Genomic DNA, 576,716 nt, shown 5'->3' with positions numbered 1-576,716 from the left:
AAAGGTCCTTCGAAACTGAGAGCTGAGGTCAGAGGGGCAGGAGAAGGGAGGCTCCACCATGGGTATCATTGACCAGCAGGACCTGAAGGAGAGGACTAGCAGATCTCACTGCTATATGTCTCAGACCATGACCAGCAAGCAGGACAGGCAGACCCCTCCTGGAGGGAAGGGGCATGGACATATGCAATAAGGCACACAGTCCAGAAACCCCCTGAGCACCTCCCAAGTACCATCTACCTCTGTGATGTGAGTCCATCTGGAGCTAAGGCCCTGCCCAGCCACTGTGACTCTGCCTGAGCCAGTCAATCCATATCCAGGGTCAGAGGTTAGTCAAAGGTCAGGGTCATATTTCAGTTAAAGGCTGGTTTGAAGTCTCTGCTAGAGGTTAGGATTATTGGTTCATCTGATGCTTGGCCTTTAAGCAGTGGGTTACATGAAGGACAAGCTGGGAGGTTCCATGCCCTGGGCCTAGATTAAGAGTCTGTAGTGAGTCATTGGGGTAGTCCTTGGAGTGACCCCTGAAGTCTGGCTACCTCTGGGTCACCTGCTAGGGATCTGGTACAAGGTGGGGCTGGAAGGCTCCAGGGGTGGGCAGAAGCCTGTGCCCAGCCCTGTAGACTCCTCACCCCTCATTCTTCCTAGCTGAAGTCATCCATGGGCCCGGCCACCCCAGGCCTGGGAGGGAAGCAGAGGTTCTGCTGTACCTCCTCCAGAGGACCTATGAGTCAGGATCTCCAGGACTGCAGTTACTGGGCTTCAGAAGATGGGTACCCCACCACACTGCGGCCAGGCCCATACCTATGGGACAGCCATGAAGAGTCAGTTAGTGGCCAGATCATACTGAGCCTTAAGCATATGTAAGACATAATTCGTATCAGGTTCTCTCCCATCTCCTTCCTTCCTTCCTTCCTTCCTTCCTTCCTTCCTTCCTTCCTTCCTTCCTTCCCTTTCTTTCTTTCTTTCTTTCTTTCTTTCTTTCTTTCTTTCTTTCTTTCTTTCTTTCTTTCTTTCTTTCTTTCTTTCTTTCTTTCTTTCTTTCTTTCTTCCTACTTTTAGAGACAAAGTTTCATGTATCCCAGGCTATCCTTGAACTTGCTATGTGGACAGTGGCCTTGACCTTCTGCTCCTCCTGAGTGTTGGGACTACAGGTTTGTACAGCCATGCCTGGTTTCTTTGGTGTTGGGCTCACACCTGGCACTTGAAGAAGTCTAGGCAGACATACTACCTGGAGTGGTACAGCCCCAGCCCAAAATGTTTCTTTTAATCTAATGATGTTACTTTCTGCCTTGCAGGCAAGGAAACTGAGGCACAGCTCTTGTCCTTCAAACCCAGGTGGCCAGCCTCATTCTTAGCCACCTAGATGATAAAAATAAGATCAACATGAAGCCAACCATTCAAGGAGGCCATGGAGTCAAAGGTTACTGAAAGTGCCCATCCCCCATGTCCTTCTGTTGGCTTGAAGTTCAGACTCTGAGTAAAATAACAAGATCCTGCAGGGTGATCTCAGAGTAGAGATACTCCCGGGCAGCATTAAAAGAATCATTGCCTTTCTTTTTAATTGTCATTATATGTGTTTATTGTGTGTGCGTGTACGCACGCACACAGTGCAGGGAGGGCAGTTCTCTCCTCTCACCTGGGGCCCAGGGATAAGATTCAGGTGGTCAGGTTTGGCAAACGCCTTTATCCTCTGAGCATCCCATCCCTGGCTTCATTTCTACTGTCCCTCACCCTCGGTGCTTGATGCTGTCATCTCCATTTCTCTCTGTGGACTCAGGGCATTTCGACAGGCAGCTTGCTCTGACAAGGGTCCCCTACAGGCTTTTCTGGCTCCCAAGGAGTATGGGTGAGAATCAGCAGGGATAGGATGCTCCCAGACAGAGTCTGCTAGATGTGGTCCTCAGGGTAGCCTATGAGACACAGGTTCCCAAGGGTGGTGGGGACATGGGAAGTATTTGAGACACCAGGGCACTGCATTGGACCTTCAACTTCTCATTGCTGGGGACTCCCAATTTAATCCTGAATGTCATTGTGCCAGGCACTCAGAGATGTCCATGGAACTAATTGTACCACTTGCTGGGCTTAGTCCAAGGACAATGGGTGCTGTTGGTCCTCTCCCTCTGGGCCACTTCTCAATGATGGAGGAGCCTCCCTTCTCCAGCACCTCTGGCTACAGATCTCAGAGCAGGGCCTAGGCTGCTGACTCTATCAGATCCAATCCCTTTTGCTAGCATATTCAGAGTCATCCTCTTTGCTGTCCTGCAATGGGATTCAAATGTAACATACTAGAAAAGAAAATAAGTGGCTAGAGAGATGGCTTGGCGGTCAAGAGCAGCTCACTGTTGTCTGTAACTCCAATCCATGGAGTCCACACCTTCTGGCTTCCACAGGCACAAGACATGAGCACATGATGCACAGATATACTACAAGGCAAAATACTAATGCATATAGAATAAAGATATTTTAAAGAGAGATAAAGAAAAAGAGATCAACACAACACTTTAGCCAATAGAGAGGAGGCATAAACAGAGAAGTGATTTCCCCTGGAGCCCAGATTACAGTTGCAGAGGGTCAGCGGGGCCGCACCCAAGTAGACAGCAAGCACTGCTGACCCAGAGCACTGTGGTTACTCTTGCTGGGAGTGTGCTCGCCACTGAGGTTCCTAAAACCCTCAGAAGTGGTCGGTGGCTCTCAGCCAAACACCAAAGAAACCACGGAGTATTTTCCCTCAATTTACCTGGTAAATCTTAGGCAAGAATGAATCTATAAAGTAGAGTTAGGGCTTGGGACTGGATAATAAAAAGCAGGTTTTTCACCTCCAAGATTGACTGGTGTGACTCTAGGGGTCGTGGAAAGGACAAACTATGCTTCCACCAGCTGCTGCTTCACTCTTCAGTTACAGGTCACCACTGCCATCCAAAATGTCCATGGATCCCCGAGAGTCAGTGAACGGAGGCTATGACAGGATCTTCCTCTCCTGGCCTGTCAATCATTCTTGTTCAATGGAACATATGGGCGTAGGGGAAGTTTGCTCATAGGTGTTCATTTTATCACTTGCCAGTCTGAGGGATACCACAAACTGCTACCTTAGATCAAGGAAGGATGGAAAGTTCAATTCCTAGATCCACAAGACTAGAATCACCCTGCGCTGAGACTCTGCGATCTGATAAACCCATTTTACTTCAGCTGCTCGGAAGCTGTCCCTTGGTTATTCATCATCCTGAGTCTCCAGGGGGAGGAAGGAGTAACATTCCCATTTGCAGCACTGGGGACTGAACCTGGAGCCTCACAAGTGCTAAGCAGAGGCTCTACTGAGCCACATCTCCAAGAGCTGACTTTGCAACCTTTCCAGCTGCTTCTGGAGGCAGAGGTCTCCTGATCCCTGCTGGGTGTTACTCTCTCCATATATCCAGAAAAACAGACAAAGCCAGTCAGCACCTAGTGGAGCTTCCTGGAAAGGGGGTGGTCTGGTGTCTCTGGAAAAAAAAAAAAAAAACAGACCTTTTGGAGATGAGATGGATCTTGTGTAGGTGACAGATTGGTTGGTCCTAGAGTGCCTGGAGGACTGTCCCCTCCCCAGCTCCTCCTCTGACTCAAGAGAAGGGATTACTGCCACATTCCTTATCCCTGTCATCCTTTATGCTGTTAAGTGCTTTATAGGCACCAATTTGCTAAGCGCCCCACCCGAGGATGCTTGCCTACCAGTAGGGCTTCTAAGGGTGACACAAAGGCAAGACCTAGCCTCACCTGTCCTAAACTTGGAAGGCCTCCCCAAGAAAGCTCCTGCTCAGCCTCTAAGGGTGGAACTCATAGACTGCAGAGCAAAGGCCCTGGTAGAGGCTGCTGAGACCTGTAGCCTAGAGACACCAGGGAACAGAGGATGCAGCCACCAGGACACAGACCACAGAACAGGTCCCAAGATTCATCACAAGACATGAAGAACCACCAGAGGGGTTGAGCACAAGGTGATGTGGTTACCTTGAGCCTTCCTTTTCCTGCTTCTCTGGGCATATACGCAATGACCCCCACCCCCAGGTCTCCACTGTACTCAGATGCAGTAGCCTTGAGTTTTGTCTTCAATGGGGCTGAAATCTGTACCGATGCCTTTGGCTGCAACCTTTGGGGGTTCTGACTTGAGAGAATGAAGCTGGCAGAACAGTGGGGTGAACTGCTTCTTGATTGAAAATTTTGGCATCTCAATCATTCCATGTTAAAGAGAACACTGTGGCTCTCTAACTGCCAAGAGTTCAAGTACAAATCTGCCATCTGGGCTCAAGTAGTCGTTCACCTTTTTCTCCTTTGTGTTTAAATATCACAGAAGCTGATCTCTTGGGGTCCTGATATCCCCTCTTTGAAACTGTCTGCCCTGAGGTGGCACCCTATTCCTCACCATCACAAGTTCAGATACACACCTCAGGAGTCTTCTCTCACAAATACCATCTCATCTTCAAGAGATCAGACCAGGCCTGCGGCTGAGCTGGTGGAGCACTTGCGGCCCACAGAGCCCTAGGTTGCATCCCCAGTGCAGCACAGCCAGGTGTGGTGGTGCACACATATAATCCTACCACTTAGGGAGTGTAGGGTCAGAAGTTCAAAGTCATCCTCAGCTACATGGTGAGTTTTCAGTTATCCTGAGATGACTTGTCTCAGAGAGGGGAGTAAGGGCTGCACCCACAGTAGGTCTCTGGTATTAATTATTTTGAACCGTTACACTCTCCCTCGATCTTTTCAGTCCTGGGTTCTGGGCCCACCTCCACCCTATTGTGAACTCCATTCCCAGCACCTACCATAGTGTTGGCCCCTGCCTAGTTAGAGCACAGAGAATGTTCAGTGGTTTTTGAATTGCTAGAGCTCCAGGGATGATTCAGGGATGAGAGTTCCTATAGGGAGATAATTGGATGAGGGATGCTAAAGACCAGCTGTTCTCGATAATCACCATCATCACTGGGGATCTGCGCAAGTCTTTGTTGTGAGAGAATGTGGAAGGAGATCTGCTCTGGGGTGATGGGGTGGGCACAGTCTGCAAGCACGCAATGAAAGATGCAGAAATGAAGCTAGCCATTGAGGTTGGAGACCAGACAAGGATGGGGTGTACAAACACCATATGGCAGCAAATGGGGCAGTAGAGGAAAGATGAAGATGGGAGCAGAAGAGACAGGAAAGACAGGTAAACAGAAAGGAGAGAGAGAGAGAGAAGGGCAGGGGAAGAGGAGGGGAAGATAGAATAGAAAGGAAGAGGCAAGCAAGAGAAAGATGAGCAGGAAGAAGAGAGGACATGAGAGAGAAAAAGGAGAAAGGAGAAAAAGGACAAAGAAGAGAAGAGGAGATAAAGGAAGACAAAGAAAAAGAATAGGAGGAAGAAGATGAGGAAGATGGGGGGGTGCAGGAGGAAGAGAGGGCAAGAAAGAAGGGAAGATAAGGATAAAGAGGAGGACAGGAGACATAGTGGAGAGGGGAGGGGAGGGGATAAAGGAGAGGAGGAGAGAAGAAGAGGGAGGGGGAGGGGAGGGGGGAGAGGGAGAGGGAGAGGGAGAGGGAGAGGGAGAGGGAGAGGGAGAGGGAGAGGGAGAGGGAGAGGGAGAGGGAGAGGGAGAGGGAGAGGGAGAGGGAGAGGGAGAGGGAGAGGGAGAGGGAGAGGGAGAGGGAGAGGGAGAGGGAGAGGGAGAGGGAGAGGGAGAGGGAGAGGGAGAGGGAGAGGGAGAGGGAGAGGGAGAGGGAGAGGGAGAGGGAGAGGGAGAGGGAGAGAAGCAGGGCTAACTGAAGGAGGGAATGTTGTCCCTCCCTCCCCAGCTGCCTTGGAACCCAGCTGGGCTTTGCATCTGCAGCAGTGCTCCCGAAGCTCCAGCATGTCAGGGCATGATTGAAGGCTGAGGGGAAGACAGCCAAACTGGAAGGCAGCCCAAGACCATTGCCAAGAAGGTGTGCGCCCTGGAGAGTGGCAGTGACAAGGATATAGTATTGGCTCTGTGGTCCCCCTGTCACACTCCCTCCACCCTGCTCCTAGCTGGCTGAGCTGGATAGGATGGCAAGTTCTTCAGTGGCTGCTGAGGACATGGCAAGGGTGTGGCCCAGCTGAGACCATGGTGGCTGGGGGGATCAGGAACCAAAGGAACACTGGGATTAAAGTTTCACTTACCTGCCTGGAAAGTGCCCAGGTATTGTGTGGGCCAGGATTCCAGGGTGCTGAGTAAGGCTGCCATCCCAGCGTGGATAAGGGAGAAAGCCCTGGCCACTGGTTGTGGGGGAAGGGATGGCCAAGTGGGACGGGGATCCCAGCTGTCTCTTGCAGAGAATGATAGTGTCACCACTATCTCCTCTCGTGATGTGGCCCCCTTTGTCACAGCTCAAGTCAGACAGGCATTGCTGAGGACCCAGCTAAGAATGGGGTGATAGCATCCAGAAGCAGGATGGGGAAATGAGGGCTAGCCTGGGCTACACAGTGAAGCCTCCTCACCACTTCCCATCAAAATAAGAAAATGGGGGAGAGGAGCTATGTGCAGACTTTGGGGTATATACAGAGGGGTAAGAGAGAGATCAGGTACCCAGCAGGAAGAGACCAAGAAAGACAGTAATGAAGAGAAGTAGAGAGCAGCTGGCTAACCTTTGCTCTGTTTTGTGCATGTGACAAAGAAGTAAATGGGGTCTAATCAGAAACCAGTGCATGCTGATAAACCTGAACCCCAGTGACAGAGCAAACCTCAAGCCTGACCTCATACTAAACTTTAACCTGCCTTCAGACTCACTGCTAAACCTGCCTTCAGACTCATCCCTAATCCCAGCTCCTCCAACCACACTAAGCCTGAGCTTGGCAGACAGACAGCCCTCAGACCGACTAGGTCTGGGGAGAGATGGTGTAGATAGTTCTAGAATAATCACACTGCTGGTAGAATCTGTGGGATGGTGCCAGGGTGGTGTTGGATAGGGCTAAACAGCCAAAAGCCTTGTGATTCTCTAGCATGGCCCTCAGACCCTTTGCAGGTAGACAGATTCTCAGAGCATTCCCTCTCTTTCCTTGGTTTTGCGATTTTTTCCCATGACTCCGGGGTCTTGACCATCTTGTGGCCCTTTAGTATAACCTACCCCCAAAAGTTCACACACCAGCAAAGGTGGTGCCAAAGTGTGATATTTTTCAAAGACGGGGAGGCCTAGTAGAGGGTGAGTGAGACACGGACACTGTAGGTCATACATGGACTAATGCTGTCTCGTGGAAGTGTGTCATGTCTCCTGTGGCTAGGTCAGTTATCACAAGAGCGGCTGTGATGAAGTGAGACCACCTCGCCCCTTAGCAGATCGTTCCCTGTCCACATCTCCACCATATTCCGACTGTCACAGAAGCATGGCTGTGCTATGACGCGTGGCCCAGCAAGCCTTGTCTCTTTGTATACCACCTAATAGAACATACTCTGTTATTGCAACACAATAACTAGGTCTCCTGCTTCAGGTTCAGCCTTACCCACCAAGACTAAACTTTACCTCCTCTCCATCCAATCCTATCTAGAAGATTCTATCCTTCCCAGAGTGCCTACCATGATGTGAATTAACAATCTACCTAGAACCCACCCACAAAACATTTGACCCAGAATGTGTTCTACAAGATGTGCAAGGACAAAGATGGAGCAGAGACAGAGGGAATGGCCAACCAATGACTGGCCCAAATTGAGAACCATGGGCAATAAACAATCCCTGACACTATTAATGGTACTCTCTTATGCTTGCAGACAGGAGGCTAGCTTAACTGTCTTCTGAGAGGCTCTACCCAATGGTCAGTGGAAAGGGATGCAGTCTCACATCCAAACATTAGATGAAGCTTGGGGAGTCTTTTGACAGAATTAGGGGAAGGATTGAGGGACCTGAAGAGAACAGGGACTCCACAGGAAGACAAACAGAGTCAACTAACCTGAACCAGAGACTGAACCACCAACCAAAGAGTGAACAGAGGCTGGACCTAGGCTCCTACACTCATGTAGCAGATGTCTTCTTATGGGTCCCCCAACAACTGGAGCAGGAGCTGACTCTGAATCTGTTGCCTGCCTGCTTATGGATCCTGTCCCCCTAACTGGACCACTGTGTCCGGCCACAGTGAGGATATGCCAAGCCCTGCAGTGACTTGACATGCAGGAGAGAGGGGTCAGCCAGAATGGGGCTCCCACCTTTGCAGAGGAGATGGAGAGGAAGGAATTGGGGGAAGATCTGCATGAGGGACTCCTGGGAGGAAAGGGGTTGCTGATCCTGTGATGATAGATAAACAAACAAACAAACATCCACCAAGGAGACCAGGCAGTGGTAGCACAAGCCTTTATTCTCAGCACTCAGGAGGCAGAGGCAGGCGATTTGTCTGCATTTGAGGCCAGCCTGGTCTACAGAGATAGTTCCAAAACAGCCAAGGCTACACAGAGAAACCCTGTGTGGAAAACAAACAAACAAACAAACAAACTGCCACCCCCCCAAAAAAAAAAACTCCCAAGAATCTAGAACCTTCCATTGTCTTCTTTTTCTTTTTTAATATTTAAAAATCTTTTACTTATTGACAATTGTTAGGAACAAGTCTGTGGGTATATTGTATCTGACTTTTCGAATTTATGTTTTTAGAATTCATACAGGAAATTAATGGCTTCAATAAGTAAAGGTGAACGTAGCTATACAGAGATTATGTGGAGGCTCTTGCTTTTCAGTTTAGCTCTTTCCCCCACCTCTATCAGTCCTTTGAGAAGCCCTCACAATGCATTCTGATTGTACTCACCTCCTCTTCTCACCTCACTTCTCCCAATCCACCCCACACCCCAAATTGGTGTCCTCTCTTCTTGTTTAACTCATTAAATACAGTCCAGATGCAGCAGGGCAGCTGCACATGGTTGCATCAGCCTGCACAAGACCTACACAAACTCAAGCCAGACAAAATCCAAGCTTGGAGAGGGGAGACACACAGCCCCACCCCTAGCTCCTGAGGAGAGTCTCTTTTCTATTGTCTTCCAAAACTGTAACTGTTAACTTTTGCAGAGGGACTGCAAAATCACACACTATCTCCCCAGACAGTGTTTTCATACACAATACTGCAAGGAACACCTTTACAGTTTTTATAAGCAAAACACTTCCTCAAACCAGAATAAAACATGCTAAACATCATTTTAGCGGTGATGGAGATTCGAACCCAGAACCTCATTCATGGCTGGGAACAAATGCTCTACTATTGGGCCATTTATCTAACTCCTCAAAATATTTAGCAAGTCAAGTCAAGGGGCTGAGGACATGACTCAGTCAGTACAGTGCTTGCCACACAAGCATGAGGACCCAAATTCCGAATTCCCAGCACCCAGGCAAAAAGCCTGGCACTGTGGTGCACATCTGGCACATCTGCAGTTCCAGGGAGACAGACAGGTGGAGCTCCTTGGCCAGCCAGTCTAGCTAAACTCATGAACTCCAGGTTGAGTGAGAGATCTTGTCTCAAAAAACTAAGGTGGAGAGCAATAAATATGCCTGACTCTAAACCCTGTCCTCCATACATAGATACACACACACACACACACACACACACACACACACACACACACACACATCAAATCAAATCAAAAATCTAGAGATAGCTGCTCATGGTGGTCTTTAATCCCAACACTCAGGAGGCAGAAGCTACCAGGTTTCTGAGTTTACTGATCTGCATAGTGAGTTCCAGGCCAGTCCAAACTGCACAGTGAGACTCTATCTATTAAAAACTAATAAAAATAAAATATAAAATAAGAGCAACAAAATCTGGTGAAAATTCACTGCCCTTCTGAACATTTGCAATCTTTTAGGTGATTTTTCTGACAATTAACTATTATATCTCAACAATGTGTGTATGTCTCTTTTCTAGATGAGTCAGATTTGAAAGTTTTGACTTCTTGCTTTGGCAGTCACACTGTCTAAACACTGCCCCCCTCTGCCCCCCTCCCAAACCTTCTAACAGAGCTGACTCCCAGGGTTGCCTGATGTGAGCAGGGAGAACAGTGAGGTCAGCCTCTCTCATAGCAGCTTCTCCATCCTTCTGGTGTCAGTGTCTCGCAGGTAGAATTTGCCTTTGTCAACACACTTACTAATTCTGGCCCAAATTCATGGAAGAACACAAACCCCTTGGAGTAAGGTTACGTCTCGGGGCATCTCTGTGTTGACGAGGTTCTCCCCGTGGACCGGTGTGGACAGCTGTATGTCTGCTGCCTCCATCTGCTCTTCAGCCTTCGCCGTGTCCGTTCCTGGTTCCTCCAGCATCTTGTGGGCTCATGTTGCTTGTGTTCCATGTGGTGCTTCATTAATTCTTCCTGGGGAGTCGGGAGCAAGTGTCTGTTTGCTGAATTATCCCTCCACCATTCAGATTCATAACTTAGTCCAGATATTTTCTGGGCTGGCTTTTCAATAATGTTAGGTATGGAGCCTAAAAATAAAATATTGTTAGCCTAGAATAGGATGTCATGGTCTACAGTGAGTCGGGCATGGACTAGAGAAAGAAACTTCTGGCAAGAAGTTGTCAGGCAAGAGGTCAGTTCCAAGAGGGACTGAAAGACAGGCTCCAAGACAGGACATAAAGACAAAGGGTGGGCCAGCTAAGGCCCTGGAACACACTTTCCTAGTAATGCCACCCTGAAGAAAGCTCAGGGGATGACACAGCAGAGAACGGGGCAGGGGTGGGACCTGTGTGGAGAGGCCCCATGCTAATCTCAGCAGAGGCTGTTGTAACTTTGCTCACTCGCTCTTCTAAACTGTGTTCTTGTGTCGATACTCGATCCTCGCTCTTATTCAACTCCCGAGCTTCCACCGTGTCCTGTCTGAAGTCTTCCCTCTCCAGAGCAAAACAACCAGGACTCCCACTAGTGTCAAAGCCAAAGGAAACCAGAGACATGGATATTTGAAACAGAGCCTTCCTGTGCAGCTAGCCTTGAACCTGCTGTGTAGTCCAGGCTGGCTCAGACTTGCGACAATGCTCCACACACACACACCCCACCCCAGCTTCCAAATGCTAGGATTATAAGCTTTGCCCCATGCTCAGCCTAAGCTGCAGTGTTGTGTTTACTGTGGTAAATGTACAGAATGTCAGATGCGCCATGTTTACTGCTCCAGCTTTGATCACGTGCACACTGCTTTTTGGCCGCCATCAGTGTGCAACTTTGGAAAGATGTTCGTCTTCTCAAGTTGAAACTCCAAACTCATCAGAAAGCTGCCATTTCTTCACACCCCCAGTCCTGGGCCATGAGCATCCCTCCCATCTCTCTCTATTTGACTCTTGTGGGTACTTCGTACAAATGGAATTCTACAGTATTTGCCTTTTTGGATGGATATTTCACTTAGTATAATGTCCTCAAAACCACCCTTGTGCTAGCATGCCAGAATCCTAGTCCTTTTAAGACACCACAATATTTTTCTGTGTGTACACCCTTGGTTTAGTTTACACATTCATTCATCAATGAACACTCAATGGCTTCCATCTTTTTGCACACATATGTGTCCTTGTGCATATATAAATGAAAGAAAGAAATGGAGTCTCACTGGGTAGTCCTGGCTGTCCTGAATGTCACTATGTAGACCTGGCTATCTTCTCAGTTACTGAGAGCCACCTGCCTCTAGGTGCTGGGATTAGAAGCATGGGCTACACGATTGCTTTGTCTTCTATTAACACAAAACCTGACTTTTCCCTTCAGCACACTCAGGTACTCCGAGTCACAAATTTTAGGGCTTCAAATGTAAATGTAAAAAAAAAAAAATTCTACCTCTATGATAAACAGAAAACAACCCAAGAACAGCATAAAACAGCCAGAAAACTGAAAGTAAAAAGCAAATAGGACACAAAGAAGTAACATGAGCCCCAAATGTCCATCTTACCATTGACAGAAGCAAAATCAACCACAAAGCTCCATTTGGGGGTAGGGGGAGCGGTGCTGAAGAGGTGGCTTAGCAATCAAGAGGATCCAGGCTTGGTTCCCAGGGTCCACACCAAACAACTCACAAACACCAGTATCTCTAGCTCATGGGAGTCCAGCATCCTCTTCTGGACCTGGGCGCTACATACATAGGCACACACCTGCAATCAGACACACACATAAGAAAACACAAATCTAAAATAATAACAATACTAAGTATTTTTTAATATTCTCAAGTTGATCCGTTTTATTTAGTATGTGTGGAAGGCTGAAAGTGACCCTTCAGAAGATACCCGCACCCCTAACCACGGAGCCTATACATTTACTTGATAAAGGGGGGTTTCACAGTTAGCACTAAACTTGGAGGTGAGGGGGTTGTCCTAGGTCACCTGGGAGGGATCCAAATGTCATCACAAAAGAGGGCGATTGCAAGGCAGAGGGGAAGGCAAGGTGGCCACAGAGAACCTGGCAGGACATGGCAATAAACCAGGAAGTGCCCACAGCTGCCTCCCCACCTGCTGTCAGCTGCAGAGTAGGAGAGAGGAAGGAAGGGGTGCAGATGTGGGGAAGAGACCTGGAGATTTGAACACCACTGGAACACACGTACATTGCCAAATTGTTGTGTGCTGGCTGAGGTCACTGTGAAGCTGGCTCTGGAACTGGCCCTGCCCTATTTCAGATCCAAGCATATTTGTCTGAAAGTACCTTCCAAGGCCCCTTGTCTGTGGATGGGCTGGCCTCTCTAACTCTGACAGAAGGGAGGAAAACAGAAGTCAGACCAAGAGTAAAAAGTATGTCTTTGAGACCAGCTAGCAGCCAAACCATAACAAAGGTTATCCTGTTTCACACACAGTATGAGAACAGTCGGGAAGGGAAGCTGGGACCTTAGCCACCAAGAGGATGTTCAACCTGGACTCCAGGTGATTGCCTCAAGTTCCCTAGCGGGCTTTTCTGGGTGTTTATGAGACCCCAATTTGATGATGTCACCCACCTGAGTTTGGTGTTTCTTTCTTTTACTTGGAAACCTCACCAGAAGGAAAACTGCTTTTTTGGGCCTCTCCCTATCAGGAGATCTATCCTGATCTAACCTGGATTCACCAGTCATTTCTGCTAGGTGTTTTGAGTAACTAGTTTGATCATATTTTACTCTATCTATCTATCTATCTATCTATCTATCTATCTATCTATCTATCATCTATCTATCCATCCATCTATCTATCCATCTATGTATCCATCCATCTATGTATCCATCCATCTATCTATCTGTCTATCTATCCATCCGTCTATCTATCTATCTATCTATCTATCTATCTATCTATCTATCTATCTATCTATCTATCACCTATCTATATCTTGCTATTTACTCTTTTACTTTGGCTTGCTATATATTTAGTAAACTCACTCATTCAAAACTAAAAAATGTGCTATTGTAGACCATCCTCCAGACTATATAAAACCACATCTTAAGCATCTTTCTTTCACAAGCTCACCTACATTTGCCACATAGATTTCTTCCCTCATGCACCTCTGCTGGCTCCTCGGCCTTGAGAATTCAGGTGAGTTCCTAGCCACCTCAGATTTGCTGAGCGACTTACTCTCCCCTACCATCTTCCCGGCTAGAGACTCGGAGACTCATGGCCTCTCTCCCGTCTCCTCTCATCGCTATCTTTGTGAATTGAGTGAGGGTCTCACTGTGTAGCCAGGTTGGCCTTAAACCTGCAGTCTTCCTGCCTCCACCTCCAGTGTGCAATGCCAGAGTGGGGTGAGCTCATGACTTTTTGCGCCATCTTTTCCTGCAGGGTAGTGAGATTTGGGGGAAAGCAAAACTGGGCAAGTCTGTCCAACTCTTTTTTCACTGCTCATGTATCTACACCCTAACTTCTGAGGCTCTGCTGACAACTCTATCCTCCTGTCATCTCCTTGTTTGTTGACACTTCTCTTTTAACTTGAAGTCAGCCTAGTGTGGCTGGGAGAGGGGGAGGGGACAGAGGAAAGCCATGGATCTACCCATCAGTCTACTCTCCAGCTCTTTGTGGAAAACTTTCCATCCCAGAAGTAGAAATCCTGAGTCAAAGGACTTGCACAATCTTAGGACTTAATGAAGACAGACGGCAAGCCCCTGGGAAGGCCTGGCCAATTTACGTTCAAATCAAGTTAGAAAAGTGCCCAAGCTCAGGGCAGTGCCCTTCCTTTTAATCTTTGCCAGTCTGCTCAGTGGAAGAGATCTCTTTTTGCATCGAGTTCCAATAATGTGAATACAATCATAGGGTTCTTGTTATTTTATGAGTTTCCTGATATTAATTTATTAGTGTTTATAATTAAGCTATTCATTTCCTTACTGGTGTTAAGAGCTCCTTATATATAGAATATTCACCCCCACATTCTTGTTGCAAGAATACTCCCATGTTGCTCTATCTTTTCATTTTAAAAGTTTCATAGTATGAGTTTATATTTGAAATTTTTGACATAATCCTTGTGTCGAGGTCTGAGGACACCTTTCAGGAGTTGGGTCTTTCCACCACGTGGGTCCTAAATTTGAGCTCATATCGTCAGCTTTGGCAGGAAATACCTTTACCTACAGAGCCTTCTTGCTGTTCCCCAGCTACATTTTTTATTAAAAAGAAGTGATTGTGGGCACAATGTTTACCAGAGATCCTGCCCCTCCCGTACTGACGGGAATAGCATCTTTACTTTATGCTAAGTCCTTATAATTATCTCTTCTGGTTTTGACTTTCTAAGCCCAAGCTTAGTGGCTTAAATGCCTTTTGTTACTGTCACACTTCATGGTCCTCTGGGGTTTAGCAGAGGGCTTATCTCAGTTCCACAAAGGGTCTCGTCTAGGATGACAATGGTAGCAGGAGGCTGAAGCATGCCCATGATGGCCAGACATTTGAATGTTGCTATTTGTGAACTAGCCTGGGCTCCCTTACAGCATACCAGCCATAAGGTACTTGGGCCTCTTACATAGAAGCTTAAAACAAGGGGAGTTGTAGATCCTACTTCTCAAAGTAGCGTGAACACAGCAAGTGGGCAGAGGGAGGACAACAGCCACTTCTTCCTTCTTTCCGTTCTCCTTGCCTTTATTTCTCCCTCAGTTTGGTGTTGGGGTTTGGACCCAGTCTCCGAGACAATTACCACAGGACCTGGTAACTCAGCACTAAAAGCAAGTACAGGTCATGATAGGCCAAACCTATGGAGACAGTCCCTCAAGGGAGGTTCCATCTTCCCACCAGCACACATTGTCAACTCATCACACACAGCGAGTCATTCCTGTCTGAGTACCACTTGTTGGCATGCATTCTTCTGATTTGCTTTGCTCTTAAAATAGGTTCCACTTTACTCCCCAGATGGCTTCAAATTCTTGGGGGTAAGTGGTTCTCCTGTCTCAGCCTGCTAAGTAACTGTGATCCTCCTGTCTCAGCCTGCTAAGTAGCTAGACATGCCAGTGTGTGTGATATATTCACCTTCTTCCTCTTTCTCTCCCTCTTTCTTCCTTACTTCCTTCCCTCTTCCTCCTTCTCCTTCTTCTCCTCCATTTTTGCCTCTCTCTCTCTCTCTCTCTCTCTCTCTCTCTCTCTCTCTCTCTCTCTCTCTTTCTTTCTTCCCCCTTCTTTGCTCCTCCCTCATTTTCCTTATTTTTCCAGTGTTAGGGGTTGAACCTGAGATCTCACACACGCCAGACAACTGATCTCTATTCCCAGCTCTCTGTTGTTTCTCTTAATTTCCCAACCTTATCTCAGTTTTCTGGACTAGGCCCCATGGGAGAGATAAGTGTTGATGGCCCACTGACAAGCACTTTTAATTAATTAATTAGTTAATTGATTTTTACTTTTATTTATTTTTAGTTGTCCTTGTTATGCTATTTTGTTAAGTTTTAATATGGTATTAAATAAATTTCATATACTAAATGAACATATTCTTGGAGCTCGAGAGATGGCTCCGTGGTTAAGAGCACTTGTTGCTCTTCCAGAGGACAACCTCAAAACCGAAGTCACCTCCCCAAAGTTATTCACACTAATCCCTAGACCCTGTAAATGTTACTGTAGGGAAAACTCCACAGAGAGGATTAAACTGCAGATCTTAGGTACATGGGGTGGGGAGTGGGGTTGGCCTTGGACTATCAGGTGGGCCCTGCATGTAATCTCATGTATCCTTCAAAGAGGAAGACAGAGAGGGACTTGACACATCAACGTCTGATGGAGAATGACTTCAGGGGCTGTTACAAACAAAACTGCTGTAAATCTTCGTGCCTGAGTTGTATGTGGACATGCTACATGTTTGTCTGCGCAATCTGTCACTCAGAGGTGGAATGGAAAGGAAACATTTAAATTTTACAGGAAACTGACGTTTTCCAAATTGTCTGATACATGCCGACGTCCAGGGTGGGGGCCCCACACAGTCAATGTTCTTGGCTTCCCCTAGCTACACTTCCTTTTAATCTTAACTGTTCTGGCATGAGTATAGTAATATCTCGTTGTGGCTTTAATTTGCATATTCCTGATATCTGATTACTTGAGCAATTCTACACACCCATCTTCACCAATAATGCAATTGTTTAAGTGTTTACTCAAACAATGTATCCATTTTCATGCAGCCTTTGCCTCATTAGGAGACTGTGGTCTAGCAGGACGTCTGCTATAGCTCGGCTTCTGAGTGCCTTAGAATGCTTTCCAAACAGTAAGACTTTTCATTTTGCATGATTCCAGCTTTTGTCTTTTTGTACTTTGTGTGTCTGTAACCTAATAAATCTTTTTTTGTTTTTTTGTTTGTTTGTTTGTTTGTTTTTTGAGACAGGGTTTCTCTGTGTAGCCTTGGCTGTCCTGGAACTCACTCTGTAGACCAGGCTGGCCTTGAACTCAGAGATCCGCCTGCCTCTGCCTCCCAAAGTGCTGGGATTAAAGGCATGCGCCACCACGCCCGGCAAGAAATCTTCTTAACGCAATGTCTCAAAGCTCTGATGTTCTCCTTTTAAAGTTTTAGGATATTGTCACTGACATGGGAGTCTTTGCGGTCTGAGTTAGGAACCAAGGCTTTCTGTCTTTGCTTAAAGATAGAAAGTTCACAGTGTTGGGAAGAGCGTCACAACCGCATCCTCTGTGCCTCTGTGGGAAGTCACCAGCCAGTTCTCATCCTATGGATAAGCACCTCTGCTGTCACCCCATCCCACACAGGCACACTTCTTACCATTTCTCAGCCATAAAACCAAATCACCCAGTCCTCTCATGTAGCCTTGCTTTAAAAGATTGCTTTGATATGGTTGGTGTTTGATTTTTTTCCCAAAAAAATAAAATTTAAAATGCATTTGTCAGTTTTACCATCTCTTCCTCTTGCCCCTCCCCCAAAATACCCAGCTGAGATTTTTGAGTTGAATTATTATAAGGCAAAAAAAAAAGTGTCTTTTTGTTGGAGGAGGTTTCAAGACAGGATTCTCTGTCTAGCCCTGACTGCCCTGGAGACCAGGCTATCCTCAAACTCAGAGATCCAGCTGGTCTGCCTCCTAACCACTGGGATTAAAGGTGTGTGTCACCATGACTGGCTTTTTTTTTTAATGTAATCATATGCATGTGTGCATATCTCTGTGGGCATGAGCACAGGAGCCCAGTGCTCTTGGGACAGGAAAGGTGTTTGGACATCCTGAGTTTCAAATGAGTTCTGGGAACTGAGGTCAGCCCTCTGCAGTAACAGAGCTTGCTCTGGATCTTCCAGCCAGCTCTCTCCCAGTCCTGATTTGAGTTATTTAAATGTGTAGATCATTTGGGGGACAGTTAGACATTCATGAGCCTGGTATAGTTTCCTCACCAGGCTAGTGGTTTAAATTTCAGAGTGACTTTTGATTTTGAGTGAGCATATTTTGAAATATCTACATGATTATTAAGTTTGTTGTGTTCTTGGAACTAGTATCTATTTATTTCAATTTCTAATTATTTATTGTTGTCTTCATTTTAGAAGTCACTCTTTCTAGGATTTCGTGCTGTTTCTTATTTTCAGTAATTTGTGAGAGACCTTTTGTTTTATAAGCAGCCACAGGACTTCTTACTTTATACAAATAAATACTTGGCTTTGCTTAACAAGCTTATTGAGTCTTCATTTCCCAATTTATTAAGTTTTGCTTTGGTCTGTATTAGTTCTTCCCATGTGCTTTCATTAAGTTTGTTTCTCTGGTCTCTGTAAATTTACGAGTTAACTACTGGATGCATTTTGCTTTTATTCCCTGTTATTGAATTATTACAATGGCTTTGTACTCTGATCACTCAGCTATACTGAGAAAACTGAATTTCACTGAGTGGCCTCATGGGACATTGATGTGGGGTCCAGAGGACAATGGGGAAGGAATAGCCCTGCGTTTACACCAAAGGTCAGTGCAGTGCTGACCAGATACAAACTGCTGAGCATCTTCTGGCGGACCTTGCTGGAGTGGCTAGGGGCAAGGACCTCAGTTCCCTTTGCAACTCCTCCTGCTTCACAGAGCTTTGTGTCCGGTTGCCTGTGCAGATGGTGCCAGCTCAGTAGAGGCACAAAAAATAGCCCAGGGTTTTTGTTAGGCTTCCCAGGCTCCAGCCTACTCTTTCTGTTCCCCGATGCTGCCCTCTCTCTTTCTGCCATTGTTTGACCTGAAGGTTTTCATTGGCGTAACCAAAGGTTTGGGTCGAGTTTATTACTTCAAATTATCATTATCATCATCATCATCATCATTATCACCATCATCACCATCATCATTATATTTTGGTTTTGTTAGTTCTCTAAAGAGTTTGACTTCTGGGAGCTGGGAAGATGGATAAAATCACTTCAAAATCATGAGGTCCTGAGTTCAAATCCACAGCACACATGGTAAAAAAAAAATTGGCGTGGGTCCTGCCTGCAGAGGAGTCCAAGCTCCAATGAAAGATTCCATTTCTGCTGGACTCTTGACTTCAGGCGAACTTTCCTCATCTCACTGCAAATATGAACGTGCAATATTTCTTTGTTTGAACTGAGTCTAGTAAACTGACTCAAACGCCGACTGGCTTCATCTTGCCTGTACGCCAGGTTTATATTTCAGTCCTAGACTAAGATTGATGACAGAGCCTGGCAGCCATTGTTTGTGTGTGAGTGTGGTCCATGGAACCCACGTGGTGGAAGGAGAAAATTGACTCTGAAGTGCCTGACTCCACACATACATTCATTCAAATTTGAATATATGTATGAATATACATACACTCTGAGAGAGAGAGAGAGAGAGAGAGAGAGAGACTAAATAAACTTGATTAATTTTGGATCAACTTGCCTTCCAAAAGGCTACATTCCACATAGAAAGATAATTCCACTTGGGTCCAATGATATCGGGAATTTGGTGCAGAAAATATGAACTGTTTGTCTGCTGGCATGCCTCCTTCCCTTCCTTTTACGGTGTCCACACTGGGACACTGCTGTTAGCCTGATGCCACACTTTCCCAGTCTTCTTTCCCAAGGTAAGGCAACATGACCAGTCCCAAGACAGAATCCAAACTTCGGGGACTTACATCACTGCCCAACATGACCCAAGCCTCTCCATCCTCCACATCCTTCGGATGAAGGAGACCGCCATGCTGGAGAGTGCTTGGAAGCTAACTCACAAGCAGACAGAGCTGATACTGGCCTGCCTCCCTGAGCATCCAGCAAGGTCAGAGAGCTTGACAGTGAGCCTGATGCCAGTGGAGATCCCCTGGCACTGAAGCTACAGGTCGTTGTAAGCCACCAAGGAGGATTCTGGGAACCAAAGGCAGATCCTCTGCAAAGTGGCAAGTGCTCAGAGCCACTGAGCCATCCCCAGCCCCAGGACATGATTTGGAAATCTTCTTTTTAGGAAGCTTGTCATTTTACCCAACCACCAATTGAACTTGGCAATGAGGCAAAACCTAGTTCCTCCTATTGACAGTTGATCTTGACTTTCAAGTTGACAGGATCCAGAAGCACACAGGAGGTGAACCTCTGGGCATGTTTGGGGTGGGTGGTTCTAGATTGGATTGAGGTGGGAAGGCACCACTCCATGGACTGGGGTTCTCGAAACAACTTTGTATGGACGCAGGAAAGGTAATTAGCCCCTAGCATCCCTTTCACCCTGATAGAAGCCTAAGGCTTCCCCCCTCTAAAGAAGATCAAGCTGAGATGCAGGCTGTACACTGTAGAGAGGGGAATTCAATAAAATGAAGAGTGTCCTTCCAGCCCCAGCTCCACACCAGTAGTATTTATGCTAAAACAGGAGATTATGGGCCCCTCCTTTATTAACCCAAAGAAATGACATAGATTCTGACAGTGGTTGGCATCTAAGGAGTCAGCCCAGCCATGTGGCCTCTCAAATGTCACCCGTGGTCAGCAAGCTTCACCCACACAGTCTCATTTCTGAACAAATTTTCAACATTCTATACATCGAAAAGGCCACATGGCAAAGGATTGCCAACCATGATGGAGGAGCTGAAAAGAATGAAACAGGGCTGACTAGTTATCAGTGTTAATCATAACGTGCCTGAATAGTTCTTATTATCAGTGGTATTATGCTTGAAGACTGCTGATTATTGATGTTAATTATTATGAAGGCTATTCCCAGTTGTTAACGTGAGCATCTCTGGAATGAACCATAATCCAGGAATGGAGCATATACCTTTGATCCAGATCTTGAGGATGGTAGACACAGGCTTTTGATCAAGATATTGAGGCACAGTGGCCGTGAAAAGCTTAGGCCCAGGCAAGGTGGTACACACCTTTAATCCCAGGAGACATAGACAAACAGATTTCTGAGTTCAAGGCCAGTCTGAGACAGAGCAAGTTCCAATAACAGCTTAGGTCCCAATATGGTGGTGCACATCTTTAATCTGGGCCATACTTTCTGCTGGAGGTCTACATAAGGATAATGGAAGAAGGAAGGCTTTCTTCTTCTTTGCCTGCTTGCACTTACTTGCCAGCACATTTCAGAAGACTAGCTGAAACACCCAGCCTCGTGGGATTGAGCAACCACTAGACTTTTGGACTTCCCATTCACAGCTGCCCATTGTTGGATTAGTTAGACTGCAAACTGTAAGTCATTCCAATGATTTCCCTTAAGAAATCACTATATAGAGATATCCTATAAGTTCCGTGACTCTACAGATCTCTGACTAATACAATTAATATATCAGCCATGAGCAAGGCTAAAGCTACTAAACTCAGGTTTCAAGTCTACTCCAGGAAGAAGATATTCTCTACGCCACTCCAACTCTGTACCCCAGAACATCACCCCTCAGTATCCAAGGGCCTTTCATTCCCTGAACTGGGGGAAGTTCCCTATTCTAGCTACATTCTGATTCTGGGACACACACCATGGCCAAAGCAAAGTAGGGAAGGAGAGGGTTGTGGTCTTCCTTCCTCCAGCCTAGAACCTGCTGGCTCAGGGGTGGAGTTTCCTGCTCATTCGTTCTGCCACGCCCACTGCTGGACCCTGTCGCTTTGCTGCTTAGAGCCACACATGTGTTCATCCTGCTACTGGATCCCGAGTTACTTGGCGGGAAATCGGGTTCCCTCCCCCTTCCTTTATAACTAACTGAATGTCGAAAATAGTAAAGGGGGGCCTTGAACATGAAATCGTCTTGGCCTCGTTCTTTCTCCCGCCCCGTCTAGCTTCCTCTCTTTTCAGCTCGAACTGCCATCCTCAGTTAAACCGTTCGGGTTGCAGACTGCTGGTCGGGCCACAACAGAGGGTCTATTTTAGCTTATGGGTCACAGTTCATCATTGAGGGAAGTTAAGGCAGGAGCTCAAAGGAAGGCCTGTTTTCCTCTGACTGAAGAGCTCACCACAGCCAAGGACACACCACAGGAACCATTGGGGAGGATGCTTGTGAGGTGGAGAGCAGAGAAACATTTAGCTTGCTTTCCTGTCCAGTCCAAAACTATTTGTCCAGGGATTGGTGTTACCACAGTGGGCTGGGGCCTCCTACCTCAATTAATAATCAAGACAGACATACCCACAGGGCATTCTGATCGGGCAACCCTTCTATTGAGCCTCCCTTCTCAGGTGACTCCAGGCTGTGTCAAGTTGACAGTTAAAGCTAACTCCTAAGCTGGTGTTTCAGTGTGACTGTTCCTGAGCCATGGGGACAGTTCATAGCAACATGTCAACAGCCTGACACTTGATCAATTTCAGTTCCTAGGGCCTCTCCTGTAATTTTCAGGTCATGGTACATGGCTATACCTTTCTCTCCTTCTTCTCTGGGAGAATTCACAGTCTTTCTGGGAAAGCCAACATTGTTAAGGACCTAGAAGTCAGTAGTTCATCTTCAAGTACAGAACATGATGCCTTTAGATCGAATCATGAATCAGAGTAAAGTTATGAAAAGCCACTGAACAGTTTTAATAGTCTTCCCATAAACGTGGGATCTAATCCTCCCCTCTTGAATGTGGGATGGGTCCACTCAGTCTACGGAACAGACATCTGCCCTGACATTCCCACTGGAGACAGCCTCCTGGTAGTACTCTGGTTGACAGAGCTGAACACAGCCTGCCCCAAAGGAATGTTTGCTCTGAGGAAGTTAGCCAGGAACACCTGTTGTGTGAGTTTAGCCACTCCTAAACCTCCCCCCAAAAAGCCTTCTGGAGATGTGTTTACTGAGTAACTTCAGTGGGTACCACAAAGTGGAATTGTCAAGCTGAGTTCTATCAAGTACTGACCCATGCAATGTGAGGTATAATAAAACAGTGACTTTTTAAGTCTCTGAAGTTTTGGGGGTCATTAATAAAGAGCTGTACCTGATCACTTTGGTCAGGACATAAACACACACACACACACACACACACACACACACACACAAGTCTTCCTGGGACAGAACATTTATGTGGATATGTCAGGGAATTGTCATGAGAGACATAAAGTTTCTGATTTGTCTGGGGAAAGATGATGGATGGTAAGGAATTTAAGGAGCTGAACTGGAGAGAAGGAAATCTGGTGTTGAAAAAAAATATTTAGCTGTTTAGCAGAGTCCCTAAAAGGGGAGGCAAAGAAGAAGGAGCTCAAGAAAGGTGCATTGGTTACTGTCTTAGGGCTTCTATTACTAAGATAGAACACCATGGAAGGGCCAAGGAAAGGGTTTGTGTGGCTTACACTTCCACATCGCTGTTTATCATCCAAGTAAGTCAGGAAGCTCAAGTGGGGCAGGAACCTGGAGGCAGGAGCTGATACAGAGACAATGGAGGGATGCTGCTTACTGGCCTGCTCTCTGTGGCTTGCTCAGCCTGCTTTCTTATAAAACTCAGGACCACCAGCCCAGGGATGGCACATCCACAAAGGACTGATCCCCCTACCATTGATCACTAATAGAGGAAATACCTTACAGGTCTCACTACAACTAGATCTTAGAGAGGCCCTTTTAAAATTGAGGTTTCTTTCTCTCAGATAGCTTTAGTTTGTGTCAAATTGACATAAAACTGTGCAGCACAGATACTTTTCTGTTGCTGACATAGAATGATTTGACACAAATAACTTAGGGAGGGAAGGATTTGTAATTGTTCACTGTCTGAAATATAGTCTCATGGCGGGGAAGTCAAGCCTACAGGAACTAAAAGCACCTGGTCACGTCGTATACAGTAAGGAAGAACAACTACTTAGGCTCAGCTCACTTTCCCCTTTTATGCAATCCAGTTCTAGCCCAGGGAATGGTGCCACCCATGATGGGTAGATCTTCCTGCCTCAGTCTAATCAAGATATCTCTCCTCGGATGTGCCCAGAGAGTCTCTCATTAAGTTGATGGCTGAGATTAATCATCACGGAAGAGTACTGGGAAGAGGTAAAGGGACATGGGCCCCAAGAGCCTTTGTGTAGTTCTGGGGTGCCCAGCCCTCTATGCCTCTCTGCTTGAGTCATTCGAGGAGAAGCACATAGGAAAACCTGCCCAGGGCCAACAGTACCAATCAAGGGCCCTTCAGGACTCTTCTGCCCTCTGTAGGCAAAATAGGAAAGGAAGTTCAGGCTTCCAGAAAAACCAAGACTTGAAAAAAAACAGAAATTCAATGGGGTGATTCAAGCATCTAAGGGTAGAGTTGGTGTGCTGAGACCATTGGATTCCTACTCTGTCCTTCCCTTACCAACTCAGGGAAGAAATAAGGGAAGAGAAAACCAAGAGAAGATTGGTGGCTGCTATGGAAGTTCGAAGCTGATTTCAGGCAGGGCCATGGCTAGGTAGCTTATTCACAAGATAAGAATGGCACTTAACCTAGCTCTCTCTCTCTCTCTCTCTCTCTCTCTCTCTCTATATATATATATATATATATATATATATATATATATATACCTCTCTCTGTGGCTCTCTGTATTTATATCTCTGTCCCTATCTCTCTCTGTCTCTCTCTGACTCTGTGTGTGTGTCTCTCTCTTTCTCTGTGAGTGTGTGTGTATCTGTCTGTCTGTGTCAGTCTTTGTGTGTGTACAAGAGAGCGAGCATATGCATGCATGTGTGCATGCATGTGTATGTGTGTAAAAGGAATACAACTTATATACCATGTTCTCCACTAGAGAAAGGTGGGCTTTGAAGAACCTTGTAGACTCATGTGAGTGCTAGGACTAAGCAGTAGGATTCCAGACCCAGCCTTCTCCTGTCATCGTAACCAACAAGGATTACCAAGATAATATGGGAAGGAAGAATGTTGAATGAACTTCTGGCTTAGTAACCCTCTTCTAAGGCCACTCTCATGCTTGGACCATGCATGGAACTGGAAAGCTGCAGACCACTTGGAAGAAAATGTGGTGAGCCCAGATCTTGGAAGCAGTTCTTCATCCTTCACCACAGCCAATCAGTGTAGGGCCCACAGGCAGGAGTGGAAGGACACATACACTCTAGTTAAGAAGGGTCTTCTTGCCTCTCCGAGTCTTGCTTTTCACTCCCCTGCAAGTCCAGGTGACTTAGACCTGTGGGGTTCCCAGATTATCCTCCCTGGAGCTCAGCTGACAGACATGAATCATCAGAGGGACTTCAAGGGTCAGAGCAACTCAGGTTGTTTTTGGAGGCCAGAAGAAAAGCCCTGGTTATAAATGGTCATCTTTCTCAGAACCTCCAAGGTCTACCCATGCCCCAACCCCCACCTTAGAGCAAGCAGCTAGCTCCTGCCTCTCTCTTCTGCCCCTCCTCAGTCTTTCTTGGTCTCCATCTTGGCCAGATGGCCTCCACACCCCTTGGGATTCTGGGAAGAGCAGAACGGAATGGAACAATGACCTAAAATTAGAACCCACAACAGAAGCATGGAGGGCTGAGTCACGCATTGTTCTGCCACTCACCAGACTGCTAGTAACCACAGTAAGCATACTGGTTATGGCCCCAAGGAGTGATGACATCAGGGTCACAACCAGATGGGCCTCAGGGCAGAGGCTTGTGGCATGGTAGCCTACAGGGCCTGGCCTTCTGGGTGGGGTCAGGACATCAAGAGCAGAGGCATAACCAGGGACCCACCCCACATCCATGACAGCGTCCCCTCAGCATATGCTCAGAGTATAACATGGATGTACAATGGTACAGCGTCATGGGAAATAATGGTTGGTCTGGAGGACAAAACAGCCATGGTTGTTGCTGCCTTAGAGACTGCTAAGCAGTTGGTCTCTCACTCACAAGCCACACGAATGCCACTTTCCAGAAGAAAACTGACTCTCATATGAACCCCTGGGAAGAAGGCTATGTGCTTTTGTCTCAGAGTGAGGCTCCCTCTGAAAGGAATTCCACCCAGACTTCATTTAAGAAAAAAAAAAGCACAGGATTGGAGGGTCCGCTGCTTGCTGAAGAGTTTGGCACCCACACCTTCAAGCAGGTCATCCCATGGTGGGGATGGCCTAGGTAAAAACATGGCTTCCCTGTGTAAGCACTGAGCTGTGCAGGGGTAGGCAGGAGGGACAGCAACCGACAGAGTCTGCCATCATCATGGATCTCAAGGTTCCCAAAGTCAGCACGTTCCAGAATCCACTGTCCAAGCAGCTGCATCAGGGCTAACTCTCTATTTTCAGAGCATTTGAGGCTATAGGCCTAGAGAAGCCCTGCCTTTCTGAGTGGAAGGTGGAGAAGGGTCACCTTAGAAACGTGGCTGAGCTCTCAAACCAGCCGTATTCGGAGGCAGGGTGCTGGGGACAATGAATGTCAACCAGAAGGTTCTATGGGCTTCGAAGCCGTGAGAGTTAAGATTGTCAATTTGACAAAACAGAACATCACCAAAGAGTCTCCTCTAGGCATCTCTGAGGGATTTTCTAGATCAGATCAGCTGAGGAGAGAAGACCCATTCTAAAAGTAGCAGAACCATTCCATGGGCTTGGGGGATAGGGGTGGGAGAGTCCTAGACAGACTAAAAAGGAACAAGTGAGAGACACAAGCGTCCAACTCTCTGCCTCTTGATTATAGGCACAAGGTGACAAGCCACCTCAGGCTCGTACTGGTGTATCTTCCTCATCGCCAATCGTGAGCTACAATAAAGCACAGAGGGAGAGGCACAGAGGGAGGAGTTAAGGACCTGTGCACCATCCCAAACCCTGCAGAGACAGATGCGAGGCTTCCTAACTTTGTTTTCCCACTGCATGCACGACTCTGGAACAACCAATAGCATTTGTAAATCAAGAGAATTGCTGACTGGAAGGGGCCACCTCAGCTGAATTAGGCCAGTGAAGAAGGAAAGGAGGGCAGGAATATGCTGGGAAAGTGGGGTGAGGCTAAGGGAGCCCCCTGTGATGCTGCCCTGACCAGAGTGGGAGATAGAAGAACCGAGACTAGAAATGCGGACTTCAGAAGGCAAGTTGGGTCTGAGGTGATGTTCTTCTGCCTGCCTCTCCGAGATGACCTCAGATTCTGGGGAAGAGGCAAGGGAAATAGCAAAGAGATGTAGAGCCTCACATGGAAGCTGCGCATGCACCCTGTCAATTAGTTCTCAGGGGTCTAGCTGTAGTGTGGCTCAGCTCCCACACACAAGGTCACGTGTCTGGATCTAGGGGGTGGGGGGGATGTGCCTACTAAATTCTGACTCTCTCGAAGGCCAGAAGCGTGTCTTCCTTCATAGCTCACAGTCAGTCCCTGAGCATCTCAAGAGAAGTTTGTAGCAGCTGGAAGAATTCTGTGCAGCTGGAGATTGCCGGCACGTGGCAGGGCTGTGGGAGAGGGTGGCGCAGGCAGCCCCTGGCATCCAGGCCTGGAGGAGAGTCAGGGCTCTGGAGTGGAGAGGGAAGGACTCTGTTTAGATTGAAAGAAAATCATCAGAAAACCCAGAGCTCCGTTTTCAGTTCAGGCCAGCTCATTGGTTTGTTCTCTTTTTAACACGCTGCTTTTGTTTATAAAGTCTGTTCATATATTTCCATCTGGGACTGAGCAGATGAGCCCGGTGCATTCCCGGGTCTGCTTCACGGATCAACTGCGCTCCAACACACGCACATTCCGCCCTCTCTGTCTGGGGTGAGTCCAGGGATGTGCCGTCTCCTGTCTGCCTGCTCCCCACACAGACCCAGGATGGAGGGTGTCCTGCAGAGACAGGAGCCAGGGGCTGCCGGCCAGAAGGAACACGGACTCAAATGCTACACTGGACCATTGTGGAGATTTCTAGTGTGCCCAGTCATGGATCAATTCATTTAAACTCTTTGGCAGCATCCACCATCAGAAGAACCAGAAACCCCACTCTGCAAACAAAGTTGGAAATTTAGATATTTAAAAAATCATGCCCACAATTGTTCTGCTGGTACATACAGAAATGGGATTTGAATACAGGTCCCTACCTGGGCACTCAAGGACTAGTCTTTGCTCCTGTCCACATGAGAGATGCCCGCCCCCCCCCCCTTACTAGAGGATGTCAAATGAGAGGGAGCAGAGGCCAGCAACTCCAGAGCTGGTGAATCCATTTTGACCACCCACAACTCTCTCTCAAGCTGATACTGGGACTGGAGTAGCCAAGACTATGAGCTACTTTCTAGCTATGGAGGTGTGGGACCCAGATTCATTTCAGGCTGCAAGGGCAGAAACCAAGATGGAAGAGGCTTGCACCTTACAACAGCCTCCTCTCTGGACACCTTCTGGCAAGTCGTCTGCCCTCGGAATTCCAGCAAACATCTGGAAGGTTGTTCACACCCTAACACCTTCCATTCTATAAATGTATTTCTGGGGAAGGGTCATATTTGGACCCAGGGAATGGTGGGAGGGAAGCCATTCTTGTGGACAGATGCTCACCTGCTCCTGAAATGCCAAGGTCAGAGTAGGGAGGACTATTCATCAACAGCAAATGTAACAGGAAGGCCAAGGACTGGGAGGCAGGGCTGGGTCCCAGTGGGTGGCTCCTCAGGAAGGGTGGCTCCCAGGAGTGTGAGGACCTGGGAAGGACACTAGAATGATTATTATTATTGTGTCTGGAAAGGGGACCTGTCAGGGTATGCATGTGCAGATCAGAGCACAGCTTTGTGGAGTCTTTCTCTTCCTCCATCTTAACCTGGGTCCTGGGGTCAAACTCCAGTCACCAGGTTTCATGGAAAGCACTTTACCCAATCACTGAGCCATCTCAGTCCACTGCCCTTTGTGTGTGTGTGTGTGTGTGTGTGTGTGTGTGTGTGTGTACATATCCTCACACGTGTGTGAGGACCAGAGGTTGATATCAGAGTATTTCTATTCAGCTTCTCTCCACCTTATGAGTTTTGAGACAGCTGTATCCTGAAGTTCATCATTTTAGTTAGACTGGCCAGCCATCAGGAGCCTCCTGTATCTGCCGCCAGAACCAGGGCTACAATTGTTCACCACTATGCCTGACTTCTACGTGGGTTCTAAGGATCCAAAATCTACTCTTCATGCTTGCATGATAAGCGTTTACCCACCGAGCCATCTCCTCAGCCCAGAAGCAACTTTCTGAGCAGTGCTGGGCCTCCCATGACCACGCTGGGCCTCCCATGACCACGCTGGGCTAGCTGGTCCTCACAAACCCACTGAACTCATACTGCCAGAATTATTAAGAAAAAGGAGAGGAGAGGGGGGCTTGGCTGGGGAAGAAGTGAGAGCCTTGGCCATGTCCAGCCAAGACCCTCCACTCTGCACTCCCCTGCCTGGCCACCAACAGACCCTCCACTCTGCATTCCCCTGCCTGAGCACCGCCCCCCTCCCACCTTACAGGCCTCCAACAGATTGCAGACCAGACACCACAGCCCCTGCCTTCCTCTGCTGGCTTCCAAGTTGCCCTACACAATTCAGCTGTCCAGGGACCCCCTCCCCTCTTTTTCTTTTCCTTCTCCTGTCTCCTTTGCCAGGATGGCCACATCCTCAGAAGTCCTAGTGGGAAATTTCTCCCCCTTCTCCAATTCTTCCTCCCACCTAGAATCTGTTAATTTCCCTCCGTTCCCTGCCCTGCTTCTCCGTTGTTCTCCTCAGACGTCACCAGTGGCCTGAACGTGGCCTCTGGCCACATCCCTGACCCTCCCAGGCCCATCAGAGCTCTTTCCCTTGTGGAATCCCCTAGACCCCACTGCCTTGGTCCTCCTCTGTGCCCTCACCCTCTGGGCAGTTCTAGGAAGTTGGCTGCTTCCTGGAGTCCCCCCCCCCATTAGACCTCCTCCTCTTCCTCCTTCTTCCCCACCAGGTCTGGGTCATTTGGCTAACAGTCTGAGCATAGCTTCTGGTATTATATAAGACGTTCCCAGTCCTCAGACTCCATCCTGCCCCTCATACAAGTGATTCCCAGGGTCAGCAGACTGCCAGTACCATGGGACAACTCTGAGCAATCCCTCAGCATGATCCAAACCACACTCATCTCCTTCCAGAGACCTCCTCTGTCCCTGCCACCCTTCAGCCCTACCACACCTTTGCTGTTCCCTCTCCCTTGCTTCTTAGGGCCAGGGGCACCAAGGCTGACTGAGTCAGACCCTGACTTGGCTATCTATGTCCTCCTTCTGTTGTGGGACCATCTCACTTCAAGGAATGCGCCTCTCCCTTCCAGGCCACAACAACAGCAGCCTCCTCTGTTGGACAGGATGCCCAGCTAACAAACAGCTAACCCAGAAGATGCTAGATGCCAGTTAGTTCACGTGTGTGCATTCAGGCATACTCAAGGATCAGAGTCTCCCCCATTCTCTGTGCATTAGTGCCCCTATCTGTAAAGGAATAGATGAAGCCAGCTTGAAGTGGATTTATCTACTCAGCATATGTATCACTCATAATGGCTATTAAAACTTTGATGCAGGCATTGTGTGGTGAGAATTTTGGTTTCCTTAAAAACCCAGTTATGCTATGTGTCTATGTTTTGGTTTTAATCCCAGGTGTGGGATATGGGGCTGCTTCAGGTTGTCCACAGCCTCTAACTATAATTGTCTTGTGCTCTAGAAGTGTGATTTTTTTGGGGGGGCCAGCTGCAGATAGTTTACATTTGGGACTCTGAAGAGGGTATAAATGAGAGAGCCCCAGAGGGCCTGTGGTAGCTGCTGCTCCCCTGCTGCTGTGTTTGCTATTTGCTGGATTGCTGGGTTGCTGGACTGCTAGATTGCTGGATTGCTTGTTGGAGATATCCTGATGATAGAGAATGAACTTGCCCCCAAGGAACCTGATGCCCCTAGACAGCAGGAAGTAGTCTAAAGAGGTCTATGCCCCGTTTCTCCTCTAACCTTCCTTCTCTCCTACCTAGTGTTCTGGGGTTGGAAGGGATTGGGGTGGAAAAGGGTTGAAAAGGTGGTAGATATAAGAACCTAATAAAGTAGCCCCCCAAAGTACACCTACAGCATCATGGGCACAGATAAAGCATGGCTGAGTCTTTAATGCCTCACTGTACCTCCTATGGTAGGATTAGCTCTGTGCGAGATCATTCTTTCTGCAGGGAGGAAGAGCTGCAAACCCAGGCCTAGTTAACTCAGCCCTAGGGATGTTAGGAGCCTTGGATTCTCTGGGCTTTCTGTGGAGTGCTCCAGACTGTCTTAGTACCACACAGCCCCCAATGGATTAGAAGATGGTTTCCTCCTCCGTGCCTCTTTAATATGGAGATATTTCTCAGACAACCGCAGTGTTGTCGGATGCTGCAATCGGGTGGAGAGAAGGTGCCTTCCCCAGGTGTCCACCTCAAGAGTCATCCAGTGTAATTTGGCCCCATCTTTCTAGTCTGACCAGGCTGCGTTGACCTTTGACCTTGTTAATCACTAATCCTTCTCAGTCCTGGGTCATGACCCCAATTTGATAAACATATATCATCTAAGCCTTTGTCTCCATAGCTACTGCAGTCATTAACTGGGCCAAGACATTCTGAAGAAATCTCTTTCCATCTGACCTGGATCTTTGCATCCAACTCCCTTGGGGTGCAGCCATTCACCCTGGAGAGTAGGTGACGAACAAAGCCATGCACAGGTAACCTCAAAAATCCAGGCCTGTGGGAGATGGAGGGTGATATAGACTGACCCAAGATAACCAGAGAGGCTCAGAGCGGCTGAGATGCTGTGTGTTCTCTTGGTTCAGAGTCAAACAGGCCTCTACCCGTTATGTTCTGTCTCTTTCAGTCAGACATGACCAAAGGAGCTAGTCCAAGATTAGAACCCCAGAGATTCTAGGCTACTCTTGCACCCAGGCTATGGAAACAGGGTCTAGGGAACTTGTAGGTGGTGGGAACTCTGTGGTTTAAAACTAGACACAATTCTGGAGCAGCTCTGCCCTGAGGGTTCTACCAGCTGTTACAAACAGTGGCAGGCAATCGGGCTAGTAGAATGATGATGATAAATCATAGGATTCTTCCCCAGCAGGGCCAGCCTGGGATAACCTGTGACAGAAGAAGACAGTGATGGGTGTCTGTGAGCATCCCAGAAGGACAGGTAGTGAAACAAGAAACATCCACACAACGTGGGGTTCACTTAGAAGAAGGGAACAATGGCCTAGCAAGGGTAAGAGACTGACCAACACCTGTTTGGACTGAAAATCCTAAAAGCACAGGCACATTATAGGCCAGGAAACCCCTGTCTGTCTAGATTTAAGGGAAGATCTTGTCTATGGAGCTGTCAGGTCCCAGAAAAGTTAAAACATTATTTTTATGTCCATCAGAAACCTAGATCCTCCCAGTCCCTACAGCCCTCCTTACTGTGATTTATTCTCTATCCAAACTTCCTGTAAATGGTCTGCCCCTCAGCCTCAGCTTTAGGGAAGAAGGAAGGTCAGGTCACAGCTAGGCCACCCCAGCCCATGGGTCTCCAATAGACCCCACCAGGTGACTCCAGCGAACTGCCACACCCTGCCCGCCCTTCATTCCCACCTCCTCCCCTCTTCAGGAATGAACACTAAGGCAGTTTTCGGGGCTATTTCAAGTAGTGAACATTTTCCATTCTACAGCTTCCCCCATTACTTTTACCCATATGGTCTAAGCCCCTATGTGGGTGTTATATCTTCTACCACATTCCAGCTTCTTTCTAGGACTTTCTGTATATTTATGGTGTGTGTGTGTGTGTGTGTGTGTGTGTGTGTGTGCATGTGTATAAATAGGACAACTTGGTATGGGGTAGGAGGTTCAATTCTCTTCTTCTACATGTGTCCCAGAGTTCTAAGTTATCTTGCCAACCATTTTGTCATTGCTTCTGTTAAAAACTAGATCTCTTTTAATTTTTAAAATATATATGTGTGTATATATATATATATATATATATATATATATATATATATATATACATTTGTTATGTGTGCATATATGCACATGTGCATGCCATGGTGTGCTTGTGGAAGTCAGAGGGCAACTTTCAGGAGTTGACGTTCAAGATGGTCCCTCACACTTCCTTGGTCCTCGCCATTTCTGCTACACAAACTGGCCACTCAGCCCCAAGGATCCACTTGTCTCTGTTCCCCTGGCTGAGGGACTACAAGCCTGTGCTACCTACAACACCCAGCTTTTGAATGTGAGCCTCAGGAGCTAAACTCATGTCCTCATGACTGCTCAGCAAGCACCTTACTCACTGAGACATCTCCACAGCCTTCTCCCTAGCTTTTAAATCCAGACCATCCCTCCCCTAAGTTCCACAAAGACAGTACAGAGCTGCACAGATCTCCCCAGGCTTGCCTGGTAGTACCATGAGACTCCCCAACTAGTGTCAGAAGAGGCATTAAGCACCCCAAGGCCATCATTGAGGCCCTCTTGAGTCATCAAAAGGGCACTGTAGGAACTCCTCCTCTGCCTCGCTCACCCCTGGAAAGGTTAGCTTCAGCCCCAGGCAATAGTGGGTGGAATCTGTTTGAGTAAAGGAAGCCTCCTGGAGGGGTGGCTGGGCAAAGCCAATTCCTCACGTATTTTGTAAGGTCAAGTCTAAACACCTCAGCATCTGTGAGGAAATGACTACTGTGGACTGCAGTTTCTCAACATATCGCTATTTTGCATTTTGAAACTAGTAATGATAAGATCCTGGAAAATTATTACACACAAAAGGCCAGAGGGGGATCCTGGAGTGTCAGAGAAAGGAGGTAAACTCAAGCTGCAAAGGGCTTGTTCATCTCTCAATTTCGGTCATCCCTTAACCACAAATGCATGGGAAATCAGAGCTGTCCCTAGACGTTGGAATCGGACCAGTAAATATCCTGGAAGGGTCATGACCTTGGGAGCAAAAGTCTCATCCTCCCTGGACACTCAATCTGCTCGCTCTCTCTCTCTCTTTCTCTCTCTCTCTCTCTCTCTCTCTCTCTCTCTCTCTCTCTCTCTCTCTCTCTCTCTCTCCCTTCCTCTCTCTCTCTCTCTCTCTCTCTCTCTCTCTCTCTCTCTCTCTCTCTCTCTCTCTCTCTCTCTCTCTCTCTCTCTCTCTCTCTCTCTCCCTTCCTCTCTCCCCTATCTTGAATTCTAATGAACAGGAAGAACTTAGCCAGTTAGGAAAGGGTTAAGGAGATGATAAGAATCATTGGCCACTGACTAATATGTATTTAATTACCAATAAGAATTGGATAGTGTGGTCTAATTGCATCCTGTGTCATTACTTAAGTTTAACGTTGTTTTGTGCTCCTTTTATAAGAAAAAAAATCTCAGCATTGCTCAATCGAAAACAAAACAAAATGTATATTTAAAAGAATTCAATCTGCACACTCACGTGAGCGCTCTCCGTTTTAATTCCTAGAAGTCTGTTGTTGATGTCATCATCAGCTTTTCTGAGAATTGGGGTTTTAGTTAACAGAAGGCTCTTTCAGTTCCCTCTGAATCATGGATCCATCATGTTCTCTCTGCCCTCTGCCTCACTTCTTTCTGTTCCCCTTCTTGGGCTTCAGCTCCACAGGAGAGCCTGGCTAACTGCCTCCTCCTCCTCTCCTCGTCTATTACACAGGACCATCTATTATACAGGACGGTTTTATGTGAACCTTCAAGCCGTGCCTGAATTCAGACCTCTGCTTCACAGGTTACTTCTCCCCCATGCTCCCTCTGTTCGCTCAGCTCTTCTCTCTGTTTCCCTCACAGCTTCTCTCTGCACCTCCTCCTCCTTGTCCTGGGAGGGCATCTTTGTTCTCTCAGGCACACCCTTACCATGGGTTCAGTATCATCAGCTAACTCATAATTCCACATGCATGTCCCATCAGCACCACCAAGCCAACAGACTTGGTCCAACCCATTAGATGTCTGCTCTGTGACTTTTCCCACCACCTCTGTCCTGGCTCAGCTACCAGGAGTCCAACCATGCAGCTGAACTACAAGGTACGTGGGACATATTCTTCATTCTTCCTCAATTTCTCATTCAACCCATCTCCAAATCTTGTTACTACTTCCTCCTTGGTTGCACCCAGACAAACCAGTTCACTCCAGTTTCTTCTGAGACAGCATCTTCTATCAACAGACCCCGTGTGGTCTTCTAATCAGCCTTGCCAACCATCCCACCTCCCACCCACCCTCCAATCTGATGATGTCTCTCCTTTGTAAATCTCATCTCTTCCAGGAACTGAGTCCCATCTCTAGCCAGGCCTGCAGCCCTGAGTTTGAAGGTGCTCCCCTCTGCAGAACCCACCTTGTACCAGGGCTCAGGACCCTTCCATACACCCCACATTTGCTTTGACTCCTTAGCAGGCAATGGTACTCCAAACCACCAGGCCTTATTTCAAAACCTTTACAGTTGTATCGGGTTGGCCAAGGCCTCATCAGGCACTTGGAAGAAGTGAGGTCGTTACTCTGTTGATAGTAACCTGGATTTCTCCAGTTCATGCCATGCAATCCCCACAAGCATGCCTAGGAGTCCCCGGAGTCTATCAGTTACATCCACACAATATTTCAGTTGCCACCTAGTGGTCTACCGAGAACACAATATTGCCTTCCCAACATCCATTTCTCCCTCACCTACTGTGTACCAGCCAAGCAATCCAAATGGCCCCAACCCCAACCCCAGCCCCATCTTAGCTCTAAAGTGGGTCCCCATTGCTATAAACCATTCTCAATATCAGCACTGTTGGTCTTGGTGCTAAGCTGAGGGAGGTAGAGGGCTGTCCTATGTACTACAGGATGTTTAGCAGAATTGCTGGCCCTTAGCAACTAGATGCTCATCACATGCATGCCTACATTATGACAATGTTTCAGACATTGCTAAATGTCCCCTGGGTGTGGAATTATCCCAGCTAATGTTGTAAATGTCATTCTCTTCCACAAATACTAGCCAGGCTTAGATATGTGGTCTAGACTGGTTTAATTAAATGAAGTTGAACCTAGAACCTGGAATAGCCATCTTGCAAACCCAATTGTTGCCATCTTTAGGAAGGGCAATTACCATGGGAACTAAATAAAGAGGTGGGGAAAGTCCAGACCTAAGCAATGTTGGGGACTTGTAGGTGGAGCTGTCCTCAGCTTGTCTCACAGCCAGACTTCCTACTCCCAGCCTCCCTTCTACTGATGATATTGATAATTTCCAAAGCCTTCACTATGTCATCCTGAGCTGGAAGAACCATGGGGAAAACTAAGCTCAGAACTCTATGGTGACACCTGTGTGGAATATTTCCCAGTGGCCATTGCCACTGATGCCCAGGATTGTTCAAGACAACAAAGCCAACGTAAAATCCAGGGCCAAGTGGCAGAGAGCAGATCCCTCTAGATTATGTTACTCTCTGGGACAGGGTATCACCAACCAGTGGTTTGGGCTGAGGACATGGCTTGGTGGATAAAGTGTTTGCACACAAGAGTGAGGACTTTAGTTTGAATCCCTAGAACCCGAGCAAACAAAGTCACGCGTGTCTGCATACATCTGTTACCCTAGCACAGAGGATGGTGTGGGTAGAGACATGTGGAATTCCAAAGCTTGCTTTGCCACCAACCTAGCCAATTGATGAGCTCTGGGTTCAGTTAGAGACCCTGTCTCAAAAACTAAGGTAGAAAGAGATCATCGAAGTTTCCCAGTGTATATGTATGGTTCCACATGCACACATGCATACAAATGGATTGCACTATATTACACATGTCTGCATTGCATACACACACAATATTCATAGTTTTAATAAAACAATTTTTTTAATTTGCTTACAAATAGCACTTTCTTCCCCAAAGATATGAGATCAAGGATATAAGATCTTGGAACATGACCAAAGTCGTGTTTAAGTTCAAAATAAATAAATAAATAAACAAACAAACCCTATGTTAGATTCCTTTAACCTCTTAGGCAGCCAAACGAAACGTTGGAGAGACCAAACTCTTCAATCTTTAGCATCTTTTACAGAAGGCTCTGGTATCATAGATAGCAAACATCTTTACTATATAAAGAATCAGTGTACATCATTAAGAAACCATAAACTAGTCTAGCACAGCAGTGAGCTTGTACTGATGTGGGCTGCGGTAACAAGCAATACTTTTCCACTGTGGCCATGATTCCAACAAGGTCATGTTCCGTATGTAAATCTAGACACAATCATCCCTGACCCTTGAGTGTGCTGGCATCTCCATTCCACAGTCCTTTATTTTGTGTCGTCGCTTCTTGATGAACTGGATTCCACCACCAGGTAGGTTTTTCCAGAAGGATTTATAGTGCAATCGTCCCTGCAGATTTCCGTGTTTGTGAGTGACTACTGCCTTCACCCTTGAGTGACAGCCTGGCTGAGGGAAAACTTGTTGGGTAACATGTCTCTCAGCGCTTTGCAGACAGCGCCTCACCACTTGCAACTGAGCGCTGCCGGGGACCTGCCTGAGCTGGCTGGTGCTGCTGGCTTTATTACTTTATTCTTTTTTGTTTTCTTTATTTTTAACAAACATATAATTCTGTCATTTCCCCCCTTTGCTTCTCTTCTCCCCTCCCACATCTTACCCCTAGAAAATCTCAAATTCATGACCTCCTTTTTTTTTTTTTAGTTGTTATTGTTACTTATAAACAAGAAATTGCATAAACACAACCTGTCGCATCTGTTTAGTGAGGCTTGTTTGCGTATGGATTCAGAGCTGACCACTTGGTTTGGGATAATGAGTTAAGGGGTCATCCCTGGGGAACACTAATTCTCCTGCTCTCAGCAACCCTTCGTTGCCTGTAGTTCTTTGTCTAAGGATGGGACCCCCGAGCTTTCCCCCACACCCCCATGTTAGCGTGGATATTTGCTTTGTACTTCTGTGGGTCTTGTTTAGGCAGCCGTATGATTGGGGTACCATGGTAAAAAAAAAAACCCTACACTCCACTGTGGGCGTACATACTTAGAATGCAGTTGGGAATTGTTCTGGCCTATAAAGTGGTGCTAGTGGATTCTTCTTCAAGACCCATAACCTCACTAGTTTCAGGGAGTTGGCTAGGTTTCCAGTAGGAGAATTCCCTCCTCTTGAGTGGATCTTAAGGCCAGTTCTATAGCTGTTGGATACTGTCAAGACGTGAGTGCCACTAATGCACCGTTAGGGATATTTTCCTGGCTGTGGTGTGATTCTTAGCATCATAGATAGGCAGGGTTATTGGGTGCTTCCCTCCCCCCACCCCCACCCCTGGCAGTTTGCCCAGCTCCTTCAGCGACTATGACAACAATCTTAGGGAGGAAGTTTTCAGGTCTGATCCAACTCAGGTCCTCTGAGCTCTGTGTCTGAAGGATCTCAACCTCTAGGAAATTGATAACTGTGACTTGTGACTGATTTGTTTTCAGGTTAGCTGGCCCCATGAGTCTTTCCATTCAATGAACTCCCAGCTCCATCAGTAATACATCTCTGTCCTTTCAAGCTCCCCCACACAGGACAGTTTTACTTTTTTTTTTCTATTCATTTATTCTATCTATAGTTGAAAAAACCATAGATTTATGCTGGACTTTGTATATGCACATGCCCATGTGTGCATGGTGGTGTATATATGGGGGGTGGGGGGTTTGATGCATGCATATATGCATCTGCAACTGAGGAACCTAAAGGCTAACCTTGGGTGTTGTTCCTCAGACTCTGTCCACCTTATGTTTTGGAGACAGAGCCTCTCACTGGCCGGACCAAGTAGAATAGGTTGCTGGCCAGTGAGTCCCAGGGATCTGTCTGCCCCTGCCTCCCAGCCCTGGGATTACAGGCTGTGCCTCCCCACCCAGCTTTTTCATGTGAGCTCTGAGGATTGAACTCCAGTTCTTGTGCTTGTAAGGCAAGCACTTTACTGTCTGAGCCACTTCCCCAGCACTGTGCTGGCTCCTTTTATCTCCTTTGGACATCAGCTTACATTTTCTTCTCCACTTCACTTTATCAGATTTTTCCCCTGGCAGCTGCTATGCATCTTGCTCTACTTGCAAGTCTATATCAGTCTTGAGATGGTCAACAGGACTTGTGTCTTTCCAATACACTAATACATTACAGTTCTCTCATTTGCCAATGTTCCTTTCTCTTCTTTCCCGGCTCTCCTTCCTCTCTATCCCTCCTTCCCTCTCTTCTTTCCCCCTTCTTCCCTCCCTCCTTCCATTCCCCTCTCCCTTCCTTCTTTCCTTTTCTGAGATAAAATCTCATGTATTCCCGGCTGACCTCCAGCTTGCTTTCTGTCTGAGGCTGACCTTGATCCTCCTGCTTCCCTGTGCTGGGATTACAAGCATGCAACACCATCCTGGCTTTCCAGTCTCTTCCGTTGCCAAGTAATCTCTCCCATCTGCTCTCCCAGTTCTTCCTCTTCACTCTTAGCAGTTCATGTTCTCATGCATTCTTTTGAGGTGATGGACAGATAGTTTCTGAAATGTCTGTCTATCTCCTAAAGTGTCTCTCTCTCTGACACCTCTTGTCATCCGTTCTGCTCATGAGGTATAGTTGCCTTTCTCTGTTGAAATAGTTTTCATGGTGTTTCTTACTCATCTTTCAGTGGAGATAGTTCTGCCTAGAGGCAGAACCTCTCCTAAGATACAGAAGGCCAGCGAGGTGGGGAGGTGGGTAAAGGCACTTGATGCCAAGCCTGATGACCTGAATTCCATCTGTGGAACCCACACGCTGAAAGCAAAGATCCAGTTCCTTCAAGTTGTCCTCTGACCACACACACACACACACACACACACACACACACGCACACACACATATACACGACTACACACAAATAAGATCAATTTATTTTTGAAGACTCGTGGAGGTCCTGGGAAAGTGGGGTAGGGCTGTTGACATCATCAACTGAGCCATTCCTCTAGAGCTTCTTTCTCACCAAAAGCCCCGTGACCCTGGTCAGGAGCACAGGCCCACTTGGGTGCTAGGACCCCCTCCATTGCCAGCTCTGAGGACCAGCATGCTCTTTCCTGCAGTCTTCTCGAATGGCCAGGTTCTTCCTCTTTCTTACATCCCCCCTCCCCTTTTGGAGAAGTCGGCTTTATTTGGGTGTATAATTTAGACACATTAAAAACATCTATTCTAAATATAGTTTGAGAAATTATGTAACTCTACACAGCCATTTACCCATGACATTTCCACATCCCTAAACCATCCCACTGTGGTTTTCTGTACCAGTCTCTTCTGGTGCCACGCCCCCAAGGCAATGTCCTAGACTTTCTGTCACTGGAAAGGGCTGTAGATGGACTGAAAGGGGATCCTGTGTCCTGGGGTTCATTCACAGGTTCCAGGCTTTCCCTAGTCCGTGCACTGGAGTCTCACTCTTAGCAGCAGCTTTGCAGCACGGAGCACTCCTCTATTTCTTGATGCACTTGTTAGTTGCTGGGCATCTGGGTTATTCCTATTTGGAGCACTGGAAAGGGGCTCGCTGGGCTCTAGGTTAGAAGTGAGCCACACTGCTGTGCACAGTAGATGTCTTGTTTTAAGTTCCCAAGCAATGTGTCACCTGTATCCTCAGCAATGCGTGTACCAGTCTCAGCCTGTTAAAACTGAATCTGGCAAGTGTGGTTGTAATTTGCACTTCCCTGACAGACAGTTCTACAAAAGCATCAGTCCTTTTAATTCAGCAGTGATGGGTCATTTGGGGAGAATTATCTCTTCAATTGTGATGCCCGTGTTTTAAGGCTTATTTTTATTTCTGTATATGTTCACATGTGTGTGTGTGTGATGCCCAGAGATATCAGAAGATGGCATTGGATGCCCTGGAGCTGGAGTTACAGGTGGTTGTGAGGTGCCCGGTGTGGATGCTGGGCACCAGAGCCAAGTCCACTTCTTCCTTTGTAGGAGCAGTATGTGGTTTTAGGAGCTAAGCTGTTCCTGCAGGCCCTATGTTATTTCTTTTAAATGCTAGAATATTTATCTTATTATGAGGTGTTGGTATTCTGTCTGGACTCCACCCCCATAGTTACCTGGCAACCGTCAGGTAGGCCTGGCCTACTATAAAAGGGGCTGCTTGCCCCCTCCTCTCTCACTCTTGCTCTCTTGCCTCTCGCCCCCTTGCTCCCCCTCTCTCCCCATTCCCTTCCCCCCTCTCTCCACATGCTCATGGCCGGCCTCTACTTCTCTACTCTCTCCCTCTCTCTGCCTTTCTCTGCCTCTACTACTCTCTTAACTCCCGTCCCCATGCCCTGAATAAACTCTATTCTATACTATACCATCGTGTGTCTGGTCCCTCAGGGGAAAGGGATGCCTTGGCATGGGCCTACTGAGGCAACCCCTTCCCCTGCACACCCATTAAACATATTCTTGTATTCCTTTATCTTTTTATAATCATAACACAAGGTTTAAGAGTTCTTCAGTTATTCTATATACAAATCTTTGGTGCTCCCTGGCTAGCCAGCCTAGGCTACTTGGCAAGTTTTTTTTTTGTTTGTTTTTCTAAAAAAAGTATTTTTATTGTGATTTAATAATATAATTACATCATTTCTCTCTTCCTTGTTTTTTCTCCAAACCAATATACCCAATATATATCCAATATACCCCTCCTCTCTTTCAATTTCTTAGCTTCTGTTTTCACTAATTGTTGTTACATTTACACACGCGCGCACGCGCGCACACACACACACACACACACACACCCTTTTTATGTACTTCAGGTTCAGAGTATGAGAAATAAAGCTATGTGCCATCTAGACCGGGCAGGTCCTCTCACTTTAACTAACCTAATCAAGATAATCCCCACAGGTATCCAAAAGGCCTGACTCCCAGATGATTCTACTGAAGAATAGAATCAGCTACTTGGCAAGTTTAAGGTCAGTGAGAAAACCTTTCAAAAAGAAAGCCAGTATCTGGCTTGAGGTTGTCCTCTGCCCACCCCCCTCTCTCTTTCTCCTCTCTTCCCTCTCTCCCTCCCCCTCCCCCTTCCCTTTCCCCTCCCCATCCCCTCTCCTTTCCCTTCTCCCCTCACAGGCATGCCCGCATGTCAATCTGATCTAGACAACCCCTTCCAGAAGATTCTGGATCCTGCCCAGTAACAAGTTGAAATCTCGTTTATGCTTGCTTTATTATTTACATGTTGGAGATGCATGGCACAGGAGTCAGTTCTTGCTCCACCTTTTGGGTCCTGAGGATCAAACTTAGGTTCTTACGTTTGGCAGCAAGTACCTTTACCTGCTGAGCCATGTCACTAGTCCCTAGACCTTATATATTACTCATTTCCCAAGCATCTGGAATACTTCTGTAATCAATAAGCAATAATCAGTCTCATACATGTTTGACTCTGTCTCTACCTTCTGAAACTTTCTTTCCTGTTAGTCCATATTTGTTGTATGTGTGAGGGTCCTTTAATTATGTTCTTTTTTATCTGCAGAACAAGTCTCTGTTTTGCTCTTATTCAAAACTGTCCACTCTTGTGCAACTGCTTTTCCGGGGAAACACACATTAATTTTGTCAGATGTTCTTAACAAAAATCTCACTCAGACAGTCACCTGCCCCTGGCCCTCTGACTCTTCCCTTTGTCTCTCTGTCTCTTTTTACCCCCATATAAGGGCATGTGTGATGGTGTGGAGTTGGAGGTGGGTGGAAGCCAGGGGTCAACCTTGGGTGTCTTCCTCTGCCTTTTGTTTTGTTTTGTTTTGTTTTGTTTTGTTTTGTTTTGTTTTGTTTTGTTTTTAATACAGGTTCTGTCACTGAGCCTGGAACTACCCAGTTTGGATGCAGTGGCCACCCAGTCAGCCTTCACCTAGCTCCACCTACCCCCATGCCAAAACCAGGAATACAGATAGGCGCATGCCCTCCTGGCTTTTATATGGATACAGGAATCAGAATTCAGGTCCTCCAGCTTGTGCAAAAAGCTCTATACCCCAGAGGCGTCTCCCCAGCCCATGGCTTGTTTGCTTTTCTTCTGTAAGCTTTGTTTGGAGTTCTGCAAAGTCCTTTCCTTTTCTTGACATAAATCTCATATATTTCTTGTTAAGTTTATCCCCATAAATTCTGTTGTTGTAGTGACTGCAATATATCTCTGCGGTGCAGCCTAACAGTTGCTCGTTGTCAGAGGATAGGTGTTGGATTTTATGGCCATATGCCTCGGCTTCTCATTTGTCAGCTCGGTGACATTTCCAGTTGATTTTCTCTTTCAGATGCTCAAATTAAAAAACCATATCCTCCGAAAATGATGGCAATAATATTTTCCCTTTGGGAATATTTATGTCCTTATTTTATCTTCTTCTTTAATTGCTTTGTTAAGCTTGCAGCATGAGTGGGGGCGAGCAGAGCAGAGGCACCTTTGTCTGGGCAGAGACTGTCATTTCTCTCACTGGATAGGGTGGCTCATCTCCAGGCATGGTAGGAAAGGAGCGTTCTTCATGGCTGCTGTTGACAAAAACATTGCCAGCAATGGGTGGCCTTGCCTCAGAACTTTCTAAGATGCTAACAGACCAAGTCTGGTTTTGTGCCTAGTTTAGTGTGAAGAGGTGTCTGTTATTATTGTTGTTGTTGGATTTAGTCTTCATGAGCCCCTAACCATGAGACATTTTCCAAGTGTGTGGTTGTGTGTATGTGTGTGTGTGTGTGTGTGTGTGGTACTGTTTGTATGTGTGTGTGTGTATGTGTGTGTGTGTGTGTGTGTGAGAGAGAGAGAGAGAGTGTGTATGTATGTGTGTTTGTGAGTGTATGTGTATATGTGTGTGTGTGTGGTACTGTTTGTGTGTATGTGTGTGTGTGTGTGAGTATGTGTGTATGTGTGTGTATGTATGTGTGTGTGTGTGAGTGTGTATGTATGTGTGTGTATGTGTGTGTGTATGTGTGTGGTACTGTTTGTGTGTATGTCTGTACAAGCATATGGAGGCCAGGGGTCAACAGTGGGGATCTTCCTCCCTTACTTCCCATCTTAGTTTCTGAGACAGTGTCTTTAACTGAACCCAAGTTTATTGATAAGGTCAGGCTGGCTGGCCAATCAGGGAGTTCCAAGGAACCTCCTGCCTCTGCCTCCCCAGTGTTAGGGTCACAAGCACACATTATCCATTGCACTATCTCCTCAGCCTCCCTTCCCCAGTGTTAAAATAGAGAGTGTGCTCAGTAGTCCACAGTAGGGAAGTGAAAATGGGCAGGATTTCTTCTCAGATTCAGGGGAGATGGTTCAGCACCAAGGTGGATGGAGACTGGAAGACTGGAGGGCCCCACTGGCCACCAGCCTAGACAAAAACTATCTGCAGATTCATCAAGAGACCCTGTCTTAACAGCGGGAAGCTGGAACTCAATCAAGGAAGACACTGAATGCCCTCCTCTGCCTCTGCACACCACAGAAGCATGCGCTTAGACACTTGCACATGCAACACACACATAAATACACACTCACACACATACACATACACACACATGTACACACACACACATACACTCACACACATACACACACATACACTCACATACATACACATACACACACGCACATACACATACACACACATACACTCACATACATACACATACACACACGCACATACACATACATACACACACATACACACACATAAACTCACATACATACACATACACACATACACACACATATACACACATACACACACATAGACTCACACATACATACACATAGACTCACATACATACACATACACACACATACACACACATATACACACATACACATATATACCCATACACACACAACATACACACATATGTACACACTCATACTCACACATACATACACATACACACATGCACACACATACACTCACACACATACACACACATACACTCACATACATACACATACACACACGCACATACACACACATACACTCACATACATACACATACACACACGCACATACACATACATACACACACATACACACACATAAACTCACATACATACACATACACACATACACACACATATACACACATACACACACATAGACTCACACATACATACACATAGACTCACATACATACACATATACACACATACACACACATATACACACATACACATATATACCCATACACACACAACATACACACATATGTACACACTCATACTCACACATACATACACATACACACATGCACACACATACACTCACACACATACATATACATACAGACACATACATACATGCATACACACACACACACACAGAGATAAGTGATAAACACAGAATTTAAGGTCTCTCTGTGGCAGAGCCAATGCAATGGGCCCATGTTGATCCACAAACATAGTTGTTCATAGTGATGCCTGCTGAATTCAACATCTGCCTGGCTAGCATCAGCCCCTGCTGCGTGTGGGGCCTGTTGGAAGCATGGCCTGAATCACTTTTCCAATCCTCTCAGTCTGTTTCTGTCACTGGGCTGTTTCTCCTGCCCATCTGGCTGGCTTTGGCCCTGGACACCACTAGCTTAGTAAGGGACTGGTCAGGGCTGCTCTCTTTACCCATGACCTCTCCTGTCTACAGAGCGCTAAGGTGCCCATCCTTGTAGGCTGAAACTTCTCTGAAACACTCTGTGGTTCATTTGTTTTTACCACCTTTTCTGCTTTGTCTCAGATTATTAGTCTACCCTGCCGTACGACCACTTCTTCAGTCTGAGTTAGTCATTTATATTTCCTAGAAAAACCTGCACTTCAGTGGGATTTTCAAGTTTATTAGCAGAGAGATGAAAGCTATTTCTGTGGGTTTTCTTTTTATTATTATATTTTACTCACTCCCATTTCTCATTTTACATGCTCATATTTTCTCTCCCCCTTGATTGGGCTTGTTGATGACTTCTGAAATTCACTGGTCCTCCTAAAGAGCCAGAGCCCGCTTTTATTCATCAATTCATGGGCTATTTTCTAACCCATTAGTTCTGTCATCTGCTTCTCTCATTTCCTTCCAAGGCGGTGGCCGTTGGCTCTCCCCCTCCCCCTGGTTCATTTATTCCTCTTGTTGCCTTCCCTATTCATCATTCTGCTCTGGACAGCTGTCACGAGTCACGAAGGAATACAGTTCCTCCTCGATGTGGAGCCACTTAGGGAAGGGAGCTAATGTCCCATGTGGCTTTGGCGTTCTCATTCTCTTGAGTTCTGTCTAGAAGAGGTATGCCACCATCCCATGCGACATCCCAGAGGTTGCCAATGACATCTCTGTGACCTGACTTGGTACAAGCCTAGTTCTGAGTGTGTCCTCAGGAGTGGCATGGATAGCTTGCTTTCTCAGATGGTCCTTAGAGCTAATGTGCATGAGAGAGTGCGCCTATGGTCATGAGTGCAACAGTGGTGTGTGTGTGTGTATGCATGTGTGTGTGCCTGTGTATGCATATGCATGCATGTGTGTACATGTGTGTGCATATGTGTGCATGTGTGGGTGCTTGTGCATGTGTATGTGCTGCAGTGTGCACATGTGTGCGTGTGTGTGCCTGTGTGTGCTCTCCCACATCCACACAGGTGAGAGTAGGCTGTTCCCTACTTAATGCTCAGAGCAGCACAACCACAGGACCCTGATCCACCACTCCTGGGAAGAGGCCTTGTGAGCTTCCCTTGCCCTTTTGTTTCCTCACCCCTGTTCTCTCTCCTCTCCTCACTCACCTCCCCTTTCCTCTCCTCCTCTCCACTCCCTACTCTTCCCTCCTCTCCCCTTCTATGATGGTTTATCTTCATTGCCAACTGGTTTTGGAATCACCTGGGAGATAGACCCCTGAGTTTATCTGTGAAGGAGTTGATGGAGAGATTTAAGAGATCAGGGGAAATCACCTTGAATGTGGTGGCACTGTCCTATGGGCTGGGGTCTAGGACTGGATAAAGGAGGGAGAAAAGAGAAAGTCAGAAGAGAACACTCACTCCCCGATCAGACAAGGTATATGAGGTCCCAGTCCTGTCCTCTGGCCACTGTAAACTGCTCTATGCCTTCCCACCCTGATGGAAGGTAGTCTCTCACCTCAGATAGGGAGCCAACATCAGCCTTCTTCCCTCTTCCCAGAGTTCCTTGCTGGGTATCTTGTCACTGTGAGAAAGGCACGGGAATACACACTGTCACCCGTAGACGCAGACAGCTTGAGTGAGTTCCATGGGAACCTCCATACCTCTTGCGCAGTAAGTTCCAGATCTCTCTCAGGTAACTGGACCCGAAGGATTCCGGGGATTTCCTACCTCAGATGAGACGTTTCATAGACGAGGTGAACTTACTTCCCTCAGTTCAGGAGCCAGCAGATGTGGGCTCTGAGGAGGGCAGAAGGACAAAGGGCTACGAGATTCCTCAGCCCATTTTCAAAGCGCTCGCCCTGCTGGCAGGTTATGCTGCGAGAGCATCTGTTAGTAGCACGGTGCTGGGGACTGAGTGACCAGTTTTCCTGCACTCAAGCGGATGCCCTGGCTCCCAGATCGCCAAGCTTTACATGGTAACAAGCCTTAGTCTTCACCCTTGGTTGGAAGTTGAATTGAGCTTCCCTTTTCTCTCTCACTTTTAAGCGACAAGTCCCAAACAGCAACTCCACTCAGAGATGAAGTCTCATGGTCCTCGTGATGACTAAGGCTCCAAAGGTGATTTTTATTTTCTCCTTTATCTTTACGAGGGTTTGCTCAGTGGACGCCTTACCTGAAGATGGTGCATGGGGGACAGCTGGGCCAGGGATTGGTGATCACCTTTTTTCTGTCTCTCATTGGTTGCCATTTATCTACCTCTTTCTGCCCCGTAACTGTGATCTGTAACCCTCCTCCATTGTCACCAAAGTTGGTGGAGAGTAGAGGAGGAGAGAGACTAACAGGTTGTCACCTGACGTACTACTGGTCACGGAGGGCTTTTGTTGTGCTGAATGTAGGTGACAAATAGTTCGTGGCCTGCAGGGACCTTGTGGCAAAGGCAAGGCTGCACCAGGCAGCACCCTCCAGTTATGAAGGAGGAGGTTACGGCTTTTCCACAGCGCTCTGCTCTCTTCCACTTTTACCACTGTCTGGCTGTCACCACCTCCCCCACCCCCTCCCCAGCCCTTCCTAAACTGTGTCCTTGGGGCAGTATATAGGTGGCTCCAAATTAGTTCATGGCTCTTGTTCCATGTGGCTCTCTGAGGCATGGGAGAAGCTGGTGAGTCTGTACTTGCCCCACGGGAAGCTGGCTCCCTCTGCTCTGCACGGGATCCTAAAAGCCACAGCCTCTGCCTGACAGGGGTCAGACACAAGCTCACCTGGACCTCAAGCTCAATTGGACTTCTTTCGGGGGAGACCTGAGTGAGAGTCTGAGACTCCCTAGCTTTCAGAAGAAAGGCCCCACTCAGGCTGTTTCCCTCCCCAAGCCACCATGCTTCTCACCAGAGTGAGCACCTAGCTCTCGGGTAGCAGGTTGAAGCCAGAACCCTATCCTCCCCCCTCTTTATTCTCACGAACTCAGTTACCCAACATGTGCTGTCCTAAGCTGGATGCAACAGGAGTATCCTAAGGAGCAGGATATGAAACAGGGGGGCCCAGCTCTGAGGCCCCAGTTTCCAGTTTACTTGGTCCACAGTTTCAAGGAACTTGAGAGTAAGAACTGACATCCTCAGACCGTGAGGACTCGGTCCTTCTCCAGCAGCTCCGGTGTGGGGGCAAGGTCTCTATGCTGCTCCCACGAGGTGCGGAAACCATGGATAAGACGGCCACCGAAGAGCAAAACGGCTGTGTCTTAGCAGAATTCAGATTTAAAAAATAAAATGTTTGCTTTTAAAAGATGGGTTATAGGTTCTCTACAAAATTGGGTAAAAGGTACAGAAAATTCCTATGTGGCTACTACCCCTCCCATGGGAGCCTCTCCGCCATAGAGCACCTGCCTGTATTATTGAGATCCTCAGTCATCTGGGGTCCGAAGGTGGAACTCACAGAGACATTGCAGCCAGCAAAGGTCTGAGCCAGATGATGGGGGCTCAGTGCTGATTGGGTTAGAAGATACACACACCCAGCCCTAACCCAGAAACTATCTCCACATGACAACTGTTGGCAAAGGAAAAATTAGTTTTCTCCAGTGGAGTCTCACTAGGATACAATCCACACTCAAAGACAAGCCCTTGAAGACATGGGGGGAGGGGCTTGGGGTTGGGGTTTTTGTTTTGTTGTGTTTTGTCTTTTACCCTTACATTTCTATTAGTTCTATATTATGGCTTGTGATTTAGTTTTTATGGGTTTTCTGTGTGTACAAATGGGTGTGTCCCATTTAGTTTTACTTTATATTATTATTATTATTACATTTGTGTTTGTATTCTAATGGAAGGGAAAGGCTGTGGATTTGGGTGGGTGGGACAGTGGTGAGGGTCTGAGAGGAGCTGGGGAGGGAACACTATCATCAGAACATCTACCTTTAGTGCAAGTCTCTTTGGAAGCCTTAATATTGATGCTGATGTACAGATGTAAAAAAAAAAAATTCCCACTGTTGGGGGCTGGCAAGATGGCTCAGGGGTGACTTCAGCCAAGCCTGAGGACCTTAGTTCAATCCCCAGCCTGCAGATTGTCCTTTGACTTCCACAGGAACACATGCACCCATATTTTTCCTTAATATCTCTTAATATCAATGGACTCAATTCCCCAATAAAAAGACATAGACTAACAGACTGGCTACACAAACAGGACCCAACATTCTGCTGCTTACAGGAAACCCATCTCAGGGAAAAAGACAGACACTACCTCAGAATGAAAGGCTGGAAAACAATTTTCCAAGCAAATGGTCTGAAGAAACAAGCTGGAGTAGCCATTCTAATATCGAATAAAATCAACTTCCAACCCAAAGTTATCAAAAAAGACAAGGAGGGACACTTCATACTCATCAAAGGTAAAATCCTCCAAGAGGAACTCTCAATTCTGAATATCTATGCTCCAAATTCAAGGGCAGCCACATTCATTAAAGAAACTTTAGTAAAACTCAAAGCACACATTGTACCTCACACAATAATAGTGGGAGACTTCAACACACCACTTTCATCAATGGACAGATCGTGGAAACAGAAACTAAACAGGGACACAGTGAAAGTAACAGAAGTGATGAAACAAATGGACTTAACAGATATCTACAGAACAGTTTATCCTAAAACAAAAGGATATACCTTCTTCTCAGCACCTCATGGTACCTTCTCCAAAATTGACCATATAATTGGTCACAAAGCAGGCCTCAACAGATACAAAAATATTGAAATTGTCCCATGTATCCTATCAGACCACCATGGACTAAGGCTGATCTTCAATAACAACATAAATAATGGAAAGCCAACATTCACGTGGAAACTGAACAACACTCTTCTCAATGATACCTTGGTCAAGGAAGGAATAAAGAAAGAAATTAAAGACTTTTTAGAGTTTAATGAAAATGAAGCCACAACATACCCAAACTTATGGGACACAATGAAAGCATTTCTAAGAGGGAAACTCATAGCTCTGAGTGCCTCCAAAAAGAAACTAGAGAGAGCACACACTAGCAGCTTGACAACACACCTAAAAGCTCTAGAAAAAAAAAGGAAGCAAATTCACCCAAGAGGAGTAGACGGCAGGAAATAATCAAACTCAGGGGCGAAATCAACCAAGTGGAAACAAGAAGAACTATTCAAAGAATCAACCAATCGAGGAGTTGGTTCTTTGAGAAAATCAACAAGATAGATAAACCCTTAGCCAGACTCACTAGAGGGCACAGGGACAGCATCCTAATTAACAAAAATCAGAAATGAAAAGGGAGACATAACAACAGATCCTGAAGAAATCCAAAACACCATCAGATCCTTCTACAAAAGGCTATACTCAACAAAACTGGAAAACCTGGGCGAAATGGACAAATTTCTAGACAGATACCAGGTACCAAAGTTAAATCAGGATCAAGTTAACCATCTAAACAGTCCCATATCCCCTAAAGAAATAGAAGCAGTCATTAATAGTCTCCCAGCCAAAAAAAAGCCCAGGATCAGATGGGTTTAGTGTAGAGTTCTGTCAGACCTTCAAAGAAGATCTAATTCCAGTTCTGCACAAACTATTCCACAAAATAGAAGTAGAAGGTACTCTACCCATATACACAATAAATAGATAATTTTTTTAAAAAGAACTGCTTGATAGGGTCTGATATCTGTGGTACAAAGTCTTGTCCCCAGGGCAGATTACAGGGGCAGAACCTCTGCCCAAGGTCCCCTGTGACTCCTTTGTTTACACAAACTCCAAATCCCCATGTGCTGATTTGGATATGTTTAGGCCAGAGAGTGGCACTATTAGGAGGTGTGGACTTGTTGGAGGAAGCATGTCACCTCCTCCTAACCATATGGGAGACAGTCTTCTCCTGGCCTCCTTTGAAGATGTAGAACTCTCAGTTCCTCCTGTACCATGCCTGCTGGATGCTGCTGTTTCTGCCTTGATGATAATGAACCTGTAAGACAGCCCCAATTAAATGTTGTCCTTATAAGAGTTGCCTTGGAGCCAGGCGTGGTGGTGCACGCCTTTAATCCCAGCACTCGGGAGGCAGAGACAGGCGGATTTCTGAGTTCAAGGCCAGCCTGGTCTACAAAGTGAGTTCCAGGACAGCCAGGGCTATACAGAGAAACCCTGTCTCGAAAAAAAAAAAAAAAAAAAAAAAAGATTTGCCTTGGTCATGGTGTCTCTTCAGCAGTGAAACCCTAACTAAGACACCCCAGCAAACACTCAAAACTTTTAGAAACTTACAATCTCTAAACTCCCTAGCATCTGCTGGGCTTTGCTCTGTTCCTGACACAGTAGGGAAGGTAACTTTTTGCCCTGTGGCCTCTAGGTGACCAGAGATAACCCCAAGCTCCACCTATGCTGTAACAGAAACCCTAGTGCGTCCTGATATCACCAAATATCCCCTGCGATCAGAATCAATCCCTGCCCTCAGCTGAGACCTGAGGGAGGAGGCACAGAGACATTTAAACGGTTCACAGGTGAAGTGTCAGTTCGTGGATCATGGGCTGAGCACTCTTCCTGTGATGAGCAACATCTTAGCAAAGGGTGCAACGGGTGAGAAGTGAACAGAGCGAACGCTCTCTGACTTGGCATCAAGTCGTAGCTAATGCTTGTGAAAATAAATAGGCATCGCAAAGGAAGGGAAGGAGGTGGCTTGCAGAGGCATGTGCCAGAAGGGAAAGTCCCATCGGGGAGGCAGGGAAGCCTCTTTGAGAAGGTGACTTTTAAGCAGGAAACTTTAGAGCAGGTGAGTCATAGAAATACGGGGTCAGGGTGGAGGGCAGGCAGTTATCAACTGAGAGGGAGCCGATGCAAAGGCGCTGTGGTGAGTGGGCAGGGCTGAGGCCAGGAAGGTGAAGATGTTGGGCAGGCTTGGGAGGCACATCTACCCTGCTCAGACGTGGTCTCCACACGCAGCCATTGATGCTATCACATCATTGCACATCATGACAGTTGTGGGTTGCTTTTGTCTTCAGATACAGTAAGACTCATGTATAAATTGCCAGTAAGGTGACAGACTCATGAGCTGCTACTGTTTGTAACAGTTTTGACTTCCTGGGTTTCAGATGATAGAATAGGAGGGGTCTTCATTACAGATTAGTGTTTTATAACAACAAACAATAACACTCTTCTTTCTTCATTGATTTTTGATTTATGTGTTTTACATTATGTTGTTAGTGATTTGCCTTCACGTATGTCTATACACCATGTGCACGCAGTGCCCAGGGGAAACCAGAAGAAGGCACTGAACCCTGTGGATCTGGAGTTACAGTTGATTGGGAGCTGTCATGTGGGTGCTCAGAACCAAATGTGGGTCCCCTGGAAGAGCACAGAGTGCTCTCAGCTACTGAGCTTCTCTTCAGACCCCACCCTCTTCTTTTCCCTTCAACTCCACCCTGTATACTACCAATATTTTGTATCTGTGTTTTCTCTTCTTTTCATTTCTTTTTGTTTTTGTTGTTTTGAGAAAAGGTCCCACTATGTAGCCCTGGTTGTTCCGAAGCTCACTGTGTAGACCAGGCTGCCCTAAAACTCACAGAGATTTACTCTGCCTCTGCCTCTGCCTCTGCCTCTGCCTCTGCCTCTGCCTCTGCCTCTGCCTCTGCCTCTGCCTCTGCCTCTGCCTCTGCCTCTGCCTCTGCCTCTGCCTCTGCCTCTGCCTCTGCCTCTGCCTCTGCCTCTGCCTCTGCCTCTGCCTCTGCCTCTGCCTCTGCCTCCCATGGGATTAAAAGTGTCAACATACCTGGCTCACTTTAAGTTTTCTGACACAGGATCTCAGGTAGCTTAGCCTGGCTGTAAACTCACTCTGTAGCTTTAACTCCTAATTTTTCTGCTGCTGCCTCCTGACTTTTAGGCCTGAACTCAGGATCCTGTGAATGCTAGAGAAGCATTCTACTGACTGAGCTGTGTCCCTGCCCCTCGTTCTATATTTTGTACACTTAGGTGTCATTTTGTGCTCTGGCAAGCAGGACAGATATATACATATATACATTTATATACATAGAGATACACACACACACACACACACATATATTTTATATGTGTGTGTGTTTGTTAAGAAACCGATGTGCTTGCTGGTATCTCTCTCCCTCTCTATGCTTTTACATTTCCTTGCTTACTTTTATGAGTTTCTTAATCAATTGCTTCCCCTTGGTTCCTTCTCTGCAGGTTTGTAAGTTCTGTAGCTACAGAAGACACAGTTCTAAAGCCAACAGTACCCTACACATTCCTCGAGAATTAAATAGGAAGTCTGGAGAAATGGCTCTGCAGTTAGGAACACTTCTGGGGCTCGCGATGCACACAGAAACACATAAACAAGATAGAATAAACATATTTAAATGCATAGGAGTCCAGGACACATTGATTTTTTTTTTACATCCTTCTCCAAATAATCACATTCCTGGAATCTGCCCTTCTTTTCCTTCAGTAATTTTGTTTGATGTTTGCGTTTTATTTTACAACCAGGGCTCTGAACAATGTAGACATTAGCCTCTCCTGCAGCCTGGTTACTCATGCCCCTGCCGTCTGTCCCACCTCTTCCAGTCCTGGGTTCTTGGTCTGACTCACTTCTCAGCTCACTGGTGGAGCCTTGGAACCATTATTTTTCAGGAGTTTACATAAGTCTTTACTTGTCCAAGAATGTCACTTTCTTGACCTATATATGAGTGATGTCATAGCTATGTACAGAATTCTTTAGAATTAGGTTGATTATCCAAATATGGTGATTGTTGATTCATGGTGAAGTTTATAATTGTGTAATGTTGAGTCCTGGAGAGGCCAGGACTCTCTGTAGGAAATCTCTTCCTCTCTTGCTGAGATGGCTTCCTTTCGTCCTTGATCAAGAGGTTTTATAGAGCTAAACATCTCCGAGTCATCTCACACCAGCTTCAGCACCTTGTTCTGATGGCTTTTACTTTTCTTTACATCAGAGAAGTTGCTTTATATGATATATTTTTGCTTGTTTTTGTTTATGTTTGGTTTTGTTTTATTTTGTGTTTTGATGATAGAAACAGAAAACAATAGCCAGGCATGCCGGTACAGGCTTTTAATCAGAAGCACTCCTGAAGTGGGGCAGGCAACTTTCTGAGTTTGAGGCCAGACTGGTCTACATAGCAAGTTCCAAGCCAGCCAGGGCTAGCTACACAGAGAGACTCTGCCTCAAAAATGGAAGAAAGGGAGTGAGACAGGGGAAGAATAGTGGCTATTTGAAATATTTATTTGTATTATTTTTAAGTCTATGGCTATGTATGCATATGTGCCCAGGAGTGCAGGTACCCTTAGAGACCAGAGGTGTCAGATCCTCTGCAGCCTGAGCTTCTGAGCCACTGGACACCAACTCTTGTCCTCTCAAGATCAGTGAGCACTCTAAAGGGCTCAGCCATCTCTCTGGCCCCTATAAAAGTGTTTAGATACAATTTCAGGTAGAAACTTTAAATGAAAAATGTAAACCTCCATTGGTATTTGACTTACAATGAGCTCAATAAATACATAATTTGTTAGATGGGTCTTCCCCCTTTCCTGTACTTCTTCCTCCTCTTCTCCAGCCTGTCCTTCCTCTTCCTTCTCCTCTTTCTCCTGCTTTTCCTTCTCTTTGCCTCTTGCCATTTTCCTTCTTCTTTGAAGCCTGGGGATTGAACCCAGGGCCTCACAGAAGCTCAGAGGGGGCTCTGTGCTGAGGGCTCCCCACTCTAGCAGTGTCTGAGTCTCCACCATACCCCCCATCTGTCCCCCTGGTGTACAAACCTGTTGCCCAGGTTCTCTACGCTTTTCCTTTATCTTGGAAAGCCTCGAGCCCACTGCTCTGCTCATTTGGTTTTCTGCTACACACATCCTGCCTTTTAAACTTTTCTAGTAGTAAACTTTCACATTTAAAAAATATCTTCTCTACTTTAGGATAGCTACTGTTTTCTGTTATTTCCTTCTCCTCCCTTGAAGTGACCCTCTTAGGGTAGGGGTGGGCATGAGGTTGGGATTTTGGAGTGTGGTTAGGGGTGGGGTTTGGAGGGGGTGTCTGTTATCTCTTGCCTTCACTATGTCGTGACCATCCTCCAAAATTTGTCTTCAAGGCCTCCCCTCCTGGTGTCCTTGCTGTGTGGCCTCGCTCTTGTGAACCAATGATGTCCCTACAATGCAGAGTGATGACCTACAGCTTCTGAGGATAAGACCCACCTCCTAGGATCTCACATAGAAAGTTATCTTTGAGTTCTAAGGAGGCCGTGTAGCTGAGCCCTCACCCTGGAGGAGGCCCCTCTGCAAGGAAAGAACAAGCTATCTCAACAACAGCTTGAGACCTTGTGGCTGGACCACCTTGCAAGCAGGAGGATCCTTCTGCCCCCCTAAGGCCTTCTGGTGACAGCCAGCTCCTGCAGCTGGCTGGAAGACCTTGGCCCCACATGGGCTCCAAGGCCAGAGCTACCCCACCAGCCTTCCCCAAATTCCTGACCCACGGGATTAGAAAAGGTCAGAGTGTTTGCTATCATTTAGCTCACCAAGTACTGGGGTCAAGTAAGCACAGACACAGTCTCTTCTTAGACAAGCCCGCCAATTGAGTAAATATCACTTTTCCTGTTTCCAAACCGTTGACATTTTCACAGGTTCTGTCGGAGACAGAGCAAGCTTGAAATTTTCTTTTCCTCGGGAAAGGAGGAGGGAGTGAAGGGGCTGTCGCGGCTTCCATCACCCACTCAAGGGCTTGAGTGTCCAGGTGAGCAGAGGCTCCTGTGATTTAGAAACGCTGGTTCTGAGTGCCTTGTCACAGCACAGAGGGGCTTTCCCAAGGGAGTCGGGTATCTGAGTGACATGCAAACAGGAGTTTGTCAAAGCACAAGTTGAGACCATCATCACCAGAGCTCGGGGTCCATTTCACCTGCTTCTGCCCTGCTTGGGACCTGCACCAGCCAGCCAGACGTGTGAAGATTCCACAGCTGTTTCTTTAGCTCTGAGCTCCAGCCCATCAGACCAACTGACTAGAGGTCTGCCCAGGCTTGGAGGCTGCTGTTAAACGGGAAGGAAAACTCAGAAAACACTTGACATCTTTTTATGTAGCCATGCCCTCTCACACAGACCCCATAGCTGACTTCCGAGAAAACTGACTCCCTCAGGAGTCACCTTTCCTCCCTGAGACTCAGTTGTTCCATCTGCTAAGTGGACAGTGTGAACCAACTCAGTTCACACCCACTGTCTCTGGTCTTCACATTCAGCATGTGAGGATCCCAGAGGAAGGCTACAGGATGGGGGGTGTCCCTGACAACATTGGGGGCCCCACAGCAGAAGGCATATGTCAGCAGAATACTCAAGGACTAAAGGAATTGCAGAGACCAATCTCAGAAGAAGGTCACCCACTGAGGCTGTGCCCAGCTCACTTGAGAATTGAAGTGGGAGCACGTATGCCTCCAGGATCCATGGCCTTATAGATGAATGGAGTATGGGGACAGAGCTGAGGCCCAGCAGAAGCCTTGGCCAACTATAGGAGATGGGAGGATTCATTGTTCTGCGGTGGAAAGTCACAGCCAGATTAGGATAGCATCAGTATAGGAGGAAGCAGGGGCCGGTGAGAAGCCATGAATGGAGGAGCCTGGAGAACATGCTGGAAGGTGTTGTACTCTCCCCAGGTGAGGTTCTGAAACATGGAGTGAAGGTCACCCTCCCCAGATACTGACCACTCAGTCTCTGTCTAGACAGAGTGTGGGAATAGTCTAGCCCCAAGTCCGCTAAACCCAGACACTGCATTGGCTTTCCCAGGCAAGGAAGGCAGTCTGCTCTACCCCCCCCCAACTCCCACCCCCAGCTTCATCCTTGCCCTGGGCAGCATGTTGTGTGATGCCAGTGCAAGGTGGACAGTTTGTGGCTGAGCCAAGAGAAGGGAGTGGGAAAGGGCTGGCTTTTCTAAACCCGAGTCCTTACTGTGATCTTCTCCAGTGTTCACCTAAAACTAGTCCAGTGCCCAGGTGACCAGGCTCCTGTTGGAGGAAGCCGCCTTCCGCATCAGGCTTTCCCGTGACCCTTGGTCTTCCTCCCCACTCTAATTCCTGGTCCCTTTGGGTCCTTCTGTGATGCACCAGCAGCCCTATCTCTACAGGGTTCCAGTGGCCCCAGAGCATTCAACCTGGTCATGTGACTTATCTACTCCACTGGCAGGACAGGTTGCTTTGGTGGGGGGAGGTGGGGAATTACTCTGAATCCTTTCTAATAGAGAGAGACCTCCATTCTACCATCTCCCTCTAATAGAGACCTCCATTCTACCATCTCCCTCTAATAGAGACCTCCATTCTACCATCTCCCTCTAATAGAGACCTCCATTCTACCATCTCCCTCTAATAGAGACCTCCATTCTACCATCTCCCTCTAATAGAGACCTCCATTCTACCATCTCCCTCTAATAGAGACCTCCATTCTACCATCTCCCTCTAATAGAGACCTCCATTCTACCATCTCCCTCTAATAGAGACCTCCATTCTACCATCTCCCTCTAATAGAGACCTCCATTCTACCATCTCCCTCTAATAGAGACCTCCATTCTACCATCTCCCTCTAATAGAGACCTCCATTCTACCATCTCCCTCTTAACCGCTCTCCTCCTCCATGTAAGCCACAGCCTTTCTATGTGGCCTGCAATTCTCCTGTCCTTGGCAAGAGCAATTCCAAGGTAGGTGCTGATAGGTTGTAGAAGGGGACTTGATCCGGCTAGTGCATCCTGCCATGAGTTCCAGTGAAAGGGGAGCGTCCTTGGAAGGAGGGAGGAAGATAGGAAGCTGCTGACCTGATCCTGCCCTGTCCTGCTCCTAAGGCCCCTCTGAGTTGAAACCTAGATCTAGCTAGGGGATGGGAAATTCTTGACCTTTGGCAAGGACCTCTCACCTGGTGTATTGGGAAGTTAGTGGAGCATGGTGGGGGAGGGGAGGGGTTACGGAGAGGTATCGGACTACTGGGGCAGCCAGGGAGGGCCACCCTTAGTGCCACCCCTTCCCAGCACTTTCACTGTGGGTCCACTGCCTGTCAGTCAGTGACTGAGTCACAGACGCCCTGGGCTAGGGGCTGTCTGCCAGAAGCTTGACTCACTAAGGATGACTGGTTTGGCTGGCCCGTGCCTTCCTTTCCCTGTCACAACATGCCAAGGGTCTGCTGGAGCTCCCTCTTGGAACACCCCTCTCCTAGAAGCACCCCTTCCTGAAGCATTCCTCTCCTGGAGCACCCCTCTGGGGTACCCCTCTCCTAAAAGCACTCCCTGTAGCATCCTTCCTGGAACACCCCTCCTGGAGTACCCTTCTCCTGGAGCATCTTCATCCTGGACAGTTCCTCTCTCACCTTGGCTTCAGACTGTGACAGCCCATCCCATGGTGAGCTTCTTCCTGTCTATTCCAGTCCAACAGGAGCCAGTGTGTGTGAGGCCTGTGCAGTCAGAGAGAGAATTCATCCCCTCACAGTTGCCTGGATAAGCAAGCAGTCCCCCAATCCATGCAGCACCCCAGCTTCTTCGACTCCTCAGGAAGACAGAATCTACACTCTGGTCTGCTAGTGATTCAAAGAGGTATTTTCTCAGCACCCCACTCAGTAACACCATTGGCCCCAAGGTGACATTTTTCTATTAACAAACAGCATGTACTTCCAGGCTCAGGATGTAAATGCCCATCTGTGATCTGGGGCCTATAGAGTGAGGCCTCCTGGGGTCAAGAGACTAAAAAGTGGATGCTAAGCCTCATTCTCCAGGATAGGCATTACCCTGTCCCTCAGAGGTGAGGCCCTCAACCATGGGAGTGGCACTAAGAGCCACCAGGATCACTTCCCAGCCCCAGCCTTCCCACACCCTGTTGCCATCACTTCTAAGCACTGCTCAAAGCCAGCCCGGAGTCAGCCCTGACCCCCAGGTCTTTTGTCAAGCCTCCCCACCCTACATTCATGCTGCCAGCCGGCCCCTCGGGACACACCTTATGCTTAGTCCTTTGGTTGCAGCCCACACATGCCCTGACTTTTCTCTGCACTCGCCTCGCCCCTCCCAGCCTCCCAGGCATGGCTCCTGACTTGCCATGCTAAGGTGCTGCAAGAGGTAAGATCACCCCTGGCCCAGGGGCCACCAAAAAGCCTGAGCAAGGAATGCTGGCACTGGCCCTGCGCCCGCTGCTCAGAGCCCCTTCCTGGATGCTCTTGTCTGCTGCTCATCCTTCAGGAAGGTCAGGGTAAGGTCATGCCCAGTGGCTTCCTCCCAAACTGGGAGACGATGACAATTCCCTAAGCCCACGAGCAGCCACTCCACTGCCCTCAGAAGAGGTTCCCCACCCCTACCCCACCCCCATTCTTCCCAACCCCAGACAATGAGTCCACCAAGGAATCCCACCTTCCAGATGAGGGATTCTGGCTACGTTACCTAGCACTCAGAGCCAGCTGTAAGAGGGGACCTTAATGCTGAGGGAAATGAATAATAAAAAATGATCCCAAAGATTTTTTTTAGTGAGATAGCTCCACAACATGATGGCCATGCCGGGGACCAAGCTGAAGTTGAATTCTTAGGATCCCCATTTTAAAAGATTTAGAATCCCCAGAGCTGGGAGCCAGAGACAGGAGGAGTCTGGTGTTTGAAAGCCAGTCAGCCCATCTGTCTACTTGTGGAGTTCTGGGCCAGTGAGAGACCTCATCTGAAAAAGCAAGGTCCCCACTAGAGAAATGGCTCAGCCTTTAAGAGGTCCTGCTGCTTTCCCAGGGGGGATTAAGTTTGGTTCCCGGCACCCACTGCAAGGGGCTCACAATGGCATGTAGCTTCAAGGGATATGATCTTTTCCAGCTCCATTGATATCTCCACACATTTGTACACACACACACACACATGTTTTTAAAAAAAAAAAAAATGAGTCAGGTATGAAGGTCTTTAACCCCAGCAGTCTGAAGCAGATGGAGATAGGTCTCTGTGAGTTCAAGGCCAGCCTGGTCTGCATAGCAAGTACCAGGTCAGCCAGGGATAGAGAGGCAAAACTTGTCTTCAAAATAAAAAATAAGGTAGATGGTTCCTAGGAACCACACTTGGGACTGACCTGTGACCTCCACAGTTGCACACATCTGCGCACATGTGCATCTATACACACATGCACACTATCTCTCACATTCTGCTGTTAGGGCCCAAACCTGCTAAATCTCCTCAGAACCTCTTTGGCAGGCTGTGGAAGCCAGGAACTCACTCCTTTGGGCTGGAACACACACAAAACAAGGCCTCCCGGAGCCACTCTGGATCCCAGGCTGAGACCCCATGTTCTCCAAGGCTGCCTGGGCCAGACTCAGTCCCAGGCACTAGTCCAAGGCTAACATTTACTATCTCTCATCAATGGCTCTGCTCTGATATCCCCTGCCATCCCAGGGGTACTGTTATTAGGACAGGAGCCCTGTGTGGCCCTGGGCCTGATGCCAACCAGGCCTTGGAGATGGCAGAGCCTGGGATGCCTGTGGGGTAGGTCACTCTCTGAGGACCGTGAAAGCTGTCACTCTCTAAAAACTGCCTGCCAACCACAGCATCTGCACAGGGCATTAGCAGAGTGGGGATTCTCACAGAGACATGGCTCCAGGCCAGATTGCTCATTCTTTCTCTTTGTTTGTTTAAGCTTTGAATGTGTGTGCATGTGTGTGTATGTGTGTGCATGCGTGTGTGCATGTGCCTGTGATGCAACCAACCTATGGTCACACATGTACAAAGATAAATGTAAGCCTGGGGCGTGGTGTTTGTTCCAGCCTCTTCAAGCATGGACCCTGTTGTAATTGAAAAGTAAACATGAAGGTAATAGCCACACTGCATTGCTGGAATCCAGAAGAGGTGCTGTCACCGTGGGAGCGCTTATGTACAAACTGTGACCTTAATCTTTACACGGTGATATACACCCTGGGTGAATCCTTAGGAATATACTTCGTTTCACATCATGGAGGTCAGTGAGATGGCTCAGTGGGTAAAGAGACTTGCCACCAAGCCTCCTGACCCGAGTCTTCCCCACCCTGGGACCCACATGGTGGAAGAAAAGCAGTGACTACAAATTGTCCTCTGACTCTCACGTGTAAACTTGAAAAATACAGATTAAATAATTTGAAAATCACATGAATGTGTGTGCATATTAAAGCTTCAATTCCCCAGAACTGCCAAAATTACCATCATATACGTACATATGTATGCAAATGCATATGTCTGTATGTGTGCCTCCTATTTCACATCCGGTCTCTACGGTGGTTCAGCCTTCTCCTTGGGCTCCTCCACCCTGCTCTCCCCACACCAGTGTGAGCCGCTCACAGCGCTGCTATAGAGTTTCAAACAGAATCCTAAGGAAGCTGGGTAGAAACCTGGCCCCCAGAGTGCACGCCTGCGTAGCCCCTCCCCTGGGGTGTGAAAGGGACTCTTAAGACGGAATCCACAGTGACGATGTTCTCAGCAATGTAAAAGGAAGTAAGGTCCCTAACCTGTTAATTTAGGTTGAGCGTTTTTCTGGAAGAAAGAGAGAAGGGAAGAAGGAAGGTGGGAGGGAAGACAGGCAAGCAGGAAGTACTTTGGCATAACCAGAGATCTCAAGGCCAGAGACAGGCTCAGGAGAGACACCTCTGTTAGCCCACAGGAAGCAACTGTCTCGGTGCAGTGCTATGTGGTAAGTCAGGAGGTGGCCTTTAGGACCAAGAACGTGAATCTTGCCACTGACCTGCTCTGGCCTCTGCTTCAGGCTGTCTGTCATGTACTGCCAACTGTCCCTACTCTGGGGCACCAGTTGGAAGAAGTCAGATACCTGGCCGGGGGTTGGTACATGACTCAAAGTGAGCCAATTAGGGTCCTTGCTCAAGTGGGGGTAGAGACCCTGAGGCTTTCTGAGGGTATCAGCTCATAGTGAGATCCCCAGTATACACCCCAGGACCACCAGTTACCACCTGCCCTACTTACCTTATCACACCAAGCCAGGGTCCCAGAGCAAGATATTTTGAGAAGGAAGGGCCTAGAAAACCTAGCCAGATCAATCAAGAAGAGCTGTTATGGGTGCAGCCCAGGACTCCAGCCTTCCAAACTACCCCTATTCCCTCCCGGTTAGACAGCACCCTGTCCACACATCCAGAATGAAGGGCTAGGAGGCCCAGGAGATAGCAGAGCCAGTGCAAGGTGAACTCGGGGCCAGCTCAGCCTCTTCTGGGGGACATGGAGTTGGAGGGGAGAAAGCTGTGGGAATAAAGGCCCCAGACTGCTCATCACTGTCCCAAGACCAGAGCCTAGAGCCTCAGTCAGGCATGAAGCCTGCTTTTGCTGTCTCCTCCTCTGCCTCTCCCCTCCCCTTTCCCCTCTCCCTCTTTTCATTCCTGCCTACTCCCTTTACTCCCTCCCCTGACCTGTTCCTTCCCTTTCTCTGTCTCCCTCCTTCCCTCCCAACCTTCAGGCATAGCTGGCTGCCTCTCACAGCTCACCCTGCTGGCCCTGAGGTCCTGGGCAGCCAAGCCCAGCCAAGGCCAAGGCAATTTTGGGAAAGTGCTGGGAGATGTCTGAATGTGGATCTTCTAAGTTCTCTCCAAACTGGTACCCCAGTCCAGGGACAACCAGTGTCCCTGTTTATCTGTCCAGTGTCTGTATGCTCCTTTCAGACCTGGGAAGCTCAGCCTACAGCTGGCTGGGGAAAGGGGGGGGAGCAGCTAGTGTCATTGTCCCCTCCCCACTACCACCAGCTCAGCACTATGTGGAAGGCAGGGAATGAGCTGATGAGGGGACCAGCTCCCCATCTGGCTCCCTGCCAGTGCAAGGCAGGGGGGTCAGGCCAAGGATAACCCTGGGGCCCCGCTGCAGCTCCATTTGCTGTCACAGGGATGAATGGAACTCACACCCAGACAAACCATGGCCTCCCTGGAAAAGTTCCCAAGACATCCAGTCCCTGCATTGCTGTGACTGCTGGCTGGACCTGGGCCAGCCCAAGAGAGCTGCGGTGAGTACTGGCCACCACAGGGCACCTGTCTCCAGCCCTTCTCTCGGTTTCCCTGTGACCTTAAGAAGGTCACTGCCACTGCAGGATTCTGCTTTTATGGAGAAAAAAAAATCCCCCCTGCCCGCTTTCCACTCAGACGAAGGTGGAAGGATGGGGTAAGCAGATCCAGGGATGGGAGGTGAGGAGACCGCATTCACCACACAGAAGAATAGGTGCCTACGGTCTGTAACTATCCTGCCCTAGTGCCACTATCAGCTTCTGTGATCCAGGCTGAACAAACAAGGCCCTGTGTCCCAATGCACCTGGGCCAGGGTGCTGTGGGCAGAGCCATTGTGAGAAAGAACGAAGGAGACCACACAGTGACTTTTGTCAGATGAGCCTGGCAGTGGCCACTCCAGGAGTTGAGACTCCAGCTGTGCTTCCTGGCTCCTGGTCTCCACCCCCATCTCACGATTCCCACAGCCCTAGTCCCTAGAACCCTCATGGACATTGCTTGTCCCCATCCTGTAGTCTTGTCTTTCCACAATCTCCACCCCAGGCCTCCTGGACAGTCAGGCTATGGATGGAGTAGTTTGGGAAATGGGACATTTCAGCTACCAACGTGGCTTGCAGACCTCTGTAGCTGGTGGCACACTGGCCCCTATGGTGGACCATCCTGGGCTCAAGACTCACAAGAAGGGAACCTGGTTTGTTTTATTTGGTGCGTTTCCCAAGCACATGCCCAGGGCTTTGACAGCCTGGGAGGAGGTGCTAAGAACACCTGGCAGAGATGCTGGGGTCTGGGCATGTACATGATCCCGCAACACCCATGAAACAGATTTGGAGGATCATTTGCCTAGGCGAAAGGCAGAGCTCAGAATGGGGAGCCCCCTCCCACACCTCCCATGGTTGTTTATGTCAGCCATCATAGCTCAAACTGATGAATAAGCCTTCAAGCTGTGGGTCATTGGGTCCGGTGCAAAGACCTGGCATATCTGGTCACATTCACACTTGACAGGGATGTGGCCTCCCTGCAGCCTGTTCCCCATCAGGTCCTGGACCTTGTCACAGTTTGTTCCTTGTGTAGGAATGTGGAGTGGAACCCCACAACACATCCTAGAGCTTTCTCACAGGATGGTCTAGGCATTGCTGATGGGAATACGGAGAGCCCCAGGAGCCTTCTAACGAGTCTGAAGGGTGAGAGACCAGACAGCCAACAGAGACAAGGGTGAGTCCCCACAGTTTATTACGGAAGCCAATAAAAGAGCCACATTGAGTATTTCACAAAATGCATGGCATTCATTGTTGTAATATGCAACACGGAATATTATATACACATCAAAACCACACGACAGCCAAAACACACACACAGCACCAGCTCATACCAAAACGAGACACACAAGTGCTTTCTCAATATTAAAACAACTGTGATAAAAGCATATTAATATTTTGAACCATGTTTACAATAAAGAACAATTCATATTTTACTAAATAACAAATATTTAACAGCAAAAACTTTATACTAAATATCTATTTTGAATTATAACAAAAATAGTACTTATAATAGTTTATAAAGACAGACACAAAATTATAACATTTATGAAAAAAAAAGTTTTGTGTATAAAATAATAGAAATCTGGGCGGGATCAAAATGGCTGCCCAGGATGCACACGCCAGCGCCTAACTTTGAAAGTGCTTCAATCTGCAAGCCCGTGGCAGGAATTTTTGTGGGGTTTGTTTTTTTTTAAATGTCAAGTTACAATAGTTAGGAATGTGAGACTACATCACCCATTAATGCTACCACAACGAGACACATACGAACACGGAACAGACACATCTACAGAGGTGAGACGGATATCACACCGCAGGTGCTGAGGCGAGGTCTCTTTTCCTGTTACCTCTGAGACCCATCCGGGCAGACCATCTTTTCTTCCTCCTACCCTCACAGGGATCCCCTTCAGCTTTTCCTTCACACTTCCTCAGACGGCCCCCTGAAAATGAAGGCCTCTGACACCTGGAGGGGCCCCCCAGTGCCCATCCCTCACCAGGACCAGAGTCATATGCCACATCGTCAGTCTGAAGCAGATGGCTGCAGGCAGGCAGGGTTAGCGTGCAGGAAGATGAGCCTCCCGGGCACTGGTCTGTGGGGCGTGGGCAGCATGCACCTTTTTCATAAACTTTGCTGAGTCTTTACACAGTCTGGCCTGTTTCAGAACAGGGAAAGGGAGCTGAGGCCTGACAGCTATGTTTGACTCCACAATAATTTTGCTGGGATTCTAATGCTGCAGTTTGCTCTGGTTCTGTCAGAAAAGAAAAATGCAGACCAGTGAAACATCGAGAAATGTGGCGCATAGGATGTTATGTGTGGCTGGTGAGATGTGGCTGACCCTCATGACAGTGGCCATCCAGGGTCAGATTGATGTGGACTGTCATTCTGTGCCTCTGTTTTCTGGAGAAAAAAGAGCCACTACCTTAGTAACAGGCAAAAGCCATGGACGGAAAATGAAAGCAAAGAGGAATCTGAAAACAGACACAATTGCCTAGAGACACACCAGAGCCCCAAACCCTTCCCAGGAAGGTCCCACATGGCCAACCCTCAAAATGCCAGAGGCAGGAGTCCATCGTCTTCCACCCAGTCATCTTCCACACACCCCCACCTTTCTGCAACTGAACCACTTCTGACAAATCACTTATGCCCTGACCTCAATCGTCCTCATCTTCCTCCTCTCCTTCTCCATTGCTTTCTAGCTATAGCCTTCCCTGCAGCTTCTCCAGACCCCACAGGGCCTGAAGCAGCTCAGAGAGAGGACTCTCTCTCTCCACCTTACCTCTCTGCTTTCTTCTCTACCCCAAACCCTGGGCTGGGCTTAGCAGACAGTGGCATGGGGTGGGAGTGGTTATGGGATGGGGGACTCTTCCAAGAGCAAAGGGGCAGAGAGCTAAGGAAGGGAAGACAGAGGTCCCTTCAGAAGAACCCGTATCCTTATTCATCCTCACCAGGGGAGTGGCTGGCCCTGGGACAGGCAGTGAGTGAACAGGAAGTGGTGGCCCCTAGACCCACATGCCCAGGGCTTTGACAGCCTGGGAGGAGGTGCTAAGTACACCTGGCAGAGATGCTGGGTGTCTGACTCTGAGGTTAAACTACATCTTTTGCCTAGAGCCCAGCAGGGCTGTTAACCCTCTACCAAAGAACTGGGTTAGACCAGACACACTGTCTTCTTGCCTCACTGAAGCCCTGGAAAGGACAGAGGCTGGCAGGTGTGTGCGTGTGGTGGCGATGGCGGTGTGTAGGTGTTGGGGGAGGGTGCTCCAGACCTCAGTCTGGCCAAGGTCAGTGAATAAATATGGGACAGGGGCAAGGGTGGGCAGCTGGGAGCCCAGCTATAGCCAGAAGCCACCCGGCTCAGTTGGTCCCATGGGGGAGGAGTGCCGGTGTCCCTGTCCAGGGCCACCAAGGAAGATGCTGAGGATCAAGCCTATAGGTTCCTGTACCCCCAAGGTCAGAAGAGAGGAGAAATAGCAGCGATAGGTAATTTCCAATGTCCAAACTGGCTAGGCTGGTATGGGCCCCTCAAGGCTGGTGGCAGCTCCTGCCCTGCCTAGGTTGGCTTAGGTAAGAATCCCCAGAACACTGTTCTGGTCACCATTTGAGCAGTGACTGAAGGAGGGATGTGGGGGGTGTCAAAGAGTGCTCCAAGGGGCCCCCTCTTTTCCTCCCTTCTGCCTTCAGAGTCACCTGACCACTCACTAACAAAAAGACAAGGGGGCAAGGGAAGGAAGGGTTCAGATGTCATAAGCATATACTGCAGCTCAACTGACCAGCGCTAACACTGTCATGGGCAGACAGTCCTGGCTCTGTCCCAGGAGCTAAGCTAGGTGGCAGTGGAGATCCAAGAGAGAGGGAGTCAGGAGGGGGCGGGGCCCTTTTGTCTTTGGGGGAGGTTCTGCCAGGGAAGAGGCCAGAGAACAACATAGGGGGGCTGCTGGCCTCCCACCCAGCCCCTCCCACCCCACAGGTTTCTATCTCTGATCCCCACCCCTGCTGCTGGGCTGGGCTGAGACCAGAGTGAGGCTACACCGTAGCACTCAACATGGCCTCTGTCTCAGGCAGAATCTCATTCTGGTTGGAGTCCAGACCAAAGAACTTGACACTGAGGCCATCCACGGGGTGCAAGACGGGGACGAGAGTGATGCGAGGGAAGGTCCGGGTGGCCAGCTCGAAGCGGCTAGTGCTGGCCAGCTCCACTGCTAGCACCTTCAGGAACAGCTTGGCCAAGTGCTTGCCCAGGCAGGTCCGCACGCCACCGCCAAACGGGAGGTAATGGAAGCGGCCATCCTTATCCTCACTGCGTGCCTGGCTGAAGCGGTCCGGGTCAAACACATTCACGTCCTTGAACACGGGCGCTGTGTCGTGAGTGTCTCGGATGCTATACATGACACTCCAGCCCTTGGGGATCTGGAAACCCTGGAGGAAGACCGGACAGAGGGTGGTAAGAGCCTAGAGGTCCACTTACCTGTCTGAATTCTCATATACCCAAGGCCTGTCCCTACCCAAAGTCACTCCCCAGAATGCTAGATCAAGTCTCCATATCTATAGATCACAGGAGCATCCCAACTGGCACACAGGTTGGCTTCACTTAGCTCTGCATTTGGGGTGAAGCCTCTCCTACAGGACTGAAAGCTACTAGAATCAGGTAGTGTTCCCTACCCCCTCACCTTACTGAGGACCCCCCCCCCCCCGCCAAACGGATGTCTTTTCCCAGAGTCTAGCCAAAGCCCCAGCCACCCCACTGCCACCAGCACTGGAGCCCAGCCTCACATCCAGTTCGAAGGTCTGCAGCACAGTGCGGTAGCCGCCTGAGACGGGCGTGAAGAGTCTCATGACCTCCTTGATGACACAGTCCAGGTAGCGCAGGCTGCTGAGCGTGTCCAGGCGCAGGGTACCCTCACAGGGGCATCCACCACCATGCAGCAGGCCCTGGGCCCGCAGTTCCTCCCTCAGCTTCTCCAGCACAGCAGGGTGTTTCAGCAGTTGCATGATCAAGGATGTGCTTGCACTGGCTGTCGTGGCGTAGGCTGCGAAGATCAGCTCCAGGGTTCCATCCTGCACAGTAGGGAGATAGGCATTCTGGACCCTTTGCAGCAGTCACTCAGGCTGACCTTTGCTGTTAGCTTTCCCCAGAGCCCTACTGCTAACAGTGTTGCTCTGAGCCTTACTTTCAAAAGGCTCATGGAGGTCACAGCCTGGTCCCTAGCTTGGGTGGAAACACACTGCTGTGACTCAGGGCAGAAGTATAAGCCTGCTGGCTCCAGAGCTTAAGGTCACTTCTTGCTCAGTGCTGGATTCCTGGCCAGCACCAGCAGGCCTACTTAATGCAGTGAGCTCATGGAAGACAAAGGATACAGTCAGACGCTCAGCACTGTGTGTGTTTGTGCATGTGTGTGTGCACACGTGTATGCATGTGTGTGTGTGTGATTGTGTATGTGTATCTGCATGTGTGTCCATGTGTGCACATGTGCATGTGTGTTGATATTAGGTATTGCCCCCAGCTTCTTCCTTCATCACCAGAAGAGGGATGCCTTTTAGGTGGGCAAGTGGACAGGCAAGATCTAGAGGCAGCATAAAGCAGTTCCAGGAGGACCTAAGAGGGGACTGCAATGAGACCCAGAGGTCCCCTCCTCCCAAGGCCTGTATACTTGCTAATTAACTCCCCAGGAAGCTGGGGAGGTTTGCAGACACCAGGTAAGGGGGTCAGAATGTTAGGATGAACAAGCCTAGTAAGGACATACGGCAGAGCCAGGGGACTGAGGCCCAGCTGTGCTGAGGCAGTGGGATGGACAAAATTATCAAATGCCATAGAGAAGCTGTAAGAGGAGGGAGTCCATATTACAATCAAACCTCTCCTGCAGTCTGGAGCTGGCCTCCAGTGAGTGGCTTCTGGGCATGTTTTTTCTTAGGACCATGGAAAGAACCGAGGGAATAACCCAGGGATAGGCTCAATAGGAGGTGCCAACAAGCCCCTGACAGGCCTAAGGACCAATCTGAAGAACAATAGAGAAGGATATGTGTAGGATAGAGCTTGTGGAGCCTTGCCACCCCCAATATATAGTGTACACAGCCCCAAGCCACGTTCTATCATGAACAGAACAGTTCCAAGCATCCTTTAGAGCCATGGCAAGGATGTGGCTCCACCTCTGGCTCAGCACTGTTGTGGCTTCCACTACACTGCTGGGTCCAAGGCAGCCACTGCCACTGCTGCTCAGAAAGCAGCCAGGCAACCTTCTGCTCTGGGTGAGGGGAGAGAGAAAGGGCGTTCCATGGTGGAACATGGCACTGCCCACCGACCTTCAGCTCCTGCATGGTCATCTCCTTGCCATGTTCCTTGCTGCTCTCAATGAGAATGTCCAGGGCGTCCGAGTAGTCTTTGCCCTGGGCACACTGCAGCTTCTCTCGGATAGCCTTCTCTAGGCCCTTCTGAAGGATCTGCCGAGCTTGGATGCCCTAGGGGAAAGTGTGGACCATCAGCTTGTCTTGAAGGCAGGGCTCACTCTAAGCCCCTGGACCACAGCAAAGGCTCCAGACCCACCCTGTTGCCTCCTCCGATCTCACCTGTCCACACCAATGCCCTGTGCCCCCTCCCAGCCTCATCTGGTAGTGTATTTTCTTCCCAAAGGCAGTCCTATGCCTTCCCGTTCTACACACGCGCGCATGCACACGGTACTCACCCTCCGGTAGCCACTGAAGGGCAGGTCCACTGGCAGAGAGAAGACATTCTCCACAAACTGCTGGTATACCTCAAAGAGGTGGCCCAGGTCCTCCTCAGGGATGCTGAAGCCTAGCAGCACGCGCACGGCCATGCGGAAGGTAAGTCGCTGGGCCTCCTGATATACATTGATGGCCTCAGGCTGGCTGCTCCAGGCTCGAAGTGTGTCCTGGATCACCAGTTGGATCTTGGGCAGGTAGCTCTCAAGTGCCTCATGGCTGAAGATCTTGGAGAAGACCTGAAGGACCCAGAGGAAAGTAAGTGGTAAGGGATCCATCCTAACATGCTTCCTGGTGGTGGCTTCAACCCAGCTCCCCTGTGCGGTTCCCTGTACTGAGCCCTCAGTTTACCACCTGTGTTTGTGAAAGGGTGGGAGCCTTGGGGCCCCACAGGAGCTAGGGTGGGGCCACACAAAGGAGTCTGCACTTCTGTTGAGGGGACTTTCTGCCAAGTCCCAAGACCTCGGGGGGGGGGAGTGTCAGGAGAAGTGGGATGAGTGTCTGGTCACAGCACATGTAGGAAAGAAGCATATGGCTCTCCTCTGCTCTGCCAGTGAGCAGGCAAGAGACCCTCAGAACCTAGACAGAAAGCAGGATTTGCTAGGGACCCAAACTGTCATCAGTCCCCATGTAATGACAATTGAGTGGAGACTCTAGGAAGTGCAGAGGTTGTGTCATTCAAACATCTACTGTATGGGCAGGCCTCTAGACGATAGCTTGCTACCCCTAGAAGATCACAGAGACAGAAGACCCGTTAATTCTGAGCATCTTCTAAGGTTCCCTGATCCCATCCCCTGGTCTTGTACTCATCCTCCTGATTGGCAGTGCCCTGCCTCCACCCAAACACGCCATGTTTTTCACACAGCTATTCTCTGGCCAAGAGAGGGGTCTACTTATACCCCCAGATACAAGTCCAGAGCAGGAGGTTCCCCCCAGAACTGGTAAGAGAGGGAGAGGGGAGGGGAGGATGCCCACCAGCCCATACAAAACCACACAAGCGCACTGCCTTCCCGCCTGCCCCCCAAACACAACCACCACACAAACTGTAAATGTGAGAATTTCCCCTGCAGTCAGCTCATGGAGGAAAAGGTAACATTTTCCTGGCCTGTGCCCTGCATGGCTAATGGGAGGGCTGGTTTGCAGAAATAACAGTGCTGGCCCTTCAGTGGCCCAGGCTTTTCGCACAATAGCACTTTCATTCCCCAATTCCCAGTGGGCAGAGGGAGGGGAGGGAGGCCAGTGAGGGGCAGAGGACCGTACTGCCCAGACCAGTCTCACTGCCAAGGAACAGCCTGGAGGAACAAGTGTGACAGGAGGTCCTCTAGGTCACCCACACTTGCCCATTTTAGGGGGTCTGGGGACTTTCTTGATGGGGGGGGGCTTCAATAGTCAAAGGGTTATAGAGGAAGACTGCATTGGGTGCCTGAGCCCTTGTCCTGGCATTCTTAGGACCAGGTTCATCCTTTGGCCAAGGGGCTTTGGTGAGGGAACAAGAGTGGGCCCTCACCCCTAGGAATCTAATCAGAGACTGACCAACAGTAGGCTCTAGAGAACAGAGCTTTGGAGTGGGGTCACCAGGAAACACAGTGGGGAGGTGGGAGGGTAACTCATGTGACCAAACACTGGAGAAGCTGGCTATGGTGTAGGAGAGGAGTGTGACACCACACTGAGAACCAGCAAGCTCCTGGAAGTGGCACAGGGTAGGAAATGGCCCAGGGGAAATCTGGACTCAAGGATGGGGTATGCAAGAGGGACAGGGAGATGCCACTGTCATCAGGGCGAGCCAAAACCAAGCAAGCCTTCTGGATACAGCAAGAAAATGGCAAGGAAGGTCTGATTGGATGCCCAGGAGCCTAACTTATAATAAAGGATTTGTCACCAGCTCAGTGTGTGTCCATGATCATGGTATTTACTCCAGGGCCTCGGTTTCTTAGTCCATAAGATGGTGAGACCTACCCAAGGAACCTCTGGGACATTTCCAAGATACACAGCATCTTAGCACCTACTTCTACTTTCTCTAAGATGAAACCCTTATGGGCAACACAGTCCCTTGACATTTGAGCCCTTTGGAGACAGCCTGACACCCTGTACTCATACCTCACCAAGACCCTGGGGGCCTGGGACAGGATACCCCCAAAGGATGACAAAAGGGGGCATCCTGAGAAGGGGAAAGTAAGATCATGGACAAACCCCTGGTGCCCTTAAGGTTCCTATCCCTGCGCCCTCTAGCGATAGCTAACTGAATCACTTCTCTGACCGGAGGGGCCCATGAAGAGTGAGAGACAACCCAGAAAGACAAGGGATTCAGGGATGGGGTGGGGGTGGGGGGTGAGCAAGGAACTCTACAGCAAGGTGTCTAAACTTGCCCCGAAATGGGAAAAGGTCCTGAGAAAAACCAGGAAGCATGGACACTGTCCTCCTGGGGCCCTGAGAAGAGGAGTGACCCTGGGCTCTTGTCTAGACCATCCTCTGACTTGCGGCTGCTCCTCCTGGCCTGTTCCCCCATTGTTTTTTATGGGGAGTCCATCTAAATATTTCAAAGTCCCTTTCCACCCAGACAGTCCCCACTTCTCCTTGGAGGTTTTCCTCTTTCCCACTTCCAAAAGGTGGAGAAAGCACAGGCATGAAAAGACCAGGCAAAGGCTAGCAGCAGGCACTCCAGCGAGGGACCTTTGATCAGAGTCACTAAGTCAGTGGCCCTGCCTCTGCTTCAATGCCTTTAGAGACACAGGGGCCTCCCAGGCTCTGGGAAGGTGCCGAGTCTGCATCTCTGGGTGTGTGCCCAGGGCTAACAAGGCGGGCACTTCCCAAAGCCAGGCAGACCAGAAACCACCAGTCACCATGGAGAACCGGAGAACCGGCAGAGGTGCCTGCCAGGGCGGGGCGAGGCCTGAGCCTCATCAGCTTGTTGGATATGACGCTTCTGGCCACCGGGGTCAGGCCTGGGGCACAGAGGAAGATGCCTGGGAGTGGCTCAGTGTGAAGAAGGTTCTGGCCCAGGAGCATTGGCCCTGACCACAGGCAACACAGTGGCCAGGCTGTTTTCTCTTTCATGGGGTCTTCCCTGGGAATTCCCATAATGAAGCCAAGAATGCCACAAAAAGGCCCATAGGGACCAGCCAGGCACTGACAGAGCATGGCAGATAAAGCCACAGGTATGGACTTTGCAAGGGATGGGTCCAGGGAGAGCAGGAACAGAGAGAGAGGGTCCTGGAGACCCCAGAACACTCCCCTCAGCACACCCATAGAATTACAAGAAGGCCGAGGGGGAGGATGGGATCTGTTTAAAATATGTCCTTGGAGAACACTCTCAGGCCCCCTCAGTCTCCCCCAAAAGCACAGTTACCTACATTTTCTGTCTCTGTCCATGTGATTAGAACTTGATTGCATAGGGTCTGGAGTGCTCACCTGGGCTCCTCAAAGCCTAAATCCCCTATAATTGTTCTTACAGATGCCTTCTCTCTCAGCCAGACTTCCTCTCAACTCTAATCTGCTGTCTCTGGGATGGGAGGTCCCCTTGTAAAGCCCCACAGCTCCCACGGGAGTAGTACCGGCCTGATCAGCCTGCAGTTGAGGATAGATGGGCAAATTGGTGGGCTGCCACAGCAGAGGGCAGGGCCTCAGAGGGAGCCCACTGCCCAGCCAGTGACTCAGCTGAGGAGGAATGGAAGTTGCTGCCCAGGAGGGGTGGGGGCCAGGCAGGCCACCCAGCCAAGCCACCGGAGCCTCAGCCTGTGGAGTGGAAAGAATAACAGAAGGCAGGCAGCGGTCTGCATAGGGGTGACGCCAAGGTGTGTACTTTATACTCCAGTAAGGAGGGGGACTAAGGAGGGAGTAGTTCTCCAGCTGCCTGCAATGCCACCTGGCTTCCCCTTCACTTTGGGCTGTGTTCGCTCATCCTTTCTGGTCAGACAGGGTGGGATAAAGCACCCAAGCCCTTCCCTACGAGCATATGCCCACCCCTCCCACCCCCCCCCCGTGTGTACCATGCTATCTAAACTCTTCTATGTACCCCAACCAAAGTACTAGAAGGGTAGGGAGCAACTGGCTGCCCATTTGCTTACCATCTTCCAACCACAAAACCCCTTTGGAAAGCTGAGAGCCATGAGGGAAAAGCCTCCCAAAGTCATAGGGTAGGGTGACTGTCTACACCCTGTGGCAGGATCCTCAAGCCCCTGCCTCACACCAGTCTTTTGGGCCAGGGGAGTCCAGGATGGCTACAATGACTGGCATTAGGGCTCAGGGCCAGAAAGGACAGCCTCGGCTGTCCCCACCAAGGTCACTTCTCTCTTCCAAAACTGGCAGGGCTCAGGGCCAGCAGAAGGACTAAGGAGGGCTGTGAGGAGACACCAGAGTTCTGGATCCCTCTACCTCGGGAGGAGAACACCACAAGGAGGGAATACAGAAAGTAGAAGCTTCCACACTCACCCTGCCTGTTACCCAGTACAAGGGCAAGCAGCGGGAGGCGCCCGCACTCAGACACCCTGGCAGCTGGCCTGGGCTTCCTCCCCCACTGACCTTCAAAGAGATCCACTCCTGCCCCCTGCCCTCTCAGCAGCCCCTGGGACCACTTGCAGGACCTACAGTAACTTCTGGGTGAAGAACTTCACCTATTAGGACAAAGACTTGTTCCCCTGGAACTAGGCTGTCAGGCTATGCTACCCACCTGCCCATGGACCCTGAATTAGCTTGGAGCTTCAGCCTCGAGCCAAGCCTAGATCTGTGTGGTCATGTCTATGGCTACAGCCTGTGTAATGAGCTAGAGGCACCCAAAGCCAAGTAGAGTGGGGCTGGCCTCCCACAAGATTTTATTTCCACGGACCACTCTGGGTTCTGCTCACCTGCTGGGCAGAAATCCTACTGTGGGGTCTTCCCTCTCCAGGCAATCTTGGGACCCTATTTGGCACACTGAAGTTGCTAGTCTCTCAGTGCTAAGATCCAGCTCCATACAAAAGCTCCAAACAAAAGCAGGGAGGAAAGGAGACTGGAGACCAGAGGCTTCCAGAAGTATGAATTTCTGTTTGTCTCTTACTTCTTGTCTCCACCTTCTCAACTAGGCTCCTCCCATCCTCCCTGGGCAGCTGGCCAGCTATTCCATACCATACAGTCTGTCAGATAGAAGCCTCTGCCCCGAATTGGGAGGGGTTCCAAAGGAGGAGGCAAGGAGGGAGTCTGAGGCCTGGCTTTCACAGGTGATTCAACCCGAGTGGGGACACCCTTGAGTTCTCCAGGCAGCCCCAGCTAGCCCCAGACCACCAGGGCAGCCAGGGCCAACATGTGGGGTGCATGCAGCAATGGCTGTGAGGAACCCTCTCCCCACACATCTGGTTAGACCTCCCAGAGAAGGGGTGGTCACCCACTCCAATGGAAACAGTGACTCTCCCAGTTCTCAGCCAGCCGTGCCCCGCACACCTGGGCCCCCCGCTTCCTGCACGTTTCATCCTAACCAGGCTGGGGCATGGCCCTCACTGCAGTGTAAGCTGCAAAAGCCTCACCCTGGCCAGAAGATGCCCTCCGAGGCTTTGCATCCTCAAGACTGACCCATCTCTTCCAGGCAACATGGGCATTCATGACCATGGCCCATGAGTACTCAATTCCTGTCCCTCCTGTGAGTTCCTATTTCCTGAGGTCAAGGATCAAGCTTCCTGCTTCTTAGTACCTATAAAATCCAGTAAACTCAGGATCATGGATCCTCGGAAGGGTCCTACTCATGTGACCACCACACAGCAAGCACACACACAGCCCTCTTGGTTTCATTCCTGCCTGGATCAGTATGTGCTAGCCTCTGACCTTTCTCTATCTCTAAGAGCAAAAAGGCCAGGCAGGAGCTCGGAAGACTGCAGAGTCCTGGTGTCTTGTTACCCATCTCATCAGAGCTGTGCTCCCTATCTGCCCATTAGGTCTCATCCTCATTCTTGGTCAAGCTTTCTTCCTCTGAGCATCTTTCCCTCACCCCAGCTTCCTGCAGCCCCAGCAGGCAGGGCTTGGTGAGTCAGGCTGAGTGATGGCTTTGCTGGTTCGAGTCTCACTCTGAGATCCCTCTGCATCCTGCCTCTGGGTGGGAGTGAGGAAGCACTCAGTGGCTTGGAGCTGGGTTCCCTGAAGGGCTCAGCTCCAGATAAGGAAGCTTTGAGGGAGCCTCTGAGACTAAGAAGCCACTGTCCCCCAACCGCTCCCCCATGTGCCAACAAGCTGTGTTAACCACTTCTAGCATCCAGTCAGGCCTTCGGAGAGAGCCTTTCTGTAGAGTTTTTGGGAGACACGTACACCCTCCTTTGATTTTTTTTTTTCTTCTTCTCTCCTTCTTGTGCCTTCCTAAGAGAAGGTTCGCTTCCTTACAGAGAGGTTCGGTTCAGAGAACAGGAAACCCCAGGCAGCACCAGTGAGCACTCCCACTGCTCCCCAGTCACCCAGACATCATGGTCCCCGCGGTCTCCTTTCTTCCCTATTCCTTGTTCCACCGCTCCTCCCCGAGACCAGAGGCCCCCTTTTCTTCTTTTTAGGTTCCAAACCTGAGGGAGTCCTCTGACCCAATGGAAAAAACAGAGTGAAGGAGCCTTACAGCCTCCTTTCTGGCAGCTTCCAGCCCAAGGCCGGCGCCCCGCCCGCCGGCAGGCTCAGCCTTCGGGTTACTGCAGTTCAAACAGCACGTGCCGCCCGCGCTCCCAGCCCAGCGGTGGCGGCGGCGCAGCTGGAGGGGGCGGGGAGGCGTGCTGCGTGCGCGCTGACTCGCCTGCTGCGAGTCTTTGCTCTAGCTCGGGAAATCCACTGGATAAACACCCACTTTCTCTTCCTCTTTCTGGAGAGTGGGTGCGCTTTGAACCTCAGCACACCTAGACTTTGCGCCCACCCCTTGCCCTTCCCCCACCGGACTGCGCTCCTGCCAAAGCAGGGGCCCCAAGCCCACCCTTGGCTAGCCTGGAAGACCGCTGCCCATAGGGTGTCTTCAGTCCAGCAACACACGACAGAATCGCCTTCCATGCAACCTGTGGCTGCTAGGCCAGGTTTGGTTTTCAGCGCGATCATTCTTTGGGCGGCAGCTTTGCGGAAAAAGGTGGTGGGGAGTCCGGGGTGGAACAACCGCCCGCCCCGCCCCCTTCTTTTCCAGTAGAGTGGTGCACAGAGCAACTGCATTCGTCACTGCAGACCCCACACGTACAGGCTTTGTCCAGACCATCCGCAGGCAGGCCGTATTACCCCTAGTGGTGTCCACTGTGCAGAGGGCTAGCCAGAAGGTGCATCAGAGAGGATCAAAAAGAGGCCCAAGCAGAGACCGGATTCGGGCTGGAAATCCTCTAGGCAGGGGAGCTCAAATATCTGTGCCCCTTACAGCAGGCAGTTACTCATAAGGCAAAGGTTCGAGTTCTTACCTTGCGCTTGTTGCGGTGGATGTCGCCAATGGAATTGGCCACCGTGTTGGGACCCAGCAGTACGCGTGCGCTCCGCGGCCACTCGGTGCTCACTAGCTGGTGTTCGCCCAGTAGGATCTTGCGCACATTCTCCGCACCGGTCACACGAATCAGCGGCCGCCCCAGTAAGTGTGTCTTGAAAACGTTGCCATATTTCTCCCGGCGCGACGATTGGAAGCCAGAACCCTGTGGGAACCACACCAGAAGCCTCTCAGGGCTCACTGAGGACCTGTAGGGAACTTGCATCTTGCCCCACACTAGGCACTGGCCACCCGGTGCCTGTCACCCCGCAACACCCAACACACACACACACACACACACACACACACACACACACACACACACTTACAGGTTTTATTTTTCGCGGCTTGCATTAGGACTGGGAAGTGGGGCCTAGAGGGTAATAAATAATGCGGGAGGATGGAGATGCAGGGGCACCCACGGAAGGCTGCGTTTAGTAATGACTTTGGGGGGGGGCGTGTATCCCCGACAGCTGAACCTGAAGCTGGAGCCTGCTCCCCCACCCCTGCGCAGCGGAGCCTCTCGGAATAAATATTTCCAGGCTCCAGGCCACGGGCTGGCGAGACCCCGCGGGGTGGCCGCAGGCCAAAGATTATTTATAGCGGCGAGTTGTGCGTGCCCGGAGGCTGTCCCTAGAGAAGGGGGTTGGAGTTTCCTCTCTGCTCCGGTGTGGCCCTTCGTGGGCTCCGCAGGGTGGAGTCTTGGGTCCAGAGCCACAACTCTCCTGAAGCATTTGTCCAGGGAATAACTGGGACGGACTTTCGTCTCCGCCCTTAAATTTGCAACTGGAGCACCGGGAAGGTGCTTCTGAGGGGCGGCGGGATGGGGCGCGGTAACCCGCGCAGGTAATCGGATCGCGGGCCCTCGGCCGAGCTCTGAGCTCCACGGCCAGCGGCCTGCGGTGCCGGAAACCTTCGTCGCACTCGCTACCCGGTCCGCCTTAACCCTTCTCCTGCCAGGACGCATTGGGTGCAACGGGGCAGGGAACCACCTGTCCAGTCTCTCCTGCCAGCCAGGAGAACTGTGGCAAGGGATCCCGCCTTGGCGTCCTGGTCTCCTAGGAACACGTCGGCTCCCTCTACCCGGAGACAGGAGGCCCCCTTTCCTGGGTTGCCCCCCCCCCTTTCCTTTCTCTCGGGGAAACTATATACTCCAGTTAGAAGTGAACACGCCCCAGATGCGAAAAGTGGCTACAGAACCCAGATTCTTAATGGCTTTTCCACATGCTTCTGGGCCCGGCGCGCGACAGGGAACAAGCCGGGAACCCCCGCACCGCCTGGAGGGGCCGATTTGGGGACGCCTCCATCCAGACGCCAGCTTAGACGGCGCCGGCTCCTTTAAGAGAAGTCGGGGCGGAGGTGGGGTGCGGCTGAGGGGGGCGCGGAGCGGGGGTTCCCGTCCTCGTCTGCCTTGGAGTCTCCCTCGCTCCGTCTCACTCGGTCTCTCCTCTCCCGTCTTTTCCTCTGTTTTTCTTTTCTTTCGACACAAAAGTTGGGTTGTGAATTTTCCGAGGTCGCCGCCGCCTTGCCCCCACCCCCGCCTCTGATCTGCCTAACTATAATTAAAGTGCGTTTTTTGTGGCTTTAATAAAGAGTTATTTGTCCGCCGTTTCCACGGCCTTCACAAAGAGGACTTTCATAGGGGCGGCCGTTCGGGCCGCGAGTCCAATTTATACAAAAATGTATTTTTAGCCCTGGGCTCTGTTTAGATGGTGCTTAGTGGAAACCGAGAGCCCTTGGAGGTCTCCCGTAAAATCTGATAAATTACTCCGAAGAAAACACCGGATTCGGAGGGTTCGCTTTTAACCCCTTCAGCACCCGCTGTCTGTCCTCCCGAGGGATTTGACCCCCAGGGACGCGGATGCCCAGGCGAAAAGCGCCTCTCCAACTTTTTGTACTGGCTGCACCACACCCGCAAGGGGCCTTGTGTGAGACTGAGAAAAAAGGCAAGGGACACGGGGGAGGGGTAGGTCAGGAAACAGGATGAGAACGAGGGTTCGGAGGATTTGCCTTAAACAGGCGGGAAACGCTGCCACTTGAGCTATTTTATTTTCTGAATTCTCGGCTAAAGCTTGGACCACTGCCAAAGTTAACTCTTTAAATGTGAAGACAAAAAGAAAAAAGAAAAAAGAAAGAAAGAAAAGAAAGGAAGAAAAAAGAAAGAAAGAAAAGAAAGGAAGAAAAAAGAAAGAAAAAGCAGGCGAAAGAGATCTTGTCTCTAAAGAAACATCCGATTGGTTGAAGAGAAGAACCCCACCCGATTAGGCAAGCAACCCCCAAAAAAGATGGTCCAATTGTGAGGCATGGAAAGATCCAGGGGAATCTCTCAAGCCCCTCCATCCGGCTTCTCTCCTGTCACTCGGCCCCCTGACGGGACGCGGTGATGTGTGTGTGTGTGTGTGTGTGTGTGTGTGTGTGTGTGTGTGCGCGCGCGCGCGCACGGACTGCACGCGTCTATTAATTTCAAGCCAAGCTTTCGCACGTCTAAACCCACTGGTCTGCGCGCACACGCGCGCGCTCACCTTTCATTTCTCCTTTCGGGGGTCGGGGTTGTGTGTGTCAGGATATCCAGGCTGCCTCTAAAGTCCATGAGCACCCGCCTGATAAACACACCTCCCGCAGTTACCCCAGAGGTACACACACCCCCCCCAAACAACCTAGGGTGTATCAAATTGCAATAAGCGATTGTCTAGCGTTAGACGAGGTTAAATCCAGGTCAATCTGCCTGCTACCTACCTGGGTTTGGTCCTCAACGCGCCTGGCCCCAATTGTCACCAGAGTGGAGTTGTGAAGCGTCCAGTTGCATGGGCACAGTCTGGGTCTTTTGCATACTTCTCCTAGTTACCTTCTGCTAAACTGTCCCCACCCAATAAGCAAACAGACCCTTTCTCCCCCGAAAGCTGAGAGCCCTCAACTCTCTGCCTTGAATTTCTCTAAGGTTTTCTTTTCTCTGCCACCACAACACAGAGAAACAGATGCATGCACACACACACACACACACACACACACACACACACACACACACACCAGAGGAAGGGAAGAGAGAGGTGAGTAGCACCTTGTACTAGCCCAGTTGTACCTGAGCCTGAGCCCAATGTACTACAGAATGCTGCCCAGGTCTTAAAGTGGGCCACTCAAGCTGCCACAGGCCCTCTCCTCTTTTACCTCTACCGCGCCTAGGACACTAAAGTCTACTGGGGCTCAGAGACAGAGGTGAAAACTAAGCGAAGCCCTCCAGACTCGCTCCCCAGCGCTCTCCGCGTACCCCTGCTTAGACGCCTGCAGCCCGGGAGCATCACACTCGGGAGCCCTCTCTGCTACCTACCCCGGTCAATATCCCTCTTACTAGCTCACCCGGCCTCGTTAACTAGCTCACAGGGCGCCGGAGGTCTCCGAGCCGCGCTGCAGGCGAGCTGGGGAAACCCAGGCGGCGCGGGCTGAAGCAAGGAAGGGGCGGGGCGGGGACCGGTGCTTCCGAGTGTCCGAGCTCTCGGCGCCCCCTGGCCGGACACCCGCGGCTAGCGGACTCCTGGAGCAGCTGGGCGAGAGCGCGCTTACCTGTAGCAACCAGTGACCAGTCTCTCCGATGAGCGGGAATCCCATGGAGCCCTTGGGGATGGGCAGCTTGCAGCTCTTGTCGCGGGTGGCAGCCCAGCGCAGCTGCCACAGCTGCTGCGACACCGCCAGCAGCAGCGTCACGGACACCAGGCACGCGGCGAGGGTGGCCAGCGCCGACACCAACTCCAAGCCTTCAAACAGCATGTTGGCAGCCGCTTGGGGGATTGGCTGTGCGGTCCGCGATGGGGGAGGGGAGGGCCGGACCAGAGTGACGGGGGAGGGGAGGCTGCGGCAGGGGGTCCTGGCACCCCTCGGAGAAACCCAGGAGATGGGGCCGAGGGGAAGGGGCTGGAGGCTGCGAGGTAATCGAAGAGAGAGAGGAAAAAGATTGCCTGGAAGAAGAGAGAAGACACGAGGCGACTCGAGGTGTAACTTTGTTTGTTTGTTTGTTTGTCCCTTTATGCGGGCTCTGGGGAGGTGAGATGGAGCTGAGTTAAGCTGGTGAGCTTGTTCTCCCCGCAACCATCACACACGAAAAACTTTGGAAAACTTTATCCACCAGGAATCTCTCGGAAGCCCCTTTCCTGCTCAAAGCTAGGGGGGCAAAAAGAAGGGGAACCGAGAGCTAGCGGAAAGTGCGATCAATTTATCAAAACTATTCCTCCAAGATTCCTAGGTACATAAAAAGAAGGAAAAAAAAACCGGAATTCAAAAATTCCAACGAACCCAGAAACTTTGGGGGCTTGGGAGAAGGCTCCCCAGATGAGGCGAGTGTAGAGGCTGGAGCGGCCGCGGCACTCGGAGGCGGGCAGGCGGGCGCGTTGGCCCGAGCGCGAGTGCGGAGTCGGCGAGCCGCAGCGGGGAAGGGACGCAGCCGGCGACAGAGCCCCGGGCGGGCTCTGGGGCGGCGGCGGCGGGAGGGAGGGGTAAGGCGGGGTGGGGTTGGGGGAGGAGGTGGGAAAACCCGAGCCCGGCTATCTATCAATTAAGAAAAGGCAGTCTGTCCCGGGACGCAGTCTCTCGCCTCTGGAGTTGCTGTTAGGGAAAAGAGAAGAGATGAGGGGGGGAAAAAGGAAAGAAAGAAAGAAAGGCAAAAAGGGATGAAAGAAGGGGAAAGCAGGAGGCAGGACTTCAGGGCTGGTGGTTTGAAAAGCGTCTCTCAATCTGATTTGATCCAAGGCAAGGCGATGCGTGTGTTTATATAGAGGCGGGAGCAGCGCCGTGGGCGCGCGTCCAGCACCCCCCCTGGGCGCGCTCACAAAGCGGGAGGCGTGGTGAGAGGCCGGCCGGCTGCCGAGCGTGTGAGCTCCCGCCGGCCTCCCGCCCAGCCGCCCCGCCCGCCGCCCGCCGGGGACCCACTTGTAGGCGCCTCAGGATCAAACTCAGTTCACCTCACGCCTTCTCTTCCTTCTCGCCCGGGTCTCGCCGAGTCCAGCACCTTCAAACGGACGAGATGAGACACATGCCCGAGCGCGCATGCACACACTAATGCGCGCGCGCGCGCGCACACACACACACACACACACACACACACACACACACAGAAGCGCACACGGTGCGCACCCTCTTGATGCTAGTTTGACTATAAAGCTACTTTACTCCTGCTTTTTCTCCCTCCTGGATCCCCGTACCGGTTCCCCAGCTTTTGGCTGTTCTGTGTGGAAGTTCCTTGTCCGACTGTCCCCCTCAATTGGGAGTTGCCAGAAGTCTCTACCCAGACTCCATCTCGCGGAATTTCGTGGGACCCGGCAGACTCAAAAGATACATGTTATTCCCTCCTGATTACCTATAGCCAGGGTCCGCATTCCTAATATCTGCATCCACAAACCTCCATAGTCTAGGTCCACATGTTTCTTACCATCCAATGCCTGGAGGGTCTTCTGTGCCTGTGTGAGTCCCGGGCTACCAATGCTCTAACACTCCTGAGGACCACAAAACACACACACACACACACACACACACACACACACGCACTCACGTTAACAAGTTAGTAGTGTGGTCCCGGAAAGTGTCCAGCACCTGAGACACACATGCAGTGGTCCTGTACCCAGAGGCCGCGGGAGTCCTGTACACATGTTCTCAGATACGTGTGAATAAGTAAACATGCCACTGAGCGCGATCACCTTCTCAGAGCTAGCCACGGAGAGTCCAGAGCCCCATCCTATGTGGGGTGTGATTGTGGCACCTGCGTGTGCTCTCACCAGACGCTGGTGGAGAGAACTTGAGTTTGAGAGTCTCTCCATAACCGTATGTGTCTGCGCATCCATGGATCAGCCTGTTATATGGCCTCTCCTGAGAGCCCGCGACGGAGCTGCACACAGCAGACCCGGTATTTGCACGAGTAGCGCGTGGCTCTCCCTGTCCATTGCCTCTGGGTTTCCCCAGACGTCTAGTCTTCTTGTTCCACTCCCACACTCCCGGAGCAAATAATAGTAATAATAAAAATAAATCATCCTAGACATGCCACCTGCAGTTTAGGGTGCTGAGCGTGTAAACTAATCATCCTACCCTGCTAATAGTCCCCTGCATCCGGTATAGGATCTGCTTTAGAGCTCGCTAGCAGAAAATGTGCGAGAGCGTCTAAGATGCGCGTCTACGTGCCGATTCTCGCCCAGAGAGCGCGGCAACTGAAGTTGACTCGGCCAGCAGAGCTCTTTCAGCCCGGCTCTGGCTGCAAGCGCTGGGTCAGCTCCATTCTCACTCTCTGCCTTGGAACCCCACCTGGTGGTCAGTTTTAGTACTACAGCCGCAGGGGATACTGTCTCAGCTTTCCCCTCCTTAAATATCTTTTCCTAGCTGGGGACAAGCTCCAAAGAGACAGCCTGAAGACATTCCCAGGGGTTCAGTTTAAGAATCCTAAGGCTGCCCCATCTCCACAGGACAGTCGGAACCGGGACACTAAGTCATATCAGAACCACTGTGGTCCCAGAAATAGAGAGCTGGGGGGTGTTTGCTTAGGTGAATTTTACTTTACAGGACCTCTTAGCAAGCAAGATCAGTGAGGCCTGTGCTAGTCCAGTCTCCCTAGGAGGATGGCATAGTGTGGCTTGGGAAGTTTTGGGGACCTTGATGTCTTGAAGTACCCTATGAATATGACCAGTTTACCAGTATTTCCAGGCAAAATATCCTTAGGGGAAGACCAATACTGGGGCCATCTCTCTGTGGGCAAAGGGACATGAACACAGCCACATGAGGTCTACTATGAGGCTGCATGAAAACAGGTATTGAAACCTACAAGGCCATACACAGGAGATCCTTGTCCACAGCCAGGAAATGCTTCTTTCTAAGCAACCAAACTGAATCCACAGGACCTGCCCACTCTGGGGTCAAAAGTCCACACTTCCTTGTACTGTCTTACGCACACACACACACACACACACACACACACACACACACACTTTGGCTTTGGGGCCTATTTTGCTCCCCCTGCCTGGACTTTCTTCCCACTCAAGTGTGGAGTGGGAGTTGGGATGGGAAGGAAGCGATCCTAAGTCCTTACTGCTGAGCTGCCAAGTGCTGCTCTGGCGAATGTCCTGGGGGACACACAGCCTCACTGTAACAGCTGCAGTGTGTCCTGATGGGACGTGTTTCTCTTCAAGTCCCCGATCATGCTGTGGAGGAGAGAGAGGAAGGAACGTATGCTGCAGCAATACACAAGGCTTCTTGGAGGTGCTGCAGGTGGATTGGAAAGCTGCATATGACAAGAACTTGCAAAGACGCTACCAGCACAAAGGGAGGCCAAGAGTCACACACACAGGAGGGACAATCTGTTAGTGCCTGGGGTGGACTTCTGATGGTGCCAGACACAGGCCTGGTCCACAGCCCATACCAGAAAACAAATTATTGACCAGATTAACCCTTAATCCTGGTCACTGAGACATACTGACTCTGACCCCAGGCTGAGGCTCTGTGCAAACAAGCATTTCCAAGTCCAGCTCCGGCCACAGAGCACATTTCCCTTACAAGCTGTCCTTAAGCTAGGATTTAACCCATAAGTCTCCTGGAGTAGGCTAGGGCTCTAGGTCAGAATGCTTTTGTCAGCTAGGACTTGAAATGATCTGCCATGTCCCCGGATCAGCACCCTTCCCCATCCAGGCCAATACTGCTAATCTCAGCAACTTACAAAACCCTTTCCACGGCCCAGGTACATCTAGGGCTCCAACTCCTGCCCAAGGTGCACCAAAGCCCAGATTCAGGGAGTGTCCCCAGAGTACTCCAGGCACATTGAAATCAGCTGGAGCAGACTGGGACCTCAGTCAGAGGATATTGTGTCAAGGGAGGCTCTGCCTGGGTGACATTTGCAAGGCTTGGTAGCTGAGCCTGAGAAAATATGAAGGGTAGGCCTCAGGCACTGTTCGAGGCTGAAGACAGGCGGCAAGGCAAATTCCTCTGGGGCTCTAGAAATACCTGCACAAGCACAGATCTGTCTGTCTCAAGGACCACTTCTCAGGACACAGAGCTGCCAGGATGGCTCTGTGTCCCCAGCTTCCTACACACAGAGTAGAGAGGACAGCTCCCCTTCCACACCCTTCTCTGTGCACATTCCTGATTATCCTTTCCACACACTGCGCACAGCGCTGCAAAGTAACATTATTTTGTAGAGGGATTTGTATATTTGTTTGATGAGGACACTGCTCACAGTTTCGCTCTGTTTCCTTTCCTACCAACAGGAGTATATCCCCTGAGTTGGGGCACTTTTCTGTTAAATGGAGGAAACCCTCCATTTTGTACTCAATTTGCATAGTTTAGGCCCTGATTTTTTCCCCAGTTAATGCTTCAATTTCTTCACCCCAAAGCTTTTCATTTCTCCAGCCAGAATAAAAATGTGAGCAAGAATAAAGTGGGGACCGAAAGGCCAGGCGGTGGTGGGTGGGAAGCATGCCCGGGCACTTAAAGACCAACTAGGCTCGTCTAGTGTCCCCCAGCTGTCTGGGGATAGTATAGCTGGAAGAATAAAAGAGGTAATTCCCAGAGTTCTGTAGCCCCAAGGAATCTTCGGAAAGCTAACCTCATAGGGTCCCAGACTGCCTTTGTTCTGTTCTGAGGCCCTCCCCCTGCCCCCCATATCCCGAGTCCTTGGTCTGTAAAAGCCCTGGGTCAGCAGGTTCTGCTCAGACCCTTTTGCAGAGCTTGGGTGGGAACTCTAAAGTCCTGCAGAGAAGAAGGGGCCCTCCACCCTAGATTTCGGCTTTTGTCAGAGCATTCCTCTCCCTGCCTTTGCCCATCGTCCTGCCTCTCTGAGTTCTCCAGAACGGGCGCCACAAGGCCAATGGTAGCCTTCTGGTGCCCAGAAACTCAAGGACAGGTTAGAGGACATCACATAAGTGTGCCCTCGCTCTTAGAGAGGGGCTGGACTCCTGCTGTCCATGCTGCTGTGAAAATCACCTCCAGTGTTAAGAATTGCCTCTCTAGAGCCCACAGAACTAAATGACCCACTCCCCAGCGGGCTGTCTGTCTGTACAGAGAATTCAAGAAGCCCCTCACAAATGCCACCTGCCTGAACCCCACCAGCCCCAGCCTCTTTGGAGGTACTTTCTTCCTGGTCACTGCTACTAAATCCAAGGGTATATTCAATTTCTGCCGTTTTCTCCTTCAGGCCGTCCTTTTCTCTATCCCTTGCGGAGACTTGCTCCTACCTCCTACCCACACCCATGTATCTTTAGCAATATTCTTGATTTTTTTTTTTAAAAAAAAATAACAGTCCATGTGCAAAAGGTTCAATCTGGCAGCAGTCTGACTCCTCACTCCCAACTTCACAGACAGGCCCAGCTAGAAGGGACCCCTCACCCACCCATCTACAGCCCTCTGGGAAAGAACTTTCTCTTTCTCCTGGTAGGCAGCCAAGTCCCACCACACTCCTCACCTGCGGAGGCCTTGGCTCCAGACACTTTGCCCAGGAGGAATTATTTTAGAGAAGTGACTCTTCCCATCCCATCCTCTGCCATCAAAACTCCAAGCCCAGACTTCCTTCTGCCCTACAACCAATACAGTCTAAAGCAATCTGAAAATGGACTTGCCGATAGAAGGTGCAAGGGGAGCAACTGGCAGCTGTGTCCAAAGGAAGAGCCCGCCCGATGGCGATGGGGTACGGGCAGTGCCCCAGGCTGGCTGTGGCTGGCAGGGACACTGTCGCAGAGATGGCGCTCCCTCAGACCCAGGGAGCCAAGAGCCCTTTATAGCCTGAAACCTGCCCTGGCACCGCCCACTGGGCGGCTGCAACAAGGGCCTGCAATGAGGGGTGTCCCTGGGAGCTGGGAGGGCATCCCTCCCAGGACTTCAGGACCAGGCCCTATGCACAATAGTCTGGGAATCAACCATCCTAGGCAACTCTACGTCCTGGTATGTATGTGAGTCTCTCTCTCTCTCTCTCTCTCTCTCTCTCTCTCTCTCTCTCTGTGTGTGTGTGTGTGTGTGTGTGTGTGTGTACTCCCACACACGCGCACTCCTGCTTAAACGTCCATTCAAAGACCTCAGTTCTCTTTCCCCTGTGTTCTTTCTCTGGCAGCAGTTTTGAAAGGATGGGGACAGCAGTGTGTTTCTGCTCAGTTTATCAAGTTACACTTGGTGACAAAGGACTGAAGGACAATCAGGATCCAGAGAGAGAAAAGAAAGCGTGACAGGGAACCCAGAGCCTTTGTGGAAGGTAAAAACACTACAGAAAAGGGCTGGGCAGAGCTTGAAGTGAACCAGCCTGCACACTGCTTGGTGTCACAATCTGCCTCCTCCACCCTCTTCTAGAGTTTTGGAAATCCTGGGCAATCTCAGAAAATACAAGCGTGTTGATTTGTAAATAGAACACTGCTCATCTGGCATAACTGAATTAGACAAACTAGAGTGCAGTCTCCTCCCTCCTGGGCTGTCAGGACTCCCATCTCCTTTCCAGTCCCCACGCCAGGGAAGCATCCTCTCAGAGGTCATTCAGAAGGGAAAGTGCCCTCTGTCCCCCATCACAGCCCTAGCCAGCTCTCTTTAGGGGAACAGTGGGGACAGGGATGGGATGGACTCTCCCTGCTAATCCAGCTTCCATCTTTTGCCAGGATGGCTTAATGGACAGAGATGGCCTATCAGGACTGGTTTGCGACAAAGGAGGGCATAGAGGAGCACTGGATTGCTTCTCATTGGGGACAGCGGATAGCGTGGCAGCCAGATGCAGCCAGTCAGCTTAGGAGAAAAACAACAGAAAGACAAGCAAGACCCTCCTGCTTCTCCAGCCTGTGGGGTTCTGTTCCAAAGCTGCTGACAGACAAGCTAACCCTTGCCCCAGGCTAGGCTGGAGATGGAGTTGGCAGATTCCTCAAGTTAAAAAATGCCACAGGTTACTTCCTCTTGCCTGTGACCTCTATCCTCCCCCCCCCCACCTGTCTGACTCTTCCTATCTCTGTGTCTCTGTCTGTCTGTTTTTCTGTCTGTCCATTTCTCTGTCTGTCTGTCTCTGTCTGTCTCTTTGTCTCTGTCTGTTTCTCTGTCTGTCTGACTCTCTGTATCTCTGTCTGTCTCTCTGTCTAGGTCTGTCTGTCTCTCTGTCTAGGTCTGTCTGTCTGTCTCTGTCTGTCTGACTCTCTGTATCTCTGTCTGTCTCTCTGTCTAGGTCTGTCTGTCTCTCTGTCTCTATCTGTCTGTCTGTCTCTGTCTTTCTGTTTCTCTCTGTCTCTTTGTTTTTCTATCTGTTTCTTTCTCTCCTATCTCAGTCTGTCTCTGTCTGTCTCTCTGTCTGTCTCTGTCTCTGTCTCTCTCCCCCCCCCCCCAAGGAGAAGGAAGAGCAGGGTCGCAGACCTTGTAGTAACTTAAGCTCTCCCATCCCAGCTCCAAGCTCAGACCAAGGCTGGAGCTTTATCTAATCCTCCTCAGACGCTGGTATGGTGGCAAAAGATAAGAGGGAGCATACTTAGTAACTCTCCCCATTATGACTACACTTGCTACATCAAGACCATTTTAATAATGCCTGTGATTCCTCCAAGGCCCTACCCAGCAGGCCCTAAAAGGGTCTTGGAAGGACTCCAAGCCTTTCTACCACCTTGTCTCTACCAACGTCCTCTCCAAACTCCATGTTTCCTATTTAACTCATCCCTCATCTCCTACCTACCACAGCCTTTCTCTGCAGGCACCTGGGCCTTCTTGGACCTGCTCATTAAATTCTCACTCTGTGACTTCACACCCTCTCTACTGTCCTGCTCTTTTGGGTCCATTCATTCTTCATGTACAGGCAGGCAGGGAGCTTGTCTGAGAACAAGAACACCAGAGCCATTTAGACCTAGGTTCAAAACCTGCCCTTCCTCTTAGCAGCCTAAGCAATGTAGACTGTCCACCTGGTCTATGGGTGACTTGACAAGGTAGAGAATGGAATAGAGAAGACAATGGTAGCAATCATGATAACAAGAATAACTTCATTCTAACATGCATTGACAAAATGCTGGCCTGTGTGCCTTGCATGGTTTCATAGACCCTCACAGCAAGTGGCTTTAGCTGAATGCTGAGCAAGAAGCTTGGGGTTCTGGACCAAAAGGTGGGCCTTTAATCCAGAACATCGAACATCGAAGCCACTCACAGTGTGGACAGAGGAGAAGGCACAGACGGGCTCTTTCTGTGAACACATTTGGAAAGTATGGAGGAGATAAGGGAGTCCTGTTGGGTGAACTGGGTGCCAGTAGTGAGCTGTCCTGAGCTAGGGAACTCAGGATGAGACTTGAGACCAAGGTCATGGATTTGGTTTGAGTTACAATTCAGTTCTTGGTGGCTTCAGGCTATTCCAGAGGTGCTGTCTGAGGGCTGTGGAGGACTGGGTATGGAAGACAAATGGGAAACTCATATGCATTTGGTTACTAATGGGAGGCACTGGAGAAGGAGTTTGCACAGATAGAAGCCAGCCTAGACCAGAGCCCTACAGAACACCCTCATAGTCGTGCATGCACTCACACACACACACACACACACACACACACACACAGTGGGTAGAAAGGATGAATGGAGACAGAGAGAAATGAGAGAGAGAGAGAGAGAGAGAGAGAGAGAGAGAGAGAGAGAGAGAGCAGGAAGGAGAGGGAGAGATCTGTGGAACATGCTTAGACACAGCTTCCTGACTCACAGACCCCTATTTCACTGGGATTTTTGTTTATGAAATATACATACACTTTGAGAGGGCATCTCCCCTGTTGGTGCTGATCTTCTTCAGCCCCAGATGACTGGGTCCAGGCTACACACCTTCCTTTAGTGAGGAGCCTGTGCTCTGCAGACCGTGTGACCTGGGCACACATCTTAACCCTTAGTGCTCAGAAATGGGTCAGCAGAGTTGTTGAAGATGGCCAGAGCGTGAGGATCTGAAGCTGAAGGAAGGACAAACCCCAACCTAATAGATGGAAGGGTCACATGTGAGCCCTTTGTGGCAATGAAGAAAGTCAGTGAGTGGCTGGTCCTGTGTAGAGGAGGATGTGGCACTGAAAGATCCTTCCCCCCATTGGTCCTCAGCTTGGTGTTGCAAAGGTCCTTCTACCATGTAGAAAGTCTTTCTGTCATTTAGAGATGGGAGGCCCAGGGAGAGGAGGGCAGGAGCCCAGTAAGGGGGAGAAAAGGGATAGTAGACTTCAACAAGGCTTCTACAAGTTGGCACTAGCTTCTGAAGTCCTGGTTCCTGGCTGGGTAAGGCCTGAGAGAGAGAGACAAGGTATTGTCCTCAGGACAGGTGTCTACCACGGGGGTGGGGCATCTGGGCACTTGGTGGTGTCTGCCCTGCTTCTCTACTGGGCACCTTATACTCACAGGTATTCCTGCAGCTGCATGTATGTATGTATGTATGTATGAATGTATGTATGTATGTATGTTGTATGTATGTATATATTATGTGTGAGTGTGTGTGTGTGTGTGTGTATCCCTGGATTTCTGACCAAGCTGCGCTTGCTCAAGCCCTTCTCTCCATGAATTGCTTCAGACGCTGAGCTTCATGGTCCTGAGGCTCTTTCCTGGCTGTGGGGTCCATGACAGTGATGGAGCCCGTGGGCCTGGCTCCACCAGCATCTGTCACATACTAGCAGCATAGTCTTAGACAAGTCTTTTTTTTTTTTTTTTTTTTTTTGAGACAAGGTCTGTGTCATCCAAGCTAATCTCAAATGTGCTATGTAGCTTAAGGTGATCTTCAATGCCCGGTCCTTCTGCCTTCAACTACCAAATGCTGGAATGACAGATGTGTGTGATGGCACCTAGCTTCATTCTCTTCCAAGAATGGCTCAGGTAAGCCTTGCATCCCTCGGCAATTGCTGTTTTTTGTTTGTTTGTTTGTTTTGTTTGTTTGTTTGATTGATTGATTGATTGATTGATTTTGTACTTTTTAGATAACGAGTACAAACTCTTTGCTTCGAAGTTAATGACCCTGAAGCTTTAGGGACCCTTGCTTGAGCAGGATCCTTCTATGACCCCAAAACTGATCCTAGAAGGTAGTAAGTAATTCTGCATGAGTTTCTTAAATAATGTCTTTAAATTAAACAAGCTCTGGGGTCCATGAGTCTTAGCACCTGAAAGGGAGTGATGGGCACTGATGTGTTATCATCCCATTCTCTACTTCCTCAGCGCCTCCTGTTTGCAGGAGTGGACTGGCTGCCAGGGTAAGCTATAATGAGCCCTCCAGAGCAGGGTGCCCCCTGCTAGCCAGGTGGCAGGGACACAGGCTGGGGAGTCGGGTTAAGTTAGGAACTAGCTGAGAGATTGTCTCAGCTAAACCATATAGAAATCGCATGTCTGATTTAAACCTCAAGCAGGTCCTCGAAAACCCTGTGATAATAGACTCCTGGGCAACCTTAGCCCAGGCCAAAGGCCAGAGCAAGACCTCCTCCATAGGAATACAGCCCAAGTCTGGTCTCATTCCTGAGTGGGGTTCACTGCCCCTTCCTCCCACCCTCTGCTACCTTTTATGAAACCCAAGAGCTTTGTTCAGTGCACGCTCTTGGGATCCCCAAAAGCTGAGCAGCGCTGGCCCTGTTTGCTGGTCCTAGGAGAGGCTTTACTTCAGAATGTGACTGCAAGACAGGCCACTTGCAGGGCTGTGCTGGGCAACTCTGGGCCTTCAGGAAAACAAAGGCTGGCTTCCCAGTTAGCACCCGTTTGTTCCCTGATGGAGCACTGGAGGGAGTGGGGACCAGGACTCCCTCCTTGGTGTCTAGGAGATGGATGGGGCTGATTTTTTTCCCAGGATTCCTCCTCATAAATCTGATTTGGCCCCTCATCCGTCTAGGCCAGTCTCCATGGAGGTGTGTGGTAGTGATAAATGGGCTGACTCACTAATGTGACTGAGGTGGCAGGGACTTGGGGAGGGCCTCTGATCTGATGGATGGTCCCCATGAGAACATATTGCATTAGGACCCCTTAATGCAATCAGCAGGGCCATTACTATCCTAATTTGTGGCTCCTCCTCACCAGGTGGGGTCGCAGAGCTGGAAGATTAAGGAGGATGTCAGAACTTTGGAGACACCTGGGGGTTTGAGGCGGGATTTCCTTCCTGGGGGCCATTACTAGGGAAATACAAAAACAGAACCAAAGAAAGTATGCACCCAGAAGGGAAAAGGAAAGACTCAAGGTGCAGAGAGAAGGTGTAACTGGGCCAAGGTCACCCCTGGAGCCAGAGAAGAGCCAGGATTAGAACAGGAGTCCCAAGTGTTTGTGCCAGAGTAGACAAATCTGGAAGCGGGATGGGGCTGAGGCAGGGAGCAAGCACCATGGAAGAGGGATGGGGCTAAGAGGGGAATACCAGGGTCCCTGATGGAGGAGTTGGAGAATGGACTGAAGGAGCTGAGGGGGTTTGTAGCCCAAGGAGGGAGCAACAGTGTCAACAGGCCAGACCCCCTGGAGCTCCCGGGGACTGGACCATCAACCAAAGAATACACATGGAGCCTCTCATGGCGCTGGCCACATATGTGTCAGAAGATGACCTTGTTGGACACCAGTGGGAGGTGAGGCCTTTGGGCCTGAGGGTGTTTGATGCCCCAGTATAGGGGAAGGCCAGGGCAGGAGGACAGGAATGGGTAGGTGGGTGGGGGAGCACCCTCATAGAGGTAGGGGGAAGAGGGATGGGATAGTGGGTTTCTGAAGAGGAGACCTGGAAAAGGGAAAACATTTGAAATGTAAATAAAGAAAATATATATCTAAAAAAAAAAAGAGGGAAGCACCATAGAGGAGGGATGGGGTTAAGAGGAGAGCACTATAGAAGAGGGATGGGGTTAGTGGCAGAGAGCTGCAGTATTGCTTGCCACCGCACTGGGAAGAAAATGCTATTTTTTCTGAGTGTTTAACCCAGAGTGAGTTCATGGGGCTCTAGGATGTGCACATATCCAAATTAGGTTTTCTTCTACGGGATGGCTCTTCAGAGGAACCGCCTAGCCCACATATGCAGGCTCAGGCAAGGGTTTCCCATTCAGAGACACGGCTGTGTGCTCTGCTCAGTGTGGTGGGCATGGCATGGTCTGAGTCTTCCTTCACACCAGTCACTGCCTCCTTCTGTTCATATCCCTTTACTATCTTTTCCCTTTGAACTTCCTTCTTTCACCTCTTGGTAAACTCTTACCTTTTCCAATCAAGCACTGCTATCCCAGTTTTTCAGAATGTTTCCAGAGTGCTGCTGGCATTCTAGAACATTCTACGCAGACCACCTTGGCATTTCTATCTTCCTCATCCATGTGCCGACCTACTGTGGTGACTAAGGCATGAACGAACTATTGGGGAGGGGAAGGGGAGGTAAGAGGAATAAGGTGTGTTGAGAAGGTGTGTGTGTGGGGTGAACCACTGTGAAGCCCAGCAGTTCATTTTATGTTGTTATCTAGTGAAGGACTCTAAGGATTTCAGGTATATGCATCGCATCCCTCTGAGGCTCTGGTGTCTATGGTCATGACACATGTTCTTCTGCTTCTTGGTCACTTCAAGACCCCTTCGACTTCTATTTAAGTAACTCGATCCTAGTTATTTGTCAACATGTTTTCCCTTCAAATTCTAACCAAGCTTGTATCTCCATTAGCTTGAAAGTACTTACTTAAGAATCCTGGGTCTACAGTTTGCATACGTGTGCGTGTGTGTGTGTGTTAGGGAAGGGGGTGTACATGTGTGTTGATATTCAGGTCAGAGGACAAACTCAGTCTTTGCTGCCCAGCACTAGTGTTAGAAGCATCTGCTACCCAGAGGATGGCCTAGTCGGCCATCAATGGGAGGAGAGGCCCTTGGTCTTGCAAAGATTATATGCCCCAGTACAGGGGAACACCAGAGCCAGGAAGCGGGAGTGAGTGGGTTGGGGAGCAGGGGTGGGGGGAGGATATAGAGGACTTTCGGGATAGCATTTGAAATGTAAATGAAGAAAATATATAATTAAAAAAAGCATCTGCTACCATGTCATCTTTCCTTTGTATATGGATCTGGAGATCAAACACAGGTTCCCATGCTTGCTAGGCAAGCCTTTCCCAGCTGAGCATCTCCCCAGGCCTGCACTGATATCTCACTAAGGACCCAGTCAGGGACAGCTGACTGGCAGGGTGATCTCAGCAATGTGACCACATTCTGCCCCACCCCCACTTGCTCTCTAGCCTAGACAAGCCTTAAAGCCCTGACTCTCTGGCTTCAACCTCCCATGTAGCTGGGATTACATGCCTATGTCACCAGGCCAGATCTTCACCAAGGCAAACATGATCTAGGCATGTCCAAAATTAATTCTTCTTCTTTGAAATCAATATTAGTTTACCATTTCCTGACTTCTGACTATTTATTTCGTTAATTAGAAACTTCCATGTTTATTCTGGTGGTATGGTGCTCAGCACTGAGCCAGGCCCTTAGGCATGGTAGAAGAGAACTCTACCTCTGACCCATGCACTCATGCTGCTTCTGGAATGTAACCTTTATCCCGGTCCCCACTGCTATGGATCCGCAGGCACCTTCACACTGTGTAAGAGTTGTTTAGAGATACACTTAATTCTTTTGTCTTCTGTTTGCCTAGGTTACATCATCCTGCTCCAACTGATTCTCCTCCCTCCCCTCATCTCATAGCTTGCAGGAATCACAGCTCCTCCTACCTCCTTCAGCCCTCACAGAGGGAAGAAACACATTGTCAAGAAACAAATGGGGGGGGGACAGCAATCAGCAATAAATAAATGGGGAGAAATTAAAATAAATAAAAATAAAATTATTTAGCATGAGAATACATATTTGTTACAGAATAAATATTTGTTGTAGCCCCATTTTTAAAAGGATAGCCTAAAAAATGAAGAACAAATAACTTTTTAGATATTTTATTAGATATTTTCTTTATTTACATTTCAAATGTTATCCCCTTTCCTAGTTTCTCCTCTGAAAATCCCCTATCCCCTCCAACCCCTTCCCCTGCTTCCCAACCCACCCACTCCTGCTTCCTGGCCCTGGCATTCCACATAAACTTTAGATTTCTTCTTTTCCTTTTCTCTTCTCTTCTCTTCTCTTTCTCTTCTCTTCTCTTCTCTTCTCTTCTCTTCTCTTCTCTTCTCTTCTCTTCTCTTCTCTTCTCTTCTCTTCTCTTCTCTTCTCTTCCCCTCCCCTCCCCTCCCCTCCCCTCCCCTCCCCTCCCCTCCCCTCCCCTCCCCTCCCCTCCCCTCCCCTCCCCTCCTCCCCTCCCCTCTCTCCTCTCCTCCCCTCCCCTCCCCTCCCCTCCCCTCCTCTCCTCTCCTCTCTTCTCTTCTTTTCTTTCTTTCTTTTCTTTCTTTCTTTTCTTTCTTTCTTTTGAGACAGCGTTTCTCTGTGCAGCCCTGGCTGTCCTGAAACTCACTCTGTAGACCAGGCTGGCCTCAAACTCAGAAATCCGCCTGCCTCTGCCTCCCAAGTGCTGGGATTAAAGGCGTGCGCCACCACTGCCTGGCTACTTTTTAGATTTCTAAGATAGCAATTTGCAAACACACATGAGCACACACAAAAACCAAAATTCTGTTGTTGAAGACATCAGGGAGCATAGACATTGCTTTGCTTGGTGGGTCACATCTTTTAACCCAGTACTCTGAAGGCAGAAGCAGATGCATCTCTTTGAGTTCAGCCTGGTCTATATATCACATTCCAGGCCAGCCAGGGTCACATTCTGAGACCTTGTCTCAAAAGAAGAGGAGGAGTAGGAACAGGACGAGGAGGAGGAGGAGAAACAGATAAGCCCTATCTTTTAATATTTATATAAAAATCCTATTTAATGTTACCAAACAACACCCAGAAGTTCACCAAGATAACAGCACCTTGACCAAATGGGACAAAGCTATACATGAACTAAAAGACCTTCAGCAAAGGAACGTCACTATAGTTAGAGATTTTTAACAGTGAACATTCCGATGTAAGGATGAAAAAGCTGTGCTAGCATCCAATGGGAATTTTGAGTAAAAACTTACAGTGGGCTAGGGATAGAAGAAAACTCCCTTACATTGATAAACTCTAGGAAATCCCACAGCAACAGAGAACTAGAGCTCTTTGACTGCAGCCCAGGAAGTGCAGTCCTGACGATTCTATTACTGCACTATGCTCCAATGGGTCTGTCAAGTAAAGTGGGGAAAACATTCAGAAATAGAAAAATAATCTTTAGCTATCGACCACAGCTCTGAGCAGCTCTCTTTCTCCTCCCATGCTGAGTGGCTTTCCTTTATCTTCCTGGTACAATTTTCTTTTTTCTTTTTTTTTATTTATTTTTATTTTTTTTCCTTTTTAAAAAAAGATTTATTTATTTATTATAAATAAATTCAATGTTGCTGTGTTCAGACACCAGAAGAGGGTGTCAGATCTCAATACCGGTGGTTGTGAGCCATCATGTGGTTGCTGGGATTTGAACTCAGGACCTTTAGAAGAGCAGTCAGTGCTCCTACCCGCTGAGCCATCTCGCCAGCCCCCTGGTACAATTTTCATCATGTATATATGTCTCTCTATATGTATATACCTGTAATAGCTGTAAGTTCATTATTTTTCCCTAGGTTTCAGATTTATTTCTACCAACTGTGTAAAACCCCTTCATATTATTTATCTTAGTTTACAGGCATTTCCTCAAGTCTGTGGCTGTTTCTAAGTTCTGATTCCCAATTTTGTCTAGTAATCTGAAATGTCCCTGGACTTTTATCAAAGAATTTTCCTCTGTAAAGTGACTTGTCTATTTTGTCCCTCTACCAATACTCAGCTCTTTGATGGAGAAAGGAATTGTTAATTGCCATTTTCTATAGACCACAAGGACCAGTGGGAGACCTTTAAAGAAATCTATGAATCAAAAACAAGCAGTGGAAGGGAATGAGTAAAACGGTTAAGACCTGAAAATAGAATCAATAAAGAAAAACCAACCTGAGTGAAATCTGAAAGTGAAAAATTTAGGACTAGAACAGGAACCTTAGAGGCAAGCCTAGGCAACAGACTACAAGAGGGAATCTCAGTCACTGAAGACATGATAGAAGAATGGATACTTTAGTTAAAAAAAAAGTTAAATCTAAGAAAGGTCAGGTCAGGGGGAAAGACATACACACACATGGACACACAGCACAAAAACAAAATAACAGGAATCAACATGCACTGCTCACTAATATCTGTCAACATCAATGGTCTCAATTCCCCAATTAAAAAAAAAAAACAGAGGCTAACAGAATGGATGCAGAAACAGGATCAATCCTCTATTGCACCCAAGATATACACCTTAACATCAAGAATAGATATCACCTGAGAGTAAAAGATTGAAAAAAGAGATTCCAAGCAAATGGACCTTAGGAACAAAACCTGTCTAAAAGAACTTCAGGGACAAAATTGGAGAAGAGACTGAGGGAAAAGAGGTCCAGTGACAGGGCCACCTTGGGATCCATCTCAAGGGGAGGCTCCAAGACCTGACACTATTACTGATGCTATGATGTGCTTACAGACAGGAGCCTAGCATAGCCGTGATCTGAGAGACCCAACAAGCAGCTGACTGAGACAGATGCAGATACTTACACCCATTCATTGGACTGAAGGCGAAGACCCCCGTGGTTGAATTAGAGGAAGGCTGTAAGAAACTGAGGAAGAGAGTGACCCCATAGGAAGACCAGCAGTCTCAACTAACTTGGACCCTGAGATCTCTCAGACACTGAGCCACCAACCAGACAGCATACATGAGCTGGTCTGAGGCCCCTGACACACATCAATCAGAAGACTACCTGGTCTAGCCTCAGTGGGAGAAGATGCGCCTAACCCTCGAGAGACTTGAGGCCCAAGGGAGTGGGATGTGGGTGGGGCATTCTCTTGGAGTTGGGGGGGGGAGGGAGGGAGGGAGGGAGGGTGCAGTGGGAAGGAGGAATGGGACGAGGAACTGTAGGAGGGTAGACCAGGAGGGGGGCAATGACTGGACTGTAAAAAAAAAAGTAGTAATAATAATAAAAAAATACATAACACATCAAAGTTAAATCAAGATCAGATAAGCAATTTAAATAGATCTATAACCCCTAGTGAAACTGAAGAGGTCATTACAAGTCTGCCCCCAAAAAAAGAAAGAAAAAAAAAAGAAAAAGACCCCCCAAATAATCCAATAAACAAAACCCTCAAGGTCAGATGGTTTTAGTGAAGAATTGTATCAGATTTTCAAAGAGTTAATGCCAATATTCCTCAAATTGTTCTACAAAATAGAAACTGAAGGAACATTGCCCAGTTCATTTTGTGAGGCCACAGTTACCCTGATACCTAAACCACGTAAAACATACAGAAAGAGAATTACAAACCAATTTCTTTTATGAACATAGATGCAAATATACTCAATAAAATACTTGCAAGCTGAATCCAAGAGCATCAAAAAGATTATCTACAAGGGGTGGGTGTGTGTGTGTGCTGGAGAGATGGCTCAGCATTTAAGAGCACTGACTGCTCTTCCAGAAGTCATGAATTCAATTCCCAGTAACCAGATGGTGGCTTACAATAATCTGTAATGAGATCTGATGCCCTCTTCTGGTGTGTCTGAGCTACAGCGTACCCCATATATATATTTGTTTATAATAAATAAATAGTTCTTTTTTAAAAATTATCTACCAAGTAGACTTCATCTTAGAATTGCAAGGATGGTTCAACATATATAAATCTGTAAATGTAATCTGCCATATACACAAACTGAAAGACAAAACTGTGTGATCATGTGATTGGATGCACAAAAGTTCTTTGACAAAATCCAACACCCCTTCACACTAAAAGTCCTGGAGAGATTATGGATATAAGGAACATACTACAATATAATAAAGGTAGTTTACAACAAGCCCATAGCCAACATCAATCTAAATGAAAACTCAAAGCCATTCCACGAAAATCAGGAGCAAGACAAGTTCACTTTCTCCATACCTATTCACTATAGTACTTGAAGTCCTAGCTAGAGCAGTAAGACAACTGAGAGAGATTAAGGAGATACAAATTGGAAAGAGAAAAGTCAAACTACCTTATTTGTAGATGATATGATAGTGACCTACAAGTCCATGGGGAAACTCTTGAATTTGATAAATACTTTTAGCAAAGTAGCCAGATACAAAATTTACTCATAAAAATCAGTAACCTTCCTATATACCAATGACAGATTGAGAAAGAAATCAGGAAAACAACATCATTCATAATAGCTTCAATAATTATAAAATATCTTGGGGTAACTCTAACCAAGAAAGTGAAAGACTTGTATGTTAAAAACTTTAAAACATTGAGGAAGATATCCGAAGATGGGAAGATCTCCCATGCTCACATCAGTAGGATTAATATAGTAAAAATGGCCAACTCATCAAATTAATCTACAGATTCAACACAATTCCAATCAAAATATTAACACAATTCTTCACAGATTTTTAAAGAACAATTTTTAGCTCTATATGGAAACATACACACGCATACACACAAAACAAAAACAAAAACAAAAAACAAAGAGAGCTAAAATAAATCCCAAATAATAAAATAACTGCTGGAGGAATTTCAAGATCAAATCATACTACAGAGATATAGTAATAAAAACAGCATGGTATTGGCACAGAACCAATCATGTCAATCAATGGAATCAAAATGAAGACCCAGACATAAAGGGAAAAAGAAAGCATCTTCAACAAATGGTGCTGGTCTAAGTGGATGTCTTCATGTAGAAGAATACAAATAGAATACAAATATTTAGCACCCTGCACAAAGCTCAAGTCCAAGTGGATTAAAGACCACAACATAAAGCCAGACATACTGAACCTGTTAGAAGACAAAGTGAGGAATAGCCTTGAATGCATTGGCATAGAAAAACACTTTCTGAACAGAATACCATTAGTATAGGCACTAAGATCAACAATCAATAAATGGGACTTCATGCTTTTGCATGGCAAAGGACATCATCATCCAGATGAAGTGGCAGACTACAGACAGTGAAGGGGTTTTGTTTTTGTTTTTGTTTTTGTTTGTTTTAAGCAATACACATCCAATAGAGAGCTAATATCAAAAATATATAAGAAACTGAAAAAAATGAATATCAAGTTATCAATTAACCCAACTAAAAAGGGGAGGTACATTCCCCTAAACAGAGAATTCCCAAAAGAGGAAAGTCAAATGGCAAGAAACTGTTAATGAAAAGTTCAACATCCTTAGTCATCAAAAAAAAATGCAACTCAAAACTACTTTGAAATTTCATCTTATACCTGTCAGAATGGCCAAGTTCAATAAAACAAATGATAGTTCATGGTGGTGATGCTGTGGAGTAAAGTTGAACACTTGACCATTGCTGGTGGGACTACAAACTTGTACAGCTATTATGGAAAGTATAGTGGTTCCTCAGAACAATGGGAATCAATCTACCTCAAGATCTAACTATAGTATTCTTGGGTGTATACTCAAAGGGTGCATCATCCTAGCACAGAGACACTTGTTCAACCCTATTCATTGCTGTTCTATTCATAATTGCCAGAAATAGGAAACAATCTATATGTCCCTCAACAGATAAATAATTGAAAAAAATGTGGTACATTTACCTAATGGATTATTACTTGGGCATTAGAAAATTAAATCATAAAATTGGCAGGTAAATGGATGGAACTAGAAAAAAATCATCAGACCCAGAAAGACAAATATGGTATATATTTGCTTCTGTGTAGATATTAGCAGTAAAGGATAAGCAAGCTATAATCTGTAGAACCACAGATGTTAAGTATAAAGTAAGGAACTAGGGGTATAGATAGATCTCCCTAGGAAAGAGAAATAAAACAGAGAGTTATGGAAGGAAGGATGGATGATGCTGGTGGGAGGAAGGGGGCCTGAATGGGAAGACCAAGAGGAGAGCGAGAGAGGGAAGAGTGACTAAAGAGGGGATATAGGGAGACACACCTAAAATTAAGGGTCATTTGAGGAGTAGTATGGAAACCTAATACAGTAGAAGCGTCCTAAAATATATACATATATGAAGGCAATTTAAATGAAATCACCAAATAATGGGAGAGTCAGAGCCCCAACTGCACATCTCTTGTCACCAAATGAAGCTTCCAGTATAAGGAATGGGCTATATCTAATTGAGTTGTTGGCCAAAGGGGTCCCATGGGAGCCTCCAAACAAATCAGGCTATAGCCAAGGCTATAGGTTGTTTTCCACAAGCTGATGGCAAAGCCCTATTGCTGTAGACAACACCTACACAACTCACTGAACATGAAAAGGTTGAGCTGGCGTCTACCTAGAGCCTTTGACCCCTAGAAACTAGTGTTCTTGGTACCCAGAAGGTACTCTGCACACTATGGAAGGAGAAACATAAATGCAACCAAGCTACAAACCCTTCAGTCTACAATGGTGGCCTGCCTGAAAGATGTGCTAGAGCAATGGTAGCACAAAGCTTGTGGGAGTAACCAACCAATGTCTGATTTTATTGGTGTGACTTGTGTCACATCACCAGATGGAACCCCTACCAGATCCTGCTTGGGTGTCCAAGAACCAGGGACTAGATAGCCCAAGGACCTAGGGTAAAACTAAATAGTACTGTTCTACTAAAGGGGCATAACAATGAAGTACTCCTAATGAGATTCTGCTATATTTATGCATTAGTGCCTTGATCAGCCATGACCAAACAAGCTTCCTCCTGCAGCAGGTAGGAACAGAGAAAAAAGACAGCCATATAATATGCAGGAAGTGAGAGACCTTGAAACACTCAGCCCTACGTGGGATGTCTCCAACAATTCCTTCCCCTCAGGGCTCAGAGAATCCTAAAGAAGAAGGGGTGGGGAGAATAGATTGTCCAGAGGGAATGGAGGACACCAAGAAAAGAAGGCCTTCTGAATACAACAGGACAGCTACACATATGAACTCACAGAGACAGAGGTAGCATACACAGGGCTTTTCCTGGTCTGTATCAGATGGAGTCCTAGAACTGAAATTCTAGGTGGGCACATGACCCCATCCCTAACCAAGAAGCTATCTCCAATTGATAACCACTTGCAAATGAAAATTCAGTTTTCTCCATGGGAGTCTCACTGGGAAAACCAATTATTTAGGTTGCTATTTACCACTCTAGATGGCAGCTTGAACCTGGGAGAGTGGGGCCTAGAAATGAGGGAGACTTAAGTCTCCTGAAATAGCCAACTTGACTCAGAGCATCAGACGATTTATACTCTAATGGTTAAGAAGCACCACCTGAATAAAGATACACACCCACGAGGACAGGCTGCATATGGCAAAAACATGTTTTTCCGTATAGGTACATGAATAACAACAGCTGAAATAAACTCACACCTAGCCGCTACACACCTGGCAGGAGCATGGAAAACATTCTAAGAACAATTCTGTATTTTAAAGAAATCAAGGTCACAGATCTTGTCTTGTTTTCTTTGAGTTTTTTTTTCCCCCACAAGCACTCAGACTTCTCACACGACTCCACCCTTTAACTGTATTTGACAGGCTGTATGTCCATAGTAGATGGCCAACAGAAAATGAACTCTCTTAGGAAGTTCCTTGTCTCATAATGTTGTGTCAGGGTTTCTTCCCCCACCCCCATCTTAGCTGTTTTTGTTTGTTTTAAATTTTTATGTCTTTTTCTTGCCCTATAGGTTCTTTGTGTATATGTTATGACTTCCAGTGTCTATAAGATTCCTGAATCTGCAAATGAGTGGGTCTCTGCATCTGTATATGTATTTTGTGTCTTTTCTTGGGCTCTTTCTCTTCTGTTTGTTTTGTCCTGTTCTGATGTGTTTGATTTTCATTTATCTTATTATATTTTATTATTATCCCTTAGAAGACTGCTTGTTTTCTTAAGTATTTTTTAAATGATTCATTTATTATTATTTTTTTTATGTGCACTGGTGTCTTGCCCGCATGTATGTCTGTGTGAGGCTGTCAGATCTCCAGGAACTAGAGATACAGACAGTTGTGAACTACCACGTGGGGAATTGAACCTGGGCCTCTGAAGGAGCAGCCAGTGCTCTTAAATGCTGTGCTCTCTCTCCAGCCCTGTCTACTTATATTCTAATGAAAGACAGAAAAGTGGTGGATTCTGATGGGAGTGGATGTAGGGAGGAAATGGAGGAGAGGGAGGAGACATCATAGTGGAGATATGGTCTATGAAAATAAATCTATTTTCAATAAAAATTAAAAAGGAAAGACAAGTGGCATTGTCTATCAAAATGTAAAGCAAAGTGCCTGTACCTACAGAGCTTATTTATATGCATGTAACATAATCTCAGAGATGTTTGCTTCAGCAATGTCTACTAATGTCTGCAAGCTAAACCAAGTTAGACAAGAATAAACAGACACAGTTTAAAATACTATGCAGGCCTCAGTAGGGATTATATAGGATGCCAATCTGTACCTGGAAAAGCATTTTTATAATATACAAAAAAGAAGTCTACAACATTCATCTCCTGCTTTACAAAGGAATTCAGAATGCATGCCTACTGTTGTTTACTCAAGAGATAGCTATTACCATGAATTTGCTTTCAAAATCTAAGTTGTAATATGCAGTTTTCTAGCATAAAGAAGAGAGATCAAAGAGATTTTCCTTTTTTATTCAACACTCTTCTTGATGTAGTATGTTGATATATGTAGCTATAGCTCATCTTAACAGCTAGGTAGCATTGCACTGGGTGAATGCATTGTAACTGACCCAGAATCCCACTGGTGAACATGTCTGCTTTTCATCCTTGTTAAGTAGTGCTATTGGGGACATAATAGCACTTGGACAGGCTTCTTCCATGTTTGTGTGTGGTTTCTCTAAGGAATATTCTCAGAACTGTTGCATATGCAGATATTTATTTTACTTTATCAGACTCAAGTCTACAATATGTTTTTCAAAACCCATGGGTCCAGGTGTGTTTAAGGACTCTTTATTTAGGAAGACAGAATAGTAGGTGGCCTTCAGCAGGCTTTGAGAGATATCCAAATAGTACCTATCTTGTTGTGTTTACATATCTGTATTAAGTGATAAATGAAAGTGATACTTGGCTTTGCAGTAGGCTGAGTTTTGGCCACCAAATGAGTCAAAAAAGCACTTCCAGTTTTTAGAGTTTTGTGACGTTCAGAACTATAGACCAAGCATTTGAAATACTCCTAGCAGCAGTAGCTGCATTGAGTTACTGCCTCATTGCTACAAGACTGGTTCCCCAAATCTTGTTTGAAACAGTAGACCTTAAGAGTTTTGGTAGTCTAGTAGCTGTGTACACTTTATTCCTACAGTCAGACAAAAAGATGTGCTTATGTCTGTAAACCTAGCACTTGGGTGGCAGAGGCAGAAGGACTACCATAATTCTGAAGCTACCCTGAGCTTCACAGCAAGTATCAGGCCATCCAGTGCCACAAAAAAGCCTTGACAGAGAGAGAGAGAGAGAGAGAGAGAGAGAGAGAGAGAGAGAGAGAGAGAGAGAGAGAGAGAGAACAGAGAAGGGGAGGGGGAGGGAAGGAAGATACAGTATGAAAGTGAAATTTCATTTATAATATTGAAAGAAAATCAGACATTAAGGAGTATAATAAAGAATCCAAATGCAGAAAATGTTAAACGCTATCTAGAAATGTGAACTCCCATTCACCTTTACATTGTTTCATAAATTCAATCTAATATTTAGTCAAAATCACAATAGAATTTTGAAACTTAAAAAATTATGATTTTATCCAAGAACATTCTAAAAAAGTATGGCGCAGGAATCAATGACTGGGTTTGAAAGTAGGTTAAAAAATATGGTGACTAAACAACATGCATAGAGACAGAACAGTGGGGAAAACCCCAAGACAGATCCAGAGACAAGTGGGAATTATTCACATCATAAAGATGGTGCTTGAGAGTGGAATGGTGGAGCTGTGAAACCACTGAGCAACCACATGGAAGAATGCCCAAAGGTCTGTTCCTGCCACATTCTTCATTACACAGAAAAGTTAAAACTGTTTAAGTCTAATGTATTAAAAGTGAGGCATCAGGAAAAAAAATGTGGTTTAATATTGTGGTGGTTTGAATACACTTGGCCCAAGGAATGGCACTATTACGAGGTGTGGTCCTTTTAGAAGAAGTGTGCCACATCAGGGACGAGCTTTGAGACACTTCTAGCTGCTTGGGAGCCAATCTTCTCCTGTTTGCCTTCGGAACAAGATGTAGAACTCTAAGCCCCTTTAGCACCAGACCTGTTTGGATGCTGGCATGCTTCCTGTCATGACAATAATGGATTGAATCTCAGAACCTATTATCCAGCCCTGATTAAATGTTGTTCCTTATAAAAGTTGCCTTGGTCATGGTGTGTATTCACAGCAATGGAAACTCTAACTAAGACAAGTATTATTATAATTTAAGGTCAAGTTAGACATGAAATCCAAACATTGTAAAGCCTAGTGATGCTTCAGCAGCAAAAAACCCACTCAAACCACACAAGCAGATGCCAGTGGCTGGTCCTCAGACTTCCCTTCACCATCATCCTGTGAGGGGCTACTGTTCAGAGTAGGTCTTTACTGTGACTTCAGTGTCTGCAGTGGGGCCCGGCTGCTTCATCTGACAGGAATCTTACCCTCCCTCTAGATACTGGTTGTTACAGTGGTCAGAGGAGTTAATCCACAGAACATTCCTAATCAAATCCAATGGCATGGTTTCTGATTGAGAGCTCTGGACACTGGGAGCTATGGAATTTGAGTGATCCTCTTTCCTAAGGGGGCCACTGGAAGTCAGGTTTTGCAGGGTGGCTTGGAACCTAAAAGCTGACCAAGTGGCAGTGGGTTATCCACTGTGAGGGAAGTGAGACTTACGATGGCCTTGAGACAAGGAAAGGTAGGGAACAGAAGGGAGTCAACAGTACTTGGATGGGGTTTGGTCACTCAGTTGAGTTCCCTCAGAATCACCTTTGGACTTTCAGCCTCTAAAGCTCTCTTTCTGGGTTGCTTTTTGTTCTAGCTGCTATGTACCATGGACAAACTCAGAGACACATTGGGGGAAGCATGTGCAGCAAATACGTAGTTGAAACCCCTATACAAAGAATGACAGACCAGTGTGAAAAGAAGAGAGTGGAATGAAAGCAAGGCTAAGCATTATGGGCAGCAACTGACAGATGCCCAGCTCACTGGAAGCTGAAAGATGTAAATTAGAACAAAAAGATAATTTATAATTTCATTTTACTTAAAAGATTGGCAAGGGTGAAAAATACTATTATTTTGTGCTGAAGACAGAGATAAAGTCAGATCAAAGTGTGATCCTAAAAAATTCTATTAGCATTTATAACTTTAAACCAACCAACCAATCAGTCCTACTTAAATTTTATGCTATAAAAATACCCAAGATACATACATCTCAGCTCATACTATTTTATAACAGTTACATGTTAGGCATATTCATCAACTCAGAAATGGTGAAGTAAAGGTGTAGTCCATTCATGAGACTGGGGTGCTATGGGCTTCTTAACTGTGAAGAGACTTTTGATGCACCAGTAAGAAAATAAATACAATGTACTATTATCAATTTTTTGGTCAGTACATACATATGCCAGTCGTTTGGAAGAATCTCATCATACTGTTAACAGTCATTATATATAGGAGATAAGTTTAGGGTTAAGTGGAGGAAGTCTTTATTTTGTCAACTACACACACACACAAAGATGGTACACACCCCTCACTACATCCTTATCAAGAACTAAATTGTTACTTGCTTTTGTCTCCTAATTCCATCTGCTTCCAACCTGCTCCTCTGCTGGTGGGATAAATAAAGTGGGGCAATATGTTTACAGAGAAATTTTAAATCATAATGGAATGAAGTTGAGGGCAGGTTTGCTTGTCAATTATCTATCCCATAGTGGCAGTTCTAAATAATGCTAGTGGCAGGCTCTCCTGAAGGTACACTCAAGCTCTCACCTTGCTCTTAGCTAGCTCTAATATTGAGACTTCTGGGTCATGTGCATCCACGTATCAGACTTTAGGTACGAGTGGCGTTCCCACCTTTGCAAAATTCATTATCACAGAAATACCACACAAGGCCAGGTATGATGGCAAATCTTTAATCTTAGCACTCAGGAGACAGTGATAGCAGGATCACTGTGAGTTTGAAGCCAGCTTAGTGTACATAGTCAATACCACCCAGGACTACACAGTATGACCCTGTCTCAAAAACAAAAACAAACAAACAAACCCACCACACAAGACCATAGCAATTAGAAACGACTTGTCAGAGGCTTAGTTTCCTGTTGATGTAGACCACCTATCATATGACCTGCCTCTCCACCAGCCTGATGTTCAGCTGTCGCTAGATGGGCCCTGTCCTTATCCTCTCCATGTCACTGTCCTGCTACCCTGCTCCTGAGGCCTTCCTATGTCTAAGAAGCATTGATTTTGAGGTCTTCCTTTGTGTCATCTATCCCTACATCTACCCTCAGTGTCCAGAGCCAAGTAGCCTTCCTTTGCTCCCTAGTCTCTCACCTGAAAGCATCTGCTCTAAAACCTTAGAAACACACTTGTGAACTGGTGGTTCAGGCCTGGCAACCTGAAAAACCTCAGAGGTGCTGTCACGGGCACCCTTCCAGTGCCTGCGGTGCCGTGCAGAAGTGGTTTCCCCAGCAGGCTCTCTAGGGAAGGGGGTCGCTGGGGAAGCAGGGCTTTCCTCTATCAGCTTTAAAAATAAACACCCCATGGAATAGAAAGGAAGAGAAAGCCTTCTACCCAGCTTTACCTGAGCCTGGTAACAGAGAGGGGAGTGTGAGGGAGAACAACAGGGAGATGCAGTTAATTACCCTTCCAAGCAAAGGTGAACGCTGGAGATGGCGAGACCCATTTACAGGAGGGAATAGACCCATCATTGAGACTAGAGAAAGGGAGAATTGTTCATGGCCAGGAAAGCGTCTCGATGTTCAGATTCCATTCCCTTTCTGGAGCTCTGGAGGGAAAAAGGTCATGACTTGGGCTGGGAAGGTACTTAGCAGACTGAGAGGGGGCCGCTATCTTAGGTCCGGTTCTGGGCCTGCAACCTGCCCCACCCCAAGGGAATGCGCTTCATTTCTCTCTGGAAGCTGGTATGGGTTGTCAAAGGAAGGGGTACCTTGGGAGAGGCCCCCATTACCATCACAAGGGCTGTCAGACCCCACAATGCGGTGGGGCCCTACATGCAGAGTAACCCTAACCCTGCAGTGATTGAAACAGATAGAGGGGGGACTCTCCCACACAATGGCGGTCCTGGCCCCTCTCCTCCTCCTCCTTGCACTTCCTCAAGCGCCTTTGTCTTCTGGTCCCTTGGGCTTGGAGGCTCTCTTATTCCCCACAAATGCTGCCCATTAACCTCAGAATGAGGCCTCTAGGGGAAGGCCTGGCCCTTTCTCTCCTTGCTTCATCTCCCACAAACCCTTCTGGTTCTCCCCTGCCTGCTGATGGAAAAAGATGCCCAGCTGTGAGAAAACATCTCTTGGTGTGAATCAGGCCCACAGTATCTGCTGGTCCTTCCTCGGCTGGACATTTGCAGCTGGAGCTCAGAGATGGTGGAAGGTGCCCTGCGGTAGCAGCTTTGAGACGGGCCAATAGCCTCACCAGACCCTTTGCCATCTCTCTGTACCCAAAGTACAGAGTCCTCTGGACCCTCAATATACATCCTGGTATGAAACAAAGCTGTTCTGGTCTTTGGAGTGACCTGGATTTCTACTGAGATTCCTGAAAAGGGTGGGTACTAGTCTTCAAAATATGCCAGCACTTGAGGAGGGAGACAAGAAGAGAAACTGATGGCTCAGAGCCTTGTTGGCTCACAAGGGAATCTTTAAAGGGATTTGGTTATCATTTGTAGTTTTTAATCATGTCTTTTTCTCTACACTTTGAACAAAAGCCACAAACCTTCTCAAAACAAAGAATGGGTAGATGAAAGCCCATGTGCACACATCAATGTGTGTACACCACATCCGCACCCACATTTCAAGGAAACTGTACCTCTGCCTCTACATGCTACCAGGAGGAGGCATATTTTATGGCACCAAAGTGAGAGCAGAGGAGGCTCCAGGCAGAACTGAAGGCAGGCTTTTGAAAGCTGCCTTTACTCAGAACCAGGTAGCTGGTGGGCCTGGGCCCTGCAGAGGTATGTGAAGTCTCTATTTCCTACCAGCCCTGTGATGGGCTTGGGAAGGAAGCCAGGAGCTAAGGTAGCTATGGGCACATCGGTGAGATGCTCAGTTGAGAGGCATGCTGTAAACTGGAGGGAAGGGAGAACAAGGGAGGCCTTCAATAGTGCATGGCTATGTCAGGCCAGGCTCTACAGCCTTCACAGCTCTTGCATTTTACAATATCTCTGTAAAACTAGGAACCATCACTCTAATGTTACTATTGAGCTAGCAAATTAATTGTTCAAGAGGATCCAGCCGGGCTCTGAAACTTGTCTGCTGTGTGGTGACATGGGCAGGAGAAAGATGACCCCTCTCCAGATCCCTCCAGCAGGCTGGAGAGCTGGCTCCTGGGTCATCAAAGCTGGAAAGTTGTTTCTGTCCCTCACCCGCTGAAGCACTCTGGAGATCAGGCCCTGAACCTTGTCTGAGCAGCACATGCTCTATTGGGGAGGGGAGGTTGCAAGGATGGAGGGTGAGTATGAGGGGAGGGGGAGATAAGTGGGGTTGGGGTGCATGATGTGAAATTCACAAAGAGCCAATAAAAAGTTTTAAAAAAGATGATCCAGCTAGTGGGCTAAATAGAAGGAATGGAAGTCCTGGTCTTCTGGCAGCAAAGCCCACAAAAGTGTGAGACTGGTGGCTTGGTGTTCTTTTCAGCCTCTTCTGAGGGTGAGCAGGTTGGTCTTGTTGCATGAACATTTCTACTCACCATGGCTGCAGAGTGCCCAAAGGTCCTTTACTGCCTCCCAGCACAAAACAGGCTAGGGACAACTTCAAGCTTTGAAGTATCTCAAGCAGTCCTGTGGTGTCCTACAGTTACATCATAAGGCCATGCTAATGAGCACCGGCTCTCTCACCGGACTTTCTTTCAGACTCTTCTCCACACTGCCTTTTGCTCAGCTTCCACTCTGCAGGCTAGCTTTGCTCTGGATAACCATGCATCGCTCCTGCTTGGCTGCAGCCTGTCCCCACAGTGTGGGTAAACAGCTCACCCCAGCACCCCACATAAACCAGGAGCTTCAATATACTTCTCTTGGTGGCTATACCAGTGCCAGTTAGATATGTTAACAACACCAGAGGTCACAACACAGCCTCTTCCTACCAGGTTCTTGCTAGCTCTGCTCCTTAGTCAGCTCAGTGGGGACACGCTGCCTGCTATCCAGTATTTGTCATAAACCCCAGTATTTGTCATAAACCACAGACACATTGAGCAAAAGGGATGAGAAGAAAAATCTCACAAGACAACACAGTGGCTTTTGCAACGGGTATGTAGGCTCTCGTTTAATAGCAGTTAAAAGAGGAAGGTGCACAGGGGAGTGGGTTACTCATGCTCTTCCCACAGAGGAGCCCCTGACGCAGCAGCCTGCGGCAGAGCACGAGAGGACAAGGTTCCTTTTGGAGGTACAGATGGATCGCACTGCTTTTCTCCCACAAACGTGGAACTGTGCAAAACGAAAAGGCGATTTCCACATGTCAGAGAGGAGTGACCTGAATGCAGGTGAATAAGAGAGAAGGAACAGAGGGGTGGAGGGAGGGGCACAGCAAAAGCAGGCTGAAGGAGGCGTGGTGAAGCCCCCCAAGCCTGCACTCAGAGGTCTAAGGAGAAAACTGGCCACTGCCACCCTTGGGCTTGGGACCTGCTGAGCTGGGTGCCATAGAGCTGGACGGACTGTCAGGCCTGACAGAGTCACTGGGAGATACTGCTTTTGTTAACTGGGACTCTGGGCTCCTGTATGCAGGTCCTGCTCTTCTCCACCCACGCCAGTGTTACCTGGTATTGAGAGTTTTGTTTTGTTTTGTTTTGTTATATTTTTCCCTCATGAATGATAAAAAATAAGTGAGCCCCTGCTTAACCAAGGCTCACAAACCAGACTGTCTACAGGGCTATGGATCTGGTTGGGAGGCGGCAGACTTCCAGGCAGCAGCCTCTCACCCCACCTGAAACTCTGCAGGAATGTGGTCTGCAGGCATCTGAGGTAGGGTCACAGAGTCTGAGGCCTACCAGCCCACATTCTGTGCTCAAGTCTTCAAGGCCAGCTCAGCTTTAGGCCTAAGGATAAAATGGAAAAAAAAAAAGTCCCACCTCATCAATTCATAGCCCCCTGACTCTGTGGATCCCCACTTTCCCAGCTCAGAAGCAGCAAGCCGCTTTGTCAGAGAACAGCACAGCAGACGAAGAGGCGGGCAAAGGCAGGTGGCCATCCTCACACACTCTGCGACTGAATGAGAGTCCCCGTCAGCAGGACTCTGGTGAGGAAGGCAGAGTGGCCCTGTTCCTCCACATGGTTTTCATTCCATCCATGTCAGTTCCTTTGGGACAGAGGTGGCAACTAGACAGGCAGCAAGATGGAGTGGTTAAAAGTGTCCCCAAAGGACAAATGTTGTGACAGCCCACTCTACACTGAAGGCTGACAAGCCCTGATGAAGAAAGGGCCTTTCCTTCCTTCTCAGTCAGGTTTGTGGAATCACTTCTCACTGTTCACAAACAGAGGGCTTCGAGAGATCTCCTTGTGTCTTCTTTCCCACAGGCCCGGGCTCTCTGTTGGCTAGTAAGTTTTGTGTATTCTTCTGTGACTCTCTTCCTGAACCTCTGGGCCATTATGTAGCCTGATGATGAGACTTGAAGGCTTATGCAGAACACCTGAGTAGCTTGTTCTCTCCAGTTGTAGAAAGCTGTACCTCTGTGTGGTGTACTTTTCTTGTTGGTGTTTGAGATTGCTATGGCAAGGGTGAGGTGTGTTCAAGATGGCGTAGGCTGTGGTGGGCTAAGAGATATGGAAGTACAGCTGTTCCAGAATTACACAATAGCTGACAAAGGTAATAAGAGATTGCTTGACCAGTCTCTCCGCTCCTCACTGGAGCTGGAAACACTTTTGTGGCATCTTGGTCAGTGTTCCACAATGCAATTATACTCTTACCAGCAGTCAGGCTAACAGCTTCTACAAGTGTCTCAGTGCAAAGTTCCCTCTGGCCAACTTCACAGGAATGCCTTCACAGGATCTCAGGAGTCTATAGTTAGCCCACACTCCAGAAAACAGAGATGTGACTTCGGGAAAGCACTCTTAGGTGAGGCTAAGGGACAGCTCAGAAGATGGGAGCCTTGGGCTTGAACAAGACAAGCCTTGTCTCTGTGATGTTATTTAGTTGATGACAGCTGGGCCAGAGGCAATAATCCATTAGCTACAGTTGACCCTGTCTACATCATGGTGATAGATCCATTCTCAGAAACATCTAGTCCTATGGTGGCTGTGCCCAAGGGTGTAGAGCTTGGGATGTTTTCTTTAAAGATGGTAGCTGTAAGGCTGTCATCAAGACAGGAGTATGCAATCTCACACATCATGAGGCTCTACCCATGGTGAGGGCACCCAGGCTACTTTCAGACGTCAGGGAATCTGGGCATTTAGAGATGCTGCTGGAAGTGAGTGTGAGACTCTCAGGGACCTTCAGAATTGCTGATTTATGTTCTGAACCAAGAGTTATGGTTTTAAAGAAGAGACAGAGATGAATGGCATGGGGACTGGAGTCCTGACCCAACTTGGCTTTTTAAGATTCAGAAAAACGACTCACCTAGTGGGGCAACTTCCTTTTCAGCTAACTACCCTTCTCCCCACAAGGCTCAGCAAGACCTAAACTAATGAAACTGCAAGCTATGGGACCAGAGTGAAACTGTCATCTTGCCACATGCCACACTCTCATGAGCCAATAATTCAACCAGCAAGGCAGATAGATATCCTAAACTGAGGCTGGCTTTGGCATACTACATAGTCATGCCTGCCAGGCTCTACTTATGTACTTAAGCAAATATTTGAGAGCAAACAGGATATATATTATTATCCTTTTACTTTCTCATCTCAACTCCCAGTGCTAGGTACCCACTAAATTCGTGGAGCACTGGATAAGATGTGGCTCACCATGTTGGCACTGACAGTGTAGCTTTCCCAGGAAAGTGTAGCAGTAACTTCCCCTAAGCCCTGGTTCTTGCTTACTCTTGTGCCTCTCTTACTATAGGGAAAGGTTATGTGAAAACTGTACAGGGGTTAATAAAAAAATACATATGCTCTCTTTGAGGAAGAATGCACAAATGCAGGGCCAGCCCAGGGGAGATCCTGGACCACTGGCTACAGCAAGTGGCCTCTGTGGGCCCAAGGCCAACATTCAGGAGTGGTGGCTGCTGATGAGTCCTCGGAGCTGCTTGGCCACAGTGTCAATCAATTTCTGCTTATCTCGCTCATTTTTCCGGAACTGTGCAAACATGTTATTCTTGCGGCTAGTATCTTTCATCCTAAACAGAGAAGGAGAGAAAGATGGCAAGGTATTTGAGATAGTCCAGACAAAGGACAAGCAGGAAGTAGCAAGATGGCAAGATGAATCTTAACCATTACCCAGAGTGGAAGAGTCGGGAATCTTTCCGTTGTCCAGCTACCTACTCATTATGGACCTGTCTATCAGGCACCCATCACCATCCTGACAACAGTTGCCTTTGGTCAAGAGCTGGCTTTGAAGAGTCTTTATCCTCACACCTCCCTCTCTTATGTCTTCAGATGAGCTCCTTTATAAATGTCTGAGACATGGCACAACTCTGCTGGCCAGTCTAAAAATGTCTGGGGTACACTTAATTCATAAGTCTGTTGGGACTTAAGAGATGGAATTTGGACTGTGAGACAGAAAAATATTGTCTTGAAATTAACTGCAAGAGACTGTAAGAGCCACTGTGTATCTTTGAGCCCTGACTCTACCTGGTCACTCTTTCTTGCCCCTGAAAAAATGAAGTCAACACTTCATTTTTGGTCTCCTGAAAATGGCCAGGTACAATGGTGGGCAAAGTGCTAAGGAAAGCAGGTTCTCAAGGGATGGCCAGCCTCTCAGTTAACAAAGCCAACTTTGTGTGAGAGAGCCTAAGCTCTCAGTGGTCCTATACAATCTCAGATCTGTGTTATGGTCCTGCTAAAGCTCTGCAGCTGACACTCATGGAGCAGAAATAATAAAGATAGATAGCTATGTCAGGTGGATGGCCCTCCCAGGATGGCAGGGTAAAAGAAAGTAAGACCAGATTGACATTACTGCAGTCTCTAGGTTCAGCCAAGGCACCAGTGACAGAGCCTTCGACTATGCTGTTCTCTGTATAGGGCATGTAATCCATCGCTGATGGCTTACTCTGGTCTAGCCTCTATATACCCTAATTTGCATGAGTGAAGTGAGCTGGCTGACACCTTTGTTCTTAGAACTGAACTGGCTCCTTGACTTCCCTGTTCTTAGGGCTACAGGAAGAAAGGCCAGAGGTCTACGTTACTTCCGGGCATACTTTCCAAAGGTCTTTGGTCAATCCTGGGTCTTTTCTTCTCCTTTGTGGGCAGATTTTTGAAGAGGGGTATAGTTGGAGACTATGAATCAAAAGACAGGGATCCCACAAATGCAATTTACATCTTGTATGCTATACACTAGGCCCAGTGTGAGTTCATCTATGTTTATATATCCACTGGGATACATATAGTTTATACGAGCATTCTCAGTGGCAAGGAAACACAGCTGTCTCACTCTCTGACAGTGACAGCCAAAGCTAACTATGACTTTTCTCCCTAGTCTCAGCTCAGAGTAATTCTTTCAGGTTGGAGTTTTCCATCCAGCACTGAATTCCTGCCCATACTTGGAAGCCTGCTCTAGGCTAGGAAGGAGGGCAGATGACCTGACTGGGTTGGAAAGAGACCACAATGGTCCTTATGGCCCTGGTGAGTACAGCCTGCTATCTTAAACACTAGTTGCACAATTATGTTTGTGAAACTGGCAGGGTTTTAGCTTATCCTGAAGGAATCCTCTTCCTTTTGCTGGATAAGCTATAAATCCAAACAACGTAAAAACCAACAGCAAAGAGGAAACAGAGAAGCCCTTTCTACATTTGCAGGACATTTGGTTTGATTGATGTTATAATTTCCTGCAGCAGCACTGAAATGTGTGTCCAGAGATGGCCTATAGCTCCAGGGGAGGATCCTATACTCTACAGGAGAAAGAGAAAAACCAAGAGGCAAATAGTTCTTGGCCACCGAAGCCTTTGGTTGGAATCGTGCTCTCAGGTGCTATGAAGGCTGACGGCATGGTGGCTTGTATCCAGGAATGGTCAAAACTTAAAGTGACTCCTCCCCTTTCCTATCTTTTGAAAGCCTAGCATTCTCTCCTCCTTTAGGCAGTCCACCTTTCAGTGACGTAGGGACTTTGCCTTTTCCTAGATAGTACTGGCAATGCTATGGGTTCTTCTGTCTTGCCTTACTACGAAGAGCCAGATTTAGAAAGAGAAACTAGCAGGCATGGGGAGCAGCTGCCTCTGGGGAAGCAGAACCAGGTCAGAGGAGAGAAGGAACTCATCGGAGGCTGGAAGATGAAGAGTCCAGTGACCTGGGGAGCCTTTGCCTTCCAATTTTGGAGCTAAAGAGCTCAAGTCTACTGATGGCTAGGACTTAGCACACAGCTTTGTTGCCTGCTAGGTGAGAATGTCGAGACATCACCTAAAGAAGAGTACAGGATCCCAAGAGACATGACTGAGCATCAGGCCAAACTCTGGACTGTCTCCCCATTTCTACTGAATCATGAGAACTCTGGACATGGTTTATCTCTGATGAGAACTCCTCATGGGATATGTAGGCTCTAGACCCTGAAGTCATAAGCCTTGTCCCCAGGAACTGGGATTTACTTAGCAGCTCTTCTGTCAGGGCTGAACTGCAGACTCTGTGCCAATAAGAGTACCAAGCATGCCAGAAAGCTGAATGGAAGAGATCCTTTCCCCAGTGCTGATGGAAAAGCCCCTGCCATTATTCCCACCCTGAAATTAATTGGTAAACCAAAGCTCTGTAATGAACAAAGAAAGAAAGGGGAAGTGCTTACTGGGTGGTACCAGGCTAGTTTAGGAGGTTAGTTTGTCAGGGTAGAGACCACTCACAGGATCAGGATTTTAGTTTAGTTATTGTCATCACTGATGGGAAATGGGAAGGACTTGCCTCAAACTGATGAAAAATTCCTAAGTGAATAATATACTTACTCTCTAGATATCCTAGAAAAGAAAATCATTGGGAGAGAGAACCATGGGAGAAAGTTAACATGAAAACATCAATTCTCAGCATATTGCTTGGCTTCACACACAGTGCCCAACGTCCTACTCTTGCCTACTCTTTGCTTCCCCTCACATTTGGTACACTCTCCAATCCCCCACCCCTAGTAAGAAAGATATTACACCTTCATTCCTTTTTTCCCCTCCCTAATGATCTATTCTGACCTTCTGTACTCCAGCCCTTGTCTTTCTAGGGTTGGAGCATGCCTGGCTGCCCATACACATGAGCTTTCTTCACCACCTTGATACAGGTATCTTTGACTAGTCAGTCTAATTTGCTTTAAAAACCTCTTAACATGGGTCTTAGTTTCTGGCTTGGTATTTCTCAACCAGAGCCAGGTTGCAGTATATACTGATACCTGGGTGACATGTTGGCTAGCTTTAAGATGTGTGGTGCTGCATAATCTAGTTCAATTAAACCACATTTCTGAGGCATGTGTTCGACATATTATTAAACCCCAAAGGCTGGGACACACTCCTCTGCTTATCATGTTGGCCTGAGCCCAAACTAAGTCATCTTACATCTTGTCTTATTTAGGTAAAGACACTTTGTCTAATTAGGCTACAAAGCGATATAGAATTCCATTGTGATCTGTACTTATAGTTTGCTAGAGCTAAGTAAGAATTATGACTGACTGCCAAATACAATGGTCAAGATGGCTGACAGCACTGGAAACAGTTAAATGGTCTTGTATAATACCCCTTACTCCACTGCCCACCTCCCACACAGAGTACAGGATTGGATACTCACTTCTCAAGCAGGGTCAGAGCTGTCACAGGGTTCACCCGGAGATACTTGCAGTTGGGCTGTCCATAGTCGGCAAGGTATGTGGACCAATCCCACTGAATAAAGAGGTCCAATAGCTGAAAAATACCCCAATCCCCATACCAAGGGTTAAACAAACAGACAAGGGAAATCAGGATCTCAGAAATCTCATTATTCTTTACTACCAGCTAACTCCTGAAATATAGAAATGGACATGTAACAAAGGTAAGAACAGCTGCAGGCCACACTACAACTAAGTACATGTCAAATGATAGAGTAATTCCCACCATAAGCACAAGCCCATTGCTGAGACTCCACACTGGCAGTGAGCCTCAAGGGCCAGCCTATGGAGACACTATTCTGGACTGATCTCAAATGCAGGATCTATAGTGCTCACCCACTTACTCACTTGAAAATGCTTATCATGAGTTTTCTGTGCACCAAGCTCTACTTACTAAAGAGCTCAGAATCCAACAATGAACAAATGAGGAGGTGCTGCCCAAGGCCACAATGCAACTTCAACCACAGTCAGTCAGCACTGGTGTTCCCTATATTCCCATTTTGTAGACTTGCTAATGTCCTTGACAGCCTTACTGCTGTTAACCCACTGTCCTCGACAGTTTGGGATCAGGCAGTACATTTATCTAACATCTTTTCAGTTGACTTTCATCTGGACTTTTTCCACAGCCTTTTTCTTATATGATATTGACATTTTTGAAGACTGTATCTCCACTGCTCCTTATTTTGAAGACTGTATCTCCACCACTCCATATTTGAGACCTCATCTCTACTGCTCCTTCATCTTTGTTTTGTCAGATGCCCTCTCATATCTACAGTATGTATTTCCAACTAGAATTCCACACAAGTGACATCATGTCTTCCTCTGGGGGCCATATCCTGGATTGAGTTACAAGTTTTTTCTTTGCAAAACAATCACAGTAATTTTATTGTGTTATTTTAAAAAGTTTACATTTGTTTGTTTTGTGTATGAACACGTCAAGCACTGTGTGAAAGTCAGAGAACAACTTGTGAGAGTTGGCTTTCTTCTTCTACCATGCAGCTTCTGTAGATCCAACTCCCTTTCCCACTGAGCCATCAAGCCAACCCCCATTCCGTTGTTTTTAATGTAGCAAATCAGACAGATCTGATTCTCATGGCCCTCCTTACCAGTGATGTCAATATTAACCTTGACTGCTTGGTTCAGGTCATACAAAGGTGAAAGGTATCTCAATGGTAGCATCATCATTTCTCTCTTTATAATTAACAGATTTCTTGAGGGAGATATTGTTTCAAACTATGTAAATCTTCAGGTTCTCCCCAGGCTTTGGCCTGTCATTGTTGAGCAGATTTTGCCTGTGACAATATTTATTGTAGTGTCTGTCCATAGGACCTTCTACTTGTTCTACTCCCTTTCAAGCTATTAATTCCAAATCTTCTGTGAGAAAAAGCGCTGTTTCTCCCTACTGTTTATCTAATCACACATATCAGTATGACCTTCTGTGTACTTACTATGGCAGGATGTAATCCATTATAGTCATTATTTTGTTGTCTGTTGTCTCAGCTTTAGTTACTAGGGATTCTTTGGCACTGGTCTATATTTTTGACCTGACTCTTTTCTATTTTGAATACTTCCTTTCAGGTTCTCCGAGATGTTCCAAGCTCACCTTCTATCTTTCATGGCCTCCAACCTTAAACCAATCTCTTATGTGAGGTGCTTTGGTGCTTTCTTAAGAAGAATGTTATTTAGAAGCCAAGATCTGCACCGGGTACACTTTTTTTTTTCTGCTGGGGGATGCTTTACTAAAAGCCTCTTTGGTAACAGAGCTAAAGAAAGCATGTGTGTATCCACCCGTCCCACTTTACTCATGGGTGCATATGTAGCAAGGTCACAAGTCCACACTGAGGTCTCCAAGTCCAATATATCACTCAGATCCATTCTAGTCTTGCCCCCCTTCCTGACTAATTACTTCTTTTTCTAAAAGGTCGTTACAGTAGTCGGCTTACTTCTTCAATTCTAGCATAAACTGTTTCAGAGTTTCTAGCACATACCGCTGTCAGACACAGGTTTACCAACCAGAGCTCAGAGCTTGGACATGGCGCTTGCTTTAGCCCTGGGTGTGTAGCCACTGAGATAAGTTTTTCCTTTCAGCATTTGCTGTGATGACTTTCATCTGGGTGTCCTTCTTCCTGCTATGTCTGCACTCAGTTACATTCTGCTTAACTTCAATTGTTCACTTTGTGGCATATGAAATAAGGCTGTAGTTCTAGAAGTGAAAGCCACACAGGGAGCACAGAAGTGAGGCCTCTCTGCTCACACTTACAATCCACTACAGTCATCATTCTGGAGTTATTAGTGTAGGCTCGCCCACTCTCCATTCTCTCTGCTCCTTTCCCATCTACCTCTGCAGGTAGCACAGCTCGTTTTATTGTGCTTCTGTTTTTGGACAAACAAGCAGATGTGTTTTCTCATGCTTTCCTCTTTCTCATATGAAGGGCACACCTTCACAGGTGGACCTTTCCTCCTATATTTGAATTGAACACCTAAAGCTTTTTCTTAATCAATGATTTAGCATACAAACACTGTGTGTTTTTTTTGTTTTTGTTTTTGTTTTTTAAGAGTTGACAGACCACATATAAGATTTGGGGAGCATTTCACTGCCAACCTGGGTGATTAAATACCAATTATTTCTGGAGTAGGACACAGTGATAAGTTAGAGCTAATTTGATCAATGGAGAACTCAACCATCATTAAATGGTACTTTGATCTCAAACGGATAATTTGTTTAGGATATTCATTCAGAACAGGAGAATTAAACTCCTATAGCAGTTTGTGATATTTCACAAGTTATACAAATTGACACAACAAATCATAATAACAACTCCTTAGTATATAAAAATGTGTACATATGTGGGACAGCACATAGAAGAAGCCCATGTTGAACAGCTACACTAAGTGGAGAACTTGCTTTGCTGAATGCTATATTTCTTCATTATTTTGAGCCTTCCTCTTGCTTAATATTAAGTTGCGATTCTGATTCAGGATGGCAGGGAGAAGAGAGAGGCAGAGTCAAGTAATATTTAACAATACGGATGGTTTCCTGACCTGCATTCTCAAAGAGGTTGTAGCCGTTTCTTTGTTTTTAAATCTTCACTGATTTCAAGTTAGGAGCTCCTCTGAAGCTAGGCCAAACCTAAAGACCTTCTTTTTTGCATTTGTAGCTGAGAGAGACTAGAAAAATCCAAAGGCATGAAAAGCAAAATCTTTTTCCAGGTGTAGCTACCTAGACAGAGAAAAGCCAGGTTCTAACAGCAGGACAAATGCAAAGTTCCAGGAAAGACCTTGGGGTGGGACAGTGTAAAGATAATGCAGGGTCTGCTGACCTTTGCAGTGTGACTAGTTCACACACATCTTCAGCACAAAAGATACTAAAATTCTGGTAGATGACTTGCTGTGGCTAAAGATGGCAATCCCAAAGAAGCTTTACAATCTAGTATTGAATCAAGCTCTCTGGGTACCTGTCTACTTCTTGGGCAGAAAGAACTACACAGAAAGCCTGGTAGAGGGTACAGCCTGTGACCACTTCTGGACTCAGCTAGTTACTATGCCAGTTCACGGAAAACAAGGATTGTTGGATGCTTTCTGCCTTTCTTGCTAATTCTTCAGCTATGAACTTCCTCTCCCAGGATGTGATGTTAATAATCTTCAATGTCAGTTTGACTGGATTTAGAATCACCTCACTGTATCTGTAAGTGTATTTCCAGAGTAGTTTAACTCCACACAGAAGACCTGGCATATGTGTAGTTGGATGCCCACAATGAACCTAAAGGGAAGGAAGGCATGGCAAGCACCATCATCTCTGCTTCCTGTCTGGGTCAATGTGACTAGCTGCCTCACAACCCAGTTGCCACGCCAGAGCCATTCTTATCGCCCCTTCCCTGCCACGAGGGACTGTTCCCTCAAACCATGAGCCAAGAACAAGCACATGTATTTTTTCATACTCGACTTTTTCTAATATGAAGGGCACCCCATAGCTACTCTCCTGTACTTTTCCTCCCATGGAACTATATTTGAACTTAACATCTAGAAGCTTTTCTCTAATTAATGATCTAGCATATAAACACTGTGTGTGTTTCTGTGTATGTGTGTGTGTTTAAATAAACTAGAAGTCATTTTTAAGAGATGATAGACCACAAAAGAAAACAATGCATCTGCATCTTGCTTAGGTTATTTTTGTGAGGTCTTTTGTTGCAGGGAGAGTAGCAGCTCCCTAAGGGTGAGAATGACATATATCCCGTTATTTCTCCACAGCACTGAACAATATACTTCTAGATTCCTAGCCAGGTTCCCAATAACTACATATTAAAAGGAATTACAATAGGTGAGCTGACATTTTATAGCAACAACATTGGGCAGATGATGGGCCAAACTTACAATTCGTGTTTTCCCAAACCAATCTGACAAGTGGGCCAAGCTAGGGTCCTTCCAGCTGGCACTAGGGGAAGACTGCCTGAGGACAAAGGAAGCATCAAACTGAGGGGAGGCATCCATACTGGGACAGAGCCCAGTCTTGACTATTTAACTTCAGGGTTCCAAGGGAAGATACCCATGAGCAGCGCAGAAGAGGATGCTGGTCATGGCTGCACAGGCTCTACTAGATAGCATAGGCCCAACCTCAAGTTGGTAACATCTCCTCCTTCTAGCATGCTGTAAAGATTCCACAGAGAACAAAGAATGGTAGGAACAAAGGTAGGTATATACAGCAATGGACACCTTGACAGGAGCCCACACTCTGCTTCTCATAGCTTGATCTGCTGACAAGTTTTCTGTTGAACAGGCCCACTGATTTCTGTAAAAACTGTGCTCTGCAAGCAGGACTGTCCTTGAGGTGAAAGGAAAACATGACCGTGTACCTTATAAACATCCAAAAGAATTCTTCATGCTAAACAGGATAGAGTACAAGATTATAATGTTAGCATGTTTTCCAAGATATTTATGTAACCCCACAAAATTCTAAATATGCTGTACCTTCTGTAAGCAGTTTCCTTACAGAAAGGAGCAGGACCATTGGAACACTAGGCAGGAGTCCCCAGCTCCCTGACAGCCTGACAGGATGAACCCATCGCATCATCATAAGGCATTTTTCTTTATCTACGACATACAGGTACTTTTCAGGAGGCAGCAGGGCATACACAGTAAGAACAAATACAGGCCCAGGGTTCCCTAACTGAGAGTTTGACCACAGATAATGCTTCTATCAACAGCTGAGGGCAGACCCAGAGAGAGCCGGCAGAGAAACTGCTGAACAGAAGACCTGACCATGACCCATCTGTGTTTATTGCCAGGATTTCCCCTGACCCCATGCCCTTAGCCATACAATTCAAAGAACAGCTTTGGCTTGCCTCCTGCGTGACCTCAGAAATGTTTCCTGATACAGACATCTGGGCAAATGTCAGAAGAGGAACAAATGACTTTAACAAACATACTGCCAACAATGTAGCAGGCCCTGCTGGGTACTGCACAGGGAAGATGGTGAGATGCCATGTCCAGACTTGAACTGAGGCTGGTAAATGAGCAGATGCAGAGTGATGCACACGAAGATGCTTTAAGAAGATGGCCCAGTTCATAAGAAGGGCTTTGAGACCCAAACCAGACATGTGGGGATTGGCAGGGGTGAGGGGATGCCAGGCGAGGAGGCTGACAAGGCTGTCTCTTGAGAGTACTTTAGAAATAACTAGGAGAAAGAAAGCAAGGGACAAATGGCCTTGATGTTAAGGGCACCGAGTTTCAGCTGGCAGCCTCTCTACTTGCTTTTATCAAGAATGCTCCCTGATATTTTCTAGGGCAGATGGAAAACTATAATCACTACCCCCACCCCTTTTAAAAAATAAAGTCTTATTGGAAGTTTAGTGTTTACTAGCTTATCTATGGCTGTTTCTGTGTAGTAAAAGTTGAGGCCAGTAGCTATGACAAATGCTACCACATGCTAGGAAAGCCTAAAGCTGTACTCTTGGACTTTTCAGGGAAGTCTAGCTTTAGATCCAGGTCAAGAAGGGCAGTTTATGTGTGTGTGTGTGTGTGTGTGTGTGTGTGTTTTGTCTCTCAAGATGTGATATCTCTCATATCTATTAAATTAAAGAAAAGAAAGACAAGACATTTAATCACAAGGAGGAGGTAAGAATCTCATTATTATAGGCAAGCCCCTCAAGATACAGAAGCATCTGCAGAGAAAGGAGGAGAAATTTGGGCTGCTAGTTAAGAGGCAGATCTGGAAAAGAGGCAATTTAATGAACATGTATGTGAAGGGCTAAAAGACATTGCTAATGGTCCTGGGTAACTATGGAGACCTGGATACTGAGTAAGGAGGTTTTTCAAAGCTGTTGCTGTCTAGTTTAGACAGATCTCTGGTTCCCTCCCGATGCTTGAGTAAAGGCTGGCAGGCTGGCCAGCCTCTCTCCTGCCTCTTTCTGCATGTATCAAAGCACAACTAGATAGCTACAAGCTTACTGCAGAAACAGAAGCCCAGGAGGCACCAAGATGGACAATATACAGGGGCTCACAGCAACCCAGAGGAGGCTTCTGGATTTTTCACAGGTGACAAAACTGGGACTAGAGAACCCTCCTGGGCTCTCTACTTAAAGCTTGAGACAATGGCCATGCTGCAAGCTGGCTCCAGGAGCTTCTAGAAGGGTCTGCCCCACCCCCTTTTCCCTCAGCAGGAAGAGGGAAGGGAAAAAGCAAGTCATGGGTGTGTGGCTGGTTTCTTACTGTTCCCATATCCCTACCACTTGCATGTAAGCATCAGGAAGCTTTGTCTTAGTGACAACTAAACAACAGCACTTTCTCCTGAAAGAAAACAATATGTCCAGAAATATTTATTTACTTTAATGATAAATGATAGATGTTTGTTTCTAGGTTGCCTCTCTAGGCCCTTCCCTTCTAAGGCTATCTTAGCAGAGCAAGGGAAAGATAGGTAGGCTGAAAGTGCCTTTACAGTTGTCTCTAGCTGGGCCCACAGGAGCTTCTGGAGGGCACTAGTACTAAACACTCCTAGTGATGCTGCCCAGTGGCTGTGTCTCATTTTTCAGAGGGGACAAAGGCAGGGCCTTGCCAGTATACTACTGTTTGGGTTAGGGACTCCATTACTGAGTTGCTAACTCAACTATCACACATTCCCCAGCCAAAACCGAGCAGATTTAGGAGCATCTCTGCAAAGGGGCCATAGATAGAAGTGTTTTGACAGTGTAAGTAGAAGCAAGCATCAAGACAATGGCAGAACTCAACAGTCTTAACCACAAACAAACTCTGTATCACCTGCTTTAGAAAGTCAAATCCATTGGATGTGACAAACAGTCCTGACAGTTAAAATGATCAGAAAATATATTTAAAATATGATTTATACCCAGAGCTATGAGTGATGAACTCTTCTTAGCCTATATAAAAATACATACCTTGAAATATTAATTAGCATTAAGTATGCATATGCAAGTAAATATGCACACACATATACAATGTGTGCACATATACACAGAGGTCTATAAAGGTGATGATAATGCTCTATATCAAACTGCAGTGGGAGTAAGATGTGGATTAGGATATCTTTTGTATTTACTCACATCTATAGTTGATTAATAAATTGTCATAAATATAAATATACATTAATGGCAAATCTTTGAATTTTATTTTACCAATAGTGGTGCTCAATGAAAAGTTTGGAGAAACTGGCTAGAATATACAAGGAAAACTATTATAACTATGTGTTTTGGAGCATACCTGCAATCTCAACACTTTGGTGGCTAAAAAAGTGGGGATCATGAGTTCAAGGCTAGTATGGGTTACACAGTGGGTTACAGGACAGGCTGGGTTATATAATAAGATCCTGTCTCAAGAAACAAAACAAAACAAGCAAGAAAACTATCATATAAAGTCATAATGAATGGCTTTGGTCCTTTTCATAGATGTGTAAATTAAGAAAAAGTTGTAGACCTTCTGTGGGTTACAATTACAAATCCCAGCCCAGGCACTTTCTCTAGGCCTAAGAAAACATGCCGAATACTAAAAGATAGTAGAGAATGCTCTTACACACTGGTAAGCTGAGAATAAATACAACCCAGGAAATATAGTTGGGTCTGGCCAGAAGGCTAGTGAGTGCTAGCTTCTCCAACCTTTTAGTTTCCTCATTTGAGGAGGTAGAGCTGAATAAAACTGAATTTGGAATTTCACTGCCAACAGCTGGAACTAATCAATAGACTGATAAAAGAACCAAGAGATGCTCTCTGTCGCTCCTCTGAGAACCTCAGTTTCATAAGGAATCTTCCCCTCACACCTGCGGTACATTAGCATTACTTCCTGGGAATGCTAGAATGTTATCCTTATAGCGTTAAGACATTTTCTCTTCCTTTTAATTATAGTTGCTAATTATATTTTAGTTACTAATTATTATTTTAAATTAAATATAATTTAATTATATGTGTGTGTTCATATTTCCTCAAGCTCACTTTGGAAACAGGTGGTAAAACAACTTGCTAAAAAGTTCTAACTAGCCTAGCACCTGCCCTTGAGAGTCAAAGGTGACACCTAGACATCAAGTTCTGTATGTGAAATTCCCAGTGAGGAAGAATAAAAACTCAGGAGACTGACAGTTCCGTTCTGTCAGATTAGAGGGAAGAAAACAGGGAAATGTAAGCAAACCAACAAATAGAAGCCAAGGAACAGAAGTAGGAGGAGCAGAGAGACCTGATAATGGGAACATCTACCACATGGCAAGTGCTAGGTATGTATCTTGCTTACTTATGGTACTTAATGCTCAGAAAAGCCAACACTCATAGGTATTGTTGCCATTTAATAAACTGAAATGAAACCTGTGAAGGATTAAACATGGATTGATGAGTCGGGGCGATAGCTCAGTGGGTAAGAGTCTTGCCATGCAAACATGAGGACTTGAGTTGGTATCCTTATAACCCACGTAAACCTGGGTGCACTGAAACAGGAGGTAGAGATGGGAGAATCCCTAGAAACTTGGTGCACATTAACAAGTAGCAAGGTGGAAGGTATGAACAGACACCCACAGTTGTCCCCTGTCCTCCACATGAGTGCTATGGTATTCACGCTGTTTTAGTTACTTATCTATTGTCACGATAAGACAATGTGACAAGGGCAACTTATAGAATATAGAGTTTATTGGGGATTATAGTTCAGAGGGTGAATCTATGGCCATCATAGTGGGGAGCAATAAGGCAGGCAGGCAGACATGGTGCTGGAGCAGCAGTTGAAAGCTTACAACTTGATCACTAGGATGATGCAGAAAGAGAGCAAGCTAACTGGATTTTGAAATCTCGAAGCCCAGCCCCAGTGACACACCTCCTCCAACAATGTCACACCTCCTTATCCTTCCTGGGTCAGCAGTATGAAACTTCTAAACAGTTCTCAACAACATAGCCCAGAGAGGAGACAGTACCACCAGGTGCCTTCTCATGCTTAGCTCTGCAGCCCTCGTTAGCAAGGCTAAATATTGAGTGTTAAGAGTATCACCTGTCTTTCCTCCTACCCACCTGCTGAGCTGCTGATGTCCAAAAATAGTTCGTGGTGCACCCTATATCACTTCTTAACCCTTCTGGCAAGGACCATTCAGGAAGACTTCTCAGGCTATGTCTAGTTAGACCATCAGCAGAGAGAAGGTTCTGCCTGTCTACTGAGATCCTACAGAGCATTGATGCAGTGGTACATGCTTACATAGATGATTTTATTAGAGTCTTTCAACAATTCTGTGACAGTCAGCAATGACCCATTTTATAGATGTCAATAAGAGAGTTAAGTGACCCACCCAAGATCATTAATTTAGTAAACAGAGGGTGTCATCTTTAATTTAAAAGTTTCTAACTCCAAGTGACACCCTTTTATAATGCAACTTACATCTGGGAGAAAAAAAAGATAACAATGGCTAAGGTTCTTCCCTGTCCCATAACTGTTTGCATTCCAGAAAAGTAGACAATAACCTCTGAGTTCTTTTCTGTCCATCTTTTGCTTCTGATATGGCTAGCATATAGTGTAACTCACTAGTTAACAACAAAGGAATCAGATGGCTACACAATTAGTGAGGGAATATGTATTTAAGTCTTGATACTAAGCAGGCTTCTAGGATGTGCTAAGAGCTGGAGAGACACCTAACTTGCCTAGTCTCTACAAGAGCTGGGATTTGAGAGGTGCCTAGAACAGAGGAGATAACCAGTAAAGCCCCAGGAAACAATGGAAGCCCACACATGGAGAGTGCAGGGGGATAGGGTGAGTTTAAACTGTAGAACCAAGGGTCCTTACCTAATGTAGCTAGTAGGCCTTAGTAAGTAAGAACAACAAGGCAGCTGTATTGAGCCACCCCCAGGGGAGGCAGGAATGCCAACTCAGACTTCCCAAAGATTCTACTGGGAAACTAACTGACTGAGATGGTTAGATTTCTATACAACTTAGCTCAGCACTATATTCACCCCCAAGTAGCTAAACTAATAAGCCCCTCTAGGAAACAAATGACTTAATGGTGCTTATGAGGAGCTGCAAGAAGTGTGCCATTCCTTCTCTTCCTTTCCTTCAGGAAGGAAGGGACTAAGGTCCAGAAAGTCACTGTGACTGAGCTACAACCACAGCTCAAGCCCTGATTTTGTTTAACCTATCTGTCTAAAAAATATAGCTTAAACAACTGGTAGAGAACTGAAATACTTAAGAACATGATATCTATCTATCTATCTATCTATCTATCTATCTATCTATCTTCTATATATAGATATATCAGATATCTAGAGAGGTGACAGAGAATGACAGGGAATTTTACTTGCTGTTTTAAAATTAAGTAATAAATAAGTATGCTGAGTGTTGAGGCTCATGCCTATAATACTAACATTTGTGGATCTTAGTTCAATGCCAACATTGACTACACATAGCAAGACTCTTGTCTCAAAAAACCCAAACTACAAAAAGTGCATAAAATCGATGTTGCCCTTAGAGAATAAATAAATGCCAATAGTTTGTCTACTCTACATAAGCATGGAAGAAAAGTGAGAGTAGCCCATCTCTATGTCTTCACACTACATGTTTTCATGACTACTTGGCATCTGCTATGGATTCTTATATCATGTGCGTGCACACACACACACACACACACACACACACACCAATATAACTTTCCACAAGTTACCTTTTTATCCATCCTTATATTTTCTAGACCTATCCATTTTGATCAGTCCAAATTTGTTTATTCATTTAAATGTTAAATAGTACTCTCCAGGATATAAGAATATCAAAGCACACTACAATGTACTTCTCAGCTTGTTTCTGGTGAAGAGTTGCCCAAGTGTGTTCTGAGTGGCAAGCGGATGTAATTAATGTCTGCTGGCACTCAGGGCAGATAGCAGGTTAGGTGAGTGTGGTAAGAAGACTGTCACCACACTGTATGATGTAAAAATGTCAGGCCAGTGTTGTAAGCAACTCCTGAACTTGATTCATAGCAAGTGACACAGGCAAAATGCAGGTATCAGTCCAGACCTAGACCTGAGTGAGTAGACTGAAAGGGTCCTTCTATCCTTGGAAGAGAACACACAGAAACATACACTAAAGACCCAGTGGGGAAGCCTGTGCTGACCAGAATGAAAATGCACACAAGCCATCCCTCCTCTGCAGTAGGAAGTGAGGGTTATATTCCCACTTTAGAATCCTTAGGATTGAATCCATCTTCAAAGACTCTTCTAAGGAATGGAAGGCTCAGTTGGCAGGACAGGATAACCTCTGCTCTCAGGGCTTCCTTCTTTGACTATATTGCCTCTGAAATTCTCCTAGGAGCAACATGCCTGCTAGGCGGCAACTGAGCTGGGTAGGAGAAATTGGGAGAAAGAAGAAACTTGGAATGGGAGAGTTTTAAACCACTTGTTCTCAGAAGTCTGAGAAAAAAAATCTTTGCACGAGAACTGAATCTATCTTCTTATGTGATTGGAGCAGTAAGCATGTATACTTTTTGAAGGTACGAGGATCTTGATCCAGCATTTTATAGGTATATTTATTATCTCCTCATTAGAGCATGGCCCATTATGGAGGTTCATTAAGTCACTAGGGATTTCTGAATCATAAATTTGATGAATTTCTGTTAAAACCTGTCCCCCAAGGATGGTCTTGTTGGACATCAGTGGGAGGAGAGGCCCTTGAGCCTGAGGGTGTTTGATGTTCCAATGTAGGGGAATGCCAGAGCAAGAAGACCGGAGTGGGTAGGTGGGTGGGTGAGCACCCTCATAGAGGCAGGGGGAGGGAGGATGGGATAGGGGGTTTCTGAAGGGGAGACCTGGAAAGGGGAAAACATTAGAAATGTAAATAATGAAATATCCAATTAAAAAAAAAAAACCTGTCCCCATCAAATTAGGACGTGAAAAGAGGTATAGTAAGTGAAAGCACACTTGAATGTTGGCTATCACAGTTGTCAGCATAGCCACCACAGAGGTGTCATTATTAATCAAAGGTCCCACTGCCCTCTGTGAACTTAACAGGGACAGGAACCTCTTTGACTTCTGCTTCAATGTAACAGCAAATCAAGCCCCTGGCTCTCACCCAGGCTACAGCTCCCTTTTCCATCCTGTCCATGTTCTTTGGACCAGAGCCATCTGGACACTCTGAAGATTACCATTTGTCACATGACTTGTTCCTGGGAATTGAGTTCCATCAAGGAAGGACTTCAGCAAGTGCCAGGTCATCAGTATAGAGGTTTTAAGAGAGCATCCCAAGTTTAGACACTATAAGGATGAACAGTTTATACTTTCACCTGTGGTCTCTCTCATGTCTACAAGAAAGTCAACACAAAGTACAGACCAAGACAAAACTGGAAAATGACCATCGTATTCTAGTTAGTCCCTTTGTCTAGTCCTTTCCATATTATGACAGTCCATGTTTCTGACTTGAAGATGTCATCTTTACCTAAGTTTCTGCATTAGCTTTTCAGTTCCTGTCCCTACATGATTCACAACTCTGAGTTGGAGATAGAGGGTGTTCAGGTGGCCATGAAGCCTTCCCTTATGCTATGCTGGAAAGCTGTTCTGAGGCCATCTCTGACACTCTGCCTAGGGGCTGCAGTCAGCTCATGCCTCTAATACTTTTTCATAATTCATGTGCTCTGGGCCCATTACCAACTTCTTTAAAGTGGAAATAACTTGGCTTGATGAAGTGCTCCATAGAGCCTGCCATCTAGCAAATGTTAGCCTGCACCAGCAAAGATGACAGTACAGACACTGAAGATAGCAGCATCCCCACACCTTACTTATACTTTTTCTGATTTAGAAAGACGTCTTTTCCTTTCTCCTGTCAGATCCTTCATACTTTGAAGAGATCTTGAAAAACCTTCTTCCAGTCTCTGGGACCCATTTCATTTGCTGGTACAATAGTCTATCTGAAATTACTAGCTATTTATTTGGCCTAGTATCCTTTGGAAGACTATAAAACCCTCATATCAGTCTATTTTTCTCTGCTTCTACCTATACACAGATCTAGACCCATGGGAATTTAGGACACACACACACACACACACACACACACACAGAAAGAGAGAGAGAGAGAGAGAGAGAGAGAGAGAGAGAGAGAGAGAGAGAGTGTTTTCTATTTTCTGATCCCAGAGAGGTACCAAACATAATACCATGGAGATTTTATAGCTAAAGGGTGTGCCTTTTTAGATATTCAGTACTTTTGACTTCCTTTACCATCAGCAACAGCTAAATGGTGAAACTCTATACTTTATGTATAGCTGCTAATGAGCAAGGAGTTCTAGAGGCTAACTCAAGATAAATACTTGCTGTGCCAACTAGTTTTATGCTAACTTAATGCCAGCTGGAGTTATCTGAAAGAATGGAATGTGAACTGAGAAAATGTCTCCATAACATGTGGCTGTAGGGCATTTTCTTGATTAGTGATCAAGCAGGGAGGGACCAGACCTTTGTGGGTGGTGCTATTCCTGGGTTGGTGGTCCCGGGTTCTATAAGAAAGTAGGCTGAGCACATCATGGGAAGACAGACAGTAAGCAGCACTGCTCCATGGCCTCTGCATCAGGTCTTCCTTCCAGGTGCCTAGAGTTCTTGCCTTGACTTCCTTTGGTGATGGACTATGATGGGGAAGTGTAAGCCAAATAAACCCTTCCGCCACAGCTTGCTGTTGGTCATAATGTTTCATCACAGCAACAGAAACGCTGACTAATATACCTGCCCAGGACAATCTGCTGAACCTTCATCCAGTCTAGTCTGGAAGCACCCATTATGCATCCATTTGCAAGAAGTTAGACCTGAAGTACAGCAGAAGTCTCTCCTCATATAGATTAGTTCTAGCCCAGCAGCTCTGGACTTCTGGGCACAGGGCTGATGATAAGTGAGGGTTGTCTACACCCCTATTTTTTTCTTTAGGCTGTTCAGGGTCAGCTGTTGAATACTCCTAACCTTGGGCATTAAAAACTGCCTCTATATACTTAGAATTCTCTTGGCCGAGTGGGTTGAGCTACAGAGTTCCACCCAATGGATAAACTTGCATTGGGCTGAACACTTAAGCACAGCCCTACAGTGGAGGCAGTGTCTGCATCCTGTGCAGACACTGTCCTCAGCTCTTTCTGATGCCAGCACAGCTCCTGTCCATCCTCCTGTTTCAGTTATATCACAGATACTTTCGCCGCTCAGCTGTGAGCAATTTGAGGGCATGTCCATTTTTGTCTTTGCTTGTTAGCTCTGTGGTAGGGAGTGAAGGAGCTCAGTGAGGCCTGCTGACTTGGGACTGAGAGCACCACAGAAGGTTGGTGTCCTGGCCCAGCTCTGAGTGCCTGGCAGCAAACACCACCTCTGGTGCTAACCCTGCTTTCCCAAGATTGGTTCCAGGAGCTGGCTCACGTAGCGCTGGTTTACAATCTCCTGTAGCGCTTCTTCATCTCTAACAGGCAAATAATGGGTGGAAAGGCTCTGTCACAGGAGATTGGACTGTTTACAGTTGGCTGGGCCAAGATTAGTGTGAGCACAACATATGCCAGGTTCATTGGAAGTTACATTTCCCTTTTGTTTACACATTGTAGAGGAGAAGACCAGAAAGGGGGGGGGGAGGGTGGAGCAGGTGACCTCCTGTTAACCTCGCTGTCTGCTAGAGGCTGCTGCCCTCACCTCTGAATGAACTTTCAGATTATCTCACACAAGATTCACCTTGCGCTGAACTTGTACGCCTGCTCTGAAGGCCCCAGTCACGTAGATGTGATTAAACATTACAGAGTGGCCATAAATTTACACAAGTATTATTGTGGCTTGCTTTCCTTTCTTCTTTGGGAGAGGAAGAGGGCAATGGGTTTGGAACAGTGGGGGAGTTTAAAAAAGGAAGTCCATAGTCAAACAAACAGTTCCTTTTTGCAGTTCTGAACAAAGAAGAAAACAAGGCAAAGGTGTCCCAGAAAGAAAGGGAGAAATATTGGTCAGGAGAGAAGTCAGAGCTCTAGAGGGCTGCAGAGCCCCATTCTTTGCAGCAGAGCTGTGGTAATCAAGGCCCTATTTCTAGACAACCTCAAAGTTAACAGGGGACACTCCAACTAGTCTGCCCTGAAGGGACCCTTGAGAGAGAGGGAATACTTTCCCTTGAGCTTGCTACATAGTTCAGGCAAGTGACAGGGAAAGAGGTGAGAAAGAGGAGGCTGCAAGCGTTTTCTTCTTTAAGCTACTATAAACATTTGAGACATTTTGGCAGAGAGGATCATGTTCTAGAGGAAGCGTCTAAGCTGACCAGATAACCCAAGAACCCTTATTTCTGTGATCCATTATTTTATGCTTAAAGTAGAAACAAAAGCATCTCTCTGAAAGTTTGCTAAACTCTCTAGAATTCCAAAGCCAAGAGGTGCCTACAACCAGCCTGTGTTACCCGCGAGACAATGAGACTTCTACAACTAGGAAAGGTCAGGGAGTATTCTATTTGATCCAAAAGAATTGAAAAAAAAAAAAAAAGTGGTCAGGAAGCCCAGACTGAGGTGACAGGAACTGGCCATAAAAGCCACCTTTGGAATGAGTTGTCCTGTCTCTGGTTACTTCCATGGCAGTGACAGAGTGCTTAAGAAGCTCACTGTCACCATAGCTGGCAAGGCAGTGTCCCCCAAAGCCCAGACAGGGTCTGTTTACATAAGGAAGGCAGCCAATGGCTTAGCTGAGTGTCTAAGAGTAGAATTCTGAAAACAGAATTAATAATGCACCAGAGTTTATGTCAGTCAGACTAAGCTCCCGGGGCATGGTTCCTTAGAGCCAGCTGAAGGCCCCACCTCCTCTAGGAACCCAGAACCCATCTGTATACGTGGAAAGTGCTCTTACATAGGTTCCCACTCCTCTGTTTGTCCCTCACAACTGACGATACCAGTAAACCAGAGAAACCTGACTATTTTGAGTCTGTAGCCTCCAGAATAAATGTCAGCTCTTTGAGGGCCAAGGCCCCCACTATATATAGTGTCTAAAGTCCTAGAAACTAACAAAAAGCTCTTGATATCCTACTGCTTTTGTGTTTCTTCTTCTATTAAGGTTATTAGTTTTCTTGTGCACTTCTGTAAGAAACGTACATGCTTTAAAAAATTAGAAAACATTTTAACACAAAAGCATAACAGAAAGTGATCACTCATAATTTTATCTCCAGGGGATAACGAATGTCAACAACTTCATGTCTGGCTTTTAAGAATCCCATAATCAGCCACCAAACCCAGACACTATTGCATATGCTAGCAAGATTTTGCTGAAAGGACCCTGATATAGCTGTCTCTTGTGAGGCTATGCCAGTGCCTGGCAAACACAGAAGTGGATGTTCACAGTCAGCTATTGGATGGAACACAGGGCCCCCAATGAAGGAGCTAGAGAAAGTACCCAAGGAGCTGAAGGGGTCTGCAAACCTATAGGCGGAACAACAATATGAACTAACCAGTACCCCCAGAGCTTGTGTCTCTAGCTGCATATGTAGCAGAAGATGGCTTAGTTGGCCATCATTGGGAAGAGAGGTCCATTGGTTTTACAAACTTTATATGCCCCAGTACAGGGGAACACCAGGGCCAAGAAGTGGGAGTGGGTGGGTAGGGGAGCAGGGCGGAGGGAGGGTATAAGGGACTTTTGGGATAGCATTTGAAATGTACAAGAAAATATCTAATAAAAAAAGAATGTTTTCTTACCCAAAATAGAGTACATTATACATGCTGACAAAAGCCTATTCCCTGAATACAACATGCCTTTCCCATGCAGGTAGATAGCACAGTGTGGTGCCTTTCACACACATGTAGACTATGCAGTAGGGATGCATTTTGTATACAGATTTTTAAATGTAGATTATTTTTCTTCATCATTTTGAAAGATTCAGATCGTTTGTTTTTAATGGCTATCTAAACTGAACACATCCCTTTTTGATGAATATTTCCCTCCAGTCCTTTTCTCTATTATCCAGTGTCTTGATAGAAACATGTAAAATATATCTTTGCATATTTCTTTAATAATTCCATCAAAGATGACAATATGGGTGGGGTGGAAACTGGAAGGCCTCTAAAGCTGACTGGACAGGCAGTCTAGCCAATCAGTGACCTTCAGGTTCAGTAAGAGACCCTGTTCAAAGGTGGAGATGGGATCAGAAAGACACTTTTGGCTCCACTGCATGCTTGCAAACATAAACACAAAAAATACATACATACCACACAAGTAGAAGAAATGACAGTATAATACAATGGGCAAATGGTTCTGGATCTAGGCAGCCTGAGGTAGATTCCTGGCTTTTCCATTAGTTACTTTCATGACTTTGGACAAGTTACTTACTCTTTCTTCTTTATTCCCTCCCTCTCTGGAACTTGCTGGCCTACGCCAGTCTCCTGACTGCGGTGACAACATAACCAGGGATGTATTACACTCTTCTGTGATCCAGCTTCATCCCCTACAGGATGGGGAGAGTACACCTATCAGGTTGTGGTGCAGGCTGAGTACTCAGAACAGTGCCTTTCACATTGCTGTGCTGAACAAATGCTACCAACGGTGAGGACTGATAATGGCAATACATCCCTAAGAACAGGATTTGAAGTCAGAGGTCTGGGTTGTCATTGATTACTATCCCTACAGATTTTATACTCCCATTAGGAGGTGTCATGGGTGTTTGGGAACAGAAATACTCCCCAAAGAACCTATTTCTGTTAGAAATTCCAAAGGGGCACACTCATAAAAGCTTTAGGTGTATAATCTTATTCTACCATGAGATCTTGTGTTTCCTTCTCTTCCTAAATCACAAATGTCAACAATAGTCATGAGAATAAACTGTAAATGCTGACACGTTGGAAAGAAGGTTGTAGCCTGCTCTAGTTAAGATAGTGCTTTATGGCTTGCAAATGTTTTCAAATGGCTACACTTTTAAGTAGGAATACCACCTAAATTATTTGCTGTGAAACATTATACTTTCAAATGGCACAGTAAGGACAGTTAGGCTACAAAGTGACCAAAGATGCTTATATTGATCTTTTCCCACCCCATGTTATACAGCCTAAACTAGCCTCAAATTCACTATATGGTCCAACTGAACCAAATTCTCCACTGTCCTGCCTCAGTTTCCTGAGTGTTGGGATTATAGGGGTGTGTCAGCACACCCAATAAAATGGCAGATCTCATGCCAATTCCTTCCTAGTCCCTTAGATTTAGCTCTACACCTCCAAACGAAATTGGCCCTGGGGAGGGAGGCTTCTTGCTCCCTGCAGCTCTCCCCTCTCCTCATAACTTTTGGTTGTTTTTTTCCTAGAAACCTTTCATTTCACTATCAGACATTAAGAAGCACGTTTTCTTTACTCTGGCCTTGCAGCCACAGGTTTTCCTCTCTCTTCTCTCTAGAAACTCTTATCAAATGAGCTCAGAGGCAGTGAGCTATAGACACCCTTGTTCTCTGAAGGGCTTGGAATATTTTCAATTATGCAACTTTGCTCCCTCCATCAAATGTAAGCATTAACAAATATAGTAAGTTATTCTAAACAAAATCGTTTTTCAAAATTTTAGGTTTCAAGGGAAGCAAAGTCTGATATTCTTAGGACTTCCCTAAAATTCTCTTAGGTCTCTTCCTTGCTACCAGGAAATGTGAGTGTTCTACTATATTAGAAATTAAGTCTGTTTCCCCCAAAGACCCTGTGCTGTGCACACAGAAGGAAAAAATGCCCCAGTCATGTTAACACTGGACTACAGTTGTATTTTTCCTTGGTGTGGCACCTGATGATGTAGGTCTACATCTGAGAATCAGTGTAACCAGTGTCCACAACATTATGGCCAAGTAAGCACTGGAAATAATGGTGAGTACCTGACAGTTTTACTTGTATTAGAGAGAAAAATGTATTAGAGTGGTCTACAGGCTGTGGTCTAGCTAGTACAACAGGGACTGTCTACCAACAGAAAGTCCAAGAATTCAGTAGCTGTTCATTCCCCCAAGGTCTGCTCATGATGTCTCAGCTGGCCTTTAGTGTACACTGGAATCTTGAAATAGGCTCTAATACCAGTGAATTAATAAACTTGTTAGCAAGGTGGAGGACACGCAGGCAAAGAGCAAGAGTTTCCTTCTTCTATGTCTGTGTGAGTGTGTGTGTGTATGTGTGTGTGTGTGTGTGTATTTAATGTTGGTCTTCAGTAAAACATTCTAATATGATTGTGAAGGCAAGGATGATCGGAAACTTCTGAGCTCCTCTCTCCACTTTCTGAGTTCTGGGATTATAGATATGTGTCACCAGGCCCAGTTTATGCAGTGTTGGTAATGGGACCCAGGGCTTTATGCATGCTGGTCAGGTGCTCTATATACTCAGCCTCAGTGATAATATCTTTTTGCTATGGCTCTTCCTGTCAAAAAGGATGCAGCCTGTGGGGCTCCCGGGAATTATTTATGTGGGCACACAATGTTAACAGTTCCACAGTAACATCTTCTTTGGGTGGGTGTCTGCAGCTACCACCTGCAGGACGTGTTGCCCTTTTCAGTAATGACTACTGTTTGCTCTCAAACTCCTTCCCAGTCCTCCCTGGTGGGCTGGCAAATATCTTTAAAGCAGATGTATAGCCAACCTTTAGTATCTTCTTTGCACTTGACAGCAAGTGAAATCTCTGCCCTCAAGAACACTTCAGTTTAGCCAGATCAACATATTTAAGACAGCCAAAATACATTTTGGGAGGATATTATCAACATGTCATCAATGCCAAAGAAAACTGAGAAGTCAATGTAAATGAAGTAAGAAAAGGATTGCCGTTGTGAGATGCCGAGGAAGAGCAGTAGGCAACGGCAACCTTTGTTGCAGGCAGTTCCCAGCACAGTGCCCAACACCAAAACGGATACATATTTATAGCATGATTTTCCCCTCTCCTGATCTGCTGTCTATTTCAAAGTTAAGGGACCAGGTGTTTTCCAGGACACCTTCCTTCCCCAAAGGGCCCCTGAATCATTACAATTTCCATAAGGCTGTACAATTTTCTGGCAACCATCCCAGAGGGGGCTACATCTCATCTAGCAAGTCGGTATGCTCTGCTTCTCTGGGGGATAGTGCCCATGGGAGTAGGACTTGCACTTCTAATGAGATTTTTCACTATATAAGTCATCCACGGTGATGAAGTGGCCATGCACTCATTGTCCTTTCGTTCTCAGCAACACACACACACACATCCCAAAGGGAATCAGCTGAGGAGTTGGGGATTCCGTGGCTGGTGGCCAGAGAGCAACTTTTTTTTTTTTTTTTTTTTTTGCTCTAGGGTGGTGACTTGGCTGAGCCAGCATGTACGTAGAAGATGACAGCACTTTCTGACCTCTCTAGACAGCCATAGCCTTCCTGGCCAGAGCTGGCCCAGGAAAATATTAGCAGTTTTATCCCCTTTCCTCCTGACCTCAAATGAACCCCATCTGCACCAACTGTCCAGGCACCTGCAGCCTCCAGAATCATTTCTCAACAGACCATTTTATCTGTCCCACGTAGACAGGTGATATTGGAAAACGTCATAATATTGCTGGGCTAAATTTCTCCAATAAAATGAGGTTCAGGGGCTAATTGATTTCCAAGGGCCCCTTTCTATGTCTGAAACTTAATCTCTCCCTGTGCCACATTCTCCAGTGAGACAAAGCAGGAAAAAGCCTTTCTCCTCTGCTGGGGCTCTACTATCCAGGAAAAGAAGCCTGCCATGTCTCAGTGCCATGATTTCTACACATATATATTTAATCATTTACCACTGAATAATGCAAACAGTATTGTCCAAACATTAGGGAGACAACACAGACACAAAGACTGCCCCTACTTCAGGTGGGCATGCTGCCGTCCCTGCTCTAGGTTGGGTTTTGCAGAGATGCTCCAGGAGGTCTCATACATGGTAGGCCAGCAGAAGTGACCTGATGAATATCATTCACTTTTACCACGTCTCTTCTCTTCCCAGTGTCGATCTGGTAGGTAGCCGAGTAGCACAAACTTTGATTACTGTGAAATCAGTGAGAGATGGGCTAATCTCAGAGGCCATTGGAGGACACAGGAGCCTGAGTGTTAGTTGGGTTTGTCTGCTGCTTCAGTGTGGATTTCTGTCACCTAGTGTTATCCTTATCTGCTTCACATCTTATCCTGGTGATTCTCCATGGTGGATTTTTTTCCAGCCTCAGAGCTTCTAGGTCTCATCGACCTAATGAGCTGATAGGCATGTGTAAAATCCCTGAGGTATGCTGAAGTGGAAACGAAGCAGCTCCACTGTCTTGGCAAATGCTTGGTGCATCTCCCCTTTGGCCCTATGCTGTGTGAAAATGAGAGCTGTCAGCTAACAGGCACCAGCCTACTTGGTGCTGCTCTCTGTAGGAAGATGGCATCTTTGTCCTCAGGAGATAGAAAGAATATTTAGATAGAAGTTAAAACTGTGCTCTCAAGGATGCAATGGGATCTATTAGCTACCCCTGACCAGTTCTTAATTCTTTCTGGAGTTTCAGGTTTAGAAACAGGGAAGGCTGTTTCACAACTTGAAAGAGTTTGCTTTAATTAGTAACATATCATAGAGATAAAACTGCATTTCCAACACACACAGGAACAGAATATCCCTAGAAAATAAGAGCCCTATAAAAGAGGACTTAGAATTGCTAGGATTGAGAAAGGATAAAAGAACAGCAATAAAAAATTAAATGTCAGTATCCAGCATATTAACTAAACTGAAAATCCCTGTGTGGGTAATAAAACACCTCCAACTTAATAATAATCAAAATGCACTTGACTAAGGTAATGATGGGAAACAGGCCAAGAATCTGCATCTCATCTCCCTCTAGGTTTCCCCTTACATCTCTCATCTTACTTGAGAAAAGCAGAACCTTTAGGGACTGTCTGGAGGGTGTCAGTGCCATGCTCTCTGTCTCTACTGTAAAGTGAGCAAAAGGAGGAGTGTTCTGAGTGCAGCATCGAATGCACTAATTAAAGACAGTATGTTTGGGGTATGGTCTATGTAGCTCAGGCTGCCCTCCAAATCACTGTGCTCCTGCTTTAGTCTCACAGTACTGATGTTATAGGCCTGCACCGCCACCCTGGCTACAAAGCTGTTCTCACTAGAGCAGTTCAAGAGGAAGTCTCAGTTGCATAGACTGAGACTGTGATAGAGTAGGCTTCAGAGATGGCTGCAGCAATCTCTCTTCCATATGTTATAAAACTTGTCCTTGCTACTCAGCCATCAAGAGATGAAGCTCCGCTGCTGTCCCCTTGAATCGGAGCATGGCCCTAAGTCTTGCCTTTATTCAGAGGCTATGGTGAAAGTGCTACTGCACACACCTTCTGACACAGGAACCCTTCTTTGCTATTTGCAGTGCTCATTCTTGGAATTCAGTTGCCGAAAAGAGAAGACTGAGGTGGTCTCAAGGAGAAGCTAAAAGATGACATGCTCCTGATCAGCCCTCCCTAGATGACAGCCTTGTGAATAAAGCCATGCTGGTATTCCAGGACTGCCATGGGATCATCCTTCTGAGAGACTATAGCTAATTACTAATTTAAGAATTGACTTATGGCTGAGTGATGGTGTAGGCAAATAATCCCAGAACTCAGAGGCAGAGACAAATTAATCTCTTGAGTTTGAGGATAGCTTGGACTGCAGAGTAAATTCCAGGACAGACAGGGGTATGAAGAGAGAAACCTTTAAAGAAAAAGGAAGAGGAGGAGAAAGAGGAGGAGGAGAGAGAAGAAGAAGAGGAGAAGGATAAAAGGAACTGACTTTTGGCCAATTCCTGACCTACAAAATTGTGAACAAATAAAACAGTTGTTGATGAATCATTTTGGGGGGAAGCTTGTTAATATAAGGGAAACTGGAAGTGTTTTAAGATAAATTTGTTTGAGTGAACCAGGCAATGTAAACTGAAGAGGTCTCAAGCTCATCTTTCTAGTTTTAATGAGCTCTTACTCAAGGATAAGGTGGAGGAATATATTGCTTTAGACTTCTATAGTACATTTTGCTAGGACTTGTGGGAAAGACTTCCATGTTGGAAGCCTTCAAAGGGTGACATAGTATGAATGTTCCATCTCCCCAGATTCATCTTCTGGGATCCAAGCTCCAGAGAGAAAGCATTAAATGTGGAGCCCTTGGGGAGGTGGCTAGAGCCCTCAGGAGTGGATTAATGTCCTTATAAATGGGTGCCATGCTTCTGACAGTGGAGCATTAGCAGATACTAAGTCTTTCTTGATCTTACACTTGCCAGACTCCACAACTGTGAGACAGACATTCCTCTTGTTTGTAGGATACTCAGTTGATGGAATGTGGATACAGAATCCATAATGGACTAAGAAAGAGTTTTTTCTCTGTTGGTTGGGTATTCCTTAAAATAGTAACCTGCATATTTCCCTAAAGTCCCTAGCTGCTGGGGCAGACTGAAGTTGACGGTGTTCCTTTCTGCCATCTGATTTTACTTCAAGCTGCCACTGTTGTCACTGTTGCCTGGGGTACAGCTGTACTCCTGAATATCCTTTCTTACAACTGTTACCACCTAGGACTGTGCTAATTCTTTTCACAGTCTCTTCCCCGTAGTATTTTCCACTTAATCCACCTCGAATCTGGGCTCATGTCTTCTTCCTCTTTACCATCTGCCCTTCCTCCTCATCAGATCTCTCTAGTCTGAATGTGTTTGACATTCACAGAGGTGGCCACTTGCGTGCTTCTTTTAAGACGTCATCAAGACTCCTGTGTGAGATGCTCATCTGTCCTGAAGAGATCAGTTTGTTCTCATAACAGAGTCACAAGTTGAGAGTTCAAGAGAAGGTTCTTAGATCTGGCTGATGCTTTTACATGTGCAAGAATCACTTTTGAGGGATGAACTTTTAAAACAGACAGGTGAGGTCATTGTCGATGGGATACAAGATAACTTTCAGAGCTTCTGTCAAGACTGTTCTTTGGGAGAAGACATAGTGAAAGGGGCTGGGCATCTCACAATTGTCTGTGAGTGAGTGCCCTCTTATTAATAACTGAGTTCTCCTTATGCTGGGACCTGGAGCAGGGGCTACTATGAGGCCACTGTATCTCTCCTCTAGTCAGCAGGGGGACAGGGCCAAATGATCTTAGCTTAATTCACTTGCCTACCCAGGAATATCTCTTTGGGTTGGTCAAACACAGGAAGAAGAGCTAGACATTCAAATTAGGGAATCTTGCTGCCTCACAGCTGTCCTCTGCAAAACATCTGAGGGAGGAGAAACAGTGCTTTATTCTGAAATGTCTCTGGGCCAGGTAGAAGTTTCAACACAGCTTTGAATGCCTATACTATTACCCAGCAAACAGTGCAACCTCAGCAGAGAAAACTTCTGCTCTACATATTCTCTCATGTCTTCCTACTACACCTAACACCAGGAAAGAAATCATTATTCTCCATGAGCAATTAAGTCAAAGAATAGCAAAAAATTTGTAGGAGGCTCGTTGCAGAAGCAATTCATTTAAAAATCTAAAGACATAGGCACCTTCACGAATTCATAGATTATGAAGGCTTCCTGAGGACAGATGCTAGGTGCTAGAAAGCTGGTAACAAATTGTTAAAAGCCAATGTTGGGCTACCACGAAGCAGAGAGCTGTGGGGAGGGGAACAGGAAACAAAATGAGACAAAATCAACACAGTTCTGTCCAGGTCATTAGCTATCTGTACCTCTCTCAGAGGAACAGGGTCATCAAGAAGATACAAATGCCTCTATCTCTTGCCAGCAAGCTAGCAAGCAGTAACAACATGTAGATGGGCCTTGCTACTTTGTGGGTTCTTTTCCCCACCCTTTATCCCTCTAGTTTCACCCCTATCTCTAGATAGGAATAGAGGAGAACCAGAGGGGGAGGTAGAAAGAGAGGGAGGGAAGGAGGGAGGAAGGGAGAGAAAGAGATCCTGAGTCTAATTGGTTTTGTTTGTTTGTTTATTCTTTGAGTATTACTACTAACAAAGAGCAGCCACTCCACTAAACCCACCACTAACTACCAACCTATTGGATTGGGGCCTTAGCATTTTACACCCTCTAAATAGTTCCCAGAATTCCAAAAGTCACACAATCACAGAAACTATATGCAGCTGGCTAAACTATGCCTCTGCTAGAGCATGAGGCAAATCATAGTCAGCTGCTGTGGACAGACTGAAGCAGCCTCCTATCCCCACATCTGCGGTTGAAGCAAAAACATATTCTTATAATATTACTCTCTCTCTCTCTGTGTCTGTTTAAGAAACCAAAATTCCAAAATTGTCACTATGACAACCAGCATCAGCAGTGAGCTCCTCAAGGAGAGTTGTTCTCATACAAGCCAGAGGGAAGGCCTACAGCATACATTCCACAGCAGACAGGTCTCTTAAACACCACAGCATAGGCAACATAGTGAGACAAGGATATATCAGATCAAAACAGAATAACAAGGACTGTTCAGCAGTTCCTTCTGACAGTGGGGCATGATCTGTCACCTACAAAGTTCACACCAGAGGACTATGTAATCGAGTTCAAAACAACAACAAAGAGGCAATAAAGAGAGAGAGAGAGAGAGAGAGAGAGAGAGAGAGAGAGAGAGAAAAGAAAGAAAAAGTCTGATAATGGGAGTATGGCGATGGCTGGATGGCTCAGTGAGCAGGAGAGTGTGCTGCCAAGGCCGATGACTGAGCTCAACATTTCTGGGACCCACATTGTAGGAGAGAACTCACTCTGTCACATGTGCGTGTAAACAAATACAAATAAGTGTGTTTTAAAAAACTAAATATTCTCAGTAATTTTATAATTTGTTTGCACCATAATCATAGCCATCCTTGGCCACAATCCATCCTCAGGCCATACCAGCAATGCACTTATTAGAAACTGATTTTTTTGAAAAACAAAAAACACAAAACCCTAGGGAATACTTAGAATTCTAATTTGTATGTTAAAGATTACAGACTGAGAAAAGTAGGTGAAGTACTGAGTGATGCAGAGACACTGTGACTATGGCCAAGGACTTGATGTTAGGAAGACATCATCCAAGTTCCCTAGTTGACTGAAAGCTTTAGCACAGCTGTCACTACAGCTTCAGCACAAGACTGGCAGAAAATGAAGTGGACTCCAGAAGACTGACACAATCCAGAAAAGGCAAGAGTGGGACTCATGCTGCCTGTTTTTAAATTACTACGGAGTATAACAGGCAGCACTAAGGAGACAGGCAGACAGATCAGAGCGCCAATGATGCACACATAGTGCACACACAGGTGCAGTGCATGATTGTGGTTATTAGTTCTGACAGGTGTGCAAAGGCTACTGCGTGCCAAAGGGAGCCTTTTCAACAAACTGTGCTGAAAGTACTGGAAAGTCATGAATGTCCTTCTTATGAGTATACCACTGGGTGACACTGGGTGACTCCCTCCTAGATCTGGAAGCCAAACATCCAAACTCAGGCATCGCTGCATCCCTTTGAAAGCCCTTTGGAAGACGCTAGAGAACTCCAATGTTCCCTGGCTGGTGGGCTCATGACCCAGGCTCTGTGCTATGGGCATACTGCATCCTCTTTTTCTGTGTATCTCCAGATTCCTTAGCCCCCTTCTTAGGAAGGGCTCAAGGTCCCCTAGGCAGGTAAAGAAACCTGTTCTTCGAAAGACCCTTGGTTCAGTTATTTGCCACATAAAGATTTGGGAGACCAGAATGTGGACATAGCTTTTTGATGGCTGCCACTCAGCCACCACAGGAAAATACCACAAAACATGATAACAAATGACAAAAAAAAATTCTAATCTATATATTGTATCACAGACAAAAACCCCAAGAAGATTATATACCTAGATCTAAAACTTACATCTATAAAACTTTACAAAGAGATGGAATCTCTTTGAGTTTATTTTATATAAGGATTCTAAAATATAATAAATTCGTGCAACCCTTTTTTTATCATAGCAAAAGAAAACAGAAGGGAGGCCATGAAGTAGAAGAAAATCGTTGCACTGCACACAGTTTAGAAAGGACTGTAATAGAGGATATTAAGAATGTTTAAATCCTAGTAAGAAAACAACCCAACTTAGTTGTTATTACGGTTATTATGTGTTTTAGTGCATATATGTCAGTGATTATTTAAGAAATACAAACCAAAGGTGCAAAAAGTACTACTCACACCTGTTAGGATTGCTTGACCCAACCCAGCCCAACCCAACCCAACCCAGTCCCAGGGCTCCCCTTGCCATCCTCACTCCTGATCTGCTCGCTGTTCTCTGTATCCCTTTTCTTCTCTAGACTAAGTCAAATGAAGACTTGGTTTTGTTAGAGGGTCAGCTAGGGTTGGTTGCCTTGCTTCACCTTTTTCCTGCTCTGGCTTAGAACAAGTGGCACTCCTTACTTATGGAGTAAGCAGGCGGTTACAGACTCCGCCTTCATCCACTGGGACCATGACCAGCATTTAGCATTTCCAGCTTGCCTCATTTTGTTTTTACAATCAGTTCTAAAACAGGGAGGACACTGATGACTAGTGTCTCCTGTGCACATGGTGGAGACAAAGGTTCAGGCAGCTTAGGTGATTTGTGCTAGTAAAGTCATGGCTCAATACTATTACTGCCTTGTGGAGTGATGGGGGACTTGACTCACAGGACAAACTCAGGGAAGTCACTTGGCCTATTTGTGTCTAATCTCCGAAATGGAGGTGGGGTGGGGTGTAACCAATTTGCTACCAGGAAAGCTGCAGAGACTAATTGGCCAATAAAGAGTTATGAAGACATTTGGAAATTCTAAATGTTACATAAATGGCTTAATAAGCTTTTAATGTTAAAGCACATTAGGTACCAGGAGGTGGAAATAAGGTGAATTTCTGTCAGTTTTTGCGTTTCCCAGGGCCTGGGAGAGACCTCACATTAGACTGTGCTAGTTTAGAGACTATACTCGGCTCTTTCAGAAGTGTCCCAGCTGAGATTGTGATTTGCAAACCCTGTCTCTGCTGTACATCCTTCCTTGGACCCAGCAAGCTATCCGCCAATACAGAAAGAAGGGGTGGCTCATGCTGAGGGCCCCTGGGGTAGACAGCACGTAGGCACCTATTGCAAGCCTTCTGGATACCCTCCACATGAGCCCTCAGCCCTCTAGAACACACCCCTGGGAATTTTCAGAACACCCAAACATGCATGTAGAGTACTGGCCACTGAAGAATGACTTTGCCTTATGCCTGAAGTGGGTGACAGTCTGGAGCTCATATCACTGAAATTCACCTAACTCTTTATCAAACTTAAGGCTACTGCATAGGGAAACAAGTGACATTTTAACTTTGTATCAAAGATGATATCTTGAATTAACTTATTTTCTAAGAAAAGAAACTTCTAAGGTCCAAGGAAGACAAAATGAGCGAGTCAGAGCATTGTCCACTGTCAAAGCAGGTGACAATTCAGTTCTGAAGCCCTAAGTCACGTTATCTCTCTCCTGTGTCTTTCTCATTCTAATTTGTAAACAAAGAAAGAATTTCAAACTGAAGTGTTACTGAAAGACACCTGAAGCTAGGGCTGACATTCATGGAGATATCCCATGTTCATAATAATTAAGTATCAAACAATCTACATAAAATTTCAAGGTTAAAGAACAGCTTTCTCATCATCTAGAACACTATCCTCTCAGACACCTATGCTTAGTCTGTTGCCTGCCTCCATGGGACAATGATGTCCTCTATCTTGCTAAGCATGCCATCTCTTTCCAATTCCTCTCCCTTGACAGTCCTCACCACTCACCAGCTACTACAACATTTATGAATGGGCATACTGCTTGTCTGTTTCTTCCCACCTGCTGTCCTCTTCAGGAAGTTAGAAATCTTGGTCTCTGAAGTGCCTGGCCCACAGTGGAGGCTAAGAGATTATGTGCCAAGTGATCCTCTAGGCAAGATTCACTTTTGGATTACCCAAGGGCAAGGAGCTAACTGCTTCTGAATGGTCACTTAGAATAAGAAGACATTATAAGCTTGATTGACATGTACATCTGACAAGCACACTCTATGGTCGAATTATTTTTATTGGTTTTTCTCTTTGCTCTGGGAAAAATCTCTCTGATTTAGTATATAGGCAAAAGGGTCAAGGTCGGTAAAGTCAAAGGCACAAAGGCAAAGCTTTGAGCAGAACTGAGAATCAGTCAGAGGACTTGAGAGGACAACACAGGGTTCCAGGAGCCTAAATGATTTACTAAAATAGCCAGCAAGATGGAGATTCCTCCCAGTAAGTACAGCTTCTGATCCCTGTTGGCCATGTCCACTTCTTCCAATTACTAGGATAGTGAGTTCTGTAAGAATATGGACTACTAGGGACTAGAGCAGAGAAATGACCAGGTCTGAAGTTGGGTGTGAGGTGGGAAGGCAGATGCTATTCCACACTGATGAATATCTGCATCTGCTGGAGGAGGTACTTCTGGGGAAGAGCTTACATAGCCAGTCAGGCCCTGAGGCTGTTAGAGGAGGCTAAGAAGATAACTTAGTCAGTAAAGCATGATGGCCTGTGGTGGAGCCTCAATATAAAATCTGGGCTTGGTTGCACATACTTCTAACTCCAGATCTATAAAGGCAGAGACAGGTAGGTCCTTGAGGTTTGCTAGCCAGCCTAGGTGAATTAGTGAGTTCCAGGTTCAGTGACAGAATTTGCCTCAAAAAATAACATGGAGAGTGATTAAGGAAATAAACCTCTGTCCTCTGAATGAACACACACATACCCAAGTGTACGCATACCCCCCCCCCACACACACACAGAGCAATTCTTTTTCAGTCTGAAAACTACATTGCATATTAGAGAATCACTGTGTTTCCTTATGCATAATCTCAGAAAGAAACAGAAGGCTTGGGCTAGAAGCAGCTAAGGCGATTACTGAGGAGACAGTGAACAGTTGTTTTGCCTTGAGATCCAGGTAGGGTTTTATAATTGGGTCTTTATGAGGCACTGGTACCTCTCCCAGGAAACATCAGCCCTAGCCTGTGTGGTCGCATAGCTGGCTAGGCTGCATGGGGATGCTCCCTATAATGCTACCACTGCACAGACAGCTGCGTGCAGCACTCAACTCCCAGCATTCCAAATGACTCTTCTAACTATCTTCAACCTTAACTGGATAGAGCAAAGTCTCAACAGGGATCTTACATCTTCACTAAGTGAGTAGTATGATGAGGCAGAACTTCTGGGACAGGAGAGGAGACTCATACTGCCAAGGGTGGATTCACAGGATAACACTCTGTCTTCAGGGACCTCAGGGTCTGAAAATGAATGTCAACACCTGTGCTCAGAGGCTCTGAGGCTCTGGTTGTGGGGGAGAGGAGGGATCCTGTACCTTTCTTTCATCCCACCCAAAACACAGCAATCTCTCCTCAATACCAGGCTCTACTCTAATTTGCTAAGGGTTGAAAGTGCTCAAAAAGTAGATGAAGTGATGAGAGCTAACCAACTTTAATAGCTAATAACAGGGACATACAAACCAAACCTAGGCAACAAACCAACCAAAGACACACACAGACACACACACCCACACCCACATACACACACACACACACACACACACACCACACACACACACACACACACACACACTTTTTGGCTGGACTCAAGACACTTAGACTTTGGGAAAGTGAGCAAAGCAATAGCTTGTGAGTGCAGTTTATAGAAGATAAAGATCTGAGCCATCTCTTTGTGGTTACAGATTATGAAACAGCCCCAGCTCCTCCCCTCCCCCCATGCATTTCCTACAAAGGCAGACTGCAAACAGCAAACCAGGAGGGCTAGCCTCTCTGATTACCCCTGTTAAGGTTTTCTCCAAAGCGTCCCTGCATAGTTTACAATTTAATTTCTGCCTTTGTAATTCGTAGCTTGTCTGTATATCTCATCTAGTGAACAAGCTTTTTTGAATTAGTGTGGTGTTTAGAAAAAGAACATGTGTTTCTGTTTTATTATTAAATACACTTATAAAGAGAGAAAATGTTCTTAGACCTGGTGGCAATCTGTTTTTTGTTTGTTAGGGAAAAAAAAAAACCACCAAGAATCCTGGCAGACATCAGGAGGCTACAGAACCCTGAATGCAAACACTGGGAGTATTAGAACACCCTGAGATCTGGGGTGAAGAGCAATCCTAGTGCTCAGGAATTCAGATTGGCCCCATCTGAGCAGCTTGAGGCAAATAAATACACTGCTCAGTCAGGCTTTCCCTGGCCGTTTGGTGGACTTGGCATCTAGTGAGCAGGATACTCTGGAATGCACACCATTCCAAGCACCACAGTGGTCTTGTATTTCAAGACTGCTTGTTTATAAACATAGCCACTTTCTGGAGTGAATTCCTCCACTTTTTCGGTTGTTTAGCTACAATTTTTTTTCAAAGAACAAGAGCCTAAAATAAGAGAGTTTTAGATTAATGCCTAAATATATGCATTAAAGTAATAAAAGGCACCAGAAATGTATGCTGAACAAACATGTAGTCTAAGTTCACCAGCAACCAAGGGGATGGGCATGAAAGCACCTAGTAGGTGTGCTAGTTTACAAGTGAGAATCAGCAAATCAATTATAAGTAGTCTCCAGGGCTGTAAACAAGTACATCCTCCAAGGCCAACAGTGTTGCAGCAGGACAGTCAGGAGAATCACACAAACCAGGCACTCTCCTGCCACAGGAGTCCACCCATGGAAATCCACCTGCCTCAGGAGTCTACTCATTGAAATACACCTGCCTCAGAGTCTCCCCATGGAAATCCAGCTGCCACAGGAGTCTCCCCACAGAAATCCACCAAAGAGAATCAATTACTAGACCAAAATCATGTGTATAAAGATAGATGGAGCAGAACCCTCTGGACTGAAAGGCCACAGTAGAAAATCAGAACTGAGCTCAAAATGGACCTCAAGTTGGTCTACCCCTTTTACTGGGGAGGAATGCCTATCAGAATTTTCTTACAGGAAGAAACAATGACACATGTAGTCTGATTAATAGTACATTGAAAATTGCCATCTTTTTTTCTTTTAAACAAAAAGGCTTTATTTTATGAGTTTAAGTAATACTTGATGGGATGTGCTTTTATGTCCATTAAAGAGAGGCATGAGAATGGGGCATGGTGTATTCCTGCAAAGCCAACACAAGAGAAGCTAGAGCAGGAGAATTCCCTGGCTTCATAGCAACTCTGTCAACTCAACACACACAACCAACTCACAAAGATAAACTGATACATAAGAATCGGAAAGTTATGCATGAAGAGGACTTGAAGGCAGGCTACAAAGAGAATTCAGCTGATAAATTATTTGCTTGACCTGAGTTCAGTCTTCAGAATTGCTGTTTAAAAAGCTGGGTTTAGCATGTGACATGTGCTTGTAATTCTAGTGCTGGAAGTGGAGACTGGCTGATCTTGGAGATCAGCTGGCTAGCCAATTTAGCCTGCTTGGTCAGTTACAGACCACTAAGAGATACTGTCTTAAAGGGCTGGGGACTTAACTCAGTAGTTGAGAATTTGCTTTGTGTGTGCAAGGCTGAATTTCATTTGCAGCACCACCACAACAAACAAACAAACAAACAAACAAACAACCACCACAACAAAACCAGTAAGAAAAACTCTGGGCTCAGTGGCCTGTAATGTCAGTGTTTGAGAGGTAGAAGCAGGAAGATCAGGAGTTCAAAGGTATCCTTGGCTACATAAAATTACAAGCTATCTCAACTATATTAATGTTTACTGACTATTATATATGTCAGATAGTGGGTTATTCTTTGACTTTAAAAGTCATTTTCAGATTGCTTTTGGCAAGATAGCCATTTTTACTATATTGATCCTGCCAATCCATGAGCATGGGAGATCTTTCCATCTTCTGAGATCTTCTTTGATTTCTTTCTTCAGAGACTTGAAGTTCTTATCATACAGATCTTTCACTTCCTTAGTTAGAGTCACACCAAGGTATTTTATATTGTTTGTGACTATTGTAAAGGGTGTTGTTTCCCTAATGTCTTTCTCAGCCTGTTTATCCTTTGTGTAGAGAAAGGCTATTGATTTGTTTGAGTTAATTTTATATCCAGCTACTTCACTGAAGCTGTTTATCAGGTTTAGGAGTTCTCTGGTAGAATTTTTAGGGTCACTTATATATACTATCATATCATCTGCAAAAAGTGATATTTTGACTTCTTCCTTTCCAATTTGTATTCCCCTTGATCTCCTTTTGTTGTCGAATTGCTCTGGCTAGGACTTCAAGTACTGTATTGAATAGGTAGGGAGAAAGTGGGCAGCCTTGTCTAGTCCCTGATTTTAGTGGGAGTGCTTCTAGCTTCTCACCATTTACTTTGATGTTGGCTACTGGTTTGCTGTAGATTGCTTTTATCATGTTTAGGTATGGGCCTTGAATTCCTGATCTTTCCAAGACTTTTATCATGAATGGGTGTTGGATCTTGTCAAATGCTTTCTCAGCATCTCACGAGATGATCATGTGGGTTTTGTCTTTGAGTTTGTTTATATAGTGGATTATGTTGATGGATTTCCGTATATTAAACCATCCCTGCATCGCTGGAATGAAACCTACTTGGTCAGGATGGATGATTGTTTTGATGTGTTCTTGGATTGTGTTAGCGAGAATTTTATTGAGTATTTTTGCATCAATATTCATAAGGGAAATTGGTCTGAAGTTCTCTATCTTTGTTGGGTCTTTCTGTGGTTTAGGTATCAGAGTAATTGTGGCTTCATAGAATGAGTTAGGTAGAGTACCTTCTGCTTCTATTTTGTGGAATAGTTTGTGTATGCCAGTGCCAGGCAAACACAGAAGTGGATGCTCACAGTCAGCTATTGGATGTAACACAGGGCCCCCAATGGAGGAGCTAGAGAAAGTACTCAAGGAGCTGAAAGGGGTCTGCAAACCTATAGGTGGAACAACAAGATGAACTAACCAGTACCCCCAGAGCTCATGTCTCTAGCTGCATATGTAGCAGAAGATGGTCTAGTTGGCCATCTTTGGGAAGAGAGGCCCCTTGGTATTGCAAACTTTATATGTCCCAGTACAGGGGAATGCCAGGGCCAAGAAGTGGGAGTGGGTGGATAGGGGCGGGTATAGAGGACTTTTGGGATAGCATTTGAAATGTAAATGAAGAAAATACCTAATTAAAAAAAAGTCATTTTCAGAATCAACAGCATGGCAAATTCATTTGATCCTTCTGGAGGGCTGCACAGGGATGAGGTGGTGGCTCAGAGGTGCCCAAGGATCAGAGTTAGTACAAAGGTGCCTGTGTGGAGACAGTATTCAAGTGTTGAGCCTTAGTGAGAGGGCAGCCAGAAAACAGAGTCCTTGGATCAGGAGGTAAAGAGGAATCTGTCTAGGCACACTAAATATATTGCTCTATACGCAACTCTCTGACACTTAACAACGTACTGGGCATTATTTCATAACCATATAAAACACTTCACATCACTGTATCACATATCTAGAAATACTGGTGTGTATACACAAGCATGCAGATTTGTAGAACTGAATGCTGGAGGGATTCCTGGAAAGAGCTGTACATTATACTCCCTTCTTAGAAGTTGATTCATTTTATGGTACGGCACAGCATGTGACAAGGAGACTAGGAAACATGGTGAGCTGGCAACATCTCAGAGAATAAAAATAGGATGTAAAACCACCAAAGTAATAGGAACTGTGGGGAAAGGGATTTTTTAAAAAGCCGTCAAACAGAAAGCAAACTAAGCAGGTATGACAAGGCACAGTGTGGTATCTTGGGCTGCACTCTGGAACAGGAAAGGGACAGCAGTGGATACAGTGTTGACATTAAGATGAAGCCTTGTTGAATACTAATGTCTCAGGGTTAGGCAAGTGCAGCTACCACCACAGAAATGATGTTTAGGGGAAATGGCAGATGCTATCATGTACTCTGTGTATTACCTCTACAGCCTTTCTGGAACTCTAAAATTATTTCCAAAAATCTACTTCAGAAAAAGTTTGAGAGGAGGGGGAAGGAATGGAGAGGGAGAAAGAAAAAAGGGAAGTCCTGCTGTGCAGAAGAGGAAGGCAGTTTTCTGTAGGGGGAAAGATGGTTCCACCCATGCAGAAACTACAGGCAGTGTGTTGTTGCTGGAGAATAAAACTGTGTCCATGGGCAAGCTGTTTCATTGCTCCCTTTTCACCTAATGTCTTCCTTAAAAAACAAAAAAAATCCCTCCAAACCCAAAAACCTCAACAGAGATTTCCTTGCGTTGTCATGTTTTGATGCTCATACACAATAGTGTACTGAGCACTGTCACCACAGCTGCACCCGGGAAGTGACTAACTTCACTCAGGGAGTCGGCAGATCTGGCATTCAGGACCTGCTTTGTGAAGCATGTGCATTGCCAAAGGTGGTGATTATGCACTAGTTTGACACCACTGTCAATCAGTTAAATGACATTAAAAGCAAAACCCAATGCTTTGAGAGCACTGGCAATGTTTTCTCCCCTTAAACTAGGAGCAAAATGTCTACACACTTGTCAAATAAGTAGGAAGCAAAGGAACTGACAATCACTATACAAAAGCAAAAGGCTAAAAAGGAGAGTGTACAGATTTTGATATGTATATCAAGAAAGGCAATTTTAGGTCATAATACCCTAAAAATATATCTGTACTCTTTGCCCTTATATTTGTAATGTTCACTTTAAAAACTAAACCCTGAAAACAGGAGACAAAAAGACTGAGGAAAAAAACAAAGTCACAGCAACTTACACAAGTAAGATGTTAAAAATAAAAAACATAGTAGCAATGGTTGGTGTGCATTATTCAGTGAGTAAAGGTCTTTGGATTCAGTGACAAACAGGGCTATGTGCTGTTTTAGAAAAACCCTGAAATATAAGCATAGAGTCAAGAAGGTTCAGCATTATGAAGTGGAGGAAGACAAACAGCCAACAAAGAGGGGAAGCTGGTGTATATGGATATGACAAGGGTAGCATTAATTAGAACAAAAAAGACCATTACATACCAATAACTAGATAACTCACCATGTCATAAAACTTCTAAACGTTCATATTCTTAATAGCACAGTTTCAAAATTTAAAGCTACATAAAGCCAAAACTGACAGTGTAAAGAGAGAGACTTTAAAATTGCACTTCCAATAACTAATAAAGTAGGTACTTTAAAATCTAAAGAAGGACTGGGGAGACCATTCAGTCGGTAAAGTGCCTGCCTTGTAAGTACAAGGACTTGAGTTTGATCCCCAGCAGCCCTGAAAAAAAAGGTTGGGTATTGTGGTTTGCACTTGTAATCCCAGTGCTGGGGGATTAAAAACTGGCCAGTAAGAGACCTTGTGTCAAAATATAAGGTGGATGGCTCCTAGGGACGATGCCTGAAGTTGACCTCTGACCCCCAAAGGCCCATTTATATGAATGTGTGCACTTATACACACATGAACTTATATGCAATTGGTAACATATGTAGAAGAAGGAAACAGCACAAAGGTTCCCTTTGTTCATTTGTAACCTTGCATTCCAGCAAACACCCATCCTTTCAAGCAGCATGGGGCCTTTATAGATGCAGGCCAGGAAGATGCTACCGGGCAAACCTTAAACAAACATCACATTTTCGGAGTCACTACAACAGTGACATGGCAAATAACTAGAACATGTGCACTCCCCCTCTCCAGGAAGACACTCTTTCCTGAGGAACCTTAAGTTTTTATTCAACTTGCAATTGGGGGCCAGAGGCCTTGGTTCCCTGCCTTACACACCTTATACTGACCAGGCCAGGAAGTGCAGCTGTAGAGGAGGGGTCTGCAAAGGATGAACAAAGGGAAAGAATATGGCGGTTGCAGAAGGGATGAGTAGGAGGGAAAAGGTAGCCAGGAGGCTGTTAGACAGGTGGGAGTTGTGCAGTTCCTAGGGAAAGGAAGGCCCAGTTTTGTCACTTAGGCAAAGGGACACAACCAAGAGTGTCTACTTGTGGGTGCTCAGAGGTGGCACTTAGTCATATCAACTGAGAACGGAGCCTCTATGTGAGCACTGAGTTAAGTGGGAGAAGAAACTGAAGAGGAAGCTACAGTGCTGGGTGTGGGTTACTTGTTGATCAGTTCTGCCTCGGGTAGGGAAAGGCAGAGAGGTTAAAAATGAAAAAGAATATAAGAGAAGAGAAAAAGAAGACAGGGTTCAAGACATAAAGTGAATGTCAAGTGTCACTGATCCTTCCTTAAGGAGACCTGGATGATCTGATGGTGACAGGAGTTCAGGAAATGGGGGACAGGGAGAGGTCAGGATCTAGGGAAATCCCATTGGCTGGGCAGAATCAGGTCATCCGTGGCTTTAAATCTGGGGTCTTGTGGTACCAGGACATAATTCAGTCTAATAATGTATGTTCAATTGACAGCCAAGGTGCCTCTTTCCAGATCTGGAAGAATTTAGGTATTATCAGAGAGAGAGAGACAGAGACAAGTCCCCCTGTGAGCACTGAGGAACATTCCAGAAGACAGAGAGGAAGCAATCTGCAGATGGCCTCTTTTTGTCCCACATAGTAAATGCTATGGAAAATGGAGATTTTGTGGAGATACCCAGAAAAGCAAATTATAGATAACTAAATACTCAACAAAGGGCCAGATTAGTAATAAACTGTAGTACAATAACTCAAAATATTCCTTTCAGAAAATCTGACCACATTCAGACAAATAAATAATAAATACCACATGTTTCTTAATAACTTGCCTTAAAGCTTACACTGTTGAGCCTTAACGTTTTTGCTTTGTTTTGTTTTGTTTTTTTTTGGGGGGGGCAGGATACTAGACACAATTATATCAGGACAGGGAATCTTTCTGACAGACATCTCCAAGTGAAAGCATTTTAAAATGCAGGATCATTGTATTGTTCAATGTATTCTAGATTGAAAACCAAAGAAACAATAGAAGCAGGAAGGAAAGGGATAAATGCAGAAGGCAAGAACTAAGACCACTACTTCCTGAGGTGTGCTGGGAGGTCTCTGAGTCTGACTCTGTACTCACTGGCATACCTGTTCAGCTCAGTGTGGCCCAGAGCTTATTCACTCTGGCATCTATTCAGAGTATATCACTTGCTGGCATACTATAGAACTATGAAAAATTCTGTTGAACACACTTTGACAATACAAGATTAATTTAAAGGAAAGCTATGAAAACAGTCTCTTAAAGAATAGTACAAATAGAAAGACTGGGGAGGCCTGACTTCTGAGCAACATCTTTAAGCAATGATTGCAGCCTCATGTTGCCCCCTGCACTGTAATTTGTGAAGTGGGGGTGCCTTATTTAACCTGTCTTACAGAGTTGTTCAAAGTAGTTTTGTGAGAATCTGGTAGAGAGGATGGTGTGTGCTTATTTGCACAGCTACAATGGGCTCACTAAGGAGAATGGAGAGATGGCTCAGCATTTAAAAGCACTTACTGCTCTTGAAGAGTCAGACCCAAATTCAGTTTTCAGCATACACCTGCCTATAATTCTAATTCTACGGAACTGGATGATGTACATCAACTGGCTTTGGACAGCAGCAAGCATGCAAGTGGTGCACAGACACACATACAGGCAAACAATCACATTAAAATATTCCTAAAAAATACAGGCTCGCTCATGTATTGTATATGGCAATGGTTTTCAACCTTCCTAATGCTATGACCCTTAAATACAGTTCCTCATGTTGTGGTGATTCCAATCATAAAATTATTTTTGTTGCTAAGACTTTTAATGTAAGTATCTGTGTTTTCTGATCTTAGGCAACCCCTGTGAAAGGGTCATTCGTCTCCCAAGGGGGTTGAGAATGGCTGGTATATGGGCCTAACTGAATGAGCAAAGCCTTTCTGGGAAGTGGCTGTTAGTTAATACCAGTAACCATGATGTCCTTATGACTTAACTTGTCCTACTTCTAGGACTTGATCTTGAGGACTTACTGAGGAGACCTAGACAAGGACATGCACAAAGTATGTTCACAGCAGTGTTATCAAAATGCCTAAGCACAGAAAGTGATATTCCATGGCATGCGATACAAAGTGATGTCGTGTGGCTTTTAAGAATATGCATATGTGCTCCTATGATAACAAACACTAAGTGAGAAAGCAAGATGCAAGTCTACACAGAGTCTTAGCCATATTTCAAGGTTATAATTTTGTACACACATCCGATTCCTAGTCAAGATTCTTTACTTTTTTATTATTTATTTTAAGATGTTACTTTCATTGTCAGGGAAGGAAACCCTTCTGAATACAACAGCCTTTGAACGTGCTGCCAAGGGAACAGAGAATTTCAAAACTCACCTAACTGTAAACTCATACCTTCTTAGTTAAGTAGGACTAAGAAATTTAGGGAGATCCAACAGACATATACTTTAAATGGTGCTGTGTGGAAACTAAAGCGACCTTGCAAGAGGCCAGAACTCCAATTTGTGTCTTCCTCTCTCTAGGCTTCTTTTCATCTTTGGTCTTTTAGAAGACAAGAGCTCCAGCTCTGAGCATCACTCCAGCTCTTGCTGTGTTTTGTTCCTTCCAGATGGCGTGGTGCTGTCTCTCTCTCTCAGCTGCATAGCTAAGCCCTTTGTCCTCCTCAGCATCTTCTATCCTGTTGCAGCTTTGTCCACCTCTTGTCTCCACTGCTACATAACTTCATGTAACATATAGATACAGACTTTGAAGTGTGGCTCATCTTTTAACAGGTATATTATGGCCCACCCATCATTCAAGGAGTCTATAAGTCCTTCAAGGCTAGCACAGTGACATGGACTTACTCAGCAGACACCAACTCATGATGGATCCCAAAACACCAACAATGTTGCATTAATCATTCCAGTCTATCTGAGATGAGAAGGCATCCTCTCACACTGGATAGAAGCAAAGAGACACCTGGGAGAACTGCTTCACTTGTAGCAGGTTCTCCAGCTGAGCACAAATGGACTGGAGCTCCTCTCCTAACTAAATCAGGCAGCTTCTTAAAAACTAAAGCACACAATCCTTTAGTGACACGAGCTGGTGGCTGACCTGTACGGCTGGCTTTGATTTATAATCTCAGGAACATAGAAGTGAAGAACAGGGCATTAAACACTAATTCACCAGGCAGAGGAGCTGGTTTGAGATAGTCTGAATCACTTGGAAAATGAACTCTAGATATTCTCCTCAAAGAGTAAAAGGAAGTAAAATAAAATCTTGGCTCTGGCTTTTCTGTACCACCAGGAATCTGGACTTCCACAATCACTAGCCATTTGATTTGCCAATATGCTCAACACACTTTCCTTAGAGATATGCACCAAAAATTTAAATAGGTTTTGCATATTCCCCTAGAAGCTTCATACCAGCACTGTTCTTGCCTTTGAACTGTTCAGACATGTTTGGACCATAAAGACTTTAATCAATCAGCAATGCTATTCCACAAAAGAGGCTGGGGATCCTGTGACTCAGCAAAGGCTCTTTTTCTTATCTCTTTTTTTTCTTGTAACTTCTGACTTAGCTGTCATCTAGCCAGACCTAATGCAAACATATGTGACAGGACAAGCAAAGGACACTGATAGCCTCCAGGGGCTCCAATCAGCCTCAGTCTCTGCTCCTAGCTTCAGGATGTTCTTACGTTCTACATACTCAATACTTCTGAGACATCGAAAAGGAGAGAAAGCCTTGAAGAGAAAAAGGTATAGCGTCTCTCCAAACAAAAAGAATGGATGCTCAGCCCATTCTGGTTATCTATTCAAGACCCCATGCATTTTTAGACACTCAAAATACCACTATGAAAGAATAAGTGATGTTCAAGGAGTTAGAAATGAAGAATGTTGAATCCCTAACACTAGGTATCTGCTAAGGTGGGCTGTACCTAAGCTGGCTGTGCTCTGTCACAGACATTCGTATTTACTAAGTATCTGCTAGGGTGAGCTGCACCTAAGCTAGGGAATGCCCATGCCATGTGTCACAGGTATCTGTACCTGGGACACTACAGTTTCATCAGGAAGGTGAAAGTGTACATATTCAAACTGAAGGGGCTGATAAATATGTCAGGGAATACAGAGTTAACCGATTTACCTAAAATATACAAGGAAACCAACAGAAAAGGAACATAATGAGACTAGAAAGCTGATTCAAAGGAAATGGAGCCTCTTGCTGACACACTGAGGTAAGCCCCAAGTAGCATAGAGCTCAGCTCCAGAGGGAAACACCTTCCTTACCTGTCCCCTGCATGACCTCTGATCTGTGCATACGTAGCTTGGGCTAGGGTTCACATACTGTGACATCTAGAGTTCTGCTCTATATGGTCTATCACCATTGATTTTGGTACTGTGTAGACTGAAAGATGAATGCTCTGTGGAGGATAAAGTATGGATGAAGAAGAGACAGGAGGACCAACATAGGAAGAAAGAAGGAAATAGATTTTCTCTTAATTTGGAACTTTGGACTTTTTCTTTTTAAGTCACTATGAAAATCAGTGTAGTGATTGCTCAGAAAGCCGGAAATAGATCTTCCTCACAATCCAGCTGTACACTCTTGGGCCCATACTCAAGGACACTATATCCTACTACAGAGATATATATGCTCATCCATGTTCACTGCTAATCTATTGACAATAGCTTGAAACTGGAAACATCCCAGATGTCTACCAATGGATGAATAGATAATGAGAATGTGATATTTATATAATGAAATATGAACGAGGGTAGAAAAAAATCATTCTGAGGTAACCCAGACCCCCAAAAGCAAATATTGTATGTATTCTCTTATATTAACTTTTAAGCCTTTGATATGTGTGCTACAATTCACGTAACCACAGATATTAGGCATCATGTAAAGAGCTAAGGGGGAAGAGGGGAAGATTGCCCAAACAAATCAGAAATAGTATATATAGTTATAGAGAAACAGGAAGGAGACTGGAGTGGGAGGATTATATGGGGTAAGGGAGGAAATATGGAGAGGGGCAGCTACACTAAAGATCATTTGAGGAGGCCATATAGAAACCTACTACTGTAGAGGCATCTTAAAATATATTCATATATTAAAAAGTTTAAATGTAATCACCAAATAACAGGGAAGATAATCAACTCACTAGACATCTTTTGCCACCAAGTGAAAGCCCTAGTGCTAGGAATGGGCTAGTTACATCTAACTGAGTTGTTGGCCAAAAGGACCTTATAGAAACCCCCAAATATCTCAGGCCATTGCTAAAGCTACTGGTTGCTCTTCACAGATAGGTAAGGTCCTATTGCTGGAGATAATACTTAACACATCTCGTTGAACATGGAGAAGTTATGCTGGTGCCTAACTAAAGGCTTCACCCCTACTGACTGTTAGTTTTCATGATGCTGGAGGTTACTCTGCATGCTTTCACAAAAGATAGGTATTCATTAACCAAGCTAGAAATCCTGCAGTTTGCAACAGTGACCTCCTTGCATGATACGCTGGTGCAATAGTGGCACAAACATTGTGGGAGTGACTAACCACTCTCTGAATGGTTAAGGCCCACCCCATAAACTGTAACCCATGCCTGACACTGCTTCAGTGGCCAAGAACCTGAGACTTGATAGGGCATGGGTCTGGGGGAAAACCAAAAACTACTGTTAAGCTAAAAAGAAAAAAAGCAATAAAATGTCTCCTAATGACAACGTGCTCTCCCCATAGATCAGTGTCTTGCTGAGCTATCATCAAAGAAGCTTCTCCTTACAGTAGATGGAGCTGACACAGAGGACCAGAATCGGACAACGTGTAGAGTGGGAGACTCTGATCTACCCAGTCCTAAATGAGATGCCCTCAGGGCTCAGGGAGCTATGCTGGAAAGATTGTAAGAGCCAGAGGGATGGATGGCTCTAAGGAAACAGTGTCTTCCAGAAACAATAATGCATGTATGAACCTATAGAACCTATAGAGCAGTACATACAGTGTCAGCATAGGCCCAAGCCAGACAAGGTCCCAGTGCTGAGAAAGGGAAGTGGACACAGTCTCTCACCTTTAACCAACAAGCTTTCTTCAAAGAAAATCTATTTGCAAAGGAAAACTTTACAATGGAGTACATTAACCACACTCAAGGGCAGTCCCCAGGCCCAGCAATAAATGACCAACACAAAGCAAACTCAATGGCATTTTTGTAGACTTTTGGTCTCATATTATTTTCTTTAGGCATTTATTATCTTATTGTTATTTTCCTTATATATCATGTTCTCTGAGTTCACTTGGGGTGGGGGGTGGGGTTTCAAAGCCTCATGCCATTTCCAATTCTTACTCTCTGCTTCTTTCTTGAAGTATATGTGAGTTCTCAGCTTCCTACCCCAGCCACCATGCCTATGCTATAAAATCAAATATTCTTAATCCTTCTAGAATCATAAGTCCAAATAAGTTTTCTTCCTAAAGTTGTCTTGGTCATGGTATGCTATCATAGCAAAAGAAAAGTAGCTAAGACTGTCCTCTAGCTGACATGAGGACTCCTAGATACATTGTGGGATACCTTGTGCTTCCCCTTCATAGTCTATTACACTCAGCACACTGTTTAACCTTTCTGAGTGTGAGAGCCACAAGGGCAGGGCTTGACTTTGCTGCTCTGTCTGCTATTCTTGGTATCTGGTGGGATCAGCTGATGGACTGCCTATTGACTAACATTCTGGGATAGCTTAATTTTGGAAGTGATTATTATCCTATCCACTGACAAAGGCAGGGTACTGAAAGAGATGATCCCTTAAGAACCTGCTGGGGTTGAGAGGTTTCCACCATGGAGCTTCACATGATATGATCCATATTTAATAGCTTAAGAGCCACTTAACAGCCATTTGCTTATACATATACATACATACATAATACATACATGCATGCATACATACATTAGCCTGCAGGTGCCAAAACATACTTCTAGAAGAGGGATTTAATCCCACACCCCCAATTTGTACACTAGGAGGCAAGACTTTGTACTGTGAGTTCAATACCTTTTACTAAGAATATAGAAAGGACTTTCTCAATGGGCAGCTTTCATTTATGCAGCAATCAAATATGCTGTTATTTGATCAATCTCATCTCAGGAGCAAAGATGTGGAATGACCCAATATGGGTAGACACCAAACACCATATCACTAATTCCACTATGTGTCCAAGACATGATTCCAAGAAGTGACAAGAAGAAGTATTGGAAGTAGCAACAGTGGAATGGCTATGTAGTCAAAGCAGAGACTCAGCAGAGATCCCATCCAAGGGAATGGATCGAGGCTGTGGCCATCATCAAACACATGCCATTCTTGCTTAGTGCCTTTTAAAGGTTAGACTCTTCTTCCAGGGCTTTCCAAGGTTAAGATTCTGTTATGACCTAATTGTATATTCCTGGCCTTTCCAGCTCCCTCTAGAGATGCCAAAAGTCCTCCATTTTCCTTCTCAGAAATAAACTTTTTGGCAAGGTTAGGTTTCAGCATGTAACTAGTCATGTAAACTCCCAGCCTCTTTTCTACAGCTGCTTTGGAAAGTACACATGAGAAATTCGCAAATTTGTTAGCCGATGCTGATGACAGCGCAGCTGAGTCTCGTCGGAGGGAAGAAGAGTACGTTTGGTACTTGTTTCAGAGTGAACACTAGGTTCTTAATGATTTTCTTTGATTCACCTTGTGAGGTTTATAAGACATATTAAGATGCTTTGAACTGGAAGTTAGACCTTGTTCTTGAGAATTTTGGAGGGTTAGAAAGACAGTCATCTATCTTTTTATGGTGGAGTTGAAGGATGAGTGAGAATAGAAGATAGACTGGCTGTCCTGAAGAGCTTTCCACCAATGATTCTGTAATAACATCTAAGCAAATCTCACAATAATTCTGATGATGGTTATGGTAACTATGTGTAGTGTGGGTTTATTCAGACTGCTATCTAAAGTGACTCAGTTAGCTAGCAGACTTTTCTTTCTTTTTCTTTCTCCTTTTGTTTTGACTAAGCTTAATTAATATCTAGTCCTCTATTAAAATACTGAGCTGTAATTAGTTGCCTTTCTTCAAGAATGCCAAATCTATTAGCGCCTGTCATGACCTTCTACAGACTCCACCCATCTCATATATTTTGTTATCTTTGGTGTCTAACATAAAAATACTATTGTGTCAGTGTTCAATAATATTTGTAGAGAAAATGAGCATTGTGCACTGACATACAATTAGAGTATTATTCACATCTATCCTATTACCAAAGAAGAGTAGACAAAAACTAAAACAAAAGACAGATTTATTACACTGAAGAAGGGGCTGAGGAAGTAGGTCAGCTAGTAATGTGCTTATAAACACAGGACAGATTATTCCTAAACCCAATAAAGCCATGTGTGGTGGTATGAGTTTGCAATCCCAGTGGTGATGCAGTGGAGACAGATAAATCCCTGGGACTTGTTGGTCAGCTGGCCCAATCTGTAGTCCCTGAGCAGCTCACCCACCACAAACCCTGTGCCACAAAAGTCATCAAAAACGGTAGCAGGTCCCTCCTTCTGGCCCCAGCCTACAGCCACCACAGTTAGAAGCTGTCCAAAAATGATGGCTCCTGTCAAGCTGGTGGCACCAAGACATCTCTTCAGCCTGCAGCCATAACAGGAGATGCAGGAGCTGTCCATGGTGGCTCACTGTCCTTCCAGTCTCAGCAAGAGCTGCCCATCAGGAGCTGTCCACAATGGTGACACCTTTCTTGCCTCAGCCTACTGCCAACATAAGGAGCTGTCCACAGTGGCGACATGTGTTTTTTCCTGCCTCAGCCTACAGCTTCCATGAAACCACTACAGGAGCTGCCCCATAAGAGCCATCCACACTGGCAGCACCTCTCTCCAGCCCCGCTAGCTCTCCCCTAGCAGCCCCACAGAGATGGTGCCTCAGCAAAAGCTAGCTGCAGTCAGGAAGGACTCCCACTCTAACTCACGGAACTAGTGTAGGGAAAAGGGGGTGAAAAAAAAGCCACCAAACCCTGAGCATGAAAAACCACCAATTGCTGAGCTTCCCACAAAATCCCACCAATCCCTAAACAGGAAAAATCCACCAGTCCCTGAGCTCAGGACTTGAAATCCCACCAATCCTCACTCTGGAAATCTCTGCCCTGAGAAGCTCCACCCCTTCAGAAATCCTATATAAGCACTGCCCCTTTGCTAATTCCAGGATGTCTGATCCAGGAAGCAGATCCCTGGATTCATCCCTCCATACTCTGGGCCCTCCAATACATTTCTTTCATGAGATTTCCTGCCTGGTGTGACTCACTGATCAGAAGAAGCCAAGAGGAAAAGAAGCAGTGAAAAGAAAAAAGAAACCAGCAGAAGTGAAGGGAAGGTGCAGAGCTGAGGTCCCTGAGCTTCTCAGGGATCCCCTCTCCTGGGAGCTGCAATGCCTCTGCTGAGGAGGCTTCCCTCAGAGCAGCAGGTTCCTATGCTCTCAGGTCTCAGGTGCTCTTGAGACACTCTCCCACCCAAGAGCTATGTGGTTCCTGAACTCCTGCGTTTCAGGATTGCCCTTTCACTGGGATACTGTCTCCCCTCAGAGCTGTATGGTTCCTGGGCTTCCAAGTCTCAGGATACCCGTCTATAGGAGCAGAAACACACAATCTACTTGGAAAGTTTAGGCTAGTAAAAGACCCTGAATAAAAAACAACCAAGCAAGCAAGCAAACAAACAAACAAACCAAACCAAAAAAAATAGAGTCGCTAGCAGCTGGGGAACAACAACCTAGGTTGTCCTCTGACCTCTACCCTCTGGCACACACCGGCGAACACATGCAGAGGAGGAAAAGAATGGCAGTTGACGCAGGGCTCCAGGTGAATTTGCCACTGCAGTGGAACACTGAAGAGGTTCCTGGCTCCTTGACAGCCAAGTAGAGAAAAACAGGCCACACTTTTTTTAAAGAAACGAAGGTTTTCCTGATAGTAGATTCTAGAAAGAGTGAATGGGGGAATGATGAGAGTCAAAACTAAACAATACTTCACCAAACCCCAAACCAAACCACTTTAAAATAGGCATCTTTAACTTTGTAAACCTTTGTAACGTTTCTTATGAATAGGCATTTCCAATATCAGGATTTACAGAAGTTGAATATGTATAATCCATTTTCTCTATAAAGTTTCACTACCTGGTTATTTATTATTCATTTATATGGTGATCCCATCAACTTGTAAATCGACTGTAGATCTTGCCTGACTTGCTCAACACTAGACTCTCAGCTCAAAGAAGAATGCCTGGCACAGAGAGTGTGTGCACTAAATGCGGGCAGAGTAAACAACCCGTGTGAAGCAAGTACTGAGCAAAAACATTAACCAATGGCTTGGCTGTTCTCATGGTTTATGACAACAAAGCAATGCCAACAGTACAGAAAGGAAAACCAGAAACCTTACCCAGCTTACTAGCTGGCTGCGCTGCATGAGATCACTAATTACTGGTAGTTTTATGGGCTTCAACAAAACGTAATGGGGCTAACGAGCTCTTTAGGGTGGCCATCAAAGGTGAGGAAGCCCAATCTTGCGTGCGTGTGTGTGTGTGTGTGTGTGTGTGTGCGTGTGCGTGTGTGTGTGGTGTATGCATCTATGCATGCCTATGTACATTCCTGTGGAGGCTAGAGAACACTGAGCACTCTCTCCTATCATTTGATGCCTTATCCTTTTGAAACAGGGACTTTAACTGGGATTTGGGCCTTACTGGTTATGTTACACTGGCTGACCAGTAACTTCCATATGAGCTACCTGTCTTTACTCCAAAGATGGGGCTATGGGTACTTACGCCTGTGTCCAGCTTTTACATGGAGCTTTGAACTCAGGCTCTAGTCATTTATACAGCATTTCCTCTTACTCACTGAGCCATCTCCCAGGACTCTGGCCTACCTTTTTTACTTCTTAGTAAAATTGTAGATGCATTAGCACCTGGCACAAGGTAAGTGATTTGCTAGAAAAATGGGTGTTTTATTCCTTGAGTTATTTTAAGGAGATCTTTGATCAAGAAAGTAGTACATAGCTTGAAAGACAGAGAAGAAAGATCCATGACCAAGTTTCAGTTATTTTCATAAGTTGGAGATGAAGATCTCCTAATTCTTGTATAAGTATGGCACTGTAGCCTCTGTAATACTAGACCAAATTGGTTGGCTCCTGCCTGACTCTGACAACACTGTCTAGACACAAGCATACTTGGCACGAGTCAGATTTCCGTAAGCTAATAAATTCACTTAGTTTGAAATCTATTATGATAAAAAGAATCATACTTCCCTTTCCTCTCAGTTCTTGTTGGAGATTAATTTCTATTTGCTTCCTGCAAATGAAGGCAGCAGGTGCTGACTGTTCACCTGTTCGTGTCCTGAGTTATATTAATGACACTTGTGCAGCTGTCTGAATGGGTGCCCTTACATCCAGTATCTACCATAAGGATTAGTGTGCTCAGTCCTGATCCCATTCTTTCATAACTATGCCCTCATGTGTTCTAAGCTTCTGCCAAAACCCAGCTTCTTGGGGCATGTTTTCTAGGTGTTCTGCATTCAAAGAGCACAGGGTATAGAAACTGACAGAACTAGGTTCCCATGAGACACTATAATCCAAATAAGTTACCATTTAAATACCATATCTGGGAGGAATAGGTATGACTATGCAACATCTGTCATAGGCATAGTGGCTGGGTTTCTGCTCAGTGGTAGGAGCAGGTACAGATCCATGCTTATGGTTGTTCCCTTTAATACTGAAGACATACTTTTGCAAGACTGCTAAACATGCTAAAATATTAGCAGATACAATACCTAGGTGTTATAATGATAATATTAATTTTTCTAAGTAGAAAAAATGATGTGAATGAAGTTTAAAACCATAACTTGGACAACAGGTCTAAGATAAATACATATTTGCTGTGATTCTTCTTGTAGAGAAAAGCATAACTATGCCCCTGGAGTCACTGCATCTGAGTAACCTTTCCTTTGTTATGCACATGTTATGCACACTCTGTTCACTTTGTACAATCATGACAGCCTAACTGTAGTAATCACAGTGTGAGACTTTCGCTTATTTTCAGCACATGTAAGCTTAAGCAATCTTACATCTCCACAGCTGCTTTAGTTTCCATGACTGTATCACTTTCAGACCCAAGAGCATTATCTTTACGCCAACATCTTCCTCTCTGTCAGGAGGCAGGAACCACCCTTTCCTTTCATTGTGTACTTGCGCCCACTCCTCTGACCATTGGAGGACTTTGTTCTCCTCACTACAACCATCAACTTTCCTCTATAGCAAACTGTTCCTATCACAACATATATATCACATCATCTCCATTTTGATAGTTCTGAGTAATATTAAAGAACAAGAAAGAGAAGCTGGGCACAAGAGCCATAGAAAGGGCTATGGCTTTGTATTTATACAAGTAAAGGGGAGGTGGTTGCCTTATTGTCTACATAGATATTTCTTCTCTGTGACTGGAGTGCATGTTTGTACACATGTCTGGTGCTCATGGGATGCATCTCCCCAGTGTCTAGTATTATCACAAAAGTGATGTAATGCTCCACAAAAGTCCTATTTGAAGAAAAAACCCCAAATGCTGAGAGAAGGTGTGTAGAGGAAAAGCTTCGGCTCTGCTGTGTAGGAGACATGGCTCCAATCAAGGCTCTGCAAGCAACTGCGATGCCATGAACTTATTGAGAAATACTTCAGAGATCATCCTATAGCCCTTAGACCAAGATGGCTGCACCCAAAGCCAGTGACTAGTATTTTTCTAAAACACAAAAGTGGAGAAGGCATGAAGAGAGGGCACAGGTAGACACAAGCCAAAGACTGCCAGGAGCACTGAAGGAAGGAAGAGGCAGGAGGAATCTCTCCATAGCCTTCAGGATCAGCACAGCTCTGCCAACACCTTCATTCAGATGCTAGTCTTCAGAGCTTTGAAAAAATAAATCTCTATTGTTTTAAATCTCCAAACTTCTGGTGACTTTGTTACAATAGTCCTGAAAAATCTAATAAAGATTTTGGTAGCTGGATATTGCTGTGGAATTGAGTAACAGGAAGAAGATGTGAAACTTTTGAGTCAAATGATTGAGAAATAACTAGACTACTACTAGAAACTGTTAGTAGGGAGAAATATTACAGGTAACTTTGAAACTGGATCAGAAATTCATAAGAAACATGATAAATGAAGCCTCTACTGCCTTAGGAAATGGATGTTTTATCTGGGCCACCGTGGTGCAGAAATACAAACCTTAAAGGTTTCTGATGATACTTCAGAGGTAGACTCAAGGTAAGGTGACCCATATTACAGAGGAGGAGAAAAGGTGGCAGAATCTTGTAAACTCCATAGCTGAGTAGAAAGTAGAACTAGCATCCACTTCTGTATTAGCCAGGCACTGGCAAAGCCTCACAGGAGACAGCTATATTAGGGTCCCTTCAGCAAAATCTTGCTGGAGTATGCAATAGTGTCTTCGTTTGGTGGCTGATTATGGGATGGACCCTGGGATGGGGCAGTCTCTGGATGGTCCATCCTTTCATCTTAGCTCCAAATTTTGTCTCTGCAACTCCTTCCATGGATATTTTATTCCATATTCCAGGGAGGAATGAAGTATCCATGCGTTGGTCTTCCTTCTTGATTTTCTTGTGTTTTGGAAGTTGTATCTTGGGTATTCTAGGTTTCTGGGCTAATATCCACTTATCAGTGAGTGCATATCAAGTGACTTCTTTTGTGATTGGGTTACCTCACTCAGGATGATATCCTCCAGATACATCCATTTGCCTAAGAATTTCATAAATTCATTGTTTTTAATAGCTGAGTAGTACTCCAGTGTGTAAATGTACCACATTTTCTGTATCCATTCCTCTGTTGAGGGACATCTGGGGTCTTTCCAGCTTCTGGTTATTATAAATAGGGCTGCTATGAACATAGTGGAGCATGTGTCCTTATTACCAGTTGGAACATCTTCTGGGTATATGCCCAGGAGAGGTATTGCTGAATCTAGCAGTAGTACTGTGTCCAGTTTTCTGAAGTGGATGCTCACAGTCATCTATAGGATGGAACACAGGGCCCCCAATATAGCAGCTAGAGAAAGTACCCAAGAGCTGAAGGGGTCTGCAAACCTACAGGTGGAACAACAATATGAACCAATCAGTACCCCCAGACCTCATGTCTCTAGCTGCATATGTAGCAGAAGATGGCCTAGTCAGCCATCATTGGGAGGAGAGGCCCCTTGGTCTAGCAAACTTTATATGCCTCAGTACAGGGGAACACCAGGGCCAAGAAGTAGGAGTGGGTGGGTAGGGGAGTGGGGCGGGGGAGGGTATACGGGACTTTGGGATAGCATTTGAAATGTAAATGAAGAAAATATCTAATAAAAAATGTGGGAAAAAATCTAGACTTCATGCAAAAAAAAAAAAAAAGAAGAAGAAAAAAAGAAAGTAGAACTAGCAAGCAAAATGTGTGTGTGTGTGTGTGTGTGTGTGTGTGTGTGTGTATGTACACTGAGATGAGGAAACTTCCAGTCCAAATATTTAGAATGTAACCTGATTTCTTTTACTTCTGATGAAAATGTAAGAAAAAAATAAACGGAAGACAAAAGTTGTGAGCAGAATGGAACTAGCAATTGATAATTTGGCAGATTCTTGGTCTGCTCAGATATACCAAAGTTAGGACATTGCTAGTCTAAAGCATGCAGAGGAGATAAAGCCATGGATGTCTGGATAAAATGTGGATAGACAAGCTGCTGGATTGGAAATGTGCTAAGAACTCCCTTATTCACTAAGCCATCTCAGCAAAGGTCATGAATAAAGATAGCAGCCACGAAAGAGCTATAGAGTCCTCATCTCATAGTGTAGATCCCTGTGATGTGAGAGTCAAGGTTTTCTACGATGTATCAAAAGAAACACTGCCAGTTTGGAGTGAAGGGGACAGAGATGTGTCAAAACAAAGAAAGAATGCTCAACTTCAACATTCTACAAGCAGAAAGCTGACTTAAAGAAACTACTTAGTTGCAAGTTTGTGCTTCAAATATGTAAGACAGAGACATGGGTATCAAAGTAGAAGCCTAAGGAGCTGGCACAGGTATAAAGACAGAGCCACTGGTACAAAGGACAGAGTGAAGGGTCTCAAAAATTGACTCCAAGGGAACTTGTAATGCTGGATTTAAATTCTCTTGGGTGGTGATTTTCAATTCCCTAATGTAATAGGACCCTAATCCCTCATATTCTATGAGAAATGTCTCCTCTACTCTGTTCCCTCATATTTTGGACATAGGTGATCTGCTTACTAGGTTCACAGACACAGAGAGCTTTTGCACCAAGATGGACTACATCCAGATTCTCAGCATACATAGTATAGATGATCTGGAATCATTAAATGATAAAACAAGGGACCTTTTGGTAGGATGAAACTGGTGATATTTAGGTGAGACATTAAACTTAGAGCCACTACAACAATGGCTTATCTTTTTTTTTTGGCATGATGGAAAATGATAAGTATGTTTTGCCTATGCAATAGATGTGAGCTTTGTGGTAGAGAGGGTGGAGTATAGTAGGTTGAATGGTGATTCAGAAGATACACTTAAGTACATCCATTGTTCATGACTGTCCATCTATATATAGGATCTCTGAAGGTATTATTTAGTTAGGGATTTGGAGATCACATCATTATGGGTAAGTCAACTGGTCCTTAATCCAATGAATAATCTCCTTATATGAGATGAAAAAAGCGTACAGACAGAGGCAGGGGCTAGGTAAGGTACTGTCCTAGTCACTGTTCTAATGCAGTGAAAAGATGCCATGACCAAGGCAACTCTTAAAAAAGAAAGCTTGCCTGCTGCATGCTCCTGAAACTAATCTAATTTAAAGACATTTCCCTGAATGTGAGAAGCCCAGGTCCAGATGACCACTGCTCTCTTTTGGTGCTGAGTGTTGCACTTGGATTAGAGACCTATTCCACAGTTTTCAGCACTTACATATCTGCACAGCACTGTGCATTCCTCTATGGACACAGTCAGGCAAAGTACCTGGAACCCATTTATTCCAGGCCCAGGAACATGGAATCTGGGCCAAAGTAACTCACTACCCTTTGTTCTACTGAAGCAGTCCTGCTCCTAGGCTGATGTCCTCCTGCCCCATCTCACCTGGGGCCTAAGATCAAGATGACAGTGGTGAAGAGCTTTCTCTCCATAAATGAAAAGCACATTTGTAACACAGCACAGGCCAGGTGTAGCAGGGATTATTCAGAGTGTCTGTATTTAAGTGAGGCCTGCCAGCATGGACTTACCACATCTGAGAGTAATATTCTCAAAATCTTTTCCATCTTTCAGAAGTCACATAACTTAAATACATAAAGGAAAACACATCTTCCTTAGGAAAGGCCAAGCTTGACGAAAGTTGCTTTGTTTTTCAACCAAGGATTGGGCTATCTTCTTGGTTCTCAGAATAACCTTTTTCTTCCCTACATTTAATTTCTGATGATACTAAAATTGGATAAATGCCATGTGTTTTAGAGCTGAGGTTTAATCATTAATATTAGTTGATACTGAGTAAACTCAAGCTTAGCAGCATGAAGAACCACTGGCAGTCTGGGGGTCATTAAATCAAAGGCAACATATTCTGATGTTTACCAGCAGCTGAATGCAATGTGCTAACAAGGCCTGTTAACACACTAAGCTTGAATTACGTGTCTGTCAGCTCCCTCACGATCCTAATGGAGGCAGCTTATGAAGTCTGCAGTAGGGAAGACTCAAGGAAGATCAATGAAACAGCATCCTCTTCTTCGCCTCATAGAGATCAAAGCAGGAGTTAGTCCACCCCCAATCAGCCATCTCCTCATGCCTGAGCTAGTCACTAGCTACAAGATAGAACAAAGTTAATGCATAAGGTAACAGACAGACAGTTTTCTGGTCTCTGCATTCCAGGTCCTGAGGAGTAGCATGGAAATATCTCAGTGGGGACCACCTGGGAACTTCACTCCTGATTTTTTTTTTTTTTCTTTAAGCTGGAGGCTGGTTCATTCTCTAACATTTCACAGGGTCCTTTAGTAATATAAAGCGGACTGTGTGCTGAGCATGTTAGATTTGTGTATGTTAAAGGTCCCTGCTTGGACAGGTTTACATTTATCTTGAGCCCAGAGTAGGTGACCACAGAATGCTCACTAACGGAGAAACAATAATGACAAATGGTGTTGGAGGACTCGGTGCACAGAAATCCAGCTCTTCTTGTTACTGTGGCTTTACTACTTCCCTGCTCCATGCAACCACCAGCAGTTTTCAAATATTTTTAAACATACGGAAATGTTGAGTTTTTTTTTTTTTTTTTTTTTTTTGAGTCTATGTATCCCAGGCTGTCCTGAGACTTGCTATGTAGCTGTGGATAACCTTGAATTCCTGACCCTCCTGGCTCTACCTCCCATATGCCACCATGTCTAGCTTATTGGTTTTGGAGACAGAAGTTGAACAACTTAACAGTAAATGTACAAACACACAATACATAGCTTCTACAGTTTACATATATTTATTTCATAATGTATAGATTTATCCTTTCTTGATATGTTTGTATCCAAATTGTAATCAATTTCATCACACATATCATTGCCTCCTTTCAATATTCTTTTGTGGTTCTACTTTTTATTCGTGGATCAAATTTACAAATAATGAAATGTTCGAATCTTAAGCGTACAGTTAAGATAAATTCTGACAAATGCATGTTCAGTTATAATGGGAACTTCCGTGAGAACAGGGTTTTCTGCCATCACTTCCAACTCTTCAGCAGCAGCCACTGTTTTCATTTTCCCCACATAGACAAGATTTGCTTGATCTATAACAATTATAGACACTTACTGCAAGATTTAATTCAGTCAAGAATATGAAATAAACCTTTCTTAGTATTTGTCGTTCCATATACTATTTTAGAAATGCGACCATATTGTCTTATGTATCAGCAGCAACTTCTTTTTTATTAGAGGGTAGGATGGCATTGTTTAAAAATATAATACAACCTACGTATTCTTCTGTGATGGACTCTCAAGATGTTTCAGTTTTTACAGTTAGGAATACGTTGTTGTAAGCATTATTTTCTAAGTGTCTGTGGATTAATGTTTCTGTCCTGTGTTCTAAGGTCGATTTATAATGAGTTGCATAAGGAACTGCTAAGCTGTTTTCCACAGTAGCTGGCCTCCCATGGATAATGCTTGGGAATGTCGGCTGCTGAAATCAGCCCAAGTTTTACCTGAGCAACGGAGCCCCAGCTAGCGTTAGCTCAGCATGCCATTGTGTTTTCTTTGCAGAAATTATATTCCTTCTTCATGTCTATATATGACAATAAGACGGCACTTTAATTACATATCATCTAAGCATAGGTATCTGGAGAGAAACTAAGCCGTGTGTGCCCATACGAGAGGAAGGTGATGGCCCCTGGGCCCCGCTGCCGTAGGAGTAAAATCATCACAAGTGAAGTAGCTCTGACTAGTGCTAGGAAAGAATGGTGATCTACTTTTAAAAGTTGACACTTTGGAGCTAGCCTATTGGAAAACAAAGCGTTGATTGTATAGAGAATCATGAATTCAATCTCTGTGAAATCATAAAATTGTTTTTAAAAAATGTCACCACAAATATCAAGTTCAAAGATAAAGAACCCCTTTGCCTGTCCCCAATGCCAATAATCTAGACAGGATTTCAAACACCCTGCAAGTGTAATGGGAAGAAAATCTCACAGACAACACAGGCTGCAGCAGATTTCAGCAAGAAGATGGGAGAAGGAAAAAAAGCCATCTAGATCATTTGATAAGAGAACAGAGACGATCCTGGCAATTCCCTTTTAATAGCTGCAATTCTTGGTAACTTAATCCTGGGGAAGGAGGTGAGGTGAAGAAATTCCCACACAAAAGAGTGCATCCCAAAGGGCTTTCCCACAGAGAACACCCCATGACATGGGAGCCTCACTTTTGTCTGGTGATAATCTATGGAATTCTTCTCTCTAGACTCGGAGTCAGTTTAGAGACTGCTATAATGCTGCATGACATCCACCATGTGAACCCTCCGCTGTCTGTTAGAGATGAGAAGATGAAGCCGATGTTGACAAGGACTATAAACTAAGCAGCTCCAACACACCCCCAGGCTTCCAGAGCACAAAGCTACAGTAATCATTTCAAATGACCCCCAACTATTTAGAATTTCATACCATCAAGTCAGATGAACCAAAATTGCTACCACCTGTAAAGATCCAAAGAAATAAAAAAAAAAAATCTCTTACAAGGAAGAAAAAGAGCATGGCAGATGTGCTTGGAGGAGGGAGGAGAAGACGCGAGTGCTTGGAGCACCCCCTCCAGGGAACATGTGACACGAGCATCAGAGACCTAGTCTGTCACGACGAAAAACAACGCCATATGCCTCACCTACCCTTAAAGAGGATTTTAAAAAACGTTTTGGAAATAATTAGAGATCTTTTAGGATCACAAAAGTGAGGGCTGGAAAAAGTCTGTTCCCTCCAAATACATGATAGGTTTTGAGATTTGGAAAAGACTTTAGGGACCACTGACTGAAACTCACTGTCCAATAAGAAATGCCTCTTGTAAACTTGGCTCATTTCTGCACACGCAACCTCCAGTGTGAGGAAATGCAGGTGGCTTTAATCCTAGAGGTGCCACCTGTAAACAGGTGCCTCTTACACTGAGGCAATGTGCTTACCCGGAAACTTCAGGACAGGTCTTGATTAGCAAGCAACAGAAGTGAGTATTGCATAATTCTTAACCAGACCTTTTTAGATTTGAAGCTGGAGATCATGAAGCACTGACTGTCCTCTTTGCCAACAAATATCCAGTGTTTTACACAAGGTTTTCAGACTCTTACTAGCTCAACTAACTTCATTATAAACGAACTTTTCCAGGATCCTTCTGTGGCTCTCTAAATGAGATGCCAGGTCTTAGGCATAGGCTTATTACTTAGCATAGCTAATGGCTTCCCATTACATTACATTATCAGTGTATGATAGACGCTAACAAAGGTTACAGTAATTGTAACACATACAGAAGCAGGTGATAGCAGAGATAGAAACAGGACATGTATTTCCTGATCCTCATTGCCTATCTCATACGTAAATAACCCACTAGTCAGAAAATCAGAATGTTTTTCCCATATGGCAACAGAGTATGGGGAATGGAAAAGAAATGGTTGAAAAACATTTAATCTGAGGACCAAGAACCACTTCTAAGGCAAAGTGGTGGATCAGGGCTCTCATCTAATTTGGGAGGTAGGAGGATCAAAAGTTCAAGATTATTCTCTACTACAGAGGGCAGGACTATATCAGATTCTGCCTCAAAATAAAATAAACAATCAAAAAGCCAAAACCAAAACAACAACAAAAGCAGGTCTCTAGGCCAGACTAACTGCTTTTATTGGGTTTCTACCACTGCCTAGAAAGGAAAAGAATGTGTGCTGGAGGGCAGCTCTCTAACAGGATCAAGTGTGCAGAGGTGGATCAGGTTTGAGCAGCTGTAGTCTTTGGTTAGGAGGTCCAGGGCAGTCCAGTCAGATTCCTTGGACCTGCCAACTAAATTGCCAACAGCAGAGTGGCCAGGCAACAGCATCCTTTATGTTAAAGGCAGTAATAATAATAGTAACCCATAAGCTGCACTTACACTTAATCAGTTCTGATGGACAGTGTGCATAGGAGGTGCAGAAGGAAGTGACAAACCTAGGACAGGAGTTACAACTAAGCTTGGGAGCACTGGGAAAATAGCCTGTTTGCTGCATAATAGCTGAGAACTGGCAGTTACTTTCACTGTATAGCTTTCCTACCTCCTACAAGTTCTGAACACACCCCTCAAATACACATGGAATTAATTTAATATATACTTACTGGAAAGCAGCAATACGAAAAGCATCAACAAGTAAAATTCATACAAGAGGGGGCCTGACAGAAAGGAGCTCAGTAATGGTCATATGACAAGTCACAGACAATGAGCAAAGCACATGGGCATCAAAGAACATGCACGCACAGAATACAAATAGCCAGAGTGAAGCAACATGTGATCTGGATGTGGGCCCAATTACACTGGCATGGGATTGAGGGAAGGAGTCACAGGGTCCAGGAAGCCCTTCTCTATAGATGAGCTAAACTGTCCTATGAAGTCCTACAGTGAGAGTAAGTGAGCTGCCTGTCCCAGTGTGTTGTCTGAGGGGCCTGAGCATTTCATGGCTGAAGATGAGTTGCTGGGAAGAGACTCTGCTTCATGGTCAACACTGATCCCCAGTCCTTGAAGAGGGACACTGATGTGGTTGGAGGAAAGTAAGAACACAACAACTAAGCTGGGGCCAGCCGTGCTATCCTTCCCTTCCTACCTCTGGGCAGACAGGCAGAATATTTTATGCTGGATGCAAGCCAGTCTCATCCTGAAAGCAATGGATTTTATAAGCCAAATCACAAACAGAAACTAAATCTAGGAATGCAGAATTCACTGAGAAATCCAAAAGAGAAATATCAATTGTCAATTTGTTCCCAAAGGAGCTGGGAGGAGAGATTGAATAAAAGAGTTCCATAAAGTGCAGTCCAAAAGCCCTCATTGTTTACTGCATGGTAAATCATAATGGCAGGAGTGGTCTTATCCTGTTACACTGGAAAGTGAGCTAGAAGAAGATAAAGTCACAGCCACAGCCACTAACTACAGTAAACGAATACTTTATACATCCTGCAGAATGCTTAGACAATGTACAGGCTCAAGGCACCCAGCCACTCCTGCGAAGAAAACAAAACAAAACAAACCCCTCTCCCTTTCTCAGGTCCCACCACAAGGCATCACAGTAAAGCATTCTGACAGTCAAAATGCCATGAAGATCCTGAGAGCAGTTGGCTAGGGATACCACAGAGTTGGCAGATCCTGAATTCTGGGCATAAGCTATTTTATTTCCTTTTTCTGAATTAAAGAATGGGCCTATCCCTGAGTGTATATAAAAAGATAGTGTACCAAACAAAGAAGAATTGTCGTGTTTACTCAACTCTGTTTTGTCTGTTGAGCCATTCTGCTTACTAAATGGGACATCAACACAGCCACTTCTATACCCAACACCAATGCCATCTGCATCCTTCTTCTTTGACTATGAACACTTTTCCCCACATTCGCTGACAGGAGCCTGATATAGCTGTCTCCTAAGAGGCCCTACGAGTGCCTGACAAATACAGAAATGGATGATCACAGCCTTCCATTGGACAGAGCACAGGGTCCCCAATGAAGTAAGTAGAGAAAGAACCCAAGGAGCTGAAGGGGTTTGCAGCCCCATAGGAAGAACAACAATATGAACTAACCAGTACCCCCTGAGCTCCTTGGGACTAAATCACCAACCAAAGAGCACACATGGTGGGACTCATGGCTCCAGCTGCATATGTAGCAGAAGATGGCCTAGTCGGTCATCAATGGGAGGAGAGGCCCTTCCTTGGTCCTGTGAAGGCTCTAAGCTCCAGTGTAGGGGAATGCCAGGGCCAGGAAGTAGGAGTGGGTGGGTTGATAAGCAAGGGGAGGGAAGAAGGGGTAGAGGGGTTTTGGAGGGAAAACCAGGAAAGGGGATAACATTTGAAATGTAAATAAAAGAAATTATCCAATTAAAAAAAAACAACAAAAAAAATCTCACATTCATCAAGAAAAGGGTGATTCAACAAGAAAAGCATTATGTTTCCAAGGACTCCAAGTTTGAAGATGCCTAGGAAACACCCATATGTATGGGTAAACAATAAAATGTTCAACAAGGTGCTTTCTGTGACAACAAAACCAAGAAGAACTTAAATGTTCAACTACTGACATAAGGAAGACTAAGAGGAAAAATTAGATGGTATTAAGGCACAGAGAGTGTTGCCATATTATACAGCGTGATGCACAAGATCTGGAGAACAATGCAATATTACATAGCACCCACAGCCAAGCAGCAAAAAGTAAACAGAAAGGTAAATGTAGTAAACGTCTAACTCAAGATATGAACGGCTTGCTTCATCCTGATGCTATGTAAGCTATAGAATGGTCCTTTTCCCCCACAATTTTATATTCTTACTATTTCGATAGATTTTAAAATAAAGTTAAAAATTTTCCATTATAGACTGTGGGAATATTGTGTTTATTTATTTTCATAAATTTCCCCCAAATACTAAGTCTCAATGAAGCCAGGATGCTGCCTGTATTTACTTTAAGCTACACAGAAATTCATCTCTTGTGTGTAAGGATCCTGAACTAAGGTAAAGGCTGAACTACTGACATCCCCTTGAAACTTCAAGGCAGAGTCTATGGTTATCTGAACATTTGCTGTTCCAGATCTGCAGCAGCTAGCCGTGAGTTACGATTCTGGATGAGGTCACAAACAGGTAGACACAAAACAGTACACTCATATCTCAGGCTCCAGAAGGCCTGCCTTAGATTCCTTGCTTAGCTCCTTAGTGTGACTGGCTTTTTGAGTTTCCATTTCCTCATCAATAAAATGTTAATAATTTTATCTTACATGGGCTCAGGAGGGTGACCTAAGATAACATGTAAATACATACTTAGTTTTTCCTAGTACACTGTAAATCCTTGATGAGTGGCATATGGTAATCAAGGGAATAAGGAGCCTTTATAGAGCTTTGAAAAGCTATGTAGTGATCTGTTAAGTCATCATGTTTGAGGGCATGGCAGAGCCCAACAGTACATCCATCAGGGGAGTGAGGCATGGACAAGGGCAGGGAATCTCCAAATATGCCCTGGCCTCCCTTGCCATCCTGTCAGCCCTGTTCTAACCTAGAAAAACAAGCTAGAGTATTCAAGATCAAAGACTACAGAGATGAACCTGTGGAGGCTCTGAACCACTGAACTTTCCAGAAGCCTGGGTTGTAAAGGTCACAGCAATGGGACACTTGGCAGGATTTAAAATTCCTGGGTAGACAAATGCAGCACTAGGAGGACCCTACCCTGAATCATAAAACAGGATCCCGAGCAAAGGCCAGCAGGCTGCTCTAGACCATATGCTTCCTAAGACTGCCATTTTTTTTTCTACAGAGAGGTATGGGCTGTGTCAGTTTCCTACTGCTAACAGTTAGTGTTCAGGATAAAAAAAACCTGAAATGTGAACTCGAGACATATTAAACCATAGATTTTGAAGAAACCACTAGTGGGGCCATTCTTCCATTTACTCTCTTACTCCCCACCCACTACCCAGAACTCACAAGGAGTCTCGGTTGAAAACATAACAAAATTGTTTGCTTGCTTGCTTGCTTGCTGTCTCTCTCTCTCTCTCTTTCTTTCTTCCCTTCTTTCTTTCTTTTTTTTTACAAAATTGCTTTCTTATCAGCAGTTCCTTCTTCAAAGGGTATCAGCAAAAGATACCAATGTCCTCTAGTTACTAATCTTTAGCATTCAGTGGTCAGAAAATAAAGCTGCACCTAGATGGTGTGGAGGAAAGGGCAGATCTAAGTGAATTTCAAGATGACATTTGAGTCTCTGCTTTCTTCATCTTTATGTATATCAGACAGCATGGAAAGGAGAGATCAGAAGCTTAAGCAAAGCTCATTAAGTTTCCAAATATGAAAGCGCTTGATCATTACTCTTCCCCTGAGCAGCCTCCCACTCCAGAGTTGGTGATGTGCATCCCTGATTATGGGAGTGGCGGGAGGCATCTAGTGCAGGACTGAAGCCAGAGTAGGGGTTTTAGAAATCTTCCCACTGATTTGTGGGGATGTGTTCTTTCTGTACACTGTTCTGCATTCTCTCAGATATTTTCATCAAGGGCTCGACGATTACAGGGAGTCTTCCGTAGTCCTAGTCCTAGGGCGAAGTGTGCAATGCTCTATAACAGCATCTCTTTGGAGGAGGGGCAGTGGAGGGTAAGAGTTGGTTTGTCAAAACAAATGCTTCACGGCTAAGAAAGATGTTTTATGGACTGAAAAGATGGAAGAAGGAAGGACTGAAATAAGGAGGAAGAGGAGAGAAAGAGAGGGGATTAAAGAAGGAAGAAAATAAGAAGGGAAGAAACAGGAAAGGAAGAGGAGGAGGAAGGGACAGCGGTGGTAAATACATACAAAGACGACATCTACTCACTTTCCTGATCTTAGAATGAAAAACTCCTTGTGAGAAAATGCTGGTGCTAAGCAATGTTGCCATAGGGAAAAGTTGCGTGTTCATTATGATTAATGCTTCTGGGTTCGGATATGCAGCTCACAGAGAATTGGTTTTTGCCAAAGTTCTCTATAAAAGTTGCTCTATAGCCAAGCTAAGTCAAAGCAGTGCTGGATAGGAACAGGCTGCAAGGTCCTGGCAATTCCTCTTGTGTACTTCACACACAGCCAAGGTCACCTAGAGGTGAAGCTGAACTCCCATGTGGCCTTTTTGCTTTTCTGCCCCTTGCCCTCCCTCACATGGATACGACAGATCTGGTTTACTGTATGCTTCAGCAGCATTATCACCCAGGGTTGTATCTGACCAGGGTCAGGGAAAACAGGAAAGGAGACTGGATATGGGTCTGGGTGTGTCAAGGTCCCTCCCTGCCTTATCAGGGAGGAAAGAAAGTGAATCCACCTGGTAAACGCTGGCTGTGTGGTGAAGCGGGGTGAGCCAGGGTGCCAGAGGGTTATGAAGAGGTCACCTTGGATAAGTGCCCAGTGCCTGCAGGACTCAGCGCATCACCTTTTCACTTTACAAAGATGTATTTCCTGTTGGGTTTCTTTCTCTTTCCCTGTCTCAACTGCAAAGCATATTTGGTGCACAAGGAAACTTCTCTTTTATGAATGAAATCCAATTATGGTAATTCATTCAGAAAATCCTCAGGTCACTGGCAGGGGTTAAAAGGCCCAGGGTGGAAGAGTCTCTGCCTTTTCCCTGCCTCACTGGCCTGACCCTGAACCTACCCAGCATCACCTCATCCAGCACTGAGCTCAGCTTGTCCAGGGGTTCTTTCCTATAAACACATAGTCCTTATTATTTATTTCCAAAATGCTTCTGTTGCCTGTTTCCAGATCCCTGGAGAGGAGGATAACTGGGACTTAAGGACAGGAAAAGAAATAGATTAAGTTCCAGAGTTGTACTTCTATATTTAGGGGCTGAGGATCAGTTGAGAGGGATTCCTAAATCTGGCCCAAACAGGAACATAGTAATATTGTTGTTACACTAATTTTCTTTATAAAACTGGCCACTTCCAAAAGAATGAGTTAAAGTACAATCTAGACAAAAATATTAATTCCCTCCTATTAAAGTCTAGTCTCAAATACTGCAAATACTAAAGAAAAGAAAAAGTTTGTTTTTTGAAACTCACATTGGATTAATGAGCAAGTGTAAGATGAAAGTAAACACTTGGCAGATTTCTCTGGCATGACTGACTTTGGAGTCTAAGTCAATCAATTGCAGCAATAATTTACACCCAACTAGAAGAGCCTCTCACACCCAGGTACGCACCACAGTGGTGGATTCAATGCTGAGATGCAGTGTGTGCCCAGGACCTTCAGCCCGTAGTTTAAAACCCAAATACTACATTAACATGCCTTGCTATTAACTTCTAAGCATCTTTCCCATCAGAAGTTACCTGGGTTCCTTTTAATGCTCCCCCTCCCCCACAGAAACCTTTTCATTTGCTTGTCTATGCAGTGAACAAACAAGCACTGAATCACTGTTGTGTGTCAAGAACCAAGACAAAGATATCAGAATAGTAAAACAGCATTGTCTGTCTTACATGGTTTACAGCCTAATGGAGGAGACACAGAAAAGTGGATATGCTACCACCTGAAGTACTATGACAGCATTCTATTGGTATTCATGGGTGCAGGCTTAAGTGAAGTGGGGGGTGGGCAACCATCAGACAGATTTTAAAAGGCAAGTAAATGTTTGCAAGGGAAACCACACACACACACACACACAGTAAGAAACTTGATTATGTCATATCTGTGGGGATAACACAGGGATGGCAAGAAATATATCTACAAGGAGGCAGGGCGTACTGGGGAAGATACCCAGTCCCTAACTAATATGGTGCAAGTACATAAGGCTAAAAGCTTTCCCTAGAAGTCAACCCTTGATTTGTTGCTATCCTGGGCTGCATTCTTTCTGAAGCTGAAGTAGGCAAAGGGTCACAGTGAATGTTCCACGCACAGTTAAACCTCTTTTTCTTTAAAAACCTTGTTGTTCCAGAATCCAGTGAGTCTTCTTACATTATAAAGTGCCTCCTCCTGAGGAGGGCGCCTTGAGGGGGCAGAGTAGAGTTGGTTAGTTAAATTTGTATTACAGCAAGGCTACTTTGGCAGCTATAAGTGGATAAGAAAACACCTTGGGAATTAATGAGATATATATCTTTGTGTGTGTCTGGGGAGTATTCTCAGAGAGGCTTAACTGAGGAGGGAAGTCCCATCCTGAACACAGGTCTCTCTCAACATTCCATAGGCTGGGCTCTAGGACTCATTAAAAAGGGACAAAGGAGAGATGTATACAGTCCCTTCTTACAGCTTCCTGACTTTGGTCAGAGACCACTGCTCTATACTCCTACAGCTAGGCCTTCTCAAGGATGATGAATCAAGCCTCTTCAAACCGTTAAGTCACTTTACACCATAGCGTTAGAGTACATAAATCCACTAATATCTAAACAAGAGCCAAAGGTGGAACTGGACAGCCTATTTCTTCAATGCTGCACTGATCTTGTCACACCTACTTATTTACAGCCGGACAGTCTAGTCCATATTTGCGCTTGGTGAGACACACTAGACAAATACAAAGTGCTTTCTTTCTAAGAGACACAAATTTCCCCAGGTCGTTAATAATGCTCAATAAGCAGCCTAGCAAAAGGACAGTGACTCAATGGACTCCTGGCTTCCTGTGAGGAAACTCACTTCAGCAAGTTCACACACACACACACACACACACAGAAAGAGAGAGAGAGAGAGAGAGAGAGAGAGAGAGAGAGAGAGAGAGAGACAGATATGAGAGACAGAGAGAGACACACACAGAGATACAGAGAGAGACAGAGAGACAGAGACATGAGAGACAGAGAGAGAGACAGAGACAGAAAGAGACTGAGAGAGGTAGAGAAAAATATAGGCACAAACAGGAGGGGGTGTGTGTGTGTGTGTGTGGAGACCGACTCTGCTATGCTGGTCAAAGACGCACCGGGGAGGTAAGAGCTGTTGCATGTGTGCCTGAACTAAAACTTAAAAAGCCCTTGCTAGGAATTGAACTCAGGCTCTCACTCAAGCATTCACCACTTCACTCTGTATTTCCAGCCTCAGAACTCCTTTTCAAACAAGAAGACCTCCGTGCTCCTTACACACACGGCGATGAAGCAAAGCTGTACACTTAGATCATTTGGATGCTATGAAGAGAGGAATTTCAGCCAGTAATACAATTCATTGCAGATTACTATTCTTTGTTTATTAGACCAACAGGAGCTTTCATTCTAGCCAGCCTGTCAAAGGTACAGAGTGAAACTAACAGTTTGTTTAGTCTAACAATGGATGTTCTCAGCCAAAACAAGGAGGGACCCAAATTTCTGCTTTTATAAAAGAAGACTTTACCATGGGATGACATAACATAATTAGAGAGAAAAGAGGCAATGACAGCTGCAACTGAGTAGTAAGGTTCTTTTCTTGTTCTATGTGACAAAGCATAAGACAAACTCAGTCTCAGGCAGTGACACGGTGTCAGGAGTGACTCTGGCAATGAACTGTGCAAGGTGTTCCCTTAATCATTGGTATCTAGAGCACCATTATTGGATTTGCTGACTATCTGAGGAGGCTACATGTTCATTTTAGAATACACCTTCTATGGACAATCACTCTCCACCATACAGCTCCTCTCCATGCCAAACACTTCCAGAAACCGATCGGTCCAGCTCAGGCCTGTATGGACACAGAATCTGACAGCACCTCATTGCTCTCTATGGTAATAACAGTGTTTTTGTCTTTTTTTAGACATGTAAATGTCATCTGATTTCCACCTTCAATAATCTTGCGTGCCTACACTCCAGGAATGAAGTCATAGAACAGGCAAGTAGAGTCATTTTACTTAGCAGTTTTCACACATTAAATTCATACAGGCGTGGGCAGTCAAAGCTCATCTTTATTTTCTGTTTAGTGCTGCTCAGTTAATCCTCAGCCCTCTTACAGTCAGCACTAACAGAGATATAATCTTCTTTCTGAAAGTACAATTGGCCCCGGACACATCCTGATTTCACCTGTTCAGGTCTCTGGGTATTCAATAAAGCAAGTTCAGCCGCTGTGCCAAGAGGCCACACAGAGTTCAAGGTAACACCTCACAGCCATCAGTAGGTTAATTATAATTTCATTTTCAAACACACCGACAGCATGCTTGTTTCAACTCCAAATGACCTTACCTGCTTTTTTTCGGGGGAGAGGGGGTCTACAAGGAGTAAATTTCTGTCAGCAAATTGAAAGGCCACTCAGAGTTCACTGTAGCAATTCATATTTCTAACTGGTTGCCCAGACCTAAATCTTCACCTCCACAAATTCCAGAGAGACCTTAGAGCTGTGAAGGAAGTACGGAACAGGGATGAAGTTGGAAGGGGTGGGGATAGGAGGGGACAAGGTAAGAAGATAGCAGCTGTCTTCTGCAGTTTCAAGGGGCTAAGGGCCAATGCTCAAGAGAAAGGTTCTTCACTGTTCCAGTGGAGCCTAATAGAAGCTTCTAGATACTTGAAACATTACCACCAGAAACAAAACTGGCTTAGAAGCAGCCTCATGCTACATTCTGAAGTGATTTGAACATGGAGGCTTGACTGCTTGATGGGCATTTATACCAAGTTTACTTCCATTTTCTGCAGGTCAGAGGAGAAATCACAAATGGACAGGGATTTTATGCAAGGAAGTGCTCTTTGTCCTACTAAGGGTTGTGAGCATCACAGAGAAAAGCCAGTTTGGGTATACCTTTGCCATCACCTTCTCTGTACTACCTATATCACAGGAAAAAAATTTAGTTTTGTGGAACTTTTTTCCTAGAAACAACTGACCCATTTTCTCCCCTTAAAGCCCAATTCCTAGGCCCCAAAGGTTTTGTTCAAGAATGCTTTCTTGGGCTGAAGAGATGGAGAATGAGTGGTTAACTGACTTACATTTCTAGTACCCATGTCAAGTGACTCACGACCGAGAGCTGCAACTCTATGGGATCTCTATACACATCTTAACACACACACACAATCAAAACTAAACATACATATATAAAACTTTAAAAAGAATACTTTCTACATTTTATTTTATTTTATTTTATTTTTTTTTGGAGATGAGTCTGATATAGCCCTGGTTAGTCCTGAACTCTAGATTCTTCTGTCTGAAGCCAAATGCTAGGCTTTACTGAGGTGAGCTACCACAGCTAGCCCTTGCATGGGTATCATATTCTCCATTTCACAGAGTTTATATTCTATTTTTATTTACTTATGTTTCTAGTTTACCTTTCACATGCCGCAGGCATCTCAGATGCTCAGACTGAAACAGATCACTTTACAAGTGGACCTGACAGACTGAGAGTAAACATGGAGCCCGCTGAGGCACAGGGTATCCACACCAATACGGTTGGCATGGGCTTTGCCTCATGTTGCTTAGAAATCTTTTCTGAAGTTTTGATTCTTTGCTGGCTGGGCTGTAGTTGCAGTTTGCAGTGCAATCTGCCCTATCAAGCTTGTCTGACAGTGCCCCACACCCCTTCCGAGGATCCTTCTCATGTGAGACAAGAGTTTAACAAATCTTTCTCTTTTCAAGCTTGCCTATAGCTATTCCAGCACTGATGTTTCAAAGGAGGAAGGTTATTTTAGGTGCCCCCACATAACACCTAAATGCTTTGTTGATGTATAAGAACACTGATTTAAAAATTCACTTCCAGACCTGATTTTTTTTTCTTCAAAAGAATTTTATGAAGAAGCCTATACATAAAACACAGAGCGCCAAAGTTGCTGAGACAGAGCTGGTCTAAATCATGTAGAGGCCTCGCAGATCAACTCGTTTGTCTTCCTCACTTTGGATTTCTATGCCTACTATACAGTACACAGCAGGACCACCTGGTTCTATGTAGCTTAGCCTCACTAGGTAGGAACATATGTATGTTTGGGCAGACAGAAGCTATCTAGATGTGGCAAGAATGTTCCACATAGAACTGTATGAGTAATTATTTCAGAACATTCTACCATTATGTTATCATCTTGAGCTGAGGTTCAAGTGTGGAATGTCCATGACAGGCTTGTGTGTCTGAATAGTGGCACTCAGCTGGTGACACTTTGAGAGAGGTGGAGCCTGGCTGGCAGAGCCACTAGGGTTAGTCTTACTTCTCTCTTTACTGCCATGAGAATGGCTCCTCCAGCTTGCACTATGTCATTCTCGTCACTAAGGAGTGAAAGCTCCTGAAACTATGAGCCCTTAACTGCCTCTACTAGGTAATTTCTTACAATGAATAAACACAGCAAATACAAGTGGACAAGGTGCTTGCCTGCCTAGCATGGAGAATCCATGGACTCCATCCTCAGTATTATGTGCATGTGCTGGGTGGAGACTACAACAGCCAAACAGCACCATGATCTCTGAGGGCAGGAGCTTTGTTTATGTTATTGCTCTACAATACCTAGCTCAGACTAACTGTACAGTAGACAGCTGTCACCTTAAACTAAACAAATATATCATCCAGATAGGAAAAAATTTGGACACAGAATTTGTCCTTTTAAGGAGGTAAGGATAAAACTTAAAGAATATTTTGTATCACTTAGTTTTCTTTTTAGAATTTAGAGTGTCTGGCAACGTAGAGGGGATGGAAAAGGACTAGGGAGGAACAGGGACCTGGCAAGAGAGGCGAAGGGAGTAAATCCAGCCATGCCAATGCCAAAGGAGTATTGGGCCACCCTGTGTGCAACAGGTGTTTACTGTTTAAGACTCAAGCGATGCCATTCCTATGGCTGGACTCTGAAAGTTCAGGGCTTTGTAGCTACATTTTTATCACAATTCTATTAAAAACAATAACAACAAGCCAAAAAACCAACACTATTCATAGTCTTTGTATGGACCAGGGTCTAAATTTTCCTTATTATTTCAAGTCTAATTTCTTTCCCACTCCTGATACACCTAAAAATCTTGGTTTTAACCAAATACTTGGTTGAGTATCAAACCAAGAAAAATAATATAAAGTTTGGTGTTCATTTTAAGAGTTTTTTCATTCCCTATCAAGAGTTAACCAAATATTTATTACCATCATTTGGGGTCCAAAGAAGTACAAAATTTAATGGCAGTATTGGGAGATGAGCCTGACTGATGAAGTAAGTCACTGGGTCTTTGTTTTTCCCTTCCACTATGGCACCCCTGCTGTCATGCTCTGCTTCATCACTGAGGCACAGTACTGGGATCAAATAATTGTGGAATTAGATTTGTCCAACTGTGAACCAAAAATAAACATCTCAAACTTTTATGTTATTTATGCTAGGTCTTCCGTTATTACAATGATGAAGAGAAAACTAACTGAAAGAGTTAGAACTAAGAATACAACAGACAGATAAATGAGTAGAATTGATACAGCTGAAGAGAAGATTAGTCAATTGGAAAACTCGTTCATACAAAATATCTAGATGGGGGCAAATATCTAAATTGAAGCAGAAAGGCAGAATACATAGGACACAGTGAGCAAAGCCAATATAAACATGCACACTCTGAATGCCAAGGAGGGTTCCAAGAACATTTAAAATTCACTTGGAAAACATGCACTCACACATAAACACACATATGTACACATGAACAGAGCTGTGGGGGAGATTTATAATAGGGTACATTAGAATAAAATTACAAAATATCAAAGACAGAATATTTAATAAAACATCTCAAAGAAGCAGCAGTAAAATTGACATTAGCAATGAAAATAATAAAATGATGGACATTAGAAGCTAATGGAGCTGCACTGCTGAGATGCTCAAGGAAAAGAATTGGTAACTTAGAATTCAATACCTGTGATGGCCAATATTGATTGTCAAAATGACAATCCTATAGTCCTACTGGAGACAAGTCTCTGGTCACATCTATGAGGGAATTTCTAGATTGGACTAAATGAGGTGAGAAGACTCACCTTAAATATAAATCGCTAGGATTTGGGACTGAGTGAAAAGGAAGCCAGTTCAGTACCAGAATTCATCTCTCTCTCTTCCTTGAGTACAGATGCAATGTGACCAGCTGCCTAAAGGCCTGCTGCTGTGCCTTCTCAGCCACAATGTATGTATCCTCAAACTGCAAGCCAAAAGAAACCCTTAGCAAGTTTTTATCAGGGATTTTGTCACAGTAACAAGACAAGTAAGTAATACAATAGTTAAAGAAAATGTCATTTCTTTCATCTTTATGTTACAAGGCAAGCAAAAATTCAGATAATTTAAAAGCAGCAGCAGCCTATATTAGGAATATTAAAATAATATGAAAAGCAGTAAGAGACTAAAGTAAGTTAGTAAGTATTACCTATATCTAAAAGTAATGCTAGTGTTTCATAACTGTTCTAAATGAAAACACCTAGAAGACAAATTAGGAGAGAATCTAGATGCACCTGGACTTGGCAATGACATCTTAGATACAACTTAAAAACATGATCCATGAAAGAAAGAGTTTACAAGCAAGATTTTATTGAAATTAAAAATCTGTTCTAGGTTAGATATACTCAGAAGAATGAAAATCCAAGTCCTAAAATTGGAGAAAATACTTATTAAAGACAATCTGATAAGGGTCTCTTATCCAAAATATACAAGGAATGCTTAAAACTGAATAATGAAAAACAACCCAACTGAAAATGCGAGGGAGAAACCTTATAGAAATCTCACTGAAAAGGAACCTATATGTCAAATAGGCAGATAGAAAGATCCTCCACATTATATGACACCAGGAAGATAGAGTTAAAATAAGAACACTCTCACACACTTAGTTGCACCCCTAGTCTAAAACAAGCAAACACTGAAAGATACTATGAACTCGAGCCACAGGAATCTCACTTATTGTTGGTAGGAATGCAACACAGTCATTGCTACTTAGGGAAAAGATAGTTTCCTACAAAACTAAACTTTCACGATGTGATGTGGCAATTGTGCTTACTGGTGTTCATCCAGAAAAGCTGAAATTTTAAGATGGTGACAGTGGTACATGCCTAAAATCCCAATCCTTGAAAGGCAAGAGGTGTTCTTTAAGTTGAAGGCCAGTCTGCTCTACATAGAAGAGCCTATCTTAAAAAATGAACAAAAATGAAAGAAACAAAGAAAACCCCTTATAGCCACACAAACCTGTGTGGGGACATTTGCAGCAGCTCTATTTATAACTGCTACAAATGGGAAGTAGCAAAGATGCTCTTCCGCAGATGAGTGAGCAAATGTGGTACATTCTGACAAAGAAACAGTATTCGGCTCATTAAAGAGAAATGAGCCATTAAGCCAAGAAAAGACATGAAAGAAATTAAAATGCATATTGCTAGATGAAAAAAAAAGCCAATCTAAAAAGACTACACACTATATGATTGGATCTATAGGACATTAGGAAATACACAGACAAGAAAATCCATGGCTTCTATGGTGGGCAGTGATGGTGAATAGGTGCAGGCAGGATTTTGGGGCGATGCAATCAGCATGTATTACAGAGTAATGGGACTGACTGTATGCATGTCCCAACCATCATAGTGCAGCTTCACAAGTGCTGCCAGTGCACCTCAGTGGTGAGAGTGTGGGCCTAGCTTTGCCATTTTTAGGGAGAGCACCATTCCTGTGGGAATATGGATAGAAGGCAAGGCAGACCCACACCTTTAGTAAGCAGGGGATATATGGGGCATCTGTCTACTTTTCAGTTTTTCTGTGAATCTTAAACTGTTCTAAGCAGATAATACATATTTTTAAGGATGATGAGTTTATAAAACCTCCAAATGGAAAATGATCCCTGGTAAATGCTAAAGAATGAAGATAGAAGTTAGAAAATACATTAAACTGAATGCTATGGAAAATATGACCTATGAAACTATGGCAGACCTCAAGAAACTCAGGCCCCAAATGCAGATGTAGAAAAGAAAGAATGAAGATGATGGAGCTGGGTTTCCTCCTCAAAGGGGTAAACACAAGATCCTGCTGCTGCTATTAAAGCAACTACCAACAGCAGATCAGAGGCATCAACGCCAAAAATGCGCCTCTGAAAAGACAAGCTATCAGCAATAGGTTAAAAAGCAAGAATACCCAAGGCTAGGATTGGAAAGAAAGTGTGTAACTACAGATCCTAAAACTACTAAAAACATGCCAGGAAGAAATGAGTTTGTACCAAAGGGTTAGGAAATCTAGGTAAAAGAAGCAAATTCTTAGAAAAACACAATTGACTAAAACAGAAAAACAGAGTAAGCAGAAAGCCTGCCTGGTAAGGTACATTGAGAGACTCAAGCCTATAACTATTAGCGAGTTCATTACAAAGAAACTTCCTCATCATGGCAATCTCATATAAGCTCCTTCTTAGATACAAGATGAGGAAATCCTTCCTGGTTGTCTATAGTGGACCTGAAAAGTTAATTACATGCAGACCCCAAAAGCCAATTACAGAAAAAGAAGTGAGCAGCAGCCAGGGGAAGCCACAAGATTGTGCTGGTGTCTTCGTGTTGCCCTCTGCTGAAACAGTGGACACTGTGTGTGTACATGATTGATACAGTGTGAAAGTGTTTTCATTTTACTCTCGGTGGTAGTAAATTTCCCATGATAACTGGACTAGGTCACTGGTTGCCTTGACAACTAGTCTAACATGGTTCTGCATGTGTCTGTGTGGATGTTTCTTGATGAGTTCTGACATTTTATTTGTAACTGCTGGAAGTAGACTGTTCTTAGTGTTGTGGGTCTCAAGCAAATAGCGAGGTCAGAACAGGTCAACTGTCAGTTCCTGTGAGACACTCCCACACCTGATGGCTTTGGGCATAGCTGTTATTTTCATCTGCCTTCAGGCTCAAGATGTAACATCAGCTCTTCCTTGCAGCCAGAATCAAGAATGGAACTGCACACCTGTGCCCTTCCTGGCACTCGGATAAGCCGGTCTCACAAACAAACAGGTCTCCCTAAGAGTCACGACCGTGGACAAACAGAACATACAAAGAATAGAAAAATAAATGAAGATCACAAAATAATTTTAAAATTGAAGTTTCCAAGATAATGTCAATACACTGATCATTATGGATTGGGATTGTCAAGCAGATGTAGAAAAGAAGAAAGGCTGAAGATGATGATGAACTTAGGTCTTCTCCTCAAAGGGTTAAAGGCAAGATCCTGCTTCTGTTAAGGCAGCTCCTGTGGGCAGACCACAAGCATCAACAAAGCCCCAAATTATCAGCAGCAGGGGAAAAAGCACAAAATATCCAATGTTGGACTGGACAAAAAACAGATAATTAAAGTTCCTCTAAACATTAATTATACAATAGGAAGAAAGAAGCAATCTTTTTGTATCTTCCATTTCCTCACAACTGACAACTGGAAAGTAAGTATTTACATTCACCATGACTTTTATTCATTAGAATTAAAATTATTCATATCTGTACTACAATTTTAGAGAAATATGTTCACAAATACCCTTTCTTCTTTTAAGAAATTAAATTTGAAAATTATAAAAATTAGTTTTCAATACTCATAAAAACTTTAAACAAGTAGATTTGATTCTGCTGCTTTGATTTTTGGTTATTATTATTAATATTATTGTTATCACCATCATCACTGAGACAAGATCTCTCTAGATAACCCAGGCTGACCTCAGACTTGTGACCCTCTTGCCAGGTCCTAAATTGACTCTTTGGATTAGTACCTTAACATATTATTGACCTTCAAACAACAGTAAAATATTACAGATAGATTAGTCAATAAATGATGTTTTTTCATAATCAGTTTTTAAAAGTAAGTACTCTATAATTTTACATGAAAAAGGTAAAATGTTTTAATTGATATAATGAAAAGTACATTAAAATTAAATTTATAATCTTTAAATTATGCAAATTTTGAATTTTGTTGTCTCTATGACTTACACAATGCCCTATTTTAAGCTCTGATGGCTGATCTGGAGTGACGTTCACTATAGCTTCAACTCTCAGGTGTTTGGAAGCAGCATTTAAACAATAAACAAAGCGCACAGCTGCATATACAGAGACTGAGGTTCGCAGCTAGGCCACTGAGCCAAGGACCCCTTTAAGGTAGCCCTGGCATCAGGGTGAAAATAAGCCTCCTGACAATGGGTCGGACATTCTTGGCACTGTGATGCTTTTACTCTTCAGTATTATGGGTCATCTTAGTTCCATGGCTGGTTTTCCAGACACACAAAAAGAACTGCACTGTTAAAAAGATGTTACAGCTGACAGCAATTCACAGACATGAGGGCACTTTACTCTTCCTCCACCCTCAATAGTCAGCTTTCACCAGCTCATGTCTGAAAAAACATCTTTGGATAATTTTCAGCAGAGAAACAATAAATCAGGGATGTCAGTGGCTGTGAGGGGAGAGCTTTCCCAATTTTCATAAACAAGATCTCCACTGCCAGTGCTTTCAGGTTTGGGTGTAATTTTCCTAACTGACATCTGTGCTGTGGTTGCCTTGGCCATCTTCCACTCACTAGCAAATATCGGCGGGAAATGTGATTTATGTCAACACCATACCAATGTGAAAACCCGATGTAGTGAAGAACTCTGCAGTCCTGCTGGGCATGGGAATGGGGTAAGGGCAAGATGCACCCAAAGAGTGTCCCTGCTGTCTCTGCCTCTGGTTTCAGACGGCATGTGACAAGTGGTTCAAGAACCGTCCCACCAACACAGCCATGAATCCAGAAGAGCCGAGAAATAAAACAGTGATTACTGATAAACTCAGAAGGACTGTCACCCTAACAATACTGGAGCAGGGCTGAGAACCACAACCATGGGTTCCTGTAGATAGCCCCCCACCATTCTCTGTACTCCTACCCCTAGCTGAGAGAGAACCCAGGCTGTAACTGTTTCCAACTTTGGCCTCCTTGCTTCCATATCTACGAGACTCCAAGTCAATAGGTCTGTGGTGGCACAGGAAAAGCCAGAATCAAGTCTTATAAAGCCCCTTAAGTAAGCTTCTTGTTTACATTAAATCTGTAAATGTAGGTGGTAGTCTCACGGTCTTTGGGTACAGTTAAGTTTCTTTCTTTAGCACAAATGTCCAGGGTGACTCCAGGCTTGTGTGGTAAGTATATTCTTGACTTTATAAGGATCTTTTTTCTTTATCGGAAATGCCATTTAATGGCTACTAACACTTGTTCTGCCTGCTCAAAGCAGTTGAAGGTTCACCAAGATGAATCTTCACAGAACCTAATACCTACTTACTACCTAATACTTACTACCTAATTCTCACACTATCTAGTACTTATGCTTCCTAGTACTTTTTTGTTTTTTAAAGATTGGTTTATTTATTTTATGTATAGGAGTACACTGTAGCTGTACAGATGGCTGTGAGCCATCCTGTGGTTGCTGGGATTTGAACTCAGGATCTTTGGAGGAGCAGTCAGTGCTCTTAACCACTGAGTCATCTCTCCAGCCCTGCTCCCCAAGTACTTATCTTGCCTAGTACTAGCCCTATCTAACAGTTAACCTACTTAGTACTCATGCAGAGGGCAAGAGTGAAACGTTTTTGGAGGCAATGTGAAACTTCTGAGACACAATATGGGCACAGATGAGATCCAAGAATACCCACCAGGTGATAGGGCAGCAGCTTTTCTATCCATCCAGCCTATTAACATGAAAGAAAGGAATGATGGACATCGGGATGAGACTCAGATAGGAACTGTAACTTCTCAAGGGGTGGGTCTACGTTGGCCATATGCACTCAGAAATATCTTTTGAAATGAAAATTTTAGCATTGGAGCTGTGGGCTTAGAAAAATCACAACATGAGATGACTTGTGGACAAATTTTCTTGTTCTCTCTTCTGGGCCTGAGAAGCACACTAAAATGCTGACTCCTCACTTGGATACAAGAGTTTTTTCTTTCCTTTTCCTATTCCTTTCCTCTCCTTTCCTTGTGTTTTAGGAACACAACACGACATGCAATCTCCAGTAAGCACTATCTGTGGTAGTACACCAGCCTGCCCCTTCTTCCAGGATGGAAGTCAAGGGTATTCAACTTAAGAAAACAGTTATCCTTAAGCAATCCAAAGGAGAAACAGTTTTGAAAAAGACAAGATAAAAATCAGAAGGAAATTAAGAAATAAAGCTGTTTTGCATTCTTAGTAGAATGCAAGAAAGCAAAAGTGAGCAGTGACAGGGTGGGGTGGGAAGTTAGAAGAGCAAGCAGGAGTGGGCTCTCCATCAGACATGGGTGTGGGTAATGACCAATGCTTCAGCAGTTTAGTGAGTTCAAAGTGCAACCTTAACCTTTTAAGATAATAAAAACACACCTAGAAAGTAACCATGATTTGTATGAGGAGACAAGACCTGACAAATGGACCGATGCTTACTGTCTCCCATCCCAAATGAACAGTTACTGAAGCCCTCCTGCTCCCCTGTTCTCAGCTTCATTCTTCACAGCAGAAGCAGACCATCAACAGTTTGATCCAATTGCTTAGCTCTAAGCTTCTGACCAATGTGGCTCTAATTTGAAGGCATGTGGAATCAGGGAAGCACATGTGGAGAACAGGCCACAGTCACCACCATCTGCAGCTGCTCGGAAAGAGGAGCACACCCTCCTGCTCCTCCCCAGCCCGCCTTTTCCTTGTAGGACACTGCAGAGCTGAATGGCTGAGATGAGCCTCTTCAGGTAGCCTGTATGTGTTTCTACGGTGATCGGCCATGATGATCGTGCTTGGTCAATCACTTGTTTAGTGAAGCTCACTGAAGTTGCAGTTCAGTCTGAAACACAAATGCGTGCCCTGGCTCCACTGGCCTGCAGCTGCAAAGCTGCAGCCTCTTCTTCCTCTCAAACTGCATTAGCTTCATGGTTTCGCCTTGAGCCTTCTAACATTTCAAATTTATTTGTCTTCTTTAATGTTTTTTAAGGCATATGGGGATTTGAGTTAGGGTCTTGTTATGCATCCCAGGCTGGCTTTAGCCACACTCAACTTCAGAGCATCTAGGTTCCTTCTGCCTCCTTTTTATTAGGGGCACAGTGTCCTGATATCCCCATAATGAGACACCTGATCACTGGCTTTGTGCTTTCTGCCTTGTGTTCTTCTCTGCTGCCTCCTTCACTTCTGCTCATTAGCTACAGAGACACTTTCCTTGACTTTTTGCTAAATAATAAGAATGTATGTGAATAATCTCAACTCAGCTAAAAATACGAATTTACATAATTTATCAATGTCAAGAGTATGGAGGGTCTTCACTGTACAGTTTTTCATTTTCTTTCTTTTTTCTCATTAGAAACATAAAACCAAAACAAACACGAAAAATTATAGCATAGTCATCCATTTATTTTTTAATTGTTCGGGTGTTTTGTATGCATATATGTCTATACACCATTTGCATACTGCATATTCTCACCCAACTTGATTGAGGAGAAAATAAGTACTTCCAACTGAATTTATCTATTTTCAAAAATATTTATATGTAAAGGTTCTTAACATTTTAAAAATTAAAATGTCTCCAAAATTCCTCACATCCAGCATGCTTTAACATACTGACCTTTAATTCCAGAATTTTGGAAGCAGAAGCATGAAGATTTCTGTGAGTTCAAGGCCAGCCTGGTTTATATAGCAAGTTTCAGTACAGCCAGGTCTTATCTTAAAATGAAACAAGCAATATTAATACATTCTATTGGTCTATTTATACAACATTATTACCTAAAAACAATAACTTGATCCTCGATTCGTTTCATTTACAAGCTTATATGTGTTTCCGTTTTCTTGCATTTAATGTCAGAGCAGAGGAGACTTTTATGTGTGAAAAGAGACAGATAGTATAAACTTAGGCTGTGATTCATTCTCTACTGTAGTTATCCAGTTCTACAATTCTAGTGTCAAGAAGCTGTTGATAACAAGAAACTAGGAGCGCAGTCTTCTAGGTGACAAGTCTAAGTTATAATATGAAGTAATTACTGTTTGCTTCAGGAAAGTAACTCCAATGGAACTGCAGCACTTCAATAATTAATATTTAAAGATCTTACAACCAACAAACCAGAGCATGGTGCTTCCAGAAAGTGAGGAACACTTCCCAGTTGCCTTAGTGTTTCTATTGCTGTGCTAAAACATGACCAAAAGCATCTTGAGGAAGAAAATGCTTATTTCAAGTTACAGTTTGTAGTCCATCATTTGGGAGGGCAGGGCAGGAACTGATGCGGAGACTGTGGAGGAGGGTTGCTTTCTAGCCTGTTCCTTTTGGCTTTCTCAGCCTGCTCTCTTAGCACCCAGATCCACCAGCCCAGGGTGAGACCATCCACAGTGAGCTGGGCTCTTCTACATCAACTATTAATCAAGAAAATGTACCCTAGGCTTGCCCACAGACCACTCTGGTGGGGGTATGTTTTCAATTGACACCTCCTCTTCCAGAATGATTCTAGTTGATGTCAAGATGACATAAAAATAGCCAGGACACCAATGCCTCACAGATTCAACTTATTTACCATTCATGGAAAGTGAGAATTCCATAAAATAGTGATTCTGACTTTCCTTTCAAGGAAGTTTGCAATTTGCCACTTACTTCAAAACCCTCTACTCAATGTAAACATGCAAACTGCCCTGCAGTGGTTTGAATAGTCCCTCTAAGTGGTTTAGTGGTCCCTCTAAGCTCATATACTTGAAAAATTCAGTCCCCAGATGGGAGAACTGTTTGGGATGGATTAGGAGGAGTGTCTTTGTTGAATCACTGTAGGTGGGCTTTGAGGTTTCAAAAGATTTGAGACATTCCTAATATGCCCTATTCTTTGTCTTATGGCTGATGATCCAGTTGTACACTCTCAGCTGTTTGTGCTACCAAGCCTTTCTTTCACCATCATGGACTCTAACCCTCTGAAATTACATCCAAATCAAATATTTTCTTTCATAGTTAACCTTGGTCTCATGTTGTTTTATCACAGCAAAAGAAAGATAATAAGGACATGCTCTTTAACCACCAAAACTTTGTTAAATTTTTACTTTTTAAAATCAACTTGCAGAGCAATACATTTTCTTATGGCATTTTCATACACATTTTATTTTTGCTAGTTGTCTCTCCCCATCTGTAGCTGTTCTTGACTATTTTGTAGGTTCTTCCATCCTTTTCTACCCTTTCAGTCCTTTAACACTAAATAAAGAGAAAAAACAAGAGGAACTGAAAAAGATGCCTATATAAACTCAGGGATCTGAAAGGGGGCAAAATTATCTCTAGACTACTTTCTGCTGATTAGGGGTATCAAGTTCCTTGTGGTAAGTTTGTTCTTCACCATTATGATATCTAATTACTTGTTGTTGCTTTTTCTTCTTTGTGTATAACTACTTAACAATGACCAACCATGACCATCACCACCAACCAACCAACCAACAACCCTCCAAAACCCTACCATCCCTGCCTACTGGGGCTGTAGCATTTATACACCCTCTGAAAGTTCCCAGAATTTCAAATGTCACAAAACAATAGGAAATAGGTGCAGCTGGCAAAAATCACACCTCTGCTAGAGCATGAGGCAAATCATAGTCACCTGATGTGGACAATCTGAAGCAGCTCCATATCTCACACCTGGGATTAAAATGCAAGTATATTCATATATTGTTGTGGTTTTTAAAGAAACCAAATTCCAGAATTCTTACTATATTTTCTCCTTTCTGTTTTAAGCCATTAATTATGCTGTATGTAGTGGGAAATAAATTGTGACATTTTCAATGAAGGCTCTTTCGCAATGGATGGTAAAAAATTACCTTAAATATTTGTTATGGACCTACACTCATTGGTCCAATGGCAACACTTGCCACATCACCTGCACATCCCAGGATTTCTAAATATAAACCTTTCTGGTTTATATTTAGAAAAAACATTAACCTTAGAAATGCCTTGTTACAATTTTGTTGCAAATGACCATATTTCCCACAATTAAAGCAACAAGAGTTTTGAGATCTGAGACCTTTTGCGGCTAGGTCACAGTTTCTTTGCAAATGACCATATTTCCTACAATTGAAGCACTGGGCATTTTGAAATCCGAGACCTCTAGCTATATATAGCTTGACCTATTATATCTGCATGGTACACATTAGAATCAACATCAGCTATATCCCTTATCCACCTGTCCACAGGCACTGTCCATGTCTTTAACAATCTATTACCTCTTTTACATCTGGTATTCACATTTTCCAATACCAAGGTCTCTATCAACACCTGTCTTGTGTCAAAGTCTGAGACAGCTTTCTTCATAACTGATATTAATCTTTGTAAAAAAATCAGTGAAGGCTTCTTCATAGCCTTGAATATATAATCTTTGTAAATGAGGTAGATTTCCCCCCAGTGCCTCAATTTTGTCCCAAGCTCTTAAAGTCACTAAGCAATAGTTTTCCATAGTCGCATCATCAAATTGAATCTGTTCTCATATACCAGAGTTCTGTACTTCACCTAGCAACTGATCTAATACTATATTCATTCCCCTCACACTTTTCCACTATGAATATTCACAGCTTCTTCCTTACACCATGTAACTACAAATTGGCTTCTGATATAGCCGTCACCAATCCCTTCCAGTGTTGGAGAATATTCTATTTTGAGTAGCCCAGTTATTTTGAATTTGTTTCACATAAGGGGAATGCATCTCATATGAAATAATGGCCTCTTTAAAATGCCTTATATCTATTATTTCTATTGGATGCTATCCAAACTTCTCACAACCTTGTTCCCCACTTTTAGGAGGCATATGCTGTAAGACTACTGGGCACTGTTGGTTCAAGATTAATCCTTTCTTTCAAAACATCCTCCTGCCTTTTCAGCTTTTCTCTGTCCTGATTTGCCCTCTGGCATGGCTCCTTTCTCCCTCCCTCTTTTCCCCCTTCCTTCCTTCCAACCTTTTTTGAAACAAAATATAGGAAGAAGAAAAAGCAAAACAGAAATGTCCCTCTGGGAACAGAGTGAAGGTTATCCCAGCAGTGGAAGCCACCATATTTTTTTTTGCTGGTGTCTTGCAAAGAAGTTTCTATTCATTTATCACCTGCAATTTCCTCTAAGGCATTTGAAATCAAGTTCTCCATTCTGCCTAGCTCCACTCATGGATACCACTTTTAGCCATTCATGGTTACTTTGTAGATTTTTCTTTCTTCCACTATTCTCTACCCTTTTACTTCTACTGTTTTAAACCCCTAACACTAGAAAAGAAAAAAAGGACAGAGAAAAAAGGAAAGAGATGCTTAAATAAAGTCAGAGGTTAGAAAGGGGGTGTTGTTATCCTTAGACTATTTCCTGCTGATTGCAGTTGTCAAGTTCTTTGTGGCAAGTTTTTTCTTTGCCATTAGGATATGTAATCACTTCTTGTGGTGGTTGTTTCTTCTTTGAGAAAAACTACTTAACAAACCCTGACAAACAACAACCAAAACAATCCAACAACCCATTACACCTCTTAAGGCCTTAGCATATATACGCTCTTGGAAAGTTCCCAGAATTCCAACCTTCACACAATCACAGGAACTATCTGCAGCTAGCAAAATCACACCCCTGCTAGAGCATGAGGCAAATCATAGTCAGCTGCTATGGACAATCTGAAGAATCCCTATATTCCACACCTAGGATTAAAATGAAAGCATATTCTTACAATATTCTGTGTTTTCTTAAAGAAACCCAAATTCCAGAATTATCACTTAACCAATTCCCCATCCACATCTCTACTAGAGCTTTCTGTCCCCAATAATTCTCTTCCATGTCCATGTCTCATGTGTTCCATTATATACCACACATTCCTCCTTCAATGCTCTTTTCCTGTCTTATGGCTTTTACATTTATTCTCACCTACATGTACGTACCTAATTAGGAGAAACTCCAGGTTTGGCAGCCTATTTCAACTTGACCTCTAGAATCTTGTTCTTACTCAGGATGAAACCAAGTACTGCAATTAACCACTGTAACTTCAACAGTCATGTGGAGAAAGAGGAACACTCCTCCATTGTTGGTGGGATTGCAAGCTTGTACAACCACTCTGGAAATCAGTCTGGCGGTTCCTCAGAAAATTGGACATAGTACTACCGGAGGATCCCGCAATACCTCTCCTGGGCATATATCCAGAAGATGTGCCAACTGGTAAGAAGGACCCATGCTCCACTATGTTCATAGCCGCCTTATTTATAATAGCCAGAAGCTGGAAAGAACCCAGATGCCCCTCAACAGAGGAATGGATACAGAAAATGTGGTGCATTTACACAATGGAGTACTATTCAGCTATTAAAAGGAATGAATTTATGAAATTCCTAGGCAAATGGATGGACCTGGAGGGCATCATCCTGAGTGAGGTTAGCCAATAACAAAGGAACTCGCACAATATGTACTCACTGATAAGTGGATATTAGCCCAGAAACTTAGGAAACCCAAGATATAAGATACAATTTGTTAAACGCATGAAACTCAAGAAGAATGAAGACCAAAGTGTGGACACTTTACCCCTTCCTAGAAATGGAAACAAAACACCCATGGAAGGAGTTACAGAGACAAAATTTGGAGCTGTGACGAAAGGATGGACCATCTAGTGATTGCCATATCCAGGGATCCATCCCATAATCAGCTTCCAAACGCTGACACCATTGCATACACTAGCACGATTTTGCTGTAAGGACCCAGATATAGCTGTCTCTTGTGAGACTATGCCGGGGGCCTAGCAAACACAGAAGTGGATGCTCACAGTCAGCTATTGGATGAGTCACACAGCCCCCAATGGAGGAGCTAGAGAAAGTACCTAAGGAGCTAAAGGGAACTGCAACCCTATAGGTGGAACAACAATATGAACTAACCAGTACCCCGGAGCTCTTGTCTCTAGCTGCATATGTATCAAAAGATGGCCTAGTTTGCCATCACTGGAAAGAGAGGCCCTTTGGACTTGCAAACTTTATATGCCCCAGTACAGGGGAACGCCAGGGCCAAAAAGGGTGAGTGGGTTGGTAGGGGATTGGGGGGGGTGGGTATGGGGGACTTTTGGGATAGCATTGGAAATGTAAACTAGGAAAATACCTAATTAAAAAAAAAAGAAAAAAAAGAAACTAAGAAATATGAGAATTCATAAAGAATTTTTTGGACTTAAAGCATAGATAAAGACATTTGGGGACTATGCTCCCTAGTAAATGCATTCAAGACACACTAATGTCATCTTGGAGTAGATTTTGACTGGAAGGCAGTTGCAAGGAGCAGAACAGAAAGAGCACCCTTACTGTTCCCAGAGCTTGCATTCTAGTGTCATTAGAATGGATGGCTCTCCTGTCACTAAAGAGATTTTAATCTCAACAGAAATGAGAGCACAGCTATACTAGTTAATAACTCTAGCCTCCACTCTTCTAGAAAACCAGCAAAGATCATTTTTTTTATAAGTAGTGAAATTACATATAAAAAGATGAGCTCTAATTCTTCCTCTGAAGCTACTAAGACTAGGATGCCATAGAGAGTATATGCCCTTGGGACTTGCTAGCTCTGCGAGAAGACTTTAGAGAGGGGAGTGTCGTAGTGAAGGTCTCTATTACTGTGATAATACACCATGACCACAAACAACTTTGGGAGGGAAGGGTTTAATTTCAGCTTATACCTCTTAGGTCACCATACTTCACTGCTGAAGGAAGACAGGGCAGTAGTGCAAACAGGGCAGGACCCTGGAAGCAGGAGTCAATGCTTCCTGGAGGAACACTGCTTACAGGCCTGCTCATTTGGTTTTCTTATACATTCCAGAACCATCTATTCAGGGCTTCCATTTTAAGTTCTATGATTCCCACTTAGGCAATGTGCTACTGGACAGTACTGAGCTGTTGCAAGTGCCCGCATAGAAGCAATGGGGGTTGGAACAGACAAGGGTCACTGCAGCCCAGGCTTCTAAAGATCTATGGTCTACAGAATACTGAGGCCCACACTGAGAAAGGGGATGGGGAGAAAAGACAGGAGGAAAACAACAGAAGGTGCCTCACTGATCTTGAATAGTATTACTCAGAGTTCCCTGCCCTTCCTCAGGAGCATCTATTGACCAGCGGACCTGGCTTAAATATCCTCTGTACCACTGCACTCACATCTGATAATGTGTCAGGAGGACTTCTGCCTGGTGTGCTGACATTCCTTGTTCCAGCTACCTGGCATCTCTTTATACCCCCCGTGCACTGATGGGTAGGATGTTGCCCTGTCCTATATAGTATTAAAATTGACAACATATACTTCCAGTCATGAGCCCATGCTACACTTAGACATGTTCTGCTTACTCTACATATTTTCAAGTGATTTCTGTATTTCTCGGCAATTTATTCTTCTATAGTTATCAATGCCAAGTTATGACATGAGCTTTAGGCTCATGGAGTTTCTTTTTAAAATGTATATCACCACCCTAAGTGACGTGGTATTGGGGTGGTAGCATTTACTAACAGGTACAGACAATCAAGCTGCATTTTCTCTAGAAAACAAGATCTTTCCCTGGTTCTGAAACAGTATCATTTGCTTTAGAATAGGCGGCATATTATAATGTGCAGCCAGCAGAGTTGCAGCAGCATTTAGAGAATATTCATCATACACAAGACAAAGCTGAAGCACTTGCCAATGTTTAGTTGGCTATGAGTCAAGAAATAGTGGAGAAGTTCAGCAGAGGATTCTGGCTTCGCACAAACTAAAGACAGTTAGGTGGTAGCTCTACATCCAAATGGCTCACTCACTGAAGCCAAGCTGCAGTCTCCATCCTCCAGCTGTGTTACTGCAAGGAGTAAGGAATGAAGATGAGCCTGGAGCAAGCTTTTAAGGAAAGCAGTCACAATGGGTTGTCTAGTATCTATAAGATGCTAGAGACCACCATACATACAAACATAGCTGTATTCCCTTACATGACTGATGTTTCTGAAGGCTGGTGTCACCACTACAATCCTGTCACCTCATTCTTTTGCATTAAAGAGAGACTGCCCAAGGATGGTTTCTAGAAGATCAGTGATCACTTTATTTCTGCAGATAATAAGGCTTATCACTTCCTACACAAGCACCAGTGGAGGGAGATCACAGTAAGAACCGTGGGATTTCTAATACACCTTCCCTAGTCCTGTGAACCAACAGCAAATTTTGAGAACAGTTTTGAAAAAAAGAAAAAGAGTGAATACCATACTGTTTTCCCTGTGAGAGCGCTACTTTACTGTTTCCTTTCCTTTTAATCGTGCTGTGTGTACCGATGAGGGTTTGTAGGAAGAAGGTATGATGTGTGCCCCAGCAGAATATGAAGCCTTAGTAATTACACTAATTAACCTAAGAAAACAGCCAAACTCAATCAAATATGTTATGACACTTCCCCTACAACTTTATTCTGCTTGAGAAATAATACAGGAAAGAAATTTCAAATGGCATCAGTGCTATTTAAATATGTAATTATAAGTTATCTCTAATGTGATCTTCTTTCTCTACCTACTTAAATTTTTCTGACTTTAATGATTTAATACTCATAAAGGTTTCCATATATTTTGCACTATAACTTAATAACAATGAACTTCAGTATGGAGTGTATTCTCTCTGTGGGAATATGTTGGCTTCTGTCAATAAAACTTTTCTACTTCAGAAGTACTGAGGCAGGGGGCAGACTCTGAGACAGATATGCTGTTAGCACATCTGAGATACAGGAAGGGCACTCTCAGAGACAGCAGTGAAGAGGACAGTGCCAATAGGTTCCAAAGCATGTATGTGTCTAATCTATACTGTCTTGCAGAACATTAACAGACCTCTGGCTTTTACTTAAGAGTGAAACCTGACTCTTACAGGTGACTACTGTGGAGTATCTTGAGAATGGCAGGATCTAAATTTTAGTTTAATTTTTCCTACCAGTAAGATGCCACTGCCAGGACACAAAATGTAACAGTTTAGTGCTGGATTAGGAGAGAACTGCAAGTGACCAAGTTCTGGGCATGTTTTGAGAGGGACAGAGAAAGCAAACTTTTTGACAGACTGTATGCAGGATGTGACAGCACCATTAGCTGAGGGAGGAGAACAGTTATTGAAGTAACAGTTCTAGAGTACTCTGGGTACTCTGAGCTCTACCAGAACAGGACACACAGTGTGCTGTGCTACCACATGGACAATGGTGAGCATGGAGAATGTATCCTATCTTCAACACATTATTTCCTCATCCTCAACACTTTATGTTGCTCGGCAAGAATCATGAATAAACTGTCTGACTTAACAAAATTACTTAAACATTATTGTGAAGACAATTTCAGCACCCTGGACTTGGTGTATGGGAATAGGTACTGAGATTTTGCCTTGCTTCGGTGGTACTTCTAAATGGGGCCCACATACCTCTGAGGTAAGGGTAGGGCTAGACATGCAAGTTTCTGGATGAACTCCCAGGCTGTATCAGTACAGAGAAAATGTCTCTGTGGGAACACAGGGATGAGAAGGCAATGATCTCCCCTGTAAGCAGCAGAGCGAGTGCTGCACCCTGCTCTCCCCGCACCCCTTCTTCCCGACTCTCACCATCAACTCCTTTCCTCCTGTTTGCCTGCCTTGCCTATGGCCACGACATCCAAATTAACTCTATCATTAAATGCTACCAGATAAAAATGGAAATGAAGATCATGGAGTAGGAGAAAAACGATGACTATTTCCTTTGAGTGTTTGGGAACAACTAAGATTCAGAAATCCAAACTACTTCCCCTCACTTCTGAGATGACACAAAACACTATGAAACTGATGCATTGGAGCAACACTTATAAAAGCCTAGTACAGGCAGGGACTGACTATGCTACCCACCAGAGAGGGGACATCACGGGCAAATAAAAGAGGGTTTTTGCCCTTCATAAATGTGGAATCTAATGAAAGTGGATGATTAAACAACTAATTATAAAAGCATTTGTAATGAAGGGACATACAAAATGTCAGGGACTCAAAGAGGGAACAATTAACTAGGTTGGGGCAGATTTATAAAGAGATGACATTTGAGACAAAGTGTGAAGAAGGCTGTCACTCCACTGAGATAGAGCACTCTGTAGTAGGCAAGAGGGCCTCAAAAGTCTCCCCAAACAGGCAACTTGTGTGTCTGGTAGAGGTTATATGGGGAAGCGTGACAGGAAGAGGATGCCAGAAGGCAACCTAGGACCATCCCTGCTTTGCTGGGGCTGGTACTTTGTTGTTGAACACTCAGCCTCCATTTTAGTAGTAAATGGCATGACTTACGGTGGCTAGGACATAGGAAACAAGAGAAACAGGAGTGAAGCTGAGTTTAATGCTTCCCAGAAAGAACAGGGACATAATTACATCTGTGTCACCTTGCTGTCCTATCTCCTTTCCCTATCATGTCACCTAAGTGGGCAATGAAAGAAGAAATATCCACACAGAGAGATGAATGTAGTTGGGACCCCAAAGAAAACACATGTAAATATTGTTAGCCTCAAAGGTCACTAGGGAAGAAGTAAAAGTATTACATGGAACTGACTCTGCTTAGATTCTGAAGGTAGAGACACATGTATACAGCTTACAAACAACAAAGAAATCAATCACCCTCCAGGACCACAGCCAGTCCCTGAGATAAGCAGGACAATGTTTCCTCTAACTCTTGGTCCTGCTGCTCTGGGGAGGCAGCTCATTATAGTGGGAGGACTTGGCAAAGCACAACTGTTCAACTGATGGCCAGAAGTGAAAGACCAGAGAAAGGTGGAAGCAGATGAGGTCCACTATCTTCTCCAAAGTTACCCCCACAATAACCCACAGACTTCCCATCACACCCCACTGGGTGTTCTGTTTGGTTTTGTTTTAATCTTCACTATTGTTTGTTTACTTTGTGTGTTTTAAGATAAGACCTTTAATAAAGGCTAGCCTCCTACTAAAGTTATCTCATGCTTGGCTTCTAGGCTCATGTATTTAAAGTTGTACCTTTTTCCAACAGTCCCAAGCCAACAAAGTAAGCCTTTAATATACGGGCTCTGGGAACCACTTTCAGACCCTCACATACTGCCTTTTTTTCTTTTTTTTTTTACTAGGAGTTAAGATTTTGGAAGTCTTAGTCCTGCCTCTATTACTTGATTAGAATAAGCTAAGAGTAAGTTAGAGGTTCACTGAATCGGAGTGCAAAGATCATCCATTGTAGAGTCGAATTAGAAACAGACACCATGGGGCCGGGGAGATGGCAGGGAAGAGCACATGCTGCACAAGCATGAGGAGGGCCAAGTGCACAATGGGGAGGTGACAGCCTTTGCTGAGTACCGGCTTAGTCCCCTTCAGCTACAGTAAGAAGGCAAGGGTGAGTATGAGTCCTAGCAACCAAGCTCATCTGCATGAGGCCCCCTCTTAGGGAGCTAAGGCAAAGATTTTTAAGATTTATAGAGCAGGATATCCAAATTGGTTCTCTGGCTTTCATATGCACATACCTGGCCACATTATGTGCCCCCTCTCCATAGCTGTTGTTATTGGTGGTGGTTGGTATATTATTTTTCTTTTTAAGACAGGGTCTCACTGCGAAGCCTTGGCTGTCAATATGTTTTAAGCATAACAAAAAATTAAATGAAAATTAAAGGTTTTCTCTTAATTCTATCTAATTAAAGAACATTTAAAAGCACAAACTTCCATGAGATGGGGTTCCTATAAAACTAGCTCATGAGCAAATCTCAAGGAACCCTTTGTCAGAAACTAGTCAGGTCTCTAAAAGCTACAGTAGATATGTTTATAACATCTCTTTAATAATGGATGTGCCTTAAGAAGAAATTCAGCACCCCAAAGACTTGAGATATGAATACTACAACTTAAATGCAAAACAAAATGTTAGAAAGAACGTAAGATAAAACTGACAGGACAAATATAAGAAAATCCCTAATCAAAATTAAGAATTAACCTTTCTCCACCCACAGAAGCATACACAACTTTGATTTACTACTTCTAGCAATGAAAGACTGCTTTACAACTGAGATCAGAAATAATGCAAGAATTCTTCTTTTGTACTTCCCTACCACCACACTGGAGGCTCTAGTATAGTAAGGCAAGAAAAGAAAGGCCATAGATGAGGAGACTATCACTGAAAACATCCCACAGAAAGTCCCCAAGAAACTAAACATAGGAAGTTCTTCAGAAAGTTTGAGATTTAATACCAATAAACAAAACACAGTTGTATTTCCATATGTACAAAAGAATTAAACACTGACATTAAACCAGTAATGGCATTGCAATGAACATATGACATGGAATCACTTTGGCAAAACAGGCAAGATTTGCTCAAAGTTATCCAGCACCAAGACAGACAATGGAGAGACAACACTCTTGAAGGAGAATGGCAAATGTCAGAATGTCAATTTTCTTCAACAAATATACAAATTCAAAATAACCCTCAACAAAACTCCAGAAAGCTGCTTTAAAAAGCTGATTTCCAAGTGTATATATACATGTGTTTTGTGTGTGATTTATAATAACAAAACAACATTGAAGGAGATAAAGATGTAGAAATCATGCTGCAAGATACCAAGATTTAGCCTGAAGATCAAGAGAAAACTAAAGAGTAAGCACAGATATCAAGTGAAAAAATATAGGCAATCCAGAAAGAGACCAACACATTTAAACCAATAATATTTTTAAATTTTTATTTTATTATGTGTCTATGTATAGATATGTAGTGTCAGTAGAGACCAAAAGAAGGCATCAGATCCCTTGCAGCTACATTTATAAGGCAAGTGTGAGCAGCACACACAGTATGAGTACTGGGAACCAAACTTATGTCATCTGCAAGAGTGTTCTTAACTGCTAAGAGATCTCCCCAGCCCCTCAACTGATTTTTGTCAAGGAATATCAATAAAGTACAGATTAAAAAAAATAAACTGTCATAGAAAAACCATATCTTCCACAGGAACTTGGGCTACACTTTGCACCACACTGAAAAGCTAACACTAGATTTATCATCACACACTTAAACCTAGGAGCTGGCATTTTAAGGCCTCTAGAAAAAACAGAAACAAACAAACAAACAAACAAAACAAAACAAAAACCCAGAAAATCATCATGACCTCTGGTCAACTGAAGATTTGTTAGGAGAGGAAACAGAGAAGCAACAGATGTTTAAAAAAGCTGATGTTACTGTAAATGAGGTGCCAATAAAACTTTTTAAGAATGAGTTTTGTTTTTTTAAGTGATACTATTAAGAAAATGAAAGATGGATGGATGAAGGGAACTAGATTGGAGAGGGAATAGGGAAGGAAACGGGGTATGTGTGTATATCAGGTATAGGGAGAGCTGGAGAAAGAATGGAAATCAGTGAGGGGGTCATCTCTAGGACATGCCAGAGACCTGAGATTGGGGGTAGGCAGGCAGTCTATAGCTGAAACTCCTAGCAGTAGGGGATTTGTAACCTGAAGTGACCACTTCTTGTAGCCAGACAGGACTCCCAGTGGAGGGACAAGGACAACAGCCTAACCACAAAACCTTCAACCCAAAATATGCCCTGCCTATAAGATGTTCAGAGACAAAGATGGAGGAGAGACTGAGGGAATGGCTAACCAATGACTGGCCCAAATTAAGATGCATCCCATGGGCAAGAACCAATCCCTGATGCTATTAATGATATTCTGTTATGCCTGCAGGCAGGAACCTGGCATAACTGTCCTCTGAGAGGCTCCACCCAGCAGCCAATGGAAACAGATGCAGAGACCCAACAGCCAACCATTATATGGAGCTTGGGGAGGCTTATGGAAGAGTTAGGGAAGGACTGGGGGACCTGAAGACTATCTATCTATCTATCTATCTATCTATCTATCTATCTATCTATCTATCTATCTATCTATCTATGGAGACTCCACAGGAAGTACAACAGAGTCAACTAACCTGGACTCTTGGGGGCTCCGAGAGACTGAGCCACCAAGCAGAGAGTGCCAATGGTCTGAGCCTCAGCCCTCTGCAAATATGTAGCAGATGTGCAGCCTGATCTTAATTTAGGTCCCCAAACAACTGTCTCTGAATTGGTTGCCTACCTGTGAATCCTGTTCCCCTAACTGGGCAGCCTTGTCTGGCCTCAGTGGGAGAGGATTTGCCTAATCCCACAGGAAATTGATCTTCAGGATATGGTGATGCCCAAGGGGCCCTCCCCCTCTCTTAGAAGAAAAGGGAAGGGGAGAATGTGGGAGGAGCCATGTGAAGAGGGGGCTAGGAGGACAGAGGGAGCTGATGTTGAATATAAAGTGAATAAATACATCAATTAATGAAAAATAAAATGATTATATACAGAATAAGAAAAAATAACAACATATTTCCAACACCGGGCTGTTAACTAGAATATGTAAAATGCCTTCAGAACTCAGTTAAGAGTTAATTTTAGAACTAGATAAAAATTTTACTTTAACAATATCAGAAAAATATGATGGGTCAGTGAATGATGGTGCCTGCTCTCAAGCCTGATGACCCTGTCCCAGGACCTATACTGTAGAAGGAAGAACCAATTACAAGAACTTGTTCTCTAACAACCACACATGCTTACACACACACACACACACACACAATGTAGTAATTTTTTTAAAGTGTCAAAATGAACCATTGCACTATGAAACACCTGCAAGGTATAGAAAGACTGTAACCCTGATGAATTGCTGGTAGGGATGCAAAATGAATAAGCCTCTTTGGGAAGTAGTTTGATAAACCACTTTTGATAAAGTTAAAATATACTTTTATTGATTTAATAATTCTCAAGTACTTACTCTGAAGAAATAAGAACATATGTTTACTCAAAATCCCATATACTCCTGTTTATTATAGTTTTATTCATAATATTCCCAACATAGAAATAAACCAAATACTAATCAACCGGTAAATGAGTAAGCAAATAATACATATGAATATAGACTATTAGATGATAGTGATGAGTGAATAAGTAACATAGGCCCCAGTGTGGTGAAACTCCAAAGGCAACATGCTGAATGAATCAAAGCGTACCTACCATACAGCATGCTGGAAAAGACAAAACTGTGATGTCAGAGGTCACAGTATGATCTGAAGTGATAATCAGACCGTGGGACGACCTAGACCTACATTCTTATTCATGATGGTGGGAACGGAAAATGGTCTAACAGAGAACAGTTTGAAATTTTAAAAGAACAAGGTTAACCATGAAGCCTACATCCACATGAACACTTCCACGGTAACAATCTTAGCAACTTTGTTTACAGTGACCTAAATTAGTTGCTTTTCTGGGGTTGTGACAAAATGCCTTGACCAAAGTGACTTAAGGATGAAGGTTGTTATTTTGGCTTATAATTCCAGAGGGAGAAGAGTTCCTCACAGTGGGAAGCATGGCAGCGAGGACAGGCAGAGCAGCCAAGGCAGGGAGCGGAGAAGTCATCCTCAACCAGGGAGCAGAGAGAAGTGCAAGTGACAGGCTTGAAACTCTGAAAGCCACACCCCACTACACTATTCCTGTGTCAGCTACAGCTCCCAAACCTACCCAAACAGCACAGCCAAGTAAAGACCAAAACTCAAATGCCAGGGACTATTTGAGATAATCCTGATTTAAACTACCACATAGTTCAAATCAAAAACAACATGCACAAAAACGAACAGATTAACAGCTAAATAATAACAGATCAGTGTAAAAAACTTAATTCCTCAATAAAAAGAAGAACCCCTGAAACAGTTATCCCTGTGAAGATAGCACCAAGTATCATGCGGAACTACAGGAGCCAGACAGAATCCACTAAAGAGTATCAACTCTAGAATTTTCAAAATAGACTTGAGTGACTGCCTGTGGTCCAGGAGATGGACCAACGTCAGAGAAGCAAAAGGGATTCTGTGCACAACGGAGCTCAGAGTTGGTGGTCATAGGAGAATGTATACTTACCAAAAATAAAAACCCACACATTTCATTGGAAACAAATTATACCTTCACTAAACTGATTTTTAAGAGTTTTAAAACAGTTTAAAATGTTTGTTATGTTAAATTTAAAAGCTTAAATAAAATGACACAGGTATTATAATACACACATAATAAAGACCAGAGGGAGGGTCACAAAAGTACAATTTTACTGCGATTAGCTTTACTTTATATCTTTAAAATTATTTTAATATGCAATTGTCTTTTTTCTAAATAAATATCTTTTAATGCAACACCCCCAATAACCAAAGCCACCAACTTGTAATTGATTATAGGCAAGAGAAAGCCACATTCATGTTCTTTTCAGTCATCACTGTGCTTAGCAGAACTGAGAACATTTAATAGTTGCTATTCTCAATCTCTCACTCACCAGGAGTCGTGGAACATGAGAAGCCAGCAACAAAGGGGTCTCCTGATGTGACTGTAGATGCTGTGCCTACACAGACACCATAAAACAGGAGTAACAATGGCTAGATAGTATCAGTCCTACTAACTCAGGTATATGCTAACCAAGCATTAAATGCCATGATTATATTATCTTACTTAATACTTACACCATAAACTTTGTAAGTTAAAGACATTTATTTTGTAGGTCAAAAAATTACATTTAAGATCAATAATTTAATTAAATATCACAGCTAGTAACCTACAAGTGCCCAGCTCCAAACTTCTTGACATCATGCTGCCTTGCCAACATGATGATGATTGATTATAGGCAAGAGTAAGCCAGACAGTACAAGTTCGAGAAAGTATACTCAACCACAGAGAAGAGAAAAATTAAGAGTTCCTAAACTAAGGTTTGAGACACTGCTGAACACTTGGCCACCATAAGCCTTGGAAACGCAACCTTTTGCTGGCCTCCTAAAAGAGATATTGAGTTCCTAGATTAACTGAATATATCTCAGTTGCTATATAAAAACTAGGAGTCAAGCTTTTTTGGTTGTTTGTTTTGTTTTTTTTCCTACTGGTTATTTCCTGTGAGTTTTACCAGTATGTAAAGGAGGGTGGGGGTGCTGAGGGTATCAGAGGAAGGAGAGCTGTCTTTCGAAAGAAATACTACCTAGGAAGGCTTCATAGTCAAGTTCGATTTTACTTCAGAGTAAGAGTCCTCTTAGACTGTACTATCATCTTTTCTTTTCCTATAACTTCAGTGAGTTGTTTTATTCCTGGAAATCAACAGACCAAGAAAGAAATAATACAGGATAATCAAGAAGGACCTACTGTAAGAAATGGTCCACCCTTGGGTACGGCTGCTTATACACAAACCTGTTGCCTCTGCAGGCCCCTGCTTGCTGTTATCTTCTCTTGGAAAGGACACCCTTCTTCCTGGTTCCACTGCCACAGAGAACCAACCTTTGTAACTTGCCTTTGTTCCTCTACTCTACTCTGCGCTTTCTCATTTGTATGACTGCTCTGTTTCAGCTTGCCCCTTAGGCCTTGATATCCCCCATGGAGTCTGGAACTGTCTTAGTGCATCAGGAAGCAAGCACACTCAGCTCAAAACAGTCTGGCTGTACCATGGTGCTCTGTCCACCCTGTGATGGACTGTAAGGATGTAGACTGTCCTTCTGGTTTCCTTCCTTCACTGAAGCCATTTGCTTCTCCTTTCTCATCAGTCTTTATTCCTTTATCCATTCATGGTTTCTGAACTTGCCTAGAAGAAATCTTTAAGTTAGGGCTCTCTGGATTCTTTTGGGCACTTGCACCCCAGGAGTCTAGGGAGCTTGGCATAGTTTATAGCAAAGGTTTGTTGTTGTTGTTTTGTTTTATTTTCCCCAAAATGAAATATGCCCCAATTCCCTAAATCTAGACCTTTGCTGTCTCTCACTGCTGCCCTCCAGTGGCTGTCAGAGATTCAGTGGTGTAGGTGTGAGACAAGTTTCAGGCCTGGCTCTGCTGCTTCCTCTTTGGACTGAGTGTTCTCCAGTCTGACCCTAGATAGTAGAGCTCGCAGACCTCAGGTCAGTATTCAGAACCACGGTGCTTTCACTCAGCTAGCGCCAACACAACCTCCAACACTGCTCACAGGGAGACACATCTGTGATGAGTCTTCTACCTCTCTTCTTAAAGTTGGGACTGTGTCAAAAACCCCCAAATTTTCAAATTTGTAGGTATGCATATACATGCCAGGTATTAAAAATGGGGGAGAGCACCCGAACTGGCCTTTTTAAAAAAGGGAAACAGAACATAGTGGAATTCCTCAGGCTATCTTGCAGGCTCCCCAGGTATTATGGTGTGTATATGCTTGGCCCAGAGAGTGGCACTTTTAGAAGGCATGGCCCTGTTGGAGTGGGTGTGGCCTTGTTGGAGTAGGTGTGTTACTGTGGGTGTGAGCTTTAAGACCCTCACCCTAGCTGCCTGGAAGTCAGTATTCTGCTAGCAGCCTTCAGATGAAGATGTAGAACTCTCAGCTCCTCCTGTACCATGCCTGCCTGGATGCTGCCATGGTCCCTTCATTATAATGTTCCTTCATAATAATGGACTGAACCTCTGAACCTGTAAGGCAGCCCCAATTAAATGTTGTCCTTATAAGAGTTGCCTTGGTCATGGTATCTGTTCACAGCAGTAAAAGCCTAACTAAGACACCAGGCATCTAAGATGAAGCAGAAGGAGCTCAGTGACACACTCTATGGACTAAGGCAGAAACCACCAGGAAGCTTCTATACTATGATTGTTAGGGCTTTGCTCACAATCAGAAATGGAATATAGCCCCGACTTCTGTGCTGACAGACCTGGTAGGGAGCTCTGGAGAGTGATGCTATCATCACACCCAAGGTGAATTATGGTGGTCCTGCTGATGTAAAGATCCCAGGGTTGTGGTAGACCAGATCCATTTGTGGAAATTTCTGTTCTACCATGCAGTAGAAAAGGTCTTCTGTACTCTTCCAAGCTGCAGTAAAATATGTGGACAGTCAAGCTAACTCCTGGCTATGGCCAGACGGGGTGAAAGCAATAAAAGAAGATGATAACTAGGGAGGCCCCCTAGCTAGAAGGCCAAACCTAACAGATTTTTCATGGGGAAATATTCCAAAAGTCTGCTGTGTTGCTTCTGGGCACCCAAAAGAGTTTTCTCCTAACCTACCTAACCAAAAGAACTTGGCTTTCTGTCATCATGTATTTGTCATTAAAACAATAAAAGTACCCTAGGAAGGTCCATAACATATGACATCCATAAGCAGTGCTGCCAGGCACACAAATGATTCACAGGAAAGAACCATCAAACAGGCCAAAAGCTAACTATCTACCAAATGCCACCCCACAAAGAACCAAGGCCTTATGACCTACTGCCAGAAAGTAGGTCTCTTCATCATCTGAGGAAATCAGACACTAGAAAATACATTGCAGAGTTCACCTGATCTTCCAGTTTCCCTTCAAGGACCCAGCCTTTACTGAATGAATGAACAAATGGTAAACTACCATGACTTTCATGTAGTTGTCCTTTACTAGCAGTTTTTCTTCTTCAATTCTCAGCCTCCCTAAAGCAATTCTGTACAGACTTTTGTAACTAGTACTCCTCCATGGCAAGAGGATACTGAGCAAAAAACATCCTTCTCTCATCAACCTATTTGTCTCTGACTGGCAGGTGACTCCCGAGCGTGCAGGCTGGCACTCGGGTTTACACACAGTCAAAAAGGAGCCCTGCCAAACAGCAGTGCTTGGAAAGGGGTTCTACAAAAAGACCTCATCACTGTGCCCTATCATGACCTATGCTGAGCCAGTCATAGTTTTTATAAGGTTATAAGCACCATATGAAGATATATCACATAAGGAACAGGATATACTTGCTATCAGTTTCCTTTGATGTAGGAGGCATAATCTTGAAGGGCACAGGTGTCGGCAAAAAATATTACTTCATCAAAACAACAAAAAAACTGTTTCCAAAAACCAAAAGACCACCTTGTTGAAGTTAGTTACCATTTTAATGCTAGGTTGGTGTTACCTCAAGCTAAAAGTCCTTTTCTGAGAATCTGAATATCAAGGTACAGCATAATTGTCCTTGCCTGTGGATCTTGCAGGAAGTTCTGCAGCTGTACTTAAAATTGAACAAGTGTGGCTGCACACACACAAATGAGCTAATGAAAGTGACATCTCCTTGAAGCACCAGGACTACCCGAAGAGTGACTACAGGAAGAGCAGAAAGCTGAAAAGCATGCTTTCAAGCCAGAGTGGATAGAAGAACCCAAGTCTATAGAGAAGGGCCCTGTCACCTTCACTGTATTCTATTCACTCTTTAATGGTGTGAAGCATGATGGTAAATATAAGATAATGCTTCCTGAATCTGGAAATTGGCATCTGTATTCAACAGCCTGCTGTGCCTATGTCACAACACAAATTATGGCCAGCAGGACTTCTGATGACAGCGAGAGCAGAGAGATATGTACAGGTAGTCAGATATGCTACCATGACCTCTTCTGACCACCACCTGCCTTTGAAATACAAGCAATCTGGATTTCACAGTTGGTCTGTCATCTCTCTATATACATGCCCCTAGCTTAGTGGTACAGATTATCTTTACCAGGACGGCTGCTTTAAGGCTTAGGAGTGTCCACCCTTTTGGCATTATAACATGGTGTTGCCATCAAATATTCAAATAGAAGAATTGCACATCTGGATTAAAAACAATAGCAAACAAGTATCATAAAGTTTTAAGTAAGTTATGATTTTTGTGGGGCCACATTCAGAGCTGCCCTGTGTGGCCTATAGGTCATGTGTCAGACACAGCAGGACCCTTCCTTCCAGACCTACAATCCATATGAGTCTCATCGTCCACAATTTATCAACCTATTCATTTTTGACTGGGGCAGATGATGCCTGAGCTTGCAGGCTGACACACTCACATTCATACATAATTGAAAAGGACCCCTGCCAAGCAGCAGTGCTTGGGAAGGGCTTCTACAAACACAATTATTGGCCTAGACAGTTCCCTCCTATGATGGTTTGAGTGAAAATGGCCCTATAAGCTCATATATTTAGCTGATTAATTTCTAGTTTGGTGGAGCTGTTTTGGGAAAGTTAAAGAGTTATGACTTTGTTGGAGGAGGTGTGTCACTATAGTTGGGCTTTGAAGTTTCAAAAGCCCATGCCAGACCCAGCTTCTTTTCTCTGCCTCCAATTTGTAGATCTGTTCTAAACTCTCCTCTACAGCTCCAGTGCTGTACCTGCTTGCCTGATGCCATGCTTCTCGCCATGATGGTCAAGGATTCACACTCTCAAACTGTAGGCAAGCCACCAATTAGGTGCATTCTTTTATAAGTTGTTTTAGTGATGCTCTTACAGCAATAGAAAGGTAACTAAGACACCTGATGAAGGGGTCTTAACACTTTCCTCTGATGCCCACTACCAAGACTCTCTCTTTCTTACACTCATTCCCCTACTATACAGCCCCTAGTACTATTCTCCAGGAATCTTTGTGCCAGGCATGGCAATACATTTTCATAATTCCAGCACTCAGGAAGTTGAGGATCCAGAGTACAAATCCAACCTGGGCTACATGGTGAGGGCCTGCTAATAATAATAATAATAATAATAATAATAATATAAAAAACAATATGATAAATATAATCTTATAAACAACAATGATATCATAAATCTAATTTTATAAACTGTCTAAAAGCCTCTCACAACAACAATGTTAATAATACAATAAATATAATCTTATAAACTGTCTAAAAGTCCCTCACATTCCAGCAGTTGAAGGACTAATATGAAGAAGCACTGTGGGAGGTAGCTTTATGCTAACAACTTCTTGTTTGTGATAAGAAATGATAACTTGCACCTGGGGCCTTTTGAAACATGGGGCTGCCCAACTCCTACTTGGCTCTGGTAATGTCCCCCAGTTAGTCAGTAGTTTAGAATGGTTAGCCTGTGAATCAAAGTATATTTTAACGTGTGATAGGTCACAGAATCATCCATTGATGGATTTTCTACTAAGACTAGCATTTAAATAATTAACAGAGGGAAGGTTTATTTTGGGAATAATATAATGTTCATTATTTCAAAACAAAATCTTTATTGAGTAGGATCAAGACACAATAGAAAATAAGAAGTGAAGCTGGACAAAGGTTTCTGAATTGTTTTCTGGTTCTACGTGGAGACTAACTCAAGTTACTTATTCCTTTTACCTTAACAGAAATAGCACCATAATCTATTCCACAACCAGAAAGAAATGGATAGGCAGCTCTTTAGACACTACTGTTGTTTTTAAGGCAAGCCCTGCGTCTGCAATGGAAATGCACTGTGTTTACTTTAGATGCAGGGAAGAAGTTGGGGAATAAGTGCCCTAGAGGGAATATCCCCAGCTCACTCTAAAAAAAGCCCAGATATCTTGGGATGGCTCAGTGTGGAAGTGCCTTGCCAACAAGCTTCATTCAGGAGATCTGATGCAATGTCATAGGCTTGTTCATTCAGCTTTAAAAACATTTAATGCAGACAAAGGGGAGGATAAGGTGATATTAATAAGAAAAGGTCATCTGCAACTGTTAACTGCTTTTAAGACATGGAAGGTGAACACTGTAAGCTAAATAAATACAACATACCTTCTTTGGGCAGCAAGATGCCCTCATAGTGAATTCAAATAACAACAGCATCAAATATTCTAGGGTAACACACTTTACAGCATTGAAGCAGGATAAATAGGACATTAAAAAAGATTCTCAAGAAACATAACAGCAGAGAATAAAGACAGAATAAGACAACTTAGAGGACAAGGGCTAAAGATCTTAATAACCAAAGGAATGAAGAGTCTACATCTTAAACCAATACACACTCACAATGACATACACACATTGATATATACACACACACACACAAAGAGAAAGAGATAGATCGACAGACAGAGGCAGAAACACAGAGACATACAGAGGAAGACAGAGAGTCTAATTTTCTTTCAGTTTAATTCTCCTCTCCACGATTATTTTACAGTTCTTTGTGCCTAAAATGGACCCCTTTGGTACTTATAGGTTCAGTCTTGTCCCTGATCTGCACTTTTCATGTATAAGTATTCAATTCCAGCTAGACTATAAGATGCAGTTTATGTCCCAATTTCTTTACACTGAATTGACCCTGTGTCTAGCCGAAGACAATAAAATGTGGTGGAAGTGATGATCTGCTAGTTCTGAGCACAGACCTCAATGTTTTTGTTCACTTCCTCTTTTGGAACCCTTCCCAAAGGGTTCTATAGAAGGCTGCTTGTGCATGAAACATCACATGGAGCAGAGAAGAGCTGGCCATAGGTGTTGAGAGCTTCTACACTGGCCAATCTTTTCAATGCAGCAGCTAACTGTAGTGAAGAGACTTGCTCAGTGATCTAGCATTGCTGATTAATAGAATTCTGAACACCACACATAGTTCAAGCCAGTATGTTATGAAAGTCAAACAACTGAAATACATACAATGTTCTATTGTTTACACGACAATTCTTATCACAACATGTCCATATTAGAATTATTTAGTGATCGTCCATGTGGTCCTTTAGGCAGAAGTCACACTCAGTGTGTGCTCACTGTGCATCATTTAAGCTGTGTGTACAACAGGCACTTGGTGTTTGATGAAATGAACTGAAATGAAAAGCCAGGGTTGATGGTCAGCAGCATTTCTACTTCACGTTTTCCCCATAGAATTGCTAAAAAGTAAAAAGCCACCAAGAATCTACTGCTGGCTCATAATAATGCCTAAAGAGGAATAACTAGAGGTCACCAATTTCTGGAGAGTAGCTACCACTTTAAAATGGTTCATTAAATGAGATTTTATTTTGTTCTCAAGCTTTTAATATTCCCCAAGCTTGGAAGATGAAATATATACATATTTTTGCATGTAAAATTGTACTGAAACTGAACTTATATAACATAAATATGACATGTTAAGGAAAAAACCTTTCAACTTGTACTGAATAGTTCATTATTATTAATAGCAGATTTTCTAATTCTAGAATCTTAACAAATGAAAAGTGTATGTCAATGTATTTTAAATCTGAAATATCATGAAAGCTTGTATATTCAAAATGTCATTTCACTTTTTACCTTAAGAAGTAGAAAAATGGAAATAGAGTATGTGAAAAAGGATGAATGGCTTTATATTCCACATCTAATTTTCTTTCTAATGAAATTACAGGGCTTTTAAATTACACTCTGCTATTACAGCCTATACAGAGATTCTTTCATCAATGTCCATATTTTGAATACGTTTTAAATTATCATTCACCTAATTGCATCTGAAAGTCTAACACAAGAGAACATGAGTGCATGATCGGCATGACACACTTAGAAACCAGACAGGCAAACAGCCAGTATATACATGGCATTGAAAGACTACTCATCCTGAAGCACACCAGGTCAGACCCCTTTTACATGGGCATATACCCTACAGTTTGCCTTTCCTGCTTGGGACAGGCACAGCTGTTGCCTGGCTTGGCTACTGCCATCTTGAAATCATAGCACCTGTGATTGCCTACAGGACTCCTATGGCCCTTATGCATTCCTCCTGGACGTGGAGGAGGGGAGTGATTCTCCTCCCCTCTCTGAAGCTACAAATGCTGGGCAGGGGCAGTTCTTCGGCAATGGCTTAGCTGATTAAGTTGCTCGTGCTCCCTATAAACAACCCCTTGAACTGGAGACTAAGTAACTCCAGCTAGACTCCAGTGGAATTGTGTTTTGTTTTGTTTTGTTTTGTTTTGTTTTGTTTTTGGTGGGGGGTGTTCTGGGAGCTCTTGTGTATGCTCTATCTTGGATAATCAGACACTTGGTAAGAAAATGTCATATAACATTTGCTTTAAATTTTCACTTCTGGTGTTTCCATTACCATTTTAGATTATTTACTATTATTAGTGTGTGTGTACAGGATGAGGGTGTGTGTGTGCCATGCCACTGCAGAGGTCAGAGAATAACTTTGTGCAGTCAGTTCTCTGGAAGCAAACTCAGGCAGGTTTTCATGGCGAGTGCTTCACTTGCTGAGCTATAGTACTAGTCCCTGCTCATTCCATTTACTGTTTTGATCTTTAACTTGTAAAAGCCTAATTAAGTCTATTAGTAAGTCAAATAATAAAATTAGAACCAAACAGGTTTAGATAGTTGTGAGAATGACAGAATCTCTGTGCTGACAAATCTTAAAGAACAGGACTAGTGAGAGCCCCACTTGTAGGTTCAGTCCATAAAACCACCATCCACAGGCCGGATGAAGAGGAACCACTCCTGCACAGAGAAACGAACCAGCATCAGAAAAGAAGATGACTGGCAGCAAAAGGAACAGAAAGCCAAAGCCTCTTCTAAAACAAGCAGGCAATGAAAACAGATTCAAAGGGCTAGCACTGAGACTGGTTATGGCCATTTTACAATGATATTTCTTGTAGGTGAACGTGTTGCTCTGGGTAGAGTTCTCCCCAAGTGAGACCCAACACACAGTGTGGGTTGTGTGTTCTGCAGAGATGGAGAACACTGCAAGGGGACATTGCAAGTTCTATGGTACACCTCCCAATTTAGAATTGTGCTTTAGGACTGTGAGGAGTACAAACACTTAGCCACACCTCATCTTACATTAAGTCTCCTATTATAACATACAAATGGAGTTTTACTTGTAGTGTGAACATCTGAGAATGGTCTAGATAAACTAAAAGAAAGAGATCTTTTTAGACCAGAATGTGAAAGGTTTGTTTTGTAGCATGTCAGCTATCTGGTAACACAGCCTTAAACTAAGGATGTGGTTCAACTCATCTAGGTTGGGAATGACTCCTTTCCAACTGCTGTAACAGAGAAAGGAATAAGTGGAATTTATGATACAGTCTGTCATTATCAGTAAAATTCTGTATTTTGAGCTTTTACCATTTAAACATCACAAAAGAAACACTCAGGGTGGGAATGCAGCCCAAACAGGCCCTTCAGACTCTCCACTGAGCTCACAAGTGCTTGCACTCACCCTGATGTGCTTTCCCATTTACCCCTCAGATCACATTATCTTTAAACACTAATTGCTTTCCATAGGTACCAGAGTCACAAACTACTGAGAATGACATTTTCTATGCACGAACAGTGAAAAAAGAAAGACTTTTTCTTGGCTATGCCCCTCCAATGAAAAACACTTTCTGTTTTCTAAGAAGCTTGAACTGGCATAGAGGTTTTGGAGAACAAATTCCAGAGGGAGGGGACGCATCCCCACTGAACCCTAAAACAAAATTTCATTCTTCCCATGTTAGAGCAAAGGCTAAAACTTGAGCATCTCAAATCTAGAGGTGGAAGGTATTCAGCCTTGGGGGGAGAGCCCCATTTCTGACAATGCTAGGAAAGTTTTATGAAAAAGAGAACCCGTAACCCAGCCCCCAAATATTAAGTTGACACACGTTTCTAGGACGTGGCCTGAATCCTCAAACCTTGGTGGGACTATAGATACATGATTCTGCTGAACAGGGCTTTCCGGAATTGTCATCAATGACAGATTACACTGCCCATCCACAAGGGTCCAGGGCTAGCTCAGGCCATCCATTACGGGTTAAAAGCTATTCCGGCAGGAATCCAGACACAGTGGTAAGGAGGTTACCCAGACAAGGGGTCCTACAGCTTTAAGAAACACTCTGGGCATCTACAAGTTTTCAGAATGCAAACTATGTCAGCTTTGAAAACAAGAGGCACTGCATCATTATGGCAGGAGAAACAAAGCCAGCCCCCTTCTCAAACAGACAAAAAAAGATTGTTTTAATAGGAGAGAAGCATCAGTCATTGATGCTTACTTCATTCACACTTTCTATCCAACCCCATCCATCTTCAGAGTGAAGAGATGACAGAGCATAGTTACAGCTCTCCCTTTTGGCCCCCACCCACCTTGTCTTCCTATACCCCAAACACCAGGGCCTACCTACCAACCCTCCCTTTCTAGTTTGCAAAAACAGCCCTATGGGTGGCCTTTCCATCTTACGGGCTTGCCAAAGCTCAGGTAGACCTAAGTACCAGCCTTCATCATGACACTGTAACAGGATTTCCCATCAGGCTAGCATGACTGGTCAGAACCTTTGCAGACCATCTGTAAGCACCCCACTCCACTCCATTGCTGATGACTGACTGCATTCTACAAAGGAGGCAACGGAAGGTATGAGGCAGCAAGGAAAAGTCAACAAACCACACTAACAACCCAGAAAGCAAAGCATTTCATTTTTCTTCAACACTACTGGCCACATTATCCACAGACAAAGTTCTCTAGGCAGGCAGTCTCTGCATCAGTGCACCTGCTTAGCATGGGTTTGACGAGTCATCTTTTCGCTGTGTCTGCAGAAGTCAATGGCCACACAATGGATCGCATCACTTGAGGGTCACTTGAGTCCCTCTACTCTATGGATCCCTCCTCCCACCCCCTGCCTACCCTTCTACCCACAAAATCTTTACTCCACCATTGCTAAGGATCTCAGATAGCTAAATAAAAGAGGTGGCCTCAAACACAGGGAAAAGCCCTTAGGTCTCCAGTGTGAATCACCAATGCCAAACGCCCTCCCCTCCCCTTTTCCTTAAGACCTGATGGTCTTCAGTCACACATCTTAAAAGAAAAACAAAAAACAAAAACACAAAGACTTACTTGTCTCAAGTCGATGAAGGCCAACTGCAGCGTGTCCTCCTGGAACCCAGGCACCGGGCCGGATCTGGCAAACTCTGTGGGAAAGAAAAGAGGATAAAAAGCGCCTTTAACTAACCATGGACAGGGAGATTGGCAGACGGATGACAGGGAAGACAAGAGAAGCTGGGGGAGAGGAGGCCTGAGCTTCTAAGGAGTCATGTCTCTCTCCCTTCAGCCTCTTTGTTGGCCCTTCAAAATTCGTGTCATCAAAACACCATTAATTCCAGCATCCTGACAGCAAGGAAACTGTACTAATTCGACCTGAAATTTATTCCCATGAGCCGCTCTGGGCTCCAGAGTATTTGTTTTGTGAATGGACAAACAACTTGCAAAGGAGGAAGGGAGGGGGGAAAAGAAAAAAGTTTTTCCTCTCAACACAATAAAATCTTCAGCTGAGAAACTCTTTTCAGTTCCGAAAGCTATTTATATTTCAGATCACTGAAGGAATTTTCTAATTTCACGCCTGTCACCTCATTCCCTAAGCATTTATCAAAAATATTCCCTGCCACATCATTAATTATTCCTTCACTGATTATTTGTATTATCTCATGAGTGCCAACCTCCTACATGACACACGCATGCACACCACTAGCAGCAGCTGCTGCCTTGATCAGAATTTGGCTTAAAAAAGCAAAGCAGTATTGGCAGATGTGAGGATGCCCACCTGGATGAGGCTTACTACAGATGGTAAGGGACATTTGCATATGTGTGTCCTTCTCCTACAGTCTTTGCCCTTGACTTTCATTTCCAAGCTGCTTTAAAAATTCCATCTTTTCTTCCCTCCACCTGCTTCCTCAAAGGTCAAAGAGGCTCATATGGATGCTATCTTCAGTTCTCAGTAGCACCTGAAACAATGCACTCTTAGAATTCTGGCTTCCACATCTTTATCAAGAAAGAAATGGCGAAGGACTACAGGGACAAATGCTACTACAACTTAAGAATGACAAGGTTATTGTCTCTGAGCCCTTCTTATTACAAAATCAAAAAGGCTAAAGATCCTTCCACACAGATAAGCACATAGCACAACCAGGATCTGGGAGTTACTGTAATTTCAGTTCTTCCTGTGAAGTCAAATCATGATGGGCATTTCACATCTATCTACTATTTACAATAAAAGCAGCTCGAGTACTTGGAAAAAAACATGAAAAGATACATATTCTTCAAGATCAAAGTTAAGAACCTATAGAACTGCTGTAATATTGTCTTTTTATTTTTCACAGCTAGCTAGAAAAGTAGAAGACTCTCTATATAGGACAAATTCAAAAGATGATGTACGAACAAAGATTACCGCTTGTTTGGCTTTGTCTCTCCCTTTCTACTCATCTTGAAACCATAATAGATGTACATAAAATTGCAGTCCCAGTTTTAAAAATAATGTCAAACTAGACTATAGAGACAAGGGAACATCATATGAAAGAATTATAAATCAGCACATTAATTTCAATATGGCATAAATGTGGTATATACCTGAATACAAAATACTCTTATTGCAGACATTTCAAATGAAAAGGATGAATAAGAAAAGAGATCAACTCCAAACACAGACAGCCTAAGTAAAGTGGCTGTTTGCTTTGAGAAGAAAACTCATTATGTCAAAACTTAGAATCCAACATTATCCAAAGGATGACTAAGAAACCCAAGTTTCAAAAGAGTAAAGTTCTAAAATGTACAAACATTAATTGAAAAGCTTGACACAGCATAGCCTGTACAGCAACAGTAATGTGCAGTAAGTAACAGTACAATCATATTTAGTAACCTGGAGTACAGGAACTGTGCATCCCAAGTGTACAATTACTTCACATGATGCACTTGTTGAAACAAGTTCTTCCAGTTATAACTACAGCCTCTCTTCCCAACAGCCTTGTTGAGTGTTCAGTTTGCGTACTTCCTCCAAGGTTACAGATTGTCTGTATCATTCAAGCCAGTGTTGCCTTATTTAAAGCGTTTCAAGTCCTCTCTATCAGAAGGAGCCCAGCTGTTGGGATGTTCTGCTGTCCTGCCTTTGTCAAACTCCACAGAATTCCCCATGACATCCCACTGGAAGGCTCGAGAGCTAGGCTTATGTTCATGCTACTCCTCACTGAACATGAACCTGGTTGATAGATAAACTGGCTCACGAGTCTGGATATGTTTCCTGCTGATCTCTCATTTACTTTAGAGACCTGATTTTTATGACATACCAAATCCTCAGGTTCCCACAAGATACTGAAGCCTTTTTATAAAGAGAACCAGAGAATGATAATTATGCGAGGTACGATGAAGTGAAGAGATTAATCTCTACAAATCACTTATGGAAATGTCTAATTACTGTAAAGTGAACTTCTTATCTGTAATTTTTCCTCTTTTTATTTTATCAGTACTGAGCATCAAACCTAAGTCCTTGTGCATGCTTGTCAAGTATGTTATTACTGAACTACAATCCTATAATCCCTATAATCCCACATTGATAGTAAAGATAGTCAATTCCTTAGAGATAAGGACCCTATTACAAAGCACAACAATTATTAAAAATAGTAGACGCTCAGGAGGTGGTAGTGAGCAGGATGTAAAGTGAATAAGTAAAAAATTAAGTAAAAAAAAAAAAATCCAGCATGTTTCTAATACCCTTATATAAATGTTTTACATATTAAAGAATAGTAGATGCTTAACAAATATTGTGTTTCAATTAAATAATTTACATGAAAATCAAGATTCACTAGAAACCTAGACCTATAAATGACAGCAAAAGTCTCTGGGTTGTTATAGGTTTTAGTTTTTAAGGGAACAGTCGTGTGTGTGTGTGTGTGTGTTTGTGTGTGTGTGTGTGTGTGTGTGTGTGACAGAGAGAGAGAGAGAGAGAGAGAGAGAGAGAGAGAGAGAGAGAGAGAGAGAGAGAACAGCAGCAGCAGCAACAGCACGTGGCAGCCGCCGCCCCAAAACTGGAGCTCTACATCTCCACTTGTAGATCTCCGGAGTTCAATAAATGACTTAACTTTGTTTATGTCTTTAAAAATCATTAAATCAAAAATTAGAATAGCAGATCACTTCTTATACTGTAATGATAAGCAATAAGCCAAGTCACACATATAAGCAGCTTGGCAGAGTGGCAGGCATATCACAACTAATTATCCTTATAACTGTAGTGTGTGTGTGTGTGTGTGTGTGTGTGTGTGTGTGTGTAAGCACTTCTCTATAAAGAAAGGTTCATAGCTTTTATTGAACTCTCAGATGTTTGGTGACAATGTCAAGAAATATTGTCCTGTGCCTATGACAACACAAGAAAAGAAATATAGTTGAGCTAGGGATGGCTCAGTGAGCAGTCATTTACTTATAGGAAAATTTATAGGCAGACACTTAATTATTCTGTTTTAACATGACTAGTCTGTTAGGCACAATACAGAAAATTTCATTTGTAGTATTAGAAAAATTAAATAAGAGCATTAAATAAAATTTCTGTAACTGTGATTTGATATAATCTCAGAAATACAACCTCCTAGAGTAAAAATCTTATAAATACATGAAAAAATTAGTAAGAACTGTAAATATTTAAAAAACAAAATAGGAATTCATGCAGAGCCTTATTTCAGCCAGGTGAAATATAATATAGATGGGACTCATGCTAGCAAGCACCTATTTCACAATTTTATCAAGGCTGCTACAGAGAGGAGAGAGATTTCTTTGTATTTTATAAACACTTGTAAGGCAATAAGAGGGAATACAAGATTACAGGCGTGGTGACATAAAACAGTACTGATTAGCAGTACTTCTTTTAGTGGCTAGAGACACAACAAGACGGGCTGAGATGCACAGATTCTCAGACACTGCCTGGCAGGTGAGAAGGAAGCTGATGTGTGGACAAGACAATTTCACATGTACATGCTAAGGCCTCTGGGGCCATGGACTTCTGACAGGAATCTCAGCCAAGTGGAAGAGGCAGACACAGACATGGACTTGTCCTTCTTGGACTTGGTCTGTACAGCAGTTTTTCAGTCTCTCAGTGACTTGTGTCAGTATGAAAGTGTCCACAGCCTAGGGTTCTGCAGGGCAGCCTCAGCACCATCCAGGAAATAAAAAGAGTCTGTTTCATTTCACACAGAACCAAAGCCTCCCTTTCACCAGTTCCTGCTGCTTTCGGATGGGGCCAAATCCTGGTGAGTTGGCATCTGCTTGCAAGTTAAGCTCTACTAGTGGCAAGCAGCATAACTCATCTGACAGAGTACCACTTTCTCCATCCTCTGTCCTGTCTTGTCAGGAGGGACTCACTGAGCCTAACATGGCACCAAGTCCTGACTCTGAAATTCACTTTGAAAACTAAAAAAAATCTTTAGTCAAGAAACTGTCAACCAGTTGAAGGCTGAGAAGTAAATTCTAAAAGGAGACTCACAAAGTTACAGGAAAGAAGGTATATAGTCAAAGAAGATTCCAAGGAGAAAGAAAATTAGAATATCCAACAACCTCTGATATTCTTAATGCACAAACATTTGAGATGTGCCTATCATGTTAAGAAATATTAATTTTCAAAAATACCATATAAATTTTACCTACAATTTATTTTTTTTTTCACATTACATCTCAATAGCAGCTCTCCTTCCTCCTCTCCTCTTAGACCTGCCCTTGCAAATCCTTCCTCCTATTACTCCCTCCCCTTTTCCTCAGAGAAGAGGAAACCCCCTTGGGTAGCATCCCTCCCTGGGATATCCAGTCCCAGCAGGACTAAGCACATCCTCTCTCACTGAGGCCAACTGGGGGGGGGGGGGAGTCAAATAATGTTTCATAGTCTAATAAGTTACCAAAGGGTAAAAGAAAGAAATTTTGCTGATTTCAACTTTTTTTCTAGGTTTCTTTTCAGGTTGATGTTGACACTAATAATAAAGCCCATTGCTTTGTGGGAGAAGAAAACAAATATTTCAAATTTTATATGGTACATTCACAACTGGCTGGAGAAAACAAAATACTTTAAAAAGTATAGTGAGTCCTGAGGACGCAGTAGGTAGGTAAAGTGCTTGCCTTGTGAGTGTGATCCCAGAAACCAGACTTACAAAAACGTCCCCTAGCTGGGGAGTTAGGTCCCTGAGGCCTGGTGGGTTTGTTGTTAAGTTCCAGGTGACAGTGCAGCAGTAAAGGCCCACCAAGGGAAAACTACTCCTTGCCAAGAGGATGAAATCTCTGGCTAGTGTGGACACATCACATTCCAGTTGAGCAAGGTTAAGGATGACAAGCTCAGCTTAAACTGTGCTTCAGAGATAGGCAGGATAATTATCCCTTTAATGAGATGATGGACTTCCCTTGCTAGATTTCAATCTCTAGTAGCCTACAGAGTCACAGTCATGTGACTTTTTGAGTCTGCTGGAATTCTGAACTATTAGAAAAGCAAAACTTTTCCTTTTCTTCTACTATTTTAAAAGCATGCTCTCTCTAAAGCTTTGGGTTTTGCTCTTTCTCTAAAATGCTCCTTCCTGCCTTACAGGTGCCTTCCTCCATGCGGCTGGCCTGCATGTCACTCAAACGGCAAGGCTTTTTAGTTCCCCATCTCTTCCTCATGCTACTCCTCCAGGCTGTGTCAAGATTCACAGTTTGCCTGGCTGGATTTTTTCCATTCTTAAATTCTTTAATTAATGTGAAGGGATCTAATTTCCTTGCTACCATCTAGTGACCACAAAAAGATACCCCAAAATTTCTAATAACACAGGTCAAGTAAAGGGCAAGTCTAAATAAACAAGGGGGACAGCACCTAAGGAGTGAAAGCTGTGGTTGGCTTCAATAGAGACATGCACATGAGTATATATGGACAGCTGCACACAAAACCTCCACAGAAAAGTAAATACAAATGAGACAACATCAGAGTTAGATGGGATTTGAGAAGTTGAAGCAACAGCAGTTTGTAATCTCTATATACAAACAGAAGAAAAAAAAATCCATCCATCTCCCTCCCATTGCCCACATCCTGGCACAAAATGTGGAACAGAGTCCATTTTAAGTGATCCTGGAACATTTAAGAATACTGGAGCTCTTGTAGGCTTATCAGTATTGAAAAGTGATGCATCATTTTATGGATGACTAATATCTCCCATGCACTTTCTTTTTAAACTTCTTTTAAACCAGCATGTGAGCTATTAGAAAACATTGCAGCATTTCCAAGCCAAGTATGCTTTAGTGACACTTCTCCTTGCAACTTCCTCCTGGTCTCCTTTCTGCTTTCATGTCACTTGTCTTTTTGCTCTCCCTCCTTTCTTGGTACCTCTTTCTACTTTATCTTGGTTTCTGGAAATAGAGTTATTTTCAAACCCCACCCAGTGAACACAAGGATCCAAGCCTCCAGCTGTGTACCTCACTGTGAACCATGTACCCAGCTCCATCACTTCCCTACTCAATCACTTCCCTAACTGCAAGCTTTCTGCTCCTTACCATATCTCATACACATGCATGCATGCATGCATGCATGCACGCCCGCACGCACACATACACACACACACACACACACACTGGTGTGTGTGCAAACATTAGTAAAGCTGAAAAAGACAAGACACTTAAAATTTATCTAAAGCAAGTTTGGAAAACTGAACATAAAAATGATTCTTCACATATTATCCATAAAACAAGTATAGTTTTTTAAAGAAAGATAAGCAATGGGAACAATGTATTTCCAAAAAGCAAAATCAATATTATCTGATAGATAGGTGGAACAGCAAATGTGGGAGGAAAACATAATTTGTTTAGACAAGAGGGAAGCTAAAAGACAAACTACAAGAAGGCCTCTAGACAGCAGCACTGTATCACTGCTCCAGGGAGCATCTAGTTCAGACAAGAGGAAAGAACATTCTTCCATGACTGTCTTAGGATTACGGTTTAGGCCAGTGCTAGTAAGACTCATAAACTAAAGTGTGTTGAGGCTTTGTTTGCATCTTAAGATCATGTCAGGTCACAAGTGTTTTTTTGTGGGATTGAAAAAAATAGAAGTTGTTGTTGCTGCATTAATATAATGGTTTCCTGGTATCTGGCTCCCTGGAGCAGCAGATAAGGGGAGTGTTAGACTAGAGGATGGCTCTGGGGAAGCCAGGCCCTCTTGCATCACTTCAACGTGGCTCCAGGAGGCTAATTGCGAGAAGCTGATAGAATCCCTGGAGAACCCACTCCAGGTCCTGTTGGTCAGAAAGTAGATGGTCAGAACATAAAGAAGGGAGCTCCATGGAAGAATTATATCAAGAAGAAATAAAAGGAGGAGAAAAGGGGGAAGAATAAGGCTCCCAGAGACTCAGCTCATTACATCTCTCACTTCAAGGTGGGTGGGGTATAGAACACTGTGCCTACAGTTACTAATGTAACAGTGTATACCTGAAATATGTTCATGTATGTGTTTTACCACACTGTGAATGAATAGAAAACATAAAGCAAAGACTTATATAAAGTATCCTCAAATCATATCTTGTATTTAAATCATAACTTGTATTTAAACATGCAATAAAGCATTAACTCAGTGGTAGTAGTAGTAGTAGTAGCAGCAGTGGCGGCGGCTGCGGCAGCTATAGTAGTAGTGGATACAGTCATACACAGAGTAGACTCATAAAGAAAACTGTCAACTCAATAATAGTGCAATAGGTGGTTTTGCACTTGTACCTACACAATAAGTTCACAGTCATCTATGGATAGAAGCACTTTTGGGAGAGGAGAGTACTGGGATGCACAAAGCATGTTTGAAGGCCTGGGAGAGCCCATAAGAAGCAGGGTCCACTGAAAGGACAGAGCTCTGTGTCAGGAGCAAACTTGCCAGCAATTTTTCCAGCTCTAGACAGAAAAATGGCCCCAGACTTCTGATGCTACTTGGCCTTGGAAATTTTTCCTGCCAAAACCATGAAACAGAGGAACTTGGAGGAGCCACACTCACGTACGCCTTGGATGATGTGACTGCTTCATTCATGTCTGTGGTTCGGGAGCCACCCCTGACAGTTAATTCTGGTCTTCTTGTCAATGGCCTGAAGCAATCATTCTCAGAATTCAGCCCACAGAAAGATGGGGTGTGGGAAACAGTGGCCTAGTTTATGGGACAGGCATGGTGAGCACAGTACCACAACAGACCTGCAGAAGCGCTGGCAAGGAGAGCAGCTCCTTTCAGATTCTGTTAGACAGCAGTCCCAACTACAAACAACCAGAAGGAGCCATGCTCAGTGGTGTCCTTGGGTACAAGTAAAGATTTTGGTGGTAGAAGTTGATCCTGAAGCAAGTTTGTGGCTAGGTCATAATCAGGCTAGTATTGACAACTCAGAGTCATGAATTCAGCAGGTGCTGTCAATAAACCTACGATAGACCTGGCACCTAGACTCTAAAACATATTAGAGTCCTTATGACAGTCAAGGCCACCCAGTGACCACAAGACTCCAAACCTCTAGCTATGACCCAAGTGTGAAGCATGTAGGTTGCTCTGGCCTGCACAGTCACTTCCTTAGTCACATGCTTTCTGCTCCCTCTGTGACTGATGCTGAAGGTTCCTCCCCATACAGTGGCATGTAGGAGTGTGACTATTTAACAATGACTACAGTGATGGAGAGTAGCTCATTGGCGTGCATGCTTATTATCTGCAAGGCCCTGAACTTAATCCCCAGAGTCTAAAGAAATAAATAACGGGTGACTGCTGAGTCACATTCTGCCCTTATGAATGAGATTAGGTGCCCTTGCAAAAGAGCCTGAGAATCTGCCCTGCTTTATTCAACACGAGAACAGGATTCCTCCCTCCAGAGCATGCAGAAGCAAGGTGCTACCTCCAAAGCCCAGGGCAGTTCCAGACAACCCAACCTGCTACTGTCTGAATCTTGGACCTTTCAGACTCCAGAACTGTGAGAAATACATTTCTTTTGTTTATAAGTTACCAGTCTCAGGTATATTGTTATAGAAGCACAAATAGAAAAGTCTGTCTGTATGAAACAGTCCTTAGAGACAAAAACAAATGTATGTTCCTTCAAATGTACAGACACCAATGCAGAGCTACCCAGAAACAACAGCAAAAGGGCAAATACAGCAGTATCAAAGGAAACAAAAACACTGTTCATAACTGATCCACACAATGGAGGTCTTCAAACTGCTCGCAAAAGAATTCAATCATCTTTAAAAAGCTAAATGATAGGCAGAGACAGATATAAAACTAGATAGAATTAGAAAAACAATACACCAGGAAAATGAGAAAATTAATTTAAAAATTGAAAACATAAAGAGAACCAAAAAGAACTAAGTAAGAGGATGGAGACTGAAGACCAACAGGGCAGAAATGAACAACTCAGGAGCCATCACTTGCAGGGTGGACTATGAAAGAGCAAGATAAGGAGACAGAAAAATGTAACATCTAATCTGACCAGACAGAGGGATAAAGGTAAAAAATTAAGGAAAATGAACAAAGTACAAGAGTCACAAAAAGGGGCAAATGGTCAGAGAGGTTAAAGAAATACTGTCCAAAATGTTTATATCTTAGGAAGCATATGGATATCCAGAAGTATGGAGCACAAACACTATCTCAGACCAGTTCAAGAGGAAGATCAAATGCCAAGATCAGGGCTGGAGAGATGGCTCAGTGGTTAGAAGCACAGGCTGCTCTTCCAGAGGACCTGGGTTCTAGTCCCAACCACCTACATGAGACAGCTCATAACTATCTGTAACTTCAGTTACAGTGGATACAAAGCCCTCTTTTGGTATTAACGGGCAGTATATACACACAGTGTATGGATATCAATGCAAGTCAAACACCCATGCACATAAATAAAGTATTTTTAAAAATATTCTATTTTAAAAAAAGACAAGATCAGATTTGAGAGACTGGTCATATAAAAGCTAAAGTCTGTAGTCAAAATGGACTTTTTCAACAAAAACCTTACAAGCTAAGAAACAGGAGGGTGATATACTCATTGTGCTCAAAGGTAAAACAGAAGATAAAAACATCAATTTAAAATCCAAAATTTTGGAAAGGTATTCTTCAGAAATAAAAACGATGTTCCCATACAAAGAGAGAAGGAGCCAATCAACATGATATCTGTCTAAGAAAATTCTGAGGAACAAGAAGCATTCACAAACAGCATGAAGAATACAGGATGTGGAGCTCACTAGCATGTAGAGTAAGAGTCAGGCCCTGAGGCTGTGACCGAGGCACGCACAACTCTTCAAATCGGATGTAAAAGTTACAAACATTATTGTTATACCTTCGGTTATCTATCAGTGAATGCAGAACTATAAAAATGAGTGACAGTCACAGAAAAACAAAAGGAGTGGAGAAGTGAAAGTATTACTATGAGATTGAAGTTGTTAGTACTCTGAGACTGAACACCACAACTACTAAATGTTTTATGGCAACCTCAAAATAAAACCAACTAGCAGGTTCCACTTGAAATTAATGATGCATGCGTGACCTTTAATCCCAGAACAACACTCAGATGGGAGTAAGTGGGTCAGCTGTACAATTTCAAGGTTGCCCTCTACTGCATAGGGAATTCAAGGCCAACCTGAGTTACATGAAACCCTGCCTCAAAACACAAAAATCATTAAGAAGAGTCATGTGCTCAAAGGAAAACATCAGAACACATCAGCAAGGAGCACAGCAAAACAAAAGAGATAAACCCATGAATTGTAAAACAATAAATCCACACGAGAATGGCTAAGGCAGTACTTATATGGCAGGATTACTTAATATGTAAACAGATTAAACTTGGCAATCAAAGACAAAGGAACCAACATGCTGGGTGTTAGAGATTCACTTTAGCTTTTAAAGATGAACAGACTAAAGAGATGAAAAGGATATTCCCTGTGTCTGGTGACCGGGAGAGGTCCCGCTATCAGACCAAAAAGAATCATCTCACCGAATAAGTTGCACCTACAGAAACTAGAAACAGGACAACGAAATCAAAACTAGAAGAAAAGAGGAAATGAAACTTAGAAATAAATAGTAGAAAATAATTTTAAAAGATGGATAAAACATAAGATTTTTTTCAAGATAAAGAAAATTAAACCCTTAGCTAAAGTTGGAGGAGAGAGTGAAAATAAAAATCGTTAACAAAACAGCAAACATTACAGAGGACACTGAGATACAAAAGAACCAGGAAACTTCTGTGGACACACCGCTCTCTGGGAGACTTCTGTGGACAGATCCTCCTGGGCTCTGCTCACTCTTCTTCAATTCTTTCTGTTCTATCTTCATGGTTACCAGTTCTTTCATACTTCTGCTGACTTCCTTGCAGTGAATTTTCTGTTTTGGTTAGGTTTTTCTTTTTTTCTTTTTTTTAGCTATCAAACTCAGTTTTTTCTCTTGCTTTCTCTCTGTACTGGTAACTGCATTTTTGCTCACACTATTGCCTTTATGTTTCTCTGCACATCTCTGGAACAAGTGTTTTAAGGCCTGACTGAGCACACGTGTTTGGATCAGGCCTTTGAGAAATAGCTCCTGAGTCCGCTTCTTACTGAGGGCTCCTGTGCTTGTTTCTTCATACCTTACAGTTTCTGACTCTAGACACTGGAACCTAACGAGATGGTAACTGAAGAATGTTGATTTCTCACTTTGCTAAAATTGATAATTCTTCATTATTCTTTATGATATTTTTTTCTGTTTTGTTAATTTTGGGGTCAAGAGTTAACTGATATGTTAATTAGACCTCTGTTTTTGCGAGTCTGTGCTTTTTCTGGGCTACCTGGTTACTTTCTATTTTCCCCAATTACGTAGTTACATTTTTCTTCTTCTTTTTTTTTAAATTAGATATTTTCTTCATTTACATTTCAAATGCTATCCCCAAAGCCCCCTATACCCTCCCCTCGTCCTGCTCCACAACCCACCCACTCCAACTTCCTGGCCCTGGCATTCCCCTGTACTGGACATAGAATCTTCGCAATACCAAGGGCCTCTCCTTCCATTGATGGCCAACTAGGCCATCCTCTGCTACATATGCAACTAGAGACACAGCTCTGGGGGTACTGGTTACTTCATATTGCTGTTCCTCCTATAGGGCTGCAGACCCTTTAGCTCCTTGGGTACTTTCTCTAGCTCCTTCATTAGGGGCCCTGTGTTCCATCCATTTAAATGGCCATTTCCTTAATGTTTGTTCCAATACCAAAGTCTATTAGCTTATAGTCCCATCCAACTACTAGATCTTGTTTCCTATATGTGGATAAAGATGGGATTACAGATGAGATCTCTTCTTTGACCTTTGATTCCAAAAGTGTAAAATGAAAACAAAATTGAACTAAAGAAAACACACCAATCTATTAAATCTTATGGAAACATTACTTCACAAGACTAAGAGAAACTTACAATGGTCATAGCTCTGCTTTGAATCTTTGCATCAAAGCATAATACTACTGTAGCAGCACCTTTGCTCTGGCTCCAAACAGCTAACCGGTATGAGAAAAAGCTCATGGCTGCCTGCCTTTGGGCTGTGAACTGGAGATGGAAGTTGCTATTAAGCTAAAAATAAACTGATGAAAATTAACCAGTGTTCAGGTACAGCCTGGGTGCCCAAACAGACTGTAGAGCTCAGAAACACAATAGACTGGTTTTCCAGTAGCAACTCTTTTTAAGTGAGGAGACAGATTGATGTTGCTTCCTATAGCATCTAAATGTGTTTGTATGAGATGACCTAGAAATTGTATGCTGTGGTTGCCTGAATATGAAATGAACAATTACTTGAACAATTAGTCGCCAGGTAATGTCACTGTTTGGGGAGGCCGTGGAACCTCTAGGAAGTAAAGCCTTGGTGAAGACAGTACATCACTTCCGTCACTGGGGTAGACTTTGAGTTTAGAGCCTTTACCCAACGTCTAGTTCTTGTTTCCTGCATGTGTATAAAGATCTCTCAGTATCCTGTGTTGCCATCATACCTTCCTCACTAATAAGAACATCTAGCTGTGGAGAAAACCCCTCCTTCAGTTGCTTCTGCTCATACTTACCACACAACAAAAATGAAACTGAGATATATAAGCTAGTGTTTCATCGAATGAATTGAAGCTGTTATTTATACAAAAATCAGAAGTTAGATGCTTAGAGCAGTATACTTTAAGACCGCTAAAGTTTGGCAATAACCACAATGCTCTTCAGCGGGTAAATAGATGAACTGTTATATTTTATCAATGGATTGCTATTTCGTGTTAAAAGAAATGGGTTATCAGTTGGGCAGTGGTGGCACAAGCCTTTAATCCCAGCACTTGGGAGGCAGAGGGAGGCAGATTTCTGAGTTTGAGGCCAGCCTGGTCTACAGAGTGAGTTCCAGGACAGCAAGGGCTATATAGAGAAATGCTGTCTTGAAAAATCAAACAAATAAAACAAAACATGGTGGAACCTTACATGCATGCTACTGCATGGAAGAAATCAATCTTCAGAGGCTGTGTGCTGAATGCTTCTAACTCCATGACATTTTGGACAAGGGAAAAGTGATGCCAGACAGGAGGATGGGAGGGATGCATAGGTGAAAGATAGAGAACCTCCAGAGGGCAAACTGCTCCCTATGACATGACAATGGTAGATACATGTTGTTATGCATTTATCCCAACACAGAATCTATAGCCCCAAGGATGACCCCAAATGTCAAATACGGATTTCAGGTGGTAAGGATGTGTGGGTACACTACTTACAGCGAATGTTAATAGGCTGTACAGCATTAGCAGTGCAGAAGGGACTCCTTGCTGGGGCACAAGGTGTGCTTTCTATGATGCCCAACAGACTTTGCTGATCATCTATAAGTGCTTGAAACAATAAAGTCTATACCTTTTTTGTTAACAATGGAGGACAGTAAGATTAATTATAATTTACCCCCAGTGTTCCTCTGAAGGAAATATGATTAAAACTGATAGGAAACTCCAAACCAGTTCTCCAAATAGATTCAAAAGTGAAGTTCAATTTTCTCAACTTCATTTGTTCTAAACAATAAATGAGTACTAGGACAGATAGACAAGGCCTTTTAGTTAATTAGCAATTAACCTTTATAAATTAGACATAGCCTCAGAATGAAGGGTCTTTCATGTAGGTGCTTAATCAACAGATTTTATTCAGCCAAGCTGCATTCAGGATGCTACAGAAGCAAGAGGCTGAAGACACTTTCACTCTTGTACATAGACCATCCCAACAGGAACCAATTCAGAAAAAATGGAGAAGCCAACTTCATGTCTTATGAAATACAGAATAATCAGGAAAAAATAAGGAAACTCATAGATTAGCTCTCATAAAGCAAACTAGAACAATTTTGTTTTAAGATGTAAAGGAAGGAGATGCCAAGTTCTTTTCAGATCTTAGAGTCCAGGCAACTGGGTACCATAACAGAGATTAAGTGCTATCCTTTCCTAGAGGAAACACCACTAAAGTTAACTTAATAAACTTTGTATTGGATCGGTTCTTATAAAGGGATGTGGATTAAGGAAGGCTATGACCATGCATGACATATTACATGGTGCTGGATTTGCCCTTAATAGTCCATAGACAAATAACAGTCAGGATTACTGGTGATGTCCTAGGTCTTAAACTTACAACCCTAAAATCTGGAAAGATGAAAGGAGTCCGTGTAACGGCTGAGAACTTCCCACAGATGAAAAACTGAGGCCAAGAAGGTTAAGTCAGGGAAACCATTAAAATCCAACCCCTCTATTATTTCAACATGTATCTCCCACCCTGGAATGTCTAACGACAAATGTTCATGTTACCTGTTCCTTTTATACATACTGTATATTCTTTCTCATTTACATGAGCAGCAAGGAAAATCTTAAAAAAAAAAAGAAAAAAAGAAAAGAAAAGAAAAAGAAATCACAAATCTAGAGAAGATAGTCATTTTCTACTGCAGTTTCTTAATGCTTCATGATTTGATGAAATGTGGGCAAATTTCACATTGGACCTTTCTAAATTAGGGTGAAAAGAGGCCTTTGTAAATTAGTAATCAACAGTGCTTCTGTGTATGATCTTAGAGAAGTTGAAGGTCGGCCATGAAAAGGGTAGGCTTCCTGAGAGATGAGAGAGACTGCGTTTAAGTCGTAACTTTATATCCTTGATATTTTTAACTGTGCTCTTAAGGACTTAATCTCAGCCATGTGTTTGCTCAGGGCTGATTATTTTGCTGTATGAACACATTCCCAAACCCACGACCCTCTAAAATTTAACATTAAGAGGGATTCTGTAGACCATTTAACATAATAGTAAAATTGATTCTACAGAAAATCAATAAATAGAAATCTGAGCTCCTACTAATTTTGTCTAGTAGATTCATCAGAAAAAGAATGTAATAAAACTAATTTTTAAAATAAAGAATGAATCTAGTCTAATTCAATGTATGTAATGCAATTTATAATGAAATCAGTACTTTTCCAAATTGAGATCTTTATGTTTTTCAAATTTGGTATTTGATACCTTCAGTACTTCTCATCTCTGACTAGCCATGGTTTGATGTTCCCACTTATGCTGGGAGCTGCAATACTAGGCGACGCAGCTCTAGACCCTAACTGTAACAAATGCAAACAGAATGAAGTGCATGAACAATGACCAGACAGTGAAGCAGGAGAGCAGCCCAGCAAAACGTCAGAGCAACAGAACAGCTTCTGCATTAGCCTGGCTCCAGAGCTGAGGTGAACGCCTGGCAAAACTGACGTCTGCTTCTGTCCCAACTACATACATGCCAGTGTGACAAAGTTCATAAAGTGTAGAGATAGGCAATAGAAGCAGTTCTAGAAGCTGGCTAGTCCAACACCATGCCTCGGCAGACTCAGGATACAGCAGGGGCCTGCCCTGTGGTACAGACAGCCTTCTTACCATGCACTTGCAGGATGAAAGGGCAAAGGAGCTCTCTGGGGACCCTGCTGGGAAACCTTGATCTCTCTGTGCCTATCCATCCTTATGTCCCAATGGCAGGGTTGAGGTTCTACTTTCTAATTCCTTTGGGTTAGGATTTTTATGTATGAAGTTGGAGACGGCAAACATTCAGAGCATGGCTGACAGATCTATTCAGTTTCCAGAAGAAGGAATTTCTCTCAGAATATGGAGCTGTAAATTTGCACTGTTAGATCATGACTGAGGTACATGGTTTATTCTTCCATGTGTCTGTAGGAAAACTTATGTTAGCTCTCTCCAGTCCTTCCTCTCTACACGTTCCTAGGTTCTTCTCGCTCCATTCTACTTTGGCTTTCTGTACATAGTTTATATTTTTCTATGAAAACACTGAAAATGATCAGCAACAGTGATGATTTTTGAATGACACACACTTCTAAACCGAGCTCTCTGCCTTTGTTTTTCAAGCCAAGTAACTATTTTGAGCTACAACTGCAAAGTGTTCCACAGGAGAATAATATAAGATAAAGGATGATCACTGAGAATCTCAAGTTGGTCATGGACGGTCACACCTGCAATCCCAACACTTGGGAGACTAGATCACTTTCAGGCCAGCCAAGGCTCGCAGAGGTCAAGATAGTGTGAGATAAACAGTAATATGGAAAGGAAAAGAAGGAAAGAGAAGTCTCAAAAAAAAGTATCATTGTAAGTGAATATGAAACAACTAGCCAGAAAGTCTTATGTGTTGAAATCTGTGTCTCTAACAAACAGCTCTACTAATAGGTAGTTAGATCATGAGGGCATTGACCTCTTCAGTTGATTTTCTATTGATTATTTCATACCTGAACTGTCTATTAGAATGTAGGGCCTAGCAGAAGGAAGCGTGTTACTGGGGATATACCATTAAGGATATGCCTTGCCCCTAGGCCCATCCTCCCTCCTCTTGCCTTCTTCATGGCTGCTATGAAGTGAACAGTTTTCCTTCATCATATAATTTCCATGATGACCCTGGCTTGTCACACGCCTGAAAGCAATGGAATCATATGGCAATACTCTCAAACTTCTGAAACCATGAGCCAACATAAACCCTTTATCCTTTAAGTTGATTATTCCCAGGTAGTTTATGATAGTGACAACACACTTAAGAAGAGTTCGTGACCAATGCTGAGTAAGCAGCAGTTAGGAAGCCCATGTGGGTCTGTGCTAGGTCCGCTGCATATATGCCATGGTTGCTAGCTTGGTACAGTGGGAATGGGGTATCTCTAATTCATTTGTCTGCTTTTGAGGCCCCTTTCCTCCTACTGGGTTGCCTTGCCCAACTCTGATGTGAGGGTTTGTACCTAGTCATATTGTATCTTGTTCTGCCATGCTCAGCAGATAGATATCTCTGCAGGTCCTGCTGTTTTCTGAAGGGAAATGGAGGAGTAAATCTGGGGAAGAGGGGAGGTAGAGGGGAAACTGGGAAGAGTGGAGGGAGGTGAAACTGTGTTTGGGATATAGTATATGAGAGAAGAATTTAAAAAATGGCAAGCCCACCTCCTAGGAAAAGTTGGACACCAGAGAAATAATTAAGGTGGGTTTTTCTTGGGATGCTCCCCGTGTTGGAACAGAAAGTTTAGAAGAAATCAGCACAGCTCTTTCCACAAAGGAAGCAGATAATGCGTCTTTGATTTACCTTTCATAGCTATGTGAACGTCCACAGACTGCATTCTCTAATTCATGCCCAAACACATAAACTTTATCATTGAAGGTAACTGCGCTTCCTGCCCTTGCTAGCCAATGAAGTTCTTGGATCTCATATCATAGCAGTAACATCAAACTTGCCTTTGACCCCAATTTCTACAATATAGAGTTTCAAAGCTCTTTTATTTTCTAGTGATAGTAGTGTCTTTTGACATTCAAAATGAATTCATTTTGATAGCAATTGAGTTTGTGGAAAAACAAACAAAGAACAAACAAACAAACAAACAAACAAAAACCCAAAGCCATGACTCATGTGCTCTTGGTGAGTTTTAAGTGGAGCATTGTCTATGTCAAAAGACCACTTGATTTTCCAAAGTGCTTTCAGTCCTCCCCAGAGTTCTAGGGAGAAAAAACAGGACTATAGGTTGACTTCAATCATGTGGGTAATTTTTTAAAACACATGTGCCTATGCAGGGAAACCCAAAGAGGAATTATGGACACTGAGGTTCAGTGTGGCTTCCTAGTAAAACACTGATTGCTGAAGGAAGAGCTAGGTCTATAAAGCAAGTCCAAGGAAGAGCTACACACACTTTCACCTAATCAGGTCTTTGCACTTTCTCTGTTGGCCTATTTCTAAGTTGTAGTCTCTATGAGAAAGCTGTAATTCTAAGCAGTACAGAACTTCCAGTGTGTTCCAAGAGCTTATCAAACTTGGGAGGCTTTCAGGGGATCCTTGCAATTGTGGTCAGCTGGAAGAAGCACGAGTGAATGAGGGAGGACTGACTTACTACTAGAGTGTAAAGCCAGGCAGTCCTGCAAAAATTGCCGTTGGTCTGTGGGGTGTGTGTTAGCTTTTACTGCTGTGTGTTAATTCTTGCTGCTGTCTAGGGTGTGTGTTAACTTCTGCTAAATTGCACTTCCTGGTGAGCCACCCAGCTTCATTAAGAGAATTCTTGTCAGAACACAAACACCATCCAGATTAAGCACAGAACATTTGGATAGCATGTTCATGTTTAACATTGAGATTGTAACCACAGTTCTTCTAGCAAAAGCAATATGAAAACAGACTTGGAAACAAGCAGACAACAGCATTTCCTCCAACGAATGAAAATGCTTAAAGATTTAGCTGCCAGAGATCATTTTTGAGATGTTACAGGAAGTGGGTCTCTGTCTTTCCTAAAGGGACTTAGTATTTCCTCATGCCTTTTAGTTCTCACTCTTCATTTCATGCCTAGTTTTAGAATTAGTTGGGATTGAGAGTTGCTGGAGAAATTGAATGTCAGGTATTACTACAATGACCCACACCCATATTAAATGCTCTAAGTGGGGCAGTGGGCCCCCTCCTCATCCATGGCTAGTAAGTTTATTTTCAGAAGTCGGGTGCTGCATTTGAGCATGAAACCAGCACAGGGCTTCATTTAAGATGACAGTTTACTTTTTCTCTTTTTTCCTTCCTACATCAGGCAAATAAAAACAAATAAACAAAGAACAACATAAAAACACCGACAAGAAGATAAAAATCTCTGCCAGCGATCCAAATGTTCTGGGCTGGAAGCTTTTAGTGAGGGGCCAGAGGTGGCTGAGCAGTGCAGGTGCCCTGGAGAGGTGGGAGACATTAGCTCTCCAGACACTCCAGGCAGAGGCAATAGCACTTAGGAAGCATTTAAGGTTGAAGAAAAAGGTATACAAGCAAGTTCTTCCCACAACAGACTGGTCCTTTTTAAGGACAGCCTTAAGTAGTAGGAAGCATAGGAGATGAATGAGCAATTCAAGTATTAAAGGCACTTCTGTCTTTAAAATGGTCCTTGCTGAAAAAGCCCTCAAAAATCCTTTTGTAGGGAGAGTGGAGAACCTCGCCCTTCCTCCTGGTTAGTTGCCAGAACGGGGGATGAAGCTACATCTTGTTTCCATCCCTTGACAGGAGACATGTGACAGAGACTCCGGTGAGTCAGAGGGAAGGGCAGGCCTCAGGCAGTCTGATTGTTGGGATTAGGTAAACACAACACTAAGGAGCTGCATTTCCTTAAAAAGTGCATTATTCAGAATGAGAGGACAGAAAGAATGTCAGGGCATCACACACATTTTATTGATGCTACAGAAAAGTGAAGAATGCTTTCTCTGCGCTTGGTCCCTTATATAAAATACTTGGTGTTATTTAAAATGTAAGGGAGGACAGCATGGCCACCAACAGTCTGGGGTCACAAAGGCCTGAGGACATTTACCTACTCAGTTTCTTTATGGTGCATGTATTCAACCAACTCTAGGAACTCTGGTTTCTATAATGAGACTTCAGAACATGCTCATTCTTAAGTCTTCGGTGCCATTCTCGCTAATACAGTGTGTTGCAGGCCTCAGAACCTGTGCAAGGATTCTTCATCATTTAGGACACATTCATGCAAAACTCCTAACTAGAACAGAGGAAATCTGGTATCTTCAGAAATTTGAATGTTTCTGGTTGCTAATAATTTAGTGAAAGAGTACACATGTGTCTTCACATGATAGCTTAAGTTAAAATTCGGCTGCATCAAAAAATACTGTATAAAGACTCCTTTAGCTTCTACATAAGGTGCCCATGAAACAAATCAATATTGTGTTTAGACTTAGCTCTCACTCTTAAAACAGATCATCATATTACAAGTACTTCAACACTAAAACCAGAAACAGTTCTTTCTGGTCCAGGAGATACAACTTATACTAGAAAAAAATACCTGTTGTTTATTTGAAATTCAAACTTGACCCAGATGGCCTGTTGGCTTTAACTGATAAGCCTACTTATAAGTAGCTCTGTTTCAGGTCCAACACTCACTTCTGCATTTTTCTTCATTTTCACAGTGGTATTTGAAAACTGAAATACTGTCATGTCAGTCTCATATGTAAAGTGACAGTTCTCAGGGTCTTAGAATCCAGTACCCAGTTGGTACTAAGTCTTACAAGATTTATAATAACTAAGGGTTGTATCACCCCCTCCAGCTACCTGACTTCATTTTAGTCATCTTGTAGCTATAACAAACTTGTTTAATATAGTAAGCTTTTATTTTCCTCTCAGTTTGTTCATACCACTGCCCATCAGTCTTTTGCCCATCAAATTCCCCAAAGAACCTCCTTCTAGGTAAAGGGATAACTGACAGTCATCTAGTATAACTACACATTCTATCCCAGCCCATGCAGAGCACTAAGTGAATAGAAGGTCTAAGGCAGAGATGGAGACTTAAAAATTCACCACTACTCAATGATTAAACCCAGAATCATTCCTGTCTAAAAGAACTGCAGGGACAAAAATGGAGAAGATACTGAGGAAAAAGAGGTCCAGTGACTGGCCCAACTTAGGATCCATCTCAAGGGGAAACTCCAAGGCCTGACAGTGATACTGATGCTATGGTATGCTTACAGACAGGACCCTAGCATGGCTGTGCTTCAAGAGGCCCAACAAGCTGCTGAAAGAATCACATGCAGATGCTTACTCCCAACCAAAGGACAGAAGCCAGAGAGCCCTGTGGTTGAATGAGGGAAAGGCTGGAAGAAGCTGAGAGGACGGTGACCCCATAGGAGGACCAGCAGTCTCAACTAACCTGGGCCTCCCCTCCCCCAGGATCTCTCAGACACTGAGCTACCAGCCAGGCAGCATACATGAGCTAGTCTAAGGCCCCTGACAAATAACAGCAGAGGTCTGCCTATTCTGGCATCAGTGGGAGAAGACTTGAGGTCTGCTGGGCAGTGGTGATGCATGCCTTTAATCCCAGCATCCCAGCACTCAGGAGGCAGAGGCAGGTGGATTTCTGAGTTCTAGGCCAGCCTGGTCTACAGAGTGAGTTCCAGGACAGCCAGGGCTATACAGAGAAACCCTTTCTCAAAAAACAAAACAAAACAAAACAAAACAAAACAAAACAAAACAAAACAAAACAAAACAGGGAGAGATAGACTTGAGGCCCCAGGCACTGGGTTGGCCTGAAGGGGGATGGGGGGGTGGGGGTGGAACCATCCTCTTGGAGACAAAAATAAAAATAAGAAAAACAAAACAAAACAAAACAAAAACCAAAGAAACAACACAGGCAAATGATATACTGATCTAACCATCGATCCTACTATTCCTACTTCTTCTGACCAGGAGAGCAGTAGAAAATAGTAGCAAAATCCAGGTTACACACAACTATGAAACATTATGGGCAGTACTCTAAAAGTTCTACACAATGATTTATGTCTGGAAATTTCACTTTTCTAAGTAAAAAACTTAGTGATGATATTTTCTTAATATTGTATAACTTCTAATCTAAGAATATAAAAAAGAAAATCCTAAGGTTGTTTACTACACACAGGGAGATAGAGATAGGTGATAGATAGATAGATAGATAGATAGGTAGATAGATAGATAGAGGCAGACAGACAGAGAGACACAGAGAGACACACAGAGAGAAACTGTTTAAGGGACACCAGAGGGGAACCATCAGTGGCACACTAACCTGATGATGCAATGACACAGCAGACCTGAAAGGAGATCATTAAATGCTGAGACCTAGAACAATGGAAAGGCAGGACAATATTTCCTTTTAAAAATCTCTTACAAATTCTACATCCACTATCTTACACATGGATACATTGCTGCAAAACATAGTAAGTATTGGTCCCCTGAAAAGCCACAGATTGTAACGTTACTAGAGCATTTGCTTGGTAAACCTAGGTATTCAGTTAGTTTCCTAGTTCCAAAGACAAAGTAAAAAACAACAAATGAAACAAAATAAAACAACCAAACACACACACACACACACACACACACACACACACACACACACACACACACACACAGTTTCTATAATTAAAGTAATTTTTCAAAAAAAAGATCTGGTATTTAATATGCTCTCCCATTATAAAACAGCCCAATTAAAATAAGTAATGGTTGATATTAGCCCTAACAACATCGTGTGAAGCCAAAGAAAACACACACAGCATAAACTGCCACATAATCACAGGGAGACAATAAGAACAGGGACACACCAGACATTCTTGGGGGAGTGGTCTGCTCCACACAAGACAATTCTGGACTGAGGAAGAAGTTACACATGGCTTGGTGGAAGGCTACAAGCACCAAGCAAAGACAGTTTCAGCAAAAAGGAAGTCTGCACAGGAGTCCCTGGTTCTCTCTGGAGCAGGCAAGCATCCTGGCTAAGATGGCTCAGATGCGCTATTGTTCAATGGCATTTTAGTGAAAACTCTTGGCTGCTTTCCAGCTACATTTGTAAAATTTTTAAGTAATTACTTTTAATTTATTTAAAAAACAGTGACAAGTATTGAGAAATCGATCATCATTATAATCTCCAAAATATAAGCCAATGTGCTTTAGCCAATGCAGGACCACATGATAGGAAAGTGGCCACAAACGTAATGTGCCTGCTATCTCTTTTTTGAACTGGCATGATGTAAACTTTCTAGTATCTGACATGTTCAAAGTATAAACAGTCTCAAATTTGAGAAAAACTGAGGACTGAAAACTGAGAGTGCTTAGCTAAGAGATGCAGAGAATAAAAGAAGTAACATCAAGACCAATGTAGCATAAACTGCCACATAATCACATGACAAACTTTTAAAATTCTGCCCATCCTTCTTCAGACCATAAAGCAGGAAGATGGCTGCCTGGCACCTCTCAGTGGCCTAAGTGACTCTGCACTGCTACTATCTGTCTGCCTCATGAAGCCTTTCATGAAAACAAGAAGAAAATATCTAAACGATTTCACAGAGGAACCAGCCACTACCTTCAGAGATGAGATGATGACCCAGAGGCCCAACAGCCAGCCAAACGTGCAGGTCCGTGGAGAGCCCATACATAAAAAACTTACTGGGGAATTAAGACCTTTCATGCACGGGCCCTTTGTACTCCTTCATCACTAATATCCCACAAGCAATCCAAGGTAACATCTGCCACCAGAAAAGGTACTTTGTCTATGCTGGCCCATCTTTGGAAGGCAGCAGCATGCTTGACAGTGACATATGATGAGGTTAGAGCAGGACAATCCATCTCCATTTTCTTGACAGGATGGCACCTCAGGCCATGCTGAGGGAGAACAGGCCGCCTGCCCCCACTGCTCAGGTTGCCAGCATCTACGATCAAGTGGCTGGGTGTCTGGCAGTGGACTCAGAGAAACAAAGACGGCCTTATCTCCTGGAATTCAAGGAACTTCATCCCAAAACCAAAATAAGTGCTGAGTGGGCACTACTCAGTGACCCATGTCTGAGCCGGGCCTTGCCAGAGGGCACGGGGTCCATCACCCACAGTCAAAGAGAAATGACATAGCCATTTTAATGGCAAGGAGGCCTTCTATTTGGGCTCACATGGCTAAGAAAGATAAACCATAAAAGTACTGCAAGAGCAAGCCATAAAGGCAAACAAAGGCTTCCAGCAGGACCTCATGAGGCAGGTGGGACCCAAACAGCCCAGGTTTCCAAAGAAGTGCTTGCAGCAGCTGATTAAAAATTACACAGCTAAGAAAACTGATGTCAGTGTTAGAACCATTTCACTCTATTGTGTTGCATTTCCACTGCACTTACGTTAAAAGTTCTGATTTTGACATAAAACAGCCAATGTAAAACCACAACACAGGGAGTGACAGAGAATCTGAACTGATACAGGTTGTATATAAACACCATCACCAGCCTCACGGTTTGCTCCACTTTTTACGTTTCTGCACATGTACTAATTAAAATGAGAATTAGAAATAATACAGAATAAACTGGGGGGGGGGGAACAAATGATAAAAAAAACAAAACAAAGACCAGCTATAAACCTTCCTAGTAGGGAGTGAAGCAGTATTGTAAAGCACAGACATAAAATACTTTTCTGATTCCATTAACCAGTCAATCAACCAGAGACAAAATTTATTAACCATGGAGCTTTTCTTATGGAGAAGTTATTGTCTTCATCATGTTAAAGCAATAACAACTAATTACCCTTAGATCTTCACATGTGCAGCACATAGCAAATTAGAAAAACAAGTTTATCTCTCTGCGTACAAACTTGAAGATCATCGTCAATCTTCTGACCTTCATATTTCTCTGATGGAAGAGGGCAGAAAGAGAATGTGCATTTCTGAATTATAATTTGCATGGTGATGCTGAGGATAGCAGCTAACGGGGTTGGAATTAATGGTACTGAAACACACTGGATGTCCCAGCAGGCTACTGAACAGATTTTGCATCTCCAAGCTCTTTCTTTAATAAAAGGGGCCTCTCTTAATTATTATTAACCTGGTAAATGGGGGTTAAATCTGAACTGGGTGTAAATTTTAGCCACTTGGCTCTCTGCAAACCTTACTCTATTTTAGTAGGTGAAGAAGGAAAAACACTTCAGCTGTGATTTCCAAAGCATCTTCTGGAGGAAGGGTTAAAGCAGACTGTGTGGAGAAGCAACTGCTCATCGCACAAAGTGATGCTGTCAGCTAGAGGAGCATTTCCAAGATTTACTTAATTTCACAGAAAGCAAACTTCTTATTCTTAAATCTGTTTCTCTCCATGCATGTACCGAACCCTAAGTGTCCTAAGAAAATCAGCTCTGTAGTGTCATCTGAGATTCAGGACTGCTTAACCAACATGTCTTTGTGGCAATTCTGATCTCACCCACAATACAGACACCTCCACCAGGGTATAAAGTACAGCCATGTTGATGATTTGACTGCTCTGACCCATCATTATCCAAAGACAAACAATATAAAGCAAATTTTCCCTTCTTAAAAAATTACATGTAAGGTCATGAGGAAAGGAAAAAACAAACAAAAAATTCTGACCTTGTGCCACTGGCCACTGAACTTAAAACTGCTCCAGGATCACTGGAAGCTTGCTTTCTAAGTCTATTCTCCTACAGGGCAGGGCATCACGTGTATCTATACCAAAATTTTTGTCAACATACTAAATATTTAGTAATTAGAAATATTTATATACATGATCTACAAAATGCTTCACACCCCCTCATCTTCTCTAATCCTGACAATTCTTTGCAGAAATTAAAAAAAAATCCACATAGTTTCCCCTCATAATAAATCTATCTTGGAAATAATCTAATGTGAATTTCCCATCCTATAAAAGTAGAGCCCAAAGTCCAAACATAAGCGATGGATACCCAAGACCACATAGCTAGTTGGTAGCAAAACTGAAGCGAATGGGTTTTAGGCCAGGACTCTCAGTGAGGATGAAGGCAGGAACAATGTGAAGGCTACCTTCTAGAATGGGAATCACTCAGTCACTCTCACAAAGGATCACTTTGGGTCTAGAGGAATGAGTATGACCCACCTACTGAACTGCACACCTAAGAATCAAAGACAATCTGTTCTGTCTGGCTGAATTCTAATTCTTAAGCACAGTGTAGCTGGCATATTGAGAACTGCCTGTTAAGAGAAAGGGTGGCCTTTTAACCCACAAGGGAGAATGTCAGGGCATGGGCACTAAAAGAACCACCCACCAACTTATAGAACTTGGTATTCAAGTCATGTCCTCTTTGTCCCACTCTTCACATCACATAATGTTGGGGGTGAACAGGGACTACTTATCTCTGTTCACCCCCAATCTTGCAGCAGGAAGAAGTGAGCTAGAAACTGTAGTTGTTACCTATATCAGTTTTAGCAAATTCAACAATCATTTATCCTTCAAGTACTAAGTATCAGACACTATACTAGGTATGTAAGAGCCAGGATAGAGAGGACAAACAGGATCCTTGGCTTACATAATGTACAGCCTGCTATTTTCCTGACCTCTATGACATTTATATGGTAAAGCATACACTCCTCTAATCTGGAACTGCCCCAAATTCAAGTGGGCTCCTTGCTGTGCAGCTCCCTACTGTGTGCCTGCATATTTGCTGAGACTAAGCCATTGAGCAAAAGCATGAAGCTGAGGGTTTAGTCCTTAGGCATGGGCTCAATGACCCCATGAATGGACCAGAGAACACTGGGGAGGCTCATCCTGGCCATGCTGGAAGCAGAGTCAAACCCTTTGGCATCTTGATCTTGACCTTCAATGCTCAGGAATCTTAAACACATTATTGTGCTTTATACACTGTTCAGGTCTTTTGGCATCACAGCACAGTGACTAATAACACATATTAATAAGTATATCTAATAATACATCAAAGACATTGTGATTGGGGAATGAGTTTGCAAAAGAGAAAGTAGAGTATCTGAAGTTGGCTAGTAGTGATCGCAGACAGAGCTGCAGAGGAATGTGAGTCATGTGGTTGTTTTTAATATTACAGGACAGCTTATAATCAAAACAGTCAATCTTGGCTCTTTCTAGAAATGTCTACACTAGCTGGGCAGTGGTGGCGCAAGCCTTTAATCCCAGCACTTAGGAGGCAGAGGCAGAAGGAGTTTTGAGTTCGAGGCCAGCCTGGTCTACAGAGTGAGTTCCAGGACAGCCAGGCTATACAGAGAAACTCTGTCTCGAAAAACCAAAAAGAAATGTCTACATGAAGAAACTGAAGAGAATTATGACAGCAAAATCTAAGGAGCCCCGTGATGGCCTGCAGCTAACTAGCAGAGTAGCTAAAGCCCAAGAGCATGAAGTGAAGAACCCAGCTTGAGCTGCCTTTACAAACTTGCCATGTTCTCTTGACCAATGCACAGGGACTGAGCTATCACGGCTTCTTGAACTTTTGGCCTCCCCAACAAGGTTTTTTGCCTTGTGTTGTCCTTGCCAGAGAAGAGAAGCACTATTCTTCTTTACTGTCTCGTAGACATTTTGTCCTGTGACCAGGATCCAAACTGAAGTGCTTTGGGATAATAAGCAAAGTAAGAAAGAATATATCTTGAAGGAAATATGTGTTGTCTTGGGAACCAGAGCAGAAAACAGGGGAAACTGGGTGCTTATGCATTCTGCATGACTTAACATCATTTTGATTGACAACTTAATTACTGTAGAACATCCAACTGTACAGGCTTGATTTATGGTACAAGCTAATAGTCACTTTCCTTGTTTGCTTGGTTGGCTGAGGCAGATTTGGCCCTATATCTGGCACAGCTGTGATTTAAGGAACTCTCTTCACATAACACAAGCATCGGAGGCTGTAGATGAAGGAGGCAACATGGACAACATCCATGCTTTCTCTGCTTCTGCTAGGTTCTCCGAGGTTCTCTCTCTCCACTTCCTCACATTAGGAATATACAAGTTAGGTCATAAGTCAAGCTCAGACACTCTTGGGAAGAGTGACTGAAGAGAAACAAGCCAAGGGCAGCTATATACATGTAGTGGAGAAAACTTAAAATGGGCACAGTTACAGCAATCAGCACATAGTTGGGCTAAGTGCCTGCAGTTCAGAAGGATCTCTCTACAAAGGATCCATGATCCCTAACATCCAGTAGAATGACCAGAAATAAGCAGGCTCATTAAAGTCTGCCTAACTAGCACACAGTGACTATTTCACTTGAGACAAAGACTTGAACACATTAATTTAGTGGATATATATGAAGAGATGAAAATAGTTAAAACTTTGTAGGAGCTCCTGGTGACTGATACTGCAGCCAAATGAATTGTTTAGGAAGTTAGAAAGAAATTTCATCTTTCCAGTAGAGTGCAGAAATGACAAGTAGTTTTCTGTTGTTCTTATATCACAAGAGGTTCACTGAGATCTTAACTTTGTGTTAATGTTGCCTTTGAGATTAGGAAGAGTCTCCACATTGACACCCTGGATTGCAGATTAAGGATTATTAGTGTAAGAGTGATGATGTGGAAGACTATGGGACCTTGTGTTTTTTCAGTAGTAAGCCAAAGCCAAGCTTAGCCAGGCATCGAAAATCAAGATAACAAAGCAAAACAAACAAGCACACTAAGATAATTCACAGTAATGTATTGATTTTGTTAACTTCTTGATAGATAATCATATGGAAAAGCTTATGGGAAATAGTGGGTTACAGTAAAATGATAGTTATGTAACATACATTTGGTTTCATTATTTGGTGTTTTTGATGTTTTAAATCATTAATTTAGGAAATTGAATACACAACAGAAAAATGGAAAATAAAATATATAGACATATAGATAAGGAAATGATCATTGTAAAAGAGAAAAACCAAATCACTTCAATAGTTTTACATCTATCCACTTGACTTTGTATGACAACATACAGGAATTTTGTATTTCCAGGATACTGCTTAGGGAGGTTAAATAAGCTATTGTTTCAGACCCATATCCCCTCCACTAGGAGTTAAAATAGTCTTTGGACTACTTTCAACATCTTGGAACATCAAAGTTCCTCCTAGAAACACAAATCTAATCAATTAACCATCGTCTCTGAAGTCTACAACATCTGCTCTCAGCCAGTGTCCAGCACAGTACTTGCAGAGCTGGAGCTCCACATACATTTTGTTGAATCAGGTCAGGTTACTGGATTAACTTCTAACACCACATCTCAGATCACAGTGCTGCAGACTATTGTGGCTCTCGTGTTGGAGCACTGATAAGGAAAGCCATGGAGCCTTGCTGGAACCAGAGTTTCTGGGAATGGGAGGAGGCTTGAGATCTGATAGCCTGGCCCGACATCCATCTACCCCTCTGCTTCCTACTTCTGATGCAATGTGGCCAGAAGCCTCAAACTCGTGCTGCCACACCTTCCCCTACTATGGACTATATCACGTCAAACTGTAAGTCAAAATAAGCCTTTCCTCCATTTAGTTGCTTCTTATCAGGTATTTGATGAGCACAAAATGGAAAGTAACTAATACAGAAATGCAAGATGAAATCTGTATACATTAGAAAAACCCAGAGGTCACTATTAAAATTTTAAAATACAGAAATAAAATAATATTATTTTAATTATATTAAATATTATATATAAATATATCTTAAATTTTAAAAAAAAGTACAGTCATACATTCTTAATAACTCTACATTACAGGTACTTGGTTGGATGGCCTGCCAGTATGAATCAGTTCAGTATCACACCTTTCAGAGGTTAACAACCTAGGCAGTGGTTACTACTTTAGGAAACAGTGAAGCTACTGGGTGATTTCTTACAAAACCATCAAGCTGGGAAGTAGACAGTCATCAGTTATGGATCATAACTTCCAGAACAACCCAAGAAGTTTTGAAGACAATTACCAAGAAGCATAAGTTAACTTTTATATTAAACTAAACAGCAACTTCACATTTATATGAGTCTCAAACTCTAGATAACATTCACACCATCTGCAGAAGACTTTCCAAATGACAGGATCTAGGCTTACTGCTACTCCTGATATGAAGATGATAATTGAGGTAACACAGCATTTACCATCCAGTGAAAAAAGCCCCTTCATGTATTAGTTTATTTAACCCTAGCTTCATCCTTACAATATTAGGCATTATTCTCATTTTATAAATAAATTGTAAAACACTAACCAATTTTCCAGTGTGCAATCTAAAAGAAAGAGAAAAAAGGTATCTATTTTGTCAAGCTTACTAAGATAACACTATCCTAGCAGAGTATCTCAGCTCATACTAGCATGACCAACTCCTCTCTGTGCTCTGGATCTATGAAAATGGCAGCACAGGCCTTAAGAGTCCTTCGGTGCACAGTCACATTCCATCATGTCCACATTTTCTTTCAGAACTTAGACACTTCCTCCAAGGACTCACAGACAAAAAGCAGAAACTATCTCTCACATAAACCAGTGGGTAGGAAGATGTAAGTGCTAATTAACTTGTCACTGGGCTGCTTTTATACGCCTCTGTCTAACTATTTGAATTTTATGTATCAATTCTTTAAGATTTTTTTATAGACCATTGAGCATCCAAAGTAAAAAATGAAGGGGGTGGTATAGGGAAAGGCACAGAATAGAATTTCTTTTTAACTGAAATAAATGTCCATGGAAAGTTTTCTTGACAGATAAATTACTGCCAGTCAGAAATGAAATGTTAAATCCTCAGTCTGTGAAGCTCAGGGGCTCTTCAATATATAGAAGAGATTTTCATGACAGATGCTGGGTTTATTAGTAAGGTGTCAGGCCATGCAATGGTTAGTCTCCAGGTAAGTGCTGATACTAAGTTTCAGTAAAACTGTCAGGCCCTTCAATAGTGTCTTGGTTACTTTCCTATTGGTGTGATAAGAGAATTTAACCAACGTAGCTTATAGAAGAAAGAACTTACTTGGGACTTTCAGTTTCCAAAGGTTGACTAGAGTCCATGATGGCTAAAAACATGGCAGGCAGGCAGGTGTGGTGCTGGGCCAGTGGCTGACTGTTTATATCTTGAGCCTCAATCACCAAGTAGGGAGGGCTAAATGGGAATGGCATAGGGTTTTGAAATGTCTAAACTCACCCCAAGACACACACTTCCTCCAACAATGCCATACCTCCTAATCATTCCCAAACAGTTCCACCAAATGGGGACCAAATATTCAACCATCAGCCTATGGTGATGATTGCCATTCAAACTCTCACAAGTAGTCAAGTTGAATGTTGATGCTAGTTTTATTAGCAGGACAGTCAGATCCTGCACTTTAATTAACTCTGAAGCTACTACAATATGACATGGCCTTCCTGCCAAAATACTGGCTCTTGAGAACTGGAAACTTCTTGGACATAGTTAACACACCAGTGTGCTCCCACCTCTTAAGAGGATGAGCTCTGCATTCTTACTCTTAATGGAGAATTGCCCCTACACTGAGGAGTGGACTCACCTGAAGACACCACAAAATGTCTTTAACTCATCTAAATACAAACTACTTGAGGATAAGGTTCTAAATGTGACATTTTTTCACTCTGCACTATTCTTGCCAGAAGATTTCTCTTCTTCCCAGTCTTATGCTCCACTGTTTTTCCCTCCATCTGCTGTGCCTCGTAGCTCTATGGAAACACAATGACAGAGTCCATCAATCACTGCCTATCACTCATCATGCCTTCCCTCCCTGTGAAACTGACAGGAGTCTAACTTAAGCCTCTTCCCTCTTTTCCTCCTAACACAAAGAACCCTCCCTCTTTCTTCAACTCAAGAGGATGGCTTTGTTCTTGGCTTCAGTAATCAATTATGATTAATCTAGCCAATGGGTATGCTTCTATCCTTCTAGAAAATAACTGGTTAAGACATGAATTATGTAAATGAATTTTGGCCAATTAGAAAAACATCTACTAGGTACCTTCTAGGAAAAGTTTTTCACTACTGAGTATTAGCATACTTGCATGAAATCTTCAGAATTATACCTGTTTCTGAAATGTAAGAAAGTAAAGTGATGGTTTTACTTTTAAGAAATTGTATGACAAACACACACACACACACACATATTCATGTGTAAGTGTAGTCACATGTGTACCATGGTGTGTATGTGGAGGTCAAAGGACAACTTCAGGTGTCAGTTCTCACTTTCTAATTCTTTTTTGAGATGGGGTCCCTGACCACTGCATATGCCAACGTAACTGGTTCCCAGATCCTGAGGATTCTCCTGTTTCTGATTTCAATTTTGCTGTAGGAGATCTGGAATTACAGATCCATGGTGCTGTGCCTGGCTTTTACTTTGGTTGCAAGGGTTCAAATTGGGTCCTCATGCTTGCATGGTAAATACTTTATCCACTAAACCATCTCTGAGTTCTCAAGACCCATGGCCATGCCTCCTGGACTAGTTTGTGTGTTTTCAACTTAGCAAGCGAACCACACTTATGTAGGTGCCCTTTCTTTTATTGCTTCCCAGAATGACCTGGAATCTGTCCGTCCTTAGTGAGTTCCTATAGATCTTTCTCTGAGGATGACAGTTCTTCAGGAACTGTCTCTTTTCTAGTTTCTCACTCCATTCTCTAGATGTCTGTTTTGTCTAGCTTCTTTTTAATAACACTGGAATGAGTGCTCTTCTGCCCATTAATCTATGGTGTATATAGTAGCAGACTCATATAAATATCTCTCCAAGGTTTTCAGAGGTAATTTTTTTTCATTATACAAATGATACATATATCTTTATTACAGAAAATGTTTAGGGAATCTAAAGCACATAAAGTAATTAAAGGCTTGAGAGATGGGGCTAGCTTAGTACTACAGCACTTGCCTAGCATAGGCAAGACACTGAGTTCCAAATCACCACTTGAGGAAATATAATCAATAGTCAAGGATTTTAAACTTCATTTAAACAAAACAAAACAAAACAAAACAGTGGTGGAAATTCAAGTCACTAGACAGAAAAACAAAACAAAACAGAGTAGATGCTGAAAATCGCAAATGTCTCACTGGATACTTGGTGATGTACTGTTGTGACCAAAACATCTGACTCAACCAATTTAAGGGAGATATAATTTATCTGAGGTTTCAATTTCCATCCTGCCTATTGGGAAAAGCATGGTAGCATTCACAACAACAGAAGCATGTGAAGAGACTCCTCAGCTCATAGGAGACCAGAATGCAGGAAATACTGAAATCAACAGTCACCCTAAAATCTTTAAAGCCTGCCCCTAGTGATCTACAAGCATCAAGTTCAGTGTCTCAAAGGATAGCATCACCATCTGAGGAAGAATAAAACGAGTTTGTGGTAGACATTTCAGATTAAAACCATAAAAAGCACAAAAGTACATGTTTATTGAAAGGAATTTCCCAAGTGGAGAAAAGAGTGAGCACAAATAGACACAATAATTTGTTTAGGTCCAGTTGTACCTACTGTTTCCAACAAGTGGAAGAGGAAGCCTTCCACTCTCTAGCAGGTTGGACTCAGCCCTTCAAAGGGATTTGCTTTGGAATTGTGCTTAGGGGGCTGAGATAAAAGGCTGCTACAGACTGTATGAATGAGCACCCCTTGACCGTATACGACCAGTTCCATGTGACTTACATGTCATTTTAATCTTTTAAATTAAAACACCAAACAAGGTGAAATTTAAAATCTCAGGAATTCAGTAAATAATGATAAAGATGCAAAGCATTAAAAAATGTAGCTCGGAACCAGAGGGAAAAATTAACCAAGGAATAATGCCGAAAAACATGTAGATATAGGAACTATTTGAATAGCAATTATTAAAATGTTCTATATGTCAAAGAAGATAAATAACCTGGTCAGTAAGTCAATGACATTAGAAAAGAAACCCTTGCTGCTTCTGTGTTAGACCAGCATACTACACTCTAAATCTTATCCTTAGACTTCAGATAACGGTATCTACCAATTCTCTTCAAGAAGCCTCTCTATACAGCAAATGGAGACCATTGCAGACAACCATAACTGCATATAATGATCAACAGATCATGGCAGCACAGCCAAAAGGGATACACCTATAATACTGTTTATACATCTCTGCCTCAGGGAACATGGAGGAGAAGGAGCAGAAGGATAGCCAGAGGCAGAATACCAAGGGGTCTGCTGTGAAATTTTCTCCTACAGATAGCTAAACAAGACAAAAACAATGGTAATATCAAATGGCCACATTAAGAAGGAATGGGGAACAACTCATGGAATCACACTTCTATATAGTGAACTACAGGCCACAGTGATTGTTGGGAGAAGAATTAGTCTCTTCTAGGGGTGAGCTCCCTCATTGGTTGGCCAGTACAGTGTGGGAAGCTCTGAAACCATATAAATACCACCAACAAAAATATACACACAGCAGATTGTATTTACACACACACACATTCGTATATATATATATATATATACAATAATTTAAAAAGAGGCTATCAACTTGTAAGTTGCAGGTGTCATGGAAGGGGTTGAATGGAAGGTAAATGGGAGGGGCTGGAGGAAGAAAAGGAAGGGGAAAGGAGATATAATTATATATCAATTAAAACCTATTTTAAAACATCAATATAAAAATAAAAATAAAATGTCCTGCAAGATAAATTTCCCATCCAGATATTTTCTGATTCTATGAGGAACACTGATTCAACAGGCTTAAAAGTGTTCAGTGTTTCTTTCACATCAAAGACAATGCAAGTTTATAAACCAAGTAAGCAAAGATGGTTCACAGACTTACGTTCACATTCTCTGACATCCAGGTTGAACTGCTGTAATGCTCCCAAAGTGAGCTGCCGTACTTCCGCTTCTAGCAAAAGTTGCATCAAGGATGTGGCTAAATGCTTGCAAGCTGACATACATGCTGTCTGAGCCACCTTTCCCTGAAATACAAACATGTAAACCATAAAGTTGATGGGTTAAAACCAAATGCTACCTAAAATCTATTTATTAATTTGTTTATTTTATGTATTTACAACAGAATCACACTATCCCAGGATGGCTTCAGACTTGCTATATAGCGACGAGTAGCCTTGATCTTACTGTCTCAACCTCCAAAATGTGGATGTTGTAGGTGGGCACTGCCATGCCTAAGTTATGTGGTACTGGGGTTAACATGAGGTGTACACTAAGCAAGCACTGTACCTTGTGGACATCCCTAGATATGAGTTTAAATAACTTATTCTATTTGTCAAATAGGATTTCTTTAAGGTTCTCTATCATGATACTTTCACATCTTATAGCTTTGGAAGAATACATAGGTTAACAGCAATTACATTAAATACTGGTTTAATCCTACCAGTCATGGTAATTAAAACAGTAAGCTATATTCACAAAGCTCAACTATGGAGCTAAGAGGCATATTATTTTAAAATTAACAGTAGAGATGTAATATTCCAAAATGTTAAGTAAACTGAGAAAGAATATTAAGAGGAAATAAATATGAAAAAAATCTTTTCCAAAAAGATCTTTATAAATTTTAGCAATAGTCTCTAGATACAAACCAGTACTTATTGCTCTATGACGTGTCAGTAAACTCAAAGCAAAAAAAGACCTCTGAAATGTCATTATAAATGTGGATTTTGTTTTATCACAAAACATTGAGATTTATAAATATATTCTAAAGTAATTTAAAAATAGATTTTAAATTAATATTTAGCTACCTTTATAAAAGCATTCAAAGCACTTATATATTCACTAATATTAAAAACACAGTTTATGCTCCTGGATGACATCACTAGTTACAGTCCTACTTTGCATCAAAAGTGGCCATTATTAGTATTAGTTTACTCTTTTGTACACTATAAACTCTGTTCTGAGGGGCTGGGGTATGGCTGAGTGATAGACGACTTGTCTAATGGTGTTTGAGGCCTTGGGATCCATGTCCAGCACCACAATGAGAAAAAAGAAAAAGAAAAAAAAGAAAGGAAAGAAAAGACAAGTGCAGGAGCAGAAACAACGAGCTTCCTCTGTGTGGCAATCTTGGCCATCTCTACACCATACTTCCTCGTTTATGGGTCCAGTCAAAGCTGTCATGGAATGTGATTCTATCGGACTATACATTTAAGTTCTCTCCTTAAACAGGAAGTTATCACCTCTTCTTTTTCACAGCATATGAATATGAAGGCTGGAATCATCTGTGATACAGAAGCACCTTAGGCCCAGGCTTAATTTAGCCCCTAACTTGCTACTACTCTTTCGGTGTTTTTTTTTTTGGTTTTTCGAGACAGGGTTTCTCTGTGTAGCCCTGGCTGTCCTGGCACTCACTTTGTAGACCAGGCTGGCCTCGAACTCAGAAATCCACCTGCCTCTGCCTCCCAAGTGCTGGGATTAAAGGCGTGCGCCACCACGCCCGGCTCTTTCGGTGTTTTTACTGAAGGTTTTGAGGAAAGTTGAGTCTGAAGACCTCACCTCTTTGTGAATCCTGGTAAGTGCTTATCTTCTGCACATTGGCTACTTTGTGTCTACTTATATTATTTTTTTGCCTGATCTCATATATTCCAATTCACATGTGAAAAAATTAGGCATAACTTCCCAGGAATCCCTGTGCTCACTTCTCACTCTATTGCTCAAGATGGCATCTTCAACATTAAACCACTTTCATGAACACAGCAGTCACTTTGTTCTAAGCTCTAGCCACGGTCTTCCTAGGCCAACAGCAGTGCCATTCTTCCAGGTTCTCCAGCAGGAAATTGTAGGGTTCTAATTATCTTATTTCTCTGGGATCACCACCCTGCACTCTTGGCTGTCTAACAGAAAGCATCCAGTCCAGAACACAGGGTCTAGGCTGGTACTAGTTACATCATCATGGCTAACAACAGACATCTTTTTTTCTGCGTTATATTTATGTTAAGTATATATTGATAACTATGTAGGGATAATCTTATTTTATTTCTAAAATTTCTAAAGTTTCAGCTGTTGTCCTCCAGTCCTATCACATCTATAAGAAATCTACTATTATTCTTACTATCCACTCAATGTGACTTTGTTCTTTACCAGATTTTAAAACACAGAGATTCATGTAGACTAGGCTGACCTCAAACTAGCTATGAAGCTGAGGAGTGGTCTTGAACTCTTGATCTTCATGTCTCTATTGTCTAAATATTGGGATCAAAGGCATGTAATATACCACACTTTAGGCAGTGCCAGAAATGAACCCAGGGCTTGGTGCATATTAGGTGACCATTCTACCAACTGAGCTACATCCCAACTCCATTAAGATTTCTTTTTCTCTACATTTAACATCAGCAACCTCACTATTATTTACCTACAAAAACAGGTCTTTCAATGTACTACACATGTCTCAAGGAGCTGGCAGAATCATCTCTAGCACAGAGGCACTTTGAGTAGCACCTTCCTTGAGTGAGGCTTTTGTACTACCATCTCTCTTTCCTGTCCTGGGACCCTGAGAGCAGACAGGCCCATGCAGACTCGGTCAGTTGCATGTTGGGTGTTTTCTTTGATGCACTCAATAGAAACCATAGTTGAAATCTTGATCTTCTTAAGGAATTGTGACAGCAGTTACAATGGATATGCACAGACAGAGAATATCAAGAGCCAACAGCATGCTATGCTGAACTGGTGTTCAATGTGTTACATGAATTGTCAATTCCTGTTGTTCACTTTGGATAAGTTTGTTAGGAAGTTCTCATCGGGTGAATAAAACACATAGACCTTTGAACTATTCTCTACAAATTTCCTTTTTCTCTCTGTGAGTTTGGGGATGGGAGGGAGGAGACCCTTTCTGTTTCTTTTTCTTCCTACTCTTTCTGGTTCGAACAAGACCTTGTGATATGTCAAGGTTAGCTCAAATCTGAATTCCCACTTCTGCCTACCAAGTAGCACTACCACACTCAGCTAATCTGGGAGCTTTCTACAGATTTGATCTTGGGATTACTCATCCTGAACTCAGTTTTGAGTCCATTGTTTAATGTACTTGATGTACCTTTTAAAACTCCTATAATAAAACCAGTTGCAGCAGTGTACATCTGGAATTGTAACACTCAAATGGGAGAAGTCCAGGGTTTGAAGCCAGCCTGGTATAAAACAGCCCCTTCCTCGTGCTCAGTCCATATGCGTATTGAATTGTAGATTTTGCTATTTTAAAATAAACAATAAATATTAATCCTGTTCAAACATTCCATTCTTTTTTGCTATTTTTCCATTTTCCCTACTATGAAGGGTTGTTGTTATTTTTGTTAGCTTCTTTGCTTTTTGTTTTTGTTAATATCAATATGTGAGTCTTCTCAGGACCTATGCCTACTAACTATGTGAGCTTTCACTGGAAGTTAGTTTTTCCTTCTTATTAGCATTTTAGAAAATCTTGGTTTGTACATGTGCCCTGCAGGTGAGATGTTATATAGTCTCTAGATTAACTTCTCAGCCTCAACAGAGTTTGGAAATTTGTTCTAGCAAGCAGCTAGATAGGTAGATTGTCTTGGTTATTTAGACTTGCTTTTAAACTTTATTACTGTGGATCTATGCTCATCCTGCCTTTAGTCTTAGGGCCTTGTTAACAGTTTCTGTGCATGGCCCTGCTGGCATTTCAGCTAAACAGCATAGTGGTCACCAGCTCTCCAGGGATATAATCCTCTGTGTTTCTGTCTGTCAACTTCTGGAATATCTGTCAGTTCTCTGCCTCCAGCAGGGTTTTGCTTCCAAGTCCTCATACTGTCTATCTGCCAGTGCAGCTTAACAACTAGCCAATGACCAAGAGTAGGTAAGTGAAGAGTTTCTTTGGACTGTTCTTCCTCTTTTCTCACTTCTTTGGTATTCTGCTTATTTAATCATAAACCTACTGATATTCCAACAGTTTGCCTGAAGTTCATATTTTCTCAAAAAATTTACAATATCTGTAATTAGATAATAAGTCCAACATCAGTGTGACACAGCCAGTACCTTAAAAGAATCATTGTTTTTCCTTTTTAAAATGTTCAATCTTTTTTTGGTTTTTGGTTGTTTGTTTGTTTGTTTTTTAAAGACAGACTCTTACTCGGTAGCCCAAGCTGGCCTCAAATTTGCACCAAGGTTTCTGCCTCGCCTTCTGGGCAGTGGGATGGCAGGTGCACAGCATTACACAGGGTCTAACTGGACAGCACTGTCTCACTACACAGCCCAGACTGGTCGCCAACTAATCAGCCTCTACTTCAGTCTCCTGCTTGTTGGCACTGCAGCATGTGGCAACACATGTGCTTCAGAATCCTTTAAATGGACCAGTTTATATCAAATCAGGGGTGGGAGACGGGTGTGTAGGCATCATTTAAAGAAAGTCTTCCTAGTTAACACTTTCCTGTTTCTGAGTAGGTAGTACTTTCCATCACCACTTGGCAAACATTTATGCTTTCATAAAAATAATATGTGTCTTTTAAACTAAAATTGACAATAAAATATGAAGAGTGAACCACTAATGAGTGCACATATATAAACATGCTCTAGAACACTGGCTTTAGCCATCTTCTCTATTTTACCATGTGCAAACAAGATTATTTTAATGGCTGGGTTAAAAAAAAAATCAATGCTACTTCCAGCACAGTTCCTCACTTGCACTAAGTGCTCAGCAAGTGCAATACATTTATAATTATTATTCCTGTGGTGCTAAATATAGCACTAGGTATATGTGCTTAAAATGTTTTATGGATTCAAAATATTTTATTGCTCATGTCTTCTACTGGATCACATGAATTTCTACTTTTAAACCAAGTAATTCTGTCTGTGGGGGAAACAGTGAGAGAGCACTTCCTTCTGAAGCGAATCAAGGGAAGCAAGCAATTAAATGCTAAATTGAGCAGAGTAAACGCTAAGCCCTATCTGATTTTAGAAGAAAGGGTAACAAGGCTAAAATAGTTACAGAAGCTTCTCAGGAGTGGTGGGGACTGCTGGGCAAGCCTAAGCACATTCCCAGCACAGCAAATGGACATTGTCTTAGCTGACTCACACAGTATTCTACACAGAGCAACAATTCCTGCACTCGGGGCTCCCACAGAATGAGTCCTCCCAGAAAAACACAAAAACTTCCTTTCTCTCTCCATAACTCCTGTTCAGGATACAGGGCAATTTCATTCAGCCTGCCCATTAAGACAGAAATGTGTTTGAAGGTATTCAGTCTCCGTCCATTTCACCAGATGGCAACCTAGATGTCAACAAATCAGACTCAAATATTAATGAGCAAAAGGTCATGATGAGGTAATCTCCGAGGTTCTACTGGTTCCTGTTCTCTGACCCTATCCAATTCCCCCTGCCCTTTCTCCATGCCTTTTTCTCCATACATTTACAATCATGGGCTCATTTTCAAGACACACCCTCTGGACTGTACTTTCACTTAAAGTGTGTTTTAAGTGGAGGACTCCCAGATGCCAGAAAGCAACCCAAGGGTGACCAGCAGACATAAGAGTTCCAAATAAAAGGGAAACCCTCTAAAACCCAAATCTGATTTTATAATTTGAGTTTTAACTACTAGGACATGGGAAGGGGGGGAAAAGGGAAACCCCTCTTTCAAACTTTCCAATAAGCTATTTAATAAAGTGACAAAGCAGAGCATATTAAAATATTAACCAAAGCTTCCAGGAAAACCTGTATAATCCCAATTGTTTATTCAAGACCTTTACAAACCTCATAAAAAATTAAGTGGGTTTGGAAAAAACACACTACAGCCATAGGAGAAAGTTTACAAAATACAATGGTGCCGACGCCTGCCTGTCTGCCAGGCAGTCCCTTTAATTCCAATACAGACTTATTACTCAGTTCCTAACTGTCAGTCCCTAAGTAAGAGTACTGTCCCTCCCAAACACCTCATTAGCTGCCTTGCCTTCTTGCTTTCTTGAGCTAATGCATCCTGTAGGTGTTCTGCTTCTTATTCTCTGCCAGTAACAAATGCTTCATTTCAGAACACCTAAAACCTTGAGAAGACTCTCACAGGAAACTCGTTTAAAAATCCTTATGTGAATTTAACCAGATTTTTAATTAATTTCACCATGGGAGAAAAGTACATGAACAGCATGTCCACTTATGAGAATCAGTAGTAAAATAAGACAGGCCTGAAGAGAAGCTAGACTCTGTCTGGTTCACATCAACCTTGGATCAAATCTTGGCCATTCACCTACATAACCTTAATAGCATTAGTTAATCTTGGTTGGACACAGCTTCCTCACAAGAAACAGGGATAATAATTCCAGTCTTGACTGTGTATATGAATGAAAACGGAATCCAGAGCTGTTCAGCCTGCAACAGGGGGACGGGGTAGCTACTTTGTTACAAGACACTCTTACAACTTAAATAATAATCACCCATAGTTTAAGGGCAATTTAAAGTGAAATTGCTTGAGTTTCCCAGGCAGAATTAAATACTCCACATCTCATTAAAACATAGGTATAGAAAAATACAACATAAAATGTTAGCATGAAGTCAGCTCATGAATAACCTTCTGGCACTAAGAAATTCATTCTTGAGTTCATTAGATTATAGGAAACAGAAATGCAAAAATGACACTGTTTGGGAAGAAAAATATTCATAAGTCATTTATATCTCAAATAAACATGCATATTCTCTCCAGTCCTCTCATTTTCCCTTCTGAATAGCTTGAGGACCGAGCTATAAAGAGGGGCTCCTTTGGGCCTGGTACAAAGGCTTCAGAACATGTCAAAAGTTAGAGAGTAGAAAACCAAAAAGACTGCCTTGTTCACTAGGAATTTGATACCACACAACTAGGTAAAGTGTAATGAAGCCAACAGCCAATGAAATCAACACTAACCTGCCATCTATCTGGCTAATAGTCTTCAAAGCACCTTTCCTCCAGTACTTCCAAAAGCAGAGACCCAGAAAAGGACAAAAAGCTTCAAAATGAAGACCAATGAAACCAATGAACCAAAGAAAATTTGCCCAGAATTCTGAATATGGAACAAGAGACATGCTTCAAAAAGCACTACTGTTCATACACAGTTCTGGCAGGTCTATATACTTCACTCTTTCTCCTCTTTCATCATAGGAATGTTTCATTTATTCCCATCTACTAGGCTTCTTTCTTATCTAAACATGCAGAGTTGAAAGGTGAAGGGCAAATCAAGCTAAGCACCATTGCCAAGAGATTCTGCTTGGAATAAGTCAGTGAAGATCTTACACATCTGTGGCCAGGGAAGGGGGTGCTGGATGACCTTGACCACCAACCTGACCAAATGCAGAAATGCCCAGGAGCTTAACAGCAAAGCTCTCGGTCTGTCTATCATTGCATTTCTGGAGAAGGGAAACTAAAAGGTGACTTCCCGAGAATTTGAGTTGCACATCCTATACAGATACAGGCACACTCAGAGCCAAATAGTGGATGGAATTCAAATGGAAGAACAGGAGAATTGTGGGTCCAGAAAAGGATAGAAACTTCATAGGCAGACCAACAGATTTAACTAACCTGGACCCTTGAGGCTCTCAGAGCCTGAACCACCAGCCAAAGATCATACACGGGGTGGACCTAGGCCTTCCCACACATACATAGCAGATGTGCAGCTTGACTTTCATGTGGGTCCTGAACAACTGGAGCTGGGGCTGTCCCAAAAGCTGTTGCCTGTATATGGCATATGTTCTACTAGCTGGGCTGCCTTGTCTGGCCTTGGTGAGAGAGGAAGCAGCTGGGGGGTGGTAGATGGGGGATACCCAGCAGAGAAGGAGAGAAGAGGAGAAGTGGGGAGGATTGTGAGAGGCAGTGAACAAGAGGGGGATAAGTTTACCAACTACCTAAACCAAATTTAGATGCTAGTAACTATTGAGGAAAACACATGAGCTAAGAAAATAACATTTGAATAAGAGTGCTCTTGATCTAAAATACGAGAACAACACAGGTAAAGTAAATGTGAACATGAAATGGAAAATAAACATTTCCATTAAAACAAATAATACTTTTGATATTTAGATGAAACTAAGTAGCTAACTGTATCTTGTTGAAATAGCCTTGACCAAAGTCAAAGGCAAATCACAAAGCTAAGTGGTAGAATTTGCACATAAAATCCTGGGTAATAATATAAGAGAAGAAAGAGAATTGTCATATATTAATAAGAAATATCTTCACACATAACACATGAGTATCACTTCCTATAAGCATTCTAAAATATAAAACTCCCAGCTCCCAAGACCTTCAAATGAAACAAAACAGTCCACTAAATCATGTTTGAAAACACAAGAAGGAATAGACAGCAACAGACCATTACAGAATACACTAAGACTGACACATCAAGCATAAAGGTGAGTGGGGTAGAAAAATATGGAAGTGAGGTAAATACACAGATATGCCCTAGATGCTGCCTGATGGTTAGTTAGGATAAACACCCTAGAAATGGCAAAGGCAATATTGTGAAGCCCAAAGGACTCTAACATTAGCATTTCTCCCTTTTAATTAATTAAGCAATGGGTTTCATTATAACATCTTCATACTTCTGTTTCATTGTACTTGAATCAGATATGTGTCCGTCCCTCTCACCATAAGCAGGTGAACAAGAAGATATCCATAGAACTAAACATGAACCTAACAATTTTGACATACCAAATAAAAGAAGGTTTTTATGTAATCATAGATATGAACAAGGTCAGAACTATAAATTTACAATAATTATATAAAAAAAGCTTTACCTATTGTAGTAAGTAGTAAGGAAATATTTCTTATACCATACATATCCTAATGATTAAATTCAAAATTGATATGTGGAACCTAATAGAATGCATTCTGTTAATAATGATCTAGCTAAGAAAAATAAAAAGAGGCATAAAGAAGCTAGACTAAATAAGAATATGCCATTAATCTTATAACTCAGCAATAATGACAAACAAAAACCAAAACCAATCCAAAACAAAGACCAAATACCAAAAATATAATAATACACTTTAAAGTGAGGGAGCATATGACAGAAGACTATAATCAACTGTGGAGAACTCAGTGATGCTCATCACAATCAAGTGTTGAGGAGATTAAAAGAAAACACTCATTTGAAATACCAATGTATAGTCTTGAAATATGCCTTAGACTAAATTACATACACACATTCACACATAGAGAGACAGACACAGGCAGACAGACAGACAGACAGACAGGCAAAAATAAATGCTGGCAAGAACTATCTAGAGTTGCTTCTCTAGTATGATGTTTCGGGGGACATTTAATACTACAGCACCTTTCAGAAAATCTGTCAATTTCTGAAAATTGAACACATTTATTTTTGATACAGAATAAAAATGAAAATAAATGGAACCCAGATGTTAGTTATAAGATCACATAGAAAACTATACACCATGACCCCCCCCAATTTAATGGAATAATGAATATAAAACAGGTAATGTGGTGGGTGCCCATAATCATGGAAGCTGGGTTTATAAGCAGAGTTCCAGGCCAACATGGGATATGCATGACTCTACCTCAAAATTAAGTAACTAAAGATAGCAAATGAGGAAAATCATTTTAAAATGTACTAATACACCTAAAACGTATTTTGTCAAAGATTCACATCTATATGGACATATAGATGAAAAATCAAAACCAAAGAAACACAACAGGATTGCAGTGTGTGGTACACTTGTAATCCTGGAACTGGGGAGGATGAGGCAAGAGGATCAGGAGTTCAAGTTAAATCTCAGCCACCCTGTAAGATACAGGCCAGCCTGGATTACATGAGACTCAAAAACAAACCATAAATAAGTCAACAGGGGCAGACGAGGTGGCCCATGCTTGCTGTGAGGCCACAGCGAGGCAAACAACATTTCCAGAAGTCACTCTTCTGAATTCCAGCAGTCATGGGACAAATAGTCAGTAGGCCAGACTCACAGTTCCTACAGACAGTGAATTATTAATAAAGAAATATTTGTAAAAAACTGAAACTGCACCTATTTTCCATGTGTCCAGAAACTTTACACTAAACACAGTTTCTTTTTGTTTGTTTGTTTTTGTTTTTGAGACAGGGTTTCTCTGTATAGCTCTAGCTGTCCTGGAACTCACTTTGTAGACCAGCCTGGCCTTGAACTCAGAAATCCACCTGCCTCTGCCTCCAGAGTGCTGAGATTAAAGGCATGCGCCACCACGCCCAGCTGAACACAATTTCTTAAGCTATGGTCACACTGTATGTATGGCATTGCACTATATCAAGAAATTCTGCTCCATTTTCAACAAATGGTGCTGACACAACTGGCGGTTATCATGTAGAAGAATGCAAATTGATCCATTCTTATCTCCTTGTAAAAAGCTCAAGTCTAACTGGATCAAGGAACTCCACATAAAACCAGAGACACTAAAACTTATTGAGGAGAAAGTGGGGGAAAACCTCAAAGATATGGGCACAGGGGAAAAATTCCTAAACAGAACAGCAATGGCTTGTGCTGTAAGATCAAGAATCTATAAATGGGACCTCATAAAATTGCAAAGCTTCTGTAAGGCAAAAGACACCGTCAATACGACAAAAAGGCCACCAACAGATTGGGAAAGGATTTTTACCAATCCTAAATCTGATAGGGGACTAATATCCAATAATATATATAAAGAACTCAAGAAGCTGGACTCCAGAAAATCAAATAACCCCATTAAAAAATGGGGCTCAGAGCTAAATAAAGAATTCTCAACTGAGGAATACCAAATGGCTGAGAAGCACCTGAAAAAATGTTCAGCATCCTTAATCATCAGGGAAATGCAAATCAAAACAACCTCACACCAGTCAGAATGGCTAAGATCAAAAATTCAGGTGACAGCAGATGCAGGTGAAGATGTGGAGAAAGAGGAACACTCCTCCATTGCTGGTGGGATTGCAAGCTGGTACAACCACTCTGGAAGTCAGTCTGGCAGTTCCTCAGAAATTTGGACATAGTACTACCGGAAGAGCCAGCAATTCCACTCCTGAACATATACCCAGAAGATGTCCCAACTGGTAATAAGGACACATGCTCTATTATGTTCTTAGCAGCCTTATTTATAATAGCCAGAAGCTGGAAAGAACCCAGATGTCCCTCAACAGAGGAATGGATACAGAAAACGTGATACATTTACACAATGGAGTGCTACTCAGCTATTAAAAACAATGAATTTATGAAATTCTTAGGCAAATGGGTGTATCTGGAGGATATCATCCTTAGTGAGGTAACCCAATCACAAAAGAACTCACATGATAGGAACTCACTGATATGTGGATATTAGCCCAGAACCTTAGAATACACAAGATATAATTTGCAAAACACATGAAACTCAAGAACTAGAAAGACCAAAGTGTGGATACTTTGTTCCTCCTTAGAATAGGGGATAAAATACCCATGGAAGGAGTTACAGAGACAAAGTTTGGAGCTGAGAGGGAAGGAAGGACTATCCAGAGACTGCCCCACCCAGGGATCCATCCCATAATCAGCCACGAAACCCAGACACTATTGCATATGCCAGCAAGATTTTGCCGACAGAACCCTTATACAGCTGTCTCTTGTGAGGCTATGCCAGTGTCTGGCAAATACAAAGGTAGATGCTATTGGATGGAACACAGGGCCCCCAATGGAGGAGCTAGATAAATTACCCAAGGAGCTGAAGGGGTCTGCAACACTATAGGAGGAACAACAATGTGAACTAACCAGTACCCCCAGAGCTCGTGTCTCTAGCTGCATATGCAGCAGAAGATGGCCTAGTTGGGAGGAGAGGCCCTTGGTCTTGCAAAGATTATATGTCCCAGTACAGGGGAATGCTGGGGCCAGAAAGCAGGAGTGGGTGGTTTGGGGAACAGGCTGGGGAGGGTATAGGGGACTTTGGGGCTAGCATTTGAAATGTAAATGAAGGAAATATCTAATAAAAATTTTTTAAAATAAAAAAAAGAAATTCTGCTCCAACCTATTTAGGTTATACAGCAGCTATGCAAAGTTATATGCAAATAGGAAACCATTTATGGTCAGGTGCTTGAACATCCATCCAGAGTCTCATGGCTATTAGGAGAAAAGGAGTTGGAACCAGTCTCCCATGAATATATAAGGTTGGTGGTATATGCCATGGAACACAGAGTTTCAATTTCATTTCCAGAGACAGGTCACAAGATTCTTGATGGGACATTTCTAAAATATCATTTTCCTTTTTTGTAATCCGCTAAGATCATAAAATAAGGCTGTCCACCTTATCATAATGCTTATACGATACCAGTACTTCAACTTGCCTTTGTGTTTACAGTTGAGATAGTATCTAGTCAGGACCATTTTAGCACAAGCAAGCTACCACATATATAGAAATTTCTGTGTAACTGAAATGAAGTTAATGTCAAATTAGTATACCACACAGTACAAAGACAATCCTCAAAGGAGGCTACATATAAAGAAAATCACACCACCATCATGAAATTCAGTATAAGATCCATGCTAGATACAGCAATTTAGTTAGCAAAACGATCATACTGAAACTATTATGCCAATGTTGCTTGTTTCCATTTTATTGGCTATAAATGCTTACATTTGTTATAGTTTTATAATTATATGAGTATATACTTACTATATATAAAATTTATATTATTATATGAAATATATTTTATAATGTATTTATGCCTACTTCATATTTATACATATATGGGTAATACCACTTAAAATACAAAGTTTAATTGAAATTCTATCTTGGGACATGTGGCACACTGAGCTGATCTAAAACACAGAAATTATGAATTAGATACATTATTTTAAATACATACACACACAAACATAATAAAAGCATGTTCAAAAGAAAGACACTCTTTGGTTGGTAGAAATGAGCAAGAAACTAAAAGCCAGAGAAATCACAGCCTAAATTGACTTGTGTCAGATCTAGAAGGGCATGCTGTCAGAATTGTCTAACATTTGCATAGCAAATTTTAACATTAATACAGTTCAGGGGCCTAGATAAGAAGGAGCCTGGCAAGCTGTGCTTTCACTGAAAGGTGATCAGGACACAGATGACGTGGACCTTTGTCTCCTACACACAGCTGTGGTAGTGGGAAGTTGGCTAACTAAGAGGAAATTGATTGCAAGTGTCAGTTTGCTGTTGGAATTCATGATGGCTATACAGTACAGGAATCCCTAAGCTACACTCTGAGTACAGACTGGTCCTAGACTGCTGAGACCCCTGGACAGAACCAACACTGAGTGTAAAGTATCTGTGATGATGCTTCATCTGAGAATCGCGAGTTTACATTGTGTGTGAGGTTGCTCCCATTAAAGATCAGCAAAAAATCAAAAATTAAATCTGGTTAAATAAACAACTGCTCAGGAGGGGGAAAATATCTTTACAAAGAAAATAAGGAGTACAGAAACCTGAGATTAAGAAGAAACATTTTTAAAGGGACAATAAATACATGTTTCTAAGGTAACATAAAAGATACATCCATCATAGTAAAATAATGAACCACTGCAGGGAAGATGGCAGCTTCCAGGAAGACATTGTTGCTGACACTGAAAACAAATGGTGACAGCACTGGGATGCTGGTTCAAGCTACCCCAAGGCCGACACAGGAAGACCAGTGTAGGTTTGAGAAAAGTCTGGGCTACACAGTAAGCTCCAGGCTGGCCTGGGCTTCAGAGTGAACACTTACATTAAAAACAAAAGAAACAAACAAACAAACAAAACCAAATAAAACAATAAAGAAAATAAAGCATTCCAATGGGTCAGATACAATAGAGTGGGCTAAGAGGGAGAGAGCGCTGGAGAATTATCCAGAATATGAGAAAGAAATATATAAACATAAAAGTAACAAGAAAGAAAAACATTGTCTACAGAAGTATAACCAGTAAAACTCACAGGGAACATAAAATGGCTGGAGAAAATAAAATAGCACCCTAAAGAAACTAAAGGAAACTGAATAAGAGTTCAGAACTCTTTCTGCTAATAAGAACTGAGACAGATGTAACAAACATTTGCCGACAAAGACGGTTCACACAGCTGTGGGAACAGGGTTCTAGGTAACAAGCGTGCTTGACATAACTTCAGAATTCACTCTGGCTGTTGGATAGCCTTTGGGTGGCAGCCTTGAAATACCACACATGAGTGACCTTGTCACTTTCACAAAGAGGACAGCCACGGCTTGACACAGACACCTGTAAGGAATGACAGTGAATCACAGCACATAATCCTCCTGTCACACAGAAGCTAAGACAGCTTTCAAGTGAAAGACAATTATAGGGTTAGACTTTAAGGTTTTCCTTCGATGGTAAATCAAGCAAAATTTCTTCCAAATAACATAGAATTCATTTTATGGACAATTTCTCCCAAATATTCTCATTGATTTAGTTTCTAGTAACTTCTATGCTAGAGACTTTTCCTCTGTAATGTGCTTCACTTCACACTGTTCAAATAGGAGCAGACACCTGAGAGGCTCAAGAAGACTGTTCTAGAGCAGCAGTGAACTCCTGAGTGCTGGGCTTACAGCATGTGCCACTACATCCAGCTCTTACATCAAATCACGGGCAGCCCTATGCACCGAAGTCTGGGCTTCTGACTTTGCAAGCCCCATCAGTGCTCCAGAGGCTGTACTTAGAAAGCTATTAGATAATCTAATTTTATTTACCTTGATCTAAGATGCCTTAGCTTCCTAATTAGACAATCAGTCTTGATTAAATTGGAACTTAGTCAATTTAAGTTCTCCAGTACTTTTTTTAAATAAAGGAACTATTGATTTTAATTGCGTACTCAACATTTTCATTTCTTCTTTTCTGAACACATTGAGATCAATAAAAATATTGTAAGTAGTAAGTAATTAATCAAAGTCATAGGTAAAATGGAATATGTTATTCTTCATATTTTAGTTTCAATTCATAAGATAAAGGGAGTTCCACCCCCAACTAGCCTTTTTAGAAGTCAGCTACTTCATCAGATCCACTGGGATCACTGTCTTGACACTAAGAGAATGCAAAGGCTCTGTATGAAGTATTCTACAAATTATTTTCTAAAATCCCTTACCAACAGTACAGAGCTAAGAAGAAAACAAAGCAGGGAGTGAGTCAGCTACATGATGCTTTCCAAAAACACTCTTGACAAATAACCAGTGGCTCTTCTCATGGGTATGAATACTTTGCATAATTGTCCAATTAATGAGAGCCATAAAAAAGATTGTAACTATTTATCCACAACCAGACAGGAATTAGTATCAAGTCTGAGTGTTTGACTCCAGCTAGCCAAAGAGACAAGACAACAAAGAATCCTGCCATCTCTACAGAGTGTGGACAGAGCCACTCTATGCAAATGTATTAATATGCTGAGGAAGTAGCCTTTCAGAAGATAGACACACTCAGTTTCAACCAGACATTAGAAAGCAATGGACCTCGAGAGCTTTGCCCAGTCTTTTGTGTGTATGTGTGCCAACTTCTCAGGGACCAAAGTGCAATTTCAGTCAGCCTGACAGACTGAAGATACACCCCAGGCATACAGCCTGCAACTGTGCTCACACTCATCCAAGTTCAGGGTGCTTTGATAGCAGATCATCAGGGCAAGACAATGACTAGATTGCAGTGTAACTCACATGACATTTCGTTTCTGTTCTCTTAACTGATTTAAAAGAATGTGCATTACCACAGCTAATTATTCTTCTGTTTTAAATAGGACAAAAATATGTGTGAGAAAAGATATGAGCATGCTGTGTTTTAATATTATTCTCTTTTAAAATTTTTATATTATGACAATCACAAGAAATCCTTAAAACCCTGGAACATCTGAAATTTCCAAACAGAAAAATATAACAAGACTTAAAGATCTACATTGAACGAAATGAACAAGCAAAAAAACAAACAAACAAAAAACAAAAACAAAAAACAAAACAAAAAAAGGGTCAAAAATCTACCAAACATAACTTGAGTTCTGAAACTAAAGGACAGACTTTCTCAAAGGAAATGTGCTGAGTTTACAATCTAAAAAATGTGCCCATTGTAAGTTAGATACAAGTAGCCAGAGAAAAGGGGTGACAAAGGCAGAGTACGGTCTTATTAGTTTGAAACAAAAATAAATCCCAAAAACTTAAGCTTGAACATCATCCTGAAACTTAAAAAAATCATCAGCATAGTAATATGAAATATCTGGAAGCTACTGTACAAACGTTTTGACGGCAATCAATCAGAAATATGCACCACACCTGTGTCCAGAAACTGAGAAGCAGAATTAAGACCCAAACCCCCTAGATTTAACCTTGTCAGTGCAAATGCCAGTAAACTGGCAAAGCACTGTATTCCCTAACTAATACAAATAATAGCAAAAATGGAAGTTTCAAACTGGCTTCAAGTTTGTTACAAAGCAATGAAGACGTTAGTGTGTATTGCCAATATGGTATCTATGCAACCGTGTCCAGTCGCCGTGCTCTTGCTTTGCATCGTCGTGAGAGAGGCCCGCTTACTGAAGACACTATAGAAACTCATCGGTAGAGATTCTAGACTTCACAGAATTTAAGCTGTGATGACTCAGCAGGCACACTGAGTGACAAACAGTCCCAAGCCTGTGTGACAGAGTGCAAAACACTTGCTTCATGCATGACACATCACCCCCACTCATGTTTGGAGGAGGAATGTGATGTGGAGAATCACACCTTCATAGCAGAGAAGACAGAAAGGACAGAGCAGTGCAATGCTGTCGGTGTTCAGGGGGCCCCTTTGCTCTGTGCCCTACTGATCCTCACTGAGCTTCACCCCTGCTCTTAGCATTCTGATGCCCTATTCTCTGGGCCCTTGCCCTTACCAAATACCAAATTCTCTTCTTCCCCCCCTGCACCCTGATAAGCTTCTGAGATCTCCTGGACTCTGGTTCACTATTTGCTCTGATGCTCACTGGGCTATCCATTTCCAGAACATAAACCAGTGCACAAAGACATTTGTCTGAGCTTTCTTCCTTTTCTGGACCTACTTAACTTACCAAACACTACCACTCTAGTGGGGACCACTCAGTTTGCCTTCCAAGGACCCTTGGACAGTCTTGTTCTACACGTATGTGATGTTAACCTGGTGTCTGTATTTCCATGTGCTTTCTAGGTACAGCCTCTGGAGCACTGATGGGGCTTGCAAAGTCAGAAGCCCAGACTTAGGTGCATAGGGCTGCCTGTGATTTGATGTAAGAGCTGGATGTAGTGGCACATGCTGTAAGCCCAGCACTCAGGAGTTCACTGCTGCTCTAGAACAGTCTTCTTCTGAGCCTCTCAGGTGTCTGCTCCTATTGAACAGTGTGAAGTGAAGCACAGAATTACAGAGGAAAAGTCTCTGGCATAGAAGTTACTAGAAACTAAATCAATGAGAATATTTGGGAGAAATTGTCCATAAAATGAATTCTATGTTATTTGGAAGAAATTTTGCTTGATTTACTATCAAAGGAGAACCATGTGTTTCTCAAACTGTTCCTAGTTCAGTTTTCTGGGGCTGTTGGTTGCATCCCTTATGAAAGTCTTACTCATCTTCGGATCTAATAAAAAAGAATTCTGGGACACGTGGTCCTTCCCTTCCTCCTCCCTTCTGCTCTGTCTACCTTTTCTCCGTTTTCAGCCCTCTTTTATGTCTCTCCTTTCAGAAGGCTGAGGCCTTTCTCAGTCTGCTTACTGTTCTCAGGAGGCTGGAAAGAAACAAACACCGCCTAGTCCCAGTCCCAGTAACCACACTGTGTAGTTATCAGGCCATAGAGCATGGTGGTTCCCTACATGGTTATTTATGTGATTATAACTACTTGTTTTTCCAATAGCTTTATTCATGAAGCCTTGAGATACATGGTTTCCTTTAGATTTAGCTGTGAGTTCCTGGGCTCAGGAAGCTTCACTCTCAGTTTACCCTTTCCTCTCTTCCTGAGGTATTTCAAACAAATGAAAGGATTTACTGGGTATGAACTGCAACTGATTCTAAAAATTTAACTAAAGTCTGTTGGTTTTAGTTCTAATGTCATCTTTGAGGAATGGCTGATATACAATGGGTTTTTGTACATTCAAATACATTTTCAATTATGTATCTATCCAGTTGAAACTGACTGCTACAGATTTTAACCCTTCACTGTCTTGAAATTCCTAACCAGGTTTTTATATCCTGGTTCAACTAAGCAAATTCTTTTTCTAGGCTCATTTCTGTTTTGTAATACCTAATCAAATGAAATAAATAACGCTGCTAATAAGTTATATCCCAAATTCTTTGCCTGAAATTATATACCCTGTGACCTGAGTTCTAGTTAACCCAGATGGCAATATCATGGGAAAATATATCTTAGGAACCACCTACTTGTGGCTAAGCCACAAAGTCAATGTCATGTATCTTGGTTATCATGTGTGTGTGTGTCTGTGTGTCTGTGTGTATATTAAAATACTGTGCATCATTCTAAAATCAAGTTCAGCTTTATTGCAACTACAATAATTAACCATTCCCAAATCACCATGGATTATAAGAGAAGTATAAACCCTGATCAGATTCAATTGGCTCGGGATCAGGTGCTATACTTACGTTGGGTGCTACAGACAGTTAGTACAACATAAGCCTCTACAAGATCCACCTCTTTTTCTCCTGTGTGGCTGAGTATGAACCAATCACAATTTTTTCTTTAACCATTTATACTCCTAAAGCTATTTTCAGATTAGGTGTAACTTCTACAATTTTCTTAATTGTCTCACTGGCTTTACAAATCCTGTAGGTTTATGAAATATATACATTAGGACTTTGAAACCCAACTTCAATTTGGTTTAAAGATTATTAATATATAGAAACTGCACATGATGAATAGGCTAGAACTACATCTACCCTTGAGTCTCACATAGGGCTCAAGGGCTGTTCTGAGCTCTTCATATCTTTTTCAAAGTATGTTTCAGGAATGTGTTCAATTCAGTCTGCCATTGTTTCTAGAGTGCTCAAATTTTAATTTTTATTACATTTCAGATGATTTCAAAGACAATTTATGAAACTAAATTAAAAGAGTATCCAATAATAGACCTTATGAATTTGCAATACTAGTATTTAAATTTTATGATGAATTAATAAGACTCTTTAAACGTAATATATTGATATAATTCTTTGAGGCATTGGCGAACAAGTTATATTTACCATCTTTTTGGGTTCTTCATAAGACAATGAATTTCTAATAAATTTTCTAAAACTGACTTACAGAAGTCTCATATCCTAATATTTGCATTTGATGGTTAGATAGATTCTGGGCATTTTCTATGAAATGGGCATATATAATTTTTGCATAGATTGTCCCTATCCTTAAGAAAGGGTAAGAGCAGATAAAGGACATAGATAAGAGATGACTAAAACCTTTTTATTATATCTGTGTGTAGAAAAGTGCACACGCCACAGCACACATATGTAGGTTAGAAGACAACTCTGAAGAGGGAGTTCTCTCCTTTGATCTTCCCAAGGGTTCTAGGTAGCAAATTAACATTTCCTAGATTGCAAGGTTACTTCTCTAGCTTCAAAAACATTTCTAGTTGAAAATTATTTTAAGATTGCTAGGTCAGTTTTACTAAAAAGCAAGTTATATGAGAAATAAATAAAGTGAAAGAGACATATAATGTTTCATATAGAAGCAGGCCATCTGTCTCAGTTATTTTTCATTTTTTTTTAATTTTTAATATGTTTATTACATATTTTCCTCAATTACATTTCCAATGCTATCCCAAAAGTCCCCCATAGCGTCCCCCACTTCCCTACCCACCCATTCCCATTCTTTTGGCCCTGGCATTCCCCTATATTGGGGCATATAAAGTTTGCAAGTCCAATGGGCCTCTCTTTCCATTGATGGCCGACTAGGCCATCTTTTGATACATATGCAGCTAGAGACCAGAGCTCCAGGGTTCTGGTTAGTACATCATGTTGTTCCAACAATAGGGTTGCAGATACCTTTAGCTCCTTGGGTACTTTCTCTAGCTTCTCCATTGGGAGTCCTGTGATACATCCAATAGCTGACTGTGAACATCCACTCCTATGTTTGCTAGGCCCAGGCATCGTCTCACAAGAGACAGCTATATTTGGGTCCTTTCAGCAAAATCTTGCTAGTGTATGCAATGGTGTCATCTTTTAGAAGCTGATTATGGGATGGATCCCTGGATACGGCAGTCTCTAAATGGTCCATCCTATCATCGCAGCTACGAATTTTGTCTCTGTAACTCCTTCCCTGGGTGTTTTGTTCCCAATTCTAAGAAGGGGCACAGTGTCCACACTTTGGTCTTCATTCTTCTTGAGTTTCATGCGTTTAGCAAATTGTATCTTATATCTTGGGTATCCTAAGTTTTGGGCTAATATCCACTTATCAGTGAATACATATTGTGTGAGTTCTTTTGTGATTGTGTTACTTCACTCAAGATGATGCCCTCCAGGTCCATCCATTTGGCTAGGAATTTCATAAATTCATTCTTTTTAATAGCTGAGTAGTACTCCATTGTGTAAATGTACCATAATTTCTGTATCCATTCCTCTGTTGAGGGACATCTGGGTTCTTTCCAGCTTCTGGCTATTATAAATAGGGCTGCTATGAACATAGTGGAGCATGTGTCCTTTTTACAGGTTGGGACATCTTCTGGATATACGCCCAGGAGAGGTATTGCTGGATCCTCCAGTAGTACTATGTCCAATTTTCTGAGGAACCGCCAGACTGATTTCCAGAGTGGTTGTACAAGCTTGCAATCCCACCAACAATGGAGGAGTATTCCTCTTTCTCCACATCCTCGCCAGCATCTGCTGTCACCTGAATTTTTGATCTTAGCCATTCTGACTGGTGTGAGGTGGAACCTCAGGGTTGTTTTGATTTGCATTTCCCTGATGATTAAGGATGTTGAACATTTTTTCAGGTGCTTCTCTGCCATTCGGTATTCCTCAGGTGAGAATTCTTTGTTCAGTTCTGAGCCCCATTTTTTAATGGGGTTATTTGACTTTCTGGAGTCCACCTTCTTGAGTTCTTTATATATATTGGATATTAGTTCCTTATCTGATTTAGGATAGGTGAAGATCCTTTCCCAATCTGTTGGTGGTTTTTTTGTCTTATTGATGGTGTCTTTAGCCTTGCAGAAGCTTTGCAGTTTCATGAGGTCCCACTTGTCAATTCTCGATCTTACAGCACAAGCCATTACTGTTCTATTCAGGAATTTTTCCCCTGTGCCCATATCTTCAAGGCTTTTCCCCACTTTCTCCTCTATAAGTTTCAGTGTCTCTGGTTTTATGTGAAGTTCCTTGATCCACTTAGACTTGACCTTAGTACAAGGAGATAGGAATGGATCGATTCGCATTCTTCTACATGTTAACAACCAGTTGTGCCAGCATCATTTGTTGAAAATGCTGTCTTTCTTCCACTGGATGTTTTTAGCTCCCTTGTCGAAGATCAAGTGACCATAGGTGTGTGGGTTCATTTCTGGGTCTTCAATTCTATTCCATTGGTCTATTTGTCTGTCACTATACCAGTACCATGCAGTTTTTATCACAATTGCTCTGTAGTAGAGCTTTAGGTCCGGCATGGTGATTCCACCAGAGGTTCTTTTATCCTTGAGAAGAGTTTTTGCTATCCTAGGTTTTTTGTTATTCCAGATGAATTTGCAGATTGCACTTTCTAATTCGTTGAAAAATTGAGTTGGAATTTTGATGGGGATTGCATTGAATCTGTAGATTGCTTTTGGCAAGATAGCCATTTTTACAATTTGGATCCTGCCAATCCATGAGCATGGGAGATCTTTCCATCTTCTGAGACCTTCTATAATTTCTTTCTTCAGAGACTTGAAGTTTTTATTATACAGATCTTTCACTTCCTTAGTTAGAGTCACGCCAAGATATTTTATATTATTTGTGACTATTGAGAAGGGTGTTGTTTCCTTAATTTCTTTCTCAGCCTGTTTATTCTTCATGTAGAGAAAGGCCATTGATTTGTTTGAGTTAATTTTATATCCAGCTACTTCACCGAAGCTGTTTATCAGGCTTAGGAGTTCTCTGGTGGAATTTTTAGGGTCACTTATATATACTATCATATCATCTGCAAAAAGTGATATTTTGACTTCATCTTTTCCAATTTGTATCCCTTTGATCTCCTTTTGTTGTCGAATTGCTCTGGCTAGGACTTCAAGTACAATGTTGAATAGGTATGGAGAAAGTGGACAGCCTTGTCTAGTCCCTGATTTTAGAGGGATTGCTTCAAGCTTCTCACCATTTACTTTGATGTTGGCTACTGGTTTGCTGTAGATTGCTTTTATCATGTTTAGGTATGGGCCTTGAATTCCTGATCTTTCCAAGACTTTTATCATGAATGGGTGTTGGATCTTGTCAAATGCTTTTTCTGCATCTAACGAGATGACCATGTGGTTTTTGTCTTTGAGTTTGTTTATATACTGGATTACGTTGATGGATTTCCGTATATTGAACCATCCCTGCATCCCTGGGATGAAACCTACTTGGTCAGGATGGATGATTGTTTTGATGTGTTCTTGGATTCGGTTAGCAAGAACTTTATTGAGAATTTTTGCATCAATATTCATAAGGGATATTGGTCTGAAGTTTTCTATCTTTGTTGGGTCTTTTTGTGGTTTAGGTATCAAAGTAATTGTGGCTTCATAGAATGAGTTGGGTAGAGTACCTTCTGTTTCTATTTTGTGGAATAGTTTGTGAAGAACTGGGATTAGATCTTCTTTGAAGGTCTGATAGAACTCTGCACTAAACCCATCTGGTCCTGGGCTTTTTTTACTTGGGAGACTATTAATGACTGCTTCTATTTCTTTGGGGGATATAGGGCTGTTTAGATCATTAACCTGATCTTGATTCAACTTTGGTACCTGGTATCTGTCTAGGAACTTCTCCATTTCATCCAGGTTCTCCAGTTTTGTTGAGTATAGCCTTTGGTAGAAGGATCTGATGGTGTTTTGGATGTCTTCAGGATCTGTTGTTATGTCTCCTTTTTCATTTCTGATTTTGTTAATTAGGATGCTTTCCCTGTGCCCTCTCGTGAGTCTGGCTAAGGGTTTATCTATCTTGTTGATTTTCTCAAAGAACCAGCTCCTTGATTGGTTGATTCTTTGAATAGTTCTTCTTGTTTCCACTTGGTTGATTTCGCCCCTGAGTTTGATTATTTCCTGCCATCTACTCCTCTTGGGTGAATTTGCTTCCTTTTGTTCTAGTGCTTTTAGGTATGTTGTCAAGCTGCTAATGTGTGCTCTCTCTAGTTTCCTTTTGGAGGCACTCAGAGCTATGAGTTTTCCTCTTAGAAATGCTTTCATTGGGTCCCATAAGTTTGGGTATGTTGTGGCTTCATTTTCATTGAACTCTAAAAAGTCCTTAATTTCTTTCTTTATTCCTTCCTTGACCAAGGTATCATTGAGAAGAGTGTTGTTCAGTTTCCACGTGAAGGTTGGCTTTCTATTATTTATTTTGTTATTGAAGATCAGCCTTAGTCCATGGTGATCTGATAGGATGCATGGGACAATTTCAATATTTTTGTATCTGTTGAGGCCTGTTTTGTGACCAATTATGTGGTCAATTTTGGAGAAGGTACCATGAGGTGCTGAGAAGAAGGTATATCCTTTTGTTTTAGGATAGAATGTTCTGTAGATATCTGCCAGATCCATTTGATTCATAATTTCTCTTAGTTTCTCTGTGTCCCTGTTTAGTTTCTGTTTCCATGATCTGTCCATTGGTGAAAGTGGTGTGTTGTAGTCTCCCACTATTATTGTATGAGGTGCAATGTGTGCTTTGAGATTTACTAAAGTTTCTTTAATGAATGTGGCTGCCTTTGTATTTGGAGCATAGATATTCAGGACTGATAGTTCCTCTTGGAGGATTTTACCTTTGATGTGTATGAAGTGTCCCTCCCTGTCTTTTTTAATGACTTTGGGTTGGAAGTCAATCTTATCAGATATTAGAATGGCTACTCCAGCTTGTTTCTTCATACCATTTGCTTGGAAAATTGTTTTCCAGCCTTTCATTCTGAGGTAGTGTCTATCTTTTTCTCTGAGATGAGTTTCCTGTAAGCAGCAAAATGTTGGGTCTTGTTTGTGTAGCCAGTTTGTTAGTCTATGTCTTTTTATCGGGGAGTTGAGTCCATTGATATTAAGAGATATTAAGGAAAAGTAATTGTTGTTTCCTATTATTTTTGTTGTTAAAGTTGGCATTCTGTTCTTGTGGCTGTCTTCTTTTAGGTTTGTTGAGGGATTACCTTCTTGTTGTTTCTAGGGCGTGGTTCCTGTCCTTGTATTGGTTTTTTTCTGTTATTATCCTTTGAAGGGCTGGATTCGTGGAGAGATAATGTGTGAATTTGGTTTTGTCGTGGAATACTTTGGTTTCTCCATCTATGTTAATTGAGAGTTTGGCTGGGTATAGTAGCCTGGGCTTGAATTTGTATTCTTTTAGTGTCTGTATAACATCCGTCCAGGATCTTCTGGCTTTCATAGTCTCTGGTGAAAAATCTGGTGTAATTCTGATAGGCTTGCCTTTATATGTTACTTGGCCTTTTTCTCTTACTGCTTTTAGTATTCTATCTTTATTTAGTCATTTGTTGTTCTGATTATTATGTTTCGGGAGGTATTTCTTTTCTGGTCCAGTCTATTTGGAGTTCTGTAGGCTTCTTGTATGTTCATGGGCATCTCTTTCTTTAGATTTGGGAAGTTTTCTTCTATAATTTTGTTGAAGATGCTTGCTGGTCCTTTGAGTTGAAAATCTTCATTCTCATCCACTCCTATTATCAGTAGGTTTGGTCTTCTCATTGTGTCCTGTATTTCTTGGATGTTTTGAGTTAGGATCTTTTTGCATTTTACATTTTCCTTGATTGTTGTGCTGGTGTTCTCTATGGAATCTTCTGCACCTGAGATTCTCTCTTCCATCTCTTGTATTCTGTTGCTGATGCTCGTATCTATGGTTCCAGATTTCTTTCCTAGGGTTTCTATCTCCAGTGTTGCCTCATTTTGGGTTTTCTTTATTGTGTCTACTTCCCTTTTTAGGTCTAGTATGGTTTTGTTCATTTCCATCATCTGTTTGGATGTGTTTTCCTGTTTTTCTGTAAGGACTTCTACCTGTTTGATTAGGTTATCCTGTTTTTCTTTAAGGATTTGTAACTCTTTAGCAGTGTTCTCCTGCAATTCTTTAAGGGATTTTTGTGCTTCCTCTTTACTGTCTTCTACCTATTTACCAGTGTTCCTTTGTATTTCTTTAAGTGTGTTATTAAAGTCCTTCTTGAAGTCCTCTACCATCATCAGGAGATATGCTTTTAGATCCGTGTCTAGCTTTTCCGGTGTGTTGGGGTGCCCTGGACTGGGCGAAGTGGGAGTGCTGGGTTCTGATGATGGTGAGTGGTCTTGGTTTCTGTTAGTAAGATTATTACGTTTACCTTTCGCCATCTGGTAATCTCTGGGGTTAGTTGTTGTCGTTGTCACTGTTTAAAGCTTGGAGCAGAAGCTGTGTTCCACTCACCAGCAGTCTCAAAATCCTGTGGCGGGGGTCGTGGGTAGCTGGCGGTACCCCGGTGCTGGTCCAGCCGGAAGAGGCCTGTGGTCCTACTCAGGCCGGTTTTCTGCTTCCCTAACTAATGCAGTCTGAGGTCCCTCGCGCAATTGGATTGGAGCAGAAGCTGTGTTCCACTCACCAGAAGTCTTAAGATCTTGTGGTGGGTGTTGTGGGTAGCTGGGGAGTGTCAGCCGACCCTGTGCCCTAGCTACCCTGGTGCTTTTCTGACTGGAAGAGGCTTGTGGCCCTACTCAGGCCGGATTTCTGCCTCCCCAACCAAAGCAGTCTCAGGTCCCGCGTGATTGGACTGGAGCAGAAGCTGTGTTCCACTCACCAGCAGTCTCAAATCCTGTGGCGGGGGTCCTGGGTAGCTGGCGGGTGTCAGCCGACCCTGCGCTCTAGCTACCCTGGTGCTGGTCCGGCCGGATGAGGCCTGTGGCCCTACTCAGGCCGGTTTCTGCTTCCCTAACTAATGCAGTCTCAGGTCCCGCGCGCAATTGGATTGGAGCAGAAGCTGTGTTCCACTCACCAGAAGTCTTAAGATCCTGTGGCAGGTGTTGTGGGTAGCTGGCGAGTGTCAGCTGACCCTGCGCCCTAGCTACCCCGGTGCTTTTCTGACCGGAAGAGCCTCAGTTATTTTTCTATGTCAATGACAAAAATACTATGACAAGAGGCAACTTATAAAAGAAAACAATTAATCTGGCTTATACTTTTAGTGGGCTAGAGGCCATGATGGCAGAGCAAAAACATGGTAACCAGAGGAGCTGACAGTTCTTTTTTTTTTGGATTAGCATGCAGAAGACAGGACAGAGAAAACACTGGAAATGACTAGTATCCTTCAAAACCTCAAATCCTAATCCTTCCCAAACAGTTCCCATCAACTGCAGATCAAGAATATAATCATATCTGCCTATGGGAGCCATTCTCGTTAAACCATCACAAAATGATCTGATATATTTTTAAGTAAGTATATTTAAATATAATCATTAGCAAAAAAGCTCATCTTTCTGTGTATACTCTCAGTCACCTCAATGAGCAAAGCAGCTCTCATAACTACTGCTTAAGGGGATTTCAGTGCCACCAGTTGTTCGGTATTTGATGTCTTCAATTATAAGTATATAGGAAAAAAAGAATTATAGCTGAGAATTTTTTTCTCAACAGGACATATGCTTCCCTGGACAGATTTGTTCTCTGATGAGAAGAGGCTGGGATGCACTTGAACACCAGTGTTCATAGTCACATGCTTCAACAATGTTATTGTCTTTTTGAGCAAATGAATTAAAGAGTGAGAGGGGTCACTTCCCAACTCAGAAAACCAGGGTCATGGTGAGTCATAACATAGCAGAAGACATAAACTACTCAAAGATGTATTGGCTTATATTTGGAACAGTGGTGATTTGCTACTAAATGAAAAATTAAGAACTACAAGCACTAATAAGAGAGACTCGTGTGATTAGACAAGAAGACACAGTTCTTCCTGATTTTCTACTTAGTATCAGCAATCCAAGTGTATTAGGTCCAGTAATTTTCCTGCAACAGAACAGAGTAAGACTTTTCATACACTGGCAGTAAAGGGAGGCCTTCATCCACCAAAAGGACAAAGGTCCGTGTGCTAAGTATTGCTATTGAATCATGTGTATGGCCATTAGACTTACACCCTGCACCACATATAGGAGCTAGGTTTTACAAAAAGGTAAATGAGAAGACTATGAGCAATGGAGAAAGATCCTCATGGGCCATTCACTGCTAAAGGAAAGAGAAACCCTAAAAAGAACAAAAAAGCATTATGAAATGACACCCCAGGAGCTGATACTTCATCTGCAGGGTGTAATGTATTGTAATAACAGTTCCTTTAACAATCTCAAGTAACTGATGTCTTAAATATTTTATACAACACTCTGAAATTTGTATGACTGCATTTTACAGTGTTAGGGATCAAATCAAATATGCTTGATAGGCACTTTACCACTAAATTACACTCACAGGTCAAATCGTTGTTTTAATCATATCTATTATTGTCTTAGGGTTTTACTGCTGTGAACAGACCAAGGCAACTCTCATAAGGATAATATTTAACAGGGGTGATTTATATGTTCAGAAATTCAGTCCATTATCATTGAGGCAGAAACATGGCAATGTCCAGGCAGGCATGGTGGAGGAGGAGCTGAGAGTTCTACATCTTTATCTGAAGGCCACTAGGAGAAGACTGGCTTTCAGGAAGCTAGGAAGAGGGTCTTAAAGCTAACACCCTCAATAACACACTTCCTCCAACAAGGCCATACCTCTTAATAGTGTCACTCCTGGGTCAAGCATATTCAAACCACCACAATTATTTAATTTAATGTTATGTATGACAGGTAATACCAAATCCCTACTAGATGATAGGAAGCATTATCACTTGGCTTATTGTCTGAAATTCATGACCAATTATTCTATAGTTATTCCTCTCTCTCTCTCTCTCTCTCTCTCTCTCTCTCTCTCACACACACACACACTCTCACACACACACACACACACAGCCTACTGATCTGGAGTCACATTAGAGCAAGAATTTGAAATATTCTTACAATAAAGAACTGATAATGCTTGTGGAGCTAGATATGCTTACCCAATTCAAACCATACCACATAACACATAGGTATAGGAACATCACCCAGCACCAAATAAATACAGATACTCTTTGAATGTTAACAAGTGAAAACATAGATGAATAAATGTCTGAGGTAATGAAGCTGCCCTAGTTAGGGTCACTATTGTCATGATGAACACCATGACCAAAAGCAAGGGAGGGAGGAAAGGGTTTATTTAGTCTACACTTCCACAACATAGAGCACCATTAAAGGAAGTTTGAGCGGGAACCTGAAGCTAGGAATTGATGCAGAAGCTATGGTGAGGTATTGCTTACTGGCTTGCTCTTATTCTGCTTTCTTATACAATCTAGGATCATTAGCCCAGAGGTTGGCCCAGCCATCAGTCAGTAATTAAGAAAATGCCCTAAAGACTTGCCTACTGCTCAATCTTATGAAAACATTTTCTCAATTGAGGATCCCTCCTCTACAATGACTCTAGCTTGTGTCAAGCTGAAATAAAACTAGACAGCACAATTGACCCATTCACAACTTGACATAGAAACACATCACTGTTAAGCCACAACCTTTCCTTTCCTTTTCATCCCTCAAGATCACGCACTAATATTGATATAAATACAAAGTACGTTTAAAACTTTAAAAGTCCCACAGTCTGGCAAATTCAAATATTTTAGAAGTTCAATCTCCTTAAAAATTTTAAAGTTGCTTTTAAAATTTGAAGTCTTTCAACCATGGGCTCCTATAAAATCAAAAATAAATTAGTTTCTTATTTCAAGAGGGAAGAACAAGGGCACAGTCACAATCAAATTAAAGCAAAACCAAACTCCAACTGTGTAAATAACTCAGTATCCAATGTCTGGGATACCTTCAAGATCTAGGCCCCTCCAATCTGCTTGGGTCACTTTTCGGACTCCACCCTATACAACACCCTCACAGATTTTCTCCTAAACTCAGTGTGGCTCCATTCCATGGCTTGTGCAGGTCTTATCATTCCTCTGACAATCTTGGCATCTCTAAAATGCTCAGGATCCTTGATGAACTGGGCTGTACTTTCACCAATAGCCTCTCCTACACTCTCTTCAGGGACACAGTGCCAAGACTCAGATACTTTCCATGGATCATTTCATGCCTTCAAAACCAGTGCCATCTGGGTAACTCTTATATGAACTATCCAGGTTCAGCTTCTAGCATAAGGTATGACCAGATCTGGAGCACTGCTCTGTGTGCTGGTTCTGAGAAAACAATTAACAGAAGATTTCACTTCAATGATGCTGGTCTCTTCTTATTCACCACTAATTTCTCAGCTCTAATAAGCAAAACTGCCCCACAAAACAAAGGTTTCACTTTACTGGTTCTGGTACCTTGTTAACCATAGCTTCTTCTTCAGCTCCAGCTCATTAGAACCATACAGTCAACCATTCTTTTTTTTTTTTTTAATACTTTTTTTTATTACGTATTTTCCTCAGTTATATTTCCAATGCTATCCCAAAAGTCCCCCATACCCTCTCCCCCACTTCCCTACCCACCCTTTCCCACTTTTTGGCCCTGGAGTTCCCCTGTACTGGGGCATATAAAGTTTGCATGTCCAATGGGACTCTCTTTCCAGTGATGGCCGACTAGGCCATCTTTTGATACATATGCAGCTAGAGTCAAGAGCTCCGGGGTACTGGTTAGTTCACAGTCAATCATTCTTAACTAAAAATATGCAATGAACTCAACAATCTTTAAGTGACTCCTTGCCTCTGGAACTTTATAAGCCCAGGCTTCTATCTTTGCATTTCTCTTAACACTTTTATCTTCCAAGCTCCCACAAAACAGCTCACCAAGATCTTAATACTCAATGGTTTTTGTAGCCCAAAGCTCTAAAATCCTTCCACAATCCACCAAAAATATGGTCAGGTCTGTCACATCAAAGGGGTCACCCCACTTCTGATACCAACTATCCTCCTTAGGGTTACAGTTGCTATGATGAAATACTATAATCAAAAGTAAGTCAGGGATGAAAACTTTAAATTTGGCTTACACTTCCATATCGTAGTCTATTCCTGAAGAAAATCATGGTAGGAACATAAACAGGGCAGGAACCTAGAGGCAGGATAATAATATCAACAAGTATTTGTAAGGCCATTGAAGCACTTCTTATGCTACCTATTTATCTAGGAAGCTAAATTTTCTCATGTATTCTAACCAAAACAGCATAAGACATCAGGGTGATTTTGATGCAAACATCAAAATTGCATACCAAAATACAAAATAATGCCAATATTCTCAAGAATTACTTTAGTTGTAAATATAGTTACTGCTTTTGAACAATACATTCATGTCACCCTTTATATAAATATAAATATGCATTTTGATATTCTATTACTATCATTGTCTCATAGGATAAACATCAACAGTTGCCATCAGAACAAGTAAGTCTTTGGGGTTCTCAGTAATATCTGAACCACATGAACAAGGAGTCTCAATTCTTAGGACAGCTAGGATTACCTCAGTATTTTTGAACATAATAAATTAATTAACTCAGAGGTTTAAAACAATCTGGATGTACTATCTTACAGTTAGGGGTCAGAAGTCAAGATGAGTCCCATAGAATAATAGTCAATAGCTGTATTCCTTTCAAGGATTCTGTGGAAGGGAAAGGTACTTCTTTTCTTTTCTCTCCTTTTCTTTTCTCCTTTTTCTTTTTTCTCTTTCAGTTTCTAGGGGCTGCCAGCATTCTATGCATCATCACAGACCTCTACTCTACCTTGTACTTCCTCCTCTGAAATTCTACCTTCCTCTTATGAGGCCCTTCAGTCTAAGACTCTCTTAGGAGACCTCAATCCCACATCACTATAAAGGCTTGAAACATCTTCTTTCAGGCCTTTAAATTTTAGTGAAAAGCAATTTGCCTGCCATATAAAAAAGAGAATGGACTTTGCATCCACAGTAACCAGAAGGCCTCTTTTGGATCCCATTTCCACATACAATGCGGAAATTATATTATATTTGCTTATATTATCATAAGCAAAGCTTTATCCATCTATGCCTAAGCCTGTTGTACCAACATGGACTTACTTTATAGATGCTGATAAATGAGAGGCTGGCACCTGTCAGAATCAAAAGATAGATATTTTCCCCTCTTACTCAAATAATATATGACCAAAAAATATGGAATAAGGGAGACTTTAAAATCTATTATTTTTTAAAATGTGAATATGTAAATATTTAAATGCCAAGAATAAAAATATAAGCCAGGTTTTGTGGTACATTCTAGCAGAGGGAGATGGGTTGAAGCCATTCAAGTTGAAGCCAGCTAGGATGACACAGTAAAACCTGGTCTCAAAGCCAACATCACAACTGTTTGCCTTTTTATACTTTATGTTATAGAGATTTCCCAACTATAATACACCTTGAGAGGTTTTAACACATATAATCTGTTTGTAAAATCCTGTTCTGTCTTTTTGATATCAGATTAGAAATATTTCCAAGGATATAATGTCAAAGTCCTAAAAGTAGATTCACAAATGTATATATTTTGACTAATAGTGTTATAGTAATATAGACCCATGTACATATACCTACATATTTAAGGATTTTAATTACTTAACTTTTATAAGTAATGTTGATATGACTGATCTGTCCTCAAATAACACGCAGAGCCCTAGAACCTCAGCACCACAAGGAACAGCCCAGGGTCTCCAGTCAGCAGTGATACTAAAGTGACTGAGCTTAACAGCATCTGTGGTATACTCAGGAGACCAGCTCCCTGAAGCTGCTTCTCTGACACAAAGTTACAGCTGTAGGATTCCATTCCTTAAAACTCCACATTCTGTTGACTTTCTGCCTTATCTCATCACCAAAGTCAGGATTATGGTATGCTTCCTATTTCATGCCAGGATTTTTTATGAATTATAAGACAAGAATATGATTCAAAAGCCAGTATCATTAAAGAGGCTAAAGACTATTGGCTACACACGGCCAGAAACAGCAAAAATTACTGCTGGTAACAGGCATTTTCTGTTCACATAAGCCTCTGTGAAGAAACACAAAACTTCTAAAGGACTTAGGTGATTAAACTTGTAAGCCCAGTGTCCCACTAACAAGGAGCTAATCTGTTGATCAATGTACTTGAGGTAGTTCAAATAACCTGAAGGTTAAAAGTGCAAAATGAAACATAGATCAATTTCCTGGTAGGCATAGATATCATGAGCAAATCTGTTATATATCTCCTTCAAAGAAAAGAAAATTCTTTTGACATTTGTTCTATACATGTAATTAATTTGAAGAAAAAATGTTATTGTATCTTGAAGGCTCTGAGGCCTGCTCGTCTCCCGAGGACCCTGGAACTTTCCCTATTTTGTTCCAGAGAAAGCCATAGGGAATGGATCCACTTAGACAATCATTACCAGATGAGAGACTTTCCACATAATGTGTCAAATAAGAGTTACAGCAGTTAGAAATGAGTACCTTGCTAACAAGTACCTCTCATGTACAGTATATAATATATACATTATATTATATTATACATATATTTATACATACACATGTATATATATGTGTGTGTGCATTATACACACACACACACACACACACACACACATACACATATTTTCCTGTCCCATTGCCTGACTGAGTTCCTACTTTATAGTGGCATTACTGTAATTTAGTTTCAATGCTGAGAAATATTTGGGTCATAGTGACTAATATATTTCATACTAATATTAAAAATAAATGATGGCTCTGTTCAACACAGCCTAATGTTCTACATAGATAGCTGTGAGGTGGTACAGAGATAGATATGATGAGGTCCTTTATTGAAGACTTGGTATCTGGTATATTCTCAAATGTAGATAGTCACTATTGTGCAAGATAAAAGAGTACTGGTTAGTTCCTAAACCTGGGCAAGATCACTTTAGCCTTTAGTTTCTCCATTTGACATCCATTGTCCATGTATCAAACAGGTTGTTTGAAGAAGCCATATAAGATAATATAAAGTAAATAGAGTATAAATAACATAAAGTAATATCTGGGTGGAAGGCATTTTACCAACAAAACAACCTATCATTTGAAAATAACATTTTTTGCTTGTGGAAACATAGGAAAATGACAAGAACTTCAGGTCTCTGAAGAAAGTAATTGAAGAAGATACCAGAAGATGATGTAAAGATTTCCAATGCTCATAGATCAATAATGTTAACATAGGAAAAATGGCTATATTACCAAAAACAATATAAAGATTCAATGCAATTCCCATCAAAACTCCAACACAATTCTTTACAGATCTTGAAAGTACAGCTTTAAACTTCATATGTAAAAACAAAAATCTAGGATAGATAAAACAGTCCTGAACAATAAAAGACTTTCTAGAGGTATCACCATCAAAACTGCATGGTATTGGTATAGAATCAGACAGGTTTATCAAAGGAATTGAGTCAAAGACCCAAAAATAAGTCTACACATCTATGGACACTTGATTTTTGAAAAAGAAGCCAAAAGCATACAATGAAAGAAAGAAATCATATTCAATAAATCTTGCTAATTTAACTGGATATCTGCACATAGAAGAATAGAAATAGATCCATATTTATCATCCTGCACAAAACTCAAGCCTAAGTGGATCAAAGACCTAACATAAAACTAGATACACTACATCTAAAGGAAGTGAAAGTGTGGAATGGCCTTGAATGCACTGACACAGGAGACAATTTCCTGAAAAGAACACTAGTGGGTCAGGCACTATGATCAACAATTAATGGGACCTCATGAAACTGAAAAGCTTCTGTAAGGGACAGGACACTGTCAATAGGATAAAATGGAAGCCTGCAGATTGGGAAAGGCCTTCACCAACCCTACATCTGACAGAGGGCTAATATCCGAAACATATGAAGAACTCAAGAAGTTAGACACCAACAACCAAAATAACCCAATTAAAAACTGGAGTACAGAGCTAAACAGAGAATTCTAAATAGAGGAATATTTAGTAGGCCAGAAACACATAAAGAAATGTTTTATTATCCTTAGTTATAAGGGAAATGCAAATCAAAACGACTCTGAGATTCTACCTTACACCCATTGGAATGGCTAAGATCAAAAACTCAAGAGACAGCATGTGCTGGCGAAGATGTAGAGCAAGGGGAACACTCCTCCACTGGTACAAGGAACGGGATCATGCCCTGAGGTTGCCATGTCCTTTGGACTTAGCTCCATTTACAATTCCCATTGCTCCTTTTCTTTTCAAACTGTACATTTTGTATTTCTCTTTGTTCACCTTGCTGCTTTACATTATAGATCTGTGTAAGAGTAATTATTAATAACTACACAACACAGTCTGTACTCTGCTGTCTTTAAATTTCCTGTGCCAAACACATTAATCTAAAATACTTCAGTTTAGCCTTTGGTGGTGGCATCATCATCATTTTGGCATAGGGTAAAATGCAGCAATACTCTTTGCTACAACATCACAAGAATGGTCTCTAGGAGACTTACTAATATTCTTCTTCTCGTAAACCTTTAGGCTACTCAAGAGAGGAATGGATACAGAAAATGTGGTACATAGTCACAAAGGAGTACTACTCAGCTATTAAAAACAATGAATTTATGAAATTCTTGGGCAAATCATTCTGAGTGAAGTCACCCAATCACAAAAGAACTCACTTGATATGTACTTAATGATAAATAGATATTAGTCCAGAAACTTAGAATACCCAAGATACAATTTGCAAAAACACAAGAAAATCAAGAAGAAGGAAGACCAACACGTGGATACTTCATTCCTCCTTAGAATAGTGAACAAAATACCCATGGAAGGAGTTACAGAGACAAAGTTTGGAGCTGAGATGAAAGGATAGACCATCCAGAGACCGCCCCACCCGGGGATCCATCCCATAATCAGCCACCAAACCCAGACACTATAGCATATGCCTACAAGATTTTGCTGAAAGGACCCTGATATAGCTGTCTCTTGTGAGGCTATGCAGTGCCTGGCAAATACAGAAGTGGTTGCTCACAGTAACCTATTGGATGGAACACAGGGCCCCCAATGGAGGAGCTAGAGAAAGTACCCAAGGAGCTAAAGGAGTCTGCAACCCAATAGGAGGAACAACAATATGAACTAACCAGTACCCCCCAGAGCTCGTGTCTCTAGCTGCATATGTATCAGAAGATGGCCTAGTCGGCCATCATTGGGAAGAGAGGCCCCTTGATGTTGCAAACTTTATATGCTCCAGTACAGGGGAATACCAGGGCCAGGAAGTGGGAGTGGGTGGGTAGGGGAGCAGGGTAGGAGGAGGGTATAGGGAAGTTTGGGGATAGCATTTGAAATGTAAATGAAGAAAATATCAAATAAAAAATTTAAAAAAAAACCAAACCTTTAGGCTATCATAAGCTGCACTGCTCTCAGGACCACTGTCTTCCATGTTCCTACTAATATGCCTCATTAGGCTCCTCTGAAGATTCAACTGGTTTTCTAATCAAAAGTATCAAAGTCCAGATTCTTCTAATAAACAGTATGGCCGGGCCTATCACAGCCATATCCTGCTCACTGATATCAATTTCTGTGTAAGTCACTGTTCTATTACTGTGAAGAGACATCATGACCACAGTAACTCTTATATAACAAAACAGTTAATTGAGCACTTGCTTACAGTTCCCAAGGTTAGGGTATTATCACCATGCTAGGAAGCATGGTGGCAGGCAGGCAGGGTACTGGAGCAGTAAATGAGAACTATAACCTAACTTGCAGGCCAAGAAAAGAGAAATTCTAAGCTTGGCATGGGCTTTTGAAAACTCAAAGCCCACCCCCAGTGATGTACTTCCTCCAATAAGGCCATACTTCCTAATCCTACCCCATTCAAATATTGCAACCCCTGGTGACTAAGCATTCAAATGGCCTATTTTTATTCAAACCACCAAAATATCAGTATAGAAAACATATATGCTTGCAGTAACAATGGAAAAAAGCTTGAAAAAAAGTTTGAAAAAGAATGGGAAGAATGTAGGGGAGTGTTTGGGGGGAAGAAAGGAAAGGGAGAAACATTATAGTTAAATTACAATCTTGTGGTGGTTTGAATACGCTTGGCCCAGGGAGTGGCACTATTAGGAGGTGTGACCTTGTTGGAGGAAGTGTGTCATTCTGAAAGTAGGTTTTGAGAGAGCTTCCTTCTAGTTGCCTAAGGATGCCAGTCTTCTGCCTGCCTTCTGATGTAGATGTAGAACTCACAGCTCCTCCATCACCAAGCATGTCTGGATGCTGCCATGTTCACACTTTGATAATGGACTCAAGCTCTGAAGCTGTAAGTCAGCCCCAATGAAATTCTGCACCTTATAAGAGTTGCCATGGTCATGGTGTTTCTTCACATCAATGAAACCCTAACAAAGACAGAAGTTGGTACCAGGGACTCGGGTATCGCTGTGATAGGCCTGAACATGATTTTGGTTGGAGGAATGTGGAATTCGGAAAGCAGTGAAATGCTTTGAGTGGGCCTTAATGGGCCATCCTAGTTAGTAGGAATATGGAAGACAGTGGCACCGAGGGTGAATTGAACTGTGTAAGTCTGCTGGCTGAAAGGTTTTGGAGAAGAATTTTATTATGCATTCTAAAGGATGTTCTTGTAATATTTTGAGGGAGAATGTGATTCCTTTTTTCCTTGTCTAAAGAGTATTCCTGTGGCAAAGATAAAGAGATTTCAATTAATTACATGGACAGAGAAAGTCTCAGAGAAGCCCAACATTTACTTTGTGCTCTGGTTTACTCTCATGAAGAAGATTCTGATGAAGTATAGAGAGCTTAGAAAGGAAAAATACAAAATGTATGGTTCAAAGAATAAAGGGGCACCAGGAAATGGAGTGGAGCTGAATCCAATATTTTAGAAATAATCAGATTAAAGGAGTGATGACCTTGAACCAAGATCCCACCCTGCTAAGCTTATTGTTTATGCTTTTGCAGTTGAACAAGGGACTTGAATATTGTTTCCATTGGACTTTCGATGGGAAATGAACTACAGTACAAAAATGAAGAGCACAATTGTCATATAGATCTTGAGGTTGGAATACACAAGCTTTTGATGTGGATCTTGAAGAATAGTGGCCATGAAAAGCTTAGGCCCGCCTTTAATCCCCGGGCACAGAAGAAAGCAGATATCTGAGTTCGAGGCCAGCCTGTTACAGAGCAAGTTCCAAGTAGAGAAAAGCTAATCCAAGCATTTAGGAGACAAAGCCATACAGATCTCCAAGTTTAAGGTCAGTCTACAGAGCAAGTTTCAGGATAGGCAAACTTAGGCAGTGAATGAAATCCTTGAAAACAGAAAGCTGGTGAAGATGTAATAGAACAAGAGGTGCCATATTCCAGCCCCAGCAAGCAGCAGAACCCAGCAGCTTCAGCCACATGGTTACAGCTTCAGAGTCAAGAATAGAAGGGGTATAGCTGGATCTTGAGGTAGTACTACGCTGAATTTTCTGAGAAAATGCCTAATTGATTTCCAAAGCGGACATACAAGTCTGCACTCCCACCAGCAATGGAAGAGTGTTCCCCATGCTCCACATGCTCACCAGCATGTGCTATTTCCAGAGTTTTTGATCTTAGCCATCCTGATTGATATATGATGAAACCTCACAGTTGATTTGCATTTTCCTGAGGACTAAGGACTTTGAACATTCCTTTTTTTTTATTAAATATTTTCTTTATATACATTTCAAATGTTATCCCCTTTCCTGGTTTACCCATGAAAACCCCCGTCCCCTCCCCGCTTCCCCTGCTCATCAACCCACTCACTCCTACTTTCTTGCCTTGGCATTCCCCTACACTGGGGCTTAGAGCCTTCACAGGACCAAGGGCCTCTCCTCCCACTGATTACCGACCAGGCCATCCTCTGCTACATATGCAGCTGGAACCATGAGTCCCACCATGTATATTCTTTGGATGGTGGTTTAGTCCCTGGGAGCTCTGGGGGTACTGACTAGTTCATATTGTTGTTCCTCCTATGGGATGGGGCTGCAAACCCCTACAGCTCCTTGGGTCCTTTCTCTAGATCCTTCATTAGGGACTCTGTGCTCTCTCCAATGAATGACTATGAGAATCCACTTCTGTATTTGTCAGGCACTGGCAGAGCCTCTCAGGAGACAGCTATATCAGTTTCCTGTCAGCAATCTCTTGTTGGGATTCACAACAGTGTCTGGATTTGGTTATTATATATGGGATGGATCCCCAGGTGGGGCAGTCTCTGGGTGGCCTTTCCTTCAGTCTTTGCTCCACACTTTTTCTCTGTAACTCCTTCCATGGGTATTTTGTTCCCCCTTCTAAGAAGGATCTTAGTATGCACACTTTGGTTTTCCTTCTTCTTGAATTTCATGTGGTTTGTTAATTGTTACAATTCAGATACAATGAACATTTCTTTAATTGCTCCTTGGCTATTCAAGATTCCTCTCTTGAGAACTCTCCATTTAACTCTAACTCATTTGTAAATTTGGGTTATTTGGATTGTTGGTGTCTAACTTCTTGAGTTCTTTTTAAACTTTGGATATTAGCCTTTTGTCAGGTTGGTGATGATACTTTTCCAATCTGTGGTCAACCAATTTGTCCTACTGACAGTGTCCATTGACTTACAAAAGCTTTGTAGTTTCATGAGATCCCATTTATCTAGTGTGGATCTTAGAGCCTGAGCCATTGGTGTTTTGTTCAGGAACTTGTCTCCTGTACCAATATGTTCAAGGATATTTCTTACTTTTTCTTCTATGAGATTTAATGTATCTGGTTTTATGTTGAGGTCCTTGATTCTCCTGGACTTGAGTTTTGTACAGGGTGATAAATATGGATCTCCTGGGCATATACCCAAAAGATGCACCAACATCTCACAAAGACACTTCTTCAACTATGTTCATAGCAGTCCCTCAACTGAAGAATGGATAAAGAAAATGTGGCACATCTATGAGTACATCAATGGAATAGGAGTCAGCTATTAAAAACCAAGACATCATTAATTTTTCAGGCAAATTGATGGAACTTAAGAATATCATCCTGCAGTAATCCAGTCCCAAAGGGACATGATAATAGGTTATCGTTAACCTGGAAAACACTATGATGGTCATTCAGAATATCTCATGAAAACTGGCAAGGTACATTGGTCACGAAGACTTCAAGAAAAAAAAATCTAGTAATAATTATGCTATGTGTAGGCACAGCCTTAAACATCTCAAAAATTCATATAATGCATTTTTGAGTATATAGGAGTATAATTAGTCACACTGTGTGTTACCCAACTACACACACATATACACACACCTCTCAAAGACATTATCTTATAATGCAGCTAGTATAAAAATGTCACACTGAAGCTTATTATATGAGTTAATATATGCAGATTAAAAAGCAATCTTTATTTATTTGTTTATTTATTTTAGACAAGACAGATATATGATATTTATGGTCACAATCCTGAGGGTTTAGGATATTTTTAAATCCTATCCTACCTTGATTCTGGACAGTACATGGTAAAATGAAGCAGTAACCTGAAATTTACAATCAAATCAACACACAATGAGACGGTACACAACGTTTACAAAAACTTAGAATTGACACTAAGGGGGTAACTTTATGAAAAATCATGACATCAGTGCTAAAATAGTGCATTTGGGTTAAACAACTGTCCTGGAAGTTACAATAAACCTAGTGCAGCATGGTGAGCAGCTACGGGAGCTGGTGTCAGGGCACGGCTCACTGGGCCACACAGTGCCTGGCAGAGCACCTGGAGACCTGCTTTCCAGGCAGGGGGATGAGTGTGAGCAGTACTTATACAGCAAAGCAATCCTTGAGCATCTTCAAAGACCTTTGACTCTGCACCTCTTTCTTATGGAAGATCCACTGTACAGTCCACTCACACCCATCACCACACAAAGCCAAAGGAACACAGAATATAAAATGCACTTTAAAAATCTATTTTCAATAAAGTGCTATTTTTTTAAATTTAATTTTATTTGTAATTCATTTTTAATAAAGTGTTAAATAAATATAAAATTATCTCTAAAAGACAGAAAATTCTGGAGATAAACATATTTCTAAGTATTACCTACCTACAGCACCAGCATTAAAAGGACATCAAATGATTTGCATAGATAAAAAATAAAAGCCAGAAAAAAAAAACAAAGAAAAATCCAAAAGCTATGCACAGAAACATATAATTAAACCTGGGATTATATAATCCTACATAGAACATAGTTATTAATGGGTGGAGATGTGCACTAAAAATTAGTTCTAACAATATGGACCTTTTATAATATTTTCTAATTTTCAAGTATGATCTCTGAAAGCTTCTCCAACAGCTGTGTATTTGATTGTAGAACAGGCTTTTTCCTTTTCCTTATGATTGGATGTTTTCTGTGTTCATTTCTGTAGGACAGATTCTATGAGAAGCACACACTGCAATGACTATCTACATGAGCATGTACTCCATTCCTCACTTCCTGGTAAAGAGGGAGAGGACAAAGTAGCTGACTGTTAACTAAGCATGTTTAATCCTATTATTAAAACAGTATTTTGCTTATATTTTACTGAATTTTGTTTTTAAACCAGGAATGGAGAGTGTATGTTATATAATGTCTTTATAAAATACTCCAAGATAGTTTTCTTTCATCTACAGCTATTGAGAAGGTCAAATATTAAGAGATTTTTTTAAAAAAATATCTGAAAACACCCTTGCATTCCTATAATAAATCCTATATAGTAGTCACTAAGTTTCTTTCTTACAACACTTATAATTGACTTTCAATTATAATCAATTTTTACCCGTAATTGTGAGCTGGCTTTGTATTTTTTAAAGATTTACTTATTTATATGCTATGTTTACAAGTGCTTTGCCTGCATGCATGTAAGTGCATTGTGTGTGTTCCTAGGGCACAGAAGTCAGAAGCTAGCACAGATGGTTGTAAACCAACATGTGGCTACTAGGAAGCAAACCCAGGTGCTCTGCAGGGGCAGTGCGTGCTCTGAGCCACCTCCCAGCTCTCCAGCGCTGGTGCATTTGTCTTGTTTGTGTTACTGTGGTAGCTTTGCCTTGTCTTGTTATTAGAGCGAAGTGGGATAAAACAGTATAATTTTCTGCAACTCAATCCTCCTACTAAGCACAACTAGGAGAAGTAAAAACCACAGTTTTTTTTTTCTTTAAAGATATCAGAAGACTATGAACAAAGACAACTAAAAGGAGTAAAATTATAGAAAAAGCACAACCTTTTAAAAGTCATCTGAGGGTCACCAGCTGTCCTTGGCAGCACTGGCCAAACCCCAGCATAGGCAATAAAGAGAGAACCAGAATCAGGTCTCAGGGTCCAAGGAAGAGAATAGTTATTACAGAGCTAAGACAATTTTTCTTTATTTCAAAGGGCTAGAGTGTTAAAATTAGAGATCTGAGAACCAAGCTTTCCATTACAGCATCTGTTGAATTCTAAAGCTTAACCACTCAGGAAAAGAAAGGTTTATGGCAAACCTTTGAAAGACAGAGTGAGGTTTTTCCAAAGTCTCACTGTGGCTCAGACATAGAGACTCAGCAGAGGACAAATGTGTATGAATCTCTCCTAGGCTGCTTTTTAAATCCATTTGAGTTAGGGTATGAAAACAACACAGACCAGGTAGTTTCCCAATAGCAAGAATGGCATGACCAGGAAGCTCATGAACAACAGAATGTTATCTCTGCAAGTAATGGAACCTGGGAAATACAAGATGCCGTTGACAACAGGTTTAGTGTTGGTCAGGGGCTCATTTGCAACTTTGGAATAGATGTACTCCTGAAGCATTTTATTACGGCAGAAGAAACAGAAAGATCTCTAGATTTATTCATGAAAGCCCCTGCCCAAGGCCATCATCTTCAGGGGCCATTTCCTGCCATCACAGGAGTAATTAGGTTCAACATAAGAATTCGAGGTATATACAAACATTCAGAAGATAGGACAAGCTAAAAGGCTGGGGAGTGTTACACAGACACCTACAGCTTACAAGCTGATTTTTTTGGTTTTTGTTGTAGTTTTTAAGTATTTTTTTTATCAGCCTACTGCTAATACCACTTCTCTATCTACCTGAAGAAGGTAGAAGACTAAACGGCAGAAATTTCTACAGTTATCTTTGGTGCTGAAGACAATGATTGGCCTACACTAAACAATGTCCTATGGTACCTTAACTAGCAACAGGGATGATTAAAAGTACTTAACAATTACAACCTAATCACCTGTGACTAAGGATTAGCCCAAATACAATTGATCGCCCCACATACTTACTCATTAAGATAAAGAGCGAACATAACTAGAAAGAAGGATTTCATTAGACATCAGAATCTATACAGTTTAAATACAATGTCTAACAAACAAAAAATACTAGGAAGAAACATGAACATTTCACTAAAAAATCAAATCGATCAATAGGTACATAAATAACAAGTTAAATAAACATAACTTGATATAATTGTGACTAATATAATCAAGAAAACAACTACAAACTAGATAAAAAGATAGGAAGGTTGATCAAAGAATTTCAACTCATAAAAAAAATCAAAAGATGTTCTAAAACTAAAAGAAACAGACTTTAAATGTTAACTGGCAAGTCTCTTTATACTCTTTACAAGGTATCTGTCATGGCCAATACTAATGACTTTGAACTTTGAAGGAAGACCTAAGACTATAGACAAACTGCAGAAATCTTTGAAAACAAATGATATGAGAGGCCTCAAAATCCATGTAGGGATTTATGTAGCCAGCAGGTGCTCTTGGACATTAAAGAGGTTGCTGGCAACTTAAATCAGAAATGAGAACTTTAGTAAAGCTATAGTGTAAGGCATGGTTTTCCTACTTTGAAGGGAAAAATAGAAGAACTATCACTTACAGGAAGGTGTGTGAACACAGCAAAGGTGTTCCGGAGGAAGGCAATGAGGTCTACTAGGTAATCACTGGCTTTGTTGTCTAGGTCTCCAGTCATCCAGTCGTAGTCAGCCAGCTGCAGAAACTGGTCAATCTTCTGATTTAGGTTTGTATATATCTCTTCTTCAGCTGCATGTCTAGCATCCTGGGAAATGATATTTAAATTTTAAAACACATTGATATGGCTGGGGTGAAAAAGGCAAACACGTATGTCATAGAGCCACCACACATCTATGCCCACTTAGGAACACAGCTCTGACCGTTGAATGGCATCAGCTTCCAGGATCACTTCTCTTTTACAAAGCACAAAGGAACCTTTCCTAATTAAGTTTTTAAAATGTGATCACTGTCTCCCTCCATCTTCTGAGGGGAAGAGTGAATGATCTGCAGGAAAAGCTATTGCTATTCTTTTTCTTTACCAAATAAGGAAAATCTATTCACACACACACACACACACACCCTGTAGCCTATTTCCTTTTATTTTCTCATTTCTATTAAGAAGTAAATTTACTCTAAGAATTTGATTCCCTTTTGACTCTGTGTGACTCCAAAAGGCTCCTTTCTACATTCCCAAGCTTCCTACATCCTCCAGTTCCTTCAGCTGCTGGTAAATATGCCTAAGTTGTAGCTTAATAAGCTCTCACTGGTGACTGTCAAGCCCTATGCTGTCTTCATCATAAGGCTTGCTCAAGGGTAATATACTTGTGCCATAAGATATGTTATATACAGCACAATCCTAAAAAGGATGTCAAAACGCACTAAACGCTTCCTAGGTCACATGTGTTTGTGTTGCCCTGTGCACAAGATTCATTTACACACTAGTTTACTAAAGTCTCTAGAAAATTTGTTTTATTATTTCTGTACTTTAGATACAAGTTCTTTATTAAGAATTTGTGTTGTCTTTTTCTCTAAACAGTGTCTTTCTCAGAGCATAACTTTAGTACTTTTATGTTAGTCTTATTTGAGATGGTAAGAATGTAAAGGCAGTCTCACACTCACGATGGAACCCAAGATAGCCTGAAGCTCACAGCATTGGCTTCTAGAATGCTGGAATTATACTCATGCACTTGTAAATCCAGCTTAAAAGGTTTCATTATTAATGAAATCTAATTTATCTTTATTGTATCTAGAAAGTCATTAAACATGGGACTGCAAAGAAGGCTTTGTACTGGCTGATTGTCCAGAGGATATGAGTTGGTTTGCAGTATCCACAACCATCTTTAACCCCAGCTCTTGGGAACCAGACACTCTATTCAAGCCCCCAAAGGTGTATACATCTGTGTGGCATTAATTCACACAGCAACACAGTCACACAGTCAGACACGCGCACGCGCGCGCGCACACACACGCACACACACACACACACACACACACACACACACTTATAAATAAAAATAATTAAAATAAAACTGTAAGAAAAAAAGCCACTGCCAAATGCAAAGACATCCATGTTTTGTCTTAAGCTCTCTGCAAAGGGAATTGTGCATTTTATGTTCAGACTTTACATGTTCAATTAATGTAAATGATAGATGTAAAATCTGCATCTGAGATTCATGAGTTTTTGCTGTTTTCACAGATGCCCAGCATTATTTGGTGAAAAGAAAACTCCACTCCATTCTCTGTTACATTGTCTTTTATCTTTCTAACCGATCAGTTAAATACCTATGTACATGCCTAGTTTCTGAGTAAGAAGTCTTCTTTATCGATCTACTTGACTGTTTCTGGCTAAAATTATATTTCTGCATCTTCATTTACAGTAAGTCATTAATTCAAATACTCAGTCCTCTAAATTTAGTAGTTTTATGTTAGTCTTATTCTGTTACAACACTGTTATTTACAACACTGTTAGCTATTCTGTGTGTTTTGTCTTTCCACATTTACGTTAAAGACCCACAAAATAATTTGCTGAGATTCTGAAACAGAATGGAGTAAATAAATATTTTTTAACAAAAACCAAGACGAATAGCATTGTCCTCTCACTCATAAATAGAAAATACTTAGATCACCTATATCTTTTACCAGTCTTATAGTTTTAAACATATAGGAATTATATTTTGTTATACTAATAATTAAATACTATAGTTTTAGTTCTGATTATTAATATAAATAGAATTGTGACTGTTGTTTTTCAAACTCTAGTTGGTCACTACAAATATGAAGAAAAGGAACTGGCTTTTATGCTAGCCTGTATCCTGAACCTTAATGAAATCAGTTCTTTTCATTATTCTGTTATTTCCCTAAGATTTACTACAGTTGCTCATGTTATTTAGAAACAGCTTTATTTCTTCTTTTCCTCTCCACACAGCTCTCATCTTGTGTTAATAGATGCTGCAGAGAAGTGGTAAAAAAGGGAATCTCTGCTTCCTTGCTCATAGTCTTAGCTGTAAAACATCTGGTTTCTCACCATTAAATGTGCTGATATCCGTGGGAGTTTTATAGATATTTTTAATAAGGTTGAGGAAGTGTCCCCATCTCTGTCTTGATTTGTGTTTGTTGAGAATTTAGCTTAAATGACTTTTTCTTCACCTACTAATATAGCTTTTCTTTTGGGTCTGTTTGATATGATGACTCTCACCACATGCTGTCTAAGTGCTGATCCAGATTTGTGGACCTACAAGAAGTTACCCTTAGCCACAACACACTTGCTAGTTTAGGAAGGTTTTGTTCATATCCATAACAACTGGATCTCATAAAATGAAACTGATAGGATTCTCTGCTATAACTTTCTAGAAAAACATTAGAAAAAATGGGTATAATATCATGCTTAATTTTTCACAGAATTCACCAATGAGCCCATTTCATCCAGCTCTGTTCAATATTATAAGGCTATCAATTATTTACTCAGTTTCTGGAAGAGGTAAAGATATTCAGATTATCTACTTAGCCAAATATGAGTAATGATAGACCATTCATAACACAAATCTTCTCCAAGCCTCATGTTAAATATTTGGTCCTCAATCTTGAGGATATTGTAGAAAGGCAAAATATTGAGAAGACAGAGTTACTGAGAAGAAATTACATCATTGGATGCATATATTTTGAAGACAATATGAAGACCCTGGATTCTTCCTGCACCATCTATTATTTTCGTTCTGGCCACACTGGAGCAGGCAGCCACTTCCCCAAATTCTTGCACTCTATATATGTGTCATGCCAGGCCACAATGCCAAAGCACTTAGGCCAATGGACTAAGGACTGAATCCTCCCAAATTATAAGCTGAAATAAACCTCTTTTGGCAATGGGGAGATGACTCAGTGGTTAGGAGCACTTGCTACTTTTCATGAGAACCAGAGTTCATTCTAAGAACCATGCCAGGAAAATCTGTAACTCCAGCTCCAGGGATTCCAATGCTCTCTTCTGGCCTATGAGGATACGTGCATTCACATGCATATACACAGACAGACAGACAGACAGACAGACAGACAGACAGACAGACAGAGCTTGGGAGTAATTAGTGCTCTGGTCCTGCTAGACAACATTCCCTATAAATGTTAGTTATCAGCTGGTTGACAGTGCCATTGAGCTCAATGGTAGCCATACTTATTTCTGTTTCCTGAACTTCTAACTTACAAATATGAATTTACTATAAACAGATATCTACACAGAAAATATTCATTCATAATCTCTCCAAATACTTATATCTCTCTCATTTAGCTATTTGAAAGCAAGAGATAATTTTAAGTAATTTTCTAGCACTAGTCAAGTATGCATTTTAAACTCATCATTCCTCCAATCTCTTATTATCTTCTCTGTAGGAACAAAAGATATTCTCTGATGTTTCATAGTATCAGAGGATGACATGGAAGCAATCAGTACCTACCCAGCAATGACATCTATGAACCAAAGCTATATTCAAGATGGCAAGGTCTCCCTAAAGATGAAATATTGCCTATAACTAACAACAGTCTAATTGGATTTAAGACCCACTAAACAGGAGCACAATCATGGGTGGTACTGTGAACATGGCCAACTATATGTGACTAGTATGTTGATAAATCTTGGATGAGAACTTAATACTACTACCATTTTATTAAACTACTATTAGTCCATAACTGCATCCTAAGTACATATTCTTTTACCTACAGATAAGTGTAGCTCACATTCCTCATCAAAAAAGCTTATTTTTTACAATAGTAGACCATTACAGAAGTCCGCAACTAGTCAAAATGCAGAGAACTGACCATAGAGTCCCCAACCCCAAGTCCTGCTAAAGCTCGGTTGGGGGGTGGGGGGAGATTCTAAGAACCAGCTAGCAAATCTTCTTATCAGCTATCAGTTCATTAGTATGTAACTCCATAAAACCAAGAGAGACTTATTTTGTTCAGTCTTAAAAGACTACCAGATACACACCTGCTTTATTAAAATCTGCTAGCTAGACAACGGATTGACATCATCTAGGGCACTCCCCCTCTTTCTCTGACAGATCAGATTGTCACACAATAGATATAGAAACAGTACTTATGATGAAGTGAATTACTAAATAGCTTTGGACTCTATTTTTAAAAAGACAGAAGAACCTTATGAGCAGGGAAAGCCAAACATGCCAGCTGGATTATGTCACTCATGGCAGAAGAAACAAGAGGGAACTCTGTCAGAAAACACCTTGAAGACCTTCTGAATGTGTCTGCCTCTTTTCCAGCATAAAGGTTTCCATCTGCAAGGGAAAAGTTTCAGGAAACAGTAGCTTAGGTAAACATACAACATGGAGCTTGCCTAGCTGCCCTGTTTACACTGAACTGTGGGTTGGCTTGCCCTGATAAAAAGAAGCTTTCAGCATGCTTTGAGGAATCAATGTTTCCCATCAAAATCAAACATGACCTTTAGTGTCCGTGCGCTGCTCCTCTGCTCAGACTCTAAGAGGCCGGCTGATCAGCACCCAGGCTTTCAGCCTGCCCTCCATTCCCCTCAGCATTCTAAATGCTAGAGCAAGCTGGCCATGGGAGCTTACATATGTACTCCCGAATTCAGAAGGTAGAGGTGGTAAAATTACCTACAGTCTGAGGCCAGCCTGGACTCACCAGAGTGAGTTTTAGGATAACCTGGGTTAGCATATGAGACACTATCTCAAAAACAAATCAAAACTTCCTCTCTAAATCCCAGAACAACACAGTACCATGGATACTTAAAAAACAAATTTCAATATAAAGAACTCAAGAAGGTGGACTCCAGAAAATCAAATAACCCCAAGTGGGGCTCAGAGCTAAACAAAAAATTCTCACCTGAGGAATACTGAATGGCTAAGAAACACCTGAAAAAATGTTCAACAACCTTAATCATCAGAGAAATGCAAATCAAACCAACCCTGAGATTCCATCTCACACCAGTCAGAATGGCTAAGATCAAAAATTCAGGTGACAGCAGATGCTAGCGAGGATGTGGAGAAAGAGGAACACTCCTCCATTGTTGGTGGGATTGCAAGCTTGTACAACCACTCTGGAAATCAGTCTGGCGGTTCCTCAGAAAATTGGACATAGTACTACCAGAGGATCCCGCAATACCTCTCCTGGGCATATATCCAAAAGATGTCCCAACCGGTAAGAAGGACACATGCTCCACTATGTTCATAGCAGCCTTATTTATAATAGCCAGAAGCTGGAAAGAACCCAGATGCCCCTCAACAGAGGAATGGATACAAAAAATGTGGTACATTTACACAATGGAGTACTACTCAGCTATTAAAAAAGAATGAATTTATGAAATTCCTAGGCAAATGGTTGGACCTGGAGGGCATCATCCTGAGTGAGGTAACACAATCACAAAAGAACTCAAATGATATGTACTGACTAATAAGTGGATATTAGCCCAGAAACTTAGTATACCCGAGATATAAGAGACAATTTGTAAAACACATGAAACTGAAGAAGAATGAAGACCAAAGTGTGGACACTGTGCCCATTCTTAGAATTGGAAACAATCACCCATGGAAGGAGTTACAGAGACAAAGTTTGGAGCTGAGACAAAAGGATGGACCATCTAGAGACTGCCATATCCAGGGATCCATCCCATAATTAGCCTCCAAACGATGACACCATTGCATACACTAGCAAGCGTTTGCTGAAAGGACCCTGATATAGCTGTCTCTTGTGAGACTATGCTGGGACCTAGCAAACACAGAAGTGGATGCTCACAGTCAGCTATTGGATGGATCACAGAGCCCCCAATGGAGGAGCTAGAGAAAGTATCCAAGGAGCTAAAGAGATCTGCAACCCTATAGGTGGAACAACATTATGAACTAACCAGTACCCCGGAGTTCTTGACTCTAGCTGCATATGTATCAAAAGATGGCCTAGTCAACCATCACTGGAAAGAGAGGCCCATTGAACATGCACACTTTATATGCCCCAGTACAGGGGAACTCCAGGGCCAAAAAATGGGAATGGGTGGGTAGGGAAGTAGGGAGGAGGGTATGGGGGACTTTTGGGATAGCATTGGAAATGTAATTGAGGAAAATACGTAATAAAAAAAACCAAATTTCAAAACATAGTGGGAAAAAAGTCATTGAAATTTTACAGATGAGACAGGTAAAAGAGAGAGAATTAGTAGATCCAGCATATCCTCCCTCCGGAAGACAGTCTACTGAATCTCATAATGTAATTTAGCAATACCTTATTCTCTGCCTAACGCTGAATGATAGTTACTCGTGGATTGAAACAAATTTTAGTTTTCACAGTAGAGCAAAAACACCTTTTTACCAATGACATCACTATCCACATTCTAGTAATACTGCCATGTAAGAACATGTTTTTGTTTTTTTTTTTAAATTAGGTATTTTCTTCATTTACATTTCCAATGTTATCCCAAAAGTCCCCCAGACCCACCCACTCCCACTTCTTGGCCCTGGCATTCCCCTGTACTGAGGCAGATAAAGTTTGCAAGACCAATGGGCCTCTCTTTCCACTGATGGCCAACTAGGCCATCTTCTGATACATATGCAGCTAGAGACAAGAGCTCCGGTGTACTGGTTAGTCCATATTGTTGTTCCACCTATAGGGTTGCAGACACCTTTAGCTCCTTGGGTACTTTCTCTAGCTCCTCCATTGGGGGCCCTGTGTTCCATCCAATAGCTGACTGTGAGCATCTACTTCTGTAAAGTACTCACATGATATGTACTCACTGATAAGTGGATATTAGCCCAGAAACTCAGAATACCCAAGATACAAGATACAATTTGCAAAACACATGAAACTCAAGAAGAATGAAGACCAAAGTGTGGACACTTTGCCCCTTCTTAAAATTGGGAATAAAACACCCATGGAAGGAGTTACAGAGACAGAGTTTGGAGTTGAGACGAAAGGATGGACCATACTGCCATACCCGGGGATCCATCCCATAATCAGCCTCCAAACACTGACACCATTGCATACACTAGCAAGATTTTGCTGAAAGGACCCTGATATAGCTGTCTCTTGTGAGGCTATGCCGGGGCCTGGCAAACACGTAAGAACAGTTTTTGATTCTTATGACAATGCCTGGGTTACTCTGAAGCTCTGAGAGCTTATCACATTTCCATACTCCCTCTGGAGGCCTCTTTATTAGCTGAATCCTCTCTAAAAACACATCAGTATTAATGTCGACAGTGTTCTGCTTCTCTAGATTCCCTATGTCTGAATTCAACCAAAAGTAGTTTAAAAATATTCAAAATAAAAAACAGGGCTCATACTGAAGTTGTGCATAATTACAGTCTTGCCATTCTTCCATAAGCAATACAGTGTGATGATACCATCATTTACATTGTCAAAGTGCTGTAAGTAATACAGAGATGATCTAAGTTTCTGGGAGGATATATGTAGATCCGCTGTGAGGACTGTGAAACCAGCTGCCCATAACATTGCATATATTTCTTACAATTAAGTTCTTCTAAACAGTTAAGTTCTTCTAAAAGCCTCTCTTTCACACACTGTAATCACCAAATGGATCAAATCTGGTTTCTTCTTTGGTGGTTATTTTTAAGAGATGGCACCAACAAACAGAACGGATAAAGGATAGGAAAAAGGAAACATCAGAGGACATAGGTCATGGGTGAAACTCTACTCATGTGTCTAGTTGTCACCATTTTTAGATTTTTGACTGTCACAGAACATGTTTTAAAACTACAGCAATCACATAACAACAAAACTCAAACCATGCCTGGTGTGTGGTGCTGTCCTTTAACACCAGCTATTCAAAAAGAGGAGGCAAGCAGAATCTCTGTGAGTTTGAAGCCAGCTTGGTCTATACAGAATTTCAGACAAGCCAGAGCTACACAACCAGCCTTGTCTACAGTCAGGTTCATTTATATATCAAATTCACTCTTTTTTGTTTAAAACTGCAATATTTCTCTGATTAATATCCATGAAAATTTTCACATGATAATTAATGTACAGGATTTTATTAAGGCTCATGAAATTCCTTTAAGAGTGGGTGTTTATACTTCAGAAACTCATCTACCACTAATCTTTCCTTTGTTCTATAAAGATGTTGTTTTCTCTGACAGAGAAAAATAGTGCTGTGGGCTTAAAATTTAAAAAAAAAAAAATCTAACTATTGGGAGTAAGATCTGTCACTAAAACATTTTTTAAAAAGCAAGACATGGAAAGAAGAGTTACCAAATAAACATTAGAGTTAAAATTCATGTCAGCTATAACCACACTATCCTGATAATGTTGTTGAAATATTGTGGTTGTTTTGAACACACACATATCACCGTCGTGTTTTCTAGTAAAATGGAGACCAAACCAAACTCTTCCTTACTCCAAAAGACTGTCACAAATCATCCTGTGGAAACAAAGCCACCGGTGAAACTGCCCAGACTGTGCCATGCACTGTCACTGGGTACCCCCTCTATGCTGATGTGTTCTCACCTTGAAAGTTGTGGTACCATAAAGCTTGGTGGTATGGACCGTCTCTGGAAGGACATTAGTGATATTGGTGATGAATTCCTCCAGGTACTTACAGGACTTCTCCAAGTGTGTTGTATTGATGATAATCTGGACAAGCTACAAAACAGTAAGCACATGCAATGCTCATTCAGGTATTCACCCAGGGATGATGGCTCAGAACGTACCTGAACTGTCAGCAGGTTGCTGTCTAGGCTACCTTACAGGAAGCCTCCACCCCAAAAAAACACACCCCAAACCTCCAGGAACATCTATTTCTCCCATTTAAAGTGACACTTGTAAATATATTCATTTATTTTAAAAAAGACTAAACTCAAGTGGTGGTGGCACACACCTTTGAGCCAGCACTTGAAAGCAGAGGCAGGTGGACCTGTGAGTTGGAGGCCAGCCTGGTATAAAGAGACAGGGCTACACAGACAAGGCCTATCTGAAAACAAAACAAAACAAAAACAAAGCTTCCAGTCTAAATCATAGGCCCGACAAAAGAAACATCACTGTCAAATGAATCAAATGGGTCAACATTCAGTAAAACAAAAAGCATAGTGGAAAAAGCAGGAGATAATTTTAGAATTAGGTCTGAAGAACATGGACATGCTATCCTTGATGGTGAAACTCCCTTAGTTCCTAAGAGAAAGAACTTGAACATAGAAGGCAGAGAAAACAAAATCCTTGGTCTTGACAAACGTTTTCCCAATGTTCTCAGTCTGTTTGCTCAGATACAAAATGTACATAATAACTTCTAAGGCAGAAAGTCACTATGGCCATTACATACTTTGTTATTATTAGAGTTTCCCTCTTCTTATACAAAAGATCTTTAAACAGAGTCTCGCTCTGCAGCTACAGCTGTGGCTCAGTGGTGGGGGGTATATATGCTTGGAATCCTGCTTCTCTTTTAAAGAACAAAAATCACACTAACATAAAAACCATCTAGGGCTGGTGAGATGGCTCAGCTGGTAAGAGCACTGACTGCTCTTCTGAAGGTCCTGAGTTCAAATCCCAGCAACCACATGGTGGCTCACAACCATCTGTAGTGAGATATGGTCTGTCTGAAAACAGCTACAGTGTACTTACATATAATAATAAAAATAAAATTAAAAAAATCTAAATCAAATCTTTCTTCTAAAAATCTTAGTAAGTTGTTTGAATTTCACACAATTACATAACATAACTTAGGAATTTTCACTCCTTCAATCCCATCATCCCCTTCCTTAACTGGAACCCTTCCTTCCAAGAAGCTCCAACCCACTGCCACATCTTTTGTCTGTGACCCACTGAGTTTAATTAGTATTTCTTGCCAGGTTAGGTGGGAGGTAATTTACTGGAGCAAGGGCAACTTATTGGTATTTATATCACTAAAGAAAATGGCACCCCTCCCCTGAAAAACATTAGCTTCCAAATGTCCTTCCGGACGGATGAAAGGTGGATGGTGGCAAGGTTGTCTTGATGTAAAAGTCAGAAATGGAAAGGAGTTAAATTGGAGAACCATAGACTTCCATTTTAAAATCAGCATTACCTATAAGGAACACATTCTGTCGATCAAAAGAAATTCTAATAATAAGAGGAATCATGTCATGCGGTAGAAATAAAAAAAAAAAAACAGTGGCAGTCAAAAAGAAAATTGTTCTGTTTTGCAGGATTTTGGCAGTTTAAAAAAATGTAAAAGGAGGCGGTTACGCTGGGCACAGTAGTAATTTATCACGACTTTAAAAAGATCTGTCAACACAAGAGATCACCATGAATTGCATGAGTGGGCTGTCAGTCACTCCTCAAGTGTTTCACTGCCAAGCATAGAATAGACTATTAAAACATTCCAGGATTATAACACATGCCATGTCATTTTCAGAGGAAATACTGCCTGTTAACGAGGTCTGATGAGCTCCACTCCTGAACAACAGTATCAAAACCCTCATAAGGGAGAGGCTTTGGAGACTAACTTTGAACTGAAGGATGAAACGAGCAGCTGAGATACAGACTATCATCAGAGTCTGAGCTCCTTCCACGGCATCATTAAACCCAACTCACATGCCAGACTACCCTAGACACTGTTTCAAGGACACAGAATTAACAATAGACTAGACATTCATTACTTATGATATGAAGTCCTATGCAAGCAATCTAGCATAGAAAAAAAAATATATGGTGTAAACAGCAACTCTTAAAACGAAATGACAGAAGTCACTTTAGTCATAATCAATCAGGAGCCTGAAGCATGAAACCTGAGACTTTGGGTCTAGTCTTGACTACATAGCAAGGCCCTATCTCCAAAAACAAACAAACAAACAAACAAACAAAACAAACAAAAACCCACCACCAACAAGAAGAAAACTTTACTCAAAGAAAATAAATAAACAAATCAAATCCCACTAGGAACAAGAAGTTTTTCCATTTATCCTTGCTGGTATGAGAATAAGTGTGAGAGAGTGCCCTGTAGGGACCACAGTCATGCAGTCAGAGAGTCCTGTGGGGATCACTGCCCCAGATCTTCCTATACATCCCCAAGCAACCCAAGGTACTATGTCAGGTACTCTAGTCTGTACAACTTCAGAAAAGAAATGTGGCCATCATCTTAAAAAGCATCAGCCCTACACTTAAACGGGTTTTAGTTCTCAACTATAAATTACTATATGCATCTATTTCTCTTAAATTTCCTTTTGTCTTGTTTCTAGAAGCAGAGAATTTACCACCCTGAAACTTCTTGAGTAGACCCAAAGCTATAAGGTGAGAGGTCACATAGTTTGATGACTCCCAGCTGCAAAATCTGTAATGTGCCAAAAACCAAAAAGCAACAGCAACACTAGTTTCATTCATAAGAATGAATTAACCTAAGACTATAGGGATTTTATCTCTCTCATTCCTGCAGGCTCAAAAAGCTTTATCCACTAGCTTAAAACAGAGATATTAAGCTCAATATGGACACAAAATACAGTACATTCCAAATAATAAATAGTATTGTACTATTTATAATATGTACTCAGTAACTGAGAATAAATCTTGATATCAACACATTTGATAAGTCATAGGACATCTTTTTCAAATCTTTTGGTTTCTCCTAATTAAAACAAACAAACAACCTACTAGACCTGACAAGCACTGTTTGCATGCCCAGAATGATTAGTAACAACAACCAACATGTACTGGTATTCTCTATGGCCCAAACACTATGCTCACTTAATCCTGAAACAATCCGATGAAACACGCGATGCCACTGTCCCCATTTAAACATAAAAGTCAGCCATTTCCTAAGAAGACACTATTAAGCAGAGGGGCAGCACTAAAAGCCAGGAAGTCTGGGTAAAGTCGCGCATGCACAGCCATCAGTTGCTTTTTCAAAAGACTTGAAAGCAGCAGGTCATGCACCTGCCGAGCCAACTAGGTATCACCCAGGCTCTGAGACAGCAAGGGCTAGCAGGAGCTACAGCTAAATGCAACAAGTGGCATCAAAGATGCCATGAAAGCAGCAAGCAGGTCCAGAGAGAAAAGAGAACAGGGAAAGAGCATAAAGAAAGACAGGAACAGTAACATGTGGTCCAAAAGCAAGATAAGGCAGATTGGTGGGGATAGCTTATGTGGAGTTTTAAACTGATTGATTGACATGCTGAAGGGGGACACTGAGTTGTATATTTTCAATATGTTCTTGTCACTTGAGTGTTCTATAACACCAACCCAGTCCTAACCAGAACTAAAAATGTCTACCTCTGTTGGAACAAGATAATTACATCAATTGATTCTGGGAAAAGAATCACTATGAAGACAGAGTTGACAAAGTATAAACTTTCTCTCCCAGTTGATATTCAGAAATAAAACAATACAATCTAATGACAGTGGAAGAGTTGCTTACCCCTACTCCCAGTTATCCTTGTTTGGAGGCTACCTGTCTAAGGCAAAAAGCTAGGCCATTTTCAGATGAAGAAAGTCAATCCATGACAATTCTATTCCAAGCAATAGAAAGCAAACACAGAAGAATACAAAATGAACCCTAAAGCTATATGGACTTTCAACTCTTAAAAACGTGACAAGTCTAACTGCATAATAACCATGTCATAATTCATCGTGTTCTTTATCTCGTGCAGAGAAAGGAAGACTCCATGCCAATGTTCATCTGCCTTACAGTTGTCTTTGGTCTGGATTGGGACCATTAACCATTTGCTGAATTTCACCATCATCCTTGGCTTTGTGCAGTTAGAAATGTTCTTTACTCCTAGAGGGGCTAACAGTGAATCTACATTAGCCCTACAAGGAACTCAGCCTTCAGTCTTCCTCCTGAAGAAAAACGTTCCCTAACCTAAGCTCACTTTGGACACAATACCTTCAGTGAATGTAAGGTGAGATGTGACCATGAAATTCTTAATTCCAAAAAAAAAAAAAAAAGGGGGGGGGGTCTCATAAATTTCCAAATCTTAGGACTAGCTATCAGTAAGTCAAACCTTCAGTATATAAGACGCCACAACTGAGTGGAAGGAACTTTCTCCCTTTACTAGGAGAAGCAGTAAGCCATTACCTTCCTCTTTCCAGCCTCAAACACGAATCACTAGGCTTTTGCTAAACAAGTAACATAGTGATAGAGCAATTTACCAATCATATTCAGAAGGCATTGAAACCGATAAAAGCCAAGGAAGACTAACATGGGCCAAGGAATACAAGTGCTAAGACCTTACCCTGGCACCAATAATAGAGGCAGGCAAAGTGCATGAGCAGGACATCTGGCAGGTCGCCTTCAGAAAGAGCTACTTTACCTCAGTAAGGCCAATGTTCTTCCTCTTAATGACGGTCTGCAGAGAGTTGCTCAGAGTCCTGGTCAGCAACAGGTTTGTAGACTTACGGATCATGTCATCGACTTCAGTGGAGCTGAAATGTAAATGATGAGCCCAGTTACAGCCTGGGAAACTAGAGCTGGCAAATGAGCAGACACCAGCAGTCTTGCAGTAGTAACAGTTGTAGCAGGATTAGCAGCAGCGGAGGCAGTGGTGAAGGGAGCAGTACCTAATAAGTACTACGACAGGAAGTATTCCAAGTGTTTTCATTTAAAAAGAACTATCAATAGAACTCTGCCTAGATTATTTGTTCACATTTGAATACTTTAAGAAGTGCAGGCAAACTTGTACTATTTCAGAAAAGGAGCCATTCTGAAACTGTGGAATGTCATGTTAGATTTTATACTTTCAGTATCAATTATATTTTTATGGACTTATCCAACACACACACACACACACACACACACACACCCCTATCCTCTTTAACTGCATTGGTTCATCTTCATCATCATCTAAATCTACCTGCTTAGTCTATCTTCTACATGTTATACTACACATATGTATTTATTAGCAAATTATGAATGTGTTACAGGCTATAATCTGTATATAAGGGAAAACATTAGGGATTTTTATTTCTGAGATTGAGTGACCTTGCTTTGAAATGTAAATAAATAAAATACCAATAAAAAATTAAGTATTCTAAATAGATCCATTTTTGGCAATTTAGAGATTTTATTTTTCTTTAGAGCTTAATAGTATTCTATTTCATATGTACTAAGTCTTTATTAACAATTCATGCATTGACTGGCATTTAAGCTGGTTCCATTCTCTTGCAATAATGAACAGAGCCACACTGAACATGGATGTATAAACATCTCTGTAACAATCTTATGACAGAGATAAGTTCCCCAGTATAAATAAGGGTCACATGGTAGCTCGATTTTTAATTTTTTGATGCAACTTCAAATTGATGTTAATAATGGCTATATTAATTTATACCCCACCAGCAATCTTCTCCAACATTTATTGTTGGATTTCTCAGTGATTGCTATTTAGACTGAGGTAAGGTGTTATTTCACAGTAACTTTAATGTTCTCTTAAGATACTTTTTCTCTCTGTTTTCTAAGTTGCCTAAGAAATATTCAGCAATTGAGGAACTTACCCAGCAATACAGCCTCCAAACTCTTTTCTTTCTTTTTTTTTAAGCTTAGAAAGCAAAAACAATCCAAAATTCTTTATAAAGATTTATTTTTCACAATGTGTAGGAAAATAAAATCTATGTGTGCACTGAACTTTTACTTAAATATCAGAGTATCATTTTATTATAGGAGACCCTTCTATTGATAAGAACTTTCAAAATAGCTATAGGTCTTTCAACATTGTCTGCTGGGAGACAAACTATTCATTCAGAAAAAAAAATATTATTTTTAAAGTTGCATAAGAAATCTCCAGCTAACATTTCTCTGACTGTGTGACACTTTGTTTGAGAGAACTATTGTTATCCACATTACCTTCTTGACAAATCCGTCTATTCTGAGACAGCTCTAATAGAAGAAGTGATCTTTGACTCCAAGTTACAAGGTAAATATATGCTGAGATAGAAGGCAATGTCAACCCAGTAATAAAAGGCAAGTGAAAACCCTCCCTCAAGTTGAGGAAATATTTCATTTAAACTGTCAAAATGAAACCCACCAAAGGAAGTTTGGGATCAAAAACTTAATAAACACAGATCAACTCACAAAACAAGAACAGAGAGAGAGACAGAGACAGAAACAGAGAGAACACTCTAACATTAAGTAAGGAAAAAGTTTCATTCAAATAAGAAGAAACCTATCTAAGTAATTTTCCCACATCATCCCAATATTACCTCCCCACCAAAATAAAAGTAAATGAGTAGAGGCCATTTTGCAATTGGCTTGAAATCATTTCCTGGCAGTAACAAACATAATTAAGACCTTATAGACTGACCTCTGACATGAGGTTATCTGATCATTATGCTGTTTGTGGCAGGGGAGGCTATGAGCATTCAAACATGGAGTGGAAGCTAAGGAAAACAATGTATTGGTCTTTGCCTTTCAAAAGTAATCTGATTTCAAAAGGACTTTTCTATAAAATTAATCTTGGTTTTAGATGGGAAAATTAATTGTACCATCGCAAGATTTATAATTTTAACAAGAAGAAAGATATTAACAGTGTTTGACAACTATGCAGGAGGCCAATGTAAGAAGATAGAAACTTCAAGGCCTGTGGAAGCTACAGATGAGACTCAAAGCTATGCTGAGCAACTCTGCAAGATCTTGTCTCAGCATCTGAAAGTAACCAGGGCTGGGGACTACCTTAGTGGGAGAGCACTTGCCTAGCGTACTGGAAGACCTATGCTCAAGCTAAAGTAGTAGAACGGTTAATAAAGAAGTGACTCAACCCCACTCCTAACTGGACTTATTTTCAGAAAGGCTTGACACACAACAGATTCTGTTCACTGATTCTTTTTGTAACTTTATCAGGTGCAAGCCCATGTAACTTTATCTGTGCAAGTTCAGATATAGTGTTGAGCCTTTTCAGGCACTGTTAGTCTGAGCAGTGTGGCTGCTGTGCATACCCTGAATTTCTGCAGCACTGACCTCCAGCTGTCTGGGTCCTCAGGAAGATAAAGGCCTTCCTTTTAGCTTCTTAATGTCTTTACTACTAAGGAGCACCTAACTACACATTTGCAAAAATACATACAGACTAAAGCAACAAATGAGCACACAAAGAAGCCTGTGGTTAAGGCCGACACAGAGCAAAGCGACAATACTGATTCCAAAGACTGTTACTACCCCATTCTCACTGTAAACTTTCATCACGTAGAATGAAATGGTAAAGTGAGTAGGTTAAACTATAATTTCCAGTAACTTTTCGCTGATACTGTTTAAAATGTAATATATACTTATGTCATTCAAAAGCGTTTCCCTTTTACCATAACAGTGAAAGCCTATTCCAAAGTTCCAAACTCACAGCAAAGACTTTCCAGAGTTATGTATTTAGAGAGTAACAATCTCAGCACTGGGCGGTCTCATGTTATACCTTAGATGAAGATCTTCTGAAAACTTCAGGCAGGCGTAGATAAATTCTTTAATCTGGTTGTAAACTTTTGGCACAAATTCAGAGAAAGGGAACTTTTTGGGAAATGGCTGCTGTAAATGCAAGAAATTAATGAAAGCAGGTCACTAAATCCATTGTAGACACTTAAAATTATTTAAAATGAAAAAAGAATAACCCTTTGTAAAATAACCCTCTGTAAAGTACTGACTTAAGAGTATCAAATGTAAAAAGCTGTCTCCAAGAGATTTCTGATACTAAAAAGAATAAGACAAGTGTGTTGAGTGACTAGTTTTTATGTCACCTCAACACAAGTTATGGTTGTGTGAGAAGAAAGAATCTTAATCAAGAAAACATCTCCATAGGATTGGACTATAGGAAGTCTGTAGAGTTTTTCTCCCCCAATATTTTCTTCTTTTGGTTTTTTGAAACAGGGTTTGTCTGTGTAGTCCTGGCTGCCCTGGAACTCACTCTTCAGACCAGGGCTGGCCTCGAACTCAGAGCTCCACCTTCCTCTTACAACTCTTCAGACTCCTGAGCGCTGGGATTAAAGGCACTTGCCACCACTACCCAGCAGGGCACTTTCCTTTCAAATTATTTTTATTTATTTATTTATTTATTTATTTATTTATTTATTTATTATTTTAGTTTATATACATGTGCGTTTTGCCTACATGTATGCATATACACCATGTTCATTCAGTGCTGGAGGAAGCTAGAAGATAATGTCAGACACCTGGAACTGGATTACAAGTGGTTGTGAGCTTGTAATTCCACGTGTAGGAACTGAAGCTGGGTTGTCTGAAAGATAAGCCACGGTGCTGAGCCAGCTTTTCAGCCCTAAGGCATTTCTTGGTTCATGATTGTTGTGGACAGGCCCAGCTCACTGTGGGAAGGTATAAGAAAGCAGGCTAAGCAAACTATAACAAGTAAGCCAGTAAAAAGCAGTCCTCCATGGCTTCTGCTTCAGTACCAGCCTCCATATTCTTGACTTGAGTTCCCTCCCTGACTTCTCTAGAAGATGTCGTGTGACTGAAGAGTTGTAAGCTAGAATAAAGGGTCAACTGTACTGGCTAGGTTTTAGGTCAACTTGATGCCAACTAGGGTCATATGGCAAGAAGTAATCTTAATAGAAAAATGCATCAATAAAATTGGCCTATAGGCAAATATGTAGGGCATTTTCTTGATTGATGACTGATGTGGGCAAGCCTAGCTCAGTGTCAGTAGTGTAAGAGAAGGTGATGCTGGGTGGGGTAAGAGAGCATGCTGAACAAATCATGAATGAGTAAGCCAGTAAGCTGCAATATGCCAGCCCCTACCTCTAGGTTCCTATTCTGAGTTCCTGACCTGACTTTCCTCAGTGATGACTGTGCCCTGGAATTATATGATTCCAAGTGTCTGTGACTCTGTAAACAGCAAAAGACAGTAACACAAGCCTAGACAGGTGCAGCATAGGACTTGGGTAGAAAGGACCTTCACTGTACCTGTGGTGGGGAGAAACCACTCAATGCACCGTCAAAACAATAGAATTATATAACCAAACAGCATATTTAAATGGCTGGTTTTAAAAGAAACTATTTGGACAGTACAACAAAATTAAGAATTTAAAATTTTAATCAAATTGTATTATCCCAGTGATCTGACAAATTCTAAAGATGTGCTAGAACCTCAAAGTCTTTTACAGATTCCCAATGAGCAATTCTGTACCTCTAAGACCCAGAAGGAATTCTCTGGAGGTGTTTTAAAATCTATTGAACTGAAATTTCTGTTTCAGAGAAATTAATCTAATGAAAGAGAGAAAGAGAGCTTTACTTTAAAGTGTCCCTTACCTTTTCCAGTTCTATATCTTGAAATGGGAATTGTCCTACGACTTTTTTATATGTCTCTTCACTTGTTACTGGTATGGGACTGTAGTTGTCAGAATCAAGTATATTTCTATAAAAATGAAGAAAGAGGAAGAGAGAACAGAGGGTGATTAAAACACAGAGATGTTTTCTGAGACAGCCTGATGAATATGTTTGCCTCCGCCTCACATCAACACTGCCCAGTCCTTACCACACCCTTTCTATAATCCAGCCATTTGGTTTGGGCATTTTTAAAAGAAATCAGAGAGAAACTAAGCTCTGAAAAAGGTGGAAAACTATAAACATGACTTCTAGTGTTTGTGATTTACAAATGAGCAGATAATTAAAGGCAAGTGGGAAGAAAATGAGAAAAGACTATTGGAGCTGATCATTTTATACAGATATATTAGATCATAATCACAACTTTAACTGTATGCTAGACAGTGTATTCTAACTTAGGAACTGTCAGAGATGAAAAATAACTTCTAGCAATAACCTAAGCTATGTTATTTCTCTTCTTTACCAATCACAAATGTTTGCTAGGAATACATTCTCTCTTTGAGTACATTAAGAGTGCTCCAAAAGCAGAAACTTTCCTATGAAAATCCAGACAGAAACCCACAGAAAGCACAGAATGCTGTGGCTATTCCATGCTAGAGATCAGAAATTCAAGGTCAGTCTGGGATACAAGAGACTTTCAGTAAAATAAAACATTTTCCTAAGGTGCTACTATTCATGATGGCTTAACTCCCACTACCAAAGTACGATCTTCAGGAAAACCCAAAAACTATAAACTAGAGTAAGAAGACACAAGATAATTTGGATGGTGTGAATCAATAAATCTGCCATTTACCCAAGGAAATAAACATACCAAACAGGCTGTGGGGCTTTCCAACCAGAGCAGGTACTAATGTTGACATAGGAAAATCTGGAAGATCATTTTGCAAATCATTTTGATTCATTAGAATTCTGAATTATTAATTGGAACATGTAAAAGAACTATAAGCCACGTGCTCTTGGTGCTCATTGTATCTGTAAAGTCCACAAAGGAGCATACACATAGGGCAGGGGAAGCCAGGAACACGGACACAACTGCAGCTCCTTACCTGAAAACCCCTGCCCACTTCTTCAATAGAGTCTCGCTGTACTGGTCTCTGATTTCTAACAACATATCAAAAAGCTGATTCACAGGAAAACCATACACCTGAGAGAAAACAGATTTGTTTTCAAAAGAGACTTTTCAAATAAACAAATAAGATTAGGTGCTAAAACCTATTTAATTATTTAAACAACAATTAAAAGGTGAAGCAGAATTGTTCATTTCTACCTAATATGAAGTGCTTACTCTCAAAAAATTCAAAGACACAGATCAAAACTTCTAGGTAGGTCATAAAAGAAAATGAGAAAAATAAAAAGCAACATAGTAATGTCAGGTGAGTTCTCCCCATGGTAACTTACCGCCCACAGCAATTCTCCAAGAACAGAGAGAAAGTGCAGCTACTACCAATGCACTAATACCTCATGCTTCTCTAACACGGTCCAAACAAACTACAAGGATAAAGATGGTAGTGGAACACACTACAAGGCACATGGGTGCCATGGAGCAATTACAATCACTTACAAGTCTAATTCTACAAATTGCTCAAGACATTTTTCTCTGAGAGAAAAAAAAAAAAAAAAAAAAACGGTAGGACCACTTACATATGGGAGCATAAAGGTTCAAGATAAAGCATGGCATGTGCTATAAAGAAGTAAAAAGACCAGCTCTAGGGAAAAGAATAAATAGTAAAAACTCAACAAAGCAAGCCAGGCTCAGGAGAGAACACACTGATTCAAAGCTGATGGACCTACTCCAGAAAGTCAGGTGTTAACAATGCCCGTACCTGAAGTGTGTCCGCAAAGAGTACAATGAGGTTCTTCAAATCTAACACGAGGTTTGGATCAGAACAGTAGGACTAAAGGAAATGGGAGAAAGGGAGAAAATAGCTCATGAAAAAAAATCACGTTTTACTTATTAAATTGTCTAATGCACCAGCTAGTAAAGGCATTTCTAAAAAGGAACCTAACCATTTCCTAGCACAAGGCAGCACAGGCTCAATCAGAGAACTAAGGAGATGGGGCTCGGTAGAACAATCTACATATCCTTAACATGTGGAAACACACTGTGAAATTCTTTGGTTAAAGAAGAAAACAAAATGGGGCCAGCAAGATAGCTCAGCAATCAAAGGTATGTGTTGCCCAACAACACAAACCAGAAGACTTGAACATAATCCCCTGAACACACATGAACTGGTGCAAAGTTGTCCTCTGACCTCCCCACATGCACACATGCATGCCCCCATCGTAAGCAGACACAATAATAACAAATAAAGTAAAATACAAAAAAAATTTAGAACTGAAATGGAAAGATTATTTTTAAATGAGCAATAATAAAATACTTTATACCAAAACTTATGAAATGTGCCTAATGCCATTTTCAAAATAACTGTATATCTTTCTTTATGTGCAAACATCTGGAAAAACAAGACTGAAAATAACCTGACCAAACACTGCACAAATGACACCAAATAACCATACTCATGTAATAAATGAAATGAGGAGAGCTAAAAGTGACAAACTGGTGATGGAAAAGGCATGACGATTTGATCACTTAAAATAGATAAACATGGGGTCAATGTTCAGGTAAGTCTGACTATACAATAAAGAAAATATCATTAAACAATATAAGGGATATAAAATAAGCATAAATAAGCAGGAAACAAAATTTTCAAATAAGCACCATATATGGCCTCGCCTACAAATGTCTGATTACTTGGTTGACCTGGAATATATGCTATTAATTTAAAATTCTATCACATCTGATATTCTAGTTTCCTCAATAATCACTTTAATTGTTCTTCATGTGACCTCTCAGGGTCTGACGGCAATATGCTCGGTTTCCCCATAATGATGATGCATTTCAGATTCTATTATTACTATATGTATAGTGTCTCTTATAAGGACCTTTGTTGGTGTCAAAACTGATATTAATGCAAAATGGCCCAAATCTTCTTGCTTAAAGATTATGTTTTCTAGACTGCTTCTCCTTATGGACAAACTGCCCAAGGCACTGTAATAATCTAGCTTTGCTATACTCCCTGGGTTGCTAACATAAGTGGACCTACTCAAGCTGCCTTGTTTTAAGTTTTCTAGTTACGTTTCTAATTTTCCCAAATGTCCTCTTTCACATGTTTTGTCGGATACGAACATTTAATTCCTTTGCAGTGGATATTAAAGCCAGAAACTTGAAATATTCTCAAGTGTCCATTAAATACTTTCTGAATGAAAGCCACCTTTTACAGGACTAATTAATGTGATAGACATGATGAAGAGTCCGTATGTCTGTCTGTCAGGATTTGCTGTCAGTTCCCTTGCTGTCACTACGTGACTCCTTCCCACTTTCCCACTCTATAACTATAGGCACCTGATGGACAATGCATTTTCTCAATCTCAGTCAGCTATATGACGAGGTCTCCAGTACTATCCATGTTTCTTAGCTATTCTGCTCATATTTTCTATTTCTTTGTGACTGTAAGATAAACTTCTGACTTTGACTTTATCTTCTCAACCATGAAATGGCACACAGTCTTCATCTTTGGATTAAATTTCTCTATCTGGTGCTCATAAATTTCCAAGGAATCATTTTTATCTTGGATTCAGCTTTTCTTGGGTGTCTTTCCATTATTTTCTTCTGTTTTATATTCTTTCATGCTATGAACAGAGCATATGCAAAACAGGTAATGGCTGTAACTGCAGTCGTACCATTCCCAGGGAGTACAAGCTGCTTGCAAGAACTTCTTGGATATGCTCACCAGAACCTCCTCACTGCCACTCAGGAAAAATATTATGACTTCAATGACAATCATTTCCATCTCTTTCCTTGCTTTTCACTTGTAGGTTTTAGTAGATAGACTTTCTCTTTAGAGCTTCTGTGCTCTTACTTGCTGTTGTTGAAAATATTTATGTTCGATTTTAAGATAACTGCCCTGCCAGTAACAAACTCCTGAGACATGTTATTGGCACTAAATTAAACTTGTAGAATAAAGAAGTCTTGTGTTATGCAAATATCAATGAAGTAGTATTCCTGGAATAAGGGACAGAACAGTGAAGGATTATCATGGACAAGGAATGACAGCAGCCAACAACATGACAATATGACATCTTAAAAGTTTTAGCAAATGTATCTACTATATTGCCTCTAATGTCTCTTACTAGCTAAGCTTATCAGACAGTTAGCCAGCAAAAGCTTAGACATCTGAGTGTAGGTGAGCAGAGAGGAAGGGCTGATTGTAGAACTAGAAGCAAAGAGTGTAACATTCATGACAGCAATCCTTTAGCTATATGTATAAATGTGTACAGCTCATGAGGTATTAATGAATGAATGAATGAATGAATGAATGAATATGAAACACATAAAAATACATCAGTGATAATACATGACTTTGTACTAAGTTAGGATGAAGTAACACCGATATAGGAACTACATAGAATACTGCTGGACACAATGAGAATCATGGACAGATGTGAGTGACTGTTTCTTATTGTAGATATGATTAACAAGGTAAGCTAAGTGATACAGAGAAACCTAAATGAACTTCCTTCCACAATCTCCAAATGGGGGTTGCCAAAAACATATATGTCGACTTGAATTCGGTGCAACACCAGACAGTATGCAGATAGTCAGCTGTAAGTAAGCACTTGGGGCATCCCACATACCGAGTGGGTGCGCAATGCAGCGATGGTCTTTGAAAGGGCCATTTCCCACAGTTCATCAATGTAGGCTCTATTCACTAAGCCCTGGGTTGTATGCAAAATGTGATCTTCAACCACAAAAAAGCTGAGATTGAAAAGAAAAGAAAACAGAGATGTCAGAGATCACAGTTGCTATCATGACCACTAAGCTTTGACATCAACTGCTAGCATCTAACTCAAATGGAATGTTACTTTTTCTGTGAGGAAAGCTATTCATTATCACAGATGAAATTACTTCAGAGATTGAAAACATGTCTCAAATCATATTAATATCTTCATAGGTACATTACCAAGACTGAAGTTTCCTTTTTAATGTCAACCACATACTCCAACAATTGAAAAGAAATTATATAAAGCTAATAGAGTCTATTTCAAATATATTTGAAAATACAATACATCTCAAGAAACTAACAAATCTGACATATATAATAAACACTAAAATTATAGATTTTTAAAAATTCAACATGCCAAAATAATTCATCTTATCAGGCCTATAAACTCCAGTAACTCAGGAGGCTGAATCAAGCCCTGCCTAAGCTACAGAATGTCTTCAACAGAAACCTTGAGACTTGCCTCAAAATACAAAATCTGGTTGGGATTGTTGTAGCTTATTATGCATTTATAACGTATTTTCAGATACCCTGTTTAAACATTCACTCAAATCAAAAAAAAATTTCCTTTATTAAGGAATTTTTAAATTATCAAAAAAAAATCAAACACAACAAGATCTCATGTCTTATGAAGCTCAGGCTGGCCGTAAACTGCCTATGTAGCCTAAGGTAATCTTAAAACTATTGATCCTCTAGTTCCCTCATTGCCGGTGCTGGGATCATATGTGTACTACCATACCTGGTTTATGCAGTGATGACTATCAAACCCATGCATGCTAGGCAAGAATTCTAGCAGCAGCTACATCCTGCAACACTCACTGATACACATGATGGAGGTTATTCTTTACACCAAAGCAATATAAATCTGATGAAAGAAAGCAAGGGAGGAGAAGAGAGGAGACTCTAGAGAGGAAGTGAAGGAAGAAGAAAAGGAGGTGGATGTGTGCAGGCAAGGTGTATTGAACAAGCAAATTCTATTGCCATTTTTTTTAACCATGGTTGTCATCTTATAGTTGGAACAAGCTGCTTGTATATGAAGGTCTTTATTAAGTAGCCTAACTTCACACAACTATGTCTACTCTAACTGAGAACAGCCATGCATGCTGTTGAATTAGTCTGGCAGCAACCTGTTAATAAAGGTTGTTTTAATATAACATAGTTTTACTCACAGATTACTGAACCATACACCTGCCTTCAGACTGTCACAAAGTTGACAAAGTTCCTATATTTTGATAGGCCTAAAATATTTTAATGTCTATAAAAATTCTGTCAATATGGCTAATTATCTCCCTCTCTGATGGAACAAAGAATAGAAAAACAGAACAGCAAGTATAATAATGTTACAAGTCCATTCAACTCTTTAGTAGAAAAGTATCCATCGAGAACATAATGCTGAAACTATGAAGATGTCCCTTTCATCCTTTCTTGTCTGTTTGAGACACCATTTCTCTGTAGCCCAGGATGGCCCTCCCGTGTCACCCTCCTCAAGCACTGGCTCACAGGTGTGTCCTACCATGCCCAGGAAGATGTTCCTTTACATCTTTTCTTTAAAATTTAGCAAAAGGGAAAGAGAAAGTTTTCCAAGGAGAGGTGTATCTTTTATAAGTCTTACAAATCAAGATTAGAATCTTAAACATGTACCTACCCTACAATTTGATTGAAATACTTCCTGTAGCCATCTAAAGTTTCATGCTGCAACAAAGCAAAGCAAAATTACTGTTTCTGTGTTATTACGTTAAGATGTGAAAATCAGTTACTTATCTGGAGAAGCTTAATCCCATAAAATATGAGGTAAACATAATGATGTTTGTTGCCACTGACCCCACATGTTAACAATGGAAATGAGCTCACCAGATACATACCTAGTGTTTAGAATAATGGATGTCACACAACAGTCATGAAATGTTCACTGCCATTCTTACTTCAAGGCACATCCACCCAAAATTGTGTCAGAATGACAGCAAGCACATGCAGACAGGCGTACATGCATATACATACATAGACACAGAGAGACATACAGACAGGCAAGCATGCATGCATGCATTCACACATACACTCAGCTACCAGGAAGAAAAAGGGAAAAGTAGAGAGAGTGCAGGTAGCAAGCCTACCATATTAGACGGAGGCTGGAGTACCAAACGAGCCTGTTTTCGCCTCTGTTTTCGGTAGTAATTCTCAAATGTTTCACGGGCACCCTGTAAAAAAAGCAAGAGGAAATAATGTAATTGGACCAATTATCCTTGAAATTGAAAAGATTGGAGTAGACTCCAGGTGTGGAATTTGAAGAACTCCATATATGTCAAAGCCTACTATAGTAATAATGATGATAATCAAAGAAAAGATAATAACTATGACCATTATTGAACCTAATCACAAAACTCTAAAAGGCAGACAGAAGTGACCTTTACTACACGGTCAGAAATGAAGCTACAGCACACCAAGGCTGGTTTCTGAGTCAAAAATCACAACTTCACAAAAATGAAGAAAAAACAACCTTAAAATGTTATAGTAAGCAAGAAAATGTCTCTTCAAAAACAAATAGAGCATTCCAGAAGAAAAAAAATGCCCAGATGAAAGCCAGCTTGCAAATCATTCATGATCAGAGGGTCAACAGAAAGTGGGAAAGGTAAGAGAAGACGTTGGCAAATCCTTTTCTCAGATAGAAACTTACCAAGAAGGGACAGAACAAAAACAAAAGAGACAATCCCTCAATGTTCCTGTAGTCAATTTCCAGTTTTCTGCATGCAGGAGCTTCCAACCTTTCAATACTGTGACATGACAGATGTGTTTGGACCCATTCACAGCTCTCATGGGAGACACACATGAGTGGTGCTCACAACAGTACCTCGCTCATGAGCTCTACACTCACGAGTTCTGTTCTGGGTTGAACAGTATTTTCCCCAAACCTACGGCTTTCCCAGAACCTCTGGAAGAAGCTGTAGATGGAAGTAGCAATCATTCTGATGTGATGAGTCCAACTGCGTGACCATGCCTGCTGGAGGATGAGCTTGAGTTTTCTATGGCTGGTATCCCAAAAGAGAGGATTCAGAAAGACACAGGCAGGGGGAATGGCATGTGCTCACAGAAGCATAGCTGGGTCAATGCAGATGCTAGCACAGAGCACCAAGAATTGCTGGAACCCACAGATTCGAGCAAGAAATAAACTCTTCATGTAGTGTCTCTCTCTCTCTCTCTCTCTCTCTCTCTCTCTCTCTCTCTCTCTCTCTCTCTCTCTCTCTTTTGTTTTTTTGTTTTTTGAGACAGGGTTTTTCTGTATAGCCCTGGCTGTCCTGGAACTCACTCTGTAGACCAGGCTGGCCTCGAACTCAGAAATCCACCTGCCTCTGCTTCCCAAGTGCTAGGATTAAAGGCGTGTGCCACCACCGCCTGGCTCTTCATGTCTTAAAGGGAGTGTGGTCTCTGAGATGCTTTAAATTTGTAGTTCAAGCTTCCAGAACCAGGAAAGGACAAATTTTCTGTTGTTATAAGCCATATACTTTGTGGTATTTTATTATAGCAGCTCTAGGAAAATGATACAAGTTTGTATTATTTATTTATATATTTGTATTTATTGTATTACAGTTTTGTAATACCATGTTCCATTGTAAAAAATGTTCTTCTTAAACAAGCACAGAGATCCCAGAGAGATCCAGGGCACTGGGTTTAGACCCAGGTGGCTACATCCCAACAGTGGCTCCCCTTCCTGCTAATGTAACTGCTCTGTCTCCCTGCTGTACGTGAAGTCTCACATCTATCTCTCAACTGTCACCTGTGCTTGCACAGTGTCTCCCTTGTTTGTGAACATATCGACCTTGTGCAGCTACATGGACTTAGGAGCTATAAAGCTCTTAAAACGGTGTCTAGTCAATAACAAGAATTTATATAAGTGCTTACTTTTAAAAAATAAACAACATAAACTAGGCAATGAAGAGAAAGCACTGCAATGGTCTATCTAGGGCAATTTCTCCCACTTCCTAAAAAGCTGAAGACGTCTCTTCCATGTGATTTCTTCATCATATTATCAGCTACACTGAACTGAACTGGGAAAAGTAATGTAAGTCGCAACTACACAAGCACAATGTAGCTTGGGGTGGGCTAACTACACCGTCGGTAAAGAGGATTACAATTGCTCCTTCAGGCTGACCTGGAACTGAAAAACCTACCCCACTGCAATGTCAAAGCAGCTGTAGACAATCCATAAAGAAATGTGGCATATACCCAAAACCTTCCTTGGAGAAACTGAAACAATAATATAAATTTCACCTGTCATGAAATACTACTTTTTATGTTAAAAATGTTAAACTCAGTTTCAGTTCACAAGCTATATAGATAACAGCAAGGTGAACTTTGCCCTTGGGTCATGTCTATTAAATAAACCCTGTGTCCTTAAAAAAATAAAAAAACAACAAACAAACAAAGCTTCACCTGCTAAAGTGATTACCACTCTCTACAAGTATCTCCTATCTATAGAATGAAACTAAATATTAGAATGGCTATTTGAGCACTTTTTTCATCCACTAGTGAATGAGGACAGAAATTATTCAAATTATTAAGTTACAAGTGGGGACTGCCATTATTCTTCTGAAGTTATTCCCTACTTGTCACCAACTCATAGGACAGTGGGGCTGTTAAATGTCAACTACGTGCTATACCCACAGAAGGGCTTTTCATTTTAAGGTTAATAGCCTTGAGAGACCTTTATTATTCTAGTGTGACATTACATATTCAACATGCTTAAAAGCCAAGATACACTTAACTGTAAATTTAAGGAAAACCTCCATTCTAATTAAACCATCAGGCACTAACTTGATTTCTTTGTTGTAAATGATAGAGAATATATAATAAAATTCTATATAAAAATCATATCCATTTCCTTTCTAATATTCCTTTAACAGAAAGGGGACCAACTAAACTAATAAGTCTGGCTTCCCAGTTTACAAAAATGAGTTGGATTTTCACTAGTAGCTATTAATTAACTCACCTTTAATAATTTTATTCCTTCTGCCAATTTTGTCAACTTCGTAACAAAAGGCAGGATTCAAGAAGTAGGCATTTGACCAGTCTACTCTGGGTAACTGGTGAAGTATCTCCTTGCTCAGAAAGAGGCCACTAGGTGAACCACGAGGGCTTCATTTCAACTCCCAACTCAGAACAGCTAATAGATTCTGCAGGTTTGAGGGAGGGCAAGGGGGGAAGCTAGTTTATTGCTAGAAAACATCTGAGGGGTACCTAACCATTATACTAATCAAAAAACTAGTGAGAAAAGGAAGAGCCAGGTAAAGAGAAAAAACTATTCCTAGAAGTAACACCAAGACTCAAAGAAAATAGCCCATCACACATTCTCAGAATCTAAAGAAGTTCTTCTCCATGATGAGGTACAGGGATAGAGACAACGCTGCAGCAATTGGTGAATTTCCTTGTTTACAAAGAAAGTTCTTTGTCAACAGCTGTAATGACAGTAAGAACTCCTTACTGTTTGGAACTCCAAGTCTAGAGACTAGAATGAAGAATGGAAAAATGGGATTCCAAGGGGTGAGTCAGAACACAGCACAGAGGCACTGGGAAGCCTGACAGTCAGGACAATCATGAGCTCAAGGCCAAGCTGGGCTACACGACAAGATCCTGTCCTTCCAACAAGGGGTGGGTGTTGAGGGGTGCAGATATCCTGAGATGCACAAGTGGACAGTGGAAATGGTGATAAAAACAGAAGGAGCTCACACAGCGTCTCTAACCTGAGTCAGTAGTTTGATGGCATCTCATTTACAGACAGGGAACACAGGGAAAAGAATACAGTCCATCTTCATTATGGAAGAACTCTGTACTTGCAAATTCACCACTTGTTAAAAGTTAGCTGAACTCCAAAATCAATACTCATAGTTCGTTCATAGACATTCACAGCTATGTTTAGAATTTCTAAAACTTAAAATTGTCCAATACACATGTTCCTAGTTAAGGTCAAACAAGGCAAAATGCAGCCTTTGTTTCAGTTTCATACTGTAAACAAGTATCACTTTCATAGCCTATTCAATGTCACATTCTCTACATTTTTGTGCTTTTTGTTCATGCTTCTGCTCTTTAAAATGGCCCTTACCTATAGCATTAAAATACTGTCTAGTGTTCCTAAGCTCATGAGGGCTTGTGATGTAAGGTAAAGAGAAAGCCTGTGTTTTAGAAAAGCTTCATTATAATGTTATTGGCTAATAAACCAACAGTATGTTAAATAAGATATCTCTTCGTTTTTGAGGGGTGGATGGGGTAGAGAGAGGATGTGGTTTGTACAGAAGCTCTCCTGTTGTCTAGCCTGACCTAAAACTCAATATGTAGATGAGGATGACCCTAAACTGACCGCTACTCCCTAAGATACAACAGAGCTAAAAAAAGAAACATCTTGAAGTAAATAAATAACTTAGAAATGACGTCATCAACTGATAACAACGTGACAGGAGCCCCCGGGAAACTAATAGGCCATTTCCCTAAGACCAAGGTCTCACTGATTCCCTGCCCACGTTGTCTCCCACGGACTCAAACTCTTAAGCTCCTCACCTCTCTTGTTATTCTACTTACTAAAGTCAAACTCCACTTAAATATTTCCTATTACGTTATACCCAGAGATGAGCTTGTCCTCTAAACCAAATCATCAGCCTTAACATTAGAATTTGCTAGAAAGTAATGCACTCTGATACTTTTTACTGGTGTTCTTCTTTTAAAAATATTTTTGCTATTTGTGTTTTACACAGTAGCATGTTTTAAATTGTTACTAATTACAAAAGTAAAACGTGACTTTTAGAAAACTTAAGAAACACAAAATGGACAATGTGAATACAAAAGCCATCCAGTCACAACACGTGGTAACTATGTAGTTACTCTGCACTGGTTGGTGTGCTCCCCTCTAAATATGTGCTCTTAGAAACCTGTATATCACACACACACACACACACACACACACACTTCTCCAAGGAAGTAGCAGTGTACTGTATATGCTTATTTTACTGAACTCTCATGGAAAATATCCTTCATCATCTTTATCCACAAAACTATCCCTACTTGCTTCCCTCAAATACATATTCTCCAACCACACTAATGTCAGGATCACTGAATAAATGTTTGAAAATTAAAATAAAAACACAAGTAAAAAGCTTGAATTCTTCAGGTGTTCAAATACTTGCCTAGATAGAGGAGAAACACAAACACTGCCATCCAATGTGGACAAATGAGTGAGGCTTTGTGTTTAGATATGTAGGAGCAGAAAAATCAGATTAACCAAGTTCGAAGACACATTCTGCAGATATAGGTTACAAATATGTACCATTGAACATTTGGGATCATGTGAAGAAAGAAAGATCAAATGAAAACCTTTCTATGGATGTCCTTCTTCATATAGATAAAATGCATACCACAGCTAACTAGCCATCCCTATATGTGAGTTCTGCATCTGTAGTTTCAACTAACTATGGGTCAAAAATATTCCAAGATGGAAAAGAGGCTGGTGAGATGGATCTGGTTATCATCAAGCCTGATGACCAGAGTACCATCCCTAGAGCCCCACATGGTGGAAGAGGAGCACTGATTGCCAAACTGTGCTGAGACCAGCACACATCACTGTGGCATGTATGCATACACTTGAGGGGGCAGGGAAGCAAAGATATTTCCTTTAAATATTAATAAACTCACAGAATTGTATCTGAACTGAACATATATAGACTATTTTCCTGGTCACTAGTCCCTAAACAGTAAGTGTAATAATGGCTAATACAGATTTGCATTGTTTGAGACATCATGATTAATCTGGAGGTGATCTATACTGTCTGAAGGATATTCATAGGTGACAGGCAAAGCTAAACACATTATTTTTGACAGAGGGGCAGGGACAAGGCTCCATGGACCTAAAGGAACAACCATGCACAGACACCTATTTCATGTAGTTACTGGTCCTCATGTCTTAAACTGTAGTATAATGTTTGTGTAAGTGTTAGAGAAGGGGGAAGAATAACATCAGGAAGCCTCCACATGTGGTCAATGTGAATACACAGTATGCTAAGGAGGGCAGACCCTATATCTTCTTCATGACATACTGACAACAGACCAGTTCTTTCTATGGTAATGGTATATGAAAGAAACTTTTTTACTAATCACTGTAACAGAAAATAACCCTCAGATTGAGAAACAGAAAGACACTCAACGGAGAACAAAGGAATTGAATGGAAGACAGGAAATTCACACCGTTGTTCTTCCGGCTTGTCTATAGGAAGCAGTATTTCCATTTGGGCAAAGCCTGTAATTTCACCACCCTGCCTGCACCTGGAACACTCTTTTAACTGTCACAGCAACCAAGTGTAGACAGGTTTATTCAGAGTTTTTTTTTTTTTTAACCCTTAAAAAAAAACCTTAAAGGGAGATTTTAATTTGTGTCCATCTGTAAAGGGGAGTACTCTTCCTAGGGCCCCATAATGATGTTCAGCGGGATATTACACTTCACCAGATGGCTAATTTGCACAGCAGGCCCAAAGCAGGGTTTCTTTCATTAGAACTGCCCTAAAGATCAGACTGCAGGAACATGTGTAAAGAACAACCCCACGATGCCCCCTATTGCTTAAATCTAGAAACATTCCTTTCCCAGATGTAAAAATCCATTCAGAGTGTTTCCCCGGCAAGGTCACTCAGGAGTCAGGAGCGTGTGTGTCACACAATTCTGGGAACCTACTTTAGGGGTCAGAAAAATGCCTGCATTTCAAAAGCCACAACAATGTCAAAACATCTCAGAAAATAAGCTATGAAGAAAGGGTAATTGCTCTGGTAGACAATTTATCATTAAAAATATCACTATTTTCAAAGGCCTCCATTTTTTATTTTATTCAGAATATTCAGAAGCCTACAAAAAGAAATCTACATAAACTTCTGACCCTTCTAAAAAAGAGCAGAAGCAGTCTGATGTTCTGGCAGAGTCCTGTTTATTTTTCAGATGCCCATATAACCTGTGTTTGTCTTGGCATTTCCTCCTGCAGCAATACCCAGGCAGGAGGCACGGAAGAGCATCCCCTCTGGGGTTTAAACACAGAAAAGAAAGAAACCTGAGGTCTAATCATTACGGAGCAGAGTCTGTGCTTTTGAAGAAAGTAAACATCATGATTAACAATCTCAGCCTTTATAATTAGCTTCCCGGTCCAGGACAGAGTGTTAATTTATTAAATATTTTCACAAAGAGTCTTTTATTATCAGATTCAGTTCAGCTGGCTCCTTTCAGAGCATTACCAATTACAACCAATAAAGCTCTAATTGATGACTGCTTTTTATAACCTTTGACCTAAGATGATAAACAGTTGTACCTTAGAGTGAAAGGGTAAACCTCAAAGGGAAGGGTGTCTTAATCATGCATAGGAAAGCAAACTGCTTAGAATTACAACCTCCTTACCTGGCCAGAGGAAAACTGCAGACTTCCTCTGTCATTAGAGTAATCCATCAGGCAAAAGATTGGAGTTTCACTTTTAAGATAAGTGGACTTTTTGCTACAGAACCCCTAGCCTGAATAATCAGTGTGTAACTGTGCACCTTATGGACTAATTACTTAAAGAATAAGATCCAATCAAGTTCGGGACAATTAAAAAGAAAATTTAGTACATGATGTAATTCAATATGGAACAACGAAAACCTAAGTTTTAGGTTTTACCTAAACTATACACTTTAAAAGCAGTGTGATATGAGTTACATTGCTGCCACCTTCAAATCCCACCTTTATAGTCCATGGCCTCTGACATACCACGGACAATCAAGGATATGTAAGGAGGAGGAAGCCAAACTGCCTGACCAACAATGAGATGCAAAATATGTCCGAGAGAATTTCCAATACACAATGAGCAGGAATAGTCCTTCTTTCCATCAGAAAGAAGAAAATGGGGCATTTCTGCATTCACTCCAAGAAATTATCTCAAAATTGGCAATCATCTAGAGGGACTAAACAAACACCCAATTTCCTAGTGTAATTTTTAAGGAAAGTCCCTTATAACCTGACTTATTTGCGTTCATCTGATAAAATGCTGAGGTGTTTAACAATTTGGAAGTTGAAGCTTCCCCAAAACAAATCTCCTAACCGGTTTCATTTGTCAAGAATGAATAGAGCTTCTGCTTAAGAACTAAGAGCAAAGTATGAGGTTTAAAAAATATAAATAAATCAATACAATCTTTTTTAGATTAAGGTAATGAGAGATTTGCAATAGTTCTCACAATGAAAAGTTTAATGTAAAGGTGCAGTGTAAACATCATTTTATACAGAAAGAGTCACTCCACAGAAAGTCAATGCTAGAAGCAGCCCAAAATCTGAAGCTCAGATTTATCAACTGAATTACACACATTATTATTATGATGCACAGATGTATATAAAGGGTGCTTTTTAAAAGATACACAGTGCCTCCTGAAATGCTAAATCACATCATACACACACACACACACACACACACACACACAGAATTTGTATACTTGTGAGAGTTGGTACATTTTATACAAATAACTCTTATTCCTGATTAACATAGAAAAATTTTTTGTATAGAAACAGAAAAATTTAGAATTTAAGAATATATGATCTGTCAGACTGAGATTCAATTGCTTTTTTAAAAAATGAGTCATTCTGAGTAAAAGTAAACAAAGTAGAAATACTAGGTTTATAGTTGGTAAATAATATAGGAAGTAAGAGAAAGAAGAGGGGTAAAAGCTGATCAGAGTGTTCCTCTGGCACTTTTGGTTGAACTTCCTAGCAGGAGAATTTTGTATTTCCATACTACTGCAACAAGAGACAAAACACACGTCACCTGTTCCCCAACAGCAAACATCATACAGAAATATTGCATCATGTATGGACATTTACAGAATCATGACACACACTTTTTTTTTTTTATTACACCTCTGACTGCCCTCTGACCATGTCAATCACATAGTTCTTGGTTACCTTCATTCTATACATTTGTAATGTTCAGAATGTTACATTATGGGTTAGGAAGATGACACAGCCATGCAAGAATGAGGATTGAATCCCCAGAACCCACAAAAATGGCCCACCTGTAATTTCACAAATCTGAGAGGCAGAGACAGAGAATCTCTGGGGCTAGCTGACTAGCTAGACTAGCAAAACAAGCTCTGGATTCAAGTCAGAGATCCTGCCACACTGAATAAGTAGAAAACAATCCTGGAAGGCTTCTGGTGTCAGTGTGGGCCTCCACACTCACACACAGGTCCATCCACACACTTGAACACACTACACATGAGCACGCACACTACATATGCCACAAAACTGGAATGTCTTTTTAATGAAATTATGACACGTGCCTTCTAGGATTGGCTTATTCACCAGGCTGCTGACATGGCAATGTGCTGTCTTTCTATTGCTGAGGAATAAAGTACCATTTATCTAACCATTCACCTAGTGTGAAGCAATTATGAAGAATGCTGTCATATGTATTCTTGTACAGATTGTACAGAAAGGATAAATGCCCACGAGTGCCTTTGGTTATACATAAGTTTGGAGAAACACTGCACTGATTTTCAGAGTGACTCTGTTGTTTAATCCCCACCAGAATATTTGCCAGAATTTGATAGTACATAATTGTACATAGCACATGTTACTGGTACTTAGCAAACTGGCCATTTGCCAATTTCAGGGAAATGTGGAGATTGCGTATCTTTTTAAAGTCTTAGCAAATTCTACTAAGTGTTCATCCATAAAGAAAATTTCCATGAATTTCAAATTTGAAATACATGGCATTTATATAATTTTAGTAGAAATATATGAATCAATAGTAACATTAACAAACAGTTAAGTAGAATATCATAATTCTAAGTATTATACCAAAAGGAAGTAATATCTAGGTCCGTTAATAATGAATGACACTGAAGCTTGAAACTGGAAACAGCCCAATGTCCTTCACTGTTCAGAACGATAAAAAGAAGCAAATTATTGAGACATGCAACAACAGGCATGATTTGCTAAGCATGCACCCCAACCAAAAAATATTTGCATCAATAAGTATAAACCTCCCTTGCATATACAAAAAGTGCATGCAACAGTTATTTCAAAAGTGCATGTGAAATTCATACGGTGTCACTTTTTCCAATCAATTTAGCAAATGAAAACAATACAATATTAACTCTAACCCAGAACTGCTGGGAATAAATAACTGTTTTCAAAGATTCTTTTTTTAAGGAATGCCTAATAATTATCTCCCTTTTTGGGAGGTTACATGTGAGATAGCTTTAAATGTACATATCTTTTAATTGCCTTTAGTGATGCAAAAATCCTCAATAAAGTTCTTGCTAACCGAATCCAAGAACACATCAAAACAATCATCCATCCTGACCAAGTAGGTTTCATCCCAGGGATGCAGGGATGGTTCAATATACGGAAATCCATCAACGTAATCCAGTATATAAACAAACTCAAAGAAAAAAACCACATGATCATCTCGTTAGATGCGGAAAAAGCATTTGACAAGATCCAACACCCATTCATGATAAAAGTCTTGGAAAAATCAGGAATTCAAGGCCCATACCTAAACATGATAAAAACAATCTACAGCAAACCAGTAGCCAACATCAAAGTAAATGGTGAGAAGCTGGAAGCAATCCCTCTAAAATCAGGGACTAGACAAGGCTGTCCACTTTCTCCATACCTATTCAACATTGTACTTGAAGTCCTAGCCAGAGCAATTCGACAACAAAAGGAGATCAAAGGGATACAAATTGGAAAAGATGAAGTCAAAATATCACTTTTTGCAGATGATATGATAGTATATATAAGTGACCCTAAAAATTCCACCAGAGAACTCCTAAACCAGATAAACAGCTTCGGATAGTAGCTGGATATAAAATTAACTCAAACAAATCAATGGCCTTTCTCTACACAAAGAATAAACAGGCTGAGAAAGAAATTAGGGAAACAACACCCTTCTCAATAGTCACAAATAATATAAAATATCTTGGCGTGACTCTAACTAAGGAAGTGAAAGATCTGTATAATAAAAACTTCAAGTCTCTGAAGAAAGAAATTATAGAAGATCTCAGAAGATGGAAAGATCTCCCATGCTCATGGATTGGCAGGATCCAAATTGTAAAAATGGCTATCTTGCCAAAAGCAATCTACAGATTCAATGCAATCCCCATCAAAATTCCAACTCAATTTTTCAACGAATTAGAAAGTGCAATCTGCAAATTCATCTGGAATAACAAAAAACCTAGGATAGCAAAAACTCTTCTCAAGGATAAAAGAACCTCTGGTGGAATCACCATGCCGGACCTAAAGCTTTACTACAGAGCAATTGTGATAAAAAAAAAAACTGTGTGGTACTGGTATAGTGACAGACAAGTAGACCAATGGAATAGAATTGAAGACCCAGAAATGAACCCACACACCTACAGTCACTTGATCTTCGACAAGGGAGCTAAAACCATCCAGTGGAAAAAAGACAGCATTTTCAACAAATGGTGCTGGCACAACTGGTTGTTAACATGTAGAAGAATGCAAATCGATCCATTCCTATCTCCTTGTACTAAGGTCAAGTCTAAGTGGATCAAAGAACTTCACATAAAACCAGAGACACTGAAACTTATAGAGGAAAAAGTGGGGAAAAGCCTAGAAGATATGGGCACAGGGGAAAAATTCTTGAATAGAACAGCAATGGCTTGTGCTGTAAGATCGAGAATTAACAAGTGGGACCTCTGAAACTGCAAAGCTTCTGCAAGGCAAAAGACACCATCAATAAGACAAAAAAAACACCAACAGATTGGGAAAGGATCTTTACCTATCCTAAATCAGATAAGGGACTAATATCCAATATATATAAAGAACTCAAGAAGGCGGACTCCAGAAAATCAAATAACCCCATGAAAAAATGGGGCTCAGAAATGAACAAAAAATTCTCACCTGAGGAATACCGAATGGCAGAGAAGCACCTGAAAAAATGTTCAACATCCTTAATCATCAGGGAAATGCAAATCAAAACAACCCTGAGATTCCACCTCACACCAGTCAGAATGGCTAAGATCAAAAATTCAGGTGACAGCAGATGCTGGCGAGGATGTGGAGAAAGAGGAATACTCCTCCAATGTTGGTGGGATTGCAAGCTTGTACAACCACTCTGGAAATCAGTCTGGCGGTTCCTCAGAAAATTGGACATAGTACTACCGGAGGATCCAGCAATACCTCTCCTGGGCATATATCCAGAAGATGTCCCAACCGGTAAGAAGGACACATGCTCCACTATGTTCATAGCAGCCTTATTTATAATAGCCAGAAGCTGGAAAGAAACCAGATGCCCCTCAACAGAGGAATGGATACAGAAATTATGGTACATTTACACAATGGAGTACTACTCAGCTATTAAAAAGAATGAATTTATGAAATTCCTAGCCAAATGGATGGACCTGGAGGGCATCATCTTGAGTGAGGTAACACAATCACAAAGGAACTCACACAATATGTATTCACTGATAAGTGGATATTAGCCCAAAACTTCGGATACCCAAGACATAAGATACAATTTGCTAAATGCATGAAACTCAAGAAGAATGAAGACTGAAGTGTGGACACTATGCCCCTCCTTAGAATTGGGAACAAAACACCCATGGAAGGAGTTACAGAGACAAAGTTTGGAGTTGTGATGAAAGGATGGACCATCTAGAGACTGCCATATCCAGGGATCCATCCCATAATCAGCTTCCAAACGCTGACACCATTGTATACACTAGCAAGATTTTGCTGAAAGGACCGAAATATAGCTGTCTCTTGTGAGACTATGCCGGGGCCTAGCAAACACAGAAGTGGATGCTCACAGTCAGCTATTGGATGTATTACAGGGCTCCCAATAGCTGTCTCTTGTGAGACTATGCCGGGGCCTAGCAAACACAGAAGTGGATGCTCACAGTCAGCTATTGGATGTATTACAGGGCTCCCAATGGAGAAGCTAGAGAAAGTACCCAAGGAGCTAAAGGGATCTGCAACCCTATAGTTGGAACAACATGATGAACTAACCAGTACCCCAGAGCTCTTGACTCTAGCTGCATATGTATCGAAAGATGGCCTAGTCGGCCATCACTGGAAAGAGAGGCCCATTGGACTTGCAAAGTTTATATGCCCCAATATAGGGGAATGCCAGGGCCAAAAGAATGGGAATGGGTGGGTAGGGAAGTGGGGGGGGGTATGGGGGACTTTTGGGATAGCATTGGAAATGTAATTGAGGAAAATATGTAAAAAAAAAAAAAAACCTAAGTACTCGAAAGCAGTCAAGGAAAAAAAAAATCTAAAATACCCATAGCTAAACAAATTTGAATTCAGGTTCTTACCATATGAGCTAAAACCCTGGTTTAACCCTTAGTTACAGGATATTAAGCAATCTATTCAATATGTCAAAAATGCCTCAATTGTATCACATGTACAATGAGAATATCCAGATACAGTGTCGGGGTTATAAAATGATACTATTTTGAGGATTAAATAATACAACCTGCTAGCCAGGGCTGGAGTTAGCAGAGCTGGATGCAGGAACAGAACCTACTGTCCTAGACACTTTGGTAACCTTGAGATCAACTCCCACTTATCATGGCAAAGCAGCTGGCTATCTAGCAATACCCTCACCCAGAATGTATCAAAGACACAAGTCCATGATCACTAAGTGCTGCACTGCAGAATCTTTTAGCAAATGAATGGCTGAATTGGTCAAATAACTAAAGGGTTCCACTAAAAATAACAGTTATGCCTGGAAAGAAGGGAAATTTTTGCTCTTTTCTGAATGGGAGGGCCCACTTGAAGTCAGATGGTGGAACAAACTGCACACTCATCTGGCATAATTAAAAGCCATTTGGCAAGCTATGGAAGGATGATCTACCCTAAGAGTAGTCCAGAATGACTCTAGCCCTGATTAAGTAGGCTGGCAGTGATCCTCTTAAAATAGCACCTGACACTCCCCGCCTGATTTTCCCAAACCAGACCTAGAGAGCAGCAGAGAGAAAGCTAAATTTCAATCAAAAATCATCCTGACAAGCCCAAAGCTACTTCAACACTAGCACATTATTAGAGTCCTCATCAGGCAGCCCTCCCAACCTGTGGAGAAAATAACTCAACATATTCTGTCTGCTCAGCACTCCCTCTACCCAGTCACTGTTCTACGCCAAGACCAGTGTACTTTACTAGACTGCCTTTCTCCAGTTCTATACATGTGACTTTCAAGTCATTGCCAATGAGAGAAGGTAGAATACGACTGCTATTTTCAGTGTAGTCTTTCCACAAACTAGTAATTTTTTATTACTTTTATTTTTTTACAGTCCAGCCATTGCCACACTCCTCCCCCCCCCCCATTCTATAATAGGTTCCCCAGACTCCAAAGACAAGAATTAATACAGAATCATACCATGAACTAATTTTTCAGGAATAGCCCAGGAAGTATGATTATAGAAAAGCCTTTCTTATCACCCTTACAGCATTCTAACTACAATGGAAACATCAATGATACACAGAGTGAAAGTATGTGTCAAATTTAACTCCTGAGTTCAGGCTTGGGCCCCAATTTGGCCAGTTACTAAGCCTGTGACTCTCTAGGCAGCACAGCTGATTTTACTAACCCCCAATCCTCTCAGCCCTCAAGGTCAGCTCCCAGGCTGGTGCCATGGTGCTCGCTCCTTTGGGAACAACCATGTGTGAAAGTGCTACTGAAAATCACAGAGCTGCTAAGTGTGAACAGGCACAGCCATGTTGGATGCTGACCATAAAATACAGAGCTATAACTAACACTCTGAAATCAAGGTAAGATAGAACTACTGCTCTTTTGCACCAGGAATATACTTGGTTCTTACGTATTTCATAGTTTTGAGAACTGGGGACACAGATATAAAACTAAAGCATACACTAAACGGTCTGTGCTTGCTGCTAAACAAAGGGTATTTCACAGAGACCACAGAAAACAAGTATTTTCAATTATGCTGAAGTGAGCGAAAGGATGAAAAGTTGAAGCAATGTGGGCTTCATTGTTTTAAAAGCACATAGTACAGTTTTCTCTTAAAGATGATTTATTTAGGGGCTGGGAAGCTGGCTCAGTTGTTAAAGTGCTCACCACATAAGCATGAGGACGTGAGTTTGATCCACACCAATCACAAAAGAATTGGGTGATATGATACACACCTGTAATTTTAGAGATGGGAGGTTCCATGAGGCTTCCTTGCCACCCTCCCTAGCCAAATTAGCAAGGTTCAGGTCACAGTGTGAGCCATATCTCAAAAAATAAGGTGAAGAAATGATCAATGGCTAACATTAGGAATCAATCTCTGACCTGCACATATCCCATACCATTGCGCCCCGTATTTCCTCAACCTCCCTTCTCTTCCATGGTCCTCATCGTAAGTCTTTGGGGATGAGGATCTGCATGGGCGTGCTTCTCCTAGCTTCTGTCTCTGTCACCCTCATGACTTGGCTGGGAATTATTCTGAAGTTCAGTTATCTTATCAAGTATGGAATTCGTTGTGGATATTTCAAAGATATCCTTATCACAGTAAGAAATAAAAAAATAACAGATACATGCAATTGAAAAAGATAACAGGATTATATAGCGAAAGAAGGGAATAGACAGCAGGTATGAGGAAAGGGAACAAATGAGGACAAAATATAATGACACATATGTATATAAGTGTCATAATGAAACCTAACAATGCAATGATAAACTTCTATTCATCATGGTAGCCATCTCAGAACCTCCGTCAATTTTTAGTATAAGAATATGACAAGTTCATTGTCTCTCTTAAATGTATAAAAGACATAGTAGAAAGATCAACTTTCTCAGACTGACCGTTTTTTTTCTTAATAAATCTACTGCCAAGCAATTTAAGAACTAAGTAATAAAAAATAACAAACATGTCAGGCATGGCCCATTCAAGGCTTCAACCCTAGAACCCAGGAGGCAGAGATAAGAAGCCAGCCTGAGCTACAGGTAGCCTGCTCCTAAAGAGACAGGGTAGGAAGAGAAGGAAGGAGAAGGAATGGAGGGGATATTTCCCACTCAGGATTGCGCTTATGGAGCTGAAATTGTCCAGTACGTGTAACTTTGTCCAAACAAGAACTCATGCTTTTAGCTCCTATTTAAGCCTCTCTATTTCAAGAGTCTTTGTCTTCCTCTCCCTCCTCTTAAAGCTGTTGATACCTTATTCCTCACTAGGACTGCCCCTGACAGGGTCCAAAATGACTGAAGCCTTACAGTGAGAAAATACCCACACCATAAAAAACTTTAAAACACCCATGAAAATGCCAAAGTTCATGCATGTTCCCAATACCACATATGACCTGCCTAAAAGAACAACCTAAATTTAACTCATAGAACTAGAATGATGAAGATTTTATTTCAAGCTTCTAAAGAATGAAGCAATCTTCAGGGTACCAATTCTAAACTCTTGGTAATATGCTCAGAGCTAAAAACCAACATTTCCAGAAGACACAGCAAAGAAACAACCATAATGTTCTCAAACCTGTCCTCTGAGTAGAATGCACTGTAGATTCCACAAGGGAAGATCGCCTTTGCAAGTAAGAATAAAATATATACTCATTATTAGGGCACCCACCAATCACAAGGGACTAAATGATCAAGATGAGTTCTTAATTCTTTCCTATTTCTGAATCCACTGTATCATGCAATGGACATGACCTCATCTGTCTGTAGTTAACAAGAAAATTGCCTTACAAAGACTTTACATAAGGTGTCAGTAATGTATGTGAAAATCCTAGTTCAACTGACAGAAACAAAGCCATCATAGTGATGCCAGCTTGCTGCTGACTAACCTCGTGATCCAGAGATAGTCACAAAGGCTCTAAATTATCCAGAACTGATATGATAAAATAACAAAAAAATGATAGTATTTTTTATGTACTCACTATCATCAAAATTCAAAGAAAATACAAATGTACCATGGACCCATATAATACAATTTTATGGAAATAATCAACACCTTAATTAGAGAAATGACTGGGAAATTACTTCATCAGCAGAGGGCCAAGTGTCTCTAAGCTATTAATTTGTACTTGATAAGCAGAAATATTTATCAGACACGCCTATAAGCCACAAAGCATAGTCTATCACCAGTGAAGTTTTAAGTTTTTGAGAAACCACAGAAAAAAAAAGAAAGAAATTGCAAATGAGTAACACTAAACTTATTAAGATTTTATTTACCTGATATAGTAAAATACTATCACTTAATAAGTAACATATAAAAATAATGCATTAAATATACTTCACAGACAATGATACAGAGTTGGCATCTGGTGTGCCTCCTATGGTGTATGTCAAGTCATGCCATTTCTGTGTCAAATCATCCAAGCCCTGTGTGGCTAGTGACTACAAAATGGAGAGCAAAGGGCTAAACTTCCCAGAAAGAAATTTCACCCAAAGGCACCAAGCCTGGATTCAGGAGTATATAGACTGTAAATGTGCAATCAAAGTTTAATAGTTAAGTGAACAACGTAGATAACACAGATTTCTGAAACAACAAAAACAGCACAACACCAATAAATACATAAAGAGCTTCATCATCATACAGAACAGGTTGGATCAATGTTAAGTGGTCTGGCCACTAGGAAGTACCTCTGGCCTCCTAGGCTTTGACTGTAGTTCTAAAGTTTATAGCAGAAGTCTAGGCCTGAGCCACTTATGGTGGGTACTGAAAAGACAGAAGCTAAAAGCATGACTCAGACCATGACCAGAGGAGCCAGTTAAAATAACAGTAACTTGTTGATCTCAAGCGCCATTTTTCTACTAATAGGATGAACTGAAATTATCTAATTCATAAGAACACATTGCTACCCATCCACAAAACTAAGAGTCAAGAGCTGTCCCCAGAGCGCAGGGTAGTAAAAGACCTCCAGCTGACTAAACAGCTTGCCCAAAACTGGTTTGCCAGAAGAGCCAAGTAAAGGGAACAAAAAAGAAGGGGGAGTGGAGTGAGCACCTAACACACGTCTCTGCCTGTGATTTCTACTCCCCATGATGACAAGACCTCTGTGAGCGGGCAGGAGAGGAAAGGAGAGTGTTCAATCTCGGTAATGTGGGCTGCTTCACATTTTTCAGAAATTACTGCATGTTGAAACAATGGGATATTTGTCAAAGTACAACTTGATCACCAGAATTCATCTGTTTTTCATAACCACGTTTGACCTAAACTGTGCTGACTAAACAAGGTACCCTGTGTTTCATAGCCTGGAAAATGTGGCTCCCAACCTCATTTCCAGACCGCACTGGAACTTCCAGCTCCTGGACTCTAGCTTCTTGTTAGCTAAGTGATTCAGATCAGGCCAAGGATGATGTCTGCAGGCATCCCCTATTGCACTCATCACTTTTTCGTTTTCACTCTTTTAGTTCATTTCTCTTTTTAGTTTTTAGGCATCTATTAAAAGATAGAGCTGCAAAATTATAAAAAAAAAAATTCCTTCTGAGTTGTTACTAATTTACATCAAAATTCACATTTTAAATCAATACACATTTTACTTGGAAATAATTTCAACCTACAGAACTTATGGGAAAGGACCCTAAGTATGGTACAAACCTCCTGTGTACCCTTTATCCATATTAGCCTGCTGTTTAGTGTCCCTACATAGTCATTGTCCAGTATGACAGATGACTTATTCTAAGACATTTATGGAAGACCCAAACCCACAGCTTCTCCAGTTCTTTATAGATACCAGAGCAGCATGTGTATAGAACCTGTGCACAATCTATTATATACTTTAAATCATCACTTCATTACTCATAAAACATAACGCATTGTTGACCACTGTTATATGGAACTGTTTATGGAATGAGGACACTGAAGGAGTCTAGACACCTTCAATATAAATGTAACATTTAGTATATTTTCTTGATTTATAATTGGCTGATTCCACATATTTGGAATCCATAGACTTCAAGGGTCAACTGTGCACAGTCTAGAATTGCTTTAAATCATGTATATAACATCAAAGTATATAACCTCTAGTATGTCATTGCTCACTTTCTGTGAATAGGATGTCTTCTATCATCACAAACTAAAACCAAAGTCAGAAATTTGACATTTTTCTAAACTATTTGCCATATTCCAATTTTGTTAGTATCTTTTCTAGTATATTTCCCCTAAAGTAGGGGAATCAGCCTTGAACAAGGGTCAGCCCTTTCCCCCTGCCTACTTACTCGTTTATGTATTGGGTCTGCAGGCTCCTCAAGTAAAGCAGTGAAGGGAGGGTGGTTGTCATAAGTACTGATGGCCAAGGAAAGTCTAACACAGTTCCTAGGCAGTCTTCACAATGAAGTGCTAATCATGGGTCTAGGCAATGCCTGAGCTCAGCTGTCATGTCTCTTTAGCTACTTGCCATCTGAAAAATACTCCCCCAGTTTTTATCTTTTAATGAAAAGGCACTTTTCTCAGCTACTATAATACTATGTTGGAATTTGTCTTAGAGATTCTATTGCTGTGAAAAATCACCATGACCAAAAGCCACTTGGAGTGTAGAGGGTTTATGTCAGCTCATAACTGTCACTGAGGAAAGTCATAGCAGGAATAGGGAGGCAGGAACTAAAGAACAGATCACAGAGGACCACAGATTACTGGCCTGGTCCTTATGAGTTGCTCAAGCCAGCTTTCTTATACAACCCAAGAGGACCAGCCTAGGGGTGGTACCGTCCACAATGAATTGTGCCCTACCATGTCAATCAATCTGACAAAAACTAACCAGCAAATGACTTTTGATAGCTATCTCCTCAAAATTAAATTAAAGCAATGTATTTTAGATGTGATGATATAAAAGCAGTGCTTGCTCCCTTTCAAAGCATCTCCCTCTGAATGAGCAGCATGGTTTTCATCAACTTGATACAAACTAGAGCCTCCTGGGAAGAGTGTCTCTAAATTATTTTTAAATAATATACTTTTTAATGTGCACTTATGTTTTGTTTGCATGTATATCTCTATAAAGGTGTCATATCCTCTGAAACTGGAGTTGCAAATAATTGTATGCTGCCATGTGGGTGCTGGGAATTGAACCCAGGTCTTCTGGAAGAAAAGCCAGTAATCTTAATTGCTGAGCTATCTCTCCAGCCCCTCTTTTCCTTTTTAATTAAAATGTAATGATTTTACCTTCCCTCTTTTCCTCCAATCCCTCCCATTTCCTTGCAAATTCATAGCCTCTTTTTGATTACTGACACGCACAAGTATGCATATGTATATTTTTTTCAACCATTCCATTAATGATCAATGTGGGTGACACCAAACCCAAACCCACTTCTGGCAGTCCACCCCTGGGCAGATATAAGGAAGTAAGCTAAACAAACCAGTAAGCAGTTTTCCTCCATGGTTTCTGCTTCAGTTCCTGCCTTAACCTCCTGTTCTGGTTTCCCTTACTGATAGACTGTAACTTATAGGATGAAATAACACACCCACACCAAGTTGGTTTCTTCACAGTGTTTATCTCAGCAACAGAGAGCAAACTAGGACATGGTAGCTTATGATGTCAGCATCCCATCAACTGTGATGTAAATTTTGAGCACTTGGTGAAACTGCTATACAATTACATTAAGAGTATTTATTTATTTATTCATTCATTCATTCATTCATTCATTCACTCATTGGCTATTAAACAGAAGTCTTGTTCTATTACCTACAGAGGCCTAAAACTCACAATTTTCCTATCTCAACCTGAGCAGTTGGGATTACAGGTGTATATCAACATGCCCAATTTAAGATTTTTTTTTTAAAAGTTTAAGTTCAAAGCACATTTAAGAGGCAAATATAAAGACATGAGAATTCCTCCTGTCCCCATATACCTTCCTGCCCCCAACCCTCTGGCACCTACAGAGCTGCACCTCATAACTGCCTGCCCTGACCACTCCTGCGCACACATACAGAGCCTACTCCATTAAGCACATGTTCCACCAATTACTGTATTTCTCTTTTGAGAATAAGCAATCTTTGGGAACCATTTTAAGCAAGCATCCCCTTCTTTCTTAATGTCTCCTAGATTAACTGTCTGATCATGTTCCCTACCTAAATAAACCCCCATTGTGATTACTGAAAAAGGAATAGTCATGAAGAGTCTAAGATTTTCCCACCTTTAAGTTAATAAATTTCAGTTTCTAGAAAGCTAAGAAAATGCACAACATTCCTGAATCTAAGACAAATGACTTTATTAGTCATATCACGACAAGAAGCCAGAAAATCAGTCATTACTTGCTTTGGTTTCCAGAGCCTTGGGACATTAGGACAGCGTAAAAGCAGTTCAGGTCACATCTGTCTACACAGCAAACCATACAGAGGATAAACATCCCTGAATATAGAGAACCTAAACTCCTTTTTTCCATAGAAATCATGCCCCAGGCTAGTAGTACAAACTGCTGTTTCTGAGTTATTATTTCTATATAAAAGCTGTTGGTTTTACAAACACCCATGCAAAAATTATCTAGATAGACTCAGTGCTTCTGTTTACAGAGATGCATACCAATGCAGGTTACCCATGAGGAACTCTCTCAACATTTACCAGTCCAGTGTAAGAAAAATTCTGCCCTCCATCCCAGTTTACAGATGCCTGTATGCACATGAACAAAGATTTACCACTTTATTCATATGACTGCTTATTAGTAATACACTCACAATTTCCTATTCTTTTTAAAAAATTTTTTTTTCATTTGATGTATATGAATGTTTTTGCCTGCATGTATATTTGTGCACCATGTGCATTTCTGGTGCCTGCAGAGGCCAGAAGAGGAAATTGGATCTCCTGAAACTGGAGTTACAGATAGCTATGAGCTGACATGTACTCATTGCTCCTCTTGAAGAGCAGTAAGTGTTCTTTAACCATTAAGCCATCTTTCCAACCCAATGTTTCATATTCTTTTCCAACAAAACTTTCACTACTATGAAAATCTCTTCTCTGTACATTCCATTATAATCCATAAAACCAAGCTACTTCATTATTTAATGGCGAGAGAAAATAATTCTGAAGTTCCAAACAAGGAAGATAGCACTGGTGAGTGTGCTCAAGGCCCTCCTAAAAATATAGCAATCGCTAAAGAATTAAACTCACCCTCAGACTGTGAGGATGACTGACGCAAGTGATCAGATGCAGCCTGTGGTATGGCTGTTGGGGATCTGCTGAGTGCTGTACAACAGTGGTTTTAATGGCATGAGTATGCTAATGTCTTCTTTTTAACTAGTGGGAGAAGCCAAAAGAAACTGATCTTATGGTCTAGGATGAGAAAGAAAAGTAGGTCTTTCCCTCCACAGTGGCACATTATTTTGCCCTCCATAAAACAGACTGTGGCCAATTGGGCTAAAGTCTGCACCAGAGGCAACTCTTCAAAAATGAAAAATTTTACAAGGGTAGCCTAAAAATAAAGAAGGAAGGAAAGGAGGGATTGAGGTAAGGAGGGAGGGAGGGAAACAGGAATGGAGGGAGGAAGGAGGAAAGAAAAGGAAGGAAGGAAGGAAGGAAGGGAGGGAGGGAGGGAGGGAGGGAGGGAGGGAGGGAGGGAGGGAGGGAGGGAGGGAGGAAGAAAACAGTAAGGAGGATTTTCAAAAAAGAGACTATCAGAATATTCAGCAATCCCATTACTGGGATTCATTACCAAAGGAGCTGAAGCCAGAATGTTGGCTGGTTGTCTATTCTCCAACATGCTTTGTAGCACTATAAACAACAGCTGGGAAATTATAGCAATCTCCATGCTCATCAATTAATGAAAAGATTGTTTAGTATAGATAAACAATGGAAAACTATTATTCCATAAAAATAAGTGAAATGCTATCACTTTTTTACATGGGTGGACATGAAGATCATTACATTAAATGAAAACAAGCCTGGAACAATGTGTCAGTACTACCTGATCTCACTACAATGTAGAATAGGAAAAGCTGACCCCGTGCAACTTGAGAGAATAGTGGTACCAGATACCTGGCTGGTTATCTGACATTTTATCCATGCTGGATATCTGGAACCTTCATACTCAATAAATGTCAAAAAAAAAAGCAAATAAACAAACAACAACAAAATCCACAGTTTAAATAATTAAGACAGTTTTTCGTACATGAATTCAAATACAATCTGAACAGCTATGAATTTCATAAATAAGCACACTTTTAAATTTTTTGAGATAGTTTTGGTGGGTAGGTTCAAATTGCCTTTAGACTCTGGTTCCTCCTGACTTTTTCACCAGTGCCAGGGTTATAAGTGTGTGCCACCATGCCCAGCCTATGGCCTATATTTCATATCTCAAACAAACATTTTTTTTAAAGCACAGTAACTTAATACCTATTGTGCTTTATTTGAGGCTCAGTGGGAAATCAAACAGGTCAATGAACTATGAGAACCTCAACCTAAAATAGCCCAGTCATGTTAGCTGCTGGTTGGTTTCAAGCACCTTGTGTGGTCCTTGGGCTTTTTCAAGCAGTGCCTTCGTGGAGTATCCTACATCTTACTCGCTCAGTTCTTCTACAGCTGTTTATTAGTTTATCTCACAATATGGAAAAATATAGAAACTCTAAATAAGATGAGTTATGAGAAGAGGAGCCATGCTTTTACTGGGGAAGTCTGGATGCAGTAAACAGATCAGCCACTCCAGTGTCAAGTCCTAAATGACCACCTCTTGACTAGTGTTTCCCAATATTTGGCTCGCAATTCCTTTAGGGGTTAAACAATCCTTTCACAGGGGTCACTGAAGACCATTGGAAAACATAGATCTTTACATTAAAATTCATAATAGTAGCAAAATTACAGTTATGAGGTAGCAACAAAAATAATTTTATGATTGGGAGTCACCACAACATGAGAAATTTTTTTTTTAAAGATTTATTTATTTATTATATGTAAGTACACTGTAGCTGTCTTCAGACACTCCAGAAGAGGGCGCCAGATCTTGTTACAGATGGTTGTGAGCCACCATGTGGTTGCTGGGATTTGAACTCCTGACCTTCGGAAGAGCAGTCGGGTGCTCTTACCCACTGAGCCATCTCACCAGCCCCACAACATGAGAAATTTATAAAGGGTCACAGCATTAGGAAGGCTGAGAAGCACTGCTTTAAACCATGGCTTGCTTGAGCTATAGAAATTCAAGAACGTACAGAATCCACCAAGTTCAAACCTTAGACTTTACATGCTCCCAAAATGTAAAATAAGCCCATTCTACCTGTAAGTTTAAGAAGCACTCTTCATGACACCTGCTATTAAGAACCAAAATCATGCATGAACTTCAGCTATGAAATCTGCTTCTGTTAAGAGGCTCATTGGTATGCATGTTAATTACATAACTGCTCCAATAAACTAACCCCCCACCAACAAAAGGAAGGCCCTTTGTCTTATGTGTGATCTTGTGTGTTAAGTCACAGGCATTGGCCACAGTCACTGATGCCCCTCACACATGATATTAAAACTACCTAAGCAATATATTAAAACAGTATCCAGAAAGAAGACAACTTAGATGTGATAAGCATAACAAAAAAATTTCTGTTTTCAAAGAAATCTGACAGAAACAAAATAGATTATAGGAACATAATATAAAATATAAAGGAGGAGAAAAACATGTTAGCTATGTCTCACTGGCTACCTGAGATAGAGGAAATATAAAGATAGTACAATTTTCCAAGTGCTGTCTGAAGGAAAAAGGTGGGGCTGGGTGGATGACACAGCCTGCAAAGTACCTGTCTCACAGCATGGATCTGAGTCCATGAGCACAGACTTGCATACACACATACACACATGCACACATCTGCCACAGTGGCATATGGTCAATCCCAGCATAGGGGAAGTAGTGACAGGTGAATCCCCAGAGATCTGACCGGCCAGCCTAGCCAAACCAATGAGTTCCAGGTTCAATAAGAGAGCCTGTATCAAAAGGTAAACAACAGTGGAGGAAGACATCAAATTTCAGCCTCTGACTTCCATGTCCATGTACACCTGCATGCACCTGTGTACATACCCAAACCTCACTAAACACACACACACACAATCAATCAATAGATTTAAAAAAACAACAACAACAACCATCTGGAGCCCATCACGGGAGAACACACTGGCTAGTAGAATACACCATGAACAACCAGAAGGAAAATGCAGAGAGATATAGGGAGAGATAAGGCGAGAGTCCAACGCAGATTACTCATACCAGGCACAAAAGTTACTTTATTCAGCAAATAATTAGAAACAACACAGTTTCAATTTATATTACGATTGAGATTAAACTGTATTTACCATCACTCAGTGTCATATGTAACTGTGTCTTGCTTCCTTTGTTGGAGCCTGAAAAGTCATCATATGCTGTGTCTAAAATTGTCTACGTGACATCCTTGCTTAACATACATGAAAACACACAACTAAGCACACATGAGAAGTTCAGTTATCTGCAAATAAGCTTTTGGTTTTACTCACTTATCTTTCTTTCTTTCTTTTTTCTGTTGTTTTATTCAGAGCCAAGTGATATATATGCCCATGGGTAATAAGGTCACGGGGTTAAAAGAGCATTATGACAATTAGAACAAACCAGAGCCCGTTAGTCTACATTGCAGGAAGGTTATCAGGAGAAATGCTCTTCCTGTGTCCTTATCAATGCAGTGCACAAAGTATTTGCCCTCAGCTCCTTCTCTGTGATCTACACAGTGTTTACTCCTATCTAACCTCACCAGGCATTGGTGGTCAGTGGCTCTCTGAGGCCCTACGACACAGTAGGAAAGTGGCAGGAATCTGCAAAGTGTCAGAATAGACTCTGAGCTGCTAAACTCTTCAGGGCAAAACTGTTCACACTTCAAAGAAAAATCTCTAAAGAAAATACATAAAATGTGTTCTTACTACTTAAATGTATTCCAGATCACCGTGGGAAGAAAGTAGAATGTATCTGGCTCTTTTCTGTCTAAGTTGGTTCCTTAAAGGTGTAACTATGTATCTTAGATACTGTAAGAATGTACAAGAATGTTTTAAGAGGGAAAATAAAATCCATGAAAATTAGAATAAAACAATTACAACGTGGGGCAAGTGGAATTGGGCCTAAAGCGTATAGAATCACCTAGAGTTCTTAAAAATAAAGTTCCAATAGATAATCAGACATGAACAAAGCTATTCTAAAAGATCGGCAGAGAGCACCCACTTCCCCTTCTATTCCTGCTCCCAGGACGTTTGAGAAACAACTCTCCAGGTCTCTTACAAAGCAGCTTATCTCTAGATAAACTCAATTATGAGCTTATTGAAAAGTTGTTCTGATCATCTTGTATCTTTCAGCATAATTGGCCACATATGATAACTTTAAAAAACATAACTTTAGGAGCAGATATTTTTAAGTAAACTTCTTTTGTGATAATTTCATACATATTCTGATGGCTCTCATCCCAGTCCCCCCAGTCCCCTCAGGCCCCACCTTCTCAACACCTGTTCTGCTAATCTCTTTCCCACATTCATATCTTTGTGTTTGTGTTCCTCTGATTTTGATTAGGGCCTTCTGTGTGGCCTTGAAATTGGAAGAATCCATTGGAAGGTGGTGGGTATGACAAAGCATACAAAACTAAAGACAATAGTTCCCCTTTCCCAGAATCTGCCCAGTAGCCTACAGTTTAGCAGTAGAGGTAGGGTCCCATGAGCCACTCCCCTATTCACAGCTGACTGTTCAGGGGCCTTGTCTTGTGAGGACCAGTACAGCAGCTTATTGCAACTGCTTTGAGTCCACGACTGCACCGGTTTTGTTGTGTCTAAAGAATGGGATTTCACTACCCTTCTTCAAGCTTTTACATGTTAGCTTCAGATGTGACAGTGTAAATGGCATGTTGGGAGCTGAGCCATCATCTAACACTCGCTGCTGCCTTTGAGTCTTTACAGAATCAAGAGGTTGAGAATAAGTAAGACTGCTAAAGCTAATCATTTTGTTGATTTTACAACTCCAATAGGGTCACAAACTTTTCAATTATTCATTTTCCAAAACATTTTAGTTAATAGTCAACTTCAATCAAAGTTCATTAACAAATTTTAATAAGAAATTTAACATTGACTAAGATGTGTCACTCAGAGCTGCTCATATTGGTACCTATTTCTAGTTTCCAGATTCTTTCCTTCCTGTTGCTGTTGCTCTGAGATCATGGTTGTCATTTTCCCCAGCTACCACTGGAGGCCATACCAGGATAAATCTGCAGATTAACATTGGGAGGTCACATACTATCTTGACCCCTGGTGGGGAAGAAAAATAGTGGGAGAAACATGTTCTAAGAAGGTTCCTCCCCACCCCATGCTATCTTGGCTACCACTGGGGTAGAAATGAGATAAATTCTAGGCCTGATACTGATTCACTTCTAACTACAACTGAGTCAGAGAGAGAGAGAGAGAGAGAGAGAGAGAGAGAGAGAGAGAGAGAGAGAGAGAGAGAGAATATGAGCTGAAACTTAACACATTTTCTTACTAACAGTTCTCACCATTATTTATAAACCTCTGTGCTGGATATTTCTAATATATGTGGTCAGAAAACAGCTATAAGCTCACTTGCAGAGGATATCATATTCTTGAGGAAAAAAGCAGGTCATCAGCTTGTCATACAGAAAGGCTGCCTGGAGAATAGAGATTTATGACAAAGCAACAGACTCCTTTTGAAATACATCTTACATTTAGACCAGGTAAGGCTTCTAAAACAATGGAAAAATCAAGATGGCAAGATGCTCTCAGGGGCCTTAACACATTGGGTACTCAAGTAGACCTGACATTAGCTATTCTGGGGCACAGATGTGTACTCAGCAGATTGCTGCCTCTGTAATAATACAGAGAAACACTCCACTCTTTCCTATACTTCTCTACAATCTCCTTAGGCTACTGAAGAACAGAACTGCAGTTCTCAAGATTCAAGTAATGCTAAGGGGTTGGTGTGTACATTAAGAAACATCTGGATTACTGCTAAAATTGCTAACCAAAGATGTCAGAAATCTAGAAAGAACGCTTTTTATTATAACACACATGCATAAAAATACATAAATCAAAGGTGTACATTTTGTCAACATTTTTAATATGGGAATTTAAATTGTTATAGATCATATCATATAGATAACTGGAGACCACAATGCCACTAGGAAGGAAGATTATAAGTGAAACCCAAGAAACAGAGGCTCTGGCTTTATTCACAGGCTTGCTCTTCTGTGAAACCACAATACTTAAGCATCTTGTTATCTGCTGTGCATAAGATGGATTGGCACAGTTAACCTCAAGATAACTGAGAAAGATGCTTCGGTATATAAAGGAGCTTAAAGTATATGCAAATCCCTATTGGACTGAAGTTGATTTGAAGGCTGCAACCCATAAGCATGGCAGATAACCTTAGGTCACTAAAGGTTTCATAAAATATGCTAGGCAGACTCATTTATGTATTCACTAGACAGACAGTCCATCCATCTTTACAGGAACAATGCACAATGTACAAGAACCCCGTTATTATGCATCACTTCCTTAACAGGAGAACTTTGAGATTGTTTTTTCCCCTAAAAAAAAAAAATGTTTTTTTTCTCTAATGACTCTGATGTTTTATTTTCTCACCTGCCGATCTTTAAACTATATGTTTTTAAGCTGTAAATTGAAGATTTAAACCATATCAATTGTTTAAAACAATTCTACACAATACATCTACCTTTGCTCCCACACACTTCGATTGTATGATTACATCAAGGCCCAAGTCTCCACCATTATCTGACCCTTGTTCACTTTCTTCCCTCCCCTCCACCCACCAAACTTTGTCCTTCCTGTCAAAGTTCAGCACTTCCTAGAAAAGTCTCACTGCCTGTTTGATATTGTACTTCACTTCAGTCACCAGAGGAAGAGTTTACAGGTGCTTGGCCCCATCTATAAGACCATGACCGAAATCTGACCTCCTGTTACAATACATGAACTTCTGCCCTACTGATAAGGCTGGCAGATATAAGTAGGATTTTTCAAATAATCCTTTGGGAATTTATAAGCAGCACAGCCATAAAGGGGGGTGAATGGAAGGTCGGTTTCACTAAAAATAATAAATATTGCCATGTTTATTCAAAGTGTGCCTTGTTATGCTCCAGGCCAAAAGTTCAGATAAACACTATTGTAAATGACAAAATATTAGAACTTTTTGTTACTTGTGTTATGATCCTTCCCTTGGACACCAATAGAGCTGCCCCCACCCCCACTACGTAAGTCCCTGCCCTAGCAGTGAATAATATGTCCTGAGATGAAAATATTGGATTTGCTTAAGGGTCAAAAGAAGGGTGGTTATCTCTTATAATCATAAACAAACACTGACTATTATATACTTCTAATATTAATTAGTAAGGCAAAAACAAAAATACCAGATTGAATTAACATTGTACCTGCCCTATTGATGAAAAATCTACTAGACTATGATGACTGGTACAATAAACACAGAGTTACACACCAGGCCTTACATAAATGTGGAGAACAGATCTGCTGATTTCAGTCGGCAATATTAGAAAAATTTGCTGGAAGATAGGTATGAAATAAGTAAGAAATATGAAATTAAAGTGAAACAGAATTTTTAAAATGCAATGAAATGAGAATGGTGACTGACAGAAGGGCTAATGGGCAGAAAGAATGACAACCACAACATGCTTCAGAAACTAAAGGCAAGATGATAAGCAGTGGGAACTGTGGACGACCTCTAAAGAGCCATGACTGGCTTTGTTCTTCCACATTTCAGTGTCTGACAAGATAGATGGTCATTAAAATGAAGCAGGTAGTCCATGCTAGACATGGCAGGAGCTCCCTGATGGTAGAGGGAATACTGTTTTCACTATTAGGGTAGGGGAATAAGGTGACTGTTTAACCAGCTATGATTAATATGTGAATGAAGGCAATGGCCTATGATAATAAAATTCAATTATATTCACAACATCTACAGGTCTAGATATGATACTCAGGAAAACCCAATAACAGTGTAGATTTCTAACTGGTGATGAGAAAAAAAATTATGGCTTCATAATTTTATTCAGAAGACTGTAGGAGGGCCAGTGAAGTGTGAGAGACACATTGATGCTAAATTTCCACCACCTGTAGAAATCTCCATAAAGTTGAGTGCAGTGGTTTTCTTTGTTTGTTTGCTTGTTGCTGTTGTCATTAGAGGAGACAGAACCCAGTTCCTCACACAATGCTAAGCACATACTCTATGCTGAGCCCATGCCCAGATCTAGAGCGTGCACCTCTAACAACAAGAAACAGAGCAGTAGCACAAGCAGAACTCTGGGAATAGTGAAGGGCACAAAGATGAGCTGACAAACACCAAAGTAGGCAGCAAGTGGTTAAATAAAGATGTCAGTAGACAGCCAGGAGCTGGACAGGAGAGACATAGGCTTGGGGTGTGAGGAGACCATGAGGAGAAAAAAGAGGTGGAGAGAGGAGAAGACACCATAGGATAAGAATCTTAAAATCATGGCCATGAGGGCTGGCCAACTGGAGTTAAGAGCAGCACAGATGGAACAAGTAGTAACTGGGAGTTATTGATAGGAAAGTAGATTCTAAGAGCATAGAGAGTAGATATCTGTCCAGATTTAATGCTGATAAAGGCTTATTATGAATTTTTTTAAAAAGAGAGAGTAAGGCTAGGAGAGGAAGAAAACCATGCTATAAAAGGGAAAAAAAATAGTCTAAGGCTGAGATAAAACTGATCAGCAAGGTCAAGGTCCAGCAGAACACATGGTGAGAAGAGGGAAGAGAAGCAAAGACAAAATTGGAATAGAAGGAATCAGTGCTACATGGTTGATGTTCTTTTTCTCCATTCTTCAGTACCCAAATTTTCTTTTGCTGAAGGCCTAAGATTAATGTTTACTATATTAGAAAATGGGAACATTGTAATAAATATTTCTGTTGATTAAACATTTTTAAATATGCTCATTAATATTGTGAGAAGCTGTAATTTACCATGAAGTAATGCGCATATCTGACATTAACACAGCTTTACAAGTGACAAGAATACATCCTCGGGTCTATAAGTTCAGCACCAAGTTACGTATGCTATTAGCATCCTTTAGTAAAACTGATGTTAGGTTTTACTCAGAATCCCCATAAGTCTAGACTAAGAATGTCTAAATTATAAATATATATTACAAAATACCTAACATCAGCTGTGAATTTCCAAACCTTGGCAACACTATGAATGGTCCTAAAACCTGTGCAGTCCAGGTAAAAATGGTTTAAAGACTGTTACAGAAAATTTGTCAGTATCAAATATTTCACAGTTCAAATAAGCATAGAATCCTGTTCCAATCAGATAGTTTTCTAATTTGATCACTTCTAAACCAACAGGCTGTAGTTTTCAAAACGTTAAATCTATATATTCATTGTAAATTAAGAAATAAATTTTAATTGACAATTTATGTGATAATAAGAATCTATACCTCCTGACTACATGTCTATACTTCATAGTGCATGCTTCTGAAAATCTATGTATGGATCAGCATATGACAACATCTCACCAGACAACTGCCATTTACTACATGTCACTCATTTGCCAAGGACTGAGTTGTCATTATTTCACTGTCAATAACTACAGTAGCAGGAAATTACTTTCCCATTTCATACACATGTAAGCATAGTGCTAGGCTACCCTAAGACACACAGGCAGTAAATATGCAAGTAAAAGGTTTTACTGCTCTGTTAGAATTCTCACTTGAGGCAATTTGTTCTGTTTTCATAAAAACGTAGAAAAGCTTATAAAAGGCAGCACCTGGCGGTAAACAGCACTGTCATCCTGGTGCGCAGCAGTGATTTACAGCATAAACCCTCACTTACCTAGACACCCACACATATCCCAATCCATTTCATACACTAGAGAAATTAGAGAAGTATTAAAAACTGTAAACAGATACTACCATTTCCATCAGCACAGTGTGAATAATAAAACTCTAGAGATGCTCTCAGGGAATGTTGTTGTCATCTTGGCGCAGGAGGCTTTGGAGGACGTTGGTCTGAGGTTGGGAGAATAGTTACTTGTTTGTGTGTCTGTTCAGGCTTATTTTAGGTTTGTTTTTTGTTTTGTTTTGTTTTTTTATGAACGTTCAAACATTATGACCTATAAGTTAAAAACTAATGGGCCTGATTATCTCAAAATTGAAGGTGTCCATTTCAATAAGCACGAAATACAGTTTGCAGTACAGAGACAAACTGGAGGGATGTTTACAATATCCTACACTATCAGTATCAACTACACAGACTATTAACACCACATTATTGCCCTTTTAGCAAATTTCTTTTACTGGTGCTTTACAGAACGAAAGGGATGACTGTCAAAAAATGTAAATACTTTTCATAAATCCTTTACTATATATAAAAAGCAGGTTATTCTAGGTTAAATATGTTAGATTTGAAACAGAGAAATCTGAATACATTTCTACTCATAACCTACCAATCTGCTGATGACTCTTTGAAATCTCATCAGCTATGTTTGAATTTTACAAGGCAAATATAAACAAGACTCAAGCAAGAGCAGAGGAATTAGTTAATACTCGCTGAACAATACTTTGCTCAAAAATAAAGTAATAATAATAACAACAATAACAACTCAGAATTTGAGATTTAATACGTATTTATTAGGATGATCAGGTAAAGACTCACCAGGACGGAATATATGTGTAGACACCGATACACAGGAGAGAAATCCACCAAGTCTTGAGCCCCAGGTACCTAGAAACATACAATTACAAAACTATCACATAAAGTTATTATGGGAAAACTGCATTCACTTTATTTTTACTACTCAAGCAGTAATTTGTTTTCCAAGCCAACTCTATAATCTAAGTGGAAAATTCAAAAGAATCAAAAAAATCATGTTATCAGGCTGAAGAGATGACTCCCCAGTTAAGAGTGCTTGCTGCTCTTTCAGAGGACCTGAATTTAGTTCTCAACACCTACATAATATAATTCACAACCACCAGCAACTACAGTTCCAGGATCTACAACACCCTCTTCTGGCCTCCATGAGTACCCATACACAGTTGGCACACACATACAGAGACATATATACATACACATAAATAAAAAATAAATAAACCTTAAAATCATGTTCTCACGTCGGAAGCACACTGTAATCCTCGTACTTGGGAAGACACAGGAGGGTCATGAGTTCAAGGTCATTTTAGGTACATGAAATTCTGTCTCAAAATATGAGAGAGAGAGAGAGAGAGAGAGAGAGAATCCCCAAAATCTTAGTTCTTTCCCTCTAGTCACAAGACTAATAACCTTGCTGACAGAGTACAGGTGGCAGAGTGCAACAGAGACGAGATGGCAAACATGCTGTCTCTACCTTCAGAGACACATGTGAGCCAAGGGCCACCAGGGAAAGTGCAAAGATGGAACTGTGACTTTAGTGACCCAATTCTCCCAAAGTGCATGGAGTTTATATAAAGCCAAGTTTCAGTGGTCAAAGCCAAACTTGCTACTCAAGATGGATGTTTTAAAATGCCCAGACAGTTATTAAAGGGTTCAAGTATTAAAATTCTTAAGTTCTATAGTTCATCCAAATATAGAAATAACATAGAAAGGAGGGGACACCTTATTAAAAATGAGGTGACATATGGAAAAGCCAAACCAAGAAGTTAATTGAGGATTTTAATGTGAATAATGAATGATACATTGACCAAACTGGTACAACACATTAAAATAAAAAGTAAGAATCGAGTGAGAACTGAAACCAACTCTCAGGATTCAGAGTTTGTTGGTGGCCTGACAAGAAGCCAGTCAGAGCAAACTGTGCTCTACAGTTCCTCAACTAAGGAAGGAAGCTGTCATTTGTCATACACAGATTCAACAAGAATAAACAGGGACCTGAAAATACATACTAAACAAAATGAAACGAAAAGGGAGAGAAAGTGGAAAAAGTCCATAAGTAATTACAATAAAGACCTGGCTGGTTTTTCCTGTGGTAATGGTAACTAGGGGATTACCAGCACAAAAAGAGAGCAGATACATCTAAGCTGAGTTAGGCTGGCTCATGGTTGCAGAGCTGGCCCCCTTTCTTTCCTAAAGCAAACACTGTCTCTTCCTCAGAGCACAACTTCTGTAACCAGGACTTTTCTCATAATCAAATGGCCTTGCTCTATACAGCAACTGCACTGCTCGCTGGCTGGTCACCTGGCACTCGACCTTCTGCTCCACTCTACCAGGCAAATCTTAGGCACCCCATACCTAATGAAGCCTCTGCTGTGAGAGCCAAGAGGCTCTGCCACGGGATCTCTCATTTCAAGTGACCACTCACCTCTATACAATAGCAGCATGGAAACTTTAAGGAAATTTATCTTGCCAGAAAAAAAAAAGGAGCTAAACACTAGGTAAACACAACATCAAAAGAAAAAAACTTAAGATTTGTAACAAAATTTAAACTACATAAAAATAATGTATGGACATGAAAAAAGACAAAGAAAATACACAGAGTAAAAATGGATGTATACAAGAAATGAAATTGTGTATTTAGAACAATGTGGTCACTTATGGTATATATAAAAGGATGAGAATTTTCTTGCCTGATTCTGAGCAGCACCTTCTGCCACAGCCTTGTTTCACAGGTTCTTCATACAGTTTATTTATTTAGGTTCACTTTGTCACAGAGCCAGTTTCTCCCAAAAAAGGAACCCACAGGAAGCCATTCTCAGGCAGGACCTTGGCCATTGACGTGTCAGTGCCATCCTTACAGAATGAACAGCAATAGTAAGGGGCAGTTCCCTAGAGGGCCATGAAAAATAAGCTTGCAGGCCTTTTAGCAAAAAAAAGGACATTGTTGCTAATGGTTAGGACTGGTCTATCTCCACGCATGTTTTCTAAAAGGTACCTCATGCAAGATGGCAAAGTTCTATCTTGTCATCTGCAGCAAATCTGTTTTCTATCTGTTTATAGTGTCCTGAACTATAGGTATTTTGTCTACTATTTCATGGTCCTGAAACTAACATATAGAAATTATCCTAAGTACATGCATACCTGTCTGTTTGGAAAGCTCCAGAGAGAGAGAGAGAGAGAAAGAGATAGGCAAAAAGTAAAGGAACAAAAAGAGACTCCCGCTCTCCCTCCTCCACAAACAGCCCTGTATTTAGAAAGCCTTTCCCCCCTGCTCCCCTCTGAGAGCACACTAGGAGTGAGCACTGTGAAGAGTCAGAGAGTGCTGTGAGGATAGAGGCATGTCAAGTATGCACTGACTCATGCTGCTTTGAGCTGGATGTGTTTTCTCTGCTTCTACTAATGAAAAAGAATCACTTACATCTACAGAAGGCAAGAGGGAAGAGCAACAAGCACTGCGTGAAGGAATGTCACCCTTCTGCAAGATGGAATGTGCTTTCCAAAATCTAAAAACACCGGCGGAGGTGGAGGAGAGTTCTGGGACAAGCAACTGCCTGGTGCACTAGCAGCAGCTTGTCTGGCCTCTAAGCCACTCTAGTTCACAGGTTCTTCCTCCCCTCCTTCCTTCGCCTCCCCTCCCCTGGAGTTGCAAAGAATGACTCAAGCAGATTTAGGTTTCATCAGGGAGGGGTCCAAGGACACTTTCCTAAGCTAACAATGACTGCCTCTAATGGTTTCTGTCTCCTAACAAAAGCCATGACTCTTTTATCAGCTTCATCTAATTTTTCCTTTCCAAAGTAAATAACAGGGCCCTTGCATTTTACACATGTCCAAATTTGACAAATCATTATCCACAGAGACTGGAACTGATAAGAGATAACTTTGTGGTGGGACCCTGTCATTTCCTATTATAAAGGCTTTCTTTGGGGCTACAAAAACATGATTAAAATAGTTAAACATTTCCTGTGCCTGGCAGTCAGGAACTCAAGACATTAAGACCCTGGAGTCTGCATTTTTCTAGAAGTTCAAATAGACATAGGAAGATACCAGAAGTGACCACAAACAGTACACAGGGCACAGCCCTGCACTGTATCTATTGCTAAGAACTTACATGAAATCACTTCATCACCAAGGACAGCAGCTGTCTAACTGCCTGAACAGTTCTAGGCGCAGTAAATGTCTCCCACCAGCCAAACACTTAGGATTTTCTCAAAAAGGAACCATTGGTAAGATTTTAGATGTTGTAGCTATGATTTGTGCCCCCAGAATGTTATATAAGATAAGAAACAAGCATTTTTAACAATACAAATAATAGCTATTAAAAGGGATGTTAGAGCAACTGAACACAGGAGCAAACGGAAACAATTATTGCATGTTAGTACCATTTCACAATTATACAGACAATAACAGTTTCAACTAAGCCAATGCTTTCCAACTGCTGTCTGAGTACTTGTTGAACATCACTTACATATGATATACATGCCCCAGTATCCATCACACAAGCTATTCTATAAAGGACCAAATGACTCAAGGGCAGAAGAGAATACAGGATAAGAAAAGCAAATGTATAAATGGAATTAATAACACCTGAAAATGATCTTGTATCTATGTAGATATTATTTCTTGAAGATTTGAAGATTTAGAGTAAATGTGGACTATCTCACAGTCAAGAGGAAAAGAGTTGACATCTCTGATGATAGAACTGTTTGAGAAAGGCCAGGAGAGGATGGATTTATATGCTATCTTTTCCTTCTTTAATAGATCTTGCTTCAGGTAAAAGGAGAACGGAGAATTGGTGGTGGAAAATCTCATCAAGCATAAGGAGGCACTATTACACATAAAGGAAGATTTCTGACTTAAAGTTAGTGATGCCACTCAAGCTTCAGCTAATGTTTCACTTAATACTTCCCTAGTCATCCCTTCCCAGAAAGAGTCTTGGTAAGTTAACTACTACCTCTGTTATACACACTTACTAAGCAAAGCTAGTTAAGGTTGGGTGTCCTAGCAAGGCCAGGAGGCTAAGGCAGAAGGACCTGGAGTTTGAAACCAACCTAGACTACATCCCAAAATCTTGTCTCAAAAACAAAAATCTGTACACAAACTTATCTGACCTAATAAATGTTCCTGCTTTGTTGCTGGATAAGTGTAGTCTTATACAAGGGAAACTAAATACAAGAGAGTTCCTTTCTTCCCTGTATCCCAAAGCAACAAATGGATTATGGTTCCCCTGCACTGCTCATAAACACAGAACATTAGTCCACTCCAGCTTTGCTGTTCACACTTTGCCTCAGAAGACACACACACAAATATCTGCTCTCCTCACCCTTGTGCACATTCCTCACTTATTTTTCTCTTAAGAAACCTTTCAAAGTAGATGGATTGAACAAAAGGAGGCTCAAAGGAATTTAGGTATGTTTCTTGCTAATTATTTGAGCCATTTTCCACCTTCAAAATCCTTCTCATTGCCACTACACACAAAGCAATTTCTTGGTATTGGTAAATGAGTGCAGGAACCAGGACTTATTTCTAAGCATTAGATGGATCTGAGGTCATTAACTCTACCGGGCATTCTCTTCAGGGAGCAAACAATAAATGATTAGCTAGAGAATAGGCCTTTGCATTCAGAGATTCAACTGAAGCTGCCCACATTACGTTTGGAAGCCAGGAAATACCTGCAGACATTTTTCACCAGGATGCTTTCTAAACTACTTTGCTTCCAGAAGTTCAGAGAAAGGAAAGATAAAATCCATTTGGACATAGGCTCTCATAAAGGAGACTAGACATCACAGACTAACAAACCAGGAGGAAGCAGAAGTCTTGTAAGTAAAATGATGCTCTAAGCTTTGACCAGAGCTCAGTCCTGAAAAGTTAGAATTTCCTTATAAAGTTGCTCTAAAATAATTAGAAACCTTTATGGGAAGTCCCTAAAAGGGCTAACATTTAAATTGTTTAAGTATTTGTCCTAAACATAAGAAGTTTTTAAAAAATGAACAGTTTTCCCTTATTGAGACACTGTAAAACCTCTGTGGCTAAAACCAAAGGATAATCTCTTCAAGAGTCTCAGCTTCGGTCTGAAAACCTCAACAGTCCATATTTAACGAGAGTCCAGTTCATGTAGATACTCAAAATCACTAAGGACAGGGTAGGTTAACAGTAAACTCGATACGGAACACAAAAGGCTGAGGAAATCAGGGTGAAAAAAAATGTACAGAAACAACTGCTACAGCACTCTATAGATAAGGCCCTTGTCCCCATAACATAGTCCTAAAAATCTGCATATTGAAGGGGGTGGTGGAAAAAAAAGGAAGAGAAGCGGGTAGAAAGAGGAAAAGCAAAAAGCAGGAGAATAGTAGGTAACAAAAAGAGATATAACAGTTTCACAGGTCGGCTCTAGTTTAAAAATCACTTTAAAAATGAAAAGACATGAGGCAACTTCACCCACCATTCCAGGGATAAAAAGGAAACCTATACCAAGATGCCACTCTTCCTGTTAAGCTTAGAAAAACGCCTGGAAAGATATTTTTTTAAATCTCTGTTAAGGTAAACAGGAAATAGATGTGAGTGTAGGATCCTTAGGTAGGATCTCTAGACCAGACAGTAAGGATACGAGGACAACTTCAGGATAACCGTGCAAGGTGTCTTCAGAACAACTGGCTTATTTTACATATCCACACCAGTGTCTCATGACACAGTGACATATGACAGTCTTGCCAGTACTATTTTTGCTGGTATACTTTTAATATACCTACTGTAATAGGTATGAAGTTGAAACAACATTTTTATAAGAAAATGTTAGAAATCACTATGCTTCCATGTATGGACCGACTGACTGAACTAAACTAAACTACATACAAAAACGAGCCCTTCCTATTCAGTAGTGAAGTTAGAATGAGAAGAGATTCCATGAACCAACATGGTCTTCAGAGAATATTTTCACATGAAAAAAAAATATGTATTATGCTATATAACATTATGAATATTAAAAGACATATATACGCACTAATAATGCTGGCAATGCAGAGGCTAAGCAGAAGGGGGCAAAGGATGGGGATGGAGAAGGGATTTCACACAATCCAACTTCTCATGTAACTCTGCCTTTTGAAGCAGGTTCATACTCAAAAGTTTTAACTGCTAAGGTTAGAGGGAGCCTAAAATACTATTAGACAGATTAAAGCCACATAAAAATTAACTAGAATGTGACATGCATGTGTGCCTGAAGACACAGGAACATTGCAAGAATAGCCTGTGATGGAGGACACAACGGGGGGGGGGGGGGTCTGCATGTGGGCTGCTGATTCGGGAGCATCACTGTTCAAAGATGGGTTTCTGAATCCGATCACTAGGCTGCAGTGAAGTCACGGATGCCATTCTCTCTCTCTTTTTTTTTTTTTTTTTTTTTTTTTTTTTTTTTTGGTGGTTTTTCGAGACAGGGTTTCTCTGTGTAGCTCTGGCTGTCCTGGAACTCACTTTGTAGACCAGGCTGGCCTCGAACTCAGAAATCCGCCTGCCTCTGCCTCCCGAGTGCTGGGATTAAAGGTGTGCGCCACCACGCCCGGCTACGGATGCCATTCTCAAGAAACAACAGCCATTTTCTACTCAGCAGCGCGGTTCAGGGAGAGGAGACATATGTGGCCATGTGGCCAGGCCTTTCAATAGTGATGCCACAGAGAGGAGATAAGCAACACATATATTCTAAGTGATGTATCTGAAAGAATGTAAATAAAATAAAAAATAACATGTTTAAAATATCTCTAAAGTTTCCATTCACCCTTCTAACGCTCCTTTTGTCACCTGGTTAATGTGTACAAACACCTGCTTTACATCTAACTATAAGCATAGGTAATGTTGGGAGCACATGAAAAAGGCTGCCATCATTTCACAGTGTACTCTGCTAATCAAAAGATATCACAAAAGAAATACCTAGGGCTGCTAATCAGTATGATAAAACACTATCTTCTCATCTCTCATTTTTGGATGAAGAGCTAATACAGACAATATCCTATTTCCCTCAGAAATAGGATAAGGCAATGAACAGCAGCTACTGCTTGCAGGCAGGCAGTCCCTCAGAGAGTCTGCCACCTTGCTGCTGGGGTTCAGTTTGTTACTTCCTATGATGAGGAAGAGTCTCAAGTAGAAAAGTCCTGACTTTTATGTAAATTCACTTAAAAAGTGACACCTGCCCCTGCTCAGGAGTACGCAGTCAGTCCAAATTGAACTCTATGGGCTTTTGTTTATTGTTCATTGTCTTTCTGTTTTGTTTCATTTTTTTTAGACAGAAAAACAAAATAGAATTGAGTAGAATTGAATAGAATTCCTAGCCAAATGGATGGACCTGGAGGGCATCATCCTGAGTGAGGTAACACAATCACAAAGGAACTCACACAATATGTACTCACTGATAAGTGGATATTAGCCCAAAACTTAGGATACCCAAGATATAAGGTACAGTTTGCTAAACACATGAAACTCAAGAAGAATGAAGACTGAAGTGTGGACACTATGCCCCTCTTTAGAATGGGGAACAGAACACCCATGGAAGGAGTTACAGAGACAAAGTTTGGAGTTGTGATGAAAGGATGGACCATCTAGAGACTGCCATATCCAGGGATCCACCCCATAATCAGCTTCCAAACGCTGACACCATTTCATACACTAGCAAGATTTTGCTGAAAGGACCCAGATATAGCTGTCTCTTGTGAGACCATGCCAGGGCCTGGCAAACACAGAAGTGGATGCTCACAGTCAGCTAGTGAATGGATCACAGGGCCCCCAATGGAGGAGCTGGAGAAAGTACCCAAGGAGCTGAAGGGATCCGCAACCCTATGGGTGGAACAACATTATGAACTAACCAGTACCCCGGAGCTCTTGACTTTAGCTGCATATGTATCAAAAGATGGCCTAGTCAGCCATCAATGGAAAAAGAGGCCCATTGGACATGCAAACTTTATATGCCCCAGTACAGGGGAACGCCAGGGCCAAAAAAGTGGGAATGGGTGGGTAGGGAAGTGGGGGGAGGGTATGGGGGACTTTTGGGATAGCATTGGAAATGTAATTGAGGAAAAGATGTAATAAAAAATATTTTTAAAAAAATAGAATTGAGTACAAAGGAAGATGGAGAACATTATATGAGAAGAGCTGGAGGAGGGATAAATATGATCAAATATTATATGAAATTCTCAACATAATGAATAAAACATTATTTTATAAATTATGTATTTATTTTTATTTTATGTGTATAGGTACTTTGCCTGCATGTATGTCTGTGCATCACATGCATGCAGTGCCTGAGAAAACCAGAAGAGGGTCTCAGATCCTCTGGAATAAGAGTTAACAGACATTTATGAGTGACTATGGTCTTCTGTGAAAACAAATGAGCCATGAGGTCCCATGTAGTAATTCTTGGTCTTAGTGCCTGAGCTGCAGTTGTCTCCTGAACCGATATGTTCAAGGCTATTCCCCCACTTTCTCTTCTATTAGATTTAGTGCACCCAGTTTTATGTTTCGGTCTCAGATATACTTTAATTTCAGTTTTGTACAGGTGATAAATATGAATCTTTTTGTATTCTTCTACATGTAGACATTCAGTTAGACAGCACTATTTATTGAAGATTATTTCTTTTCTCCACTGTATGGCTTTTGGCTTCTTTGTCAAAAATCAAGTGTCTGTAGGTATGTGGGTTTATTTCATTTCTGGGTCTTTGATTCGATTCCACTGATCAATCTGTCTGTTTCTATACCAATACCATGTAGTTATTACTACCCTATAGCTTAGCTTGAAATCAGAGATTGAGGGAATGGCCAAACAATGACTGGCCCAACTTCAGACCCAACCCATGGGAGAGAACCAACCCCTGACACTATTAATGATACTCTCCTATGCTTGCAGACAGGAGCCTAGCACAGCTATGATATGAGAGGCTTCATCCAGCAACTGGTGGAAACAAATGCAGAGACCCACAACCAAACATTAGGCAGAGCTCAGGGAGTCTTGTGAAAGAGTTAGGGGAAAGACCGAGGGAGCTAGAGGGGTCTAGGACACCACAAGAAGACCTACAGAGCTAACTCACCTAGGGCCATGGGGGCTCTCAGAGACTACACCATGTATGGACTGGTCCTAGGGCCCCTACACATATGTAGTAGATATGCAGCTTGGTCTTCATGCTAGTTCCCAACAACTAGAGTGGAGCAGTCTCTGACTTAGACTCTGTTGCCTGCCTTTGGATCCCTTCCCCAGGATGACTGCCTTGACTGGCCTCAGTGGGAAAGAATGGAATTGGTCCTGATGAGATTTGATGGGCCAGGATAGGTTGATACAGGATGGGAGGATGAACACAACACCCCTTCTCTGAAAAGAAGGGTGGGAGTGGGAGGAGAGGAGGAAGGGAGGCTGTAATTAGGATTTAAAGTGAATAAATTAACTAATGAATAAAAGAAAAAAGAAAAGATTCCCATCTCTCCAGCCCAATAAAAGCATTATTTTTTAAATTATTTTTAAATTTAAACATGACAACTGCTATGGTACAATCTTTTATGTTCTTCAAAAGTCTGCATGCTAACAACTTAGTCACTGGCCCATGGCACTGTTTGTAGTAGAACATTTAGGCTCTGAAGCATAAAAGGATGTTAGTCACTAAAGATATGCCATTCAGGAGGATATTAAGACTCTGGCCCCTTGAATTAATATGCACTCTCTCTCTAGCCTCCTTCTCTCTCCCTCCCTCTCTCTGATGAGGAGCAGTAGTGTTCTACCACACGCTACCTCCTACCATGTGCCATTTTATCATAGCCCCAAAGTAAGAGACAATCAGCCACACGTGTGATTCAAGATAAGCACGACATCCTTATAAACTGTCTATCAAAATAGTTTGTCAAATTAGTACACTAACACAGCTACTAATTTAATTTATTTTTGTTTGTTTTGTTTTTCAAGACAGGTTTTCTGTGTAGCTGTAGCTGTTCTGGAACTCACTCTGTAGACCAGGCTGGCCTCAAACTCAGTGCTGGGATTAAAGGAGTGAACCACTACCACCTGGCAATTTAAACATTTTTAACACATTGTGCTGGCCAAGAACAGGTTCACAGCTGCTGATTTGATTAATGAACATGAAGTGCCCTGTATCTCACTCTAACTTTCTGACAAATGATGCCCATTTTCTGCAACCACCTGCCAATGTGCTTTACAATAATTATGTTGGCACTGGAGTAGCGTTATTTTTAATGGAAGACAGGATAAATTTGTATCATTTTCTGCAAAAGCACAAAGGTAACAGAACTTATACTTCCTAAATATGTATTATTTGTACACTTTCCACTCGACCTGTATTAACAATTGAACTGTGTCTCCCCAGCAACTCCTATGTTGAAGCTCTATTTCCTAATATGACTATTTGGAGACATGGCTTTTAAAAACAAATGGGATTTAAGTCATGTTGGTGTCCTTACAAAAAAGGGAAAGAGACACAGGCAGGAAGAAACATACAAAATGAAAAGCAATGTGAGGATACTGCTCACGGCTTCCAAAAGACAAAGAGAGGCTTAGGAGAAGCAACCTACAGAAACTTTGGTTTTTCACTTGGAAAGGTTAATGTCTGGCTGTTAATCCTTAGGCCATGACTGTGTTAACAACCCTACCACTCACCACAGTCAGAAAATTCCTAAAGGATCTAACTGCATACAGTTGTAAGGGAATTTGCAGTTCTTCTTGCTAACTCTGCTGCTTTTTTGTTTTTGATTTTTGTTTTGTTTTTTTAAGACGAGGTTTCTCTATGTAGCCTTGGCTGTCCTGGAACTCACTCAGTAGACAAGGCTGGCCTTGAACTCACAGAGATCCAACTGCTTCTATCTCCTGAGTGATGGGATCCCTGCCTGAAAGGAGGAGTGAGAATTGGAAGAGCTAACCCTAATGTGATTCACTTGAATCATTCGGACAACATTAACTTGACCTTTATTGTATTCTGGATGCTTTTACCCCAGGTGGTGTGGATGTCATGATAACCATTATCCTTAACTGTTTATGTACAAATTACAAGAGCTATAGACTAGAATATGAAGTAGGTACTATATGTGGCACTAACAAAGCATTCTGAGGTTGCAGAAGCTCTTGAGAAGCAAGAAAGAAGAGGAAATCATACATACACCTTGCTCTTTCAAGCTACTCCACGCACACTGCTTCCCTATTTCAGAAAAGTCTTAGGGTTTTAAGTTCATGCAAACACAAGTTACCAAAAAGGATGTCTACTTAGAGCTCACATTTATTTTTTTAAAAGCACATAATTACATTGCTGTAACTGTTACATGAGAGTGGCATTGGATGCCATATTATGCTCACAGCAGCCCCACTCTCAAGTGATATCATAGTCTACCTCTGCATAGGCTTATCAGCTTCAAGCTTCTTTGCATTTTATCTTCAAGTGATCCCAAAATGGTATTGCTGATAAATATGCAATTTAAAAATATTCTCAGTTTTTTTAAGAAGTTTCAAATGGGCAGTTAGAGAAGATATCAGATATATGATGGTCTATTGCAGATTCATATAAAGCAATCTCTCTATATCACACATAGTTTCACTAAAAAAATTAAAATCAATGTAATTAAATGTCCATAGAAACGGTTAAATGCCAGATATGACTAGCTATGCAAAGCGCATCATGATTACATCCCATTCATTACCTTCTCCAAAAATTTAAAAAGCACAAAGAACTGTTACCACAAATACTTTTCTTTGCAACCGTGCTCAGTGGTAAGAGACTAAGTCCATCACAAGGCAATAAGTTGAGGAGAGTGAGACTATGCTATCTGCTTTAACATGAGGACTAGTTTCCACCCACAATGACAAACTCAAGGCTTCATTTCATTCTTCACTTCCCCCAAGCTATTCAGCTTCTTCCATCCCTAGCCCAAAATTAACTTTAATGATCTATTAACTATCTGTTTTGTGTATGGATGGCTATGTTGTAAATGTTTGGGTTTTCCTATTGACCTCATTCCCTGATTTCTAATCAGGCCATCATTAAGGTAAAGATATAGTAAACACCCTAAAATGCCATTATTCAAAGAATATATTAAAGATGTGCCCATTAAAAGCATAGGAAAGAAGTCTGGGAGATAGTTGTGTTGGTAAAGTGCGAAAGTGATGCATGCCTATGATCCTAAGGATGGAGAAGCAGAGACAAAAGGATCCCCAGGGCTTGGTGGCCAACTAGACTAGTGAAAGCAGAATAAGTGATCTACAGATTCACAGAAAGATTGTCTACAAAAATACCATGGGAAGAAGCTGAGGAAGGCACCTTAGCAACTTTTGGCTTCACATGTACACATATGCATATGTACCCCAGATGCCAACCACGGGAGAAAAAAAATCAGATTCATAAACTTACTAAGTTAGAACCATTCTTGATAGTATAAGTTATAGAGTTTTAAAAAGCAAAATATAATTCTCCTTTGAGTACTGCATTTTAAATTGTTCCCTTATTTTCTTTTGGTGCATTTGTTTGTTTGTTTTGGTTAGTTAGTTTTTTGGGGTTCTGAAGAAAGTCTCCCATACCCCAGGCTGGCCCCAAACTCACTATAGAGCTAAGGCTAGCCTTAAACTTGAGATCTGTCTGTTGCCATCTCCCAAATGTTGAGGTTACAGATAGAAACATGCACATGGCTAAATACTGTATTTACTTCCACAAAATACTTTAAAACATTTCAATAGAAAATTCAAAATGGAACTCAAGCATTTTGTGACAAGCTTCTACTCATGCATTTTGAAAAGTTTCCTCAAGGTTCTATTCAGCCTTCTATCTCAAAGTATACTCAGAGACCAAAGACACCACCTTCACAGGGAACCTTGGTAAGAATATAGGCTCTCCCAGGCTCATCTCTACCTGCATCTTAATGTAATGCCCAGAATCTATATCTTAATGTGAGTCCTAGGGAGGCCTAAGCACACATAAGTTCAAGAAGAGCTGCTCTACATTAGAAATTTTCATTTGGCTCCTAGGGTCAATGCATTTCCCAAATCCTTGAACTTACATTCTCACACAAATACACACATCCTAGGAAGAAACACTGATGTTTGTGTCAAGCTTTCAAGGTAATATGTGACCACTAATAGACTAAGAACCTTGCCCTGTAGGAGTCTATGCCATAGTTACCCTGCTTTTGGGTTCCAAGTTACTTCAAAAACTATGCTGCTCTCAATGAGGCCGGCTGAAGAACGACAAGAATGAAGGTCAGAACGTCACAGTAGGTCACGAAAGCCCTTATCACAGGAATTTATTCACAACATGCAAGAACTATGCCAAGAAGCCAGTTTGGAGACATCTAAACAAATAATTCTCTACATGAGGTTTGAGATTAAGAATGTGCACTTGAAGAAGATTCAAACTGAGAAGTAAATAAATATAAGGTAGGGATTTTTTTAAGATAGGATGCCATTAGAAAGTGAAGTGCTGAATTCTTGTTCTAAGAGCTCAGTCAGCACATCTCTAATGCAGACTGGTGTCTGACTGGGCTGTGGGGGTCAATTAAAATATTACCTTCTTAGTACATTCTTCTAATACTTCTTTTATGAGGCTCCTGCCAATATATTTCATTTCCTCCACCGTTTTCATTCTCTCTGAACCTCACTGGATAAAGCAAAGGAACATGGCCCACAGACTCAAAGGGACAACCTTGGGAATGTCAGGGAATTAGTAATGAAGACTGACTCCTACACAGAAGAACCATAGTTGATACATCAGAACTGGGTATATATTTTATTTTCTGCTTTTCCCCTCCAGTCAGTATTTTGGGTATATATTCTCTAAGGGTTTAGACTGTGACTAGCTTCTGTTTCCATAAACCACAGTGCAAACTTCACTCCATTAAACATTAAAACATTAAACATCCAAATGTTTTGGACATGCAAAATATTAAAAAGGATTACCTCAACTTTATCCCCATGTGTGTGCATGCTGAAGTTAGAGTCAGCTGTAACATGCTCCTCATCCCACACCCACACCCGGACTACTGAATGTGGGTGCTGGGAAGCAAATTCTTGGCCTCTGCAAAAACAGCAAGCACTCTACATCACTGAACCACCTCTTCAGCCTAACTCATCTTCCTTGAGAGGGCAAGTATGCTGGATTCCTGTGCATTTGTGAGGAGTCTGATAGCTGTTTCTATGTCCAGTGTGGATCTACACCCTCACAAAAAGATACTGCATGCAACAGAAGAAAAGGCTAGTAAGTTTTAGAGGATCAAGTCCACTCTAACACGTTCAATCTTATCAGGTAAGTGGTAAAGTCTTTTTAAATGACCCACTAAAGAGCACTCAAAAAACTTTTTGCAATGGGAAGTAGGTAGATCCCTAGTAAGATTTCTCACTACCTAAGTAGCCCAGTTATTGGAAAGAAATGACCATTCTACCAAAAGTTATTTACAGATTCATTGCAATTCCAATCAAAATCCTCCTCTCATTCCTCACAGAAATAGCAAAACAACTATCCTAAAATTCATGCAAACCACAAAAAAACCCTAGTAGTCAGAACAATTCAAAGAAAGAACAATGCTGTGGGAATTACAATGTTAGTGTTAAAACACATTACAGAGCCATAATAATAAGAACATTCTGGTACCAGAATAAAACCAGATATATACACACTAATCAAATAAAATCTAAGACCCAAACAAGAGTCCATGTAACCTCAACCACTTAATATTTGACAAAGACACCTAACACATACTCTGAAGAAAAGAAAGCAACTTCAGCAAACAGTGCTGGAAATGTCTTCAGGCAGAACAATGAAGTTACACTCATATACCCGTATCTATCACCTTGCACAAACACTAATTCCAAACTGATCAAAGATGTAAACATGAAACATGGAACACTAGAACTGCTAAAAGAAAACATACACAGTGCCCTACATGATAAAGATGTAGGAAAGGACACTCTTACTAGGACTCCATTTATCCAAAAATTAAGGTCAACAATTGAAAAGACTTCATAAAGCTAAAAAGCTTCCACACAGCTAAAGAAATAATCAATGGGGTGAAGAGGAATTCTATAGAATGCAGAGTATCTCTACCAGCTCTCCAACTAACAAACGATTAATATCCAGAACAGAAAAAGAAGTCAGAAAACAGAGTCAAAAAAAAAAAAACCCCCAAAAAACAAAAAAGACCCATTAGAAAAATGGCCTTGGCACCTGAACAGGGAGTTCTCAAAAGAAGAAAAAAATAAATGGCTAAGCGGATTTCTGAGTTCAAGGCCAGCCTGGTCTACAAAGTGAGTTCCAGGACAGCCAGGGCTATACAGAGAAACCCTGTCTCAAAAAAATATATATATATATTCATTATCCATTGTAATTGGGGAAATACAAACCAAAACAACTTTGAGATTTCTTCTTATCCGTGCCAGAATGGCAAAGATCAACAAAATAACTGACATCAAATTCTAGAAGGGATATGGGAGAAAGGACATCCTTATTACTCTTGGTGGGATTGCAAACTGGTACAGCCACTATGGAAACAGGTATGGAGATTTCTCAAAAGAAATAAAAATAAGCTAGGAGCTGGAGAGACATCTCAGCGGTTAAGAGAACCAACTCTTTCAAAAGACCTGAATTCAGTTCCCAGCTGAACATGGCAGCTCACAGCTGCCGATAACTCCAGTTCAAGGGGATCTGATGCCCTTTTCTGACCTACAAAGGACCCAGGCACACACATGGCAAACAGATATACATGAAGGCAAAATATTCATACAATTGAAATAAAAGTATTTTTTAAAGAAATGAATCTACCATGTGACCTAGCAATATAATAACTCCTTGGTATATAGCCAAAGAACTTGACATCGGACTCCACAGATTCTTGCTCAGTCATATTCACTGCTACCCTTGGTTGCCACCAAGAGGTAGAAAGTAAACCTCTATTGCTGAAGGTGCCATGCGCCTCAGAAACAAGGTGCACAGATCTCTAAGCTGGAACTAAACTGAATGTCTCTCTAAGGAGTAATATCCATAGTACCAGAAGGCACCATGCAAGCTTTCAAAGGAGGGAGGCAATTAACAGTCCTATCCAATTCTGATACCTATGAACCACATCATCTAACAGCATGGTATGACTGATTACCTGAAGAATGCAGTAGTGGCATACATACCTAGATGGTAACCAACAGCTCTTTTGTTGGCCTTAAGCAGTAGCCAACAACCCTCTAATTAGACCTAAGCCCCACTTAACAAGAAGGAAACCACAACTAGTACTAGAAATCTTGATAACTACACAGTGCTAATGAAGTCATGGTTATTGGAAAAAAAATATACAACCAGTATTTTTCTTTAAACTAGCATAATCTGTAATTATCTGGCCTTTTCTCCCTAGGTAAGTGTAGTCTTCATCCCTCATCAAGGAAACTTCTCTTTGTAACAGACTGAAAACAATACAGCAAACCACAACTATCAAAATCCAAAGTTGCGAAGCGCAGTCCCAGTGGATCCATCTACAAAACTGCCACACCCAAGGCTCAGAGAACATTTAAGGAGGATGGGTATGAAAGGCTGTAAGAGAAAGAGGATTGGGGATTCTGTTGTGAGATTGTCTCCTACTAACATCAGAAGTTGTACCCGTGAAGTCTCACCAACATGACAACCCAAATATGATCTGAAGGAGGACAAAACCAGTGAACACAGCAAAGCCCATGAAGCCTCAACCCTACACCAAGAACTACAGCAACAGAGGAAAGCTAGGCGGGAAAGAGGTCGTCTTTACCAGGGAAGAGCACACAAACCGGAAGTCCAGGGCCAAATGGTCAACTTTGAAAACATGTATACAAGTAACATAATAGAGACTGAGCAGGTCATACAATAGCAATTAGAGAAAAAAAGAGGACACGATTTTGAAGGAGAACATGGAGGAACATATCAGCAGGTTTGAAGGGAAGGAAGAAAGAAAAATATGTGGTAATTACATTATAATCTCAAGACAAACACTGAATAAACTTTATTGCAGTGGTAACTTACTAAGATGCCTTACTATCTATGTACACTAGACATATGAGTGAAACTTAAGCTTCTTTGGCATTCTCGGGATTGAGCACCTCATGCGTAGTCTGTAAGCACTGCCATACAGCTATTATGCCAGCCTGTTCTACTCAGACAGGGCCTCACTAAGCTTTCCAAAATGGCCTGGAACTAACTCTGCACACATAAAAAAGAAGCCCTGACTTTGAGATCCTCCTACTTCAATCATCCTAGTAGCAGAGATCTCATCTTTGCCACCAAGCCTTGTTGCTTTCAAACAGTTCCGTTATTGGTGTAACTATTTACATGATAAACATACCCTAACAGAGAATGCATTTTAAGTAAAAGTGATGACTACAATCAGTTAAATATGAAAAATAATGGAAAAGTGCTTTACTCATGATAGTCCCTAAGTCATTAAGAAAAAACTGCTAATATTTTATAGATGACTTGACTTCATTTTTCATCCAAAACAATTAAACAGGCCAACTTGATTCTCTTAAGCCTATAAGGAATAATAATAATAATTCCACAATGAAGCTGTCAATGAAAAGTAATGAAAATAAGACAAAAACTATAATTTGTTGACTATATCTTATGTAAATATAAAAAATTTTACACCAAAAATGTGGCACTCATAAATAAGATTATCATGTTAAGCAAAATAAACCTAACTCTAGAAAAAAATAAATGTTTTCTCTCATCTGTAGCATTCAGACTTTAAAACATACACATAGGTAAGATGAAAATTATCAGGGGACCTTTGAGGAAGAAGGCACCAATGAAGGGAGTTAGGGACAAAAGACAAAAATGAGAGGCTGAGCATGAACAAAGTATAGAAAACATACTGAATACGCTCCTAGGAAAATGCCATAAAGAATGCTATCAATTTCTACAATGAATAGAAGGAAGGAGAAAAAGAAAAGAAAAAGAAGTACTATCTTTTGTTGATCTCAGAGACTGCCTCAGACTCAGAGGAATCTGCTTTCTCCCTGGGCTCTGAGTCGGGCCAACACCCCTTTCCATCCCTGGATGGAGTAGCCTATCAGTAGGAATCAAAAATAGGGATTTTTTTAAATTTTTAATGTAAATTACCTTTGTGCAGCTTCAATTTCTTTAAATCGGGGATAAATAAACTTTAACACCACATAATGTTCTGAAAATCACATAGCTATTAAGTGAATAAGCATATTTCAAACATCAAAAACTTGCCTCATTTCACCAACTTAAATATTTCTTACCTCTTCGTCATCCTCCTCGTCTTCCACATCCAGAATTCCCGAATCCTGTTCAGACTTTGGACTTGTGCTCTCCACCTCTGCATCAAAGATTGTATAAACATCTTTCTTAGATTTTCTTTTGCTACCTATTCTAGGCTGTTGCAAGACAATGTTATCCAGGTTTCTTTGTTGTTGTGCCTAGAACATAAAGAAAATACAGAAAATAATGAAAAATAGAAGAAAAGATCCCCAAGTTTCCAAGAAACTAATTTTGAGCAAATCAATACCTGTAATTGTAGGGAAAGAAAGATTTCTTAATGTATTAATTTTTTGACCTGAGTAAAATTAAACACAGTAATGCATACATGTTGTCTGAAATGGAGTCTTACGCAGCCCGAACTGGCTTCACATTTGCTATGGCATGGAGGAACGCCTTGAACCCTAATCCTCCTAGTGTCACTCCCCAGTGCTGGGATTCCTGATCTACACCCACAAATTCAGGTTAACATACATTCCTTTGCCCTGGAGCCTTCCTGTATTAGCTCTTCTCAAAGTCAATACAGAAAAAAGATAATTTGGTGATATTATCATGGGTCATTTTAAGTATTTGCTAAGCAACCAGTAATAACTCTACCCATTCCATATTCACCTACCATGCATGTACCAAGGGCATGGTACAAACGTCTAGCAGTTATCTCTTACAAAGAAAAGAAATATTGAAACCAAAATGATAGAAGATAGACAATCACTTGGAATTAACTGTGATAACTTTAAGTATAGGAGTTTTTTAATATGAAACCAATAAATATAATCAAGATAATAAATTATCTTAAGACATATTTTCTCAGGAAGTATTCTGGACTAGCAAAGGTAGCCTATTGAAAAGGATTTTAAAGGACTTACTCTTTAGAATTTAAAATACACCTACCTAGCAAAATTAATTAAGAGAATACCCAATCCAGTGTCAACAATAAAATCTCTAGCCACCAAGTGCAGCTACAAGTCAACTTAGCCACTCTCAGAAAATTTGTATTACAAAGGGCTTGCTCCAAGTTACACCACCAGTGAGTAGTAGGAAGAGGCTCAAAGGATGATCTCTTAAGGTACAGACAGTCATCCTTCACTATACCAACAGCCCAAGAACTGGGCAAATATTTTCCAAAACAAGGGTTCTGTGGCCATATCAACAGACACAATGCATTTTGTATATCCTTGAGAAGCAGAGACAGGAGATCCCTGTAGCAATATGGCAAGTGAGATCAGCCAAGGCAGCAAGCTCTAGGTTCAAGTGAAAAACTCTGACCAATAAATGCAGTGGAAAATAATCAAAGAAAACCCAACATCAATAAAGAGCCTCCACAGGCACAAGTAAACATACATACATGCATTCATACATACATACATACATACCACACACATGAAAAAATGTAAAAGAGAAAGAAAAAATAGGTAATGATACTGTCTTTAAGAAACTTGGGTAGCCAGATGGTGGTGGCACATGTCTTTTTTCCCAGCACTTGGAGGTAGGGGCAAACTGATCTCTGTGAGTTTGAGGCCAGCCTAGTCTACAAAGCAAGTTCCAGGACAGCCAGGTCTACACAGAGAAACCTGGAGAGAGAGAGAGAGAGAGAGAGAGAGAGAGAGAGAGAGAGAGAGAGAGAGAGAGAGAGAGAGAGAGATTAGAGAGAGGGAGGGAGGTAAGGAAGAAGGAAGAGAGGCAGAGGCAGAGAAAGAAAGGAAGAGGAGGAGAAGGAAGAGGAGGAGGAGGAGGGAGAGGAGGAGGAAGAAGAAGAGGAGGAAGAGGAGGAGGAGGGAGAGGAGGAGGAAGAAGAAGAGGAGGAGGAAGAAGAAGAGGAGGAGGAAGAAGAAGAGGAGGAGGAAGAGGAGGAAAAGAAGAAACAACAATAACAACATCAACTTGTGTAATCTGTTTAAGCCCAGAGTGCTCCAGAAGCATTTCTCCAGGAAACCTAGCCTTTCTGTACCATGCCAAGGTGCAAGATTTGGAGCTCATGACTTCTTATAAATCAATATATTTCTCTTCAATGCCAAGCTGAAATTAGTTCATGAGAAAATAAGTGTCACTGAATCTAAATGAGATTAAGGAATTCAAGATAAATCTTCATATTAGAAGTTAGTTAAGACTCTGGTCAAATGAAACAACTATAACCGGCCAGAAAAACTAGAACTATGTGAGCTAGTTTCAACCAAAACAAAGTAAAAAAGAATCTACATTCCAGAGATTTGAATCAATGCACAAACTTGTTTCTCTGCATATTATCCATTGACATTCTGGGTTCACTTACATCAAATCCATGCCTTCAGTAACAAACTAAACTAGAGCAAGCATTCACAAACAATTCAGGTCTATACAAAAGACAAGCATTCATGATCTCAGGTTAAGTTCAGCATTCTTTCTACACCTCTCAGTGAGGCAGCACTGCACCCACTACAGACCACACACCAAGGACTCAGGAATCGGGATCTCCACGCCTTCCTATTCCAAAAAGCAGATTTTCAATTGCAAAGTGGCTGCTTGTTTCCTTCTTTTTCTACTTTCTTTCAGAACACCAAAGTGAGAATTATAGGGTCAGCTTTTTTTTTTTTGTGGGGGGGTGGTTTTTTCGAGACAGGGTTTCTCTGTATGGCCCTGGCTGTCCTGGAACTCACTTTGTAGACCAGGCTGGCCTCAAACTCAGAAATTATCCTGCCTCTGCCTCCCAAGTGTGCCACCAAGCCCAGCAGTGTTAGCTTTGTAATACAAAGAGTAGTCAACTCTGGTCAAATATACTAAAAGCAGGAAAAGTAACAGATCATTGTAACAACTCAAATAATGATGAGAACCACATGTGGTAGCAGTGCACACTGGAGACAACTGATTTGTTAAATTGCGAGCTGAACATGATAGAGAAGAAATGAAATGAGAACAACTCAAAGTATTCTGGTCTTGATAGCTAGACAGTGAAGCTACCTTCAGAACAGAGACCATGAAAATTATGGGCTAAACGAAGAATCATTAAGGTGATACCATGAACCTGCTGGATACACAGGTAAAAATGGCATAAGAACAGTAAATAATGATTCTCTCAAATTGAAAATAAGAAATTCTTTCCCACTGCAGGAAGCCTCATTCCAGACACCTAACACACACACACACACACACACACACACACACACACACACACAGTACAAGTGTACAAGTGAGATACAAGTTTCTACATGAATGCAGCAAATGACAAATGGAATCTGTATGAGAATGTGATCTGGCCCCTAAAATTACAGGATAACCTACCAGAAAGAGACAGGGGTTGCACATAGCCATAGCATTACCTAATGTGAACTGTCACTGTCAAGTGTTGGTACCTATGAAGCATCCTATGCACACCATTAAGCAAAGGCTTAATGTGGAATGCACTTCTCAGCTCCAAGACACCTTGCAGTAAGACTCAGAGTTCAAAAGGAAGACTCTCTCCTGTGAGGCTATGCCAATGCCTGGCAAACACAGAAGTGGATGCTCACAGTCAGCTATAAGACTGAACACAGGGCCCCTAATGGAGAAGCTAGAGAAAGCACACAAGGAGCTGAAGGGGTTTGCAACCCTATAGGTGGAACAACAATATGAACTACCCAGTAACCCCAGAGCTCGTGTCTCTAGCTGCATATGTAGCAGAAGATGGCCTAGTCGGCAATCATTGGGAAGAGAGGCCCCTTGGTCTTGCAAACTTTATCTGCCTCAGTACAGGGGAACACCAGGGCCAAAAAGTAGGAGAGGGTGGGTAGGGGAGCAGGGTGGGTGGAGAGTATAGGGGACTTTTGGGATAGCATTTGAAATGTAAATGAAGAAAATATATAATAAAAAATTGAAAAAAAAGAAAGAAAAGAGGAAGAATTATAACAAGAAAAAAAAAATGCCTTAAAAAAAAGGAACACTCAAAACCCAAAGGCACCTGCGTTTATTGACACAACACTGACCTCTAGTGGTTCAGAGTACACAAACGACCTCAGAAACTCCGTGAAGGGAGGAGTGCAAAGGCTAAGTAGTAATAAGTGTGTGTGTGTGTGTGTGGGGGGGGGGGGGGGGGGCAGGGTTTGGGATTTTTCAAATTTTTGTGATATAAGAAATATTTTACATCCAAACCTTGAAATTTACTGATTCCATAACCAAAGCATGTTTGTTTTGCTTCCCCTGCAATAGTCTCATCTAGTAACAACCAACAATCAAATATACCTCGTAGTATCAGCAAGATTGAACAAGTGCAAATGAAAGACCTTGAACTGAAACAAAACAAAATACCCTGGCTGCCTTCCTCTAACAATGACAGGAACCTACACCACTGTGGACTGTGGAAGCATGGGCTCCCTAGCACTGCTCGGATGCAGTCCCTGGAGCACCTGCTGCTGCCACACATTAGAACCCCAGCACTGCATCAGTACCGGCAGCAAGCACAGTGCATATACACAAGACACTACTCCCGACCCCTAAGCCTCATCCCTCATTCTAGCTTTATCAGAAATCTGGGCTACAAATCCAGAAGAAAATGAACAGAACCTCAGGGACTCAGAAGACATTCAACTGTCAACCCCAGGGCTTTCCTAACTCCATAAGAAATAACAGCAACCCTCACACGGGACAGGTAAAGATGTCCCCGACTGGTTGCTGCAGTAGCTGGTTCCACAAAACTCCTCAGAAAGCCTGACAAACTAAGGACCCAGACCTCCAAGAACTAGACCCTACACTGACTCCTCTGCCCTCTTTTCAGCCCTAACCTTTAGTCCTGACTCTCTAAATCTATTGCTGGATGATAAATCTCATATCAGCCTCCTCATTCCTTCAAAGAAATAAACACTGAAATGCGATTATTAGCCTATTCTAAGTCTAAAGCCTAAAGGACTGGTGATGTGAGATAGAGAGAGAGAGAGACAGAGAGACAGAGAGAGAGACAGAGAGACAGAGAGACAGAGACAGGCAGAGAAAGATCTTCCATGAAAGGACTGCAAAGCAGTGGACTTCATCTGGAATTTGGCATCTCCAACGTCACAGTCAAACAAAAAGACGGAAAAATAGAGCAGTAATCAAAAGAGAGGAAAAGGTATTGCAAGATCACAAAAAGCTACTTTCATGGACTCTGCACAGAAGTGTGTTATTATGTCATATCTAAAGCCATTTTTGGTAAGGGTACATCGATTACAAAGGATGTCCATCCATAGGAGAAAAAAGTATGATTATAATGCCTTGGCACTTTTTTCTCTTTTTATTAGGAAAGGTGCTCACTATCCACTTTAAAATTAGTCACTAAACATCAAAGAAAGCACTAATGGAATTTGAAGGTAATGCAGAGAGTGGACAACATAACTATAATCTGTGCCCCTCAAAGGGGCTAACAACCACAATTTAAGAAAGTCCTGTGACTCGACAACAACAACGACAAAACATAAAAATGAACAAAGGACTTGAATAAAAACTTCTCTAAGCAAGCATGTGAAAGATGCTGAAATCATTACTTATGCTGGGTAATCTTGACTAACAGCTTGATTGAATTAAGAGGTGATTAAAAGACTAGTACAGCAAACATCTAGGGGTGTATCTGACAGTATTTCCAAAGAGGACTAAATCCTAAGTGTTCTTTCCTAATAAATGGATTTATGCCTAGATAAATTTATTATGTGATGAAGGTGAAAAAGAAGCCTTGGGGCCTGGCTGGAGGACCAAAAGTCACTGAGGCATATTCTCAGATTCTAAATACCAACCAGCCAAACCTCAGACCTAAACTTTCTTTTCCTGCTTCCTAGACATCATGTTGTGAAGATCTCTGCTCCTCCACATCAACCCCACAATAAAGAGCAGAAAACTCTAAAACCAAGAGCCAAAATGAGTAATTTCTTTTTTGAATGGTTCTTATCAAGCACTATGTCACAACAGTGAGAAAAATAATCAATATGACAATGACTGCAGAAATGTAAACCAAAAAAAAGCTGCAAAAAGACATCATCTCGAACAGCATTGCAGCTCCTCAAAGTGAGGACCAGCAGAAGGAGGTGTGGGAAAGACCTTATCAGGATCAGAGACACTGCAAATACCAAGGGATGAAGATGACAGTGATAGTCACTAAAGAAGTATGATAGGTAACTACAATAATGTTATGCTAACTTAAAAATTAAGGAAATCTTCTGGCATGATATAATAACAAATTACAAGGCAACAATGCAGTTCAAAGAGAATGAAGAAGCACAGCAGGCCCAGAACTGAATACAACAGAAACGATGGCTTGAAACATTTCAAACCTATAACTGCCGTGTTAAGAGCTTTAACTGAAAAGCACATAACAAACATGAACAAAAAGCTAAAGTAAGCAGATAGAAGAAAATTCTAAGAAATAACCAAAGCAGAAGTGCCAGAAATCAAAAACTCAAGACAGAATGCCTTGATGGGCTCCTTAGCAGACAGTACACAAGCAGAGAACAAGATCTCTGAGCCTGAGATAGAAGAACAAAAATTTAAAAACTAATATATATCCGAATATCCAAAAAGAAAACACCAAGATCTGGGAGGCAAAAACAAAAGATAAAACCCACATGAGAGGAATAGCAGAGGAAGAAGAGACCAGGGAAAGCACGAGCAATGGAAAGGCGTGACTGAGTCTCCACAGACTGATGCCCCACGCCGAACCACACATTCAAGGACACCAAACCCCATGTTATTTAACAGGTAATATAAAGCTAAAACCGCCACACTTAAGCATTAAACTTCAAAAAAGTCAAAAATAAAAACTCAAGGCAAAGCCCAAAGCAAACAAACAGTTTCTCTAGAGAACAAAATAATCACACATGTTTTCTCATCATGGACCATTTAATCAAGACTATAAGCTCTATGTGTAGAATGTGACGTGCAGTGTTCTGTAGCAAACAAAAGAAATCTGAAAGCAAGTTGTTGCAGGAGCGATGAGCCACCAGCAATGTCCTCTCCCCTCTTCCCCTCCTCATATATTCACATTAAAAATGATATATCATATCTACATACCTTACTAGACATAGCATTGAATGAAAAAATGATGTGAAAGAAAACCATATTGTGATTTAAACATTCTGTTTCACATAAAGGCTTCTGTAGGAAGTCCAATGAGAAAAAAATTCAAAGACCACATCAAAGTGAAGAGCAATAACTAAGCTGTCCACTGACAAGGGGAGAATGATGATGAAAACCCCTTTCTGGCAGAGAAAGCATGTACCTTTAGTGTGGCTGACTAGAAAGTCCAGGACACATGTATATCCTGAGAATTACCTTGACATTGTAGCATGATGCTGGAACTCCAACCAAGTTAAGGAATATGCCATTGACCATGTAAGTTGCTACTGAAATCAAAGATAGGGAATTCAATACATGAAAGGCAACTTCTGTGGAGAAAACTATAATCATGGCTCAGTCTTCCACTGTAAAAGTTACTGATAAATCAAGTCTACAAATATATATATACACACACATACACACACACACACACACACACACACACACACACATAACATGGATAACATTATAGCTTGTAAATATGAGAAGTGATGAAAATATAAAACTTCTATCTAGATTCTAAGACACAGTGTTTAGAGAAAGCTTCTAATAATATCCAACCTGCACTGAAGAAATACCAATGAGAAAACAATGTGAACTGCTATGCTAGGCTTGACTCCACCTCCTGAAACAGCTCAAGTAAAAAAGGAAACACTGTGAAAGATGAGAATCCCAAAGTTTGAATTTGATCACATTAAGAATTTCTACCAAAGAGTCAAAAGGTCAAACCCAAGTGTAGTAGTGCACACATGTAATGGCAGAGCTTGAAAAGCAGCGGGGGAAGTCATCGCGTCAAGTAAGACTCTACATACATTTGTTTAAAAAAAAAAACATTAAAATAAGCTCTGGAGAGATGGCTCTGCAGTTAAGAGCACTGACTGCTCTTCTAGAGGACCTGGATTCAATTCCTAGCACCTACATGGCAGCTCACACCTGTCTGTAACTCCAGTTTCAGGGGATCTGACACACTCACATAGACATACATTAAGGCAAAACATCAATGAACATAGTGAACATAAAATAAAATCATTCATTTATTTCATGGCATCACTCTGTGAGAGGACCTAGTACCAAGTGACACAGAACAAGTCATGTCCAAAAATTCCCTCACAATCCAGTGTTTCCTTGTTTTATCAACAGCCTCCATTAACACTGAAGGTCCCCCGCCCCAGCCCTATCCACTCATGGACAGCACACACTTGGACAGAAGAACATCATGACACAGAGATCAAATCTCTCCTACCCCCAAAACTTTAAGCAGCCATGGAAAATGCAATACCATCTTTGCAATTTAGTCAAACTATGAAAAGCCTAGTAGAATGACCAAAGTGAATAAAATGTCCGATCCAAATTTCCCACAAAAATTGAAATTTGATGAACAACAGCAGAAAAAGTGTTAGAGAACATGGGACCTATATGCAGTATCTATACCTTTTTTAAAGAGTACCATAGGAGAAAAGAACAGAAAAAAAGTACAATGAGGCTGATCTGAAACATCAGGCTTTACAAATAGTCTAACTTATAAAAGAATGAATAAGGCTGCTGACACAAATATCTCATAAAAATTAAAGGGTAGACTGAAAGGTTCAATCAAAATTAAGTCACTGAAATTTCCAGTTTGAATTGCCTGTCTATAAATGTGATTTTTAAATGCCTTACTGTTACCAAGAAAGGAGGGGGAAAAAAAAAACACTAGTAAAACCTGTTTCAAAAAGAAAACCAAATTCATTTATTGTGTTCTCGGGAGCTGGAATGATTACAAACAGCTAAAGAGCAGCCACTGTCCACTTTGCCTGACTGCTTACTGCACATTTTCTGTTGTGATACTTTCTGAGTCCTTTGCATGAACTCAGGCAAAACTTTAAAACATTGATTGCAATATCCACTTGAATGGTGTTATATTCTTCAAAAATAATGTTAAAAAAATGCAGGCTTTCCATACAAAGAAAAGAACTAAACTAATAAAATATGACAGCAAGAATGGCTTGGGGCCAGAGACCCATTTGAAACTTATAAAATCTCTCTAAGATCAGAAGGACATATGCTTTCTTCTTGCTAGGTGTAAAACTATACAGGCACACAAGCTTCTGTTTCCAGTTTTAACTTAAAGCCAGGTGTTGTACAATATGTTGAAGGCTTCTATTCATCCTCTAACTAAAACTTAATTTTATTATCACAGCGGGTATCTAGACTACCAAGAATGACCAAATTTACACTCCTAAGTGTATACAGAATAAGGCCTGTAAATAATTTTGACTCTAGAACTATCATAATGTAGTAAATAAAAGTAGGAATGATAAGTGTCACCTAATTAAGAATTAATTTATACAACATAAATATCAAGAAGTATTATTCAATTTATTTAAAAATGCATGTCTTGAAATAGTATGGAGAATATAGTTATTATATTAACTTTTTAAAAATCAAAATATAATTTATATATTTTGTGATCAAATTTTAATTAAGCAAATATAAGCATAAGGAATTGTAAAGAATGTCTACATAATTTAGATTTCAAAAATAAATAAAATATCTGTAATCTTTAAGGTACCAGACAAAATTTAGAAGATGGTGAAAACTCACCAGGGAAGGTTCAAAAATGCCTGATGCATAAGAAAAAAGGACCTGTGTTGACAGACTTTCTTTTTCTCTTTTTCTTTCTGCCTTTTTTCATTTGTAGCTTATTTGACAAGATAAGGAGTGGCTAAATGTCTCTTTTTGGAACAACAAAAAAACTAAAAAAACAACAACAAAAATCAAGTTATGACAAACAGGAATGAATTTGGTACAGCCCTGATTTGGGTGAGAGGTAAGAACAACTGAAAGGACCAGCAGGACAAGTCTGGACCATGAAGGACTGATGCTAGGTTGATCATAAAGACTTAGCACCCTCCAGCATCCTTCTGTTGAATCAATCCTCAGAAAAATAAACATCAGAGCTGGGGATATATCTCAGTGGTATAGCATATGTAAGAGCCTATATTCAATTTCAAGAACTGCAAAACATATACTTAAAATGCTACTTTTCTAAGAATATACACCATAATCTTAGATTTTAAAAAGGATCCTAAACACAATTTTGAAATGCTATTATGTTATGATTTTTTAAATCAAGCAAATAAACAAAACCCTACCTACTTGGTCATCCTCATTAGCAGCCGACACAAAATTTTTCTATCCCTTGTAACTTCCTGAATGATAGAAGTAACAGTGTTGTCTTTTATTATAGTGTTTTACTCCTAGTTCCTGGCACAGCATGCCTTAAAACCCTTTGGATTAATAAGTCAGGTGTTATGGCACACCCCTGTAATTCTAGCACTTGGAAAGCTGAAACAGGAGGACAGAGAGTTTAAGAATAACCTTAATCTGACCAAGAAGAATCCAAGAATAGCCTAGACTATATAGCAAAACCATCCCTCCAAAAATTAAAATGAGGGGCTGGAGAGAGAATTCCATAGATAGGAATGCTTGCAGTACAAACATGAGGACCTGAGACCCAGCAGCACTTCTACAGAAACTGGAAAATTCATTTTAAAATGTATAGAGATGCAAAGTGTGTTAAACAAACAAACAATTTTGCACAAGAATAAAGCAGGAGTTTCTACACAACTTGATTTTGAAACTCACTGTAAAAGTCCAGAAGACTATATACTGTGTGCTGTTGTGACAGACAGGCATGTAGACAGAGAAAATATAACAGTACAGAGCAAGAACAAACATATACAGCCAATAAGCATGTAAAAATTTCCAAACTTACTAATAATAACTTTATACATGAGAGCTCTGACAGATACCACATAACCAAGAATCAAGATTGGTGACACGGGTCTTGTGTAACCTTGATATGATGCACTAAGACACATTACTCTGTGTCCATCCTAACCATGCACTCCCTTAATCCAACTTTCATATGAGCTTCATATAAATCCAAACTAGTTCTCTAAAACAATGGATTGGAATCAAGGTCATAGAAGAAAAGTCTGAGGGATAGACTCTGACTGGAGAAGATTATACGACTATGACAACTACATGTATCACTGAATCTCAACTGGATCCTGCAATATAAGACAGATGTCAGTGGTAAAACTGAGAAAATCTAAATTTCTAGCACTAACTAATACATTTCTATAAAGATTCATCTCCTAGATTTTACAAATGCAAATGTTCCATGGTTCCTAAAGAAGAAAAGAAGCATGGAAAACAACTACATTATTTTTGTGACTCTCGTGTAATTTTTAAATTATGACCAGCTCTTTTTCATGACACCACCTAGGTGGCTAGCTGTGTCAAGATGAAGCTGTGTATCTTTTGGCTGGCCAGTAGCTATCAAAAATGGATTGATGTGGATGATGAACAACAAGTTCATACTTTCTATGAGAAACACATGACCACTGAAGTAGTAGCTGATGCTCTGGGTGAAGAGTGGAAGGGTTATGTTGTCTGAATCAACAGCAGGGATGTGGAAGGCCTATGTTCTGAATGGAAGTGAGAATGTCAGACAAGGTTTTCCCATGAAGTGAGCATCTTGAGACTCAAAGCTGAGTATATTTGCTGTTGAGTAAGAGGCATTCTTTATCAAGAAGAACTGTAGTGATTAAGCCTAAGACTGTTTGCAGATGCACTGTGGGTGTCCATCTGAGTTTTCTTGACGTGTTCATTGCAAAAAGGAGAAAAGAATATTCCTAGACTGATAGATGCTACCCTGCCTCAGTGGTTGGGTCCCAAAGGTCTAGCAGACTCCAGAAGCTTGTGTACCTCTCTATCTGCCAATGTGTTGTCAGAAAGCCCTTAAAGAAAGAAGGGAAACCCAGAACTAAAGTACCCGAGATTCAGAAAAGTCATCAATAGCATCGTCTAGCAGTGAGCCCTGAATGCTGACCTGCTTGCAGGAAGCAATACTGCATGAAGACTGGAAGTAACCAACAGCTTTCTGATTCTCTCTGAGGCCTGCTCCATAGGGAGGAACTCATCTCTGGATGCAAACCTGATCAAACCTCATGGCTCAGGACAGAGGAGGCAACTACTAGTGTTTTACTAAATGGGCTGTTGTTAAATTGCCTTCAAAATGTTGTATGTAACCCAAAGGTTTTTTTTAACTGTTCTAAACATTAGCCAGAGAAACTTCCTCTGTGGTGAGTAGTGGTTAATAAACAGACTAGTTAATGCATAACTGGTCAAAGCGCTGATAACAAGTGACTGTCAAGCGTTCTACCCTAAGTATGACATCTACATCAAGGCTGCAACCCCAAGGCTTGAAGAGCATCATGGAAGAGGGTGTAGTAAAAGTATAAGAGCCAGTGGATGTGATGCAGTGCTGTGAAATGCTGTCTTCCAGACACGGCACAGCCACTGCATTTATGAACTTACTGCAGACGACCCAACAGAACCAGCCACTATTCTAGCAGGCAGCACCAAATGGACTAAAAAGTAAGAAGAAAACAACACGACAATGGGAGAAAAACATGTTGGGGAGAGGTATACAAAGGGAGTGAGAGGGGAGCTTGAAGTTATCAATGTACACACACGCACACACACAAAACTGTCAAAGAATAAACAAAAGTGTTTTGGTTTGTTGTCATTTCTGTTAGAGGCTAGAGAAATGGCTAAATGGGTTAAGTACCTGCTAGCATGGGAGCATGAGAACTAGAGTTTGAATCCCCAACATCTACATAAAAGCCCACTACATGAAAATCAGCCTGTAATTCCAGGACTGGGAGGTGGGGAGGCTTCCTGCAGCAAGCTGGTATAATCAGCAAGCTCTAATGTCAGCAAAAGACACTGTCTCAATAAATAAAGTGAGGAGCAATCCAGAAGAACACTGAACGTCAACCTCTCCCCTCTATACCCATGTGCACACTTACGCACACACAAATGTAAGCACACGATACACATAAACATGACACAATTAATTAATTAATTAACTACAAATTAGTTACAAATCTAAAAGAGAGGTATAAGATCAATGATACAAAACTCCCATGAGAGCCTGGAGAAATGGCTCAGCAGTTAAAAGCACTGACTGCTCTTCCAGAGGTCCTGAGTTCAATTCCCAGCAACCACGTGGTGGCTCACAACCATCTGTAATGGGCTCTGATGTCCTCTTCTTCTGGTGTATCTGAAGACAGAGACAGTGTATTCACATATATAAAATAAATAAATCTTTAAAAGAGAAAAAAGCCTTCCATGAAGGAGAGGCCCTTGGGCCAGAGGGTGTCTGATGCCCTAGCACCTTCATAGAGGCAGGGGGAGTGGGGATGGGATAGGGGTTTCCAAATGGGAGACTTGGAAAAGGGAAAACATTTGAAATGTAAATAAAGAAAATAACCAACCAATCACAAAAAAGAAAAAAGACAAAAACATAAAAACTCCCATGAAAGATATCAAGAAAAATATATCTAAATGGAGAGATATTTTAAGTTTATTCAGTGAACAATGACAAGTTGATCTCAACGCTTCCATGAAAAGAAAAAAAGGGCATGTAACAGTCAATGAACTACAGAAGGGTAAGAGACAGGAGTGAGGGGAGAAGGATGCTCAGCTTTAGGGCTTACACTAAAGCCATGATCATCAAGTCAATATGGGATGGGGGGTCACCAACAGACAGAGAGACAGACAGGAATCTATAATCAGAATCTATACATATAATCAGCTAATCTTTGAAAGGAAAATTAAGATAGTTCAATAGAAAAAGTAGAGTGATTCCAATAGTATTACTAGACAGCTACACAATAAAATGTATCAATATGCAAATTTAATGTCATTCACAAAAATAATCAACTTAAATGGATTACAAGCCTATATATGAAACCAAATTTTAAAAGATAATACAGAAAATCTGGGTACCCTTGATTCAGTAACATTTTTAGGACTACCACAAAAGGCATGAAAAAAAAGGTTAAGAGAAAAAGAAAAAAGTGCTAGATTGGAATTTATTAAAATCAATAAAATCTTTTCTTTAAAAGACACTGTTGAGAGAATTAAAAGACAACCCACACCCTGGACTGTAGAACAAAACAGTACAAAGGAACAGTACCCTTACAAAACGGACAAAAGACCTGAACAAACATCACATAAAAGAAGATAAATAGCAACTGAAGAAAAGAAGACAGAACCATGAGTCATTATGGACTCACTAGTTAAAACAGAAAGGAGGTATTCCAAACCTTTATGACTGAAATCCAAAAAGCCAGTGATGACAGGAGAATGCTGCTGCTGATGTCATGCAAGGAGCTGGCACACTGTAGGGATGCGTATGACTCAATATAGCCACCTGTGAGAAGGCTGGCGGGCTTGTACAAAGTGAAATATGGCCCAAGTGTACTCAACAATTGTGCTGTAGTGGTTTGAGTGGGCAAGGCCCCCACAGACTCATATGTTTGAATGTGTAGCGCTAGTGAGGGGCACTATTAGAAGGTGTGGCCTTGTTGGAGGAAGTGTGTCACTGGAGGTAAAATTTGAGGTCATAGATGCTCAGGCTATGCCCAGAGTGAGACTATGCTCCTTGCAGATCAAGATGTAGAACTCTCAACTCCTTCTCCAGCACCATAACTATCTGAATGCTAACATGTTTCCTGCCAGGATAATGGAATACACCTTTAAAACTGTATGCCTCAATTAAACTGTTTTCCTTTATAAAGAATTGTCATGGTCATAGTGTCTCTTCACAGCAATGAAACCCTAAGACACAGCTATTAAGCTTTTACTAAAATGATTTGGAAATATGAATACATACAAAACTCCTGTGCACAAATGTCTACAGTCCTCTAATATTTTCTACCAAAACTCTGAAGCAACCAAAATGACAGACAAACTATGGAACATTCATGAAATAAACTATTCTTCAAAATAAAGACAAACAAACAAGAACAACTACAGAGGAGTCATACACGCACACTGCTGAGTGGGGGCAACTGTGAAGGGCCTCACACTATATGACAATCTGGAAGAAGCAAAGCAACTGAGGTCAAATACACTGGTTATTAGAGGTTATGAGTACGCCCAAGTAAAGAACATGAGATTGCAGTAAGTGAACAATTCTTCACAGTGCTACAATGACGGGCATATGGCACTGAGCAGATCCACACCCCCAGTACTGGACAAGGTATATTCTAACAGAAATTATCAACGTAAGTTGGTAATAACTACCAGTTATAACTACTACACCTCACTGATGTAAGACACTACACTAAGTAAGGGCTGCATGTAATTCAACAGGCCAGCATATGCTCACCATGCCTGAAGTCTGAGATTTGAGATGCGCGCGCCCTCGCACACACACACACACACACACACACACACACACACACACACAAAACACACACACACGAGATGGGGGAAGGCAGGAGAAAGTATGACTAGAGAACAGAGGGCGCATATGGAAACTGTGCAGATGATGATGTAAGCAGTTGCTAGGTCCCTGAAAGTAGGCTGGTGGGATCACCTGTACTAACAAAAGGTACTAATAGTAAAGAACTAAAGAACTCTAAAACTAATTTTTTAATGAAGGTAAAATTTCATATAAGAAAGTATATCCAAGCAAATAATTTCTGTTGTTTTTATAAGACTATGTGTGGCCTGAGGAAGAGTCTAAAGGCCAATCAAGAAGGATAAAACTAAGGGAACTAAATTTTTAGAAAATTCTAGAACAAGAGTAGTGTTTTTAAAGTTTATAGCTATTAATTACATTAAGCAAGCCACACACTTCTTCCTCTGAAATAGGAAAGGGAGAGTGAGTACAGGGGGGGAGGCCCAGAAAGACAAAAGGAATCTGAGAAAGCTGTTCTAATGACCTCCATCACTCTGAAATTCTGCTGGAGGCTGGAGGTAAATGGGGAGGGTGGGGAGTGACAGGAGCATCACCACCACAGTGGAGAAATGAAGACCAACACAGTGTCACTCATCCTGAAAGCTTCCTTCCATTGCTGCCACGGATGTCACTGCTTGTGCTCTTCCCCTTGAGTAAAACCATCACACTTAAGGGAACAAGAAAGCAATGAAGAGAGAGGAGTTAGCAGATACAACCTTTTCCCACCACAATAGCAAATCTACTAAGCTGACAAGCCATGCTCACACACCTATAAATTAATCAAAACCTTATCAAATTCCTTCCTTGCTTCAGAACTGTTTTGATTACATAGCATAGCAATCTAACTTGAACCTGAGTCCCCACTAACACCTCATAAGCTCATGGCAAACTGTGCTTCAGTTCATGAAGGCTTCTTGCCACTCCTGTTGTCTCTAACATTTCTAAAATACCGACCATTTACTCTGCTCACATAGCCAAGATGCACCCAGAGGAAAGAGAAATGAACCTAAGATTCCAAAGCAACAGCCTGTTTGTGGAAGCGCAATGGTAACATCAGGTAAAGGTAAGCTTGTCTCCTCCTTTCTCAGTATCCTTGATTCTAAACTCATCAGAGCCATCAACGTATCAAAGTGACAGCTCATGGGAGATGGGGGAGGACATGCGTGGCTCAGACTAAGACTATTGTATTGCTTTAACCTGAAAGAGAATGAGAAAAGAAAGGGAATGAGGAAGAAGGTGGGGGAGAAGGAAGAGAGGGGAGGAGAGAAAAGAAAGGAGGTGATAGGGTTAACTTGTGTATGGATAGATGGATTTTTTTAAAGTACTTTTCTTTTCCACGGGGGAATATCAATAGCCTTTTAAGCACTCTCACATTGAAATGTGTATTCTGACAGTCATGTCAGAGCCTGGATAAAAGCCTTTTCATGGAAATCATTAAAAAGAAAAGATCCAGACAAGAGGCCTGTTTTTGTCCAGGAATGAAAGTGGAAACGAATAACCTCAGCAGCTTTAACCGATGGAGGTACCTTTCATACTGATGGGGCAGATGAAGCCACTGCTGCCCTCTCCACTTCCCACACCGAGGGGCCTACATTTTCAACCAGCTGCTGTCTAAAACCTTCCAAATAGCACAGGACCTCTGAGGGTAGAATTCAGAGTGAGGACTGGCAAGAACAGCCATTTGTGATTCAGAGCAAAGGGAATAAAGTGGCCCCAGAAGGATTCCATCAGAGCGGCCCCTCCTGGGCCCCGACTCCCCGCGTGTTAACCAAGGTCTCTCAGCTCTCAGCTATAAACTGCTGAATCATTTCACCAGGAGCTGTGTGCCTATCTGCTGCTGAGAAATAACAGTCATTCCTCGCTCTGGCCATCATTTCCTTACTTCCCACTGCTAAATGCTCTGCTGGCCATGATCAGGCACTGAGGCAGTGACTGACTCTCCCTAGGAAACTGGAAGGTGAGCCAGCCAGCCTCCAAGGTCACTTTATATTTTGGCTCAAACTCTGGGCTCTCTGCAAAAGATGTTTTTTGTTCCTAAAAGACCACAGAGATATTGATATTTCCCTTCCTCAAGTTAACAACTTTTCAAGGTCTCCCCACATGCCATATTTTCACCACGCACTCTCTCTCATTTGTATCAGGCCTAATCTGTTTGAATGCTTTTCACTTATATATCCCATCAAAATCATTTCTAAATGATTACTAACTGTGCCAAGGGGGGAAAAAAACAAAAACTTTTATTGATTAGTCCCTGGTCACTTGACGCTGATGAAAACTGCTGTCACAATGATCTTCTGAGACTCCTCAAATGATTTACTGGCTTTAACCATTTTAGGAAGAAGGGTAACACAAAATCCAAAGTTGGTGACAATAAAATAAATCCCAGAGAGCCTGGAGGTTCTCCCTGAAAGCAGGTGTTATTCATAGTCTCAACACCACTAAAAACAAAACAAAACAAACAAACAAAAACATAACAAACTGTGACTAAACTCTGGTTTCAAATCCTCAAAGACACTTACAAAAATGTTTCTCCTCTCTCTGAAAATTAGGGAAATCATTGAATCCTTCAGAACACTGCAAAAACAGAATTCCACCGCGATGACAATGAAGACAACTATGCCTGGGCTCCATGCACCTGGCAGAGTAAACTGCATTATTTGACTTAAGTCTAAGCCTATCTGTTAGGGAGATACTTTTGTTACTTTCACCACGTTAGAGAAAGAGAAATTAGCATATAAAGATCGACTGCCATCCTACATTAAAATTACTGCATTCTGGAATGTGCATTGGGGGAGATCTAGGGTGTAGAGTGCGTGCGTGTGTGTGTGTGTGTGTGTGTGTGTGTGTGTGTGTGTGTGCCTGTGTGTTGAGAATAGATATGATAGATTTTACTGTGTTGTCTAGCCTGATTTCAAAGTACTAGGATCAAGTTGTTCCTTCAGCCTCAGCTTCCCAAGTGCCAGGACTACAGGTGTGTACCAAAAAGTGAAAGAAATAATTTAAAACAATCTTGGGTAGGCATCCCTAGTTAAAAAATTTCCTACAAAGGCCACCTTTGCATAAATTATTCAGAATCAATTATTAATTCACACACCCCTCTCATTTCTGAGACAGACCATTAAAACAGAAAGCTCTCTTACTTAATTATTCAATGATAAACATAAAATTCAAGCATCTTTTATACACCAATGAATCCCATAAAATCTGAAAGTAAAACTACTTGTAAAGGTTACAGTTAAGACTCCCCAGGGACACTCGCCAGCTACCCACAACACCCACCACAGGATCTTAAGACTTCTGGTGAGTGGAGCACAGCTTCTGCTCCAATCCAATTGCACGGGACCTGAGACTGCATTAGTTAGGGAAGCAGAAACCGGCCTGAGTAGGGCCACAGGCCTCATCCGGCCTGATCAGCGCCAGGGTAGCGGGAGCGCAGGGTTGCCTGACACCCGCCAATACCCACGACCACGACCGCAGGATTTTGGGACTGCTGGGGAGTGGAACACAGCTTCTGCTCCAGTCCAATCACGCGGGACCTGAGACTGCTCTGGCTGGGGAGAGAGAAATCCGGCCTACATAGGGCCACAACCCTCTTCCGGTCAGAAAAGCACCAGGGCAGCTGGGGCGCAGGGTCTGCTGACACTCGCCAGCTACCCACAACACCCGCCACAGGATCTTAAGACTTCTGGTGAGTGGAGCACAGCTTCTGCTCCAATCCAAGTGCTCGGGACCTGAGACTGCATTAGTTAGGGAAGCAGAAACCGGCCTGAGTAGGGCCACAGGCCTCATCAGGCCAGATCAGCGCCAGGGTAGCGGGAGCACAGGGTTGCCTGACACCCGCCAGCTACCCAGGACCCCCCGCCGCAGGATTTTGGGACTGCTGGTGAGTGGAACACAGCTTCTGCTCCAGTCCAATCACGCGGGACCTGAGACTGCTCTGGTTGGGGAGAGAGAAATCCGGCCTACATAGGGCCACAACACTCTTCCGGTCAGAAAAGCACCAGGGCAGCTGGGGCACAGGGTCGGCTGACACTCGCCAGCTACCCACAACACCTGCCACAGGATCTTAAGACTTCTGGTGAGTGGAGCACAGCTTCTGCTCCAATCCAAGTGCTCGGGACCTGAGACTGCATTAGTTAGGGAAGCAGAAACCAGCCTGAGTAGGGCCACAGGCCTCATCAGGCCGGATCAGCGCCGGGGTAGCAGGAGCACAGGGTTGCCTGACACCCGCCAGCTACCCACGACCCCCGCCGCAGGATTTTGGGACTGCTGGTGAGTGGAACACGGCTTCTGCTCCAATCTTTAAACAGTGACAACGATAACAACTAACCCCAGAGATTACCAGATGGCGAAAGGTAAACGTAATAATCTTACTAACAGAAACCAAGACCACTCACCATCATCAGAACCCAGCACTCCCACTTCGCCCAGTCCAGGGCACCCCAACACACCGGAAAAGCTAGACACGGATTTAAAAGCATATCTCCTGATGATGATAGAGGACTTCAAGAAGAACTTTAATAACACACTTAAAGAAATGCAGGAGAACACTGCTAAACAGGCAGAAGACAATAAAGAGGAAGCACAAAAATCCCTTAAAGAATTGCAGGAGAACACTGCTAAAGAGTTACAAATCCTTAAAGAAAAACAGGATAACATAATCAAACAGGTAGAAGTCCTTACAGAAAAACAGGAAAACATATCCAAACAGATGATGGAAATGAACAAAACCATACTAGACCTAAAAAGGGAAGTAGACACAATAAAGAAAACCCAAAATGAGGCAACACTGGAGATAGAAACCCTAGGAAAGAAATCTGGAACCATAGATACGAGCATCAGCAACAGAATACAAGAGATGGAAGAGAGAATCTCAGGTGCAGAAGATTCCATAGAGAACATTGGCACAACAATCAAGGAAAATGTAAAATGCAAAAAGATCCTAACTCAAAACATCCAAGAAATACAGGACACAATGAGAAGACCAAACCTACGGATAATAGGAGTGGATGAGAATGAAGATTTTCAACTCAAAGGACCAGCAAACATCTTCAACAAAATTATAGAAGAAAACTTCCCAAATCTAAAGAAAGAGATGCCCATGAACATACAAGAAGCCTACAGAACTCCAAATAGACTGGACCAGAAGAGAAATACCTCCCGACACATTATAATCAGAACAACAAATGCTCTAAATAAAGATAGAATACTAAAAGCAGTAAGAGAAAAAGGCCAAGTAACATATAAAGGCAAGCCTATCAGAATTACACCAGATTTTTCACCAGAGACTATGAAAGCCAGAAGATCCTGGACGGATGTTATACAGACACTAAAAGAACACAAATTCCAGCCCAGGCTACTATACCCAGCCAAACTCTCAATTAACATAGATGGAGAAACCAAAGTATTCCACGACAAAACCAAATTCACACATTATCTCTCCACGAATCCAGCCCTTCAAAGGATAATAACAGAAAAAAACCAATACAAGAACAGGAACCACGCCCTAGAAACAACAAGAAGGTAATCCCTCAACAAACCTAAAAGAAGACAGCCACAAGAACAAAATGCCAACTTTAACAACAAAAATAACAGGAAACAACAATTACTTTTCCTTAATATCTCTTAATATCAATGGACTCAACTCCCCGATAAAAAGACATAGACTAACAAACTGGCTACACAAACAAGACCCAACATTTTGCTGCTTACAGGAAACTCATCTCAGAGAAAAGGATAGACACTACCTCAGAATGAAAGGCTGGAAAACAATTTTCCAAGCAAATGGCATGAAGAAACAAGCTGGAGTAGCCATTCTAATATCTGATAAGATTGACTTCCAACCCAAAGTCATTAAAAAAGACAGGGAGGGACACTTCATACTCATCAAAGGTAAAATCCTCCAAGAGGAACTATCAATCCTGAATATCTATGCTCCAAATACAAAGGCAGCCACATTCATTAAAGAAACTTTAGTAAAGCTCAAAGCACACATTGCACCTCATACAATAATAGTGGGAGACTTCAACACACCACTTTCACCAATGGACAGATCATGGAAACAGAAACTAAACAGGGACACAGTGAAACTAAGAGAAATTATGAATCAAATGGATCTGGCAGATATCTACAGAACATTCTATCCTAAAACAAAGGGATATACCTTCTTCTCAGCACCTCATGGTACCTTCTCCAAAATTGACCACATAATTGGTCACAAAGCAGGCCTCAACAGATACAAAAATATTGAAATTGTCCCATGCATCCTATCAGATCACCATGGACTAAGGCTGATCTTCAATAACAAAATAAATAATAGAAAGCCAACCTTCACGTGGAAACTGAACAACACTCTTCTCAATGATACCTTGGTCAAGGAAGGAATAAAGAAAGAAATTAAGGACTTTTTAGAGTTCAATGAAAATGAAGCCACAACATACCCAAACTTATGGGACGCAATGAAAGCATTTCTAAGAGGAAAACTCATAGCTCTGAGTGCCTCCAAAAGGAAACTAGAGAGAGCACACATTAGCAGCTTGACAACACACCTAAAAGCACTAGAACAAAAGGAAGCAAATTCACCCAAGAGGAGTAGACGGCAGGAAATAATCAAACTCAGGGGTGAAATCATCCAAGTGGAAACAAGAAAAACTATTCAAAGAATCAACCAATCAAGGAGCTGGTTCTTTGAGAAAATCAACAAGATAGATAAACCCTTAGCCAGACTCACTAGAGGGCACAGGGAAAGCATCCTAATTAACAAAATCAGAAATGAAAAAGGAGACATAACAACAGATCCTGAAGACATCCAAAACACCATCAGATCCTTCTACCAAAGGCTATACTCAACAAAACTGGAGAACCTGGATGAAATGGAGAAGTTCCTAGACAGATACCAGGTACCAAAGTTGAATCAAGATGAGGTTAATGATCTAAACAGCCCTATATCCCCCAAAGAAATAGAAGCAGTCATTAATAGTCTCCCAACTAAAAAAAGCCCAGGACCAGATGGGTTTAGTGCAGAGTTCTATCAGACCTTCAAAGAAGATCTAATCCCAGTTCTTCACAAACTATTCCACAAAATAGAAACAGAAGGTACTCTACCCAACTCATTCTATGAAGCCACAATTACTCTGATACCTAAACCACAAAAAGACCCAACAAAGATAGAAAACTTCAGACCAATATCCCTTATGAATATTGATGCAAAAATCCTCAATAAAGTTCTTGCTAACCGAATCCAAGAACACATCAAAACAATCATCCATCCTGACCAAGTAGGTTTCATCCCAGGGATGCAGGGATGGTTCAATATACGGAAATCCATCAACGTAATCCAGTATATAAACAAACTCAAAGACAAAAACCACATGGTCATCTCGTTAGATGCGGAAAAAGCATTTGACAAGATCCAACACCCATTCATGATAAAAGTCTTGGAAAGATCAGGAATTCAAGGCCCATACCTAAACATGATAAAAGCAATCTACAGCAAACCAGTAGCCAACATCAAAGTAAATGGTGAGAAGCTTGAAGCAATCCCTCTAAAATCAGGGACTAGACAAGGCTGTCCACTTTCTCCATACCTATTCAACATTGTACTTGAAGTCCTAGCCAGAGCAATTCGGCAACAAAAGGAGATCAAAGGGATACAAATTGGAAAAGATGAAGTCAAAATATCACTCTTTGCAGATGATATGATAGTATATATAAGTGACCCTAAAAATTCCACCAGAGAACTCCTAAGCCTGATAAACAGCTTCGGTGAAGTAGCTGGATATAAAATTAACTCAAACAAATCAATGGCCTTTCTCTACACAAAGAATAAACAGGCTGAGAAAGAAATTAGGGAAACAACACCCTTCTCAATAGTCACAAATAATATAAAATATCTTGGCGTGACTCTAACTAAGGAAGTGAAAGATCTGTATAATAAAAACTTCAAGTCTCTGAAGAAAGAAATTATAGAAGATCTCAGAAGATGGAAAGATCTCCCATGCTCATGGATTGGCAGGATCAACATTGTAAAAATGGCTATCTTGCCAAAAGCAATCTACAGATTCAATGCAATCCCCATCAAAATTCCAAATCAATTCTTCAACGAATTAGAAAGTGCAATCTGCAAATTCATCTGGAATAACAAAAAACCTAGGATAGCAAAAACTCTTCTCAAGGATAAAAGAACCTCTGGTGGAATCACCATGCCGGACCTAAAGCTCTACTACAGAGCAATTGTGATAAAAACTGCATGGTACTGGTATAGTGACAGACAAATAGACCAATGGAATAGAATTGAAGACCCAGAAATGAACCCACATACCTATGGTCACTTGATCTTCGACAAGGGAGCTAAAAACATCCAGTGGAAGAAAGACAGCATTTTCAACAAATGGTGCTGGCACAACTGGTTGTTAACATGTAGAAGAATGCAAATCGATCCATTCCTATCTCCTTGTACTAAGGTCAAGTCTAAGTGGATCAAGGAACTTCACATAAAACCAGAGACACTGAAACTTATAGAGGAGAAAGTGGGGAAAAGCCTTGAAGATATGGGCACAGGGGAAAAATTCCTGAATAGAACAGTAATGGCTTGTGCTGTAAGATCGAGAATTGACAAGTGGGACCTCATGAAACTACAAAGCTTCTGCAAGGCTAAAGACACCATCAATAAGACAAAAAAACCACCAACAGATTGGGAAAGGATCTTCACCTATCCTAAATCAGATAAGGGACTAATATCCAATATATATAAAGAACTCAAGAAGGTGGACTCCAGAAAGTCAAATAACCCCATTAAAAAATGGGGCTCAGAACTGAACAAAGAATTCTCACCTGAGGAATACCGAATGGCAGAGAAACACCTGAAAAAATGTTCAACATCCTTAATCATCAGGGAAATGCAAATCAAAACAACCCTGAGATTCCACCTCACACCAGTCAGAATGGCTAAGATCAAAAATTCAGGTGACAGCAGATGCTGGCGAGGATGTGGAGAAAGAGGAACACTCCTCCATTGTTGGTGGGATTGCAAGCTTGTACAACCACTCTGGAAATCAGTCTGGCGGTTCCTCAGAAAATTGGACATAGTACTACCGGAGGATCCAGCAATACCTCTCCTGGGCATATATGCAGAAGATGTCCCAACCGGTAAAAAGGACACATGCTCCACTATGTTCATAGCAGCCCTATTTATAATAGCCAGAAGCTGGAAAGAACCCAGATGTCCCTCAACAGAGGAATGGATACAGAAATTATGGTACATTTACACAATGGAGTACTACTCAGCTATTAAAAAGAATGAATTTATGAAATTCCTAGCCTAATGGATGGACCTGGAGGGCATCATCTTGAGTGAAGTAACACAATCACAAAAGAACTCACACAATATGTATTCATTGATAAGTGGATATTAGCCCAAAACTTAAGATACCCAAGATATAAGATACAATTTGATAAACGCATGAAACTCAAGAAGAATGAAGACCAAAGTGTGGACACTGTGCACCTTCTTAGAATTGGGAACAAAACACCCAGGGAAGGAGTTACAGAGACAAAGTTCGTAGCTGTGATGAAAGGATGGACCATTTAGAGACTGCCGTATCCAGGGATCCATCCCATAAGCAGCTTCTAAACGCTGACACCATTGCATACACTATCAAGATTTTGCTGAAAGGACCCAAATATAGCTGTCTCTTGTGAGACGATGCCGGGGCCTAGCAAACACAGGAGTGGATGTTCACAGTCAGCTATTGGATGTATCACAGGGCTCCCAATGGAGAAGCTAGAGAAAGTACCCAGGGAGCTAAAGAGATCTGCAACCCTATTGTTGGAACAACATGATGTACTAACCAGAACCCCGGAGCTCTTGTCTCTAGCTGCATATGTATCGAAAGATGGCCTAGTCGGCCATCAATGGAAAGAGAGGCCCATTGGACTTGCAAACTTTATATGCCCCAATATAGGGGAATGCCAGGGCCAAATGAATGGGAATGGGTGGGTAGGGAAGTGGGGGGCGCTATGGGGGACTTTTGGGATAGCATTGGAAATGTAATTGAGGAAAATATGTAATAAAAATATTAAAAATCAAAAAAAAAAAAAAGACTCCCCAGTTTACACAAAGGAGCACTAAACATTCTGGAGACGTCACAACCTCCAGACACATCTCTGCCCGTTCTTACTTGCTTAACTGTCCTCTTAGTCTAAAGGAAAAGCATTTTATAAATTTTTGCTAAAATGAATGTATCATAACAACACATGTCAAAAACAATGGGCATCAAACAACCTTTCTTGCATTTTAAAGTCAGAGAACATCCAGGATAAGAAGAAATTTTGTTCTCCTTTTGTTTGCTGAGTAAGAAAAGCACTCCTGTGGCATCCAGGCTAAGACAGTAAGGTATGGAGTGTATCATACCCCAAGTAAACAACTCTCGAGAAGGCTAGCTAGTTCATATCTTCTAACAGAAACCATCCAGGGGCTATGGCTATATCTATAGTGCTAGAGCTCTTGCCTGGCACCTGCAAGGCCTTCAATTTACTCCCCAATACTTCTCAATCAACCAATCAACGTGAAAATACACAAGTAAATTTCTACTCTTCGGTTCTCAGAAAAAATAAAGACAGTTAAAGAAAATGTTGATGTGAGGGAAAGTTATTAGATGGATTTTAGTTTCATAAATATATTTTATCTTAACCCAACATCACTGAAGATAGCAATCTTGATACTTATAACCTATATTGAATATATCATAAGAACGCATAACCCATTTCACCTTATTTGAAATTAGATAAAACAATTACAAAAAAAAAAAAAAAAACCTTCATCTGAAAACTAAAACCACAAAACCTTATTTGCAATGCATGTACTGCCCTCTAAAGGCCATGAGTGGGATTAATCCAAGAGCAAAAGAAAGGTACCTCACTCAGATTTTCACATTCTGCATTAATGCAACTTATTTTCTAAGCATACCAATAGTGATTATTTTCATTTTCAGCAAAGAAAAAATCAAACAGGATGGCAAGATGGCAGAGACAGGAATCAGAAATCACTGGCCCGAATAATTAAAAGAAGTCTTAATTCTTTAGTTTTCCATCTCTTGCTGCTACATTTAACCTCATCTCTGCTCAGTCATCATAGGCACAATTAAGTATTAAGAATAACAATGTAAACAGTAATCTTTTAAAAATCTGATACTATCACACTAACATTAGAAAATGAATGTTTAACGGGTGACAAACCTCACTCTGCTCAGAGAGAGGGACTAGAAGCAGTAAGGAGTAATGAGCACTCCCGACAGCCAGATCTTGGGTGCTGAGTATTTTCCAGTACTATATAGACTCCACTGCCATGTAGGATAGAAAATGGCTGTTTCCTAGGCTGGGACAGGTAAACCAACAGACATGCTTGGAGTATTTAATGGTGTCAGAAATTGAGAAAATGGCTCAAAAAATACAAAAATAAATGTCCTAGTTAGGTTCCTATTGCTATGATAAAACACCCATTAAAAACAACGCGATTAGAAAAGGGTTTTGTTTTGTTTTGTTTTGTTTTAAGCTTATACGTTACCATCCACTATCAAAGAAATCCCTTGGCAGGACCACAATGCAGAATCATGAAGCAGAAACTACAAACCAATGTTGCTCACTGCCTTGCTACCAATTAATTTAATTTAATTTAATTTAATTTCTTATACTACCCAGATCCAACTACCAAGGGTCAGCACTGCCCACATTGTGGTACACACACACACACACACACACACACACACACACAGAGAGAGAGAGAGAGAGCAAAAACCCAGATACATCAAAAAAAATAATAAGTCTTTCTTCAAGATGTTTAATGCAGAGTGTGGTCTCCTGGTTATCTCCCAGGGGTGTGGGAGGAAGCAGGGACACGATGAAGATGAAGCAAAGGAGAAGGGCTTACAGCTACTGATGTCTATCTGGACAGCAAGGCAAAGATTAATTTCATTTCTTGTTTTATCTTTCATGTATGTTACTTATTTGAATGTATTAAGTATTAGAATAAATGAAAAAATACAAATATTAAACTACTTCTAACAGTCCCTCTGTACTGAAGGTGCTGTTGTTTTTAATAAATTGTGAGTTTATACATCATATTGAAAAGAATAAAAGTAGCAATAATTATTAAACTATTAATCATCTCATTCTGAGTGATACGGGATCATGTACATTTGTTCATTGTACCTTTTAGCATTTTCCACGTTTTCTAAAGTAAAAATATATTACTTTTTTATAATCGGAAAGAAAAGTTAGTTCCATAAAATTAAAAATAGAAAAAAACAACAGAAAGCAAATGTTTGGAAACCTAATGGTCTTATTGTTTGGGATTGATTTTAATAAACAGACATGGCTATAATTTTTTAAAAAATAACAATAATAATGTGCCAATTTGGGATGCTTTAGAAAAATAATAATTACTGAAATGGTCACAGAATTACCAGTTAAAGAGTCTCATCAAAGACAAAAATATATAGGTAACAAAATATTCCCAATATCCATCAGCAAAAATACATGTAGAAAATGTTCTCAGCTTTTACCTCTGTTGATGACAAACCGAAAACATATGAGGCAAAACCTATATGGGGAAAATGGTAATTAACTGTCTACAGATGTTGCCTGACATGATCCGTTTCCCAGAGGTCAGCAGACAGGTAAGCCACTTAGCCAAGCCACTCTCAGCAGATGAAGGTGAAACTGAGGCCCACCTTCTCTTCCCTCTATTTACCAGTGGCCTATCTACTCTCACATCTGGGAAAGGACTAAAATCATACAGTAACAGACAGGGCTGTTACTTTAGAAAACGAATAAGCAATAAGCAGGAAATGTGCAAATGTAACTCTGGGTAAAAATCGAGCCTAGGCCTCCGCCAGAGTCTGTTAAACAAACAGAGGGCAGTTGAGTCCTCATACTTCCTGGAGGTTTAACAAGCATTTCCACTTTCACAGCTGCCGACTCTGCCATCAGTGCCCATAATTTCAATCTGTGCTGAGACATAACCATCATCATTAAGCTGAAAGATGAAAATTCTCAACGTATTAAAAGGGAAAAAAAATAGATGTGAATTTGCCAAAATCTATGATAGAAGTAAATCTTCATCATTAAATAAGGAGGAAGAAAAATGACATGGAATACAATTTGTCAAGGACAATTGCAGAAGCTATGGCCAACAGAATGTGTAAGGGCAAGGACATCATTACAGGTCATGCCTTGATACACACACTCTATCCAATCATGTCATAGATAGGCTTCACTCACATAATGACTCTTATAGAAAAGGTGTTATGGTTATTCTAATATGATATTGTTGTTGCTGTTTCTCTTATTCAGTTGCTCATTTACTTATCTTTAGTTCTTATAAGACTAGGTCTTGGTTGTTGTTTAGCCCTGGCTAGTCTAGTGTTGCCCTGCTAATTTAAGGTCAAGATCTGAAATCACCCTGGACTTGGTGCAAAATGGTGGACTCCCTTTACCAGCAGGGTTTTTCCTTCTCTGACCTTGTCTATGGAGCTCAGGAAACCCCTATACCCTCTATCTGCAGAATGTCATGTCGATGCCTCCCCATGCTAACGAGGCATCTTAGTACCTGAGCTGCTACCCCAAATCCATATAACCCTTGATTCATCCCGATTAAATTTGATCTCTCTCCACAAAGCTGATCCCAGACTGTGTCATCATTTCTGATCATACACACGGGCCAGCCTTCGTCTGTGTGAGCTGGTGGCCAACAACCCCAGGGAGAAGGGAGACCCACAGTCTAGTACTCATTAAGTAGCTCAGGGTGGCCTCAACTTACAGCAGTCCTCCCCACTTTGCCTCCCAAGTGCTGGACTGCAAGCTATGTAGCAGCAGACCCAGCTTCTGTACTTACTTACAAGGAACAGTTCACAGCAATACTTTCCATCAATACTCCTTAGTCTCAGGGCTGAACAGCGGTCTTTGTGTGGTCCTCACTGTGTACCTACACAACTGTTCACACGCCAGTGCTAGCAAGCTGCTGGGACTTACTCATCCTCTCTGATACATATAATGACAACAAATTCCACGATGAATGAAAACGGGAATGGTAGTAAATAAAAATGGGCTGATATGGTAAAAATCTACATATTCACTCAAAGAACTGCTAAAAGCATTTTTTATCTATAAATTTAGTTATCACAGTTATTTCTCATGAACTGCTGCTATAAGTAGAATCACCTGGAAAGAGAACATTCCCACTGACTGGCCTGTAGGCAAATCTGGAGGCTGTTTTCTTAATTGAGTGGGAGGGTCCAGATCACTGCGGTCCGTAGCCCTGGGTTTCATAAGAACGCAAGATAAACAAGCCAGGAGAGCACGCCAGTGAGCAGCCTTCCTCTACGGCTTCTGCTTCAGTTCCTGTTTCAAGGTCCCTGCCTGGAGTTCCTGCTCTGTCTTTCCAACTTGGAAGTATATACCATGTAAGTCTTTCCAACCCCCAAACTAGTTTTGGTTGATGTTTTATTATAGCATCAAAGAGAAAAGTAAAACATGAGTTAATCTAATCATTTCTCCTATCCGGCTCAATATAATAAAGAAATCACTGGGATTAATAGTAAATGTGAAGTACTTAGAACATCAGAGGATCACACTTGTGTAATAATACATAAAGTGTAGAATGGAGGGACCTCAATGTCAAAAACAACAAAATACAGAGGCTAAAACAATGAAGTACATACTATTCAACAAACTCAAAGAGTTGGAAAGCACAGAATTTGGCAGGACACATTAGGAGATTAGACCACACAAATAAAAAGTCTTGATGTGATGCAGAGGTAGGAAATTAACAAAAGAGCAACAGAGAAAGTTGTTGTCTTTACAAAATAAAAAGAATCATCAAAAACCATAGGCTAAACATTCCCAAGAGAATTTTTTTAAGATAAAATGCTAAAAATATAGTCCAGTGGGAAAGCACTTGCCTGGCATATGTGAGCTGATGGGTTCAACTTCTAGCATTGTTGCTCCCACCCTCCAAATAAAATTTAAAAAAGGAGAAAGAGAGGGAAGAAGAGGAGGAAGAGGAGGAAGAAGAAGAGAAGAAGAGGAAGAGGAAGAAGAAGAAGAGGAGGAGGAGGAGGAGGAGGGGGAGGAAACACCCAGAAATAAGAATCAATCAGCAAAAGATAAAGACAAGTTATCGAGAAAGCACATAAGTGCACAAACCATGATGCTCCGTGGGCAGCCCACCTATGTAAGGAAACTACCACACAAACCATGGCACTGTAGATGCCAGGCACCATGACAGGAACTATAATGTGTATCACAGGTGGCACCACAACAGCCCACAAGGGAAGAGAGGAAGAAAGAAGACTCGAGAAGGCTTCTGAGATGCAAGCATCCCATGAGGCAAGCAAGTATTTGGGATAGTTTAGCAACCAAACCTTTCCTGGCTTGAGCCACACACACAGTCCTGCCCCAACAATGCACTTAGCAACTATCTGCACTGAGCTGCACATATACCCTCCTATAAATAATGCAATAGGTTGCTCCTCCCTGGACCCGCTGATAACTCACAGTTTGTGGTCAAACTTATCCAGATAATATCTAGAACTACAGGCAATATGTTGATGCAACTGGGGCCAGTTTTTAGGTGTATGCAAAGTAATACAAATTGTCCTCAAAATGAACTTTTAGCAGGGAAAAAACCCTATTTAATACTTTATACCTTTATATGACTTAGTGTGCAAATGATTATAATCAGATGAATCGTGAAGAAAAACACATGTTATGAACAAAAGTGGTCTATCAAAACAGAAAATTATCTACACTCCTCCCTTACCATCTAGCTTCCTCTCTTCTCCTGAACCTGAGAAAGGAAGCCCTGGGTACTGCCCAGGCACTCTGGACTCCCTAGAAGTGCATCTATCTTGAACTTTCACTTTACCTTTGAATAAAATAATTTGCTTCAATTCTTTGAAAAAGACAATAAGAACATAGAAACACTGGATCTAGACAGAGACCACTAGCAATAGAAATATCAAAATTGAGTAAACTTGTTCTGGAAAAAGAAAAAAAAGAAGAAGAAAAAGCATAAGAAAAGGGAGGGGGGAGGGGGAGAGAGAGAGGGAGAGAGAAATTTAGAACACACACAGGAAAGAGAAAGAGGAAGGAAGGAAGGAAGGAAGGAAGGAAGGAAGGAAGGAAGGAAGGAAGGAAGGAAGGAAGGAAAAGAACACAAGACAGGAACTGGGGAAAGTGTCCACAGAGCAGCTTCTAGAGTGAATGACTTCAGAAAGCACTGAGCTCACAGACACTGGAAACCTGAAGGCCAGGCCTGAACTGAGCAACAGACACCCTTGGCAGAGTTATAACTAGCTGGGATGTTAGTTCTAGGTGCTTGGAAGCTACTGTTACTGAGAGAAGAAAAGGTGTCCTTTAGCACTGTTGCTCCAGTGACTACTTAAAAGAAAAGCAAGAGGGCCAGGAGGCTGTCAGCCCACCCTGCAGATGCAGTATTTAAACGAGGGTGTCTAAAGTAGAGATGCATAGAGACAAATTTCTAAATATCTTCCACAGACGGTCAAAATTTGACAGGCAGTTCCATGATCTAGCTATGGGAAGTTGGGCAATATAATTTCTTAGTACTTCCAGTTCTTCATGAATAAAGCAGAAAAAACAGCAGTAAGCCCCTGAAAGACACGCTATAGGAAAGAAATAGGTCAACACATATAAAAAGTTCAATAGAGGCAGTGATTCCTCAACAGCTGCTTGTCAGCTATGCAGAGGTGGCAGCAGCAGAGGCAGGCTGGAGGGTGATGGACCACACATGAAGGGGTGCTGAGAGCAAGTGACAGGCAGTCCCTGAGTGGTTGGTGGGAAAGGCTGTACTCAGTGCAGCTACTGCCTGAGAAAGGGAGTTGTACTGGCAATCAATGAGGGAGTGGAACTGGACTGAGCAGGAAACCACTGAGGACTCAGTAAGACACAGGAAGTAGCTGAAATCCTAAAAATGTTGGTGTTTCTTCAAGCAGAAAATTTTAAGTAGAAACAAAAACAATGTCCAACAACAGAGCTTAGACATTAAAAATGGAACAAAGCACTTCTAAATTTGGGGGGGGGGGGTAGGGTTTTAGGGAAATAAAAATCACCACCAAATTTCCCAGAACCAAGGAGATTACAGAATACCTTGAAGCACTAAAACTTCACAAAAATTGGGGAAACTGAAAACGGCAATGAAAAGGAAGAGGAGCGCAGCAGCAGCTATAAACAGGAACGCAACACGAGACAACTAGAGCGCCACGCCATACAACACTGATATCAGGAAGACAAAACAGGAAGTTGAAGGTGACACAGCAGGAAGACACTTCTGTCCATCCCAGTCCCTTCCATAGACATCTTTTGGTCCTTCCAACTTTCCTTCTCAGTGAGGGCCAGCATGCTTCTTTTCCCAAACACAGATTGAGTCAATCTGCAGAAGCAATGTGGAGAGACCCAGGAACAGATCACAGGCAGAGTTCTAAACACTTAAATCATATTGCACAACTAGCCAAAGGTGAAAGAATAACCAGAGTCCAACCACTCATCCAAGAATTTAAAATGTCATTTCAGAGTCAAGACAACACTATGAAAAAATAAGTTCCAACTAGAAGCCCCTACTAAGACTACTGATGCAGAGAAAAGATTGGCTACAGATTAGAACAACTCAGAGGAAAGCCTGGCAAAACCTTGCTAGGTTTCTGATCCTGTATCTGCTCTTAAATGTTTAGTATCTGAACCTGACTTTAAATGTAGCTAATAATATCCACACCAGGACCATGTGAGAAGGCACATACATACCATGTAGTTTTGTTTTTTGTTTGTTTGCTTGTTTGTTTGTTTGTTTGTTTGTTTGTTTTTGGGGTGTTTGGTTGGTTGGTTGGTTGGGGGTTTGGGGGAGTTTTTTTGAGACAGGGTTTCTCTGTGTAGCCCTGGCTGTCCTGGAACTCACTTTGTAGACCAGGCTGGCCTTGAACTCAGAAATCCGCTTGCCTCTGCCTCCCGAGTGCTGGGATTAGCATGTAGTTTTTAAATAGTTAAATAATATAAAATGAAGTTTTCCCTGTTCCTCCAGCTAAGCAGAGTTAAAATCCTACCCATTCTATATAAATCAGATAGAAGGTTCTGAGGGTAGAAATAAATCCAGATGGGCTAAGGCTGTGGAAAACCAAGGAACATGATAGTAAGGATCTCCTTTTTTAACTTTATGGTTGTTTTGTGTTGTTTGTTTGTTTGTTTGTTTGTTTGTTTTTGCCTCTTGTACCCAAGAGCAGATGAAAAAGGGGCAAACAGGCAGGAAAAAAATAACAAGGTATAGGAAAAGACTCCTCCCAAGCCAAGGGCTAGGAAAGGGATAACCTAGTAAGACAAACTTTTGACTGCCAAATACCATGCAAAACAATGCACACTTCACCTTGTTTCCACTGGAAACAGCTGAGCACTGTGCTGCTGAGGCTGTGCTGAGAACTGAGGCCTTCTCTGTGGTGTCACTGAGAGTAAGAAACACGTGATATAAGAGTACCCGAAACATCAAACCTCCAGAACAAGGTTGAAAAGAGATGAACACACACACACACACACACACACACACACACACACACAAAACGGTGCTGCCAGAAGAGGACAAGCAAGAGAGTGAACCACTCATCATCCTTTAGTAGTAACCAAAGTGTGCTCCCACAGTGTCTGCAAAGGCTGCATGAGGGCAGAGAGAAGGTGCTCTCTCCCTCTCCCTCTCCCTCTCCCTCTCCCTCTCCCTCCCCCTCTCCTCCCCCTCCTCCTCCCTCCCCCTCCCCCTCTCCCTCCCCCTCCCCCTCCCCCTCCAGGAAAGGAGTGTCAGGGAAGCCTGGCTGGGAACCCACATGCATTCCATGTTACAAGGTCACACAGTCTCTTGCACAGAATCCACCCTCCCGTCCTGATCAGTGACAAGAGCCTGGTGGTCTAGCAGTGTGTACCTCCTCCTCAGTACTCAAGAGTGAATAGAAGAATTATTTTTCTTTTAAATAAAAAGAAACATAAAAGGAATTTCAAGGTTGTTTGACATTTGCTCACTTATAAAATTTCAAACGAAACTGAAACAGTCTCTTATCTGCCTGCAAGTCCACAGTCAAATATATGTCCAGCCCTGAATGACAGCACTGAAGCACACAGCCGTCAGTCATCTCTTACACGGAATGTCTGCCAGGCTGGAGATAGGCCAGCCCCCTCCTGCATGTGAGGAAGGCAAGGAAACATCAGTTTCTTGTTTCCCCTATTGTCCTTCCAGCAGCTCCTGAGAAAAGCTCCCATGTAACACATCTGGAAACAAAACTCCTTTTCCCCCAAAATTTGCTAACAAATGCCAAGAAAGGCTCCAGGCTATACCAATTACTTCCAAATTCCTACACTCTGTTCAAGATCCCAAATGCCATGCATTCTCCAGAGACTGCTAGTGTTCTTGTGAATTGAATGAACATTAGAGGATACTCCTTTCTTCCACAGTTATAAGACCACCACAGCAGATCCATCACAGGCCTCGCTTAGGAACAGCCTCACCTCCAGTGCACATTTGGTCACCATTTACACTGAGGGTTATGAACTGAATTTACTGTGGTTTTAATAAAACTGTAACTTTTCCATGGTTTTGAAGAGACTAACAGTCTCTGTACTGGCTGTCCTTCAAAGTTTCTACAAGCGATCCCTGACTTCTGTTTTACCCTCCCTCAGACTGGAACAGTAGTCCTTCCTTTTCCACATCAGAACTACTGAAGAAAGCAATCATTTAAAGCAAGATTCTCATCTTCCAGAAAACTCCACTCAACCTATACAAAAACAATAACAAAACCTAAAACACATTTTTACACAAACTCATTCTAATTCCTTCTTGTAGATAAACTCATTCAGCAGTAGAAATGAATGGCACATTCAGCCTTCCTTTGGCTGCATTTGTAACAAGAGAACAGGTCAAGTAAAACAGCTCACCAAGGAAAGTAGGCACCGGCCACCAAGCCTAGGCACCGGCCACCAAGCCTGACAACCCTAGGACCAAGTCCTCAGAACCCACATGGTAGAAAGACAGAAGTGACTCCTTAAAGCTCCTAACCTCCACAGAAGTGAGTATCTGTCCCTGTCTGTCTGTCTGACTGTCTCTCTGTCACTCTCTGTCAATTCTCCCTGTCTGTCTGTCTCTCTGCTTCTCTTTCAAACACACACATACAAAATAAACAAATAAATAAAAGTAATGAAAGGGACAGAAAAGGAGTTTAGAGCTCACCTAACAATAATAAATACCTGACATTAACTCCTAGACCAAAACTGAAGAAATTTTTAAGCTTCATCCAAAGATCTAAGACCCAAATTTAGATGACTTACTCCTTCTATAGATTATCAGGTGAGTTATGGTGGAGCCCCTTAAATCTGTGAGGAGCTTCCGATCCTCACTGGGCTCTTCTTAACCATTCCACCCTTACTGCTCTCCTGGCCTTGACCATCTTCACTAGCCCCTGTGTGGGGCCACTTTGCTCCCTAAACACTACCATGTTCATTTCTATGAGTATCAGCTGTGCTTTCCCAAGTAGGCTGAAGTAACAGACACAACTCACAATGCTAATATTTGTGGCATCTAACTGACATGATGTGCATGTACAATTAAGCATTTCCAAGTATGAGAGGAAGTGTTTTTCCTTTCCCAGGATCCACAGAGCTATTCAAATAGGAGAAGGGGAACTATATCTATATTACTTTCAAATACACTTGTTAGCAATCTAACACACACTCAAACTATACTGTGGGCAAAAGTTTGATGCCTGTTTGGGAGACAAACTCACTGAAGGTGCTTCTGGTCTCTGTATTATTAGGTAGCTGATAAGCTTAAGTGTAACTCTCTACTGAGGTTAACTGGGGGAGGAGGTTGTTGCTAGAAGAAAAGTTTACAGAATAGAATAGTATCAAAGGAATACCAAAGGCTTGTAGATGAGGAAGGAGACACTGCTTTCAGAGTACTGTGAAACAGACAGTAGAATGGACTTCACAGACTTTAGTGAGGAAAATGGGCAAGCAGTGTCAATTTATCTTTAGCTAGAAATGTTCCTCTCTTCATCTTGCTTCTCAGGTTACCAAAGGCCCTGAAACAGATGTTACCCCTTTCCCAGTACCACAATGCACACTGCTGCCTCCTATGAGATCACCTGCCACTCAACAGCAGAGCCTCTGCAACAGAACAAGCAATGCTACCCAGACTTTTAGGCAACCCATGCTCTGTTCACAGGAGAAGTAACTCCTGTGATAGAAAAGATGTTTGGATGGAATAAGCTTAAAGTATAAAGTATTGTTTTCCATATTTGAAGAAAAAAATCAGTACTGTTCCCAATAAACAGTCTTTGGTGCTTCATCTTAGACTATGTCAACTGCCATGTACAATTTGTCCATGTTCAGAAGTCTTATTCTATGAAGTCCAAGCAAACTCTAGAAAAAAAGGCCATATAGTATATCCCCTTGATACTTGGAAAATACCAAAACTGGAAAATTCATTCACAAGAAATACTAAGATGTAGAATATGCCAAATACATTTAGTTCCTTTATATTTCATACGTCTCATTTCACAGTTTATGAACTCTTACCTGTTTTATCCAGTTTTAATAAGAGGATATAGAAAACATTTCAAATGACAGACTAGATATGATCCTAGGAAAACATAATATGAGCAAAATTTTAGCAGATTAGTGGAAAAAATATATTTTAGATAGATTGTAATTAGTTTTAAACTAACCTTTACAGTATTACATGTTATAAGGATTGTATAGGAGATGTTGCATTAAAGATTATTTGTAATAGACTACATAAACTCTCACCCTCAAATTCCTTACAATGAAATTCTCATGTTGATCAGACTCTAGGAGCTATACTTCTCATAAGAAAGCTCTCGCTCCTTTTCCACATGAGGAAAAAAATGAGTTGTTATTCTGCAGCCCAGAAGCAGGTACTGAGCACACCCAACAATGCTGTCACCCTGACCTCCAAATGTCCAACGTTCCGAGCTGTGGAAAGTGCACAGTGGATGCTCATAAGGCTCTCAATCCACTCTGATGCAGCATCCCTGGGTGAGCAGCGCAGAAGTGGGGTAAAACACAGAATGAGTGTTTAAGTCGGGTGCAGTGGTGCACACCTTTAATCCCAGCACTCAGGAGGCAGAGGCAAACAGATCTCTGACCCATTCTTATCTCCTTGTACAAAGCTCAAGTCTAAGTGGATCAAGGACCTCCACATAAAACCAGAGACACTGAAACTTATAGAGGAAAAAATGGGGAAGAGCCTCGAACATATGGGCACAGGGGAAAAAATTCCTGAACAGAACACCAATAGTTTATGCTCTAAGATCAACAATAGACAAATGGGACTTCATAAAATTGCAAAGCTTCTGTAAGTAAAAGGACACTGTTACTAGGACAAAAAGACAACCAACAGATTGGGAAAAGATCTTTATCAATCCTACATTTGATAGAGGGCTAATATCCAATATATATAAAGAACTCAAGAAGTTAGACTCCAGAAAGTCAAATAACCCTATTAACAAATGGGGTTCAGAGCTAAACAAAGGATTCTCAACTGAGGAATACCGAATGGCTGAAAAGCACCTAAAAAAAAAAAAAATGTTCAACTTCCTTAGCCATCAGGGAAATGCAAATCAAAACAACCCTGAGATTCCACCTCATACCAGTCAATATGGCTAAGATCAAAAACTCAGGTGACAACAGATGCAGGCGAGGATGTGGTGGAAGAGGAACACTTCTCCATTGCCGGTGGGATTGCAAGCTGGTACAACCACTCTGGAAGTGAGTTTGGCAGTTCCTCAGAAAATTGGACATAGTACTACTGGAGGATCCAGCAATACCTCTCCTGGGCATATATCCAGAAGATGTTCCAACTGGTAATAAGAACACATGCACCACTATGTTCATAGCAGCCTTATTTATAATAGCCAGAAGCTGGAAAGAACCCAGATGTCCTTCAACAGAGGAATGGATACAGAAAATGTGATACATTTACACACTGGGGTACTACTCAGCAATTAAAAACAATGAATTTATGAAATTCTTAGACAAATGGATGTAACTGGAGGATATCATCCTGAGTGAGGTAACCCAATCACAAAAGAACACACATGATATGCACTCACTGATAAGTGGATATTAGCCCAGAAGCTCGGAATACCCAAGATACAATTCACAAAACACATGAAACTCAAGAAGGAAGACCAAAGTGTGGATACTTTGGTCCTTCTTAGAAGGGGGAACAAAATACCCATGGAAGGAGTTACAGAGACAAAGTATGGAGCAGAGACTGAAGGAATGACCATCCAGAGACTGGCCCACCTGGGACCGCATCCCATATACAACCACCAAAACCAGACACTATTGTGGATGCCAATAGAGCTTGCTGACAGAAGCCCGTTATAGCTGTCTCCTGAGAGACTCTGCCAGTGCCTGACTAATACAGAAGTGGATGCTCACCGCCATCCATTGGATGGAACACAGGGTCCCCAATGAAGGAACTAGAGAAAGTACCCATGGACCTGAAGAGGTTTACAGCCCCATAAGAGGAACAACGATATGAACTAACCAGTACCCCCAGAGCTCCCCGGGACTAAACCACCAACCAAAGAAAACACATGGAGGGACTCATGGCTCCCGCTGAATATGTAGCAGAGGATGGCCCAGTTGGTAATCAATGGGAGGAGAGGCCCTTGGTCCTGTGAAGGTAACATGCCCCAGTTTAGGGGAATGTCAGGGCCAGGAAGAGGGAGTGGGTGAGTTGGTGAGCAGGGGGAGGGGATGGGGGCTTTTGGAGGGGAAACTAGGAAAGGGAATAACACTTGAAATATAAATAAAGAAAATCTAATAAAAAAGGAACACAAACATATGTTCTACCAATATTTTAAAAAGAGAATTCATATAAAGAAATCTAAGATTACACTATCCCTCAAACAACTTACAGTCTGCCCTCACAGGGTCTACACCCCCAGTGGAAATCACTGGTTCGATTTGAATTGTGGTTGAGCCTTTGTCTACAAGGTCTATTTCTATACCCCAGTCCCTTGTCTATAAGGTCTATGTATATACCCCAGTCCCTTGTCTATACGGTCTATTTCTATACCCCAGTTAATGCCCAGAATGACCTGAACACGCAGCATCTGTCCTAACGTGGCCTCGGCCTTCTTGTTCTAATATCACTAAACTTCCCCATAGCCTTCTGTATTATACAATACACAGGAATTTTTTCCAACATAAATGAATAAACAAATCACTTGAAAATTTTAAAGCAATAATGCTTCAAAAGTTAAAAAAATATGGCACTGCCTCTCAAGATAAGTAAAAAGAACTCTTGGGTTAATTAAACCATTAAATATGAGAAAAGACCAGCCTAAAGCATATTAACAACATTATTACACTGGAAAACAATTCTAATGCTCAAGTGAAAATCTCAAGAGGAAGCAGCAACATGAGTATCAATGCAAAGCCATAGTAGTCCGTCTGAAGAACAAACACTGGCGCTGCATCAAATCACAAAACTGAACTAAATAATCCCATAGTGATGTCCTTAAACAACAAACGGCCTAACAGTACACCCCATGACTCAGCACTATTAGAACACCCACAAAAACATCTTTCTGCAAAAGCCAGATTATATAGGATGCATGACACTGTGAGCAGGCTTATATGTCACCTTAGTGTCACTGTAAGGGAATGGTGTGGGTGGGTGGGTGGGTGCCTGTAGAGAAGTATGGATGTGTGAAAATGTGCAGTCCTCTGTACAAGGCAATTTCCATTGAAATGAGTCTATGTCATCCTCTCTCACTGTCATTACACAGGACCCTGCTGCTCACCATCCCATCACAATGTGCAAGTCTGGAAAGCAAACCTGTAAAGCCTATGCACACATCCTTGGACACTGCAGCATCACAGGGTCACAGTGGAAAACAAGGGCCATCCCCACATGATGATGCCAGCTCACAAGCAACTGAGGTTTTTAGACCATACACACACTAACATAGACGCTACATGACTTACAGAACTAAGGGGGGAAATCATTCAAACTACTAAAAATATTTAAAATACAACTATTCCAACATGAAAACAAAGATCTTCAAGTGGCATAGATGACATACATGCGAGTGGAAACAAATAATAGTTAAAAACACTAAGCTCATCCTCCCAATAGAACAGAAGGAACAAGGGAAATGTACACAATACACAAAAGAGAAACACAGTTCTCAATAAACACCTTCAAATGTTTTGTCCTACTAATGATTAGTCAGGTGACACCTGAAGAACACAATAACACATACAGCCAGGAAAGCTCTCAAAGTCGCAGCAAAAAGGTAAATGAAAACTCATTTTGGAAAACAGTATCTAATATGGAATAAGAAACTTAAGTTAGGTTTCTAAATCTATTTATGCCCCTCCTCACAATCACTCCTTAAGTGGCCTTCTATGTAGAAAAAGTTAAACTCACACAATTGGTACTGTAGTATTTTTAGTACCTGGGGATGATTTAAAGATTATTGCTCACTAAAAATATGTAACTGGCATTCATGATTGCTGTCCTGCCTAGTTTTTATATCAGATTAATCTAAGCTAGAGTTATCTTTGAGAAGGGAACGTCAATGAGACATTGCCTCCATAAGATGTAGACAAGGCTGAAGGGCACTTTATTAATCACTGATTGACTTCTGGGTGCTGACCCCTGGGCTGGTGGTCTGTGTGCTATAAAACAGCAGGCAGAGCAAGTCATGAGTTTTAAGACTATAGGAGAACTCCTCCATGGTCTGTGAAACAGCTCCTGCCTCCAGATTTCTTACCTGTTTGAGTTCCTGCCCTGACTTCCTTTGATGATGAACAGTGATGTGTAAATGTCAGCAAAATAAACCCTTTCCTTGTTTTGGGTTGAAGTGCTTCATCACAGCAACAGAAACCCTAAGACACCTGCCTGATGAATTTGTAAAATTCATTCAAAGTGACGCTTATGAGCCACTGAGATGGCTCAGCAGGTAAAGATGTTTGGTGTTTTGCCCCACAAACCTGGCAACCAAAGTTCAATCCTGAAACCCACATAGTGGAAGAAAGACCAACTCTGACTTCTTCACTAACATATCATACTAACATCTTTATAAAAGCACACACAAATAAAAATAAATAAATGTTTAAAATATTAGACTTCAGCTCATGGTGGAGATAGTGGTACACAGCTCTGATAAAGGCAGAAGGACCAAGAATTCAAATTCAGCCTTGGCTACAAACAGATTCAGTGAAAACCAAGACTGCTAAGACCCTGTCTTTAAAAAATAAAATAAAAATAAAAATAAAAAGGGTCTGCTTACATGGAAAATATAACATGAAAACACTTGTGAGAGAAGATGAAAAGTCATATACCATATAACTAAGAATACATTAGAAGTGCAGCCAGATGAGACATATGAGAGTTCTATGGGAAAATAAACAGACTAAATTTAGTAGCAGTGCTCTCTGGCATTCTACTGAGCTTTTTTGATTATTAGGGCCCACTGCTGCATCTGCTAGACTGGACCTCAGGAAATAAGTTCAGACCAGCTTCTTAGTCTGTCTTGATTCCCCATAAAGAAGTGGGATCTGGGGAAATGTGTGTCCCTGTCCAGCTAGCTGAGCTCTGCTGACTTAGGCATGTCCAATGGCATTGCTTTAACTTTACATTACAGTGTTTTCTTTTCCCTGTTGCATAGCTTCTCATTGCAGATTACAGACTTTGCTTTTCTGACCAAATACTAAGCCTCTAATAAAAAAATACCTGAAGTGGGGATGCAGAAATTCTTTTAAAAGCACCACTTTGCTGGTGCATCCACCCCTGAAGTAACCCTACCCAAGAAACTAGGGGAAACCCAGGCAGCAGTACAGGAGAGCTTGGAACTGGGGTGGGGTTGCTGCTGTTGCTGGTTTAATCACTTGAAATCCTTAATCCACAAACATGCTGAAGATACAGTGTCATTAAAATAACAGGAATTTAGACTCAAGCAACCATCAGACTCTAGATCTTTATAATTGTTAGGAAATTACTTCTGCTCTTACAGCCTCAGCATCATTACCTAAAAGGAGGATAACAACATTTGTCTTGCAGGTTTTAGGAACATTAGCTTAGCAAATATAGGACTATAGTAAAGCACCTGCAATAGACCCGGGCCTACACTCGGTCACAGCCCACTTGCCCAGCACGCACAACGCCCCGTGATCAGTCTCCAGTGCAGACAAAAGCACCTACAGCCACACCATGGCCTGACCTAACTCAACAGTCACTTCCTTCACCACGGGGATGAGGCACTGTGCTAAAAACTGAAACACTGAGGCTGCACTCTCCTGAGTAAAACAGAGGCTCTTCCACTAAAGAATCTGTAGACCAATGAAAATGAAAAGAAACTTTTAAAAAATGCACTAACAAATTTAGAAGATACTCTGATTGGCTCTATGAAAGAGGAGAGGGTCAGGAAGTAGCAAAGATACAGATTCAGCTTGACTGAAAGGTCAAGAAATATCCACATGAAACAGATATACAGGCAGAACTAAAAAGATAAATAAATAGCTCTCTTGGAGGGCAGTGAAAACAAGAATAATCCAGATGGGGAAAAAGAGTGTGTGTGAAGTTCCAAAGATGAGTAAGAGTTGGCAAAAAAAAAAAATAAGTGTCTACAGTCTATTGAGCAGTCAGAAGGTTCAAGATGAAACTAAAGTCCCCAGTCAAAAGTGGAAGCATCAACAGCCCTGAAAAATCAACCAATCAGTAAGGATAGGAGGAACTAAGCTGACAGTCACAGAACGCACCCTACAACCACAGCACAATGAAGACCCCTACCATTCAAACACCACAGACAACGGAACAAACCCAAAACACCTGACAGCACAGGTATGACCCATGAAAATACTGAAATCCCCATATATTTGAAAACTAAGTAAAACATTTCTAAATAATATGAATCAAAACAAAATCTCAGAATATTTTAAACCAGGCCGAAGGGAACGGAGTGAAAGAAAGTGCATGAGTCTGAGGGAGTCATGGGAACCCAGGGCTGAGACTTCTCCAAGTGAGCACACAGAGAACACAGGGAAGGTTTCACACCTATAACAGAAGCTCTCACCCCCAGAAAGCAGAGAAGGAGCAAAATAAACCTAAAATAATCAGAAGAAACAATAAGAACAATTAGAACAAAAAAATCACAGAGTAATTTAAACAAAAAACAAGAAAATAATAGAAAAAAAATCAATAAAACTAAAATATGGTTCTTTAAAAATATCAATAAAACTAACTAACATCCAGTAATACTAACAGTAAAAAAATGGTTTATACCAATAAAGAGTGAAACGAAAGCCATCACAGTTTGTGCAAACAGGTGAAGAGTGACCGATACTGGCATGATGCAGCTCCCTATGTATAAATCTGAAAACACAGAGTAAGTGACCAACTCCTTTAAAACCACAGGCCTGTTACCCAATATTAAAACACAACATGAAGACTTATTTAATTAAATAAAACTAAATTTTCTGCTTACAATTTCCCTGAAAAGGGAGACCTAGGGCCCTTAAGATTTCACTAGAAGTTCTTAAACCAACCATTTGAGGAAAAATTAACATCAACTTTTTCCAAAAAGCAGAAGAAATATCTTCAAACTCATCTCATGAAGCCCTATTGTTAAAAATCAAAGAAAAACAATGCTATAAATAGCAGGCCAATATCAGGCATGAACATATATAAAATAGGTGCCTATAACTAAGCAAATCTTATTAAATAGGATCCAGCAGTTCACAGAAGGAATCTTAAGCCAAGACTAACAAGAGTTTATCACAGGGATAAAAAAGCAATTCAATATTTGTAACATCAACTACTGTATTCCATAATTCTAACAAAACTAAATATCTAAAGAAGAAAAATCACAGTATCATACCAATTGATGCAGCAAGACATCTGACAAAATCTAATATCCTGGCCATCAGTAGAAAATTTTCTAAATTAGATATGGACAAGAACATCACAGCTAACAAACACTATACCGCCCAATGAGAAGCCATAGATACAAACAAGAATATTCTAAAAACTACATGCAAAAGCAATTAAGAGACCAGAAGGTCATAGATAGATAGATCATAGATAGATAGATAGATAGATAGATAGATAGATAGATAGATAGATAGAGATAGATAGGTAGATAGAAAGAAAGAAAGAAAGAAAGAAAGAAAGAAAGAAAGAAAGAAAGAAAGAAAGAAAGAAAGAAAGATTAGTAGATAGATAGATTTGGAAAGAAAAAGATGTCCACCTAATTTCAAAACATAAAGCTACCATAAAGAAACTCAGTAAAGGGTCAGACACACAGCACTAGAACAGGAGAGCCTGTAGAAAAGCCAGGCGGAGTCATTTCTCACAAAAGTACAAAATCATCTCAATGTAGAAACAATAGCCTCTGCCACAGGATAATTTCCTTACCTTAGGGAGGTTTTGTTTTTTTTTTTTTAAGGAATCTTAATACCATATACTAAAGTAAAATATATTTAAATAAATCAGTATAAACATAAAACTACAAATGTCTCAGAAAATGGCAAAGAAAAAAATTCTTGGGACTTCAAAGCTTGGTGAATTCTTGGACCCCAAAGTACAAATTTAAAATTTCTGACCTTCAAAAGACACTGCTGAGAGAAGCAAGACCAATGGGTAAAGGCACTTGTCACCAAATCTGACGACCTGACTGCCTGACTTCCATCTTCCATCCCAGGACAAACATGGTAGAAAAGAACCAACACCTCTGACCTCTGAATGTCCATGTTTCCTCCTCTCTGTGTGTCTGTCTCTGCTTTCTCTCTCTCCCCCTCCCCCTCCCCCTCCCCCTCCCCCTCCCCCTCCCCCTCCCCCTCCCTCTCCCTCCCTCTCCCTCTCTCCCTCTCCCTCTCCCTCTCCCTCTCCCTCTCCCTCTCTAAAAGCTTTACCGAGTTAATAAATAAAATGAAATACAACATGAAATACTATTCAACAATAAAGAGAAATGAAATACATATTCTTTTAACAATTTGGATATCTGAAAAGCAAGTAAAACATAAGCCAATGTCCAAAAGTCTACTGACACAAGATTCTTGGACGTTCAAGATTACAGACAGAAACAAGTTAGTGAAGTGGGAAAGGGGCAGTAGCATAAGGGTATTCTTCATGGTTACAACTGAGCATCTCCACTGCAGACAACGGCAGTGTGAACATTCTTCAACAGAAACTATGCACACTGTACCAGTGTAGGTCTCCTGGTCTTTATATCACTCTGTAACAATAAAAGTAAGTTCCAGGAGGAAACTGGAGTATAACAAACCTCTCTATATTCTTTGCAACATTTTATTGATTTGTAATCATTTCAAAATCAAAGTTAAAGACAAATAATAGGTGATAGATATTGCATGCATCCACAAACCCTAAAGTCTAATAATTACACATAATCTCTGGCACAAGACCTGACAGAGAGCATTTGGAAAATGCATAGAAGGCTGACTAAACTAAAAGCAAGGGGGAGGGGCTAGAGATGACGGTACCATCAAGAGCACTTGCTTCTCTTACTGAGGACCTAAGTTCAGTTCCCAGCACCTACAGTGGGCAGCTTACAACCTTCTGGAACCCTAGCTCCAGGGGATCTGATGGCCTCATTAGGATCCCCCCAGTACCTGTGCACATGTGTACATACAGATACATAGAAACATATAGTTTTAAAGTAAATAAAAGTAAGGAGATACTGGTAAGCATGAGGCCCTGGATTCAGCCAACATCCCTGTAAAGAAATACAGAGAAATAACTTAGGAAACTGTGTCATCAGCTATATGCCAGACAATAAAATAAGGCATCATGAAATTTCAGGATTCAGTTTAATGAAAATGTATTAACCAAAGTAGTCACGAAAAGTGGATGAAGCAGACCACTTAAAACTGAGCAAATGAACGGTAACAAAAGAACAAGCAAAATCTGAGTGCTCAGACTGCCGAGGGTTACATTAAGTACCTTTCTATGTGTTTGAATCTATTACCTGACAAGTCTAAAGTTATCTTACACTTGGGGCTTACAGAGTTACAGTCCACACGCAGGCCTGTTAGAAAACTATATTGTCAAGACTCAAAACTCAAATAGTGTGAACACAAAGCTTGCAGAAATAATCCCTGACTTAATACATTCTTCCCTTTTTCTGTAAGGTAACAACCAAATAAAATGCAGTAAATTTAATTTAAGACTGAGTAGAGGCAATGGGGAACTTAATTGGTGATAATTTAGTTGTCTTTTGAAAAGGCAATTACAAAGAAAACCTCTGAAGACACTGTTACTGTAAGTATGCCCAGATATAACAGTGGTTTCTAAATTATCAAATAAGAACAAATGGCAGTTTTTTTATTGGAGTACTGACATAAAACCGACAGAGATGTATGCTTCTAGATAGCACAAAAACATACAGATCTAGAAGGAATCCAGCTGGCCTCTTAAAAGGGATGATCACAATATCTTCAGACAGTCTCTTCCACAATGATGCATGTTTTATATTCTGGAATTTATCAATTTTAAAAATGTGTTTATAATATTCTCAGAGCACTATAAAATAAAACCAGGCAAGAGAATTTTTTAAATGTATTAAATTTTAATCATTTATTCAAAAACTTAAAAAAAACAAAGTTGGGTGATTATAAATAATACACACAGTAGCAGGAAAGTAAGCCTTCTAAAGAAAAGTAGGAGGCTACAAAAACAAGCGTAGCCATCTGGCAAACACACAGTATTTGAGAAAACGTTAAGCATTCTAATTGAGAACTAATTGAGTTTGATTTACTTGTCAAGATAATTGCTTCAGTATTAATTAAGTATGTCTCCAGCAGCTGCTCAGAAAGCAGAGCCGAACATTCTGCTGATTGTGTAGAATATACATAGCTCATTCAAGTCAACACTGTAAGGCTCACATTACACCATAACCAGCTCTCGGGATATTGATTATCAACATCTCAGATCCTGACATTAGGGTTTTCTCCATGTATTAGCTTTTTTTTAATTTGAGAGGACAATGCTGAAGTCAGTCTGAAAGCATTCTTCCTCATCAGTGCTCAATTCTGAGTGAGTTCTTTGGAGGAGAGACTGTAGTTTATATCCCGAGTAACTGAGGCCCTACAGCTACCTGCATTTCGCTGACAAAACAGGTATCGGAAATTGCTTTTATCTATTATCGTCATATTTCTCAACTTACAAAGCAGAAACTATTTTCCCTGGAAGGTTGACATCATCTTCCTATATTAAAACAATCAAAAAATCAGCATTTCCTATTGCCTTACTTCATAAACAACTGCAGAATTCTTTGCAGTCATTAAGATCTCTCCATGCAAATTGACTCTAAATTCTGCTGCAGAATCAACAGGATTATATCTCCCCATTCAATGATGGAAAATAATCAATATTCTTCAAAACTTAACTGCATCCACATATACTTAAAAAACTAGTTATTAGATCATCCTGTTACCCTAAAGGTGACCCTCGTAATCTTCTCAGATTCTGTTAACTGGCTCACTAGCTCTACTTTCTAGGTCCCTTAGTCACCAGGGTGAATAATATTACAGAAACCCTTCAAAGCTCTACCAGGAAGAAGAAAGAGCTAAAGGGAGCAGAGCAGATCACAGGACTTACACTTAAGCCACACAAAGGGAGCCACATTTCACGTTCACGTCCTTTCCTCACATTCCTCAACTATTCATTACTTAATTATCAGCAGTGTCAGTCTTCCTGAAGTTACCACTAGGCCAGACATTACTTCATACCCTTCAGTAGGTGTACCCAACCTGCAGCCCACATACACCCCAGAATACCTAAGAATATATCCCAACAAAAATAGGTAAGTTTACTTAGAATATCATGAAGGTTTTGGTTTTGGCTTTATAACTCAACTGTGTGGCTCTGAAGCATAAGCTTTGTAGATAACAGCATTGTGTCATACTGTCAAAAGACTGGACATGCCTGCTCCAGGGTATATAGATGAATGAACAACAAAACTTAAATACAAATGAAATAAAACATATAGAATTCCAAGTGAATACACAGAGAACTTAACTAAGACTAGGAATGTGATAGGGATTGGGGGGAGACTTAGAAAAGGCTCCTCAAAGGAAATAAGATTTATGCAAAAGTTAACAAGAATGATCCAGATCAGTCATGAAGGAAGAAGACCAACCCTAGACCAAATGAGGGGGAAATATTCAGACACGATCCTTGTCAAGGGTCTAGGTTGGTAAGTGCAGCCATCAGCCTTCATCAAGGACACTTTGCAACTGATAGAGACCATCACAGAAAAACCAAATCTAATTAATCTACTATTGTAGATTCCAGACCCAATGGATAGAGCTCCCACCACCAAGGCTCACACTTTATTGCCAAAGAGTGAGTGGGAAAGTAGTTACAAGCCAGAAGATCAGGGAGTTTGTCATGACAGTATGACTCCTAGTAATGTCATAAGGTACCCCATAAAGTCTCACCAACATGAGAAGAACAAAGACAACAGCAATAAACATGCTAAAAAGGACAGAGGAAAACCCCAGAGACCTCCACCCTATACAAAGCACGACAGACAACTAAGAAATGCAGAGTGTAGGAAAACCAGTCTTCCCCAAGAAAAGCACACCAATAGATTATACAATGCCAAATGGTCAGCCCTAAAAACATACATTTAAGTCATAACATACAGACTGAGGGAGGTCTACCTGTGTATTTAGGAATATGTATGTGCACACATATATATAAATAATAACAATTAGTAAAAATAAAGGCCATAAATCTGAAAGAGAGTAGGGAGGGATATATGAAAGGGTTTGGGATAAGGAAAGGGAGCGGTTATCATGTACTTATAATCTCAAAAATTAAAGGAAGTATTTTTTTTAAAAAAATTCAAATAGCTAGGGAACTAAAACACATTTAACTCAAACCACCATAAAACCAATGAACATCTGGAAAGAAGGCCACTGAAAACTTAATGAATAGCAAAGGCGCAAGTCTAGATTTTACAGTAAAAATTAAAGAACCTCTTAATTGTTAAAGATTTATTTTTATGCTAATGAGTACTTGTGTCTGTCTGTATATGTGTATAGATGCCTGCTAAGGAAGGAGGAGTCAGCTTCGCTGGGGTAGAATTACAGGCACTTTACAACTGCTTGATGTTGGTGTTGGGAACTGAACTCAGGTCCTCTGCAAGAGTAACCACTAAGGTCTCTCTCCAGCCTCCTGGCAATCTTTGTACTGTCACTATAGTTCTGCATCATTCAGAATGTCCATATGGTTGAAATCAGATCTATGTGCCTTCTAAGACTGACTTCTTTCTGTTAGTAATATGCATTTAGGATTCCTCCAAGTTTTTCCTGGGTTGATCTTTTCATTTCTTTTTACCATTACATAATGTTTCCCTGCATAGCTGTCACAATTCATTCATGTATATTCTTGACGAATGGCATCTTGATTGTTTTCAATATCTGAAAATTATACACAAAGTGGCTCTGAACATTCCTGTCTAGACTTGTGTTTGGACTTTAGTTTTCAACTTGAGGACTACTGAAGCAACCTTGTGTTTAGCTATGAAGTCATTTACAGAGTCTATACTTCTGTGTTCCCATGACAAGCCTGGTTGCTGTACCTCCTCACCAACCTTGTTAAGTTGTTAGTTCTACAGGCATCCACTATTCATTGCAGCATCTCCTAGTTGTCTTTGTCTGCAGTTCCCTACTGACATACTCATTTTTTGGTTTGTTCTTTCAAAACAGGGTTTCTCTGTGTAACCACCCTGGCTGTTCTGGAACTCAATTTGTAGACCAGAATGTCCTGGAACTCAAAGATATCTCCCTGCCTCTACCTACCCAGAGCTGGGATCAAAGGTCTGCATCACATTAAACCTGGCCAGTTTTTAACTCTTATGACAAAATAACCAAACTTCTCCAGTCTTTGTTACACTTTTCTTTGGGATTTTTACTGGCCCCAAGATTAAAAAACAATAAACCATACTGCCTAGTGGGTGAATACTGATGTGTTTTTATGTTTTTCTTTAACGCAGTTTACATCACCAAACTCTTTATTCTTTCTGTTCCTTATTTTAAAAGCAGTGTTTGTGTTTATCATATGTCAACTTCTTATATATACTAGAGGTTATGAACTCTCTGCTCTAGTTTATTGTTCTGTCATTGCTATACCTTGTTACTTTATATATTTTAGTACCTCAGCACCAAATCACAAATGAATACAAAAAGTCCATGCCATTACTCAGCTAATCTGACTAAACTTCCTCTGCTAAGTGAATTCTAGAGCCACTTTTCATGTATGATCCTCACTCTAACATGTGTCCTAGATATCACTATTTTTGGTGAATTTTGTGTATTTTTAGTACTTGTTCATCTATCTTATTCATTGAAATTGCTTTTAATTCTCTTGTTCTGTACGAAATATTATCTCACAAGTTAAGATAATGCTTTGCTGGTATAATTCACTTCACACTCTTGTTTCACTGCACTAAAATGAATTTCACTAGTGGCTGAATACTGATAATGAGAACCACACCATCTTCATTTAAAATGCTGGGACTTAGATTCCATAATGAATTCTACTTAGTCACAGCAAAGTCTTTTAAGAAGTCACTGGGTTCACATAACCTTACAACTACTATGTGCCCTGTAGATATCATTAGTTCTCTAATTCTACACTGTGGTTATCTGACTGTATATAAACCCAAATCCTATGATTAAGTAATTGGTCTCCCAGTTTTTTCAACATAATAACTTATATTTACCTAAGACAGAAACAAAACTATCCAACAACCATAGAACCATTATCAACCTCAAAGTACAGGTTATTCTAAATTACACTTTAAGAGCTAGAGAAAGTACCAAGGAGCTAAAGTGGTCTGAAGCCCCATAGGAGGAACATCAATATGAACTAACCAGTACCCTCAGAGCTCCTTGGAACTAAACAACCAATCAAAGAAAACACATGGTGGAACTTGTGGCTCTAGCTGTATATGTAGCAGAGGATGGCCTAGTCAGTCATCAATGGGAGGAGAGGCCCTAGGTCCTGTGAAGGTTCTATGCCCCAGTATAGGTGAATGCCAGGACCTGGAATGTGAGTAGGTGGGTTGGGGAACAGGAGGAGGGGGAGGGGGAGGGGATTTTCAGAGGGGAAACTAGTAAAGGGTATAACATTTGAAATGTAAATAAAGAAAATATCTAATAATAAAAAAATAAATAAATATTGTTTTTAAAACTTACACTTTAAATCATTAAAGTAAGAAACAACTGGGGGGAGGGTATAGGGGGCATTGGGGATACCGTAAATGAAGAAAATATCTAATAAAACAACATAATCACTTTGAATACTTTGCTTAGCTCTATATAATGTTTTGTAAGAGGCATTAAAACTGCTCAACAAATGTGATCTCACTAGACTTACTGTAGAGTTTTTGAAAGTTTTCCACATGAACAAGTCCTATCTGCAAAGAGCTCTGAGAATAAATGTTGAAATAAAAGGGACTTTTCTTCAAAAAAAAAAAAAGAAAGAAAGAACGAACTGATGTAAAAAAAATTAACGGAAAATCAAGAAAAAAGGTTGAATGATATTCCACAATATAATAGTGTATGTGTGTGTGTGTGTGTGTGTGTGTGTTGGGAGGGGACATGACTTAGTGTATCATATTTTCTTTATTGATTCATCCCTTAGTGTTCACTTAGGTTGAGTCCATATCTTGGCTCTCTTGACTAATGCCACAGTTAACATCATTATACAGATGTCTTTCTGACATAAATCACTCATTTCCTCAAAATATATACCCAGAGGTAGAATTGCAGATCACAGGACACAGAATCATAGTTTTAATAAAATATCTAGAAGCGGAGAGTACTGGAATCACATGTTTATTATTGAGGACCCTCCATCCTACTTCCCATAATGGCTGCCCCAAGTTACGTCCCACCCACAGCCAACAACAATTAAACTCTATCTTCTCTTTCCCAACTATCTTTTGTCGGACTGTTATGCAGAAAACATTTTCTTGAGTTTACACTCTACATAGGCTGAAATATTTTCTGGGGGAAAAAAGAGGAATGAATTTGAAACAATAGCACACATAAATACTAGTAAAGAATTAACTCATTCATTGTACCTTTAAGTATGTTTTTTAACTGTGGTGTAGGCAGAAGCGCGTTGAGATGCTCCTGCACAGTTCTCTCACAGATCAACCATACATCTACAAACCACACACTAGCTATTCAGTCAAAAACCAGTCCAAGTGGACTTCAGTAACCCTTCTATACAAATGTTCTGAGTACGTTCAACCATGATCATTTGTGTCAACAGCTACACAATATGAAACTCAAAAATTACAAAATATATTAGGAATAACTACAAACAGATTTATTCAGATTTTCAAGGTTTTCCTTACTAATTTTATTAATTTTTGTTTTCAAAAGGAAAAAGAAACCACAAGATCATCTTGCACCATAAATGTAATAGACAATGAGGCAAAATACATTTTAAAGAAAAAATGTATTATCACAAGAATTCCATATTCAAGAGAATCATGTGTGAAAGCAGGAAAAGGACTTCTCATACTAAACAATCATGCTGTAAGAAAATAAAAGAGAGAGATGGCTCAGAGGTTAAAAGCACTGAGTGTTCTTCCAAAGGTCCTGAGTTCAAATCCCAGTAACCACATGGTGGCTAACAACCATTTGTAATGAGATCTGACACCCTCTTCTGGGATGTCTGAAGACAGCTACAGTGTACTTACATATAATAAATAAATAAAAAAAAAAGAAAAGAAAAGAAAAGAAAAGAAAAGAAAAGAAAAGAAAAGAAAAGAGAATAACATCTAAGCTTAAAACAGAGAATGATTTCAAACAAAAACAAAATTAAAAAGGAATGAAAAAGACTTTATTACATAAAACTAAAACCTCTATGTATCAGTGTAAGGGCAATGAAAAGCAGCCCACAAAGATAAAACAATCACAAAATTACAAATCAAAACATAAGATATCCAGCTCTCCTTTTCATTAATAAAAGAAAAAGAAAGTACAACTTAAGAGCCCCCATCCCACTTTAATTTGAGCAGAGACAAAGGCAGGCAGATCTCTATGAGAGAGGCTAACCAGCCCACTCTACATAGCAAGTTCTGGGCTAGCCAGGGTTACACAATAAAAACCTGTCTCAACAATAACAACAAATAAACAACTAAACAAATAAAGTGGAAGGCCATAAACAATGTGGCTAAACAGCCACACTCATTTATTATTGATAAAACCCAAAATCCTCTTTAATAAAGGATGTTCAACACAATAAAGTCTAAAAATGCATAAAAGCACCACCCTGAGTGACCTACTCCCATACTAACACATGTACACATTTCTATATGTGCATGTCACTGTATTGTCTGTTACCTAATTTTTGTACTTCAGTCTGCAATAGGCCAGCAACATCTATCTTACTAATTACTTAGCTATACTACTATACCTGTTCAATACTACGTCTTTCCCCTTTAGAGTACATGGTTTGAAACCATCCTCCTGCTGAATAGACTGTAACTAACACCCAAAACTTAGTCCTGTAGACCAGAGGTGGCACTGACAGACAGTTAAGCAGAAAAAAAATGATATTTCTATGATGATTTTCTAGAATGCAGCCATTAATTAGACTTAGAGAATCTGTCCTGAGAATTCCCAGTGAATATGAACTCTCATAATTAGTGAGGGAGCATCTCCTTCCATAAAAGCTGTTCACAGTGCAATACAGAACCGAAGGGCCACCGAGGCAGCAGCAGTGCCAGCCTTACACATTCCATTCCATTTATTCTTTATTTTCTTTTGCCTAGATTTTATCCGTTATATGTCTGCCTCATAATCTGGAGAAATATTGTATAATTTAAACAACAGAAGTTGGAAATAAAGTACAAAGAACGGGTAACTACCCGTCTATGCATAGATGAGAGAAAACATCCTTTAAAGGATGTTTTGACTTTCACAAGATCAACAGACTCTGAACTGTAGTAGAAGGAAAGAGAAAACAACCGAATATAATACAGTAGTGAAAGCAGAAAATTTTCAAGTACAAAAAGACCAAAAATGAAATTTCTCCATTGGCAAACAGTACCAACTGTTCCTGTTTATAGCAGCAACTGACATGTGTAGTCCGGTTTTCTTTCCAGTGTTATAACAGACCTGGGACAGAGCAAGGACTCACTCTGTAATCATAGTCTCCCTCCCTCTACGGCTTTGCCATCATGACCCTGGCCCACCACAAAACTGGCTACTTAACTGTTAGAAGGCAAACTGGCCAGAGACAAGAGGCTTGAGAAATAAATAAAAATAATCACTCATAAATGTGTATACTCATGTTCTCTTTTTATCTTCCTCCTCTACCCATTGATGTTTTATTTTGTTTGCTTTCCTTCTCGTCTTAGATAACATCTTCCAGTATAGCCCAAGTCAACTTACAACTCAAGATTCCCCTCTTCCACTTCCCAAGGCCTGGAATAAGTATGTGTCATCACATATAGCTATTTTCTTCCCTACACACATATTAAACGTTATTATTTTATTATGCCACAATCACTGTATACCTCTAATACATAAGCAAAAGTTGCCTTTAGTTCAAGACAAACAAAACAAATTCTTATATCTATTTCCACTGACACTTATAAATTGGTACTGAGAAAGGACTTTGTTTCTTAAGAAAATTAGCCATTTTCTACTTTCTTGAAGTAATTTTTGGAAGTACAGAATGGGGCCATGTGTGGTAGCACACACCATTAATCCCAGAATTTGAGAGTTAGAGACCAGCCTGGTCTACCTTAGTGAATTCTAGAATAGCCAGGGCTACACAGAGGGACTCTGCCTTGAGAGGAGATGGGGTGGGGAGGGAAGGGGAAAAGAGGAAGAGAAGGGAGGAAAGGGGCACAGGAGAGGAGGGGGAGGGAAAGGGCACAGGAGGGGAGGGGAGGGGAGGGGAGGGGAGGGGAGGGGAGGGGAGGGGAGGGGAGGGGAGGGGAGGGGAGGGGAGGGGAAGAGCCTACCAAGGAGGAACATGCAAAGGCATCCCCTCCAAGGAGCATGCCTATCAGCACATTCTCTATTATACATACCCATGGCAACACTACAAACTCTGTCACTGTGAGTCCTTAAGCAATACAGAGATCCTGCCCAACTCTACGCCTAGCATGAAACACATGGTAATGCCAAGTCACCACGTTTACACTTCTCCATCAGTGAACACAGCTATAAACTTTAGACAGAAAAAACAAAACAGTAGCAGATTGAGTGAGATTTACCTGTCCATCCATCAACACCTACTCCCTTTTACCTACTTCTGGCATCACCCAGCCTGAATTCAATGCACTAGAAATCTCCATAAGGAAGGAAGCTCCAAGCTGGCCTTCTAGTTACAGATTAAGGTGTGAGTGTAGAATCACCAAACGCTCAGTGCAGGAATGTAAATGTAAATGTCTGCCTTTCTCCTCCCCTCACCCCTCCATCGCAACACAGCCTATATCCAGTCTCCAAGCCAAAGTCACCCTAACCACAAACCAGAGCTGAAAAGAACCAAACTTCCAAGGGAGAAAAATCCCCCTCCATTGAGAACAACTGTGTTTACTTAATGCCTTAATGCACTCACATAGTGCCTCACAACCTTCTGTAACTCCATTCCAAGGGATCCAACACCTTCTGGCCTCTGCTGGTACCAGGCATTCATGTGGTACACAGACATACACTCAGACAAAACACCCACACATATAAATTTTAATTTTTAAAAATTTTGTTAAATATAGTAAATATATTAATATTAATATATTGTAAGTTGTGCTTCCTAAAATATTAGCTATAATTTAATTGTGACTGCAAATATTAAGGAAATATTAAAGAAAAAGTAAAACTAGTAAAAAATAAAACAAAATTACTGACTGCCAGGAATTGGGGCAGGCAGGTAGAGATTTGGGATACACCAAACCATCAGGATCATTTCCTGCTATTCATAAATAATAAAATAAAGACAATGGGGTTATGTAAAATTAGAATTCACCAGCGATTTCCTCTCAAAGTTCATTTTTATAGTGAGCAACAGAAACAGATCAAGCATGCAAGTATGCCTCAAGATGGGGATTCCGACATTTGTGTTGGGGGAGGTGTGCTTATCATGATGATCAGTTACTGACAGCAAGCTAGAAAGGTAGACAACATGCTATACAGGGGACAGCCCTACATCATTTGCAAGTGTCTGGTGTCCCAGAAGACATCTGTATGAGCCATCCATCTATCTTCAATACTATTATTAATATATAAATAACTTTTGCACAGCTTCAAAATGGAAAATACATCCCAGGACCATGGGAGATGTCTGAAACCAGACTGTACAGTACTTTACAAAGTCACACAATATATCTATGGCAATGCACACTAACAAACACCTTATGGTAATCCTGTCATTGTATAAACATCCTAGCACAGACTTACACAGACTGCTGCCATGTCACTAAGCAGTAATATTATGACCACTATCAAAATGCAGTCCACTGTTGACCTATGTCTTTCTGCAATAGATGACTATACACACTTTTCATATATAGAGATAGGGAGGTGTATAGAGGGGAAGTGAAGATAATAAAGACCAACTGAAAAATTAGCCACAACAATTAGTTTAAAAGGCAGTAACTTATAACAATAACAAGTAAACTCATAACAATGCACTATAATAAAAATGAGGTAGATGTGCTTCTTTCCTCTCACTCTTAAAACACTCTATCCTACCACACCCACATTTCTTTTCCTTGGGATGATGGGAGACAACGGAGGGCAATGACACAGAGTTCGAGTACTGCTGACCTGAGGACACGCCAGGAGGACCATCAAGCCACGCCAATGCCAGCTGATTATGGATCAGCAAAGCTGTGACTAACAGGAAACTGTAAAGTGAACTTTGAGAAAAGTAGTAACCATAGGAGCTAAGAGAAAATTTTACTTTGTAGTTGGTTCAGAACTTTACAAAGAGTTGCAGGCTGACTCGGGAATTCAATATTGATGCTTCTTAGTAATGGTGTTATAGTTAGGTCACAGTGCAGCAAGCCCAAACACACTCTATTTTAGCTAAAACACACAGAGAAATATTGTGTTATAATTACTTTCATTTTATTTCTCCTTACACTACAGTTAGGGAGTTGGATTATTTTTTAACTGTTATGAATGATGGATGGACTTTATTTCAGGATTACAAAAGGGACATTACAAAATATATACTTGATTGGGTTTAAGTAGCTTGGCAGTAAGTACAGTGGACTATATTGCCTCTCCCTGAAATTCTACAGTGATATACTGGCTAGGGTCCTCGAATTTAATCAGGCTATACACCGCTTACAATCAAGCCTTCCTAAAACAAACCATGCCCTTCTACTGTTTATAGACACTTGACAGGGCTGACAGGAAAAAATTCTTCCACAGGAAATGACTCTATTCTGAATATACACAGACTCTTTTCTTAAACAATAAAATATAATAATTATTTGCATACCATTTGCATGGTATAGAGAATACTAAGAAATCTACAGATACTGAACATATACAGGAGGATTGTATAGATTGTATGTAAGATTTATGCCTGTCATACAAGAGACTTTAATAATATCATGAGTTTTGATGTCTACAGGGGTTACAAAGGGATGACTATGCTTAGCTTTCAAATAGTTTAAAACTGCTCTGTTCTCACTTTTTACCCTCAGCTGAACAGTCAAATCCTTAGGAAGAGACTATATCTACTTTCTTCACAACTGTACAGATAGCAACAACATAATTTTTTATTATATACGTGTCTTCATGATGAGAGGTATGTGTGGTGCCATGAATGTGGAGGGTAGAGACAACACTACAGAATCAGATCTCTCCTCACAGCTTTATGTGGATCCAAGGATTAAATTCAAGTCACCAGATTTGTATGGAAGTTGCCTTTGTCTGTTGAGCTATATCACTGGTCCTAATAGCACAATTTCTGATGTGTGGTAGATAACAAAGTGTTTACAAGGGAGCAAATAGGCTTTTTTAACACTTACAACTTGCATTCATTAGAAATAATACAGAGGAGTTTTTTGCTTTGACAGAAAAGACAAAGCCTGTGACTTTAAAGGTGCCTTTTCCATTTAATTTTTAAGACTTTATTTTAGATACGAATGTATGTTAGAAGGGTGTACCCGTGTGTAAGTATAGATGCCTGTGGAGGCCAGAAGAGGGCATATCTGGATACCCTGGAGCTAGTGATATAGGTGGTACAGGTGATAGCGCTGGGTACCAAACTCTAGTTCCCTTAATCATGTACAGTTTCTCCAGCCATCCATTTGTTTTTAAGTGGCTATAATTCCTTCATGTGAGTTTCACTGGGAAGTCTGAGCTGCCCCCTCTCGGTTTCCCCAGTTAGTCCTTCTGTATATCACCAAGATGAAATGCCTGAGATATCACTTATTGAAGAGAATAAAAAGGTACTTCTAGCTCACAGATGTTATCACGGTTTGAATGAAAATAGGCTCACAGGGAGTGGTACGATTAGGAGATGTGAGTTTGTTGGAGTGGGTGTGGCCTTGTTGGAAGAGAGTTGTCACTGGGGTGGGCTTTGAGGTTTCAAAAGCTCAAACCAGGTCCACTGGCTCACATGCTCTTCCTGTAGCCTGCCAATCCAGATGTAGAGCTCCCATGTCTGCCTGTATGCCATCATGCTTCTCACCATGCTGACAGACTAAAACTCTGAACTGTAAGCCAGCCTCGATTAAATGTTTTCCTACATAAGAGTTGCCATAGTCATGGTGTTTCATCACAGCAATAAAATCCTAACTATGAAAACTGTGGCAGTTCAGATCCAAGATCAGGTAGACCTGGTGTTTTGGACCCAGATGGCAATGGTGGGAGCATGGAGCAGAGGAAGTATACCATCTCAATACCCAAGAAGCAGGGGAGATAAAGGAAGGGGATAGGGTCTCAAGAATCTTTTAAGAGTATGGCTCCATTGGTCTAATGACCCCTAAGACTCCTGGTCCTAAAGGTCCACAGTCTGTCATGTACAGACATCTGGAGGATACATAATATTTATGCTCTACTACTAGCCCAGCAGATCACACCTGCTCTCAACTTCCTTCAATCACACCACCCCTGGAATCTCTCCAAGTGAGTCTCCACAATTAAGAAAGTCCCATCTCCTATAAATGATCATACTTTCTATCTTCTACATTCTTATAAACCCAGAGTCCCAGCCCTTCTAGAAAGAGTTTTTTCAGTTACCAGCCATAAAACCAATGCTCTATAAATGTATTCGATAAGCTTCCTTCTTACATGTAAGAAAATAGACAGTCTTGAACTAAGATCTAGGATAAGAGTCATTTCTATTTTCTTTGTTTCTGGCTTGTCTGATCCAACACCATTCTAATATGTTTAAAGCAGGACTTTTTTCCTCTTTTGCCCCTGCTTCCTTGTAGGGATTCCCTCTTTATTTGGGATCCAAACCAATTCTATCATCAGTGATGGTGTGCTCTGCAGCTGTGTAGGGGGTGGGACAGTCTTGTGATTTGAGTCACTTCCCAGGAATACAGTTGACATCTGATTAGGCAGGATGGCTTCTCCTGCCTTCTTAAGCCAGGGTTATTGCCTCTGTATAAGAAGTGGAATTTGGTGACTCCCTCTCCACTTTCAACCATCAGCCCCGTTAATCTTACTGAAGACTTCAGATTTATACGCAGTCTGTGCAGGTAGCCAGATGCCATATGCTGTTAATTTCTGATCCCATGAAGGCAGATCATACAGCTGGAAATGATCTAAGAGGAAAGCATGTTCTTTTGTTCAATGAGACAAAGCCTGTTGTGTATTCTGCTTCTGATGTTTAAAAGATGTTTCCTCCCCCTTCTTCTTCTTCCTACAGTGTGTAGGACTGAAAGTTTTGAACTCTTTGCTTCAGAAATTACTTTTCCAGACAAAAGAGCAAAACAATGTTTGTTTAAATTGTCCTCTTGAATATGGCTGGGAGTGTTTACAACATTTCTGTGACATTTTAATCCAAGAGAGAGTACTTTGAGAGACATTTAGAGTGCTTTTCACTACATCAGATGCTTTATAGCACTGGAATCTTAAAAAAAAAAATCCTTTCAAAGGTTGAAGCTCTGGGTGGAGAGACACAAAATGGCCCATGCATTCTCAAGAGTAAGACTTGTTGCAAAACAGACTTTCCCTCTAATTCTGGAAGCCTGTATCATTTTAAACTAACATAGAGTGCTCACACAATGGTTCATAAATTTGCATAGTCATGTCAGATCCCTTCTTAAAGGCCCTGGGGGAGGGGAGAGGAGGAGAGGAAGAAACAGTGGGGGAGGAGGTGATATTAAAACATACAGGACAGTACTATGTAAGTATGTTAAAGTAGTATTAGGGTAGACAGAGAAAATTTTGTTTCTTTTTGATGTTTGACGTGCTTGTCTAAAGCATTTAGCTGCTTGAAATCTCTGAGTATGCCATGAACCATAACAATTCCACAAGAAAAGTATTCACGTCGTTGACCTGGTTTGTACAGACAGCTCCTTGTCTAGGGAGGTGAGCTTTTAATGTGAGGCTTTTAGAAGGTTCTGATGAATTCCATCAGACAAAATGAATGATGTGCAATTGTTACCTTTAAATTTCAAAAGATATTTTTTAGGCTTTCATGTTTATATTTTTGTTTTCTATCTTTTAGCAAATTAAATTGCATTATACTATTATAAACATGGAATTAGTACCAAGTTCAAAGACTCACTTAGTGAGTCTTTCCTATATGTAAGAAAATATATACAATATTTGAGTTACAGATCTTTGAAAATCTGTTCTTTTTTATGATTTAAAAAAAAAATAGTTCACCTTTTTTGGATGGGATGGGAAAATTCTGAGGATCAAACAGAACTGTCAAAGCACTATACCACGGAGCTACATCTCAGGCCTAATTTGTTTTCCTTATTATTAATGTATTAAAAATCTGCTGGTTCCTAGAATACACTTCTGTGTTTCAGAATCCACACTGCCTTGACTTCTAACTGGAGAGACTATCAACAGGTGGGATATAAGGCCCACACTTCCCTTCTTTTGGTTAAACCGAGAGAGGAAAGGAATGCAGGACAGGAAACACTGACATAATGTGGTGAAGCTGAGCCTTTCCTGTCCTTCCCCAGTTTCCAGTGTCAGACATCCACCAACTTCAAGTCTACACGCCACACGTCTAACTTTGTTAAATACTTTCATCCAGATTGTCTCTAAAATACTCTACACTTGGAATGGAGAGATGGCTCACCAGTTAAGAACACTGACTACTCTTCCAGAAGTCCTGAGTTCAATTCCCAGCAACCACATGATGGCTCACAACCATCTGTAATGGGATCTGATGCCTTCTTCTGGTATGTCTGAAGACAGCGACAGTGTACTCATATACATAAAATAAATTAAAAAGACTTTACACTTTACTTCAGGGAGCCTATGAGTCAAACAACGAGGTATTATTTGTAAGTTTAATTCATAACTGCTAGAGAAAAAAAGGATGTGCAATTTGATAATAAACACTACAGCAAGTAAGCTTAAAGTAATCTCATCAATAAGGTTTAACTCTGCCCTCGGGAGCACAGTGAAGACAAAATGGAACATGAGAGCTACAAACACTAAGAGGCAAAAATGAAGTCTCTTAAAAACATAAATTCAGAGAAAAAGATAAGATGATGAGCAATCCATGGGAGAGCTGCCTACTTTAATAACTGTCAGCATGTCTCACGTAAGGACAGTCAACCACTGGAGAACCTACATCAAGAGCTCTTTTACTGACATAAATTGCTAGATTCCAGTAGGATTACCTAGATTTAAAAGAAAAAAGTGAAGGAACAGAGGGAGAGAAACAACACCCTTAACACAGTTGCCAAGGATACCCTGATAGCCTGCAGCATCATGCATCATACACCGTATGTCATCATTGCATCATCAAGTGTCCTGTGAAACTAGTTCAAACTTAAGAATCTGCCTATCACAGCTCCTAAAGAATTATCTTCCTCTGAGACCTCCAAGGTGAAACCACGAAGCACTCTCAGCTGTGCACGCCTACAATGTGGCTGGCTGGACATCTGTATCAATCGGTTTCTGTTTCAATGCCTTAGTGCCGCTGAAGCTACTATGTAGTCTGACTTCATTTTTCAGAAGAGGACAGAAAAAAAAGCACTATTGATTAAACTACTGACGGAGATTGGTGACTAAAATACATAAGCAGTGTGCTGTATCTAGGACACAGACATACTAACAAGTGTTCATAAGTAAACACAGTAAACTGACGCGCTACACCAACTCTCGGTAAGTGCACTTTGTTATAATCTGCAAGGAACCACTGGTGTTATCCCTGCTAAGATTTCCTGAGGCGGGAGGTGATACTACTCTTCATAAGATGCAAACAAATAGCCAGGCAGTTCTTGAAACTGTGTGCGGTCATTAATTGTTCCAGCCTATAGTCAAAGTGTGCGCTCTGTGACAGTTTGAATGAAAATGGCTACCACAGGCCCACAAGCTCATATATTTGAATGCCTACGTCACCAGGGAATAGAGCTGTATGAGGATTACTGAACACGTTCAAGGATTTAAGACTTTTAATAGACAGCAACTTTGGACAAGCTGGACCACATCCTGTAAGAAGCTCTAATAAATCAGATAGATAGATAGATAGATAGATAGATAGATAGATAGATAGATAGATAGACAGACAGACAGACATTCTATCAGTTCTGAGAATCTCTCTCCAAAATTATGTTCAAGTACACAAAATATTACCTAAAATGTCAAAGCATGAATAAGAACTATAGTTGTGGATGTGGTGGTTTGAATGAGAATGGGCCCCACAGCCTCTTTGAATACTTAGCCCCTCGTTGGTGGAACTGTAGAAAGAATTGGGAGGTATGGCCCTACTGGAGGTTCTGTTTCACTGGGAGTGGGCTTTGAGGTTTCAAAAGCCCACATTAGGCCCAGCATGTGTGTGTCTCTCTCACTTTCTCACTGTCTATCAGGCTGTGTTGTGCCCCAATGCTGGAGTGCCTGCAGCAATCCTTGCTGAAGAAAAGGCACTTGCTTGTTCAAACTGCTTTATTTGATGATGGATGTGGATGCATACACCTTACTCAGGGTAAGTCAGACAGACATTCTATCAGTTCAGGAATTAAATCCCTTTTGCAGAAAGGAATGCCCAGGAAGGGAAGCTCACTGACTGAACACTCGGGGCCTATCTAGATACCTCATTAGCCCAGAGAACTCAGGTTTTTATGCTACGTGGCTGACTGCCATGCTCCTCTTAATGGACTGTCCTGGTTACATGTTCCAGACCAGACAGAGTTAGCCAGGGAGTTTGTTCCACTCCTTCAGTCCTCAATTCTGAGATTTAGGAGGCTTGGACTCACTCAACCTTTCCGGTTCTTCTGGCTGGCAGCACAGACCGCTTGCGCCACATCTCTCTGTCTCCCTCTCTCTGCTTGTCTGTCTCTATATCTCTGCTATTTTCTTTCTCTGTGTGCCTCTGTCTTTGGTCTCTCCTCTCTATGTATCCCCCTCAAGTTCTGCCCCCCCCCCCGCACCTCCTTCTTGTGGATTCTATGTAAGCTCTTAGCTATTGCTCCAGTAGCTTCAAACGCAAAGAGATGGCTGCCTCTTGAGTGCTGGAATTAAAGGGGTATGCCACCACACCATACAGGATTACTCATTTTAATAGAGTTTAATATTCTAAGAACAGGCAGGGTGCTGGCGGTGCACACTTTTAATCCCAGCACTTAGGAGACAGAGGCAGGCAGATCTCTGAGGCCAGCCTGATTTACATACAAAGTGAGCTCCAGGATAACCAAGGCTACACAGAGATGCACTGTCTCTAAAAATAAGAAAAATAAACTAGCTATAAATAGGAAGAGAAAAAAACATTCCTCTGATTTTCAAATGTCATTCTATGGAACACTAGAATTGCATGAGAACTATATTAAGTGTTTGATGAAAGAATATTAGTTTAAAAATACTTTTCAATAGTTATATGAAATCTCACAGTAGGATATGGAGCACTAGATCTAGTATATAAAAGCATACCGTAGAATAAGACCAGCCAGATGGCTCTGGAGATAAAAGGTACTTGCCACTAAGCCTGACTACCTGAGTTCAATCCCTGTAATGCAACGGTGGAAAAGCAACTCCCACAGGTTATCCTCTGACTTCCACATGTCCAATACAGCATGTGCATGCCTATACACACACACAAAATAAATCCATGCAAGAGTCTTTCAGGGTCATAGAACAGCTTCATAATGTTCATCTTTTGGGGGAAGAAGGGGAAACAAGGTCTCTCTGTTTAGTCCTGGCTGTCCTGGAATTTACTTGGTAGACCAGGCAGCCCCTGAACTCTGCCTGCCTCTGCTTCCCATGTACTAAGATTAAAGGTGCATGCCACCAAGCCCTTCTATGGTTATTCTTTACATGCACGAGTGAGAAGTTGTGGAAGAATTCTTAGTTATGTTTACTGAAGTAGAACAGGTTCAAATAGGTTCAAACATTAACCTTAGCAACTTTGTCATCAGAAAACTTTGAAAACTTATTGATCCAATAACTAGTTCTGCTTTTCTCCTAATACCTCCTTTGTACTCCCTATGACCATCCTGGTCTTCTATGAGTGAATCTTCTTCCCTTTCAAGCATTCAGTTGAAACATGCTTTCTCTCCAGAAGTTTCTCGCTAAGCTTTCTCATGGGAGGGGCTGTAATTAGAAAATGAAAACAGGAAAAATGAAGTGGAGGTTACAAACAATGAGCACCCCAACATGTTTGTACATTTTTAGGTAGTACTACAGTCTGAGTTTTATCCTCTTTAAATTGTGAGTCTCAACTCCCACAATTTTATTTCTTGGACAGAATCGAGGTCTTTCTGACCACTACTTGTGAAAAAGGAATCTAGGAAGAAAGAGCAGATGTCGGGAACCACAGTACTTCCCATCCAGCTGGGGAGGTGACTGTTCTCAAATGTTAACTCCATTGTGTTTAATGTGGCTCGGGGCCTTTTGCTAGCACCTTTTTTATTTGCCATGTGTTCTGTCCAACCCTTAGTGGGAAAAAGAACTATGGTCAAGACTTTGATTCTAGGAATTAACCAGCCACCATGGCTAGCAAGATTAAAAGCCTTTTCAGACAGACTGTACTAGGTTTTTTTAATACCCTGTTTAGAAATGACTTTATGAACTGAAATTAGGCCTGTTACTTCATGGCTAATAGAGAGAATGGACCGAGTGCTGTCATTTTATGTGGTGCAAGCCTCTGGCAACAGATGAATTTTTAGTTCTGATATTGTTTTTTAACAAATGAAAAGCAAAATACCTTTGTGACTGGTGTCTTAGGTAATCCATGAGCATAGCTAGGGGATTTCCCTACTTATCAGCTATATCCCCAGTCACATTTCTAAATTCTTAAGCATGAAACTAGGTTTTATTGATGTATGCTTGTTTGCTTGTTTGTTAGTTTCTGTTTCTTTGTTTTTAATGATTAAATGTCCTAAATTATATTTTATAAATTTGCTCAAAAATATGTTATCTTAGACATTAACCCTTTCCACCTGATAAATGTTTTCATTCATTATTCAATGATCCTCTGTGTATACACATTAGAATTTTGGGAATATGCCAGAGTATGATGAAAGCAGGTACTCATCATGGCTTTCTTGTCAAGAGATTTATTTACTCATCATAAATTGAAAGTATGCAATACCTCAGATTTTGTATTATGTATTCAAAGATTTAAAAGACAAATAAGAATCTTGTATGACAGCCTATGCCAGTGGTACTCAACCTGTGTGTCGTGACCCCTGCTGGGAGGTAGGTAGGGTGTGGGAAGCCACATGTGCCGTTGCAGAGTGGCGCTGGCTACCACTGGCCACTGCCCATAATTATGGGTAAACAACCAATGTGCGCATGTGCATAAGAGGTTTTTGCCAAGTCACTGCCTGGCCCGACGCATATTAATGAGGTACTGGTAGCATAACCAATCAGGTATGGACACGTCACTCCTAGGCCTATATAAGCAGCACCATTTCTGGGCTCAGGGTCTTTTGCCTATGCAATCAATGCTCTCCCAATAAACGTGTGCAGAAGGATCCTATTGCTGGCGAGACGGGCGCTCACAGTAGGGGTCATGGTCAAACTACCCTTTCACAAGAGTCACCTAAGACCATTGGAAAACTCAGATATTTACATTACAATTCATAATAGTAGCAAAATTAGTTATGAAATAGCAATGAGAATAATTTTCTGGATGGGAGTCACCACAACATGAGGAACTTTATAGGGTCACCGCATTATGAAGGTTGAGCACTACTATGCAATGGTTACAGTATGATGCCCATGGGATGTTGATGTGTGACAGAGGCAACTACAATGGACAGAACTGTTTTGAGAGTAAACACAGATTGACACAAAAACATACAGGTTAACAAAAGTGACTAGCAGACCCAGACATAGACAAATGCATCTACAAGCATTCAGTTTTTGACCCCCCAAAAAATTATATTTATATATATATATATATATATATATATATATACACACACACGAGAAAAGACACTTCTTCAACAAATGGTGCTAGAATAACTAAGGATTTATATGCAAAAGAATGACAGCACATAGCTATCTCTCACCTATACAAAATCATCATCATCAAGGATCTCACTGTAAGATCATAACTCTAGAGCGCTAGAGGAAAAACACTTCAAGATAGAGACACAGGTAAGGACTGCTGACTAGACCTATAGCTGCTCAGAAATGTCAACAAATGACAAATGGGGACTTCATAAAATTAAATGGCTTCTGCATAGCAAAACAAACAGCAAATTGAGTAAAGAAGCAACCTACAAACACAGGAGAAAGTCTTTGCTATGTATTTATTAGACAGAGGATTGGTATCTAGAATCTACAAAAAGATTCAAAACTCTAATAACAAAAACAAACAAACAATATCCAAAAAGTGGGCTAATGAAATGAACACACAGTTCTCAGGAGATGAACTGCAAATGCCCAGTAAAACAAATGAAGAAAAACATTTGGCCTTACTAGCCATCTGTGAGATGTAAATTAAAACTACACTGAGATTGTGCCTCACCCCAGTCAAAATGACAGACTTAAAAGACAAATACTGGTGCTGGGGAGATGATGGCTCAGAGAGGCCCATCCATCCAGCACCAGATAAAGGCTGTAAAAGCTGAACCGGCCTGGTGTCTGCAACCTGGGTTTACCCTGTGGTTAAATCTTATGCCCCTTCCTCCATCTGCCCTGACTTTGTTTCCTTTACTGTTTACTTCAGCCTTACCTGATAGTCAAACAGAAAATTTACAATTTCAGCCACTGAGGTTTGTTTTCAGGTTTCTTTCAACTTTCATTCATTTTCCACAGTAAACAAAACAAAACCAAAAAAGTTAAGCACAAGAAAAGCACTCAGTCACTGAAACAACTAAAATAGCAATGATACTGGCATGAAAGCCAAGCAACTAAAGTTCCCAGGGACCAACTGAAGAAGCAGAAAAATGCTGCAAACACTTTGTAAAATTACTTCACTGTGTCTCCTAGAATTCCGACTCAGAATTTTACTTCTGCATATATTTTTTCAAGAAATAAAGCATGTGCCCACAAAAAGTCTTGATGGATGTTGAAAGATGTACTTAAAATGGCCAGAATCGAGCACAATCTAGGTGTGGGTCAATAGAAGAATGGAGTTTTTAAAATGTTAAATTCATACAAGCAAATCTACTTTTCACTGTTAAGGAATTAACTACTTAGACCTCTGCAACAAAGATACCCTTCAAACATCTAACTGCTGGATGAAAGGAGCCTTATATAAAAGCATACACAACCATTGGGTTCCATTTATATGAAGTTCTATAACAGGCAGAACTAATCTATGCTGGGGGAAAATCAGAACATTAGTTGCCTCTGGGAAGAGAACTGTAGAGAAAAACTTTCCAGAGTGATGGGTTAAGTTCGATGTCTTAATATAGGTTTAGGTTAAGCAGGTGTATACATTTCTCAAAAGCTCACTTCAGATTTGTACATATTGTGGTTTTCAATTTAATCTTAAAAGAAAAAACTGATCAAACAAATACTAAGCTCTAATGCTGTGCATGCGGGAGTGCTTAGAGGTGAAGTGTGCAGATGTCTCAAATTCACTTTGAAAGTCATACAAAAAGATGCAGTGGGCTGATAGATGGATAGATCTAAAATAAAGCAAGTATTATAAGATGTTAATTATAGAATGTAGGTGGTAAATAAATGTGCATATTGATCATACAATTTTCCATATGTTCAAAATTTTTCAAAATGAAATAAAAGGAAGAAAATAGTAAACTTTGATCTCCAACTCAGATTACTTTTGCTGAATCTCCAGGGAGAGTCTCATTTGTGGCAGACAAAAATCAACTTCCCTCTTCTTTGACCACTAGACAGGCACACTCTATGCTACTTAGCAATGGAGTCTGAAATGGTAAACTAGCAAGCATGCCCAGAGGGCAGACTGGTCTCTAAGGATGAGCCAGACAGGAAACTCACTGGGGCAAACCCATCAAGGAATGGTTATACTACTTCTGACTGTCAGAGCACCTTCCCTGACTTTCTTGAGCCAAAAAAATGAAAAGCACTTTTAACCATCACTAAATCCCCTTTAGGGGAGTCTGCTACCAACACCCAAACAGCTCTTAACATTCTTAGGCAGCTTTTCTGCTCTAAGCACAACCAGAAGTACCTTCTAACGAAAACACACACAGCTTTGAATTGCAACATGGGACAGATTTATAAAATATGGAAGACATTAAGGTATTCCTTTCTCTCTGAAAATAAAGACTGCAGACTCATAAACAACGCCTGAAGGCATTTCAGCAGCGTGATCCACACAGAACATGTTTTACCTTTTGAGACAATCAAAAACTGTTGGGTACAGGAAGCCAGAAACAACAAGAATCTGGCTTAATAAGAAGGACGAATAAATGTTTTTTATTGAAATCACTTAGCATTTGTAAAAGGTTTATTTAAAAGTGACAAAGCTGACCAGATACCACTTGTGCACAGAGCAGTTCTACTGACACATCTGATATCAACTGACTTCTCCTGACAGTGGCACCAAGCAGAGCCCATCTGTCAGCATTTCCATCAACTACATTTGCTGGGGTTAATATTTCCTTTTTCCAATTTTCTCCAGACAGAGAAAACCACTTAACTGGTTTTCAACATTCTAGCCTAACCAAAGTTTTTCTTTTGAGTTCAATCAGAAATGAAGCCTGAAATCTGCAGAAGTGGATTTCTTTAGGAAGCCTCTGTGTTTGAAATGAGACAAGTAAAAGAATCATGGTTGGATATTCAATATATACAAAAAAAAACTCCAGAGAACCAAATATCCCTATTAAAAAATGGGATACAAAGCTAAACGAAGAATTTTCAGCTGAGGAATATCAAATGGCTGAGAAGCACCTAAAGAAATGTTCAACATCTTTAGTCATTAGGGAAATGCAAATCAAAACAGCCTTGAGATTCCACCTCACACCAGTCAGAATGGCTAAGATCAAAAACTCAGGTGACAGCAGATGCTGGCAAGGATGTGGAGAAAGAGGAACATTCCTCCATTGTTGGTGGGATTGCAAGCTTGTACAACCACTCTGGAAATCGGTCTGGAGGTTCCTCAGAAAACTGGACATAGTACTACCAGCTATACCACTCCTGGGCATATACCCAGAAGATGCTCCAACATATAACAAGGACATATGCTTCACTATGTTCATAGCTGCCTTATTTATAATAGCCAGAAGCTGGAAAGAACCCAGACGTCCCTCAACAGAGGAATGGTAACAGAAAATTGGTACATTTATACAATAGAGTACTATTCCACTATTAAAAAACAATGAATTCATGAAATTCTTGGACAAATGGATGGAACTTGAAAATATCATCCTGAATGAGATAACATCATGAAAGAACACACATGGTATGCACTCACTGATAAGTGGATATTAGCCCAAAAACTCAGAATACCCAAGATACAATTCACAGACCACATGAAGCTCAAGAAGAAGGGAGACAAAAGCGTGGATGCTTCAGTCCTTCTTAGAAAAGGGAACAAAATACTCATGGGAGCAAATATGGAGAAAAAGTGTGGAGCAGAGACTGAAGGAAAGGCCATCCAGAGACTTGTCCACCTGGGGATCCATCCCATATACAGACACCAAACCCAGAGACTATTGCAGACACCAAGAAGTGCTTGCTGACAGGAGCCTGATATAGTTGTCTCCTGGGAGGCTCTGCCACAGCCTGACAAATACAGAGGTAGATGTTCTTTGCCAACCACTGGACTGATCCCAGGATCCCCAATGGAGGAGTTAGAGAAAGGCCTGAAGGAGCTGAAATAGTTTGCAACCCCATAGGAGGAACAACATTAATCAACCAACCAGACCCCCCAAAGATCCGAAGGACTAAACCACCAACCAAAGAGTACACTCCAGCCGCATATGTTGCAGAAGATGGCCTTATTGGAGAGACACTTGGTCCTGTGAAGGCTAGATGCTCCAATGTAGGGGAATGCCAGAGAGGTGAGGCATGAGTGGGTGGTTAGGGTAGGGGAGCACCCTCATAGGAGCAGGGGGTGGGGAGCAGAATGGGGGATTCCAGAGGGGAAACCGGGAAAGGGGATAACATTTGAAATGTAAATAAATAAAATATTCAATAAAAGAAAAAAAAGTCTCCCAGGGAATAGAACTTAACAAACATACCACCTTTGGATAATGCCAAGGAATAAAAGGAAAATTCTCTCTTAAAGTACTATTTTAACAGTTATCTCAGAATATTCTATGAGCTGATGATCCTATTGAGCCAAAACAGCCTATTTAGAGGCCCCAGGATTTTTACCAAGATACAAAGCAGTATCTTGAAAAGTCTAAGTTTCAAAGATAATGAATTAGTGTTGTGTTCTGAGACTCTAGGGTATCCATGAGTCAGATTCTACAGTCTTATTTATACCATCTATAAAATTAGCCAAACTCTCTGCTGATATTCAAAGGCTTGACCTCTTCATACAACAGCAAGGAGTGTTGTTCTGGTCTTATCCTTCTGGTAAAAAGTGAAACCCCATGCAGTGCATACCCAAAATGATGATATTTAAAGCAAAATCATACACAAATAGGGAATGAATATCCTAAGTGCACCAAAGTCAAAATCTGAGCTTCCAGGACAGTTTCACTTCTGTGTTTTTCTTTTTTTTCTTTCTTTCTTTCTTTCTTTCTTTCTTTCTTTCTTTTATAGCCTAAAAGTACTGGTTTAATGTTTTTTTGGGTTTTTTAAATTAGGTATTTTCCTCATTTACATTTCCAATGCTATCCCAAAAGTCCCCCATACCCTCCCCCCAACTCCCCTACCCACCCACTCCCACTTCTTGGCCCTGGTGTTCCCCTGTCCTGGGGCTTAATAGGCAACTTTTTATGAGCAACCTGTTAATCACTTGGCAGCTGCTATTATTTGAATCTTAAATATTGCTCCTTTAAAGCTTCATCTACACCTTAGTGTATGCCCATACCTTACTGAGAAATGGTCGAACCTTTAGGGAATAGGACCTAATATGAGAGCTTATATTCTTGGACACTAGTCCTTTCCTCCTCTCTGGCTCAACAGCTCCATTCTGCTCTGCTATGAATTGCACTATGTGTGCAGCCTTTCTTTAGCAATGAGGCAAATCAACCACAGCTAGAATCTCCAAAGCTGCACACCAAAAGAAACCTTCACTCTTGACAAACTGATCCTTGGGTTTTTGCTGTAGTAACAGAAAGCTAGCACACAATGTTTTTGCTCGGATTCTCAGGGATGTAAGTTGTTAACTCTGGGGCACTTTCTGCCATCTATCACTTTGTTCAATACTTCTAACTATATAGCCTCATCTGTTACCTTTAATGTAACACTGTCCTATGGCTGTAAGTTAAAGAAGATAGATTGAACATATACACTGAAGTGAATTCCTTTCTCAATCACTAAAACAAAACTAAAAAGCCATTTTTAGAGAAAAAAAAATCAACAACAAAATTCTAGAAGCTTAATCAATCAGTGACTAGAAAAAGCAAGTAACAGAGAAAGTCAAGAGGCAACTGGACCAGCATTCCACTGGGCTCAGTAAGAACTCTGAGAGTTAGAAACAGGAGCCTGGAAAAGCTAAGCTGATGGTCTGCTGAGGAAGCCCTAGAACCCTGCGAACTGCTCCCAGCCAAGAAACTGCTCCTCTTTTACCACTGCAAAGAAGAAGATAGATGGATGGATGGATGGATAGATAGATAGATAGATAGATAGATTCATAGATAGATAGATAGATAGATAGATAGATAGATAGATGATAGATAGATAGATAGATAGATTCATAGATAGATAGATAGATTCATAGATAGATAGATAGATAGATAGATAGATAGATAGATTCATAGATAGATAGATTCATAGATAGATAGATAGATTCATAGATAGATAGATAGATAGATTCATAGATAGATAGATAGATAGATAGATAGATAGATAGATAGATAGATAGATAGATGGATGGATGGATGGATGGATGGATGGATGGATGGATGGATAGATAGATAGATAGATAGATAGATAGATAGATAGATGATGGATGGATGGATGGATGGATAGATAGATAGATAGATAGATAGATAGATGATAGATAGATAGAGGCTGTCTGGTATAACTGAGGCAAGGAGTGCAATTCGGAAAGTGAGGATGCAAAGCAATAGGTTACAAACTGAATGAGGAAATTCTTCATCTTTTCTCTCACTTAGAATCCTTAAGACGCTGGAGGCAAGAAAAAAAAAATCTACAAGTTCTTTCCTGGAATAATTTGACTAGTTCCTAAAAGTCAAGAACAATCACTGACAAAGGAGACTTCACCCAAAAGATGGCCAACTATGCAACCTTTTGGTAAGGGAGGATGGGGTAGTAACTTCTGTGGACAGGACAGCTAGTTACAAGGTAATGTAAGCGTCTTGGCTCCACCAAACAACTCACTTCTCTTGCCGAGTATGTACAGAGACTAGGTCCAAACTTTTCATTGCTGTTGACACTCTTACGTTTCAGCAGACACAGAACCTGAAAGTAAAACTGAAGTCCAATGAATTTATTTATTAAAAGACCCCATGAAAGACTAGTAGGCACATGAGGAAAGAAGGCAGAAGAAATCAGTACAGAATATGTTAGCAAAAAATGTAATTCTACAAAGAATTCAAAAGTAGACTATGTGCCTCAGAATATACTGTACCTTGCTTTGATCTGATGGGCAAGGCCATTTGGGTTTTTGTTTTTGTTTTTGTTTTTTTGTTTTTTACACCAACCTGAATTGTTAACCCATTTTGAGACACTGGGAAAATGGCTCAGCAATTAAGAAAAAGTACTCTTCTTGCAAAAGATTCAAGTTAGGTTCTCAGCACCCATATCAAACAGTTCACAACCACCTATAACTCTGCCTTCCCTGCCTCCCAAAAGCAGACAAACACAGAAACCCATAATTAAAGATCATTTTAGAAGAAGAGATTCTTGGACAATTAAGGACAATCCGCCCAATGCATCCCTGAAGCATTCAGTGCAGTATTGCTTAGCATCTCCTTCCAGCGTGTGTTTCGGCCATATATAAAGGTGGACCTCTTCACAGCAGGACAAAGGAGGGTTATGAAAGCTTAAGTTCAAACTACTTAAGCAACAAAATTCTAAAGCTGGCCTTCCCAAATAAGTTGCTTATTCTCAACATAGTTACCTTTTACTTTAAAAGGCAGCAAAACTATTGATCTACTTCACGCACAAAAAAAAAAAAAAATGATATTTTTAACTACAAATATCTCTAAACAGACATTTCACCCACAGGCTGAAGTTTCAATCCCTACTAGAAAGTCTTGAGTTCAGAGGCATGTAATTGCAATGTGGCAACTTGGCTATCTGAACTCTATTTCACAGAATTCCTTTCCAGATACATTCCTAAGGAGACCTTCCTGGGCTAGATTTAGAGAGCACAGTATAGTAACAACCATTCTGTAGTTCACAGAGGACACATTAGTCTGCCGAGTCTGTAGCATGAGGCAACAGCCAGACATACGGTTACTTTACCTTCCCCTAAATCCTGGGTCATAATAAGGGCACCAGCTTCTCCTGCAGTATTCTCATATCCTCAAGATCAGAGGCAGCAAGAATGGAAATGGTTTCAGTCCATCCTTGTGGGTTCAAACACACATATGCTGACTAGCTTCTCAGCAGCACTTCCTATATACTTTCTGTCCTTGTCAACTTCCATGCAAATTTCACACTCCAGCATGAAACCCGAGGATAACATCCTTGCTTAGGGATGGGCCTTAAGAAATTGAGGAGACTGAGTCTTCTCCTACAGTTTCTACTCCTTTGATTTAAGGCTTCAGAAAAGTTATAAACAAAGAAATATAAAGAAAAAAATTTAAAAATATTTACAGATGCTGAGCCAAATCTACTTCAAAAAACACTACCATAAAATAAGTCAATTTTAAGAATTACTAAGACTAAATGAGTCAGGAGAATTAATGAAAATCTGCAGGTGCCTGGAGTTGGGGACCTGGGGGGATCTCTAGGAAATATCAGAGGCTTAGGATGGAGAAGGATCCCAGGAATCATTGAAGGTGACCTTAGTCAAGATGCAGTCATCAACAAGTAGAGACATGGAATCTGAAGAAGCCACCTCCTGTAGGCAGGAAGGACCTGGTGGAGGGATAAGGCTACCAACCCACCCACAAAACTTTTGACCCAAAATTTGTCCTGTCTAAAAGAAATGCACAGACAATGATGGAGCAGGTACTAAAGGAACAACCAAACAATAATGGGTTCAACTTGAGACCCCTGACACTATTAATGATACTCTGCTATGCTTGCAGACAGGAGCCTAGCAAACTGTTCTCTGAGAGGCTCTACCCAGTAGCTAACTGAAACAGATGCAGATACCCACAGGCAAACATTGGTCAGAGGTCAGGGACTCTTATAGAAGAGTTGAAGGAAGGACTGGAGGTCCTGAAGGGAAAAGGAAATCCACAAGACCAACAGAGTCAACTAACCTGAACCCCTGAGAGTCAGAGACTGAGACACCAACCAAAGAGCATACACAGGTTAGACCGAGCCCCCCACCCCATCCACCCCCAGTACATATGTAGCAGAAGTGAAGCTGGGTTTCCATGTGGCTCCCCCATAACTAGAGTGGTGGCTGTCCCTAAAGCAGTAGCCTGACTGTGGAATCTGTTCCCCTAACAGGCCTGCCTTGTCTGGCCTCAGTGGGAGAGGATGTGCCTAATCCTGCAGAGACCTGATGTGCCAGGGTTGGAAAATTGTGGCAGGGGGCATTCTCTAGAGGAAAAGGGGAGAGGGAATTGGGGGAGGGATGCTGAGAGGGGACCAGAAGGGGGCAGCATTTCTGATGGAAAGAAAAGAAGGAAAGAAGGAAAGAAGGAAAAAAGGAAGGGAGGAAGGGAGGAAGGGAGGAAGGAAGGAAGGAAGGAAGGAAGGAAGGAAGGAAGGAAGGAAGGAGAGACTAAATTATTTCAAACTGTTCCAGTCCTGCAACAAAACAATGGGGCGCTCTATCCCTCAGCTGCCTGTGCACAGAGAGCTGGCTCTAAGACACTAACTGCACCAAGAATAAGGAAAGCACCCGACCCAGCTCCTTGACTTCATGAACAAAGGTAAAATGCACACAACCTTCCATGATGAAGTTGTAAATATGCTGGGTTTGTGTCCACGCAGGCACACTGTGCATGCATGTGTATACACATTTAACCTGTGTGCAAATACACATGACACAAACAATGGTCAAAGGACAACTTCATTTTGTTTGAAATCAGGCCTTTTATTGACCTGGATATTGGCACTTAAACCAGGCTAGCTGGCCCCTGGATTTCCAAGGATCTGGCTGTGTCTCTGCTTCCCATCTTCCCATCACTGGGATCATAGTGGCACAAAACAAGGCATCCCAACTTAAGTGGGTTCTAGAGATCCAAGCTCAGGTCCTCTAAGTGCTTTACCAATTGTGCCATCCCTCAGCCTTGAAATATTTCAGGAATATAGATATAGATAGCTAGCAATGGAGATCAAGATAGATATGGAGATATAGGTATATAGAGCTATAGATATACAGATGGATATATACATATGGAGATAAGACTAGATCTATACATAGAGAGAGAGATACACAGATATATGTGGAAAGAAATATACAGACAGACATATATGGAGATTTGGATAGATTTAGAAACATAGAAATATAGAGATGGAAATAAATAGAGAGAGAGATGAAGTCAAAGACACAGGTATACTATTTAGTAATTTGCTGTACTAATCAAAGGTACTGTGAAAAACATCAAAAGTAAATATTAAATTATAGGCCTATTAACTTCATAAATGGGCATTTCTCATCAGATATGGCCTGCCCAAGAGGAAGAAGCATTAAGTGCTATGAAATTTAGCCTGTGAACAGATTATGAACATCAGCCAATTAAATAGCCACTCGGATATTCTCCCATGCATAAAACAGGCTAGTGCGGTCACAGTGTTAAATAAGAATACAGAATAGTTACTGACAAGTTCTAAATTCTATTTTATTTCTCTTTTATAAACTTCACAACACAAAGAAATGCACAGTATCTTCCCTTTCTCTTTAATTGAAACTGTCTCACAGTATTTGAAGCTTTGATTGAGTAAACTACCCACATGGCACTCTTTAAAAATGATCCTTAGAAAGAAGTAGATTTGCTATGATTCAGTGGCTGACTGCATTCAAGATATATTCTTCTCTACATACAGAATATTCTATGGGATAGGAAGCTAAGTGGGATCCTAGTATCCATGAAGTCACTACTTCTATCCTGGGACAGGTCCAGGTCCTATCTAACCAAACCCACATAGTAGCTTATAATTTGTATGTCAAAAATATGCTTTTTAGTTGGGCATGGTGGCGCACGCCTTTAATCCCAGCTCTTGGGAGGCAGAGGCAGGCAGATTTCTGAGTTCGAGGCCACCCTGGTCTACAAAGTGAGTTCTAGGACAGCCAGGGCTACACAGAGAAACCCTGTCTCAAAAAAAAAACAAAATAAAAAAATAAAAAATGCTTTTTAGTAAAATAGAAGCTGTATAAAATTCAATAAAAGTTCCAAAATGTCATATCAAGAGCTAGCTTTTCCTCTTTCCATTCCCAACATATTCCTTGCCCCAATTTCAAAACACCAGAGAACAGAGGGGAAGACAGAAGAGGTAGAAAGGAAGCAATCTGAGGTACAAAAAGATACAGGAAACACAAAGGCACCAACATCTTCCCCGGGAGCTTGAGTGGATCCTTATGCTTAAGACTTAGAAAAGAGGTTTTTGTAAAAGTAAATTGTGACTAATAAAAAGCTTTTAGTTTTTACAATGAGAATCCACTGTATATCCAATGAGGCTTTCTTTGCTTTTCTTTTCTTTGCCTGAATTGCTGAAGCCTCACTCACCTCCTACTTCAAATACAGCCCACCCAATAACATCATCTTACAATGGTCCTCAAGTTGCAGATCTGACTGTGTGTGCGTACATGTATGTACACATATTGCACATGAGTACAATGCTCTCAGAGACAGAGGTATCAGGTCCCCCTAGAGATGAAGTTATAGGTAGCTGTGAATTGCCCAGTATGGGTGCTGGGACTTGAACTCAGGCTCCTCTGCCAAGAACAGTGTGCATTCTTAAACCACTGAGCCATCTCTCCAGCCCCTGGTTTGGAGTTTTTGATAAAGATATTCATCCTTACTCCTCTAAGTTTCTTGATCTTTATGTTTTCCTAGAAAACAAAAAACAAACAAAAATCATAACTCCCTCTAAAAAATTGTTTATCTTAACCTGTCATGAAGTCAGAGACTTCTCAGTAAAGGTAATCTACACCACTACGGTTTCTAGGTTGATTTTCAGGAAATGTTGAGCTGTGCCTATGTCACAAATACATAACTTTTTCTAAAAGGATATTCTGAGCCAAAACCTGAACCTATCATAGAAAGCTTGTATTCTTCTATAATAAGCTTTACAGATCTCAGCTCCACAACCTGCAAATTGAACCTCAGAGTCTCAGTGTCTACTGGTATAGACTCTCACTAATTGAGAACTAAAGGAAATAATAATCGCAAATTATTACTTACAAGTAGCTTTTCTTCTTGTTGCTTTCTAAAGACAAGGAAAATGAAAAGAAAAAGACTACAACAAAGGAGCTACCCACGAGTCAGATGTGCCTTGGGCTACACCAAGGCACTTGAGGATCACCTTTCCTTCCACAGGCTTGCATGGTGCTAAGACAAGCAGACTGCAGCCCTCCATTAGTCCTGAGCCATTTCTCTGTATGTCATCTGGTTGACGCAGCTGTGGGGCTGCCAATTCACCCTGGAGCCCTCCATTTTAATCAGTATCACATAAAGTTTAACACATGCTTTGAAATCCGCACCAGATCCAAAGTTTTGCCTGGGGGGTGGGGTTAGATGCGTGCTGCAGAAACACGTACCATCCCAGCTGCTACTCCACAAGCAATCATCTTTCACCTTTGGCTGAACCAAAAGAACTGTCAACACCAGCACACTGCCAAACAGAGGAGAGGTTATGGGGTCAAACAGGAGAGAAGGCTGGATGCTCTGGGGTTCAGACTGACCATCTGTGAACCCCACTGGCTGCATGGAAGAAGCATTCTCTTTAGTTTCAGATCCCCAAGAAAGCACAGGCATAAGAGCAGCAAGAGTGCACTAAATTTAGAAGGATTTCCAGTAGTGAATGCAGAAAAAGCAAGGCCCCCTGATGCAATAAGCCAGCCCAGTGGAAAAAGAAACTCAGATCAGAGAGCACACACATAGCACACTCACCACATAGCAACGGTGAGGAGGATTTTACCAAGACTAGTAGAGCAAACGCCATATAATTAAGAACAAGATGAAGTACTCTTAAAGTTATTCCTTATGTACAGAAGACAAAAGCAATTTGCTACTGATAATTTTAAGAAAGGAAAAAGAAAAGTTAATAAGAGAAGCACAGAATCTCACCAGCCCCTTATATAAACCTCAAAGTATATGTACATATGTGTGTGTGCTTACACACGTGCATAGACAGAAAATAAAACATGCACTTCTCTAAAATGTATACTCTGCACTCTGAAACATGTGGCCATCCTACCTCTTCCACAACTAAAATCACTCTCATGACCAATCAATCAAACGGGCTTTGCCTCATGTGCTGCTGGATCTATCTGTGAAGGCTGCCCTGGACTCCTACATTAAAGAGCACTCTAAGACTCACACGTCAGAGTAGACACTAATCATACATAGCAGGACCATAAGCCATGGCAGTTCACTACTCTCCATCATTTAGACTCAAGTTATCTAAAAGCGATTTGGTGTGCCCAATCTTTAGGAAACAACAATCCACTAGTACATACAACTTTTCTTTTTCATGTTAAGTAGGGGGAAAAAAATAAACTTTACTTACACTGATGAAATACACTGATACTAGTATTTTCCATGTCTCTCATGTGTGACATAGACTTCACAGGACACACACACTAGAGAAAGACTGCTAATACATAACTTCAGACAGCAAAACATTTGCTGAATTCTTTCTACTTATTATGAAGTGAGGGAAAAATCACCAATCATGTTGAAAAATAAGGGAAGAGTGAAGAGGGATGAACTGACAGAATGAAGACATAGCTGAGACATAGCTAGAAGCAACAATGCCGACTGGGGAATGAATCACCTCACTGAAGACTGGACTAACACGCCACGAAGAATGGAGGACACACACAGTAAGGAAGAAATATGTTCAAAGCCATCAGTCCTATTTAGAGGCCCTAACTTTCACTATAACCATGGTTAAGAGGAAAGAAAAAGGGACAATTTCTTCCTTAAAAAGTAAATTATTCAAAGTAAAATGCCCTTTTAAGGTCATAATGAAAAATATTAGAATTTAAGTAGACTAAAGTTTTAAGTGCTATGATCACAATACCATGATCAAAACATTTTATAAAAGAGGCTATGAGGGCAGAGGGAAGGCATGGTTAAGAGGCATCTGGAGCAATCGTTGTAAATTCATATCTTGATCCATAAGTAGGAGGTAGATAGCATGTTGGGAATAGAACAAATATTTTGAAAACTCAAAGCCTATGCCCAGTGACACACCTCCTCCAATGAGCCCATACCTCCTAATCCTTCCCAAACAGTTCTACAAACTGGAGACCAAGCATTCACACAAAAGAACCTAAGGAGACCATTCTTATTCAAACCACCAGAGTTCTCTTCTATGACCTTTACCAGTTTCAACTCAAAATTAAATCATCTTTTGTTTTTCCTTTGTCATCCATTTCCTCTGTACTACTGTGCAACAGGAATAAGGAGAGAAAAGAACAAAGAGACAAAACTACAGGATAGCCAGGTTTGTTGACCTGCATGTGTAACCTTAGAACACAGTTGGCTGAATCAGGACAATCACAAGTTCAAAGCCAGTCTAAACTACACAGTGAGAAAAAAATTATTGAGCCGGAGGAACATAGCTAATCCTAAGTTTATGAATATAATTTTACCCAAGTTTGCCACTGTCAACCAAAAAATGAAAATAAAATAAAAAGAAATGCAGTGTGCTCAAATTATTCTCAGATATCTATCTACCTGATATCTGCACTAAGCAACTTGGAAGTTTACAAACATCTTGAACCTATTTGTCAATGTGTTTGTGACACACTGATGCTGTGAATAAAACTGAACTGAGAGACAGTCATAACTTTATTCAACCTTTTCTACAATGTTATTTTCACAAATCATTAAGAAACTAAAAAAAGGAACAACATCTTAGAATATGTCACTGATTCTGATCTTGATAGTAGATCGTGGTCATCTAGATGGTTCCCACAATGTAACTGAATATATTTCAGAGAGCATAGAAACTCCCAAATGTCACATGAAAAATGCAAATGTCCATGATAGGTTTTCTAAAGGGAGAGTTCATGACTTTATAGCTTCCTGAAAGGTTTATATCCCTGAAATTCCATGGACACTGCTAGATATTGCTTCCTTCTGCCATATTAAAGGAGCAGATTACTTAAGGATTTACTAAGAAAGTAAGTGGGCAACAGACAAACAATCAGGTCATCATGTTCTTCCTGGGGCATCTGGGAGATCTGCATTTTTAACAACTGCAAAGAGCTGAACTCACTGTTTGGAGAAGAAAGCTATACTATTTCCTGACATTAGCTTGGTGAGCTATTTACAGAAGAAAGGTCCAAATTAGTAACAGGTTTTACTCTAAGTAAAAGAAGTAGTAATGAAAGAAAGAAAGAAAGAAAGAAAGAAAGAAAGAAAGAAAGAAAGGAAGGAAGGAAGGAAGGAAGGAAGGAAGGAAGGAAGGAAGGAAGGAAGGAAGGAATAGAGAGAGAGAGAGAAAGAAAGAAAGAAAGAAAGAAAGAAAGAAAGAAAGAAAGAAAGAAAGAAAGAAACAAAGAAACAAAGAAACAAAGAAACAAAGAAACAAAGAAACAAAGAAAAAGAAACCCTTCATCCTCAGATTATGCCACACCAGATAAAATTCTCATCCTGAACCAGAGACAGTGAAACTTATAGAGGAGAAAGTGAGGAAAAGCCTCGAAGATATGGGCACAGGGGACAAATTTCTGAATAGAACAGCAATGGTTTGTGCTGTAAGATCGAGAATCGACAAATGGAACCTCATAAAATTGCAAAACTGTAAATTGTAAGGCAAAAGACACTGTTAATAAGACAAAAAGGCCACCAACAGATTGGGAAAAGATCGTTACCTATACTAATTCAGATAGGGGACTAATATCCAAAATATATAAAGAACTCAAGAAGGTGGACTCCAGAAAATCAAATAACCCCATTAAAAAATGGGGCTCAGAGCTAAACAAAGACTTCTCACCTGAGGAATACCAAATGGCTGAGAAGCACCTGAAAAATGTTCAGCATCCTCAATCATCAGGGAAATGCAAATCAAAGCAACCCTGAGATTCCACTTCACTCCAGTCAGAATGGCTAAGATCAAAAATTCAGGTGACAGCAGATGCTGGTGAGGATGTGGGGAAAGAGGAACACTCCTCCATTGTTGGTGGGATTGCAAGCTTGTACAACCACTCTGGAAATCAGTCTGGTGGTTCCTCAGAAAATTGGACATAGCACTACTGGAGGATCCCACAATACCTCTCCTGGGCATATATCCAGAAGATGTCCCAACCGGTAAGAAGGACACATGTTCCACTATGTTCATAGCAGCCTTATTTATAATAGCCAGAAGCTGGAAAGAACCCAGATGCCCCTCAACAGAGGAATGGATACAGAAAATGTGGTGCATTTACACAATGGAGTACTACTCAGCTATTAAAAAGGATGAATTTATAAAATTCCTAGGCAAATGGATGGACCTGGAGGGCATCATCCTGAGTGAAGTAACCCAATCACAAAAGAACTCACATGATATGTACTCACTGATAAGTGGATATTAGTCCAGAAATTTAGAATACCCAAGATATAAGATACAATTTGTAAAACACATGAAACTCAAGAAGAACAAAGACCAAAGTGTGGACACTTTGCCTCTTCTTAGAATTGGGAACAAAACACCCATGGAAGGAGTTACAGAGACAAAGTTTGGAGCTGAGACGAAAGGATGGACCATCTAGAGACTGTCATACCCGGGGATCCATCCCATAATCAGCCTCCAAACGCTGACACCATTGCATACACTAGCAAGATTTTGCTGAAAGGACCCAGATAGAGCTGTCTCTTGTGAGACGATGCCGGGGCCTAGCAAACACAGAAGTGGATGCTCACAGTCAGGTATTGGATGTATTACAGGGCCCCCAATGGAGGAGCTAGAGAAAGTACCCAAGGAGCTAAAGGGATCTGCAACCCTATAGGTGGAACAACAATATGAACTAACCAGTACCCCCTGGAGCTCTTGTCTCTAGCTGCATATGTATCAGAAGATGGCCTAGTCGGCCATCATTGGGGAGAGAGGTACTTGGTCTTGCAAACTTTATATGCCTCAGTACAAAGGAACCCCAGGGCCAAGAAGTGAGAGTGGGTGAGTAGGGGAGTGGGGGGAGGGTATGGGGGACTTTTTGTATAGCATTGGAAATGTAAATGAAGAAAATACCTAATAAAAAAAAATAAAGAAAGAAAGAAAATTCTCATCCTGAAGGGCAGTACAGCTCTCAAAAATAGGCTAAGATCATCATGGTTCAAACCAGCCCTTAACTGGCAACCTTTAAAGCCTTTACATAAAATCTAAGCTATAGTCAGGAGTGATGGCATACACCTTTACTTCCAGCACTGGTAAGGCAGAGGCAGGGGGATCTCTATAAAATCCTATCTCAAAACAAAACAAAAACAAAAACAAAAAAAAGCTAAACATGTAGCTCTTTAAAAAGTTTATTCCTTTTCATTTTATGTGTATAAGTGTTTTGCCTACATAGATGTATGTACACCACATTCATACCATGTGCTCACAGATGTCAGGAGATGGGGTCAGATTCCCTGAAACTAAAGTTACAGATAGTCATGAACCATGTGAGTTCTGGAAGCTGATCCCAGGTCAGTCCTCTGCATGAGCAGCAGGTATCATTAACTGCCAAACCATCTCCCCAGCCCTTAAAAATATATCTTTCTGTTACATACAAAAACCAAAGAGACAAAGGAAGAAAGTTGCTTCAACCAACAAGACTAGAAAAACTTTGAGAGTAAAAAATATCCCATCTTTACTCCCAAACAAATATTCCTTAATGAACTTGTTTAAGTTCATTTCTGTTTAGAAAACCCACCTTTAAAATTAGAAGCAATCCACTTATTAAAAAACTGTCATACTGCTAAGTTTCAGAAACTCCATATATCCAGAAATGAGCTCAAGCTGGACTACAGAGGGACTTCTATTAAACAAAAGCCAGCACTAATCAGGAACTTGTGAAATCAGTTCCCAGCTGCCAAAAGAAGTCATTTCTCTTACCTCTGGCTGAAGGGACCTATGGCACCTATCAACATATCAAAGCCCATGGCAGCCTCCATGATCCTGCAGTATCTTAAGTACCTGTTATACATTTCAGAGCTCACTCTAGCATCCTGGTCCTTCCCTTTCCCAAGCTACTCATCCTTGAAATCCACATAATTGTCTAACCCTATCTACATAGACAGACAGATGATAGAGAAGATGAAAGGCAGATGACAGGCAGATGATAGAGAGATGAAAAACAGATGACTGATAGATGAGAGAGAGAGCTATGATAGGTGCTGCACAGAGACAGAGACAGATACATAGATCTATAGATCTATTCTCTCACCATGCTCTGTTCTCTATCTCTTGCTATCTCACCATCTACACTACACACCCCACTACGCTCTCCCTTGTTCTCGTATATCTTGCGCAGATAGCTCTGGCCATGTCCAGTCTGATTATTTTTCTCTCTGATCTGGACTCTACCAGATGGCTCTAGATATCTTTTCTCTCCTATTCACAATAAAATCCTTCCCCTAATAATGGAGCCCTCATGTTGGCAGTGTCTTTACTGTGCCCCCTTCTTCATGTACATCTAGTGCTGAAACCAAGAGGGTTAACACTTATGAATTATACTTTTTCTCTCTTTCTTTTTCTTCTCTGCAAAGGAAGCACAATGAATTCTTAAACATAAATCAAAGATTTCATTTATTCAATCAGGATTGGGCATAAGTTATATATTCAAAACCCATTACTTATAGAGTTTTGATATGGGAAAGTTAGAAGGTTATGGAAAAGGTGGTGGTAATAGTTATACAAAATGTGACTGTATTTAATGTGTCATTGAGAACTGTGGACCTAGTCGGGTGTGGTGGCGCACACTTTTTATCCCAGCACTCAGGAGGCAGAAGCAGGCATATTTCTGAGTTTGGGGCCAGCCTGGTCTACAGAGTGAGTTCCAGGACAGCCAGGGCTATACAGAGAAACCCTGTCTCAAAAAACCAAAAAAAACAAAAACAAAAACAAAAACAAAAACAAAAAGAGCTGTGGACCTATGAGGCTGGAGAGATGGCTCTGCAGTTAAGAGTGACTAGTTCACTTAGACTGATCTGAGCTCAGTTCCTAGCATATGTCTAGACTCTGCAGGCACCTACATTCATGTGTATGTACATAAACACATACACATATTTTAATAATAATAAAATTAATTCAGAAACTATAGACTTTAAAAAGACCAAAAAACTAGGGTTCTTTTTTTTTTAATCTCAGGTACATAAAAGCAGAGAAACAATATCAAACTATAGCTAATGAAAAACACCTGAGAGTCAAGCTACATTACACTTCAGATATAAAAATTGAAATATATTTATGGATTAACAACAAATTAATCACTTAAGTAGAAAATAATAAAACTTTTATAATATCAATGAAAATAATTAAATGTATGAACTTATAATTGTATTTATATTATGAATATAAAATTTATAAAATCCATGAAAATTGTTTCCTTAAATGATCTTCAGTTTCTCCCTATCCCATCCCCATATATGTGTGTGTGTGTGTGTGTGTGTGTGTGTGTGTGTGTGTGTGTGTGTGTGTGTGTGTGAAAACAAGTGTTCCTTCAACTCCTTAGTACAAGGCACTGCACTATATTCTAAAAGGACCGAGAGGAACACACATGCACACACATCTTCCAGAGACTGCCAGTAATGAGTAGCACCTTCAGCTATACTTCTGCAGGTTCCCCCCCACCAATACCTGCCTCAGACTCCCTTTGTCAGCTAGTATTCTACAAGCAACCTCTGTGATTTAAAAATCTACTTTTTTCCTTGGAGTGAGCCACACCAAAGAATATAGACTAACAATCATCACTATAAAACTTTTCAAAAAATAAAGACTCTCTAATTTACTTCCCTTCCAGACATGTTGAGTTCTCCCTACTATGGAGAACAGTAGTCTACAAAGAGAGGCCACTCTGATTTCTACAAGTACTGTTTTCTCTAGTTTCAAACAGATCCATTAGCCTTGCTTTTTAGCTTTTTGTGTTACACATGTGTGTATCTGTGTCTGTGGATGCATATGCACACTCATTTGTGCATGTAGAGACCAGAAGTTGACATCAGATGTCTTCTTCAGGCCTAATTTTTGAGACAAGGTATCCACTGAACCTGGAGCTCACTAATTAACTAAATTATCTTGGTGGTAAGCTCCAGAATCCTGTGGCCTCTACCTCCGTGGTAACGACCAGCCTTTACATGGGAGCTAGGGATCCAAAGTCAAGTCTTCACATCTGTTTGCAGGTACTTTACTACTAGAGATGAATCTCCAGCCCAACACTGTTTATTGTAATGGCTAATCACACTCACATCTCAGTGGCTTGACCGACGAATGAATTCCCTCTCTCTGACACACATGATTAGATAAGTACCAAAATCATGTACTTTGTGAGATAAACAATCTTGGCCAGGTTAATTTCAGTTGGAAGGCTTATAACTGAGAGGAAGATTTATTTATTTCTACCTTACCATTCCCAAATTATATGCCAAAATCATAAGTACCAAAAGCCAGATGAATTGAAAGTAAGTCTAAGAAAGCCTGACCAATTTCTTTGGCTCCAAAGGGTTTACTCTGTATGTTCTGCTTAGAATCCAGCACAAAGAATATCTCAATACAGCCATGATGGTCACTGCACGGCCTATATGAACTCAGAGGGGAGTACTGTGCCAGAACTAAATTAAGATGTTCTATACAATAAATCAAAGGCTTATTTTGTTATAGTCAAACTTGGCCAAAGAAGTCAAAGGTTGAAAGAATCATGGTGACCATTAATCCTCTCCTGAGGTCAACTCTGGAAAAACAGTTACTGAAGGGCCAGCCCTCTCTGAGGATCTATAGGCAGCTAATGGTGCCAGGGGAAGGAAAGATATTCTCTTCTGGGGTCCAACCACTGGTGAGGTGTTCATGAGCCTGTAAAGAAGTCTAGTGGATAGAAGGTCGACCAGCTGGGGAGAGGAAGGAGATTAATGAGAATGGGAGGTGACAAGAGGGAGTGCAGGGAACTGAACACAATCCACATATTTTATGCATATATGGAAATGTCATAATGAAACTCATTGCTATGTATAATTAATGTATCCCAATAGAAGCAATTTTCAAAAGTTATTTTTTTAAAAAATCCCAGGACTGGAGAGATGGCTCAGAGGTTAGGAGCACTGACTGCTCTTCCAGAGGTCCTGAGTGCAACTCACAGCAAGCACAGGGTGGCTCACAACCATCTGTAATGGGACCCAATGCCTTCTTCTGGTGTATCCGAAGACAGCTACAGTGTAAATATATGCATAAAGTAAATAAATCTTTTAAAAATTTCTTTAATTCTATTTTAAAAAAATCCCTAAGTACCTTCTTTTTTATAGGCCACCAGGTCCTTTTCATTTTACATTTTTATTGGAAAAAATTCCATATAATATAATCTGATGGCCTCTCCTCCAGCTCCTCACAGATCCTCCCAAACTCCTCACCGCCCAACTCCAGGCCCTTTCTCTTTCTATTTTTAAACACACACACACACACCAACCTGCCACAAAAACACAAAAATGGAAAACAAACTGGAAAAAAAAAAACAAGCAAATGAGCAAATATATGCCCAAAGAAATATGAGATAAATTCTCCAAAATTATCACTGAGTTCATTTTTGCCCAAGTAGAAATGGGGTCTACCCTAAAGTATGATTAATATACCTAATGAGACTCCATTGGAGAAAAGTAAGGTTTCCTTCACAAGTAAGTAGCAATTGAAAAAGTACACAACAGAATTGATACACATATGAATGCACAAGGATTATAGCAGCATGCACAGGTCTGCGAGATGCTGTTTCCTTTGAGTTATCCAACACATCTTGCTCTTACAATCTTTCTGTTTCCTCTTCTGCATAGATCTGTGAGAGGAGAGGTTTAAGGAAATATCTCATTTAGGACTATGGGTTCCAAAATCTCTCACTCAGCATATAGTCCAGTTGTGGGTCTCTGTGTTAGTTCCTTTCTAATTCAAGATGCTTCTCTAACATAGCTAAACAAAGTAGAATATCATTAGATGTTATTTTTTTGCTGTATTTCTTTAGCAGAGTAATAGTATTTGGTTTTCCTCCTAGGTCCATGACCCATCTAGTCTCAGGTTCTTAGCAGTATCAAGTCTTTGTTCCATCTCAGGGAGTGGATCTTACATCAAATCGGAGGGTGGTTGTTTACACCCACATTTGTATCACTACTGCACCAGGGTATCTTGCAGAAAGGCCATTGTTGTAGGTAGTAGGGTTTACAGCAAGTTGGTTAATTACCTTTTTCCTCTAGTAGCATGCAACATGCCTTTTAGTATATGAACACTCGTCAGTATAGGTAAGGCCTCTAAGCACAAGCTTGTCTTCTCCATGCTCAATGAGATACCTAAGTGCTGTCTTCAGTAATAGGGCCTTACCACCAGTTTGTGGGAAACAACCAACAGTCTGGGCAAGAACCTAAGGTGGTTAGGGTTTCCATGGAGCCCCTTTAGCCAATGACTCAACTAGATGTAACCCAATCCTGGAAGTGGAGATTTCAGTTGGAGGCATAAAATGTTCAGTTCAGGCATTGTCTCCCCAGTATTTGGTGACTCTATGGAGATTCCTTTCATGTGTGCACATTTTTTTTCTTTTTTTAATAATACAACAAAATAAAACAAAAAACACATTGCAATTGAACAAAACAAATAGAAAGAAAAGAGCCCAAGAGAAGTCATCAGAAGCAGAGAAGCGCTCATTCACATACTCAGGAATCCATAAAAACACTCAATAGAAGCAGAGCATAGCTGCTTTTCTTAACATCAGTTATACAACCATATAATTTGACAAAAACGAGACAGAATTGTAAAAGTAAATCCTTCTCTCAGTGAAAGGGCCTCACAACTGAAATCAACCTAGCAAAAAATGTTTACTCACAAACTTCATTCAGGCCTACAAAGCCTAAGGCAAGCTAATCAAAATCAAAATAATAAGAAATACAGAAATGCCCCCCCCCCACACACACACAAATAGATTCCATAACAAGAGTTCCAGAAATAGGTTTCAAAATAAAACTAGTAGAAAATTAGCAGAGAAGTACTGTGGGCATTTTAAAATCATTTCACGTTACACGTGACTACAAAGTACAGATACATTACTTTAGCCCAGAAAATAGGCAACGAGAGCATCAGGAGAAATGGGCAGGATACAAGGCAAAGGACTGACTAGCACATGTGGGGGAGGGGAATAAGCTAGACAAAGGTCAGAATACAGAGAATGACAGTTGGGAGGGGCGGAAATGAGAACACAGGATAATAACACATATAAAAAGATACCTTTAAGAAACCAATTATTTGTATTTTAACAAAAACAAACAAACAAACAAAAACAAAAAACATACAGAGCTGATCATGGTGGCATACACCTTTCATCCAAGCACTTGGAAGGCTTGCATCTCTGAGTTTGAGACCAGACTGGTCTATATACCATGTGTCAGGACTGTATTAGTGAGGGCTTTGTCTCAAAACACGAAGCAAACAACAATCCTACGCATACATGCACGCATGCATGGGCAGGATAGCAATTCACGCACTAAGGCCATTTCCAATATGAAAACCTTTAATAGTTAAAGTACTATAGCTAACAGTTTATAAAGACTGAGTGCCATGGTTAACATATCTATTCCAACTTTATCTGAATTCTGTTACATGGTCTGACCTTCACAAGTTGCTTGCATTTGAGCAAGTCTCTTCCCTTCCCTGGGCATACATTTCTTCAGATACTTATGGAATAAGACCAGCTAATTCCAAATTAAATGAAGTGACAATATTCATAACATAACTCTCTTTTAACTAAGGCAAGTAAATGTGTGTAGCAGAGACTGGAGAAAGCAACCTTTACAAAGTCAGCTTCCAGGTTCAGCACTAAGAGCTGGCAACACAGGCCTGCAGCCACAGCACACGAGAGCTGAGACAGAGAGTGTAGCCTACACTTCTCACGTTTTAAAGTATAACACTAATTAAATTTAAAAGGGGATTTTTAAAACTGTCTTATATAAAATAATTGGCAGATCTCTTCTGCAGTATCAAATAGATGACTGAACTACGTCTATCAGTACTCGCCAGGCCCTAAAGTAAGGTTTCCAGATGTGATCTGCCGTCTCTTGTTCCTCACACTATAATACAAATCTACTTGAAAACACTTGTTGACAAAACCGTAAAACATTTTCCATAAATAATTCAGAGCTAAGCTGTAGGCTACATCGTCAAATATGCTAGAGCATCTTTATAGCATCAATGTGACTTAAATTTCAGGAGAAGTGTTACTGAAAATCATTACTGTTCTTCATTGGCAATGACAAAAGGCAAGCCTCATGGCACTACAGACTTAGAGATGAAAATATTTAAAGAAAGTAAATATTCATAACACATTTGATGAACTTAGGGGCTGTAAGTATATCCCTTTCTGCAATCATAACCAACAGTCCACAACAGACCTTTCTGTCACTACCTTCCATCGATATCAGAAATATTTATGCATGACAAGCCACCTCCCTAACACTAACCGACCAAAGGTACATGCAACACAATTCATGTTGTTTACTAAAAGGAAAGTATTAAAAGACTTAGGACTTTAAATACTATACAAAGTCAAGCTGAATTCTCTCCAATCTCTGATATAAACCATCATCATCAGTCACTGTTCACTCAACAGTCAGAGAGAACACCACAACTCAGCACTCAGTTAATAACATTTTCATTTATGACGGACCTTCCTAAAATGAGTTAAGAAGTAAGTAACACACTTGCCAAGGAGAAATCTGCATATAACCAAATATTAGCAGAGCCAATAAGCCAACCTATCACAAACCAAGGACCTACTTGCTTCATGGCAGTCTCTCCAATTTTGTCTGAATGCTTGCGGATGCTCTCCAGAAAGTCTTTGAGATCAGACATAGAAACGTCTTTTATCTCCTCCCGAAGCTTGGGGATGTTGTCCACCATCACCTTACAGAATCGATAGTGGCTCACTTGAGGCAGGTAGGTGTGCTCCAGATGTTCCAGGGTCCTCAGTGCAGGGTAATGCCTACAAAAGAGATCAGCCACGTCAGTCTCTCTTAGAGGAACAAATACATTACTCAAGGAAAAAAATCTAACCTCAATTAGCTTTTGTTGTACATTAAGACAAATCCAGTGTAGTGTTTTAATACAGTTTTCTTAAATATTAAAAATTAATATATGCTTTAAAGACTAATAAAATAAAAATAAAAACATCCAAAAAACAAGTAATCATGGACACCAATGAAATTTTTCACATATAATTTTTAAAATAATCTCAATGTCTAGGAGAAACAATAAGAACTAGCTAGTACCCCCAGAGCTCCCAGGGACTACACCACCAACCAAAGAGTACACATGGTGGGACTCATGGCTCCAGCTGCATATGTAGCAGAGGATGGCCTAGTCAGTCATCAATGGGAGAAAAGGCCCTTGGTCCTGTGAAGGCTCTATGCCTCAGTGTAGAGGAATGCCAGGGCCAGGAAGAGGGAGTGGGTGGGTTGGTGAGCAAAGGGAAGGGATAGGGAGTTTTCACAGTAGAAACCAGGAGAGATAACATTTGAAATGTAATTAAAGAAAATATCGGATAAAGTCAAAAAATAAAATAAAATAAAAATAAAAATTCTTTTAAAATATCTCAATGTCAAAAGACCATTCTACAAACTGAAATACTCCATAAAGACTTCCTTTTTATTATTGGATATTTTCTTTATTTACATTTCAAATGTTTTCCCCTTTCCAGGTCTCCCCTTTGGAAACCTCCTATCCCATCACTCCCCCTCCCCCTGCTTCTATAAGGGTACTCACCCACCAACCCAAACACTCCTGTCTTCCCTCCCTGGCATTCCCCTACACTGGGGCAACAAACACCCTCAGGCCCGAGGGCCGCTCCTCCCACTCATGTCCAACAAGGAAATCCTCTGCCATGTATGCAGAACTATCAGTCCCTCCATGTGTACCCTTGATTGGTGGTCCAGTACCCAGGAGCTCCCGGGGATCTGGTTTGTTGACACTGCTTCCGCCATGGGGCTGCAAACACCCTCAGTTCCTTCAGTCTCTCTCCAAATCCTCCACCATGGACCCCCATGCTCAGTCCAATAGTAGGCTGCAAGCATCCACCTCTATATTTGTCTGGCTCTGGCAGAGCCTCTTAGGAGACAGCCATTGTCAGGCTCCTGTCAGCAAGCACTTTCCAGCATCCACAATAACTTTTGGTGACTGTATATGGGATGGATCCCCAGGTGGGGCAGTCTCTGGATAGCCTTTCTTTCAGTCTCTGCTCCACACTGTCTTCATATTTCCTTCTTTGAGTATTTTGTTCCCCCTTCTAAGAAGCACTGAAGCATCTACACTTTGGTCTTTCCTCTACTTGGGCTTCATATGGTCTGTAAATTGAATCCTGGGTATTCCAAACTTTTGGGCTAATATCCACTTATCAGTGAGTGCATACTGTGTGTGTTATTTTTGACTGAGTTACCTCACTCAGGATGATATTTTCAATTTCCATCTATTTGCCTAAAAATTTCATGAAGTTGTTTTTTCATAGCTGAGTAGTACTCCTTTATGTACCACATTTTCTGTATCCATTCCTCTGTTGAGGGACATTTGGATTGTCTCCAACTTCTGGCTATTATAAATATGACAGCTATGAACATAGTAGAGCATGTGTTCTTATTACATGCTGGAGCATCTTCTAGGTATATGTCCAGGAGTGATATAGCTGGGTCCTCAGGTAGTACTATGTCCAGTTTTCTGAGGAACACCCAGACTTATTTCCAGAGGGGTTGTACCAGCTTGCAACCCACCAAAATGGAGTTTTCCTCTTTCTCCACATCCTCACCAGAATCTGATGTCACCTGAATTTTGATCTTAGTCATTCTGACTGGTGTGAGGTAGAATCTCAGGATTATTTTGATTTGCATTTCCCTGACGACTAAGGATGTTGAACATTTCATTAGGTGTTTCTTGGCCATTGGAGTTTCCTCAGTTGAGAATTCTCTGTTTAGCTCTGTTTTCCATTTAATAGGGTTATTTGGTTCTCTGGAGTCTAACTTCTTGAGTTCTTTCTATATATTGGATATTAGCCCTTTATCAGATGTACGATTGGTAAAAATCTTTCCCCAATCTGTTACCATTTTGTCCTATTGACAGTGTCCTTTGCTTTACAGAACCTTTACAGTTTTATAAGTTCCCATTTGTCAATTCTTGATCTTAAAGCATAAGCCATTGGTGGCCTCTTCGGGAACATTTCCCCTGTGCCCATGTGCTCGAGGCTTTTCCCCAATTCCTTTTATATTAGATCAGTGTGTTTGGTTTTACTGTGGAGGTCCTTGATCCACTTGGACTTGAGCTTTGTACAGGGAGATAAGAATGGATCAATTTGCATCTTCTACATGTTGACCACCAGTTGAACCAGCACCATTTGTTGAAAATGCTATCTTTTTCCACTGGATGGTTTTAGTTCCTTTGTCAAAGATCAAGTGACCATACTTGTGTGGGTTCATTTCTGGGTCTTCAATTTTATTCCATTGATCTACCTGCCTGTCACTGTACCAATACCATGCAGTTTTTATCACTATTGCTCTGTCTTACAGCTGGAGGTCAGGGATGCTGATTCCCCCAGAAGTTCTTTTATTGTTGAGAATAGGTTTTGTTATCCTGAGTTCTTTTATATTCCAAATGAATTTGAGAAATTCTCTAACTCTATGAAGAATTGAGTTGGAATTTTGATGGGGATTGCATTGAATCTGTAGATTGCTTTTGATAAGATGGCTATTTTTACTATATTAATCCTGCCAATCCATGAGCACGGGAGATCTTTCCATCTTCTGAGATCTTTTTTGATTTCTTTCTTCAGAGAAGTGAAGTTCTTGTCATACAGATCTTTCACTTGTTTGGTTAGAGTCACACCAAGATATTTTATATTGTTTCTGATCATTGTGAAGGGTGTCGTCTCCCTTTCTTTCTCAGTCCATTTATCCTTTGAGTATAGCAAGGTTACTGATTGTTTGAGTTAATTTATATCTATCCAGCCACTTTGTTGAAATTGTTTATCAGCTGTAGGAGTTTCTCTGGCAGAATTTTTGGGCTCACCTAAGTATACTACCATATCTGCAAATAGTGATATTTTGACTTCTTCCTTCCCAATTTGTATCTCTTTGACCTCCTTTTGTTGTCTAATTGTTCTAGTTAGAACTTCGAGTACCATGTTGAATAGATAGGGTGAGAGTGGGCAATCTTATCTAGTCCCTGATTTTAGTGGGATTGCTTCAAGTTTCTTTCCATTTAGTTTGATGTTGGCTACTGCTTTGCTGTATATTGCTTTTACTATGTTTAGGTATGAGCCCTGAATTCCTGATCTTTCCAAGACTTTTAACATGAGGGATGTTGAATATTGTCAACTGCTTTTTCAACATCTAATGATATGATCATGTGTTTTTTTTCCTTTGAGTTTGTTTACATAGTGGATTACATTGATGAATTTCCAAATATTGAACCATCCCTGCATACCTAGGATGAAGCCTACTTGATAGTAGTGAATGATCATTTTGATGTGTTCTTGGATTCAATTTGCGAGAATTTAACTGAGTATTTTTGCATCAATATTCATAAGAGAAATTAGTCTGAAGTTCTCTTTCTTTGTTGGGCCTTTGTGAGGTTTTGGTATCAGCAAAACTGTGGCTTCATAGAACAAACTGGGTAGTATTCCTTCTGTTTCCATATTGTGGAATAGTTTGAAGAGTATTTGTTTGTTCCCCCCCCTCCCCCGCTTGCAACAGACTGCTTAACCTAGAAGGCCCAGCTTTGTGTTGTTTACTTTTGTTCTGTTTTTTTATTAGATACTTTCTTCATTTACATTTCAAATGCTATCCCAAAAGTCCCCTATATCCTCCCCTGCCCTGCTCCCCTACCCACTCACTCCCACTTCTTGGTCCTGGCTTTCCCCTGTACTGGGGCATATAAAGTTTGCTAGACCAAGGGGCCTCTCTTCCCAATGATGGGCAACTAGACCATCTTCTGCTACATATGGAGCTAGAGACACGAGTTCTGGGGGTACTGATTAGTTCATATTGTTGTTCCACCTATAGGGTTGCAGACCCCTTTAGCTCTTGGGTACTTTCTCTAGCTCCTACATTGGAGGCCCTGTGTTCCATCCTATAGATGACTGTGAGCATCCACTTCTGTATTTTCCGGGTACTGGCAAAGCCTCACAGGAGACAGCTATATCAGGGTCCTTTCAGCAAATTCTTGCTGGCGTATCCAATAGTGACTGTATTTGGTGGCTGATTCTGGGGAAGAGTATTGTTATTAGGTCTTCTTTGCAGGTCTCATAGAAATCTGCACTAAACCTGGGCTTTTTTAGTTGGGAAACTTTTAATGACTGCTTCTATTTCTTTAGTTATGGGGCTGTTTAGATGGTTTTTCTGATCCTTATTTAACTTTGGTATTTAGTATCTGTCTAGAAAATTGTACATTTCATCCTGATTTTCCAGATTTGTTGAATACAGGCTTTTGTAGTAGGATCTGATGATGTTTTGGATTTCCTCAGTTTCTGTTGCTATACTTCCTTTTCACTTCTGATTTTGTTAATTTGGATACTGTCTCTGTGCTCTCTGGTTAGTCTGGCTAAGGATTTATCTATCTTGTTGATTTTTTTTTAATATTTTTTTATTACGTATTTTCCTCAATTACATTTCCAATGCTATCCCAATTTTTGTTCCCAATTCTAAGAAGCGGCAAAGTGTCCACACTTTGGTCTTCGTTCTCTTGAGTTTATCTATCTTGTTGATTTTCTCAAAGAACCAGCTCCTCGATTGGTTGATTCTTTGAATAGTTCTTGTTTCCACTTGGTTGATTTCACCCCTGAGTTTGATTATTTCCTGCCGTCTACTCCTCTTGGGGTGAATTTGCTTCCTTTTGTTCTAGAGCTTTTAGGTGTGTTGTCAAGTTGCTAATGTGTGCTCTCTCTAGTTTCTTTTTGGAGGCACTCAGAGCTATGAGTTTTCCTCTTAGAAATGCTTTCAGCTGGGCGTGGTGGCGCACGCCTTTAATCCCAGCACTTGGGAGGCAGAGGCAGGCGGATTTCTGAGTTCGAGGCCAGCCTGGTCTACAGAGTGAGTTCCAGGACAGCCAGGGCTATACAGAGAAACACTGTCTAGAAAAACCAAAAAAAAACAAAACAAAAAAAGAAATGCTTTCAGCCGGGCGTGGTGGCGCACGCCTTTAATCCCAGCACTCGGGAGGCAGAGGCAGGTGGATTTCTGAGTTCGAGGCCAGCCTGGGCTACAGAGTGAGTTCCAGGACAGCCACGACTACACAGAGAAACCCTGTCTCGAAAAACAAAAAAAAAAAAAAAGAAAAAAAAAAAAAAGAAATGCTTTCATTGTGTCCCATAAGTTTGGGTATGGTGTGGCTTCATTTTCATTGAACTGTAAGAAGTCCTTAATTTCTTTCTTTATTCCTTCCTTGACCAAGGTATCATTGAGAAGAGTGTTGTTCAGTTTCCACGTGAAGGTTGGCTTTCTATTATTTATTTTGTTATTGACGATCAGGCTTAGTCCATGGTGATCTGATAGGATGCATAGGACAATTTCAATATTTTTGTGTCTGTTAAGGCCTGTTCAGTGACCTATTATGTGGTCAATTTTGGAGAAGGTACCATGAGGTGCTGAGAAGAAGGTATATCCTTTTGTTTTATGATAAAATGTTCTGTAGATATCTATCAGTTTCACTGTGTCCCTGTTTAGTTTCTGTTTCCATGATCTGTCCATTGGTGAAAGTGGTATGTTGAAGTCTCCCACTATTATTGTGTGAGGTGCAATGTGTGCTTTGAGATTTACTAAAGTTTCTTTAATGAATGTGGCTGCCCTTGTATTTGGAGCATAGATATTCAGAATTGATAGTTCCTCTTGGAGGATTTTACCTTTGATGAGAATGAAGTGCCCCTCCTTGTCTTTTTTGATGACTTTGAGTTGGAAGTCAATCTTATCAGATATTAGAATGGCTACTCCGGCTTGTTTCTTCATACCATTTGCTTGGAAAATTGTTTTCCAGCCTTTCATTCTGAGGTATTGTCTATCTTTTTCTCTAAGATGAGTTTCCTGTAAGCAGCAAAATGTTGGGTCTTGTTTGTGTAGCCAGTTTGTTAGTCTATGTCTTTTTATTGGGGAGTTGAGACCATTGATATTGAGAGATATTAAGGAAAAGTAATTGTTGGTTCCTGTTATTTTTGTTGTTAAAGTTAGCATTCTGTTCTTGTGGCTGTCTTCTTTTAGGTTTGTTGAGGGATTACCTTCTTGTTTTTTTCTAGGGCGAGGTTCCCGTCCTTGTATTGGTTTTTTTCTGATAGAAGGACTGGATTCGTGGAAAGGTAATGTGTGAATTTGGTTTTGTCGTGGAATAGTTTGGTTTCTCCATCTATGGTAATTGAGAGTTTGGCTGGGTATAGTAGCCTTGGCTGGAATTTGTGTTCTCTTAGTGTCTGTATAACATCTGTCCAGGATCTTCTGGCTTTCATAGTCTCTGGTGAAAAATCTGGTGTAATTCTGATAGGCTTGCCTTTATAAGCTACTTGACCTTTTTTCCTTACTGCTTTTAGTATTCTATCTTTATTTAGTGCATTTGTTGTCCTGATTATTATGTGTCGGGAGGAATTTCTTTTCTGGTCCAGTCTATCTGGAGTTCTGTAGGCTTCTTGTATGTTCATGGACATCTCTTTCTTTAGATTTGGGAAGTTTTCTTCTATAATTTTGTTGAAGATGTTTGCTGGTCCTTTGAGTTGAAAATCTTCATTCTCATCCACTCCTATTATCCGTAGGTTTGGTCTTCTCATTGTGTCCTGGATTTCCTGGATGTTTTGAGTTAGGATCTTTTTGCATTTTGTATTTTCTTTGATTCTTGTGCTGATGTTCTCTATGGAATCTTCTGCACCTGAGATTCTCTCTTCCATCTCTTGTATTCTGTTGCTGATGCTCGCATCTATGGTTCCAGATTTCTTTCCTAGGGTTTCTATCTCCAGCGTTGCCTCACTTTGAGTTTTCTTTATTGTGTCTACTTCCCTTTTTAGGTCTAGTATGGTTTTGTTCATTTCCATCACCTGTTTGGATGTGTTTTCCTGTTTTTCTGTAAGGACTTCTACCTGTTTGGTTGTGTTTTCCTGTTTTTCTTTAAGGACTTGTAACTCTTTAGCAGTGTTCTCCTGTATTTCTTTAAGTGAGTTATTAAAGTCCTTCTTGAAGTCCTCTACCATCATCATGAGATATGCTTTTAAATCCAGGTCTAGCTTTTCGGGTGTGTTGGGGTGCCCTGGACTGGGCGAAGTGGGAGTGCTGGGTTCTGATGATGGTGAGTGGTCCTGGTTTCTGTTAGTAAGATTCTTACGTTTACCTTTCGCCATCTGGTAATCTCTGGAGTTAGTTGTTATAGTTGACTGTTTAGAGATTGTTCTTCTGGTGATTCTGTTACCGTCTATCAGCAGACCTGGGAGACAGGCTCTCTCCTCTGAGTTTCAGTGGTCAGAGCACTCTCTGCTGGCAAGCTCTCCTCTTACAGGGAAGGTGCACAGATATCTTGCGTTTGGACCTCCTCCTGGCCGAAGAAGAAGGCCCAAAACAGGACCTTTCCCAGAAGCTGTGTTGCTTTGGCAGGTCACAGAAGCTGTCAGCTTCTGTGGTGCACCCTCTCACCTGTGTAGACTAAGTTCCTAAGTTCGGTAGTGTCCCGGAACCAAGTTGGCGCCCGCTGCTCCTGAGGCAGAGGGCTTCTGAGCCAGGCAGACACCTGTCCTCTGGCCGGGAGGGTGGCTGAATGTCTGCGGCCCGAAAAGGGTGCTGCCTCAGAGGCTCTGTGGCTCCTGCCTGTCCCAGAAGCTGTCCGCTTCTGTGGTGCACCCTCTCACCTGTCAGTAGGGCATTTTTCAATCTCCATGTTTATGTGAGCTTTCTGTTGTTTTTGTTGCTATTGAAGACCAGCCTTAGTCTATGGTGATCTGATAGGATGCATGGAATTACTTCAATCTTCTTGTATCTGTTTATGCCTGTTTTGTGACTGATTATATGGTCAGTTTTGGAGAAGGTACCATGAGGTACTGACAAGAAGGTATATTCTTTTGTTTCAAGATGAAATGTTCTATAGATATCCATTTGGTCCATAACTTCTGTTAGTTTCTCTGTGTCTCTGTTTAGTTTGTGTTTGCATGATCTGTCCATTGATGAGAGTGAGGTGTTTAAGTCTCCCACTATTATTGTGTGAGGTGCAATATGTGTTTTGAGCTTCAGTGAATTTTCTTTTATGAATGTGGGTGCCCTTGCATTTGGAACATAGATGTTCAGAATTGAGAGTTCTTCCAAGAAGACGTCTAATGATAGTAAAGAGATGAACCTGGAAAATCATGTGCATATGTTTGTGTGTGTTGTGTACACACACACATATGTATGGCAAAAGTATCCAAATTAACATAAAACAGAATTTCAGGGGAATTAAAGTAGTAATTTAATGGCATATGGGCTAATAAGATATATGGGAATCATACATCGTAACAGTAAACAAGAAGAATAAAAAATGAGCTACTAAAACAAAGCTAGCAGTATATGTATATCAAATTTGAATAGGCAAAGACATTAAAGGAAGCTGTAATGAACTGAGATGCACGTAAGTGTTCATACAGCAAACTCCAAGAAAGCATATCAAAAACATTTTTAAAGAGGTTGAAAAGATGGATCAGTGGTTAAGAGAACTAGAAATTCTTGCAGAGTACTGGGGTTCAGATTCCAGCAAACACATAGCAACTCACAACCATCTTTAACTCCAGTTCCAGGGGATATAGCACTCTCTCTTGGCCACCTCTGGTACTGTACATATATGGTGCATACACATACATGCAGGTAAAACATTCAAACACATAAAGTAAATGAATCTAAAAAATGTTTTAATATTTTCAAAATCAACAAAAATAAAAGCATATACCCCCAATATATTTAAAACAAAAAAGTAGAAAGGAGGAACAGAAACCAAGGAGAGTGGAAAAACTATGAAAAAGAAAAATCCGGGGCTGGTGAGATGGCTCAGTGGGTAAGAGCACCCGACTGCTCTTCCGAAGGTCCAGAGTTCAAATCCCAGCAACCACATGGTGGCTCACAACCATCTACAACGAGATCTGGCGCCCTCTTCTGGAGTGTCTGAAGACAGCTACAGTGTACTTACATATAATAATAAATAAATAAATCTTAAAAAAAAAATCCAACCTTAATTACGTTAAGTATGAAAGGACTATAAAGTCCAACTAAACAACATTCCAGGGTGCAATTATAAAAAGCACAATGATATTTTATCTACAGGAAACATACTTTAAGTTGAAAGATACAAATAGGCTAAAAATTAAAGATGAACGATAGAGTACAGAATAACCTCAAGTAACTGGAATCAGTATTTTAAGTTTCTTTTTATTGATGTCTTAATATAAAAAATGGGTTTATAACAAAAGCATCTTGCTCACATTTACTCCCCAGCACCTTCCTCCTTCCTTCCTCCTTCCCTTTCAGTAATCACCATCTTCCCCTCAGTCTCCTTTGGTTGTCACAACATTTGTATAGGAAAGGATGCTAATGTGTGCAGTTAAATCTAATTTCTGCACGTAAGAGAAAACATGGCTTGCTTCCATTTAATTCCCTCATTACCCTCTTGTTTTTTCCTCCTCACTGTTTTTATACCTTCCTCCTCCTTTGGTTATCTCCTGTTACCATGTCATATATATGCTTATTATATAATACTAATTAGTATATAAAATATTTGTATAATCTAGATTTATTCTTGCATTTTAATATGGAATACAAAAAAGGCTCATAGAATTTTCATATATCATTATACCTTATTCATACATATACTTAAATTTCAAGCTAGCTTGTACATGAGAAAAAGCATACAATATTTGTCTAACTTATTTAATCTAACATAATGATCTCTCCATACTACATTTTCCAGCAAATGTCCTAATTTCATTTTCCTTTATGGGTGAATTGTGTACATTAACCACATTTTCTTTATCCATTCATCTGGTAATGGGTGCTAAGGTTGGTTTTATACCTTGGCTATCATGATTAAGTATATAATTGAGCATGATATGGAAGTACCTCTGTGGTGTGGTTCACTCTGTGGTGTGCTGATTTAGCATCCTTCAGGTATATACCCAGGAGAGATAGAGCTTGATAATATGATAGTTCTATTTTATAGTTAGCTTTTTGAGCAATCTCTAAACTGTTTTCCACAGTGCTTATATCTTCATGAGCGTCTTTACTTCATATATGTCCTTTTTCCACATCACTAGCAATTTCTGTCTTTTTCCTTCTTGGATAACAGCTATTCTAACTAGGGTAAGACAGAGATGGGATTTCTTTTTATTTGTTTTGTTTCTGTTATTTTAAAACTTTAATTTATTTATTTATTTATTTATTTATTTATTTATTTATTTATTTTGCTTATGTGGTGAGAGCGCAGTTATAGGCACATGTCAGGGTTTGGGAACAACTTGCAGTAATCCTGCCTAATAGGCACTTTTACCCAATGAGCATCTATCTCACTGGCCCCCAGGGATGGAATCTCTGTATAGGTTTAGTTTACGTTTTCCTGGTAGCTAAAGATGTTGATCATCCTTTTCAAATATTTTTAGGCACTTGGCTTTCCTTTGTGAAGAACTGTCTATTTGGTTCATTTTCCTATTTACTGACTAGATGATTTGTTCCTTTGATGTCTAATTTTTTTCAGTCCTCTGTAACATCTAGATATTAATCGCCTATTCAATATACAGTTTGCAAGGATTCTGCTACATTCTGTGGGTGTCTCTTCATTCTGCTGTTCACTTTTTTTCCATACAGAAGTTTCTTAAACTTTATGTAGTCCTATTTGTGAATTCTTGCAATTGTTCCCTGAGTTCTGGAATCTTGTAAAGGAGGTCCTTACCCACAACTACACTTGGAGGTGTTTTGCTTACATTTGTTTGTCTCCAGTGGCTTTAATTCTTAAAGTGAGATCTCTGATCCATGACCTGACTCTATTAATATGTCTTCAAGAAAATGAGTAATTCTGGCAATTCAGAGAGACATAATAAAAGAATGGATACTATTCATATGACACTAAGAAAGTTTCTATAGGCATACTAAGATTCATAAATCAACTAAAAACAACTAGCTGAGTGTGCTGACACATGTCATACTCCCAGAATTTGGGAGGCAGAAGCAGGAAGATGAAGATTCTAAGTAAGTCTAAGCTGTCTAACAATCTGTCTCCAAAAAGTTATGCACATGAATAACATTTTCTAATATAAAAACTAGACATGGTAGCATTCACCAATAATTACAGCACTCAAAAGGCAGAGATAAGAAAAACATCACAAGTTTGGGGCCAGCATGGGCTATATAATTAACTATTGCCAAGAAAAGGGGGTGGGGCAGATAAGACAGATTTGGTGACATATGCCTTTGATACTAGAAGGCAGAGGCAGGAGGATCTCTGTAAGTTTGAGACCAGCCTGGTATACATAAAGAGCCTCCAGGCCAGCCAGAGTTAAATGATGAGACTGTGTCTCAAAAACAAAAAGAAGAAAAAGGCTTTTTATTAATATCGTGTGTATATATTTAGAAGTCGTTATAGGTTTACTCCCTCTTTATTCTGTTTAAGTCAGAACACAGTTTCATTATGACATCTCCCTGAATGCCATCACTTGGCTCTTGTCCAACATTCCCTGCTGCCTTCCCTGTTGCCCCTGCGTCTCGTCTCAACGTCAACTGTGCAGCCTCCTGCTCTCATACCACATGCCCCACTGCTCTGTTTCCTTCACTTACCTCTACACCTGAACATTTCTCCATCCCTTCTCAAGATATCCTTTCTGCCTGCATTACTTCAAAAGAAGTGCAATTGTCAAAACTATATAAGCCTCTTGAATTGTAGACTAATTAAAGTAAAATAGGTATTAAATAAGAAGAAGCTGGCTGGCTAAATAAATTGTGATACATCCATGTATTAAAATATCAATAAACTGATTAAAATATTTACAATATTATTGAATAGAAAACATTTGAAAATAACAAACACTTCTCAGGCTTTTGCCTAAGATCAAAGACAGCATTGGTTCTCTTTAGTGTCTGGTTGATGACTCCTCTACCTATGAATAATGTGCTAAATAGGTTTTTAGAGCAAAGAGCTGAGCTGGAGGTTTGATTTATCCTTTTCATGAATGATGCTGATGCTGTAATGTTTCCCAGATGGTGTACTAATTTAAAAACAAACAGACCTTACAAATACAGTCATAGGATTTATAAAGCCAAACATAGTGGCTCTGGCCATAATCAAAGCACTTGAGAGGCTGAAGCAGGAGGATCACCATGAATTCAAGGCCTGGACTATATAGTAAGTTACAGGTCAGACTCTGTCTTCAAAAGAAAGTATAACTATGCATAATTTATTCATAAATCATAGATATCTAGCACCAAATACAAATCATAGACAAAAAAGCTCAAATAAATAACTAGGAACAAACACGAAAGTGAGAATCATATAGTGTTTTTTCTTTAGACAGCAAAATATTCATAATTTTCCTCTTTAGACTTTAAAATTCCCTAATTTTGACATTTTCCATCTGTCTAGAAAGGGAAAACTCATTCCTTCCATAGATGAAACAGATACACAGGTCTAGTTTGAACACAGTCTCTTTACAGCAGACACTTCAGCAATTCTTGACTCAACACTCAAAAACAAACACCAAGACTACAGGCTTGTTTATTTCTTTTTTTGTCTGTTTATTGGTTTTTGTTTTTGTTTTTGTTTTTTTTTTGGTTCTTTCTCATAGGTTCTAAGAATTAAACTCTTAGTCCAAGCAGATGGAGAAAAGAGAGGTTTGTTCATCTTAAACTTAGAAATAAAAATACAAATATAAATCTGAAATAGTTGTTTTCATTAAAATTTTAGACTCTAAAATATTACAATTTTACATGATTTAGCAAATGCAGAATAGCAATGACTCAACTAGGTATGAAGAGCTGCATGTAATAGAAATTGAACCACCAAGATAAATACATTGTGGGGTTTAGTTCTACCTAAGAACTCTGTTTACAGAATGAGAAGAATTCAGCCATGCTGCCTGCAGACATGCAGCCCATGATGAAAACATCTGCTCTGTCAAATAGAACCACATTTTTCAAGGCTAATTAATACAAAACCCAATTATTCCTAGCAACAATTAACAGCACCTTATTTCCCACTGTCTCTTTTCTCCTAGCAAGCTTATGTCCCAAACATAATAGATCAATAAGATTATTCAAATGTCTAAAGTGTTTGATATAACAGATAAACAACTAACCAATGGCGGCCAATTAAATATTTAACACACATACAACCCCACTTATAGAGTCCATGAAAATTTCATACAAGATGTTGGTATTACTTTTATCAACCTATACTTTATTAAAACTGAATGCAAAGGGCTAGAGAGGTGGCTCAACAGTTAGGAATGCTTACTCTTCTTGCAGACGACCCAGGTTCTATTCCCAGCACCCATGTAGTCCACAACTATCTGCAACTCCACTTTAAAGGTACATGTATATGCACTTAGACACACACACATAAAATTAAATAAAGTTTTTTAAAACTGAATGAAGGATGTAGAGATGGCTCAGTCAGTAAATAATGCTGCACAGGCATAAGGATCTGAGTTTGGATCCTTATTCCACATAAAAATCCCAGTGTGGTGGATATTCCTATAACCCCAGTTCTGTGAGGTGCAGACAGGTGGATCCCTGAAGTTCACTGGCAGATCTTATCTCAAAAAAATAAAGGTAGAGAGTGATGTGATTTAAAAAAAAAAAATCAACTTCTGGCCACCACAAACGTGTGTGTGTGTGTGTGTGTGTGTGTGTGTGTGTGTGTGTGTGTAGATAGATCATATACACATACACATACACATATACATATACCTGCCTACATGTAATATGCACCCACACTGACAAGTATATATACCACATATGGTAATATATACAAATGAAACAGTCATTTAAAACAATTGGGGACTGGAGATGATTCATTGTTAGAGTTCTTTGGAGTCAGGCAGTGGTGGCGCACACTTTTAATCCCAGCACTCAGGCAGAGGCAGGCAGATCTCTGAATTTGAGGCCAGCCTGGTCTACAGGATAAATTCCAGGACAACCAGGGCTACACAGAGAAACCCTGTCTCAAACAAACAAACAAACAAACAACACTTTAATCCCACAAACAAACAAACAAACAAAGAGTACTTTGATCCCAGCACCTATATCTGGCAGCTCACAACCATACAGGACTCCAGTTCCAGGGGATCTGACACCCTCTTCTAAACTCTGGGGGTACCTCTACCCCAATGCATTAATGCACATATACACAACTCATACACACATATACACAAAATCAAAAACTTAAAAAAATGAAATCTTACAAAATGTAAAAATAAATTAACTAATGAGGTCAAGTGTGGTGGTAACACATACCTTTAATCAGGTGACAAAGGTAGTAGGCTCACAGAGTGAGCCTAGCCAAAGCTGCATAGCAAAACCTTGTCTTTAAAAAGAAAACCCCCTGAAGAGCAGTTCCTCCACTCCATCCACATGGTGCTCACTCTCCTCTTTCCCTCTTGGAAGTGGTTCTCAACCTTCCTAGTGCTGCCACCCTTACGTTGTGGTGACCCCCAACCATAAATTATTTTCATTGCTACTTCTTAAGTGTAATTTTACTACTGTTATGAATCACACTGTAAATATCTGTTTTCCAATGGTCTTAGGTGACCTTTGTGTAAGGTTTGTTTGACCCCCAAAAGGGTCGCAACTCACAGCTCAAGAACAGCTGCTCTAGAAGAGTTTCTAATAAGATAGTTGAATGCTATTGTAATAAGAAGAACTCTTTCAAGATGATGTTTTTTTTAATTCTACTAAGAGGTCCCTAAAAGTGAATCAGAGTTACCTATAAATATTTTCCTCTCATTTATAACAATAAAATATGAAATATAAGCTTTCATGGCAGAAAAATAGCAGTTCCTTTCGTAATAGAGGAGCATTATTAACAAAGATATGTTAGGAAACACAAAAGTCAATAGTATAAACAATATTTACAGCTCAAGAAGGCCTCCAGCCATGAAAGCTTAACAAGAAACAGACATGATGCAACACTTTATAACCAAGTAGGTTCTGTCTAATACCTAGACAACTGTCTTCAGCCATCGAGCAGCAGGCAGCAGACAACTGTGAACTCCAAAGAAAGAAAACAAACAAGGTGGGATATCTACCTGAAGGTGATCGCTACATCATGGTCACAGTCAGCAAAAAGTCTCAGAGCCCAAAGATTTGCTGACCTAAGGCATCAAATAATAGACCTAAAAGGGGAAACCTGCATAGGGCTTGCCTGGAGTCTTTGCTGAGTACTAGACCAGACAGGGGTATGTGAGGTAAGGAAAAGGGGAGAGAAGCACTGGAGGAGAGAAGTGGGGGGAAAGAGAGGAGAAGAGGACATGGTGACAGGAGGTATGAGATGAACACTTAGGGAAGTCAGAAAAAAAAAAAAAAAAACAGAGAAATGTCCTAACCCTAAACAGCCAAACGGCATGGTTCATAAGTACCACTGAGCCATCCAGACCAGATTAAATAGTCTCTAAAACTGATGCTACTTGGCCTGGCAGAGCTGCTGCTGCTGCTGCTGCTGATGCTGACGCTGATGCTGACGCTGATGCTGATGCTGTTGTTGTTGTTGTTGTTGTCGAATGTCTCACCTTGCATCCCCAGCTGGCCTGGAACTCACTATAGAGATAAGACTGGCCTCAAGCTCACAAAGATCCACCTTCCTCTGCTTCCTGAGTGTTCAAAGGCATAAGCTATCATAGCTGGCCCTAGCAGAGCCTTAAAATATGGGTGGGTCTGGAAGTATCAGATCTGCAAATCACTACTTCCCAAGAAAACTTAGTGAGTACATTTTCCACAGAAAAATTTATAAGCATCCATAACTTTATTCATCATACTTAAAAAGTGAAAATGACCCCACTGTTCATCAAATGATGAAAAAATAAAATGTAGTCCATCCACCCAGTGGAGAAGCACCCGCACAAAAAGAGTGAAGTACTGATTCACACCAGAGCACGGCTAAATCCTAAAAACACGGTAAAAGGGAGAAGTCAAACATAAAGGGGCACAAACTGTGTGGCCCCATTTATATGATAGTCACATAGGCAAACATATAGATATATGGAAGTGGTGGCTGTGCAGACTAAGGGAAAGAACAATGGGAGCAGGCTTCTGTTCTAGAACACTGACATGCTCTGCAGAAGAGCCATGAGGACACCTTTTTGAAGACAGCACTAAACTGTACACATAAAATGGTGGATGTGACAGTATAGAAAATAACAACAATTATTTACATAAGCTATTTCAGAAATGCCATATTTCTTAAAGAATTTACAACTATAATTTTAATTCAAAAAGACATAGTAAAGAATTAGGATCTAAAGTGTCAGAATCACTTAAAATATATAAATAAATGAAGAATTTTTTGAATCTTACTTTTAAAACATTTTTATGTAAAAGTTTTTATCAAAAATGAAACTGTATTATAGGCACTATGTCATATTCTGATACAAGAGTAATTACAACAATAACACTAAGGGAGGGATGGTAAAACAGAGGTATAGTTTTAAATTTTTAATTGATGAATAATTATATATGTATATGTGGTACAGTGAGATAATTTCATATAATTATCAATTAATAATTAATAATTATAATAATTAAATCTATAAAGCATTTCAATTTGAATAGACACTACTACTACAAAAATCTTACTTATACTGATTTGTCATAATTATTTTAAGATCCAATATTAGTTAAAGAAGATTACTGTAAGCTTAGAAGCAAGCATTTCAAAGAAATAGAGAGGTGTGGATTATAAGACACTAGTGAAAACAAGATAGACTCTTAAAATCTAGTTAACTAGATTTGAGAGGAAAGCAGATATACAGAGAAAGATCAAGTAACAGTGAGAACAAATGGAAAATGAATTACTAAAAGCCATACAAAGATAACTATGTCAGGCATAAAAAATCTAAAGAGCTCAACTAAAATTCAGATTGTACACATGACCTTTTAAAAAAACAGCAAAATCAAGCCAGCATATTGACAATCTCTTATCTACAAAATAGAAAAAAAAAAGGGGGGCAATAAAATAACATGCCTGCACTCCTTAAACCTGAAGAGATTATGGGAGTAAAGGAAAGACTTGAGACAGCTCAACAGCTCAACACGCAAGGAGAGACAGGACAGTAGTTGAGCGTACTTGTTGCTCTCACAGAAGACCCAAGTTCAGACCCCAGCACCTACATCAGACAACACACAAATGCTGTAACTACAGCTCCAGGGGATCCAATGCCCGCTTCTGGCCTCTGTGGGTATCCACACACATGTAGCAAAAACACAGACGTGTACACACACATAAATAAATAAATAAATAAATAAATAAATAATCTCTTTTTTTAAGTATTGTAAATAAAAGAAAATTTTGGTAATAAAGACCAATTTAAAAATCTTACCTTTTGGTTTTCATCTGGTCCCTCAGTTTGCTGTACATCTCTAGGACTTGAAAGAGAAAACAGATGTCACATGCATCATTAAACAAAATAAACAACTAACTCAGCTAAAGGAATTACATCAAGAATCCCACTCCATTCGCTGTTCCTCACCTGGAAGACACAGCATTAGCTTATCGACAGTGGCAGAAATATTTCTCTGTTGTAGTCGACACTGCTTCAGCTCCTCCATTGCTATTACCAGCTTGGCAAAAGGGGGGAAAACAGAATTATGCCAAGAACTGTAAATAAACATTTTCAGTTACATTTTCCCATTCTGCATTCAATTCATCCAAGAATCCCAGTTTCCTAGTAATAATCTACCGTGTAAGCTAAGAACTGCTCGCCCTCCTCAATCAGTATAGCACTCCTACATAGATTCCTGCTTTCCCACCACACTGCATATGCATCTAAAAAGGGCTATTTAAAATGAACCCTAAAGCACAAAGGCTATGGGGAGCCAGGACAGTTGCCCATTTCTCCAAACCCTACCAGACTCCATAATTTACATTTCCTTGTGCCCACTGGGCTCCTAGAGGGAGGCAGTTCTTATCTTTAAGAGGTTCCATTTTAAGATACAATCTTGTATAAGATCCAGTTTACTGGACATTAATTTACTCTTTCTCACAGTCATCTCAAAATGTAACAAACTACATCTGTAGAATATGAACTGTGCAAAATGAAAAACAATTTCTATATCTGCTTTCAGGATCCACCACACACACACACACACCCCTAAAAATTATATCCCTTAAATATGTGAAAAGAATAAAGAGATTGAAGGTGAATGACACGGAAGAGGAATGTACTTCAAGTCAGAAAAGGTTGACCTCAGCTTTGTGGATTATTATAAAATTTCAAATCATCTGTTCTTGTTTCCCAACCAATGAAATAGGGGAAATAGCAGTCCTGGCTTTGGATTAAGTAATTAAATGGATATAAACTATAAGTGCAAATTGTAAAGGCATAAATGATGAGTTTGTCAATTAACAGAATTGATTATGTTTCTTTTTAAAGAAACAGTTGTTGCGCACTCACTTTGTAACATTTGTTGTTTAGAAAGTCAGAAGAGATGCACAATCAAGAAAATAAGCAAACCTGCTACTAAAGTAGAGCTAATTCTAATGGAGGGAGACAAACAAAAACAACTACATGAGTAAAAAATATGTACCGAAAGTACAGTAGCACAGTGGAGAAAAACAAAAAGAACGCAGGGAATGAGGGTAAGACTGCAGTTTCCAACAAGGTCCTCGGGAAAGATCCTACCTACTAGGTAATATATAAACTACTAGGTAATATATAAACTACTAGGTAATATATAAACTACTAGGTAATATATAAACTACTAGGTAATATATAAACTACTAGGTAATATATAAACTACTAGGTAATATATAAACTACTAGGTAATATATAAACTACTAGGTAATATATAAACTACTAGGTAATATATAAACTACTAGGTAATATATAAACTACTAGGTAATATATAAACTACTAGGTAATATGTAAATATGTGCCTGCAACCCCAGGACTCTGGAGACTGAGACAGGAAGATTGTTATAAGTTCATGAGTTCTAGGCTACATAGTAATACCCTGTTCAAAAAAGATCCAGATATTTGGCATATTATTAGACATAAAATAAGTAAAATCATTATACAAAAGAAGGTGGGGGTAATATAAGCCAGGTACAGCGGCATACTCCCAGTAATCACAATTGAGAAAGTGGAAATCAGTTCAAATCAGGCTTAGGCTACCTGGGATCCTGACTGGAAATGGAAGAACCACAAGAGTGGAGGTCTGAGGCAGGTGAAGATGGAGGAGGAACATTCCAGCAGGTATGGCAGACTACTCAATGATTCTTTTTTTAAACACAGCCAAGTTGGGCTGCATTCATTTTATTCAGGTAAACATTACAATTAGTAACAACTGCACCCAAGTACTTCCAACACACTGCTTATATTCTATAAGTCCCAAAGTGAAGAACAGCCCTCAGCACGAAACAGAAAAGACGCTGTAGAAGGTAAAGTGGTCTTACTTCCTTGCCCTCGTGCTGCAGTTTCCTATTAGTGTCCGTCACCTGGTTCTGTGGAGAGAAGACAATTTAAACTCATAAAAAACAAACACTTAGACAACAGTTGGATAAAGATCAAAATGTAATATAAGAAGGCTGGGGTTAGGTCTCTAGGTACTTTCTGCATTCCAGCACATGGGGGTCCAGCTGCTCGCTCTACAGCTTAAACACTTACCAACTTCTCTACTAGGCATTCCATGACCTTTTGCAAAAGGAAAAGAAAAGCTTTAGAGTGTACTTTAGATAGTACATTCCTAAGTAAGATATTATCATACCCTCAAGATCACATTCTAACTTTGAGAAAAAAGAGGGAAAAAAATTACAAAACAAGAAAAACAAAAGGAGAAAGAAATAAAATGGAAAATAATCCAAAGAGCTTTACTATCTGTGCAATGTCTAGAACACAAATTTTAACACAGACACTTCTTACTTCACAAGGCACTCCTGCAAAGGCTAGGAATAAGTTCAACTTTCTAACACAAATCAAGTTGTTACTACTTATCATCTTAATGATACAAAATGAATTACTAAATAGTTTGGGATCATTAACTCATAACAGCTTCTAATCCTTCCATTACCTCATCGATTTCACCACCAGACAGTCGAAATGAGTGAATAAGCCTTAAATAAGCTATGACTTATAATTTAAAGGGACAAGCACAGACCTTTTCAATGATCTACTCTTGGTATTTCCACTAACATAAAACAAATAAATTTTTATAATAGGAATTCTTTATCACCTCAGACATTATCAAAGCATGGACAATATTTACTCGTAAACTTCTTAAACAGAGACAATCAGGCCTTCTACTAGTGACTGCCACTCCTTATACTTTTACTGCAACCTCACCCAGTATTTCCTACAATGTCCCTTAAAGCATCAAGAAATGCTAGCTAATGTTATTAACACATGTGCACACGTGCATTGCATACAGACACACAAAGAGGGGAAAGTAACACTATAAATGCTTAGGAAAGAGACATCATAAGGAGTGTTGGCCACACTTATTTGATTCAACATCATCTCAACATCATCTCAACATCATCTTAGTTTTTCAGAAAACACACTTTTTAAAATTTTTATCTTAAATTATACACAATAACTGGATAATATAATCCATAACAGATTAGAGACTGTATCCCTGCTTTCAAAGATAAAATAAAATCTGACCTCTTCCAGAAAAATATTTTATAAAATCTGAGGAAAAGAAGCAACAGATACTTAGGATCCTAGGACCATTAGATGTGAACAACACCATTAACCAACAGACTGTGAGCTCAGTGAGAGGCAAGAGAGGACGCAGTCCCTAAATGCAACTCTAAAGCATTCAACACCGCATCACCTAAGACAGCAGTCTGGCTCCACTACAGTAAGACAGGAAATGTTCTTCTGGCCACAAATCCTCTGCAGTAGCCAGCCAACACTGACAGAACTGTAGCCACAAATAAAATGTTATGTGCTGGTATATCTAGGACTCGATCAAACTTTATTTACAACAATAGGAGGAAAACTGAATTTGGCCTACAAGCCAGAAGTTGTTATGCCCACTCTAAAATAAAAGAAGATAGTAGGGTGACAAGATCAACTGATGAGAATGACATTCAGATGTCAGATGTCATGAAGGGCACTGATGAACTGCAGTATGATTAAAAATGTTAAATAAATAAATAAAGGAGCCAAACGTATACCACATGAAAAACAAATGAAGTTATTTTTAGCCCATAAAGGAAAGGTGATTTGGAGATCCTACACACTATATCTGGACTCTCCATTCTTCATCCCAAACCTAAACAATGGCTGTTTCAAATCTCTTGAAGAGCTAACACAAGAAAGGCTGCTTCTAATGAAGGCCTCTCACTAGAAAACAGGATTCAGGTCAAAGTAAGAGAAACCAATGTGGATAAAAAACATTATGGTTTCAACAAACTGGATGTTTTTAGCCTATTCTGGAGTTCTCCCAAAATTAAAACCTCCAATACAACTATATTCACCACTATTATTCATACTAAAATAATAGTCTTGTTTATTGCATCATTTCTCAAAATTTCTAACTTCAAACTTATAGACACATATTTTACATTAAGACTCATGAATACAGACATATACGAAGAGATATAAACACAGAGAAACTACAGGCACATGGGGACACAAACAGATATACAGAGAGAAACACAACAGACACACTGAGAGGCACAGACAGACACATACACAGACATGTGAAATGAACAGAGACAGAGAGAGAGACAGAAACAAAGTCACACACACACACAGAAAGAGAGAGAGAGAGAGATACACAGACTGAGACAATTTTCAAGAAACAATGTTTATCTTTACTAGATAGTACATTTTATTTTCTATTTAATTCTCTTCTGCTTAATTTCAAGTTTTCTTAGAATTACTGATCAATTCTAGCAAACTGATTTCATGCAAACCATCACCAAAAACAAATCCATAGGAGCCGACTCTATGTCAATGGTAATGCTCTTAACTGCTGAGCCATCTCTCCAGCCTCCTAGCTCTATGTCAACGGTAAGAAAATAGTAACTATCTTAATTCTAGCTGATTATTGTTCTATATACTACAATGAAAAACACTGTCTAGAAAGACACTGCTAATATAAAAAAGCATGGGCGTGCATGTACATATACACATTGTATATATACTTATACAAAGATGCTGTGAACACAAAATAATGAGCATCACAAAAAGTGTAATGTTATTAACTTAGTGTTATAAGTGGTTGATTAAAACTTAAAAATTTCCACCTCTAAATTCCTTTCAAGAGTTAAGAAATTCAGCATTCTTCACCTAAGTCAAATGGGTGCCCAGAGCAGAGCTTACCAGGTGTGCAGCTAGACATGATTCCTCTCACCCTCAGAGGAACTGCTTAAGAGTCTCAAGCAGCCAAAATACCAAACTGGAAAAATATAGTCAGGTATTCCTTCAGAAGCATTCAGACCAATCTGAAGGAATTTCTAACTTGAGCCAATTTAAAGTAGGGGAGAAAGTAGAACAAAGGTGAGTCTCAATCAGAAACTAAGGTCAGCAACTGCTAAGTTTCCAGGCAATAATCTGTATCATTTTGCTTAAACCATATTCTACATCCCTTGTATGCTTTGATCCATCCTGGAGCAGATTCCCAAGAATATGTGGGAGAAGTTTGCAATGCACAAGACTAAGAAGCATAGAAAAAGAATAATCAAGATTGTAAGGGAACTATGAGGCCTGCGTGAGGACAAGCAGCACATTCGCAACAAATCAAAAGACTTGTTACATCTAAGATGGAGAAAGCAACTAAGAAACATAAAGAGAGAAGTATTTGATGATGCTGACAATATTCTGTTTCTCAAGGTAGATGAGTTCTATCATACAAACCTTAGGATCCATGTGTTTGAGACTTCAAAGTATTGAAAACTTTATATAAGTAATGATATTTTATGTAACATATTACATTATATATCTGTTATATAATATCCCACAGCTGGAAACAGTATAGCACCTCTATTTCAAACATCAATATTTCTGTAGTTAAACACAAAATTTCACATTAAATAAAAGAAGTTACAAGGTTTAGTAGCTTAATGGTTTTATGTCTATTTAAGTAATATTTTGCAGGCAAATGGTTTTTTTTAACTATTGCAGTTTTAGAATATATTTGGTATCTAATAGCTTGCTTAGCCTTTTAAAAAAAACTGTTTCACAGAAGTGGATGCTCACAGATAGCTATTGGATGGATCACAGGGCCCCCAATTGAGGGGCTAGAGAAAGTATCCAAGGAGCTAAAGGGATCTGCAACCCTATAGGTGGAACAACAATATGAACTAACCAGTACCCCCCAGAGCTCTTGACTCTAGCTGCATATGTATCAAAAGATTGCCTAGTCCGCCATCACTGGAAAGAGAGGCCCACTGGACTTGCAAACTTTATATGTCCCAGTACAGGGGAACTCCAGGGCCAAAAAGTGGGAGTGGGTGAGTAGGGGAGTGGGGGGGAGGGTATGGGGGACTTTTGGGATAGCATTGGAAATGTAAATGAGGAAAATACCTAATAAAAAAAATTTAAAAAAAAACTGTTTCTTTGCTTTTTTAAGTAATATATTCTTTAAGATGAATTTTATACCCATTATACAGTTAACCCCATGAAGAAAAAAATTCAATTAAGGATTCTAATTTAGATTCCAACAAGAAAAACAAATGTATAAAGACCAGAGAGAAGAAAATAAAACTGTTATTAATGATAGAGCAGATGAGTCTTCTTAGCAATGGCAAAAATCTAAACTGTTTAACATAACAAATTTAGGAGAATAGTCTTCAGATCAACAAGCAAAGTCATCTAAGAGAAGGGCTCTGCGGTGACCTGCCTGAACATGAATCATGCTGTAGGCAGCACCCCACAGCCACCACAGGCCTTTTCACCTTGGCCTTTCAAGTAAGTAAGTAATGGCAGCTTTTTAATGCCTGGGCATGGGGGGTTGGGTGGAAATCCCAGCAAAGAAGCTGGTGGCTTCAGGGACAGTCTAAGTAACTGGTCACTGGTTCAATCCTCTTGTAGGCACTAAGCTAACTTAAAAGAGTATTCTTTATATAGGTTTTGGAATACTTCATAAAAATCTTTCCATACTTCATAAAAATCTTACTACACCCCAGGTACAGTGAGACACACCTGTAATCCTAGTACTTAAGAAGCTGTGAAAGGAGGAAGTTGGAGGCCAGAATAGGAAAACCCTATCTCAAAATAATCATCACCATCACCATCACCATCATCATGGAAGCCAAGAAATGAGAGTAAAGGCATGGCAGAGCCAGATGAACGGAACCTTAAGTACTATACTAAGTATGCTGGACTGTGTTCTCTCAAACCTAACAAAGGGAGCTATGCAGGTTTTTAAGCCAGGAAAATAATATGATCATATCTAAATGTACATGTAATTTGTTTAGTAATGATCACTTCATATCAATTTTGTGGTTTGGGCAGGCTGTCCATGCACCTTCTCCTGGACTCTCTATTTGAAAAGTGGGAACTAAAGTATCTGCCCATGAAAATAAGACCCACCTGTTCTACACGCCATGCAGTATGGCCCCTACTCTTTCAGTACTAATCAGAACCCCAGAAGAGGACAGAGGAGCAAATATCCAGTAATGTCTCCTTACTTTGAGTTTCTGGGCTTCTCCTCGTACTTTCAGCAGCTCAGTAATAGAGTCCACAAAGCCCTGGTAGTGAAAGTTGCACATTTTCTCGATTTCTCTGTCATGATTGCGGATACGAGTTTCTAGCTTCTCCATGAATCGTCCATGTTCCTCACCATCATAGACAGACCTTTAAAGAGAAGACGGCATGAAGATTACAGCACTTCTGAGGAGAAGAGAATTACAAACTCAGAAGAAACTTCTATAGAAACTAGATATTCAGGATACATAAACCACCAACTGAGTCCATACTATCCCCACATTAAAAGAGTGTCGGGTTTGGTTTGTTTTATTTTAGAAAAATCCAAAAACAGTTGCTTTCTAGTTCATTTAAAATCATTTGGCACACCGTCAGACTGTCATCCCAAAATAAAAGACTTGAATTACAGCTCCTGTCCATTTCTCCATTTAGCTCATCTGGAAAAACTCGATTTCAATAAATCCAACTATCCATTTACTCCATGACTCCACCCAAGAAGCTGAATAGTACTGGAGAAAAAAATCACAGGCAAGCTGGCTAGCTTCAGTATAACTAACTACACAGCTACAATCTAAAATAGTCACTCAACACTACTAGAAAATCCTACTGGAGATGAAATCCCTTGTCTAAAATGCTTGAAACCTAATGTTTCTAATTAGAGGAATTGGGGGAATAACTCATATTTGTATGAGTTATCTTGTATATAAGATTCAAATCCAAACACACAATTCATCATGTTTTCACATATAACTTATACCCAGAAGGTAAATCTATTCAATGTCTTAGTGACTTAGTGTTTTGACTACAACAGATCACAAACATGAGGCCAGCCTGGCATTTTCCACTTATGACACTCGTCATACATTCCTTATGAGCATTCGTACTTGAGACTTTTGAATTAGGAATGATCAACCCAAGCAAAGATGAACATCTCAAAAAATAATATAAACTCTCATCGTGTGTAAACCTTCATTTCTTCTGCCTCAATGTTGAGCCACCCCTCTCACTTACTGTTCTAACTATACACTTCCAGGAAGGAGAGAGGAAATACACTTAACTATTTCCTCTTCCCTCATGAAAATCAGCCAACCTGCTTACCTCTGTACTTCCTCCTCTGTCTGCTCTCCACAGACAGAGCTCATTTGCAGCTCACCCTGCTTATTGTTTCACAAACTTCTGCTCTACATCATGTAATTTTCCCTTTCCATCAGATCATGTCTGTATAAAGATCAGAGGAAAACTTGCCCTGAACTGCATGTCTCCTTCCAGCTACCATAGGTTTTCTGCTTTCCATCCTAGCAAAACATTTTCTACTTCTTTTCTTCCCACTAGAGCAAGTATTTATTTTACTCCTCTAGCAGCAGTATTTGTTGAGGCTTGGTGCTGACTTCTTCATTAAGCACTCTCTTCTGGAGAGAGTAATAGTAACCACATTAACATGAATTTACATTTCACTGACACACCTTCTCAATCTCCCTTCTAGAGCCTCCTCCTCTATTACACCTCCCCATGCTCTCTCACCAAGCAATCTCACAGCTCAAAATTATCAATCATATAGTACTGACTTCCTGATGGATAATCTACAAATGAGAGCATTACTCTGAAGTTTAAACTCAAATTTCCTATTACTACTGCAGTACTCCAATTGGATTGTTAAAAGCCATCCAAATGTAGTGTGTGTGTGTGTGTGTGTGTATGTACATGTGTGTGTACATATGTCAAGTGTTTACAATCATTTATCATCTGTCCATCCTCTCCCCATCTAGTCTACTACTAAATCATGACAACTCAACCTCCAAAACATGTTCTAGAATTAAATACAACCCACCATTTCTATTTAAATCATTGTCCAAATGTAAAACTTAGCTGCACCAGAGCAGTTAAAAAGCCTCCAAAATTTCATCATGCATTCACTACCATCAGCACCACCACCAATTACATAGTCCACATGGCAGTTAAAACAATCTCTTTGAATCAGTATTTCAGATATTACCCCCCAGCTTAAGTGTCTCCAAAGGCTTCTGTATTAATGAGGGTTCTCTATAGAAACAGACTTACAGAATGACTATGTATGTATGTATATGTATGTATGTATGTATATATATATATATAGAAGATTTTTTTAGAATGGCTTACAGGCTGTGGTCCAGCTAATCCAATAATGGCTGCCTATCAACAGAAGGGCCAAGAACCCAGTAGTTATTCAGTCCACGAGACTGGATGTATTAGCTGGTCTTTAATATGTGCTGGAATCCCTAAGTAGACTCTAATGCCCGTAAAGGAAAGGTCTTGCAGCAAGAGCAAGAACAAGCTCAGGTTGTATGGTAAACTGTTGGACCATTGTCAAACATTCAGTTTCCACTAAGGGGCCTAAGAGCAGGTTAAGAGCTGCCTTTCAAAGGGAGAATAAGTTGTCTGCAGATGACGGCAGAGCCTTGCCTCAAAATTCCAAAGGTCTCTTCTGTGACTCACCAATAGAGGCCTTCCAAGGGCTCCAAATAGCATCCCTGTCTGCCACTGATACCTCAAGTTATCATCAGGTCTGCTGGATCATATAGTAGTAGAGCTGCCTGCACAACAGCCTGTACATGTTAAAGAGCCTTCGCCTGGTCAGGCTCCATGCAAAGCTAATGGTTTTCTAAGCCTTTTGGTATCTGGGTCACAGTAACTTACCCAAGTGAGGAATATACTCTCTCCAGAATCCAAATAGGCAAACTAAACATTATGAATACCTCTGCATGTCCCAAACCTCTGGTTTCCTAAGAATTTTACTGAGTGCAGTGGGTTGAATAAGAATGGCTCCACAGACTCAAATATTTGAATCCTTAGTCACCAGTGAGTGTCTGAAAAAGATTAGAAGATTAGGAGGTGTGGCTTTTTTGGAGATGGTATGGCCTTGTTGGAGGAAATGTGCCAATGGGGTGGGCTCTGAGGTTTCAAATGCCAGACCCAATGTCTCTCTCTTCCTGCTGCCAGCAGATCCAAATGTAGAGCTCTCAGTTACTTCTCCAGCACTATTTCTGTCTGTGTGCCACCATGCTCACTGCCATGATGATAATGAGCAAAACTTCTGACACTGTAAATCTTAATTAAATGCTTTCTTTTATAGGAGTTGTTATGGTCATGGCATCTCTTCACAGAAATAGAACAGTGATCAAGAGACTGAGGTAGAAGTCTTCTGAATTTTACATGGATTTATTTCCCGTCCTTGATGCACATTTGTGTTACCAACAAGTTCAATATGGTTGATACCTCATGCTCACTTGGTCCAATCAGTATAATGCCATCAATATGGTACACTAATGTAATACTTTGTGGAGAAGAGCCAGATAATCAAGATCCATTCAAACTAAGTTATGACACAGAGCTAGAGAGCTAATGTATAGTTAATATAAAGGTATATTGCTGCCCTTGGACAACTGAAAGCAAATAGTTTCTGGAGGTCCTTACAGATAGGTATAGAGCAAAAAGACATTTCCTAGATCAATAGTTGTATACCATGTACCAGGAGATATGTTAACCTGCTAAAGAAAGGACACCACATCTGGTAGAGTAGCTTCAATTGGAGTCACTACTTGATAAAAGTTTTTGATAGTCAACTGTCATTCTCCACCCAGCCATCTTTCAAGTCCTTGATGGTTGTACTAATTTCTGCAATTGTTCTAGGGATGCAACACTGTATTGATTCACTATTTTTCCAGGAACGGGCAACTCTAAAGGCATTTAGTCTGTCCAACCACAACCATAATAGCCCTCATGCTAGGTCAGGGAACTAGTGCAAGAATTCCTCCTACTTCTACATATATCTACCCACTATATGGATTATCCTCCTACTTCTATATATATCTACCCAACTATATGGATTATCCTCCTACTTCTACATATATCTACCCACTATATGGATTATCCTCCTACTTCTACATATATCTACCCAACTATATGGATTATCCTCCTACTTCTACATATATCTACCCACTATATGGATTATCCTCCTACTTCTACATATATCTACCCACTATATGGATTATCCTCCTACTTCTACATATATCTACCAACTATATGGATTATCCTCCTACTTCTACATATATCTACCCACTATATGGATTATCCTCCTACTTCTACATATATCTACCCAACTATATGGATTATCCTCCTACTTCTACATATATCTACCCACTATATGGATTATCCTCCTACTTCTACATATATCTACCCACTATATGGATTATCCTCCTACATATATCTACCCACTATATGGATTATCCTCCTACTTCTACATATATCTACCCACTATATGGATTATCCTCCTACTTCTACATATATCTACCCAACTATATGGATTATCCTCCTACTTCTACATATATCTACCCACTATATGGATTATCCTCCTACTTCTACATATATCTACCCACTATATGGATTATCCTCCTACTTCTACATATATCTACCCACTATATGGATTATCCTCCTACTTCTACATATATCTACCCAACTATATGGATTATCCTCCTACTTCTACATATATCTACCCACTATATGGATTATCCTCCTACTTCTACATATATCTACCCACTATATGGATTATCCTCCTACTTCTACATATATCTACCCACTATATGGATTATCCTCCTACTTCTACATATATCTACCCACTATATGGATTATCCTCCTACTTCTACATATATCTACCCACTATATGGATTATCCTCCTACTTCTACATATATCTACCCACTATATGGATTATCCTCCTACTTCTACATATATCTACCCAACTATATGGATTATCCTCCTACTTCTACATATATCTACCCACTATATGGATTATCCTCCTACTTCTACATATATCTACCCACTATATGGATTATCCTCCTACTTCTACATATATCTACCCACTATATGGATTATCCTCCTACTTCTACATATATTTACCCAACTATATGGATTATCCTCCTACTACATATATCTATCTACCCAACTATATGGATTATCCTCCTACTTCTACATATATCTACCCACTATATGGATTATCCTCCTACTTCTACATATATCTACCCACTATATGGATTATCCTCCTACTTCTACATATATCTACCCACTATATGGATTATCCTCCTACTTCTACATATATCTACCCAACTATATGGATTATCCTCCTACTTCTACATATATCTACCCACTATATGGATTATCCTCCTACTTCTACATATATCTACCCAACTATATGGATTATCCTCCTACTTCTACATATATCTACCCACTATATGGATTATCCTCCTACTTCTACATATATCTACCCACTATATGGATTATCCTCCTACTTCTACATATATCTACCCAACTATATGGATTATCCTCCTACTTCTACATATATCTACCCACTATATGGATTATCCTCCTACTTCTACATATATCTACCCACTATATGGATTATCCTCCTACTTCTACATATATCTACCCACTATATGGATTATCCTCCTACTTCTACATATATCTACCCACTATATGGATTATCCTCCTACTTCTACATATATCTACCCAACTATATGGATTATCCTCCTACTTCTACATATATCTACCCACTATATGGATTATCCTCCTACTTCTACATATATCTACCCACTATATGGATTATCCTCCTACTTCTACATATATCTACCAACTATATGGATTATCCTCCTACTTCTACATATATCTACCCACTATATGGATTATCCTCCTACTTCTACATATATCTACCCAACTATATGGATTATCCTCCTACTTCTACATATATCTACCCACTATATGGATTATCCTCCTACTTCTACATATATCTACCCACTATATGGATTATCCTCCTACATATATCTACCCACTATATGGATTATCCTCCTACTTCTACATATATCTACCCACTATATGGATTATCCTCCTACTTCTACATATATCTACCCAACTATATGGATTATCCTCCTACTTCTACATATATCTACCCACTATATGGATTATCCTCCTACTTCTACATATATCTACCCACTATATGGATTATCCTCCTACTTCTACATATATCTACCCACTATATGGATTATCCTCCTACTTCTACATATATCTACCCAACTATATGGATTATCCTCCTACTTCTACATATATCTACCCACTATATGGATTATCCTCCTACTTCTACATATATCTACCCACTATATGGATTATCCTCCTACTTCTACATATATCTACCCACTATATGGATTATCCTCCTACTTCTACATATATCTACCCACTATATGGATTATCCTCCTACTTCTACATATATCTACCCACTATATGGATTATCCTCCTACTTCTACATATATCTACCCACTATATGGATTATCCTCCTACTTCTACATATATCTACCCAACTATATGGATTATCCTCCTACTTCTACATATATCTACCCACTATATGGATTATCCTCCTACTTCTACATATATCTACCCACTATATGGATTATCCTCCTACTTCTACATATATCTACCCACTATATGGATTATCCTCCTACTTCTACATATATCTACCCAACTATATGGATTATCCTCCTACTACATATATCTATCTACCCAACTATATGGATTATCCTCCTACTTCTACATATATCTACCCACTATATGGATTATCCTCCTACTTCTACATATATCTACCCACTATATGGATTATCCTCCTACTTCTACATATATCTACCCACTATATGGATTATCCTCCTACTTCTACATATATCTACCCAACTATATGGATTATCCTCCTACTTCTACATATATCTACCCACTATATGGATTATCCTCCTACTTCTACATATATCTACCCAACTATATGGATTATCCTCCTACTTCTACATATATCTACCCACTATATGGATTATCCTCCTACTTCTACATATATCTACCCACTATATGGATTATCCTCCTACTTCTACATATATCTACCCACTATATGGATTATCCTCCTACTTCTACATATATCTACCCACTATATGGATTATCCTCCTACTTCTACATATATCTACCCACTATATGGATTATCCTCCTACTTCTACATATATCTACCCACTATATGGATTATCCTCCTACTTCTACATATATCTACCCACTATATGGATTATCCTCCTACTTCTACATATATCTACCCACTATATGGATTATCCTCCTACTTCTACATATATCTACCCAACTATATGGATTATCCTCCTACTTCTACATATATCTACCCACTATATGGATTATCCTCCTACTTCTAAATATATCTACCCACTATATGGATTATCCTCCTACTTCTACATATATCTACCCACTATATGGATTATCCTCCTACTTCTACATATATCTACCCACTATATGGATTATCCTCCTACTTCTACATATATCTACCCACTATATGGATTATCCTCCTACTTCTACATATATCTACCCACTATATGGATTATGGGTGGGAAGGTTGGATTACCACAGGATGAGTTCAGAGACCCACTAGACCTGTGAATCAGACTTCAGCCAAACTCCATTAATCCTCTAACCTCCATTAAGCCCTGCTTTAACTGGAGGGCCATAAGGCTTCTTGAGGTCTCCTGGAATCAGTATCAATTCAGAACCAATAACGCACACGCTGACTGGGACATGTCAACATTATCTCTGATCCTTGACACTCCTTCAGCAAACACATATGTGCTCAGTGCCCATGTTTTTTGAGTCTGGAGTGATGTGTGGTACAGGATCATCACGCACTTATCCTCTGGATAAGACAGTTTATTTTCCTCATCATGTCAGTTCACTACCCAAAATTAAGGGTAACACACACACACACACACACACACGCACACACACACACACGCACACACGCCTACAAACACTGACTTCAGTAAAAACACAGCCATCAAGATTCATTCCCCTTCCTTGGAAAGAAAAAGATGAACAAAATTATAAGCAGCCCTCCAAGTAAATGATTTTACAAAAGCTATGTAGAACACACAAGACTGAACCTACCACTGACATTTCAGTAAGTTTCAAGCTTAAATCTTCCTCTTTCAAAGAAAAGAAAAGGAATCTTCTAAGTAAAGATACTCATAATCCTTGTCATGTAGAAAACTAGGGGGTTGCAGGGGGAACACTGAAAAATCCTCAAATTTAAAAATATAGGCTGGTATTCAATTTTTTAAAAACTTTGGTTTAATTTCAGTATATTCTGACTCAGTAATAGTGTCTACATTAGGTTCTACTAAGAAAAAAATTTTCATTCATTCTCTCCAAAGATAAAGGACAAACTTGATGGGAAAAAAAAAAATCACAAAGTTCAGAAATTCAGGCACCAGGTATAGTAGAGCATGTAATCCTAGCAGTTGGGAAGTGGAGCAAGGAGGGTGAGGACTCCAAGGGGAGCCTAACTAACTAGTGCAAAGCCCCCTGAACTATGTAAGGCCTACTCAAAGGAAAATAAGCAAAGAAAATCAGAACTTAGATAATGCCTCCCTGGGTTTCCTATTTTTTAAAAAGAAAAGAAAACCTAAACTAAAAATCAAAGTAAGAAAATGTGGATTTTAGATGTCTGATTGTGAGGCCTTAGTCTTAGCCCTGTAATTAGCTACATCTTTGGCCAATTCAATTAATCTCTCTGACCTTCAGCTCTTTCTCATTTACAAAATAGGAAACAGCAATCAATTACAATTTCCCTGAAGTCCTAGCTGAGCGCTGAGCTTTCTGATGCAGGCACATAATGAGGAGGAGCGCTCTGTGACAGACAGCAGGTGGTAGATTTAATCTCCTTATCAATGTCACCAAGTTCCTACTTAGAATCTTCATGATTTTAACACTCTATTAGACCAGGATGTGGCATAACTTTAAAGGTTTACAGTGGGCCCTTGGAGTAGAAAATTTAAAAATTAAAATAATAATTGGTTAGTAAGGCACTCCCAGGCCTGTAATCCCAGCATTCAGGAGGCTGAGGCAGGGGGCTGAGCTCAGTGATTAGTACCAAGCCAGCCAGGACAACAGGGCAAGACCCTGTCTCAAAAAAAAAAAAAAAAAAAAAAAAAAAAGTTGAAATCTAAAGCTCACAAATCTAAATGAAGGAAAGTAGAAAGTGCCCTATATTTCCCATGTTCTGGAAACTTACAGTACTCCCTGGTTCTGGATAAATTCTTTGTGTGCATCCAAGGGAAAAGGATACACAGTTTCCATGTAGCTATCAGACAGGTGAAAATATATTTACTTGCATTTTGTGTCTTTAGTTACAAATTGCTTCTATCACAGTAAAAAGCAATGTGAACATAAACCATAAAGACTCAGCATTTCAAATATATTTCAGCATAAGTCATCAATAACCAACAGGCCTATCAGATACAAAAGGCAAAAACAAATAAATAAACAAGTCTTAAACTGGAAAAGTTAGAGATCTACTAAATTAGCTTTCTACTGGCAGTCAGCACTGGTTTTAATAGTATTACTTTCCCTTCTGAATAAATCACCTAGAGTGGAGAAAGACTGCCATCTAGTGATGACCAATTTCTAATACTTCTTTTAAAATGGAATTCGATGTAACAGACTGATGAAAAACATCCAAAAAAGGCATTTGATCAAATCTGTGGGTCCAAGGCAGGGGATGTAGCTCAACTGGTATAGTGTAACCTTTCATACAGAAAGCCCCAGAACTGCATAAAACTGGGCATGCTACCAACACTCTGGAGGAGGAGACAGGAGGATTAGGCATTCAAGGTTATCCTCAATTACAAGTTTGAGGCCAGCAGGAGCTACCTGAAACCTTGTCCACACCTCCCACCCACCCCAACCTCCAAAAAAAAGAGCCTTAGAAAAGACCAACTCTTTGAAATATTACTGTACTTCTCTATGCTTTCTGACACAAGATACATAACAGTTAAACAAGACTATGGAAGTTCTGGGGGGTCTGGTTGGTTGATATTGTTGTTCTTCCTGTGGGGTTACAAACCCCTTCAACTGCTTCAGTCCTTTTCCTTAGTCTGAGCACAGGGGAGGAAGAAGTAGACATATCCCTGCCTTGGCTCCAGAGTGAGTTCTCTAGGAGTAAGAGAAAGGACTGAAGGAGCTGAAGGGGTTTGCAACCCCATAAGAAGAACAACAATATCAACAAACCAAACCCCCAGAACTCCCAAGGACTAAGCCATCAACAAAGGAATACACATGGCTCCAGCTGCATAAGTTGCAGAGGATGGCCTTGTAATGCTTCAATGGAAGGAGAGGTCCTTGGTCCTATGAAAGCTCCATAGATGCCCCAGTGTAGAGGAATCAAGGGCAGGAAGGTGGGAGTGGGTAGGTGGGTGGGTGGGTGAACACCCTCATAGAAGCAGGGGGAGGGAGAAGTGATAGGGTGTTTCCGAGAGGGAGGGAAACCGGGAAAGAAGATAACATTTAAATTTTAAATAAAGAAAATATCCAAAAATAAAAAAGTTTTTAAAAAGACTATGGAGCAAACAATGGGGAACTGCTAATCATTTCATCACAAGAATATACTAGAACTGTAAAAAGTAAGCAAGAAGAAATGCTTAGAAATTAATCGTGGTTTTTATATAATAATGTTGATTCAAGTAAAATGGAGACCTAAGAGTTTGATTTCCATAACCTCCCTAGTATATCAAAGGTTTTTACAAAAGGTATATTTGTGCATCCTAGTGTGCATTGCTAATAATACACCTTGATACATCATAATGGTTCCATATCCCCCTCCCACCTAGATTTCAAAAGCATTATTTTAAAAGCTTTTAACTGATAAAGTGACACTTAAAACTTGAATTCAACAACTACCATTCTCCTACACTAAGCCACTACAGAAGTGTATGACTTGCAGAAAGTCAAAGTCAGCTTCAATCTACTTTTGAAACGACAAGGAAGCAGCCATCTAGGGTGGATGATCCCCACTCATAATCTCTGCACGCAGGAGGCTGAGGTCAGCCAGGGCTAAAAGGGAGCTGGGCAGTGGTGGCACTCCCTTAGTCTGAGCAAGGGAGGAAAAAGCAGGCAGATCTCTGCCTTGGCTCCAGAGTGAGTTCCAGGACAGCCAGGGGCTACACAGAGAAATCCTGACTAGAAAGAGAAAGAGGAGGGAGGAGAGAGAGAGAGAAGTATGAGAGAAGAGAAAGGAGAGAGGAGGAATTCCACTGCAGGATGAGTGAGCTGTGGATTAGCTGTGTCTACATAGCAACTATTGATGCTTTTCTGTTTGAGCAGTCCTGTCTTTGTCTGGTGTTTCACCTTCCTATCCTACAACTAGAGAGAAACTTTAAGTTACCTTGTCAGTGACCAGTTAACATAATGATGTGTAATACAACTCTCACCAATGAAAAGGGAAAACTGTTAGTGAAATGCCAAAGTTGGGGAGGGAAGTGTGTAAAAAGTTGCTTTTCCTACCATAAATACTGCCCTGTAGAAATAAGACACTTACAGGCAGGTGACGCAACCATACTAAAATGAGAGGAAATGGTGCCAATAATCTAGGCATAGAAAGGGGAACGTGTACAAAACACCTGAGTCCTGGACTGTGAAGAAATTCTCACCAGCTGTCTCCAGATACTCCATTTGTCAGTCAATTACCAATTATTTAAATCACTTTCCCTCAATCCTCTGCTATTTGCATAGTAAAGTATCCTAGAGGACAGCATGTTGTTCAGTTTGCAAAGGCAAATCAAAGAGACAAACAACAATAGGTATCCACAGTTTGTTAAGGACTCCAGCCTCAACTATCCTTCCCTTTCCTTCCATTTCAAAGTAAATCTCATTCACTCTTAAAACCACAGTTCACACCTTCCTTCTTCCGAAGAGCCATTTCTAATCACTTAGCACCCTTCATTCCCACCTCCTCTGTAACTAACTGCCCTCACAAAATTTATTAAACTATATCATGATGGTCTGTTCAATTATCAGTCTTCTTATACTAAAACATTAGTCCTCCCTTGTGCAACGACTGTCTTACCCATTTTATCTCCGGGTGTTTTCACAGGGCCTGAAGTGGAAAGATTTTCCCACTGAAGAGGACAAAAATGGATACAAAGAGGAAATGTAAATCAAGCAATGGATGTGGATTTACCCTTGTTTCAGAGATGGCTGCAAGAGTAATTAATACAGGAGACCAAACATATCTACTCATATGTCTTAAGACCAAGAAAAACTCAAGACACAAAGAACTGAACATTTTCAGTTTGGAGTTTTGGTTTTGATTATCCAAGAAAAAGATTCCAGAGTTTGTTCTGGTCTTTTCTTTTTCATATATCTTTTTTAACTTGTCATGGCTTTATCCCTCAAACATTTTCTTCTCATTAAACTCCATAAAAGAATCATTAGCATTTTTGTTTACTCCAAAAGTTAAAAATAAAGTGGAAAAACACATTTGAGCATGATGTTGAAAGAGAACAACAAGAGGTCAAAAGGAGTTTATATCTCTACTTACTTCAGTATGTCTACTGATTGTATTCAGACTTCAGGATTATAAATTGGACACTCTGGGTACAGGACAAAATAGACCACTGCATACCATCATCAATACCTGGAGATGCATATTGTAATTAATGAAGTCTAAGGTGATCACAAAACATCTAACAGTTAATACTGTTGATCTGTCAACTTGTCTAGAATAATGTAGGAGACAAGCCTCTGGGAATGTCCATGATGCAGTTTCTAGGTTAGGTTAACTAATTATGGAAAGGCGTACCATTTAAAGGGCTGGCTGGAGCAGTGGTTCTCAAGCTTCCTAATGCTGTGGTCATTTAATATAGTTCCTCATGTTGTTGTGACCCCCAACCATAAATTTTTTTGTTAACTGTAATTTTGCTACTGTTATGAATCATAATGTAAATATCTATGTTTTCTGATGGTCTTAGGCAACTCCTATAAAAAGTTCGTCCCCCACCAAAGGGGTCTTGACAGGTTGAGAACAGCTGGGATAGAGTTTGTGACTTCAATAAAAAAGGAAGAAGCAAGCTGAACCAGCTGAGGTGCCTATTTAACATATCAAAGTAGACCTGGCCACCAGGTTCTCTGCAACCCTCAGTCCCAACCTGTTACAGGGTAGGGCTAGCATTCATCCCTCCCACCCCCAACCAAAACTTTCTCCAGCCCAGGGGCTAAACTGCCCTTCCCCTAGCTGTTCTTCCCTCTATAATCCAACCATTTTGGTTACCTATTCCTTTAGTTTATTCTCTTGCCCAGTCTCTTGGTCCTGGTCAGTGGCTGCTGTGCCCTCTCCCCTGCCCCTCTCTCCACACATGGCTCTCACGGTCTTGTCCACTCTGGACTCTGCCACATGCCCCTGCCTCTGACTGTGCTCCTTCTTACCTAAATTAAACTTTCTCCTCCATCATACCTAGGAGTAGTCATGTTCTTTCCTTTTTTATTTTTTTTTTCACTCAAACACCAGTATCTAATTGTCAGAACACAGTCTACGAATGAAGCTGTGTGAGATTTTTGAGACCTTGTGAGAAAACACCGAGAGAGACAGAGAGAGACAGAGACATACAGAGAGAGACATAGAGAGACAGACAGAGACACAGAGAGAGACAGAGAGACAGAGAGAGACAAAGAGAGAAACAGAGAGAGACAGGAGTAAACAAAACAAAAGCCGTGTAGCATCTGTTCATTCCTCCATAACATGCGCTGCTCGTGGGATGTGCTTCCGAGCCCTCCCAGATGTCCTGACAGGAGCAGGGTTTACTGGAGCTTACACATCGCCCTACCCACTGGTATCCAGAATGGTGTTCCCAAGCATGACTTGCCCCAGGACATCAGTCTATGGCTTAAACTCATGTGACCTTTGCTCTTCTGACCTTGCTTAACCCTCAAGAATATCCTCAAACTATAAATTGTCTGATACTCTGAATAAAGTTGGCTATTGCATGATACTATAGTCCACCTCATTTTTGGACTCTACTCTCCCAGGCCAGCTAGAGCAGTAACATTTCATAACCTTATTTTCTGGCTGTGGTGCATTACAACCAACCACCTTCTATCTTGCCACCCTGCCTTTCCCACCATGATGAACTGTATCCTCTTAAACTGGGAGCCAAAACAAAGCCCTCCTCCTTGAAGTTACTTCTTGTCAAGTATTTGATCAAAGCAATACAAAAGGCAAGTAATATAATATCTAAATGGTTTTGTAATACCGCACAAGAGCAAACACAATCCAGCACTTTTTCTGTCTTTGCAGATCCCAATGTATCTGACTGGCTTCACCGAGACTGCCCATATAACCAAGAGGATGCTCTAAGGGAATTCTGTCTCGGGCAAGAAAGAAAGTCAAAGGTGGGCACTTCAAAAAACCAGAGTCGGGGGCAGCTTCAGCTGGCACCTAGCCAAAGAGCCTTCCAAAGAATGTGACTTGGGTTAAATACAACTAGAAAGTCTCAGAAGAGGAAAATTTGTCATAAAATATCCAAATCAACAACAGAAATCAAACAGGAAATAAGCCAATAGAAGCAAAGATAGTCCAATTTAAGTCTACAGAGCCTGTCATAACTAAAACTTGGGTACTGTCCTGTTGGGACAAAGCAGCAGCAGCATCTGAAGATACAGTCTCAGCAAAGCTTGTCAGTGCCTTTATCACTTCCTCTGTACAAATTCCTGTTAAAAGCAAAAGGATTTATTCCATTCTTTTTTTTTTTTTTAGCTGAATCATGAATGTTACTAATTATAAGATTAGAAATAAGAGTACTTGAGGTGGGATCTTTTTTTAGTTCAGAAGTAAGATGATTAAGTATTTGCATCATTGTGTGACACATACCACCCTCAAACCTTGTTATGAAGTTGGGTACATTACCCATTTGACATGAGAAAAACAAAAAGAATGCCTAAGGAAGTTGCGTGACTAAATTCCTGAGCTACACAGTAAGTCATCCTGGGATACAAAGAGATCCTGTCTTTAAAGAAATTAAAATTAACTAATTTTTAAAAAGAATGAATGAATGAGCACGGTAGTGTATACCTGTAAATCCAACATTCTAAGATCTAAGTAGGAGGATCACTGCAAGTTCAAGGCCAGCCTAATCTCCAAAGTGAATCCAACTAAACAGAGCAATTTAATACTCCAAAATTAAGTCCCTAGCACTGAAAACCCTGAGGGACCAATAAAGAATAATAGAGTTGTTTCCATTCAAAAAAATGTAATCGAAAACAAAGTAGCAAAATAAGATGGTGCTCCCCTGGAGCAATGCAAAGCATTAGACATGCTATGAAAAACACTTCCAGTAGTAAATCTTAAAAATCTAAACTAAGGCTCTAGACCATTAGTGCATGACTCTGCAGTAGAGAAAATAAAAACCATCTCCAGTGACTGGAGTAAAAAGGAACAGAAATCAAAGAGACAAATGAGGGGACCTCAAAATAACTAAAACCAAGATACCTCAGTGAAAAAAGGGAGCTTGCAAGGAGACCTCCCTCCTCTGGTATTGATTCTGGTTGCAGGAGAAAGAAAAACTTCTAGTCATTGTAAACAAAAGAGTAAGTCTCATAGTGATACTATTAATATCTGTACAGTCAAAAAATGTCAAATTCTTCATTTTAGGGGCAGGTATGGAGGTGCATCTTTTATCCCAGCACTCAGGAAGTCAGAAGTAGAAGGATCAATTGCTTGAGTTCAAGTTCAAACCATGCCTGGGGAACATAGCAAAATATCATCTCACAATAATAATTGTTATTTATTTCAGAAGCAGTCTCCTTCCCAATGTCCAGATATAACTGACTGAATGAACATAAATCTTCCCTAGAGAAATATAGTTTAATCCATATTTCTAAGACTTCTGAGAAGTACTAGTTCTTTAAAGTAGAATTTAAGTATCAAAAAACAAATCTTAGAACATGGATAGTTTAAAAACAAAACAACAACAAAGCTTAAAAATAATAAAAAATTATTTACCCAGGCTTAAAACTGATATGTGTAAACTAAAAATAACTGATATATTTAAAGAAATAGCAAACATTTAAACCAAAACAAAAACTTAAACATTTAATCCCAAAACTGAAGAAATTACAAAATCGCTACCAAAAGCAAATAGGTAGGGCCAGCAAGGTGACTCAGAAGGTAGAGGTGCTCACCTGCTGCTAAGCCTCACAGTCTGAATTCCATTCCTGGGACCCACATAATAGAAGGAAAGAATCAAACCTGGCAAGTGTCCCCTGACCGCCACCATGGAACACACACACAGACATGTATAAATAAATGTAATAATAGTCTGGTTTTAAAGGAATAAACTACAAAACCTGTTGAAACACCTGGTTACCCTTCATTTAGAGAGGTACAGAGTGAGTTATTCCTTCGCAGGCATGGTATCACCATTTCCCACTTAACCCTAATATTGACAATAAAAATCTGAACTGACCTTGACCCTAGGAAACCATGAGTGGTTGGGAGTAAATTCCATCAAAAGTATTATCCTTCCATCTTCCCAAACCCCTCATTCTATCCTCCAGTCCCACTGGAAAACAGGCCTAAGAATGAATGAGCACCATTAAGGACATTTCACTGGTAGAGGGTTACTATTCGTTTGCTTGAAAATTTTTATTTGTTCATTATCTTTGAAAGGCACCACATACATACGATTTATTTACATGCGTTTCACTCCCACAGGACCATGAATTCCTTGAGAGTTCACACCCGGATCAATGCCTACATTCCACAGAGAAGGCTTTATAAAGTGACACAGGGCCTATGGCAGAACCCAAAGACGGTTCAACTTTCTACGAGAACAGGCACTAGGGATGATAATGAACACTCTGACTAAGAAGTAAATTTGAGTCCTATTACTGCAAATTACCTGTACTTCAGCTAAGTATTAATACAGAAAGAACCAGAGGAAAAGAAGAAAGAAGGCTCAAGGGAATTTCTTATAGAAGAATGTCTGGGAATAATTTGTTATTTCCCTAGCTCTCCTCTAGTCCTTCTGGAAGCTGGGAGCAACAAAGGCTGGCTGGTTCCAAGAGGAGCTGGTGTTTCTAGTCTTACTGCCAGTTGAAGGGGGAGGGTGACAGCAGTCCCTAAGGGCTTTTAGGAAAAATTGCTTCCAGGTGGAAATTTTTTATGGTACTATGCAGCCTGCAGCACTGCTCCCCTTCTCCCCCTGCCTTCCTTCACAACTACTGATGATTAAACCATGGACAATCAGGCTGCAACAATGGAAACAGCCAGACAACTTCCAAACAACATGGTTATATGCTCCAAATTATCAAGTTTACTCTCAATTCACTGGCAAAGTTTTGTTTTGTTTTTAAAGGAAAGGGCAAGGTGGTGTTTATTAAAGATTTGTGGAAGTAGCCAAGAACTCTCTATTATAATGATAGGCATCAGTACCCAACCAGCCCCACATAACACAGACATAGAAATAAGAAGGGACAATCTTCCGTGTCCTGTTACCTACAGATTTTTATAACTTTAGTCTGGCCTGGATTGAACACTCCATTAAGCCCTTCTGTCATCATAAGAGTACACAGGGAACTTTGACCTGGTGTCATGATGAAAAGCTAGATCAGTTTACACCTGAAAGTGGTACTGAAAAGGTTCTGTCTGTCTGTCTGTCTGTCTGTCGTCTGCCTCTGAAATCAAAGTGAATGTGTGCCAACTCGAAGTGGGGGCTATATTGCTAGCCATGCAAAAAGCAGAGAAAAATTAATCCTATGACACTGACCGAATCTGGGCAAAACTGTTCCCATGACACTAAAACTGAAAAGGATATACCTAGTTCAGCATTTCTAAATCATAATAAAAGGAAGCATCTTTTAAATGTGTCAAATGTCAAATGAACATTTCTCATATAGTAACTCAGCTATCCCTCAAATATAACTCTGGTGGTTTGAATAAGAATGGCCCCATAAGCTCATATATTTCAATGCTTTGTCATTTGAAAGAGGCACTATTTGAGAAGGATTAAGATGTAACATATGGTCTGGTTGAAAGAAGTGTGTCAATAGGGGAGGGCTTTGAGGTTTGAAAAGCATATGGCAAGCCCAGAGTCTCTCTCTTCCTGCTGCCTGTGGATCTAAATGCAGAACTCTCAACTACGTCTCCAGCACCATGTCTATATGCCACCATGCTCCCCGCCATGATGATAATAGACTAATGCAGTGAAACTATAAGCAAGGCCCCAGTTAAATGTTTTCTCTCATTAAAGTTGCTGAGGTCATAGTGTCTCTTCACAGCAATAGAACAGTGACTAAAGTAATAATCCTCCTAGAATAGTTATTACCACCAGTCTGCATATGAAGCAATCTTTCCAGACTGCTATTACACAGAAACAGTTCCCTTTGTTACTACTACAATTACCACAATTTTATCAAGAACAACAAAATGAGCTTGCTGGGGGCAGTGCATGCCTCTGATCTCAGCACTTGGAAGTCAGAGACATTCGGATCTCCGCAAGTTTGAGGTCAGTCTGCTCTACAGAGTAGGTTCCAGGACAGCCAAGGTACAAGAGATACCCTGTCTCAAAATAAAAGAAAAAAGAAAAGAGAAATATAAAAGGTGAGAGGAAAGGGGTTTTTTTTTTTTTTTGAAGAGTAAAAAAAAGAGAAAGCAAGATGAGATGAAATCAACAAGGTATTTAAACCATATGTCCATTCAACAGCTAGGTAAATATATCGAAATACTTACATTTACATTCCTAGAGGGAACAGAAGGGACAGTAAGAAAAATCATTTAAAGAAATAATAATAAATACCTAGATAAATGTGACTCCAACTTTTTGTGCTGTTTGTTTGTTTGTTTGTTTGTTTGTTTGTTTGAGGCAGGGTCTCACTATATAGCCCTAATCGCCTGGAACTCACTATACTGATCAGGCTAACCTGGAACTCAATCTGCCTGTCGCCGCCTACAGTACTCTGGGATTAAAGGTGTATACCACCATGCCTGACTTTGACTCTTACTTTGTTTTATAACCTTTCTGTTTCTAATATTTTCCTTAAAGTGTAATTTTTAATGATTGAACAAAGAAATTCCATTTTAAAATCTAGAACAGTACTAGAGTCACAGTAAATCCTAAGTAAGATAGTAACTAAAATAAACAGTAAACGAGAACAAACACTTTGGGGTTAACATGAGACCAAATTCTTAAAATTTTATCAAAATAAAATAAAAATGAGAACCATGGAGTGGCAGCCAGAGGTAGTAGCATACCCTTGTAATCCCAGCTCTCAAAAGGAAGACACAAGAGGATGGTCCTAAGTTACAGAGCTACAAAACTGATCTCGGGGGTGGGAGATGATATGACTCAATTGTTAAAAGTGTTTATGTAAAATGCAAACGCCTTGGATTGCCCAGCACTGAATAAACCAGGCTGAAGACACAGCTCCAAAATCCCAGCACTTGAAAGGCAGAAATAACAAGATCAAGTCAACCTTAGCTACCTACCAAGTTTAAGCCCAGCATATATGAGACTCTGTCTTAAGAAACAAAATATTTAAAGACTATAAAATACCTCGCCTCTCATCTGCTATAGGCAGGTGTGGGCAAAGGAGAGATGTTCTCTCCCCCTTTTCAGCACCCCAATCCCTTATCCCCCCTCCCATCCTCTACCCCTTGCTACCTGAAGCAGGCAGGCCCAATGTCATAAGAGCAGAGAACTGGCATCGACCCTCATCTACCATGGGGTGACATGGGGGAGGAAAAAATGCCCTCTACCCTCCTTACCCCTTGCCACTTGAGGCAGGTGGGTAAGTTGGCGCTGATGGAGGAAGAGCTGGTTCCACCCCTCACCAGCTGAAGCATTCTGGAGAGCACGCCCTGCACTTCACTGGGCAGCACAGTAGAGCTGACTATGGTGGCAAAAGTGTCAGTGAGCTAGCCACAAGGCACGAGAATGGGAGAGCTGACCCTGCCCTCTGCTTGCTGAGGCTCTGGGTGAGCTGGCTGGGCAGTGCTAGAGAGCTCACCCTGTCAGGCTACCGACTCAGCTTCCTCCCAGGCCCAGCCAGATCCAGGGCTTTTGAGTTGGTCCATCCCAAGATCTACCCCATGGAACTAGTGAAAGGGCCAGTCCTCCAGATCCAAAGTTGCAGGATCTCCATGACACAGAGCAACAACTCTGAGAGGAGTCCCCAGAAGGATCCAGTATTGATAGTGTAGCAGAAGCCAGAAGCCTTGAAACAGACCAAAGACTCACTGCAATGAACATTTGCAAGTTAAAGATATGTGAACAAAAGGGTACACTGTGTGGCACACTATAGCTTCCATGACAAGACTTTATTATTGTTGTTATTATTATATCCTATTTTATTATATTTTGTAGGGAAGGTTGCAAGGGCAGAAGGCAGATAGGAAGGGTCAGGGCAATAAGTGGGATTGAGGTACATGATGGGAAATTCACAAAGAATCAATAAAAAGTTAAAACAATAAAAAATAAAAATAAAGTGTCTTTTTCAACTACTCTCTTATTATTGACCATAATCTCAAAATTAATTTAATTAGTCTGTTTTCATTATCCCTCAAAAGGGACTTGGGAAAGGAAGAGCATCAGTGTTTGCTATGATGGAATCTCTTGTCTGTTTCTAAGAAATCTTACTTGTAAACTCAGAAAGTAGGCCTTTCTCTTGCTTCCTATTCTGTACTCATAATATACAAAAATTCTCTATCAACAGCATAAAATTATTAAAGACAATTTCATGGACTATGGTTACCAAAGTCTATAATCCTAGAACCAAAGAAACAGAAGAAGCAGGAAGATCACAAATTCAAAACTACCAGGGCTACATAGTGAGAGAGTCTGTCTCAAAAAGAAAAAAGAAACACACACACACATATTTGAGGGATGGTAGTGAATTAAATTAAAAAAAATTTTTTTTAACTTTCATGGTTTAGACCAGCACACATTTCCATTAGATATCAAATCAGCCTTCCCCGACCCCTTTTTTTCTCCTTTGAGGACAACCCAAAGAATAATTATTTTAATGGCTTCTGTTTAGTACAGCCACCTATAGAAAAAGAGGAAATCACAAAGGCGATACAATCTAATTTCACAGCATGACAAGTTTCTCCAGATCTCTTCATCAGCTACCAGTCCAGCCTATGCTGCCACATCTAGTTAGCTCACTCACTCACGCAGTCAGTCCCAGAGCAAGACCAACTGCAAAGTTCTTAAAGCCAAAATTTGCTTTCTTAAAATTTTTATCGTTTATCTTATTTTTACCCTCAAAAGAAAAAAAAATACAAAGACTAGGTCCTGATCCCTCTCTTCCCAAGCAACCCTCAAAAATTATTCCAATATCCAACATATAAGTACATTTCAATGCAAGTTTCCATTCTCAGGGCAAGTTTCAGTAGGGTCTATTCTTAAAACATAACAAAACAGGCCATGAGGCCCAGTGTTCAATAGCACAAGCTACAAAGCCAGACTTCTTAGATTCAAGTCTTGATTCTACAACTTATTAGCTGGTGACCATGGGCTAGTTTTTATATAATTCAAATTCCAGCTCAGGGAAATGCAGATTAAAAATAGCTACCACTTCATTCAGCAGTGTGCACACAAAAAAAAGGGAAATACAAATGAAGCACTACCAGCAGTGTCAGGGACACAATACATCCTATAATATGGCAAAGTCTTTCTCTTTTTCCAGGTGGTTGGGGTGGGGATAGCATCTATGTAGCCCTGGCTGTCCTGGAACTTGCTCTGTAAACCAGGCTGGCTTCAAACTCAAGAGATCTGCCTGCCTCTGCCTCCCCAGTTCTAGGATTAAAGGCATGTACCACCACAGCCTGGCTTAATACTAGCACATTCTAAAGCAAACACAGTCAAACTAGGAATTTAACATCCCTCTCCAGTTTCTTGGCTTCTACTAAAAACAACCTAATGACATGCTTATTCACAGTCATACCCTATGCATGGTATCTATGCTCACACCAAATCTTCTAACGTCTTTATATATTGCTGCATGCATTCAACTGTTATTTTGACCCTATGATTTACAAGCTTTTATAATCACGGTCAATTATTCTAGTCTCTTAAGACCTTTCAGGACAATAATCTTTGTCATTCGATCTTCTCGAAAGCAGATTTGCTATGGAGAAGGAAAGAAGCCCAAGCAACTTCTAGGGTCTAAGGAAGAGCCCTGGAGACAGGAACACATGAATGGAAAGTTCTTTAAAGAGAGATAGGAAAAGGTTAATGTTAACCTTTAAGAAAGTGGAGGAAATAGACCTCACTTCCTCAGGCCAGTGTTCAGCCCCCCAACTGTGTCTAACTTGGAAAGAACTTGTCATGAGCCAAGGCTTTTCATGTCCCTCCCTTTTGAAGGCACAATGGAAACAATTCCCCTAGAACAAAGGATTGCGTCAGTGAACTCTCTGCTCTTTCAAATTGGAAGGACAGTTGATTCACACCATGTGTCAGAGAGAAACACCAGTTAGAACCAAGTGAGATAAATTTTGAGCCTACAGAGCTGTTTAATATTAAACTGTAATAAATCATCTTTACAGCAAATTATAAACAAAATATTTTGTTTACCCCCCCCATATGGTCTTTCCCTTAGAAAGAAATTTTAAGACAATTCATAATTTTTGAGGTCACAGATGCTCCACCAAGAAATATTTTTCAAATGTCAGCATCCAGACCCTTTGACTGTAAGACATTCCCAACACTGCCATAGTGCACGGTCTTCCTAGATGACCCCTTTTGTTCCAAGTTCAGGTTAGGCTAGTGGTCATGGTCCCAGTTTAGAACAGTTTTGTGATTAACTCTATTCAGAGGCACTTCAGTATTCACCCTATTCAATAATTTGTCTTAACATCTGAATGAAGAAATTAAATATATGATCAACTATATAAATGATACAAAACTATGATTTTATTCCTAAAACTGTGAAAGACAATCATACCTGAGGAACAATTATCTGTATGAATTTAGGTCAAGAAAGGTCTTAAAAATAACCTAAATAAAACTGAACAGACTAAATTCTAACAAAACTCAAATAATAACATTGAAAAATAAAAATTTAGGAAACACTACTTCAATAATGCTAATTTTTTTCATGAAGCATAACATGGTAAGAGAGATCTCTCTAAAAAAGCTTAGGTCACCAAAGCTATGATTAGTTCAATACAGGAACTAATAGACTATAAAGGGTCAAGAATGTATTACTTCCCAAAGTTCACATTTAGGACCATCTAAAAGCTATGAAATGGCACTGTCTCATTCTAGGTCTGCAGTGAATGGAGTAACTTGACGATTCAACTAATGACAGGTAATAGTTTTAAGTTGCACTAAAATGGGAAAAATAAACTTTTAAAAAGAGAAATATGATTATTAAATAATTAAATAAAATAATCAATGGCCTCAGGAAAGTAAATAGAATTTTTTTCTCAAAAATTTAGCATATTAGAAATGCTACATAGTCTAGACAATTTCCAATGATATGTTTCATTTGATATGTATTTACTAAAAACAAAATGAAGTTTAAGATGTTTCCCTTTGAGGAAGCCTATATTGTAATTAATGAAGGAATATACCAGAAACTACAGCTAATACTAATTACAATCTTGTATGGAAATTAGTACTAAAATCTATGTATCCACTTAAGCATTACACCAATATGAATTAAAAACAAGCAGTACAAAGCATCTGTCAGAAATGTGTTAGTGTTACTAAAAACAAATAATAAAAAAGTTAAAAATCTTAAAAGAAAAAGCAAGCACAGGTGGAGGAAAAGACACAAAACAACGGAATGACCACAGACTTCTATCAGCAAGCATACAAAGGAAAGCAGCCTGCTGGTGCTGAAGGAGACCCTGTAACCCTACAACTCTACATCCTTCAAAACCAAAGAACAAGACCACTGTAGACAAAATCTACCAGAATTCACTGAAAAGTGAACTGAAAGAAATATGAAAGAGAGATTTGTCACAGAAACTATAAAATATGATGTCTATCTGGATCTGCATAAAGAAACAGAGCGTGTGAAGTGGTAAATGTAAGATTTTATCATTTCTTTAATTTCTTCAGAAGGTAAATTTAAAATGAGATGAAGGAAGAAAAAGGAGAAAAGAAGAGAATGAGAAGGAACGGCAATTATGGAATTTATAAAGTGAAGAAGTGAACTGTATATTAATAATGCCCCAAAGACAAATGAAGCATACCGTTATAAGAACCTTACACCAAACAGGAAAGGGAAATATACTATTTAAACATAGAGGCTGATAAGGAAAAGACATAATATTAAAACCTACAACAACTACCAAAAACAAATACAAACCCCTCATAAGATGTACCTTGTAAGCCAACAAGAGTACAACTGAACCCTGAAATAACAACCTGGCTGTCCTAACTCAGTTAATGAGAATAAAAAATCAAAACAAAAACATCAGCAAAGGTGACAATAATGAACAGAGGAAACGTGGACAAAGAACAGATGGACAAACAAAGCAAACAGAAAGATGATGGATCTAAGCCTATCACACAGTTACTAATGCAAACTATCCCTTCCCTTCTTGGCTTCTCCCCCCCTCCCCCCCACAACGAGAGCATCTACAACTTCTGAGTGGTACTCGGATGAAACTTCATTGCTTATGTTCATCCTGCTTTGAGGATCCCTGAGCTTCTTGATATTTTTTAATTTTCTGTTTTTTGTGCCGCCCCCAATCTATAAAAACGAAATACAAAAACATTTATTATCCATTATAGTATCTCTAGTTTCTGATTCCTAGTGATAGAACAAAAGAAAAAAAAGGAAGGAAAAATAAAAGGAATGATGAAAACAAAAATATGACAAATAGCAAATACTTATGCAGAGCTTATGACATCATTTGGCATATATTTAATGTTTAATGAAAGACAACTGCAGAGACTATAGTTGTTTTTGCTCTTGTTTCACTCCTTCAAAGATACAGAAATAAATCTTAGCTTTTATAGGCAATGCTGTTCCTAGAAAATTCCTAAAAACAAATAATATCACATTTAGTTCTTTGCTATTATTAGCCACCAAGGGAATAAGCAACAGTGTCACAGACCATACCATGAGGAACACCTGAAACTCAAGAAAGAAAATTAATTTATGGTACCTAACATTTCGGAACAACTTACTTGTTTTAATTTCTCACTCTAATTTTACAAAGAAACTCACCAGGAACTTTCATAAACAATGATTTATAATAATATAAGTAATAATCATTGTTACAATAAACAATACATAATTAAATAGTTACTCAATCTTCCCTTCTCACCAAACCTCACTATATCATTGTTCTCTCCACCTCCAGATATATTTATTCCACTTTAATTTTCCAAAATATTACTTATATAAATAGTATGATCATGTTTTTAGTTTTACATTATTAACAACAGGTAAATTAAACGTTAATTTTCTCTTGCTTTTTTATTTATTTTCCTGCCTTTTCCAACAGTACCCATGAATTTTATACTGATAGGATGGTATATATATATATATATATATATATATATATATATATATATATATCCTATTCCTGTTCTTCATGGACTGCCAATACTTTATTTTTGAAAACTATTAAACATGTTTACACAATTGTAACTTTACAAATATTCTTCAGTTATAAGCCAGGTATGAATATTAAGATTACCCTTCTTCTTTGTTTTTTTTTGTTGTTGTTGTTGTTTTTGTTTGTTCAAAACAGGGTTTCTCTTGTAGTCCTAGCCTTCCTGGAACTTGCTCTGTAGACCTGGCCTGCCTTAATTCAGAGATCTGCCTGCCTCTGCCTCTCTGCTCTGCCTCTGCCTCTCTGCCTCTCTGCCTCTCTGCCCCTCTGCCCCTCTGCCCCTCTGCCCCTCTGCCCCTCTGCCTCTCTCTCTGCCCCTCTCTCTCTGCCCCTCTCTCTCTGCCCCTCTCTCTCTGCCCCTCTCTCTCTGCCCCTCTCTCTCTGCCCCTCTCTCTCTGCCCCTCTCTCTCTGCCCCTCTCTCTCTGCCCCTCTCTCTCTGCCCCTCTCTCTCTGCCCCTCTCTCTCTGCCCCTCTCTCTCTGCCCCTCTCTCTCTGCCCCTCTCTCTCTGCCCCTCTCTCTCTCTGCCCCTCTCTCTCTCTGCCCCTCTCTCTCTCTGCCCCTCTCTCTCTCTGCCCCTCTCTCTCTCTGCCCCTCTCTCTCTGCCCCTCTCTCTCTGCCCCTCTCTCTCTGCCCCTCTCTCTCTGCCCCTCTCTCTCTGCCCCTCTCTCTCTGCCCCTCTCTCTCTGCCCCTCTCTCTCTGCCCCTCTCTCTCTGCCCCTCTCTCTCTGCCCCTCTCTCTCTGCCCCTCTCTCTCTGCCCCTCTCTCTCTGCCCCTCTCTCTCTGCCCCTCTCTCTCTGCCCCTCTCTCTCTGCCCCTCTCTCTCTGCCCCTCTCTCTCTGCCCCTCTCTCTCTGCCCCTCTCTCTCTGCCCCTCTCTCTCTGCCCCTCTCTCTCTGCCCCTCTCTCTCTGCCCCTCTCTCTCTGCCCCTCTCTCTGCCCCTCTCTCTGCCTCTCTGCCTCTCTGCCTCTCTGCCTCTCTGCCTCTCTGCCTCTCTGCCTCTCTGCCTCTCTGGCCTCTGCCTCTGCCTCTGGCCTCTGCCTCTGCCTCTGCCTCCACCTCCCCCAGTGCTAGAATTTAAGTCATCCTTCTCCACTGCCACCTGGTTCTTCTCACTGGGATCTCTCCTTTGCAGGAAACCCCCTTCTTGAGTTTTTCCCTTCCCTTCCTATGCTCCAATCTAGACTGATTCACTAAAGACCTCCTGTATCTGTTTGTGATGTTCTTTCTTAGTTAACTGAGAGATGCTTAGGGAACCTGGGGAAGAAGGAAAGATGAGAAAGGCTGAGTCCATATTCCTCAGCCACTTCTTTTTGCCCTCAAGGCATCTGCAGAGGAAGCTCAAGTTCCCAGTAAAGGGATCAAGCAAAAGACCATAACTAAGAGGTTTAAGGGGGAAAAAATCAGCTTTTGACAGTTTTACAGGCATGAAGTAATTTAAATTAAAGATATAAAAGATAAGAATCCAGAAGAGGAGAAACTGGACAGAAATAAAGAGTTTTTCCCCAAACTATGAACTAAGAAAATTTAAATTTTTTTTAAAAGGCCTAAAGAAGCAGAGTAATTTTAGGGACTCTTTGTTTACTTTTGTTTTGTTTTATCCTAACCAGATAAGATCTTTTTATTAATTGAAAATAGATTTTTTCATATACTATATTTTGATTATGAGGAACCCCATAATTCTTCTAGATCCTCCCAACTTTCCCACCCATCAAAATCCACACCCTTTCTCTCTCTCTCTCTCTCTCTCTCTCTCTCTCTCTCTCTCTCTCTCTCTTTCTCTCAGAATACAAACAGGTTTCTGAAAAAAATCACAACAAGCAAGCAAATAGAAGAAAAAAGGAAAAAAACAAAGTAAAAGCACAAAAAAATATACAAATATTGATACACACAGACAACACATAAAAACAAAATCAGAAAACATAACATTCAAGCAAAAAAATTGTAAGGCTTTAATAAATGAAACAAAACAAGACAAAAAAGCCTAGACAAAGCATTGAGACAAAAAAAAAAAACTTCTGAATACACCATTGAGTTCATTTTGTATTAGTCATCTTCTGCTAGGCATGGAGCTTGCCATAAAGTAAAGGAGACATCATTGGAGAGAATTAATTTTTCTTCTGCAAGCAGTTATCAACTTGAGATAGTTTCTGGGTTAGGGATGGCTTGTATCTACTTCCCGTCTTAGCTTAGACCTGTGCAGAACCTGTGTATGCTGCCACGGTCTCTGTGAATACGTCTTGCACCCTGTCATGGCTAGAAAGTGTTGTTTCCTTGGTATCTTTCATCCCTACTGGCTCTGGCACTCATTCCACCCCCTCTTCTCCAGTTTCCTGAGTCATGAGGAGAGGGATCTGGTGGAGTCATCCCATTTAGGACTGAGTGCTCCAAGGGCTCTCACTCCCTGTAAACTGTGCAGTTGTGAGTCTCTGTGTTAGTTCACATCTGCTTCTGGAGGAAGCTTCTCTGATGATAACTGAGTAGAATACTGATCTGAGTATGGCAGAATGCTGTTAGGAGTTATTTTATTGTTAAGTTCCCTTAACAGAACAATTGTATTTGGTTTCCTCTAGGTTCTTGGACTATCTAGTCTTAGGGTCTTGGCGACCCATGCAATGTCTGGAATGGTGTCCACTCATGGAGTAGGCCTTAATTCAAATCAGACCTTGCCACTATTGCACTAGCATATCTTGCCGACAGATCATCATTGTAGATCGCAGGGTCTGAAGCTGTGTTGGACTTTACCCTTCTCTTCCGGTAGTGTGTGGAGTACCTTCTAGTACAATGAACATTAGTCAGTTGGAGTGATGGTTCTAGGTATGTAATAGCTCAACTTCTCCATTTTCAGTGAGTTATATAGTATTTTCTTCAGTAATAAGGCCATACCATCAGTTTCTAGAAGGTAAGCAATAGAGGAGGGAAAAATGGAAACAAATCACAGAATCCAAAGCTTGATTGAAGAATCTTAACATCTCTTCATGGTATTAGGTTGGTAGTCTGGGTGGCCATACCATAAATCAGTAAGAATCAGAGGAGGCACAGTTAGCCAAAGTCAAACCCTAAACTTAGCTCAGTCACTGATTAGATTGCAGGTGGACTGGGGTTTGTTAGGATAGGAGCAGAAAAGATCAGATGGGAGGGGGGGTGCAGGGAGATAAGCAGCTGGCATTTGGGGAACATTGGGAGGGTGGTGTGGAAACCTAGTGCAGTAAAAACTTCCTGGCACCTATGAGGGTGGTTCTAATGAGGATAGGACTGGCCATGTCTTGTAGCCAGGCAAGGCTCCCAGTGGCAGGACTGAGCTGTATTGGGTTGACTGTTGGCCAAGGGGATCCCATGAAGATCCCTAAACACCCCAGGTTGATGACAGGACAGAGGGTCACTCTCCACAAACTGGGGTTAGGAGTGAGGACTGCTTAGGACAACATCCACCCAACTCATTGAACACTGAGAGTCGAGCCTGTGCCTGCATGGAACTTTCACCCCTAAATCTCTAGTCTCTCTGGTACAGGAAGTTACTCCACAGGCTATCAAAAACGCAACTTAAACACCTAACTCAGCCATAAAACCCTTACCTAAATAAGTCCCGCCTGTAAGATATGCTGGGTCAATGGTGGTACAGCACTTGTGGGAGTGGCCAACCAATATCTGTTTTAAGGTCCATTCCATGAGAGAGAGCCTGTATTAGTTAGAGTTTCCACTGCTGTGAGACACCGTGACCAAAGCAAAGGGCAAACATTTAATCGGGGCTGCTTTACAGTTTCAGAGGCTTAGTCCCCTACCATCATGGTGGGTCTACATCCAAAAGAGCTGAAAACAAGGACTCACAGAGATAATAATACGCTATCTTCATGGCTGCATTAAACACAAGGTTTTAAAAAAAGCAATTCATGTGTTCATGGAAAAATAAATAGGCAAACAAAACTCACTACAAGTAGACAGGTAAACAGGCAAAAGGTAATTATTATTCAATATTTAAAAGAGAAGTAATTTTTGGCTTATGCTACAACCTGCAGCAACCTTAAGGACATAAGGTCAGTGAAACTACGAGATGACTCCATTTAAAACAGTCATCTAAGGCACTCAAATTCGTGGAGTCAGAGAGTAAAACAGCAGCTGCCAGGGGCTGGCCGGGAACGGGAGGATGAGGAACTCACTGTCGTGCGTGAGTAGAGCTCCTGTTGGAGAAAAGGAAAACGATTCTGGAGATGGTATAGCTAACACTATAAGGTGCAGACTTTAAAACGGTTAAAATAGGCTGGAGCAGTAGTGCAAACCTTTTTTCCAAGCACTCAGAAGGCAAGGCACTTGGATATCTAAAGTTTCAAAGACAGCCTGCTCTGCATAGCAAGCTATAGGCCAGCTAGATGTACAATGTGAGACCCTGCCTCAAAAGTAGATAGATAGGTAAGGAGGGAGGGAGGGAGAGGGAGAGCGAGAGAGAGAGAACACCATTATCATGTTAAACATATTAAATTTTCCATAATTTTAAGTAAGCTAAGATGAAATACAGACCTTTTTCATGCAAAGTAAGGCTTCTATTTTTCAAACCAAGCATATTTGATTTTACCCATGATCTCTCATTATTGACTCCCACGTCTCTAAGGCTTTGAAAACAATTTGTTGTCAAAACCAGCTTGACTTCATTTGGCAAGAAAATCTGACCTATACACACACCCCTACACATGGGCACACAAGATAAAACACTGAATGGAGTTCCTCAAACAAAAGAAGTAAGCTCTGGAGGAGGACAAACCCAGGAGGCAAGAAAAACTAACTCAAAGATAAAAACCTGTGAGTGCTTTACAAAACAAACACATAAATTACAATTCACTATGTTGCTCAAGCAACAAAGAAAAAGGCAAAAACAAAAATGTTAGTGTATATGGTTCTAAAGTTGCCAAAGAAATGATCCAAGTATTAATAAATATTAATGAGTTGAAGATATGAGCTGAAATTCTTGGAGAAATCAAGACTGAAAGGAAAAATCAATAAACCAACAGCTTAAAGACAAAAACCATCAGCCCTTAACATTAGTATTTCTAGAAATAAGTTAGGAATAATCACACAAGCAGTAAATACAAAATCTCATGCCAACTCAGGTCAAATTTTCTTGCCAGATAAATTTAAGCAAATTTTGAGGACAAAAGATTCAATGCTTTTAGGAATTGGGAATCAATATGAAAGATTATGGGTCAAGTCCAGTATGCTTGGCTACAAAGTAAAATACTATGATACTACAATTAAATAATATTTAGTGGTGATGAAGAAGAGGGAAGTATACAGTTATTTGATAGTTGATCTTAGGTGAGAATCCAACAAATCTGGTTTCTTGAGAGGGGTGGAGCAGCCAGGCTGTAGCTCAGAAGTGTTGCCAGTACACAGCAGGCCGAGGGGCAAGCCCAGCATGAAAAGGAAGTAGCCGAGAGAAAATGGGCCGCGGGATGTGGTTTCCCGGTACTGTACGGTCTCGCCACCTCATCACGGTTTTAGGTGGTGAGCTTGTACTGGATGCTAGGCTCTAAAGCCCCACTTGCAGAACGAGCTGCTCAGAAGCAGAAGGGGCACTAGAGGGCAGCAGAACACAGAGGATCCTTTGAAGCTGCTCAAAACATTTCCGTTTTCAAGCAAATGAAACCAAAATTCATGCATTAAAATTGTTTCTAAGACACATGCTTTATAATTTTTAAGTTTTATTTTGAAGTAAATCTGGTTTTTATATAAGTAATTTTGAATTCTGAGAACATACTTGCATAGTTTTTAGGCAAAATTCAACTTATAGCATTTACCATATTTGTTTTATTCTTTCTAAAGACATATGAATCTGCATTCTTATTTTCCTGAATCATTTGGAAGCACTTTGACACCTCAAGTGTCTTTTAAAAATCAGTATGGAGCCACTGAGATAGCTCATCAGGTAAGACAACGGGAGTCCAACCCCTGCAACACAGCCCCACACCTGCAATAGGCAGATACAGTGGTGCCAATCTGCAATCCCAGCACTATCACTGGGTGATGAGAGTCAAAGACAAGAAAATAAGCTAGAAAGAAGCTCACTGACCAACTAGCCTGGGTACACAAATAAGTGGCAAAAACCAAAACGAAGAGAAGCCTTGCAAAAATGAGGTGAAAGGCAAGAGTCCATTCACAAAAACTGTCGTCTGACCTACACATTGTATGCTGACCTACTCACACACATAAACACACAAAATAATTAAGTTTTTAAACCAGTAGTGTATGCTTCTTTAATTACAGCATCACTACCAAATGTAAAGTGATACAACTATAGTCTAAATGCAGTCCACATTTCAATTCTGTTCACTGTCCAATCATGTTTAGAGCATTTTCATTACTTATAAAGCACCTGGACCAAGATCATACACTTTGTCATCGGGTCTCTCCAACATCTCCTAGCTAAACCTGCAGTTCTCTAACATATTTGACAAAAGAAAAAAAAAAACATTCCTTTTCAGACTTACTTACTGATAGGGGGAAGGGGAGTTATTGCTGTTCTCTCCTTAAATCCCCTGGGTCCCAAGGATGGAATTCAGGTGAACACGCTTGGGTGGCGGCAAGGGCCCTTACCTGATGAGTCACCTCGCCAGCCCAACAGGAACCCTTTACACAATTACAATTTACTGAGGATCTTTCAGAACCTTTTAATGTTATTATACTATATATTATATTATATTATATGCTGTATTACAAATTAAAACCAAAATAATATTGGCTTGAATAAACATTCGTTCAAAACTAAGGAATGCAGACAAGAGCTTTCAGCACTTAAGAGCACAGGAATAAAAAAAAAAAAAAAAGACACATCGAAAGTAAAAGAAGGGAACAATTTCACACTATCCATGAATCCTTTCCCCCAGGTATTCACAGTTCAGCTGGGCAGGTTCTCTTTTTGTAGGGGGCAAGAAAATAGTAGAATAAGAACTCCTGACTTCACTGGAGACCTCAGCACCCAGACGAGTGCCTAGACTTGCCACAAGGCTCTGTAATCCAAAGCCCTAGGTTTTCCCCCCACAGGGCCAGGCTCTAGACATGTTCTAGCACCAGACCAGACCCCAAAGTGAAATGTCTAGGTCCATGCCAGTATCCTCTGCTGCCAAGAGAGCTCTCTTAGAACTATGTACCAACCTTGCTACTCCTGGATCAACATGCCAGGATGTTCCCACAAACTCAGGTGTACTCTCACAGATCATCAGCAGACCTGCCTCGGTAGACCCTAGAATGAGGCTTTGCCCTGTGGATAAATTGAGAACGAGCAATAGCATTGATTGCTTCAGGTCCAATAGAGAAGATATCAGTGCCAGGCTCAACTCTCACAAATCAGCACCAAGCCTAGACCTAAGCCCATGTCTGTTTCTATGAACTCAGGCAGGAGGCATTCATTCCACTGACCCAGGAATCATGCCAGCAGCCCACCCAAGGTCTCCAGCAGCAAACTCACAATGGAGCCCACCCCAGACCCACCCAGAATTTCTTGACAGGCTGACTAGTGACTGGCTTTCCCTCCCTCAGCCCATGTGTAAAGACTGAGAGCTGCTTGCTTCCTTCCTCAAGTGCAGCAATCAAAGCAAGCCTACAAGCACGTTGCCTACACAGCAGAGTCAAGGGAAAAATTAAGCACCAGTGACCAACCATAAAGAAAGAAGAATCTATGAACTTGCAGACAAAGACTTTTACAAACACCGAAGAGCTATCGAAGAACACATATAGCAAGTGATCATCCCATAATGCACATGACCCACTAATACACATACTTAATAATAATGCAATATGGACTAGAACTTGTGAGAGCAAATCTTAAATCTTCATACCACAAATATGTTAGCTTGGATAAAGGATGGACAGTGAGCTTGGTCGCAACAATACTTTTACAATTCAACTACATCACATGTTCTGTATGCTGGAAACATGCAGTATTTGACAATACCTCAATACCATTAAAAAATCTGAAATAGAGGACCACAGGCCTCACCCAGCTGGATCAGCGCCGGGGTAGCGAGAGCGCAGGGTTGCCTGACACCCGACAGCTACCCACGACCCCCGCCGCAGGATTTTGGGACTGCTGGTGAGTGGAACACAGCTTCTGCTCCAATCCAATTGCGCGGGACCTGAGACTGCATTAGTTAGGGAAGCAGAAACCGGCCTGAGTAGGGCCACAGGCCTCACCCGGCCGGATCAGCGCCAGGGTAGCGGGAGCGCAGGGTTGCCTGACACCCGCCAGCTACCCACGACCCCCGCCGCAGGATTTTGGGACTGCTGGTGAGTGGAACACAGCTTCTGCTCCAGTCCAATCACGCGGGACCTGAGTCTGCTCTGGTTGGGGAGAGAGAAATCCGGCCTACATAGGGCCACAACCCTCTTCCGGTCAGAAAAGCACCTGTGCAGCTGGGGCGCAGGGTCAGCTGACACTCACCAGCTACCCACAACACCCACCACAGGATCTTAAGACTTCTGGAGAGTGGAACACAGCTTCTGCTCCAATCCAATTGCACGCGGGACCAGAGACTGCATTAGTTAGGGAAGCAGAAAAACGGCCTGAGTAGGACCACAGGCCTCTTCCGGCTGGACCAGCACCGGGGTACCGTCAGCTACCCACGACCCCCGCCGCAGGATTTAGAGACTGCTGGTGAGTGGAACACAGCTTCTGCTCCAATCTTTAAATAGTGACAACGATAACAACTAACCCCAGAGATTACCAGATGGCGAAAGGTAAACGTAATAATCTTACTAACAGGAACCAAGACCACTCACCATCATCAGAACCCAGCACCCCCACTTCGCCCAGTCCAGGGCACCCCAACACACCGGAAAAGCTAGACACGGATTTAAAAGCATATCTCCTGATGATGATAGAGGACTTCAAGAAGGACTTTAATAACACACTTAAAGAAATGCAGGAGAACACTGATAAAAAGGCAGAAGACAATAAAGAGGAAGCACAAAAATCCCTTAAAGAATTGCAGGAGAACACTGCTAAAGAGTTACAAATCCTTAAAGAAAAACATGATAACATAATCAAACAGGTAGAAGTCCTTACAGAAAAACAGGAAAACACATCCAAACAGATGATGGAAATGAACAAAACCATACTAGACCTAAAAAGGGAAGTAGACACAATAAAGAAAACCCAAAATGAGGCAACACTGGAGATAGAAACCCTAGGAAAGAAATCTGGAACCATAGATACGAGCATCAGCAACAGAATACAAGAGATGGAAGAGAGAATCTCAGGTGCAGAAGATTCCATAGAGAACATCGGCACAACAATCAAGGAAAATGTAAAATGCAAAAAGATCCTAACTCAAAACATCCAAGAAATACAGGACATAATGAGAAGACCAAACCTACGGATAATAGGAGTGGATGAGAATGAAGATTTTCAACTCAAAGGACCAGCAAACATCTTCAACAAAATTATAGAAGAAAACTTCCCAAATCTAAAGAAAGAGATGCCCATGAACATACAAGAAGCCTACAGAACTCCAAATAAACTGGACCAGAAAAGAAATACCTCCCGACACATAATAATCAGAGCAACAAATGCTCTAAATAAAGATAGAATACTAAAAGCAGTAAGAGAAAAAGGCCAAGTAACATATAAAGGCAAGCCTATCAGAATTACACCAGATTTTTCACCAGAGACTATGAAAGCCAGAAGATCCTGGACGGATGTTATACAGACACTAAAAGAACACAAATTCCAGCCCAGGCTACTATACCCAGCCAAACTCTCAATTAACATAGATGGAGAAACCAAAGTATTCCACGACAAAACCAAATTCACACATTATCTCTCCACGAATCCAGCCCTTCAAAGGATAATAACAGAAAAAAACCAATACAAGGACAGGAACCACGCCCTAGAAACAACAAGAAGGTAATCCCTCAACAAACCTAAAAGAAGACAGCCACAAGAACAAAATGCCAACTTTAACAACAATAATAACAGGAAACAACAATTACTTTTCCTTAATATCTCTTAATATCAATGGACTCAACTCCCCGATAAAAAGACATAGACTAACAAACTGGCTACACAAACAAGACCCAACATTTTGCTGCTTACAGGAAACTCATCTCAGAGAAAAGGATAGACACTACCTCAGAATGAAAGGCTGGAAAACAATTTTCGAAGCAAATGGCATGAAGAAACAAGCTGGAGTAGCCATTCTAATATCTGATAAGATTGACTTCCAACCCAAAGTCATTAAAAAAGACAGGGAGGGACACTTCATACTCATCAAAGGTAAAATCCTCCAAGAGGAACTATCAATCCTGAATATCTATGCTCCAAATACAAAGGCAGCCACATTCATTAAAGAAACTTTAGTAAAGCTCAAAGCACACATTGCACCTCATACAATAATAGTGGGAGACTTCAACACACCACTTTCACCAATGGACAGATCATGGAAACAGAAACTAAACAGGGACACAGTGAAACTAACAGAAATTATGAATCAAATGGATCTGGCAGATATCTACAGAACATTCTATCCTAAAACAAAAGGATATACCTTCTTCTCAGCACCTCATGGTACCTTCTCCAAAATTGACCACATAATTGGTCACAAAACAGGCCTCAACAGATATAAAAATATTGAAATTGTCCCATGCATCCTATCAGATCACCATGGACTAAGGCTGATCTTCAATAACAAAATAAATAATAGAAAGCCAACCTTCACGTGGAAACTGAACAACACTCTTCTCAATGATACCTTGGTCAAGGAAGGAATAAAGAAAGAAATTAAGGACTTTTTAGAGTTCAATGAAAATGAAGCCACAACATACCCAAACTTATGGGACGCAATGAAAGCATTTTTAAGAGGAAAACTCATAGCTCTGAGTGCCTCCAAAAGGAAACTAGAGAGAGCACACATTAGCAGCTTGACAACACACCTAAAAGCACTAGAACAAAAGGAAGCAAATTCACCCAAGAGGAGTAGACGGCAGGAAATAATCAAACTCAGGGGTGAAATCAACCAAGTGGAAACAAGAAAAACTATTCAAAGAATCAACCAATCAAGGAGCTGGTTCTTTGAGAAAATCAACAAGATAGATAAACCCTTAGCCAGACTCACTAGAGGGCACAGGGAAAGCATCCTAATTAACAAAAGCAGAAATGAAAAAGGAGACATAACAACAGATCCTGAAGACATCCAAAACACCATCAGATCCTTCTACCAAAGGCTATACTCAACAAAACTGGAGAACCTGGATGAAATGGACAAGTTCCTAGACAGATACCAGGTACCAAAGCTGAATCAAGATCAGGTTAATGATCTAAACAGCCCTATATCCCCCAAAGAAATAGAAGCAGTCATTAATAGTCTCCCAACTAAAAAAAGCCCAGGACCAGATGGGTTTAGTGCAGAGTTCTATCAGACCTTCAAAGAAGATCTAATCCCAGTTCTTCACAAACTATTCCACAAAATAGAAACAGAAGGTACTCTACCCAACTCATTCTATGAAGCCACAATTACTCTGATACCTAAACCACAAAAAGACCCAACAAAGATAGAAAACTTCAGACCAATATCCCTTATGAATATTGATGCAAAAATCCTCAATAAAGTTCTTGCTAACCGAATCCAAGAACACATCAAAACAATCATCCATCCTGACCAAGTAGGTTTCATCCCAGGGATGCAGGGATGGTTCAATATACGGAAATCCATCAACGTAATCCAGTATATAAACAAACTCAAAGACAAAAACCACATGGTCATCTCCTTAGATGCGGAAAAAGCATTTGACAAGATCCAACACCCATACATGATAAAAGTCTTGGAAAGATCAGGAATTCAAGGCCCATACCTAAACATGATAAAAGCAATCTACAGCAAACCAGTAGCCAACATCAAAGTAAATGGTCAGAAGCTTGAAGCAATCCCTCTAAAATCAGGGACTAGACAAGGCTGTCCACTTTCTCCATACCTATTCAACATTGTACTTGAAGTCCTAGCCAGAGCAATTCGACAACAAAAGGAGATCAAAGGGATACAAATTGGAAAAGATGAAGTCAAAATATCACTTTTTGCAGATGATATGATAGTATATATAAGTGACCCTAAAAATTCCACCAGAGAACTCCTAAGCCTGATAAACAGCTTCGGTGAAGTAGCTGGATATAAAATTAACTCAAACAAATCAATGGCCTTTCTCTACACAAAGAATAAACAGGCTGAGAAAGAAATTAGGCAAACAACACCCTTCTCAATAGTCACAAATAATATAAAATATCTTGGCGTGACTCTAACTAAGGAAGTGAAAGATCTGTATAATAAAAACTTCAAGTCTCTGAAGAAAGAAATTATAGAAGATCTCAGAAGATGGAAAGATCTCCCATGCTCATGGATTGGCAGGATCAACATTGTAAAAATGGCTATCTTGCCAAAAGCAATCTACAGATTCAATGCAATCCCCATCAAAATTCCAAATCAATTCTTCAACGAATTAGAAAGTGCAATCTGCAAATTCATCTGGAATAACAAAAAACCTAGGATAGCAAAAACTCTCCTCAAGGATAAAAGAACCTCTGGTGGAATCACCATGCCGGACCTAAAGCTCTACTACAGAGCAATTGTGATAAAAACTGCATGGTACTGGTATAGTGACAGACAAATAGACCAATGGAATAGAATTGAAGACCCAGAAATGAATCCACACACATATGGTCACTTGATCTTCGACAAGGGAGCTAAAAACATCCAGTGGAAGAAAGACAGCATTTTCAACAAATGGTGCTGGCACAACTGGTTGTTAACATGTAGAAGAATGCGAATCGATCCATTCCTATCTCCTTGTACTAAGGTCAAGTCTAAGTGGATCAAGGAACTTCACATAAAACCAGAGACACTGAAACTTATAGAGGAGAAAGTGGGGAAAAGCCTTGAAGATATGGGCACAGGGGAAAAATTCCTGAATAGAACAGTAATGGCTTGTGCTGTAAGATCGAGAATTGACAAGTGGGACCTCATGAAACTACAAAGCTTCTGCAAGGCTAAAGACACCATCAATAAGACAAAAAAACCACCAACAGATTGGGAAAGGATCTTCACCTATCCTAAATCAGATAAGGGACTAATATCCAATATATATAAAGAACTCAAGAAGGTGGACTCCAGAAAGTCAAATAACCCCATTAAAAAATGGGGCTCAGAACTGAACAAAGAATTCTCACCTGAGGAATACCGAATGGCAGAGAAGCACCTGAAAAAATGTTCAACATCCTTAATCACCAGGGAAATGCAAATCAAAACAACCCTGAGATTCCACCTCACACCAGTCAGAATGGCTAAGATCAAAAATTCGGGTGACAGCGGATGCTGGCGAGGATGTGGAGAAAGTGGAACACTCCTCCATTGTTGGTGGGATTGCAAGCTTGTACAACCACTCTGGAAATCAGTCTGGCGGTTCCTCAGAAAATTGGACATAGTACTACCGGAGGATCCAGCAATACCTCTCCTGGGCATATATCCAGAAGATGTCCCAACCGGTAAAAAGGACACATGCTCCACTATGTTCATAGCAGCCCTATTTATAATAGCCAGAAGCTGGAAAGAACCCAGATGTCCCTCAACAGAGGAATGGATACAGAAATTATGGTACATTTACACAATGGAGTACTACTCAGCTATTAAAAAGAATGAATTTATGAAATTCCTAGCCAAATGGATGGACCTGGAGGGCATCATCTTGAGTGAAGTAACACAATCACAAAAGATCTCACACAATATGTATTCATTGATAAGTGGATATTAGCCCAAAACTTAGGATACCCAAGATATAAGATACAATTTGATAAACGCATGAAACTCAAGAAGAATGAAGACCAAAGTGTGGACATTGTGCACCTTCTTAGAATTGGGAACAAAACACCCAGGGAAGGAGTTACAGAGACAAAGTTCGTAGCTGTGATGAAAGGATGGACCATTTAGAGACTGCTGTATCCAGGGATCCGTCCCATAATCAGCTTCTAAACGCTGGCACCATTGCATACACTAGTAAGATCTTGCTGAAAGGACCCAAATATAGCTGTCTCTTGTGAGACGATGCCGGGGCCTAGCAAACACAGGAGTGGATGTTCACAGTCAGCTATTGGATGTATCACAGGGCTCCCAATGGAGAAGCTAGAGAAAGTACCCAAGGAGCTAAAGGGATCTGCAACCCTATTGTTGGAACAACATGATGTACTAACCAGAACCCTGGAGCTCTTGTCTCTAGCTGCATATGTATCGAAAGATGGCCTAGTCGGCCATCAATGGAAAGAGAGGCCCATTGGACTTGCAAACTTTATATGCCCCAATATAGGGGAATGCCAGGGCCAAAAGAATGGGAATGGGTGGGTAGGGAAGTGGGGGGCGCTATGGGGGACTTTTGGGATAGTATTGGAAATGTAATTGAGGAAAATATGTAATAAAAATATTAAAAAAAAAAAAAAAAAAGAACTCAAGAAGGTGGACTCCAGAAAGTCAAATAACCCCATTAAAAAATGGGGCTCAGAACTGAACAAAGAATTCTCACCTGAGGAATACCGAATGGCAGAGAAGCACCTGAAAAAATGTTCAACATCCTTAATCATCAGGGAAATGCAAATCAAAACAACCCTGAGATTCCACCTCACACCAGTCAGAATGGCTAAGATCAAAAATTCAGGTGACAGCAGATGCTGGCGAGGATGTGGAGAAAGTGGAACACTCCTCCATTGTTGGTGGGATTGCAAGCTTGTACAACCACTCTGGAAATCAGTCTGGCGGTTCCTCAGAAAATTGGACATAGTACTACCGGAGGATCCAGCAATACCTCTCCTGGGCATATATCCAGAAGATGTCCCAACCGGTAAAAAGGACACATGCTCCACTATGTTCATAGCAGCCCTATTTATAATAGCCAGAAGCTGGAAAGAACCCAGATGTCCCTCAACAGAGGAATGGATACAGAAATTATGGTACATTTACACAATGGAGTACTACTCAGCTATTAAAAAGAATGAATTTATGAAATTCCTAGCCAAATGGATGGACCTGGAGGGCATCATCTTGAGTGAAGTAACACAATCACAAAAGATCTCACACAATATGTATTCATTGATAAGTGGATATTAGCCCAAAACTTAGGATACCCAAGATATAAGATACAATTTGATAAACGCATGAAACTCAAGAAGAATGAAGACCAAAGTGTGGACATTGTGCACCTTCTTAGAATTGGGAACAAAACACCCAGGGAAGGAGTTACAGAGACAAAGTTCGTAGCTGTGATGAAAGGATGGACCATTTAGAGACTGCTGTATCCAGGGATCCGTCCCATAATCAGCTTCTAAACGCTGACACCATTGCATACACTAGTAAGATCTTGCTGAAAGGACCCAAATATAGCTGTCTCTTGTGAGACGATGCCGGGGCCTAGCAAACACAGGAGTGGATGTTCACAGTCAGCTATTGGATGTATCACAGGGCTCCCAATGGAGAAGCTAGAGAAAGTACCCAAGGAGCTAAAGGGATCTGCAACCCTATTGTTGGAACAACATGATGTACTAACCAGAACCCTGGAGCTCTTGTCTCTAGCTGCATATGTATCGAAAGATGGCCTAGTCGGCCATCAATGGAAAGAGAGGCCCATTGGACTTGCAAACTTTATATGCCCCAATATAGGGGAATGCCAGGGCCAAAAGAATGGGAATGGGTGGGTAGGGAAGTGGGGGGGGCGCTATGGGGGACATTTGGGATAGTATTGGAAATGTAATTCAGGAAAATATGTAATAAAAATATTAAAAAAAAGAAAAAAAAAAGAAAAAAAAATCTGAAATAGAAATTTCAAAGCATTAATCCACTGAAAATTAACAAACAGAAGATACATTAATATATTTTTGAGAACTATGTATTTCAAGATACCAGAAGCAATTAAAAGGCATCCAAACTATTCTGTAGCTGTCACTGAAGTCTATGAACAAGACCCAGCTTCACATGGACATCCTTGGGAAAGTACAAAGTATTTCTGAATGTGCCTAAGAGCAGTAACATCCAAAGACACACATACTTTTATAGAAAAGAGCAAAACTTTACAAGGTGTTGTAATTTTTATTAACATTTTGTGAGAAACTGTAATGACATTTTCTGAAAAAACTTAAGTCACATTCAAGCTAGAATGTAGATCTGTGATACAGTACAAGGTACAAGGCCTTGAGTTCAAGGCTGAGCACCACAAAACTAATAATAATTAGTCAATTAATAGAACATACGTTATCAGCAACTATACCCCTGGGCATTTACTGCAGAGAAATGTCAACTATATGGGAAAAGACACACTAACAATTTGTACATGGATGTTCTCAGCAGCTCTATTCACAATAGTCAATGAAAGGTTCTTTCTCCTCCTGGCACCACACACATGCTGCCTTTGCCAACAGCAATCCTCAGATACTTGCTGTGCTCTACAACTGAACTCAACTCTGATACTGTCTCTCCACATAACACTTTACAAGTTAGGAATCCACACTACTGACTAAGCCCGCTTCATACGCAAGTCACAAGAAGGTGTCCAGATATCCAATTTCTTCCTATATATGCTATTTCTATCCTATTTCCATATAAACTGAGGTCTTCCCATGACCCTCCACACCTTCAGATTTAGTAATTAGCACTTTCCTTGCTGGCTTATTATTAAGGAGGTAACTCAAAGGAGATATCTCAAAAACAACCTAAAGGGACAGGGAAGGAAGAACAGGAAAGAAGAAAAACATGAAGGTTCTATGTCCTCTGCAGACAGCAGCTTCCAGCAGCTCAGTGTGGTCACCAACCTAGAAGCTAACTCCATTCTGACGTACATCCCATTCCCAGAGCATTGCCCATCAGCCATGTAACCCTTCTGCCCTTGCTGGGGTGAATAACAGAAAGCTAGAACTCTTGTATCAAGGCTTGGTCTCTCTGGTACCAGACTCACCCAAAACTGTCTGAAATAGTTTCCTTAACATTTCTGTATCATTAGCATAAACCAAGATATGACTGAAAGGGAACTGTTCCAACCAATCCTAGGAAATTCCAAAGAATCAGGGACAAAACCAAATATAAATTATTGAGTTACCTCCTATCCAGAAACTAGAAAAAAAGTCTAGCTATCCTTGAGCACATGAATGTCTCACCAAGTAGGGAATACCAATAAGTAATAAGAATAATGAATAAAAGTCTAGAGCTGAAAAATCACAATAATCAAAACTGAAAACTCAGTAAAGATCTCAGCAGATGATTTAATTAGAAAAAAACAATCAGCTAACCTACCAACATGTCAACTGAAGTTATCTAATTTTAGTAGTAAAAAGAAACAAAACAATAAAGAAAAATGAAAGAACCAAGAGGCCAATAGACCATCATCACACATCAAAATACACAAAGCAGGAATTCTGCAAGGAAAAGAGAGAGAAAATAGCAGAAACAACATTTGAAGCAGTAATGGCCAATAACTTTGTAAATCAGATTAAAGATATGAGCGTACACCTGTAAGAAGTTGAACAAAGTCCAGGCAGAATAAATGCAAAGACATATATCTATATGAAGGTACATTATAATCAAACTGCCAAAAACAATTATAAATATAAAATCTTGAAAGGAACAAAAGAAAAAAAGTAAATTCTAGTATACCTAGGATCTAAAGCAAATAAGTCAATTTCACATCAGAATGCATATTGGTTAGAATATAGACAACACTTTTGAGATGTTAAAAACAAACAAACCCTCCAACCTGTTAAGCAAGAAAATATTACTATCTAGCAAACAAAATAATACAAAAATGCTTTTAGAGTTTAAGCAAGTTCCCGCCCCCTATCAAAACAAAATAATACTATCTAGCAAATCTAGTCTTCAAAATGAAGGGGAAATGAAGATATTTCCGGATGACCAAAACTGAGGAGATCTGTCACCACCAAGCCTGCCTTTATATAAAGGCTATTCCTCAGGCTACAGCAGAAAATACAGTGAGCAGCCTCAAATCCACACAGAGAAATAAGAATATCTAGTAAAGGTTAGATATATTTTTACAAGTATTAAAGAATTTTTATTCATACTGCCTTTTTATATGATTGAAAAGATAAAGACACTATACAAAGATGGAATTTAAAACTGGACATGGTGGCTCATACACAGGTCATGGGAGGCTGAGACTTGAGGACTGACTCAATATCAGGGCCAACCTAGTCGACTATGGAATCACACACACACACACACACACACACAGATACACACACACAAAGAGAGGGAGGTTGGGGGGAGACACAGAGAGAGGCAGAGAGAGAGAGAATGGAGCTGTGTAGAAACAAAGATTTCTGCACTGAAACTAAGTTGTTAACTGAACTAGAATGCCACAAAGCAAAATAGTAACTGTAACTCCTAAAACAACCACTAAGTTTAAAATATATACTAAAAAGAACTAGATAATTGGCTCAGTGATTAAGAGTACTTTCTGCTTTTGCAAAGGACCCAGATTCCGTTCACAGCATCCACATGAAAGCTCACAACCATATTTAACTCTAGTGCCATGGAATCTGGTGCCCTCTTCTGCTCTCTTCTGACAACTGTGGGGATCAGTCAAAAATCTGAATATACAAACATACAGCCAAAACAATCATACAAATAAAATAAATAAATCATATATATGATGAAAAGAATATGTATGTGTATAGATATATATTCTTTTAAAAAAGGAGTGAATACAAAAGTGGCAATAACAAGAAATTAAGGAATTTTTTTAAAAAATTAAAAGACAAAACTAAGTCCATTGTTATCAGAATTTAAATTGCCAGGTACAGTAGCACATGTCTTTAATCCCAGCACTTGGGAGGCAGAGAGAGGCATGAGAAACTCTTAAGAGTCTAAGAACCAGCCTGGTCTACATAGTCAGTTTCAGGACAGCCAGGACTGTATGACTATATAGAAAGACCTTGTCTTAAGTCAGGGTTTCACTGTATAGTCCTGGCTGGCCTGGAATTTTCTGTGTAGACCAGACTGGCCTCAATTCACAGAGATCCATCTGCATAGAGCACCATATCCAGTAACAGTAGAATTCTCTATTTTCAAGATTCAGTAATCAGTTCTCAGGTTCTAGTCTATATATTATTCTTTCTAGAATAATGAATTGTCTATCTGAAACCAGAATCAATTCACTGATTGCTTAATAGTTAGGAATTAAAATGCCATTTTAAATACTGCCTGCTGCAGCTTGTCATACTAGTTCAGGAAAAAGTGTGTAAGTCTCAGCCACAAACATGCTCAAGCCACAAACTCAAGTCACAATTTGGTTTCCTAGAATGCATCTCCTAGTCCTTCTAAACATGCCACATCTTTAGCTCATATGCTGCCATACTCCAGTAAGGTTTTTCTCAAAAATGTCATGTTTTAGTGGAAAGTTAAAATCACCAAATGACCTTCAAAGCTTGTCAACTATATTTTTTGTTTTGTTTTGTTTTTTTCATGTTAAAGTTGGTAACTGAAGACACTGTACAGAGTCTTTAAGAGCATTTACTTCCTGTTCTTGCAGAGGACCCAGGTTTAGTTCCCAGAACCCACATTAGGTGCCTCACAGCCACCTGTAACTACAGTTCCACGGAATCTGACACCCACTTCTGACCTCCATAGGCTCTTGGATGCATGTTATATATATTCAGGGACACAGGCATACACATACATAAAAATATAGACTGTTTTTTTAATTTGTGAAGCTAGCTCTGTGAGTAGAAGCATATGCTGCCAAGCCTGGCAGCCTCAGTTCAGTTCCTAACACTTACACAGTGGAAAAAAAAGACAATTACTAGAAGTTGTTCTCAGACCTACAGGTGTGCAACAAAGAGAGAGAGAGAGGAGAGAGAGAGACAGAGAAACAGAGACAGAGACAGAGACAGAGAGGTTGAAGTTGGACTGTAACACCGAATTCTGTACCAGAAGGTCTAGGACTAAGAGTGAATTCCCACATGCATCTTCCTTTGTTGTGCAAACCTTGCTCCTCAATTTAACACTGTTGAGGTTTGGTCTGTTGCTATGTATTGTAATGTTAAACACTGGTCCCAGCTGCCTCGGGAACAAGATCCTCGAATATTTGTGTATTTGTAGCCTTGTTGTGTCCTCACAACCCCCAAACTCCACGCTTCCCCACCCCCATTAACCCTGACAGGTCAATAAAGATGCCACAGCCTATAGCTGGGCATAAGAGAGAGAGGCCAGGTCTTGGTTCCTGGGATCTGAGGCAGAAGACCACGAAAGGAAGAAGAAAAGTAGAAAAAAGAGAAGCCTTCATGGGGCAAGTGAATCATGAAAATGTGGCCATAAGGGATGACCAATTGGAGGGAGAGTAGCCCAGGCAGAACAGGACAAATTATAACTTGGGGTTATTGCTAGAGAAGCAGATACTATAATAGCTTAGAGGGTGGATCTCTGCCCGGGTCTAGTGCTTTAAAGGCTTATCATAAACATAACGCTTTTGTGTCTTTCATCTGGGAACTGAATGATCAAAGGCAGGGTAGAAACCCCTGATTGAGATTAAATATTTTCAACAACAGACAAAATGATTTTTTAAATGGTAAAAATGAAAAATATAACACAATACCCAAATTAAACTGAAGGGCCCAAGTGAGGATACCTCAGTCCCACTTAGGAAGGAGAAGAAAGCAATCAGGTGTATGGGGGAGGGGGGAGACCCAGGGTGGGAGAGGAGTCAGGGAGGGTAAAAGGGAACATGATCAGATATTGGGGGGAGCCCTGAAGGCCACAGAAAGAATGGAAACAGGCATTGAGGTGGGGGGAACCCTCTAGAATGTACCAGAGACCTGGGAGGTGAGAGATGCTCAGGACTCAAAGTGGGGGAGGGGGAACCTTAGATGAAATGTCCAACAGTAGGGAGAGAGACCTTGTAAAGTTCACCTCCAATAGAAAAACAGGACATCAAGTGGAGGGATGGGGTTGTCATTCCACAGTCAAAAACTCTGACCAGAATTGTTCCTGTCTAAAAGAAGTACAGGGACAAAAATGGAGAAAAGACTGAGGGAAAGGAGATCCAGTGACCAGCCCAGAGTGGGATCCAGCTCAAGGGGAAGCTCCAAGGCCACTATTACTGACAGGAGCCTAACATGGCTGCCCTCTGAGAGTCCCAACAAGCAGCTGAAAGAGTCAGATGCAGATATTTGCACTCAACCAATGGACAGAAGCGGTGACTCCTGTGGTTGAATTAGGGAAAGACTAGAAGAAGCTGAGGAGGAGGGTGACCCCATAGTTAGACCAGCAGTCTCAATTAGCCTGGACCCCTGAAATCTCTCAGACACTGAGCCACCAGCCAGGCAGCATACACTAGCTGATATGAGGCCCCCCGACACTTATACAGCAGAGGACGGCCTGGTCTGGCCTCAGTAAGAGAAGACTCATCTAACCCTCAGAGACTTGAGGTCCCAGGGAGTGGGGAAGTCTGGTGGGGTTGGGGGTGAGGTGAGGACATCCTTTTGGAGCCCAGGGAGGAGGAATGGGATGAGAAACAGTTGGAGAGCAGAGGATGGACTGGGAGGGGGATAACAACTGGACTGTAAAAATAGATAGATAGATAGATAGATAGATAGATAGATAGATAGATAGATAGATAGATAATTTTTAAGGCAGAATACCAAGTATGTGGTGTTATACACTTGTTTAAACAAGATCAACACAAAGTGTGTGTGTGTGTGTGTGTGTGTGTGTGTGTGTGTGTTTGTGTGTGTGTATGCACAAGAGCCCACAAGAAGATCAAGAGTTCAAGGTTATCCTCACTATACAGGTATCACCCAGGCCCAGATTCAGAGCTTTGAGTTGGCCTACCCCAAAATGTACCTCATATATTCACTCCTGGAGTGTGTGAAAGGGCTGGTCCTGATGATTCAAAGCTTCCAGATTTCCATGACACAGGGCAGCAACGGGATGATTGAGAGGAGTCCCTGTGAGGAACCAGGGCTGATGTAGCTGAGGCTAGAGGCCTTGAGACAGAGCAGTCATTTATTGCAATGAACATTTGCAAGTGGGGATGTGTGGACAAAAGTGTATATTGTGGGAGATACTGTGACATACTGCTGCTTCTACAGTGAGATATTTTCTAGGCTTTGTTGTTTTGTTTTGAATTTGGGTGGGGGGGAGCTATTTTCTAGGCTTTGTTGTTTTGTTTTGAATTTGGGTGGGGGGGAGCTCTTTGGGAGGCGGGGAGGTTGCAGGAGCAGAAGAAAAATATGAAGGGACAGGGAGATGAGTGAAACAATGGTGTATGGTGTAAAACTCACAAAGAACCAATAAAAAGTCTTAAATAAGTAAGTAAAGCTGATCATTAAAACAAGAGTGTAGAAATTAAGAGTGTATTAGTAGGATCAAATGGCTAAGAATATAAACTGTGATATTATAACCTCTCTAGGTGGTGTTTGTTTGGTTGATTGGGTTGTTGTTTTGTTTGATGATATTCATTCTCACCATGTATAGAACAGGTATGCCTGAACTTTTTACATATTCTAGGCTAGACTAAAATTTTCAATCCTACTCTTCAGCTTCTCAAATGCTGGGATTACAGGCGCATGTCACCACACCCAACAGACCATATGTATATGCTAAAAATGAAAACAATATAAGTCAAATGTTCTGAATTAAGAATAAGTCTATTAAAAATAAATTTAAAATCAAGAACTACATAAATGCCAATTAGCATAGTAATACCATGAGAATAAACACAAGTGGGAAGGAGCCAATGCCCAAAGGATCCCTTCTCTTCAATACCTAGTGGATACACAATCTCTGATGAAGTCATTGTCTTAATCCTTTGAGTATACTGTAAATCTGAATGTAAACCATCAAATCCAGTTTCACCACAATAAACATCGAAGACAGTGAATACAGAAAAAAAAAATAACATGAGGTATAATTCAGCAACAAACCCTGTAATTTTTGTCCTATAATCTTGACTTCCCTAAAATTTAGAACCCAAATAATATCCCCAGATGCATACCTCAACATTTCAGTCTAGACTGCAGTATTAGAGTTAATGCCAAATGCCTGGCACAGAGTGGGTGAGTGTAACCGGATTCTACATGGCCGTGGAGGTAGCAGTCTATCTCTGGAAATGGACATAATCCAGTGTTCTTTAAGAGAACCTTCTCAGTGTATCTGACAGCATTGAACACTCTTACTAGGTATAAACTAGCAGTTCTTTTAAGGCAAATTACAAGTCAAGTTTCATCATTTAACAACAGCAGAGAGAAAAATCTTGATGCAAATCCAAGTTCTACAATTTCTTAGCTGAAGAACCAAGATCAAGTCACAAGTAACCAATATCATAAAATAATGACAACACCAAAGTCAAAAGGCATGGTTGGCTCTGGATGTGCTAACTGAAGCTTACTTCAGCTTTATTCTGAAGATTAAATCATATACCAGCTATTATAGTCACAAATGACCTGGTAGCAGCAGCACCCTAAGTAGTTTACTTGTCACTGTCACTCTTCCAGTTTTTCCTCTTGTTTCAGTTGTATCCACTTCTGCTGAGCTTTACCTGCTCTATCCAAAGCTTGTGGTACATATACTCTATGGCATGGTGAGTCACAACAAAACATGAAACGTAAGTCATATAATGTATACTTATGTGCTGCATGCTATACTCACAAAACAGTTATACTATTCTAACCTACAACCAAAGAAACTGATGTAATGGGGTTAAATAATTTGTCCAAAGTTATTTGGTTATCAGAATCAGTATTAATTTTGCCCTGCCAAATATCTCTCCCAGTCACTACCTCAGTCGGAAAGACTTCCCCGAGCCCCGTCCTAATCAAAAGCAGATGAGTAATTTGAGGGCTCACTTGATAAGTGAGCAGACAGACACTGGCTAGCTACTTTGACTCACTCACTGTATATAGTAGGCACTAGAAACAAGGAATTCATAGCCTATGGAAAGAAACATGAAGGAATACACAAGCAAACTGCAGTAACAGAAATATAACCAGCATGGAATTTTAGGATCACAGGTTTGCACCACCACACCTAATTAACAGAACTTCTAGTGACATTGCATACACTAGCAAGATTTTGCTGAAAGGACCCAGATAGAGCTGTCTCTTGTGAGACTATGCCGGGGCCTAGCAAACACAGAAGTAGATGCCCACAGTCAGCTATTGGATGGATCACAGGGCCCCCAATGGAGGAGCTAGAGAAATTACCCAAGGAGCTAAAGGGAACTGCAATCCTATGGGTGGAACAACAGTGTGAACTAACCAGTACCCCCCTGGAGCTCATGTCTCTAGCTGCATATGAATCAGAAAATGGCCTAGTCGGCCATCAGTGGAAAGAGAGACCCATTGGTCATGCAAACTTTATATGCCTCAGTACAGGGGAACGCCAGGGCCAAGAAGTTGGAGTGGGTGGGTAGGGGAGTGGATGGGAGAGCGTGTGGGGGACTTTTGGGATAGCATTGGAAATGTAAATAAAATAAATACCCAATTAAAAAAAGAAAAAAATTATTATTGAAAATAGATTCTTCTCTCTTATAATTGCTACACAAAGTCTTAACTTGACCAATTAGACCAGAAAAAGAGGGGACTGATTAAGCTGAGCAGTGGTGGCGCACGCCTTTAGTCCCAGCACTTGGGAGGCAGCGGCAGGGGGATTTCTGAGTTCCAGGCCAGCCTGGTCTTCAGAGTGAGGTCCAGGACAGCCAGGACTACACAGGGAAACCCTGTCTCAAAAAAACAAAAAACAAACAAACAAACAAAAAGCAATGACTGCTCTTCTGAAGGTCCTGAGTTCAAATCCCAGCAATCACATGATGGCTTAAAACCACCCATAATGAGATATGATGCTCTCTTTTGGTGTGTCTGAAGTCAACTACAGTGTACTTATGTATAATAATAAATAAATCTAAAAAAAAAAAAAAAAAGAACTTCTAGTGAGAAGTAAGCCAGTAAAACACTTAGAAAAGAACTGCATCTCATCAAGAACTTGAAATACCAGGATTATTCACTAAAGGTGAAAGGAGAAAAGGAGATGAAATTTGAAGCAAGAACAGGGGCCAGCAGTAAGTATAAAATCCATGTACTTTCCTGGAGAACTCACTAGCCTAGTGTGGGAATATCAACGCTTCTCAACCCTGGCAGAAAGGCAAAGGCCTACGGCACAAAATTTTCTATCATTGAGAATGATTCTTTACATAATAAAGAAATACAGAGATAGGATTTACACAAAATACCGAGTCTAGAGATGGATTAAAGGAAGAAAACTCTACGTTAGGGTATGGCTAGGTTTCTGGCTCCACCAGCAGTTTTGGAAGTAAAAGGGAAAAACCATCTTCCTACCCAGTAATCTCAGTACACTGCCAGCACACATGCCCTCTCCCTGGCACTCTGCCTCAAAAGGTAATCACAGTTTGGAGGAAAAGCTCTCCTGGGCATCTCCTCTCAACTCTACTGACTCAGTCTTCAACCTCACCAATTTCACTCAGCCTCGGGGGATCACCCATGAATAAGAAGAGAATTTACCTAGAGGTTTACAGGTACAGTACAAAGTACTTCCCAGTAAGTCAAAGTTAATGCTGAGCAGATATATCTCAAGCTGGTGCACTTTCCAGAGGTGGACACTGGTGGTATTTGATCCGAACGGCAGAACTGAAGAGGCTGAGAGAAAAGGATCTGAGCCCCAGGCCAGCCTGGCCTACATATTAGGTTCAAATACAGACCTCAGAAAATCTTAAAAACAAACAAACAAACAAATAATAAATATATGAAGTGCTTCTAGAGAGGTGAACTCCAGAGGGCATTAAGTTCCTGAGGGGGCCTCTCAATGAAGGGCACTCTAGAAACAGAATTGAAAAGAGAGCTTGTCCTGGGAAACACCATACTGGATCCCAATGCCTGACACCAGTAAGCAACTGGGACAACCCCATCATTTTCTCTGGCTTATCCTTGCCAATAGTAACAAAGCAGCCTTGGCATACACCTGGTTTCTCAACAAGAACAGTTACTGACGAGGCAGAGAAAAAGTGTGTGTGTAAAGCACCCTTCCCTACTCCATCTGCAAACATCCCCAAACCCACCCTCTAAAAAGAAAGGTCTGTTCTCCAGTTCGTCACAAAAGAGGAAGAACTCTATTTTCTTAGTTCAATGTGAGGAAAAAGAATAATGAAAACACAGAGGAGGGCTAGCAAGAAGGCTCAACAGGTAAAGGTGTTTGCCACAAAAACCTCACCTCCTCAGTCTGATTCCCTGTAACCTGCATAAAGATGGAAGGAGAAACCAACACCATGAAACAAAGCTCTGACTTCCCAAGTCTACCACGGCAGGCGCTCATTCCTGCCATGCATACATAGTAATAGTAAAATAAAGGTTTGGTTGGTTTTAAGAAAATGTAAGCCGGGCGTGGTGGCGCACGCCTTTAATCCCAGCACTCGGGAGGCAGAGGCAGGTGGATTTCTGAGTTCGAGGCCAGCCTGGTCTACAAAGTGAGTTCCAGGACAGCCAGGGCTATACAGAGAAACCCTGTCTCGAAAAACCAAAAAAAAAAAAAAAAAAAAAAAAAAAAAGAAAATGTAAGAGTCTATGAAAGAAATTATCTAGAATTTGGACTTTATATAAAAAGAAAGGTACAAGTTGGAAACGGGCTGAAGGAAAAGAACTAGGTAAAAAACAAATTAAAGCTCTTAGGTAACCAGTCTGTCCTCAGGGCAGGCTTTTTATAGGAAAAAACAAGTTTAAGAGGCAAAGAGGGGAGCAGTACCACATTTTAGCTTACTCGGTGGTATTGTCAGCTCTCCTTTGAGCTAATTGGTCCTAGATGACTTAAGAGAAGGAGTGTGCAGGTAGACAACTGAGGCGTGCCAGTACATTGAGATGCCGGAGTACAAAGCCGGAATTTTTTGGCTTATTAGTAACATTCTTCAGTGTTACCTGTAGGTAATTACTTCTGGAAAGTAAAGTCTGAGAACCTGAACTTCATTTCACCTTATGAGCAAAATGGAAACTGAATACAAAATGGCTCCAGTTATGTTAAAAGAAGCAGGTCCCAACAGGAATAATGAAATGTATTGTGGTTTACAGAAAGCCAAGGCATCAAATATTTTAAAATGGTAATGAGAAAAAGTAATCTGTGATCACTTTACATACACTTCTTTTCTCCAAGAGTCTCTGGAACCTATTTTTGTTGTTTCTTAATTATGATATTGAGCAATTTGGGTCCCAAGACTCTTTTGATTAATGTAGTGGTTTAAATGAAAATGGGCCCCCATAGGCTCATTCATATATTTGAATGCTGGGTCCCTAGTTATTGTAACCATTTTGGGAAATATTAGGAAACATGCCCTTGTTGGAGGAGGCTGTGAGAAATGAAGCTACATTTTAAATTTTAATTACTGTGCCTGAGAGATTCATGAAACAAAATTGCTTCTAACATGTAAGTACCTTACCTAAGAAAAGACTTCCTAGTAGGGTGTGGTGGCACACACACCTTTGATCCCAGAACTTGGGAGGCAGAGGCAGGTGGATTTCTGAGTTCAAGGTCAGCCTGGTCTACAAAGTGAGTTCCATGATAGCCAGCGCTATACAGAGAAACCCTGTGGGGGGGGGGGGGGACTTCCTGAAATGCTGGCTACTGTTTACAAAAGATAGCAAGCCACAGGTTTCACTCCCCTAAACAAGTTTGTTTGACCCAACTCCACTGGATGTGCTTGATCACATGTAGGCAGGATGTATAAAAGCAGGAAATATGTGTCAGGGTGCATGCTTGCCCCTGATTAGAACTCGTCCTGGCTTTCTGAAATCTTAAAGTCCACCTCCAATGACACACTTTGTTAATCCCATTGATTGAGAATAAGACCACTACCACAATTTAAAGCGAATTTTAAAGCAAGCTTTAATTAACTGGCCAGGTTGATGGACTCTTTGGCCAGGTCTAACTCTGGGTTTCTAGAAAATGGCCCCGAGTCACATATTAAAAAAGAAAAACCCATAGTGAACCAAGATTTCAGAAACCCAGGACAGCCCCCCTCCTGTGTGTGTGTGTGTGTGTGTGTGTGTGTGTGTGTGTGTGTGTGTGTGTATCTTTTTGTATCTCCCTGTCTCTCTCTGTCTCTGTCTCTCTCTGTCTCTCTGTCTCTCTGTCTCTCTCTCTACCCCCTCGCCCCCACAAACTTACAAATGTTAACTCTTAGCTATTCTCCACAGACATGCCTGCCTGCCTGATGCATGTCATCATGTCCCATGTCATAATGATCATGGACTCATACTCTGAACTATAAACAAGTTGTCTTCATCATGGTGTCTCTTTACAATAGAAAAGTTGTAAAGTTGGTACTGGGAGTGAGGTATTGCTGTGACAGACCTGGCCATGCTGCTTGTTAGAGTAAAGCTGACTTGGGAACTCTGCATTAGGGAAGTGAATGAATGTTTAAGTGGGGCTGTAAGAATACTGTAAGAGCTTGGAAGACAGTAACACTGAGAGCAATATGAACTATGGAGATTCAGCTCAAGAGGTTTCAGAGGGAAATAATATTAGGCAACTGGGCTAGAGATGATTCTTTTGATGTTTTGGCAAAGAATGAGACTGCTTTGGGCCCTGGTCCTAAGAATCTGCCTGAGGCTAAATTGAAAAGTTTTGGACCAATACCATACATAGGCAGAGATTTCAAGAGAGCCTAGTATTGACTGTGTCATATAGTTATTAGTGATCACTCTTCATGGAGATCTACAATGAAAAAGTACAAGCAAGGCAAGAAGAAATACAAAATGCACAATTTGAGGAGGGAAAAAAGAGAACACCAGGGAATGTAATGTCTGAACCTAGATTTATGCTAAAAGAAATAAGGAGAAATGGAATGAAGACTATGGTACTCTCAAGCAAGACCCCTCCTAGCTAATCATTCAACGTGTAAAAAGAAAATCCCTAGGGAATCTACTCCAAAAACAAAGGAAAGCTTATTCAACAAAGGAAAGCATCAAGAGATCAAAGGTTATGAAAATGAAATTCAAGGAGGTGGCCATATTCCATCCCAAATATACAGCAGTACTTGGCAACATAAGTGTTTCTGGCTTTGGAGTCCAGGAGAATACAGCAGTAAAGGGCTTGTGGAATCTTCCTCTTTGTTATGAAAAACCAGTAAAGTCAAGATGGCATGTGACATGGGAGTCCCTGCATGTACGCCCAGAGAAGCCAACACAGAACTGAGTAGGTGAAGCCTGGACTGCACCAACGACCCCAAGACATTGGAGATGCCAGAGACATGGTCATGGATTAACCCTCTGAAACCATAAGCAAGCCTCCAATTAAATGCTTTCTTTTATAAGTTACCTTGTCATGGTGTCACTTCAAAGCAACAGAAAAGAAACTAAGACAACCAGTGATTAAAAAAGTCAAGTTCTGGGCCAGTGAAATGACTCAGTAAATAAAGACACTTGTCACCCGATAACCTAGACTTGATCCCTGAAGCCCAGATGACAGGAGAAAGCTGACTCCCACAAATTGTCCTCTGACCTCCACATATATGCCATAACATACATGTATTCTCAGTCTCTCTCTCTCTCTCTCTCTCTCTCTCTCTCTCTCTCTCTCTCTCTCTCTCCCCCCTTCTCTCACACACTCATACCTACCTTTCTCTTTCTCTGTCACTCACATTCACACACACCTACCCCCCCCTCGCTCGCTCACTCGCTCTCTCACACACACTAAATAAATAAATGAAGTAAATGTAAAATTTAAAAATCTAGTCTTGCCAGGCATGGTGGCGCATGCCTTTAATCTCAACACTTGGGAGGCAGAGGCAGGCGGATTTCTGAGTTTGAGGCCAGCCTGGTCTACAAAGTGAGTTCCAGGACAGTCAGGGCTATACAGAGAAACTCTGTCTTGAAAAAACAAAAACAAAAAAAGTCTAGTCTTAATTTATTGTCAACACTAGAGTTTAGCTTTTGTATTTAAATGGAGAGATATCTTGGCAGTGAGTACCTGCGCTTTTCTGGAGGACCTGGGTTCAGTTTCCAGCAGTCCCAACAGGCAGCTCACAACCTCCTGTAACTTCAGCTCCAGACTATCTGACCTCTTCTCACCCCCAAATGCACCAGCACATACCTCACACGCATACTCAACCATACATATAAACAATAAAATAAAAACAGGGTTTTTTTAAACAATAAAAATTACTCCAATTTATGCCAGGCTTATTTCAGTCTTACTTTGGGCAAAGTAAACATGAGTTCATGATAAAGCTTCAGACTTGTAAAATTTGGGCATATTTTTTATTTGCTGTGAAGTTACACAAAATTATTCCTCTTTTTTTATGCTTGCTATTATCTAGATAATAAATTTGAAGGTCACAAAAATGGTTATATTTACTTTTACTCTCCTTAACAGTGCTTATACTTACATTTTGGTTCATGGCATTTCTTAAATACCCAGTGTGTCTAATGTTACTGTTAGTCTCAAAGACTATAAAGACAGAATTAGGAAAGCATAGTTTATTAGGAACGTCCTTAGCAGTACAATGAAAAGTGATGTGTATGCAAGTTTCTCTTCTGTCCGATGTTCTCTTTTTCGAGGAACAAAACTATTCACAAAGTACGAGAGCTATGGGAGTAGCATTAGTTTGATCACCTTCTGTTCTGTGGTCAAGTTTGTTTCTACTGGGAGTGGACATAGGATTACAGAAAGTAACACTGAAGATGGATGAAAAGCTATACCATGGGATATTCAGCTCATGTAGACATGAATTAAACAAAATACTGGTTTTGTAAATATTTTTATTCATGTTGGTCTCTCTAGAAAACATAAGGTTCAGTTGTGGTGACTCTAGCCTCTGTGATTTAACATTTGACCCAGTTCATAGTTCAGTAGAATAACCATTCCGTTTTTAAAGCAAATGAGTATTGAAGTGGGAAGAACTCAACTGCTCAACTACCACTGCTCAGCAGTTAAGAGCACTTGCTACTCCTGCAGAACACCCTTGTTTGATTCCCAGAAGCCACATAGAAAGTCACTATCTGCATCTCCAGGTCCAGGGGATCTGACTCCCTATTCTTGGCTTCTGTAAGCACCAGACACACGGAAGACAAAACACTCATACACATAAGTTTTTAAAGGTAATAGAGTGACTGGAGAAATGGCTCAATGGTTAAATTCACTTTCTGCTCTTCAAAAGAATCTGGGTTCAGTTCCTAGCATTTACATCCACCTATAACTCCAGTTCTAGGGGTCCAATACCCTCTATTCTGCCTGTGAGTACTACACTCATGTGATGCATGTACATACATTCAAATACATATACATAATAAGCAAATAGTTCCTTTAATGCTTTAAAAAGCCAGTATAGAAATAACATTGCTTGGAATTAAGCATCCTTTTATTTTTGATACACAAAATGCATTAAGTGCCTTAGTGTTTTCCTGGTATTAAATGCTACATTATGGAAATTATTGAAAAGCATAGGAGTAGAGAAACTAACATTATGACTCTTTTACCATACATTTACCATCTATCTAACCAAAAGAAGAGGAGTAAATGGAATCTGGATTAACACAAAGGTCTCTGCGACTGGGAAACAAAAGCTGACAACAATATATGTACCTCTGTACTGCCTAGTCTTCAGTCAACTTGACAAACAAACTACAGTTACCTGAAAGGAGGAAACTTAAGTTGAAAAAGTGCCTCCATAAAATCTGTCTATAAAAAAAAGGTCTATAAAAGGTATATTTTTAATTAGTGATAGATGGGTGTACTGGCTAGTTTTATGTCAACTTGACACAGCTGGAGTTATCACAGAGAAAGGAGCTTCAGTTGGGGAAATGCCTCCATGAGATCCAGCTGTAAGGCATTTTCTCAATTAGTGATCAAGGGGGAAAGGCCCCTTGTGGGTGGGACCATCTCTGGGCTGGTAGTCTTGGGTTCTATAAGAAAGCAAGCTGAGCAAGCCAGGGGAAAGCAAGCCAGTAAGTAACATCCCTCCATGGCCTCTGCATTAGCTCTTGCTTCCTGACCTGCTTGAGTTCCAGTCCTGCATCCTTTGGTGATGAACAACAATGTGGAAAGTGTAAGCTGAATAAACCCTTTCCTCCCCAACTGCTTCTTGGTCATGATGTTTGTGCAGGAATAGAAACCCTGACTAAGACTATGGGGGAGGGCCCAGTCCATTGTAGGTGGTTCCATCCCTGGGATGGTGGTTCTGGGTTCTATAAGAAAGCAGGCTGAACATGCCAGGGAAGCAGTCCAGTAAGCAGCATCTCTCTGTGGCCTCTGCGTCAGCTCCTACCTCCAGGTTCCTGCCCTGTTTCCCTGCCCTGACTTCATTCAATGATAAACAGCAATATGGAAATGTAAACCAAATAAACCTTTTCCTCTCAAACTTAATTTTTCATCAATAACAATGACTGATTTATTCCCAGGCATACTTACTTGTAATCATTTAGCCAAAGGTCATATTGTTTGAAAAGCTGTGTGTGTGTGTGAGTGTGTGTGTGTGTGTGTGTGTGTGTGTGTGTGTGTGAAGGTGTGCATAGAGATCAGATGTCAACATGAGATTTCTTCCTCAATTGCTCTCCAACCTATATTTTAAGTAAGACTCTCGCTGAAACTGGAGCTCAGTGACTTAACTAAGCTGGACAGCCAGTAAGCTCCAGTGATCTTACCGCTTCACTTCCCAAGTGCTGGGATTACAGCTGCCTTTTTTGTGGGTGCTGGAGATCTAAACTCCATCCTCAAGGTGCCCTTTACCAATTAAGCCATCTCCCTAGCCCTTGAGATGTATTCTTCACTAACTTAAGCATTAAGGTTATTTTAAACACTTATTAAAAAGCAATCTTTTTCTTTAAAAAAAAAATAGGAAAACAACTGAACAAATAATAATAATAATTTGGAAGAGGAAAGTTTCATGGGACCTTACCCCTAAACAAAGAACTAAGGACAACTAAGAAATGTTGAAAACAGAGAAATATTCTTCCTCACAATGAACCCTCTTACTGGCTATCCAAAGCAAAATATTAACCCAAAAATTATATACATACAAGCAACACTAAATGAGCTGAGAAAGTTATATTACTATAAATGTACATATATGCATAACAACATTTTTAAGAGGTTTGGATTTTAAATAGAGAAAAACGTGGGACACAAGAGGGATTGGAAGGGGGAGTGGGAAGGGAGAAAAGAAAGCATATAGCTCCACTCTCAGCCCTCAAAGTGGTTGTTTTGAATACTTTTATACTAGCTTGGCATGCAGCTCAGTTGGTAGAGTATGTACAAAATATAACATGTTTTGAACCGTAGAAATACATAAACATACTCAGCTCTACAGGTGGTATGTGATAGATAGATAGATAGATAGATAGATAGGTAGAGCTTTTAAAAAAAGTTTTAAAATAAACAGATAAACTCAAAATCTGGTGAGGTCCCTGGCAAAATGGCTAGAGGCAACAAAAAGCCTAGGTCAGCATACAGCTGGATCCACTGCATAGTAGAGGGAAAGGGCCCTTGGTATTGTTAGTGGGTGTGATGGTTTGTATATCCTTGGACCAGGGAGTGGCACCATCTGAAGGTGTGGCCTTGTTGGAATAGGTGTGACCTGTTTGGAATGGGTGTGTCACTGTGGGTGTGAGTATAAGATCCTCACCCTAGTTGCCTGGAAGTCAGTCTTCCACTAGCAGCCTTTGGATAAAGACATAGAACTCTCAGCTCCTCCTGCGCCATGCCTGCCTGGATACTGCCATGCTCCCACCTTGATGATAATGGACTGAACCTCTGAACCTGTAAGCCAGCCCCAATTAAATGTTGTTGATGTTTTTTTATATATATAAGACTTGCCTTGGTCATGGTGTCTGTTCACAGCAGTAAAACCCTAACTAAGACAGTGGGAAATAAATGAAAACTAAGTCTAGATACTGTCCTGTTTGCTGGTAACAGTTAAGAGAAATATACTTGAAATATCATAAATAAAACAGCAGCCCCACCTTAGTGTGACTCAAAAAGAACAAATAAAATTCTCAACACAGTTATAGAAATATCTCCAAATAGTACAAGATATTTATGTAAAGCTTGGTGCCTCTCGGGGCAACTTGCAGAAAACTCTGAGCGATAACAAACAAACTTGAAATCCCAGCGATAACAAACCAACAATGATAGAATCAGAGAGCAATATGCAAATCTCTTACAAAAAAAGTGAGGATTATTCAACACACAAACTATTAACTGCATCCAAGCATGATCATCTCAAGATAGCAAAGACATCATTTCTCATTTCTAAGGCTTTGGAGTTGCTAACCTGTGAACAAACTAAGCACTCTAAACACAGAAAACTCAATTAAAAAATCCTTTCTTGGAGGCTGGAGAAGTGGCTCAGAGGCGAGAAGCACGTAGTTCTTCTTCAGTGACAAGACAGACAGGACAGATCACTTGTCTGGGATGCTAGAGGCCCTGGGTTAAGCCCCTCTGGCTGTACATCAAATAGATGCTATTGTTTTGATGTCTGATTTTAGTATATAAGAAAAATCAAACTAGCATGAGAATTTCCTATAGATTCTCTTCAATGTTTCTGAAGGACTTTTAATTTTTCATTTAATAGGTCTGGCTACAAGAACACTACAAGAGACAAAGTCTAACACAGCTTTCAGGGCCACAAGGCAGTGGTGTGCCTCTTTGAGGCACAGAATCGAATCTACTCAGGTATCCAAGAGGGATTTTACAGGCCCCCTTGACTTTTACTGATACCTTTTACTTGTTTGTTTTAAGACATGGTCTCAAAAGTAGAGAAGGATGACCTTAAAGTTCTGATTCTCCTTCCTCCAACTCCAGAGTGCTGGACTCGCAGGAATACATCACCATGCATGGTTTTATGTGATGCTGGAAACTGAAATCCAGGCATTATGCATGTTAGGTGAAAACTTTTATCAAGTGAGCTACACCTTCAGCCAGCTCTTCACTGACACCTGTACGAGTTATTATGTCAGACACCACTTCCACACATGGTTGTCCTTGACAGTCAAGAAAGTCTCCAGTAGCCTGTCACAAAGGGAAACCTTCTAAGACTCTGCCTCAAATATCCTGACAAATTTCTCTCCTCCTATCAATAAATATTTATAACCCAAAAATAATTTGAGCAGCAGAGAAACTGAGCTTCCAGGACTCAGTTTACTGTCAGGTAACATCACAAGCAGATCATGGTGCTTTCTCAACCTTCTTGGTATGAAAGCAGACAATTCTATTGCAAAAGGTTTTCCACTCAGTTCTATTACAGCCTAGTTTTGTTAGAGGTAGTTTGTAGAAAAGCCTATGGTAGTGCATCAAATCGCTGGACCATTCTAAAGAGCTAGATTATTGCTATAGTAACCATGTTACATAATACACCTGTACTGGCTGGTTTTGTGTGTCAACTTGACACAGCTGGAGTTATCACAGAGAAAGGAGCTTCAGTTGAGGAAATGCCTCCGTGAGATCCAACTGTAAGGCATTTTCTCAATTAGTGATCAAGGGGGAAAGGCCCCTTGTGGGTGGGACCATCTCTGGGCTGGTAGTCTTGGTTCTATAAGAGAGCAGGCTGAGCAAGCCAGGGGAGGCAAGCCAGTAAAGAACATACCTCCATGGCCTCTGCATCAGCTCCTACTTTCTGACCTGCTTGAGTTCCAGTCCTGACTTCCTTTGGTGATGAACAGCAGTATGGAAGTATAAGCTGAATAAACCCTTTCCTCCCCAACTTGCTTCTTGGTCATGATGTTCGTGCAGGAATAGAAACCCTGACTAAGACAAATTGGTACCAGGAGAGTGGTGTATTCCTGTGACAACCTGACCATGTTTTGGGGAGGACTGTGGAAGAACTTTGGAACTTTGGGCTTGAAGATCCATTCTTTGTTAAGAGCTCTGTCAGATGTTGTGTAGGAGCTTGGAAGATAATGTTGAGAACAGTGCAGAAGATGGAGGTCTGGTTTGTGAAATTTCAGAGGGAAAATTAAAGACTCTTTTCAGGGCCATTGCTGTTTTGATTGTGAAGATTTTGTAGTTCTGGTTAGCTGGGGCTGAAGAATCAGCTGTGATTAACAAGATACCAGAACTACTAAAGCAAAAACTTTGCATTACTGGGACTATTGATGCTGGTTAGCTGGAGCTAAGAAATTAGCAGTGATTAAGAAGAGACCAGCATCGTTGAGGTGACATCTTCTGGGAAGTATTTTCTGAAAGCACAAAGAGGCTGTGTTCCAGAGATAGGCAAGGTTGTACTCCTTCTGCAGCGGGACTTGGTAATGTGTAAGGGTCACCCAGGTGGTACTGGTTTTGAAGGCATGAAGGGGTCACACAGAGCAGCTGAGGCTTGGCACTGTGAGAGGCCATGGAAGGCCATTGGTGAAGGTGCAGCCTCAGTTGCAATTGAAGGCCCAGGACTGAATGGGTCATGCAGTGTTTTGGAGATGCCAGTACCATGAGATGACCACCAAGAACAGCAGCAGCAGTGGAGTACAGACATCTGGAGCCCAGAGGACGACGTGTGTGCTACAAAGGGCATGGCTGGAGAAGTGACCCAAGCCCTTGGAGGAGCCCAGAAGATCGTGAGTTGGATCCCAGACATTGGACGGTTGGAGATTGATTTTTGCTTTGATTGTGACTGTGCCCTGATATTTTCCCTCTTGAAGGAAGAAACTGTTTTAATGGAGCCCACAGTTAAGAGACTTTTAATTGTAAAAAGACTTTGGATTTTAAAAGAGATGGATATTTTAAAGAGATTGAAATTTTAAGAATATGTAAAGACTGTGGGACTTTTAAAGTTATTTAGACCTTGGGGATAAATAAGAATGTAAGGGTTGAGGCTTACTAGTGATGTGTTTGTGTGTCAAGTTGACAAGGGGTCAATTGTACTGGCTGGTTTTGTGTGTCAACTTGACACAGCTGGAGTTATCACAGAGAAAGGAGCTTCAGTTGAGGAAATGCCTCCGTGAGATCCAACTGTAAGGCATTTTCTCAATTAGTGATCAAGGGGGAAAGGCCCCTTGTGGGTGGGACCATCTCTGGGCTGGTAGTCTTGGTTCTATAAGAGAGCAGGCTGAGCAAGCCAGGGGAGGCAAGCCAGTAAAGACTGTGAAGCCAGTAAAGATTGTAAAGGCCATACCTCCATGGCCTCTGCATCAGCTCCTACTTTCTGACCTGCTTGAGTTCCAGTCCTGACTTCCTTTGGTGATGAACAGCAGTATGGAAGTATAAGCTGAATAAACCCTTTCCTCCCCAACTTGCTTCTTGGTCATGATGTTCGTGCAGGAATAGAAACCCTGACTAAGACAACACCTCTTGGACATACTCAGCCTAACTGGAACCAGCATCTCCTTCTCCCTATAGGCAACCTCTGACAACCACCACTCTAGCTGGTCTCTGAGTTCAACTTTTTTACACTGTATTATGAGTTATTTCTCATGCAGTATTTGTCCTTATGTTCTAGGCTTATTTCTTTTATATATATAAAGAATATATATAAAAAGAATAAATATATATATATATATATATACATATACACACACTTTGTTCTTTTTTATTATTTTTAATTTATTTTTTACACTCCATACTCCATTCCCTGGCCCCTGCATCCACCCTCTGACTGTACAACATCCCACACCTCCTCCCCTCCCCACCCGACCCCATCTCCATGTGGATGCCCCCATCCCCCACCCTACCTGACCTCTAAACTGCCTGGGGCCTCCAGTCTCTTGAGGGTTAGGTGCATCATCTCTGAATGAACACAGACCTGGAAAGTCCTCTATTATACATGTGTTAGGGGCCTCATATCAACTGGTGTATGCTGTCTGTTTGGTGGTCCAGTATTTGAAAGATCTCGGGGGTCCAGATTAATTAAGACTTCTGGTCCTCCTACAGGATCACCCTTCTCCTCAGCTTCTTTCAGCCTTTCCTAATTCAACAACAAAGGTCAGTTGCTTCTGTCCATTGGTTTGGGTGCAAATATCTGCATCTGACTCTTTCAGCTGCTTGTTGGGTCTTTCTGAGGACAGTCATGATAGATCCCTTTTTGTGAGCTCTCCATGGCTTCAGTAATAGTGTCAGGCCTTGGGACCTCCCCTTGAGCTGGATCCCACTTTGGGTCTGTCGCTGGACCTTCTTTTCCTCAGGCTCCTCTCCACTTTCATCCCTGTAATTCTTTCAGACAGGAACAATTATGGGTCAGAGATTTGATTTTGGGATGGCAACTCCATCCCTCACTTGATGTCCTATCTTCCTGCTGGAAATGGACTCTATAGGTTCCCTCTCCCTACTGTCAGGCTTTTTATCTAAAGTCTCTCTCTTTGAGTCCTAGGAGTCTCTCACCTCCCAGGTCTCTAGTGAAAACAATTTTTACCAATAAAAGAATAGCTGGAGGAATCACCATCCCTGACCTCAAGCTTTACTACAGAGCAATAGTGATTAAAAACTGCATGGTATTGGTACAGAGACAGACATGTTGATCAGTGGAATAGAATTGAAGACCCAGAAATAAAACCACAAACTTATGGTCACTTGATCTTTGACAAAGATGCCAAAAATACACAATGGAAAAAAGAAAGCAACTTCAATAAATGGTGCTGGTCTAACTGTCTGAATATAGAAGAATGAAAATAGATCCATATTTGTCACCTTGTACAAAGCTCAAGTCCAAGTGGATCAAAAACTTCAGCATAAAACCAGGTACACTGAGAAGAGAAAGTAGGAAAGAGTTTTGAACTCATTGGCACAGGGGGAAATTTCCTAAACAGAACTCCAATGACTCATGCTCTAAGATCAACAATTGATAAATGGGACCACATGAAACTGGAAAGCTTCTGTAAGGCAAAGGACATAGTTGATAAGACAAATCAGCAACCTACAGATAGAGAAAAAATCTTCACTAACCCCACATCCAATAGAGGGCTAATATCCAAAATAGATAAAGAACTCAAGAAGTTAATCACCAAAAAAACCAAACAACCCAATCAAAAAATGGGGTATAGAACTAAACAGAGAATTCACAACTGAGAAATTTCAAATGGCTGAGAAGCACCTAAAGAAATGTTCAAAGTCGCCGGGCGCACACGCCTTTAATCCCAGCACTTGGGAGGCAGAGGCAGGTGGATTTCTGAGTTCGAGGCCAGCCTGGTCTACAGAGTGAGTTCCAGGACAGCCAGGGCTACACAGAGAAACCTTGTCTCGAAAAACCAAAAAAAAAAAAAAAAAAAAAAACCAAAAAACAAAAAACAACAAAAAAAAGAGAAATGTTCAAAGTCCTTAGTTGTCAGAGAAATGCAAATCAAAACGACTCTGAGACCAATCAGAATGGCTAAAATCAAAACCTCAGGTGACAACACATGTTGGAGAGGATGTAGAGAAAGAGGAACACTCCTCCATTACTGGTGGGATTGCAAACTGGTACAACCACTCTAGAAATCAATCTGGAGGTTCCTCAGAAAATTGGAAATAGGTCTAACAGAAGACCCAGCTATACCACTCTTAGGAATACCCAAAAGATGCCCCACCATGCCACAGGGGCACATGTTCCACTATGTTCATAGCGGCCTTATTTGTGATAACCAAAACCTGGAAACAACCTTGATGTCCCACAATAGAAGAATGGATACAGAAAATGTGTTTCATTTACACAATGGTATACTACTCAGCTATTAAAAACGAGGACATCCTGAGTTTTGCAGGCAAATGGATGGAACTAGAAAATATCATCCTGAGTGAGGTAACTCAGACCCAAAAGGACAGGCATGAAATGTACTCACTAATAAGAGGATATTAGCCAAAAAAAAAAAAAAATACAGGATATCCAAGATACAGTCCACAGAACTCAAAGAGCTCAACAAGCTGAAGTGCCCAAGTGAGGACACCTTAGTCCCACTTGGGAGAGAGAAGAATGCAATCACAAGTGGGGAGGGAGGGACCTGGAAGGGAAAGGAGATAGGGTGGGAGAGGAGTGGGGGGTAGAGGGGAACCTGATCTGGTATTGAGTGAGGGAAAGGACTGAAGCCCTGAGGGCCAGCAGAAAGAATGTAAACAGGCAACCTCAGGAAATAGGAGGTTGGGGGGACCCCTCAGAAGGCTTATTTCATTTAATAAAGTGTCTTCCAGATTAAATCCTTTAAGTATGAGTGGCCGTTTACTGTGTGTACACATGCATGCTTGTAAACACCCTGTTACCTTCATCTATTGCTGAATCATACTGGTTCTACTTTTAACTTTTTGAGGACTCTCCCCACTTTTCCATAATGGCTGGACCAAGGCACAATTCCAGCAGTCTATAGCGATTTTCATTAGACCTTTACCAACACTTACATTGTCTTTTTTTTCTTTCTTTCTTTTTTTTAATCGTGGTCTTATACAGTGCAGGCTCCTCCTGAACTCCTGGTTCCTCTGCTTCTACCTCCCAAACACTGGGATTAAGGCGTGCATCACCAAGCTGTGTTTCTTTTGTCTTTTTCATAATGATCATCTGAATAGGTATGAGGTAATGATGTGATATCTCATAGCAGTTTCAATTTCATCTCCCTGATGATTAGTGATGTCAAGTATTTTTTCATATAACTACTAAAAATAAAAAGCCAACTATCTGATTCAGTACTAGTCACACATATAGATACTTATACTTTAAAACTGACTTAAAAGTTCAAACAAAATAAAGCCCTTACTTAAAAGGATATTCTTTCCCTAGAATGCAAGAAACACTTGGCAACTCCCTGCTCCATAAAAATGGTCTTTTCTGGATGGAAAGCTGACCTGAACCATTATCTTAAGAAGTCTTTACCCACCCTTAGGAGTGTACAACTGCCCTTTCCTTAACACACACACACACACACACACTTATTTACACTATTTGCATTAAACCCTTTTCTCCATCAACTCCAACTTTCAGAAAAAAAAACAATTCCACTCATCTTCAATAGAAAGAGTGTAGTAGATAGGGTGCTGGTAGAACACCTGAATACAAGAAACCCAGAGTTACATACAAAACAAATGAGCAGCCTGAGCTTTGCTGAGCCAGGAGAATGTAAGCAAACAAGTAGGTGGTGGAGCAATGGGAAGGAAAGAAGCAGGCAAACAGATGGTGAAGAGATGGGAAAGGAAGAAAAGCCAAGCACTATGAAGAGGCATTGCTGTTCTTGCTCCTCAGGAAATGGTGAGTTACTCTGTCCACCAATAGATCCCTTAACAAATACACGTGCCAGTGGGCCCATGCCTACTCCTTTGAAAACACTGACTACTGTGTGAGCTGCTGTGACTCCCAGAGCTGCATCCTAGCCCAGGCAGTTGAGCAGTACCTGCAGAGTTGGAGACCCACACCTGACTCACCATGTCCTGCTCTGTTTGCTTCTCATCACTGACCTTTTGCTAATCTCTCTAGTTGTTTATTGTGGTTGTTCAACCATGAGACTGGACAACTCTATGTTGAATTACAGTTTTTCCAAGCTCTGTCTAACTTTGACCAGGGGTTTATCTCCTTTGGAATCTTTGGGTTGGACAAACATTTAACCATCCTACCTTTCAAAAGAAGATGTCATTGCTGATGCACAGGTGGCAGCACGGGTGCCACTACCATGAGCAAGTATGTGATGAAGAAATGGGAGAGAAAGAGAAGCAGAGCAGCTTGTGCACTACGAAGAGAGGAGGAACTGGAGACAGGAGAGTAGTGAGGAACAGCCTGATGTAAGTAGCCTTTGCTGCCACCTGAGGCCACAGTGATTGCCAGACCCATGCTGCCTCCAAGAGCTATCTATGTCTGGGTCCATGGCCCTGCGGCAGCAAGGGTCTGTGTCAATCAACGGCCATATTACCATCAAAGTGCATGTGGATGTCCCTGATATGGGCTGCTGCCTGGGGCCAGGGTGACATCCAAGGACTGAGAAAAACTGGCCCACTCCTCACCTGAGAAGGTGGGACAGCTAATTCCAAAAGCAGGAGAGCTGGCTCTGCCTCTCAGTGGCTGTAGCACTCAGGTATCCCTGTACTTTACCTGGGCAGTACAGTAGAGGTGGGACAGAAAAATATATAACCCAAACATAGTGATATTCACTTCTTAGCAATAAGCTTGGCACACACACACATAGTGCATACATTCATCTAGACTAGAAACCATGGAGACTGAACACATGCTGCACTAAGGAAGTAACCTATTACTTTTCGTTGTGGTGGTTTGAATGAGAATGTTCCCCAACCATAGGCTCCTGTATCTGCATGCTTAGTCCCCAGTTGATGATGTGTTTAGAAGGATTAAGAGGTGTGACCTTGTTGGAGAAGGTGTGTCCTTGTTGGAGGAAGTGAACTTGTTGGAGAGGGCGAGCTTTGAGGTTCAAAGGAAGACCCAGTGCTTCTCTGTCTGTCTGTCTCTGTCTGTCTGTCTGTCTGTCTGTCTGTCTGTCTGTCTCTCTCTCTCTCTCTCTCTGATCCAACATCCTCTTCTAGCCTCCACAGGCACTGAACAAACACATAGTACATAGACATACACTTAAAAAATTAAATAAAATTCTTAGACTCAGTGAAATGATTCAATGGATTTCAAAGACACTTCCCACGCACTAGAGTTCAATCCTTGGGATCCCCTTGGTAGAAAACGAGAACTGACTCACACAAGTTGTCCTCTGATCTTCATATGCCCACACACACTATGGCACACTCCCAAAAATAAATAGATAAAATGTAATTTTAAAAATATTTTTTAAAGAAGATGGGCAAGATGGCCTTGAGGGTATAAGAGCACTTGCTGTCTGGAAATCAGTCTGGCGGTTCCTCAGAAAATTGGACATAGTACTACCGGAGGATCCAGCAATACCTCTCCTGGGCATATATCCAGAAGATGTCCCAACCGGTAAAAAGGACACATGCTCCACTATGTTCATAGCAGCCCTATTTATAATAGCCAGAAGCTGGAAAGAACCCAGATGTCCCTCAACAGAGGAATGGATACAGAAATTATGGTACATTTACACAATGGAGTACTACTCAGCTATTAAAAAGAATGAATTTATGAAATTCCTAGCCAAATGGATGGACCTGGAGGGCATCATCTTGAGTGAAATAACACAATCACAAAAGAACTCACACAATATGTATTCACTGATAAGTGGATATTAGCCCAAAACTTAGGATACCCAAGATATAAGATACAATTTGATAAACGCATGAAACTCAAGAAGAATGAAGACCAAAGTGTGGACACTGTGCACCTTCTTAGAATTGGGAACAAAACACCCAGGGAAGGAGTTACAGAGACAAAGTTCGTAGCTGTGATGAAAGGATGGACCATTTAGAGACTGCCGTATCCAGGGATCCATCCCATAATCAGCTTCTAAACGCTGACACCATTGCATACACTAGCAAGATTTGCTTAAAGGACCCAAATTTAGCTGTCTCTTGTGAGACGATGCCGGGGCCTAGCAAAAACAGGAGTGGATGTTCACAGTCAGCTATTGGATGTATCACAGGGCTCCCAATGGAGAAGCTAGAGAAAGTACCCAAGGAGCTAAAGGGATCTGCAACCCTATTGTTGGAACAACATGATGTACTAACCAGAACCCCGGAGCTCTTGTCTCTAGCTGCATATGTATCGAAAGATGGCCTAGTCGGCCATCAATGGAAAGAGAGGCCCATTGGACTTGCAAACTTTATATGCCCCAATATAGGGGAATGCCAGGGCCAAAAGAATGGGAATGGGTGGGTAGGGAAGTGGGGGGCGCTATGGGGGACTTTTGGGATAGCATTGGAAATGTAATTGAGGAAAATATGTAATAAAAATATTAAAAATCAAAAAAAAAAAAGAGCACTTGCTGAAAGCCTGAGGGCCTGAGCCCAATATCAGAATTGGAAGGAGAATGAATTCCATAAAGCTGCCCCTAACCTCCACCCAAGCGCCATAGCATGGATGCACCCCCATACACATCACACACACAATGACCCTGATTCCACAGGGCTCCACAGCACACAGGCACCCCCACACTTATCATACACACACAACAATAATAATTTCAATCATAAAATATAAAATGTTACTAAAGAGATTACTGTTATAAAAATAAGTAATCTATAATGAATGATGTCTTTCCCTTCAATGACTACCAAGGACAGACATTATTGGAGTCTACTAAAAGACTTTCATATATTTCTTTCACATTAAAATTGGTAACAGGACCTCCTTTGTCTAGCCAAATGCTACAAACTGTTAAACACTACCAACTTGCTAAAATTCATTATTAGTATTAATGATAGATTCTTTTGGTCCCTACTCAAGGGAGTTAGAGGCAGGAATATATCCGTAATTCAAGGGCAGCCTCAAATATATGGCAATTTTAAGGACAGTCTAGGCTACCAAAGACCTTGTCTCAAAGATAAAAATGAAACATCCTTCTGATATCTATTTTTGTATAAATAAGTGAAAATCTTGGAGAATGGGCAATCTGATTTCCTAATTGGCAGCTGCTAGACCCTCCCTTGCTCTCGTTGCCTTCAGCAAAAGGGCTATCAGCCAAGCAGACGGCCAAATCGCCCTTATACCACTGGACATTTGGAACACTCTGCAGCTGCCTTGGGGAAGCTACACAATGACCCCAACTGCTTGCTTGCTCTGATCTCCAGAAATGAAAACATATGTCCACACAGAAAACAAAACATAGATCACTGTTCACAACAACTACAAAATGGAAATGATCAAAATATACATCAATTTAATGATCAAATAAAATTTTATGGACATAAAGTATGTCTGTAAAATGGAGTATTATTCAGCAATGGAAAGAAATGAAGTACAGTTACGCACCCGCACGGATAAGCCTTGAGAACATTACCATAGTAACAAAAAAATAATAATTCTTGTATAAGGCTGTTTACACAAAATGTCCACCTGTCTAAACTAGCCAAACGCATAGAGAAAGCAAGAAAGAAGCTGGGTGTGGTGATGCATGCCTGCCTGTAAGCCCAGCACTTAGGAGATGGAGGCAAAAGAGTCTGGAATTCAAAGTCATCCTAGGCTACATATAACAAGTTCAAAGCCACCCCTGAACAACAACAAAAAAAGTAATAAGATAGTAAGAAGGCATGGAGGAGAGGAAACAATGAAAAGTGACTCTCACAGAATGTGTTTCTTTGGGAAAAGATAAAACGGTTCTAAATTAGACTATGGTCACTGTTGCTCAACTCTGTGAATATGCTACACGTCATTCAGTCATACGTTCTAAACAATATGTAAATCACGTTATACGAATTATAGCTCAACAAAGCTACTTTTTTCAGACGGGATTTCAAATCCCCCTGGCTGGTTTTAAACTTGCTGTGTAGGCAACCATGACCCTGAGCTCCCAATCTTCCTGCCTCTACCATCTTAGTGCTGGGACTGCAGGCATGAACCTCCACACACGGCTATAAAACTACTTTTTAAATGGCAATATATGTCAGTATTCAAGTTAAAAATTTAAAAACAAAAATTTAGATACAATTAGAGTGAATGCTAATTGCTCTGACCCATCAATCAAAATAAGGAAATGACTACTAGTAGTTAAATGTGATGTATAAAAGATATAGAGAGATGGCTTAGCGCTTGAAAGCACTACCTACTCTTCCAGAGGACCCAGGTTCAATTCCCAGTATCCACACAGCAGCTCACAGCTATCTGTAGGACCTGTTCCAGGGGATTTGCCACCCTCAAACAGATATACATGCAGGCAAAACACTAACAGATATAAAATAATTTTTATAAGAGTAGAAATACAGACATGGAATTTGAAAAATGAAAATGTAGGCTGTTGTTCATATTCATAACTGATTTAGAATCAGAATGAATGTACTTGGGATGTGAGGGTAATCTGCTTGTGACATCTGTAACCCCACTGATCACTACGGCTGACTGGGCTGATATGGCTAGCTAGGCAGGTGTTCCCTTCCTTCTTCACTGCTCAAGAAGCAACCTTCCCAAGCTGCACTGAGGAGAACCTCCACGAATGGAGGACTCTCTTTAGCCAAGGGTTTAACTGTGGTTGTGTCTCTATGTCATAGCCTCAAAAGAAGTTCTCAGCCATGTACGGTTGTGGTGCATGCCTTTAATCAAAGCTGGAGAGGTAGAGGCAGGCAGATCTCCATGAGTTTCAAGGCTAGCCTGATCTATTTGCTAAGTTCTAGGACAAACGGAGAGCTACATAATAGAGAAACCCTGTCTCAAAAAAAAAAAAAAAAAAAAAAAAAACAAACAAACAAATAAATAACACAAATCCTTGAGCCGGAAACAGCAGGTCTCTGGTTCAGCAGGTAAAGAAAGGCACTTGTTATAGAGCCTAGCGACCTGAGATCAATCCTCTGAATTTACATGATAGAAGAAAAGAACATACCCTGCAAGTTTCCTCTGACCTTCAGAGTGTGCTATGGCATCAGCATGTGTGTGTACACAAACACATACATACATATGTACATACATACATGAATGTTAAAAAAATTTAATCCAAATCTTTTTTTAAGATTTATTTATTATTATATCTAAGTACACTGTAGCTGTCTTCAGATGCACCAGAAGAGGACATCAGATCTCATTACAGATGGCTGTGAGCCACGATGTGGTTGCTGGGCTTTGAACTCAGGACCTTAGGAAGAGCAGTCTGTACTCTTAACCACTAAGCCATCTCTCCAGCCCTAATCCAAATCTTCTAATACTATAGCCAGAGAAAGCAACTAAACCTAATAGGGTCATGTGATAGCTCCTGCACCTTTTTTATTGTTACTAACAATGTCCTCATAAAGTAAAAGACTTCATAATTCACACACTCACACAGAACCAGAAGAAAAAGAATTCAGTTATAATAATGAAAAAAATTGGGGGAGAATAGGTAACACGTTTAAATTATAATGTATATATTACTAAAGCCAAGATACCAACATGATTAAGTTACAATGTATTACTAAAGCCAAGAAAATTAAACAGCAAAATTCAGTTTATACAAATACACACTACTGGAGCCTGGACATAGAGCTCGGTTGGTCGAATGCTCACCCGACAGGCAGCAGTGAGCCTGTTCAGTCACTAGCATGACTGTGATAAAACTAAGCTTGATGAGGCTAAACTATGATCCCAGCTCTTAGGAAGTATGATGAAGATCAGAAGTTCAAGGGTACCCTCAGCTAGAGAGCAAGTATGAAGACAGCCTGGAATACAGGAAACTACATCTCCATGCTAGAAATAAAAGACAAAATGTACTACTATTTCACTGAGGGCTAACATACTAAATCACAGTAATCTAAATTAAAGTTATTTATTACATAAAACAACAGCAACCAGAAACCACAAGCAACTCAAGACAGCATGTCCTGATAAGAAATCCTTCCTAAAACTCTGGTGATTCTAAACCCTCAACTCAGCAGATAAAGTTCTTGACATAACATTTTCAGTCACTCTACTATCACTTTAGTTACTGAAAGCCAAATAGTAATAGCCACTAATAACATATGTAGGAGAATATTAGTGTGTGACACTGGGCTTTTAGAAAGAACTACGACGAAATGTTAAATCGCTGGCCTTTCCCACAAGAAAACAGTAAAGGAGAGGAGCATGACCAAGATCATGGTCATGATAGTGATTCAGAGGAAAAGGAATCAACGCTGTGAAAGTACTGGCACAATAAAAAACGGGAGTTAAAAATCACCTGGGGGTGGGGGGAAGGATGGGATTCAACTCAGTGGAAAAGCATTGTGTGGCATTCCAAGACCCTGGGTTGTGGGGGTGGGCAGAGGGGAGGAAAGACAAATTACTAAGGACAGTTATTTCCAGGAATGACACTGAGAAAACTTGCTTGGCACCAATAATGGAGCCTGGAGAAAAATGCTGTGCAAGTGAAGCTAAAAGTAAAAGTCCCCAGCCTTTGGTCACTCATGACTGGGACAACTCTCCCCATGAAAATGCCAACACTGATTAGTGATGCTCTATGGAGGGAGGCGCATTGATGATATATATTGTACAAGGAGGGGTAAAGATGATTTTCAACTCATGTACTGAACAGAGACCAGAAAGTACTACAGGAAAGGATTGGGAGGAACTAGTTCTAGGACACCAGGAAACTGAGGGGTGGGGGTGTTCAAAATTGGGCTTGCTGAATAATTTTCAACAGGAAGTACAGCAGATGGTAAGCCCCAACTAAGGCAGAACAAAAGTAGCGAAGAATCTGTGGGCTGTGCACAGTTCTGCTGAAGAGGGCTTGCCTGGCACACTGCAAGACACTGTGTTCCATCCACAACACCACAAAAAATTAAAAAGATGGAAAGGCAGGGTGTTCAGTGCAGAGTGCCTGAGCTGGGAATGAGAAACCCATTTCCCTTCCTCTGCGACCTTGGATAAGTCACTCCTCTTCCCGGCATCTCATCTGATACAGGGGGAACAGTAACTGTACCCCAGCGGTAGGATTGCTCAACGGCTTCCATAGATGTATTTGCACATGAACTCACACAATGCCTCGCGCTCTGTGTAACAAGTGCAAGGTAATTAAACCGAGAAAGGCCGGGTACGTCCTGACATCTCCACGGGCAATGCAGGTGGAAGCTCTCGGAGAAGGTGTCAGGGGAGTGAACACAGAGCATGTCCAGGTAGTGGCAAGGTCCTGAGACCACACCTGGACTGGGTCGTGCTCACGAACTGGGCTCTCAGGCGAGGGAAGGTGGGAGGACACTTCCTCCAGGACCGAGAAAACCGGGACGCTCTCGGAGGACCTGTGATGGGCAGTTCCACCGCGCGCAGAGCCGGCGCTTGCTCCTGACTGAAGAGCTGCTAACCAAAGGGAGCGGCGGCCCAGTAGAGCCGCGCCTCACCCTTTCTCCTCGGAGTAGCTCCCCAGCAGGGCCTCGCCCAGGACGCGGGACACCCGCGACTCTCCCCACAGCCAGCCGCCGCGCTCCGCCTGCTCCAGCCGACCCGGCCCCGCCCCAGTACCTGAGCGTGGGCCCGATGCAGGCCGTGTCTGTGCTCTCGATCTCCCTCAGGATCCGCTCGTGCTCCGCCGCCGTCTCCAGGCTCTCCTCCGCCATCTTCGCCCGCTCCATCGCAGGGCGCTGCCGCGCGGCCCTCTCTCAGCGAGTACCCCACGATCCCTCTGCCCAGGATCTGCGGCCGCTGGGCCAGCACCCCGCAGCGCGACCCCGCCCTCGGATGCCACGCCCCCTGGCGTCAGCCCGGCCGCGAGCGTAGCGCGCAGCCCACTGGGATTCGTAGTTCTCTGGGTCAGGCTGAACTGGATTCTGCCCGTTCACACACACTGAATCTGCGCAGATTGCCTCTACTTTGGTATAGATGCAGAGCTTTACGACACATGTATACAGTGACATCAAATCAGGCAGTGGTACTAACCCAGCACATTTTTTTTTAATCGTTTATGAGTATTTTGCTTGTATGTATGTCTGTGCACTACATGTATGCATGGTACCCAAGGAAATCAGAAGAAGGTATCAGATCACCTGGGACTGGAGTTACAGATGGTTGTGATGTCACTAGTAGGTGCAGGGAAGAACCACAGTGTTCTTATCAGCTGAGTCTTCTCTCCAGCACCTAATATGAAGCCTAGGCTGGCCTTGCACTTATGATCATCCTGTTTCCACTTCTTTTTTCTTTCTTTTTTTTTTTTTTTTTGAGATTATAATATAATTATAAGATTTCTCCTTTCCCTTTCCTCCCTTCAAAGCCTCCTACATACCCCTCCCCCACTCCTCTTCAAATTCATGGCCCCTCTATTCACTGTTATTGCATGCATATATGCATATAAACATATACCTAAATATGTTCAGTTTGTATAATGTAACTTGTATGTATGTTTTCAGTACTGGCTGTTTCTGCCTCCACTTCTTAATCATTTCCTATGAGCAAGACCCACCACAACCAGCTTTCTTTTCTTTTCTTTTCTTTTCTTCTCTTGAGAAGAGGTCTCATTATGTAGTCCTAGATAGAATTGAAATTCATTATGTAGATCAGATTGGCCCTGAACTCACAAAGACCTACTGCCTCAGCCCTCCAAAGTTCTGTATTTAAAGACATCTACCACCACATTTGGCCTTTTTTTATTATTAAAATAAAATTACATCGTTTTTCTACATTCCTTTTTCTTCCTTCCAGTCTACCTATGCACCCCTCACCTCCCACCCCAAAATCCTGACCTTCTCTTCTCTAATTGTGTGTGAAGGTGTGGATGTGTGTCTACACATAAATATACAGTTACAAGCTGCTGAGTTGTTCAGTGTTGCATATATGTGATTTCAAGGCTGGCCACTTGGCATTGGATAACCAGCATAGAGCTCTCTCTCTCTCTCTCTCTCTCTCTCTCTCTCTCTCTCTCTCTCTCTCTCTCTCTCTCTCTCTCTCTCCTTTAGTTGCCTACAGTTCATAGGTGAATCTTCCCTGTAGTTTTTAGGAAACAAAATCTCACAGCACATTTCCTGATCCTCTGGCTTTGAAATCTTTCTGACCCTCTCTTCAGAAATGTTCCCTGAGTCTTGGGTGCAGGAGTCGTGTTGTAGATGTATCCATTGGGACTGAGAACCCCATGGTCGTTCTTCTCTGTATTCTGACCATTTGTGGTATTCTGGAATGGTCACTGTCTGTTGCAAGAAACTTCTTTGGTGAGGTTGGGAGCCACACTTAAACTGTGGTTATAAGGTTATTTAGAATGCTTTTAGCAATTATACTGATTTACTAAAGTAGCAGTAGTAGGTTCCCCTCTAAGATCCATAACCACACTAGCCCCAGCTAGTTCACTAGGCTTCCAATACCAGGAATGATTTTCCCCCTGCCAAGTGGGCTTTAAATGCAATTAGACATCTTCTGGTTACAACCAAAATATGAGGGCCATTATTGTGCCTTTGGGGATCTCTGACTATGCTGGTAGTTTCTGTAGTTCTTAGGACTGTTGGTTGTCTCCCTCTACTAGTACTTGGAATAGCACCTTCCAGTTCTATGAAAGTTAGTCCTCAGGGAGGAGGTTTTCAGGGCAGATCCAGCTCTGGGTCCTATGTTCAAACTGCACAGTGTCTTCAACAATAGACTTAGCCTCAACCTCTGGCAACCAGGGGCAATGGTAATAATCTGTATTGTTTCAGGAATCTCTTGGGCTACCCTGACCAACAATTCAAAAGGTGGCTTCTTGTATCGAGTACTAGATTTTTTTTAATTAGGTAGTTTATGGCTCTTAAAGGGAACATTGTCAGCCCAAGTGGCTTAACTTCATTTAAACTGTATATTCCTATGTATACATGCATTTGTATCAAGTGTAGTTGGGGGTGAATGAAAAATATGATGCCTTGTAGCTTTTACAAGCATCCTTAGTAGCCAGATGGTAAAACGTGTCATTAATCCCAGTACACGGGAGGCAGAGCCAGGCAGATCTCAACACCAGCGGAGGAGTGAGACTTGAGGATCACTGTGAGTTGGAGTACACACTGGGATTCATGGTGAGTTCCATGTCAGCCTGGATTGTAGAGTGAGACCCTACTGAAGAAAGAAAAGAAAAGAAAAGAAAAGAAAAGAAAAGAAAAGAAAAGAAAAGAAAAGAAAAGAAAAGAAAAGAAGGAAGGGAAGGAGGAAGGAAATGAGGCCAGCAATGTACCTTAGAGAAAAATTGTGCCACAGAGTGAATGCATTTGTGCTTTATCCTAAAGTTCCACTAATCTAACAGACCATGTATCAAAATTTACCTAGAAACACATTTGTGATTTTTAAATACAGACTGGAAGCTTACCTCTGGAAACTGATTCAGTCACTTGCATTTCATAAACTCCCCAGAATGCAATGTATTTATTTTTTATTTGTGTGTGTGTGTGTGTATGTGTGTGTGTGTGTGTGTGTGTGTGTGTATGTGTGTGTGTGTGTGTGTGTGTGTGTGTGTGTGTGTGTGTGTGTGTGTATTATAAAGGAGGACTTGGAAGGCTTACTAGAGAGCAGGCAGGTTAAACATTACATGAACAGAGAACAGGGCTGTTGTCAAAAAAGGCTCAAAGAAGCAAAGGGAAGGCTGAGAGTAAATGACTTGGGCCATAGATATAGGACTGTATTAACTGTTGATTAAAAAGGAAAGGCGCTTGGGGTTGAAGAAATAGCTCAGTAGTTAAGAGCACTGGCTGCTCTTGCAGAGGACCCAGCACTCACATAGTGACTCACAACCATCTGAAACTCCAGTTCTAAGGAATCCAGTGCCTTCTTCTGGCCTCTGTAGGCACCAAGCACACAAGGGGTGCATTACATAGATGCAGACAAAGCACTCATATTCAGAAAATTAAGAAAAAAAAAACTTTATATAAAAAGAAAAAGATACTTGATAGATATAAATTTATCTCCAAATCATGTTTTGAGTGGAAAAAACAAGGCACAAAACTATGTTCCCACTCCTTTAAATTTTCTGTTTTGTGCTTTACACTAGGTAGACCAGGTTGGCCTCAAACTCACAGAGACCTATTGAACTCTGCTGGAATTAAAGGCATTCACCACCATGCCTGACCCTACTCGTTTTTGTTTTTTAGATTTATTTTATGGATGTAAACATTTATCTAAAATGCATTTCTGTATACCATGGATATGCCTGGTACTCTTGGAGGACAGAAGAGAACACTGGATTCCCTAAAACTGGAGTTATAGATGGTTTTGACTTGCCATGTGGGTGCTGGGAATCAAACCCACGTCCTCTGCAAGAACAGCAAGTGCTCTTAACTGCTAAGCCATTTCTCCACCCCACCTCCTTTTTTAAAGAATAAATATTCATGTGCAGCTGGGCATGATAGCACATGCCTCTAATCCCAGTTCTTGGGAGGTAGGAACAAGTTAGAGATAGCCTGTACCATATGAGAGGCTGCTGCCAAAGAGCAAATAAAAAATCACATATGTGATTACATATACATACAATATTATAGAGGTAAAATAGATCCAGAAAATTCCCCCCCCCCAAAAAATGTGAACAGAAGTACTCGTCAGGAGGACTATAAAGATACACTCTAGGACAAGAGTAAAGCAACTTCATTTTTCTTGGGCACTCTTGGCTTCCTCCAGAACATGGTGGTTAATAGCTAGAAATACATTTTAACAATGAGAAGACAGCAGTGAGCCTAAAGCGTTCCAAGTTTCTGGTTTGCAGGAAAAAAACAAGTTAGTAACCCTGTCAGATTCCACACCACACTCCCTGGCTGTCCTCAGCCTACCTTACCCCATTACTCATTGGTAAAATGTCTCACATAGGTGTGGAGATTAAAGAGGACTGGGAGCCTTTTGTATTTCTGAAGATGTTTTGAAATATATGACACAGGGCTCCTTTTGGCCCCCCATTTTAGCATGTTACTCAACAAAAAAAGCTTTTCCTGCAGAAAGCAAATTAGTCTAGAAGCCAGATATGTACAGTAGCAATAAAATAGCCTCTACTAGCTCAACAGGTTGGATTTGGGTGGGATTGTTTGTTTGTTTGTTTGTTTGTTTGTTTGGTGTAGCAAAGAGGTCAGAGGCTCAATATCTTATTAACAGAGGTGTGTGAGTCTAAGCAACTAACACAGAAAGATCTGAATGGGCCACCTTCAGTGAGGTCATGAGTCCAATGTCTGGACAGCAGCATTTCACAGCACTCCTGCCAATCCTCTGGCTCTTAAATTCTTTCCACCCTTTCTTCCATTGTGTTCCCTTTCCCTAAGCCTTGGGAAGCAGAGGATTGACAAGGATGGTGCAGTTAGGCCTGAGCACTGGATAGTCACTTAGATAAAGGTAGAGGCAGGAAGACCAGGGGGTTCACCCTCCACTACTTATGGCCTGCCTGAGCTACTTGAGATCCTATCTGCAGATAATAAATGGAAAGATGAGGGATGAGTAGATGGATAGATAGATAGATAGATAGATAGATAGATAGATAGATAGATAGATAGATACATAGATACATAGATACATAGATACATAGATACATAGATACATAGATAGATACATAGATAGATACATAGATAGATACATAGATAGATACATAGATAGATACATAGATACATAAGATTTAATTTTTTAAAACTTGGGAATTTAAGGTCACCCTTATCTGCATATGGAGTATGAGGCCAGCATATCACAAAAACAGAGATGTACTGGATATATACTCTGTATGTACTAAATAATACCTTCTAAACAGAAAGAATGTCAGATATACATGAAGCTACTAAAAAGCACTGGACCAAGGGTCCAGTGAGTCCCTGTGAGCCATTTTCCACATTAGCAGGGAGCAGATGCCTATAGCAGAAGATCCAAATGCGGGGCTTTTCAATTGTGCTTCACTCTCTTCAGAATTGAGAGTGTGCCTTGGTGAGATAGTGCTTACAAAGCATAGGCCAGCCAAGGCACGGCTAAAGCCTAACTTCATCTCCAACACTGCTAAACATTTTTTTTTTTGAGACATAGTTTCACTATGTTACTCTCAATGTCACAGAACTCCATATATAGGCCAGGCTGGCTTTGAACTCACAGAGATTCACCTGCCTCTGCCTCCAGCGTGCTAGGATTAAGGATGTCTACCACTACACCCAATTTAAACAAATTAATTTTCAAGAGGATGTATCTCAGTTGTAGGGAACCTACCTAACAGACATGAGACCCTGAGTTCCATCTCCAGCACTGCAAAAGAGAAGGGGAAAAAAGGGTTTTAAATTTTTAAAATAAAGATAGGGCTAGAGTCTACCTACATTGGTGGAGTGCTCGTTTACCTAGCATGCATATACACCTGGATTCAGTTCCTATCACTACATAAGCTGGGTGCCTTAGTCAATGTTCTTAGTCCATTGCTGTGGAGATGCCATGATCACAGCAACTCTTACAAAAAGAAATCATTTAGTTGGGGCTTGCTTACAGTTTCAGGGATTTAGTCCATTTACGGTGGGAAGCATGGTGGCATGCAGGCAGGCATGTTGCTGAAGTAGCTGAGAATTCTACATCCTGATCTGCAGGCAGCAGGAAGAAAGCCTCTGAGTTTAGAATGGGATTTTTCAAACGTCAAAGGGCACCCCCAGGGCCACTCCCTGATGACTAAGCATCCAAATGACTAAGCATTCAAATATATGAGCTTATGCGGGCCATTCTCATTCAAATCACCACACTGGGGGTGCTACCACATGCTTTAATCTCAGGATTCAGGGGGTAGAGGAGGAGAATTAGGGGTTCAAAATCAGCCTCTACTACATATGAAATCAAAAGCCAGCCTGGGTTTCATAGTGTTAAATAAATAAATAGGTGGGTGATAGGTATATAGACAAATGGTATTTTAAAATATTTTTAAGTAGGAACTCACTCTATAGCCCAGCTGGCATCAAATTCATAGTAAACTCCCTGCTTCTGCCTCCCAAATAGTGGGCTGATAAATAGGCACTTCTGCGTTGGTTTTCTTAAATAGACTATCATTTGGTTGTTCTTTGACAACATGACATACAAACAGTGTATCTTTATCACACACACTCTCAACTACCTTATTGCCTCCCAGGCATCCCCAGCTTGTCCCCTCAACCTTTCACATCCTCTGCTCTTTCCTCTTTCCAAAACCTACAGTTAATGTTGCTTACTGGAACGTTGCCCCATACTGTTGGCTTGACCTTGAATGAGTTACTGTAGCTTCAGTGAGTTTAGTTTAGTGGTACTGTCCTGTCCAGAAGACAGACAGCCTTTCACAGGACTCCTTCCCATCCTCTGGCTCTTACATTTATCAGTGTGGTCAAGAGAAACAGAACTTGGAGAGGGTTTGTACTTTAAACTTTCCACTGATCCAATAGGCAATAGCACCACACACCTGGAAACTTAAAACAAATAAATTACCTTTTTTACTTAATTCATTTATTTTCTTAAGATATATCTTATTTTTATGTATCGGTATGCCTATGGGTATGCCTATGGGTATGCTGGTGTATGTGTGCTGGTGCTCTTGTGTGGGGGTATGCATCTGCAGAGGGTGAAAGAGAGCATCAGATCACCTCCCCATGAGCTGGAGTTACTGGTGGTTGTGAGCCCACATCAATCATTAATCAAGAAAATGAACTACAGGCTTAATTAAAAACTGATGAAGGCAATCTCTTTTTTTATTGGATATTTTCTTTGTTTACATTTCAAATGTTATCCTCTTTCCCCGTTTCCCTCCCTTCCAGAAACCCCCTATCACATTCTCCCTTCCCCTGCTTCTATGAGGGTAGTCCTCCACCCACCCACCCACCGACTCCCACCTCCCTGTCCTCCATTCCCCTACACTGGGGCATCTATTGAGCTTTCATAGGACCAAGGACCTCTCCTCCATTGAGGCATAACAAGGGCATCCTCTGCAACATATGCAGCTGGAGCCATGTGTACTCCTTTGTTGATGGCTTAGTCCCTGGGAGCTCTTGGGGGACTGTTTGGTTGATATTGTTGTTCTTCCTATAGGATTGCAAACCCCTTCAGCTCCTTCGATACTTTCTCTAACTCCTCTATTGGGGACCCTGAACTCAGTCCAATGGTTTGCTGCAAGCATCCATCTCTGTATTTGTAAGGCTCTGGCAGGGCCTCTCAGGAGACAGCCATATCAGGCTCCTTTCAACATGTACTTCTTGGCATTCACAATAGTGTCTGGGTTTGGTAACTGTATATGAGATGAATCCCTAGGTGGGACAGTCTCTGGATGGCCTTTCCTTCAGTCTCTGCTCCTGTGGTCTGTGAATTGTATCTTGGTTATTTGGGACTTTTGGGCTAATATCCACTTATCAGTGAATGCATAACATGTGTGTTCTTTTGTGACTGGGTTACCTCACTCAGGATGATATTTTCTAGTTCCATCCACTTGCCAAAGAATTTCATAAGTTCATCATTTTAATAGTTCCATTGTGTTAAATGTACCACATTTTCTGTATCCATTCTTCTGTTGAAGGACATCTGGGTTATTTCCAGCTCCTAGCTATTATAAATAAGGCTGCTACGAACAAAGTGGAGTGTGTGTCCTTATTACATGTTGAAGCATCTTCTGGGTATATGGGTCCTCAGGTAGAACTATGTCCAGTTTTCTGAAGAATCATCAAAATGATTTCCAGAGTGGTTGTACAAGCTTGCAATCACACCAGCAATGGAGGAGTGTTGCTCTTTCTCCACATCCTCACCAGCATCTGCTGTCACCTGAATTTTTGATCTTAGCTATTCTGACTGGTGTGAGGTGGAATCTCAGGGTTGTTTTGATTTGCATTTCCTTGATGACTAAGGACGTTGAACATTTTTTTTAATTTTTATTTATTTATTATATGTAAGTACACTGTAGCTGTCTTCAGACATACCAGAAGAGGGCATCAGATCTCATTACGGGTGGTTGTGAGCCACCATGTGGTTGCTGGGATTTGAACTTTGGACCTTTGGAAGAGCAGTCGGGTGCTCTTACCCACTGAGCCATCTCACCAGCCCCGAACATTTTTTTTTAAGATCCTTCTCAGCCATTCGATATTCCTCAGTTGAAAATTCTTTGTTTAGCTCTGTACCCCATTTGCTAATGGGGTTATTTGATTTTCTGGAGTCTAACTTCTTGAGTTCTTTATATATATTGGATATTAGCCCTCTATCTAATGTAGGATTGATAAAGATCTTTTCCCAATCTGTTGGTTGCCTTTTTGTCCTAGTGACAGTGTCCTTTGACTTACAGAAGTTTTGCAATTTTATGAGGTCCCATTTGTCGATTCTCAATCTTACAGAACAAGCCATTGCTGTTCTGTTCAGGAATTTTTCCCCTGTGCCCATGTGTTTGAAGCTCTTCCTCACTTTCTCCTCCATAAGTTTCAGTGTATCTGGTTTTATGTGGAGGTCCTTGATCCACTCGGACTTGAGCCTTGTACAGAGAGACAAGAATGGGTTGATTTGCATTTTTCTACATGCTGACCAATTATATGGTCAGTTTTGGTGAAGGTACCATGAGGTGCTGAGAAGAAGGTTCATTCTTTTGCTTTAGAATGAAATGTTCTATAAATATCTGATAGATCCATTTGGTTCATAACTTCTGTTAGTTTCACTGTGGCTCTGTTTAGTTTCTGTTCATTGCTGAGAGTGGTGTGTTGAAGTCTCCCACTATTATTGTGTGAGGTGCAATGTGTGCTTTGAGCTTTAGTAAAGTTTATGAATGTATATGGGTGCCCTGGCATTTGGAGCATAGATGTTCAGAAATGAGAGTTCATCTTCATAGATTTTTCTTTTGGCCAGTAAAGTGTCCTTCCGTATCCTTTTTGATAACTTTTGGTTGAAAGTCGATTTTATTCAACATTAGAATGGCTACACCAGCTTGTTTCTTGGGACCATTTGCTTGGAAAATTGTTTTCCAGCCTTTTACTCTAAGGTAGTATCTGTCTTTGTCACTAAGGTGAATTTCCTGTATGCAGCAAAATGTTGGGTCCTGTATACATATCGAGTCTGTTAGTTTATGTCTTTTTATTGAGGAATTGAGTCCATTGAGGTTAAGAGATATTAAGGGAGCCGGGCATGGTGGCGCACGCCTTTAATCCCAGCACTCAGGAGGCAGAGGCGGGCGGATTTCTGAGTTCGAGGCCAGCCTGGTCTACAAAGTGAGTTCCAGGACAGCCGGGGCTTTACAGAGAAACCCTGTCTCGAAAAACCAAAAACAAAAAAAGAAAAAAAAGAAAAAGAAAGAAAGAAAAAAAAGAGATATTAAGGAAAAGTGATTGTTACTTCCTATTATTTTTGTTGTTAGAGATAGAATGAAGGCAATCTCTTAATTAAGGTTCCCTCTTCCCAGATGACTCTAGCTTGTGTCAAGTTCAAAACAAACCAAAAATTGCATGGATCCCTTCTGACTGGACCATGTTATTCCTACTGGATACTCAGTGTTTATGGGCAGATCTTTCACCTTATTAGCTGTGAATACTCCCAATACTCAGAAAAATGACATAAACATCAATTCACAGGAATACAAAACCATTCCTTCATTCTGATACTGTTCTATCTAGCTTTGCCTTTGTCTAATCTCTATGGAATCTGCACTTTATTTCTGTCCTTCCTCCAATTTTTATGGCATCTAGTAAATGTTACCTTCTGCCATCATGGCCTTCCACTAACCAAGAAGTGAATTTGGGTAAGACATGGCTGCAGTATTCTCTCATGTCAAATAGGATTAAAACCTATTCATGATGCAATATGAACAGATATTAGCTTTAAGAGGAACATTGGAGTTAGAAGGGCGATGTTGGTTAACACTGGAGATGAAAAATAGGAGGGTTTGCAGCTCGTATGAAACTGTCAAGTTGATCAAAGAAGAGGAAGAATGGGGACCCAGGAAGAGAGCCAGTATCAGCAGGCCAGCTAGTTCTCCCAAAGCCTCCTGCCCTAAGACACATATCCAAGGGGCCTCTGCCTTTCTGTGTATTCTTATTTTTAGTATATTTAATCTCAGCAGACTAAATGATAAGTAAAAATGACCTCTAGCAAAAAGCTTTGCCTCTTCCAGAAAAGAGACCATCCAGTTTTCACCACGGACTAGAAGCATAAGAATAAAGGG

At 41.6% G+C, this 576,716-nt stretch overlaps 2 protein-coding genes and 1 non-coding gene across 3 annotated transcripts; 1 reads left to right on the top strand and 2 right to left on the bottom strand.

The window, feature by feature from the left end:
* Window positions 1-64,015: 64,015 nt before the first annotated feature.
* Cyp26b1 (cytochrome P450 family 26 subfamily B member 1) lies at window positions 64,016-81,407 on the bottom strand. The gene is made up of 6 exons (XM_021165149.2): window positions 80,537-81,407; window positions 76,920-77,144; window positions 69,513-69,788; window positions 69,133-69,288; window positions 67,606-67,890; window positions 64,016-67,251 (listed from the first exon to the last, which is right to left on the bottom strand). The coding sequence occupies exons 1-6, from the start codon at window positions 80,738-80,740 to the stop codon at window positions 66,859-66,861; spliced, it is 1,539 nt and encodes a 512-aa protein (XP_021020808.1). The 5' UTR covers window positions 80,741-81,407; the 3' UTR covers window positions 64,016-66,858.
* Window positions 81,408-110,258: 28,851 nt separating this feature from the next.
* Exoc6b (exocyst complex component 6B) lies at window positions 110,259-566,363 on the bottom strand. Its single transcript, XM_021164559.2, has 22 exons — window positions 566,159-566,363; window positions 491,780-491,945; window positions 486,593-486,640; window positions 484,668-484,758; window positions 484,518-484,563; window positions 466,757-466,961; window positions 375,390-375,566; window positions 356,948-357,016; window positions 324,486-324,569; window positions 324,020-324,066; window positions 322,229-322,349; window positions 319,357-319,428; window positions 318,580-318,677; window positions 317,459-317,564; window positions 315,615-315,724; window positions 312,534-312,645; window positions 307,765-307,899; window positions 298,889-299,068; window positions 255,849-255,990; window positions 221,502-221,575; window positions 116,856-116,968; window positions 110,259-113,290 (listed from the first exon to the last, which is right to left on the bottom strand). Exons 1-22 carry the CDS (start codon window positions 566,266-566,268, stop codon window positions 113,164-113,166), a joined length of 2,433 nt encoding a protein of 810 aa, XP_021020218.2. The 5' UTR covers window positions 566,269-566,363; the 3' UTR covers window positions 110,259-113,163.
* LOC115031442 (small nucleolar RNA U13) lies at window positions 506,484-506,588 on the top strand. Its single transcript, XR_003837067.1, has one exon. It is a non-coding gene; the product is annotated as a small nucleolar RNA U13 (small nucleolar RNA).
* Window positions 566,364-576,716: the final 10,353 nt, after the last annotated feature.

This window comes from Mus caroli, unplaced genomic scaffold, assembly GCF_978045245.1.
Source record: "Mus caroli unplaced genomic scaffold, Mus_caroli_1 scaffold_7, whole genome shotgun sequence".
In the NCBI taxonomy this organism is placed as follows: domain Eukaryota; kingdom Metazoa; phylum Chordata; class Mammalia; order Rodentia; family Muridae; genus Mus; species Mus caroli.
The sequence above is the reverse complement of the archived record's forward strand: the minus strand, read 5'-3'. Positions and strand labels throughout refer to the sequence as shown.

What these genes read in the sequence shown, in the direction of transcription:
- Cyp26b1 (XM_021165149.2), bottom strand. Translation starts at nt 80,740, where the DNA reads ATGCTGTTTGAAGGCTTGGAGTTGGTGTCGGCGCTGGCCACCCTCGCC. An exon ending in CTGGTCACTGGTTGCTACAG is followed by an intron (nt 77,145 to 80,536) that starts GTAAGCGCGCTC and finishes TGGTTCCCACAG; the next exon opens with GGTTCTGGCTTCCAATCGTC. An exon ending in TGACCATGCAGGAGCTGAAG is followed by an intron (nt 67,891 to 69,132) that starts GTCGGTGGGCAG and finishes CCTACTGTGCAG; the next exon opens with GATGGAACCCTGGAGCTGAT.
- Exoc6b (XM_021164559.2), bottom strand. Translation starts at nt 566,268, where the DNA reads ATGGAGCGGGCGAAGATGGCGGAGGAGAGCCTGGAGACGGCGGCGGAG. An exon ending in TATTTCAATCAAATTGTAGG is followed by an intron (nt 322,350 to 324,019) that starts GTAGGTACATGT and finishes TTTCAATCTCAG; the next exon opens with CTTTTTTGTGGTTGAAGATC. An exon ending in AAGTGGGCAGGGGTTTTCAG is followed by an intron (nt 317,565 to 318,579) that starts GTAAGGAGCTGC and finishes TCATTTTTATAG; the next exon opens with AAATATACTTGATTCTGACA.